Source organism: Schistocerca piceifrons, chromosome 7, assembly GCF_021461385.2.
Source record: "Schistocerca piceifrons isolate TAMUIC-IGC-003096 chromosome 7, iqSchPice1.1, whole genome shotgun sequence".
Classification (NCBI taxonomy): Eukaryota; Metazoa; Arthropoda; class Insecta; order Orthoptera; family Acrididae; genus Schistocerca; species Schistocerca piceifrons.
Window position 1 is genome coordinate 21,303,589 of NC_060144.1, and position 576,716 is coordinate 21,880,304.

The 576,716-nt window shown below is 43.3% G+C and overlaps 3 protein-coding genes across 3 annotated transcripts; all 3 read right to left on the reverse strand.

The window, feature by feature from the left end:
• Positions 1-3,322: 3,322 nt before the first annotated feature.
• On the reverse strand, positions 3,323-83,223 carry LOC124805391 (myrosinase 1-like). Its single transcript, XM_047265953.1, has 8 exons — positions 83,088-83,223; positions 57,512-57,636; positions 48,673-48,807; positions 40,266-40,388; positions 40,000-40,180; positions 32,753-32,847; positions 3,530-3,682; positions 3,323-3,433 (listed from the first exon to the last, which is right to left on the reverse strand). Exons 1-8 carry the CDS (start codon positions 83,221-83,223, stop codon positions 3,323-3,325), a joined length of 1,059 nt encoding a protein of 352 aa, XP_047121909.1.
• A 70,834-nt stretch (positions 83,224-154,057) lies between these two features.
• LOC124805392 (myrosinase 1-like) lies at positions 154,058-400,520 on the reverse strand. Its single transcript, XM_047265954.1, has 20 exons — positions 400,385-400,520; positions 386,497-386,630; positions 368,843-368,977; positions 362,642-362,764; positions 362,379-362,562; positions 353,036-353,130; positions 347,330-347,477; positions 345,280-345,395; positions 333,153-333,287; positions 332,953-333,059; positions 307,032-307,154; positions 212,237-212,333; positions 205,377-205,511; positions 192,185-192,307; positions 191,931-192,111; positions 188,975-189,069; positions 185,330-185,477; positions 174,999-175,114; positions 154,265-154,417; positions 154,058-154,168 (listed from the first exon to the last, which is right to left on the reverse strand). Exons 1-20 carry the CDS (start codon positions 400,518-400,520, stop codon positions 154,058-154,060), a joined length of 2,595 nt encoding a protein of 864 aa, XP_047121910.1.
• Positions 400,521-528,391: 127,871 nt separating this feature from the next.
• LOC124805393 lies at positions 528,392-540,226 on the reverse strand. The gene is made up of 2 exons (XM_047265955.1): positions 539,979-540,226; positions 528,392-528,519 (listed from the first exon to the last, which is right to left on the reverse strand). Exons 1-2 carry the CDS (start codon positions 540,205-540,207, stop codon positions 528,392-528,394), a joined length of 357 nt encoding a protein of 118 aa, XP_047121911.1. The 5' UTR covers positions 540,208-540,226.
• Positions 540,227-576,716: the final 36,490 nt, after the last annotated feature.

Sequence of the window (576,716 nt, forward strand, 5' to 3'; positions counted from 1 at the left end):
GGGTGATTTACTGTTTACTCCGATTAAAATTTCTGATTAGGCAAATTTATTTGCAGAAGCAGGAACTCGGCTTCTCTTACATCTTTACCGTCTGAAGTACTCAACATGGTAAGGCTGAGATCAGAGCGGCCACATGCACCCACAACGTACCCAGTATTAGCTTCGCCAACAACCCACGGCAGCATGTCACCAGTGATTGGAACAGAATCCGAGAAGGTGCAGTGTGAACGTAGCAGCCAGTTTTCCTTCACATAAAACTTTGGGACTGTCGCTCCGTGACTGATGTATAAAACTATTCATCGCCATCTGTTGGAGTACCTTCCAACTCAAACTGGGAATTGTATATAAAGCTGTAGTGCTTCCTAAAATCATAAGCGTATTACGAGCTGTATACATGGCACTACTGTTTGCCACATGGTGCTGATTGTGTTACCATTTCTGACTGATCACATAGTTCTTGATTTGAATTAATCGATCATTGCTCTCCTGGCACAAAGCTGGCGTTCATGTTTTATTCACTTCACCTCCAAAGTTTTTTCTCTTGTACTTATAATGGTGTTTAACAATTTCCTTAGGCTGTCTATGCGGTCAATTGCTTTTAATTGAGAACAGTATGGCTAGCCAGAAATAATCAAGCAAGTAGCATAACGTGACGGATACTGGTGTCACCTATACAGCTCGTAATGCAGATAGATCCTTTAGAGCTTCCCATGTGGCTGCGATTTATCTCCGAATATCTCTCCCGCCAATGGAGAAGAAACGTCAGTTAATAGTTTCATATACTGATGCCCCACTTCACATTACGAGACTAAACAACGTCTGGTGCCACTGCAGGTGAACGACGGGATGAGGGAAGCATGTAAGCGGTGCCGAGGCGGGCCACAACTGGGGAAACCCATTGATATCGCGTGGTCTGAATCAAGGGAAACACGTTTAGGACGCTATCGGGGTTAGCTCCGCGCCCACAGACCACCGGCTCGTAATTTACGGGAATTGCGCTACCAGTGAGCAGACATCCGATGCTATACCCTTCCTGAAACCTACCGAGGACCTCTAGAATCCATGTCACGCAGGATCGCTGTTGTATCGTGTTCCGATTCGTCATTCATCAGGTGGTCTAATTTTGTATTTATTTGCACTGAGCAAAGGACTTTCAATTAAAATGTCTCCCATGTACGAATATATACAGTAGATAATAGATGTACGAGTGCAGGTTGTAGACACGTGATTGACACGTGGGTTGTGCCGTGAGCTGTGCTCGGATAGTCCAACGATAAGGCAACGGCGTGGGATAAGCGGCAAATACGGTTTCGAGTCTCGGTCCGGCACAGTTTCATTGTCCTTATTCCATTATATAGCTGAAGGGTTTTTCGTATTCGCAACTGTGAATACATTTCGTGCATGCAACTAATTGTTACAGGAGGCACGAATATAGACCTGAAGCTAAAAATCTCCCTCCACTCACAATTTTTGAGGGCTGTTCCACTCTAGCGATATAAGTTTTATTACTCTGGACGCTATGCATCATTGGTCACAAAGTCACACTTAATAGATATAATGGCAATGAAGAGGACAGACAAAGTCAGTAAGGTAATCTGGTACGACTCATTACAGCATATTCATTGTATTTTACACAATTTTATAGCCATCGGATACATGTACTAACTTTAAAGGTCAGAAAAACATTAAGTCTGTAAACATAACTGACATCAGAATTAGCTTTGGAATGTGTGAGATACTTTCAGCTTCACTTAAGATGTACTTTCCGATAGAAAAAGAACAATATAAACCAACACACTAGCAGGTAACATGGTGAATGTCACTCTGAGTCATTGCATCAGTGTACATAAAACTGATTCTTCTACAGGTATAAAGGCGAAAAAAGAGGTACAAATCGCAGAACGAAAGACAGTTGCACCATTCAAAATGCAATCAGTAAAAATGTTATACTGCCGAAGATAAAGAAATGTTTCGCCACATGAAGATGGGTAAAAGCGCACATCGTGTCAATACAAAAAGCGAATGGCTACTGCATGTCTTCAGAACTATCTTTACCAAATGATCGAGAGTACTGACAATAATGAATTGCACTATTTTTACCGCCATGATAACAGGATTTTTCACTTTGTGAGAACAAGTGAGAACGCTAATTCACACAGAGCAGTTAGATTAATGTGACCGCCTGTCGAGAGCCTGAATAGCCACCTTTTTCAGTGTGGACGTGCAGAAAGACACTGAGGTTCTAGAAGGTGCCGACAAGGATGCGTTGCCATATCGATCCTGGCACCGTGGCCACCTACGCTAGGTTTCTTAGTTGAGGATCCACGCTGCAGACAGTGCAATTGAGGTGCTCCCATAGATTTTCGATTCGGTTTAAATTCGGGAAGATTGCTGGCCAAGGTAGTGCAGTGAACTCGTGCTGGTCCTCTTCGAGCCATCCGCGTACTCTGCGAATCGTGTGACACGATGTAGTGTCCTGCGGGTAGACGGCATCGTGCCAAGGAAAAGGAAACTGCATGTAGGGGTGGACACGGTGCCCAAGGATAGATGCATACTTGTGTTGATCCATTGTGCCCTCCAGAATGACGAGATCAGTCAAGAAATGCCACGAAATGATTCCCCAGACCATAACACTTCTACCTTCGGCCTGGAGCCTTCCAATGATTGATGCAGGGCCGCACACGCCAACAGCCATGCGTCCGAAGCAGTATAAAACGTGATTCAGCGGACGTCCAGTTGCGACGCTGGCATGCAAATTCCAGCCTTTGTCGCCTATGGATAGCAGTCAGCGTGGCTGCGTGAACCAGATACGTGCTGCTGAGGCCCATGTGCACCAATGTTCGCTGAACCGTCGTCATTGAGATACTGTTGGTAGTCGCTTATTCATTTGGGCGGCCAGTTGCTCAACAGTTGCACGTCTTTCACCCCTGTCATCTATTGATCCACGCTGCATAGCAGCTGCCTCGGCAGTAGTTCTGTACAACTCCATTTGCCATGTAAGATATACTTTAACCACGGTGGCACCCAAACAGTTTACAGCCTTAACCGTTTCGGAAATGCTTCCACCCGTGGCCCGAAGGCCGATGACCATGCCCTCTTGCACGTCAGGTGAATCGCTCCATTTCCATAACGGCGACATTGCACGCTTTTCCGCGCCACCCTTTCTCGCTTTATATAGTCTCCACCGCTAGTGCAGCCACCTACCATATGTGACTGGTTTTTGCGCGTCGACGTCGAATGGAGGTGGTCGTCAGATTAATGTGACTGCATTGTGTATTAATTTATCGCAACAATCATTAAGGTAAATCATAGCTGGGATAACTCACGAGTATCCCAGTTGCCACTCCAGATTATCCATGAGACTCCAGCACGTGTAGCCGACCACGGGAACGTTGTCTAGGTTCACAGCTTGCAAAAGGGCAGGAAGGAAAGCCTGGAAGAGACAACAATTTAGGTAGGCTATTAGCGGCTCTTCAAAATAAGTGATACAATAATTGGAAGCAGATCTCGTTAGCAATCGTGTACTCACCGCAAAATACTCTACTCTGTCCGTGTCGTTCAGACCGACGCTACCGTCGTTGCCTAGGCCATTTTCCGAGACGAAAATGGGGTATCCAGGGTATTCGGCAACCAACCAGTTCAGTATCTTTCTGAACCCTGCGGCTGACTGATCGAGTGGAATCTGAAGCAAGAGAAATACGTGTCTGAGTCATGCATACGAGATATATTGACAAATAAGTAGACTTTGTATATACATCCAGTGTCATTCATAGTATGCTTTTGTCAGCAATAATTACGAATATTTCTGCATCTCGTTGGGCGTATCTGTCAGAAAAGAACTGCGTAAGGAGAGCATACTGAACCACTCACCTATTGCGTGAGACAGTGTAAGGAACGTCACATGCACTAAATAACAATGACGTGCGTTGGGAACTCAGATGAGTTGGAGAAGACGCAGTGTTAATACCGATATTCGGCGACGTTATTTCTTTATTTTCCTTAATCACTGAGGAAATCATAGCGTCAAGTGAAAAACTAGGTAACGCAACAGGCATTTGTAGTATGGCTGTGAACCTGCCCGTGTACTTCAGGAGTACTTTTCGAATTACCGCGAGGAGTTGATTGAGGCGAGCCATAGCGTCCAGAGGGAGAGAACTAGTGGCAGAAGTTGAGCTGTGAGGGCAGGTCGTGCATGGGCGCACGTCATGTAGTGTGATAGCTTTTTCGCTGGCTGTCGTGTTGCGAGTCGCCCGTTCAAACCCTACCGCCTGCTAGTATTTATTATTTAGTCCACATTTGGACATCTTTGCGAGCGGAAGTACGCTGCGGCCGTGCTAGAGCTTAGCGTTACTCCGAAGTAGGTGAGCAATCGGCAGCCTAGAATCAGTACAAGGTAAGGCGACCGCTCCAGGAGAGCGACGTGCGTCAGGACAGGACTGGGGACTGGGTGTGGGGGAAGTCCCGAAGCTGGGGAATTTGGGCGGCTGTTACCCGCATGTCCTTCGTGTAGGAGATCGTCCAGGAAATGGCGGTGTCAGAAAATCGTAAAGGAGGCTATGTTACAGCTCTCTGAGATTCCACAATAACTAACAGATATTAGCGCAAATCTGAATACATCTGCGATTTCCGAGAAATGAGGAACATCCAAAGACCCAATAATACCCCAATATCTTTAAAACATCGAAGTTAATCTCTAACAGAGAATAAACTTTTTCACAACGAACCTCTGAATTAACAACTTTCAATCGCTTCATGCGATTTTAACAAACGGTTTCTTAGGTGGCAGCATTGCACTCGTGGTAGCTGTCATCCCTGAAAGCTACCTCGGCCTGTGTGGCCGAGCGGTTCTAGGCGCTTCAGTCTGGAACCGCGCGACCGCTACGGTCGCAGGTCCGAATCCTGCCTCGGGCATGGATCTGTGTGAAGTCCTTAGGTTAGTTAGGTTTAAGTAGTTCTAAGTTCTAGGGACTGATGACCTCAGATGTTAAGTCCCATAGTGCTCAGAGCCATTTTTTGTCTCATGCAGCTGCTTCTTCTAGCCTTGTTAAACAGATCGTTTTGTGTTACAGTGTAGTCCATTTGCACCTGGAGCAAAGACAATAAAGAGCGAAAGAATGAAAGTTGTAGAGGACACGACAGACTCAAAAAGAAACCACGGTGAAGAGGTCACGAATAACCGACTAAAATTCTCTAGCTCATCCATGGAAAACGAATTTCAGAGAATTTTTAGTGTTGCCAGCACTATGGTTGACTTGGAATTGAAATCAATGTGTTGGGGCTGAGAGAGCTGAGATACATTGAAAGAAAAAACTGAATAAAAATGCTGCAGCTTACACACTTTTCATCTAATGGGGCATACATAAATATCAAAACAAATTCAGAAAACAATATAATTAAGCTATCAATATCGCAGTATATTTTGCCAGCGGATATTTCTCCGCCGTGGTATATTTAAGCCATGGCGCACTCTTCAGTAGCCAGTCGATTACGTCACGACCTAATTCACGATCCAGATCACGAGAAACTCATGGTATTGCTACGTTGATAATAGTCAAGGTCGATAATTTCTGTTATCGTCTTGTTACGTGTAACATTACTTTTCGATGGTGTGACTGCAATAAATATTAAATATCAAACTAATTATGGAATCATCAGTCATTGGGTGCAATACAGACTACCGTCCAAACCTACGGACATGAAAGTGATTCTCAGATTTGCAATAATCTATGAGACATTTCTATAACCAGTACCGGTACCGCCGCGGTGGAGCATATAAGACCGCGCTTGGTATCTTGTCGTCAATTTTGTGACTTACTCTGAGGATGGCCGGACGATACGCGGAGGAAATATCAGTGGAGGAAATTTTATTTGCGCGGCTGTATGACCGAAATTTAATGAACTATTCATTACGCCGCGATAAGTTGAAAATGCACATTTCTCTAACCAGTTTGGCTTGCTTGCAACCTCTTTGCTTGATCACTGTGACAAACTTAAACCTAAGGCGTATCTGTTTTGTTCTCGGTCAATACTTTACCCTCACAGGTGTGGAACATACGGTCTCTCTCGTTTGAAAATGTTTTGCCGTTACTGTTGGCCACTTCTTTTCTGGACTTTGAACACTAGAGTCGAAAAGGCACCTTGTGCTGTGTTTATAATATTGAGAAGAGAGCTGCTTTTGTCTGGCAGAAATTTCGCTGTTGAGCAGACGTTGCTGTGCATGAGGAAGCGTATGAGACCAAATCAATTTATTTACTATGATGAAGGATAGTTCTGTGAAGAGAGGTAATTTTGGATGGTTGGTTGTACCACTCTGCAAGTAGGTATATGATTGCGTTATTTCGGCTCAGTGCAATAGATGCTCAAAGGTTGCTTTCACTAACTGCCTGGAAGAAGGTTACTGTTTCACTGACTGCTTTATTTACTTCTGTGCTATTCGAAACATAAAAATAACTTTTCCTGAGCTGTAATATTTATTTTACCAGGTATCAGTCATGTATTTCAGACGACTTTACTTTGGTTTGTAAAGCTGAATGTAGGTTGGAAAATTCCTACGGCACTGTAAAGCTTTTCTCTTGACTTTAAAGCCAATATAGATTACTTGATGTACTCACGTCTTCCAAATTCATTTGGCAGAACCACATCATTCTTGGTATTTGAGGTGTTTGCATGCACCGCGCTCATGTGCTGCCATCTCGTTGTCTTACGAAATTTAAGTGACAGCCACTCTGATGAACGGTCACTCAACTACGGAGTTGGGTCTCAGAATTATAAATAATAATAAACAGAATCTCTCTGTGGTGTGCGTACCGTAAGACCTTCGGCACACACACCATCAGATTATTTGACTTGTCGCTCTAACGAAGTAGGCAAGTGTCAGCAATATGTCTCGTGGTCTTATCGTGGCGTGTTTATCTTCTGCCGTTAGGTCAGACGATAGAAACGCCACTTGCATGCTTAGAGTAGCAGATTGACGGTGACTAACTTTAAACAGAACTTGATTAATTTTCACACACAAGCATAAAAATAACTTAACTTGGTTCTGGATGCTATTGACAACGGACATCTGTATTTCCTTTGGTCTTGGTATGTTAATCTTATTCTCACATATCTCTGATAGTTGACAAAGCGTCTATACATTTCTCTTCATGGCGATGTACACGAATATGGTAATCTTATTAGGCGCAGTCTGAAACTTGACTATAGAGTAATGCAGACTAATGCAGATTGACTAATCGGAGGTCTGTACACTCGTTATAATACCTCGCGCGTTCAGGTATCACTGCGCGAGTGTGATCCGCGAGGAGAAAAGGTTCTACGTTAGCAGCAATCTCATTGGCTGCGTTACATATTAATATGCGGATTGGCGGAAGCAGAATTTGGTCCGTCTCAAAGACAGCGCCATCTCGTAGTGCGGAAACGGATGAGCGCTGCGTCTGCGCTGTTGTGCTTAGTGGGGCGCGCTGTAATGGGAAAGTTGTGTATGCGCTGACTACGCGGAACTATGTACACAACACTCTCTGCATGCTAGTTAGGTATCAGGTGATGATAAAATTTATGTCGACGTACACTTGGCTGGTGGCTGCTCTTATGAGACACTGTGTTGTTTCGCTTAAATTATCTAATACAATGTTATGTACGTAGCGAATTAGGATTATAACTGATCAGTTGGATTACTCGCTATCTTCTGAATTTTGATTTTATGTGTACACAATAGGGCAGATAGCACTATTGCTCATCTGCACGCTATATGTACTTAGGCTGCACACGTTCGAAGTAGACTATTACATTCAGGAAACTATTCATTAATGTGCTAATCACATGTATTAGCTCGTGGGTTCTCATTTCCTTTCGTTGGGCTGAATTTATGAAAGTGTGTGCTGTAAGATTATTTTCTGCTTATTTTCGAATCAGATTGCATTACTAAATTTGTTGTCTTGGGCATTATAAATTTACATTCTGCATATCTTCAAACTATCAGAGTTTCTTTGTTACTAACAACTAATGTAGTCTTTGTTCTTCATCCCCTCCCCCCCCCCCTTATCTACCCCCACCCCTCTCCCTCTCTCTCTCTCTCTCTCTCTCTCTCTCTCTCTCTCTCTCTCTCTCTCTCTCTCACACACACACACACACACACACACCTTTCAATTGGAAACGCCAGTAAACTGCAGATGACACTCCAAGTCGTCCACTGAACTAATATAGAGATCACCCTACTCGACAACGGAAATTAATCATCGATGCCTTAAAAACGAGAGAAGTCACGTCTGGTGTGCGTTGTATCCAGGAGATAGGATTTCATTTCGGGCCCACTCGTAGTCGAAGAAGTCTAGTTCACTCCCCTTACAAAGTCGAGGACATTATAGCTTTTGAATCGACACATAAATGTTTGACTAACATTTAAAACGTCTGAAGTCAGTCCATTACCCCTTCCTTGAAAATGGAGACTAGTAATGAAAATTTTTGTGACATCACCTCATCATCCTTTACGATGACGCCGGAATCGTGTCTGCGAGACGGTGCAATGGGGAAGTCTCCTGCCGCTACGTACTTTGAACCGTATGTGTTGAAACCGAAGAAATCAGCAGAACCTGAAACAAAATTAGTTGTTGGAAGCTCTCAAAATATTGACCTCGAGCTGAGTGATCATAAACAAAATAATAATAAGAATCAAATGAATTGTTACTAAAAGTACCGCATTGAGTACAAGAAGAATACGTAACTCCCTCTCGGATGTCTCACCCCACAATCGACAGAATCATTCCAGTCAAAGGAAACTGCATTGTAAGGCTCTTCAAGAACACGCAGAATTACAAAGTGAACGATTGTATAATACAGGTGCATGACCAGCATCGTTGGAATAAAAGTCAAGTGGAGCAGGTGATTGTGGTACCATAGAAAGGGGCCATGTTTGGTTGATTTGAGGGAGGGGACCAAACACCGGGGTCATTGGTCCCATCGGATTAGGGAAGGATGAGGTAGGAAGTCTGTCGTGCCCTTTCAGAGGAACTATCCCGTGGCAGTTGCCTGAAGCGATTTTGGGAAATCACAGAAAATCTAAATCAGAATGGCCGGACGCAGGTTTGAGCCATCGTCCTCCCGAATGCGAGTCTAGTGTGGTAACCACCGCGCCACTTCGGTTAGTCGAGGCCATGGTATTACTGGTTGTGTTGAAAGCTGCCTGTTCATTCGGCACTCCCATTTCTTACCATTAGATATTTCTTCTAGCCCATCGCTACATTTATCTTTGGATTAGGGCCTACGATACTCATGTCTGCTGTAATCAGTTTCGATTAATCGATAAAAGTACTGCAGCAACCTCTCTGCTTGTCACTGAAACAGTTTTACTTTTTTGCGGAGTCAGTTTTGTGGTGTCACCGCGACGCCACACTTGCTAGGTGGTAGCCTTCAAATCGGCCGCGGTCCGTTAGTATACGTCGGACCCGCGTGTCGCCACTATCAGTGATTGCACACCGAGCGCCGCCACATGGCAGGTCTGGTCTACAGAGACTCCCTAGCACTCGACCCAGTAGGACAGCCGACATTGCTAGCGATGGTTCACTGTCCACATACGCTCTCATTTGCAGAGACGACAGTTTAGCATAGCCTTTGTAGGGAAGCAGCCTACTCACGCCATATAAAATTCACATCAATCTTTCCATTGTGTGCCAGCCAGTCCGCTGTAACTAGCTCTGACGTCATAAATGTTGCGCAATACTTTAAAAATTAAGTAAATAACCTGAAACGTTTCTAGCATGTCAGGAGTAATATTAAATTAATGTGTGTTGAATATCAGTTCAATAACTTTAACCATTTTCGAAATTTGGATGTTTTTCTGTAAAAATCATTGGCGCAACAGAAAAGAGTTAGAAACTTAAAAATTTATATTTAGATTCCTTTTGCATAATAATTTAGTAGAAACAGTATTCTGGATCTCACAAATTAAAATTTTAGTTGAAAATCATTATTTTCTGGTGTTTGTCTTAAAAATTAAGGAAGCCAGATAGATTAAGTAGGTGAATAAATAAAGCTAGAATGTTTAAATTTAAGTAGAAGGGAGATCCGCTATAATCATAAAGATGTGAGAAGTTTCAACTGAATAACTATAAAACTATAGCGATAGCATATCTCCAAAGGGCAAGTTCAGAGCTCGTCTACTGCGTGTAGTGTAATTAAATTAATTCTCTCGCCCAAAATATTTGACTTAGCCACGTCAGACTTTTATTATGATTACTTACTTGTGTGCTGATTGCACATTTAAATTAAAGCTTCATCGGCCATCAGCAAAGGAAGCAATGATTTATTCGATAACTTAAAGTGGTGTATTACTAGCCTAGCGGCTAGTCGGGAGAGCGGATTTGATCAGGCTTTCTCTTAGCCGTCCGCACCCCGGCTTTATATATAAGAACGATGCACGAGAGAGGAAGGCCCCAGTTCTCTCCAGATGTTGATTACTGGAACACCTGTGCCGGGAGTCGCGTCGCGTCGGTATAATTGCTATAAACAGCCTCGGATACCGTAATAAGTTACTCGGGATGCGCGTAACCATGAAATCGTTTTCGAGTGAAGTGTTAATTCTGGGATGACTTTAATGATCTATCTTCAGTTGGCGTATGTCGTATTTTCACGTGCCGCCGCGGGACAGACGTTCTACCATTATTTAGCATAGCGTTTGATGAACATTATCATCAAATTATGGCGAGCATTCACTTAAACATTTAATTTGAACAGTTACAGTTGCATCAGTGCATTAGACTCTGAACTGCTCTGGTAGTTGGATTGTGTGGATTCTTTTTGGTCTGTGACTTTCAGAATATAGTGAACTTTTTAGAGACAATGGTTTTTGATTATGAATCCCAGACAATCTCCTAATTCCTCAGAGCTATAAGCTGTAGCTGTAAATGTATTTCTCAGATGAAGTGGGCATTAGGAATTCTAATTACAGGCTTCACGTTTTGCTAATCACTTTCTGGTTGCCAACATTGTAGATAGAGTGCCAGTGTTGAGAACGGCAAACAACAGCATAAATACAAAATATTTATTCTACTAATTTCCACCCACCGCCCCACATATGGTGCATCAGCCAGGAAATGCATCTTTTCTTTATTACATTGAACATTTAATATAACATTAATTACACCCGTCGCCCCACATGTTGCTAATCGGCCAGGAAACAAACTGAGTAAAAGTGAAAGTGATTTTTAAATATTAGGATTCGTAAGTGAAATGCGACACACAACTGAGCAATGGAACAGTGATAGACAGTGTTACGTGTGCATGTGGACGACGCAATTGGATTAACAACGCAGCTGGATTGACGGAGCTGGCACTGAGTCTAGCAGCACTGCCGGCGTCGCGAGAAGTCAGTTTCGCCTCACTGCAGTCATCCTCTGGAGCAACCGGAGCCGCGCCTGCAGTTGCGGGTCACGCAAACACACAGTGGCCATTGAAGTGTCGTCTGCAGTTTAACGCGCCGCGTCGCATCAGTAATCCTCGTACGCCGCGCCGGCAACGCCATACGTCGTGCAAAAGGAACTAAGTTAAGTGAAAAGCTGTTAAAAATTTTACTAACCTGCACTAAAAGACTGTCGGCGATGGAACCGCCAGAGGAAACTGAGGTTAAACTTAAATCAGAACCTATGTCTGTTGAGGGAACTGTAAATCTAGACAATGGTTCAAGTGTAAATATGCTTGACAATAGTAATGTTAAAGTGAAATATGAAGTATTGTCTCCTGACAGTAGTGTGAAAGGGGGTGATGATTCAATAATAGAGACCCCTGTAGTAAAGCAGAAATCAGAAATTGTTAATTTGTTGGATGATAGTTTAACTAATGAGTTAAAAACGAAACAGTCGTCAGAGGTGGTAGAGTTTAAACAGGAGAAGTTAGATATGACTGATCAATCAGAAGTTTCATTTATTTTTGATGATTCTGGTGTTGGAGCTAGTTTTTCGTCACCTGAGGGTGATAAAAAGCCAGCTAGTGAGCAACCCAAAGATACTGGGGCTATTGATTTAAATGTTATATTACAAGCAGTAGCTACCAGTAATGCTGAATTAAAGTCTGAAATAACTGAGGTCAAAAGCAGTAATGCAAAAATGTCAGCCAGTAATGCTAAAATGACAGCTGAATTAAAGTATGAGATTGTGGCCAGCCAAACTAATTTGAATAAACGATTGGAGGTAATGGACAATACCTTCAAGGCTGGTTGCAATAAGTTGAAAGAGGATCTGGACAGTTTGAATTATAAAACTGATTACAATCATGAGAATATTAAGAAAAAGGTTGCTCAACAATTTTCTGAAATGTATAAAGCAGTAAAATCCGAAGTTGCTGAGGTTCGCAAAGACTTCCAAATGGAAGATGCGAAGCTGGAACACAAGTTAACAGAAAAGATCGAAGCGGAATCTGAACTGTGCTCAGATAAGTTTAAAGATGTTAATATAAAAGTAAATAATTGTCAAGCAGAAGTAGACGCAATCAAAACTGATACTACTCATATTGTGCAAAGAGTAGATGATATTGAAATGAGAGTAGAAAATATCAGTACTAACATTGCTAACATTGAGAGTAAAGTAGCTTCAGTAACTTCTGGTAATGGTAGTATGCAACAAGTTGTAGCTGCAAACGCCGCTTTCATCGGGTGTCGGCAGTTCTTGCGGTTCGATCCAGATAAAAATATCCACCCGCTAGATTTCTGGAACGATTTTGAAGATGTGATTCCACCAACTTGGTCTGAACGAGAGAAAATCCCATTTATTAGAAGCCATTTAGCAGATGACGCCATACGTTTGTCAGCTGATGTTATGTTGAAGTGTAAAACATTAGCGGAATTTAAAACAGCTTTCATTAATGAGTATTGGTCTAGCAATAAGCAAAATGAAGTGTTGAGAGAATTTTTGAGTGGAAAACGCTTCAATGCAGGCAAGGCATCTATTAAAGAGTTTGCTAGGTCATGGATCTCACGTTTGTCACATTTGGCCGAAAAGCTAAAACCTGAAAAGATAATACTAGGTCTTGAAGCCAAACTGCCATGGTATTGGCAAACTAGAATTATATCTGCCCCTAGAGACAGTCTGGATCGTTTCATTGAATATTTGCAATATGTAGAGCATGTGGCTGCCATTGAGGAGCAAGCATGTAATAACAGAAATGCTGATAACACTAGTAGTAATTTTAAGAACGAGCAGAATGGCAATGTAAACATCAGAACAGTAGGTGTTCGCCATCCTAAGAGAGGTAGGAATTGGAGAAATAATTATCAGAACCAACAATGGCATCCAAATGATAGTAATTTTGTTCCGAACAAAATTATGCAGGTAAACAACAGTGCAGAAAGCAATGCTGTGCCAGTTAGCTATAATGGAAATAAAGGAAACGGTTGTAGGCCGAGGCAGGAAAACTAGTTCCCGTCTATGAGGACACTGGCGCTCACCAGGCGGTTAGTTTTCCTAAGCCAGTAATTGGTAAGACAGATCAGAATACTCAGACTGAACATGTGGATGAGGGGTCGGTAGCATCTAAGGATACAGCAGAAATATTAGATCACTCACAGTATTTGATAGATACCGTGTTAGAGAAGCTTTCTAAGTGGGAAGAGAAAGAGAAGGCGCAACAGTGCAATGGTAGGGAAGAGCTACAAAATACTGAATTGTCAGGTGAAGAAGCAGAAGAAATTCATGCTTATATTTACGATGAGGATGATGTGCTCTTATCTAAAGTGCCTGTGCAGGATGTTGATACTGTACTAATAGATTTAGGACAGGAGGTAAGTGAGAATGTAGAGGATAGCCTGTTGGGGGTCGATGAACCCAGTAGCTGTGACCAGTTGTCACTTGAGAAGAAACCCGACGATAATAATGAAAGTGGTTTAGATGTAACTAGTGTTATGCCCGGTCTGGAGGCGCAGAATCGCTCAGACTACAGTAATTTGGGTCATGTTCAGCAAACTAAATGTAATGAAGTCGTGCGGTGTTTCGATTTGAAATTAATAGACCGACTGGAAAAGGCAGCTGAAAATGTAATTCAGGAAACCCCTACACACTTTGACCTACATGTAATGAAGACAGATGTCGATCACTTTAGTAGGAGACAAATCCAAAAGAAGCTATTGGATGAGTTTGAGGAACCACCTGTACCAACTAGAATAAGCCACCCCATAATACTAGTGAATATGTTGGGTATCAATGTACGTTATCTCTTAGACAGTGGAAGTGAGGTGAGTGCGATATCTCAGTCCTTCTTTGATGCATTACCCAGTAAAGACAAGCTTACCGTAATGAGGGTATCAGTACTAAGAATAATTGGTGCTACTGGCAAGGTGTCAAAAACGGTAAAACAAGAAGCTTTGCTGCCCTTTAACATTAATGGTAATTTAATTGATCATCCATGCTTAATTGTAAATAATTTTAGTATTGAGGTTTTAATTGGCATAGATTTCTTGTCAAAATATCAGAGTGTTGTTGACTTTGAAAGAAGTCAGTTAAAAATGGTCTTGCCGATAACCGGAGTAATTATGGTACCTTTTATTGATAAACATGTAGTAACTAATGATGAAACTTGGGAGCTGCCTATACGAGTTCTGAAAAATAGGAGATGTTGGGACGAAGGTGTTAATCCTAGTAAAAGTAAGCTAAACACAGAAGAAGAAGAAGCAATTATTTTGGACAAGAGTAAAAAGCTATTCGGTCTGAGGAACGTGATCGACCTAAAGAAGTTCATAGGTAGTGAATAAATTCTGTAGGGTGGAGGTTGTTCTGTAACCTCTACACAGTGTGGCAGCTGTGCAGTCCCAGCTGTGTGAGATCTTCTTTCCCTTTCAGGTCTCACTCATTCTTCATCTTTCCTATCTACAAAAATTTCGACTCCTTCTTTCCAATACGAAAATTTTCTGAAACCAATGAATTCTGTAGGGAGGAGGTTGTTCTGTAACCTCCACACAGTGTGGCAACTGTGCAGTCCCAGCTGTGTGAGATCTTTCCTTTTCAGGTCTCACTCACTCTTCATTTTCTCTGTCCACCTAAAATTTCGACCTCTTCTTTCCAACACATTAAATTTTCCGTTATGGTTATCAAGCCAATAATAAACTAATGAATTCTGTAGGGAGGAGGTTGTTCTGTAATCTCTACACAGTGTGGCAGCTGTGCAGTCGCAGCTGTGTGATATCTTCTTTCCCATTTCAGATTTCACTCAATCTTCATTTTTCCTATCCACCAAAGTTTCGACTCCTTCTTTGCAATGCAAAAATTTTCCATCATGGCTATCAAGCCATGAGTTCTGTAACCATTCTATCCACCGATTAGTGAAGAAAATACCTAATGTGACAAACCTAACAGAGACATACGCAACAGGGAAGTATGACATAATTAAGATACAAATGTATTTGAGTAACAAGTATGTATAGAACCCTGGTAATATTATAAGTACAAAGTTGTTGTTTTATTGGTCCCACAATAATATTTAAAAAATATATACAAATTTGTGTACAAGCAGGATGTGAAGTGGCAGTGAAACCTATTGTATGCTGTAGAGCTAACTAATTAATAGTAAAAGAGATTGCTAAGTGTTATGAAAAATATGCAGGTAAGTTGTAAGAGTGAACTCACCTTGTGTAGCAAGGAATGGCAGTGTAATAGAATTGAACAGTGTTTGTGGTTGAGACGTGAAGGACACGTCCTTGAAATATTTATTAGGTTGGAGCTGGCCGTTATTTGGTGTAGTGTGTGACAGGACACACCTACGCGTATTGAGGTTATGAGTTGGAGGCGTGAATGCGACCATAGGTACCCTTATGTCAGATGAGACAGAGCAGCTCATGGTGTCCTATAGGTTTAAGGAATTTAGCATTACGCTCGTCCATAATTACTTAATGCACTTTAGTGGTAGGACGAGAGAGACTACCTGTGGTTTCAGCGTCAGATCGAGTGGAAATGGATTGCCATGTGAGCAAACTGATCAGCTGCAATACACTATAGATATGAAACAAATGTGCTATCCTATGCTTTAAATGTTAATAGAGTGAGTGTTAAATAAGTACATACACTAGCAACATAATTGAGTAACATAATGGCAGACATGAAACATTATTTATAGCTCAGCATAAATACACTTCGATGAATTAAGTACATAATTGCAGATGTGGAACTAACACAGCAGCAGAGGACCAATAAGTGGATTTAGTAGTCAACTAAACGTAGTGTGTTTTAAACACTCAGAACTGTACTATTACCATAAGTTACTCACATGTACAAAGAAGCTGAGAAGACAACTACTAACCAAATATACTCATACTATCTCTAAGAATAAGGTAATCGAAGATGAGTCAGCTAAGTAAATAAAATACAAATGTATCAGGAATGTACCGAGCATTTGTTCAGTGTTGCGGCCCATAAATAATAAATTGAAATTAAATAGGATTTATGATTGTATGCCTTGAGCATAAATTTTATCTAGTACGTGACTAACGGCGTTTGGAGCCATTTGTTTACCGATTTTATGACAGTTAAGTAGCCGGAAAAGTTCTGTTAACTTTGTTCCAGTAACATATTGAAAGATAAAACGTATGTATATCCCCATTTCATTGTGACCCACGCTTAGATATTAAGTGAACAGAGTCTGAGGCACTCTTTTTGTTTGTTCTCCAGGACAAACCAGATAATGGCAGCCTGGTAGCTGCGTGAAAGCGTGGAGTGACTTGGACACAACTCACAGTGACCCCTCCCCTTTCCCCATGTAATTTAGAGTGAACGTGAAGGACGCACTCCATAGCAACTTCCCCTCCTCTACCCTTGTGAATGGAAGTGTAGAACGCCAGCCAAAGCGGCTACAACCACATATGTAAAAATGAAATTGTCATGATTTGTGAAATTTTCTTTCAGGTTTAGAAAAAACTGCAAAGATATAATTATCTGTTTATGTATCATGGATTACTGTGTTATGTTCTTTGAATTTGTGTATGTAAAAAATATATTTAATGGATTTAAGATTTTCATAATTTTACGAGGTGCATTCAAGTTCTAAGGCCTCCGATTTTTTTTCTCCGGACTGGAAAGACATAGAAACATGCGCATTGTTTTAAAACGAGGCCGTGTTCATTGTCAATACGTCCCAGAGATGGCAGCACCATATGGCAGATGGAATTTTACCACCAGCGGCGAGAATGAGAACTGTTTTAAATACTTAAAATGGCGACGTTTTCCTTACTTGAACAGCGTGCAATCATTCGTTTTCTGAATTTGCGTGGTGTGAAACCAATTGAAATTCATCGACAGTTGATGGAAACATGTGGTGATGGAGTTATGGATGTGTCGAAAGTGCTTTCGTGGGTGCGACAGTTTAATGAAGACAGAACATCGTGTGACAACAAACCGAAACAACCTCGGGCTTGCACAAGCCGGTCTGACGACATGATCGAGAAAGTGGAGAGAATTGTTTTGTGGGATCGCCGAATGACTGTTGAGCAGATCGCCTCCAGAGTTGGTATTTCTGTGGGTTCTGTGCACACAATCCTGCATGACAACCTGAAAATGCGAAAAGTGTCATCCAGGTGGGTGCCACAAATGCTGCCCGTGTGGCATGTTGCTAAGCAATGTTGACACGCAACGACAGCCTGAATGGGACTTTCTTTTCGTCGGTTGTGACAATGGATGAGACGTGGATGCCTTTTTTCAATCCAGAAACAAAGCGCCAGTCAGCTCAATGGAAGCACACAGATTCACCGCCACCAAAAAATTTTCGGGTAACCGCCAGTGCTGAAAAAATGATGGTGTCCATGTTCTGGGACAGCGAGGGCGTAATCCTTACCCATTGCGTTCCAAAGGGCACTACGGTAACAGGTGCATCCTACGAAAATGTTTTGAAGAACAAATTCCTTCCTGCCCTGCAACAAAAAGGTCCGGGAAGGGCTGCGCGTGTGCTGTTTCACCAAGACAACACACCCGCACATCGAGCTAACGTTACGCAACAGTTTCGTCATGATAACAACTTTGAAGTGATTCCTCATGCTCCCTACTCACCTGACCTGGCACCTAGTGACTTTTGGCTTTTTCCAACAATGAAAGACACTCTCCGTGGCCGCACATTCACCAGCCGTGCTGCTATTGCCTCAGCGATTTTTCAGTGGTCAAAACAGACTCCTAAAGAAGCCTTCGCCGCTGCCATGGAATCATGGCGTCAGCGTTGTGAAAAATGTGTACGTCTGCAGGGCGATTACATCGAGAAGTAACGCCAGTTTCATCGATTTCGGGTGAGTAGTCAATTCGAAAAAAAAAATCGAAGGCCTTAGAACATGAATGCACCTCATACATATTTTATGTGTTTGTCTGTCTAAGGCAATATGTATGCCAAAGTGTTTCATTGATTTTGCTTAAATTTTGAGTGATAATGTTGCTTAAGAGGCAGTGAACATGCCAGCAATTTAAATAATTGAAGTAGGTAATAAGTTTTCTTTTAATATTTCTATATGTTTACATTTCAATTTTAATCTTCATTGGGAGTTAAGCTGTACTCTTGCTTCCCTTTTTGTAATTAATTTTTTCCCATTTACAAAAAAAAAGTAAGTAGAGGGTGATGTAGGGAAGCAACCTACTCACGCCGTATATAATTCACATCAGTCTTTTCATTGTGTGCCAGCCAGTCCACTGTAACCAGCTCTGACGTCATAAATGTTGCGCAATACTTTAAAAATCAAGTAAATAACCTAAAATGTTTCTAGCATGTCAGGAGTGATACTAAATTAATATGTGTTGAATATCAGTTCAATAACTTTAACCATTTTCGAAATTTGGATGTTTTTCTGTAAAAATCATTGGCGCAATAGAAAAGAGCTAGAAACTTAAAAATTTATATTTAGATTCCTTTTGCATAATAATTTAGTAGAAACAGTATTCTGGATCGCACAAATTAAAATTTTAGTTGAAATTCATGATTTTCTGGTTTTTGTCTTAAAAATTAAGGAAGCCAGATAGATTAAGTAGGCGAATAAATAAAGCTAGGATGTTTAAATTTAAGTAGAAGGGAGATCCGCTATAATCATAAAGATGTGAGAAGTTTCAACTGAATAACTAAAACTATAGCGATAGCATATCTCCAAAGGGCTAGTTCAGAGCTCGTCTACTGCGTGTAGTGTAATTAAATTAATTCTCTCGCCCAAAATATTTGACTTTGCCACGTTAGACTTTTATTATGATTACTTACTTGTGTGCTGATTGCACATTTAAATTAAAGCTTCATCGGCCATCAGCAAAGGAAGCAATGATTTATTCGATAACTTAAAGTGGTGTATTACTAGCCTAGCGGCTAGTCGGGAGAGCGGATTTGATCAGGCGTTCTCTTAGCCGTCCGCACCCCGGCTTTATATATAAGAACGATGCAGGAGAGAGGAAGGCCCCAGTTCTCTCCAGACGTTGATTACTGCACCACCTGTGCCGGGAGTCACGTCGCGTCGGTATCATTGCTATAAACAGCCTCGGATACCGTAATAAGTTACTCGGGATACGCGTAACCATGAAATCGTTTTCGAGTGAAGTGTTAATTCTGGGATGACTTTAATGATCTATCTTCAGTTTGCGTATGTCGTATTTTCACGTGCCGCCGCGGGACAGACGTTCTACCATTATTTAGCATGGCGTTTGATGAACATTATCATCAAATTATGGCGAGCATTCACTTAAACATTTAATTTGAACAGTTACAGTTGCATCAGCGCATTAGACTCTGAATTGCTCTGGTAATTGGATTGTGTGGATTCTTTTTGGTCTGTGACTTTCAGAATATAGTGAACATTTTAGAGAGAATGGTTTTGATTATGAATCCCAGACAATCTCCTAATTCCTCAGAGCTATAAGCTGTAGCTGTAAATGTATTTCTCAGATGAAGTGGGCATTAGGAATTCTAATTACAGGCTTCAAGTTTTGCTAATCACTTTCTGGTTGCCAATATTGTAGATAGAGAGCCAGTGTTGAGAACGGCAAACAACAGCATAAATACAAAATATTTATTCTACTAATTTCCACCCACCGCCCCACATATGGTGCATCGGCCGGGAAATGCATCTATTCTACATTACATTCTACATTATATAACCAATTATTTCACCCGCTGCCCCACACCTTCAGCTACGTCATTTGCTACGACTTAGCAAGGCGCCATGTTCAATTACTATAAGAATGTATTCTGAGCAGATATTGTGATTCATGTACCGTCAAGAGCGACGTTCATCATTAATGGATTAAAGTTAAGTATCAAACTAATTACGTCTGTTTTCTGAATTCTAATTCCTTGTCATGTTCCAGATCTCACGTCAGTATAGTCCTTCCCTCTTCATGCCAGCCTGCGTGAGCTAAAACGCGTGCATTTCGGCCTCCATTAGTAACACGGTGTTGGCTCTTATGCCAACACAACAAGTTTGTTTTTGGTCGACGGGAATTTTTGACGGGTTGCAGCCCATTAGCTCTTTGTCTCAAAGAGAGCTTATCAGAGAGCTGAATATTATATTACGATGTATGGTCTGCTTCAGCTTCGCTTGGGTGGTTATTTGTGAAGGCGTGTTTTTGGAGAGAAGACTGCCTTTGTCTGGTGGAAGTCTGTGCTGTTATGGTGATTCTACCACAAATGAAGGATTGAATGGGACCATTTCAGTTCACATGTCGTGGTGAAGCTTAATTATTGAGACGAGATTATATTGGCATCACTTGTTGCCATCATTCCGCAAGTAGTAATCTGGGCGTGTGCCTGCACGTAGAAAACGGAAGCTCATAAGTTACTTACACTTAGTTGAATGGATGTTGATCACGGCGATGTACGTTATATTTTCCCTTTCGTTATGATTGCAAATTCAATTATGTTACCCTTTCATGGCGTATAAAACTGCAGGCATGGGCGCCATCATGTTGAACATCGTAGCATAGCTTACGGTGCACGACCACTGAGTTGTTGTTGTTGTGGTCTTCAGTCCTGATTCTGGTTTGATGCAGCTCTCCATGCTACTCTATCCTGTGCAAGCTTCTTCATCGCCCAGTACTTACTGCAGCCTACATCCTTCTGAATCTGCTTAGTGTATTCATCTCTTGATATCCATCTACGATTTTTACCCTCCACGCTGCCCTCCAGTACCAAATTGGTGATCCCTGGATGCCTCAGAGCATGTCCTACCAACTGATCCCTTCTTCTAGTCCAGTTGTGCCACAAACTCCTCTTCTCCCCAATTCTATTCAATACCTCCTCATTAGTTATGTGTTCTACCTATCTAATCTTCAGCATTCTTATGTAACACCACATTTCGAAATATTCTATTCACTTCTTGTCTAAACTATATATCGTCCATTTTTCACTTCCATACATGGCTACACTCCACAGAAATACTTTCAGAACGACTTCCTGACACTTAAATCAATACTCGATGTTAACAAATTTCTCTAGTTCAGAAACGCCTTCTTTGCCATTGCCAGTCTACACTGAGGGTGCGTGGAAATTAGTTACTGCATTCCAGTCTCACAGCACATTGATAGCAAGCGAGTTTCCTTTGCAGATGATTAGATTTCAGGTCCGGTCAAGGGAGGTGAACGGATCTGTTTCGGCAGTTGCTGTTGGTTACATATCGCGTGGACAGATTTAGCACGTTATTGGGCTGTGATAAAGATGTATTAATGAATTACATTTTGAGTCACGTACTTTACAGGTTCTTTAGGCTCTCAGGAAACAATTACAGAAACGAGGAAACGTCCTAATTGCAGCGCTGGATGCTATAACCAGAAAGCTAACACATGCCCAATTTAATTCGTGGTCCTTTACGAATCAGTACTCACTAGCTGAGTACGTGGCGTTGCTGGTGTATGTATTTATTCCAGTCTTCTATTAGTCAACCTCCTCCTCATCCATCTTTCTGTTCAACTCCTGCACCCCCCTCTCCTAGTTCTTTTCTCTATCCATCTCTTCTCGCTGTCCATCTCCTCCTCTTCCCATCCATTTCCTCCTCCTCCTCTGTTCATCTCACCCCCCCCCCCCCCCGCTCTGTCTGCCTGTCTCTTCGGTAACCTGTCTCTGTCTACACGCTCTTTCCTCTCTCTGTCCAGCTCCTCCTCTCCTCTCTCTCTTTCTCTCTGCTCGTTTCTCTCTGTCCAGCTCCTGTTTCCCCCTATTCGTGCCCTTCTCCGCCTTTCCCACAGCTACCTGTCACTTCCTCCTCCTCCTTATGTCTCCACGTTATCACGTTCACCCTAATAGTGGTTGGTGGTTCTCATCCTAACAGTATGTCATTCCAGACTGTACATTTACCGCTACATGGGTATCCTGCAAATCACTCTTAAGAGACTGGCACCTACACAATAGTTCCCTTATTTTATTATGACTAGCATTTCTCCCTATATAGGCCGGTGTCAACAAAATATTTTCGCATTCAGAGGACAAATTTAATGTTTGAAATTTCATGAGAAAATTTCGCCGCAACGAAAAACGCCTTTGTTTTAATGATGCCCACCCCAAATCCTGTATCATATCTCAGACACTCTCTCCGCTATTTTTCGATAATACATAACATGCTGCTCTTCTTTGTACTTACTCGATGTACACCGGTAATCCTATCTGGTATGGACTTTACACTGCGCAGCAGTACTTCAAAAGAGGGCGGACATGCGTAGTGTAGGCAGTCTCTTTAATAGGTCTGTTGCATCCTCTAAGCGTGCTTCCAATAAAGCGCAGACTTTGGTTCGCCTTCCCCATAACATTTTCTATTTATTCTTTCAATTTCAGTTGTTCGTAATTGTAATTCCCAGGTATTCAGCTGAATTTACGGCCTTTATATTTGACTGATTTATCGTGTAACCGAAGTTTAACGGTTTCCCTATAGCACTCGTTTGGATGACCTCCCACTTTACGTTATTTAGGGTAAAATGCCAATTTCCAAATCATAGAGGTATCTTTTCTAAATCGTTTTGCAGTCTGTTCTGATCAACTGATGACTTTACTAGACGATAAACGACAGCATCATCTGCAAACAAGACTGCTGCTGAGATTGCATCCTAAATCGTTTTTATTGATAAGGAACAACAGAGGCCCTGTAACACTACCTCTACGAACTGTGATCTCTCTTACAGGAAATCAGGAAGCCAGTCACGTAACTAAGACAATATTCCATAGCATGCAATTTGACCAATAATACGTATGTGTACCAAATACACAAATTTAGTTGAAATCGTTCCAGTGGTGCGTAGGCACATGTCAGATATATTGCACATATATTTAACATATTTCACACCTGTTTGTGCACATGTTTCACTTGTATCTCCAGCGAATTTCACCCTGCAGTTTCAGTTTCACGCAGCTTGATGTTTGAGATTCCATGTCTCCTGAACTGTATGCTGCACAATGATGTAACTTCACAGGTACATCGTGTGGTATATGTGGCTACTGTCTGTGAAATGTGTTGTAAATGTAGTTGCTAGTACACAAGCAATGAACTAAAATGTCATGCATGATGCAGCAGTTTCTCAAGCATCTCAGTGTTTATGACGTCATTCATACCTTCTGAACTACGTCTCGTACGTTGAAATACACTACTGGCCATTAAAATTACTACACCAAGAAGAAATGCACATGACAAACGGGTATTCATTGGACAAATATATTATACTAGAACTGACATGTGATTACATTTTCATGCGCTTTGGGTGCATAGATCCTGAGAAATCAGTTCGCAGAACAACCACCTCTGGCCGTAATAACGACCTTGATACGCCTGGCCATTGAGTCAAACAGAGCTTGGATGGCGTGTACATGTACAGCTGCCCATGCTGCTTCAACACGATACCACAGTTCATCAAAAGTAGTGACTGGCGTATTGTGACGAGCCAGTTGCTCGGCCACCATTGACCAGACGTTTTAAATTGGTGGGAGATCTGGAGAATGTGCCGAGCAGTGCAGCTGTCGAACGTCTTCTGTATCCATAAAGGCTCTACAGGACCTGCAACATGCGGTCGTGCATTATCCTGCTGAAATGTAGGGTTTCGCAGGAATTGAATGAAGGGTAGAGCCACGGGTCGTAACACATCTGAAATGTAACGTCCACCGTTCAAAGTGCCGTCAGTGCGAACAAGAGGTGACAGAGACGTATAACCAATGGCACCCCATACCATCACGCCGGGTGATACACCAGTATGGCGATGACGAATACACGCTTCCAATGTGCGTTCACCGCGATGTAGCCAAACACGGATGCGACCATCATGATGCTGTAAACAGAATCTTCATTCATCCGAAAAAATGACGTTTTGCCATTCGTGCACCCAGGTTCGTCGTTGAGTACACCATTGCAGGCGCTCCTGTCTGTGATGCAGCGTCAAGGGTAACCGCAGTCATGGTCTCCAAGCTGATAGTCCATGCTGCTACAAACGTCGTCGAACTGTTCGTGAAGGTGGTTGTTGTCTTGCAAACGTCCCCATCTGTTGACTCAGGGATCGAGACGTGGCTTCACGATCCCTTACAGCCATGCGGATAAGATGCCTGTCATCTCGACTGCTAGAGATACGAGGCCGCTGGGATCCAGCACGGCGTTCCGTATTACCCTCCTGAACCCTCCGATTCCATATTCTGCTAACAGTCATTGGATCTCCACCGACGCGAGCAGCAATGTCTTGATACGGTAAACCGCAATCGCAATAGGCTACAATCCGACTTTTATCAATGTTGGAAACGTGACGCATTTCTCCTCCTTACACGAGGCACCACAACAACGTTTCACTAGGCAATGCCGGTCAACAGCTGTTTGTGTATGAGAGACCATTTGCTTATCACAGCATCTTCTTCCTGTCGGTTAAATTTCGTGTCTGAAGCACGTCATCTTCCTGGCGTAGCAATTTTAAAGGCCACTAGTGTAGTTTTTTGGGCCCATTTTGTGGTATATTTGAAAACTGTCTGCAAAAATGCATCGTGAATACAGTTAGTCGTTCAAAAGTAAGAAATTAAAGCATCATGCTTCATGCGGCAGTTTTACTGCATTAACTGCGAAAATGTAGTAAGCGATAAGCTTTTTTACTGTCTTCTTTTTTTGGGGCTTGTCAGCGAGGAAACGTTTCTTAACCGTTTCAAATTAAGTGTAAAGTGTGTTGCAAGTGATTAAGTGCTCTCATTCTCAAATACTGGTATTCAGTGATAAACACCGGGTATTCGTGCGTTGTAGGCTACAAGGATGCAGGAGTTGTACCTCCCGAAACCAAATAGGTCCCCAGGTAACAGGCCCCACTCCTCTCGAAATAGACAAGTGGCCTGCAGGTAATATCCCCGAGGCCTCATAGCGGTTTATGGGCTCGTGTCTCAGATCTTTTTACAGTGGACATGAGCTCCGACGCGCTTGCAGTTTCATTAAGCAGAATGGGAGGGAAAATATTACTTCCGAAAGGTAACACCTTCGGGTTTCAAAAAGTTCTGAAAAGTGATAGAGCGCAATGCACATGCATGTTTAGGGGTTGCAGAAGCCTTATTAAAACTGTTTCTATTATGAAACTGGATGTCGTGGAGATTCAAGAAGACCTTGGCCACAAGGAAATTCCTTATGACAAAATTCGAAGGCAAAAAAATAATTCGTATGATGAAGAGAAAAGCCGCTGAATATTTTGGTGGAAGTCCATGAAAGCTAATTTAAAAGGAGAAGATAAGCAAAAATTAACAGAAATTTCGACAGCTTTCGTAAATTTATTTACCCAGGTTGGCGGAAAATTCTGCCGAAATTGCCGACGAATGTTGAAGGGGTTCATAATGTTATCAACACACTAAATGTGGAAACTACTAAGGGGACAAATTTCTTGCTAGAAAATAATGCCAAGAAGAATGTTGTAATATTTTGTGAATCTGAAAAAGTTAAAATACTTTCTCAGTGCGACATTATACGTTGATAGAATATTCTAGTACTGCACAAAGTTTCTTTGTCAGCTGTTTAGAGTAATCAGGCTAGTTAACGGACATTATATTCCATTCATCTTCTTCTTTGTTGAAGGACAGAGGAATTTTAATATTAACAATTTTTTCTCAGCGCATCCTACTCTACAACACGCTTACAAGCTTCTCAGACAGTTTCCGACCGCCCTGTAATCGGTTATCAGTGGGTTTTGGTTATTGCAGCCGGCAGGAGAGATCAGGCATTGTTCAAAGATCAGAGTGCACGGTACAGGATCTGTAGAAGAAGAGTCTCAATTCAAGATGTTGGAGCGGTTTAAAGGCTCACGTATTCTCGCATCCCAACCACAATCACTCCCCCCCTTCCCCCTCCCACCCTTCTAGCATTCAGAACGTAGTAAACCGCAATCGAACAATTCTGGCAACTGAATAATATTGTTATGAAGTAGTTAAGATCGAATGCAGACATAGTTGCTCACATAATTAATTATATTGATGACTTCAACGCACAGCTGCTTCATTTAAATGAAATAAGTATTACAAAGATGCTATCGGTAATATATCGGCAGCTCTAAGATCTTTCTCGAAATTTCCTGTACAGATACAGCAAGACAACATATAGGGTCAAGTAATGCAGCTCCTCTACACACGTGCACCTACTCAAAAAAATGTATCACTACGCGGTTCATATAAACAGAAACGTGGATTACGGATAATTATTACAACATTTAATTATAAGTCTTATTGTTAAGAGGGATGGCTATCGCGTTTGAAGAATATATTAAGATTTTTAGATGCAAATGGTGAATAAATGCAGACTAAATTCATTCACATGTAAAATAATGAACGAAAACCTATTCTGCCAATTTTATGATCATGGATATACTTTTCTCATAATGCCCTTCTTCGAAATTTCTTTCAACCGCAATGCAGCTGCTGAGAACGCCACAATACCTCGAATAGCACAGTTATCACTCACCTCTAATGTATTCGATTTCCTCTTGCGTGAATTTTGGCAGCCTTGAGCGCGCTAGTCCTTCTGCTTTGCTGTTGTTGTCCACCCTTTCCCGCACTACTGCAGGGTAGTCGCCCTCCTGACTGTAGATAGGGTGGGCGAAAATCCCAAGCTAATGAGCGAAAAATGCTACGTTTTAATTTTTTCCCACAAAAACATATCGATGTGCATACTAATTTCTACCATACATTCTAGAAATACACACATCGAAAAAAGTTTTGCCTCTCCTCGGTTCCGAGATTTCCGGAACCTGTACAGAAAATTGTAACAGAGATCAACATAAACATCATTTCCGCCCTTTTTATTGCTCATGAAAACCACACAATTCATGTTGTGCCACCATGCAGCGAGACCTTCAGAGGTGGTGGTCTAGACTGCTGTACACACGGTTCCTCTAATATCCAGTGGCATATCATGTGCATTAATGTATGCCTGTATTTGTGGTGGTATACTATCCACAAGTTCATCAAGGCACTGTTGGTCCAGATTGTTCCACTCCTCAACGGCGATTCGGTGTAGATCCCTCAGAGTGGTTGGTGGCTCACGTCGTCCATAAGCAGCCCTTTTCAAGGTACCCCAGGCATGTTCAATAATGTTTATGCCTGGATAACATGCTGGCTACTCTGGTCGAGGGATGTCGTTATCCTGAAAGATGTCATTCACGAGATGTTCACGATGGATCGCCAATTGTCGTCCATGAAGACGAACGTCACGCCAATATGCTGCCGATATGCTTGCACTATCGGTCGGAGGATGGCATTCACGCATCGTACAGCCGTTACGACGGCTTCCATGATCACCAGCGGCGTACGTCGGCCCCACATAATGCCTCCCAAAACAGCAGGGGACCTCTACCTTGCTGCACTCACTGGACAGTGTGTGTAAGGCGTTCAGCCTGACCGGGTTGGCTCCAAACACGTCTCTGACGATTGTCGGGTTGAAGGCATATGCGACACTCATCGGTGAAGAGAACGTGATGCCAATCCTGAGCGGTCGATTCGGCATGTTGTTAGGCCCATCTGTACCGTGCTGCATGGAGTCGTGGTTGCAAAGATGGACCTCGCCATGGACGTCGGGAGTGAAGCAACATGCAGCCTATTGCGCATTGTTTGAGTTGGAACACGACGTCCTGTGGCTGCACGAAAATCATTATTCAACATGGTGGCGTTGCTGTCGGGGTTTCTTCGAGCCATAATCCGTAGGTATCGGTCATCCACTGCAGTAGTAGCTCTTCGGCGGCCTGAGCGAGGCATGTCATCGACAGTTTCTGTCTCTCTGATCTCCTCCACGTCCGAACAACATAGCTTTGGTTCACTCCGAGACGCCTGGACACTTCCCTTGTTGAGAGCCCGTCCTTGCACAAAGTAGCAATACGGACACGATCGAACGGCGGTATTGACCGTCTAGGCAGGTTGAACTGCAGACAATACGAGCCGCGTACCTCCTTCCTGGTGGAATGACTGGAACTGATTGGCTGTCGGACCCACTCATGTATGGTTTTTTTACATCTTTGGGCGGGTTTAGTGACATCTCTGAACAGTCAGGGGACTGTGTCTGTGATACAATATCCAGTCAAAGTCTACCTTCTGGAGTTCTGGAAACCGGGGCGAGGCAAATCTTTTTTTGATGTGTGTACATTGTGAAGAATCTGTAAAATGTCGACCAGTTAGAATACAGGATTTCCAGATCAGTGGTCAATTTTGACAAAGAACCGAAAGATCTGATCATAGATATGCAACTGGATTCCATTAGAACTCTTTACAGTTAATAAAATGAGTTGCACCTTAAATATGGAAGAGTTTCACTTCGTGGCCAAAATTTATATGAAAAGGGATGTTCCAACAGACATTCTAAATCCATTATAATCATATCGTTGACAATAGTATTCGCAGATAGGTGGGAGACTATGGCACATTTAAATCAAAGTCCCTCAGTTTAATACTGAAGAATAAACAACAAAATGCAACTGAGTGTAGCGTGTAAGTAACCACATCGGAAGGACATCTGTGGAGACGACGAACTAACCTGCGGTTCCTGAAGAGAGGCAGCAACCTTTTCATAGTTGCAGGGGCAACAGTCTAGATGATTGGCTGACGTGGTCTTATGGAAGGAAAGGTACACAACAGTCAGTCGCAATGCCATTAGTTTTTATTAGCCTGCAAATCTAGATTTCGGCTATAAATAGACATGTGACTATACACCAGCAAGAACATATGGTGCCATGAACTGCCAAGAGTCTGTTCAATTGTAACGAAAATGCACCGAAGATGGCTGTTTACAGCCGAAATCTATATCTGAAAGCATAATAAAAACTAATGGAATTGTGACTGACTGCTGTGTGCCTCTTCTTCCATATAATCTACAGTCGCTGTGCACAACGGTTACTAATGGAATCAAAATTGATGTAGCCTTGTAACATTATCCTACGTAGTCTTCCTATATTGGTGCTGCGAACAGCTGAAAAGAAGGGGAAACTAGAGCTATTATGTTTTCCGAGATTATTCAGCTCTACATTAATGGTTCTGTGATGATAACATTGCTCTTGGTTAAAAAATTTCGGAGATAGGAATGTCCTTCATTCGTATTTGTAGGAGGGGCCTTCTCAGGAGGATGTCATCTGGATAAAACAAGTCTGGTATTCTGAAGGTCGAAGTGTTGAATTTTAGATTCCTTGATCGTGAGGACTGGTTGGAGAAGTTGAAAATAGAAACTAATATGTCGCAGTTATGAAACTTCCTGCGAGATTAAAACTGCCAAGAGTCTGTTGAATTGTAACGAAAATGCACCGAAGATGGCTATTTACAGCCGAGCACTTGCCCGCGAAAGGCAAAGGTCCCGAGTTCGAGTCACGGTCTGCACACAGCTTTAGTCTGCCAGGAAGTTTCATATCATCGCACACTCCGCTGCACAGTGAAAATCTCATTGTGGATGTCGCAGTTAGATATAATGGGATCTAATGAAGTGTGGTGGCAAGAACAGGATTCGTGTCTAGGTGGGTGGAAGGTTGTTAACAAGAGATCATAGGTGTAACGGAGTTGTAGGTCAAATAATCAAGAAAAAAGTTGTAATGTCGGTGAAGGCTGTGGAAGGAATGACGAATGCATAGCCAAGATAGATAAAAGCCAAGACCCATCACATTGGTACAAGTGTGTCTACTAGCACCATAGATATTAAAGAGACTTAACGAGTGTATGATGGGATTAAAGAAATAGTTGATTTCGTTAAGTGAGACGAAAATTTAACTGTGATGGGCGCTGGAATCTGACAACGGAAAAACGGTTGAACATAAAACATGAAATTATGAGATCTTAGGAAGTTGCTGGTGTGTTGAACATCCCGCCATCTCAGTTTACTCTATAGAAGTTTCTAACAGGTGAAACGTGGCAACTATACTGTTTTTGCGACTTAGGCTAACCTGGAATCTTTGTGTCCATTAGCATTCCTAATCCCAGAAAGCAACGTAAATTTTAATTTGAGTTTAAGATCAATAGATGAGTCTTTCAATACGCCTGAATGAAATGCGATATTTTCCGTGCTAGGGGGGGGGGGGGGGGGGGGGTCGGGGTCGGATGTACAATTATTGTGGTTAAAAATAAATAAGTAATCTGTACATTGATTATATTCAATACAGCATATGTCATATTCAGAGGGACGCCCCCAGAAGGTAACAGCATTCAGAGTCGCATCAGGAGAAGACTTAAGAGGCGCATTGTTGGTGTAGTTGGCGACACTTAGTCGGAGCGTCACCGGAAAGAGTCCCTGTGAGAGCACTGTGCAGGGCGCCGAGAATGTTCTAGAACATGGGCGTGGATGGACTTGGGATTTCCAAAAAATGCGATGTGCACTATGTGCGAAGACATCCAACAAGCGGAGAGAAAGGGAAGAAAAACAGTGAGATGAAAATTAATAGTTTTTATGGAGAAACAAATCTACAGTAAATCCCATGGGACCGTTATGTTTAAATTTTACATCTGGCAGTATTAGTAACGCCTAATTTTGTGTCAATCGCAGTGTGTGCAGTAACGATGGACATCACAAGGGCCGGTCTGATGTAACAGTTGCGAGTGACGGTCGCCTGTGCGGATTCTCGCCTAGCTGAGGGCGTAGAGGCAAAATCGGTGGATTTGGGGAGAGGGGAGGGGGAGGGGAGCTAGGGTGGGGGGAAGGGGGGGAGGAGATTGACACGCAGGTGCAGCGTTAGCGTCCAGTAGTCACTGTAGAATAAACAGCCAGTTAGAATTAAGACAGTTTCGAGAAGTTTATTTTGTATGAGTGTGAACATTAAACAGTTAAATATGAATTCAGGGGCTGATTTGCTCATTCAGGATTTTGCTTCTATCCAGACCAAGTAAATTCGCCTACGCCGTGTGCTCCTCTTGCGTCGTTTCCGAGAGTGAGTCCTTGAACTACTGAGGATCATATTGCTGCGACACAATACGGTTAGTGAATGGATAATATTGTTCTAACTTTGTGAAGTGGGTTTTTCGCATGCCAGTTGCAGTGCTCTGCATGTTGAAATATTTCTTTGAAAGACCCAATTGCCAGAGGAGTTTTTTTACTGCGCTCTATCTTCATGTGTGAGTATTTATGCTCGAGTCTGTAAGGATTATGTTTACCATGGGCTCCGTAACGTCGCACGGAACTGGTAGGGAAGCCGTCTTCTGACTTCTTGGTTTTCTGTCATGAGTATTTGTGATGCGGTGCTAGGCACAGACTATGTCGAAATAGTAACATTCTCTGAAGCAAGAGTACTACAAGCTACCGCATCTCAGTCGTAGTCTATATAGCACATCTACATCTACATCCATACTCCGCAAGCCATCTGACGGTCTGTGGCGGAGGGTACCTTGAGTACCTCTATCGGTTCTCCCTTCTATTCCAGTCTCGTATTGTTCGTGGAAAGAAGGATTGTCGGTATGCATCTGTGTGGGCTCTAATCTCTCTGATTTTATGGTCTCTTCGCGAGATATACGTAGGAGGGAGCAATATACTGCTTGACTCCTCGGTGAAGGTATGTTCTCGAAACTTCAACAAAAGCCCGTACCGAGCTACTGAGCGTCTCACCTGCAGAGTCTTCCACTGCAGTTTATCTGTCATCTCCGTAACGCTTTCGCGATTGCTAAATGATCCTGTAACGAAGCGCGCTGCTCTCCGTTGGATCTTCTCTATCTCTTCTATCAACTCTATCTGGTACGGATCCCACACTGCTGAGCAGTATTCCAGCAGTGGGCGAACAAGCGTACTGTAACATACTTCCTTTGTTTTCGGATTGCATTGCCTTAGGATTCTTCCAATGACTCTCAGTCTATCATCTGCTTTACCGACGATCAAATTTATATGATCATTCCATTTCAAATCACTCCTAATGCGTACTCCCAGATAAATTATGGAATTAACTGCTTCCAGTTGCTGACCTGCTATATTTTTAGCTAAATGATAAGGGATCTTTCTTTCTATGTATTCGCAGCACATTACACTACACATGTTGTTTTGTAGTTGATGGTAGATTCAACAGATTTCTTCTCTGGCTGATTTCTCCCGCGGTTTCTTGACGTGCCGTAATTATGTCAAACAGAGAATGCTCTATAAAGGGTGTTAAAGCGGACCCTACTTTTACACGAATTCGAAAGCTGACTTCTGGGCCCAGTAAGAAAGGTAGGTAAGCATAATTTTAGTGTAGTGTAGCACCAAGTTCACTGGAATTTAGATCCAGTCTATAGCCACAATTTTCTATTTCTTGTTTTTCGTTAATAGAAGGATATTGAAGAACATCGTCATAAAATGAAAACACGTGTAATTACAATTTGACTGGTAGCTAATAACTTTGTAGCTCTCTCAAACACTTCGCTGACTCACCTTAAACTGTCTTTGTCTCTCAGTTGCTTCTATGTCTTCAGTAGAGTTTGTATACGGTTCGTAATGTAGGCTGCTAAATGTCATTCCCACAGAACCTGAAACAAATTTGAGATAAAAACTGTTAAATATTTCATTACATCTGGGTGAATTCCTTTAGCTTCGCATCAGAAAATAATACCAGTTATTGTACATCATTTATGCTACGTTTTAGTTGTTGAATGTGCAATTCCAACAATAGATCACACAAAGTTGATACTGAAACGATTGAGGAACTGTCTAAACTACATTTGGTTCCTGATTTACATTTAAAGAAACACTTATAATAATTTTCATGGTCATTTCTTCATACTTGGCGCCATTAGATTACTATTTCTCTTATTATTGAAAGAGGCGGAAGTACTTAATATAACCGTGAATAACTCAGTAGAATGACATTTTTTCTGAAACTAGCAACATCTACTGAACGGATTTCTCAAATATATTTACAATTTATGTATTAGTTTTAAACGTGTCTGATTCGGGGCAGATGTCCCTATTTGAGAGGCACAACTGGTAAAATTAAAGTTGTTTTTGTTTTATGTTCATAATAACAAATCTAGCTATGCAACAATTTTTATATGTATAAGCATACTTGTAAATTACTTGAATTAAAAAAAAAAACGGACGTAAAGCCCTTAGGCTCCTTGCTCTATAGTTTAGAGATACCTGAAGACTTCCGTGTACAACATCCAATCTAATACCAGTGTGTATATGTGCTGCATCTGTTAAAATTCACCACAAACCTAAAATATTACCAAGGATCCCAATAAACACTGGTACGATGGCGTTTATAATGATCTGCTTGGAGCACGACTCCAAATTTTACTACATATTGTTCAATTTATTTTTCCTCTCAGAACAACTGTTTCAAATTTTCACTTAGTTCATTATTTAAAACGTTACATATTTTGTGAAACTAAATATTTTTACATTACAAACGAGTTACAGTTAGACAGTCCGCACAGTGTGTGCAATTGACCAAAAAGTTGCTTTGAAGAATGAGTACTTCATTCGTTATGTTTTATTGCATGATTTAAGATTCATCATTACTCTGAACTCTGAAACGTGTCTAAAAAAAAAGGAAGATTAAAGATGGTGTTGATGATGAGACAGTTACAGGTAGGGCCCAGGATCCGATTGAGGAACGATAGGAACCATCCCAGCATCCACCTTAAGTGATTTATCGAAATCACAAAGGAGCTAAATCTGAATTGGTACATAGGTAATTGAAATCCATTGTCATACCGCTGCACCACATCCAATGATGGTTTGGTTTTTGAATATCATTTTTGAAAATAAATGCGAAGAAACAATTTTTCAAGTTTACTGGTTGGTTGTGCAACTAACCTTGCTTACACCAATCTTGACTTCAATGGGTATAAACTGCTGGCATTAGTCTAGCCCCAGAAAACTATTAGAAGCTGCTGAGAACAATTAAAATCCTAAAATGATGAAATTTATGCTTCTGGCGAATTCCTGGGCGCTATCAATTATGTATGTCCCTAGTTTGTTTTGCGACCAATTTCGAGGTCTTAGGCGTCGTCAAAAGTGATTAAAATGAATAAGAGTGTTAAAATATGGTGGCCAAAATGATGAAATCAGGAAACCGCTTCATATGTGGTATATATCCATCGAGACTATTTTCTAAATTACCCCTCGTACTGAAATACTGAATTTTTTCCTTTATTTTACGGTAGTTTCACTTGCTCTATTAAAAATTGCTTCATTTACCTGTTTAGTCCCACATATTGCGCTGTACCTGTTTGCAAGATTGGACCTTTTTAGGACAAGATTACCTGGTTCAGTCATCAGCTTGGAGCACGTCTACAAAGTTTACTACATATTATTCAATTTATTTTTCCTCTTAGAACAACTATTTCAAGTTTTCGCGTAGTTCATTATTTAATAAGTTACATATTTTGTCAAACTAAATATTTTCACATCACAGTTTTAATGAAGTAATCCCTCATGTTTTAATACAAGACCAAACATTAACATTTTCCATCTTTGGAAATCATCTGAGATACTCTGTAGTTCCACTATTTTAAAATCTTTATCTCCACAAAACTTTTACTGCTCACGTATTTATGTTTGTATCTGAAACTGGCATAACAGTCAAAAAGTAGTTAGGAAAATAATAAATATCGCGGAATATTACTCCAGTATCACGTGTTTTTTCATTTATAAAATTTGTAACCTTCATACAGAAAACACTATTAAACACAACATGTAGAACAAAATTAATCTTTCCTTAAGTCTTACCTGTAAAACTATTATTCTTTATCTACTACTTCGATCTCCAAATTTATAAAATTTAGCTGTTCGAGCTAGAAAGGAATTCAAAAGTCAAGAAATCTGAAATGCTTGTAAGAGTGTTGTAGGGTAGGCTGTGCCGAGAAATAGTAGTTAAGAAAAAATTCGATACGTTGCACCATTTCTGAGTTTATTAACATTGAAATTAGACAATCAGGCCGTTGCGCGAGCAATTTCATGCGGCCCGCCAGAGACGGTGCCGCAAAACGTATTCGCCGTTTGTTTTCGTAAAATCGAACGACGCAAGAACTGAACTTGGTACGGTAACAAGGATCGAACCCAAGGCAAAGGCTGAGCAGTTTTGCGCGCTATCATCTACGCTAATTGTATATGACACTACTTGTATCTGGCGCTCCGCTTGAATTTTCGTGCCCAACAACCTGATTGACTAATTTCAACTCAAAGTACTGTAGCTCGGAAACAGTGCAACGTATAAACTTTTTTCCTTAACAAGTATTTATCAGTAGAAGCCTATCCTGCAATACCCTTACAAGCTTTTCAGACTGTTTCTGCAACCCTCTATAGGAAACACAGGTCAAATGGGAAAGCGCCTCTATTAGAAATATTTCGTAAACAATTGAGCAGTGTCATAATTTAGACTTTCTCGGCGAATCTTCTCGCGTTATCAGCTCAGTCAAAGCGTCATTCTGCAACAACGTTTCAAGAAATTTTCTACTTGTCATCTTCAGGCGAAGTGTCGCGTTCGTGTCATTTCCTGCCGAAAATCTGTATCTCCACGACTGAATGCAGGGCGATACGCGACCTGCGAGAAGACGAAGATACGGTCGTCCTGGCGGCAGACAAAGGCAATGTGACGGTAGTGCTACGATCAGTTGACTACTGGCAGAAGACTGAGATCGTTCTACAGAATCCAGCTTACAAACAAGTGAAAAAAGATGTAAGAGGTCCATGACTAAGGAACTTATTGCTAGCACACTCGAGCAGATGTAATTTCGATGGATTTCTCACGCGCTGCCTGCGATATGTAAGCTATAAGAGAATCTCAGACCAGAGGGCAGTCTTGGCTGCAGTAGGAACTGTGTTAGTTGTAGTAGTAGTAGCTAGCAGTCTGGTGTATGGAGTTGGCTGGGACGGTCGTGTGCAGCGATGGCGGTGCCTGAGCGTTGTAGTATAAGGTAAAAGCAGCCTCGCGCATGTGTACTATTGTTATATCAAGTCCCATGTAAATGTTTTTAAAAAAATCTCTTAGTAATAATCTTTCTTATAAAAATAAACCTTTGACAGTCGTTCATCTCAATTTAAAGAATTTACTAATTTCTCCAATCCATGGTCATCCCGATTATTGTAAGGAAAAATCAGTCGTTTCTTTTTATACATGACAAATCTATCGGCCAGCATTGCACTGGGCTGTGCCAGAAAAATTTCTATAGGAGCAGATGTATACGCGTTATCCGGCATCCTTATTGAGGTAAGAATTTTCAATTTATTCAGAATGGCCATGACGCAGCACTGCTGACGTCCAAAATTTACCAGTTTAAATTCACAGTCAATTATTGAATGGTTATAAGTGAGACACAATTTTATTGAGAGGTTAGTCACGTTATTATTGTGAGGTTACGGAGTAGTAAACTGTTGGAAGACTACGCTAAATGTAAATGTTATACCTATTTTTTCCGTTGGGAGGTTACAAAGGGTCCTACATCAGCTGTGACAGAGAAGACCATCTCACTGCTAAACAACTCAGGCATGGACAAGGATATGGTTAGAAGGCTGTATCCCAGAGCTACGATATCGTCACGCTTGTAGATATATACAAGAAGAGAGTTCCACTACGTCCAATAGCAGACACAATAAATTCAGCAACTTATGGAATTGCCAAACACATGGCGCAGTTATTGAAGCCTCTCGTGTGTCATTGTCCCCACCATGTCGAAAACTCGACAGATTTTGTGAAGATACTTCGAGGGACGTCTGGACAAAGATGACATCGTGGTCAGAGGCACATTCTTCCAACAGTTAGACGGAGTAGCCATGGGTTCCCCCCTGCCGCCATGTATCGCAAATCTATTCATGGAATTCTTCGAAAAAACGGCTCTTGAAACGACGTGTCTGAAACCGAAAGTGTTCTACCGCTATGTGGACGAATCGTTCATGATTTTGCCGCATGGGGAAGAAAGTCTACAAGAATTTCTTAACTGCCTCAACGGCATACATTAAAATATTAAACTCACCATGGAGGTGGAACAAAACGAATGTGTTTCCTCGGCATTATGATAAAGAAGGAGACTGATGGCACGTTAGCCCATTCTGTTTAGAGGAAGAAGACAAACCGACCTGTACCTTAATGCGGATAGCTGCCACCATCCCACATGACACAAATCCGTGCTCACCACACTGGTGCAAAAAGCACGAGACATATGCGACAAGGAGAATCTAGTTTCCGAAGTGCAGAACTTGACGAAAAATGTTTCGCAGGAAGGCTATGCTGAGACGCAGATAAAATGCGCTTTCCAACTGAGCAAGAACAACGAGAGAAGTAAGCTACGAAGACAGTAAGCGCTTGGCGTTCCCTCCGTATGCTGGGCCGCCCACGGCAAAGATTGCCAGGATATTAGAAAAGAGCACATTAAAACCATCTGTCGCTCATCAGTCAAAGTCAAGAATACGCTGGGCCCAGTGAAGAACATATTAGGAATACAGACAGCTGGAGTCTACAGCATCAGCTGCGAGTGTGGCAAACACTACTTCGGTCAGACTCAGTGATGTGAATCGCAGTGCTGCTCAGAACACGTTAGGTGCGTTCGCCTAGGCCAAACGGAGAAACCTGCAGTGGCGGAATACAGTCTCAACAAAAACCATATGTTTGATCTCAAACAAACAAAGATGGTATGGAGGGCGATCGGGTTCTGGGATTCGGTTTTTAAAGGGGCTGTGTAGATACGAGTCCATTATAATCTTGTCAACTGAGATAGCGGTTTCCAACTTAGCACAGCGTGGTATGAGTCGATAACAGAAATACGACAAGAACGCTCGAATGCGAAACCGGCGAAGGCAGGACCAGGACGCAGGAAGCCCCCACCATCACCGGCCGTGACGTCCACACCCCCCCCCCCCCCCCCCCCCCGACAATCCCGCTCCGTGGACCGCAATTCCCCTTCCGGAGGTGCGTGATTGCCGCTGCCGTCGAAGACGAGGCAAAGAAGCCTGCGATCCAGCATCTATAAAACACGGAGAGGACACAAACACGACACTCTGCCTGAAGTTGACAGGTAGGAAACTATCTGGAAAACGTTGCAGCAGAACGACGGCTTGACTCAGCTAAATTCAGCAGTGCTTTAACTAAAAGTATCCATAACGAGAAATGTACCTTTTGAAAGACAAATCTGGGTCATTATACTGTGTGTGCTTCAATGTACAACGAGGTATAAGCCAGAGAGATAAGAGATATATAAAATATGGTTTAAAAATAATAGGTATAACGTAAAGAAAAAACCTACATTTAATTGAAACGTATACGAAAAAATTGTGAGAGGAAAGGTAAATCTATTTTTGATACAAATAGAAAATGGAAATGAAATGATTGTGAAAACAAACATCCATTGTTTGGTCTCCTGGATGGAGGGATCAGCAGAACTTGGGATCAGAGCTCAAAAAAGAACTGCAGGGGAAGGATATTGGAAAACAAAAAATTTTCTTTTGTGACCAAAAGAACAAAATTGGCAGAAACAGAAAAATAATGTGTGAAACAACATAGATAGTAGAAACAAAACAATAAAAAAAATTAAAAAAGGGAGGGCTGCTATGAAACCAGTTAAGTAAGATAATACGAATATTAAATATCATAATTTTGACAAAGTTCTGTTAAAATTACGTATCCCACTATAGATAATTCAATATAAACTAATAAAAACATGGCTATATAAGTAAATATAGTAGTTTTCAGATAACAATTAATACTGGGGCATCAATTAGTTGTGGTTATTAAGAAGAGAAAGAAATAGTCAGTGGACGAGTAAATATTGATAGAAGTTTGGAGAGAGCATAGCAAACATGAGATGAAAGAGAGAAACAAGTTAAAAAAAGCCCAGCCGAGAGAACTATTGAGAATAAGACTGAGATGCTGTTTACCTGGATAGTGCTGACATTTGAACAGCAATATTTCTCCAAACTGGAGAAAAGCATTGAGTGCTGATGTGGCCAAGTTTGATAGCATCTCAGGCTATCAGGAAGATTGCCTTAAGTAAATGTATCTGCAAATGGTTCAAATGGCTCTGAGCACTATGGGACTTAACATCTGTGGTCATCAGTCACCTAGAGCTTAGAACTACTTAAACCTAACTAACCTAAGGACATCACACACATCCATGCCCAAGGCAGGATTCGAACCTGCGACCATAGCGGTCACGCGGTTCCAGACTGAAGCGCCTAGAACCGCACGGACACACGGGCCGACTGTATCTGCAACAGCATCAATTATTTTGAATGAAGTTGCGTATTTGAGACACCGCACAAACCCTGGCGCAAATTCGAATTGTTTGCAGCAGGTGCTCATAGTATATCGTAAATTTAATCGAATAAAACATTCAAATCTGAGAAGTGTGGTAGAGAAAATGAGTCCAAAAAATCAAGTGTGATCGAGAGAAACAAGAAATGCTGATGTGGGAGTTACACATATTTACAGCCAAGAAAGTGAGTAAAAAGAAGTGGAAGAATGCACTCACAGGGAGACACGAGGTGAGTTGACCGATCCTTCTTCCACACACTCACAAACTGACTTGCACACATATGTTGATATGTAGACACATGTACACAGAGCATTCAGCATACCGGATTTGATCAAGAAGGAACAAACTATGAGTATCAATTTTGTTTGCAGTCACTTCACAGACACCCATGTGGAAACCGAAGACAGGTTTAAAGCAAAGTGGACGAACCGTTCTGTGTCGCTCTGTACTGCTCGTCGTAGAGGTGCCAGACGCGCGCGTGCGCCTTCACCAGCGTGTGCGTCGCCAGGTAGTCGCCGACGCCCGTCGCCGGAAGGCCGGGCGGCACGCCGGCTATGGCGTAGCCCCAGACGATCATGACGGGTTCGTTGAACGTGATCCACCACTTCACCTGCCCACCCAGAGACACTCGTGAGCTGAGGGCGCCACAGATGAGGTCGGCGGCCAGTTACGAGCGCTGCCTCACGGGAACTTACCCTGTCTCCGTAATTGTCGAAGAGCAGCTTGGCGTAGTCCGCGAAGTAGTCGACCATGATCTCGTTAACCCACCCACCGAGGTACTGCAGCGCTTGGGGAAGGTCCCAGTGGTACATCGTCACCTGTAGCAAAAGTACGTTTCTCCATGTATCAGGCAGAAAGCTCCCTTCACAGTTCGTTGTCAGTTATCTTAATGTAATTTCATTTCTGAGATGTTAACACTGTCTGTGTTCTGCATTAACGATCACGTCCAATCCCGTAATTTAGGAACACCGTCAATATAACAGTTATTCTCTCTCTCTGTATTGGGATGCATCTATGCCAGAGACTCCTGCAATGGGCAGACATGCACAATCCATAAATGTCTCAAATACCATTTTCAACGCAAAATTACGTTTTTTTTAAAGGGCACAAGTATACTTCTGAGGAAATGAAAACTAGAGGTGCAGGTAGCGATGATGGACTTGTTTCCACTGTTCGAAACCTCGTACCTCCTGAAATACATAGACTTTAAAGGATTGTAATGGCACATCAGTTTCTGCCTTGATATGCAGACCAAGTATGGGCCTACACAAGGCCCCGGGACAGTCCAGGCAACAGCATTACTGCATTACAGTATCACGACAGAAACAGTGGCATCGCTTCCATTATTTAAAGTATTTCACAAGATATAAGGTTTAGAGCACTGAAACCAAGTTTGAAATGCCTACTACCTATACCTCTGATTTTCATTTCGGTAGAAAAAATGAACATGCACGGCTCACAGAATAGATTGGTAGTTAGGGGCGCTGTCTGTCTGAGGTTCACCGAGGACATACCGTGATGGAAAGACCTTTCGGGTGTTCGAGGAGTGCTGTGGTGAATGTCTTCAACACGTGGCAAAACCAAGGTGAAACCATGTCTAGAGGATGGGCGGCCACTACTCATTACAGATTAAATGAGTCAGGTGCCGAACTGTGGCGGAACTAACACTGGACTTTAATTCTGGGCAGAGTACAAGAGTGTCTGAACGCACAGTGCAGCGAACACACCTGACGGTAGGGCTCCGCAGCCGACGATCGATGCATGTGCCAATGTTAACACCACGACGTCAGTAACTACGACTGAAATGTGCACGTGATCATCGAGACTGGTCTTGGCACAGTGGCAGAACGCTGCACGGTCTTCTTCATCATGCCGTTTGGAGGGCGCGAATCCGTCGTCTTCCAGGGGTACAGCTACCTGACACCTGTTCTGCGGAACGGAGACAAGCTGATGGCGGCTCCATTACGCTCCGGCAAACATTGATGTGAGCATTCACGGGTGTAGTGGAGCTCGTGCAAGGCACCATGACGGCCAAGGAGTATCGTACAATGGTTGTAGACCACTACAAGCCTTCATGGCAATCATGTTTCCCGATGGCGTGACATTTTTCAATAAGATAATTCTCCATGTCACAAGACCAGGCGTTTGGTGGAGTCATTCGGGGAACACGGTGGCGGGTTCCAGTTGATGCGCTGGCCCCCAACTCGTCAGATGTGAACCCGATCGAACACGTCTGGGATGTGACTGAATGTGACGTGAGGACTCCTAGCCCCTCTCCCCAGATTTTACTGGAATTAAGTGAGTTGTGTGTGCGGATGTGGTGGCAACTTCTTCCAGAGACCTGCCAAGGACCCATTGTTTCCAGGCCACGAGGCGTCGCCGTTTTTATGCGTCCCAAAGGTGGACATACCGGCAGTTAGGTAGGTGAACATAATGTACATAGCGGCCTAAGAAAACACCAATAAACTTTAGGGACAGGTTTCTTAGACAAAAACAATAAATGTCTAGTAAACAAGGGCTCTAAACTGCTTACCTAGAGAACTATGAGAACTATGAGCGCTTGTTCAGGAGAAGAGTCGGTTCACACTAACGACGAGGAGCAAGTGCACATAGCTCGTAAAGTATGCGTTCTAGACCCGATGTTTACTAGACATTTCCTGTCTTGTTTTGGTCAATACTTGCTGCTCCAAAATATGGAAAGAAAAGACCTTGATGTGGAAAAAGGAGTCGGTAATACACCCTTTTCATATTTTTTATGGTACTTGTTACAGGTTCCTCGTATCCTGATCTATTCTTTTGTGTTGAACTCAAGACGTTTCTGTTAGAACGCAGACTTCATCTGGTGCAGTGGACTTTATTTGAACACATACCCTTCCCATCAACGTAAGTCATAAAGAAAGATATGTGGATAGCTGACTGTACGGGTTGTACAAATATAAAGAACAGTGTTACAAATTCAATTATCTCTGCAGTGACATACAATGCTGATAACTGAATGTATTTCGTTTTACGAAGGGCAGTCATAGGGTTTTACTTATCACTGCGAAAAAGTCAAGCTATGAGAGTGAAACTTGGTGTTACGCATTATCTACAAACTCATCCTTCCAGGTGTGACATTTTTCCCAAGGACGGAGGCGTTGGCTGTTGAAGTTTGCATTTTGATTGTTCAAGAAAATAAAAAATCGCTTCGTTATCATTTTGGATATGCCTTAACAGTTTCTTCATCCGAGGAAAGAGGAAGAAAGTATTCTGTACCATTTCTTGGGAATACGGACGATGAGGAAAACTTTGCTAGCCCCCAGAACCAGCATGTGCAGAATGCGCCGGGGCGCTTTTGTGGATCACAAACAGCCCAGCGAGTGAGGTGCAGTGGTTAGCATACTGGACTCGCATTCGCGTCCGACCATACTGAGTTAGGTTTCCCGCGATGCCGGAATGGTTCCTTTGAAAGGGCACGGCTGAGTTCCTTTCCCATCCTTCCCTAATCGAATGGGACCGGTGGCATCACCGTTCTGTCCCCTCCCCCTGTCCGACCAACCAAACAACAAACACCCCCTTAGAGAGCTTCCCGCGACTTTTGGTGTTAACAGCTTCACGTACCCTCGTCAGGAGATTTAGATAGTACGCTCCTATCACTGTTTGGTATTTACAAGCAAAATCTGTTAGCATCACTCCACGACAGTCCCGAAAGACGCTCAACAGCACCTTGCCGATGATGGTCGGGCATTCACTGCAATGGTGACTCGACTCGAAATGCTTTTACTGTTTGCTTTGTTCGTTGTCCTGAGGATGACAGCAATACAAGCAGGATTCATCCACGGTGATTAGCTGGATAGATAAGTCAACTGCACTGTCCTGACACAACTGCCACATTTCCGGCGCTGTGTCGGGTCTTTTGGCTCTTTGGATAAGTATCTGCGTTTCCCTATTTCACGAGGGCGCGCTCGTAAGTAATGGCTCCCAATCTTTTATTCTGTTCTCAGTACCGGCCGAGGTATTACGTCTCATGCATATTTATCGGTCCGGTCGACTTTCTCGCTTCGCTGACACAAGTTGGAACCCTCCGCCGCAAGAGGACTTCGGATTATAGCGTGTTATATAGCGCTGTGTATTGTAACTGGGTCACTGCAGCAGAGACAACGTGCTGTAATCGAGCTTCTGAGAGCGGAAAACGTGGCTCCAATGGAAAGCTGTAGAAGAATGAAAACTGTGTTCGGTTATGATTGTGTCGACATCAGTAGCGTGCGACGTTGGTTTTTTTTGTTCGTAATGAAGGGAACGACTGTGCTGACCTCAACGTGTGTGATACTGTTCGGAGTGGACGACCGGCTTACGGCAACAGACTAGACTCATCGGAATCGGGTTGATGAATACATCAGAGAAAATCGTCGGACAACACAGACGCGGCTCTCAGGCATCACTGCAGAACTGCGGCACAAGTAGCTGTGTGCGCAGTGGCTGCCCCGAATACCCAATACAAAACGTGCGAGATCCGACATGTGTCGACAAATAATTATTCGTTTAGAGAGTGAGGATTAAGGGCACCTTTTCAACATCGTGATGAAAGCTGGGTTCACCATTTTCACACCAAAAACAAAAGAGCAGCAATGGAGTTCCCTCACAAAGGATCACCGAGGCCAAAAAACGAAAAAGAAACAAAAAAAAAAAAAATCATGACGCCATCAGCAGGCAGTCGTGCTCCAAGGATGTTCAAGGTGTGCCGTATTTGACATTCGTGCCTGCAGCATAAACTCTGCAAGGTACTACGAGACCCTCAGGAAACAAAGCACGAAGTTCTAAGAGTTCGTCCATACACGCAGAACGCTCTCCTTCACCACGACAATGCTAGACCCCACACGAGCGGCGCGACAACTGCAACAATGCAGTGCTTTGGGTTCACTGTCATCGGTCGCCCTACATACGGTCCTGATCTGGCCGCATCCTATTTTCATCTGCTTACAAAACTTAAACGAACACCTTCGAGGACATCACTTTGATAGTGATGAAGCGATGTTAGCAGAGGTGAGGTTCCGGCTCCGTCAACTGTGTGAAACATTCTGCAGTGACGGTGTTAACAAACTGGTACCCCATTGGGAGTAATGTGCTCCTCGTCAGGATGACTATTCTGAGAAATAAATATGCAGACGTGAAGAATAAAGACTTAGAACGTTAATAACATTTGTTTTCAGAATGGTTCGCAGGAGAGCTTCTGTAAAGTTTGGAAGGTAGGAGACGAGGTACTGGCAGAAGTAAAGCTGTGAGTACCGGGCGTGAGTCGTGCTTCGGTAGCTCAGTTGGTAGAGCACTTGCCCGCGAAAGACAAAGGTCCCGAGTTCGAGTCTCGGTCGGGCACACAGTTTTAATCTGCCAGGAAGTTTCATATCAGCGCACACTCCGCTGCAGAGTGGAAAATCTCATTCTGGAAACATCCCCCAGGCTGTGGCTAAGCCATGTCTCCGCAATATCCTTTCTTTCAGGAGTGCTAGTTCTGCAAGGTTCGCAGGAGAGCTTCTGTAAAGTTTGGAAGGTAGGAGACGAGGTACTGGCAGAAGTAAAGCTGTGAGTACCGGGCGTGAGTCGTGCTTCGGTAGCTCAGTTGGTAGAGCACTTGCCCGCGAAAGGCAAAGGTCCCGAGTTCGAGTCTCGGTCGGGCACACAGTTTTAATCTGCCAGGAAGTTTAACATTTGTTTTACAAACAACCGCGTTGGAGGAACATCTGAAACTGAGCATTATACCAGATGTTGAAAATACCGCTACAGTTGTGAAGTTCTTTTATTATCACACGACCGGTTTCGGGCTCTTATACGCCCATCTTCAGCCATTGTACGCTGTGCTCTTGGATAGCATACCGTGCCTTGTACACGTCCACCGCGGAGCTCGGGGGTCACAGCACCAAGTTACGACACCTGAAGATGGGCTTATAAGAGCCCGAAACCGGTCGTGTGATAATAAAAGAACTTCACAACTGTAGCCGCTGAGCCGTGGCGCTCGTTACTGGCGCGCCAGTCTCTTGGATGTCCATTATCGATCCTCCGATGTTTCTTATCTTTGCTTGCCTTGTTGTTTTCCGCATTCGCGGGGCGAGGGGCAGTTGACGTTTGCTCGGGCTACCTGCTGAGACGCCACGAGGTACGAGGTGGAAGCGACCGCGTATATGTGGAGTTGGTTGTACGCGGTCTGCCGGTTCAGCATGGAGGATATGTGTTGGCTGCCTGCCTGTCTGCTCTCCTGATTTTGCTCGCCGTGCCTTGCGACCGCCTAGCTTGAGTTGGTGCCTGGTGTATCCTACACGAGCCATACCGGACGTCGAGCAGAAGCCAGAAGTTAAGCAGCCTTGTGTTTCTTTAAAGAAAAGTAGCGAATGTATAAGACCTTTTGTAACCAATTTTGGTGGCCTCCTAAGTGTGGCCTTCGCGTTTGCACTGCCTTTGTGGAGAGCTAATTCTTTTAAATTTAAATAGTTGGGGTCACCTGTCCTTTATAATCTCATGGGGTTTTTATTTGAATTTTCTCTTTGGGGTTCCTTCCTTGTGCTTGGTTAAATGTTTACTTGTATAGCGGGAAGTGACTCCTGGTTAAAACTCGGAGAAGGTGTTTTCTTGAACAATCAAAATGCAAACTTCAACAGCCAACGCCTCCGTCCTTGGGAAAAATGTCACACCTGGAAGGATGATGTTACTGCCGTTCCCGCCATTTGTCCTTTCAATTAAGTGTTGTCATCCCTTCGAGTGACCTGGTGTCACTCCTCGTTAATTAATGCTGGTTTATGAGTACTTAATTTTGGATTGGCCATTTGAATTAATATTTTGGAGCGCAGTGTAGCACTAAGGCAACCTCATTGTATACCACCTTGTGCCCCGGTCTAGTACCTTAATTTTCAGTGGCACGAGTTACCTCCACTACCGGTTTTACTGATGTGCTCTCTTCAAAATCTTGTCTTGTATAAGTTTGCCCCATGTGTGTCTGGGAACACAGAGATGAGCTTTAGTGTGACTTCAGTGCTAGTCAGTTAATGGAATCATCGTTTTGGCTTGGCCTCCACTGAAGAGTTTGAGTGGAGCGTAATGTGTGTGATTTGTTATTCATTTAATTACTGGGAGTTTGTTTATTTAATGGGGAGCAAGACATTTAAAGACTGTTGGTATTAACTCCCCTAGTTGCGGGGTGTTGCTAATTCGTTCCAAATGGCCTACTACTTATTCAATGGTAAGGCTGTTGATTAGTTGGTTACTGTGAGTATAAATTCACACTATTTATTTGTTACCGAAATTGTTGAAGTGTCTGTGTCGTGATTCAATCACTAGCTACGTGTTTGAGCTAAATTGATATAAACCTTACATTGCCTCCTTAAAATTTGTTGCCAGCAGAAACCCTTAAGACAACTAAGTTTTGTCACTGCTTATGTTAACCTTTACTGGGAGCAATATTTCATGTAGTTAAATTTTGTCTAAAAATGTGTACTTCTCTGATGTAATAAACGAGTGATAAAAGAAAAAAGCAAAGGGACCTGGTCCTTCCAATTGTGTCCGGTTTGTAACACGTATCAGCGGTTTTTTCAACATCTTGTAATATTTGTTTTATTGAAAAAGCTTCAAGGGTTTTCGCATGAAAAATTAGGAGTCATTGCTTTTCAGCATGTCCTCGCAGCAGACGGCGACCTATTTAATGAACAAAATGTCGGGAAAGATACTGAAAACTGGTTCATAACTATTTTACGCTTTTCCCAGACTCGCCTAGACTATGATGTACCAGTCTTCGAGCAACAGTGTGTCTTGTGATTTTCGGTTTTCCACACTCCGGCATCGTCATCCACATCGACCACAGTCGAAACATCAGCGCCACCTTAAGATTCCAGAATGAAATTTTCACTCTGTAGCGGTGTGTGCGCTGACATGAAACTTGCGCAGCAGCTCTTCTGCGAAACGTGCAGCACTAGTTCTTCTGGAAGAAAGAATATTGCGGAGAAATGGTTTAGCCACAGCCTGGGGGATGTTTCCAGAACGAAATTTTCACTCTGCAGCGGAGAGTGCGCTGACACGAAAATCCCTGGCAGATTAAAACGGTGTAGATGTTTCCAGAATGAAATTTTCACTTCGCAGCGCAGTGTGCGCTGATGTGAAACTCCGTGGCATATTGAAACTTGCTGCTGGACCGATGCTGGAAATTCGGGACCTATGCCTTTCGCCGGCAAATGCTCTACCAACTGAACTACCTATGCACGACTCACGAACCGTACTGACAGCTTCACTTCCTCCAGCACCTCGTACCCTACCTTCTAATCTTCACTTGTCCGCGAAAGGCAAAGGTCCCGAGTTCGAGTCTCGGTCCGGCACTTAGTTTTATTGTACCAGAAAGGTTGAACTTAACACTTGTCTGATACGATGATACACCACGTCAGCACGAATTGTTAGAGCGGCTTTCCTCTATTTCAAATGCAGAAAGTGCATTAACTATTGCAGACTGCTGCACTGTATCAATAGATTGCACAACTTCGCTTTGGCTCGTATACCGACGTGATGTGGTACCGCGGCAAGGGGTTTCACTGTGTACCACGACTGCAGACATCCACCTGACTGCAAACACACACGTATTAATTCTACATCTTTATTTACCGTGGTGATAAATACAATTTTATGAGTACTACTCCTAGCGCCATTCAGTTTTACAAACAGAAATGAAAATGATAATTTCTGCACAATTTCCAAACGGGTTAAACTATTGGACAAGCATACTAAAAACTGTTGCTCTTAGTGACGTACAGCACTTGAATATAACTAATTTATGACAGTAGGATTCGGGGCTATTCTGACGACTTTTATTATGTCTGCCATCGAAGAATATTGTGCAGACGAATGTTGTGCGCATCAACATCACATAATGCTTTTGAATACTTCACGGCTTATGGAGGACCGATATCAGTTCCAAAAGAGTACTGGATGAAAATTGTCTTACTTGGTGTATATACTTGTTTATATTTATTAAAATATTCGACGAGGGCAGAACGTACAGTGAAATAATAACTAGCAATAGTGTGGTACATTTCGGAACTCGACAGTCATTCAGGAGTGATCCATTATGAGAAAAAAGTGACTGTTCCATACCACAGGTTGAATTCCGTTGGCGAGCAGCTCGTTGATGAGGTTGTTGTAGTAATCAATGCCTGGCTGGTTGATGACGCTGAGGTCGCCCTTGGGTAGCACGCGTGACCACGAGATGGAGAACCGGTACGCAGTAGCCTGGAGAATGAGATATGAAAAAAAGAAAAAGAGAAATTTTAACAAACAAATAAAGTACGTCGCCTGCCTCTTTCGACGTGTTTTGCCCTAGGAGGCGGAGAGACGTCATATACTTTCTGAGTATTCTGCTGTGATATAGAACAGCTAGAAAATAGTTTATTTATTTCTTCTATTTTGTATTTAAGTTAACGAGATTAGGGCCTTCACACCACCTTTTACATCGCACCAGGGACTTACTTACACAGTAGTCTTTATATTAGAGTTACAAAGAAAAGTAAAATTATTTTAATATCATAAATGGTAATAAGCTGGTAGTAATAGAACTAAAAAAGGTTTGAAACATAATAGATATATGTATCTAATGATAAGATGAAAACAGTATTAAGAGCTGACAGCTTTAATTCAAGCGCTAATGGTACTGCTGCTGCTAATAGTAATAGTAATAGTAATAGTAATAATAATAGTAACAATGGTAGTGGTAGTAGCAGGTACACAGTACACTTATGGTTGTACAAAACTGATATTTCTCTGATAGGGAGAATTCAAAGGGGCAGAAATTTAGATGGATCACTCAAGGGCTCTGGGAAATAGCAAATATTTTTTTGGGAAAGAATGGCACTCAGTGCTATGGGGTAAGAGGAGCGTACAGGGCAAAGCCAGACATTATTGCTGATTCAATACGTATGTTATTAATCGTCTGTTGAAGCAGATGTCATACAGTTTTCTAATATAGTGAGGGAGATAGTTCAAGTGTCGGGTTTCTGTTATTGAGAGGGAATTGTTGTAAAAGCCGGCTGAATGAAGGAGCCAGGTGGAAGAGATGTTGCTTTGATGTGAACAATTGTTCCTGTTGTTTTGTTCAGGCAACAGAATTAAGGTTGAGAAAGGATTTGAGGGTTTTTTTACGTTGGCAAAACGCTAGAGCAGACGGAGCCAGGATAGCTGTATATGATGTGTCGTACGGCGCTTGCCACTTATCTCTCGCCTTTGGGCTCGGACCGTCTAGGGGCTTGTTTGAAAGTCCCCTGGTTCGATCTGCCGCACGCTGGGTAAGCAGGCAACGTGGTCTTGCGTAGGCCAGGGGAAGTGGAGCACTGGGGGGCGGCAGGGAGGAGGAATGTTTGTGAGCGAGTGCTCTGTGGTGGGCTCTGCTGCGACTCTCCTCCAGGGATCGAGCTTCTGTTACAGAATGAGATCAAAAAGTCGACCCTTACAGACCTCTCACACACAGGCGTTCAGCGTCAATTCTAAGTGCCCTTAGTTTTCCTGAGAAAGACCTCGCAGGATACTACAACTGTAATCAACAGCTGAAGTACCAGCATTTCCATTTACACTGACGTGCAGAACTTTTTCATGACGTGTCACTGCAAAGTAACTTAGCTCTATGAAACTTGGACCATACACAGGAACAACTGCTACAGTATAGTACTGGAGGAAACTGAAAGAAACACACAAAGAGACGAAGAGAAATGATGGTTTCACTTATAGAAAATAGTTTCACTGAAGTCACCATCTCTCATGATGGGCTTTTCGACATTACGAAATGTTATAGAGTGTTCTTAATAGCGTGTGCGACCACCACTGACTGCATTGCGTACTCTGCAACGTGGTCCCATGTTCACCACAAGGCTGGTGACGAGTTCTTGTGAACAGCGCGGTTAACTGCCGGATGGTTGTTGGAACATGTGGAACGTGCTGAAATACGTCTTCCACAGCGAATCACACATGTCCTTTGAGGGATTTAACACGGGGGAATGGGTAGGCCAGTACATTCGTCATGTCATTCTCAATGGAGAGAAGTCTTCCGAAGTAAGAGTGATTTCAGGTGTGCCGCAGGGGAGTGTCGTAGGACCGTTGCTATTAGCATTATATATAAATGACCTTGTGGATAACATCAGAAGTTCACTGAGGCTTTTTGCGGATGATGCTGTGGTATATCGAGAGATTATAACAATGGAAAATTGTACTGAAATGCAGGATGATCTGCAGCGAATTGACGCATGGTAAGCAGGGAATGGCAATTGAATCTCAATGTAGACAAGTGTAATGAGCTACGAATACATAGAAAGATCCCTTATCATTTAGCTACAATATAGCAGGTCAGCAACTGGATGCAGTTAATTCCATAAATTATCTGGGAGTAGGCATTAAGAGTGATTTAAAATTGATCGTCGGTAAAGCAGATGCCAGACTGAGATTCATTGGAAGAATCCTAAGGAAATGCAATCCGAAAACAAAGGAAGTAGGTTACAGTACACTTGCTCGTCCACTGCTTGAATACTGCTCACCAGTGTGGGATCGGTGCCATATAGGGTTCATAGAGGAGATAGAGAAGATCCAACGGAGAGCAGTGCACTTCGTTACAGGATTATTTCGTAATCGCGAAAGCGTTACGGAGATGACAGATCAACTCCAGTGGAAGACTCTGCAAGAGAGACGCTCAGTAGCTCGGTACGGGCTTTTGTTTCGAGAACATACCTTCACTGCGGAGTCAAGCAATATATTGCTCCCTCCTACGTATATTTCGCGAAGAGACCATGACGATAAAATCAGAGAGATTAGAGCCCACACAGAGGCCTACCAACAATCTTTCTTTCCAGGATGGTTCTAATGGCTCTGAGCACTATGGGACTTAACATCTGTGGTCATCAGTCCCCTAGAACTTAGAACTACTTAAACCTAACTAACCTAAGGACAGCACACAACACCCAGTCATCACGAGGCAGAGAAAATCCCTCACCCCGCCGGGAATCGAACCCGGGAACCCGGGCGCGGGGAGCGAGAACGCTACCGCACGACCACGAGCTGCGGACTTTCTTTCCAGGAACAATAGGAGACTGGAATAGGGTTGTTTTGGGGGAAGAGACCAAACAGCTAGGTCATCGGTCTCATCGGATTAGGGAAGGATGGGGAAGGAAGGCGGCCGTGCCCTTTCAAAGGAACCATCCCAGCATTTGCCTGGAGCGATTTAGGGAAATCACGGAAAACCTAAATCAGGATGGCCGGACGCTGGATTGAACCGTCGTCCTCCCGAATGCGAGTCCAGTGTGCTACCACTGCGCCATCTCGCTCGGTGGGACTGGAATAGAAGGGAGAACCGATAGAGGTATCAAAGTACCCTCCGCCACACACCGTCGGGTGGCTTGCGGAGTGTGGATGTAGATGTAGATATCCTCTCATTCCAAGTGATTCTCCATCTACAGTTTTCGACGCGGCTGAGCATCGTCATCTATAAAAATTGAGGGCCGAATACACCCCTGAAAAGACGCACATGGGTGAGGGATACAGGGTCACAATACCGTTGAGTGTACCGTGTTCAAGGCTATGGAGGTCAATACGCCCTCGTAACATTATACCTTCCCACACTTTAACACCTGGGCCACCAAAACGATCATGTCAGACAACGTTCCTGAGTGCATTACGAGTTCCCACCTGACGCTTTATGAGGGTACAGCCAGCATTGTCCAGCATGATGGGTTTGGTGATCCAGATGGGATCATGTGCGGATGCATAATATCGCGAGGGCGTACTGACCCCCAAGTATTTGAACACGGTACATTCACCTGTCTGCGTTATTACGACACTGTATTCCTTTCCCATTTGCGTCTTTGGAGAGATGTATTCGTCACCGACTTCGTTTCTAGGGACAAAAATACGCGACCGAATCGAGTGGCACAGGTGGAAGATATTCGACGAATGGACTGTCTTGTTTGTTTCCCCAACTTGTATCCCACCGACCACGTGTGGGGGATGCTGGGGAGATGTGCTGACGCACGCTACTTGCACGAATGGACATCCAGCAGTTGTCTACGACGCTGGTGGAGGAATGCTACTCCCTATCATAAAAACTGCTCACCAACCTTGAGGCGGACGTGGGACCTCCTTGCATAGCTAGCTTCGCCACCCCTGGCAATCACGCACTCAATTAAGAATCGTATCCAACCTTTTCTGATGTCCAGGGGACCATCACTAATCACGGCGACTTCAGTGTAGTTACAGTCTTAGAATAAAAGTGTCATTTCTGTTCGTCTCATTGTGTAATTCTTCCAGTTACCTTCTGAACTGTACTGTACTATACTACTTCATTCTATGTATGGTCCAAGTTTTATCGAGCTATTTTACTTGCCTTAGGTTTTACACGCTTTGTAGGTTGAAAGGGGAGGTTCTTTTAAGTTTTTATAGGGCATGCAGTGATGCTGGCACCTTCTTGCACATTGTAGCTGTGTGCTCAGCCCAATTTAGATTTTCATCTGCTATTGTTCATAGAGTTTTGCTGAGTGAGAAGAATTTATATTTATCCGATTTAAGTTTAAAGATAGTAGGGATTCCAGATACTTCAAGTTCATGAGCCTAGAATGAGCAAGCAGGTCCGCTAGGATTTTGAATGGATTGAGTCTTAACCCTATATTCTATACTAATACTCATTATACACACAGGTCAGTACTGACATTGTCTGTAGCTGGCTTCAAATTGATCTGCGCAGAAACTGGGCATTGTTGGCAAGACGTCAGGTACGAGTGAAATCATTACAGTAATAGTAGAGAAAAATGTCGGCTCCTAGGTTTCCCAAGTGAAATATCTAAGTCGACATGGTCAGAGCATGTTCTAAATCTAAAATAACCTGACTGTCGGTTCTGATCTATCCATGGTTATTTTCAGACCGGCTGTTGTTTTTATTTGAGCAGATGCTGTGCTGCTGTAGTTTTGGAAATTGGTATTCGTCTGATAGTTTATCTGTACTGAAATAGTGGTTTTCGGGTCGTGGGCCATACATTCTCCGGTCATGGATGGCGCCGGAAGAACACAAATGGGGAGTTAGAGGTTGCTGTAGCAGCGTCCATCTCGTGTATTGGCTTCGCAGTTGTATGTTTCTACGACTCAAGGAAAACGGTTACGACCAAGGAGATGTTGAAGGTATCTCTTAATACAGGCAGAGTTAGTCAATAATAAACTTGATCATTTGGACTGTGATGCCAGTGTATGCAGCAGATGCTGTTTTGATGTTCATAAAGAATTTTTTGGAGCTATTGGCAGTATCGTGCTTGAGACGTAGTTTTTCTAGCTACCACCATTTATCTCCACCGTATCTGAAATCGTGCCATTATCTCTCGATGCAAAGGGCCTTATTTTTACTGAAGTACGAAACATTATCGAGCTCATGGACTCACTGCAATATCACTGAACCTGGATTGAAATATGAACAGTGCGACGTATGTGTTCTTTTGTTATAATGACCGAATTACAAAGCGAGATAGAAAAGCCACTGGATTGCAAAAGTACAAGCTTTTAAGTTTATGTTACGCTGCCTTCTGGCGACATTGGTTTTCGGCCGTGATGGAACTTAACAAGCGGGTACCAGATACGAATGGCCGATGGCGAAGGGATATGGAACGCAAGGCGGAGTGCAAGTTGCTCGATGATTTGGAAGGAGTGGTAAAACGTAAGACGGAGATCTATGTAACGTTTGTATAGGCGAGTACTGGACGGCTCAGGGTCTGTTAGGTAGCCGGGGAGTTTACACGTCTTATTCGGCTCGTTAGTAGATTTAGTAGATCTGCTCAATTGTGGGCTTTCTTTTGGACGGTTAGTAGGTGGGAGTTCGAGGGTAGCTTTCGATTGGGCTTTGATGCAAGTTATTGTATTGTTTTAGTTGGGTGAAGAGGACGTCTGCGGGTGGTGAGGTATAAGTCTCGAGGACTGAAAACTCGGGTGAAATGTCCTGCGTTTCTACAGGCTGGATGGAAGGTACCACTGGTCACACGAAGAGGTGAACTCACGGGATTTCAGTTGGAGTGACTGTTGGGACGTATCACCTAGTAGAGGTATCTACTACTTAAGTAAGTGAATCAGTAAGTGAATTACACATGTCGCCTCACACTAAGCCCACTGCGCAACAAGAATAAAGTACATGTTTCCAGTAGGCACAGTTCTGCCACAGTATGGAGAACAGGTGCATCACAGTGTGGGAGTCAAATAAGCGGCCATCGGAAACGTATTCCAAAGTTCAACGACTCTTACGGAAAGCGTCTAAATTGCACGCAGATTCACCTTGAAGTTCTACCAGGTTATGGATCACATGCAATGTCCCGTCCAGCCGTAGTGAATTGGTGCTAACAATTCAGCTGAGGTTGCCCAGACGAGGGTGATGCTATTGTGGAAGGAAGGCCGTCGACGTCGACCCGAATGTCCAACATCTAGGGGGAGGGAGGGGAGAAAGTTTTTCCAAGGATGAGGAAATTCACACATCCGCCCTCGAATAGTTCAACCTTGAAGCGGATTTCTGTCGTCGAAGAACTGAAAAGCTGGCAGAATGTTCCTATCATTGTTTATAGAGAAGTTGAAGTTTGAAGGCTGCTCGTACATTTCCTCTAATCGCAGCGGGCTGGCAGCGGCTAAATTATCGCTCTTCAGCCATTGGAGGTCGTCTTCATAGTGGGCTTTCAGGTTTCCCCAGGACGGCGTTGTTATCTCGGAGAAACGGGTTTTCTGCCGGTAATCTGTGTCGTACTTGCATGATATTTCGATCGTGTAAGTCGCAATCTTCATCAGGTGCTATCCCAGTGATGACCTGATGAAGACTATCGTGTAAGTATGGCGCGGATTACCGGCAGAAAACCCGATGCACAATTTATGATTAAATGAGTGATGAGATTAACATTCGCTCATCGTGAGGACAGTGGAACATAGGCCCCTGAAAACTGTGGGCATGGACTGGGATGTGGTAAGAATTGGCGAGGACGTTTTATGGAAAAATGACACTGGATGTCTATTTGGGAAGAAACTGATGAGATGCAGGTGGGAGCCTTCTATGGAATGGGATGGATAGGGTAGGCTATGGGTGGAAGAAGGCTGGATTTCGGCGATGAGAGAAATGTCTGGAAGGCTATTTCAATATCGATGAAAAAGAATGTGAAGTGTTTAGTAATGGTGTGTATGGGCAAGGGGGAGGGGGGGGAAGTGAGTGAGCCGTGATGATAGAGGAGCGGTAGCGGACGAAGATTCTCAAGGGTAGGGACCACTGTATGATTTAGGTACTCAAGTTTAAGTGAGATGAGTTATTTTGTGTTGTGTACAACTTTTTGTGGTAAGGGGAGGTGAGCTACACAGTCGTGTGGCAAATATTGTAGGAAAGCTGGACAGGAGCAGAAATGATTAGCGAGCAACTTTTAACACAGTAAACAGAAGATATACTTAACTTGCATTTCTCCAAGCATACAGGGACTCATTATAAATAATGCAGCAAGAAACAGAGTCCAGTTCTCTGTCAACAGGAAGAAATTCTCTGAACTGAAGGACGAACGATGGTGGCAACTGCATTGCTTCACGTATCAAAGAAACTCCAAGTGTTACTGAACTGTCTGGCTGCCGCTGGCCACAATATATCGCGGCGGCAGAGAGCGCTCGTAGTTCAGAGCCATTGTAGGCATGACTCAGCAGCGCATTGGGACCGCCAGATCCCGTATGACTGCTATCGGCGTCTGATGGAAACTTACAATTCCGTTGTCAGCTTTTACGCCCGTGGGGTAGTACTCATACGTTATACTGCATTTTGCAAGTGTTTGAGGAGTTGTGGGACCTTAGTTAGCTGTACTGGATACGAGAGGGAGAAGGCAGAAAAAGTATAGTTCCTGATTTCGGAGGGAATGATGGAATTTGGGAGATGTCTTAGCAGACGACACATCCAAAAAGTAACATACACCATTTGATCAAAAGTCTCCAGACACCTGTTAGTACACAATGATAGGAGGTGTGTCCACCCTTCGTCTAAATGACGGCTTCAGCTCTATTGGGCACACATTCAGTGAGCCGTCTTTAAGTCTGTGGAGGAATGGGGGCCCTTTTCTTCGTCAAGAGCCGAAACTGGAGAAGGCAGTGTAGTTCAATACTGGGGCCTGGAGCAAAATCGACGTTATTACCCATCTCATAGTTGTTCAGGTAGGGACTCTGGGCAGGCCAGATGTCCGTATGCCTTTCAAATTTTTTTAAGCACAATAAAGGAATCGAAAGAAACTCGCACATCTGTAACATTACGTCCCCGCTTCACCACTTTTCGCACTAGACAAGATAGCAGGTAACGTTCTCCAGCTATTCACCAAGCCGAAATCCTTCCATCAGATTGCCAGAGGGTGTAGCAAGATTCATCACTCAGAATTGCTCGTTTCCAGTTATTCACTTCCGTCCTCTTTACATAACAAGTACAGGCATGTGTGGCTCATGAGCTGCTGGACGATGGCAGCCCATTCTTTTTGTCTGTCCGGTCTTGACTTACCTGTGATTATTCCGTCGCGTTTCCACATGACAGTCACATAACCAACAATCCACTCGGGCAGCCTTAGAAGGGTTGAAATATTCGTAATGGATTTGTCACTCAGGTGATACTGAATGACTAGTCCACGCTCAAGTCACTGAGCTGTCCTGATCGACCCACCTTACCGATATTGCGTCTGTACTGAGAACACAGTGCTCCCCACCTCCTTTTAGACTGGCAGGTCCGCTTCTGTAGACCTTTAGTGTTCACATCCACGTTAAATAAAGGGTGTCGAGATGCATTTGATCAGATAGCGTATTACTTTGGCAGATCTGCAGGCGATTAGTAAAGAGAAAGCCATTTCAGGTAACTAAGCGAACTCATCTTAATCCCACACTGTAATCTCATCAGCTATGATCGCAATGTTGGAAGTGTGCGCTGGCGGGCGGTACTCACGTTGATGGCCTTCAGCATCTGCACGTCCTCCTCATACTTGTGGTAGCTGTCGCAGGCGACGTCGCCGTTGGCGCCGTCCGTCGTGTAAATAGGTTGTTCATGGAACATGTAGTCCCAGATGCTCTCTCCTTTTCCTTCACAGGCAAACAAACATTTAAGCTTGGTCAACGTCATTTCAATAAAAGCGTGTTTTTCAAGATCTATATCAAAGTGTTTGTTTATTTTGACCAAACTCATGCATCTACATCTACATGATTACTCTGCAATTCACATTTAAGTGCTTGGCAGAGGGTTCATCGAACCACAATCATACTATCTCCCTACCATTCCATTCCCGAACAGCGCGCGGGAAAAACGAACACCTAAACCTTTCTGTTCGAGCTCTGATTTCTCTTATTTTATTTTGATGATCATTCCTATCTATGTAGGTTGGGCTCAACAAAATATTTTCGCATTCGGAAGGGAAAGTTGGTGACTGAAATTTCGCAAATAGATCTCGCCGCGACGAAAAACGTCTTTGCTTTAGTGACTTCCATCCCAATTTACGTATCATATCTGCCACACTCTCTCCCCTATTAAGTGATAATACAAAACGAGCTGCCCTTTTTTGCACCCTTTCGATGACCTCCGTCAATCCCACGTGGTAAGGATCCCACACCGCGCAGCAATATTCTAACAGAGGACGAACGAGTGTAGTGTAAGCTGTCTCTTTAGTGGACTTGTTGCATCTTCTAAGTGTCCTGGCAATAAAACGCAACCTTTGGCTCGCCTGCCCCTCAATATTATCTATATGGTCTTTCCAACTGAAGTTGTTCGTAATTTTAACGCCCAGGTACTCAGTTGAATTGACAGCCTTGAGAATTGTACTATTTATCGAGTAATCGAATTCCAACGGATTTCTTTTGGAACTCATGTGGATCGCCTCACACTTTTCGTTATTTAGCGTCAACTGCCACCTGCCACACCATACAGCAATCTTTTCTAAATCGCTTTGCAACTGATACTGGTCTTCGGATGACCTTACTAGAGGGTGAATTACAGCATCAACTGCGAAAAACCTAAGAGAACTGCTCAGATTGTCACCCAGGTCATTTATATAGATCAGGAACAGCAGAGGTCCCAGGACGCTTCCCTGGGGAACACCTGATATCACTTCAGTTTTACTCGATGATTTGCCGTCTATTACTACGAACTGCGACCTTCCTGACAGGAAATCACGAATCCAGTCGCACAACTGAGACGATACCCCATAGACCCGCAGCTTGATTACAAGTCGCTTGTGAGGAACGGTGTCAAAAGCTTTCCGGAAATCTAGAAATACGGAATCAACTTGTGATCCCCTGTCGATAGCGGCCATTACTTCGTGCGAATAAAGAGCTAGCTGCGTTGCACAAGAACGATGTTTTCTGAAACCATGCTGATTACGTATCAATAGATCGTTCCCTTCGAGGTGATTCATAATGTTTGAATACAGTATATGCTCCAAAACCCTACTGCAAACCGACGTCAATGATATAGGTCTGTAGTTCGATGGATTACTCCTACTACCCTTCTTAAACACTGGTGCGACCTGCGCAATTTTCCAATCTGTAGGTACAGATCTATCGGTGAGCGAGCGGTTGTATATGATTGCTAAGTAGGGAGCCATTGTATCAGTGTAATCTGAAACGAACCTGATCGGTATACAATCTGGACCTGAAGACTTGCCCGTATCAAGCGATTTGAGTTGCTTCGCAGCCCCTAAGTTAGCTACTTCTAACAAACTCATGCTAGCAGCTGTTCGTGTTTCAAATTCTGGAACATTCCATTCGTCTTCCCTGGTGAAGGAATTTCGGAAAACTGCAGTCAATAACTCCGCTTTAGCGGCACATTCGTCGGTAACAGTAGCATCGGCACTGCGCAGCGAAGGTATTGACTGCGTCTTGCCGCTTGTGTACTTTACATATGACCAGAATTTCTTCGGATTTTCTACCAAATTTCGAGACAATGTTTCGTTGTGGAACCTATTAAAGGCATCTCGCATTGAAGTCCGTGCCAAATTTCGCGCGTCTGTTAAATTTAGCCAATCTTCGGGATTTCGCGTTCTTCACGGAGACGAAAAAAGTTAAGGGATAGTCAAATGCACACACATGGATGTTGGTAGTCTTGTGTACACAAGGTGTAAAAGGACAGTGCATTGACTGAGCTGCAATTTGTACTCGGGTGAAGCTTTCCGAAATCTAGTGTTAATGAGGTATTGTAGCAGACGACTGACGTGAGAGTCTCTGCAAACAGCATGACGCCGTCTGCAGCTCACTTCCTGGGCTCGTGACTGGGCGCTCCTAAAGCACCGACCGCTCACCGAACAGTGCAGCACCGCGAAGCGGCATCGAGAAGTCAGTGGGAAGGCGAGAGTTCAGCGCCCCCTGTCAACACTGACCTGACCAGTCGCCTGTCCCTGGTCGGGCCACACTCCGATCGCAGTCTTCGAGAGCATCAGTACTGAGTAACAGGAAGACGATGCCTAGCCCGCGTTCTGAAAGTAGTAATTGCGTGTACCAGGCGAAGGAAGCCATTTCATAATGAGAAGTTACGTTTCTTTTCTTTTTAAAAATAAAATGTCCCATTAATTTGAAAGCGCCGAGTACAGATCATTTTTGATTCCTGCCACCGGCCATCGCGACTTCTGTCCTCGCTCGTCTACGTTGGTGCTGACTCCCACAGTAGCCAACACAGCATCTAGTACCACGGATTACAGAACCAACGCAGCCTTGACGGCTCATTGCTCCATCACAGCCCGTCACCAATATTTATCCCTTTTCTTTCAGAGGAGTATTGCTACTGGTTGTGTTCTTTCTTGCAGACTAGCCACAAAGCTTTCGCAATTTGTATATTTGAATTGCTTACAACAATCTTTTGCGGCGCTCCTCTCGTACAAATGACCTCTAACCTGCCTCCTACACCACCTGCGCCTACGCCTCTTGCTGCTGACTTTGACCTAATGCAGCTTGTTCAGTTTCACCACCAAATGTCGCAGTTGATGACATCAATCGACAAGCTCATTAAGGGGATGTTTACTATCTTTTGGTTCGAAAAATCGATTTTTTTAAATTGCATTTTTGGATGCATAAAAGTGTTTAGAATTAGAATCCCCTCCCCCCCTCCCCCTCTCCCCCCCGGCTTGAAACGGTTTTTCCGAATACGGAACGGAAATGTTTGTTATTCGCTGCTGAACAAAAAAAAATGCACTTGCCTGAAATCGGCCTTTTTCCCGCACCAGTTTTTTTCTTTCGGAGGACGAGTTATTGTACCGGTGCTTGGGAGGAAACACATAAAATTGGAATGAAAGTTTGAACGCGTGTGTTTGGAAGTTAGCCCCCAAGCATTTGCATTCTGGTGCGAAGACTGTGGAGATTGCAACTTTTCCGGCTGTGAGCAGCTGCAACGAAGGGTATTCAGCAATTCTGAAGACCATGACAACGATGGACGTCACCCTGGTACTCATGCTAAGCAGCTCGCCAAGCATTCGGATCACCACCGGATTCAAACGGCCGAAAACCAGAGCAGCGCAGGACGGCCCAAATCGAGCAGAACGCCCTCTATGAGGAAGAGGAAGAACTATTTTGTGGCCTCGGAATAGCAGAGTGAACGTAAGTTGCAAAATATTGTATTTATATGAAGTCAAAACTTCAAACGCGTTTTTCTCGAAATGACTTTTTTTTATCGCGCGGTATGGTAACTTCAAATCTACTGAACCGATTGCCATGATTCTTTTTTCGGACGAAGCTAACCAAATTGCCTAGGATTAGTACTATTTTTATTCCTATCCATCAACTATAAATATTTTTATTTGTCCGACGAAGTCGAAAAATCGATGAAAAAAACATTTTTTTCAAATTGCCACCATTTTTTTTCCTATGGTCCAAATAAGTTAAGCGAGGTACAACTCCTAAAGAATATTATATACTTCGCTAGCGTCAACTCAGATTTGATTCCAGACTAGCCGGCTGACCTGTGACATACCGCGTGTGGAGGTCTACATCGAAATTTTGTTTCGTTCCGACGGCACTTCCGGCTTTGCTCTTCGACATTTCCGGTCGAAAAAATTCCAGTTTGAAGAGGAAATATCAATAAGTAGTTTGACCAAATTTGACATTGATATGTGTAACACATCCTGAGAAAAAAATTGTCAACGAATATGCTTTTTTCGGACCAAATATAGTAAACCTCCCGTTAACGCACAAGCCGCTGATGCATCACAATAGGCAGCCACATGCATGCCACCGTCTCGTTTCATTCCACCTTTCCGAGCTTTCAGTGAACTACAAGAGGAATGGAGCAAGTGGTACGCCCAGTTCAGCGCTATTATGCTACACATGAACTGCAAGGTCCTGTGAAACGTTCTTATTTCTTGTCAATGGCTGGCGTACGAGCTTTACCACATCGCTCAGAAATTATTCCTGACTAGTTGGCCGGAGTGGCTAGTTTTTGAAGATTTAGTTTCCGCCCTCACTAAATATTATGATCAGGTTACTGCAGCTCGTTACGAATTCTTTCGACTGCGGAAAAAGCTAGAACAGACATACCTTCAGTGAGTCAGTCACTGAACTTCAGGGTTTGACGCGACAGCATCGTTTCCAATGTAGCTGTGGACAGTACTATAGTGACTTAATTATTCGAGAAGCAGTTACGTACAGTGTGCCAGACACAAGGTATCGTGTATAAATTCTCAAACATTTTGATCCTACTTTTGAACAAATGTTACAAATTATTGAACATCAGGGCTCGTGTGATAGTGTCGGGGAAAACTTTGCGGTAGCTCCCATGTGAAGAAGAGGTGTGGCCTTGCGACCGATCACAGCATGCAAACAGGCCACCGCACTGTGGACAGGATAAACAAGAGTCAACACGTGTGTGTCTGCTGCGAAATCATGTCCCCACTCCTTTTGCACGTATAAAAGACAGAATTCCTCTTTGGGAGATGTGACTTTCTTTGCTTGTGGGAAGCGATGTTATGTACAGTCTGCGTGCTTGCAACAGAGAAAGAACTCCACCACCGTTCCCTCTCGTAGGTGCTTAGCACCTCTGACTCAGTGAATGTAGTGTTTTCTAACCCAGCTACCAGTTCTAGTAGTGACCAAATTCAGGACGTGCCTTCACCCCACCCAAGTGCTGTGCAACCACAGTCAAAGAAACTGTTTGTGAAGTTAGTCATTGCCAGACGCTGTGTGCGACTTCAGTTACACCCTGGCGCTTCCGTTACATTGCTTAATCCTGCCACTTACGAAGAGTTGGGCTCGACACAGTCGACAACATCTTGCATGCAATGTACTGCTTATAACGGTCAGGACATTCCAGGTCTAGGTACATGTAGCTTGTCTGCCACATTCCAGTCTCGCGTCAGAACAGTGACTTTTACAATTCTGAATTCGCGAGACTGTGAAAATGTTTTTGTGTTAGATTCATTTGATTTGTTTGGTTTTCGTATTGAGGCCAATGTAGTTTCCGTTTCTGCTATCAACCAAAAAGAAAGTGATACTCAATTGATTGAGAAGTTTCCTAAATTTTTTGGCGCACATAACTATGAAGGACAATGTGTAGCCTACGTTTTTCCGGCGCAACTCGTCCCTCATGAGTTAAGACAAAGTTGCAATTGAACTTAAAGAAAGACAAGACTGTGGTGTTATTGCTCCGGTCAAAGCTAGTCAATGGGCTTCTCCCTTAGTAATCTTACCGAAGCCTTCTGGAAGACTTCGCCTTCTTGTTGACTTTAAATCCACTGTGAATCCACAAACAGTAATTATTTATCCGTTGCCTCGACGTGAGGAATTAATGGACAGGCTCACCGCAGGCCACAGTTTGCGTATTTGCAAATTCCGCTAGATGAGGAGGCTCAGGAAGTGTCTGAGGTCAACACACATGTCGAATTGTTCAAATTTTGTGCGTTTACCCGGGCAGCGCTTCCGCGCCTGCCATATTCCAACGATGCTGCAAAAGTTCCATTCTGTCCAAACTACCGGGACGTACAATGGAGGAATATATCAGTAACCTTCGTACCATTTTTTGAGTACTATCAGCTGCAGGTTTGAAGTGTCACCAGGACAAATGTGCCTTTTTTCAGACTGAAATCCAGTACTTCGGCCATGTTCTAAGTGGCCAAGGTGTTCATCCCCTTCAATCACATTTGCTGCCCATCCGGGACCTCTCAGCCCCGGGGAACGTGACGGAGGTACAGTGAATTCTCGGAAAGTTGACATATTACATCCGGTTTATTCCCAATGAAGCCCAGATCGCGGCTCCGTTGCACCGTTTGTGGCGGAAGAATGTGTCTTTTGTTTGGACCAAAGATTGTCAGAACGCATTACAGAAATTCCTTACATGAGTGATATATACTTTGCTGATTTCGATCCCGCAAAGTCTTTGGTTTTGGCAGTGGACGCTTCCTCGTACAGAACCAGAGCTCTGCTCTCGCACAGATTTGGTTCACAGGACAGGTAACCGCTTTCGCTTCCAATTTATTGACCGAAACTCTATGTATCTGTTCTCTCGCTGTTATCTATGGCGTGAGAAAGTTTCACCATTATGTGTTTGGTTGTAAGTTTTAACTAGTGGCGGACAATAAGCCACTTCAGTCTTTGTTTCATCCGTAGAAACTTGTTGCACCACACACGGCTCAGAACGAAATTTCGTGTTGGCCCACGTCGAAGCATGAAAATGTCGACGCCTCTTCTCGGCCTCCTGTTGTTTCTGAGTCTGAGGTCGATGCTACTGCCGCATCTTGTTGTCATATCGACACACAGGACACTGAACTTCTATAGACTTCTCCTCTACACTGTGGGAAAATTGCACAGACCACAAAAGCAGGCTCCGACTTGAACATTTTGTTGGACTACATCTGTACTGCTTGACCCATTTCTACATCTACATTCTACATTTATACTCCGCAAGCCACCCAACGGTGTGTGGCGGAGGGCACTTTACCTCCCTTTCCTCTTCCAGTCGCGTATGGTTCGCGGGAAGAACGATTGTCTGAAAGCCTCCGTGCGCGCTCTAATCTCTCTCTAATTTTACATTCGTGATCTCCTCGGGAGGTATAAGTAGGGGGAAGTAATATATTCGATACCTCATCCAGAAACGCACCCTCTCGAAACCTGGCGAGCAAGCTACACCGCGATGCAGAGCGCCTCTCTTGCAGAGTCTGCCACTTGAGTTTGTTAAACATCTCCGCAACGCTATCACGGTTACCAAATAACCCTGTGACGAAACGCGCCGCTCTTCTTTGGATCTTCTCTATCTCCTCCGTCAACCCGATCTGGTACGGATCCCACACTGATGAGCGATACTCAAGTATAGGTCGAACGAGTGTTTTGTAAGCCACCTCCTTTGTTGATGGACTACATTTTCTAAGGACTCTCCCAATGAATCTCAACCTGGCACCCGCCTTACCAACAATTAATTTTATATGATCATTCCACTTCAAATCGTTCCGCACGCATACGCCCAGATATTTTACAGAAGTAACTGCTACCAGTGTTTGTTCCGCTATCATATAATCATACAATAAAAGACCCTTCTTTCTATGTATTCGCAATACGTTACATTTGTCTGTGCTAAGGGTCAGTTGCCACTCCCTGCACCAAGTGCCTATCCGCTGCAGATCTTCCTGCATTTCGCTACAATTTTTTAATGCTGCAACTTCTCTGTATACTACAGCATCATCCGCGAAAAGCCGCATGGAACTTCCGACACTATCTTCTAGGTCATTTATATATATATATATATATATATATATATATATATATATATATATATATATATTGTGAAAAGCAACGGTCCCATAACACTCCCCTGTGGCACGCCAGGGGTTACTTTAACGTCTATAGACGTCTCTCCATTGATAACAACATGCTGTGTTCTGTTTGCTAAAAACTCTTCAATCCAGCCACACAGCTGGTGTGATATTCCGTAGGCTCTTACTTTGTTTATCAGGCGACAGTGCGGAACTGTATCGAACGCCTTCCGGAAGTCAAGTTCAGGGAGAAACATTCATAACTGTTTTGTGCGCCGACATTCCGCTCGCCGGCATAGCCTCTCCGTCCAGCACAGTGTGATTTTATTGCAAAATGACTGTACATTCACATGTGATTATGCCTAAAGTGTTGCAAAAAATGTGTTGCGATTGCTCCACCAACGACACTGGGGAAGTGTACGCACAAAACAATTAACGCGTTGCCACTGTCCTAGGCTGGGCATGGACGCACATACTGAACAAATGACGTCACAGTGTCGCGCTTGTGCTGAAACACTATCGGACCCTTGCAAACGTTTTCAACTTGACCCAAGCCTCAACCGACGTGGCAACGAGCACATATTGACTTTGCTAGTTCCTTTTGGAACCCTCGTTGGCTTATTGTTGTGGATTCTTTTAACAAATATCCGTTTGCAGTACACGTGAACTGGACTAGATGCGTGTACGATTGAGACTTTGTCATGGCTTTTTCTCCTTGGAAGGTTTGCGTGAAGTGTTGTGTGGCGGCCAAATGTAGTTAGCGTTGCTTCACGCAGTGGAGAATGGCAAAAAAGAGGCAGCCGGCGACTGTGGCGTTGCGAAGTCATCGCGGCACAGATAGCCTTGCTGACAGTAGCAGACTACCAACAGGCTGACACAAGGACGCACACAGACTGAGCGCCGAGCGAAGCCTGCAAAGTGCTGAGTAAGGAGAAGTGAGGCCAGCACGCTAAGTTACACTGCAATATACTCCAGAAGTAATAACAAAAAGCTACCACCGAAGGTAAAAAACGTCCTCCTACCGGATATAAATAGTGGAGCGCAGGCAGTAACAGACAGAAGCCATTAGGAAGCAGTTCGGATCTGAGGACGGACGTGGTCCGTCTATGAATGTTCAATCTTCGTAGGTGACGATTCCGGAAGTCTGTTCCAGCTCGCAGGAGTCATCCGTTCGTCACCAGATGTCGACTTCAGCTCTGGAGGTCGGCCCGTGTTCGATCGGCACCTTGGCTGACTAACTACAGCGAGAACTTCCAGCAGGACCGGCCGCAGCGCGGGCTCGGTCACAGGCGCCGCTGGGGACTGACGCCCGGACTTCACGGCAACGGTCCATGATGGGACCTCGAGGACATCGCGACTAACGGTTTCCCAGCCGCCGCTGCAGCAGGCGTCGGCAGCTGACCTCACGGCAACGTGGCTCCGTGAGCAACCCATACTGAGGCGCCGAGCGGCTACGAGCTCATCTCAACCATAGGGCATCCTGGCTTCAGCGGAGCACTAGTGGCCTTCGGCTACCGAGAACGATCAGCGGCGCGCGTTGTGCGCATTGTCGGAGAATCTACACAGCGGCAGCCAGGCGGAGGGATCTGCCGGGCTGGGCAGTGACGACGAGGGAGAAATTGTAAAGAAAGTCCAATAAATAATTGTAAAACTCCACACAGTCTCAGTCTTTGGCGCAGCTAACAAGTGGTGCAGAAGTCGTAACAAGTGGCCATCTGCCGTAACAGTTGGTTCCAGACAACAGACCACAGTTTGCGGCTCAGGACAGTTTTATACAGCAAATGGTATCACTCACTTTACTAATACGTTTCATACATAGCGGAACGGAGAAGCTGAGCGATTTGTGCGTATATTCGAGCAACAGAAGAACTAACTACGTGCCGCTCACACACGTGAGCAAGCGCTGCTGCTCTTCCTCGCTACGTACCGCCCCCCCAACCCCGCGACTATACGCCGCCGTTGGAGCTCCTGCATGGCCGGCGCCACCGCACGCAGCTCCACTTGCTGCACCCACCGCAGCGCACGATTCCTCCCACGCTTCCCAAGTATCACTTTGCGCGTAATGATTCTATTCTTTCCAGAGCTTTTGGTCGCACCAGGCGCCTGGAGCGAGGAGCGATTCCTCGAGATTTAGCCGTTTGCATGTACGAGGATTGCCCAGAAAGTAATGCACAGCACTTTTTTTTCTCACCTGAAAACAATACTATGAATGCAAAACGTTACGTATCTATTATTCAAAGTCTCTTGAGTGAGCGCGCCAAGCTTCCGGCACTTCCAACAGATAGCGTAGCTTCAGGACAGTTTCGAAACGGCGTCTGTGGGTGATGTACGTTACAAGCAACGTGTCGTCATTGAATTTCTCACTGCAGAAAAACAAACTGTGGGGAATACTCATGTCCGGCCGCTGTGGCCGAGCGGTTCTAGGCGCTTGAGTCTGAGACCGCGCGACCGCTACGGTAGCAGGTTCGAATCCCGATGTGTGTGATGTCCTTAGGTTAGTTAGGTTTAAATAATTCTAAGATGTAGGGCACTGATGACATCAGATGTTAGGTCCCACAGTGCTCAGAGCCATTTGAACTATTTTGGAATATTCACAAACGCTTGTGTAAAGCATTTGCTGTCGACAGAAGTACGTTAGTCGCTGGGCATGGACGGTGAGGTCATAAGAAGTCCGTTCGGCGGATTCAAATGGTTCAAATGGCTCTGAGCACTATGGGACTGAACATCTGACGTCATCAGTCCCCCTAGTCTTAGAACTACTTAAACCCAACTAACCTAAAGACATCACACACATCCATGCCCGAGGCACGATTCGAACCTGCGACCGTAGCAGCAGCGCGGTTAACGGACTGAAGCTCCTAGAACCGCTCGGTCACAGCGGCCGGCCGTTCGCCGGAGCTCCACAATTTACAGCGGTCAGGGAGACCGACCACGACTGTCTCGGCTGACATGTTGCAGCGAGCTGATGTCATTGGCGAGGCCAGACGCATTACGACTCGAGTAGACATTTTGAGGAGGAGAGTCACACAATGAAGCACTGGCTCCGCCACCAGGACCTGGATTGGGTAGCGACAGGGCACACACGCCCTCGTTTCGCACTGGAGTAAGGCCATAGAACGGGATGCAGATTACACGGTACAATAGGATGTGTAGATAAAACACCATTCTTTCGTGTGTATAATTGTTACAGAAAAAAAGGCGGTGCATTACTTTCTTGGCAACCCTCATATTCAATTCGAGGTCCTGCTGGGTTGCTGCGCCGCAATCAGAACGTGATTCGTCCTTGCGAGACTTTTCCGCACATTTTCTGTCCCCAGATTTACATTGCAGCGGCATCTTGCTCCCGGCGCGGCCATCCCATTGGGCCTCTTCGGCACCGCCTGCGTAATTGACAGAGATGGACCAATCGCTATTGCCACGGCAGCAGCTCAACTTGATGGCGCTCCTTCCGGCGCACGCTGTGGACTCGACGGCGCCGTGGCCGTCGTAGTCGCCCTCCCCGTTTTTCATTGGACCGGCTTAGGACGAGGGCGGGCACAATTTTCTGATGTGTTCTCACTGAGCGATCTCCTCGAAACGCAGGACAGACGTCGGGGCGCGGCTGGCGGCTCGGTGTCGGTCCCAATTGCGGCTCCCAATGGTCGAACCCGAGTTCGGTCGCAGTCTTCGAGAACATCATTACTAAATAACAGGGAGACCATACTTGCCTTGCATTTTGCGACTAGTAATTACATGTAGGAGGCACAGGAAGCCACTTCATGTTTCTTTTCGTTTTAGAAATAAAACGTCTTATTAATCTGAAAGCGTTTTGAACACATCATTTTGGAATCTTTCCATCGCAACTTCTTCCTTGTTTGTATCGGTCGCGACTCCCACTCGATGGTGACTCCCCTAGTAGCCAGCACAAGAGTGACCATATGGGTCAGACCCTAGACAACTGCAAAACTGTGGCCTGTTCAGAACAGTCCCGTGTTCAGTTGGTAAAGCCGCGCGGGGTAGCCGCGCGGTCAGGGGCGTCTTGTCACGATCCGCGCGGCTGCTCCCGTCGGAGGTTCGAGTCTTCTCTCGGGCATGAGTGTGTGTGTGTCGTCCTTAGCGAAAGTTTAAGTTAGATTAAGTAGTGTATAAGTTTAGGGACTGATGACCTCAGCAGTTCGGTCCCATAAGACCTTACCACAAATTTCCAAAATTTCAGTTAGTAAGAGCTGATGGGAGGGATCGCGTTGGAGTAGACCTCACGAACCCATGGACTCAGGTTGTCAACAAAGCACTGCAAAAACTGGTGGTGGCACTATATTGCGGTCCGCTGTGTTTACATGGAATGGACGGGTCCTCTGGTCCAACTCAAACTATCACTGACAGGAAATGGTTATGTTCGGCTACTTGGGGACCACTTGCGGCCACCCGTGGACTTCTTACTTCCAAACTCGTCACCCGGCCACAACTGTTTTCGATTTGTTTGAAGAACATTCTGAACAGTTCGAACGAATGACTTGGCCAACCAGATCTCCCGAGTTGAATTCCATCGAACATTTATAGGACCTAATCGAGAGGTTAGTTCGTGCACAAACTCTTCGACCGATAAATCTTTCGCAATTATGGACGTCTATAGAGGCAGCATAGCTCAATATTTCTGCAGGGGACTTCCAACGACTGATGAGTCCATGCCATGTCGAGTTGATGGTCTACGCCGGGCAAAACGAGGTTCGACAAGATATTAGGAGGTATTCCCTGACTTTTGTCACCTCGGTGTATAAGATAGATGTGTAGATGAATAATGCCCGTGGATAGCATCTTCCGGAAAGTCATCCGAAGAGAAAGGAGTAATTTACATTAATCATACAAACTTAGTAAATGAAATGAGCGTATGGCAATGATTACCGGCAGTTCCTAACTGAGGAAGTTCGTCCACTGAGTCGCTAGTCTTTACAGCTGAAGTCACATTGGGAGACTTCCTTGTCGATGATGATGGTTCAAATGGCTCTGCGCACTATGGGACTTAACATCTATGGTCATCAGTGCCCTAGAACTTAGAACTACTTAAACCTAGCTAACCTAAGGACAGCACACAACACCCAGCCATCACGAGGCAGAGAAAATCCCTGATGCCGCCGGGAATCGAACCCGGGAACCCGGGCGTGGGAAGCGAGAACGCTACCGCACGACCACGAGAGATGATGATGAAATGACGAAGAGGACAACATAACTCCCATTCCCTGAGCAGAGAAAATCTTCGACATGGCCGAGAATCGAACCCGTGACCGCTGCGTGGCAGTCAGGCGCGCTGACCACTCAGTTACGGGGGCGGACAAAGAATAACAAAGGCAGAAAGGAGGAACGGCGCGTTCTGCGCGAGAGTGGAGGCCAACAGGTTTCCGGAAGACACGTGCCATTCACTGTGTAAGTAGGCTGTTTATGTTTTCTCTGTGTAAGTAGGCTGTTTATGTTTTCTCTATGTAAGTAGGCTGTTTAGGTTTTTTTATGGTAACGCCACCTCTGTATGAAAATCACTGGCTGTGCTGTGTGCAGTCTGTGGCTGCTTTGCATTGTTGTAATACTCGCCATTGTAGTGTTAGGCAGCTGGCTGTGAACAGCGCGTAGCGTTGCGCAGTTGGAGGTGAGCCGCCAGCAGTGGTGGATGTGGGGAGAGAGATGGCGGAGTTTTGAAATTTGTCATGAACTGCTATATTTATATATGATGATATCAAGGTAAATACATTGTTTGTTCTCTATTAGTATCTTTCATTTGCTAACTATCCCTATCAGTAGTTAGTGCCTTCCATAGTTTGAATCTTTTATTTAGCTGGCAGTAGTGGCGCTCGCTGTATTGCAGTAGCTTGAGCAGCGAAGATTTTTGTGAGGTAAGTGATTTGTGAAAGGTATAGTTTAATGTTAGTCAGGGCCATTCTTCTGCAGGGAATTTTGAAAGTCAGATTGCGTTGCACTAACAAAATATTGTGTGTCAGTTTAAGCACAGTCAGGTACAATTTTTCAAAGGGGACGTTTCATAACTGCAAAGGCGACAGTCACGTAACTCACGGGGAAAAGCCTTCGTACCGCTAGCGTTACTCTGCATTGTCCTCAGGGAAGACTTCCCCTAAGGTTTCGGTGCGATGAAAGGGTAACTTGCTACCCGAATATAAATTTTTGATCTTCGTAAATCTCGGCCACAGAATAGAAATTCCCCGCTACAGAAAAGCAAATGCGGAAATTTTTCCACCTGAAATGGCTATCACCCAGCATACGTCAGGAGTGGAAGCAGAACTGAATACATTCCCAAGCATGTGTTTTACTGCATCCTTCATTTAGTCTACTTTTACTAGTCCTGAAATTAGAGAGACAAAACATTGTGAAGGCGTTGTTAAATTATCTCGAAGGCGCATTTAGAAGTTCATGTTTACTTAGGGTTTTTTAGCCGAATATTTCTATTGAAAAATTTCAGCGAGATGAATGTGGACCACGTACGTGGCATTGACGCATTTGTTAGTCCGTACGTAAGCACGTGATTCGATTTCCAGCAGTCAATCGATAATTGTCTCAATGTTCGTTTGTGATGTCGCAGAAATGGGCCACAAGCACACGGCTTCTGTTTGAAGGACGTTTTCCTGAGGTAAATCACCTGGCTTCTCCAATTTTCATCAATGTTGCTCATAAACGTACGCAGGCACCCCACAAAAGTGTTTACGAATTAGACGTGATACATATTAGGCATCACAGGTAGCGGTTTCTGCAGCCATTACTCTAAAAGTGTGACTTCTATAAACGCAACGTTGTAAAGCAGACTATCATCCGTGAAACGCGTGTGCATCGATTTCCCATAGTCGCAACTAACATACTTTGTTCTTGTTACTGAAGGTGGTGGTGGTGGTGGTTAGTGTTTAACGTCCCGTAGACAACGAGGTCATTAGAGACGGAGCGCAAGCTCGGGTTAGGGAAGGATTGGGAAGGAAATCGGCCGTGCCCTTTCAAAGGAACCATCCCGGCATTTCCCTGAAACGATTTAGGGAAACCACGGAAAACCTAAATCAGGATGGCTGGAGACGGGATTGAACCGTCGTCCTCCCGAATGCGAGTCCAGTGTGCTAACCACTGCGCCACCTCGCTCGGTCGTTACTGAAGGAAAATCTTCCTTGCAACGATATATAACACTGCATGGGACACAGCCGGTGTGTCCTAAATGATGCCTGTACATTTATGATAAGATAACTGATTCTTATTATGCATTGAACATAAATCTACATAGTTTCCTTTCTGGTCACAAGAAAACACATACTAGGTTCTTCCACTTGATATAATAATAAAATGTAACAGTCGAGATCTGAAATTTATTTTATGTATAATGTTTGTAAGCGGTCTCGATCGTTATAACCATCTTCAGACCAAGGCTCTCAAATATACACGACTAATTGAGTATTCCGGCTTTGCGCGAGTCAGAATATATGCCATGGGAGAAGTACCGTTTTAGAGATGACATGTTTACAGACTGATGTCTCGTTAAGGATATTGTGAATCCAGTTATCGTGTTAGAAAGGTGGTCTAGTCGCGGTGCGTGACAATGGGTGAACGTGCTGGGCAAAAAAACCGCGAAATTGAGTACTAAATACTCTTAGGTACAGTTAAATAATACGACTTACAAACCTTACCGTCTACGTGAAAACGTTTTCATTCAAGATGCAACATAATGAAGATAGTCTCGAATTCGTTTCTTCCATAGTGTGGTGTGTGAAAGTGGATGATTAGGTTGGTAGACGTGTCAATATTATGCGCGATGTGAAACACTTAGTTCTCTCATAGAAAGCTGTATTCTGTGTGCCTTTTGAACTTTACCGTATTAGTGAATATATTCTCTTATACAATGCCCACCCTGTTCCATCCATAGTGGCTTTAACATTCAACCAACATCACGGGGCCAATTAGTTTAGTAATATTGTCTTAATAGTATTGAAATGAGGCTGGACAGGAATGGAAGTTACATTAGTTCACTAGGCGTTTACTTTTCGTTTGATATACATAAGTTCAAATGGTTGAAATGGCTCTGAGCACTATGGAACTTAACATCTGAGGTCATCAGTTCCCCAGAATTTAGAACTACGTAAACCTAACTAACCTAAGGACACACATCCATGCCCGAGGCAGGATTCGAACCTGCGACCGTAGCAGTCGCGCAGTTCCGGACTGAAGCGGCTAGAACCGCTCGGCCACCGCGGCCGGCTATACATAACTATAATGTCTCGTTTTCACAATACTTTCTTATAGTCTATATTTGCAGTGTTTGACGAAAGCGTACAAAATTATGAATAGGATTATATTCACGAAAAATAGGCGAAATGTTTATCCTAAATCACTGACGTGTACCGTTCCAATATTCATTTGTTATTTACTAGTATTTTTGTTTGAACCTGTTTCGATTTCTTTCCTTGTGTCTCTGTTGATCGTCGGGAAAGTGCAATTGACGAAAACGCGCTGAGAGATTAAAAACTAATCTATTTGATATTAGACGTTGTTGTGTGTGTCTGTTGCTAGCGGCATAGTGCGCTCATAACGTCCGCCGTGGGTTCCAAGTGGGTTCCGAGAAAAGGAACACTGAGACAGTAAGTTTTAGTTTCGACAAATCCAAGCGTTTCGTGTAGCACGGATCTTTGGAGGATCATGGCTGACTCGTTGATACCATTCATGTAACATCTTATCAGATTGATAGTGCCTTTTTTTATTCTGATAGCCATGTCTTTTTCGCTAAGTTTTGGGATCCACTACACGTAGACAGGTAACTTTTGCCTCATGGTTCTCAAATTCCCTTTCAGCCTCGTGATGGTTGAAAAAGTACGGTGCTTCTTACAAATGCGGAACGGGATTATATCAATGTCCGAGTATTCAGTCCCCCCTGCAAGCTGTCGACAGTTCACCAAAGGAAGTATTGCTCCCTTATGGTGACGAAAGCTGGTCTACTCAGCACCGATTGCACTGTCAAGCGGAATCCGTTCTTTCGAGATGGGAATCACATGTAGTATTCCTATCCATCTATAGGTCTGTGGCTACAGAATTCACATAACGTATAATGGGGAAGTGGGGATATGCTTTCTCTGCAGTGACAGTGGCCACCTTAGATCTAATTTGCAGGTATTTGTCCGCAGTTCGTGGTCGTGCGGTAGCGTTCTCGCTTCCCGCGCCCGGGTTCCCGGGATCGATTCCCGGCGGGGTCAGGGATTTTCTCTGCCTCGTGATGACTGAGTGTTGTGTGCTGTTCTTAGGTTTAAGTAGTTCTAAGTTCTAGGGGACTGATGACCATAGCTGTTAAGTCCCATAGTGCTCAGAGCCATTTGCAGGTATTTGTTTTGAAGTCTCACTTGAACAGCGTCGTTACCAGGTCTCGTTTCTACTGCTTACAAGGTTGGTGCCACCCCCTCTCCGGGTGCAATGGAAGCAGAGAGTCGCGCACCTTTACCCTCACAGCACGGTCCTGAAATTGTTGCCAACCCAGTAGCGTCCGCAGTGCAGCATAAGAGAGTGCATCTGAAGAGTCGGATGTATCTACTCCTCACCACCGAACTTAGTTTGTCGACTCATGTGTCTTGCAGTGGTGAGTCCTGTATTCTTGATGGCGTTACGAAAAAATCTGCTGATGTCTCTATTGTTTCTCCTAGAAATCTTTCACCGGTTGAGGGAGCTCCTCGAGAACCACCCGAAGGCGGGGAAGTCGTTGAGCCTTCTGATGTTCGAATGATTCAACAGCAGCAAATTGAGCGCCGCTAAAATAATCTGTTCCCTTGAAGTCACCCATTCAGATGACGCCGGTATGACCAACCGTTCTTACTCCATTGGAGGCGATTGCTGGCCATGGAATCCTATCTGTCGACCCAGATGTTGTGATGCCTGACGCATCTCTTCAGCGATATGAATTGCAGGTATCCAACAGTGCGGAGTGGGCCTTTGAGGCTCCTTGTTTGTCAACTGCTTTGATTGATGTTCAAGAAGCGTCTATGTCCCCAACTGCCGTTGCGATATTGCCTCGTAATCGCTGTCAACAACGCATCCAACCTGAGCCCCCGGTGGCTCGTAAAAAGAAGAAACATAAAGATTCTAGAGGCGGGGATGTAAGCCCCTGACCTTCTGATTCGTCAGTGGATCTTGACAAACATTAATGACGTAATTAATTTGGTCAGCAGATAGAAATTTGTTTCTTGTCGTTAAAGTATGCAGGCTTATCATTTCTTTCTTTGAATGTTAATAGAGTGGAATGGGACACGTGGCTCGATTCATTGCGCCAATCTATCTATGACTCCTGTGCGTATCTCGTATTCCTAAAACAACTACAATTTACTCGCTTTCCCTAGTTTTTACATTAAGTTTAATATTTTTTTAAAGAGGGAATTCCCTATGAAGGGATTGTATTCGTGATAATGGTAAAGGAATGGTGTGTACTTTTTCTTCACCTGACCTTCTGTCTCCTTTATGCAGCGTCGGATACCGGACGCACTTTGGAGTGTCTCCAGTTTTATGAGAAAGAAGTGGTTTACTTGCTACGCAGAAATCCGCACATTGTTCTGAAGGGTGGTGATTTTAAATTTCAAGATTTAATTCGTTCCTTAAACCTGCAAGATGTTTGGATCTGTACAGATCCGACTCTTGCCAAATTTCCCTACTTTGCTGCTACTTATAGCGATACCACAAATTTTATTTATCTGACTGCGTGATAGGATTTTGACTGTCGGTGTCATCCTCGCCAGCTTGATGGAGCACTGTGCAGTAACTGTTATCTTAAATCACGCGTGACAGACGTGAAACTGTTTCGATCGCCTTGGATTTCGAATGAGGCGCACGTGGAAGCTGAATGTGGCGCACGTGGTAGACCCCTCTCTACATAAAGTGATTCTGGAAGTATGGGACCGTAGTCTCTGTTCAAATGCGCTGTATGCCTTCCTTTTAGAATGGTGGGTGAAGTGGCAAAGCCAAGGCTCCAACAAACACTGATTCGATTCTTCACTGATAGAGAGCGGGAATTCGTGAAGACGCAACGAGTTGAATGATGTCTTCTGTGACAATTTTATCACGTGTTATTGAATTACACGATACACTTCGGAATCTGTCGGTCAGTCACCACTTGTAAATCGTGTTAACACATTACTGACTTCTACTCTTGAGGGAGGTGATGCGAAATGTACGAGTATGTTCGTGTTACGGGAAAGTTTGTTAGGTTTAGTATTTCACGAATCAAATGGCGGACAACATAACGAAAAACAGTGAAAAGCAATGATAAACTTACCGAAAAATCAAGGAACAACATTTTTAACGATTAAACGCCAGCAGACACTGTTTTATCCTTAATGTAACGTGATGTGTCTTTACATAAAGGATAAACCAGTCTATGCTAGCATTAAAATGTTAAAAATGTTCTTACCTGCTTGTCCGGTAAGTTTGTCACTGTCACCGTCATTTAATTCGCGAAATACAAAACCTTACGTCTAACCTTCTCATAACAGGAATATACATTTCGCATCACCTCACTCAAGAGCACAAGAAAATAACATACCAAGACGATTTACACCTGACTATAGACCCACAGGCTCCGAAATCCATGGTGAAATTCAAGAAAGCAAAACTGTGAATGAAGGCGCTATTGTTCATACTTCCTGTGTTGCATACGATCGCGTTCATAGCTACAAAATATGGATTAAATTAAATACTACAGTAGAGTCTCGATTATCTGATCTTCGATTATCCGACCCTCTGTGTTATCCAATCCTTTCACCGCGCCCGCCGGTCGTGCGCCAGCGCAAGATTATAACGTCGGGAAAACAACAGTTGGAGACTGGAAAAGGAACCGCAACGAAATTGAGAAGTGGTGTTCTCAGCCAGCAACCTCGGCTGTTTTGGAAGATAGGAAAGCCGTGAAAAAATGTGATTATAAAAAAGTAAGTGAAGCTGTGTTCTTATGGTTTACTCAACATAGAGATAATGGTGTACCCATGTCGGGACCAATTTTGCAGGAAAAAGCCTTAAAGTTTCGTAAAGAACTAAACGAAGGTGAACCTGATTTCACAGCTAGTGTAGGCTCGCTCGATAGATGGAAGAAAAGATACGGAATTCGGCAACTTAATGTCTGTGGTGAAAAGCTTTCAGCAAATTTTGAAGCTGTTCAATTGTTCAGGAATAAACTTCACAAGGTATTGGACGAGGAAAACTTAACAGGCGATCAGATTTTTAACTGCGACGAGACTGGTCTCAATTACAAAATGTTACCGGAAAAAAACATTAGCATCAAAGGCCGAAGAGGCAGCACCAGGCTACAAACGTAGCAAAGAAAGAGTGACAATTCTTGCACGCAGTAACGCCACAGCAAATTTGAAAATGAAACTATCTATGATAGGTAAGCCAAAAGAACCGAGAGCATTTAAAAATGTAGCTAAAAATGCTTCACCGGTGAAATATTACAAGCAAAAAAATACTTGGATGAGCTCAGTCATTTTTAAAGAATGGTTTTTTAACGAGTTCATGCCACAAACTGAAAAGTTTTTGAAACCCAACAACTTGCCCCGCAAAGCACTGTTGCTTCTAGACAATGCCACTTGTCATCCTAATGAAGATGAACTTCAAGATCAAGATATAAAGGCTATGTTTTTGCATCCCAATGTCACATCCTTTGGTCAGCCTATGGACCAAGGGACCTTAGAGACACTGAAGAGAAACTGCCACAGAAACTTGCTTTCCTCTTTCTACATCTACATCTACATCCATACTCCGCAACCACCTGACGGTGTGTGGCGGAGGGTACCTTGAGTACCTCTATCGGTTCTCCCTTCTATTCCAGTCTCGTATTGTTCGTGGAAAGAGGGATTGTCGGTATGCCTCTGTGTGGGCTCTAATCTCCCTGATTTTATCCTCATGGTCTCTTCGCGAGATATACGTAGGAGGGAGCAATATACTGCTTGACTCCTCGGTGAACGTATGTTCTCGAAACTCCAACAAAAGCCCGTACCGAGCTACTGAGCGTCTCTCCTGCACAGTCTTCCACTGGAGTTTATCTATCATCTCTGTAACGCTCTCGCGATTACTAAATCATCCTGTAACGAAGCGCGCTGCTCTCCGTTGGATCTTCTCTATCTCTTCTATCAACCCTATCTGGTACGGAGCCCACAATGCTGAGCAGTATTCAAGCAGTGGGCGAACAAGCGTAATGTAACCTACTTCCTTTGTTTTCGGATTGCATTTCCTTAGGATTCTTCTAATGAATCTCAGTCTGGGCTCTTATTTACCGACGATCAGCTTTGTATGGTCATTCCATTTTAAATCACTCCTAATGCGTACTCCCAGATAATTTATGGAATTGACTGCTTCCAGTTGCTGACCTGCTATATTGTAGCTAAATGATAAGGGATCTTTCTTTCTATGTATTCGCAGCACGTTACACTTGTCTACATTGAGATTCAATTGCCATTCCCTGCACCATGCGTCAATTCCTTTCAGATCCTCCTGCATTTCAGTACGATTTTCCATTGTTACAACCTCTCGATATACTACAGCATCATCCGCAAAAAGCCTCAGTGAACTTCCGATGTCATCCACAAGGCCATTTATGTATATTGTGAACAGCACCTGTCCTACGACACTCCCCTGCGGCACACCTGAAATCACTCTTACTTCGGAAGATTTCTCTCCATTGAGAATGACATGCTGCGTTCTGTTATCTAGGAACTCTTCAATCCAATCACACAATTGATCTGATAGTCCATACGCTCTTACTTTGTTCATTAAACGACTGTGGGGAACTGTATCAAACGCCTTGCGGAAGTCAAGAAACACAGCATCTACCTGGGAACCCGTGTCTATGGCCCTCTGAGTCTCGTGGACGAATAGCGCGAGCTGTGTTTCACGCGATCGTCTTCTTCGAAACCCATGCTGATTCCTACAGAGTAGATTTCTAGTCTCCAGAAAAGTCATTATACTCGAACATAATACGTGTTCCAAAATTGTACAACTGATAGACGTTAGAGATATAGGTCTACAGTTCTGCACATCTGTTCGACGTCCCTTCTTGAAAACGGGGATGACCTGTGCCCTTTTCCAATCCTTTGGAACGCTACGCTCTTCTAGAGACCTACGGTACACCGCTGCAAGAAGGGGGGCAAGTTCCTTCGCGTACTCTGTGTAAAATCGAACTGGTATCCCATCAGGTACAGCGGCCTTTCCTCTTTTGAGCGATTTGAATTGTTTCTCTGTCCCTCTGTCGTCTATTTCGATATCTACCATTCTGTCATCCGTGCGACAATCTAGAGAAGGAACTACAGTGCAGTCTTCCTCTGTGAAACAGCTTAGGAAAAAGACATTTAGTATTTCGGCCTTTAGTCTGTCATCCCCTATTTCAGTACCATTTTGGTCACAGAGTGTCTGGACATTTTGTTTTGATCCACCTACCGCTTTGACATAAGACCAAAATTTCTTAGGATTTTCTGCCAAGTCAGTACATAGAACTTTACTTTAGAATTCATTGAACGCCTCTCGCATAGCCCTCCTTACACTACATTTCGCTTCGCGTAATTTTTGTTTGTCTGCAAGGCTTTGGCTATGGACAAGGGAGAAGACATGCTAGAGCACTTTCGCCGTATTAATTTTAAAGACGTAGCTTATGCTGTGGCCCAGTCTTGGGAGAGTGTTGGAGCAAATACAATTGCAAAATCCTGGAAAATTTTGCTACAGGAATATCAAGTAAATTCTCCAGATGATGAAAAACTGCAGCAGCAGACCGAACCAGAAAATACTACCCTGATTTCAGTGTTACGAAAAGTTCCGGGATGTGCTGACGCCACAGAAGGTGACATAAATGAATGGATTGTCCAAGATGAAGAATTTGAAGTGACAGATGCATAAATAGTCGATAAAGGAAATAGAAGAAGACGCAGAAGCGGATGTAGTGGAGGAAAGTGCGCCCAACATTTCTCACAACGAAAGACTCAAGGCCTTAGAAACTGCTTTAAAATATGTAGAGAAACTGGAGGAAACATCGTATACCGAGGTTTTACATCTTAAGAGACTACGAGATTTAGCGGCAAAAAAACGGCAAACAGCAGGCAAACAAAAAACAATTACTAACTTCTTCACACAGTACATATCTATTCAGTCTAATTTGATTTGTATTGTATTAAATGTTTAACTCATTTGGCCCACTTTAGTTTAATTTTTGTATTTTTTGTATTATTTTCCGTGTTATCCGACCTTCCCGCTTATCCGACCTTGCCGCGGCCGGTTTAGATCGGATAATCGAGACTCTACTGTGTTTCGTAGATCTTTCATATGTTAACAGTGACAGTGTTACGCAGAATTGTATCTACAAAAAAACTGTTTTAACGTTTAGAAGTTATATGCAGATGGCGCGCAATTGTAGCCCTATGACCGCAGAGAGAAGCTATGTCACCTATACATGTGCATAACCCTCAACTTTTAATTAGTATGGCAACGTATCTTACATAAATTACAGGTACCACTTAATGATCCACGAGTATCGACCATATTTTATTTCAAAGCATGCTTTGTCAAGAAGAAGAGGTACAGTTTTTAAATTCTGTGCTGATAATTTCGTTTTTATATTTTCCATTGTAATTTCTGAAGATCCAGTTATAAAAACGGAAGATAGGATAACTTATGATAAATTCCGATTTTAAAATCTTACGCATTACATTTGATGTTCGAGCATCTCCAGCACTCTTCATCAGTGCCATTCACATGGGTCACGCTGGTCACTCACCAGCTGTAAGTTTCGGTTGTACCCGACAGCACCCCACGTCATAAGGCCTTAAGCTGGCGCTGTATATCTTGTGCGAATGCAGGCACTCTGATGCCACTCCCCATGTCTGTCGCAAACCAAAATGCTGCAATCATTTTCAAACAAGGAGATCCTGAATTCGTCCGAAAACACTGTCTGATGCCATTTCTGTCCCCAGTGGCGTCGTTCCATACAGCATTGCTGTCTAGCATGTTTCTGCACATCCGCCAAAGGCAGTCTGAGAAGTGGACATGAGCACGTAACCCATGCCTTAATAAAAAGCGACGGACTTTCGTCCCTGGTAGTGTACAATGTGTTAAACTGTTTGACTGTTGCACTAGAGCCGAGGAGGACGCAGATCTGTCCTGTAATGCCATTCGTACGAGGTGTGCGCCGGCCGCTGTGGTAGAGCGGTTCTAGGCGCTTCATTCCGGAACCACGCGGCTGCTACGGTCGCAGGTTCGAATCCTGCCTCGAGCATGGATGTGTGTGATGTCCTTAGGTTAGTTAGGTTTATGTAATTCTAAGTCTAGAGGACCGATGACCTCAGATGTTAATTCCCATAGTGCTTAGAGCCATTGTTTTTCGTACGAGGTGTCAATCTTTTCGGGAGGTGGTCTCAATGGTGCGACCTGCCCCATCTCGTCGTGTTCTGCGGCCTTCCGTGAACCAATCTGCACACACTCGTTGCACTGTCTAAATACTTCTTCCCACACGAGTAGAGCAACTTTCCAGATGGATGCATCTCATTCTCTCATGCCAATAATGCGCCCTGTTTCAAACTCAATGACTTGACGGTACGATTCGCGCATACGTCTGCGAGGCGTCCAGCACGTCTACTCAAATAAAACTGATCCGTTACCTTCGGTTTATAGCGACAACGAGAGCCGAAGACTTACTTTACCGATAGGTGGTGTTGCGCAACGATATCAATGTTGAACTTGAACCCGCTGCCCAACTTGATTCAAATGTTAATCATTTTTTCAGAACATACTAATGTACATTTCCTATAAATATGAGCATCCTATCTCTAGTCGTTCAAGGTACTCTGTTTGTTTGCTGAACATTGAGTGTGTATGTTACATTTAGTTCCACTTGCAAGACAAACATTAAACTTACAGTGCTGTCAGTGTGACGATATAAGATTAGCTGTACGCACTGAACATCTCACACCAGGGCTTCTTCAAGTGCGCTGACGTATCCTCTGACTGTTTTCTGCATCATACTCGAAATCTATGTTACAGCCAAGCTACCTCCTTGTTTTCTGTTTTTGTTAACTTGAGAATGTTTTGGTATTGTGATGCTTATCGTTATAAAGATTGATTTTAAAATCTGTTAAACGCATCCAGACATTTGTTAGCTGTATATTTAGAATCAACGTTCTCTATTTCTTTGTTACCAACTAACGCTATGTTCATGTCTTGCCAAATCTAGGTAATTGGGCCAAAGGTAGACGAACTGTAATACAAAAAAAATCCCTTTTTACTTAAGCGTTAAATATCGTTGATAAAATAGGAAATCAGTGATAAATGTTTTGGAAGAATTTTGTTCATTTTTTCGTGACAAGTAGTTCCAAGCAGAAGTTCATCATTAAATGCTTTACATTTTTATTTGCATTGCTCTTCGTAGTGTTTTAATTATTTCAAACCAATTCAATAAACCTAATAAATTCCAATCTGAAGTTCCTTTCCTTCTGTTAACTCATATTCTTTAAAACAAAGTACACAGTGGGTCAGTGTTTTATAGGTGCAGTGTACATAAGCGTCTTCACATTTTCATGAGAAAATATTTTCTTCATTACTGAGCATTAGGAAACGAACAGTAATACCATTCTGTGGAGTACAGTTATACCACTGGCTACGCAACATTTGTCTGTGGCAAATGAGCTGGAATTGTACCATCTGCTTCTCAACACTCTAGCGAAATTCTTTTCTCGCTTTGCTTTATGCACTGAGTAATTTGCTGGCCTAAGACGATGACGCGGCTCCTTCTCTCAAGCGTAATTAGCGTGTTGATACAAACTACTTTGGTGATGGTAAGTGCAGTTTACTCACCACTCTCGTTCCAGGCGCCTTCTATCTGATAGGCAGAGGTGGCAGCTCCCAGGAGGAAACCATCAGGGAACTGGTTGACAGCTGTTTGCGCAAGGCTAACAGCTAACAGGGCTGCAAAAAATGCTGGTAACATCATTTTCACAGGCTGCGGAAAACACATGGAACTGCTAGTATATATACGTCTTTAATCTCAGTACTGTAAGCGTAACATCCGTTCTCTTATCAGATAAGAAAGACATGAAAGGGGTACCTTAACCGATATTTATCGAAACAAATGGAGTGTCATTACGAGGACCGTCTTCCGTAGCTAAAGATGCTTCCGCTTTTAGAGAGGTAAGTTACTGATAGGTTTAACACGTGACGCTCAGTCACTTGGTTTTTACCCGCAGCCAGATCACCCTCTTCTGGAATGATCTTCACTGAGCCTCGTCTATACCACTTGTCTGCGTTTTCAAATCAAATATTCTTAAGTAGTCCACTTGCCACAGTTTCCAAATAAATTTCACCAAGTATGGTAAAACTGAAGACGCGCTTCAGAATCGCGAGTAGTTAACTGAATAACAACAGTCCTTTTGTAAGTAAAATTTCCTGTATTTTAATGCGGGATACTTATTTTTAATATTTCAGTTCATGTAAGATGGATAAAGAATTTTTAAAGCTTTTCACGTGCTTTGAAAATAACAATAATGCAGTCAAATTTACTTTCTGTGAGAACAGGACCAGGTTCTTCCCGACAAAGAAGGTAAATGTTACTGGCACATCACTGTCACTTCAGAAGTATTCGCCAGTCCCCGGCCTGAGGACCGCCGCTTCTCCCTTTTTCTGGAAACAGAAAAATTTGAAAATTGGAAAGCACATATGTTGTGGTGGAACGAAATGCATAAAAAATATGTTTCTTGAGCATTGTACCACCTTTTTCGTAATCCGGCTAAATGTGGTAGTTTGAAATTGAAAGCTTAAAGGAGAAAAGATTAATAGTCTACTATTAACAATAATTTATCTGAGAATTAGGATATGTATGAGTTGATTGTTAATGTTAAGTACTAATCTGCATGTTTTGTTCGTTTCATCATGTGCTGAGCGAATGGTCTTTCTGACACCCATAATATGACGCGCACCTGCTGAGGTGATTCTACACTGCCTACAAAAAACAAATGAGTACTCAGTAGACGTAGTCTGATGTCAGTGTGAATAAGTACATATACATATCACCGTCATGTATAACTGACTAGAATTGCAGTTCTCTGTGGTAAAGACAATGACAACCAGAACGCGTTAGTTTCGCTCGATAAGTGACGTTGTCAGGTATGGTAGGCTATATAAGGGTGACACGCCCGCTAAATCCGCTGGGCAGAACAGGTAATAGGATTGTGGAATGGGCCAAGGGTTGAGGTCAGTTTCTGCTTCTAATTGTCATTTATTTCAATTTAATAACCTTTACAACCAAAGCGGCACATAGTCGAACTTTTATCGAATGCAACTCTCTCACGGCTGAAGGCCTCCAACAAGAAATCTTAACAAGATAAAATCCAATTAAGATAGCAATAAATTAATTCAAAAAAACAACATACACTAAGTGCAATACAAATGGCTGAGGGCCACAATTAAATTCCAAAACTTTAGAATATATTACCATAGACCTTTAAAGGCAGAAGGCCGACAAGAAATCTTTAAAAAAATCAAAATTCAATTAAGATAGCAATAAAATAATTTTAAACCTCCAAAAAAGCAACATATGCAAGGTGCAACACAAATGGCTGAGGGCCACAATTAAATTTCAAAATTTTAAAATATATTACCATAACGTTAAAGCAGAAGGCCACAATGTTTAAGCTTGAAAGATAAATTTAGAAATTAATTTTGCAAAATTTTAAGAAAACAAACAAATAACCGTAAGCTTAAAATTTAAAATAGCTGACAACAGATAATTAAAAACCTGTGGCACTCAGAAGGCCTCCAGGGAGGTCGGTCTGCCCTCGTTCACTTAGGTGAGACAGGTGGTGAGCCCAACTACACTTGATCCGTTGGAACCCAACCAGGCGACAGCCACGAACCGACCAACACGACGACTTGTTTCCCATCAATCAGTACATGAGAACTCGAACTGGCAATGTTACAAACGTGATAATCCACAATAGAGTATGTATTAGCTGTCAAAATTACACACCATGTTGGATAGTCACAACAGGTGAGGAAAGGACGCTGCCTGAAATTACATTAGTGGCCAGGGCAGATAACCGGAATACCAACGGCCACTAGGCAGAAAATTCCACTGGTGCACTCAAATCGTAGTCGACTGAACAGTTAATTGCACCGCATGGCGACTAAATCTCAGCAGTAGAACCACTCGTTGTTGCTCACCAGAAAACCTCCCCAACAGCAAACCACCGAAGCGAACCACCACAACGTGAATAGACCTGGCTTGGGTAGTTCAAACCACTACTCAACTGTGACGTCCTGGGTAGGTGGACCACGAAGCTCGTAGCGATCGGACAGCTCCACACACGCTCAGACACTGCACAGGGGCTGCCAGCAGCCCCAGCCGACTGCACCGTGCGGCGATAACTTCCCTCGTCCGCAACAACCAACCGACTCCCTTGCCGGAAACTATATGCACCAAACCAAAAATGGTACACGGCGCAAATATCGATACACATCACTGCTGCCACACGTAGAAGGAAGAAGAACCATGAAGTAACTGCGGCAGAGGCGGGAAACCAAACACAGATAGACAGGCAAGTTCACGAAAACGCTTGGTTGGGAGAGAGCACGGCTCAAAGGGGGATCAACAGTTTCAGATTTTGAGCGATCATGTGAAAAATACAAGAGGTGCCTTGCACTGATGTGAGATAGCGTTAACAGCACGTGACGGTTTGAAAGGGGCCTCATTGTGGTTCTCTATTCGGCCAGCCAGACGAGTTGTGCAACATCCAGTCTTGTGGAGTATTCGGATGTGACAGCAGCCCGTTATTGGACTGCGTGGGGACGTGAAGGCAGACACAGTCGTTTCCAAGGTTTTGTCCTGTATTGTGCACCACGAACATCCTAACCCGTTCATATCAGTGCCTGCTATCTGAGAACAAAGCCCTACAACATTCTGCGTAATTCCGCATCATTGGTCGGGGACTACCGGCGGGACTAAGGAGTTACCCTCCCACGCATATCCTGGCGCAGACACTGCAGCACAGCTGGCTATGCTTGTAGCAGAGCCGCGACCGGCAAGTATGGACTGCTGATGAAAGGCGTCCGGCGACGAATCGCGGTTCTGTTCTCCCCCGATAATAATCGTCGGCGAGTATAGTGGGGACATATAGTGGGGACCAGGTAAGAGGTCCCATTCTCTCAGTGTTTTGGAGGGGCGCAGCGGTTTTACTCCCGGGGTCACGGTGCGGGGGGCTGCCAGGTATGAGCTGAGATCAGAAGTAGCGCACTGCGTGTACGAGCCACCCTTCAAACGACCTTTTGGGTCGTATTACAGATGAGTTTTCAACTACAATGCTCAGGCAATGTGCTTGTCATATTTCGCTAACGTCAGCATCAGCACTTTCTTATCTTCAAGATTATTCCAGGTAATATGACATCCAGCCAGTTAGCCCCGCTGCATTTCTGCAAATTTTGCATGAAGCACCCTCACCCGGCACCTCGCGGCCCGCGCTCCATGTTCCGCCCTCTACAGTTCCTTAGTTGTACCATTCTCACCGTTCTCACAGTTCCCAACAGATGCCTGTACAGTGTAAGACACATCTGATCGTGAGTCATAAACTAGTTGTTTTCCACAGCTAAGATGTAGCAATATTCTAAAATGTCTGCAAAATAGTCGGCAGGCAATAAGTGCAATACTTTGAGGTTACTGCATGGTAAACCGCTGCGAGATTCAATCAGTTAATGAGATGTCACAAAACTACAATTAGAAAACACTACAGGGTTGTAAATTAATTATTTTCTCCATTTAAGACGTTGCAAAAATTATAAAATGTGTAAAAAATACCTCTGCAGCGCGAATAAGTGCGACGTTTACATTCTTAGTAGAGGTTAATACATGAAAAAACGGTGTTTGATGTCGCAATATTGCAAAAAAACTTCTGCAATGCAAAAAGGTAATTTCTATATATACATATTTTCGTCAGATTACTGCTTCCAAACGTCTTAAGTATGTGTCCCAACATTTTACAAGGTAGGCCTAACAAATTGATGTAAAACTACCCTGAAAACACTTGTAACAGCAGAAAAAATACGTCCTACCTAAACATGCAAATAGACTGACTGAATTTAACTCATTAGGCCTACATACAAGACACCCTCAAAGTACATTCTCCAGCAGTTAAAATTCTCAAGTACCATTTTAGGAGGAGCAAAGATAAAGCATCGTGATATTCACTGGAAACATTATAAACGAAGTTATTCATTCTCAATTATTACTATAATTACGTATGACACAAACCCATCGTAAGCCATTTAAATAATAGCAGTTGTCAGTCAAAAGTTTCCCTAAAGCTTTATAGACTGCATTTGACCAATCTTATTGCTCAAAATATTGTAAAAAATACGTCAGCGGAGTTGGTCATATTGTTAAATATATAAAATGAGTATTCCGTCTATGTATTGGCATTTTCGCAAAGTATGGCTCCCGTAAATAAAAAGGACAGGCATGGACAGGCACGCAAAGCATTTGTGTTATTAGAAAAGAAAGGAAACAATAAGATGTTTTTTTTATTAGTAAAATATTACTTACAGAAGCGAAGAACGTGTGCAGCTTGTAAACACAACGACCAAAGACGGAAGGGAGAGGTGTGAAGTCTCACACTTTGCAAAAAAAATGTTCAAATGTTTGTGAAATCTTATGGGACTTAACTGCTAAGGTCATCAGTCCCTAAGCTTACACACTACTTAACCTAAATTATACTAAGGACAAACAGACACACACCCATGCCCGAGGGAGGACTCGAACCTCCGCCGGGACCAGCCGCTCACACTTTGTATTCACGAATTACATATTGCCGAATCTAAAACGTTCGTATAATTCTTTAAAATACATGTTTATCGTTATTATAAGCTAAATCGCTACGAAAATTCGAATTCGTACGCCTTGCAGACACAAAGAATCATCATGATGCGCCTAACGCCTAACCCAAGACTTTGTGTGATATCTTCATTTGCTATAAATGGTAAAAAAATGCCCCAGAATTAGTTAAAGTGATGATATCTCCATGACGCATAGTTATACAGACGTAGATGTGGAACTCGTCGTGTTCTACAGAAAAATTTGTGGATGACAGCCGGAAAAGGCAGAGATTCCGCAACCCCACGTGACTGTCCCAGCTGGAATATGCGCTTAATATCAAGCCCTCGACCACATCGTCCATTTTAGGTATTCCAACAAGCAAGGCCAGAATTGTTCTAAACGTTGTATGGTGTGGCACCTCAGCATTGCAGTGTCACTGCGTGCCGGGGTCGGATTGCAGAAACGAAGGTATCGATTTCATGATAAACTGAAAATAAGGTGATTACAGCAGCAGTAGCGGCGAGGCATTACCGATTATTGCGGAAGTGACGTAATCATATTCCATAACAGAGTAGCTGGAAAGAAAGACGCAAGTCATCAGGTAATAATCAGCCTTGCACAAGGAACAAACACGTGATCCATTCTGTAGAGATATCCAACCAGGTGATATCATGGTCAGTCACGTGTCTGGTCGCTTTATAAAATCTATACGTTGGTTACTTATAATGGTTCCCGCTCCTGGGCTTGTGATTTTAAATATATAATGTATTGTGTAAGCATTACTCTAAAATTGAAGGTCACACCAGTTAAATACACAACCCAAACTGTCTTATCGTGTAGTATAACCCTAGATGTCGCTGTATATATGAAATGTCACCTCCAACTCAACACCACGCTCCACATAGAAAAAACTTTAGAGGGCTACCGAAGCAGACTGGCTTCGTAAATGTGGACTTATGATGTAGTTTTGTGAGGTAAAATGGTATGTGAATCCCACGTGCGCTGTGTATAAATTAATTGCGTCTAGCATAGTCAGCAAAGAAAAAATAAGTTTAATGGTAAATACCGCGATTTGTGCGACAGGGTACCAAGCAGTGACGGACTGACCGTACCACAGACGGTATAGTGGAGAAACAAACAGCACAGGGGATTGCGACCAAGTGCTGACAGAACTGACAGTGGCCCACCTTACAAGTGTAGGAGACACGAAAATCGTCATCTGTCGTTCCAACCTCACGTCCCGTAAATGATTTGACTGCAGCGGGAAGGTGTTAGTGATCAACAAGAAACCGATATTGCTGAATAGTGCTCTCAAACCACGTCACTCTGCGTATAATACATCACAAAGTTCGCGTACTTAGCACTTCAGCAAACCTAGGAGCTTACGTAACAATAAAAGCATCTACAAGTGGCGATGCAAATACTGCTTACTAATGCGGATTTGCAAATAAGATCTATACATCACAGTCGGAACGTTGCTGTATATGATTCAGACACTCCATATAGCACTCTTTAATAGTTATATACAGGGTGAATCACCTAAGACTTTCACCGCAAATATATGGAAATGGAAAGTGCTTTTGATGTGCAATTTTCACAGAATGGATTGGTGGTCAGGGGCTCGTATTGTTAGCCAATAAACAGATTGTAATAATACTTAACAAGTGTATTTTTTTGCAAACTTCTGCTTTTCAAATGGGATAATACCTGTTGTCACTAAAAAACTAAAAGTAGGGTAAGTCAGAAAGGCAGTGGTGTCTTTGAAGGATTCTAGTACGAGTCGTTTAAGAGATATCGTATTTTGAAAAGTTTCCACATCGACTATTGTTTGTGTCATTCGACTTGCGTATTTCCTAAATACTAAGTTGTTATTTTCGCTTAAGTGCGCTTGTGTGTCGCTTGAGTGCACCGCAAGCTCTTAGTCAGTGTGTGACAGTCCTAGCAGTAGTTCGTGAGCGAACGATTTGATTCAGCAATACAGAAAAAGCCGACATGCTCATGGTTTATGGAGAGCGTAGGAAGAATTCAGCTGGTTCTTGTATGAGGTACGCACCAAGATAGCCCAATAGACGTCAACCATCAAACTCTTCAACCACTTACGTGAAAGTTGTATTTTAACACTCAGACAACGTAACAGAAGGCAACAAGTGACAACAGAAGAGAGGGACACTAATGTTCTTGCTGCTGTTGCAGTTGATTTGCACGTTAGCTCCCACGTAATCCGCAAGAGGAAGTTTGTGCACAAGGAAGTGGCGTGAGTCAGGCTAGTGTCCCACGCGTACTCCATCGTCATATGTGTCATCCCTATCATATCAGTCTCTATCAAAAGGTGCATGGAAACGATTATGCGAATCGTGTTAGCTTCTGTACATGGGCATGAAGACAGGTTACTTCAGATGTATCGTCTGTCTTGGTCATTGAGGAAGCCACATATATCAATCTTGGCCAGGTAAACCGCCAAACATGCATTATCGATCTGTTGGTAATCCTCGTTGGGTTTGTCAGGTGGAACGTCAGCATCCAAGGAGTGTAAACGTGCGGTATGCGATGGTGAACCATCGACTCATGGGCCCGTATTCCATAGTGGGAACACTGAATGCAAACGAGCATCACAGCCTTCTAACAGACCACCTTCCACAGATGCTAGAAAACGGTCTTCACCTTTGGCACCAACAAGATTGCTGTCCACCCCATAGTGCACGAAATACTGCAGCATGTCTTCACGCCTTGTTTCCATATCGTGGAACTGGACGCAGAGAACCTGTAACTTGCCCCCCCCCCCCCCCCCCCCCACCGTTCTCCGGATTTGACGCCTGTAGACTTTTTTCAGCATGGAAAGCTGAAAGACACTGTCTACAAGGACATACCAACTACACCCGATGACATGCAACGACGTATTACTGCAGCCTGCTCGGACATCCGAAGTGAAATGCTAGCACATATACAGCAGACGGGTTGCACAGCATATTCGAAGCGTGTATTGCCGCTGCAGGAGGTCATTCTGAACACCACCTGTGACTGTCAGTTGTCTTGTTACTCGTCAGAATCCACATAAGCAGTGCATGCAGTTGTGATGTTCTTTAGTGTGTGCTGCTACAGGTATTCCACAAGTGCTGGGGTGGGAACTTTTCAATATACGATATCCTGTAAACGCAGGAAGGCACGCAGGAAGCTCATGCTTTGTGGTTCTCCAAAAGTGCGTTTCTGATTCAGGTAATGTGCAGTAACTGTGGATACTATATGTCGAACGAAAATTGCAATAATTGCAGCAAACAGTGTGTTAAATATTAAACTAGAGGCATATATTCTGAACAGTACAGGGTCATCTGAACAGTGTGTGGTTGAAGGTACTCTTCTGCATATAATTTGCTTCTAGGACGAGATAGGTACAATTTTCCGTCCATGTGGACACATCACCACCTCCGTTAAATGTGGATTCTCCATTGTCCCATGTGTTCATGTTGGGAGCATATAGCATCTACAGTTTGAGTATTCATTCAACGTAATTAAAATAGCATCCCCAAATGGTGTGTTTTTTGACTTTGCAACATGTTAAACTCAAAGGTCCACAAATGTAAACTTATCCATGAACTTTATGACGTGATTTATATATTAAAAAGTGCTATAAAAATGTCTGCATAATAGACAGAAATGATCTAGAGACCTTATTCGGGAATCCGCACTAGCAAGCAGTATTTACATCGCCAGTAGTATATGCTATTATTGTTACATAAGCTGGTACGTTTGCTAAAGTGCTACATACGTGAACTTTTTGATGTATTGTACATAGAGTGACATTGTTTGAGAACACTACGTCAGCAGTATCGGCTTGTTGCTGATGACTCACACCGCTGCAGCTCCACCTTCCTGCTGCAGTCATATCCTTTACAGCACATAGGAACCGGATGGCAGATGAAAACTTACTACCAGACATAGCAGGTTCCACTCATTGTGTTCGAACACACAATCCCGTAATATGTACCCTATAGTTGCATGGTGTAACTCCTTCAGTTATGTTAACAATGGATCGAAATCCCCTCTACAGTTTGTCTACCGGCGTACCCATAGTCCCTTAACCACAGCTGTATATTCCATCTGCATACGGCTGTAGTAGGGTGCCCTGACAGGGGCAGGGGAACCTTTGTCCTCCACAAACAGTCTACTACGCAGTCTGTCCGTCGCTGCACGATATTCTGTCAAATTTTAGCTTCATATAACTCCTAAAATGGATGATGTAGTTGAAGGCTTGATATTGAGAGTATATTCCAGCTGGGGAAGTATCATGGGCTGGTAGAATCTCTAACGTCATTTCCGGTTGTGATCCACCAATTGTTTTGGTACACAACGACTTCCACATCTACGTCTATACAAAGATACGTTATGGGGAATAGCATGACTTTAATACGTGTTATGAGGTTTGTTTAACATTTACAGCGATTGGGGGATAGTCATATGAGTGTTAGGCGCATTACGATGCCTCTTTGTGTCTACAAGGCTTACGAATTCGAATTTTCGTAGCCATTTAGCTTGTATTAACGATAAACATGTATTTTAAACAATTATACTGACATTTTGGACGCGGGAATGTTTAACTTGTGCTTGTAAAGTGTGAGATGTTTAGCAATATGTTATGCTAAGCCTTTTTCCTCAGATATCGACTCTGACATTATCTTCGGAATATTCTGAGCAGTAATGTCTGACAAACACTATCTCTAGAGCTTTTAGGGAGTCTTCTGACTGCAAACTGCTATTATTTACATGGCTTTCGGTAGATCTACGTCATTTATAATAATAGCAATAATTGGCAATGAATAGCTTGCTTTATAATGTTTCTTGTGAACAACACGATGCTTTATCTTCGTCCCTCCTAGAAAGGAGGTTGTGAACTTTTTTAAATGCTGGAATATATATTTTGAGGCTGCTTTTAGGTAATGTAACACCAATATCGATTAGAAATAGATTTATTCTATGTAACTATGTATCTGTGATTATGAAGTGTTTGTTCTTTGTTAGTTAAGGTCATTGATTTGTGACAGGAAAGTTAAAGTTTGTAATAAATATATATGAAAAATTTGTATATTGGATGCTGGTTTATGCGTAGGGAACTTGTATTGTGCGAGGTAAAAGCCGTGGGGAAGTCCCTCCGCAACGGAAGTGGCTTGGCGCGATGTAAACGGTGGTTTTGGCGGTCGAACTGGGCGGCCCCTTGATGGGAACGGTAGGCAGCCAGTGGTTAGCCGTTGCACGGTACATATCGAAGGTGCCAAGGGAGGCATTTGCAAGCCGTTTTGCATGGAAATTTGCCCCGGATGTGGATTTGGCTGTTGCATGGTGCTCTTGGCAATAAGGAATGGCTCTAATACGATAACAATCCGTCGCCAAAAAGAAATTGTAAGGAGAATTCAATATCAAGAGCCATGAGTACAGTTAGCCGCCATGTCGCTTGCTACCACTGCTTCGCCACTGCTCCACCAACTTCAGGAACACAGGTATGTATTATAGCATAGACCAGTTAATTTTTGTGAGTAATTTCAATAATAATCCAACTGCTTGCTATAAACTTGTGTTTTGAACTTTAACTTTGTTCTAAACTTGAACCAATGCAGGATCATCTCAAAAGTGTGCAGAAAACCGAGAATCCTGTTCTAACAAACTAGGGATTTGATTCTGTGTATTAAATGTACAAAAATTCAGTGTCAGAGTGTATAAATGTTGCTGTCTAAAATACCTGCTTCACAGATGATGAAAAAGGCACACAAATTAAACTTATTTGTAACGTAATTTAGCCTTGATTGCTATCAAGAACTATTATTTTTTGATGTTAATCGATCTCAGTGTTGAGTAATTTGCTTTAAAGGATGAAAACATAAATTATTCCAAGTGGACATAAGCATTAATTTTGGTTGAATTGAACCTTGCTTCCGAAATAATCATAGAGTTGCCTATTGAGACAGTATCAGGTTATGGGTCCCCACCATATTCTTTTCATATTAGAAAGATATTTGAAATATTAGCGCTACTAAAGAAATCTGATGCTTTTCCATAAATGGGAATGTAAACAATGTAATTGTAGTATTATTTAAATTTTATTTGTGGTATTTATATATCAGTTAAGACAGAAATCTTTTCATGCCCTACTTTGATTCAGGGTTTCCTGCAGTAATATCTCAGTACTGAATCAAAAATGGATAGTAATGGTAACTGTTATTACTTAGTCACACGACACTTCCATGAGAGAGATATATCTTGCTTTCTATGTTACTGGTTTGTGCATTAATGGTAACTACTCCAACCAACAACTTAGATTGTCCTGTGATCGTGTGTGTCCAGTGCGCTATTCAAAGGGAATCATAATGAAAGTCACTACAACAACTCATATTCACTATTCTTAACCATAATGTTTCAAATTAATATGCCTAATAAGGCTGGCGACCGTTTATTGTTTCATTTGTATAAACTTTTATACTTTCATTATCCATAAAGTAAAGGCTGGTATAGTTTTTCTATTAATTGCATTACGTTCGAAATTACTGTCCGATAGCCCTTATCCATTAGACAAACACGCGGTCAAAACTAAAAATCCTCCCAGAGAGTAACACTAGGTTGTGTTAGTGTTATAGTAAGCCTAATTTGTTAAATCCTGTCTGTCTATTTGCCTGCTTAGCTAAAAAGTGTCTTTCTGCAGTTACAAGTGTTGTCAGGGGAGTTTTACGACATCAGATTATTAGGTCTAACTTCTAAAATGTAAACTGTTATTTTACATTGAAAGCTACCATCTTTAAGACTTTTGGGGGTATTAATTTGACGAATATGTGTATATGTGGGAATTAAGCCACTCTTTACTTTACCTTGCAGACATATGTGATATACTTTAATTAATTTGGGTCTTACAGTTTTTTTCCGTGTATTAACCTCAAGTGGCAATGTAAACATCGTATTTTATTTGAGGGCGTGCCTAATTAGTTACATTAGTGTCCCACATGTTAGATGCAGAAAACAATTAATTACAAGTATTTTGCATCTTTAAATCGCTATTTTTTAAAATCTCATTGATTAATTTGAGTCCGGCAGCATTTATTCATGTATTAACTTCAAACTCACCGTAAACATTGGACTTTTCGACTGTAGATTATTTCCAGTCATTTTAGAGTATTGCAGCATCTTTGCTGTGGAAAATAACTCATTTATAACTCAAAATCAGTAATGTTTCTTACTGTAGAGCCATCTGTTCGTAACGGTGAGAACTACTTACTCGTGGTATAGCCAAGGAAATGTTGGTTTTTAATTATATTTGGAGAAATATCCACTCTGCTCGTTCCAATATTCCATGGCAAGCTTCAAATCGAAGTCACTAATGCAAAGTCTTGTGAGGCAGTCCTTAAACGAATTTCTGGAAGTCAGTAATGCAAACATAGCTCGAGTGAATGGCAGCTCGCCTAAGTTTGAGCGCGTGGCATGGGGTGAGCACATAGCACGTGGCATGTGGTGCATGGTTTGTAGGATGCAGGGTGAGGGCAGGGTCCGGGACAGGGAGTAGTCCATGCATAGTTTGCAGAATTGCGGGGTGTGAGGGTGTCGCGGCTGACGTCAGCAAAATATGACACTCATGCGAACTGTGGTCTAGTTTCGCTTCCACGAATGCAGAGGAGGGGGGGGGGGAGTGGGTTATGCAAAATTTGCAGAGGGGCAATGGGTTGGGGAGGTCCTTGATCTTGATATGAGGCAGGATGTCGTGGTTCATGGGATGACCTCAGAGATAAGGGAGTGCTGATGCTGACATCAGCGAAATATGACAAGCACTCTTTCCTGAGCATAGTAGATGAAAACTCAGCTGTAATACGGTCCCAGAAGGTTGGATGGTACACGCAGTGCCCTACTACTGAGATCATAAGTGGCAGCAACTGAGGGACCTCTGATGGCAGAACATTACGTGTACGGGTGTTACGATTAAGCCGGCCTTTGTGGCCGTGCGGTTCTAGGCGCTTCAGTCTCGAACCGCGTGACCGCTACGGTCACAGGTTCGAATCCTGCCTCGGGCATTGATGTGTGTGATGTCCTTAGGTTAGTTAGGTTTGAGTAGTTCTAAGTTCTAGGGGACTGATGACTACAGATGTTAAGTCCCATAGTGCTCAGAGCCATTTGAACCATTCTTGTTACGATTAATCAAGGAAAAATTAGTTGCTTACTGTCGAGTTGTAATTTACAATTTCTTTATTGATTACTTCAGCTATTAAAAGTCATTTCTTTTTCACTTGACCAGGAACTGATCCAAAAAAGCTAGTAGGCGTGAGTGCCTTTTCAAAATAATTTACTTTACAGTTAACGGCCAAGCCATTTTACTCAAAACCGACCTTGATAAAAACATTTGATAACAAATCAAAATTTTCCAAGTAATGAAATTAAAAACTTTACTTTACCGTTAATAGCCAAGCCATTTTACTTAAAACAGACTTTGATAAAACGTTTAACAACAAAATTAAAACTTTCCAAGTAATGAAACAAAAAAACCGCCAATTTGCATACAATTTCGCTACCGAACGTGTAGGGAGCGAACTTCTTTTAAATTTTGGCACAACAAGATATTAAATTTCAAGGGCTCGCTAACAGGGAGGCAGAACTAGCATTTTCAATGGATGCCAAGTAGATAAAAACAATGAAAGTAAAGATACAGGCATTCACCTTTTACAATAACTAACAATTTTAAAGCCACGTAATTTTAAAAACCCACCAACGAAAGGCAAACTTAACCTTTTTAAACAATGGCCAAAAACAATGAGAATAAAATACTACCATTTAACATTTTACAATAACTAACAACTTTAATACCATGTGCTGCCACCAAAATGTCCTGGGATAGAAATAATTAACCGACCGGGTGCAAGGGCGGCCACAATTGTCTTCCGAAGGATGCTCAGGCTAGAAGCGGACTAACAGACCCACGACGCCTCACATTCAGCAATCACATCGACCTCACGCGAGGCCAGGGGAGGAGGAGGAATCAAATCAGGAGCCATAATCCCTGCCCGAAAATACACTCCCTCCCAGGCAGTACTAACAAGAAGCCAAAAGATCACTGTCTATAATTACACCGGTGACAGGGACAGGAAATCCGAACGCAGAAGGCCACAAGGCAGAAAAAATGTAATCTAAAACAATAATCACTGCCCAAAAATACGTTTCCTACCGGGCAGTACTAATAAGAAGGGGTGAAGATCACTGTGTATAAATACGCCGGCGACAGGGACAGGAAACCCGAACGCAGGAGGCCACAAGGCGCAAAAGACGCTGGTTGCATAAATCAAAATTCTTCATTTGACATCTAAACCTTTAACCAACTTAACTTGCAGCTTATCAGAGAAACAGCAGGTGAACTCAGATGCAAAGGTTCCTCACACCCGACCATGTACACGTCGCCAGTGTTCCCAATTGGGCACAGTCACGCAGCCACGCGCTCTGTCACCGGAGCCCTCGTCTTCTCTGCACCCACGGCGGGGAAATACGACTCCTCAGGTTAGGTGAGTTACTAGTCCATCATTCCCGCCTCCAGACGGAAAATTTAAAGAGATCTGTTGCCGCTCCCACCAAGTAGTGACTCGGAACCACAGCCGTGGCCCCCGGGTGCTCATAGCAGGAGCTTACAGCCTTGTCCCATCAACACGTCCCACTAGTCTCGCACCGCCAGGATAGACCACGCGGCTTCCAGGAACAACAGGCTACTCTCCACCGCCACACCACGCCGCGGTCTCATCGTCCGACCATCTCTCATCCCGATTTTAAAAACCGGCCGACCGACTCGTCACCGCTAGGCAATCAACCGGCCATCCCCCCAAAGATCTTATTCCCTTACACAAGACTAACAGGAAGCAACGACTCGAAGATCGATAAGACCAGACACGCCGCCAGATGGGAATCTCAACAGAATCGTACGCAGCATAACTATGAATATGAAAGAATCAATTAACCATGGAATGAAAGGACTCAGAACAATCTTTACAGCGCGATATATGTTGAGAGCCGACACACGGCTCAATGGACACCCTGTGTACTCATGTGATATCTCTGACGTGGCGCTGTCATGGTTAAATTTTTCAACAGGACAGTGCCAATCCGCTCATGGCACGTGGCTTTGTTAACTTTCTGCGTGGTGCTGAGGTACTCTCGTGGACAACAAGATCTCCAGATCTCTCCTCAATAGAACGTGTGTAGGACCGGCCCACATGTCAACACCATCCCACTGACAGCATTCAGGATGTCGGGTACCAGTTATGTGGGCCATCTTGCCTCAGGAAAGCATACAACGACTTTATAACACTCTTCCCACCTGAATCAGTGCATCCATCCAAGCCAAAGTGGCTGCAGTGCCATACTGATTCGGAGGCTCATACTGCCAAACTTGACTCGATTTGGCTATCATCGAAATCACATAGCCTCTCAGTCTATGAGTTTTCATTCCGTTTTGTCCTGCCTTTTGGGTGCTTCTCTTTTCTTGTCGGGCAGTACGGTTCTTCAGTACACTGCTGTTGGCAGCTGGTCAAAGTTTGGGAGTGGCGAGCGTCGTTGAAGTGATAGTTGCTCGAAAGAAGAAATTCTCAGTGTTGAAAGAACCCCCTACGCTGCGGCAGATCCATTTCCGCGCAATATCCTTTCTTCCAGGCGTACTAGCAGTGGTAGGTATGTAGGAGAACATTTAACGATTGTGCTTAGTTCAGTGAAAAAAAAAACTGATTTGTTTTCAGTGGAAGTGTGTTGCACAATGTTGTGGCTAATGAGCCTAGCTGCGCTCTGTCGCCTATAGAATTAGCAAATAAGCTGTTTCAGGGAACGCACTGATAGGTGCATAGAGCGAAGAGGCAAATTTTAATGTTTAAAGTAATTTGTCTTAGATATTAAATTGGGACAAAAGTAAGGAAACTAACAAGTAAATCAGATAGATATAGTATAGATATATAGATCATATGTACGTAACAAATGACAGAAGTTATTAGAAAAGTACCAGTTGCAAAAAACGTCTTTGGAAGCCAGTTATAAGAGGCAAATGGGTGAACCAACAACAATCTTTTGGCGTTGAGAAGCAGGAGAGTAATTCGCAGTGGGGGAGAACATTAGAAAAGAAACAGAAGAATATATCGAAACAGGGATAAACGAAACTTGCTCTGAAATGGTGGAGCAAGCAGACAAAATAAACAAAGGACAAAAATTCTGCAGGTGACTATAAATCGGGAGTTTCAAGAAGCTGACAAGAAAATTGGGAAACAAGTAAAAACAATAAAATTAGATAGCAAAGGAATCATGGGAATATCTTGAATGCCTAGAAAAACGTGCCAAGGGGCTCTCCTGTCCTGTGAATACCACCAACTGATGTCACAGAATTAATGGTAATGATAGAAAGTTTGATCCTTCAGGGACATACAGGCCAGTGGTGTTCATTATTGAGTGTATGTGTTGGATGCTGAACGTACAGATACCGAAAAACCTTCCCTGGTGGAACAGTGTATTGCAGGAGCTGACCACGGATGGGAAATTGAAGCATTAGAGAGGTGTTATACTTTTAAACAACCGATTAAGAGATTTGAAGCTAAATGTTGGTCAAAAGATCGACAAAGGGAGCAGGGAATATGGTTCCAATTATTACCAGAGTATAGACAGAACATAGACATGTCCAAAAGAACGGGCACCACACATATAGAAATATATGTTCCCGGTAGCCTTAACGTCATTTCTGTGCAAATGCACTCTCTAACTCTTGAGGGAATTAGCGAGAGCAATGAGTACGGTGGACAGGGGCGCTACATAAGTAATGTGCGACAAATTGGGAGTTTGGGTAGGACAGAGATCATGTCTGGACAGTTGAAGTGGTTAAGTAGACTGCCTGCGTAAAGAGGAAAATTCGGGTTTGAGTCCCTATCCGGCACATTTTCCACTTGGCGCCACTGAACTCATTTCGGTGTCCGATTGCAGCTAATTTCAGACAATTTCAGACTTTCTATTTCATTTCTTCGTGTAAGTGTATGGTTGTTTATTACATTGACCCATCTATGTGTAAGGAAGATTTAATGATAGTCCACAGGAGGTTACCCAGCGAAGGGCAAAAGCACATGAGTGTAATGAATGCTGACTCTGATCAGTTTTTGAGTTGATTAAACGAAGAGGATACATGGGATAGCAGGGAAAAAAATTGTTATTATCAAGGAGAAGTGAGATCCAGAGACAGAAGACAGGTTAATAATTTTGGAATGAGATTGGTTTAGATGAGTACAGGACGTGGTGTGGGATTCAGAGGACGACATAGAGGTTATTACTGAAGCACTTACCATCGTAGTAACAGAGAACACAATGTGGAAAACTGTTCTCCATGTCGTTAAAGGGATGACCTCTAGTGGAAGATAAACAGGGGCCCAAAATATTTAATATTTACAGGCAATATATACAGATAAATAATGGAACGAGCGAAATGAAATACAGCGGATGATGGTGTTTGGATGAGTCAAATTATCTGGAGGCAGAGGAAAGAAATAATGAGTGTTCACAGAAATGATGAAATGATTCAGTGCTGACATTTAGAGAAGCAAGTGAAACGAATAGTCAGGAGGATAGAATGAGGAGTATTGAAGGAAACAAGAAATATTAGAAGTAACCAACGGTTCAGTTACCAGAGGGAGAGGAACACTCCATTCTTGTTAATAAAGAAAAAGCGGAGGCATATGGGAAGTCTGTGTGATGGTTGGGGAAGAGCAGAAGAAAGAAAATCCCAAGGCTATAAAAAATATGTTGGAGAAAAAGTCTCATGGAGAGACCAAAGCTACGATTGATACTGCTAGTAGGTTAGAAAGTGAGTGTCCATAAGAAACATTAGGAGTCTGGGAAAAGAAGCTGTGCAATAGGGCATCAAATGTGGAATGAACAACAGGGAAGAACGAGAGAAGACATGTGGTGAGAAATCTGTTGGCGTATGGAACATGATGAAGAGGAACAAGAGAGTAATGACTACAGGGATGATGATGCAGATGAGACAGAGTCAGAAGAAGAATCATAAGATGATTCAAATTGAAACGTCCCCTTTGAACATTTTCTATGAAACGTCCCCTTTGAACAATTTATACATGACTGTGCTTAAACTGACACACAATATTTTGTTAGCGCAACGCAATCTGACTTTTAAAATTCCCTACAAAAGAATGGCCCTGACTAACATTAAACTATACCTTTCACAAATCACTTACCTCACAAAAATCTTCGCTGCTCAAGCTACTGCAATACAGCGAGCGCCACTACTGCCAGCTAAATAAAAGATTCAAACTACTGAAGGCACTAACTACTGATAGGGATAGTTAGCAAATGAAAGATATTAATAGAGAGCAAACAATGTATTTACCTTAATATCATCACAAGTCATAATATATATATATCAGTTCATGACAAATTACAAACCTCCGCCATCTCTCTCCCCACATCCACCACTGCTGGCGGCTCACCTCCAACTGCGCAACGCTACGCGCTGTTCACAGCCAGCTGCCTAACACTACAATGGCAGACAACAATGCAAAACTAGCCACAGACTGCACACAGCACAGCCAGTGATTTCATTTTCATACAGAGAGCGCTACGTGGCGGCGGCGTTACCAATATAAGAACCTAAACAGCCTACTTACATAAAGAAAACATAAACAGCCTACTTACATAGAGAAAACATAAACAGCCTACTTACATAGAGAAAACATAAACAGCCTACTTACAAAATGAAGACAGTAGGAAGAAATAGAAGACTGTAAGGGCACAGAAAAAGAAATAGTAACAATATCAAGCTGCAAATCAGTAAAGGAAAGAAATGGAGCAGCATGTGTAAAACAGCGGGAAATTCTAAAACTGACGAGATATTCAAATGGGAAGTGTCACTTGGCAGGAAAGTAAAAAATCCAAGATGGGCATTTGTCCTACTGGTTGAAAACTGAAGGGAGTCACTTGTGTTAGGTACAGAACACAAAATGGGTCCAGCCTGCATGATTTTCAGATTTCCTCAGCCCTATGATGTCAGAATCCAGGATGGTGAATCTGATGGATATGAGTCCAAGCTTCAGGGTCGTTACAGATCCCCAGCAATATGACATCAGAGTAAGATGACGATTTAATATGACCACTGAGATTTCTCCCGATTCTTATGATGTCAGAATAAACTAGGGCAGACTTAAATAGATGGTCCCAGCCTCAATGACTGTCATATTTCATGTATGTTCTAAGTTAAGAATCCTATGTCAAATATAAAATGAGGGCAGTTAAAATGTCCTTGGTCTTTCCCCAATCCCAAGATGTTACAGTTGAGCTGAGAGTCCACTTGGCCATAAGCTTAATTTCACACATGTTACATGTTTAAACAACAGCCATCCTGAGTTTGTAGTTGGCTTGTGTTGTGAACTTATGTGTGCTCCAAAAGCAAGACAAAGCTCCCACATTTAACTGTCTGATAATTGAGCAAATAATTCTTCATCGAATCTTAATTATGAAGAACTGTCTCTTGAGTTTATGACAAAATAACAAGCCTGAAAGTCATATGACCAGTGTAGCACGAAATTACTGTTGGGTCTGAATGGAGTCTCTTGAGTTTATTACAAAATTACAAGTCTGAAAGTACGTGACCAGTGCAGCACACAATCACTGTTGAGTCTGAACAGAGCAATTATAAGTCCTGATGGACCAGAAGAGGGTGGCACTTTGTAATAAAATGGTTAAAATAGCTCCGAGCACTATGCGACTTAACTTGATCATCAGTCGCCTAGAACTTAGAACTAATTAAACCTAACTAACCTAAGGACTTCACAAATATACATGCCCGAGGCAGGATTCGAACCTGCGACCGTAGCGGTCGCTCGGCTCCAGACTGTAGCGCTTAGAGCCACTCCGGCCGGCCGGCACTTTGTAATCAAAATCACTTAAGTCAATAATCCGATGGATACAAAAGCCTGGTGCCAGAGTCAACAGAGACCGGCGTTGTTAACACTAGTTGCTGATAGCTCGCTGCTTGTTGTGGCTATGAAGGCGTGATGTCCAGGTTAGTGTAGCATCTGGAACTCTCATGTTGAGGCCAAGGTGCTGCCTAAATACTGCAGATGGATGTTGCATGGCCTCCCTGGTGGCATGTGACACTCCAGAAGAAAGTAATGCATTGTTCGGTACGCCTTCAAGTGGTGATATGGCCGTTGACTGTAGGCGAACTGAACACTACTATTCATGGTGGCAGCTGCAGGAGTTGCCCAAGAAACCAACCTGGTGTTGTTGTTACCATCTGGGAATATTCGTGTGTGATTGCTAACGACGCTGGTGCTTCTTATATGCACTGGGCTTGGATGTTATATTGGTGGACTGTGTCCCAATAATACATCCCTCCCCCACCAAAGGGACAAATGGTTGACCATCTCGATGTCTCAGAGATCAGTTGAGTTTACAGCATCTGTCAGATTCGATGCCCAGGGCCCTTGCTGTCACTGTTCATTGGGATGTAGGTGTCCATCGTGGTAGTAGGACTGTCATGGATTTCAGTGTCAGGTTGGCCAGTTTGTCCCCACTGTGGAAAGTGTGGTTACTGCAGCCTGAGATAGACCTGCTGGGAAACTGTCTGTGGGCTCTAGGGAACAGACAGACTGGTGGAATCGCTGTCAGAAGCAACTGGGTCTCTGTGAGGGCAAAATTGATTACTAGGCGTGTGGAACTGCGTCTGGTACTACAGCTGGACTTCCACCATAACTCTGCCCAGGAGATGGGTGGTCTGCATCACGACCTGCTGACTTTGACGCCATATGCAAACTGTTGCTCACATTGTGAAGTCGAAAGCAATGCTGATGTGACAGTGGCAGAGAGTTGTCGTGGACTACCAGTTTCACTGTAGAGAGCTCGATACAACGAAGGCAGCCATACAATCTCGTACAATCTTGTAAGTTCTTTGGTTGCAAACATGCTAGCCAATACTTTAATGGTTTTGTGCACTGTTGTAGACTGCATTAGAGAAACGTAATGGAATTTTCTATAAGCATCTACTAAAATGAGCCTATGTGACCCCATGAACGTGCCAACAAAATCTACATGGAACCGGTAGTACTACAAGTGCATTGTTTGAGGCAGTGTAAGTATTTCCATGCTGGAGCTGTTTGATTTCACAGGCATGCGCGGCAATTGGAGAGTGGGCTTTCTATGTCTTTATTTACACCTATACAAAAAAAGGTGTCGCTGGGCCACATATTTGTCAGTACCATACCCTAATGGTCCTAATGATGCAAGTCAAAAACATAGTGCTGTAGCACTTACATAATGATTACTCTGTTCTTCCCATTGTCGCCCTGGAAGTCCACGGCGGCAGTGCCAGTAAGACAACACATCCGGGTTTCACAGGGGTTTCCTACCTACAGACACCTGTGTTCAGCATATCGCACCCCTTCCCCCTTCTCATAGGATGGCGTCTTTTGGTAGCAGGTTGGTGGTGACTTGGCGTGGATTGGCGGCTGTGAGACAGCTGCTGCAGATTCAGTGTCTGTGTGAAAGCAAACTTCAAGCTCATTGTCGAAGTCCATATCTTGTCCAAATGGTAGTAGGGAGGGTGCCTCAGCTAGGGCATCCTGCATTGTGGAGAGATACTGAATGTCTTAAGTACAACCAAATGGAAATACAGGCCAACGCTGAAGGTGTTTTGCTGCTTGTTGAGGTATGCATGCTGTAGCACTACGCAGGGGCAAAAGGGTTTTATTATCAATGAGTAGGACAAATCGCTGACGATCTAAGTAGTCATGGAACTTTTTTAAGCTCAAAATAATAGCCAGGCCGTCTCTTCAGTCTGGCTATAGTTCTACTATATCGGAGTTTTGGATGCAAAAGTGAAAGCGCAGTCCACTCGACGTATTGTATGGGAGAGAACTGCTCTGAAACATTAATTCGATGTGTCCATTGTCACAATAAGCTATTTGTTTAAGTCATAAGCTGTCAGACACATTGAGTGGAGCAGAGCCCGCTTAATCCTTTGGAAAGCTGTTTGCTATCTGTTGGAGAAATTCGACCTTAAATTCTCACGCTGTAAATTGTGCAGAGGTTCTGTAATGGCTGTGGCCTGAGATATAAACCTGTGGTAATAAAGAAGTTGCCTGAGGACTGGTTTTAATTCTTTAACATTCTGTGGTGCTGGCAGCTTTTGAATGACTTCCAATGCTGTGAGGGAGATTCCTGAAGTTTTAAAAATAATACTGTAAATCGGTATGAAGGCGTCGATATCTGTAGGAAAATTAACAAAAATTGGTTCAAATGGCTCTGAGCACTATGGGACTTAACTTCTGAGGTCACCAGTCCCCTAGAACTTAGAACTAATTAAACCTAACTAACCTAAGGACATCACAAACATCCATGCCCGAGGCAGGATTCGAACCTGCGACAGTAGCGGTCGCGCGGTTCCAGTCTGTAGCGCCTAGAACCGCTCGGCCACTCAGGCCGGTGAAAATAAACATTTTTGAATGGAAAATCTGTGCGCAGTGAGTACGCGATAGAATGAGATCCAGTATACCGACAAATGCAGTCGAATGATGTCGCAGTTCATGTCAGTAGGACAGTGTATAACAAGTCATCAACGATTAAGGTGACAGGATGGAACTCGGTATAAAGGCAGTCGGCTCTCTGCGGTGTTAGTGTGTGAGTGCGTGCCTCTACTGCAGACAGGGAACAGACATCATTAGTGACGGTGCGTGTTGTGTACATAAATCACGAGTGCGACAGAGCTGCGCGGGAAACAGATATCATGCGACGAAAAAGCAGAAATTGTTCGTACAAGAAAATGGAACTCTCTAATTGTCAAATTGCCGATACGTTGAAACTCTGAACTACAATGACTGATAATGTCGTCAGATTGGACACATGTTATGGACAGAACGGAAAATATGGGCAAAGTATAAAATTATCTGAGGCATCGAAGCCGTTACTTTTGCGCAAAGCAGGGGCCACAAATCATTATTGTTTGCAGTTTGTTGCTGATTTAAAGTTGCCAGTAACTGCCAGACGAAGACGACGAATTTTGTCGTATGGCAAACATCTTGCATTCACGAAACGAGTGGAGAAAGCAGCTATAAGACCCAAACATGAACAGACTAGACTGGAATTTTTATAAAAACATATCTCATATACTTCCGTATGGGATACCTTCAGTGATAAGAACTTTAATTTAAATGGGGCAGGTGGATTTCTATATTGTTGGTATGATCTGAGAACAGAGCAACAGGTAAGAATGAGCAGAAATGTTGGTGGTGGAAGAGTATATCTGCGCTAAATGTAAGTCACTCAGTGCATGGCTGAACACTAGTGACGTTTAATATGTTCATTGATATGATAAAGAGAGAACTGACTAGAATATATGACCTACGGGATGAAAGTCTAATGTCTCAACAAGATAATGCATCTGTGCATGTTTTTGCTGCGATCAAAAAGTAGTTTGAAGATAAATATATCGATGTCTTGCTCTGGCCTAGACGTAGAACGGAATTCAGTCCCGTGGAAAACCATGGTGGAATACTTGCAAGGAGAATTTATCGTAGTGGGATGTAATCTGAGGCCATATGTGAGATGAAAAGAGCGATACGAGGGGAATGGGCGACAATTTCACTTCAAGAATACAAACCCAAACAAAATAATTTTTGATGTAATTAGGAAGAACGGAGGTTGGACAAAGTTAACTCATGTTATGAAAGAAACCATGTAATTCCGTCATGATTGTTTATTTTTTATATGTATCTACTACTTTCATAAAAAATTCAATACGCGTACGCTTCAGACATTATAAAATCCTACCTTTACAGAAATTCCACTACTGTATACGGCCAAAGTACCCGACCTGATGCACAAAGAAGGTACACTTGTCCTTCTTGAATTTTAGATCGGCTATCTCCAAGACTCAGAAGAGGGCTTCCAAATTTGTGGATACGTTATCGGCGTTTTTTTTCGATGGCGATGATGTCATCCGAGTAACTTGCGGTTCCGGGGACCTGACAAGTCAGTCGTTCCAAGCACTGCTGAAAATAGCTGGCGCACTATATACCCTGAAACAGTCCGAGCTGCATGTTTATAACCACAATGATTCAGGATACCTTATTCAACGACAGCTGTAGGTATGCCTCCTGTACGATGATTTTCTTGATTTTTCCACTAAAAGAATCGAGGTAGCCCACAAACTGCTAGCAACTGGAGCTCCAATCTCAGCTTACCTCATAAAGCTAAAAGTTACATTCTATGATTTACAAAGTTTTGAGACCAGCGAAGGCCTTAAAGCAGTATGCGCCTCATAATTAGTAACACAAGTTGATTGCCCAGTGAACACCGAAAGACATATCTTCAGTAGCTCTTCCAGTTGCGTGCTGGGTAAAGAGAACAGTGCACTTCCAAACCTAAATTGTGGCAAAGATACAATCCCAAAATGTTAATACGTGCAGCTACCAAGAAATGAGCCACAAAAGACGATCCGTGCAACTGTGTTATAGAACTCAGTCGTACCAGCACAGGCCGGCCGAAGTGGCCGTGCAGTTAAAGGTGCTGCAGTCTGGAACCGCAAGACCGCTACGGTCGCAGGTTCGAATCCTGCCTCGGGCATGGATGTTTGTGATGTCCTTAGGTTAGTTAGGTTTAACTAGTTCTAAGTTCTAGGGGACTAATGACCTCAGCAGTTGAGTCCCATAGTGCTCAGAGCCATTTGCCATTCGTACCAGCACAGCAATGTCATTATTACTGTAACTCTTCGACTGCGAGGCAAATGGTTGAAGTGGCACTGACACCAGCTTCCTGTAGGTGGGCAAAATGATCACCGTTGTGAAGGATACTGTGTCGATCTGAAGTGTGACGGACCGGAATGATGTTAATTAACACTTCCAGCGCCAATGAACGGGTCGCCATGGGTAACACAGCCTGGAGTTCATCTAGACCAGACCTCTACACTTCAGACCCACTATCAGATTCTGTATCTGCAAGGTACGTGCTATCTACGTTCACTTGTTAGCGGAGTTTCACACTTCCGCCATGTTTCCCAGCTTTCCACAAAATGAACATTTAGTCTTCCGAAAACAGCACCACTGTCTTTGGTGAGTAATAAATCAACAGCTACAAGTGCCCACATTTCTATAACGCGACATCCCTATATCTCTGGAGGACGGTGGTTGTGTCCTGAGAAATGGTGTGTCCTAAACATCTAGGGTGGACTTAAGCGGCTGATGACTTGAGAACACCTGAGATGGGTGGTAGAGCTGTCGAGGATTGAATCATCTGTTCAAATGCTCTTCTAAGTGGACGATAAGCCGACAACGAAGATCGTTGAACTACAGTACATCATTCCTAAGTCCCTCATCCGGTGAGTGGACTAGGTCATGTATCTAACCAAAGAATCAGCATATGTTTCTTTACCCTTCCAATTAGAACACTGGCAATGACAGTGCCGAGGGAGCCCCTGTAACTGCACTGTCCAGTCTCTGTACGTCTGGTCATTCATTTCGTGTAAGATAAAGAATTTGTGGTGAACAGTGCCAACAACTCTCTGGGAATCAAAATACTCCACTAATTTCGGGTGTCGTGATGTTGCCTACCTTCATCTCCATTAGCAGTTTTTGTGCTTGCGTTAACATTTGCAATAGTAAGAGAATTTGTGTGCCACATATGTGTTGACTGTGACAATACTGGAATGAGAACTGAATATTTGGACACCAGCTATGTGATACGAAAACTTGTTGAAAACTTTCCTAAAATGCGGTCTATTCTGGGAGTATAGTGTAAAAGAGGAACAGGGAATTACAAAATCAGTAATGTTCATCTGCTCATCCAAAGCAACAGGACACTGGAGAACATGTGGTAAGACTCACAAAACGTTAATTTCTGTATAACACACCAGTATGTGTTCGACCCTAGATGTTCCACGAGAATGAATTTGGAGTTATATCGATCGAAATGTGATGAAGAAGGCGTTGAGAGACATAACAGTTCGAAACAGCATATAGTTGAAGTAATAGCAGAAGAAATTCAAGAGGCTGAGCAGATAAAGCTATGTCCGTTTGAATCACGGTCAAGGGAACGTGTCGAAGAAACTCATTAAATTACCATTCTCTCTTACAACACTTGGGTAGTAGACAGTAATAGAATTACCCTTATGCAATACTTTAATTCACTAAGTACCGGATGTTTACAATTAAATTACAGCTACTCACAGAGGTCCAGTGCGGGCTGTAATTATCGTGTGGCAGCGAAACTTTGTGGGTATTCTAATGCGTTGATGCAGAACCGATTTACGCTGGAAAAAACAATAGTTCCAATTTTGGCCACCGTGAACAAATTGGGCGCTGCGAATACAAGGAATACGTACACAAATATTTTCATATGTAATGAATTAGGAATACAAGAAATACGCATACAAATATTTTCATATGTAATGAATTAGGAACGGGACGTGTGCAGAAAAGATCAAACAAGTGAGAAAAGCATAATGTTGATTTTATTATTAACCGCCGTTTACGTGTTCAATACGAGCATCAGAGACGTCGGCACGACGCTGCATCCGTAAAACAATGTGATCAACAGTTCCTGTGGCATCAGAGCAAGGGCTCCTGTATACTGGCCTTCAAGTCGGGCAGAGACAGAAAGAGCCATGGTAAACGCGTTATTTTAGATATCCCCAGAGCCAAAAGCCACAGGGTTTTAGACCAGGTGATTTTGCAGGCCATGGGTCTCGAAAAGCTCACGAGGCAACACGTTCGTGGAAGGTTGCATTAAGCAGTTCTTTCACTGGGCGAGCGAAATTGTCCCGTCTTACATGAAGACAGTGGTTCTCACACTGCTGTGGTCTTACAGAGCAGGAACCACATACTGTACAGGGAGGTTTCGATAGCGTACAGACGTCACGGTACAACTGAAAGACCCTCTCAGTGTATTCTCTTCGAAGAAGAACTGACCGACAGTAAAAGTGCTTGTCAATCTGCACCACGCAGTCACATACAAGTGTAATGGCCCTTCGTAAGCGACGCTTGGTTTAACAGTACCTCCAGTTCGACAGTTCTTTGTATTCACTGCATCCTGTAGGGTGAAATGTGCCTCTTCACACCACAGAATATTGCCCGGCCACTTGTCATTAACTTCGATCCGTGTCACAAACCACGTGCAATTTCATAACGTTGCTGCGGGTCACGATGTTTCAGTGGCTGTACCGTCTGGATCTCTTACGGCTACCAGTGTAAAATAGACCGTAAAATTTTCAACAGCAACTTCGTCAGTAACTTTAACCGGGATAGCATGCCTTCCTCTTCCAGGTGCCACACCAAACTCACCCGTATTTTCGAGTTTCGTTATCATTTTCTTTAAATCATCAGTCACATTGGGCCTCTCCTCAGACCTTACAGTTATCAAGACACTCTCAATGCAGGAGACTAATCACTGCAGCTCACATAAAACAGTTTCATTAACAGTCCACAGTCTCTCTTCTCGAGAGTCATATTGTTCACTCACATTATGGCTTGTCAAATGACAGCGTGGGTGTCAGACCGTCACACAAGTAGTGTAAAGCGCCAGATTTGCACTTGGTGGCCACAACTGGAATTAATTTATTGTCCAACGTGAATTGGTTCCGCATTAACGCATTAGGATACCTGTCAAGTTTGGCTGCCATAGTATTATTATAGACCACACTAGACCTTCGTGAGGAGCTGCACTATAATTACAATGAGGTCTGCAGAAAGCTTTATGAGATAGGCGAATGACAGAAAGTATACTACAGAGCGGTGGTGTCCATTTTCAACGATATGTACCACACCGAAATTCCCACAAAAAAATTATCGTAAACCTGTCCTTCAATGTTACGGAAGCTTAGACTGACATGTCAACCTGTCAGTGGACTATGTGATATATTAAGACACATTAAAACTGATATGGTGATGCTGATGGACTGTGGGAATGTAAAGAGTTAAGAAACCCGTTGTTTTTATTTATTGTCGTTGGAAAGACTGTTTTCGCGTGTGTTGTTATCAGTCATTAGTGCGGTCACGTTGTGATATTGTGCTTTTGTTTTCCAGGTCAGTGTTTGTGAAGTATCTTCATGGAAAGATACAGTACGGAACAGCGAGTGTTGACTGTGAAAACTCAGTACAAAAACGGCGAAAGTTTCGTGGAAACTGTTGAGAAACTCAGTACTATTGCAGGACAGAACAATACACTACAAGCATCCACTGTCTGTTGGTTGGTCAAAAAATTTGGGAAAACCTGTTCAAAAGTAGACGTCAAAACTCTTGGACGCGCGTAAGTGGCCGCAGTGCCGCATATGTTGTTGCTGTGCGTGATTCTGTTACTTTGAGCCCGGGAAAATTGTGCCACCGTCGTGCTCAAGAAACGAGCAACAGTGCACAGAGTCTCTACAAAAGATTTACTAGTACACTCGTACACAGCTTAGTAAACATGGGAAATTAAACTAGAGGATCATAGAAAATGAGCATGGAAAAGGGACGAGAGAACTATGGTTTCACAAAGCGAATCATTTTTTCAACTGAAGCTCACTTCTGTTTAATAGGATTTGCGAACAAGCATATTTGCTGAATATCTTGAAATACATCAGAGAACCCAAGAGTTATTTGTGAAAAAGACATACATCCTCAGCGAGTGAAGGTTTCGTGTGAAATTTGGAGTGGGAGCTTAATATTTCCCTCCTTTGCCCTCGTCTGGATCAGAAGAAGATCGAGAATTCATGGTTCCAGCAAGACGGCGCAACTTGCAACACTTCAGGAGACACATTCGCTCTGTTGCGTGAAAAGTTCCCCGAGGGACTAATCTCGTTATGAAGAGAACAAACCTACGCACCTCGATCTTGTGACCTGACACCTTGTGACTTTTTCCTACGGTGGCACGCTGAGTCACGAGTTTACCATAAGGAAACAAACCCCATAATCTGTCTGAGATCAAACAAGAAATTCAAGTGTCGTCGACGAAGTTGTTGGGCAAATGTGAGTGGGTGACGGTTAATTTTATGGACTGAGCGATCGCACGTAGGACTTAGATGTGTTTTGTTTGCTTCTCTCAAATAAATGAATTCGTTTTATGGTAGCTTCGAATCCGGCGTTCTTTTTGAAACAGTCTTTAGAAAAACGGATAACACCGGGAAAGTGATTACAGACCTGACTGACTAAAAGAACCTCGTATTTCTAAACGACTGATTTGCTTCACGCGTTGGTACTCCCCATCAGTCAAACGCCTCTGCCTTGTCTCAGGGACAGGTCGACTGTAACACTGTTAATATTCCGTTCTTCGGATGGAGTCATGAAGTACGGCACTGCTCTTGGTTCTATTAGAGAGAAGTACGCTACGAGACGACACCCGAAATATCACCATTTCCCTTTTCCCTTGAAGTTATCAACAACACGGAAAACACTACAAGTTCACACCGACCAATCACTGTCTCGAACATTTCCAGTGTACATTTACTGAACAACATTTGCATTTCGCGAAGAAAAAATACAGGCGTAAGAAAGAAAAACGAACCTTTCGAAATACTCCGCTGCTCCTAAATTTCGAGAGATCTTGCGCCACTGCCCTTATGACTTATTTGGGCGTTGCTAACGACACAAGTTGTTGACATCAATCTGTTGTAGAATTATGGAACATGTCTTATGCTCAAGAATTATTACGTTCTTGGAGAAAGAAAATCTCCTCTATGAAAATCAACATGGATTCCGCAAACAGAGATCCTTCGATACTCAGCTCGCTGTGTTCCTCCATGAGATCCACAGTGCCACAGACAACGGCGCTCAAGTTGATCCAGTGTTCCTTGATTTCAGTAAGGCATTTGACACAGCCCCGCATTGCCGTTTAATGAAAAGAGTACGAGCTTATCGAGTATGGGAGCAGGCTTCCGACTGGATTCAAGACTTTGTTGCAGACAGAATTCAACACGTCGCTCTTAAAGGAATTTTCGGTATATCCCGAGAAAGTGTGACAGGACAGTTACTGTTTACAGTATATATAAATTATCTTGTAGAAAGTGTCGGTTGCTGTCTAAGGCTGTTCGCAGATGATGCGGTTATCGACATCAAAGTAGCAACGACAGAAGACAGTAAAGATATGCAGAATGACCTCCAGAGAATTAATGACTGGTGCAGGTTTTGGCAGTTGACCATGAACGTAAATAAATGTAACGTATTGTAATCTCCCCGCAAAAAAAATACTAATTGAAATGACCCAAATGTAAACTCCCCACAAAAATTAATAATTAAATGAATTTTTCTAATATTGTAACCTCTGAACAAAATTGGCTCCCGTTTGTTGGCTGTGTGCAGAAATGCATTCACACTAAATATTCCCACAAAATTCTTTCCTCATTTAATATCAAGTTCGAAACAGAAAAATTCCCAAACACCAAAAATAATAAAAAAGTTTAGTAACCTGATAAATTTATAAGGACAGCAGCGCTGACCTTCGGCCCTGTATTCTGAATAACAAAAGCAAAAATTCTTACCTCAATAAAACTGCAATTATATCTGCTCTTAATTAGTCATTTTTCGACACAGCTTCGTGCAATGCTGGCGTATATATATATATATATTTTGGTTCTTGGATGCAATGATAATGCATTGGAAATTCTTTAAACTGAAATGAACGCTTTTCTTTAAAAGAATTGCTTTATATTATAAAAATTATTATTGGGGCATTTTTTGAACAAATTAAATTACAATTAACATACATTATTAAATATGCGCAAGGCTGCTTCTTTACCTTCTACAACAATACTCATCCTCCAGAGTCCTGACCAGAGTCGCGAGCAGAGCACACAGCCGACGCATGCCGACTCCCGCCGACTCACGCAGACTACTACTCACTCGCTACTACTGTCCACTCGCGCAGTCAAGCGCAGACTCGCGACAAGCAACAACTAACAATAAACTACTCTCTGGTCAGAGATTCTGTCATGCTTCGCCCATCGCCGGCGAAGCATACTCCTTACATAACCCTCCACTGGGGGGGCAAAAATTTGGCAGCGATGGTGAGTCAATTGGACTTGCCATGAGCAACAAATTTTTCTTAATTAATTAACTTTACAATCACAGAATATATACACATATATATATAGGTGCAGAACATGAAATAAAATATAGTGCACATGCACTGTACAGACATACCAAGCAACGACAAAATGTATACACAATGAGTACAAAACATATTAACTAATGGCAAAAGTGCACATGCACTGTAGTTCAGAACATATCAGCAAATCACAAAATGCAATAAATACAAATCATATTAACAAAATGACGAAAGTGCACACGCACTGTAATACAGAACATATCTGGGAATCACAAAAAAATGTATACGTAATGAGTACAAATGGCATAAAGTGCACACGCACTGTAAAACTCTCTAATACTTTTGCAACAAATAAACATAATGAGTACAAATCATATTAACAAATGGCATAGAGTGCACACGCACTGTATATGTCTTTATCATTTTACAAGAATTAGGAAAGGAATGGGAAGGATTGCGTCATGGTTGTAGCACTTTAGGTTGCACGCAGCTGCACTGAAAGTCCATATCTTTCTACAGAAGCACAACACCAAGTAAGACAATCTGAAGCTCTTTTCCTTGAAGTATTAATCAGTGTAGCCAAGACACTGAAATGTAATAATAGTCCATGCTATCATTTTGGTAGTACACTAGGTACACCAAACAGTGGGACCATAATAACATCTCCATCGCTCAAGGTGGTGGACAGCATGTCGTGTCAACACCATGTTCTTGTAAAGTAGACCAACGTAGAATTAGTGCAAAAACCAAATATAGTGCTCCATGATCATGATGACAGACAGGACAAATGGATGTTGCAGTAATTTCTGGTAATTAGGTCAGAAGGTAAAGGACATTAGGTCACATAGTAGTCTTCATTGAGAATTACACTAGTCTAACAACTGATTTGAGTAATTGGTGGCACTCATCGCCCAGTTACTGAACATTCCTGTACCACGTATGTAGTATTACAGAATAATGTTCATAAATTATCTGAATATAGTAATTATTGGCACTCATTGCCCACTTACAAACCATCAGAAGTCATCATTCAAAACAGAAGCTAATGAATGGCATAGTATTAACATAATTCACTTAATTATAGTAATCATTGGCATCATAGGTCATCTTATTACAGTAATCAGTGGCATTCATTGGCCAGCTACAAAGCATTTTTTTTTGTATTCTTCAAAAGTCATTATTCAAAAATGAGTTAATTATTGGCATACCATTTACACATAATTAATCTACTTATAGTAATCATTGGCATCATAGGTCATCTTATTACAATAATCAGTGGCATTCATTGGCCAGTTACAAAGCATTTTTTTTGCATTCTTTAGAAGTCATTACTCAAAATGAGTTAATTATTGACATAGCATTTATACATAATTAATCTAATTATACTAATCATTGGCATCATAGGTCATCTTATTACAATAATCAGTGGCATTCATTGGCCAGTTACAAAACTTTTTTTTTGTATGTATTATTCAGAAGTCATTATTGAAGTGACATACTATTCAGAGCTGATCAGTATTACTCAGAACTCTCTTAAACTAGTAGCACTATTTGGGACTGGTAATTACTTTGTTTGCTTTTGAGTTATTGCTGCAAATGAAGATGTGTAACGTCATTCGTCATGAGTCAGCTGTAGCAAGGTTATGAAACAAGTAGAGTATATGTGATCGCATTCATAAACGACATAGGTTTAATCAACAACTATTTATACCACATTAATTTCATGAATAATTTCTCCTGCAAAATATACAAAATGGATTATGAAACTGAAAGAAGAAACGCATATTATGCTGAAAAGTAGTGAACTTCGAATTAACAGGTAGTGAAATGTGTATAAAAATATATATGTTCTGTAGCTGTCCTTTCCAAAACCTTCAGTCATCATACCATGCGATATAAGACATACTGTCAAAACGAACTGCAACAAATACTTAAATAACTACATAGCATCTCTTAACTAACAGCAAATACATAAACTTCATCATTATTTTCATCTGCAAAGAAAAACTTCATTATCCATACCACCATAACTCCATTATTATCATCACCTGTAAAGAAAAACTTCATTATGCATAGTAGCATATTCATCATTATTCATCACCATTCATTATCATCTGCAAAAAAAAAATCACTTCATTTTTCATTATACAACTATTCCTTATTTCTAGCATATTTCATCACTAAAACTAAGATGTGTAGTTCTGTCTGACAGCCTGCATCAATCGCCTCGTATTCTGAAAGAAAAAATTTGATAAGACTGATATCATACGATGTGTATAGTATATTCTTGTTAATGCTTGTTAATTCTGATCCATTTACTCTTCATCACGAGGTATTGCATCCTCTTTCGTTCATTCCGAAGGTGAAATTACCATTTCTGTTTAATTTATTTCGTTTACACGTTCTTTCTTTCTGAAAATGATGAACAAGGATTAATGTCTTGCATTTAATTCATATACCCATTAGATAAAAACTGGTTTATAGTAACATAATTGAGCATACAGCATAGCATGACAGAAAACGTAATATGTCAAAAACATCGACAGTGTTCAGAAGCAAAAATGTACACAGTGTATCACAATGTAGCAGCAAAAAAAAAAAAAAAAAAAAAAAAAAAAAAAAAAAAAAAAAAAAAAAAAAAAATAATAAAGTAGTCACGATGTTGAGATATCGTAAGGCAAAATGTTAAAGTCAACTGGTGTTTGTTATATCTTAAATATTTCATAGTGCATACAAACAAAATAGGAAAACAATCATACATACATAAAAAATGGAAAATATGCACGGTCTGATGTGTAACGACAACAAAAGCGACCTTCCAAACTTACCTTGCCGGGCACTTGCCAAGAAAAGATACGACAATCATCAGTAAGTAGTCACATAAATATAATTGCATAAGTGGTCATAAAATGTATAAGTTCATCTGGAAAAATATGCACGGTCTGATGTGTAACGACAAGAAGAGCGACCTGCTAACCTTACCTTGCCGGGCACTTGCCAAGAAAAAATTACGATAATCATCAGTAGGTGTTCATGTGAATATAATTGCATAAGACATCATAAAAAAAATTAGGAAATCGCATTACAGTGTGATAAATCATAAAGTATCTTCATTCAATAAAAGGTTTGACGTTCGACACGTGGTGGTTCCCTTTCGTTTTTCTGGTTCTCAAAGTTTCGACGTGTACTACATTGGGGTGAGGAATGCTGCGAATCCGATATGGACCTGCGTATAGAAGCTCAAATTTACTGCACCTACCTTTTCCTCTATTGGATCAATAGTGTGTACGTACTAATATCTTCTGTTCAATGTGAAAGTCACGCCGTATACAAACCTGTTTTTGCTGTCTTCTCCGGCGCTCTGCGGCACGTTTGATGTTGTTCAGCGCAATGTCAGTTATTTCATGATGTCGTAGTCGACGAGATGTAGGAAATGTTACTAATTCTTTAATTTTGTTAGGTGGTTCAACACTTTTCAGTATAACAGACGGAGATAGCATAGTAGATTCATTCGGTATGGAATTAATTACATCCTGGAATGAGAGTATGTGTGTGTCCCAATCAATATGTTTTTTATGGCAGTAAATTCTACACAGTTTACCAATTTCTTTCATTAATCGTTCACAAGGGTTCGAAGAAGCATGGTACCTGGATATATATATCGGAGAAATGTTTCCAGCTCGTAACATACGTGACCATATAGCAGATCGAAACTGTGATCCATTGTCGGAAATTATTTTCAACACATGCCCTACATGAAATAGAAAATGTTTTACAAATGCTTTCGAAACAGTTTTAGCAGTAGCTTTGCGTAACTGAGTGAAGGTAACAAATTTTGAAGTGAGTTCCACGGCGACAAAGATGTAGCAAAAACCTCTATTAGTTCTGGGAATTGGACCAAAAATGTCTACAGCGGCCATGTGTCTCAACTTAACAGGTACAATGGGCTGTAATGGAGGAGTATGTGAAGTCGTATCTGACTTTCTGGCAGATTTTACATGACGCTAAAACTCGTCGAATACGTTTCTCCATGTTGGTAAAATAACAGTTCTGTCTCAGTATAAGAAAACATTTTCTCGCTCCGTAATGTGCGTAACTTAAATGAGTGTACCAGATTAATTTGTTAACCAGTTCGTCAGGAATGCATAATAACCAATTGTTGCTGTCAGGGTGAGAGCAGCTAAACAGAATATTATTGCGTACAGTGTAATGGTTTCTAATGGTTACATTATTGCTATCTTGCCAAAGGTGTTTAATTTCTTTCCATACGTTGTCTTTACTTTGCTCTTGTGCTATGTCTTGTAATGACGACGAAATGAAATTTTCAAATGCAACTTGCTGAATGTACACGACGCTGAAATTTGCTTTTCAAAAGTTGGTTGCGATGTCTTGCTGATTGTTGCTGAGAGAACGGGATAGTGCATCTGCTACAATATTTTGTGTGCCGGGAATGTGAACAATTGTAAAATTAAATTCCTGTAGATAAAGTTTCCATCTGCTTAATCTGTCGTGTGTAAATTTAGCCGAAAGTAACAATTGTATCGCCCTATGGTCTGTATAAACTGTAGTGTGTCTTCCATAAAGAAAATGCCAAAATCTGGTAAAAGCCCATACAACACATAATGTTTCAAGTTCTGTAACAGAATAATTTCGTTCAGCAGGTGACAGAATGCGACTTGCAAAAGTGATGTTTTTAATTACTGTACAACCATCTTCTTCAATTTCCTGAAAAATATGTACGTCTAAAGCGGTGTTAGAACTGTCGGTGGCAATAGAAAAATTTCTAGTAAGATCTGGGTGCGATAAAAGTGGTGCATTCACAAAGCATGTTTCAAATAACATTCTCGTGAACAAGATTCTGCGTGTCAAAATTATTGCTTGCGTTACTGAAAAATGCAACCTGTACTGTATCTAGTCAAATTCTATCTGACGTGTTATTATTTGCGAGAGGATGCTGTGGCATTTCCACTATTTGTACTGTTCTATTATTTCTCCCTGACGTCTTACGTTCTGGATGATACCTATTGTCTGGTTCATTCATGATAATATGTTGTTGCTGATGTTCTTGCTGCTGATGAGATCGACTATTATTAAATGTACGCTGAAAATTGTGCTCATTATTTTTACGTCTGTCGTGATAGTCATTTCAATACGGCGCATTGCGATAGGAATTGAAATGATGTGTTTTCTGTACGTAGTTATTTCCTTGTTGCTGTGCGTTACTATTTGTTGGAGCTGAGACTATACAGGCACGCGGCGAAACATTAAAGCTTGGTTGACCTTGTACATTACATTGTTGGTTAGGTATGCTAACCGGCTGGTTTTCATGCTGTTGCGGTGAAAAAGTCTATTGTTGCCTAAATGTATCTGCGGTTGCTAAAAATTTTGGAACATACTGATGATTAAAATTTTTGTCTGGTATTAAAGTTCTCGTGGTTGTCATTTCTGGAGCGTCTAATGATAAATGTCACTTTGGGTAGAACTTGTCACATCGGGTTTTCATTACTCATTCTTAATTCTAGATAGAGCGATAGTTGAAGAGCTGTTCTAATAGATATAAAGGATAGTAGAAGAGAAGGCAGCAGTGCAGAAAACTAAAGATGAAACAGCACTACTACGGCTCGGGGCCCTGTGAACGCTACGGCACATATTCATTAAAGCGTAGTGAATCCCCTGAGGTCTACTACGCGCTGCAAATAAATTTTAGCTTCTGCATTACAGGCAATGCCGGTGAAAACTCAAAAGAAAATTGCTGTATCGATGCTAATTCTAGTTTCTGCATTACATGCAATGGCGGCGAAAATTCAAAAACAAATTGTTGTATCGATGCTAATTCTAGTTTCTGCCTTACAGACCAAGCTGGTGAAAGTACAAAAATAAATCGACGTATCCAGTTCAATGCGTGTACCTGTGCTCTCTCATTTTCAAATACCTTAGATTTTTTTTACAGATACAAATTGCTTATAATCAACGTTCTCGTCACTGAATGTGTGAATAGGTTCACGATTGTATGGGAATCTATTTGTCTGTGACTGTTCGGAATCTAAGTCACGTACTCTCTGTAAATTATCCAAATTATACTGGCTGTGTGAGTGTGAGAAATGTTCGGAATGTGCCGTATGTTGTGACGTGTTATTAGCTGAAATATTCTTTATCTCTGTCACTTCTTGCTGTAAAGTTGACAATTTTCTACGCAATGTATTATTAGACGAATCTGTTCCACTGATTGTCTGCTGTAGATTTTGGAATTCAGGTGTTTGATTAAACGAAATCGGTGAAGTATCGTCTGATTTTCTGTCATTATTACTTTCAATAACATCAACACGACTGGCCAATTCATCATATTTTTCAGTCAGTATTTTTACCTGATGATCGTTTTTAGTGTCAGAAGCATTAATTTGTTTTTGTATTTTACGTGTGGTTTCGTTCAATTTTTTAACGTCAGCTTTGATGACATCGGAATCCTGTGTTAGTTCTAATTGTTCGAGTCTGTCTGTCACTGTCTGAAAGTCGACTGTGTGTGTATCTGTTTTTGATTTTAGATCGGAAATTTCATCACGCAGTTCTGTGTTTAACTGTTTGATTGTATTAATTTCGTCTGATACAGTAGCAATATTGTTGTCTACGTATGTTTTTGCGTTCGCAAACAATTTACGTTTATCTTCCTGTCTCTGTGCAGTAATTGTTTCCATGACTTGTCGTTTTACTTTATTTTGTTCCTGTATAAATTTACGGAAACGCGTTTCACTGTTTTGTAGGTGGTGATTAAAACGTTCGTCAATTTGACTGTTCTGTTGGTCGAATTTCGCGTCTACTTTTGCATCCAGTGTACGCGAAAGTTCTGCTGTCATTAATTTAAACTCGTCGCGTAACTGTGTTGCTTTTTCAGAGCATTGTTTACCGACTGCACTAATTTCCTCTCTAAGTGATTCTGTTGCAGCTGTTTGCATATCCCTTAATTCTTGGGCAACAGATCTAATTTCTTTACTACTTTTCCTAGCACAAGCCTCAATTTCCTCCCGTAATTGTTCTTTAGTATCATGACACTGCGCGGCAACAGCTGTAATCTGTTCACTAAGCTGTCTGGAATTGTTGTCTAATTTTTCATTAAGGTTGTCTTGGTTTTCATTAAGTTGTTTGAAATTTTCATTAAGCTGTTTGTTATTATAGTCTTGTCTTTCATTCTGTTGTATAGAATTTTCATTAAGTTGTTGTTTGAAATTTTCACTAAGTTGTTTGGAATTGTTGTCTAATTTTTCATTAAGGTTGTCATATTTTTCATTAATTTGTAGTAATAATGCCATAACTTGATCCAAACTAACATTACCTACTCTATTCTCTGTTCTGTTTGATGACATACCTGCAATTGTTACGTTTTCTGTAACCATTTGGTCATTCTGTAATTTTTGAAAAGGTTTGCCAATCGGATGTGCGCTGTTGGTCACTACACCGGAATCTAATAAATCTGCCGTATTTTGAGCACACTGTTCATTTTCGTAAGAAAAATTCATTTGTTCACTATGCAAATTTTGCAAACCGGAGGTGTTAAGCTGGGCAACGTTCATTGTAACAGAACGTCCCGCGTCATCAATTGTCGTCAAATTAACAGAGGATACTATTGAATTCGTTTGTTCATCATTAGGATAAAAATCATTATTAATAATCCGCACACTCTGATTGTCTGTAAATAGAGGACTGTCATTAAGACACTGAGTGTCGCAAGTACTATCGGTCAAGTTATTTGAGTCGGCTATTTCATTCATTATACATCGCGATGTACTATTAACAGTTTTTCGCGGCATTTTTACACAAATCAAAATTATTCACAAATGAAACAAGCACAATGCAAAATGCAACAAACACAAATACAACAAAGAGCAACAAATTGCCGATGATCTGTGAAAGAAAGAGTGACAAATTAGTAAATGCGTTGCGCCAGATGCAAACTACATTTAAGTAATTAAGAGCAGATATATGACTACTTCTCAGAAGATTCACAAAGAAATACGATCCTGGCCGGATGTCGCCAAGTGTAACCTCCCCACACGAAATGTAAAATAAAAAATGGAGCCAAAATGTAACTTCCCCACAAAAAAATGTTAATGAAAAATGTGAGCCAAGTGTAACCTCCCCGCAGTAAATGTTAAATGGAAATGGAGCCAAGTGTTACCTCCCCAAAGAATAATAATGAAAATATGCCAAGTGTAACCTCGCCACAAAAAATAATAATAATTAAATGAATTTTTCTAATATTGTAACCTCTGAACAAAATTGGCTCCCATTTATTGGCTGTGTGCAGAAATGCATTCACACTAAATATTCCCACAAAATTCTTTCCTCATTTAATGTCAAGTTCGAAACAGAAAAATTCCCAAACACCAAAAATAATAAAAAAGTTTAGTAACCTGGTAAATTTATAAGGACAGCAGCGCTGACCTTCGGCCCTGTATTCTGAATAACAAAAGCAAAAATTCTTACCTCAATAAAACTGCAATTATATCTGCTCTTAATTAGTCATTTTTCGACACAGCTTCGTGCAATGCTATATTTTTTTGATTCTTGGATGCAATGATAATGCATTGGAAATTCTTCAAGTTGAAATGAACGCTTTTCTTTAAAAGAATTGCTTTATATTATAAAAATTATTATTGGGGCATTTTCTGAACAAATTAAATTACAATTAACATACATTATTAAATATGCGCAAGGCTGCTTCTTTACCTTCTACAACAATACTCATCCTCCAGAGTCCTGACCAGAGTCGCGAGCAGAGCACACAGCCGACGCATGCCGACTCCCGCCGACTCACGCAGACTACTACTCACTCGCTACTACTGTCCACTCGCGCAGTCAAGCGCAGACTCGCGACAAGCAACAACTAACAATAAACTACTCTCTGGTCAGAGATTCCGTCATGCTTCGCCCATCGCCGGCGAGGCATACTCCTTACAGTATTGCTCATACACAGTAATAGAAATTCACTACTGTGTAGTTGCATTACAGACGATAAACAGTTGGAAACAGTATCTGCCGTAAAACATAGAAATAACTATCCAGAGCGACCTTAACTGGAATGACCATATAAAACAAGTAGTGTAAAAACTGGATGCCAGACTCACACCCATAGGAAGAAGCTCAAGAAAATGTAACTCAGCAACGAAGGAAGTGGCTTATAAGGCGCGACCCATTTTTGGCTATTGTTCATCTGTCCGCGATCCCTACCAGATAGGACTGATAGAAGAGACAGAGAAGATCCAACGAAGAACGACACGTTTCGTCATGGGATCGTTAGTCGGCGCGAGATCATTCCGGAGATGCTAAACAAACTCCACTGGCAGGCGTTACGAGAGAGGCTTTGTGCTTTACGGAGAGACTTACTATCGAAATTTCGAGAGAGTACCTTCCAGGAAGAGTCGGACAACGTATTACTGCCCCCCCCCCTTTCCACACACGTCTCGTGTAATGAATATGGGAAGAAAATCCGAGAAATTAAAGCCAATACAGAGGCTTACCGACAATCACTCTTTCCACGCACTATGCGCGAGTGGAACAGGGTTTAGAGGGCTCAGTTAGTGGTACAAAAAGTACCGTCCGCCACACACGATTAGATGACTTGCGGAGTGTAATGTAATGTAGAAGTGGCAACCGATCTATTGTTACATTTTCTTCTCACGATTCTTTTTAACGCTGCATCGTAAAAGCACCGGTCTTTCGACAGCCTGCTACCTTTTTTCCTACTTTTCGTTCTTATCATTACTGTCTCTTATCAAAATACAGATAGCCGGACTTGTCAAAACATGTGGCTGAAAAAAGTGGCAGAGGCTTATTTATACAACGGCCATTTCCTGTCTTATAGTTTACATTAGTGTTACCAGTATCTTGGTACATCACGTATCGAGTACATTTATCGCGAACTCATCTCGTGAAAATAATTCTAGATCGCCTGATGGTGAGTTATTGCTCATTTCTTATCTCGAGAAGCTGAAGCAATCGGAAACAGCCACTTTAGATATCCGTTTTGACTACCTGTGTTTAAATAGAATGTTTCTGTGATAACACTTTTTCACTTTGCTTAGCGGATTGTAAGAGATAATCATCTGGCAGTGTCCGTAGTATGAAAGAAAAATTTGCACTTATAGGATGGATACGATAGGATTTTCATACGATCCTTGTGATTTTTCATCTGCTTTCAATGTTACTGTTGTGGTCCTCTTCATCTCCGAATAACTGCTGCAAACTACATTCTTCTGAAACTGCTTACTGCATTCATCTTTTGGTCTCCCTCTACGATTCCCTACCCCATTCCCTCCCCTTCTCCCCCCCCCCCCCCCCGCACACACACACACACGCACACACACACACACACACACACACACACACACACACACACACACACACACAGACTTTCTTCAGTACTACGTTGGTGAAACCATGATGTCTCAGAATGTCAACCGGTCCCTTAATTTACGCAGGTTGTGCTACAGTTCCTCCATTTTAGTTAGACGACCTACACATCTAATCTTCAGTATTTTTCTTAGAACCACATTTCAAAAGCCTCTGATCTATTCGTCTAAACGATTCACCGTCCGTGTTCCCCTTCCATGCATGGCTACAACTCATAAAAATATTTTCCGTAAAGACTTTCTAATGCTTAAAAATGTATTCGATGTTAGAAAATTTCTCTTCTTCAGAAACCCATTTGTGGCCATTGCCAGTCTACATTTTATATTCTCTCTACTTTGGCCATCATCACTTATTTTGCTGTCCAAGTCGCAAAACTCATCTACAACTTTAAGTGTCTAGTTTCCTAGCCTAATTCCCTCAGCATCACCTGAGTTAATTAGACTACATTCCATTATCCTTGTCTTGCTTTTGTTGATGTTCATCTATACAATGTGATGGGAAAATCTCATAGTTTTTATTTCTTCCCCCTGAACTTCAATTCCTACACCAATTTTTTCTTTGGTTCCCCTTACTGCATGCTCAGTATATAGACTGAATAACATCAGGGATGATCTACAACCCTGCCTCGCTTTCTTATCAAGCACTACTTCCCTTTAATGGCCGTCGACTCGTGTAACTGCCATATGGCTTCTCTACAAGTTTTAAATAGCCTTCGCTCTCTGTTTTTACCCTTGTTACGTTCAGAATTTTAAAGAGATTATTTCAATCAATATTTCCAAAGGCTCCCTCTAAGTCTGCAGATGCCATGACCGTATATTTGTCTTTCCTTAACCTATCTTCAAAGAGAAGTCGTAGAGTCAGTATTGCTTCTCGTGTTCTTACACCTCTCTGGAATCCAAACTGATCTTTCCCGAGGTTGGTTACTACCAGTTTTTCCATTCTTCTGCAAAGAATATGAGTTAGTCCTTTCAGGACCTGCTTTCCTTGGAGCTGGAAGTATTATATTGTGCTTGAAGTTTGAGGGCATTTCGCCTATCTCATATATTTTGCTTTGAGTTTAACAGAATGAAATACTTGAAAATATTGTGTGTGTACCTGAAATCATTCTCCGAATTTTTGTGACCAAAAGGAATTTATCAAAATATTCATTCTCCAAGTTTACTCAACAGGAATTTAAAAAAAAATGATGTCTCCTTTCTTGGAAATACTTTAATTTAAATTCCCTGAGAAAGTAAGGCTCTGCACGATCTTTTCGTATGGCCTATAGTAACCTATTATACGATTTCAACAACACGCCTCTGAAACTGTTTGATGTTTGCTGTCAGGATACTTGATAAGGAAATCAAACTTTGAGCACGGTAACAAAGTGCACGTTGACTTCTTTACTGTTGCAGCACACATTCTAGCAGGTCTTCACCAATCAATCCAGCAAAGAATTGGCTTGGTTGATGTAGAAACCCGCGCCAACCACATAATTTTTTTAATGTGTAATTTAGTCTTTCCTGACCTAATAATTCCAAATTCGTTAATGTAATTAAGTCTTTTCCTAACTAAATATTTCCCAAGAAGAACGTATTCGTTGTCACAGTTTCCTGATGACACTGTAATCCTCTCAGAGATGGCAATGAGCTTTCTAGAGCGATTGAACGGAATGGATAGCGTCTTGAAACGAAATTATGAGAAGAATGTAAACAAGAATGAAAAAGAATGTTGGAAGGTAGTATAATTAAACCAGGCAATGAGGAGAGAATACACGACAATAATGACCATATATGCAAAATATGCGTGAAAAACCTTCTGGTTGACAACATAATTAGACTGAACGATGAATAATATGGATACTGCTGATAGACCAATCAAGGCAATTTCGAAACACGAACATCATGTAGAACACAGAGAGCTACGAAACAAGATAAAGAAATGCGTTCGGTGAGCTGAAATCAGCCACACTCGTTCCTTTCTATGCAGCAATGCGACTCCTGCGACTCTTTGAAAGAAGCTCGGTAGTTTGGGTGCTGGAAAGGCTAAATCAGAAACTGCTTTTTCTCAGCCGACGAACTTGAATGAATTTTACTCTGTATCAATCAACTGCCATGCGGCAACGATTACCATCCACAAGTGCCTCCTAACTACATAACTAACCACAACACTTTCTACCTGAAATACTTGAAAACAAACACAACAAGAAAAGATATAATAAGAATCTCTTGCGAAGCAGTAGCCAACGACGGCATTAGAATCAAGAATCACACGACAGCTTAATACCACTCTCTCGAGAATGGAATGTATCCCACTTCATGAAAAAGAAGCAAGGTCCGACCCATCCCTAACACCGAAAATTTGCTATCGCCCTGTCATTAACGACAAGCCAGCACACAATCTGCTGTTTCCAAGGTCCTGGAGTATATTGTTCACGAACAAATTACTGATCACTTTGTGAATTCAACTTTTTTGACAGGCCAGGCTTCCTTTTGTAAACACAATAGCACAAATACTGCACTAATTAAGGTAACTTATGACCTGTAATACGTCGTGGACAATCGTGAGGCCACCATATTGACACAATCTTCAGCAAAGCCTTTGATGCAGTCAAGTTTGACATGCTGCTCAGAAAAATGCGACAGCTAAATTTCTCAGATAGTGCTCTGAAGTGGCTTAAAACGTAGTTGAGGAACATGCAGCGACGTGTTGTCGCCGGAAAAATCATCCCAGAAACATCTTCTGTAAGGAGTCCCACAAGGGTCAGTCTTAGGCTCATTTTTGTTCTACTTGTATGTCAATGATATTTCACCGGTTTTGCCCTCCCGTAAATATCATTTCTATGACGACGACTACCAACATTACCTGAGTGCCAGACTTGAAGACATAACTATATCTGCTGCCCAGATGAGTGATGAGCTGTCTTCAGTGGTAAATTGGGCGAGAATACTGTGACAGACTAAATACATAAGAAAGTGATCTTAGTATCCCACTAGAAATTAATAAGTTAAGAATCTGCGATCATTCGCCTCCCCTTCAACATGACAGCATACCAATACAGTAAGAGAGAGCAGTGAAGAACTTGGGTGTAAGGCTGGGGGAGTATTTAAATTGGGCAGGGAATATTGTCACCACGTGCTGAAGGATATCCGCTTGCTTCTATACCCTCGAAAAATTTCGGAACGTGTGCATGTAACTTCCCATCACGGCATGACAACACCACGCGATTTCTGCGTAAGGTTGCAGTTATACTACTAATTTAATTTTGTAGAATTATAATTATTCCAGTAGAATTATAATTATTCCAGTAGAGAAGCATTAATACTCCTGACAGTGGTGCGGTGATACGTCACGATTATCTACGGAAGAAACTTAGCACTACTTTTGCTCGAGAGCAAAAATGCTAATTTTTCTGAAGAAGGACACAAAAACAGAATGCCTGAATGTTACTAGTTAACTATTAGCAACGTTATGAAATTATGAACGACTGATTTAGTTTCCCTTGCTAGGCAAGTATCATACACCATCTGAATCAATTTTGTTTCATCCGAACAAATAGAGTTACGCTAATTTAGAAGAAAGTGTATCATTACTTTCCCTCGACGGACCAACGAACAACTGAGAGGAGAAACAGTTATCGGCAGGTGAGACCAAAACTCGATAGTATCAGGGGAGGTGCCTAACCAACAAAACATCCCACTGCGGTAATCTGTGTCATGGTGGAACGGTACCGCTTCGCTGATTGTGCATTAGTGCTTACATTCTAAATTTGAGATAATTCTTAGTTGCTTGTCATTTAATTTCCAGGCTAGCAAATTAGTAAGACAAATTATTTTTTAAAAAATAAATTAGACTGGAGAGTGACCAACAATAGACCTTTTTCTTTCCACCCACCAGACGTATCTTATTTTACTCCCCATGGGTTAATTATGCCCTAGTTAGGGTCAGTTTATCTGTAAGAGGAGAGATGATGTCGTCATATCGCACATTTTCAGAACTGAAGTTGTTTCAGACGTCATTTTCACAGTTGATGATTACGTCCGAGTCGAGCTTCTCTGCTAGTTGAATTCCTCGCAGCTGAAGGTGCCCACTGAATAGAGTGCCCTCCAAAGCTCCAGATATCCTCAAGATGGGATGGGGGCGCTAACTGCAGCCACTCTGCTACCCTCAGAGAAACTCCCAGAGCAGAGCACGGTCTTTTCTCCGGAGTGAAATAAACAGACTGCCGATACAGTTCACAGATGACACGCAAAGTCGTCGAAATGAGTGTATTAATAAAAAGTGCAAGCCATTCAGCTTATCACTTTTCATTCAATATGATAATTAATTCAGCTAGAGGATAATAAGAAGGAAGGATTTAACAACAATAGATTTGAAGAATAAATATGAGTGCAGTGAGCGTGTGTCATGACTTCAGGGTGACTTAATTAACGTTTTCACATCTAACCTGCTGCTGACTATATTCTTTGTTTTTCTGAGAGAGCTTGATAATGTGGCCAAGCGGTTCTAAGCGCTACAGTCTGGAACCGCGCGGCCGCTACGGTCGCAGGTTCGAATACTGCCTCGGGCATGGATGTGTGTGATGTCCTTAGATTAGTTAGGTTTAAGTAGTTCTAAGTTCCTGGGGACTGATGACCTCAGAAGTTAAGTCCCATAGTGCTCAGAGCCATTTGAGCTATCAAGAGCTTGATAATACCGTATGCATCGGACTCAGGACAGGTGATGTAGGGTCTGGTAGAAAAAAGCGGGCCTTGTTGTGCAGTCGGGACACAGGCATTCATGGGAATAGAGCAGCACCTTGCCGCAGGTGGAGAGATAAGCGTTGTCAGGGTGACAACTGCATCGCTGGCCTCTACCCTGGCAGATCACAGTTATTGTTCGACTTTACCTCTCTAACCGGCTGAGGAGGGAACTTGTATCAGCAGGAGGCCGGCACAGTGACCGTCCTAAGAAAAGTATCTTCAGCAGATAACGATCTCCAGCTTTCCAAAATCCCTGAAGATGGCGCACAATTACTGGCTAGTTCTTTAACTTTCCCAGCAGCTGGGGATTGAGACTAGTTGCCAGGCACAAAAACGCTGATTGACAAAATTCATGTGACATCATGAGCTTGGATCACACAGAGAAGATTTTGAGAAGAGGGAAGGATAGGGAACCTGGACTTTTTTTAACATAATGCACTTTCTTGGAGGATATTTTGCTTCCGCCATTGTTGGTCAAAGAGCATTTGTAAAATTATTGTTGATCGTGTTTTCTTGGCAGGAAGAAAATAGTAGGCTATTCGATTCAGATACACAAGGCGGTGACTTCGACACGGGTTGTGGCACTGAGCGCATCTCGGCAAACAGTGGTCTCCACTGGAGCAGCATTTGCGGGTCCTAAGATCGAGTCTGCATAACCTCAGTCCTTCAGAGAGATGTAGGCAACACCCTCCTTGTGAGAAGTAGTGGCAGCACCAGCACATTAGCATAGATGAAAATCCAGTCTGAGCACTGCAATTAACTGTTCCACATCCATCAGTGCTTTGGTAGCAAAATTTTAGGTAGTTTCATCGTTTCATAATAGGCAATCGCCTCTCTTCGGGATCCACAACTAGGACCAGAAGATTTCATTCCGTTAATTAATCCACTTGTGTACAGTAATTTAGCCTGGGTCTTAAGGATGTGTCTACCTCATAATTAATTTTCCCTGTTATTATAGTCTACACATGTGGGGGTTTTACATGCAACAGCAACAACTCAAACAATTTCGGTAATCAGAGACTGATGGGTGAGATTACCTATTTTTCTAACAGTTTTAACCGTTTTATACATGACTTCGATTTCAGAGGTTATCTAATTTCACATTTTACAAATCTGTCTTATCTCAAATTACGAGGTGCAATCAATATGTAATGCAACACTTTTTCTCTGCCAGCTTTGGGAGAAAAAATGCGGAATTTGTTGTGGAACGCCGTAGAATATTCTCGCCCCTATAGATTCATGAAGTTCCGATGGGTAGCAGATCTATTACCAGCTTTCAAAATGGCGTCTGTAATGGTGTTGTGTTGCAAGCAGATAACTGTCATTGAGTTTCTTTTGGCGGAAAATCATATTGCAGATGTTCATAGGCGCTTGCGGAATGTGTACGGAGACCTGGCAGTGAACAAAAGTACTGTGAGTCGTTGGGCGAGGCGTCTGGTTCGCGGAAACCTGTCGAATTTCCCGTGTGCCACCTGCAATGTTGGAATGTGCGGACAGTCTCATTCGAGGTGACTGACGGATCACAATCAAGCACCTCGTTGCTCAGTTGGACGCCTCTGTTGGTATTGCTCACACACCAGTTGGGGAACACAAAGGTGTATTCTTCCTCATCCGCCCTGCAACCCGGGTCACGCTCCTTCCGACTTCCATCTGTTTGGCCCAGTGAAGGATGTACTTCACGGGAAGCAGAACGTATCGATGCAGCAAGACATCGGCCCCGACATTGACCAGTAGAGCGGGACCATGCGGGCATACAGACACTCTTGGTAATATGGCGTAATGCGGTTCCATTGAACGGATATCATGTGGAGAAATAGGGTTTTGTAGCCAAAACAGTGGCAAATAATATGGTGTATTGGAATCTCGAACAAAACCAACTAGCCTTCAGAATAAAAGGCGTTACATTACTTATTGAATGGCCCTTTTAAGCTCTAAATTCCTCTATAGGTTTTCCATCCTTCTCTGATTCGCTGATACTAAATTTGCGTTAATTTGTTTCAACATTTCTGTCTCATATTTTCCACTTATACTTCTAATAAATATCTCATTTTGCATCAGACGAATATGTGCGAAGAAGAACATGTGTGAATAAGAGGAAAATCTGATTCATAATGATGAATTGATATGTAAATATATACGTCCATCTTAGATTTTTATTCAGTTTAGTCTACACTTAACTTCTAGTAACAAATAGGACGTTGAGATTAATTTGTTCCATGAAATGTAAGGGAAATTGAATCTTCATCAACTCTTGATATCTCCTGCCTCATGATTGTACATTCATTTTAAATTTATTCACTCACAAATACATATGTTTTTCAGAATGAGATAAGGTCTCAAGAGAGGAGAACCCACATTGATGGTCTGTTTTAACTTTTAACCTTTAGAAATCAGTTGTGATCGGCTATATCTCGTCAGGCTATATAAATCGGGATCATGCAGTTGGCAGATGAAAAGCATTACAGTGAGCGAATCTGCAGCTTTCCCACATAGACTGAGTAGACAGTGCTTGGCTGGTACGCGTCTGGTACGAGTGTGTCAGAAGATAACGGTTATCTGCTTCCTGTATTAATAATGAAATAATTTGAAGATGGACTGCCATAAAGGAGACCTTTCCACATTTGTTTTCGACTTTTTGGAATTCCCAACCTCTTCTTATAGGTCGTCACGTAGATTGTTAAGAACATCTGTACGCTCAACTTCGTCTAGAAGGGAGAACAAAGTATCTACATCTTTCAAGAGAGCACTGGAAGATGTGCAGTCATGCATTTTGCTTCTGCTGAGTTCATCTGCAGTGTCATATACGATAATTCTGTTTTGCAGTACAGATTTTAGTTACGCAAAATAAGTTAGTGTTTTGTCTGGTGGTAAGAAACATTAAAAGACATTGACTTATTAGTGGAGAATATCCTAAACTAAGCTTAAAGATGACTTCGTCATATAACATTTTCATTTTATCTTGTTATTCATACTGATATTAAGAAGAATGCAGAACTTTTTTTTTTTGTTTAAAACTGAGCAATATAATTTCCTATAATATTAAGTCCAATACGTCTTAACGTGTGAAACGTCTAAATTTTTTAGTTGTGTTCTTCTATATACAAGATGTTAATTTGCTCAGTTATCTTGTTCCCTGTGTCTGGCATAATCGAGGCTGAATCATTAATTAAAAAGTATTACAGTGCTTTATTTGCATCCTATCCCATCGATCGCTCAGATAGAAGTATTTGGGACGTAAATACGTAACTCATACAACTCCCTAAAATCATGAAACATTATAATATAACGTAAAACTTCCTGGCAGATTAAAACTGTGTGCCCGACCGAGACTCGAACTCGGGACCTTTGCCTTTCGGGCAAGCGCTCTATCATCTTTTTTTTTCTTTTTTTTCCTATTATATATCAAGACCACTTTTTTGTTTTTGTTTTATCCATCTTTTTTTACCACTTTTTTCCATCCTTTTTGTTTTTGTTTTCTTTTTCTCTATTCACTTTTTTATCCATTCTTTTTTTCAGCATTCCAATTTTTATTAACCACTTTCATTTTATTTTTATTTTTTATTTATTTTTTATTTTTTATTTATTTATTTATTTTTTTTGTATTTTTAGGATGGTCAGGGCGTGGTACACGCCGCACTAGCAGTGGGGTCTGTTCACGGCACTGCCAGTGCGTCGAGGCCCAAACCCCTCCCACCGCTTTTTCATGTTCCCTGTTGGGTCATAGCACTAAGTGTGCAGAAATCTTAACACAATATTCCCATTCTCCGATGTAAGAAAGACAAAGAAACCTCTTCTCTGAGTAGAAACTGATCACTGATAAAAAAAAAACTTAACAATTCTTTTCGAATCACACAAATACTTTGGAAGTCGAACACGAGTAATTTTGAACAAAATGTTTTGAAAAAAAAAGTTCCGGAAGCAAGGTAATAGTAAATAATAATAAGAAACCAAGTGACTTTTAATTTTCTTCTGTTCGTTCTCGTTCAAGGTGTTGTAGTGGTTCCACATGTTTAACCAACACCCATTCTTTCAAAAATGATCTTCAGCATGTTGCCGTAGTGCTTCTTGTGGTTGCGATACGTGCTGATTTTTGCATATTCACACTTCATGTAAACGCGGAATTCTATCTCGTTGTCCGACCCAAGTGTGTGGATGACATAACTAACATATTTTCCCAGTAACCAGTTAATGGCGTTGGTTTTTAATTTCGGAAAGTATGTCATATCTGGTCTCAGGAGGAGCGATGGCGTTATATATTCCGTAGAGGATCTGGTGAGAAAGGCGATTTCTTGCCTGATCCAATTCCAGTTATGCACATTGCCACCACAGGTGAATCTGTGGCTGAGTGTATCCACCAGATTGCATTTTCCACAAAGGTGTGTCTGTATTAAACCGATCCCATATAGTCTCTCGTTGGTGCTGATGACATTATTAACTGTTTTGTACCATGCGGAAATAGCGTCTGTAGATAGCCCGGCATAGTTGATGTTCCGCCATACAGCCTTCCAGTCACAATTTGGGAATTTCGTTTCAATTTTGTTTCTACCCTCATTTAACTTCCTTTCAAGTATGATGTCGCGCGCTGTGATACGTGTGTTGCTTCTGATTTCGTCACTAAGATAACTTGCTTCGAGGAAAAAGTTCCTCACATACTGCAGACGGGCATTAATCCTTCGCACATCAGTCGGTGCTTGCAGGCTATGGGGTGTCACAGCCTCAAAGAGCTTTGCGGTTATACATTGTGGAAGTTCTCTGAGTATATGGAAAGTCCGTTTGAGGAACAGAGCAGACGCTTTATTGTGAATATCCACCAAACCGAGGCCCCCGTTTCTGGCATCCAGTATAACGGTAGTCGCACCAACCCTGAATATGTCTCCTCGCCATAAATAATTGGTAACAGTGGACATGATCCCTTTCGCTACTAGTTTAGGGGTTGGAAATACCTGCGCAGTGAAATACGCTTTAGACAAAACGCAGGAGTTGATAAATCTGACTTTTTGCACCAGGTCCATAGTTCGATGGATGTTCTCCATTGCAGCACGATGAACTTTCCTCCTAGTTTCCGTCCAATTAAAAGCAGCCATCCGCATCGGACATGCCATTAAGGTTATTCCCAAAGTTTTATGTTTGTTGTCTTGTTTTGCCCATGCCAGTCGAAGGTGATCTAGGCCCCCTAGATTCAATATTTGACTTTTGTTTTCATTTGCTGTCGCTCCTGACGGTAGACAATACCTTTGGATTTCTCTTTCCAGTGTAACTGTCTCCTCCTTATTCCTTATTACAACGCCCACGTCATCAGCATAAGCTCGTATGACAGTTTTCTCACCACTCAATGTTATGCCTGTTAATCTTGCGTGGACAGTGCGGAGGAAGGGCTATAAAGATACGGAAAATAAAAACATAGATAAGGGACTGCCCTGTGGAACTCCTCGCCTTATCTGTATGGGTTTAGATGTTTGGCCATTGATTGCTATTTTCGCATTTATACCGGTTGCAATATGGCATAGGAAACTTTAACGCCCAGAATACTTACCTAATGTGTTCTATGAAAATGATACCAAAAATGAGAAGGTTCGTTTCACTTTTTTTAAACACGAATGGACCAACTGTCACAAATTCACTTTACCTTGTTCAGCTTCACATTTCTTTATTTCACAGCTATCCAAAAAAGGCTGCAAAGCAAATTTCATCTAGAGGTGTGACATTTTCATACAATGTGAAAGTAAATGGAACGGATGTCATGATATGCAAGCAAGCTTTCCTCAGGGTTCATACTTTACAGAACCACACAATAATAGTGAGGAATTTGCACCAACAAATGAAGCTGGGTCGCGCAATTCCAAAAGAAGATGCAAGAGGTTCTTATATTACATTTATTACAAGGTACCCATTATAACCAAATAAAATGATGTTGAAGTATAATAATAACATGAAGTAATGCATCAGCTCTTGCACTCTTTTCAAGACGAAGCCGTGCAAGGTGTCAGAACTTCCTCAATGCTATACCACAATATAACAGCCACTATAGCAGGCAGCAGAATCCCAAAAAAGTATATTTTGGATGCGATCTCACAATTGCATCTTTATTTAGGGACAAATACTCCGAATACTGCAAGGAAAAGGGTGTCCCTACTGTCTCACAAAGCAAATTCAGGCCAATTTTTGTGTCAAAATTTAACATAGGCTTCAAATTGCCGAAAAGCGACACATGTTCAACATGTGATGCCTTTCTAACAGCAACGAGTAATCCAGCCTCGTGTACAGAAGAATTACACGAAGGAAAAAACAACCTGAGTTGCATCTAAGAAAGGCTGATAGCGGGCAAAATATGATCGTGTCTTTAACTTCTCTGGCTAAAGAGAATGTGAAAGAGAAACACGTAATAGCATTGGACATGCAACAAACGTTTCCCACGCCAAAACTAACAGATGGCCCGGAATTCTACGAGAGAAAAATATGGACGTATAACTACGGTATCCACGATTGTGGGTCAAATAAGGGATATGTGTTTCTGTGGAGTGAGAAGGTCGGAGGAATGGGTTCAGATGAAGTTGGGAGCTGATTATTAAAATACTTGGAGGTAACTAACACCCAAGCCAAAAATCTCCACATAATTGGTCTCTTATTGCCCTGGAAAGGACTCTCGTTGCCACCAAACGATTTGAATCTGTGCAGCATTATTTTCCTGTGGTAGGTCATACTAGACTTTCTTGCGATCATGATTTTGGTCGCATTGAAATTTATGCAAGAAACAGACGTCCAGTAGTATACACGCCAGATGAATGGGCAGAAGTAGTCAAATCAGCTAGTCCAAAAAATTTCACTGTGACGAAAATGCACAGACTAGACTCAGAAGCTTGGGCGATCTGAAGTCATTAATCTCGATACCAGCTCTATTCAGATCTGGATATCCCATTCGTTTTAGTGAAGCAACTCAATTTAAGTTTGAGTATAAAGATCCCTTCACGCTAAGTGTGAAAGCACTGCTACTCAGATATAGGAACTGTTGTGACTGATAATTCGCAAATTTTCACAAACACAACTTGTATTGATGTAAGGTCACAAGGTTGATGACTGAACATACAAACGAAAGGTAACAATAAAGAAAAAAAAGTCTCCTAATTGAGGCAAACAAAAGTTCACTTCTAATTTTCCACAAAAGTTCGTGGTAACACTCTCACACAGTAGGAAGACGTAATCTTCAACGGTCGCCGTACACGAGGTCGGCATCTGGCATGAACTGAACTTCAGGCCTCGTTCTAGCCCGTAAATAGCTGTCTCCAGCCAATCGGGTTTTGGCATAGTGATACTTCCTGCAGGCCGTGGCTCGAGCTCCCCCTGCAGGAAGTAGTGCTCGGAATGTCTGTTTCCATTACCTTGTATGTAAATAGCCGGTGTTTACCATGGTTCTTTTGGGTGCGCCTTGGGGATAGACAATCTTGTCCTCTGTGGTGTTATATTGGTTGCCGACCGTCAGGGGCTACCTTGGCTCCTGTATAACAGGACAACAGTGGATCTACCTAGCAAGCGGAAAGGAAGACCTGCTGAATCAGATCTATTTGAGATGCCAATAAAATATAGAAAGCCACTTCAAATTAACCAGAAAAAGATTGATGACGTACTGCCTCCTACGGCTTACATACCTGTAGCATGTAAAAGCTTTTTCCGGTCATGTGCTGGAAATAATGTGAACGATGATGAAGTAGAAGAACTTCCTTGTTTTCACATTTACAATTTTCACATTTACAGCGTATAATAAAGTATTAGACTGACTTATCTATTATGTATGTGTGTATGTGAAAGTGCAAAAATTGTTTAAAATTACTAGTTATTACATAATTTCAAAATAAAACCTTTAATACGTATTTTGTGTTCTAAATTATTTTCAGGGAGACACAGTCATAAGCCATTTTCGACCACATCATAATTAAAATGACTCTCAAATTAATGTTACATAACAGAAAGAAGATTATGTATTTCACACAAGGCTTGCAATGTATGACAGTATTATTAAAAGCAAGATGGAAGTGTCTGTTTAGTCTTCAACATTTTTAACTTCCATGAAACTTTAAATTCGCTATATCTCAAAACTAGTTGAATGTGGCTTATGACTATATTTCTCCGACCCCTTCAATTACGAAATTAACGCATGCAAATTGCTTTAACTTCGAACTGTGTAAACCCTAGCGAAATAGGTAAGTTTATTTAATACGATAATGGGTTACTTATTCTGAATAATGAAAAATAACTTACCACAGCCCGCAAAAGCATTGCTAACTAATGGTGAAAGCACATTGTAGAAGTTAAATGAACTTGAATTTTCTTCCGTAATACACTTTTGACTTCAAAAGCTTACAAATAGTTCTTCTTCTGGAAAACATGTTGATTGCAGAACAGCAAAGGCTTGAATGATGAAACTAACAGCTGTTTGATACGTTCCATGCAGCACAATGATGGATGAACACTGCTGTCACAGTACTGCAGGACTTACGTTGACAAAGTGAGTGTAAGGCTGTTCCGCATTTTGGGCACACATCTAAAAATGCACGGCCTTTGTTTACTGACAAAGGACAAACCCGCAGTAAGCTGTTATGTCTTTTAACGTCGCAGTACTGCAAAGGGAGCCAAAATGACGCAATACGCAACTGTAACATTAAATTTTAAAGTGAATGTATCGATATGCTACACACTATTTCGAGAACGGTTGAAGACAGGACTTGCGCTGTGTTTGCATTCAGTTGGCTGGTTTTACGAGATGACGGAGAAGCCAATATGTCAAAATTTTGTAGATATGTCGTTATGACTATAAACCCCAGAATTGTTGGCCAATTGTTCACGAGACCAATGCAAATGACCCCCTTTTCGTCCCAAAAAACGGTAGCCATCGTTTTTCGATTCCAAAACGGAGATTGCTTAAACATTTTGGTTTGGACGAACTTGATTGGCGCCACTGTATTAACTGTTTTTCCGATTCTGCGTTGGTGTACGATATCCATGTCTTGTCGCCAGCAACAACGAGGTAAAACAACTCATCTCCATATTGTCTGTAGCACCCATTCTTTTCTCTCTGTGCTGATCAGTCAGTATTTTTGATACCTACCCCGCAGACACTTTTGTGATACCCAGGCTGTGCAGTGAAAATCCTGTAAAGCAAATTTCCAGCGACATTTCGAAATTCATTAGCCAGACCACTAACCATCAATCGGCGATCACTTCGCAGTTTCTGGTTCACTCGATCAACGATGTCGTCAGTACGAATACTGGGCCTGCTACTGCGCAGCTCATCGTGAACATTTGTGCTGCCATTTTCAGACTCTCGACGCCATTTTCGAACTTGTTTGTCACTCTTTATTTCACGTCCATACACTAGACAAAACTCACAGTTTTTTTTCAGGAACTGAAGATTCTTTTGCCAGCAAAAATCTAATCACACCGCTCAATGCACAACTGGCTGAATGTACCACTGTCTCGCCAACTACGATCACCTCTCAACGACTGGAAAACGACCGCTGAATGAAACCGACACAGCAGTAGTTTCCTAAAGAGATGGGAGACTGAGTTGCATATGTGACACTTCATTAAGGCATGCCCTCAGTTAGACATTGGTCTCAGGACAGGACCTCATTTCTGGAATATGCCTCGTGGATGGTAAATGTATATACTGTAGGATAGACACACACACACACACACACACACACACACACAGGTAGCGGATAGAGCCCTACCTCAGAATACTTTAAGCGCATCTACGATATGAGGGATACTAATTGCAAGTACACAAAGACATTAATTGGGTATAATTATAACTTGTAGAAACTGATTTTACTAACCTTTTCGCTTAGGTATGACTCAAATGAAATGCCCGTCTGTTGGCTGTATGTATTAACAAACAGATGTACCACCTGTTTTCTTAATGTACGGGTATTTAATCGATAGGACAATATTTTAAACAGTCGGTCTGAATGCGGTTAACTACTTCTTGATGTCATAGCAGATAATTCGCTCGCAAGTTCTCGTTTCATTCACCTTCTTAAAACTGGTCTTTTTCTGCACCCTGTATCTATAATTATCAAAAGACGTGTTGCCTGCTTCTGATCTTTACAGTATAACCACTGGAATTGTTCCAAAAGCTGAATCACATCTGATGAATTGTCTTGTAATGTATGTTAACCGGGGACCTAGAAACGACGGAGAGGCTCCGTCCCCGCCGCAGCCGTAGTGGTCCACAACCCCACGACGACTACCGCAGTCCACTTCACCCCTCCACCGCCCCACACCGAACCCAGGGTTATTGTGCGGTTCGGCCCCCGTTGGACCCCCCAGGGAACGTCTCACACCAGACGAGTGTAACCCCTATGTTTGCGTGGTAGAGTAATGGTGGTGTACGCGTACGTGGAGAACTTGTTTGCGCATCAATCGCCGACACAGTGTAACTGAGGCGGAATAAAGGAAACCAGCCCGCATTCGCCAAGGCAGATGGAAAACCGCCTAAAAACCATCCACAGACTGGCCGGTTTACCTGACCACGACACAAATCCGCCGGGCGGATTCGTGCCGGGGACCAGGCGCTTCTTCCCGCCACGAAAACCGTGCGTTAGACCGCACGGCCAACCGGACGGGCCTCTGATGAATAAGCTTCTGTTTTCTGTATGCCCCAAGAAGAAAACAAAAATAGTTGCAATGTTGTTGATTTACGATGTTTTGTTTGTAGTGGATGTTTCTAAGTATTCATAGTAACTACACTCTAGACTCTATATCTAATTACACCGTGGGGAGCAAACTCACTGGCTTTTTACTTTTGGTGTTATGGCCCAGGCGTCTTTTTTATTTAGTCATTTTACCTGGGAATAATGCGACCATCCAGCCGTCTCTAGCACCTAGCCAGGCATTCTTCATATTTTACATTACATAGACTGTGGTAAGCATCTTGTACCACATTTAGAAATTAAAAATTACAATAGTGCATATACGAAAACACACACACACACACAGTTTATATTTATTAACGACACGTGCTAAATAGAAATTAAGAGAAGGTAGGTCTTAATTATAAGCGTTAGTACATTGGGCATGACAGGAAGGGGTTGAAGAGAGGGGGAAACAGGAACGTGAAACTCATAATTAAGAAATGTCAGCGAAAACAAAGTGGCGAAGCTAAAAGAGAAACAAACATTACTGGGAGGAACGTTTGACAGAGAGGCAACTGGATATTTACGTTAATTTTTGAGGAATCCTAATGAGGGTGAGAGAAGGAAGTCCATTAACTTCTCCTTAAAAGAAACACGGCATTGAATTGCGTGCTGAATGCAGGGTAGCTCCATCCAGAGGATGAAAGCAGCAACAGCGTAGGAATGTGCGAATGTTTTTGTTTTATGAACGGGCACGGTAGGACTTGTGTTTCAGTTATGATGAGACACAGCTGTTCAATCTCTTGCGTGAGGTGCGGGGCTGGGGTGTTTTTGCTCTGAGGAGCAGATGAAGTACACATAGCGAGTGGGAGCCACATAACTTGCCTGACCACAAGCACCCAAAGTCGGCGTATGAAGAACTGCCGTGTTCATACAGAGGAATGTTGGAGATGTGACACAGATAAATCATTCACAGTTAGTTCCAACCGTCTAGCGTTTCCGCTACTGATGCTACGACGAATTACATCTGACAAGCACTTGTCGAAGTCATAGAACGTAGAATCGCTACTGTATTGAGTGTTTGTGTGTGTGTGTGTGTGTGTGTTTGTAGAACTACCTGCAGCGTGAAAATATAACTACATGATGAAGTTTACGTACTTACTTAACAGACACATCTGCTGTAACAAAAATCCCAATTTTAAAGAGAGGTAAAATATATTCGGACGTTATTTTATACACTGATCAGCCATAATAGTATGACCACCAGCCTACTGTCGATATAAACCCGTCCAGGCGATAGCAGCGTCGTCTGGCGAGGAATGACTGCTAGTCAGACACACGCACTTTGCATGTAGTATCAGAGAGCGTGCTGTCCGTGTGTAGAATAGGGAAGGGGGGTGATCGCTCAGTTTGGCCGAGAGCAGTTTGGTGGCCTGGAGGTTCGGCACGAGCATTTCGGAAACTGCGAGACTTGTTGGGTGTTCGAGGAGTGGCTGTGGTGAGTGCCTTCAACATGTAACGAAATAAAAGTGAAACCACATTCAAACGCTGTGGAACTGGGCGGTCACCCCTCGGACGTCGTAGGCTAGGCTACGTCATTGGCCGGGGGGCCCCTTGCGGGGCAGGTCCGGCCACCTTTGTGCAGGTCTTATTACATTCGACGCCACATTGGGCGACCTGCGCGCCGGATGGGGATGAAATGATGATAAAGACAGCACAACACGTAGTCCCTGAGCGGAGTAAATTCCCGACCCAGCGTGGAATTGAACCTGGGCCCGTAGGACGGCAATCCGTCACGCTCAGCACTCAGCTATAGGGGCGGTCTGGCAGACTGGTGAAATAGTACAGGTGGCAAACAGTGGCGGATCTAACATCAGACTTTTAATGTCGGCCGGAGTGGCAGAGCGGTTCTAGGCGCTACAGTCTGGAGCCGCGCGACCGCTACAGTCGAAGGTTCGAATCCTGCCTCGGGCATGGATGTGCATGATGTCCTTAGGTTAGTTAGGTTTAAGTAGTTCAGCAGTTAAGTCCCATAGTGCTCAGAGCCATTTGAACCATTTTAGTGAACACACACTATTCCCAACATTCCTAACGATGGGCCTCCGCAGCTGACGAACCATCCCTGTGTCAATGTTGACACAACGACATCGACAACTAGGGGCGACTGAAATGGGCGTGTGACCATCGGCACTGGATGTTGGCGCAGTGGCAGAGTGTTGTATGAAAGGGGGAATCATCAAGATATGACCATGCTGATGGGAGGGCGCGAATCCGTCGCCTTGCAGGGGACACCTCCTTGACACCTGTACTGCGGGAAGAAGACAAGACGGCGGCGGATCCATTATGCTCTGGGAAGCACTCACGTGGGCGTCCATACGTCCAATGGAGCTCGTGCAAGGCACCATCACGGCCAAGGTGTATCAACACTGGTTGCAGACTACGTGCACCCCTTCGTGCGATCATGTTTCCCCACGGCAGTGGCATTTTTCAACAAGCTAATGCGCCATGTCACAAGGCTAGGAGTGTGATGGAATGGTTCGAGAAATACAGTGGCGAATTGCAACTGATGTGCTGACCCCCCAACTCACGAGATCTGAACTCGATCGAAAACATGTGGTATGTGACTGAATGTGGCGTCAGAGCTCATCGCCCCTCTCCCCAGAATTTGCGGGCGTTAGATGACTTGTGTGTGCAGATGTGGTGCCAACTCCCTCCAGCGAACTACCAAGGTCTCACTGCTTCTATGTTACGGCGCGTCGCCACTGCCATACGTGCCAAAAGTGGACATTCCGACTAATAGGTAGGTGGTCATAATGTTCTACCTGAGCAGTGTATTTTTTATAGGAACAATGAAGATATTTCTTGTGTAGCGTAATTTATGAAAACTACTCGTGTATGTTCTCTTTCTCTGCGTTTCTTGTCCAAATGGATTTTTCTCACCGTCAACTTCGTTGCATAACCAAAGAGTGGAATGGGACGATCTGATTCAGAATCTGATTCACCTTCAACCTTTCCACGTGTGCATCACAGACGGTACTGTATATCTGCGTCAAATCAAAAACATATATTTTTTGGAATTCATTAAACAGTTATAAGTCAATATGCAGCAAAAAGCTTCATAAAGAGAATCAAGGACACATTGATTTCATTTATGTAAGTTTACAATTTACAGATGTCTTTTTTCAGGCTAATTATAGTGCTTGCAAATGCATAATTTTGCTCTCTTTTATTTCAAAAGAGATATTCCAACAACGTAAATATTAGAAAAATTAAAAGCAAAATGAGTTGTATTCACAAGAGCAGGAAAATATCAGTTACGTGACATCATTAAAGAATAAGTACTGTTACTCTTCGACATACTTCTCATCGTAATCAGACTTCCACATCTACATCCACACTCTGCAAGCCACCCGACGGTGTGTGGCGGAGGGCACCTCGAGTACCTCTATAGGTTCTCCCTTCTATTCCAGTCTCGTATTGTTCGTGGAAAGAAGGATTGTCGGTATGCCTCTCTGTGGGCTCTAATCTCTCTGATTTAATCCTCATGGTCTCTTCGCGAGATATACGTAGGAGGGAGCAATATACTGCTTGACTCCTCGGTGAAGGTATGTTCTCGAAACTTCAGCAAAAGCCCGTACCGAGATACTGAGCGTCTCTCCTGCAGAGTCTTCCACTGGAGTTTATCTACCATCTCCGTAACTCTTTCGCAATTACTAAATGATCCTGTAACGAAGCGCGCTGCTCTCCGTTGGATCTTTTCTATCTCTTCTATCAACCCTATCTGGTACGGATCCCATACTGCTGAGCAATATTCAAGCAGTGGGCGAACAAGTGTACTGTAACCTACTTCCTTTGTTTTCGGATTTCATTTCCTTAGGATACTTCCAATGAATCTCAGTCTGGCATCTGCTTTACCGACGATTAATCTGAGGATGACACGGCGGCCGGTCGGTCCCGTTGGACCTCCGTGGCCTCTTCGGCCGGAGATTAGTTTGTTTTTGTGTTTCAGGACTGCACTGTATTTCTGCTTCAGATCAAAAACATGTAATTGTTTTCCATTCATTAAATAGGTGTAAGTTAATAAGCAAAAAAACTTCATAAAGAAAATCATGGAGACATTAATTTCGTTTATCTAATTTTAGAATTTGCAGATGTCTTTAATCAAAACACATAGCAGGTACAGCTTAGAAGCAGATGTATTAAAAACAGCGCATAAAAATGATGTCACAAGAACAAATTGCGAATTTATCGGTAGCTATTCATTGCGACACAGATATAAGAAATGCAGTAACTGATTTGTGGAGTACGTCGTAATAATAACATCAACAATGAATACCAAAAGATGGGCGATTGGTAATAAATTAGGACATTTTACACATTAAAAGAAAAGTTTAGTAACTAGTATTTTATTTTACTGAAGTACATGGAGTGACACTGTCTCAGCATCTCTAGCGAAACAATTCTTCTGGAACTTGTCTGCTCCCATAGATTGTGGACATGAAATGTGCAGACTCCTTTGGTGTTCTCGTTCGATCTGGACTATCGAAATCCACTTGGTACAAGCCATATTTCATCCTGCAAATTATAAAATGTAGGTGCGTAAATTATACTTAAGTACTGCTTCTACATAAGTGAACTTTTATGATTGTCAGTAATGGGATAGCAATGAAATAACGTCGTCGTACGAAATAGAAAGCAAATAATGACTAATACAGACTGTAGCTGTCAAAACACTTATTAAGCATTAATCTAAAAGATTTGACAAATTTACATATGTTTGTAAGCTGTATATGAGTTTCCTGGATTTAACTTGTGGCAGTGTTATGAACTCTCAATTTGCTCTGTCACATTACATTGTAACAAACTTACACGAATCAGACACTTTTTTTTATTTGGCGTCAATAACATTTTATCAGTCCGCAACTCGTGGTCTCGCGGTAGCGGTGGTGGTGGGTAGCGTGTAACGTCCCGTCGACAACGAGGTCATTCGAGACGGAGCGCAAGCTCGGGTTAGGGAAGGATTGGGAAGGAAATCGGCCGTGCCCTTTCGAAGGAACCATCCCGGCATTTGCCTGAAACGATTTAGGGAAATCACGGAAAACCTAAATCAAGATGGCTGGAGACGGGATTGAACCGTCGTCCTCCCGAATGCGAGTCCAGTGTGCTAACCACTGCGCCACCTCGCTCGGTCTCGCGGTAGCGTTCTTGCCTCCCGAGCACGGGGTCCCAGGTTCGATTCTCGGCGGGGACAGGGACTTTCACCTGCCCCGAGATGACTGGGTATTGTGTAGTCTTCATCATCATCATTCATCCTCATTACGGTCGGAGGAAGGCAACGGCAAACCACCTCCGCTAGGACCTTGCCTAGTACGGCGGTGCGGGTCTCCCGCATCGTTCCCCTACGCTCTGTCAAGAAGCATGAGACTTCATTTCCATTACCAACACTTCATCAGATAATGTTATTTGAATCATATGGAGCCTAGGAACTTTCTGCGTTATTGTAACTCAGAACCAAACGGACTGATAAAAAACAACACTCATGAAATTGTGCAACTGCGAAGAATTTCGCAGTAGCGCCTTGTCTGGTCTTGTCGTGATTGCTAAGATGAGTTGATCCTATTTGTTATTTAATGGATTTTTCAAACTGAATTTCGGCCATATTTTTAATAGAGGAGTACCAGCAAAATGGTGCCCTGCGCGGTCACGACAAGCCAAACCTCACTGTGCAAATAGCCAGGGATGCGGCAACGGCATCAGTCACGAACACGATCCAAGAGACGACCGGATTACGCCTGAAATCTGAGGAAGTTTTTGGCTGAATATGGTAAAATGTCTGGTGATAGAAAGAGCAGACTGTCCACGGTCAGCAGCGAATTAGAGCGGTACCACAGAGGTAGTAGCTTCTTACTCGACAGCGATGTTAATGAGCTATTGGCTATTGATGTTGTACAAAGGAATAGCAATAATTTTGTATCCTGCCTGGTAGGCGGCGCGTGGGTCTCCTTCTGTAAACTGAAGGATAGGCCGAGTGTAGGAAGCGAGTAGGGGCAGGATAAGGTGAAATACTGCGGTATTGCGTATAAGTTAAAATTCTTTTACTGGTGTATGAACGTTGGCTGAGATGAGCACGCAGGTGCGAAGCCGTACAGGTATCAACGCTAAGAGCTACTAGTAGTGAGACAAACTATCATTGAAGTAACTGAAGCAAAAAAGTCTGTAATGACTAGCCCCCTACGAAGTAAAAGCTAAGTTGCTTGGTCGTCGGCTCGGAATCAAATGGGCTGAATCTGGAGCGGCGCTCATAGAGCTGCACAGCGCCGGCTAGGGGGCGCGGTCGTCGGTGTCGTAGTGCCAACGGAGTGGATGGCTCCAGTGCAGAAATTACTGGGTTGCCGACGGATGAAGTTTTCCACGGTACCCTGCACTTCCTTGTCACAGGTGAACCTCTGACATTTCTGAGACTTGATTAAGCGGATGTAGATATGTGAATCACAAGTGTAGGTATCGGGACTAAGGAGGACCTCCTATGGAAATTTTGCAAGGAGCTCGAGAGTCTTTTTGGCCACGTGTGGCCTAGAATTCTCCTGGAGAAGCACTACTCTCCCTGCCCCGTCTTCACCGTTGTGTCCCCCCTACCCTCCATCTCTACACCCTCCATCTCCTTTCCCAAGGTGGCTTCCGTCAACTCCCCCTCCCGGATGATGCCCTCTCTCCCTCCATTTATCCTTCCTATCAACTCTGATCCTCCCTCCCCCTCCTTTCCTCTGTCCTTTCCCTGGGCTCCCTCTTCCCCCCCCCTTCCGTCCTGTTTCCTCCCCACTACACCTCTCCCTCCCTCCCTTCTCCCCCCCAGTCCTTTTGTATTCCCCTCCTCTGCCTACCCCCCTCCCTGTCGCGTCTGCCCCCCACCCCTCTTATGGGTCCTCCTCCTCCATCAGCTCCTTTCCCGGTTCCCCCCCCCCTTCGCTTTTACTCTCCTTTCCCCCCCTTTTTGTTTTCCCATCTCCTGTTCAGTTTCCCCCCACCTGCTCTCGACTGTGGTGTCACCTTTGCCGACTTTTTCGTGCTGTGTTCTAGTGACTATTCAGTGTTGTGTTGCGAACAGAAACCATGCTGTCGCTGGGTGTGCGTTTTATATACTTTGCGAACAGAATCCAGACTGTCGCCGTGTTTTTTTTTAATTGTCTATTGTTTCCCCTGTCTGCTCCGTATGTATTTTTATTCGCTTCATCATCCCTCTGTTGTTTGTTTTCATTTCCCCATTTTCTTTTCACCTTGTTACTCAATGAGTCCCCGATTTTATCGCCTGTTTTTTATTATTATTTATTCTCCTGCTCTTTGTCAGGAAACCTGTAGGCTGCAGAGCGGCGTCCTAAGCTGCTGCCAGCCCGCCCCCTTCGGGGGGAATTGAAATTCAATAAAGGAAAAAAAAAAAAAAAAAAAAAAAAAAAAAAAGCACTACTCTATTCGAGGCCTTGCCGATGCACTTGTTCTTGATGGCCAGCTTGAGCCATCTTAACGGGTTGTACTGCTCAGCGTTAACTGTTGTATCTTGGTATAGCCAGTCGATAAGTAGAGGTCCTTTTTCATAGGAAAAGAAACTGAGCATCACCTTTCCGCCCTTTGGGATTGGATATTTGTTTGCGAGACGGGAGACGGGAAGCCGCCAGTCCACGTCCATCCATTTGGGGGCAGGGTTTCATCAAATGCCACAACCTGAGCGAGGAAATTCGTTCCTTGCTCCGCGTACCTCAACAGACGAGTCAGGAAAACACCTATTCTCACCACCTTCTGATTCTCTGAAAGATGCTTGGCCACGCACTGTTCACAAGTGTCGCCATAACCAAGCTTCTCGTGGATTATGTGATGCATATTTCCTTTCCTTATCGTCCATATGAGCTCCTCCACAGGCGAAGCCGTGGCAACCGTGGTGACGACGTGCGCCTGCCTAGGGAATTTTCGTGTCCTCGATGTTTTCACTCCCGTCTTATAAGGCTGATACCGCCCGAATATTGCGCACTATGTGAGGCATAGCTCACCGTATACCTCTTTCACTCTGGGATAAAGTTGTGAAGCACGCTACCCTTGTGTGAGAAGAAACTGGATAAAATGCAACGAACTGCGGGAACAACTCTCTAGAAATGAGAAAATTGCTGTGTGCGAGTAACTCCGTTTGTGCAACTACGAGTACCACCACGGCGTCTCTCGGCAAATGCAGTCACCCACTGGCGTTATGTGCAGCGCCGATACAGTGAAGGTCTGCTTTTCAATTGGGCATATCTCATACAGGGTGTTTGGGGAGGAAGGGTCAATATTTTACACAGTGATACTACAAGTAATTCTGAACAAAAAATGTTGTATGAAGACAGGTCCGTAAATGCTTCGTGAGGGAGGTATGGGTATCGAATGCAACTGTAATACTTCAAAACTGATGTGCACAACGTGAACGCACATGCAGTACAACTGGACCGTAACGTTATTTTCTTGAAAAAAATGTTACAGACAACTACAGTTATGTTAAACATTTTTACATAATGTTTATTTACTTTGCATTTAGTACATAATTCATTACAACATGCATGTTACATGTATTCAGACGTACCACGTCTTTTACAAACGGCTTTAACACTTATCGTACAGTTGTTGTATAGTTCACAGAACAGATTCGAATATCCCACCTTGAACGTCAATGCACTTTTGCGCTCTATCGATAACATGTTGTGTTGCTTGTTCAATTGTCTGTGACTGGTTGCTAATCAATTCAGCAGCGTCCATGATGAAACGAAGAAGTTCACCTCGTGTATTTACCTTCACTTTGTGCACCTCTGATTTCATCCAACCCCATAAACAGAAATCTAAAGGTCAAGTGATCTTGGAGGCCAGTTAATAGCACCGCCATGGCCAATCAAGCCATTAGGGTAGGTAATGGTTGAGACGGTCCCCGACAGGTAAGGTAACATCTGAAGGGGCACCGTCATGTTGAAACTACATTCCAGTTCGCTTGGCTAAAGGAACGTCTTCCAATAGTTCCACAAATGAATTTTCCAAAACATGCTGGTACCTCTCTCCCGTAAATCGCTGATTGATAGAAAATGGACTTATCAAATTATTACCGCTCATGCCGCACCAAACATTTATGGCAAAACGAACTTGGAAATTGCTATCCACTGAAGCGTATTTTCCCGTGACCATCGATAATTATTCCATGTCGTGAAAACGGTTTCGTCAGTGAATAGTATGTGTGGAAGCAAACGACTATTCTCAGTTACCCAGTGATCTAACTGAAGTCGTTGGGCATTGTCGCCAACGTGGAGATTTTGGACACGATGTATGTGAAAGGGATACAGGTTTTTCGCTTGTAATGTTTCCCATGCACGTGTCTGTGGGACATTCATACGTAGGGACATTCTTCGTATGCTTGTACTGGGACTTCGCTCAACACTTGCGATAATTTCTCCCCGTTCCTGCAAAGTTTGTTGACGTGCACGCTCGGGCGAAAAATGTCTACTTGTGAGAGAGCCTGTTGCACGCAAAGTGATAAACACTTTGGTTATCACCCTGCGATAAGGTAATCGTCGAGTCGGAAAGCGCCTGTGCTATTATTCTCTTGCAACGGTAGCACTACCGTCGCAGAAGCCATAAACACACCATATATGCGTATTCCTCATTAGTGAAGACGTGTCGCATTGTTACCAACGCTTGTACGAACACAGTTAAGACCATACACTACACAGCTAAGCGATCCGGTGGCGCTACACTACACAATGCGGTTTACAAGGCGCAACTGCGCAAACAACGGGTGACTGTACTACGTATGTAACATGATCATAATACGTGGTAGGCTGTATAGCGTAAACATGGCATGCACCCGTGCATTGTTTGCAAGAACATCACGTTACGGTCCGTTGTAGGCGCTTCAGTCTGGAATCGCGCGACCGCAACGGTCGCAGGTTTGAATCCTGCCTCGGGCATGGATGTGTGTGATGTCCTTAGGTTAGTTAGGTTTAAGTAGTTCTAAGTTCTAGGGGACTGATGACCTCAGATGTTAAGTCCCATAGTGGTCAGAGCCACTTGAACCATTTTAACCACGTTACGGTCCAGCTGTACTGTGTATACGTTCACGTTGTGCACATCAATTTTGCAGAATTAAAGTTCCTTTCAATACCCATACTTCGCTAAACAAGCATTTGCGGACCTACGTTCATGTAACAGTTTTTGTTCAGAATTACATACACTATCAGTGTTTAAAATATTGACCTTTCCTCCCCAAACACTCTGTTTATTTCGTTTCTATCGTAAATTACGTGAGAAGTGAAGTAACAATTTTCTTACATGTTCCAGAGCCACTAAAGTTCGTTATGTTTATTCCTGACCTCAAAAATTGATAGATACGTGCGTATGATTGAAAAAGAGATTAAAATACAATATATCAACTCTAATGATTCGTTGAATGATCGGACCCTGAGGTGTGACACTCAGATCGTTAGAGTGAAACAGTCTCCTTAAATCGCCAGTAGTGTGAACTTTTAGCTTCAGGTTTTTTACCTGTGTCTCCCATGACAATCAAATGCTCTTACTATGTGACTTGAGTGCGGGACAGATGACAGTACCACTGCGCCGATTTTGGGTGATTTACAGTTTACTCCGATTAAAAATTTCTGATTAGGCACATTTATTTGCAGAAGCAGGAACTCTGCTTCTCTTACATCTTTACCATCTGAAGTTCTCAACATGGTAAGGCTGAGATCAGAGCGGCCACATGCACCCACAACGTACCCAGTATTAGCTTCGCCAACAACCCACGGCAGCATGTCACCAGTGATTGGAACAGAATCCGAGAAGGTGCAGTGTGAACGTAGCAGCCAGTGTTTCCTTCACATAAAACTTTGGGACTGTCGCTCCGTGACTGATGTATAAAACTATTCATCCCCATCTGTTGGAGTACCTTCCAACTCAAACTGGGAATTGTATATAAAGCTGTAGTGCATCCTAAAATCATAAGCGTATTACGAGCCGTATACATGGCACTACTGTTTGTCACATGATGCTGATTGTGTTACCATTTCTGACTGATCACATAGTTCTTGATTAGAACTAATCGATCGTTACTCTCCTGGCACAAAGCTGGCGTTCATGTTTTATTCGCTTCACCTCCAAAGTTTTTTCTCTTGTAATTATAATGGTGTTTAACAATTTCCTTAGGCTGTCTATACGATCAATTGCTTTTAATTGAGAACAGTATGGCTAGCCAGAAATAATCAACCAAGTAGCATCACGTGACGGATACTGGTGTCATCTATACAGCTCGTAATGCAGATAGATCCTTTAGAGCTTTCCATGTGGCTGCGATTTATCTCCGAATATCTCTCCCGCCAATGGAGAAGAAACGTCAGTTAATAGTTTCATATACTGATGCCCCACTTCACATTACAAGACTGAATAACGTCTGGTGCCACTGCAGGCGAACGACGGGATGAGGGAAGCATGTAAGCGGTGCCGAGGCGGGCCACAACTGGGGAAATCCATTGATATCGCGTGGTCTGAATCAAGGGAAACACGGTTAGGACGCTATCGCGGGTTAGCTCCGAGCCCACAGACCACCGGCTTGTAATTTACGGGAATTGCGCTGCCAGTGAGCAGACATCCGATGCTATACACTTCCTGAAACCTACCGAGGACTTCTAGAATCCATGTCACGCAGAATCGCCGTTGTATCGTGTTCCGATTCGTCATTCATCAGATGGTCTAATTTCGTATTTATCTGCACTGAGCAAAGGACTTTCAATTAAAATGTCTCCCCTGTACGGAAATATACAGTACATAAAAGATGTACGAGTGCTGGTTGTAGACACGTGACTGACGACGTGTAGAACTTTGGGTGTGGCCGTGAGTTGTGCTCGGATAGTCCAACGATAAGGCAACCGCTTGGGATAAGCGGCATATACGGTTTCGAGTCTCGGCCCGGCACAGTTTCATTGTCCTTATTCCATTATATAGCTGAAGGGTTTTTCGTATTCGTAACTGTGAATACATTTCGTGCGTGTTAACTAATTGTTACAGGAGGCACGAATATAGACCTGAAGCTAAAAATCTCCCTCCACTCACAATTTTTGAGGGCTGTTTCACTCTAGCGGTATAAGTTTCATTACTCTGGATGGTATGCATCATTGAAGTCATACTTAATAGATATAATGGCAATGAAGAGGACATACAAAGCCGGCCGAAGTGGCCGAGCGGTTCTAGGCGCTCCAGTCTGGAACCGCGCGACCACTACGGTCGCAGGTTCGAATCCCGCCTCGGGCATGGATGTGTGTGATGTCCTTAGGTTAGTTAGGTTGAAGTAGTTCTACGTTCTAGGGGACTGATGACCTCAGAAGTTAAGTCCCATAGAGCTCAGAGCCATTTGAACCATTTGATTTGGACATACAAAGTCAGTAAGGTAATCTGGCACGACTCATTACAGCATATTCATTGTATTTTACACAATTTTATAGCCATCGGATGCATGTACTAACTTTAAAGGTCAGAAAAATATTAAGTCTGTAAACATAACTGACATCAGAATTAGCTTTGGAATGTGTGAGATAATTGCAGCTTCACTTAAGATGTACTTTCCGATAGAAAAAGAACAATATAAACCAACACACTAGCAGGTAACATGATGAATGTCACTCTGAGTCATTGCGTCAGTGAACATAAAAGTGGTTCTTCTACAGGTATAAAGGCGGAAAAAGAGGTATAAATCGCAGAGCAAAAGACAGTTGCACCATTCAAAATGCAATGAGTATAAATGTTATACTGCCGAAGATACAGAAATGTTTCGCCACATGAAGATGGGTAAAAGCGCACAACGTGTCAATACAAAAAGCGAATGGCTGCTGAATATCTTCAGAACTATCTTTACCAAATGATCGAGAGTACTGACAGCAATGAATTGCACTATTTTTACCGCCATGATAACAGGATTTTTCACTTTGTGAGAACAAGTCAGAACGGTAATTCACACAGTTACATTAACGTGACCGCCTGTCGAGAGCCTGAACAGCCACCTTTTTCAGTGTGGACGTGCAGAAAGACAGTGAGGTTCTAGAAGGTGCCGACAAGGATGCGTTGCCATATCGATTCTGGCACCGTGGCCACCTACGCTAGGTTTCTTAGTTGAGGATCCATGCTGCAAACAGTGCAATTGAGGTGCTCCCATAGATTTTCGGTTCGGTTTAAATTCGGGAAGATTGCTGGCCAAGGTAGTACAGTGAACTCATGCTGGCCCTCTTCGAGCCATCCGCGTACTCTGCGAGTCGTGTGACACGATGCAGTGTCCTGCGGGTAGACGGCATCGTACCAAAGAAAAAGAAACTCCATGTAGGGGTGGACACGGTCCCCAAGGATAGATGCATACTTGTGTTGATCCATTGTGCCCTCCAGAATGACGAGATCGATCAGGAAATGCCACGAAATCACTCCCCAGACCATAACACTCCTTCCTTCGGCCTGGAGCCTTCCAGCGATTGATGCAGGGCCGCACGCGCCAACAGCCATGCGTCCGAAGCAGTATAAAATGTGATTTAGCGGACGTCCATTTGCGACGTTGGCATGCAAATTCCAGCCTTTGTCGCCTATGGATAGCAGTCAGCGTGGCTGCGTGAACCAGATACGTGCTGCTGACGCCCAGGCGCACCAACGTTCGCTGAACCGTCGTGAATGAGATACTGTCGGTAGTAGCTTATTCATTTGGATGGTCAGTTGCTCAACAGTTGCACGTCTTTCACCCCTGTCATCTATTGATCCACGCTGCATAGCAGTTGCCTCGGCAGTAGTTCTGTACAACTCCATTTGCAATGTAAGATATACTTTAACCACGGTGGCACCCAAACAGTTTACAGCCTTAACCGTTTCGGAAATGCTTCCACCCGTGGCCCGAGGGCCGATGACCATGCCCTCTTGCACGTCAGATGAATCGCTCCATTTCCATAACGGCGACATTGCACGCTTTTCCGCGTCACCCTTTCTCGCTTTATATACTCTCCACCGCTAGTGCTGCCACCTACCACATGTGACTGGTTATTGCGCGTCGACGTCGAATGGAGGTGGTGGTCAGATTAATGTGACTGCACTGTGTATTAATTTATCGCAACAATCATTAAGCTAAATCATAGCTCGGATAACTCACGAGTATCCCAGTTGCCACTCCAGAGTATCCATGAGACTCCAGCAGGTGTAGCCGACCACGGGAACGTTGTCTAGGTTCACAGCTTGCAAAAGGGCAGGAAGGAAAGCCTGGAAGAGACAACAATTTACGTAGGCTATTAGCGGCTCTTTAAAATAAGTGATACAGTAATTGGACGCAGATCTCGTTAGCAATCGTGTACTCACCGCAAAATACTCTACTCTGTCCGTGTCGTTCAGACCGACGCTACCGTCGTTGCCTAGGCCATTTTCCGACACGAAAATGGGGTATCCAGGGTATTCGGCAACCACCCAGTTCAGTATCTTTCTGAACCCTGCGGCTGACTGATCGAGTGGAATCTGAAGCAAGAGAAATACGTGTCTGAGTCATGCATATGAGATATATTGACAAATAAGTAGACTTTGTATATACATCCAGTGTCAGTCATAGTATGCTTTTGTCAGCAATAATTACGAATATTTCTGCATCTCGTTGGGCGTATCTGTCAGAAAAGAACTGTGTAAGGAGAGCATACTGAACCACTCACCTATTGCATGAGACAGTGTAAGGAACGTCACATGCACTAAATAACAATGACGTGCGTTGGGAACTTAGATGAGTTGGAGAAGACGCAGTGTTAATACCAATATTCGGCGACGTTATTTCTTTATTTTCCTTAATCACTGAGGAAATCATAGCATCAAGTGAAAAACTAGGTAACCCAACAGGCATTTGTAGTATGGCTGTGAACCTGCCCGTGTACTTTAGGAGTACTTTTCGAATTACCGCGAGGAGTTGATTGAGGCGAGCCATAGCGTCCAGAGGGAGAGAACTAGTGGCATAAGTTGAGCTTTGAGGGCCGGCCATGCATGGGCGCACGTCATGTAGTGTGATAGCTTTTTCGCTGGCTGTCGTGTTGCGAGTCGCCCGTTCAAAACCTACCGCCTGCTAGTATTTATTAATTAGTCCACGTTTGGACGTCGTTGCGAGCGGAGGTACGCTGCGGCCGTGCTAGAGCTTAGCGTTACTCCGAAGTAGGCGAACAATCGGCAGCCTAGAATCAGTACAAGGTAAGGCGACCGCTGCAGGAGAGCCACGTGCGTCAGCACAGGACTGGGGACCGGGTGTGGGGGAAGTCCCGAAGCTGGGGAATTTGGGCGGCTGTTACCCGCATGTCCTTCGTGTAGGAGATCGTCCAGGAAATGGCGGTGTCAGAAAATCTTAAAGGTGGCTATGTTACAGCTCTCTGAGATTCCACAATAACTAACAGATATTAGCGCAAATCTGAATACATCTGCGATTTCCGAGAAATGAGGAACATCCAAAGACCCAATAATACCCCAATATCTTTAAAACAACGAAGTTAATCTCTAACAGAGAATAAACTTTTTCGCAACGAACCTCTGAATTAACAACTTTCAATCGCTTCATGCGATTTTAACAAACGGTTTCTTAGGTGGCAGCATTGCACACGTGGTAGCTGTCATCCCTGAAAGCTACCTCGGCCTGGGTGGCCGATCGGTTCTAGGCGCTTCAGTCTGGAACCGCGAGGCCGCTGCGGTCGCAGGTTCGAATCCTGCCTCGGGCATGGATGTGTGTGATGTCCTTAGGTTAGTTAGGTTTAAGTAGTTGTAAGTTCTAGGAGACTGATGACCTTAGAAGTTAAGTCCCATAGTGCTCAGAGCGATTTGAACCATTTTTTGAAAGCTACCTATTTTATTTATCGAGTTATAACGCTTCTTAGATCTTTTTCATTATGCAAATGTTTGTCAGAACATCGTATTCCCCACATTTACAAAGCAAATGGAATACTTTGCTGTACTTGTGTTTTTATGTAAACTGCCACTAACTTTATTTAAATGTTGATTGCAAGTGCTATTAATAATTCTGCTAATTTAAAAGTGGTCATTCGCTTGTGTTAGCCGACTCCGCTACTGTAAAGAGTGCCAGAAGACATTCTTGTCAAACATGTATAAATTATTGTTTAAACATTACATAGCGATAACCTGCAGTTATTTAACGTGAGCGCACTTGTCCAAGAGCGTCGGCTTATTTGTTTATGAACCAGTTATCACTAATAGTTATTGTAAGTGACCTGAGAGTAACAGAATATTTATGAAATTTCTTTATTTTAGTATTGTTGCACTTTATCAGTTTAGTCAGCGAAGTTTTCAGCCTGAATCACACAACGTCAGCAGACCTTGAGAACGATGTACTCTTGGTGGGGATGGCCTCCATCCGATGACAGTTGGGCAGTGGCAAAACACTGCTCGATTGAAGTGGTGACAGGGACTGTTCGAGGAAAGTGCGCAGTGGAGTGATTCGAGGGCTGTATCGAATGCTGGAAGAAGGCAGACTTACCTATGGTAACGTGCGTGATTCAGTCATAAAGGTGATTGATTCTGGGTGGTGAACGGCCGCTACAATACTTCAAGTTTTGAAGGGACTTTAAATTTCGAGAGGTGAATGGCAGGACACTGAGCGTAACATTTGCTGAAGCTGGGTGAAAGTATGATCACAGGCAGCCCACCACCAGAAGAGAACATTCTTCTTCTGCAACTGGTTCAGTGAGTCAGTAATGAGTGGTCTTTGCAGGAGAAACTTAGAATAATGATTCACCTTACCCTAAAAACCTTACAGCTGCTGTAGGTTTTGGAAATGCGAGAGGGAGTCAACAGCTGAGACGATGCAGGTGGCACTTGAGTCCTGCATCACACAACACAGTAAAGATGGTGCAGAGGTTGCGTAGGTGCTCCTGAAACTATTTGTTATCTAGGTAACTGGTAAAACCAGGAATGGACATAGTAACTGTTCTAGGTATCTCTGGAAGACTGCCAGAGTGGAAGAGACTCCAGAGGGCAAAAAAGCCAAAGGGTGTACTGATGATCGTTACGCATTGTGATTCTTCGTCCAGTGGTATCTGCAAATGAGCACAGGTCCTCCAGACGTAGTATCGGGTAGGTATCCACATGTTACTGGCCACTGATTGTCGACCCAAAATCTCCACAGAGCCGGAAGGAGCCTTTTGGTTCCTTAATCATTACCAGAAGTGTGGGCCAAGCACTAGTTTAATTACCCAGCTCCGTAAGGCGATCGAGTTCCAGCATAACCACCGCCCATGGAGAAACCGGAAGCGGATGTTCCCTACAGAAACGGGGCACTGCATCTGGATGTAGAGAAGTAAGTGACTCGAAATTGGTGGTGCACCCGAGACCATGTTCGAACTGAGACGTGAAAGAGGCACAAACATCGTCAATTTCTTGGAGGGGAACCGTGTCCGAGTCGATTTGAACTTCTCCATGAAGGAAAACTCAAATGGCGAGAAGGTATCCAGGCTGAAATTGTTGCCAGCCGAGTGACTATAGACAACAAACAGCGTTATCGGCCGTGTGATAAAGTTGCTTGCTGCCGCAGTTGTGAATTGACCTCTGAGAGGAATGGAGCGGTCACCATTTGCAAACAGCTTGCAGGGCGGGGCCAACGCTTGGTAGTCCAGGTTCACCAGGGAAACCGTCGCTCCCGTGTCCACCTGGAAACGCACGTCCCGATGTGCAGTCGTGAGATCAATAAACATCTTGGTAGCTGGAGGACTGCAGTGGAGGACAATGGCTTGGAGTTCATGCACTGTCCATTGACGCAAGTGTGGAGTCCTCAGGACGAATTGTCCTGATGCCTGATAGCACACAGTTCGGAGATGCCCGTTCTCTCCACAACGAGTGCAGTGCGCCCGGCAATCTGAACAGTCTCCGAATTGGTGCGTCGTGAGACGGTTAAGCAAGATGGGAGACTCCGCCGCTTATGCTGACGTGGTGCGACTGGCTACTCAGCGGCCACTGACACGTCCGAAAGCGACGAATCACGACGCTGTTGTCGGGAAAAAGGCATTCGATGATTTCGACGCCTTGGTGGTGGGTGAACCGTTGCTACCTAGAGACGAGCTATGAGGCGTCGATCTGCTGCCTGCGCGATCTCGAATTTTGCGGGATTTTTTAGATATCGTCCAAGGAAGTATTATCCAGTTTGAAGGGTGCAGTGCGTACCTCTGGACCACCACGTCTCGAATTAAGGAATACGCACTTCAGGTTTTCCAAGACGGGTTTGCACGAGTGAAATCACAATTTCGACTCAGTCCTCGCAAAATCGTCACCCACGAGCTATATTACAGACCTAGATGCTTAGTAGTCTTGATGGAAGTGGCGCGACGCGAACTCATGGAATCGTAGCGAATAATAGTTCATCAGCAACGAACACATCTCTAATGTGAGAGCAATCGGATTGGATAGGGCAGCCAACTTGTTAAGAAAAATGTCTCCGAGAAAGCCGAAGAAAGGAAGAGTGAGCGTTGGAAAGCGTCACCAGAAACACGAAACGCGGCCAAGTGTTCCAGCCGCTGCAGCTACTTGCCCCAGTCTTCCTTGGAGTCGTTAAGCGGCGTAAAGGCCGGTGGGCGGGACTGCGCCTGGGAAGCGACCACATCCTGAACGGGTTGTGAACCCCGCACCTGCAAGCATTCTGACAAAAGCTGAATTTTCTTAAAACTCAGTTTAGCTGCAAGAGCAGCTGCTGCTGTTGCTGTTTCACGAGCAGTACGAGTTTTTGATCAGTGAGACACCGTCAACGTTTTATCTCCTCGCGAAATATGGTAACCAGAACTGTGGTACGGCAAAGAGACGCTGACCCTGACCAAGGGCGTCGACTGCGAATCGCCGAAAGCCACAAAGACAGCAACAGCGATGGACGAACAACAAGACAACACGACAGAACGACAAGGCCGGAGCAGAAACCAAACTGGGAACGTCAGACGTAGCAGTATCAAAAACCAAACAACGCTGTGTGCACTGAACAAACGAAAGCGAAGCCGCAGCATTACAGAGGTTCGGCCGCCCGCGCTGCTTGCTCTAAACTCTGTAGCGCGGCCGCGGGCGCCGGTAGCGTGGCGCTTTGGACGTGGCTAGAGAGCCTGAATAGGGAGAGAGTGGCCATAAGTGAAGCTGGCCGTGATTGGTTGATTAGCTTTAGCGCCAGTTTTCTGCCAAACGTCTCTCGCGCTTCCTATGTTCGCCGTGCTTTTGAGTTGAACTTCAGAGGACTTTTGGAAACGATTAAAAGGTATTTGAATTATTGAGAGACTTGTTATGCGTTGTGCATGCATGTTCGATTTAGTTGTATATTGTTTTTAGTACGTAATTAGCGTTTGCGTGCATACTGGTAGCACCACAAGCTTTTCTGAAGCCAATATCTGACAGTCCTTGTTGGAAACGGAAAGTTCCTATAATCGTTGTGCCATGCTCATTCGACTTTATAGCGTAAAACTTTATTTCGTTCCGAATCAGAACGCTAGGCATTATTTTGGTTTCAGTATTATTACCTGACTGTTGACGCAGGCACATTTTCCGCAGTTGTCGTGGTTGCTGAAACATTATTCGTAGTAAATAATTGTAGGTACTCTTGAAGACAGTTTTTAATAGGCCTACTCACTGTAGGGTAGAACGGATACGGTAGTTTTCTTGTTATATTTGGTCGTTATTACAGTAGCCTACATTACATTACCTGATTTTTGTAATCTTTTTCGTTTGTTATCTACGAGAGGTACTCCAGTTGTTTACTTGTGACACGCAAAAAATTTGAAGACGCTACAAGAAGTACTAATACGTCTCACACTTTTTGCATGTCACAAGTAAACAACTGCTTACGACTTTCATTCATCTGGCGTAATACAGGTACGTTAAATCTTTAGCGTTATGCACTTCCGATACATAACAAATGCTATACACTATATTTTTTAATTTACGTTACTTTCATTGCAATATGTCCAGTAAACGAACTTTAAAGAAGATAAATGCGAGTAACGAATAATTTTTGCAGCTACTGTATCAAATTTTCTGGTGCTGTACGTAGTAGGCTACTATGAGTATATTATAGCTGTAAAGAAAGGCATTTAACGAACGATTTCGCCATATTGTCTTGTGCTTTTGATTCAGTGAGTTTGTACTCCACTACTCCACTACTGGCCATTCAAAAGTCCCGCCCGCAGTTTGGCAGAAAAATGGCCGCCGTATCGTCCGGTTGGCCACTCTCTCCCTATACAGGCTCTCTAGACGTGGCCCGCTGCTAGCGCTGAGGCGGCGACGGCAGCGCTCGCTCGCAACTACTGGGAGCGCCGCGTAGCGGGTGTCGTCTAGGTGCACGTCTTACGGCTGGCATTAGAAATCAGAGGGTCTGCCAGCGCGGTATCAATAAAACAGGCAGGTCCTGCCTTGCCATCTCTGAGAGTCTCTAAGCTAACGTCAGAAGTGCCGATCGAAAAGACTAGAGGAATGTTTCGTTTGTACTTTGTAGTGAACCGAGTGAGAGAAAAGTGCAGTGGGAAAATTTTTGGCGTGGTGAAGCTCAATGACAGACGGGTAGCCGAAGCAGAATTACAAAAGCATATATCCTCTTATACAGGGTGTTACAAAAAGGTACGGCCAAGCTTTCAGGAAACATTCCTCACACACAAATAAAGAAAAGATGTTATGTGGACATGTGTCCGGAAACGCCTAATTTCCATGTTAGAGCTCATTCTAGTTTCGTCAGTATGTACTGTACTTCCTCGATTCACCGCCAGTTGGCCCAGTTGAAGAAAGGTAATGTTGACTTCGGTGCTTGTGTTGACATGCGACTCATTGCTCTACAGTACTAGCATCAAGATTATCTGTGAACGTTTGGGCAGGCATTGTTGGTGATGTCTTGATTGGGCCCCATGTTCTTCCACCTACGCTCAATGGAGCACGTTATCATGATTTCATACGGGATACTCTACCTGTGCTGCTAGAACATGTGCCTTTACAAGTACGACACAACATGTGGTTCATGCACGATGGAGCTCCTGCACTTTTCAGTCGAAGTGTTCGTACGCTTCTCAACAACAGATTCGGTTACCGATGGATTGGTAGAGGCGGACCAATTCCATGGTCTCCACGCTCTCCTGACCTCAACCCTCTTCAATTTCATTTGTGGGGGCATTTGAAAGCTCTTGTCTACGCAACCCCGGTACCAAACATAGAGACTCATCGTGCTCGTATTGTGGACGGCTGTGATACAATACGCCATTCTCCAGGGCTGCATCAGCGCATCAGGGATTCCATGCGACGGAGGGTGGATGCATGTATCCTCGCTAACGGAGGACATTTTGAACATTTCCTGTAACAAAGTGTTTGAAGTCACGCTGGTACGTTCTGTTGCTGTGTGTTTCCATTCCATGATTAATGTGATTTGAAGAGAAGTAATAAAATGAGCTCCAACATATAAAGTAAGCGTTTCCGGACACATGTCCACATAACATATTTTCTTTCTTTTTGTGTGAGGAATGTTTCCTGAAAGTTTGGCCGTACCTTTTTGTAACACCCTGTATGTCAGCAGCGGTCATACGGCGTATGTTGTGTTCTGACAACCGTATCTGCACATGCTCCATAAGCATTTCAACTGAACCTCTGTAGGTAGATTATGACCGTAGTTGCCCTGCACAAATGCGTACTGAAAAAGTTAACCAGGAGCAATGGCATGCGTCATGCCAGAATGAACCCATTACGGATACATCAGGGCCTGGATGTTGGAGAAATGTAAGTCGCGGAATCCATCTTCGATAGGCAGCAGAACCGAATGGGAAGTAATGTGACAAAGAAAGTAAATAAACCGACCAGGATCCCATTAGCGTGATCGATAATGCACGTGATGATGATCACCGTAGTGTGGCCATGTAAGGGGAAAGCGTGTGCAAACGGGAGCAAGATTTAGCGAAACTACCGCCGCAGTGCAAGCGAAGGAAATGCAGAGCATAACAGCGAAGAACCGAAGTAGATCAACCGGCGATGCTAGTGTCATCATCTCTGCCAACGTGCAGGAACTTCAGAACTCGCCTATGGGAGTGGAAGAGAATGTGGAGGTGGCAGCAAGCTTCAGTGAACGCAAAGAGCTATTCATAAACAATGGGAATAGCTATTCTGAATAAGCAGAAAACAAATGTGGCGGTGAACATACATGACCGACGAAGGCGCCATGCTGCTACAATGTGAGGAAAGTGGGCGATATAACAAAACATCTTCTGCACTGCGACAGTCTTCAAAATCTTCATTGCGAAAGTACAAGGCAACAATAGTAGATAAGGCAAGCAGCGAAGAAACTGACAAGGGAAGTACAATGTAGTACCGAATATCGAGAAACACGAAAGGGAAAAGAAGGAATCGCGCCAATCTCTGCGTTTCATGTCAAAGAGCTTCATAATCCACAAGAAAAGGCTGCGGAGTAAAACACTGCATCGCGGGCACATGACCCACCGAATGAAGAAATAGGAAATAATGATTATTCGGCACAGAATGATATAGTAAATGCAGAAATTCGTGTAGCGGAAACAATCGCTAAGATGTCTGGAACTACAAGCAAAGTTTTCCCGGACTGCCTGCCGAAGGGAAAACGGAAACTACTGAAATTTCGAAACTAGTAACAAAAAGTAAACCACACATATACGCAGTCTTACAGAACCAAGAACAGAGAAATATTAGTGGTAGTCCTAAAAATTCTAAGAGAAACTTATTTCAGTTAATCTCTTAAGCGTGAGAGTTGCATCTAATCACGAAGGCAATTTTGATTAACAACTTAAAAACATAAATGGAGCTAACTGAGATTTATACTTCGTTATAAAACCCAGTTTTCATTTGCAGTTTCCATTCTCGAAAGATCTTAGTCAGTTGCACCAAATTTCTAACAGAAAGTTGAGCTATGAGACTCAGCTTGTCAAGAATGTGTTACTTTCACATTTACTTTCCTTTCGAATTTTTTCCTACTTTAGAAGATATTATTTGCGTTAATAGGAGAGAAAAATATTGTAATTTATTCGCTATGAAGCAAAAAGTTGTAAGTCTAACAAGAAGAAGGATTGTAACTTTATCAGGCTACGTTACATTTAATTTACTTCATGAAGAAGTACCGTACTCCTTTTCTTTATTATTCCTATTTATTTAGAAGGATAAACAACTGAAAGGGAAAGTCTGACAGCACATACGAAGAAAGTTTATCTCTTTTTAGAAAAATATAGCGGGGAAACACGCCGATGAAGGCGCAACTTGAGAGCGAAAGGACGAGCTAGAGTTGGTGTTATAGAAGCTCGGTGTTGCATACACTTTAATCTGCCAGAGAGTGGCAAATTGCAAATCAATTACAGTTTTGAAACCAAGGCGGTAGCAGTTTAACTATTCATAATGTTGCGGGGCAGGGTTCGGTTCTCTTCGTATTGTTATTATATTCACACAGTTCAATCCACGTACCTTCACTCTGTAGTAACAATTGCAATCTAGCAAAGCAGCTTTAAAGAAATAGCCGCGTAAAACCTTCCAGATCGAGGCCGCAAAATTATAGTTAAAAATCAGTTCCTGGAAGTTCAGGATAAATACCGGGCTTTCGGGGTTCTACCTTCTTGTAACAAGATGTTTAAAGTTTTTTGACTATTTATTACCACTAAGACTCATGAAATGGTTATGAAGTCCGTATTTACTTATGCACTAGTACTGCCTCTGGAACTGACACAATCTTACATCAGACTTCAAATCACCCACACTCACAGAAACAGTCATCACTCAGATACATGCTTTGTAGACTCAATACCGTACCACTCAGCACAGAAAATTACTAGAAAGAACTAGGCATCATCACACAAATAGTAACAAACAATGGGTACAACAGAGATCTAGTAACCAAATTAAACAAAAAAATTAAAAAACAAATGCAGTCAGTGAACACAGTATATAAACACCCACAAACAACAGTACAACAAAACACTACACTGTGACAGAACAATAACGACACAAAGAATACAGGAAAAAAAGAAGGAAGATTCAAGATGGTACACAATGACATACAAGCACGAACTCATACATAAAATAACAAACATTTTCAAAAGACAAGGGATAAACATAGCATTCAAAACAGACAATTCAATCCAAAGGCACATTACAAAAATAACAGAAAACACAGATATCTACCAAAAATTAGGAATATACCAACTACAGTGCAACACATGTGATGGAAGGTATATAGGACAAACCAGAAGAACATTCACACGCGGTACAAAGACATATCAGAGCATGGAAATATGGAACGAGCCACTCAACTTATGCTGAACATTTGAGAGAAAAAATAACCACAAACCTACTACAAGAGAAAATGATATGAAAATAAATAGAATAAATAATGAAAGACATCTCCTAACATTACAGGAAAATTATCATATATACAAAACAAAGGCTGAAAAGGAACAACTACTAAATAACCAAGTAAATATGACTACCAACTCACTGTTTACACTGATTGATCATATAATAGACAGAAATCCCAACAAATGATTACACATCTGATTCCTCTCATAAGTATATACAGGAAAATATAATAATGATAATAATTATTATTTTTAAGAATAAATAAATGAAAAAAATATTAATAAAAGTAAAATAAAATAATTTTTATTTTATTAAAAAAAGAAATCTCTCTCCCTCTCTAATACACAAACACACACACACACAGACACACACACACACACACACACACACACACACACACACATACACATTCACAAAACAGTTGAATGCAGAAAGCTGAGAATGTTGGTATCACTTAGAAAAACAAATGAATCTCTGTATTAAAAAGATGGCAGTTACAGTGATGTGTAACGTAAACAGTGAACTGAAAGTAAACTGTAAGATGTCCACCTGTTTGCCAGATGAGAAAAATCTGTTTGCTTAGATGCAATGAATTAGAAATTACATGCAAGTACCTTTCCATTTCATAAAAAACGTTAAGGAAATGTTTTTAAATCTATAACCTAGATGTGAAACCATAGCCGATGTGTAAAAATGGACAAATCATGTAATATTTCAGGACACCCACTGAAGATGCCTTAAAAAAGGCGAAACGCGTCTGGGTGCATAACTAAAAATAAAAATTTCGAAGTGCAGCATGCAAAAAAGGCATTTTCTTTGAAATAACTGCAGTTGCTTCTGGAAGTTTACAGTTATAAAGATCGTTGATCTGACTGACCAGTCAGGACATACTTTGTAGGTGAGTCTCGCGGCAAAATCCTCTCTTATCCAATCACAATTCAGAAAGTACTTTTACGTAAGCAAAACTTCAATTTATTACATTAGATTTCAATTATAGCTCAAATACAGTGTGAAATAATTCCAAAATTAAATGACAAGCTTATTACGTTCCTAGCTTCTTTTCTGGCTGCGTTTTACGTAAGCATGCTCACTCAGACATTTGTCACATGACTCGTGGTTTTCCCCGGAATTTTTCCCATAGTTTGAATTTCACAAAGTTCTTCATAAAGTAAAAGATTTCGAATTTTCATACGACTCTCTTTCACTCTCTGAATCACCACCACGCACTCGCATAATGAACTATAACTGAACATTAATTTTAAAAGGTTCCAATATTACGTCTAATAAAAATTACAAACGTTAAAAAGTGAAGGATTCTAGTTAACTGGTTTTTAGGAGCTGAATTTTTCATATCAGCTGCATATGAAGTTGACAGCTAATCTACTGCCGTTACTAGATCAGTTTTGAAATACAAGAATTGTTTTTTATGTCTTTTAGGTAAAATTTTCTATCTTCAAAACTATGATAAATAACGGAACGGATTTTGGACGGTATTAGTACAGTAATATCGAAAAGCGATGTGTAAGGTTTAACAAAATCTGAGAGTAACGTAGTTTATCTACTTTCATAGCGAACATAAATATTCCTAATCATCTTGTGGTGCAGTTCTTCTTATTGTCTCCGTGCTTGCTAAGAAAATGGGATGAGAAGTTCCGCCTGATGAAAGACAACTTTTTATCTTTTTTTTCACCCATACATGTTTCAGCACTTTTGTCCTATCGTCAGTGGGTTCTATTTTTATTTATAACTGTAAATTTCTTGTTAACATATTAACATTTGCGTCGTTTACAACATTATGTAAAAGTTGCATTTATAACTTAATTGGCGAAAAGTGGGTGTAATCATAAGTAACATACCTTACATGATGTTATTGTCCACTTGTTTTGGTAGCTGTTCTGGTACACAATATACAACTTGTCATCTGCAAACAGCAAAACGTAATTTATTTTCTGTTTGTTATGCATTTACGAACGGAAATAAGACTTATCACGTTTTCTTTCTGTAACTTACAGTTTTGAATTTGTGGTACGTTTTCCTGTGTTGTTGGCGAAGTAAATAGGCTTACTTCTTTGCCTGTGTTCGCGTGGCAATGCAGTTTTTCGGATTACTCAAAACATAGGCGGAGTTTTCGCTGCCATTACGTGTTGTGGCTGTATGGCGTTCATTTGTTTCGTAGCGTGTTCTGCTGGGTGAGGGGCGCGAGTTTGAATTGTATTTGGTGTTAGTGGTGTGTGGTTTGTGTGGGTTTGCGTGTGTGTGATGAGTACGGGGGCAGAGAGAGACTGAAAGAAAGAAAGAAAGAAACGAGAGAGAGAGAGAGAGGATTTGTGTGTTTGTGTGTGTGTGTGTGTGTGTGTGTGTGTGTGTGTCACTTGTATAGTTCTTCTATTGTGGCGAAGAGGGTTTTGTTGCACAGTGATGTGTATTCATTGAGTACTTTCTTTCCTTGGGCTATTGATTTTTGGATGTGGTAGTTTTCTTCTATAGTTAATTTTTGGTATAGGCTGCGGCTAGTTTTTAGGATGTGGAGGTCAGTTTCAATGTTTGTTGGGTGGTGGTCGTGTGCTACCATGTGGTCTGCAAATGTTGAGAGTGTGCTATTGCTTTTCAGTGCTCTGAGGTGTTCATTATATCTGGTTCTGAAGGTCCTACATGCTTGGTCCACATATACAGATTGACAGCAGTTGCAAGTAAGTTGGTAGATGCCGGACTGGCTGTATTTGTCAGTGTTGGTGGTATTTCTTCCGAGTCTGCTCTGTATTGTGTTGATGGTTCTGTACGCTATGTTGAGTCCTTGTTTCTTTAGCATATTACCCACATTGTGTGTGCCATTTGTTGCTTACTGTCTGCTGATTTGTTGTGTGGTGAGTTGTGTTTGTGTGTGTGTGTGTTTCATAGTTATGTGCTGTTTGTTTTTGTATTTTGTGGTTTATTTTGTCTACTCTCTTTGCGTCATATCCATTCTCCTGTGCAATTTGTTTTATTGTGTTCAGTTCTTGTGTGTAGTCATGCTTGTTCATGGGTATTTTGTTCAGCCTGTGAAGTAAAAATCTGAAGCTGGCTTCTTTGTGAGTTATGGGGTGATTGGATTGGTTATGAATAATGGTGCTGGTGAGTGTGGGTTTTCTGTAGATTGTGAATTCATGTTTGTTTCTCTTGTGTATAGTGAGATCTAAGAAATTGAGTTTTTCATCTGTTTGTGTTTCTATGGTGAATTGTATTTGTGGGTGGATGGAGTTTGTGTTATCATGAAATTCTTTTATGCGAGACAGTGGTTCATCTATTAAGCAAATTATGTCATCTACGTATCTGTACCAATATATTATTTAGTACTGTTTTGATATTACTATTTTGTCAAAGATATGTTTTTCTATCTGATTGAGGAAAATGTCAGCTAGGAGGCCACTGATTGGGGATCCCATGGGTAGTCCATCATGTTGAGAGTAAAATCTGTTGTTAAATGTGAAGCAGTTCTGTTCTGTGATGAGCCTGAGTATGGCTAATATTTCTGGTATGTTTGTTGTGGGTGTGTTTCCTTGCAGTTGGAGGTTTCTTTCTATTATGTTGATGGTTTCTTCTGTTGGGATGTGTGTGTACATTGAAATTGTATCAAATGAAACCAATGATGCCTTGTTTGGTAAGTTTTCATTTTTTATTTTTTCTATTAAGTCACTTGAGTTCTTTAAACTTCTGTTGTCAGTGTATTTGTATATTGTCTGTAGCAGAGTGTGTGTGTGTGTGTGTTTGGCTAAGTGGTATGTTGGTGCTTTGGTGAAGTTAATTCATGGACGTATGGGTATTCCGGGTTTGTGAACTTTAGGAAATGATTTTAGGGTGGGGGCCTTGGGATTTTTCTGTATCATTTTCTTAAAACCTGTGTTTCTGTGAAAATTGTTTCTACGTTTCTCAGGGTTTTCTGTAACTTACTTTGGTATCGGTTTGTTGGGTCACTTGTTAGTTCTGTGATGTTGTTGCTTTGGATGAATTCTAATGTTTTGTGGATGTATTCCTGTTTGTTTATGACTACTATTGAATTACCTTTGTCTGATTTTATGACGATGGCATTTTCTTGTGTTTTTTTATTCTGTAGTTTTCCGTAGGTTTTTTCTTCAGGAGTCCTAGTGTTTTCTTTTATGGTGGTTTTGTTCTCTTTGATTATGTTTCTTATTCCCTCAGCAACTAGTTCTCTTGTTAGGTTTGCATTGAATTCAGGTATGTTTAGTTTTTCTTGTTGCTTTACGATGTTTTCAGTTTCTGTTATGATATTTTCTACTGTCCTGTGTGACACCATTGTGTTAATGTTATGTTTGGGACCCTTTTCAAGTAGGCTGCTTTCTTGTTCAGATAATTCTATGTCTGTTAGATTAATCAATCTTTTGTGAAAGGTGTGTTTGTTGTATTGGTGGTGGGATTGGTCGGTGTTTCTGTGATTTAACATTTTTGTTTCTTTTGTTGGGTTGTCTGTTTTCTGCCTGTTATGGTATCTGTGTATGTTCTAACCCTGTACATTAGTTCATCAAAAAATGGTGGTTATGTTATGTGATTAGCTAGTTCTAAATGCAATCTGTATAATTCATTATTCAGAGTCTGTTTTTTGGAATACAAAGACCGGATCTCTTGCTTTATCCACATGATTTCTGCCTTACGTTTTGTCTGCTGTGCTGCTGGTGACATGTTGTTTACAGCTATTGTTACATAGTTAGGTACAATTTTTTGAGCCAAACATAGTTTATTGAACTTAATGTTGAGTATAGTTATATGAAGTCTGATGGTTGTGTTCTGATATTTGTTGAAGAGCTGCGATGGAAATACCTGGCTAGGTGTAGAAATAATCATCTTGTGGTGCAGTTCTTCTTGTTGTCTCCGTGCTTGCTAAGAAAATTGGATGAGAAGTTACAGTTAAAAATAAAAATAGGACCCACTGACGATAGCACAAAAGTGCTGAAACATGTATGGGTGAAACGAAAGAAAATAGGTGTCTTGCATAAGGCGGGACTTCTCATCACATAAATATTCCTACCGTCCTTCTGGCAGGCTGAGTCACTGCCAAAGGCCGCATCAGATATTGGTGCGTCAGCTGCATTCTAACTAAAGGAAAAAAGAAAAAACGTATCTCGTGCAGTTACTGGACCGGAGGCGCTCACGGCTCCATCATACTCACTGCACCTTTGCTAACACGGAATAACTCGGCACGTTAAAACATGTTCGCCCCCCCCCTCCCCGCCGCCAGAGATGAATCTTTAACCATTGTTAGCGGGCATGTGAATAATTTCATAATCGATTACCGATTATTGAAGTAATCGAACGTGACATGCTACTATAGACTCTTTGACGCCTAATCTATAGATGTTTCAGCACTTATATATACATGTTTCAGCACTTTTTGATATTTCGTTGAATAAGATGTTCCTGGTTTTTCAAGCCGCGTCATTTCGAATGAAACACTCAAGAAGATTTTATTTAGGCACACTGACGCGGAACGACTCCGAGGACACACTGATATTTCCTAGATTGTAATTTCGGATTTCTTTACGAGTCCACATTTATAATGTTGAAGCCAGTTGGGTTCATCAGCCCATGTTTTGCTACCATGAACTGAATATCTGTAATACCTGAAAGTCGTAATAGGATGGTGGATTTCACGGGCGACTTATTCGTTTGGATGGTTCCAGTGTATTGTGTCACGTACTAAAGGGGGAGTTGTGAGGCGGTACTGTTACCGGAAGCATCGTTCATTCAGCTAGTGCTAAGAATAAAAGATTATGTTTTGCACGTGCAACTGTGACCCGACACATTAGATGATTTAATATTATGGAAGTTAGTGGTAATATTAGGCTCTTCACAACTTCGGAGATATTTCAGTCTAAGACCAATTTTGAAATCAACACAAGGATTCCTTTACGATGTGACATATTACACATCATTCTGCACTGTTTTGGATTTCGTAGAAACTGCATTTTTGTTTTGTTTTTGCTGGATGGCAGCGCGAGTTGTGGAAGTAGTGGTTGCCTCAAATATTACGGCTGCCATAATACGAGTAATATACATTACGATTAATTTAATGTAACTCTTCTACACTGAAGCCCCAAAGAAACTGGTATAGGCATGCGTATTCAAGTACAGATATATGTAAACAGGCATAATACGGCGCTGAGTTCGGCAACGTCTGCATGAGACAAACACTACATCTCCGAGGTAGCGATGAACTGGGGATTTTCCCGTACGACCATTTCACGAGTGTATCGTGAATATCAGGTAAAACGTCAAATCTCCGACATCGCTGCGGCCGGAAAAAGATCCTGCAAGAACGCGACCAACGATGACTGAAGAGAATCGTTGAACGTGACAAAAGTGCAATCCTTCCGCTAACTGCTGCAGATTTCAATGCAGGGCCATCAACAAGTGTCAGCGTGCGAACCATTCAATGAAACATCATCGATATGTGCTTTCGGAGCCGAAGACCTACTCGTGTACCCTTGATGACTGCACGACACAGAGCTTTACATCTCGCCTGGGCCCGTCAACACCGACATCGGATCGTTGATGACTGGATACATGTTGCGTCTCGTTTCAAATTGTATCGAGTCGATGGACGTGTCAGCAGGGGACTCAAGCTGGTGGAGGCTCTGAAATGCTGTAGGGCGCGTGAAGTTGGAGTGACATGGGACGCCTGATACGTCTAGATACGACTCTGACAGGTGACACGTATGTAAGCATCCTGTCTGATCACCTGCATCCATTCATGTCCATTGTGCTTTCCGTAGACTTGGACAATTCCACTAGGACAATGCGACACCCCAAACGTCCAGAATTGCTACAGAGTGGCTCCAGGAACACTCTTCTGAGTTTAAACACTTCTGCTGGCCACCAAACTCCCCAGATATGAACATTATTGAGCATATCTGGAATGCCCCGCAACATGCTGAGAGGAAGAGATCTGCACCCCCTCGTACTCTTACTGATTTATGGACAGCCCTGCAGGATTCATAGTGTCAGTTCCCTCTACCACTACTTCAGACATTAGTCGAGTCCATGCCAAGTCGTGTTGCGGCACTTCTGCGTGATCGCCGGGGCCCTGCACGAATTAGGCGGGTGTATCAGTTTTTTTGGTTCTTCAGTGTGTGTTACATCTAATAAAAGTTAGAGTGTTGCTGGCTAGCGGACGGCTTGATTCTGCTGCGAACTGCGTATCTGTACTTCGTTTTTGTGGCCTTACACCCTTAGACTGATGCACAGAGGCGTGTTTATGTATGGATTTTTGAGAGCTGCCACAGAGCAGTTCAGTGGGAGATGATGTTGAGGTAGGTCTTCGTGACCGACAATGCCTATATTTTAGTGAAAGCCTTCCAAACGTAGGATGACAACAGTTAGAAAACATAGCCAAAGTTTGCTATTGCTGTAAATTTATATTATCGTGAATTTTTGAGAAGAATGATTATGTGATAAATGCAATTCAATTTGATTTATCAGTTGTTTCACAGAACAAAGTGCATAGCACAAGGGAACCATGTGAGCAAACTCCTGGAATGGAATGCAGTCAGTTTAATTAATTCATCATTGATGAAATCCTTTATATTGGTTTGTAGCGTAATATAATGGGGGGCTCAGAATCTAATTGTCGATTGACCTCGAGTTTAGAGAAGACCGCAGGCTGCAGTCCGTAACTTCGGGGCGGCTAGACGTCTTCCATAAGAGTCAAATTAGGAAATCTGTTTGCCTCTCATCTACAGTGGACGCCTTTTGCACGCTATAAATACATCTGCCAGAGCGTGTCTACGCTTCATCATCCATAAAGATGAAGTGTTAACAGACTTCAGCCAGGAGACTCCGTGCATGTTTGAGCAGTATCGCACTTCTGTACCTCTCAGCGGAAGCAGCAATTCTACAAGTGTCGACGAGGGTCTGATCTTCGTATGCGGATCCGGCATGGTCCTCACGAGATAATTAAGTTGGGACAATGTTCCATCAGAGTTCTTCTCCACGTGGCCGGAAATCCTCTAGGTGCGTGCTTGTTGCGGAAATGAAAGGCGCAAACCAGAGATTTTGCGGCTTAGGCCAAACTGGTACGGGACATAATACGTACGAGCCTTTCTAGATCTTTAGTGATCCTAACTTCAACATACTGGCACGGAAGGCCGTTGGTGTGAGTAGTAGTAAAAAGTGTTGGTGCCACTGCACTGCTCTGAGCTAAACCATCGGTCTGTCTCATCCAGCTACTTCTTCTAGCCTTTTCTAGCCTTGTTAAACAGATCGTTTTGTGTTACAGTGTAGTCCATTTGCACATGGAGCAAAGATGACAAAGAACGAAAGAATGAAAGTTGTAGAGGACACGACAGACTCAAAAAGAAACCACGGTGAAGAGGTCACGAATAAAATTCTCTAGCTCATCCATGGAAAACGAAGTTCAGAGAATATTTAGTGTAGTTGACTTAGAACTGAAATCAATGTGCTGTGGCTAAGAGAGCTGAGATACATTGAAAGAAAAAATTGAATAAAAATGCTGCAGCTTACACACTTTTCATCTAATGGAGCATACATAAAAATAAAAAAAAAATTCAGAAAACAAAATAATTAAGCTATCAATATCGCAGTATATTTTGCCAGCGGGTATTTCTCCGCCGTCGTATATTGAAGCCGTGCCGCACTCTTCAGTAGCCAGTCGATTACGTCACGACCTAATTCACGATGCAGATCACGAGAAACTCTTGGTGTTGCTACATTGATATTGATCAAGGTCGAAAATTTCTGTTATCGTTTTATTACGTGGAACATTACTTTTTGGATGGTGTGACTGCAATAAATATTAAATATCAAACTAATTGTGAAATCATCAGTCATTGGGTGCAATACACACTACCGTCCAAACCTACGGACATAAAAGTGATTCTCAGATTTGCTATAATCTATGAGACATTTCTCTAACCAGTACCGGTACCGCCGCGGTGGAGCATATAGGGCCGCGCTTGGCATCTTGTCAGTCTGAGGAAGGCCGGACTATACGCGGCCGAAATATCAGTGGAGGAAATTTTATTTGCGCGGCTGTATGCCCGAAATTTAATGAACTATTCATTACGCCGCGAGAAGTTGAAAATGCACATTTCTCTAACCAGTTTGGCTAGCTTGCAACCTCTTTGCTTGATCACTGTGACAAACTTAAACCTAAGGCGCATCTGTTTTGTTCTCGGTCAATACTTTACCTTCACAGGTGTGGAACATACGGTCTCTCTCGTTTGAAAATGTTTTGCCGTTACTGTTGGCCACTTCTTTTCTGGACTTTGAACGGCAGAGTCGAAAAGGCACCTTGTGCTGTGTTTCTGATATTGAGAAGAAAGCTGTTTTTGTCTGGCAGACACCCCGCTGTTGAGCAGACGTTGCTGTGCATGAGGAAGCGGATGAGACCAAATCAATTTATTTACTATGATGATGGATAGTTTTTTGAAGAGAGGTAATTTTGGATGTCTGGTTGTACCACTCTGCAAGTAGGTATGTGATTGCGTTATTTCGGCTCAGTGCAATAGATGCTCAAAGGTTGCTATCACTAACTGCCTGGAAGAAGGTTACTGTTTTACTGATTGCTTTATTTACTTCCGTGCTATTCGAAACACAAAGATAACTTTTCCTGAGGTGTAATATTTAATTTACCAGGTAGCAGTCATGTATTTCATACGACGTTACTTTGGTTTGTAAAGCTGAATGTAGGTTGGGAAATTCCTACGGCACTGTAAAGCTTTTCTCCTGACTTTAAAGCCAATATAGATTACTTGATGTACTCACGTGTTCTGAATTCATTTGGCAGAACCACATCATTCTTGGTATTTGAGGTGTTTGCATGCACCGCGCTTATGTGCTGCCATCTCGTTGTCTTACGAAATTTAAGTGACAGCCACTCTGATGAACTGTCACTCAACTACGGAGTTGACTCTCAGAATTATAAATAATAATAAACAGAATCTCTTTGCATGCCAGTTAGGCATCAGGTGATGATAAAATTTATGTCGACGTATACTTGGCTGGTGGCTGCTCTTATGAGACACTGTGTCGTTTCGCTTCAATTCTCTAATACAGTGTTATTTACGTAGCGAATTAAGATTTTAACTGATCAGTTGGATTACTCGCTATCTTCTGAATTTTGATTTTATGTACACACAATAGGGCAGATAACACTATTGCTCATCTTCACGCTATATGTAGATAGGTAGCACACGTTCGAAGTAGACTATTACATTCAGGAAACTATTCATTAATGTGCTAATCACATATATTAGATCGCGGGTTCTCATTTCCTTTCATTGGGCTTATTTTCGAATCAGATTGCATCACTAAATTTGTTATCTTGGGCGTTATAAATTTACATTCCGCATATCTTCAAACTATCAGAGTTTGTTTGCTAGTAACTACTAATGTAGTCTTTGTTCGTCATCCCCCCCCCCCTTTATCAACCCTCTCTCTCTCTTTCCTCTCTCAAAAACACACACACACACACACACACACAGACACACAGACACACACACACCTTTCAATTGGAAACGCCAGTAAACTGCAGATGAGACTCCAAGTCGTCCACTGAACTTTTATAGAGATCACCCTACTCGACGACGGGAATGAATCATCGATGACTTAAAAAATTCGAGGACATTATAGCTTTTGAATCGACACATAAATGTTTGACAAACATTTAAAACGTCTGAAGCCAGTCCATTATCCCTTCCGTCAAAATGGAGACTAGTAACGAAAATTTTTGTGACATCACCTCATCATCCTTTGTGATGACGCCGGAATCGTGTCTGCGAGACGGTGCAATGGGGAAGTCTCCAGCCGCTATGTACTGTGAACCATATGTGTTGAGACCGAAGAAATCAGCAGATCCTGAAACAAAATTAGTAGTTGGAAGCTCTGAAAATACTGAGCTCGAGCTAAGTGATCATAAACAAAATAACAATGAGAATCAAATGAATCGTTACTAAAAGTACCGCGTTGAGTACAAGATGAATACATAACTCCCTCTCGGATGTCACCCCCGCAATCGACAGAATCATCGCATTCGAAGGAGACTGCATCAAAACGCTTTTCAAGAACACGCAGAATTACAAAGTGAACGAACGTATAATATAGGTGCATGACCAGCATCGTTGGAATAAATGTCAACTGGAGCCGGTGATTGTGGTACCATAGAATGAGGCCATGTTTGATTGATTTGAGGGAGGGGACCAAACACTGAGTTCGTTGGCCCCATCGGATTAGGGAAGGATGGGGTAGGAAGTCTGTCGTGCCCTTTCAAAGGAACTATCCCGCGGCATTTTCCTGAAGCGATTTAGGGAAATCACAGAAAATCTAAATCAGAATGGCCGGACGCGGATTTGAACCATCGTCTTCCCAAATGCGAGTCCAGTGTGATAACCACCGCGCTACTTCGGTTATTCGAAGCCATGGTACTTCTGGTTGTGTTGAAAGCTGCCTGTTCATTCGGCTCTCCCATTTCTGACCATTAGATATTTCTTCTAGCCCATCGCTACATTTATCTTTGCATAGTGGCCTACGTTACTCATGTCTGCTGTAATCAGTTTCGATTAATCGATATAAGTACTGCAGCAACCTCTCCGCATGTCACTGAAACAGTTTTACTTCTTTGCAGAGTCAGTTTGTTTACGGCCGATGGAAATTTTTGACGGGTTGCAGCCCATGAGGTCCTTGTCTGAAAGAGAGGTGATCAGAGAGCTGAACATTATATTACGATGTATGGTCTGCTCCAGTTTCGCTTGTATGGTTATTTGTTAAGGCGTGTTTTGGAGAGAAGACTACCTTTGTCTTGTGGAAGGCTGTGCTGTTATGGTGATTCTACCACAAATGAAGTATTGGATGGGACCATTTCAGTTCACATGTCGTGGTGAAGCTTGGTTATTGAGACGAGATTATATTGGCATCGCTTGTTGCCATCACTCCGCGACCAGTAATCTGGGAGTGTGCCTGCGCGTAGAAAACGGAAACTCATAAGTTACTTACACTTAGTTGAATGGATGTTGATCACGGCGATGTACGTTATACACTACTGGCCATTAAAATTGCTACACCACGAAGATGACGTGCTACAGACGCGAAATTTAACTGACACGTAGAAGGTGCTGTGATATACAAATGATTAGCTTTTCAGAGCATCAACACAAGGTTGGCACTGGTGGCGACACCTACAACGTGCTGACATGAGGAAAGTTTCCGACCGATTTCTCATACACAAACAACAGTTGACCGGCGTTGCCTGGTGAAACGTTGTTGTGATGCCTCTTGTAAGGACGAGAAATGCGTACCATCATGTTCCCGACTTTGATTAAGGTCGGATTGTAGACTATCGCGATTGCGGTTTATGGTATCGCTACATTGCTGCTCGCGGTGGTCGAGATCCAATAACTGTTAGCAGACTATGGAATCGGCGAGTTCAGGAGGGTAATACGGAACGCAGTCCTAGATCCCAACGGTCTCGTATCACTAGCAGTCGAGATGGCAGGCATCTTATCCGCATGGCTGTAACGGATCGTGCAGCCACGTCTCGATCCCTGAGTCAACAGATGGGGACTTTGCAAGACAACAACCATCTGCACGAACAGTTCGACGACTTTTGCAGCAGCACGTACTATCAGCTCGGAGACCACGTCTGCGGTTACCCATGACGCTGCATCACAGGCAGGAGCGTCTGCGATGGTGTACTCAACGACGAATCTGGGTGCACGAATGGCAAAACATAATTTTATCGGAAGAATCCAGGTTCTGTTTACAGCATCATGATGGTCGCATCCGTGTTTGGCGACATCGCGGTGAACGCACATTGGAAGCGTGTATTCGACATCGCCAAATTGGCGTATCATCCGGCGTGATGGTATAGGGTGCCATTGGTTACACGTGTCGGTCATCTCTTGTTCGCATTGACGCACTTTGAACAGTGGACGTCACATTTCAGATGTGTTACGACCCGTGGCTCTACCTTTCATTCGATCCCTGCGAAACCCTACATTTCAGTCCGCCCTCGGTAGCTGGGTGGTCAGCGCGACAGACTGTCAATCCTAAGGCCCCGTGTACGATTCCCGGCTCGGTCGGAGATTTTCTCCGCTCGGGGACTGGGTGTTGTGTTGTCCTAATTATCATCATTTCATCCCCATCGACGCGCAAGTAGCCGAAGTGGCGTCAAATCGAAAGACTTGCACCAGGCGAGCGGTCTACCTGACGGGAGGCCCTCGTCACACGCCATTATTATTATTATTAGCAGGAGAATGCACGACCGCATGTTGCAGGTCCTGTACGGGCCTTTCTGGATACAGAAAATGTTCGACTGCTGCCGTGGCCAGCACATTCTCCAGATCTCTCACCAATTGAAAACGCCTCGTCAATGGTGGCCGAGCAACTGGCTCGTCACAATACGCCAGTCATTACTCCTTGATGAACTGTGGTATCGTGTTGCAGCTGCATGGGCAGCTGTACCTATACACGCCATCCAAGCTCTGTTTGACTCAATGTCCAGGCGTATCAAAGCCGTTATGACGGCCAGAGGTGGTTGTTCTGGGTACTAATTTCTCAGGATCTATGCACCCAAATTGCGCGAAAATGTAATCACATGTCAGTTCTAGTATAAAATGTTTGTCCAATGAATACCCGTTCATCATCTGCATTTATTCTTGGTGTAGCAATTTTAATGGCCAGTGGTGTATTTTCCCTTCGTCATGATTGCAAATTCAATTATGTTACCCTTTCATGGCGTATAAAACTGCAGACATGGGGGCCATGGTGTTGAACATCGTAGCATAGCTTACGGTGCACGACCACTGAGTTGTTGTTGTTGTGGTCTTCAGTCCTGAGACTGGTTTGATGCAGCTCTCCATGCTACTCTATCCTGTGCAAGCTTCTTCATCTCCCAGTACCTACTGCGGCCTACATCCTTCTGAATCTGCTTAGTGTATTCATCTCTTCGTCTCCCCCTATGAATTTTACCCTCCACGCTGCCCTCTAGTACCAAATTGTGATCCCTTGATGCCTCAGAACATGTCCTACCAACCGATCTCTTCTTCTAGTCAAGTTGTGCTACAGGCTCAGCTTCTCCGCAGTTCTATTCAATACCTCTTCATTAGTTATGTGATCTATCCATCTAATCTTCAGCATTCTTCTGTAGCATCACATTTCGAAAGCTTCTATCCTCTTCTTGTCTAAAATATTTATCGTCCATGTTTCACTTCCATACATGGCTACACTCCACATAAATACTTTTAGAAACGACTTCCTGACACTTAAATCAATACTCGCTGTTAACAAATTTCTCTTCTTCAGAAACGCTTTCCTTGCCATTGCCAGTATACACTGAGGGTGCGTCGGAATTAGTTACCGCATTCCAGTCTCACAGCGCATTGATAGCAAGCCAGTTTCCTTTGCAGATGATTAGATTTCACGTCCGGTCAAGGGAGGTGAACGGATCTGTTTCGGCAATTGCTGTTGGTTACATATCGCGCGGACAGATTTAGCACATTATTGGGCTATGATAAAGATGTATTCATGAATTACATTTTGAGTCACATAATTTACAGGTTATTTAGGCTCTCAGGAAACAATTGCAGAACCGAGGAAACGTCCTAATTGCAGCGCTGGATGCTATAACCAGAAAGCTAACACATGCTCAATTTAATTCGTGTTCCTATACGAATCAATACTCACTAGCTGAGTACGTGGAGTTGCTTGTGTATGTATTTATTCCAGTCTTGTATTAGTCACCCTCCTCCTCACCCCTCTTTCCGTTCAACTCCTGCTCCCCCCCCCCCTCTCCTTGTTCTTTTCTCTCTTCTTCTCTCTGTCCATCTCCTTCTCTTCCCATCCATTTCCTCCTCCTCCTCTGTTCATCTCCCCCTCCCCCCTCTGTCTGGCTCTTCGGCAATCTGTCTCTGTCTACACGCTCTTTCCTCTCTCTCTCCAGCTCCTCCTCTCCTCTCTCTCTGCTCATTTCTCTCTGTCCAACTCCTGTTTCCCCCTATCTGCGCTCATCTCCACCTTTCCCATAGGTATCTGTGCACTTACTCCTCCTCCTTCTGTCTCCACGTTATCACGTTCACCCTAATAGTGGTTGGTGGTTCCTATCCTAACAGTATGTCATTCCAGACTATACATTTACCGCTACATGGGTATTCTGCAAATCACTCTTAAGAGACTGGCAGAGGATTCATAGAACCACCTACACAGTAATTCCCTTATTTTATTATGACTATCGTTTCTCCCTATATAGGCCGGCGTCAACAAAATATTTCCGCATTCGGAGGACAAATTTAATGTTTGAAATTGCGCGAGAAAATTTCGCCGCAACGGAAAACGCCTTTGTTTTAATGATGTCCATCCCAAATCCTGTATCATATCAGAGACACTCTCTCCCCTATTTCTCGATAATACAAAACGTGCTGCTCTTCTTTGTACATTCTGATGTACACCGGTAATCCTATCTGGTAAGGACTCCACACCGCGCAGCAGCACTTCAAAAGAGTGAGCACAAGCGTAGTGTAGTCAGTCTCTTTAGTAGATCTGTTGCATCCTCTAAGTCTGCTTCCAATAAAACGCAGTCTTTGGTTCGCCTTCCCCACAACATTTTCTATTTATTCTTTCAATTTCAGTTGTTCGTAATTGAAATTCCCAAGAATTCAGTTGAATTTACGGAATTTATATTTGACTGATTTATCGTGTAACCGAAGTTTAACGGTTTCCTTTTAGCACTCGTGTGGATGACCTCCCACATTACGTTTTTTACGGTCAAATGCCAATTTCCGCATCATACAGGTGTCTTTTCTAAATCGTTTTGCAGTCTGTTGTGATCATCTGATGACTTTACTAGACGATAAACGACAGATTCATCTGCAAACAACTTAAGAGTGCTGCTGAGATTGCCTCCTAAATCATTTTTATTGATAAGGAATAGCAGAGGGCCTGTAACACTACCTGGGGGAACGTCAGAGCTCACTTTTGTTTTACTCGAAGACTTTTCGTCAATTACTAAGAACTGTGATCTCTTTAACAGGAAATCAGGAAGCCAGTCACGTAACTAAGACGATATTCCGTAAGCACTCAGTTTGACCCATAACAGCGTACCGGAGTGGCCGAGCGGTTCTAAGAGCTACAGTCTGGAACCGCGCGACCACTACGGTCGCAAGTTCGAATCCTGCCTCGGGCATGGATGTGTGTGATGTCCTTAGGTTAGTTAGGTTCAAGTAGTTCTAAGTTCTATGGGACTGATAACCTCAGAAGTTAAGTCCCATAGTGCTCAGAACCATTTGAACCATTGTGACCAATAATATGTGTACCAAATATGCAAATGTAGTTGAAATCGTTCCAGTCGTTTAAGATGGACTTTTTACCGATCACTTTGCTTGCATAGGCACATGTAAGATATATTGCACATATATTTAACATATTTCACACCTATTTGTGCACATGTTTCACTTGTATCTCCAGCGAATTTCAACCTGCAGTTTCAGCTTCACGCAGCTTGATGTTTGAGATGTCATGTCTCCTGAACTGTATACTGCACAATGATGTAATTTTACAGGTACAACGTGTGGTACATGTGGCTACTGTCTGTGAAATGTATTGTAAATGTAGTTACTAGTAAAGAAGCAATATACTAAAACGTCATGCATGATGCAGCAGTTTCTCAAGCATCTCAGTGTTTATGACGTCATGCCTTCTGAACTATGTCTCGTACATTGAAATACACTACTGATCATTAAAATTACTACACCAAGAAGAAATGCACATGACAAATGGGTATTCATTGGACAAATATATTATACTAGAACTGACATGTGATTACATTTTCACGCGCTTTGGGTGCATAGATCCTGAGAAATCAGTTCGCAGAACAACCACCTCTGGCCGTAATATCGGCCTTAATACGCCTGGGCATTGAGTCAAACAGCTTGGATGGCGTGTACATGTACAGCTGCCCATGCTGCTTCAACACGATACCACAGTTCATCAAAAGTAGTGACTGGCGTATTGTGACGAGCCAGTTGCTCGGCCACCATTGACCAGACGTTTTCAGTTGGTGAGAGATCTGGAGAATGTGCTGAGCAGTGCAGCTGTCGAACATTTTCTGTATCCATAAAGGCTCTACAGGACCTGCAACATGCGGTCATGCATTATCCTGCTGAAATGTAGGGTTTCGCAGGAATCGAATGAAGGGTAGAGCCACGGGTCGTAACACATCTGAAATGTAACGTCCACCGTTCAAAGTGCCGTCAGTACGAACAAGAGGTGACAGAGACCTGTAACCAATGGCACCCCATACCATCACGCCGGGTGATACACCAGTATGGCGATGACGAATACACGCTTCCAAAGTGCGTTCACCCCGATGTCGCCAAACACGGATGCGACCATCATGATGCTGTAAACAGAGCCTGCATTCATCCGAAAAAATGACGTTTTGCCATTCGTGCACCCAGGTTCGTCGTTGGGTACACCATTGCAGGCGCTCCTGTCTGTGATGCAGCGTCAAGGGTAACCGCAGCCATGGTCTCCAAGCTGATAGTCCATGCTGCTACAAACGTCGTCGAACTGTTCGTGAAGATGGTTGTTGTCTTGCAAACGTCCCCATCTGTTGACTGAGGGATCGACACGTGGCTGCACGATCCGTTGCAGACATGTGGATAAGATGCCTGTCATCTCGACTGCTAGTATACGAGGTCGTTGGGATCCAGCACGGCGTTCCGTATTACCCTCTTGAACCCTCCGATTCCATATTCTGCTAACAGTCATTGGATCTCTACCAACGCGAGCAGCAATGTCTTGATACGGTAAACCACAATCGCGATAGGCTACAACCCGACTTTTATCAATGTTGTAAACGTGATGGTACGAATTTTTCCTCCTTACACGAGGCATCACAACAACGTTTCACCAGGCAACGCCGGTCAACAGCTGTTTGAGTATGAGAAACCATTTGCTTATCACAGCATCTTCTTCCTGTCGGTTAAATTTCGCGTCTGAAGCACGTCATCTTCCTGGCGTAGCAATTTTAAAGGACACTAGTGTAGTTTTTTGGGTCCATTTTGTGGTATATTTGAAAACTGTCTGCAAAAATGCATCGTGAATACAGTTAGGCGTTCAAAAGTAAGAAATTAAAGCATCATGCTTCATGCCGCAGTTTTACTGCATTAACTGCGAAAATGTAGTAAGCGATAAACTTTTTTTATTTCTTCTTTTTTTGGGGCTTGTCAGCGAGGAAACATTTCTTAACCGTTTCAAATTAAGTGTAAAGTGTGTTGCAAGTGATTAAGTGCTCTCATTCTCAAATACTGGTATTCAGTGGTAAACACCGAGTATTCGTGCGTTGTAGGTTACACGGATGCAGGAGTTGTACCTCCAGAAACCAAACAGGTCCACAGGTAACAGGCCCCACTCCTCTCGAAATAGACAAGTGGCCTGCAGGTAATATCCCCGAGGCCTCATAGCGGTTTATGGGCTCGTGTCTCAGATCTTTTTAGAGTGGACGTGAGCTCCGACGCGCTTGCAGTTACATTAAGCAGAATGGGAGGGAAAATATTACTTCCGAAAGGTAACACCTTCGTGTTTCAAAAACTGTTGAAAAGTGATAGAGCGCAATGCACATGCATCTTTAAGGGTTGCAGACGCCTTATTGAAAATGTTTCTATTAAGAAACTGGATGTCGTGGAGATTCAAGAAGACCTCGGCCACACGGAAATTCCTTATTACGAAATTCGGAGGCAAAAAAATAATTCGTATGATGAAGAGAAAAGCCGCGGAATATTTTTGTGAGAGACCATGAAAGCTAATTTAAAAGGAGAAGATAAGCAAAAAATAACAGAAATTTCGACGACTTTCGTAAATTTATTTACCCAGGTAGGCGGAAAATTCTGCCGAAATTGCCGACGAATGTTGAAGGGATTCATAATGTTATCAATACGCTAAATGTGGAAACTACAAAGGGGACAAATTTCTTGGTAGAAAATAATGCCAAGAAGAATGTTGTAATATTCTGTGAATCTGAAAAAGTTAAAATACTTTCTCAGTGCGACATTTATTTATTAATTATTTATTTATTGTTCCGTGGGACCAAATTAAGGAGAAGTCTCCATGGTCATGGAACGAGTCAATACATGAAATTATAACACGATAGTAGAAACAGATAAAATGAAATACAAGCAACGTATTCAGCCGAAAATTCGTAAGTTTAAATAAACAAAATCAACACTGTAACACTGGAATTTGCTTAATTTTTCAGCTCTTCCAGGAGCTCCTCGACAGAATAGAAAGAGTGAGCCATGAGGAAACTCTTCAGTTTAGACTTAAAAGCGTTTGGGCTACTGGTAAGATCTTTGAGTTCTTGTGGTAGCTTATTGAAAATGGATGCAGCAGAACAGTGCACTCCCTTCTGCACAAGAGTCAAGGAAGTTCATTCCACATGCAGATTTGATTGCTGCCTAGTATTAACTGAGTGAAAGTTGCTAACTCTTCGGAATAACCTAATATTGCTAACAACAAACGACATTAAAGAAAATATATACTGTGAGGGCAATGTCAGAATTCCCAGACTATTGAATAAGGGTCGACAAGAGGTTCTCGAACTTACACCACATTTAGCTTGAACAGTCCGTTTTTGAGCCCAAAATACCCTTTTGGAATCAGAAGAATTACCCCAAAAAATAATACCATATGACATAAGCGTATGAAAATATGCGAAGTAGACTACTTTTCGTGTTGAACTGTCACTTATTGCAGATACTGTTTTAATGGTAAATAAAGCAGCATTTACTTTCTGAACAAGATCCTGACCAAGGGCTTTCCACAACAGCTTACTATCTATACGTTGATAGAATATTCTAGTACTGCACAAAGTTTCTTTGTCAGCTGTTTACAGTAATCAGGCTAGTTAACGGACATTATATTCCATTGGTCTTCTCCTTTGTTGAAGGACAAAGAAGACTCAGTTTGCCTTTCAAACAGTTGTCGATAAATGTAATGATCTAGGTCTGAAATTTTCACCATCAATAATGTTTCCAGACTTAGAATGCAGTAGAATGAAACCTGGAAGTGAAGTCTGGACTGATATAAGAATCGTAGGATGCAAATTGCATTTCCCCATAGCTGGTCGCGAGAAGTACTTGCACATGACTCTTACACGTGAAATGAAATAAGAAGGATCAGTGCTGATTAACTAGAAGAAGGCGCAACGTATCTAATTTAGTTCTTAACAATTTTTTCTAAGCACATCCTACTCTACAACACCCTTACAAGCTTCTCAGTTTCTGACCGTCCTGTAAAGGGTTATCAGTGGGTTGCGGTTATTGCAGCCGGCAGGAGAGATCAGGCATTGTTCAAAGATCAGAGTGCATGGTACAGGTTCTGTCGAAGAAGAGTCTCAATTCAAGATTGTGGAGCGGTTTAAAGGCTCACGTATTCTCGCATCCCAACCACAATCCCCCCCTCCCTCCATTCTAGCCACCCAGGCATTCAGAACGTAGTAAACCGTAATAGGAAAATTCTGACGACTGAATAATATTGTTATGAAGCAGTTAAGATCGAATGCAGAGATAATTGCACACATAATTAACTATATTGATGACTTCAACGCACAGCTGCTTCATTTAAATGAAATAAGTATTACAAAGGCGCTATCGGTAATATATCGGCAGCTCTAAGATCTTTGTCGAAATTTCCTGTACAGATATAGCAAGACAACATATAGGGTCAAGTGATGCAGCTTCTCTACACACCTGCACCTACTCAAAAAAATGTATCACTATGCGGTTCATATGAACAGAAACGTGGATTACGGATAATTATTACAACATTTAATTATAAGTCTTATTGTTAAGAGGGATCGCAATCGCGTTTGAAGAATATATTAAGATTTTTAGATGCAAATGGCGAATAAATGCAGACTAAATTCACTCACATGCCTTGTTAAACAATGAACGAAAACCTATTCTGCCAATTATATGATCATGGATATACTTTTCTCATAATGCCCTTCTTCGAAATTTCTTTCAACCGCAATGCAGCTGCTGAGAACTCCACAATATCTCGAATAGCACAGTTATCACTCACCTCTAATGTATTCTGTTTCCTCCTGCGTGAATTTTGGCAGCCTTGAGCGCGCTAGTCCTTCTGCTTTGCTGTTGTTGTCCACCCTTTCCCGCACTACTGCAGGGTAGTCACCCTCCTGACTGTAGATAGGGTGGGCGAAAATCCCAACCTAATAAGAGAAAAATGTTACGTTTTAATTTGTTCACACAAAAATATATCGATGTGCATACTAATTTCTACCATACATTCTAGAAATACACACATCAAAAACAGGTTTGCCTCTCCTCGTTTCCGAGATTTCCGGAACCTGTGCAGAAAATTGGAACATCATTCCCGCCCTTTTTAGTGCTCACGAAAACCACACAATTCATGTTGTGCTACCATGCAGCGAGACTTTCACAGGTGCTGGTCTAGACTGCTGTACATACCGGTTGCTCTAATATCCAGTGGAACGTCATGTGCATTAATGCATGCCTGTATTCGTCGTGGCATACTATCCACAAGTTCATCAAGGCACTGTTGGTCCAGATTGTTCCACTCCTCAACGGCGATTCGGTGTAGATCCCTCAGAGTGTTTGTTGGGTCACGTCGTCCATAAACAGCCCTGTTCAAGCTATCCCAGCAGGCATGTCCAATAATGTTCATGCCTGGAGAACATGCTGGCTACTCTGGTCGAGCGATGTCGTTATCCTGAAGGAAGTCATTCACAAGATGTTCACGATGGGTCGCCAATTGTCGTCCATGAAGACGAATGTCTCGCCAATATGCTGCCGATATGGTTGCGCTATCGGTCGGAGGATGGCATTCACGTATCGTAGAGCCGTTACGACGGCTTCCATGACCACCAGCGGCATAAGTCGGCCCATATAACGCCACCCCAAAACTGCAGGGAACCTCTATCTTGCTGCACTCACTGGACAGTGCGTCTAAGGCGTTCAGCTTCACCGGGTTGGCTCCAAACACGTCTCTGACGATTGTCGGGTTGAAGGCATATGCGACACTCATCGGTGAAGAGAACGTGATACCAAATCTGAGCGGTCGATTCGGTATGTTGTTAGGCCCATCTGTACCGCGCTGCATGGTGTCGTGGTCGCAAAGATGGACCTCGCCATGGACGTCGGGAGTGAAGCATCATGCAGCCTACTGCGCATTGTTTGAGTCGGAACACGACGTCCTGTAGCTGCACGAAAATCATGATTCAATATGGTGGCGTTGCTGTCGGGGTTCCTCCGAGCCATAAGCCGTAGGTAGCGGTCATCCACTGTAGTAGTAACCCTTCGGCGGACTGAGCGAGGCGTGTCATCGACAGTTTCTGTCTCTCTGGTCTCCTCCATGTCCGAACAACATAGCTTTGGTTCACTCCGAGACGCCTGGACACTTCCCTTGTTGAGAGCAGAGAGTAACAATACGGACGCGATCGAACGGCGGTATTGACCGTCTGGGCATGGTTGAACTACAGATAACACGAGCTGTGTACCTCCTTCCTGCTGGAATGACTGGAACTGATCGGCTGTCGGACCCACTCATGTGTGGTTTTTTGCATCTTTGGGCGGGTTTAGTGACATCTCTGAACAGTCAAGGGCTGCATCTGTGATACAATATCCAGTCAAAGTCTACCTTCTGGAGTTCTGGAATTCGGGGCGAAGCAAAACTTTTATTGATGTGTGTACATTGTGAACAGTCTGTAAAATATCGACCAGTCAGAACACAGGACTTCCAGATCAGTGGGCAATTTTGACAAAGAACCGAAAGATCTGATCATAGATAACGCAACTGGATTCCATCAGAACTCTTCAGAGTTAATAAAAAGAGTTGCACGTTCTTAAATATGAAAGAGTTTCACTTCGTGTCCAAAATTTATATGAAAAGGGATGTTCGAACAGACATTCTAAATCCATTATAATCATATCGTTGACAATAGTATTCGCAGATAGGTGGGAGACTATGGCACATTTAAATCAAAGTCCCTCAGTTTAATACTGAAGAATAAACAGCAAAATGCAACTGAGTGTAGAGTGTAAGTAACCACATCGGAAGGACATCTGTGGAGACGACGAACAAACCTGTGGTTCCTGAAGAGAGGCAGCAGCCTTTTCATAGTTGCAGGGGCAACAGTCTAGATGATTGGCTGACGTGGTCTTATGGAAGGAAAGGTACACAACAGTCAGTCGCAATGCCATTAGTTTTTATTAGCCTGCAAATCTAGATTTCGGCTATAAATAGTCATCTGACTATACACCAGCAAGAACATATGGTGCCATGAACTGCCAAGAGTATGTTGAATTGTAACGAAAATGCACCGAAGATGGCTATTTACAGCCGAAATCTAGATCTGAAAGCATAATGAAAACTAATGGGATTGTGACTGACTGCTGTGCGCCTCTTCTTCCATATAATCTACAGTCGCTGAGCACAACGGTTCCTAATGGAATCAAAATTGATGTAGCCTTGTAGCATTGTACTACGTAGTCTTCCTATATTGGTGCTGCGAACAGCTGAAAAGAAGGGGAAACTAGAGCTATTATGTTTTCCGAGATTATTCAGCTCTACATTAAGGTTTTTTGATGGTAACATTGCTCTTGGTTAAAATATTTCGGAGATAGAAATGTCCTTCATTCGTATTTCTAGAAGGGGCCTTCTCAGGAGGATGTCATCTGGATAAAACAAGTCTGGTATTCTGAAGGTCGAAGTGTTGAATTTTAGATTCCTTGATCGTGAGGACTGGTTGGAGAAGTTGAAAATAGAAACTAATATGTCGCAGTTATGAAACTTCCTGCGAGATTAAAACTGCCAAGAGTCTGTTGAATTGTAACGAAAATGCACCGAAGATGGCTATATACAGCCGAGCACTTGCCCGCGAAAGGCAAAGGTCCCGAGTTCGAGTCTCGGTCTCCACACAGCTTTAGTCTGCCAGGAAGTTTCATATCAGCGCACACTCCGCTGCACAGTGAAAATCTCATTGTGGATGTCGCAGTTAGATATAATGGTATCTAATGAAGTGTGGTGGCAAGAACAGGATTCGTGTCCAGGTGGGTGGAAGGTTGTTAACAAGAGATCATAGGTGTAACGGAGTTGTAGGTCAAATAATCGAGAAAAAAGTTGTAATGTCGGTGAAGTGCTGTGAAAGGAATAGCGAATACATAGCCAAGAAAGATAAAAGCCAAGACCCATCACATTGGTACAAGTGTATGTGTCTACTAGCCCCATAGATATTAAAGAGACTAAACGAGTGTATGATGGGATTAAAGAAATAGTTGATATCGTTAAGTGAGACGAAAATTTAATTGTTATGGGGCGCTGGAATTTGACAACGGAAAAACGGTTGAACATAAAACATGAAATTATGAGATCTTAGGAAGTCGCTGGTGTGTTGAATTAGCCGGGCGGTCTAGGGCGCAGCAGTCATGAACTGTGCGACTGGTCCCGGCGGAGGTTTAAGTCCTCCCTCGGGCATGGGTGTGTGTGTTTGTCCTTAGGATAATTTAGGTTAAGTAGTGTGTAAGCTTAGGGACTGATGATCTTAGCAGTTAAGTTCCATAAGATTTCACACACATTTGAACATTTGAAGGATATTGAAGAACATCGTCATAAAATGAAAACACGTGTAATTACAATTTGACTGGTAGCTATAACTTTGTAGCCCTCTCAAACACTTCGCTGACTCACCTTAAACTGTCTTTGTCTCTCAGTTGCTTCTATGTCTTCAGTAGAGTTTGTATACGGTTCGTATTGTGAGCTGCTCAGTGTCATTCCCACAGAGCCTGAAACAAATTTGAGATAAAACTGTTATTTATATTAAACTATTACATTACCTCTGGGTGAATTAGTTTAGCTTCGCATCAGAAAATAATACCAGTTATTGTACATCATTTATGCTACGTTTAAGTTGTTGAATGTGCAATTCCAACAATAGATCACACAAAGTTGATACTGTAACGATTGAGGAACTGTCTAAACTACATTTGTTCCTGATTTACATTTAAAGAAACACTTATAATAATTTTCATGGTCATTTCTTCATACTTAGCGCCATTATTATTGAAAGAGGAGGAAATACTTAATGTAGTAGTGATTAACTCAGTAGAATGACATTTTTTCTGAAACTAGCAACATCCACTGAACGGATTTCTCAAATATATTTAAAATTTATGTATTAGTTTTAAACGTGTCTGATTCGGGGCAGATGTACCTATTTGAGAGGCACAACTGGTAAAATTAAAGTTGTTTTTGTTTTATGTTCATAATAACAAATCTAGCTATGCAACAATTTTTATTTGTATAAGCATACTTGTAAAATATCTGAATTAAAAACAAACTGACATAAAGCCCTTAGGCTCCTTGTTTGAGAGTTTAGAGATGCCTGAAGACTTCTGTGTACAACATCCAATCTAACACCAGTGTGTATATGTGCTGCATCTGTTAAAATTCACCATAAACCTAAAATATTTCCAAGGATCCCAATAAACACTGGTACGATGGCGTATGTGATGATCTGCTTGGAGCACGACTCCAAATTTTATTACATATTGTTAAATTTATTTTTCCTCTCAGAACAACTGTTTCAAATTTTCACGTAGTTCATTATTTAAAACGTTACATATTTTGTGAAACTAAATATTTTTACATCACAAACGAGTTAGACAGCCCGCACATTGTGTGCATTTGACCAAAAAGTTACTTTGAAGAATGAGTACTTCATTCGTTATGTTTTATTGCATGATTTATGAGTCATCATTCCTCTGAACTCTAAAACGTGTCTTTAAAAAAGGGAGATTAGAGTTTAAGACAGCGTTGATGATGAGACAGTAGAGGTAGGGCCCAAGATCTGATTGAGGAACGGTAGGAACCATCCCAGCATCCATCTTAAGTGATTTATCGAAATCACAAAGGAGCTAAATCTGGATTGGTGCATAGGTATTTGAAATCCACTGTCTTACCGCTGCACCACATCGCATGATGGTTTGGCTTTTTAATATCATTTTTGAAAATTAATGCGAAGAAACAATTTTTCAACTTTACTAGTTGCTTGTGCAACTAACCTTGCTTACACCAATCTTGACTTCAATGCGTATAAACTGCTGGCATTAGTCTACCCCCAGAAAACTATTAGACGCTACTGAGAACAATTAAAATCATAAAATGATGAAATTTATGCTTCTGGCGAATTCCTGGGCGCTATCAATTATGTACACTCCTGGAAATGGAAAAAAGAACACATTGACACCGGTGTGTCAGACCCACCATACTTGCTCCGGACACTGCGAGAGGGCTGTACAAGCAATGATCACACGCACGGCACAGCGGACACACCAGGAACCGCGGTGTTGGCCGTCGAATGGCGCTAGCTGCGCAGCATTTGTGCACCGCCGCCGTCGGTGTCAGCCAGTTTGCCGTGGCATACGGAGCTCCATCGCAGTCTTTAACACTGGTAGCATGCCGCGACAGCGTGGACGTGAACCGTATGTGCAGTTGACGGACTTTGAGCGAGGGCGTATAGTGGGCATGCGGGAGGCCGGATGGAAGTACCGCCGAATTGCTCAACACGTGGGGCGTGAGGTCTCCACAGTACATCGATGTTGTCGCCAGTGGTCGGCGGAAGGTGCACGTGCCCGTCGACCTGGGACCGGACCGCAGCGACGCACGGATGCACGCCAAGACTGTAGGATCCTACGCAGCGCCGTAGGGAACCGCACCGCCACTTCCCAGCAAATTAGGGACACTGTTGCTCCTGGGGTATCGGCGAGGATCATTCGCAACCGTCTCCATGAAGCTGGGCTACGGTCCCGCACACCGTTAGGCCGTCTTCCGCTCACGCCCCAACATTGTGCAGCCCGCCTCCAGTGGTGTCGCGACAAACTGGAGAAAAGCGTTGAGTGCCGATGTGGCCAAGTTTGCTAGCATATCAGGCTATCAGGAAGATTGTCTTAAGTAAATGTATCTGCAAATGGTTCAAATGGCTCTGAGCACTATGGGACTTAACATCTGTGGTCATCAGTCACCTAGAGCTTAGAACTACTTAAACCTAACTAACCTAAGGACATCACACACATCCATGCCCAAGGCAGGATTCGAACCTGCGGCCGTAGCGGTCACACGGTTCCAGACTGAAGTGCCTAGAACCGCACGGACACACGGGCCGACTGTATCTGCAACAGCATCAATTATTTTGAATGAAGTTGCGTATTTGAGACACCGCACAAACCCTGGCGCAAATTCGAATTGTTTGCAGCAGGTGCTCACAGTATATCGTAAATTTAATCGAATAAAACATTCAAAACTGAGAAGTGTGGTAGAGAAAATGAGTCCGACAAATCAAGTGTGATCGTGAGAAACAAGAAGTGCTGATGTGGGAATAACACGTATTTACAGTCAAGAAAGTGAGTAAAAAGAAGTGGAAGAATGCACTCACACGGAGACACGAGGTGAGTTGACCGATCCTTCTTCCACACACTCACAAACTGACTTGCACACGTATGTAGATATGTAGACACATGTACACAGAGCATTCAGCATACCGGATTTGATCAAGAAGGAACAAACTATCAGTATCAGTTTTGTTTGCAGTCACTTCACACCCACCCACGTGGAAACCGAAGACAGGTTTAAGGCAAAGTGGACGAACCGTTCTGTGTCGCTCTGTACTGCTCGTCGTACAGGTGCCAGACGCGCGCGTGGGCCTTGATCACCGTGTGCGTCGCCAGGTAGTCGCCGACGCCCGTCGCCGGAACGCCGGGCGGCACGCCGGCTATGGCGTAGCCCCAGACGATGATGGCGGGCTCGTTGAACGTGATCCACCACTTCACCTGCCCACCCAGAGACACTCGTGAGCTGAGGCCGCCACAGAGGAGCTACGAGCGCTGCCTCACGGGAACTTACCCTGTCTCCGTAATTGTCGAAGAGCAGCTTGGCGTAGTCCGCGAAGTAGTCGACCATGATCTCGTTAACCCACCCACCGAGGTACTGCAGCGCTTGGGGTAGGTCCCAGTGGTACATCGTCACCTGTAGCAAAAGTACGTTTCTCCATGTATCAGGCAGAAAGCTCCCTTCACAGTTCGTTGTCAGTTATCTTAATGTAAGTTCATTTCTGACATGTTAGCACTGTCTCTGTTCTGCATTAACGACCACGTCCAATCCCGTAATTTAGGAACACAGTTAATGTAACAGTTATTCTCTCTGTATTTCGATGCATCTATGCCAGAGGCTCCTGCAATGGGCAGACATGCAGAATCCATAAATGTTTCAAATACCACTTTCAACGCAAAATTACGGTTTTTTAAAGAGCACAAGTATACTTCTGAGGAAATGAAAACCAGAGGTGCAGGTAGTGATGACGGACTTGTTTCACTGTTGGAAACCTTGTACCTCCTGAAACACATAGACTATAAAGGATGGTAATGGCACATCAGTTTCTGCCGCGGTATGCAGCACCACGACAGAAACAGTGTCATCGCTTCCATTATTTAAAGTATTTCACAAGATATAAGGTTTAGAGCACCGAAAACAAGTTTGAAATGACTACTAACTGTACCTCTGTGTTGTGTACATAGTTCCGCATAGTCAGCTTTCCCACTAGAGCGCGCCCGGCTAAGCACAACATCGCAGGCGCAGCGCTCGTCTGTCTCTGCACTACGTGATGGCGCTGCCATAGAGACGGACGAAATTCGGCTTCCGCCGATCCGCGTATTAATATGTAACGCAGCCAATGAGATCGCTGCTAACACAGAACCTTTTCTCCTGGCAGATCACACTCGCGCAGTGATACCTGAACGCGCAAGGTATTATAACGAGTGTACAGGCCTCCGATCAATCAGTCTGCATTAGTCTGCATTTATCTGCACCTGTCTGTACCAGTCCACATTAGTCTGTACCAGTCTATAGTCAAGTTTCAGTCTGCGCCTAATAAGATTGTCGTATTCCTGTACATAGCCATGAAGATAAATGTATAGACACTTTGTCAAGTATCAGAGATATGTGAGAATAGGATTAACGTACCAAGACCAAAGGAACTTTAGATTGTCAATTGTAAATAGCATCCAGAATCAAGTAATTTTATGCTTGTTATTATTTTAATAAATGTGTGTGAAAATTAATCAAGTTCTGTTTAAAGTTGGTCACTGTCAATCTGCTACTCTAAGCGTGCAAGTGGCATTTCTATCGTCTGACCTAACGGCAAAAGATAAACACGCCACGATAAGACCACGAGACATATTGCTGACACTCGCCTACTTCGTTAGAGCGACGAGTCAAATAATCTGATGGTGTACCAAAGATCTTACAGTACGCACAGCACACACTGATTTTCATTTTGGTAGAAAAAATGAACATGTACCATTTAAAAAAGCATAACTTTCGTGTTGAGAATGATATTTGTTTATTTGTAGAGACTGTTCCTGACGACTATAAGAGTCCCTAACATGGTTGCATCCCTGGCCAACTGCATTTTTCACATTTTGTTTCATTTCAGAAATATCCTATGACGTGGCAAATTTATGTGATACACCCTATATATTTGATGTCTCACATAAAACTTGTACCGCAGATATTACGGACTTGGAAAGTGCTATTGATATATCGTTTTCACGAATGGAAATCGGAAATTTGTGGTAAGTTCCTATGGGAGCAAACTGTGAAGTCATCGGTCCGTAGGCTTACACACTAGTTAATCTAACTGAAACTAACTTACGCTAAGGACAACACATACACCCATGCCCGAAGGGGGACTCGAACCTTCGAAGGAGGCCAAGGCGCCTTAGACCGCGCGGCTACCCTGCGCGGCTCACAGAATAGATTGGTAGTCAGGGGCGCTATCTGTCTGAGGCTCACCGAGGACATACTGTGATGGAAAGACCTTTCTGGTGTTCGAGGAGTGCTGTGGTGAATGCCGTCAACACGTGGCAAAACCAAGGTGAAACCATATCTAGAGGTTGGGCGGCCACTACTCATTACAGATGAAATGAGTCATGCGGCGAACTGTGGCGGAACTAACACCGGACATTAATTCTGGGCAGAGTACAAGAGTGTCTGACCACACAGTGCAGCGAACACACCTGACGATAGGGCTCCGCAGCCGACGATCGATGCATGTGCCAATGTTAACACCACGACGTCAGTAACTACGACTGAAATGTGCACGTCATCATCGAGACTGGTCTCGGCACAGTGGCAGAACGCTGCACGGTCTTCTTCATCATGCCGATTCGGGGGCGCGAATCAGTCGTCTTCCAGGGGTACAGCTCCTCGACAGCTGTACTGCGGAACGGGGACAAGCTGATGGCGGCTCCATTACGCTCCGGTAAACACTGATGTGAGCATTCACGGGTGTAGTGGAGCTCGTGCAAGGCACCATGACGGCCAAGGAGTATCGTACAATGGTTGTAGACCACTACAGTCCTTCATGGCGATCATGTTTCCCGACGGCAGTGACATTTTTCAACAGGATAATTCTCCATGTCACAAGACCAGGCGTTTGGTGGAGTCATTCGGGGAACACGGTGGCGGGTTCCAGTTGATGTGCTGGCCCCCAACTCGTCAGATGTGAACCCGATCGAACACATCTTGGATGTGATTGAATGTGACATGAGGACTCCTAGCCCCTCTCACGGAAATTAAGTGAGTTGTGTGTGCAGATGTGGTGGCAACTTCTTCCAGAGACCTGCCAAGGCCTCATTGTTCCCATGCCACGAGGCGTCGCCGTTTTTATGCGTCCCAAAGGTGGACATACCGGCATTCAGGTAGGTGAACATAATGTATATGGCGTCCCAAGAAAACGCCAATAAACTTTAGGGACAGATTCCTTACACAAAAACAATAAATGTCTAGTAAACAAGGGCTCTAAAGTGCTTACCTAGAGAATTATGAGAACTATGGGCACTTGTTCAGGAGTAGAGTCGGTTCATATTAACGACGAGGAGCAAGTGCTCATAGCTCGTAAAGTAGGCGTTTTAGACCGATGTTTACTAGACATTTCCTGCTTTGGTCAATATGTCCTGCGCCAAAAATATGGAAAGGAAAGACCTTGACGTGGAAAAAGGAGTCGGTAATACGTCCTTTTTATATATTTTATGGTACATGTTACAGGTTCCCCGTATCCTGATCTATTATTCTGTGTTGATCTCAAGACATTTGTTGCTGTTAGAACGCAGACCTCATCTGTTGCAGTGGACTTTATTTGAACACATACCCTTCCCATCAATGTAATTCATAATGAAGGATATGTGAATAGCTGTTTGTACAGCATCATCATCATCATCATCATCATTTGAGACTGATTATGCCTTTCGGAGTTCAGTCTGGAGCATAGCCCCCTTATAAAATTCCACCATGATCCCCTATTCAGTGCTAACATTGGTTGCTCTTCTGATGTTAAACCTATTACTTCAAAATCATTCTTAACCGAATCCAGGTACCTTCTCCTTGGTCTGCCCCGACTCCTCCTACCCTCTACTGCTGAACCCATGAGTCTCTTGGGTAACCTTGCTTCTCCCATGCGTGTAACATGACCCCACCATCTAAGCCTGTTCCCCATGACTGCTACCTCTATAGAGTTCATTCCCAATTTTTCTTTGATTTCCTCATTGTGGACACCCTCCTGCCATTGTTCCCATCTACTAGTACCTGCAATCATCCTAGCTACTTTCATATCTGTAACCTCAACCTTGTTGATAAGGTAACCTGAATCCACCCAGCTTTCGCTCCCATACAACAATGTTGGTCGAAAGATTGAACGGTGCACAGATAACTTAGTCTTGGTACTGACTTCCTTCTTGCAGAAGAGAATAGATCGTAGCTGAGCGCTCACTACATTAGCTTTGCTACACCTCGCTTCCAGTTCTTTCACTATTTTGCCGTCCTGTGAGAATATGCATCCTAAGTACTTGAAACCGTCCACCTGTTCTAACTTTGTTCCTCGTATTTGACACTCAATCCGTTTATATTTCTTTCCCACTGACATTACTTTCGTTTTGGAGATGCTAATCTTCATACCATAGTCCTTACATTCCTGATCTAACTCTGAAATATTACTTTCCAAACTTTCAATCGAATCTGCCATCGCAACTAAGTCATCTGCATATGCAAGACTACTTATTTTGTGTTCACATATCTTAATCTCACCCAGCCAGTCTATTGTTTTCAACATATGATCCATAAATAATATGAACAGCAGTGGAGACAGGTTGCAGCCTTGTCTTACCCCTGAAACTACTCTGAACCATGAACTCAGTTTACCGTCAACTCTAATTGCTGACTGACTATCCATGTAAAGACCTTTAATTGCTTGCAAAAGTTTGCCTCCTATTCCATAATCTCGTAGAACAGACAATAACTTCCTCCTAGGAACCCGGTCATATGCCTTTTCTATATCTATAAAGCATATATACAATTCCCTGTTCCACTCATAACACTTCTCCATTATTTGCCGAAAGCTAAAGATCTGGTCCTGACAACCTCTAAGAGGCCTAAACCCACACTGATTTTCATCCAGTTGGTCCTCAACTAATACTTTCAACAATACCTGAGAAGATTTTACCCACAACGCTGATTAAAGAGATACCTCTGTAGTTGTTACAATATTTTCTGTTTCCATGTTTAAAGATTGGTGTGATTACTGCTTTTGTCCAGTCTGATGGAACCTGTCCCGAATCCCACGCCATTTCAATTACCTGTGTAGCCATTTAAGACCTGACATTCCACTGTATTTGATGAGTTCCGACTTAATTTCATCCACCCCAGCTGCTTTATTGCACTGCAATCTATTGACCATTTTCTCCACTTCCTCAAATGTGATCCTGTTTCCATCATCATTCCTATCCCATTCTACCTCGAAATCTGAAACGTTACTGATCGCATTTTCACCTACATTGAGCAACTCTTCAAAATATTCCCTCCATCTGCCCAAGGCATCCACGGATTCACCAGCAGTTTTTCTGACCTGTCCAAAATACTTGTTATTTCCTTCTTACCTCCTTTTCGAAGACCACTAATTACACTACAGAATGGTTTTCCAGCGCGCTTGACCCATAGTCTCCAATCTGTTTCCAAAGTCTTCCCAAGATTTCTTCTTGGATGCTGCAATTATCTGTTTGGCTTTGTTTCTTTCTTCAACATAACTTTCTCTGTCTACCTGAGTTCTAGTATGTAGCCATTTTTGATACGCCTTCTTTTTCCTTTTACAGGTTGCCTTGACTGTGTCATTCCACCAAGCTGTTTGCTTCATCCTACTTTTACACACTACTGTTCCAAGACATTTTTAGCCACTTCTAGTACTGTGCCACTGTACCTTGTCCATTCCTTTTCCAATGACTGTAATTGACTACATTCAACTAACTGGTACCTTTCTGATATCGCTGTTATGTACTTGTGCCTGATTTCCTTATCCTGAAGTTTCTCCACTCTTATCCTCCTACATATGGACCTGACCTCCTGCACTTTGGGCCTCACAATCCCAATTTCACTGCAGATTAAACAATGATCAGTGTCATCAAAGAACCCCCTGAATACACGTGTGTCCCTCACAGCCTTCCTGAGTTCTTGATCTGTTATTATATAGTCAATGACAGATCTGGTTCCCCTGCCTTCCCAAGTATACCGGTGAATGTTCTTATGTTTAAAAAAGGAGTTTGTGATTACTAAGCCCATACTGGCACAGAAATCCAAGAGTTGCTTCCCGTTCCTGTTGGCCTCCATATCCTCTCCAAATTTTCCAAATTTACCCCTAACCTTTTCATACCCTTCTGTTCGATTTCCAATCCTGGCATTAAAATCACCCATGAGCAGAACACTGTCCTTGTCCTTTACTCTAACAACTACGTCACTGAGTGCCTCATAAAAACTACCCATCTTATCTTGATCTGTCCCTTCACAATGCGAATATACTGACACAATCCTAATTTTCTTGCTAGACACTGTCAAATCTATCCACATCAGTCGTTCGTTTACATACCATATTGCAACTACGCTGGGTTCCATTTCTTTCCTGAAGTAAAGCCCTACACCCCATTGTGCTATTCCTGCTTTGGCTCCTGACAGGTAAACCTTGTATTCTCCCACTTCCTCTTCTTTCTCACCCCTTACCCGAATGTCATTAACAGTTGAAACGTCCAGCCCCATCTTACTTGCAGCCTCTACCAGCTCTACCTTCTTCCCAGAGTAGCCCCCATTGATATTAATAGCTCCCCATCTCATTACCATTTGATTGCCAAGTCGTATCTTAGGAGTCCCTTGTTTGTCAGTTAGAGGTGGGACTCCGTCACCTCCAAAGGTCCGAGGCATTTTGCTCTGATTGTTGCCAGCATCATATTTAAAGTACCAGGGTAGCAGGTTGCTGGCCTTACTTGCCCCGAGTCCCATTGGGTTTTACCCCTAACGGTTGGGGGATTAACCGTTGGATTTGGTAGTCTTTGACGTATGAGCTCAAAGGTGACCACGACTCAGAATATGTCCGAGATGCCCAGCCTTATTCCAAAGTAACTGGTATCCCGACTGTCGGGACCACTTACTTGGCCACTCATACGTTGCCCGTGGTTCACGAACTAGGACATGACTACAGGAACCCACACCACGAACCCACTGTTTGTACAGGTTTTACAAAAATAAAGAACAGTGTTACAAATTCAATTATGTCTGCAGTGAAATACAATACTGATAACTGAATGTATTTCGTTTAACGAGGAGCAGTCATAGGGTTTTACTTATCACCTCGAAAAAGTCAAGCTACAAGAGCGAAACTTGGTGTTACGCGTTATCTAAAAACTCACCCTTCCATGTGCGACATTTTTCCCAAGGACGGAGGCGTTGGCTGTTGAAGTTTGCATTCAGATTGTTAAAGAAAATAAAAAATCGCTTCGTTATCATTTTGAATATACCTGCCACGCAACAGTTTCTTCATCCGAGGAAAGATGAAGAAAGTATTCAGCACCATTTCTTGGGAATACGGATAATGAGGAAAACTTTGCTAGCCCCCAGAATCAGCATGTGCAGAATGCGCCGGGGCGTTTTTGTGGATCACAAACACCCCACCGAGTGAGGTACAGTGGATAGCATACTGGGCTCGCATTCGCGTCCGACAATCCTGAGTTAGGTTTTCCGTGATTTCCTTAAATAGTTTCCGGCAAATGCCGGGATGGTTCTTTTGAAAGGGCACGGCCGATTTCCTTCCCCGTCCTTGGCTAATCGAATGGGACCGGTGAACTGACCGTTCGGTCCCCTTCCCCTAACCGTCCATCCAACCAACAAACACTCTCGTAGAGAGCTTAACAGCTGCACGTACCCTCGTCAGGAGATTTATATAGTACACACCTATCACTGTTTGGTATTTACAGGCAAAATCTGTTAGCACCACTCCACGACAGTCCCGAAAGACGCTCAACAGCACCTTGCCGATGATGGTCGGGCATTCACTGCAATGGTGACTCGACTCGACATGTTTATACTGTTTGCTTCGTTCGTTGTCCTCAGGATGACAGCAATACAAGCAGGATTCATCCACGGTGATTAGGTGGTTAGACAAGTCAACTGCACTGTCCTGACACAACTGCTACATTTCCGGTGCTGTCTCGGGTCTTATGGCTCTTTGGGTAAGTGTCTGCATTTCCCTATTTTACTAGGGCGCGCTCATAAGTAATGGCTCCCAATCTTTTATTTTGTTGTCAATACCTGCCGAGGTATTACGTCTTATGCATATTTATCGGCCCGGTCGACTTTCTCGCTTCACTGACACAAGTTGCAACCCTCTGCCGCAAGAGGACTCCGGATTATAGTGTGTTATATAGCGGTGTGTAATGTAACTGCGTCACTGCATCAGAGACAACGTGCTGTAATCGAGCTTCTGAGAGCGGGAAACGTGCCTCCAATGGAAATCCGTAGAAGAATGAAAACTGTGTACGGTGATGATTGTGTCGACACTAGTAGCGTGCGACGTTGGTTGTTTTTGTTCGTAATGAAGGGAACGATGGTGCTGACCTCAACGTGTGTGATACTGCTCAGACGACAGGCTTACGACAACCGACGAGACTCATCGGAATCGGGTTGATGAATACATCAGAGAAAATCGTCGGATAACACAGACACGGCTCTCAGGTAACTGAGAGTGTGCACTGGCCATCACTGCAGAACTGCGGTACAGGTAAGTGGCTGCCCCGAATACCCGATATAAAAAGTGGGAGATTCAAAACATGTGTCAACAAATTGTTTTTCGTTCTGAGAGTGAGGATTATGGGCACCTTTACAACATTGTGATGAAAGCTGGGTTCCTCATTTTCACACCAAAAACAAAAGAGCAGCAATGGAGTTCCCTCACAAAGGATCACCGACGCCAAAAAACGAAAAAGAAACAAAAACAATATCATGGCGCCATCAGCAGGCAGTCATGCTCCAAAGATGTTCAAGGTGTGCCGGATTTGACATTCGTACCTACAGCATAAACTCTGCAAGGAACTACGAGACCCCCAGAATACTAAAAGCACAAAGTTCGAAGAGTTCGTCCATACACGTAGAACACTCTCCTTTAGCATGACAAAGCTAGATCCCACACGAGCGGTGTGACAACTACAACAATGCAATGCTTTGGGTTCACTGTCATTGGTCGCCCTGCATACGGTCCTGATTTGGCCGCATCCTATTTTCATCTGCTTTCAAAACTTAAAAGAAGATCTTCGAGGACTTCACTTTGATAGTGATGAAGCAGCGCAAGCAGAGGTGAGGTTCTGGCTCCGTCAACTGTGTGAAAATTCTGCAGTGACGGTATTAATAAACTGGTCCCTCGTTGGGAGTAATGTGTTCCTCGCCAGGATGACTCTGCTGAGAAATAAATATGCAGACCTGAAGAATAAAGACTTAGAACGTTAATAATATTTGTTTTGTAAGATGGCAAGAACTATGCCCCTTACATGAAGTCATTAAAGATCACCAAACTCACGTTGAGCGAACAGTAGGGCTGAACAAAATGACTGACAAGGCACAATGCATCTTGTAGAGGGTATAGTATGGACGTATTGGAATAATTAATGTCAGCTGATGGTTTTAAAATAATTCACATGACATGAAAACTTTGAGGAAACGAGTCGATTTACTGGATGCTAGTTTACCCCAGGAAAGGATTTAGAGTTGACCATGGCCGGCTGGGGGAGCGGCTAAGGGAAGCAACAATAGGCAGCTTAGGGCGGCTCAAGCTCTGAGAAAGTGGTAACTGTGCGTGGCCTCCAGCGGCCTTAAGATGAGTGACAGTGAGTGGGTGGTTGACCGCGACTCCATGCTGGTGTATCGAGAAACAGACGGAGAACTTGGATGCCTGTTGATAAATGTCCGGCGTCCCATTTTCTGTGAAACATGCGACAAAGCCGCGCAAAGCTATGGTGGAGCGGTCAACAGAGGTCAAAATATGCGTGTTCGTGACTACAGCAACTTCACGCTGAATTCACGGTCCACAGAGCCTGAAGTAAATCAGGTGAAGAGTGACAGCATGAAATACGCCGGCCTCCGATGGGAACGTAGGACCATGGAATTTGAAGTACTCTCCTGGGAATCAGAATTCCGGAAAACTTGGTGTTTTGTGCAGATGCTAACCTTGATGGATGGCTTGGGAGGAGCTAAATAGCAGAAGTTGAGAGGAAGGGAAATTTTGGGGGAATTTGTTCTTCCCAGAGCAGGCATTGGTCGGCGCTGGGAAGCGATGCATAATTAACGCGACTTGTGTTGCAATTGGCGTAAGCGATTTTGCTGGAGGGGAAACCGAGGCGAAGAGCGGACTGGCAGAAGTGTCAGTAGAGGTCTTCCGTTCCCAGCTTGCCTAGAGTGCGGACTTGGCGTTCTTTACTCAGCTTGCCTGAGGAAGAGTGAGCATCTTTGCAGTTTAGGACTTAACAAATGGAACGATTGAGCTTGGAGATAGAAAGTTTTGGTTCAGCTATGTACTGAGCAAGATAGCTAGGAGTGAATAGACGAGCGCAGCCTTGCAGCACCACGAGGTCAGCCGACGTCCACACAATGACGCCGCTCTGTCACGCTGTATTCGGTGATATTGCGCCTCCACCGGCCACTGATTAATTTGTTGGATGACGTTGGCAAAGTTTCCACGAGGGTTTCATGGGACGTGTACTGTAGAATTCTTCTCGCGCTTCGCATTGCGCCTGGGTCAGTCGATAGGAATTGCTTGTGAGTTAACGAGCTTTACTCCACGCAAATGCAATTTATTACCACTGCCTGGTAGGAGAGTCATGTAATGTGATGATTGAAGGTCGTGAGTTAAAATAAATTTGTGATAATCGACTGCATCTGTTTTCAATCAAGTAGTTGAAATCCCAAGTCACTTTCTTAATTAATTTTATGTTCAACATTTGCATCTGGGGTTCAATAGCTGCATATAACATCTACGTGCACCTCTTTTTAATTAAAAGTGATCAATTCTGAATCAATTAATGTCAACACTGCCACCGCAGTTCAATCAGGAGTCACAGGGCCTTATTACTTTCTTTGCGTTATCCGATATTGCGGAAGTTTTGCACTCTCTGTTGATCTGTTAGTCAATTAGCTGGGGTGAACACACGCCAAAACCAGATAAGTGACGGGTGGGGTGTTACAGTTTTACAAACAACCGTGTTGGAGGAACATCTGCAACTGAGTATTATACCAGATGTTCAAAATACTGCTACAGTTGTGAAGTTCTTTTATTATCACACGACCAGTTTCGGGCTCTTATATGCCCATCTTCAGCCATCGTACGCTGTGCTCGTAGATAGCATACCGTGCCTTGTACACGTCCACTGCGGCGCTCGGGGGTCACAGAACCAAGTTACGACATCTGAAGATGGGCTTATAAGAACCCGAAACCGGTCGTGTGATAATAAAAGACTTTACAACTGTAGCGGTATTTTCAACAACTAGTAACGCTTGTTTTATTGAACAAGCTTAAAGGGTTTTCGCATGAAATATTAGGAGTCATTGCATTTCAGCATGTCCTCGTAGCAGACAGCGACCTATTTAATGAACAAAATGTCGGGAAAGATACTGAAAACTGATCCATAACTATTTTACACTTTTCCCACACTCGCTTAGACTATGATGTACCAGTCTTCGAGCAACAGTGTGTCTTGCGATTTTCGGTTTTCCACGTAGACATTATTTGTCCCTCCGGCATCGTCATCCATATTTGTTTGACCACAGTCGAAACATCAGCGCCAACTTAACAATTCCAGAATGAAATTTTCACTCTGCAGCGAAGTGTGCACTGACATGAAACTCCCTGGCAGATTGAAACGGTGTAGATGTTTCCAGAATGAAATTTTCACTTCGCAGCGCAGTGTGCGCTGATGTGAAACTCCGTGGCAGATTAAAACTTGGTGCTGGACCGATGCTAGAAATTCGGGACCTATGCCTTTCGCGGGCAAGTGTTCTACCAACTGAACTACCTAAGCACGACTCACGAACCGTACTGACAGCTTCACTTCCTCCAGTACCTCGTACCCCACCTTCTAATCTTCACTTGTCCCGAGTTCGAGTCTCGGTCCGGCACTTAGTTTTATTGTACCAGAAAGGTTCAACTTAACACTTGTCTGATACGATGATAACCACGTCAGCACGAATTGTTAGAGTGGCGTTCCTCCTTTTCAAATGCAGAAAGTGCATTAACTATTGCAGAATTCTGCACTGTGTCAATAGGTTGCACAACTTCGCTTTGGCTCGTCTACCGACGTGATGCGGTTCCGCGGCAAGGGGTTTCACTGTGTACCACGAATGCAGACATCTACCTGACTGCAAACACACAAACGTATTAATCCTGCAGCTTTATTTACCGAGGTGATAAGTACAATTTTATGAGTACTCCTCCTAGCGCCATTCAGTTTTACAAACAGAAAAAATGATAATTTGTGCACAATTTCCAAACGGGTTAAACTATTGGACAAGCATACTAAAAGTTGTTGCTCTTAGTGCCGTACAGCACACAGTAGGATTCGGGGCTATTCTGACAACTCTTATTATGTCTACCATCGAAGAATATTGTGCAGAGGAATGTTGTGTGCAACAACATCACATAATGCTTTCGAATACTTCACGGCTTATGGAGGACCGATATCAGTCCCAAAAGCGTACTGGATGAAAATTGCCTTACTTGGTGTACATACCGGGTGATCAAAAAGTCAGTATAAATTTGAAAACTGAATAAATCACGGAATAATGTAGATAGAGAGGTACAAATTGACTCACATCCTTTCAATGGCATGGGGTTTTATTAGAACCAAAAAAATAGAAAAGTTCAAAAAATTGCAACACATGGCGCTTCATCTGATCAGAATAGCAATAATTAGCATAACAAAGTAAGACAAAGCAAAGATGATGTTCTTTACAGGAAATGCTCAATATGTCCACCATCATTCCTGAACAATAGCTGTAGTCGAGGAATAATATTGTGAACAGCACTGTAAAGCATGTCCAGCGTTATGGTGAGGCATTGGCGTCGGATGTTGTCTTTCAGCTTCGCTACAGATGTCGGTCGATCACGATACACTTGCGACTTCAGGCAACCCCAGAGCCAATAATCGCACAGACTAGGTCTGGGGACCTGGGAGGCCAAGCATGACGAAAGTGGTGGCTGAGCACACGATCATCATCAAACAACGCGCGAAAGAGATCTTTCACGATTCTAGCAATATGGGGTGGAGAGCCATCCTGCATAAACATCGTACGTTCCAGCACGTGTTTATCAGCCAGGCTGGGGATGATGCGATTCTGTAGCATATCGGCGTACCTCTCACCCGTCACGGTAGCAGTTTTGCTGTCCAGTGCCATCTGTCGGACATTTTGTGAACTTTTTTTTTGTTTTTTGTTCTAATAAAACCCCATGTCATTCCAAGCATGTGTGTCATTTTTAACTCTCTATCTACGTTATTCCGTGGTTTATTAAGTTTTCAAATTTATACTGACTTTTTGATCACCCGGTACTTGGTTGTATCTATTAAAATATTCGACGAGGGCAGAACGTACAGTGAAATAATAATTAGCAATGCTGTGGTACATTTCGGAACTTGACAGTCATTCAGGAGTGATCCATTATGAGAAAAAAGTGGCTGTTCCTTACCACAGGTTGAATTCCGTTGGCCAGCAGCTCGTTGATGAGGTTGTTGTAGTAATCAATGCCTGCCTGGTTGATGACGCTGAGGTCGCCCTTGGGTAGCACGCGTGGCCACGAGATGGAGAACCGGTACGCGGTAGCCTGGGGCATGAGATATGAAAAAAAGAAAAAGAGAAATTTTAACAAACAAATAAAGTACCTCGTCTGCCTCTTTCGACGTGTTTTGCCCCAGGAGCCGGAGAGACGTCATATACTTTCTAAATACTCTGCCGTGATATAGAACAGCTAGAAAATAGTTTATTTATTTCTTCTATTTTTTATTTAAGTTAACGAGAGTAGCGCCTTCACACCCCTCTTACATCGTACCGGGGACTTACTCACACAGCAGTCATTACATTAGAGTTACTAAGAACAGTAAAATTATTTTAATATCATAAATGGTAATAAGCTGGTAGTAATAGTACAAAAAATGTATATATAAAATATATATATATGTATCTAACGATAAGAGGAAAACAGTATTAAGAGCAGACAGCTTTAATTCAAGGGCTAATGGTACTGCTGCTGCTAATAGTAATAGTAATAGTAACAATAGTAGAGGTAGTAGCAGGTACACAATACACTTATAGTTGTCAAAACTGATATTTCTCTGATAGGGAGAATTCAAAGGGGTAGAAATTTAGACGGAGCACTCAAGGGCTCTGGGAAATGGTAAATATTTTTTTGGGAAAGAAGGGTACTCCGTGCTATGGGGTAAGAGGAGCGTACAGGGCGAAGCCAGACATTATTCCTGATTCAGTACGTATGTTATTAATCGTCTGTTGAAGCAGATGTCATATAGTTTTCTAATATAGTGAGGGAGATAGTTCAAGTGTCGGGTTCCTGTTATTGAGAGGGAATTGTTGTAAAAGCCGGCTGAATGAAGGAGTCAGGTGGAAGGGATATTGCTTTGATGTGAACAGTTGTTTGATTCAGGCAACAGAATCAAGGTTGAGAAAGGATTTGAGGTTTTTTTTACGTTGGCAAAATGCTAGACCAGACGGAGCCAGGATAGCTGTGTATGATGTGCTGAACGGCGCTTGCCGCGTAACTCTCGCTTTTGGGCTCGGAGCGTCCAGAGGCTTAGGTTGAAAGGCCCTCTAGTTCGATCTGCTTCACGCTGGGTGAGCAGGCAACGTGCTCTTGCGTAGGCCAGGGGAAGTGGAGCTCTGGGGGCGGCAGCGAGGAGGAATGTTTGTGAGCGAGTGCTCTGCGGCGGCTCACCTCGAGCTCCTGTTACAGAATGAGATCAAAAAGTCGACCCTTACACACCTGTCACACACAGGCGCTCAGCGTCAATTCTAAGCGCCCTCAGTTTTCCTGAGAAAGACATCGCAGGATACTACAGCTGTAATCAACAGCTGAAGTACCAGCGTTTCCATTTACACTGACGTGCAGAACTGAAGGAGGAAAGTAACTTTTTCATGACGTGGCACTGCAAAGTAACTTAGCTCTAAGAAACTTGGACCATACACAGGAACAACTGCTACAGTGTAGTACTGGAGGAAACTGAAAGAAACACACAAAGAGACGAAGAGAAATGATGGTTTCATTTATAGAAAACAGTTTCACTGAAGTCACCGTCTCTCATGATGGGTTCTTGGACATTACGAAATGTTATACAGTGTTCTTAATAGCGTGTGCGACCACCACTGACTGCACTGCGTACTCTGCAACGTGGCCCCATGTTCACTACAAGGCTGGTGACGAGTTCTTGTGAACAGCGCGGTTAACTGCCGGACGGTTGTTGGAACATGTGGAACGTGTTGCAATGCGTCTTCCACAGCGAATCGCACATGTCCTCGAAGGGATTTAACTCGGGGGAATGGGTAGGCCAGTACATTCGTCATGTCATTCTCAATGGAGAGAAGTCTTCCGAAGTAAGAGTGATTTCAGGTGTGCCGCAGGGGAGTGTCGTAGGACCGTTTCTATTCACAATATACATAAATGACCTCGTGGATAACATCGGAAGTTCACTGAGGCTTTTTGCGGATGATGCTGTGGTATATCGAGAGGTTGTAACAATGGAAAATTGTACTTATATGCAGGAGGATCTGCAGCGAATTGACGCATGGTGCAGGGAATGGCAATTAAATCTCAATGTAGACAACTGTAATGTGCTGCGACTATATAGAAAGAAAGATGCCTTATCATTTAGCTACAACATAGCAGGTCAGCAACTCGAAGCAGTTAATTCCATAAATTATCTGGGAGTAGGCATTAGGAGTGATTTAAAATGGAATGATCATATAAAGTTGATCGTCGGTAAAGCAGATGCCAGACTGAGATTCATTGGAAGAATCCTAAGGAAATGCAATCCTAAAACAAAGGAAGTAGGTTACAGTACACTTGTTCGCCCACTGTTTGAATACTGCTTACCAGTGTGGGATCCGTGCCAGATAGGGTTGATAGAGGAGATACAGAAGATCCAACGGAGAGCAGCGCGCTTCGTTACAGGATCATTTAGTAATCGCGAAAGCGTTACGGAGATGACAGATAAACTCCAGTGGATGACTCTGCAAGAGAGATGCTCAGTAGCTCGGTACCGGCTTTTGTTTCGAGAACATACCCTCACTGAGGAGTCAAGTAGTAAATTGCTCCCTCCTACGCATATCTCGCGAAGAGACCATGTGGATAAAATCAGAGAGATTAGAGCTCACACAGAGGCATACCGACAATCTTTCTTTCGACGAACAATACGAGACTGGAGTAGAAGAGAGAACCGATTGAGGTACTCAAAGTACCCTCCGCCACACACCGTCGGGTGGCTTGCGGAGTGTGGATGTAGATGTAGACATCCTCTCATTCCAAGAGATTCTCCATCTACAGTTTTCGACGCGGCTGAACATTGTCATCTATAAAAATGAAGTGAGGGCCGAATGCATCTCTGATTGGACGCACATGGGTGAGGGATACAGGGTCACAATACCGTGTTCAAGGCTATGGAGGTCAATACCCCCTCGCAGCATTATACCTTCCCACACCTTAACACCTGGGCCACGTTCCTGAGTGCGTTACGAGTTCCCACCTGACGCTTTGTGAGGGCACAGCCAGCATTGTCTAGCACGACCAGTTTGGTGGTCCAGATGGGATCATGTGCGGATGCATAATGTCGCAAGGGCGTACTGACCCCGAAGTATTTGAACACGGTACCATTCACCTGTCTGCGTTATTATGACACTGTATTCCTTTCCCATTTGCGTGTTTGGAGAGATGTATTCGTCACCGACTTCGTTTATAGGGGCAAAAATGCGCGACCGAATCGAGTGGCACAGGTGGAGGATATTCGACGAATGGACTGTCCTGTTTGTTTCCCCAACTTGTATCCCACCGACCACGTGTGGGGTGTGCTGGGGAGACGTACTGAAGCACGCTACTTGCACGAATGGACATCCAGCGGTCGTCTACGAAGCTTGTGGAGGAATGCTACTCCCTATCATAACAAGTGTTTACCAACCTTGAGGCGGACGTGGGACCTCGTTGCATAGCTTGCTTCGCCACCCCTGGCAGTCACATACTCAATTAAGAATCGTATCCCACCTTCTCTAATGTCCAGGGGACCATCACTAATCACTGCGACTTCAGTGTAATTACAGTCTTAGAATAAATGTGTCATTTCAGTTCGTCTCATTGTGTATTTCTTCCAGTTACCTTCTGTACTGTACTATACTAGTACATTCTATGTATGGTCCAAGTTTTATCGAGCTATTTTACTTGCCTTAGGTTTTACACGCTTTGTAGGTTGAAAGGGGAGGATCTGTTAAGTTTTTGTAGGGCATGCAGATATGCTGGTGCCTTCTTGCACATTGTAGCTGTGTGCTCAGCCCAATTTAGATTTTCATCTGCTATTGTTCATAGAGTTTTGCTGAGTGAGAGGAATTTATATTTATCCGATTTAAGTTTAAAGATAGTAGGGATTCCAGATACTTCGAGCTCATGAGCCTAGAATGAGCAAGCAGGTCCGCTAGCGTTTTGAATCGATTGAGTCTTAACCCTATATTCTATACTCATATTCATTATACACGCAGGTCAGTACTGACATTGTCTGTAGCTGGCTTAAAATTGATCTGCGCAGAAACTGGGCATTGTTGGCAAGACGTCAGGTACGAGTGAAATCATTACAGTAATAGTAGAGAAAAATGTCGGCTCCTAAGTTTCCCAAGTGAAATATCTAAGTCGACATGGTCAAAGGATGTTCTAAATCTAAAATAACCTGACTGTCGGTTCTGATCGATCCATGGTTATTTTCAGACCGGCTGTTGTTTTTATTTGAGCAGATGCTGTGCTGCAGTAGTTTTGGAAATTGGTATTCGTCTGATAGTTTATCTGTACTGAAATAGTGGTTTTCGGGTCTTGGGCCATACATTCTCCGGTCATGGATAGCGCCGGAAGAACACAAATGGGGAGTTAGAGGTTGCTGTAGCAGCGTCCATCTCGTGTATTGGCTTGGCAGTTCCATGTTTACACGACTCAAGGAAGACGGTTACGATCAAGGAGATGTTGAAGGTATCTCTTAATGCAGGCAGAGTTAGTCAATAACAAACTTTACCATTTGGACTGTGATGCCAGTGTATGCAGCAGATGCTGTTTTGATGTTCATAAAGACTTTTTTGGAGCTATTGGCAGTATCGTCCGTGAGACGCAGTTTTTTAAGCTACCACCATTTATCCCCACCGTATCTGAAATCGTTCCATTATCTCTCGATGCAAAGGGCCTTATTTTTACTGAAGTACGAAACATTATTGAGCTCATGGATTCACTGCAATATCACTGAACCTGGACTGAAATATGAACAGTGTGACGTACGTGTTCTTTTGTCATAGTGACCGAATTACAAAGTGAGATAGAAAAGCCACTGGATTGCAAAAGCTTTTAAGTTTATGTTACGCTGACTTCTGGCGACATTGGTTTTCGGCCGTGATGGAACTTAATAAGCGGGTACCAGATACGAATGGCCGAGGGCGAAGAGATATGGAACGCAAGGCGGAGTGCAAGTTGCTCGATGATTTGGAAGGAGTGGTAAAACGTAGGACGGAGATCTATGTAACGTTTGTATAGGCGAGTACTGGACGGCTCAGGGTCTGTTAGGTAGCCGGGGAGTCTACACGTCTTATTCGGCTCGTTAGTAGATTTAGTAGATCTGCTCAATTGTGGGCTTTCTTTTGGACGGTTGGTAGGTGGGAGTTCGAGGGTAGCTTTCGATTGGGCTTTGATGCAAGTTATTGTATTGTTTTAGTTGGGTGAACAGGACGTCTGCGGGTGGTGAGGTATAAGTATCGAGGACTGAAAACTCGGGTGAAATGTCCTGCGTTTCTACAGGCTGGATGGAAGGTACCACTGGTTGCACGAAGAGGTGAACTCACGGGATTTCCGCTGGAGTGACTGTTGGGACGCATCACCTAGTAGAGGTTTGAAGGCTGCTCGTACATTTCCTCTAACCGCAGCGGACTGGCAGCGGCTAAATTATCGCTCTTCAGCCATTGGAGTTCGTCTTTATAGTAGGCTTTCAGGTTTTGCCAGGACGGCGTTGTCATCTCGGAAAAACGGGTTTTCTGCCTTTAATCTGTGTCGTACTTGCATGATATTTCGATCGTGTAACTCGCAATCTTCATCAGGTGCTGTCCCAGTGAGGACCTGCTGAAGATTATCGTGTAACTACGACGCGGATTACCGGCAGAAAACCCGATGCCCAATTTATGATTAAATGATTGATGAGATTAACATTTCCTGATCGTGAGGACAGTGGAACATAGGCCCCTGGAAACTGTGGGTGTGGACTGGGATGTGGTAAGTATTGGCGAGGATGTTTTATGGAAAAATGTAACTGGATGTCTATTTGGGAAGGAACTGGTAAGTGAGATGCAGGTGTTAGGAGAGGAATGGGATGTCAGCTTGAAAAAGGAAGCGTGGGTTGGAGCCTTCTATGGAATAGGATGGATAGGGTAGGCTATGGTTGGAAGAAGGCTGGATTTCGGTGATGAGAGAAAGGTCTAGAAGGCTATTTAAATAGCGATGGAAAAGAATGTGAAGTGTTTAGTAATGGTGTGTATGGGCAGGGTGGGGGGTGGGGAACGGGGGGGGGGGGGTGAGTGAGCCGTGATGATAGAGGAGCGGTAGCGGACGAGGATTCTCAAGGGTGGGGACCACTGTATCATTTAGGGACTCAAGTTTAAGTGAGACGAGTTATTTTGTGCTGAGTACGACTTTGTGTGGTCAGGAGAGGTGAGCTACACAGTCGTGTGGCAAATATCGTAGGAAAGCTGGACAGGAGCAGAAATGATTAGCGAGCAAGTTAACACAGTAAACAGAAGATATACTTAAGTTGCATTTCTCCAAGCGTACAAAAAAATGGTTCAAATGGCTCTGAGCACTATAGGACTCAACTGCTGTGGTTATCAGTCCCCTAGAACTTAGAACTACTTAAACCTAACTAACCTAAGGACATCACACACATCCATGCACGAGGCAGGATTCGAACCTGCGACCGTAGCAGTCGCACGGTTCGGGACTGCGCGCCAAGCGTACAGAGACTCATTATAAATAATGCAGCAAGAAACAGAGTCCAGCTCTCTGCAACAAGGATGAAATGCTCTGAACTGAAGGACGAACGATGGTGTCGGAACCATGACTGGGTGGCAACTGCATTGCTTCATGTATCAAAGAAACTCCAAGCGTGACCGAACTGTCTGGCTGCCGCTGGCCACAATACATCGCGGCGGCAGAGAGCGCTCGTAGTCCAGAGCCACTGTAGGCATGACTCAGAACGAGAGCGCCAGTGGGACCGCCGGATCCCGTATGACTGCTGTCGGTGTCTGATGGAAACTTACAATTCCGTTGTCAGCTTTGGCGCCCGTGGGGTAGTACTCATGCGTTGTACTGCATTTTGCAGGTGTTTGAGGAGTTGTGGGAACTTCGTTAGCTGTACTGGATACGAGAGGGAGAAGGCAGTTGAAGTATAGTTCCTGATTTCGGAGGGAATGATGGGACGCACAGGGTCACAATACCGTGTTCAAGGCTATGGAGGTCAATACTCCCTCGCAGCATTATACCTTCCCACACCTTAACACCTGGGCCACCGAAACGGTCATGTCAGACTACGTTCCTGAATGCGTTACGAATTCCCAACTGATGCTTTGTGAGGCTGCAGCCAGCATTGTCTAGCATGACCAGTTTGGTGGTCCGGATGGAATCACGTGCGGATGCATAATGTCGCAAGGGCGTACTGACCCCCAAGTATTTGAACACGGTACTATTCACCTGTCTGCGTTATTTGGGAGATGTCTTAGCAGACGACACATTCCAAAAGTAGCATACACCATTTGATCAAAAGTCTCCAGACACCTGTTAGTACACAATGATAGGAGGTGTGTCCACCCTTCGTCTAAATGACGGCTTCAGCTCTATTGGGCACACATTCAGTGAGCCGTCTCTAAGTCTGTGGAGGAATGGGGGCCCTTTTCTTCGTCAAGAGCCGAAACTGGAGAAGGCAGTGTGGTTCAATACTGGGGCCTGGAGCAAAATCGACGTTATTACCCATCTCATAGTTGTTCAGGTAGGGACTCTGGGCAGGCCAGATGTCCGTATGCCTTTCGAACTTTCTTAAGCACAATAAAGGAACCGAAAGAAACTCGCACATCTGTAACATTACCTCCTCTGTTCCCACTTTTCGCACTAGACATGATGGCAGGTAACGTTCTCCAGCTATTCACCAAGCCCAAATCCTTCCACCAGATTGCCACAGGGTGTAGCGAGATTCATCACTCAAAATTGCTCGTTTCCAGTTATCCACTTCCGTCCTCTTTACACCACCTCTAGAGTCACTTAACATTAAGTACAGGCATGTGTCGTTCATGAGATGCTCGACGATGGCAGCCCATTCTTTTTGTGTGTCCGGTCTTGGCTTACCTGTGATTATTCCGTCGCGTTTCCACCTGGCAGTCACATAACCAACAATCCACTTGGGTAGCCTTAGAAGGGTTGAAATATTCGTAATGGATTTGTCGCTCAGGTGATACTGCATGACCAGTCCACGCTCAAGTCACTGAGCTGTCCTGATCGACCCACCTTACCGTTACTGCTTCTCTACTGAAAGTTGGTGACTGAAATTTCGTAAATAGATCTCGCCGCGACGAAACACGTCTTTGCTTTAATGACTTCCATCCCATCTCGCGTATCATACCTGCCACACTCTCTCCCCTATTACGTGATAATACAAAACGAGCTGCCCTTTTTTGCACCCTTTCGATGTCCTCCGTCAATCCCACGTGGTAAGGATTCCACACCGCGCAGCAATATTCTAACAGAGGACGAACGAGTGTAGTGTAAGCTGTCTCTTTAGTGGACTTGTTGCATCTTCTAAGTGTCCTGCCGATGAAACGCAACCTTTGGCTCGCCTTCCCCACAATATTATCTATGTGGTCTTTCCAACTGAAGTTGTTGGTAATTTTTACACCCAGGTACTTAGTTGAATTGACAGCCTTGAGAATTGTACTATTTATCGAGTAATCGAATTCCAACGGATTTCTTTTGGAACTCATGTGGATCGCCTCACACTTTTCGTTATTTAGCGTCAACTGCCACCTGCTAAACCATACAGCAATCTTTTCTAAATCGCTTTTCGACTGATACTGGTCTTCGGATGGCCTTACTAGACAGCAAATTACAGCATCATCTGCGAACAACCTAAGAGAACTGCTCAGATTGTCACCCAGGTCATTTATATAGATCAGGAACAGCAGAGGTCCCAGGACGCTTCCCTGGGGAACACCTGATATCACTTCAGTTTTACTCGATGATTTGCCGTCTATTACTACGAACTGCGACCTGCCTGACAGGAAATCACGAATCCAGTCGCACAACTGAGACGATACCCCATAGGCCCGCAGCTTGATTAGAAGTCGCTTGTGAGGAACGGTGTCAAAAGATTTCCGGAAATCTAGAAATACGGAATCAACTTGAGATCCCCTGTCGATAGCGGCCATTACTTCGTGCGAATAAAGAGCTAGCTGCGTTGCACACAAGAACGATGTTTTCTGAAACCATGCTGATTACGTATCAATAGATCGTTCCCTTCGAGGTGATTCATAATGTTTGAATACAGTATATGGTCCAAAACCCTACTGCAAACCGACGTCAATGATATAGGTCTGTAGTTCGATGGATTACTCCTGCTACCCTTCTTAAACACTGGTGCGACCTGCGCAATTTTCCAATCTGTAGGTACAGATCTATCGGCGAGCGAGCGGTTGTATATGATTGCTAAGTAGGAAGCTATTGTATCAGCGTAATCTGAAAGGAACCTAATCGGTATACAATCTGGACCTGAAGACTGCCCGTATCAAGCGATTTGAGTTGCTTCGCAACCCGTAAGTTATCTACTTCTAAGAAACTCATGCTAGCAGCTGTTCGTGTTTCAAATTCTGGAATATTCCTTTCGTCTTCCCTGGTGAAGGAATTTCGGAAAACTGCGTTCAATAACCCCGCTTTAGCGGCACAGTCGTCGGTAACAGTACCATCGGCACTGCGCAGCGAAGGTATTGACTGCGTCTTGACGCTTGTGTACTTTACATACTACCCAGAATTTCTTCGGATTTTCTACCAAATTTCGAGACAATGTTTCGTTGTCGAACCTGTTAAAGGCATCTCGCATTGAAGTCCGTGCCAAATTTCGCGCGTCTGTTAATTTCAGCCAATCTTCGGGATTTCGCGTTCTTCACTGAGATGAAAAGAGTTAAGGGATAGCCAAATGCACACACATGGTTGTTGGTAGTATTGTGTACACAAGGTGTAAAAGGACAGTGCATTGGCTGAGCTGCGATTTGTACTCGGCTCATTCATGTGAAAAGCTTTCCGAAATCTAGTGTTAATGAGGTATTGTAGCAGACGACTGACGTGAGAGTCTTTGCAAACAGCATGACGCCGTCTGCAGCGCCCTTCCTGGGCTCGTGACTGGGCGGTCCTAAAGCACCGACTGATCACCGAACAGTGCAGCACCGCGAAGCGGCATCGAGAAGTCAGTGGGAAGGCGAGAGTTCAGCGCCCCCTGTCAACACTGACCTGACCAGTCGCCTGTCCCTGGTCGGGCCACACTCCGACCGCAGTCTTCGAGAACATCAGTACTGAGTAACAGGAAGACAATGCTTAGCCTGCGTTCTGAGAGTAGCAATTGCGTGTACCAGGCGAAGGAAGCCATTTCATAATGAGAAGTTACGTTTCTTTTCTTTTTAAAAATAAAATGTCCCATTAATTTGAAAGCGCCGTGTACTGCCAGCGGCCATCGCGACTTCTCTCCTCGCTCGTCTGTGCTGGTGCTGACTCCCACAGTAGCCAACACAACACCTGGTACCACGGGTTACAGAACCAACGCAGCCTTCACGGTTCATTGCTCCATCACAGCCCGTCACTAATATTTCTCCCTTTTCTTTCAGAGGAGTATTGCTGCTGATTGTGTTCTTTCTTGCAGATTAGCCACAAAGCTTTCACTATTTGTACATTTGAATTGCTTACAACAATCTTTTGCGGCGCTCCTCTCGTACAAATGACCTCTAACCTGCCTCCTATACCACCTGCGTCTACGCCTCTTACTGCTGACTTTGAAATATTGCAGCTTGTTCAGTTTCACCACCAAATGTCGCAGTTGATGATAGCAATCAACAAGCTCATTAAGAGGATGTTTAATATCTTTTGATTCAAAAAATTTATTTTTTTTAAATTGCATTTTTGGATTTATAAAAGTGTTTAGAATCCCCCCCCCGAAACAGTTTTTCCGAATACGGAACGGAAATGTTTGTCATTCGCTGTTGAACAAAAAAATGCACCTGCCTGAAATCGGCCTTTTTCCCGCACCAGTTTTTTTTCTTTCGGAGGACGAGTTATTGTACCGGTGCTTGGGAGGAAACACACAGAATTCGAATGAAAGTTTGCACGCGTGTGTTTTGAAGTTAGCCCCCAAGCATTTGCATTCTGGTGCGAAGACTGTGGAGATTGCAACTTTCCCGGCTGTGAGCAGCTTCAACGAAGGGTATTCAGCAATTCTGAAGACCATGACAACGATGGACGTCACCCTGGGACTCTCTCGAAGCAGTTCGCCAAGCATTCGGATGACCACCGGATTAAAACGGCCAAAAACCACTTGTCACCGGCCGTACGAGCGGCCTTGGAGCAGCGCAGGATGGCCCAAATCGAGCAGAACGCCCTCTGTGAGGAATAGGAAGGACTAGTTTATGGACTCGGATTAGCAGGTTGAACGTAAGTTGCATAATATTGCATTTATATGTAGTCAAAACTTCAAACGCGTTTTTCTCGAAATGACTTTTTTTTTTTATCGCGCGGTATGGTAACTTCAAATCTACTTAACCGATTGCCATGATTCTTTTTTCGGAGGAAGCTAACTAAATTGTCTAGGAGTAGTACCACTTTTATTCCGATCCATCAACTATAAATATTTTTATTTATCCGACGAAGTCAAAAAATCGATGAAAAAACCCAATTTTTTTCAAATGGCCGCCATTTTTTTCCTATGGTCCAAATAACTTAAGCGAGGTAAAACTCCTAAAGAATATTATATACTTCGCTAACGTCAACTCAGTTTTGATTTCAGACTAGCTGACTGACCTGTGACATACCGCGCGTGGAGGTCTACATCGAAATTTGGTTTCGTTCCGGCGGCACTCCCGCCTTTGCATTTCCGGTCGAAAAAATTCCAGTTTGAAGAGGAAATATCAATAACTATTTTGGCCAAATTTGACATTGATATGTATAACGCATCCCGAGAAAAAAATTGTCAAAAACACGCTTTTTTTCGGACCAACCTTCCACTAACGCACAAGCCGCTGATGCATCACAACAGGCAACCACAGGTATGTCACCGCCTCGTTTCATTCCACCGTTCCGAGCTTTCAGTGAACTACAAGAGGAATGGAACAAGTGGTACGCGTTCAGCGCTATTATGCTACACATGAACTACAAGGTTCTGTGAAACGTTCTTATTTCTTGTCAACGGCTGGCATACGAGTTTTACCACTTCGCTCAGAAATTGTTCCTGACTAGTAGGCCGGAGATGCTAGTTTTTGAAGATTTAGTTTCCGCCCTCACTAAGTATTACGAGAATCAGGTTCAGGTTACTGCAGCTCGTAACGAATTTCTTCGACTGCGGGAAGAGCTAGAACAGACATACCTGCTTTGAGTCAGTCACTGAACTTCAGGGTTTGATGCGACAACGTTGTTTCCAATGTAGCTGTGGACAGTACTATAGTGACTCAATGATTCGAGATGCAATTACGTACAGTGTGCCAGACAGTAGTCTTCGTGAACAAATTCTCAAACATTTTGATCCTAGAATGAGATTTTCACTCTGCAGCGGAGTGTGCGCTGATATGATACTTCCTAGCAGATTAAAACTGTGTGCCCGACCGAGACTCGAACTCGGGACCTTTGCCTTTCGCGGGCAAGTGCTCTACCATCTGAGCTACCGAAGCACGACTCACGCCCGCTACTCACAGCTTTACTTCTGCCAGTACACTCCGCTGCAGAGTGAAAATCTCATTCTGGAAACATCCCCCAGGCTGAGGCTAAGCCATGTCTCCTCAATACCCTTTCTTTCAGGAGTGCTAGTTCTGCAGGTTCGCAGGAGAGCTTCTGTAAAGTTTGGAAGGTAGGAGACGAGGTACTGGCAGAAGTAAAGCTGTGAGTACCGGGCGTGAGTCGTGCTTCGGTAGCTCAGATGGTAGAGCACTTGCCCGCGAAAGGCAAAGGTCCCGAGTTCTAGTCTCGGTCGGGCACGCAGTTTTAATCTGCCAGGAAGTTTCATTTTGATCCTACTTTTGAACAAGTGTTACAAGTTATTGAACATCAGGGCTCGTGTGATAGTGTCGGGGAAAACTTTGTGGTAGCTCCCATGTGAAGAAGAGGTGTGGCCTTGCGACCGATCACTGCTTGGAAACCGGCCACCGCACAGTGGACAAGAGTCAACACGTGTGTGTCTCCTGCAAAATCATGTCCCCACTGCTTTTGCACGTATAAAAGACAGAATTACTCTTTGGGGACTGTGATTTTCTTCTCTTGTGGGAAGCGATGTTATGTACAGTCTGCGTGCTTGCAACAGATAAAGAACTCCACCAACGTCCCCTCTCGTAGGTGCGTAGCACCTCTGACTCAGTGGATGTAGTGTTTTCTAACCCAGCTACCAGTTCTAGTAGTGACCAAATTCAGGACGTGCCTTCACCCCACCCAAGTGCTGTGCAACTACAGTCAAAGAAACTGTTTGTGAAGTTAGTCATTGCCAGACGCTGTGTGCGACTTCAGTTAGACACTGGCGCTTCTGTTACATTGCTTAATCCTGCCACTTACGAAGAGTTGAGCTCAACATCTTGCATGCAATGTACTGCTTATAACGATCACGACATTCCAGTTCTAGGTACATGTAGTCTGTCTGCTACATTCCAGTCTCTCGTCAGAACAGTGACTTTTACGATTTTGAATTCGCGAGACTGTTAAAATATTTTTGTGTTAGATTCATTTGATTTGTTTTGTTTTCGTACTTTCCGTTTCTGCTTTCAGCCCAAGAGAAAGTGTTACTCAATTGATTGAGAAGTTTCCTGATTTATTTTCCGAATGACTTAGCAGAGCAAATAATTTTTTGGTGCACATAACTATGAAGGACAATGTGTAGCCTACGTTTTTTCGGGCGCATCTCGTCCCTCATGAATTAAGGCACAGCTGTAATTGAACTTAAAGAAAGACAAGACTGCTGTTATTGGTCCGGTCAATGCTGGTCAATGGGCTTCTCCCTTAGTAATCTTACCGAAGCCTTCTGGAAGACTTCGCCTTCTTGTTGACTTTAAATCCACTGTGAATCCACAAACAGTAATTATTTATCCGTTGCCTCGACGTGAGGAATTAATGGACAAGCTCACTGCAGGACACAATTTGCGTATTTGCAAAATCCGCTACATGAGGAGGCTCAGAAAGTGTCTGAGGTCAACGCACATGTCGAATTGTTCAAATTTTGTGCGTTTACCCGGGCAGCGCTTCCGCGCCTGCCATATTCCAACGCTGCTGCAAAAGTTCCATTCTGTCCAAACTACCGGGACGTACCCTTTTTTGAGTGCTATCAGCTGCAGGTTTGAAGTGCCACCTGGACAAATGTGCCTTTTTTCAGACTGAAATCCAGTTCTTCGGCCATGTTCTAAATGGCCAAGGTGATCATCCCCTTCAATCACATTTGCTGCCCATCTGGGAGCTCCCAGCCCCGCGGAACGTGACGGAATTACAGTGAATTCTCGCAAACTTGACATATTACATCCGGTTTATTCCCAATGCAGCCCAGATCCGTTGCACCGTTTGTGGCGGAAGAACGTGTCTTTTGTTTGGACCAAAGATTGTCAGAACGCATTACAGAAATTAAAAAATGCGTTACTTGAGTGACAGATGCTTTGCTCATTTCGATCCCGCTAAGCCTTCGGTTTTGGCAGTGGACGCTTCCTCGTACAGAAACAGAGCAGTACTCTCGCACAGATTTGGTTCACAGGACAGGTAACCGCTTTCGCTTCCAATTTATTGACTGAAACTCTATGTATCTGTTCTCTCGCTGTTATCTATGGCGTGAGAAAGTTTCACCATTATGTGTTTGGTTGTAAGTTTTAACTAGTGGCGGACCATAAGCCACTTCAGTCTTTGTTTCATCCGTAGAAACTTGTTGCACCACACACGGCTCAGAAGCCAGAACGGTGGGCTTTGTTATTGTTACAGCATGAGAACGAAATTTCGTGTCGGCCCACGTCGAAGCATGAAAATGTCGACGCCAGTTCTCGGCCTCCTGTTGTTTCTGAGTCTGAGGTCGATGCTACTGCCGCATCTTGTTGTCATATCGACACACAGGACACTGAACTTCTATAGACTTCTCCTCTACACTGTGGGAAAATTGCACAGACCACAAAAGCAGGCTCCGACTTGAACATTTTGTTGGACTACATCTTTACTGCTTGACCCATTTCTGCATCTACATTCTACATTTATACTCCGCAAGCCACCCAACGGTGTGTGGCGGAGGGCACTTTACCTCCCTTTCCTCTTCCAGTCGCGTATGGTTCGCGGGAAGAACGACTGTCTGAAAGCCTCCGTGCGCGCTCTAATCTCTCTCTAATTTTACATTCGTGATCTCCTCGGGAGGTATAAGTAGGGGGAAGCAATATATTCGATACCTCATCCAGAAACGCACCCTCTCGAAACCTGGCGAGCAAGCTACACCGCGATGCAGAGCGCCTCTCTTGCAGAGTCTGCCACTTGAGTTTGTTAAACATCTCCGTAACGCTATCACGGTTACCAAATAACCCTGTGACGAAACGCGCCGCTCTTCTTTGGATCTTCTCTATCTCCTCCGTCAACCCGATCTGGTACGGATCCCACACTGATGAGCGATACTCAAGTATAGGTCGAACGAGTGTTTTGTAAGCCACCTTCTTTGTTGATGGACTACATTTTCTAAGGACTCTCCCAATGAATCTCAACCTGGCACCCGCCTTACCAACAATTAATTTTATATGATCATTCCACTTCAAATCGTTCCGCACGCATACTCCCAGATATTTTACAGAAGTAACTGCTACCAGTGTTTGTTCCGCTATCATATAATCATACAATAAAAGACCCTTCTTTCTATGTATTCGCAATACATTACATTTGTCTATGCTAAGGGTCAGTTGCCACTCCCTGCACCAAGTGCCTATCCGCTGCAGATCTTCCTGCATTTCGCTACAATTTTTTAATGCTGCAACTTCTCTGTATACTACAGCATCATCTGCGAAAAGCCGCATGGAACTTTCGACACTATCTTCTAGGTCATTTATATATATATATATTGTGAAAAGCAACGGTCCCATAACACTCCCCTGTGGCACACCAGGGGTTACTTTAACGTCTATAGACGTCTCTCCATTGATAACAACATGCTGTGTTCTGTTTGCTAAAAACTCTTCAATCCAGCCACACAGCTGGTCTGATATTCCGTAGGCTCTTACTTTGTTTATCAGGCGACAGTGCGGAACTGTATCGAACGCCTTCCGGAAGTCAAGTTCAGGGAGAAACATTCACAACTGTTTTGTGCGCCGACATTCCGCTCGCCGGCATAGCCTCTCCGTCCAGCACAGTGTGATTTTATTGCAAAATGACTGTACATTCACGTGTGATTATGCCTAAAGTGTTGCAAAAAATGTGTTGCGATTGCTCCACCAACGACACTGGGGAAGTGTACGCACAAAACAATTAACGCGTTGCCACTGTCCTAAGCTGGGCATGGACGTACATACTGAACAAATGACGTCACAGTGTCGCGCTTGTGCTGAAACACTATCGGACCCTTGCAAACGTTTTCAACTTGACCCAAGCCTCAACCGACGTGGCAACGAGCACATATTGACTTTGCTAGTTCCTTTTGGAACCCTCGTTGGCCTACTGTTGTGGATTCTTTTAACAAATATCCGTTTGCAGTACACGTGAACTGGACTAGATGCGTAGTACGATTGAGACTTTGTCATGTCTTTTTCTCCTTGGAAGGTTTTGCCCTCTATTTTGCCCTCTACAGCTCCCTCTAATACCATGGAAGTCATTCCCTCATTTCTTAGCAGATGACCTATCATCCTGTCCCTTCTCCTTATCAGTGTTTTCCACGTATTCCTTTCCTCTCCGATTCTGCATAGAACCTCCTCATTCCTTACCTTATCAGTCCACCTAATTTTCAACATTCGTCTATAGCACCACATCTCAAATGCTTCGATTCTCTTCTGTTCCGGTTTTCCCACAGTCCATGTTTCACTACCATACTATACTGTACTCCAGACGTACATCCTTAGAAATGTCTTCCTCAAATTAAGGCCGGTATTTGATATTAGTAGACTTCTCTTGGCCAGAAATGCCTTTTTTGCCATAGCGAGTCTGCTTTTGATGTCCTCCTTGCTCCGTCCATCATTGGTTATTTTACTGCCTAGGTAGCAGAATTCCCTAACTTCATTGACTTCGTGACCATCAATCCTGATGTTAAGTTTCTCGCTGTTCTCATTTCTACTACTTCTCATTACCTTCGTCTTTCTCCGATTTACTCTCAAACCATACTGTGTACTCATTACACTGTTCATTCCGTTCAGCAGATCATTTAATTCTTCTTCACTTTCACTCAGGATAGAAATGTCATCTACGAATCGTATCATTGATATCCTTTCACCTTGTATTTTAATTCCACTCCTGAAACTTTCTTTTATTTCCATCATTACTTCCTCGATGTACAGATTGAAGAGTAGGGGCGAAAGGCTACAGCCTTGTCTTACACCCTTCTTAATACGAGCACTTCGTTCTTGATCGTCCACTCTTATTATTTCCTCTTGGTTGTTGTACATATTGTATATGACCCGTCTCTCCCTATAGCTTACCCCTACTTGTTTCAGAATCTCGAACAGCTTGCACCATTTTATATTGTCGAACGCTTTTTCCAGGTCGACAAATCCTATGAAAGTGTCTTGATTTTTCTTTAGCCTTGCTTCCATTATTAGCCGTAACGTCAGAATTGCTTCTCTCGTCCCTTTACTTTTCCTAAAGCCAAACTGATCGTCGCCTAGCGCATTCTCAATTTTCTTTTGCATTCTTTTGTATATTATTCTTGTAAGCAGCTTCGTTGCATGTGCTGTTAAGCTGATTCTGCGATAATTCTCGCACTTGTCAGCTCTTGCCGTCTTCGGAATTGTGTGGATGATGCTTTTCCGAAAGTCAGATGGTATATCGCCAGACTCATATATTCTACACACCAACGTGAATAGTCGTTTTGTTGCCACATCACCCAATGATTTTAGAAATTCTGATGGAATGTTATCTATCCCTTCTGCCTTATTTGACCGTAAGTCCTCCAAAGCTCTTTTAAATTCCGATTCTAATACTGGATCCCCTATCTCTTCTAAACCGACTCCTGTTTCTTCTTCTATATCATCAGACAAATCTTCACCCTCATAGAGGCTTTCAATGTATTCTTTCCACCTATCTGCTCTCTCCTCTGCATTTAACAGTGGAATTCCCGTTGCACTCTTAATGTTACCACCGTTGCTTTTAATGTCGCCAAAGGTTGTTTTCACTTTCCTGTATGCTGAGTCTGTCCTTCCGACAATCATATCTTTTTCGATTACTTCACGTTTTTCCTGCCTTCTTTGTACCTATGTTTTCCTTCCCAACTTCTGTGATGGCCCTTTTTAGAGATGTCCATTGCTCTTCAAGTGTACTGCCTACTGCGCTATTCCTTATTGCTGTATCTATAGCGTTAGAGAACTTCAAACGTATCTCGTCATTCCTTAGTACTTCCGTATCCCACTTCTTTGCGTATTGATTCTTCCTGACTAATGTCTTGAACTTCAGCCTACTCTTCATAACTACTATATTGTGATCTATATCTGCTCCTGGGTACGGCTTACAATCCAGTATCTGATTTCGGAATCTCTGTCTGACCATGATGTAATCTAATTGAAGTCTTGCGGTATCTCCCGGCGTTTTCCAAGTATACCTCCTCCTCTTGTGATTCTTGAACAGGGTATTCGCTATTACTAGATGAAACTTGTTACAGAACTCAATTAGTCTTTCTCCTCTTTCATTCCTCGTCCCAAGCCCATATTCTCATGTAACCTTTTCTTCTACTCCTTCCCCTACAACTGCATTCCAGTCGCCCATGACTATTAGATTTTCGTCCCCCTTTACATACTGCATTACCCTTTCAATATCCTCATACACTTTCTCTATCTGTTCATCTTCAGCTTGCGACATCGGCATGTGTACCTGAACTATCGTTGTCGGTGTTGGTCTGCTGTCGATTCTGATTAGAACAACCCGGTCACTGAACTGTTCACAGTAGCCCTACCTTCCTATTCATAACGAATCCTACACCTGTTAAACCAGTTTCTGCTGCTGTTGATATTACCCAATACTCATCTGACCAGAAATCCTTGTCTTCCTTACACGTCACTGACGCCTAGTATATCTAGATTGAGCCTTTGCATTTCCCGTTTCAGATTTTCTAATTTCCCTACCACGTTCAAGCTTCTGACATTCCACGCCCCGACTCGTAGAACGTTATCCTTTCGTTGATTATTCAATCTTTTTCTCATGGTAACCTCCCCCTTGGCAGTCCCCTCCCGGAGATCCGAATGGGGAATATTCCGGAATCTTTTGCCAATGGAGAGATCATCATGACACTTCTTGAATTACAGGCCACATGTCCTGTGGATACACGTTACGTGTCTTTAATGCAGTGGTTTCCATTGCCTTCTGCATCCTCATGTTGTTGATCATTGCTGATTCTTCCGCCTTTAGGGGCAGTTTCCCACCCCTAGGACAAGAGAGTGCCCTGAACCTCTATCCGCTCCTCCGCCCTCTTTGACAAGGCCGTTGGCAGAATGAGGCTGACTTCTTATGCCGGAAGTCTTCGGCCGCCAATGCTGATTATTTATCAAAATTTAGGCAGTGGCGGGGATCGAAGCCGGGACAGAAGACGTTTTGATTATGAATCAAACACGCTACCCCTAGACCACAGGTCGCTCTGCAAACAACGCTACGAATGCGAAACGTTACGTATCTATTATTTGAAGCCTCCTGAGTGAGCGCGAAGTTTCCGGCACTTCCGATACATGGAGTAGCTTCAGGACAGTTTCGAAACGGCGTCTGTGGGTGATGTACGTTACAAGCAACGCGTCGTCATTGAATTTCTCACTGCAGAAAAACAAACTGTGAGGAATATTCATGTCCGGCCGGGGTGGCCGAGCGGTTCTAGGCGCTTGAGTCTGAAACCGCGCGACCGCTACGGTTGCAGGTTCGAATCCTGCCTCGGGTATGGATGTGTGTGATGTCGTTAGGTTAGTTAGGTTTAAGTGGTTCTAAGTTGTAGGGGACTTTAGATGTTAGCTCCCATAGTGCTCAGAGCCATTTGAACCATTTTGGAATATTCACAAACGCTTGTGTATAGCATCTGCTGTCGACAAAAGTACGTTAGTCGCTGGGTATCGAGGGTGAGGTCATAAGAAGTCCGTTCGGCGGATTCAAATGGTTCAAATGGCTCTGAGCACTATGGGACTTAACATCTTAGGTCATCAGTACCCTAGTCTTAGAACTACTTAAACCCAACTTACCTGAGGACATCACACACATCCATGCCCGAGGCATGATTCGAACCTGCGACCGTAGCAGCAGCGCGGTTACGGACGGAAGCGCCTAGAACCGCTCGGGCACAGCGGCCGGCCGTTCGGCGGAGGTCCACGGTTTACAGCGGTCAGGGAGACCAACCACGACTGTCTCGGCTGACATGTTGCAGCGAGCTGATGCCATTGGCGAGGTCAGACGCATTACGACTCGGGTAGACATTTTGAGGAGGTGAGTCACACAATGAAGCACTGGCTCCGCCACCAGGACCAGGATTGGGTACCGACAGGGCACACACGCCCTCGTTTCACGCTGGAGTAAGGCCACAGAACGGGATGCAGATTACATGGTACGATAGGATGTGTAGGTAAAACACCATTCTTTCGTGTGTATAATTGTTACAGAAAAAAAGGCGGTGCATTACTTTCTTGGCAACCCTCGTATTCAATTCGAGGTCCTGCTGGGTTTCTGCGCCTCAATCAGAACGTGATTCGAAAAGTAACAGTCGAGATCTGGAATTTATTTTATATATAGTGTTTGTAAGCGGTCTCGATCGTTATAACCACCTTCTGACCAAACCTCTGAAATATACACAACCAATTGAGAATTCCGGCCTTGCGCGAGTCAGAATGTGTTGCATGGGAGAAGGCATGAGTACCGTTTCAGATATAACATGTTTACAGACGAATGTCTCATTAAGGATATTGTGCATCCAGTTATCGTGTTAGCAAGATAATCTGGTCGCGGTGCGTGACAGTGGGTGAATGTGCTGGCAAAAAACCGCGAAATTTGCAGTACTAAATACTCTTAGGTAAAGTTAAATAATATGACTTTCAAACTGTACCGTCTGTGAGAAACCATTTTCATTCACGATGCAGCGTAATGAGGATAGTCTCGAATTCGTTTCTTGGAAGTGGATGATTAGGTTGGTAGACATGTCAATATAATGCGCGATGTGAAACACTTAGTTCTCTTATAGAAACCTGTATTCTGTAGGACTTTTGAACTTTACCGTATTAGTGAATATATTCTCTTATACAATGCTCACCCTGTTCCATCCATACTGGCTTTAACATTACGTTCCCCATACATATTCAACCACTGTTAACATCGTAGTTTAGTAATATTGTCTTAACATAATAGTATTTAAATGAAGCTGGGCAGGAATGGAAGTTACGTTAGTTCACTTGGCGTTTACTTTTCGTTAGATATACATAAGTTCATATGGTTCAAATGGTTCTGAGCACTATTGGACTTAACATCTGAGGTCATCACTCCCCCAGAATTTCGAACTACGTAGACTTAACTAACCTAAGGACATCACACACATCAATGCCCGAGGCAGGATTCGAACCTGCGACCGTAGCAGTCGCGAGGTTGCAGACTGAAGCGCCTAGAACCGCTCGGCCACCACGGCCGGCTACACATAAGTATGATGTCTTGTTTTCACAATACTTTCTTATAGTCTATATTTGCAGTGCTTGATAGGTTCTCGGGATTTACGCCGGATAATACTGTAGAAGCCGCACAATATTTCAGCGAGACAACTGCCCGCCATCTTCAGGTGCTACTGTCGCGTCGCTTAGAAACGCTTAGTAGAACAGCGCAGGCGCCAGCGGGGCATAACGTCATCGAAGACCAATCGTAGACAGCGTCGAATACCAGAGTCCTCTGCTGGAGAAACGGGTCGCGGTCTGCGGAAGCGCGCCGCGGAGCGGGAAATGCGGCCGGGAACGACGGACCCCGTTCGCGCGCGCGAGGTGTTGGCGCGCGATTTAAGCATATACGCTAAGGCTTCCCATCTGCGTTGACTCGGTGCGGTTGCTAATCTGTGGCTGACGATTCCTTAGTGCCACCAAGGCTGGTTCCCAGGCTTTGCTCAGGTGAAACCCCGTGTCTCTGTTTATTAGATCACTGCTTATACGTATTTCGACCGCCTCTTTGATGATGGAGTCCCAGTATGTGGAAGCATGCGAGAGGATCTTGGTTTCTTCATAATTCATGCCGTGTCCCGTGTCAAGGCAATGTTCAGCAACCGCAGATTTCTCTGGCTGACCCAACCTCGTGTGACGTTTATGTTCGTCGCATCTGTCCTTGACCGTACGACACGTCTGGCCAATATAAGATTTCTCACACTGGCACGGGATTTTGTATATTCCTGGTCTCCTCAGGCCGAGGTTGTCGTTAACGGAGCCCAGCATCGATTTCACTTTTGCTGGAGGCCGGAAAACACATTTAATCCGGTGTTTCTTGAAAATTCTGCCCACCTTAAAAGACACGCCACCGACATACGGTAGAAAAACCAACCCCGTGGTGTTATCTGCTTCTTCAGGTTGTTCTTGAGGTTTGGAGCGTGCCTCATGGTTCTCAAATTCCCTTTCAGCCTCGTGATGGTTGAAAAAGTACGGTGCTTCTTACAAATGCGGAACGGGATTATATCAGTGTCCGAGTATTCAGTCCCCCGTGCAAGCTGTCGACAGTTCACCTAAGGAAGTATTGCTCCCTTATTTTGACGAATCCGTTCTTTGGAGATGGGATTCAATTGTAGCATTCCTATCCATCTACAGGTCTGTGACTGCAGCATTCACATAACGTATAAAGGGGAAGTGGGAACACGTTTTCTCTGCAGTGACAGTGGTCACCTTAGATCTAATTTGCAGGTATTTGTTTTGAAGTCTCACTTGAACAGCGTCGTTACCTGGTCTCGTTTCTACTGCTTAAAAGGTTGGTGCCAAACCTTCTCCGGGTGCAATGGAAGCAGAGGGTCGCGCACCTTTACCCTTGCAGCACGGTCCTGAAATTGTTGCCAACCCAGTAGCGTCCGCAGTGCAGCATAAGAGAGTGCATCTCAAGCGTCGCATGTGTCTACTCCTCACCACTGAACTTAGTTTGTCGACTCATGTGTCTTGTAGTGGTGAGTCCGGTATTCTTGATGGTGTTACGAAAAAATCTGCTGATGTCTCTATTATTTCTCCTAGAAGTCGTTCATCGGTTGAGGGAACTCCTCGAGAACCACCCTTAGGCGGGGAAGTCGTTGAGCCTTCTGATGTTCGAATGATTCAACAGCAGCAAATTGAGCGCCGCTAAAATCATCTGTTCCCTTGATGTCATCCATTCAGATGACGCCGGTGTGACCAACCATTCTTACTCCATTGGAGGCGATTGATGGCCATGGAATTCTATCTGTCGACCCAGATGTTGTGATGCCTGACGCTTCTCTTCATCGATATGAATTGCAGGTATCCAACAGTGCGGAGTGGGCCTTTGAGGCTCCTTGTTCGTCAACTGCTTTGATTGATGTTCAAGAAGCGTCTATGTCCCCAACTGCCGTTGCGATATTGCCTCGTAATCGCTGTCAACAACGCATCCAACCTGAGCCCCCGGTGGCTCGTAAAAAGAAGAAACATAAAGATTCTAGAGGCGGGGATGTAAGCCCCTGACCTTCTGATTCGTCAGTGGATCTTGACAAACATTAATGACGTAATTAAGCTGGTATGCACATAGAAATTTGTTTCTTGTCGTTAAAGTATGCAGGCTTATCCTTTCTTTCTTTGAATGTTAATAGGGTGGAATGGGAACAGTGGCTCGATTCATTGCGCCAATTTATCTACGACTCCTGTGCGTATCTTTTATTCTTAAAACAACTACAATCTACTCGCTTTCCTCTTCCTAGCTTTTACATTGAGTTTAATATTTTTTTAAGGGGGAATTCCCAATGAAGGGATTGAATTCTGGGTAATGGAAAAGGAAGGATGTGTACTTTTTCTTCACCTGACCTTCATTCTCCTTTATGCACCGTCGAATACCGGATGCACTTTGGACTGTCCCCAGTTTTATAAGAAAGAGGTGGTTTATTTGTTACGCAGAAATCCACACATTGTTCTGAAAGGTGGTGATTTTAAACTGCAAGATTTAATTCGTTCCTTAAAACTGCAAGATGTTTGGATCTGTACAGATCCGACTCTTACCAAACTTCCCTATTTTGCTGTTACTTACAGCGATACGTTTGACAGATTTCATTTAACTAACTGCGTGATAGGATTTTGACTGTCGATGTCATCCCCGCCACCTTGATGGACCACTGTGCAGTGACTGTTACCTCAAATCATGCGTGCCAGTCGTGAAACTGTTTCGATCGCCTTGGATTTTGTATGTGGCGCACGTGGAAGCTGAATGTGGCGCAGTTGGTAGACCCCTCTGTACATAAAGTGATTATGGAAGTATGGGACCGTAGTCTCTGTTGAAATGTGCGGTGTGCCTTCTTCTTACAAGAGAACCTCCCCATCGCACCCCCCTCAGATTTAGTTATGAGTTGGCACAGTGGATAGGCCTTGAAAAACTGAACACAGATCAATCGAGAAAACAGGAAGAAGTTGTGTGGAACTATGAAAAAAATAAGCAAAATATACAAACTGAGTAGTCCATGAGCAACATAGGCAACATCGAGGATAGTATGAGCTCCGGAGCGCCGGGGTCCCGTGGTTAGCGTGAGCAGCTGCGGAATGAGAGGTCTTTGGTTCAAGTCCCAATGAACATTTCTGAACTATTGAACGGAACACATCAATTTCGAGAAGACGTGACTCAACATATTACCAGCGGGGCGCAGAAGGCCTCTGATCAATTACACAACAACCCAAAAAAAACTATAAAAATAAAATTAAGAAAAAGGAAGATTTTGTTTTGTTTGTAAGGATAGCCCTAACCTTGATTTCCCATATTTCCCCTGGTATATAGGCAGCTCTCTGGGGTAGGTTTAGTCAGGAGCCAACGCCTGAAGTGGCCCAGATTTTTTTGTTATAGGATGATAAGTGGCCGTGGCACTTGCTTTTTTTTTAGTTCCATTAAAAAAAAAGTCTTCCCTCGAGTGAGAAGTTTAATTTTTCGTCCGTCCGTCCGATGCGAGGTAACTGCGCCGTAGTATGGGGACGCTACACCTAAACAAACATCGAAACACACGACGTCAGTCGACTACAGCGCACGGAAGAGAGAGTATTCCTGCTAACGAGGCTCCCTGGATGGCAGTTGACTGTTCGCTACTTTGGACAAAAGTGCATTAAATATGCGAGATGTATTCCGTGGGCATATGAAACCAGCAAATATAGCTCGCGACTTCAATAACAAGGTCAATTAATATTTTCCGAACTGTAAGGAATCGCACGGTTTTGCGGTGCGGTCGCAAAACACCGACACTAAACTTATTACAGTGAACAGAGACGCCAGTGAACGAACGGACAGATCATAACTTTGTGAAAATAAAGAAAGTAAACTTTTCACTCGCGGGAAGACTTGAACCAAGGACCTCTCGTTCCACAGCCGTTCAGGCTAACCACGGGATTACAGCGCTCCTGAGCTCACATTATTCTCGATGTTGCCTATGTTGCGCATGGACTACTCAGTTTGTATATTTTTCTAATTTTTTTCATAGTTCCACACAACTTCTTCCTGTTTTCTCAATTGATCTCTGTTCAGTTTTTCAAGACCTATCCACTGTACCAACTTATAACTAAATCTGAGAGGGGTGCGATGGGGAGGTTCCCTTGTTAGAATGGGTCAAGTGGCAAAGCCAAGGCACCAACAAACACTGATACTATTCTTCAATGATAGACCGCGGGAATTCGTGAAGACGCAACGCGTTGAATGATGTCTTCTGCCACAATTTTATCACGTGTTATTGAATTACACGATACACTTCGGACCCTGTCGGTCAATCACCACTTGTAAATCGTGTTAACACATTGCTGACTACTACTCTTGAGGGAGGTGATGCGAAATGTACGAGTATGTCCCTGTTACGGGAAAGTTTGTTAGGTTTTGTATTTCACGAATCAAATGGCGGACAACATAACGAAAAACATTGAAAAGCAATAATAAACTTACCGAAAAATCAAGGAACAACATTTTTAACGATTTAATGCCAGCAAACATTGTTTTATCCTTAATGTAACGTGATGCGTCTTTACAGAAAGGATAAACCAATCTATGCTGGCATTAAAATGTTAAAAATGTTCTTAGCTGCTTGTCCGGTAAGTTTGTCACAGTTATCGTCATTTCATTCGCGAAATACAAAACCTTACCTCTAACCTTCTCATAACAGGAATGTACATTTCACATCACCTCACTCAAGAGCACAAGAAAATAACATATCAAGACGATTTACATCTGACTATGGACCCACACGCTCCAAAATCCACGGTGAAATTCAATAAAGCAAAATTGTGACTGAAAGCGCTATTATTCATGCTTCCTGTGTTGCATATGGTCGCTTTCATAGCTACAAAATATGGATTAAATCAAATACTATTTCGCAGATCTTTCATATGTTAACAGTGACACTGTTATGCAGAATTGTATCTACAAAAAAAAAACTGTTTTAACGTTTCTAAGTTATATGCAGATGGCGCGCATTGTAGCCCTATGACCGCAGAGAGAAGCTATGTCACCTATACATGTGCATAACCCTCAACTTTTAATTAGTATGGCAACGTATCTTACATAAATTACAGGTACCACTTGCTGATCCACGAGTATCGACCATATTTTATTTTAAAGCATGCTTTGTCAAGAAGAAGAGGTACAGTTTTTAAATTCTGTGCTGATAATTTCTTTTTTATATTTTCCATTGTAATTTCTGAAGATCCAGTTATAAAAACGTTTTGTGATTGCGTCACACAGAAGATAGGATAAATTATGATCAATTCCGATTTTAAAAGCTTCCGCATTACATTTCATGTTCGAGCATCTCCAGTACTCTTCATCAGTGCCATTCACGTAGGCCACGCTGGTCACAGTTTCCTGGACACTCACCAACTGTAAGTTTCGGTTGCACCCGATAGCACTCCACTTCATAAGGCCTTAAGCAGGCACTCTGATGCCACTCCCCATGTCTGTGGCAAACCAAAATGCTGCAATCATTTTCAAACAAGGAGATCCTGAATTCGCCCCAAAACGCTGTCTGATGCCGTTCCTGTCCCTAGTGACGTCGTTCCATACAGCATTGCTGTCTAGCATGTTTCTGCACATCCGCCAAAGGCAGTCGGAGAAGTGGACATGAGCACGTAACCCATGCCGTAATAAAAAGCGACGGACTTTCGTCCCTGGTAGTGTACAATGTGTTAAACTGTTTGACTGTTGCACTAGAGCCGAGGAGGACGCAGATCTGTCCTGTAATGCCATTCGTACGAGGTGTGCGCCGGCCGCTGTGGTAGAGCGGTTCTGGGCGCTTCAGTCCGGAACCACGCTGCTGCTACTGTCGCAGGTTCGAATCCTGCCTCGGGCATCGATGTGTGTGATGTCCTTAGGTTAGTTAGGTTTATGTAGTTCTAAGTCTAGGGGACTGATGACCTCAGATGTTAAGTTCCATAGTGCTCATAGCCATTTTTGTTTCGTACGAGGTGTCAAGCTTTTCGGGAGGTGGTCTCAATGGTGCGACCTGCCCCATCTCGTCGTGTTCTGCGGCCTTCCGTGAACCAATCTGCACACACTCGTTGCACTGTCTAAATACTTCTTCCCACACGAGTAGAGCAACTTTCCAGGTGGATGCAGCTCATTCTCTCATGCCAATAATGCGCCCTGTTTCAAACTCAATGACTTGACGGTACGATTCGCGCATACGTCTGCGAGGCATCCAGCACGTCTACTCAAATCAAACTGATCCATTACCTTCGGTTTATAGCGACAACGAGAGCCGAAGACTTACTTTACCGATAGGTGGTGTTGCGCAACGATATCAATGTTGAACTTGAACCCGCTGCCCAACTTGATTCGAATGTTAATCATTTTTTCAGAACATACTAATGTACATTTCCTATAAATATGAACGTCCTATCTCTAGTCGTTCAAGGTATTCTGTTTGTTTGCTGAACATTGAGTGTGTATGTTACATTTAGTTCCACTTGCAAGACAAACATTAAACTTACAGTGCAGTCAATGTGACGATATAAGATTAGCTGTACGCACTGAATATCTCACACCAGGGCTTCTTGAAGTGCGCTGACTTATCCTCTGACTGTTTTCTGCCTCATACTCGAAACCTATGTTACAGCCAAGCTACCTCCTTGTTTTCCTTTTTTGTTTGTTAACTTGAGAATGTTTTGGTATTGTGATGCTTATCGTTATAAAGATTGATTTTAAAATCTGTTAAACGCATCCAGTCATTTGTTAGCTGTATATTTAGAATCAACGTTCTCTATTTCTTTGTTACCAATTAACGCTATGTTCATGTCTTGCCAAATCTAGGTAATTGGGCCAAAGGTAGACGAACTGTAATACAAAAAAATTCCCTTTTTACTATAGCGTTAAATATCGTTGATAAAATAGGAAATCAGTGATAAACGTTTTGGAAGAATTTTGTTCATTTTTTCGTGACAAGTAGTTCCAAGCAGAAGTTCATCATTGAATGCTTTGCATTTTTATTTGCATTGCTCTTCGTGCTGTTTTAATTATTTCAAACCAATTCAATAAACCTAATAAATTCCAATCTGAAGTTCCTTTCCTTCTGTTAACTCATATTCTTTAAAAACAAAGTACACAGTGGGTGCAGTGTACTTACTACGTCTTCACATTTTCATGAGAAAATATTTTCTTCATTACTAAGCGTTAGAAAACGAACAGTAATACCATTCTGTGGAGTACAGTTCTACCACTGGCTACGCGACATTTGTCTGTGGCAAATGAGCTGGAATTGTACTATCTGCTACTCAACACTCTAGTGAAATTCTTTTCTCGTTTTGCTTTATGTACTGAGTAATTTGCTGGCCTAAGACGATGACGCGGTTCCTTCTCTCAACTGTAATTAGCGTGTTGATACAAACTACTTTGGTGATGGTAAGTGCAGTTTACTCACCACTCTCGTTCCAGGCGCCTTCTATCTGATAGGCAGAGGTGGCAGCTCCCAGGAGGAAATCATCAGGGAACTGGTTGACAGCTGTTTGCGCAAGGCTAACAGCTAACAGGGCTGCAAAAAATGCTGGTAACATCATTTTCACAGGCTGCGGAAAACACATGGAACTGCTAGTATATATACGTCTTTAATCTCAGTACTGTAAGCGTAATATCCGTTCTCTTATCAGATAACAAAGACATGAAAGGGGTATCTTAACCGATATTTATCGAAACAAATGCAGTGTCATTACGAGGTCCGTCTTCAAGACCAGTAGAGAGGTAAGTTACTGATAGGTTTAACACGTGACGCTCAGTCACTTGCGTTTTACCTGCAGCCAGATCACCCTCTTCTGGAATGATCTTCACTGAGCCTCGCCTGTACCACTTGTCTACGTTTTCAAATCGAATATACTTAAGTAATCCACTTGCCACAGTTTCCAAATACACTTCACCAGGTATGGTGAAACTGAAGAGGCGCTTCAGAATCCCGAGTAGTTTACTGAATAACAAGTCCTTTTGTAAGTAAAATTTCCTGTATTTTAATGCGGGATATTCATTTTTAATATTTCAACTCATGTAAGATGGATAAAGAATTTTTAAAGCTTTTCACGTGCTTTGAAAATAACAATAATGCAGTGAAATTTACTTTCTGTGAGAAAAGGACCAGGATCTTCCCGACAGAGAAGGTAAATGTTACTGGCACATCACTGTCGCTTCAGCAGTATTCGCCAGACCCTGGCCTGAGGACCGCCGCTTCTCCCTTTTTTTGGAAACTGAAAAATTTGAAAATTGAAAAACACATATGTTATGGTGGAACGAAATGCATAAAAAATATGTTTCTTGAGCATTGCACCACCTTTTTCGTAATCAGAGTAAATGTGGTAGTTTAAAATTGAAAGCTTAAAGGAGAAAAGATTAATAGTCTACTTTTACCAATAATTTATCGGAGAATTAGGATATGTATGAGTTGATTGTTAATGTAAAGTACTAATCTGCATGTTTTGTTTGTTTCATCATGTGCTGAGCGAATGGTCTTTCTGGCACCCATAATATGACGCGCACCCGCTAAGGTGATTCTACACTGCTTACAAAAAACAAATGAGTATTCAGAACGTACTCTGATGTCAGTGTGAATAAGTACATAGACACATCACCGTCATGTATAACTGACTAGAGTTGCAATTCTCCGTGATAAAGACAATGACAACCAAAACGCGTTAGTTTCGCTCGATAAGTGACGTTGTCAGATATGGTAGGCTAGATAAGGGTGACACGCCCGCTAAACCCGCTGGGCAAAACAGGTAATAGGATTGTGGAATGGGCCAAGGGTTGAGGTCAGTCTCTGCTTCTAATTGTCATTTATTGCCATTTAATAACCTTTACAACCAAAGCGGCCCATAGCCGAATCTTTATCGAATGCAACCCTTTCACGGCTGAAGGCCTCTAACAAGAAATCTTAACAAGATAAAATCCAATTAAGATAGCAATAAATTAATTAAAAAAAACAACATACACTAAGTGGAATACAAATGGCTGAGGGCTAAATTAAATTCCAAAACTTTAGAATATATTACCATAGACCTTTAAAGGCAGAAGGCCTACAAGAAATCTTAAAAAAAAATCAAAATTCAATTAAGATAGCAATAAAATAATTTTAAACCCCGAAAAAAGCAACATAAGCAAGGTGCAACACAAATGGCTGAGGGCCACAATTAAATTTCAAAATTTTAAAATATATTACCATAATCTTTAAGGCAGAAGGCCGCAGTGTTTAAGCTTGAAAGAGAAATTTAGAAATTAATTTTGCAAAATTTTAAGAAAAAAAACAAATAACCATAAGCCTAAAATTTAAAATAGCTGACAACAGATAATTAAAAACCTGTGGCACTCAGAAGGCCTCCAGGGAGGTCGGTCTGCCCTCGTTCACTTAGGTGAGACAGGTGGTGAGCCCAACTACACTTGATCCGTTGGAACCCAACCAGGCGACAGCCACGAACCGACCAACACGACGACTTGTTTCCCATCAATCAGTACATGAGAACTCGAACTGGCAATGTTGCAAACGTGATAATCCACAATGGAGTATGTATTAGCTGTCAAAATTACACACCATGTTGGATAGTCACAACAGGTGAGGAAAGGACGCTGCCTGAAATTACATTAGTGTCCAGGGCAGATAACCGGAATACCAACGGCCACCAGGCAGAAAATTCCACTGGTGCACTCAAATCGTAGCCGACTGAACAGTTAATTGCACCGCATGGCGGCTAAATCTCAGCAGTAGAACCACTCGGTGTTGCTCACCAGAAAACCTCCCCAACAGCAAACCACCGAAGCGAACCACCACAACATGAATGAAGGTGACTTGGGTAGTTCAAACCACTGCTCAACTGTGACGTCCTGGGTCGGCGAACCACGAAGCTCGTAGCGATCGGACAGCTCCACACACGCTCCGACACTGTGCAGGGGCTGCCAGCAGCCCCAGCCGACTGCACCACGCGGCGATAACTTCCCTCGTCCGCAACAACCGATCGACTCCCTCCAGACTCCCTTGCCGGAAACTATATGCACCAAACCAAAAATGGTACACGGCGCAGTCCGAAACCGTGCGACTGCTACGGACGCAGGTTCGAATCCTGCCTCGGGCATGGATGTGTGTGATGTCCTTAGGTTAGTTACGTTTAAGTAGTTCTAAATTCTAGGGGACTTATGACCACAGCAGTTGAGTCCGATAGTGCTCAGATCCATTTGAGGCATTTTTGTACACGGCGCAAATATCGATACACATCACTGCTGCCACACGTAGAAGGAAGAAGAACCATGAAGTAACTGCGACAGAGGCGGGAAACCAAACACAGATAGACAGGCAAGTTCACGAAAACGCTTGGTTGGGAGAGAGCACGGCTCAAAGGGGGATCAACAGTTTCAGATTTTGAGCGATCATGTGAAAAATACAAGAGGTGTCTTGCACTGATGTGAGACAGCGTTAACAGCACGTGACGGTTTTAAAGGGGCCTCATTGTGGTTCTCTATTCGGCCAGCCAGACGAGTTGTGCAACATCCAGTCTTGTGGTGTATTCGGATGTGACAGCAGCCCGTTATTGGACTGCGTGGGGGACGTGAAGCCAGACACAGTCGTTTCCAAGGTTTTGTCGCTGTATTGTGCACCACGAACATCAGAACCCGTTCATATCAGTGCCTGCTATCTGAGAACACAGCCCTACAACATTCTGCTTAATTCCGCATCATTGGTCGGGGACTACCGGCGGGACGAAGGAGTTACCCTCCCACGCACATCCTGGCGCAGACATCGCAGCACAGCTGGCTATGCTTGTAGCAGAGCCACGACCGGCAAGTATGGAATCGCAGTTCTGTTCTCCCCCTATAATAATCGTCGGAGAGTATAGTGGGGATCAGGTAAGAGGTCCCATTCTCTCAGTGTTTTGGAGAGGCGCAGCGGTTTTACTCCTGGGGCCACGGTGTGGAGGGCTGTCAGGTATGAGTTGAAATCAAAAGTAGCGCACGAGCCACCCTTCAAACGACCTTTTGGGTCTTATTACAGATGAGTTTTCAATTGCAGTGCTCAGGCAGTGTGCTTGTCATATTTCGCCGACGTCAGCATCAGCACTTTATTATCTTCAAGATTATTCCGGGAAATACGACATCCAGCCACGTAGCACCGCTGCAGTTCTGCAAACTTCGCATGAAGCACCCTCATCCACCACCTCCATGCTCCGCCCTCTACGATCCACGCTGCTGTACTTCGCACTCCGCGATTCTGCTCTTTACCCTTGCTTGCGTTATTGGCTTCCAAAAGTTCGTTAAAGGACTGGCTCACCAGTCCTCACATTGGTAACTTTCATCTGAAGCTGCATATCATCGCCATTGGATTTTGGAACGAGCACATAGCATATTTCGTTATAAATAATTAAAATCCAACATTGCCTTATTTGTACCATTCTCACCGTTATCAACAGTATAAAACACATCTGTTCGTGAGTCATAAACTAATTGTTTTCCACAGCTAATTTGTAGCAATATTCTAAAATGCGTGCAAAATAGTCGGCAGGCAAAAAGTGCAATATTTTGAGTTTAATGCAAGGTGAAACGCTACAAGACTCAATCAGTTAATAAGATGTCACAAAACTACAATTAGAAAACGCTACAGGGCTGTAAATTAATTATTTTCTCCATTTAAGACGTTGCAAAAACTATATAATGTGTAAAAAAATACGTCCTCAGCGCGAAAAAGTGCGAGTTTACATTCTTAGTAGAGGTTAATACATGAAAAAACGGTGTTTGATGTCACAATATTGCAAAAAAACTTCTGCTATCCAAAGAGTTAATTTCTTTATATACATATTTTCGTCAGATTACTGCTTCCAAACGTCTTAAGTGTATGTCCCAACATTTTACAAGATAGGCCTAACAAATTGATATAAAACTACCCTGAAAACACTTGTAACAGCGGAAAAAATACGCGCTACCTAAGCATGCAAGTAGACTGGCTGAATTTAACTAATTAGGCCTACATACAAGACACCCTCAAAGTACATACTCCAGCAGTTAGAATTCTCAAGTACCATTTTAGGAGGAGCAAAGACAAAGCGTCGTGATATTCACTGGAAGCGTTATAAACGAAGTCATTCATTGCCAATTCTTACTATAATTACGTATGACACAAACCCATCGTAAGCCATATAAATAATTGCAGTTTTTAGTCAGAAGTTTCCCTAAAATCTTTATAGACGGTATTTGACCAATCTTATTGCTCACAATATTCTAAAATATACGTCAACGACGTTGGTCATGTTGTTCAATACGTAAAATGAGTATTCCATCTGTGTATTGGCATTTCCGCAAAGTATGGCTCCCGTAAATAAAAACCAGTGACCAACTACACCACTACAGACAGGCGCGCAACGCAATTGTGTTATTAGGAAAGAAAGGAAAGAATAAGATGTTTTCTTATTACTAAAATATTACATACAGAACAGAATAACGTGTGCAGCTTGCAAACACGCGACCAAAGACGGTAACAGTGAGAGGCGCGAAGTCTCAAACTTTGCATGCACGAATTAAATATTGCCGAATAATTCTTTAAAATACATGTTTATCGTTATTATAAGCTAAATCGCTACGAAAATTCGAATTCGTACGCCTTGCAGACACAAAGAATCATCATGATGCGCCTAACGCCTAACCCAAGACTTTGTGTGATATCTTCCATTGCTATAAATGGTAAAAAAATGCCCCAGAATTAGTTAAAGTGATGATATCTCCATGACGCATAGTTATACAGACGTAGATGTGGAACTCGTCGTGTTCTACAGAAAAATTTGTGGATGACAGCCGGAAAAGGCAGAGATTCTGCAACCCCTGAGACTGTCCCAGCTGTAATATGCGCTTAATATCAAGCCCTCGACCACATAGTCCATTTTAGGTCTTGCAACAAACAAGGCTGATACAAAATTGCTCTAAACATTATATGGTGTGGCACCTCAGCATTGCAGAGTCACTGCGTGGCGGGGTCGGATTGCAGAAACGAAGGTACCGACTTCATAATAAACTGAAAATAACGTGATTACAGCAGCAGTAGCGGCGAGGCATTACCAATTATTGCCGAAGTGACGTAATCATATTACATAACAGAGTAGCTGGAAAGAAAGACGCAGGTCATCAGGTAATAATCAGCCTTGCACAAGGAACAAACACGTGATCCATTCTGTAGAGATATCCAACCAGGTGATATCATGGTCAATCACGTGTCTGGTCGCTTTATAAAATCTATAGGTTGGTTACTTATACTGGTTCCCGCTCCTCGGCTTGTGATTTGAACTACGTATGTATTACGTAAGCATTACACTAAAATTGATGGTCACACAAGTTAAATACTCAATCCCAACTGTCTTATCGTATAGTATAACCCTAGATGTCGCTGTATATATGAAATGTCACCTCCAACTCAACACCACACTCCACATAGAAAAAACTTTAGATGGATATCGAAGCAGACTGGCTTCGTAAATGTGGATTTATGGTGTAGGTTTGTGAGGTAAAATGGTATGTGAATCCCACGTGCGCTGTGTATAAATTAATGGCGTCTATCATAATCAGCAAAAAAAAGTTTGATGGTAAATACCGTGATTTGTGCGACAGAGTACCAAGCAGTGACGAACAGACCGTACCACAGACGGTATAGTGGAGAAACAAACAGCACAGGGGACTGCGACCAAGTGCTAACAGAACTGACAGTGTAGAAGACACGAAAATTGTCATCTGTCGTCCCAATCTCACGTGCTGTAAATGATTTGACTGCAGCAGGAAGGTGTTAGGGATCAACGGGAAACCGATATTGCTGACATAGTGCTCTCAAACCATGTCACTCTGTGTATAACACATCACACACTTCAGCAAACCTGAGAGCTTACGTAACAAGTATATGCTATTATTGTTACGTGGCGATGCAAAAACTGCTTACTAATGCGGATTTGCAAATAGTATCTATACATCACAGTCGGAACGTTGCTGTATATGATTCAGACACTCCATATAGCACTTTTTAATAGTTATATATAGGGTGAATCACCTTAAACTTGCACCGCAAATATGTGGAAATGGAAAGTGATATTGATGTGCAGTTTTCACAGAACGGATTGGTGGTCAGGCGCTCGTATTGTTAGCCAATAAACAGATTGTAATAATACTTAGATAGTGTATTTTTTGCAAACATACACTTTTCAAATGGGATAATGCCTATTAACATTAAAAAACTAAAAGTAGGGTAAATCAGAATGGCAGTGGTGTCTATGGAGGATTCCAGTACGAGTCGGTTAAGAGATATCGTATTTTGAAAAGTTTCCACGCCGGCTATTGTTTGTGTCATTCATCCTGGGTATTTCCTAAATACTAAGTTGTTATTTTTGCTTACAGTTCTCTTGTGTGTCGCTTGAGTGGACTGCAAGTTGCTAGTCAGTTAGTGTGTGACAGTCCTAGCAGTAGCTCGTGAGTGGACGATTTGATTCAGCAATGCAAAAAAAGCTGACATGCTCATGGTTTATGGAGAGCGTAGGAAGAATTCAGTTGGTTCTTGTATGGGGTACGCAGCAAACCACCAAACTCTTCAGCCACTTACGTGAAAGTTGTATTTTAACACTCAGACAACGTAACAGAAGGCAACAAGTGACAACAGAAGAGAGGGATACTAATGTTCTTGCTGCTGTTGCAGTTGATTTGCACGTTAGCTCCCACGCAATCGCAAGAGAAAGTTTGTGCAGAAGGAAGTGGCGTGAGTCCCACGCGTACTCCATCGTCATAGGTTCCATCCCTATCATATCAGTCTCTATCAAAAGGTGCATGGAAACGATTATGAGAATCGTGTTAGCTTCTGTACATGGGCATTAAGACAGGTTACTTCAGATGTATCGTCTGTCTTGGTCATTGAGGAAGCCACATATATCAATCTTGGCCAGGTAAACCGCCAAACATGCATTATCGATCTGTTGGTAATCCTCGTTGGCTTCGTCAGGTGGAACGACAGCATCCAAGGAGTGTAAACGTGTGGTATGCGATGGTGAACCATCGACTCATAGGCCGTATTCCATAGAGGGAACACCGAAAGCAAACGAGCATCACAGCCTTCTAACAGACCACCTTCCACAGATGCTAGAAAACGGTCTTCTCCTTTGGCACCAACATGATGGCTGTCCATCCCATAGCGCACGAAACACTGCAGCATCGTGTCTTCACGATTTGTTTCCAGATCGTGGAACTGGGCGCAGAGAACCTGTAACTTGTCCCCCCCACTCCCCCACTCCCCACCACCCCGTTCTCCGGATTTGACGCCTGTAGACTTTTTTCAGGGTGGAAAGCTGAAAGACCCTGTCTACAAGGACATACCAACTACACCCGATGATATGCAACGACGTATTACTGCAGCCTGCTCGGACATCCCAACTGAAATGCTAGCACGTGTACAGCAGACGGGTTGCATAGCATATTCGAAGCGTGTATTGGCGCTGCAGGTGGTCATTTTGAACACTACCTGTGATGGTCAGTTGTCTTGTTACTCATCAGAATCCACATAAGCAGTGCATGCAGTCGTGTTGTTCTTTAATGTGGGCTACTACAGGTATTCTACAAGTGTCGGGGTGCGAACTTTTCAAAATACGATATCTTGTAAACACCTCACATTAGAATTCTGCAACGAACACCAATGAGATTCTAATTTACTCTACTTTTCGTTTGTTAATGTCAATAGGCATTGTTCCATTTAAAAGGTGTATTTTTTCTTTTTGTAATTTTTTTTTCTTTTTAAAATTCAGTCTTGATCGGACCACGTATGCCACAAGAACATAGGTGACCGGTTTCGGTCATATCACATGACCATCATTAGACCTGTAATTTAATTTAGAAAGTAATAGAAATCTTACTAGATTGACAATAAAATATGACAAAATGCTTATAAGGACAAAATACAATAAGGCTTGTCAATCTAGTAAGGTTTCTGTTACTTTCTAAATTAAATTACAGGTCTGATGATGGTCATGTGATATGACCGAAAACGGTCGCCTATGTTCTTGTGCGATCAAGACTGAATTTTAAAAAGAAAAAAAATTTAATTTTTTGACCGCTGTTCCAAAAATGTTTACTAAAATTGTTAAAAATGTGTATGTCTGCACAAACAGTACACTTTCTAAGTGTTATTATACGCTTTTTACTTGGTAACAACATGAGCCCCTGATTACCAGTCCGTTCTGTGAAAACCGTACATCAGTAGTACTTTCCATTTACGCAATATCTGCGATGCAAGTTTTAAGAGATTCTCCCTGGGTATATCATTGCGTTCTTGAATAGGATTATGTACTGCGTACGTGAACTTGGTGACAAAAGAAAGACATTTCTTGTGATCTGCAACAGGTACATACTAATATGTGAACTGCGGAGTGTAACATGTTGTAAAGTCCAAAGAATACACTGTCTGAGAATATTTCCTGCTCTACTCGCTTTCGCCTTTGTTGTCGCACTATTGGTTATAATGCGTTGTACTAGCATGCCAGGATGAGGTGCTGCCTTACTGTCTTCCTTAAACAGAACATAGGTTTGAACGGGTGTGATGCTTGCCTGATGCTTGACACCTGACACGTGGCGTCGAACGCATGACGTTCACCGCATGACGTGTGATGTCTGACGCCTAACGACTGACGCATGATGCATGATGCATGACGCCCTACGCCTGACAGCCCTGCCAGAACCTGACACAAGCACACACACGATAGTGCAACTGAGCTAGGAGTTTACAATTTCGCTGCAAATACAAGCAAGTTTAGTGGGACCTTGCGGAAGAGGACGTGATCAGAAGTACTGCCGTATTTGATCTCGGGAGTGTAAAAGGAGGTTTCTGTGGTAGCGGAAAGTTTTAATATGTCTTCCTCCAATGTGTTAAACTTCCCTTAGCTATTAGGGAGGAAGAACAGACCAACCAACGAACACTTTGCTTTGTGGTTGTTACTGGAGAACATGGACAATCTTTTTAGCGATACGGGCAGTATTACTTACATGTCAAACAATAAATACTTTTTTTGTAAACAGAACTTATTATTTAATTATTCAATTCCTATTTTCCACTTCCTCATTTACAGGCTTTAGGGAAGTGTTGAACGTACGTCATCTGCGCTTGCCTGGAAGAATAGGAGAAATAATTTTGGAGACATCGTCAATACGACGATCACAGCTCCAGCGGTCGATTGCTGCCGGCACCCAGGTGCCATTGCGAGCATCTCTCTGTATTGTTAAATCCACATCATTCAATAGGTAAACTGATGTACACACAGTGTCTGAAAGGTGAACTCGCTTCCTGGTGTTCATGCAGGGCAGCTGTTGCTGCTATGTGGAAGAAACGCCTGTTCTCAAGTTGCACCAGCAGGTCCCAACAGGTACGGTGCCAAATCGTCGCTTCTCATGTTCGCAACTCCGCTGATACCATGAAGAGCTTTGCGGACTCGACCTGTCTCTCAAGTTGCACCAGCAGATCGCACGGGCATGGTTTTGCAGTGCTGAATCGTCAGGTTTCCGTGGTGCAACAGTGTGCACTGTGATTCCAGTTCACGGCAGTTGCAGATCTACAATACATACCGACGTAGGAGGCGGTGTAGGAGGCAGACCTGCACAGAACTAAAATACGTCAAAGTGCCTCTCCAGAACCGATGCCTCAGTTGAAATCACGCCGGGACCATTGTGGCCTAAATACGGCACGCAGGACGCACATGCTTTGTGGTTCTCCAAAAGTGCGTTTCTGATTCAGGTAAAGCGCAATGACTGTGGATACTATATGTCGAACGATATATTGCAGCAAACAGTGTGTTAAATATTTAACTTGAGGCAGATATTCTGAACAGTACAGGGTCATCCGAACAGTGTGTGCTTGAAGGTACTCTTCTGCATATAATTTGCTTCTAGGACGAGATAGGTACAATTTTCCATCTATGTGGACACATTACTACCTCTGTTAAATGTGGATTCTCCATTGTCCCATGTGTTCATGTTGGGAGCATGTAGCATCTTCAGTTAGAGAATTCATTCAACGTAATTAAAACAGTATCCCCAAATGGTGTGTTTATTGACTTTGCAACATGTTAAACTCAACGGTCCACAAATTAATAAGTAGTTGTTGTACAGCACAATAACTATATTTTTTGTAAGCAAGTTCAGATACGTAATTTGTAAGCTCATCCATGAACTTTTTGACGTGATTTATATATTAAAAAGTGTTATACGAAGTATCTGAATAACATACAGAAATACTCAGACTATGATGTAGGGACCTTATTTGGGAATCCGCATTAGCAAGCAGTGTTTACATCGCCAGTAGTATATGCTATTATTGTTAAATTAGCTGGATGAACTTTTTGATGCACTATACACAGAGTGACATGGTTTGAGAATACTACGTCAGCAGTATCGGCTTGTTGTTGGTCACTCACACCGCTGCAGCTCCACCTTCCTTCTGCAGTCATATCGTTTACAGCACATAGGAACCGGATGGCAGATGAAAACTTACTACCAGACATAGCAGGTTCCACTCATTGTGTTCGAACACACAATCCCGTAATATGTACCCTATAGTTGCATGGTGTAACTCCTTCAGTTATGTTAACAATGGATCGAAATCCCCTCTACAGTTTGTCTACCGGCGTACCCATAGTCCCTTAACCACAGCTGTATATTCCATCTGCATACGGCTGTAGTAGGGTGCCCTGACAGGGGCAGGGGAAGCTTTGTCCTCCACAAACCGTCTACTACGCAGTCTGTCCGTCGCTGCACGGTATTCTGTCAAATTTTAGCTTTATATAACTCCTAAAACGGATGATGTGGTTGAAGGCTTGATATTGAGAGTATATTCCAGCTGGGGAAGTATCATGGGCTGGTAGAATCTCTAACGTCATTTCCGGTTGTGATCCACCAATTTTTTTGGTACACAACGACTTCCACATCTACGTCTATACAAAGATACGTTATGGGGAATAGCATGACTTTAATACGTGTTATGAGGTTTGTTTAACATTTACAGCAATTGGATGATAGTCATATAAAGTCAAGTGTTAGCCGCATTATGATGGCTCTTTGTGTCTACAAGGCTTACGAATTCGAATTTTCGTAGCTATTTAGCTTGTATGAACGATAAACATGAATTTTAAACAATTATACTGACATTTTGGACGTGGAAATGTTTAACTTGTGCTTGTAAAGTGTGAGATGTTAAGCAATATGTCATGCTAAGTTTTTTTTCTCAGATATCGACTCTGACATTCTCTTCGGAATATTGTAAGCAATCATGTGGGACAAACACTGACTCTAAGCCTTCTAGGGAGTCTTCTTAGTGCAAACTGCTATTATTTGGATGGCTTTCGGTAGATCTACGTCATTTATAATAGCAGCAATAACTGGCAATGAATAACATCGTTTATAGTGAATAACACGATGCTTTATCTTTGTCCTTCCTAGAAAGAAGGTTGTGAACTTTTTTTAATGCTGAGGGTAATGTAACATCAATATCGATCAAGAATAGATTTATTCTATGTAACTATGTATCTGTGATTATGAAGTGTTTGTTCTTTGTTAGTTAAGGTCACTGATTTGTGACAGGAAAGTAAAGTTTGTAATATAAATATTGTAAAAGCTAAATGATGTTTAAAAATAATGAAATTTTATAATATATGTGTGTTCATAAAGTAAAATTTGTATATTGGAAGCTGGTTCATGCGTAGGGAACTTGTATTGTGAGAGCTAAAAGATGTAGGGAAGTCCCTCCGCTACGGAAGCAGCATGGCGCGATGTAAACGTTGGTTTTGGTGGTCGAACTGGGCGGCCCCTTGGTGGGAACGGTGCGCAGTTAGTGGTTAGCCGTTGCACGGTACACATCGAGGGTGCCAAGGGAGGCATTTGGAAGCCGTTGTGCATGGAAATTTGCCTCGGATGTGGATTTGGCTGTTGCATGGTGCTCTTGGCAATAAGGAATGGCTCTAACAATCCGTCGCCAAGCAGAAATTGTAAAGAGCATTCAATATCAAGAGCTGTGAGTACAGTTAGCCGCCACGTCGCTTGCCAACACTACTTCGCCACTGCTCCACCAAGTTCAGGGACACAGATATGTATTATAGCATGGACCAGTTAATTTTTGTGAGTGTTTTCAATAATAATACAAGTGCTATAAACTTGCGTTTTGAACCTTAACTTTATCCTAATCTTGAACCAATGCAGGATCCGCTCCAAAGTGTGTAGAAAACCGAGTATCCTGTTCTAACAAACTAGTGAGTTGATTCTGTGTATTAAATGTACAAAAATTCAGTGCCAGAGTGTGTAAATGTTAGTGTCTAAAATACCTGCTTCACAGATGATGAAACAGGCACACAAATTAAACTTATTTGAAACGTAATTTAGCTTTGATTGCTATCATGAACCATTATTTTTTTATGTTAATCGATCTCAGTGTTGAGTAATTTGCTTTAAAGGATGAAAACATAAATTATTCCAAGTGGGGATAAACATTAATTCTGGTTGAATTGAACCATGCTTCTGAAATAATCATAGAGTTGCCTATTGAGACAGTATCACTTTATGAGTCCCCACCATATTCTTTTCATATTAGAAAGATATTTGAAATATTATCGCTACTAAAGAAATCTGATGCTTTTCCATAAATGGGAATGTAAACAATGTAATTGTAGTATTATTAAAATTTTATTTGTGGTATTTATATGTCAGTTAAGACAGAAATCTTTTCATGCCCTACTTTAATTCAGTGTTTCCTGCAGTAATATCTCAGTACTGAACCAAAAATGGATAGTAATGGTAACTGTTATTACTTAGTCACATGAAATTTCCATGAGAGAGATACATTCTTGCTTTCTATGATTATTGGTTTGTGCATTAATGGTAACTACTGCAACCCACAATTTAGATCGTCCTGTGATCGTGTGTGTCCAGTGCGCTATTCAAAGGGAATCTTAATGAAAATCACTACGACAGCTTATATTCACTTTTCTTAAACATAATGTTTCAAATTAATATGCCTAATTAGGCTGGCGATCGTTTATTGGTTCATTGTATAAACTTTTATACTTTTATTATCCCTAAAGTAAAGTCTGGTATAGTTTTTCTTTTAATTGCATTACATTCGAAATTACTGTCCGATATCCATTATCCATTAGAGAAATACGCGGTCAAAACTAAAAATCCTCCCAGAGAGTAACACTAGGTTGTGTTAGTGTTATAGTAAGCCTAATTTGTTACATCCTGTCTGGCTATTTGCCTGCTTAGCTAACAAGTATCTTTCTGCAGTTACAAGCGTGGTCAGGGACGTTTAACGACATCAAATTATTGGGTCTAACTTCTAAAATGTAAACTGTTATTCGGCGTTGAAATCTACCATCGGAACACATGTTTAAGACTTTTGGGGGTATTAATTTGACGAATATGTATATATGTGGGAATTAAGTCACCCTTTCTTTTATCTTGCACACATATGTGATATCATTTTAATTAATTTAAACTTACAGTTTTTAACTGTGTATTAACCACAAGTGGCAATGTAAACATCGTATTTTATTTGAGGGCGTGTCTAATTAGTTACATTAGTGTCCCACATGTTAGATGCAGAAAATAATTAATAACAACTATTTTGCATCTTTTAATTGCAATTTTTTGACATCTCATTGATTAATTTGAGTCCGGCAGCATTTATTCGCGTATTAACTTGAAGCTCAGGGAAAAAATTGGACTTTTAGACTGTCTACTATTTTCAGTCATTTTAGAATATTCCAACATCTTTGCTGTGGAAAATAACTAATTTCTAACTCACGATCAGTAATGTTTCTTACTGTAGAGCCATCTGTTCGTAACGGTGAGAACCACTTACTCACGGTATAGCCAAGGAAATGTTGGTTTTTAATTATTTATGGAGAAATATGCACTCTGCTAGTTCTAATATTCCATGGAAAGCTTCAAATCGAAGTCACTAATGCAAAGTCTTGTGAGGCAGTCCTTAAACGAATTTCTGGAAGTCGGTAATGCAAACATAGCTCGAGTGAATGGCAGCTCGCCTAAGTTTGAGCGCGTGGCATGGGGTGAGCACATAGCACGTGGCATGTGGTGCATGGTTTGTAGGATGCAGGGTGAGGGCAGGGTCCGGGACAGGGAGTAGTCCATGCAAAGTTTGCAGAATTGCGGGGTGTGTGGGTGTCGCTGCTGACGTCAGCAAAATATGACACTCATGCGAACTGCGGTCTAGTTTCGCTTCCTCGAATGCAGAGGAGGCGGGGGGGTAGTGCTTTATGCAAAAATAGCAGAGGGGCAGTGGGTTGGGGAGGTTCTTGATCTTGATATGTGGCAGGATGTAGTAATTCCTGGGATGACCTCAGAGATAAGGGAGTGCTGATGCTGACATCAGCGAAATATAACAAGCACTCTTGCCTGAGCATAGTAGATGAAAACTCATCTGTAATACGGTCCCAGAAGGTTGGATCGTACACGCAGTGCCCTACTACTGAGATCATGAGTGGTAGTGACTGAGGGACCTCTGATGACAGAACACTACGTCATGGATACTGCGTGTACTCATGTGATATCTCTGACGCGGCGCTGCCATGGTTAAATTTTTCAACAGGACAGTGCCCACCCACTCATGGCACGTGGCTTTGTTAACTTTCTGCGTGGTGCTGAGGTACTCTCGTGGACAACAAGATCTCCACATCTCTCCCCAATAGAACGTGTGTAGGACCAGCCCACATGTCAACACCATCCCACTGACAGCATTCGGGATGTCGGGTAGCAGATATGACAGTTGTGGGCCATCTTGCCTCAGGAAAGCATACAACGACTTTACAACACTCTCCCCACCTGAATCAGTGCATCCATCCAAGCCAAAGTGGCTGCAATGCCATATAGTAGGGTCATACTGCCAAACTTGACTCGATTTGGCAATCATCGAAATCGCATAGCCTCTCAGTCTTCAGTTCACTGCTGTTGGCAGCTGGTCAAAGTCTGGGAGTGGGGAGCGTCGTTGAAGCGACAGTTGCTCGAAAGAAGACATTCTCAGTGTTGAAAGAACCCCCTACGCTGCGGCGGATCCATTTCCGCGCAATATCCTTTCTTCCAGGCGTACTAGCAGTGGTAGGTATGTAGGAGAACATGTAACGATTGTGCTTAGTTCAGTGAAAAAAAAAACAGATTTGTTTTCGATGGAAGTGTGTTGCACAATGTTGTGGCTAATAAGCCTAGCTGCGCTCTTTCGCCTATAGAGTTAGCAAATAAGGTGTTTCAGGGAACGCACTGATTGGTGCATAGAGCGAAGAGGCAGACTTTAATGTTTAAATTAATTTGTCTTAGATATTAAAATGGAACAAAAGTAAGGAAACTAACAAGTAAGTCAGATAGATACTGTACAGACATATAGATCATATGTACGTAACAAAGGATAGAAGCTATTATAAAAATACCAGTTGCAAAAACGTATGTGGAAGCCAGTTAGGGAAGGCAAATGGGTGAACCAACAACAAGCTTTTGGCGTTGCGAGGCAGGAGAGTAATTCGCAGTGGGGGAGAACATTAGAAAAGAAACGATTAAGAGATTTAAAGCTAAATGTTGGTCAAAAGACCGACAAAGTGAGCAGGGAATATGGTTCCAATTATTCCCAGAGTATAGACAAAACATAGTCAGACATATCCAAAAGAACAGGCACCACACCTTTAGAAATATATATGCCCGATAGCATAAAGTCATTTCTGTGTAGATGCACTCTCTCTTCCAAACTCTTGAGGGAATCAGCGTGAGACTGCGAGCAATGAGTATGGTGGACAGGTGCGCTACAGAAGTAGTGTGCGACAAATTGGGAGTTTGGGTGGGACAGAGATCAAGTCTGGACAGTTGAAGAGGTTAAGTAGACTGCCTGCGTAAAGAGGGAAATTCGGGTTTGAGTCCCTATCCGGCACATTTTCCACTTGGCGTCACTGAACTCATATCAGTGCCTGATTGCAGCTAATTTCAGAATTTCTATTTCTTCGGGTAAGTGTATGATTGTTTATTACATTGACCCATCTATGTGTGAGGAAGATTTAATGATACTCAGTCCATTGGAGGTTACCCAGCGAAGGACAAATGCACATGAGTGTAATGAATGCTGATTCTGATCAGTTTTTGAGTTGATTAAACGAAGAGGATACATGGGATAGCAGGGAAGAAAACTGTTATTATCAAGGAAAAGCGAGATCCCTGAGACAGAAGACAGGTTAATAATTTTGGAATGAGATTAGTTTAGACGAGTACACGACGTGGTGTCGGAGGTAGAGGACGACGTAGAGGTTATTACTGAAGCACTTACCATCGTAGTAACAAAGAAAACAAAGTGGAAAACTGTTCTCCATGTCATTAAAGGGATGAACTGTGGTGAAAGATAATCAGGGGCCCAAAAATATTTAATATTTACAGGAAATATGTACAGATGAGTGACTGAAGAAGCGGAATGAAATAGAGCGAATAATGCTAACTATCTGAATGAGTCAAATTATCTGGAGTCAGAGGAAAGTAGGGCTTATGCACGAATATATACTTTAGAACCTTTACAAGAAGAAAGAATGAGTGTTCATAGAAATGATGAAATGATTCAGTGCTGCCGTTCAGAGAAGCAAGTGAAAGGAATAGGAGGATAGAATGAGGAGTATTGAAGGAAACAAAAAATACTAGAAGTAACCAAAGGGTCAGTTACAAAAGAAAGAGGAACACTCCATTCCTGTTAATAAAGAAAAAGTGGAGGAATTATTGGAAGTCTGTTTGATGGTTGGGTAAGAGCAGAAGAAAGAAAATCCCAAGGCTATAAAGAATATGTTGGAGAACAAGTCTCATGGAGAGATCAGAGCTTTGATTGATACTATTAGTATTTTAGAAACTGAGTGTCCATAAGAAACATTAGTAGGCTGGGAAAAGAAGCTATAAAATATGGCATCTGCTGTTATCAAATATGGAATGAACAACAGGGAAGAACGAGAGAAGAAATGTGGTGAGAAGTCTGCTGGCGTATGGAACATGGTGAAGAGGAACAGGAGAGTAATGACTACAGGGATGATGATGCAGATGAGACAGAGTCAGAATAAGAATCAGAAGCTGATTCAAATCACGACGATAGGAAGAAATAGAAGACTGTAAGGGCACAGAAAATGAAATATTACCAATATCAAGCTGCAAATCAGTAAAGGAAAGAAATAGAGCAGAAAAGATGTAACTGAGTTGAATAAGGAAGAACGAATTCGATCGAGTCTTATAAAAGATTAATTACACCATAGGATAGTAGTGGGACTGAGCATGTATGACCCAGGCTACATTGTTGTCAGATCTCTCCCTCCCCCTGTGATATTCTGTAATGTAGCCAGATTTCACTTTCCCGCACACCCCTGACGAGGCTAGTTGTGTGTATAAAGAGGTGAGAAATTCATAAGTTGGTGGCAAATTCAAACTAGCCCAATGCCCGTGTATGAAACAGCGGGAAATTCGAAAACTAACGAGATATTCAAATAGTCCAATTGTAGGAAGTGTCATTCGGCAGGAAATTAAAAAATCCAAAATGGGAAATTGTCCTACTGGTTGAAAGCTGAAGGGAGTCACTTGTGTTAGGTACAGAACACAAGATGGCAGACCCACAGATATGGGTCCAGCCTGCATGATTTTTCAGATTTCCTCAGCCCTATGATATCAGAATCCAGGATGGTGAATCTGACAGATATGAGGTCAAGCGTCAGGGTTGTTACAGTTCCCCAGCAATATGACATCGGAGTCTAAGATGACCATTCTGTATGACCACTGAGATTTCTCCCCATTCTTATGATGTGTGTTCTAAGTTAAGAATCCTATGTCAAATATAAAATGAGGGAAGTTAAAATATCCCAGGTCTTTCCCCAATCCCATGATGTTACAGTTGAACTGAGAGTCCACTTGCCCACAAGCTTAATTTCATACATGTTGCATGTTTAAGCAGTAGCCATCCAAGTATGTAGCTGACTTGTGTCGTGAACTTACGTGGCCTCCAAAAGCAAGACAAAGCTCCCAGGTAAACATAAATATATATAATCCACTGATGCATTTAACTGTTTGATAATTGAGCAAATAATACTTCATCGAATCTTAATTATGAAGAACTGTCTCTTGAGTTTATGACAAAATTACAAGACTGAAAGTAATATGACCAGTGTAGCACAAAATTACTGTTGGGTCTGAATGGAGTCTCTTGAGTTTGTTACAAAATTACAAGTCTGAAAGTAACGTGACCAGTGCAGCACACAATCACTGTTGAGTCTGAACAGAACAGTTTTAATTCCTGATGGACCACAAGAGGGAGGCACTTTGTAATCACAATCACTTAAGTCAATAATCCGATGGATACAAAAGCCTCGTGCCAGAGTCCACAGAGACCAGAGTTGTTGAGGTAACACTAGTTGCTGATAGCTCGCTGCTCGTTGTGGCTACGAAGGCGTGATGTCCAGGTTAGTGTAGCATTTGGAACTCGCTTGCTGAGGCCAAGGTGCTGCCTAAATACTGCAGGTGGATGTTGCATGGCCTACCTGGTGGCATGTGACACAGCAGAAGAAAGTAATGTAATGTTCGCTGCGCCTTCAGGTGGTCATATGGCCGCTGCCTGTGGGCGAACTGAACACTACTTGTCATGGTGGCAGCCGCTGGAGTTGCCCATGAAACCAAGCTGGTGTTGTTGATAGCATCTAGGAATATTCGTGTGTAATTGCTTAAGATTCTGGTGCTTCTCAAATGGTGGACTGTGTCCCAATAACACAACCGTGCCCCACCAAAGGGACAGAGGGTTGACCATCTCGATGTCTCAGTGACCAGTTGAGTTGACAGCATCTGTCAGATTCGATGCCCAGGGCGCTTGCTGTCAGTGTCCATTGGGATGTATGTGTCCATCGTGGTAGTCAGATTGTCATGGATATCAGTGTCAAGTTGGCTAGTTTGTTCCCACTGTGGAAAGTGTGGTTGCTGCAGCCTCTCTGGAAAGCTGTCTGTGGGCTCTAGGGAACAGACAGACTGGTGGAATCGCTGTCAGAAGCAACTGGGTCTCTGAGAGGGCAAAAGTGATCAATAGGCGTGTGGAACTGCGTCTGGTACTGCAGCTGTACTTCCACCATAACTCTGCCCAGGAGACGTGTGGTCTGCATCACGACCTACTGAATTTGACCCCAAATGAAAACTGTTACTCACCTCTCATTGTGAAATCGAAAGCAATGCTGATGTGACAGTGGCAGAGAGTTGTCTTGGACCACAAGTTTCACTATAGAGAGCTTGATACAACGAAGGCAGCCATGTAATCATTGTACTGGACGCGTCCAATCTTGTAGGTTCCTTAGTTGCAAACATGCTACCCAATAGTTTAATGGTTTTTTTGCATCGTTGTAGACTGCATTTGAGAAACGTAATGGAATTTTCTATAAGCATCTACTAAAATTAGCCTATGAGACTCCATGAATGAGCCAACAAAATCTACATGGAACTGCTAGGACTACAACTGCATTGCTTGAGGCAGCGTAAGTATTTCCATGCTGGAGCTGTTTGATTTCACTGGCATTTGCGGCAATTGGGAATGGGCTTCCTATGTCTTTATTTACACCCATACAGAAAAGGTGTCCCTGGGCCATACATTTTGTCAGTAACGTACCGTAATGGAGAAAGTCCAAAACATAGTGCTGTAGCACTTACATAATGATTACTCTGTTCTTCCTATTGTCGCCCTGGGGGGGGGGGGGGGAAGGAGCCCTTTAAACATTGGAAGTTCACAGCGGCAGTGCCAGTAAGCCAACACATCTGGGTTTCAAAGGGGTTTCCTACCTACAGACACCTGTGTTCAGCATATCACACCTCTTCTCCCTTCTCATAGGATGGCGTCCTTTGGTAGCAGGTTGGTGATGACTTGGCGTGGATTGGCAGTTGTGAGACAGCTGCTGCAGATTCAGTGCCTGTGTGAAAGCAAACTTCAAGCTCATTGTCGAAGTCCATATCTTGTCCAAATGGTAGTAGGGAGGGTGCCTCAGCTAGGGCATAGTGCATTGTGGAGAGATACTGAATGTCTTAAGTATAAGCAAATGGAAATACAGGCCAACGCTGAAGGTGTTTTGCTGCTTGTTGAGGTATGCATGCTGTAGCACTACGCAGGGGCAAAAGTGTTTTATTATCAATGAGTAGGACAAACCGCTGACGATATAAGTAGTCATGGAACTTTTTTAAGCTGAAAATAATAGCCAGACCGTCTCTTCAGTCTGGCTGTAGTTTTGCTATATCGGCGTTTTGGATGCAAAAGTGAAAGGGCAGTCCACTCCACTTATTTTATGGGAGAGAACTGCTCTGAAACATTAATTCTATGTGTCCATTGTCACAATAAGCTATTTGTTTAAGTCATAAGCTGTCAGACACATTGGGTGGAGCAGAGCCCGCTTAATCTTTTGGAAAGCTATTTGTTGGAGAAATTCGACCTGAAATTCTCACGCTGTAAATTGTGCAGAGGTTCTGTAATGGCTGTGGCCTGAGATATAAACTTGTGGTAATGATGAAGTTGCCTGAGGACTAGTTTTAATTCTTTAACATCCTGTGGTGCTGGCAGCTTCTGAATGACTTCCAATGCTATGAGGGAGATTCCTGAAGTTTTAAATATAATACTGTAAATCAGTATGAAGGCGTCGTTATCTGTAGGAAAATTAACAAAAATTGGTTCAAATGGCTCTGAGCACCATGGGACTTAACTTCTGGGGTCATCAGTCCCCTAGAACTTAGAATTAATTAAACCTAACTAACCTAGCGGTCGCGTGGTTCCAGACTGTAGCGCCTAGAACCGCTCGGTCACTCCGGCCGGCGACAATAAACATTTTTGAATGGAAAAGCTGTGCGCAGTGTGTACGAGATAGAATGAGATCCAGTATACCGACAAATGCAGTCGAATGATGTCGCAGTTCATGTCAATAGTACAGTGTATAACAAGTCATCAACGGTTAAGATGATGGAGAGTGGAACTCGGTATAAAGGCAGTCGGCTCTATGCGGTGTTAGTGTGTGAGTGCGTGCCTTTACTGCAGATAGGGAACAGACACCATTAGTGAAGATGCGTGTTGTGTACGTAAACCACGAGTGCGTCAGAGTTGCGCGGGAAACAGATATCATGCGACGAAAAAGCAGAAATTGTTCGTACAAGAAAATGGAACTCTCTAATTGTCAAATTGCCGATACGTTGAAACTCTGAACTACAATGAGTGATAATTTCGTTAGATTGGACACATGTTATGGACAGAACGGAAAATATGGGCAAAGTATAAAATTATCTGAGGCATCGAAACCGTTACTTTTGCGCGAAGCAGGCGCCACAAATAATTATTGTCTGCAGTTTGTTTCTGATTTTAAGTTGCCAGTAACTGCCAGACGTAGGCGACGAATTTTGTCTCATGGCAAACATCTTGCATTCACGAAAAGAGTGGAGAAAGCAGCTCTAAGACCCAAACATGAACAGACTAGACTGGAGTATGTAGAAAAACAGACGTCATGGACTTCTAAATTGGATACCTTCAATGATGAGAAGAACTTTAATTTAAATGGGACGAGTGGATTTCAATATTATTCGTATGATCTGAGAACAGAGCAGCAGGTAAGAATGATCAGAAATTTTGATGGTGGAAGAGTATATCATTTGAGCAGCGTTCTGCGCTAAACGTAAGTCACGCAGTGCATGGCTGAACACTTGTGACGTTTAATATGGTTTGTTGTTTTGGGGAAGGAGACCAGACAGCGAGGTCATCGGTCTCATCGGATTAGGGAAGGACGGGGAAGGAAGTCGGCCTTGCCCTTTCAAAGGAACCATCTCGGCATTTACCTTGAGCGATTTAGGGAAATCACGGAAAACCTAAATCAGGATGGCCGGACGCGGGATTGAATCGTCGTCCTCCCGAATGCGAGTCCAGTGTGCTTGGACGTTTAGTATGTACATTGATATGATAAAGAGAGAACGGATTAGAATGTATGACCTACGGGATGAAAGTCGAATGTCTCAACTAGATAATGCATCTGTGCATGTTTTTGCTGCGATCAAAAGTGGTTTGAAGATGAAAATATCGATGTCTTGCTCTGGCCTAAACGTAGAATGGAATTCAGTCCCGTGGAAAACCATTTTGAAATACTTTCAAGGAGAGTTTATCGCAGTGGAAGGTAATCTGGGGCCATATGTGAGATGAAAAGAGCGATACGAGGGGAATGGGCGACAATTTCACTTCAAGAATACAAACCCAAACAAAATCAATGCCGAAGAGAATTTTTGATGTAATTAGGAAGAACGGAGGTTGGACAAAGGTAACTCGTGTTAAGAAAGAAACCATGTAATTCCGTCATGATTGTTTATTTTTTATATGTATCTACTACTTTCGTAACAAATTCAATACGTGTATGCTTCAGACATTATACAATCCTGCCTTTACAGAAATTCCACTACTGTATACGGCCTAATTACCCGACCTGATGGACAAAGAAGGTGCACCTGTCGTTCTTGAATTTTAGATTGGCTGTCTCCAAGACTCAGAAGAGGGCTTCCAATTTTTGTGGAGAGGTTATCGGCGTTTTTTCCAATGACGATGATGTCATCCGAGTAACTTGCGGTTCCGGGTACCTGATAAGTCAGTCGTTCCAAGCACTGCTGAAAATAGCTGGCACACTATATACCCTGAAACAGTACGAGCGGCATGTTTATAACCAGAATGAGTCAGGATATCTTCTTCAACGATAGCTGTAGGTATGCCTCCTGTACGATGATTTTCTTGAACATTGTACGTCCTGACTGCTCTAACTTAATCTCCTGCACCTTTTGAATAGCGTATGTGTCAACTACTGTCTGGGCTTGGACTTGAAATCACTGCACATCCGTAAGGATCCGTCTGGTTTTTCCACTAAAAGAATCGAGGTAGCCCACAAACTGTTAGCAACTGGAGCTCCAGTCTCAGCTTATCTCATAAAGCAAAAAGTTACACTCTATGATTTACACAGTTTTGGGACCAGCGAAGGCCTCAAAGCAGTATGCGCCTCATAACTAGTAACACAAGTTGATTGCCCAGTGAACACCGAAAGACATATCTTCAGTAGCTCTTCCAGTTGCGAACTGGGTAAAGAGAACAGTGCACTTCCAAACCTAATTTGTGGCAAAGATACAATCCCAAAATGTTAGTACGTGTAGCTACCAAGAAATGAGCCACAAAAGACGATCCGTGCAACTGTGTTATAGAACTCAGTCGTACGAGCACAGCTATGTCATTATTACTGTAACTCTTCGACTGTGAGGCAAATGGTTGAAGTGGCACTACCACCAGCTGCCTGTAGGTAGGCAAACTGATCACCGCTGTGAAGGACCCTGTATCGATCTGAAGTGTGACGGACCGGAATGATGTTAATTATCACTTCCAGCGCCAGTGGACAGGTCGCCATGGGTAAAACTGCCTGAACTTGGAGTTCATATAGATCTGACCTCTACACTTCAGACCCACTATCAGATTCTGTATCTCCAAGGTACGTGCTATCTACGTTCACTTGTTAGCGGAGTTTCACACTTCCGCCATGTTTCCCAACTTTCCACTAAATGAACATTTAGTCTTCCGAAAACAGCACCACTGTCGTTGGTGAGTAATAAACCAATTGCTACAAGTGCCCAAATTTCTGGAAACACGACATCCCTATATCTCTGGAGGATGGTGGTTGTGTCCTGAGAAATTGTGTGTCCTAAACATCGAGGGTGGGCTTGGACCTGAGCGGCTGATGACTTGAGAACACCTGAGATGGGTTGTAGAGCTGCCGAGGATTGCATCATCTGTTCAAATGCTCTACTACGTGGACGATAAGCCGACAACGAAGATCGTTGAACTACAGTACATCATTCCTAAGTCCCTCATCCGGTGAGTGGACTAGGTCATGTATCTAACCAAGGAATCAGCATATGTTTCTTTACCCTTCCAATTAGAACACTGACAATGACAGTGCCGAGGAAGCCCCTCTAACTGCACTGTCCAGTCTGGTCATTCATTTTGTGTCAGATAAAGAATTTGTGGTGAACAGTGTCAACAACTCTCTGGGAATCAAAATACTCTACTAATTTCGGGTGTCGTAATGTTGCCTGCCTTCATCTCCATTAACAGGTTTTGTTCTTGCGGTAACTTTTGCAATGATAAGAGAAGTTGTGTGCCACATATGTGTTGACTGTGGTAATACTGAAATGAGAACTGAATATTTGGACACCAGCTACGTGATACGAAAACTTGTTGAAAACTTTCCTAAAATCACGGTCTACTCTGGGAACCATCCTATGGCACCTGCAACTTTTGGGTAGCTTCCACATGTGCTATGGAGCGGATCCTTCATGTGTTAAATATATGGCCTAAAAACCCGACCTGTTGGACAGAAAGTGACGTTTAGAGCAGGACTGTAGAATTAGAGAAGTCTCAGTGATTAAGAACAAGAGTGAAAGGGAGTAAAGTGTAAAAGAGGAACAGGGAATTACAAAAATAGTAACGTTCACCTGCTCATCCAAAGCAACAGGACACTGGAGAACATGTGGTAAGACTCACAAAACACAAAACGGTAATTTCTGTATAACACACTAGTATGTGTTCGGCCCTAGAGGTTCCACGAGACTGAATTTGAAGTTATATCGATCGACATGTGATGAAGAAGGCGATGAAAGAGACAACAGTTCGAAACAGCATATAGTTGAAGTAATAGCAGAAGACATTCAAGAGGCTGAGCAGATAAAGCTGTGTTTGCTTGAATCACGGTCAAGGGAACGTGTCGAAGAAACTCATAAAATCACCATTCTCTCTTACAACACATGGGTAGTAGACAGTAATAGAATTACCTTTTTACAATAATTCACTAAATACCGGATGTTTATAATTAAAGTGCAGCTATTCACAGAGGTACAGGGAGGGCTATAATTATCGTGTGGCAGCGAAACTTTGAGGGTATTCTAATGCGTTGATGCGGAACCGATTTACGCTGGAAAAAACAATAGTTTCAGTTTTGGCCGCCATGAGCAAATCGGGCGCTGTGAATACAAGAAATACGTATACAAATATTTTCGTATGTTATGAATTAGGAATACAAGAAATACGCATACAAATATTTTCATATGTAATGAATTAGGAATGGGACGTGTGCAGAAAAGATCAAACAAGTGAGAAAAGCATAATGTTGATTTTATTATTAACCGCCGTTTACGTGTTCAATACGAGCATGGGAGACGCCGGCGCGATGCTGCATCCGTAAAACAATGTGATCAACGGTTCCGGTGGCATCTGAGCAACGGGTTCCTGTATACTGGCCTTCAAGTCGGGCAGAGACAGAAAGAGCCCTGGTAAACGCGTTATTTTAGATATCCCCAGAGCCAAAAGCCACATGGTTTTAGATCAGGTGATTTTGCAGGCCATGGGTCTCGAAAAACTCTGGAGGGAACACGTTCGTTGAAAGTTGCATTAAGCAATTCTTTCACTGGGCGAGCGAAATGATGTATTGCCCCGTCTTATATGAACACAGTGGTTCTCACACTGCTGTGGTCTTCCAGTACATACTGTACAGGGATGTTTCGATAACGTACAGACGTCACGGTACAACTGACAGGCCCTCTCAGTGCACTCTCTTCGAAGAAGAACGGACCGACAGTAAAAGTGCTTGTCAATCTGCACCACGCAGTCACGTGCAATGGCCTTTCGTGCGCAACGCGCGGTTAAACAGTACTTCAAATTCGACAGTTCTTTGTATTCACTGCATTCTGTAGGGTGAAATGTGCCTCTTCACACCACAGAATATTTCCCGGCCACATGTCATTAACTTCGATCCGTGTCAGAAATCACGATCAATTTCATAACATTGCAGCGGATCACGATGTTTCAGTGGCTGCACCGTCTGGATCTCTTACGGCTACCAGTGTAAAATAGACCGTAAAATTTTCAACAGCAACTTCGTCAGCAACTTTCATCGGGATGGCATGCCTTCCTCTTCCAGGTGCCACACCAAACTCACCCGTATTTTTGACTTTCATTATCATTTTCTTTAAATAATTAATCACATTGGGCCTCTCCTCAGACCTTTCACTTTGCAAGACACTCTCAGTGCAGGAGACTAATTACTGCTGCTCACATAAAACAGTTTCATTAACAGTCCACAGGGTCTCTTCTCGACAGTCATATTGCTGTTATGGCTTGTCAAATGACAGCGTGGATGTCATACCGTCACACAAGTACTGTAAAGACCCAGATTTGCACTTGGTGGTCACAACTGGAACTAATTTGTTTTCCAGCGTGAATTGGTTCCGCATTACCTGTCAAGTTTGGCTGCCATAGTACTATTATAGATCACATTAGACCTTCGTGAGGAGTTGCACTTTAATTATAATACCCGGTATGTACTACTAGCAAAACATGCCTGAGGTCTGCAGACAACTTTATGAGATAGACGAATGAGAGAAAGTATATTATAGGGCGGTGGTGTCCATTTTCAACGATATGTACCACACCTAAATTCCCATAAAAAACTATCGTAAACCTATCCTTCAATGATACGGAAGTTTAGAATGACATGTAGAACGCTGTTTATGAGCCTGTCAATGGCCTATGTGGCATATTCAGACACATTAAAACTCCTATGGTGATTCTGATGGACTTTGGAAATATAAAGAGTTAAGAAGCCCGTTATTTTTATTTATTATCGTTGTAAACATTGTTTCCGCGTGTTTTGTTAATAGTCATCATTGTGGCTACGTTCTGATATTGTTCTTTTGTTTTTCAGGTCAGTGTTTGTGAAGAATCTGCATGGAAAGAAACAGTACGGAACAGCGAGTGTTGACTGTGAAAACTCAGTACAAAAACGGTGAAAGTTTCGTGGAAACTGTTGAGAAACTCAGTACTATTCCAGGACAGAACAATACACTAAAAGAATCCACTGTCTGTAGGTTGGTCAAAAAATTTGGAAAAACCTGTTCAACAGTAGACGTCAAAAGTCTTGGACGCCCGTAAGTGGCCGCAGTGCCGCAAATGTTGTTGCTGGGCGTGATTCTGTTACTTTGAGCCCGGGAAAATTATGCCACCGTTGTGCTCAAGAAATGAGCAACAATGCGCAGAATCTCTACAAAATATTTGCTATTACACTCGTACACAGCTTAGTAAACATGGGAAATTAAACTAGAGGATCATATTAAATGACGGCTATTTGTGCAACGGATCATGGAAAAGGGACGAGAGATCTATGGTTTCACGAAGCGCATCATTTTTTCAACTGAAGCTCACTTCTGTTTAATAGGATTTGCGAACAAGCATATTTGCTGAATATCCTGAAATACATCAGAGAACCCAAGAGTTATTTGCGAAAAAGACATACATCCTCAGCGAGTGACGGTTTCGTGTGAAATTTGGAGTGGGAGCTTAATATTTCCCTCTTTTGCCCTCGTCTGGATCAGAAGAAGCTCGAGAATTTATGGTTCCAGCAAGACGGCGCAATTTGCAACACTTCAGGAGACACAATGGCTCCGTTGCGTGAAAAGTTCCCAGAGGGACTAATCTCGTTATGAAGAGAACAAACCTACGCACCTCGATCTTGTGACCTGCCACCTTGTGACTTTTTCCTGCGGTGGCACGCTGAGTCACGAGTTTACCATAAGGAAACAAACCCCATACTCTGTCTAAGATCAAATAAGAAATTCAAGTGTCGTCGACAAAGTTGGTGGGCAAATGTGAGTAGGTGACGGTTAATTGTATGGACTGAGCGATCGCACGTAGGACTTACGTGGTGTGTTTTGTTTCCTTCTTTCAAATAAATGAATTCGTTTTATAGTAGCTTTGAATCGGGGTTTCTTTTTGAAACAGTCTTTTGAAAAACGGATAACACCGGGCAAGTGATTACAGACCTGACTGACTAAATGAACCTCGTATTTCTAAACGACTGATTTGCTTCACGCGTTGGTACTCCCCATCAGTCAAACGCCTCTGCCTTGTCTCAGGGACAGGTCGACTGTAACACTGTTAATATTCCGCTCTTCGGATGGAGTCATGAAGTACGGCACTGCTCTTGGTTCTATTAGAGAGAAGTACGCTACGAGACGACACCCGAAGTATCACCATTTCCCTTTTCCCTTGACGTTATCAACAACACGGAAAACACTACAAGTTCACACGGGCCAATCACTGTCTCGAACATTTCCAGTGTACTCCCCATCAGTCAAACGCCTCTGCCTTGTCTCAGGGACAGGTCGACTGTAACACTGTTAATATTACGCTCTTCGGATGGAGTCATGAAGTACGGCACTGCTCTTGGTTCTATTAGAGAGAAGTACGCTACGAGACGACACCCGAAGTATCACCATTTCCCTTTTCCCTTGACGTTATCAACAACACGGAAAACACTACAAGTTCACACGGGCCAATCACTGTCTCGAACATTTCCAGTGTACTCCCCATCAGTCAAACGCCTCTGCCTTGTCTCAGGGACAGGTCGACTGCAACACTGTTAATATTCCGCTCTTCGGATGGAGTCATGAAGTACGGCACTGCTCTTGGTTCTATTAGAGAGAAGTACGCTACGAGACGACACCCGAAGTATCACCATTTCCCTTTTCCCTTGACGTTATCAACAACACGGAAAACACTACAAGTTCACACGGGCCAATCACTGTCTCGAACATTTCCAGTGTACTCCCCATCAGTCAAACGCCTCTGCCTTGTCTCAGGGACAGGTCGACTGTAACACTGTTAATATTCCGCTCTTCGGATGGAGTCATGAAGTACGGCACTGCTCTTGGTTCTATTAGAGAGAAGTACGCTACGAGACGACACCCGAAGTATCACCATTTCCCTTTTCCCTTGACGTTATCAACAACACGGAAAACACTACAAGTTCACACGGGCCAATCACTGTCTCGAACATTTCCAGTGTACTCCCCATCAGTCAAACGCCTCTGCCTTGTCTCAGGGACAGGTCGACTGTAACACTGTTAATATTCCGCTCTTCGGATGGAGTCATGAAGTACGGCACTGCTCTTGGTTCTATTAGAGAGAAGTACGCTACGAGACGACACCCGAAGTATCACCATTTCCCTTTTCCCTTGACGTTATCAACAACACGGAAAACACTACAAGTTCACACGGGCCAATCACTGTCTCGAACATTTCCAGTGTACTCCCCATCAGTCAAACGCCTCTGCCTTGTCTCAGGGACAGGTCGACTGTAACACTGTTAATATTCCGCTCTTCGGATGGAGTCATGAAGTACGGCACTGCTCTTGGTTCTATTAGAGAGAAGTACGCTACGAGACGACACCCGAAGTATCGCCATTTCCCTTTTCCCTTGACGTTATCAACAACACGGAAAACACCACAATTTCACACGGGCCAATCACTGTCTCGAACATTTCCAGTGTACTCCCCATCAGTCAAACGCCTCTGCCTTGTCTCAGGGACAGGTCGACTGTAACACTGTTAATATTCCGCTCTTCGGATGGAGTCATGAAGTACGGCACTGCTCTTGGTTCTATTAGAGAGAAGTACGCTACGAGACGACACCTGAAGTATCACCATTTCCCTTTTCCCTTGACGTTATCAACAACACGGAAAACACTACAAGTTCACACGGGCCAATCACTGTCTCGAACATTTCCAGTGTACATTTACTGAACAACATTCGCATTTCGAGAAGAAAAAATACAGGCGTAAGAGAGGAAAGCGAACCTTTCGAAATGCTCCGCTGCACCTACACTTCGAGATCTTCAATCTTGCGCCATAAGCATCTGCGCTTACGACTTGTTTGGGCGTTGCCAACGACACAAGTTGTTGACATCAATCTGTTGTAGAATTATGGACCATGCCTTATGCTCAAGAATATTACGCTCTTGGAGAAGGAAAATCTACTCTATAAAAATCAACATGGATTCCGGAAACAGAGATCCTGCGATACTCAGCTCGCTGTGTTCCTCCATGAGATCCACAGTGCCACAGACAATGGCGCTCAAGTTGATCCAGTGTTCCTTGATTTCAGTAAGGCATTTGACACAGTCCCGCATTGCCGTTTAATGAAAAGATTACGAGCGTATCGAGTACCGGACCAGACTTGCGACTGGATTCAAGACTTCGTTGCAGACAGAATTCTACACGTCGCTCTTAACGGAATTTTCGGAGTATCCCGAGAAAGTGTGAGAGGACCGTTACCGTTTACAGTATATATAAATGATCTAGTAGAAAGTGTCGTTTGCTCTCTAAGGCTGTTCGCAGACGATGCGGTTATCTATAACAAAGTAGCAACGCCAGAAGACAGTAAAGATTTGCAGAATGACCTCCACAGAACTAATGACTGGTGCAGGTTTTGGCAGTTGACCATGAACGTAAATAAATGTGACGTATTGCTCATACATTGTAAAAGAAATTCACTACTGTGTCGTTGCATTACTGACGATAAACCGTTGGAAACAGTATCTGCCGTAAAACATAGATATATCTATCCAGAGCGACCTTAACTGGAATGACCATATAAAACAAGTAGTGTAAAAACCGGATGCCAGACTCACATCCATAGGAATAATCTTAAGAAAATGTAACTCTTCAACGAAGGAAGTGGCTTATAAGGCACGACCCATTGTTCATCTGTCCGGGATCCCTACCTGATAGGACTGATAGAAGAGACAGAGAAGATCCAACGAAGAACGGCACGTTTCGTCATGGGATCGTTTAGTCGGCGCGAGATCATTCCGGAGATGCTAAACAAACTCCACTGGCAGGGGTTACGAGAGAGGCTTTGTGCGTTATGGAGAGACTTACTATCGAAATTTCGAGAGAGTACCTTCCAGGAAGAGTCGGACAACGTATTACTGCCCTCCCTCCTTTCCACACACATCTCGTGTAATGACTATGAGATGAAAATCCGAGAAATTAAAGCCAATACAGGGGCGCGAGTGGAACAGGGTTAGAGGGCTCAGTTAGTGGTACAAAAAGTAACCTCCGCCACACACGATTAGATGACTTGCGGAGTGTAATGTAGATGTAGAAGTGGGAACCGATCTATCGTTACATTTTCTTCTCACGATTCTTTTTAACGCTGCATCGTAAAAGCACCGGTCTTTTGACAACTTGCTACCTTTTTTCCTACTTTTCTTTCATATCAATACTGCCTCTTGTCAAAATACAGATAGCCGGACTTGTCAAAACATCTGGCTGAAAAAAGTGGCAGAGGCTTATTTTTACGACAGCCATTTCCTGTCTTACAGTTTTTATTAGTGTTACTAGTATCTTGGTACATCACGTATCGAAGTACATTTATCGTGAACTCAACTCCTGAAAATAATTCTAGATCACCTGCTGGTCAGTTATTACTCATTTATTATCTCGAGAAGCCCCCCCCCCCCCTATGAACCATGGACCTTGCCGTTGGTGGGGAGGCTTGCGTGCCTCAGCGATACAGATGGCCGTACCGTAGGTGCAACCTCAACGGAGGGGTATGCGTTGAGAGGCCAGACAAACGTGTGAAGAGGGGCAGCAGCCTTTTCAGTAGTTGCAGAGACGTCTGGATGATTGACTGATCTGGCCTTGTAACACTAACCAAAACGGCCTTGCTGTGCTGGTACTGCGAACGGCTGAAAGCAAGGGGAAACTACGGCCATAATATTTACCGACGGCATCCAGCTTTACTGTATGATTAAATGATGATGGCGTCCTCTTGGGTAAAATATTCCGGAGGTAAAATAGTCCCCCATTCGGATCTACGGGCGGGGACTACTCAAGAGGATGTCGTTATCAGGAGAAAGAAAACTGGCGTTCTACGGATCGGAGCGTGGAATGTCAGATCACTTAATCGGGCAGGTAGGTTAGAAAATTTAAAAAGGGAAATGGATAGGTTATACACTCCTGGAAATGGAAAAAAGAACACATTGACACCGGTGTGTCAGACCCACCATACTTGCTCCGGACACTGCGAGAGGGCTGTACAAGCAATGATCACACGCACGGCACAGCGGACACACCAGGAACCGCGGTGTTGGCCGTCGAATGGCGCTAGCTGCGCAGCATTTGTGCACCGCCGCCGTCAGTGTCAGCCAGTTTGCCGTGGCATACGGAGCTCCATCACAGTCTTTAACACTGGTAGCATGCCGCGACAGCGTGGACGTGAACCGTATGTGCAGTTGACGGACTTTGAGCGAGGGCGTATAGTGGGCATGCGGGAGGCCGGGTGGACGTACCGCCGAATTGCTCAACACGTGGGGCGTGAGGTCTCCACAGTACATCGATGTTGTCGCCAGTGGTCGGCGGAAGGTGCACGTGCCCGTCGACCTGGGACCGGACCGCAGCGACGCACGGATGCACGCCAAGACCGTAGGATCCTACGCAGTGCCGTAGGGGACCGCACCGCCACTTCCCAGCAAATTAGAGACACTGTTGCTCCTTGGGTATCGGCGAGGACCATTCCCAACCGTCTCCATGAAGCTGGGCTACGGTCCCGCACACCGTTAGGCCGTCTTCCGCTCACGCCCCAACATCGTGCAGCCCGCCTCCAGTGGTGTCGCGACAGGCGTGAATGGAGGGACGAATGGAGACGCGTCGTCTTCAGCGATGAGAGTCGCTTCTGCCTTGGTGCCAATGATGGTCGTATGCGTGTTTGGCGCCGTGCAGGTGAGCGCCACAATCAGGACTGCATACGGCCGAGGCACACAGGGCCAACACCCGGCATCATGGTGTGGGGAGCGATCTCCTACACTGGCCGTACACCACTGGTGATCGTCGAGGGGACACTGAATAGTGCACGGTACATCCAAACCGTCATCGAACCCATCGTTCTACCATTCCTAGACCGGCAAGGGAACTTGCTGTTCCAACAGGACAATGCACGTCCGCATGTATCCCGTGCCACCCAACGTGCTCTAGAAGGTGTAAGTCAACTACCCTGGCCAGCAAGATCTCCGGATCTGTCCCCCATTGAGCATGTTTGGGACTGGATGAAGCGTCGTCTCACGCGGTCTGCACGTCCAGCACGAACGCTGGTCCAACTGAGGCGCCAGGTGGAAATGGCATGGCAAGCCGTTCCACAGGACTACATCCAGCATCTCTACGATCGTCTCCATGGGAGAATAGCAGCCTGCATTGCTGCGAAAGGTGGATATACACTGTACTAGTGCCGACATTGTGCATGCTCTGTTGCCTGTGTCTATGTGCCTGTGGTTCTGTCAGTGTGATCATGTGATGTATCTGACCCCAGGAATGAGTCAATAAAGTTTCCCCTTCCTGGGACAATGAATTCACGGTGTTCTTATTTCAGTTTCCAGGAGTGTACTTAACAACAGGTAGTCAAAACGGATATCGAAAGTGGCTGTTTCTGATTCCTTCAGCTTCTCGAGATGTTGTTGTTGTTGTGGTCTTCAGTCCTGAGTCTGGTTTGTTGCAGCTCTCCATGCTACTCTATCCTGTGCCAGCTTCTTCATCTCCCAATACCTATTGCAACCTACATCCTTCTGAATCTGTTTAGTGTATTCATCTCTTGGTCTCCTTCTACGATTTTTACCCTCCATGCTGCTCTCCAATACTAAACTGGTGATCCCTTGATGCCTCAGAACATGTCCTACCAACCGATACCTTCTTCTGGTCAAGTTGTGCCACAAACTTTTCCCCAAGTTTGGGGAAAAGTTTGGTGGGTCTGACACACCGGTGTCAATGTGTTCTTTTTTCCATTTCCAGGAGTGTAGAATGTTTCTGTGATAACACTTTTTTCTCTTTTCTTAGGGGATTGCATCAAGGGATTATCATCCCGCAGTCTCCATGGTACGAAAGAAGAATTTGTACTTATAGGATGAATGATATTAGATTTATAATTTTCATACGATCCTTGTGATTTTTCATCTGCTTTCAATGTTACTGTCGTGGTCTTCAGTCCGAAGACTGGTTTGATGGAGCTCTCTGTGCTATTCTATAGTGTGGAAACCTCTTCATCTCCGAATAACTGCTGCAAACTACATTCTTCTGAACCTGCTTACTGCACTCATCTTTTGGTCTCCCTCTACGATTCCCTCCCTCCTCCCCCCCCCCCCCCCTCCACCCGCCGCACACACACACATACACACACACAAACACACACACACACAAACACACACACACTTTCTTCAGTACTACGTTGGTGAAACCTTGATGTCTCAGAATGTCAACCGGTCCCTTATTTTACGCAGGTTGTGCCACAGTTCCTCCATTTTAGTTAGACGACCTACACATTTAATCTTCAGTATTTTTCTTAGAACCACATTTCAAAAGCCTCTGATCTATTCGTCTAAACTATTCACCGTCCGTGTTCCCCTTCCATGCATGGCTACATCTCATAAAAATATTTTCCGTAAAGACTTTCTAATGCTTAAAAAAGTATTCGATGTTAGAAAATTTCTCTTCTTCAGAAACCCTTTTGTGGCCATTGGCAGTCTACATTTTATATCCTCTGTACTTTGGCCATCATTACTTATTTTGCTGTCCAAGTTGCAAGACTCATCTACAACTTTATGTGTCTCGTTCCCTAACCTAATTCCCTCAGCATCACCTGATTTAATTAGACTACATTCCATTATCCTTGTCTTGCTTTTGTTGATGTTAATCTATATCGTCCTTTCAAGACAATGTCCATTACGTTCAACTGCTCTTCCAAGTCCTTTGCTATTTCTGTTACAATTACAATGTGATGGGAAAATCTCATAGTTTTTATTTCTTCCCCCTGAACTTCAATTCCTACACCAATTTTTTCTTTGGTTCCCCTTAGTGCATGCTCAGTATATAGACTGAATAACATCAGGGATGATCTACAACCCTGCCTCGCTTTCTTATCAAGCACTACTTCCCTTTAATGGCCGTCGACTCGTGTAACTGCCATATGGCTTCTCTACAAGTTTTAAATAGCCTTTCGCTCTCTGTTTTTACCCTTGCTACGTTCAGAATTTTAAAGAGAATATTCCAATCAATATTTCCAAAGGCTCCCTCTAAATCTGCAGATGCCATGACCGTATATTTGTCTTTCCGTAACCTATCTTCAAAGAGAAGTCGTAGAGTCAGTATTGCTTCTCGTGTTCTTACACCTCTCTGGAATCCAAACTGATCTTTCCCGAGGTTGGTTACTACCAGTTTTTCCATTCTTCTGCAAAGAATATGAGTTAGTCCTTTCAGGACCTGCTTTCCTTGGAGCTGGAAGTATTATATTGTGCTTGAAGTTTGAGGGCATTTCGCTTATCTCATATATTTTGCTTTGAGTTTAACAGAATGAAATACTTGAAAATATTGTGTGTGTACCTGAAATCATTCTCCGAATTTTTGTGACCAAAAGGAATTTATCAAAATATTCATTCTCCAAGTTTACTCAACAGGAATTAAAAAAAAATGATGTCTCCTTTCTTCGAAATACTTTAATTTAAATTCCCTGAGAAAGTAAGGCTCTGCACGATCTTTTCGTATGGCCTATAGTAACCTATTATACGATTTCAACAACACGCCTCTGAAACTGTTTGATGTTTGCTGTCAGGATACTTGATAAGGAAATCAAACTTTGAGCACGGTAACAAAGTGCACGTTGACTTCTTTACTGTTGCAGCACACATTCTAGCAGGTCTTCACCAATCAATCCAGCAAAGAATTGGCTTGGTTGATGTAGAAACCCTCGCCAACCACATAATTTTTTTAATGTGTAATTTAGTCTTTCCTAACCTAATAATTCAAAATTCGTTAATGTAATTAAGTCTTTTCCTAACTAAATATTTCCCAAGAAGTACGTATTCGTTGTCACAGTTTCCTGATGACATTGTAATCCTCTCAGAGATGACAATGAGCTTTCTAGAGCGATTGAACGGAATGGATAGCGTCTTGAAACGAAATTATGAGAAGAATGTAAACAAGAATTGAAAAGAATTTTGGAACGTAGTATAATTAAACCAGGCAATGAGGAGAGAATATACGGCAATAATGGCCATATATGCAAAATATGCGTAAAAAACCTTCTGGTTGACAACAGAATTAGACTGAACGATGAATAATATGGATACTGCTGATAGACCAATCAAGGCAATTTCGAAACACGGGCATCATGTAGAACACAGAGAGCTACGAAACAAGATAAAGAAATGCGTTCGGCGAGCTGAAATCAGCCACACTCGTACCTTTCTATGCTGCAATGCGACTCCTGCGACTCTTTGAAAGAAGCTCGGTAGTTTGGGTATTGGAAACGCTAAATCAGAAACTGAACTTTGCTCTGCAGCAATCAGCTGCCATGCGGCAACGATTACCATCCACAAGTGCCTCCTAACTACATAACTAGCCACAACACTTTCTACCTGAAATACATGAAAACAAATACAACAAGAAAACATATAGTAAGAATCTCTTCCGAAGCAGTAGCCAACGACGGCATTAGAATCAAGAATCACATCACAGCTTAACACCATTCTCTCGAGAATGGAATGTATCCCACTTCATAAAAAAGAAGCAAGGTCCGACCAATCCCTAACACCGAAAATTTGCTTTCGCCCTGTCATTGGACCAGCACACAATCTGCTGTTTCCAAGGTCCTGGAGTATATTGATCACGAACAAATTACTGATCACTTTGCGAATTCAACTTATTTGACAGGCCAGGCTTCGTTTTGTAAACACAATGGCACAAATACTGCACTAATTAAGGTAACTTATGACCTGTAATACGTCATGGACAACCGTGAGGCCACCATATTGACACAATCTTCAGCAAAGCTTCTGATACAGTCAAGTTTGACATGCTGCTCAGAAAAATGCGACAGCCAAATTTCTCAGATAGTGCTCCGAAGTGGCTTCAAACCTAGTTGAAGAACGTGCAGCGACGTGTTGTCTGCGGAAAAATCATCCCAGAAACACTTTCTGTCAGAAGTCCCACAAGGGTCAGTCTTAGGCTCATTTTTGTTCTACTTGTATGTCAATGATATTTCACCGGTTTTGCCCTCCTGTAAATATCATTTCTATGACGACGAGTACCAACTCTACCTGAGTGCCAGACTTGAAGACATAACTATATCTGCTGCCCAGATGAGTGATGAGCTGTATTCAGTGTAAATTGGGCGAGAATACTGTGACTGAGACTAAATACATAAGAAAGTGATCTTAGTATCCCACTAGAAATTAATAAGTTAAGAATCTGCGATCATTTGCCTCCCACTCAACATGACAGCATACCAATACAGTAACAGAGAGCAATGAAGAACTTGGGTGTAAGGCTGGGGGAGTGTTTAAATTGGGCAGGGAATATTGTCATCAAGTGCCGAAAGATATCCGCTTGCTTCTATACCCTCGAAAAATTTCGGAACGTGTGCGTGTAACTTCCCATCACGGCATGACAACACCACGCGATTTCTGGGTAAGGTTACAGTTACACTACTAATTTAATTTTGTAGAATTATAATTATTCCAGTAGAATTATAATTATTCTAGTAGAGAAGCATTAATACTCCTGACAGTGGTGCGGTGATACTTCACGATTATCTACGGAAGAAACTTAGCACTACTTTCGCTCGAGAGCAAAAATGCTAATTTTTTTGAAGAAGGACACAAAAACAGAATGCCTGAATGTTACTAGTTAACTATTAGCAACGTTATAAAATTATGAACGAGTGATTTAGTTTCCCTTGCTAGGCAAGTATCATACACCATCTGATTCAGTTTTGTTTCATCCGAACAAGTAGAATTTACGCTAATTTAGAAAAAAGTGTATCATTACTTTCCCTCGACCGACCCACGAACAACTGAAAGGAGAAACAGTTATCGGCAGGTGAGACCAAAACTCGATAGAATCACGGGAGGTGCCGAATCAATAAAACATCCCACTATGGTAATCTGTGTCATGGTGGCACGGTACCGCTTCGCTGATTGTGCATTAGTGCTTACCTCTAAATTTGAGATAATTCTTAGTTGCTTGTCATTTAATTTCCAGGCTAGCAAATTAGTAACACAAATTATTTTTTTTAAAATAAATTAGACTTGGGGGGTGACCTACAATAGGCCTTTTTCTTTCCACCCACCAGACGTATCTTATTTTACTCCCCAGGGGTTAATTATGCCCTAGTTAGGGTCCGTTTATCTGTAAGAGGAGAGATGATGTCGTCATATCGCACATTTTCAGAACTGAAGTTATTTCAGACGTCATTATCACAGTTGATGATGACGTCCGAGTCGAGCTTCTCTGCTAGTTGAATTCCTCGCAGCTGAAGGTGCCCACTGAATTGAGTGCCCTCCAAAGCTCCAGATATCCTCAAGATGGGATGGGGGCGCTAACTGCAGCCACTCTGCTACCCTCAGAGAAACTCCCAGAGCAGAGCACGGTCTTTTCTCCGGAGTGAAATAAACAGACTGCCGATGCAGTTCACAGATGACACGCAAAGTCGCCGAAATGAGTGTATTAATAAAAAGTGCAAGCCATTCAGCTTATCACTTTACATTCAATATTATAATTAATTCGACTAGAGGATAATAAGAAGGAAGGATTTAACAACAATAGATTTGAAGAATAAATATGAGAGCAGCGAGTATGCGTCATGACTTCATGGTGACTTAATTAGCGTTTTCACGTTTAACCTGCTTCTGAGTCTATTCTTTGTTTTTCTGAGAGAGCTTGATAATACCGTATACAGCGGACTCAGGACAGGTGATGTAGGGTCCGGTAGAAAAAAGCGGGCCATGTTGTGCAGTCGGGACACAGGCATTCATGGGAATAGAGCCACACCTTGCCGCAGGTGGAGAGATAAGCTTTGTCAGGGTGACAACTGCATCGCTATCCGGCACCCTGGCAGATCACATTGTTGGATTTTATGGGACTTTACCACTATAACCGGCTGAGGAGAGAACTTGTATCAGCAACCAACCGGCACAGTGACCACCCCATCTTCAGCAGATAACAATCTCCAGCTTTCCAAAAACCATGAAGATGGCGCACAATTACTGGCTGGTTCTTTAACTTTCCCAGCGGTTGGGGATTGAGACTAGTTGCCAGGCACAAAAACGCTGATTGACAAAATCCATGTGACGTCATGAGCTTAGATTACACAGAGGGAAGTTATTTAGAGAAGAGGGAAGGGTAGAGAACCTGGACTTTTTTTAACATAACGTACTTTCTTGGAGGATATTTTGTTGAAGAAGCATTTACGCCATTGTTGGACAAAGAGCATTTGTAAAATTATTGTTGATCGTGTTTTCTTGGCACGAAGGAAAGAGTAGGCTATGTGATTCAGATGCACGAGGTGGTGACTTCGACACGGCTCGTGGCACTGGGCGCATCTCGGCAGACAGTGGTCTCCACTGGAGCAGCATCTGAGGGTCCTAAGATCGAGTCTGCAGAAGCTCAGACCTTCAGAGAACCAGAGATGCAGGCAACACCCTCCTTGTGAGCAGTAACGGCAGCACCGGCACATTAGCATAAACTAAAATCCAGTCTGAGCACTGCAATTAACTGTTCCACATCCATCAGTGGTTTGGTAGTCACGTGCGTTTTTTCCGATATAACATTCAGCAAAATTTTGGATAATTTCAATCTTTCATAATAGGCAATCGCCTCCCTTCAGGATCCACAACTAGGACCTTAAGATTTCATTCCGTCAATTAATCCACTTGTGTACAGTAATTTAGCCTGGGTCTTAGGGGTGTGTCTACCTCGAAATTAATTTTTCCTGTTATTATAGTCTACACATGTGGCGATTTTACATGCAACAGCAACAAATCAAACACTTTCGCTAATTAGAGGCTGATGGGTGAGATTACCTTTTTGTAACAGTTTTAACCGTTTTATACATGACTTCGATTTCAGACGGTATCTAATTTCACATTTTACAATTCTGTCTTATCTCAAATTACGAGGCGCAGTCAATAAGTAATGCAACACTTTTTACTCTGCCAGCTTTGGGAGAAAAAATGCGGAATTTGTTGTGGAACACCGTAGAATATTCTCGCCCCTATAGATTCATGAAGTTCCGATGGGTAGCAGATCTATTACCAGCTTTCAAAATGGCGTCTGTGATGGTGTTGTGTTGCAAGCAGACAAATGTCGTTGAGTTCCTTTTGGCGGGAAATCAGAGTATCGCAGATGTTCATAGGCGCTTGCAGAATGTGTACCAAGCACTGTGAGTCGGGAGAGGCGTATGGTGTCATCACAACAAGTTCGCGCAAACCTGTCGAATTTCCCGTGTGCCACTTGCAATGTTGGAATGTGCGGACAGTCTCATTCGAGGTGATTGACGGATCACAATCAGGCACCTCGTTGCTCAGTTGGACGCCTCTGTGGGTATTGCTCACATACCAGTTGGGGGAACACAGAGATGTAATCTTCCTCATCCGCACTGCAACCCGGCTCACGCTCCTTCCGACTTCCATTGGTTGGCCCAGTGAAGGATGTACTTCACGGGAATAAGAACGTATCGATGCAGCAAGACATTGGCCCCGACATTGACCAGTAGAGTGGGACCATGCGGGCATACTGACACTTTTGGTAATATGGCGGAATGCCGTTCCATTGAACGGATATTATTTTGAGAAATAGGGTTTTGTAGCAAAAACAGTGGCAAACAATATAGTGTATTGCAATCTTGAACAAAACCAACTTGCCTTCAGAATAAAAGGCGTTACATTAATTATTGAATGGCCCTTTTAAGCTTTAAATTCCATCATTCTCTGTTTCGATCATACTGAATTTGCGTTAATGTTTATCAACATTTCTGTATCACATTTTCCACTTACACTTCTAATAAATATCTCATTTTCCATCAGAAGAATATATGCGAAGAAGAACATGTGTGAATAAGAGCAAAATCGATTCATACTGATGAATTGCTGTGTAAATATATACGTCAATCTTAGATTTTATTCAGTTTAGTCTACACTTAACTTCTAGTAACAAATAGGACGTTGAGATTAATTTGTTCCATGAAATATAAAGGAAATTGAATCTCCATCAACTCTTGATATCTCCTGCCTCATGATTGTACATTCATTTTAAATTTATTCACTCAAAAATCATATGTTTTTCAGAATGAGAGAACGTCTCAAGAGAGGAGGAACACTAAGAACCCACATTGATGGTCTGTTTTAACTTTTAACCTTTAGAAATCTGTTGTAATCGGCTCTATCTCGACAGGCTATTCAAATCGAGATAATGAAGTTGGCAGATAAAAAGTATTACAGTGAGAGAATCTGCAGCTTTCCCACACAGACTGAGTAGACAGTGCTTGGCTGGTACGCGTCTGGTATGAGTGTGTCAGAAGATAACAGTTACCTACTTCCTGTATGAATAATGAAATAATATGGACTGACATATCAGGAGACCTTTCCACATTTGTTTTCAACTTTTTGGAATTCCCAACCTGTTGTCATAGGTCGTCAGGTAGATTGTTAAGAACATTTGTACGCTCAACTTTGTCTAGAAGGGAGAACAAAGTATCTACATCATTCAAGAGACCACTGGAAGATGTGCAGTCATGCATTTTACTTCTTCTGAGTTCAGCTGCAGTGTCATATACGATAATTCCGTTTTCCAGTACAGATTTCAGTTAAGGAAAATAAGCTAGTGTTTTGTCTGGTGGTAAGAAACAATAAAAGACATTGACTTATTAGTGGAGAATATCCAAAACTAAGCTTCTAGATAACTTCGTCATATAATATTTTCATTTTATCTTGTTATTCATACTGATGTTAAGAAGAATAACCACCAACGTCTGTCACTGGCTAATGCAGAACGTTGTTTTTTTTTTTTGTTTAAAACTGAACAATATAGATTCATATAATCTTAAGTCCGACACGTCTTAACGTGTGAAAGGTCTAAATTTTTTCAGTTGTGTTCTTCGATATACAAGATGTTAATTTGCTCAGTTATCTTGCTCCCTGTGTCTGGCATAATCGAGGCTGAACCATTAATTAAAAAGTATTACAGTGTTTTATTTGCATCCCATCCCATCGATCACTCAGAGGGAAGTATTTGGGACGTAAATACGTAGCTCATACAACTCCCTAAAATCATGAAACATTATACTATGACGACGATAAAGTGAATTTAGTTATAAATAAGTACCTCTACACCTACATACATACATACATACATACATACTCCTGATGCGAATATACCGTGCATGGTGGAGGATACCCTCCAGCAATGTTTGCCATTCTCTTCATACTTCCACACGAACCCTGGTTTCATTGGTTTCGTATTCGCCGTTCTTAAGCGAGACGCACTTTGGTGGCAGCAGGGTCGTTCCGCACTGTGTCGCCAGTGCCGGCTCTGTGAAAATTGTCAGCAGCGTATCACGAAAAGAAATTCTTCACTCCGGGTATTACTGTCTGAGCTCACGGAACATCCCCGTAATGCTCGTGTGTTGACCGAAACTGCCACTACCAAGTCTAGCAGCTTGCGTGTATTCCTGTAATTCGACCTGATGGGCATACGAAACACTGGAGCAGTATTCAAGAATGGATTGCACAAGTATTTATTCGCAGTCTTCTCTGTAGATGAACTATAATTTCCTAGAATGCTCCCAATAAACCGAAGTTGATCATTCGCCTTCCGTACAACTGACATTAATATGAACAATCTTCGTTCCATTTAGGTCGCTTGGCAACGTTATGCCAAGATATTCAGTAGACGTGGCTGTGTCAAGCAAATTAAGAAGCTATTCTGTATGTTCTCTAAATAAAAAATAAACTGAAAATTGAAACTTTCGCTCTACTTCTTGAACGTTCCCCCTTACAAATGTTCGAACATACAGAATAGCAATATTATTTAGTAATAGTACTCCCCCCATGAACAATCGAGTTTGCCTCAGAAATACTGATAGCCATACCATATGTGCAATCAGAACGGAGGGGTATCTGTTGAGAGACCAGACAACCGTGTGGTTCCTGAAGAGGTCCAGCAGATATAGTGGGAATTAGTGAAGTTCGCTGGCAGGAGGAACACGACTTCTAGTCAGGTAAATACAGGGTTATAAATACAAAATCAAATACGGGTAATGCAGGAGCAGGTTTAATAATGAATAAAAAAGTAGGAGTTTGAGTAAGTTACTACGAACAGCATAGTGAACACATTGTTGTAGTCAACATAGAGATGAAGCCCACGCCTACCACAGTAGTACAAATTTATATGCCAACTACCTCCTCAGATGATGAAGAGAAGGAAAAGTAGTAGATGAATATGGAATGGGGGTAAGGAATGAAAGAGGAAGCCGCCTGGTAGAATTTTGCACAGAGCATAACGAAATCATAGCTGATACTTGGTTTAAGAATCATGAAAGAAAGGCCTGGAGACACTGGAAGTTTTGAGATAGATTACATAATGGTAAGACAGAGATTCAGGAATCAAGTTTTAAATTGTAAAACATTTCCAGGGGCAGATGTGGACCCTGACCACAATCTATTGGTTATGAACTGCAGATTAAAACTGAAGAAACTGCAAAAAAGTAGGAATTTAAGGAGATGGGACTTGCATAAACTGAAAGTACCAAGGGTTGTAGAGAGTTACAGATAGAGTATTATGGAACGATTGACAAGAACAGGGGAAAGAAATAGAATTACAGTAGAAGAAGAATGGGTATCTTTGAGAGATGAAATAGTGACGACAGCAGAGGATCAAGTAGGTAAAAAGACGAGGGGTAGTAGAAATCTTTGGGTAACAGGAGAGATAGTGAATTTAATTGATGAACGGAGAAAACATAAAAATGCAGTAAATGAAGCAGGCAAAAAGGAATACAAACGTTACAAAAATGAGATCGACAGGAAGTGCAAAATGGCTAAGCAGGGATGGCCACAGGACAAATGTAAGTATGTAGACGCATATATCACTGGCGGTAAGTTAGGTACTGCCTAAAGAAAGATTAAAGAGACCTTTGGAGAAAAGAGAACCACCTGTATGGGTATCAAGAGCTCAGATGGAAAACCAGTTCTAAGCCAAGAAGGGAAAGCAGCAAGGTGGAAGGAGTGTACAGAGGGTCTATAGAAGGGCGAAGTAATGGAGGGCAATATTATGGAAATGGAAGAGGACATAGATGAAGATGAAATGAGAGATATGACAGTGCGTGAAGTGTTGGACAGAACATTGAAAGATCTAAGTCGAAACAAGGCCCTGGGTGTCGACAATATTTCATTAGATACACTAATAGCCTTGGCAGAGCGAGCTCTGGCAAAACTGTACCATTTAGTGAGCAAGATGTATGAGACAGGCGAAATACCCTCAGACTTTAAGAAGAATATGATAATTCCCATTCCAAAGAAAGCAGGTGTTGACAGGTGTGAAATTACCGAACTATAATAAGTTACGCCTGCAAAATACTAACAGGAATTCTTTACAGGTGAATGGAAAAACTGGTAGAACCTGACATCTGGGAAGATCAGTTTGGATTCCGTAGAAATGTTGGAACGCGTGATGCAATACTGACCTTACAACTAATCTTAGAAGATAGATTAAGGAAAGGCAAACCTTCGTTTCTAGCATTTGTAGACTTATACAAAGCTTTTGACAATGATGGCTGTGGGTGGCAGGGATCAAACACAGAAAAGGAAGGGCTATTTGCAATTTGTACAGAAACAAGATGGCAGTCATAAGAGTTGAGGGGCATGAAAGGGAAGCGGTAACAAGGAAAGGAGTGACACATGGTTGTAGCCTATCTCCAATGTTATTCAATCTGAATACTGATCAAGCAGTAAAGGAAACAAAAGAAAAATTCGGAGTAGGAATTAAAATCCAAGGACAAGAAATAAATACTTCAAGGTTCGACGATGGCATTGTAATTCTGTCAGTAACAGCAAAGAACCAGGAAGAGCAGTTGAACGCAATGGTCAATGTCTTGAAAGGAGGATATGAACATGAATAAAAGCGAAACGAGGATAATGGATATAAATCAGGTGATGCTGTGGGAATTAGATTAGGAAATGAGACTCTTAAAGTAATAAAGGAGTTTTGCTATTTGAGGAGCAACATAACTGATGATGGTCGAAGTAGAGAGGATATAAAATGTAGACTGGCAATGGCAAGGAAAACTTTTCTGAAGAAGAGAAATTTGTTAACATCGAGTATAGATTTAAGTGCTTGGAAGTCTTTTCTGAAAGTATTTGTATGGAATGTAGCCATGTATGGAAGTGAAATATGGACGATTAATAGGTTAGACAATGAGAGAATAGAAGCTTTCGAAATGAGGTGCTACAGAAGAATGCTGTAGACTAGATGGGTAGATCACATAACTAATGAGGAGGTACTGAACTGAATTGGAGAGAAGAGGAATTTGAGGCACAACCTGACTAGAAGAATGTATCGGTTGGTAAGGCATGTTCTGAGGCATCAAGATATCAGCAATTTAGTATTGGAGGGAAGCGTGGAGGGTATAAATCGTAGAGGGAGACCAAGAGATGAATACACTAAGCAGATTAAGAAGGATGTATGTTGTAGTAGTTACTTGGAGATGAAGAAGCTTGCACACGTTACATTAGCATCAAACTAGTCTATGGACTGAAGACCACAACAACAACAACAACAAAAATGGTACTCTTGGACAAAACAATCTCAAGGGGCGCAAAAGTACGCCGGCTACTGAAGTACTGCTAAAGGCTTACTACGCACGGGGTTGGAAGGAGGGCTTCCTGTAGGATAAACGGGCGGTACGTCGCGAGTTCAGTGGCTGACACATTTGCATCGGCTGCCCGTTGAGCCACAGGCACGTATTCAAATGGCGGCGTGTTCTGTCGATATCATACCCTTGACCACCATCATACTTCTATATTTCATGTTGAAGAACATTAATTATGAAATTAATTATGAATTAGTAACTATCAATTACTTATTATGACTCAATTACGAAATTTCGACTTCGGATCTAAGCTTTTCGCTGTCATGTCACATGGTCGTAATTTGCCGGGATGTTTCGTATCAGCGCACATTCCGCGGCAGAGTGAAAAATTTAAAGGAAATGGAGATAGTAAAAAAATTGAGAAATATCAGCAAATTCTGATGAGAGTGAGAAATATATTATGCAATTGTAACCATTCTGCAAACGGATATGCCCAGTTATTCTTTTCATGCTTTTATGTGATCATTAATAGTGGAGCCGACATTGTTTTGTACGCTCACAGTTGCAAGAACCCGGAATTCCAAGGAGCATAGATACTGCTCAAATCAAATTTATGTTACAGTTTAGCCACCTGACATTACACAAGTGATGAGTGCTGAACTCTACATCATCTCTGACGTTGAGAATTGAATTTCTCGCGAAACAATGGGAGCCATTGAGTGTCTTGGTATGACATGAATAAGATCCTGGAGATATTTGTAAGTTTGCTGCCTCAGTATTATTTTGCAAGAGGATCAAAAAGTAGTCGACATCGGTCGCTGGAGAATCGTAACGAACAGGCTGCTGACCAAAAAGGATCCCTCTACGTTCGCCAGAAGCATAATTGTCACCTACATCATAACATAATCCACTTAATTTTCATATTTCTGTATAATATATACACTGACATAAATCGAATTTCATTTATATTTATACCCATCAGTTTCTCCTTTCAGTATTAACACTCAGTTTATATTTCTAATTTTCCTCGGCAAGGGAAGCGTAATGTTGATAGAGGGATTCGACACATTATTGAGCCTGGGACTTCCTCCTACTTTGTGTGTGTAACTCGGTGCCTTCTGTTCAGTAGTACAGCGCATTTCATCTCATTAGCTGAAACACAGATTGAAAGAAATCTGGCCCATAAGCTCACCAGCCAAAGTATTACTCACCGCCTTGAAAGTCGACAGCAGTCGCTTTGGAATATTGTAACTGCTGTAGACTGGCATCAGGTTGGCATGTTGCGCTTCACTGCTTACTCAAGTCATACCATTTCCCAAGTTCCTCGTTGTTGCGGACTCCGGATTCGTATTCTACGTGAACTTTTACAACAGATAATTTTACCTGTTTTCTAGTTCTCTGTTGGCAACAAACATCCGGTCAGCCTCTGCTCTTTGTTGATGCTAAAACTTTAGGGTTAAAGAATTTAATTTCGTTCGTAATGCGTCAAGTTGGCCGTTAATAAATAAAACTATTTTTTTCAGTCACAGTGCCGCAGAAAGTACTTCACAACAATAATACGTTGCCTGCCGCTAGCATATAAAGATACGTCCTTATCGTTCCACAAGCCGAATGCAAGACGGCGGGCGATTCGTAGGAATCTTCATTTGTTTATAAAACAAGGTGTGTGGGAAATTCTTAGAATATAATAATAATATGACAACCCTGTTTACGAGGATTGGTGTCCCGCTGGCAGACATTTAACACGGCGTAAGCACACTGGTGATGGTCCGTAGTTCGTGGTCTAGTGGTTAGCGTCGCTGCCTCTTGGTCACAGGGTCCCGGGTTCGATTCCCGGCTGGGTTGGGGATTTTCTCTGCCCGGGGACTGGGTGCTTGTGTTGTCCTCATCATTTCATCATCATCATAATTCGTAACAGTGGCTACACTGGACTGTGAAAAATAATAGACTCTGTAAAATTTGGGACTGTGTACGGGCGCTGATGACCACACAGCTGAGCGCCCCATAAACCAAACATCGTCGTCACACTGGTAATGAAAAGATACTAAGAGAAAAGGAAGGGCGCGTCAATGACACTCGGTTTCACACCAGAAAGATATTGCTGTTCTCCGTAAAAGCAGGTCCGTCTAACCATTTTCCGAGCCAATATTGCCAAGGAAACTGCATGCAATGCACAATTGCTGCCGCGTACTTTAAAAAAGGAAATTGCTCATAGCAGCTCATCAGTGTAATCTGCAGTGAGTTAAACAACACCTAAACTGGACACTAACTGATTTTGGACCTGTAAAGCGGCCAGCGAGTCGCAATTTTGTCAATATTGTTAGTGATGCACCGGCAATCAGACAAAGAATTCAGTCCGACATTTTGTGCAGATTGTAGATCTGGCCGGGGTGGGTATATTTTGTGAACCATGATTTGGGCAAAAATATCCAGGTCACTGTAAACATAAACGAGGATGTTTATTTCAACATTCTAGCTGACGAACGATTGACAATTTTTCTACGTCTTCATTATGACAATGCTGTGGACACTTATTCCTTGTTTATCGAACAAACTCTGTCGCAGTTACTGTGGCCCCCTGAATACCCCGATCTTAACGCCATACAAAATATCTGGGACTAATTGTAAAGGAAACCATATGTAGCAACGAACATCGCTAAAATTCTGAAGATAGCAGGGGGCAACACACAGCGAGCGAAAAATTGTCTATAGCTTTTGTGGAAACCGGACTATCGTTCAAAATTTCGAAAAACACGAAAGAAAAGTACACTACTGGCCATTAAAATTGCTACACCACAAAGATGACGTGCTACAGACGCGAAATTTAACCGACAGGTAGAAGATGCTGTGATATGCAAATGATTAGCTTTTCAGAGCATTCACACAAGGTTGGCACCGGTGGCGACACCTACAACGTGCTGATTGAGGAAAGTTACCAACCGATTTCTCATACACAAACAGCAGTTGACCGGTGTTGCCTGGTGAAACGTTGTTGTGATGCCTCGTGTAAGGAGGAGAAATGCGTACCATCACGTTTCCGACTTTGATAATAGTCGGATTGTAGCCTATCGCGATTGCGGTTTATCGTATGGCGACATTGCTGCTCGCGTTGGTCGAGATCCAATGACTGTTAGCAGAATATGGAATCGGTGGGTTCAGGAGGGTAATGCGGAACGCGGTGCTGAATCCCAACGGCCTCGTATCACTAGCAGTCGAGATGACAGGCATCTTATCTGCATGACTGTAACGGATCGTGCAGCCGTGTTTCGATCCCTGAGTCAACAGATGGGGAGGTCTGCACGACAATAACCATCTGCACGAACAGTTCGATGACGTTTTCAGCAGAGTGGACTATCAGCTTGGAGACCATGGTTGCGGTTACCCTTGACGCTGCATCACAGACAGGAGCACCTGCGATGGTGTACTCAACGACGAACCTGGGTGCACGAATTGCAAAACTTCATTTCTTCGGATGAATCCAGGTTATATTTACAGCACCATGATGGCCGCATCCGTGTTTGATGATGGTCGCATCCGTGTTTGGCGACATCGCGGTGAACGCACATCGGAAGCGTGTATTCGTTATCGCCATACTGGCGTATCACCCGCCGTGATGGAATGGCCAGCCATTGGTTACACGTCTCGGTCACCTCTTGTTCGCATTGACGGAACTTTGAACAGTGGACCTTACATTTCAGATGTGTTACGACCTGTGGCTCTACCCTTCATTCGATCCCTGCGATACCCTACATTTCTGCAGAATAATGCACGTCAGCATGTTGCAGGTCCTGTACGGGCCTTTCTGGATTCAGAAAATGTTCGACTGCTGCCCTGGTCAGCACATTCCCCAGATCTCTCACCAACTGAAAACGTCTGGTCAATGGTGGCCGAGCAACTTGATGAACTGTGCTATCGTGTTGAAGCTGCTTGGGCAGATGTACCTGTACACGCCATCCAAGCTCTGTTTGACTCAATGTCCAGGCGTATCAAGGCCGTTATTACGGCCAGAGGTGGTTGTTCTTGGTACTGATTTCTCAGGATCTATGCACCCAAATTGCGTGAAAATGTAATCACATGTCAGTTCTAGTACAATATATTTGTCCAGTGAATGCCCGTTTATCATCTGCATTTCTTCTTTCACTGAGGCCGGCGAACTGTAACAGCTCCGCTAACTTCACCTGATGGATTTTTACTACATCATTTTAAGTTACGTTATGCATTCATGTATACATATGTTTTGCAGAATGAGACAAGGTCTCAGATAGGAGGATCTCTAAGAAAACACATTTATAGTCTGTATCAACTTTCAACCTTTAGAAAACTGTTGTACTCGGCTATTTCTCGACAGGCTATAAAAATCAAGATAATTCAGCTGACAGATAAAAAGCATTGCATTGAGGGAACCTGCAGCTTTCCCACAATGACTGAGCAAACAGTGCTTGCTTGTTACGAGTCTGACACGAGTGTGTCAGAAGATAACAGTTATCTACTTCCTGTACAAATAATGAAATAACTTGAAAATGGACTGACATAACAAGAGACCTTTGCACATTTGTTTTCAACTTATGAATTCCCCAATATCTTGTCATAGGTCGTCAGGTAGATTGTTAAGAACATTTGCACACTCATATTCTCTGAAACTTCGTTTAGGAAGGAAGAAGAGAATGTCAGCTTCTTTGAAGAGACTACTGGAATACCTGCAGTCATGCATTTTACTTAACGTTTCTACTGCACGCCTATAGCAGAATAAATACTTTTTCTGGGTTCATCTGCAGTGTCACATATGATAATTCGGTTTTCCAATACAGACTGAAGTTAAGTAAAATGAGCTAATGTTTTGTCTGGTCCTAAAAAACAATAAAAGGTACTGATTTATTAGTGAAGAATATTCCAAACCAAGCTTCCAGATCACTTTGTCATTTTATATTTCCATTTTATTCACAATGATACTAAGAAAAATGGCCGTTGACGTCTGTCATTGATTAATACAGAAAATTTTCATTTGCTAGAAACTGCACAATATAAATTCGTGTAACATTAAGTCCAACACTATTTTCCGTGTAGCAGAGCGGAGTAACCGCGCAGTCTTAGGCGCCTTGTACCGTCCGTTCGTCTCCCCACGTCAGAGGTTCGAGTCCTCCCTCAGGCATGGGTGTGTGTATTGTCCATAGCGTAAGTTAGTTTAAGTTTGATTAAGTAGTGTGTAGGCTTAGAGACCGATGACCTCAGCAGTTTGCTCCCATAAGACCTTACCACAAATTTCACAAAAATGTACTGCGTGGGAGGTATAAATTTATTCTGTTGTCTTCTTCTATAAGCAAGATGTTGATTTTCCATTTATGTTCACTATGTCTTGTATAACTGATACTGAATTATTAATTAAAAACTAGTACATTGCATTATTTGAATCACACCCCCATCGATCGCACAGAAAGAAGTATTTGGGATACAGAAGTACTGCTGAAAGCGATGAAGGTACAGTAAACACGGCAGGCTCCCTAAAGGGTGAACGGGCGGTACCTTGGGAGTTCAGTGGCTGACACACTTTCACCACGTGCCCAGTGAGCCACACGCACGTATTCAAATGGTGGCGTGCTCTTGTGATTCCCACATAGTACCCGTTATTGTTGTTGTTGTTGTGATCTTCAGTCCTGAGACTGGTTTGATGCAGCTCTCCATGCTACTCTATCCTGTGCAAGCTCCTTCATCTCCACCTACTGCAACCTACATCTTCCCGAATCTGCTTAGTGTATTCATCTCTTGGACCCCTCTACGATTTTTAGATTTTACGCTCCACGCTGCCCTCCAATGCTAAATTTGTGATCCCTTGATGGCTCAGAACATGCCCTGGCAACCGGTCCCTTCTGCTTGTCAAGTTGTGCCACAAACTCCTCTTCTCCCCAATTCTATTCAATTCCTCCTCATTAGTTATGTAATCTACCCATATAATCTTCACCTCTCTTCTGTAGCACCACATTTCGAAAGTTTCTGTTCTCTTCTTGTCCAAACTATACTCCTGGAAATGGAAAAAAGAACACATTGACACCGGTGTGTCAGACCCACCATACTTGCTCCGGACACTGCGAGAGGGCTGTACAAGCAATGATCACACGCACGCCACAGCGGACACACCAGGAACCGCGGTGTTGGCCGTCGAATGGCGCTAACTGCGCAGCATTTGTGCACCGCCGCCGTCAGTGTCAGCCAGTTTGCCGTGGCATACGGAGCTCCATCGCAGTCTTTAACACTGGTAGCATGCCGCGACAGCGTGGACGTGAACCGTATGTGCAGTTGACGGACTTTGAGCGAGGGCGTATAGTGGGCATGCGGGAGGCCGGGTGGACGTACCGCCGAATTGCTCAACACGTGGGGCGTGAGGTCTCCACAGTACATCGATGTTGTCGCCAGTGGTCGGCGGAAGGTGCACGTGCCCGTCGACCTGGGACCGGACCGCAGCGACGCACGGATGCACGCCAAGACCGTAGGATCCTACGCAGTGCCGTAGGGGACCGCACCGCCACTTCCCAGCAAATTAGGGACACTGTTGCTCCTGGGGTATCGGCGAGGACCATTCGCAACCGTCTCCATGAAGCTGGGCTACGGTCCCGCACACCGTTAGGCCGTCTTCCGCTCACGCCCCAACATCGTGCAGCCCGCCTCCAGTGGTGTGGCGACAGGCGTGAATGGAGGGACGAATGGAGACGTGTCGTCTTCAGCGATGAGAGTCGCTTCTGCCTTGGTGCCAATGATGGTCGTATGCGTGTTTGGCGCCGTGCAGGTGAGCGCCACAATCAGGACTGCATACGACCGAGACACACAGGGCCAACACCCGGCATCATGGTGTGGGGAGCGATCTCCTACACTGGCCGTACACCACTGGTGATCGTCGAGGGGACACTGAATAGTGCACGGTACATCCAAACCGTCATCGAACCCATCGTTCTACCATTCCTAGACCGGCAAGGGAACTGAAAGGTGGCTACACTGTGCCACTGCGCCAGAGATTGCGCCAAAGAGTACTATTAAGCCGCCTCCACAGTGCGTGTTAAGAGCTCATGGCAGTCAGTGATTGTCGAGAATTCATAGCAGTCAGTGCTTGTCGAGAGATCGTAGAGGGCAGTATGTGTTAAGAGTTCGTACCGAGATGTGCTAGTGGGCACTGCTTGTCGTGAAGTCGGAGTGAGATGTGGTAGTAAAGAGTGTTGTTCCATGTTTTATGCAGTTATTTGATGGGAGAGATAGCAGATGTTATTGTAATGAGTGCATTTCGTCAATATATATGAAGGTAAAAACTACAATGTTCTTTTATTAATTGTGTGTCTGAAATAATGCGTCACTACAGGTTCAGTCAACAAAGCATCTGGCTTGTGTTCTTGTATTAGAGTGAATTCTGGTTTTCTTGCGTAATTATAGTTTTTCTAATTTTCTTTTGTCACGTCAGTATAATTGGTATTTAAAATTTCTTGTCTTGTTGGAGAAGAACCGTGCCAGATGTGGACGTTGAGTCACACTCCCACATACAGAACAGCTACTTTTGTGCTTATTGGTTTTGTAGGTTTTATAGTTGCTGGGGACTTAATTAATTAACTGTGTTTACGAAAATTTTCTTACATTGTTTGTTGCAGTCAGATTGCGTAATAATTCTAGTCAGGGCCAACCGATTACGAGACACTGCGTAATCGGACGTACAGCTACTAAAACTAAAAATATTTTCAATCAATCTTATATTTAATTAAGCCCCCATGCACGTGGCGACCGCTGCTTCGGATCGTCCCTTGGATTCTTCTGATTGTGAAAATTGTAGATTGTAGTATTGTTGTAGTAATTTGAGTTTAGTGATTGTAGTCTGTATTGAGTGTGTAGATTTGGTTATTGGCATTCTTCTAATGATATTTTTTTCTCAGAATTTAAATTGTTGTCTTGTCTACGGGTTTGACGATTTAGTGCAATTATTTCAATTGTTCGTTAATCGTGTTTGAAGGAAACATCTCGTGTGAATAGTATTGTTGGAGATAAGGAGTCATTGTGTGGGATTTTAGAACAGTGACGAATTTTTTTTATGTTTTGCAAATGATTACGCGATCGATGAAGAAGGCAAAAATGATGAATAGTGAGAATGACGAAATTGTTGACATGGCGAACTCGCCAACAGAGGAAAACAGTATGGTGGATAATGAGGTGGAAAACAGTGTAATAAGTCGGGAAAATAGTCCGGAACCATTTCAAAATTTTTCGCAATCAGATAATCCACAGAATCCGAGATTAACGATGGAAGATTCTGGACTAGTATCGAACACAGATAGCTTTACAGCTATGACGAAGGAACCTGGTTTTGCGGGAAATGTTAGGGGCGAAAAGAATTCTGAACAATTTAATATGGAGCAGTTGATGAGTGTAATATTAAATTTTCAATCTGAATTAAAAACAGAGATAGGAACAATTAAAACTGAGATGGGAACAATTAAAACTGAGATGGGAACTTTACGATCTGAAATTAGAACTGAGATGGAAGCAATGACAACACGGTTATGCTCACGAATAGGGACATGTTTCAAAAATACGAATGATGAATCAAAGAAGGAAATTAGAGAAGAAGTACAACCGATTTTGAATTCTCACAATAATAGTTTAATTTCATCAGAAATTAGACAAGAGGAACAGGACAGAGAACAGGAAGAAAGAGATCGCGTGATAGTACAGAAATTTTCAGAGTTAAATTTACAACGTGCACAAGATAAGGAAGAAATAATTGAAGGAACCGAGGAATCCGTACCAAATTACAGAATAAATAACTTAACGCAACAGTGTGAACACTTAACTACTAAAAGTGACAACACCGAAACCCGAGTCGCGACATTTACAGAAGGCGTAAATAAAGTGAAAGAACAATTAAGTGACTCATCGGAAAGAGTCGAGGAGATCTCAGATAAATTGACAAGTGTTAGTTTAGCAGAAGGGTGTGAAGAAAGTAATTTGTTTCATTTACGGGATGTAACAAGAGAGCGCCAGGCGCGCGAACTTTACAATAATCGACATTCGGACTGGGACAGACGCGGTAGGTCTTTGTCGCCACGAGGCGAAAACTTTGACTATAAACACTTTTTGACTGTCCGGAAATTTAAGATCTTCCGCAACTCTAAGAATGACATACATCCATGTGCATGGTTAGATCAATTTATGTACGCACTTCCGCCAAATTTGCCATTAAGTCACAAACTAGAAATTATGTGCGGCTATTAATGTCCTCAGGGGATTCACTACTCTAAGTGAATATGTGCCGTAGCGAGCATAGGGCCCCGAGCTGTAGTGGTGCTATTTCTCTTTTAGTTTTCTGTACCGCTGCCTACTCTTTTACTATTCTTTGCATCTGTCAAACCAACTCTTCGACTATCAATCTATCTAGACAGTAGATAAACAATAACCGGATTTGACTACTTACCCAAATGAGATTTCGAAAATTACTGTTTGAACTTATTAATGTCCTCAGGGGATTCACTACTCTAAGTGAATATGTGCCGTAGCGAGCATAGGGCCCCGAGCTGTAGTGGTGCTATTTCTCTTTTAGTTTTCTGGACCGCTGCCTACTCTTTTACTATTCTTTACATCTGTCAAACCAACTCTTCGACTATCAATCTATCTAGTGAGTAAGTAAACAATAACCGAATATGACTAATTGTACCCAAAAGTGACTTTGGAAATTACCGATTGGACTTAATGTACCTATGGCAGCATTCATTCGTAGTTTAAACGAAATGTTACCTGTTTATCTTCGTGACAACATTACTTCTTATGTTGACGATATTATTATTGCTAAATGTTCTTGGAGTGAGCACAATAAAATTTTGGATTCATTATTACGTATCCTTGTGAGAGTTGGCATTACTGTGAACTTGAAAAAATCTGAATTTGGTCGTTCTCAGGTGAAATTTCTCGGTCACATTATTTCTACAGAAGGTATTCTTCCTGATCCAGAGAAATTAGACGCTATTCGTAATTATGCTGTTCCTACTACAAAACGTGATGTTCGTAGTTTCCTTGGTGTCTGTAATTTTCTTAGACGCTTTGTTAAATTGGACGATTTGGCCACACCTCGTTTATGTGAACTATCTGGAAAGAAATCTAATTGGTGCTGGGATGAGGAAGCTCAGTCAGAATTTGAACAGCTTCGTGATGCTTTAGTTGCTGCTCCACTTCTTTCACATCCGGATTTATCTAAAGAATTTTGTTTGGCAACGGACTCATCATACAAGGGCCTAGGTGCACATTTATTTCAAGAGATAGAAGAAAACGGCGTTGTAGTCCAGAAAACTATTGCATTTGGAAGTCGTGTTCTTTCTAAATCAGAAAAGAATTATTCGATTACGGAACTTGAAGCTTTGGCGGTTGTTTGGGCTTTCACAAAATTTCGCACATTTTTGTTTGGCAGACATACTAAGGTTTACACCGATCATCGAGCTCTGGAATTTCTTATGTCAACGAAATTAACTCACGGCAGATTGTCACGATGGGCGTTGTACCTACAGGAATTTGACTTTAGTATTGTTTACATACAGGGTTCTTCAAATATTGTTGCTGATGCTTTATCACGTGCACCTATGGGTTTGAAACGAAGTGCTGAAGAGGACTGCAAGGAAAACAATTATTGTTTGATGTATATTCAAGGTGTTGCGTTTGAGAACTTTATTTCGTCTTCGCTCCAGGACATCGCTAAGGAGCAAAATAAGGATCCAATCTGGAAGGACATTAAGGAGAAGTGGAGGAGAAAGGAAAGCGTAGCGATTAGACAGCACTATCTAGTTCGCAATGACATTCTTTTTAAACGAAAATCGCTCGACAACTCTGTTTGGTTAGTCTGTATTCCTGATGAGTGGGTCAATAAATTGGTTTGGTACACACATTTCAGTTATGCACACTTTGGTCCCAGAAAATGCTTTCATAAATTACGAGAAAATTGTTATTTCAGTAATATGGAAAAACGTATTCGATCTGTTCTTGCCAAATGCAAATTATGTCAAATGGCTAAGCCTCCAACGATTTCTCACAGAGCACCGTTGTTTCCCGTCATTCCAGCGAAATTAAAGGAGATGGCTGCAGTCGATTTGTTTGGTCCAGTGGTTCGTTCTACTAATGGTTTTGCGTACATTTTCGTAGCAGTGGAACTGACGTCAAAATATGTATGTTTTACACCTTTACGCAAAGCAACAGCTCGTTCAGTATCTAACGCTTTCATCAAACATTTTCTTAAAGAAGTTGGTCATGTTGATAAGGTTATATCAGATAATGGATCACAGTTTCGTTCTAAAATTTGGCTTCGTACACTACACCGTCGTAAAATTAAACCAATCTTCATCTCACTTTTTCACCCTCAATCTAACGCTTCAGAGAGATGGATGAAGGAAATCAATAAATTGTGTCGTCTTTATTGTCATCAGAATCACAGAACTTGGGATCAGTATCTTCATATTTTTCAAAACATTCTGAATGAACTTCCTAATGACTCAACTTCTTTACCGCCTCTATTGATATTAAAAAACAAAGCACCGACAAATCGCATTTCTGAAATCGTTCCTTTTCCGCCTTCACGGAAACTGCGGCATTCTGAAGTTGTCAACCTGGCTCTACAAAATATTGCATCTGCGGCTGCTAGAAGAGAGAAATCAACGAGACGTCCTGGTCGTTCAAAAATCTTGTCAGTTGGTCAGAAGGTGTTAATTAAGTCTCATCGTTTGTCTCACAAAGGAAAAGGCTTGTGTCGCAAATTTTTTCTGCTTTATAACGGTCCATACAGAATTCGCAAAATTATTCATGATAACACTGTTGAAGTAGAAACTCTTAAGTCACGACACTCTAAAGGAATACATCATATATCAAACGTTAAAATTTTTGTGGAATAACATACTTTGGAGAACTAGCAGCTACATGTAAACATGCGGAGAGTACAAGGATACCGCGCTGTGTTTTGGCGGCGGCACATACTCAAAGCAACAGTCAAGTCTGCGCGCCGCACAAGGCAGTCGTTGACCGCAAACAATGACTTCCTACGTCACGCGCCCACAGCTGATCGAGCGCTCAGTGCGAATGCACTGACAGCCGTAAACAAACACACAGTCTAATTTCTCCGACTAAATTCTGTATAAAGCTATAAGGACTTGTTGAATTGTGTTATTAACATTCAGTATTTTGCAGGATACGGTGTATAAAGTATTTAAGACCTTCAGGTAAATTCTGTGCGTGTCCGACGTTAAGACGACCTGCTATCGAGAAAATTTCAGGAAGAATGTAATTTCGAAGAAGAAACTAATAAACTAAAAAAGGTAACTGTTAATTGAGTTCATTTTTCAGGTAACATATTTCCACTTAGGTACGTACTTTAGACGTAATTTGCTGCTCGCAATTACGTGATTCATACTTTGTGCTAAATTTTATGTTCTATGAATTTACTTGTGAAGCGACGTGCTTGTGTACATTTACTGATTTTGACAATGATTATTAATGAACTGGGTTGTAACTTGTGTATATTATGCATCGCTTGGCTGCACTGCTTTTTCACTGATGTCATATTTTTCTATTATGTGCCTGCTGTGCTTATTTATTTAAATTATAGTTGTAACCTGATTTATTGTGCTGATGTGTTTAGGTATGTAAGTTATACCTTGTGATTTATCTGCTTGCGCCTCCATGTTTACTTATTAAGATGACATATGAACATTTATTTGCGTATGCTGATATGATGATAATGACCTGTTTATTACGTAAGATATATGTTTACTACTATGCGTATGGATTGCATATTTATACATATCTGTTGTTGTCATAACTACTCTTCAATTTAGAATATAGCAATGCTGATGTACAGTGTACAAACATAGAGTTTAGGTCACACTATGGTATTAATTATAGATTGTTCGCTTGGCAGAGCCTCGTTGTAGGGATTGTGCTGCATCCACTTGTTGACATTCTGTTCTCTACTGGTATATTTACTCGCTATTGCATGTTTTGCTTACGCTCAGTGCCTTATATTTTTAAGATAAGAAAATTAACTGCTATAATTCGACGAACGACATTAGTACAAGAAAGTCATAGAAGTCACATGAGCTGAGGTTTTATGGAAGCTGTATAAATTTATGCTAATAGGAAGGAAGCTAACGACATGACAGACCAAAACTAGGTTTAGACCATTGACAGTCATTACACTGCATTTTTCGTGAGCAATTGAAATAGGAAGTGACACTTGACACAAAAAATACTTCACATGTTTGCTTCTGTCTGCCATAATTCTTGAAGTGGTGTACACACTGTGAAATATTATGATCATTCACACTCCGTAATCGTACTTAATTACTGAGAGTTATTCGAACTAAGTCTGTTAGAGGTCAGGTATGCATTTCTTTTATTTAATGATGGACAAGGAACCAAAATGTATCTTATAATTTATAATGAGTAGAAAATTTGGGTCAGATGGATTACACAGAGGTTGTGTGTTGACAATATGTCTTCGGATTGTATGGGATGATGAGGTTTGCATTAGGATTTTATCTGTACTTGTTCGAGGAGACTGACTAGAGGAAAGAGTTGTTATGGAAGTGAAATGATATTGGTGCTGAGGTTTATATTTATCGACGTATTATTGAGGTATAGAGATTATATGAAGTTGAGTTGTTATGGAAGTGAAATGATATTGGTGCTGAGGTTTATATTTATCGACGTATTATTGAGGTATAGAGATTATATGAAGTTGATGATTATTGGAGTTTTTGTGGACAAGAGGTAAGGTAAATGATATTGATGATAAGACGTATTGAAGAGGTATTATTAAGGTATTATTGAGATTGTGTGAAGCTGATGATTGTTGGAGTTTTGGTGTATAAGAGGTAAAGTAAGTGAGGAGCATATTTTTTTTGTTGGTCTTATGGAACAAGGAGGATGAAGATAGCAGACTAGAACACTAAAATAAAAGGAAGATAGTCTATACACACACTTTGTTAAATCACTAAGCAATATATACTTTTTTTTGGAGAGAGGAAGTAATTGCATATCTTGGCTCACTGACAGTTGTTCAACAACAGTACATTTTGATCTGGCTTGGCAAACATTGGTCTTGACATGATGACTATGACGTTGACCTAACTATTAGTGACTGTTATACATTGCTGCCACTACTACTTGATACACATGATGAGCATCAAATTTTGACAGAACTGCATTTACACAGTTAACACTATTCAATTACACAGTAGTACTTAATGTGAATGAAAGATGAATGAGTGTGTTTTGTGTGTTTTCCTTTCCTAATCCTACCCACCTATCTCGTAAATATTATTTTATTTGTTTGTAGTGGCTTGCACTGACACCCATGAATATTATAGGTTTACTGGTATTTGTGTATTGTAATAGTTAATAGGACAATTATCTGATATCATTTGTGTGTTTGTTATGATTTGTATGTTACTGTAAAAGCACTGTATGTGTATTCAAACTATTGTTCATGCCTGGACTGTCTGATTAGTGAAGATAAATATTCTGAACTGTTACCTGCACTTTTCAACATGATGTGTGACATTTGGTCGTGTTTAATTTCTGCTGATGAACTGTGTGATCAGTGATTGTAAAAAAAAATTATGGACTGTTACTTGTACCTTTTTTACATGATTGGTGCCAGCAGGACACGTTTAATTTCTGCTCATAAACTCTGATAAACAGTGTGATCAGTGCTAGTGAATTTTTTGGAACTGCTTCTACTGAAATGATGTCACTTGTTGGTGTCTGCACCCGCTCTCAATATTGCTGGGTGCCACTGATGGACTGCTTCTACGGAAATGGTGTCACTTGTTGGTGTCTGCACCTGCTCTCAACATTGCTGGGTGCAACTGATGAACTGTTTTTACTGAAAAGAAGTCACTTGTTGCTGTCTGCACCTACTCAACATTGCTGGGTGCCTCTGATGGACTGCTTCTACTGAACTAATGTGACTTGTTGCTGTGTGTACCTCTTGAACTTTACTGGGTGCCCCAGATGGAACTGCTTCTACTGAAATAATGTCACTTGTTGCTGTCTGCACCTGCTCAATATTGCTGGGTGCAACTGATGGACTGCTTCTACTGAAATGATGTCACTTGTTGGTGTCTGCACCTGTTCTCAACATTGCTGGGTGCAACTGATGAACTGTTTCTACTGAAATGAAGTCACTTGTTGCTGTCTGCACCTACTCAACATTGCTGGGTGCCACTGTTAGAACTGTTTCTACTGAAATGATGTTACTTCTTGCTGTCTGCACCTGCTCAACATTGCTGGGTACAACTGATGGACTGTTTCTACTGAAATGATGTCACTTGTTGGTGTCTGCACCTACTCAACATTGCTGGGTGCCTCTGATGGATTGCTTCTACTGAACTAATGTGACTTGTTGCTGGGTGTACCTGCTAAACATTGCTGGGTGCAACTGATGGACTGCTTCTACTGAAAAGATGTCACCTGTTAGTATCTTTTTTTGTATAAACTAATCATTGAAAGCATTTTATGTGAACATTTGTATAAACTGATTTTTTGTATATTGTGTAAACTATTATGTAAAGTCACATGTATGAAAAGAAGTTGTATTGCTTACTGTATTTCATATATTAGGTTAGTAAAAGGTCAGTGCAAAGCCAAAATTTTAACTAATTATGTGATATTTAGGTATTAATATTATCTTTTATTTTTGTCTGTATTTTTCTGGACGAATTTGGTGGTATTTTCACCACCAATGCTGGCAAAAATACCATCAAATTCTGGCCTGTGGAGGAGGGGCATATGAAAGGTGGCTACACTGTGCCACTGCGCCAGAGATTGCGCCAAAGAGTACTATTAAGCCGCCTCCACAGTGCGTGTTAAGAGCTCATGGCAGTCAGTGATTGTCGAGAATTCATAGCAGTCAGTGCTTGTCGAGAGATCGTAGAGGGCAGTATGTGTTAAGAGTTCGTACCGAGATGTGCTAGTGGGCACTGCTTGTCGTGAAGTCGGAGTGAGATGTGGTAGTAAAGAGTGTTGTTCCATGTTTTATGCAGTTATTTGATGGGAGAGATAGCAGATGTTATTGTAATGAGTGCATTTCGTCAATATATATGAAGGTAAAAACTACAATGTTCTTTTATTAATTGTGTGTCTGAAATAATGCGTCACTACAGGTTCAGTCAACAAAGCATCTGGCTTGTGTTCTTGTATTAGAGTGAATTCTGGTTTTCTTGCGTAATTATAGTTTTTCTAATTTTCTTTTGTCACGTCAGTATAATTGGTATTTAAAATTTCTTGTCTTGTTGGAGAAGAACCGTGCCAGATGTGGACGTTGAGTCACACTCCCACATACAGAACAGCTACTTTTGTGCTTATTGGTTTTGTAGGTTTTATAGTTGCTGGGGACTTAATTAATTAACTGTGTTTACGAAAATTTTCTTACATTGTTTGTTGCAGTCAGATTGCGTAATAATTCTAGTCAGGGCCAACCGATTACGAGACACTGCGTAATCGGACGTACAGCTACTAAAACTAAAAATATTTTCAATCAATCTTATATTTAATTAAGCCCCCATGCAGAACTTGCTGTTCCAACAGGACAATGCACGTCCGCATGTATCCCGTGCCACCCAACGTACTCTAGAAGGTGTAAGTCAACTACCCTGGCCAGCAAGATCTCCGGATCTGTCCCCCATTGAGCATGTTTGGGACTGGATGAAGCGTCGTCTCACGCGGTCTGCACGTCCAGCACGAACGCTGGTCCAACTGAGGCGCCAGGTGGAAATGGCATGGCAAGCCGTTCCACAGGACTACATCCAGCATCTCTACGATCGTCTCCATGGGAGAATAGCAGCCTGCATTGCTGCGAAAGGTGGATATACACTGTACTAGTGCCGACATTGTGCATGCTCTGTTGCCTGTGTCTATGTGCCTGTGGTTCTGTCAGTGTGATCATGTGATGTATCTGGCCCCAGGAATGTGTCAATAAAGTTTCCCCTTCCTGGGACAATGAATTCACGGTGTTCTTATTTCAATTTCCAGGAGTGTATTTATCGTCCACGTTTCACTTCCATACATGGCTACACTCCATACAAATACTTTCAGAAATGACTTCCTGACACTTAAATCTATGCATCTACATCTGCATCTACATTTATACTCCGCAAGCCACCCAACGGTGTGTGGCGGAGGGCACTTTACGTGCCACTGTCATTACCTCCCTTTTCTGTTCCAGTTGCATTTGGTTCGCGGGAAGAACGGCTGTCTGAAAGCCTCCATGCGCGCTCGAATCTCTCTAATTTTACATTCGTGATCTCCTCGGGCGGTATAAGCAGGGGGAAGCTCGATGTTAACAAATTTCTCTTCTTCAGAAACGCTTTCCTTGCCATTGCCAGTCCACATTTTATATCCTCTCTACTTCGACCATCATCAGTTATTTTGCTCCACAAATAGCAAAACTCCTTTACTATTTTAAGTGTATCATTTCCTAATTTAATTCCCTCAGCATCACTCGACTTAATTCGACTACATTCCATTATCCTCGTTTTGCTTTTGTTGATGTTCATCTTATATCCTCCTTTCAAGACACTGTCCATTCCGTTCAACTGCTCTCCCTTTGCTGTCTCTGACAGAATTACAATGTCATCGGCGAACCTCAAAGTTTTTATTTCTTCTCCATGGACTTTAATACCTACTCCGAATTTTTCTTTTGTTTCCTTTAGTGCTTGCTCAATATACAGATTGAATAACATCGGGGATAGGTTACAACCCTGTCTCACTCCCTTCCCAACTGCTGCTTCCCTTTCATGCCCCTCGACTCTTATAACTGCCACCTGGTTTCTGTACAAATTATAAATAGCCTTTCGCTCCCTGTATTTTACCCCTGCCACCTTTAGAATTTGAGAGTATTCCAGTCAACATTGTCAAAAGCTTTCTCTAAGTCTACAAATTCTAGAAACGTAGGTTTGCCTTTTCTTAATCTATTTTCTAAGATAAGTCGTAGGGTCAGTATTGCCTCTCGTGTTCCAACATTTCTACGGAATCCAAACTGATCTTCCCCAAGGTTGGCTTCCACGAGTTTTTCCATTCGTCTGTAAACAATTCGCGTTAGTATTTTGCAGCTGTGACTTATTAAACTGATAGTTCGGTAATTTTCACATCTGTCAACACCTGCTTTCTTACGGATTGGAATTATTATATTCTTCTTGAAGTCTGAGGGTATTCCACCTGTCTCATACATCTTGCTCACCAGATGGTAGAGTTTTATCAGGACTGGCTCTCCCAAGGCTGTCAGTAGTTTGGAATTTTGTCTACTCTGGGGACCTTGTTTCGACTCAGGTCTTTCAGTGCTCTGTCAAACTCTTCACGCAGTATAGTATCTCCCATTTCATCTTCATCTACATCCTCTTCCATTTCCATAATATTGTCCTCAAGTAAATCGCCCTTGTATAGACCCTCTATATACTCCTTCCACCTTTCTGCTTTCCCTTCTTTGTTTGGAACTGGGTTTCCATCTGAGCGCTTGATATTCACACAAGTGGCTCTCTTTTCTCCAAAGGTCTCTTTAATTTTCCTGTAGGCAGTATCTATGTTACCCCTAGTGAGATAAGCCTCTACATCCTTACATTTGTCCTCTAGCCATCCCTGCTTAGCCATTTTGTACCTCCTGTCGATCTCATTTTTGAGACGTTTGTAGTCCTTTTTGCCTGCTTCATTTACTGGATTTTTATATTTTCTCCTTTCATCAATTAAATTCAATATTTCTTCTGTTGCCCAAGGATTTCTACTAGCACTCGTCTTTTTACGTACTTGAGCCTCTGCTGCCTTCACTGCTTCATCCCTCAGAGCTACCCATTCTTCTTCTGCTGTACTTCTTTCCCTCATTCCTATCAATTGTTCCCTTATGCTCTCCCTGAAACGCTGTACAACCTCTGGTTTAGTCAGTTTACCCAGGTCCCATCTTCTTAAATTCCCACCTTTTTGCAGTTTCTTCAGTTTTAATCTACAGTTCATAACCAATGGATAACCGTTATTATACTTCTATATTTGATGTTGAAGAACATTAATTATGAATTATTAACTATCAATTAAATACATGAATTAACTATGAATGAATGAAACGAAATTTCCGGCAGAGGCTCCACTTCGGACCTTTGCTTTTCGCTGTCTGGCACACAGTCGGAACCTGCCAGAAAGTTTCAAATCAGTAGAGTGAAAAATTTAAAGGAGGCGGAGATAATAAAACATTGAGACATATCTGCAAATTCTGCTGAGAGTGGGAAATATATCATGCAGTTATAATTATTTTGCAAACGGAGGTGCCCATTTATTCTTTTCACGCTTTTAATTGATCTTTAATAGTTGAGCCGACATTGTTTTGTAGGCTAGATGGCTCTGAACACTATGGGACTTAACATCAACATCTGAGGTCATCAGTCCCCTATAGCTTAGAACTACTTAAACCTAACTAACCTAAGCGCATCACACACATTCATGCCCGAGGCAGGATTCTAACCTGCGACCGTAGCGGTCGCGCGGTTCCGGACTGAAGCGCCTAGAACCGCTCGGCTACTAAGGCCGGCCTTGTACGCTAAAGGTTGCGAGAACTGGAAATTCCAAGTAGCGTAGATGTGGCTGAAATTAAATTTATGTTACAGTTTAGTTACCTGACATTACACAAATGCTAAGAAGTGATGAACCCTACATGGCCTCTGACGTTTTCACATTCGTGGGAAACAATGAGAGCCACTGAGTGTCCTCGTATGACAAGAAGAGGTTAGCAAGGTTACTGCCTCTGTGCTATTTTGCAAGCGAATCAAGACGTAGCCGACATCGTTCGCTGGAGAATCGTAATGTACAGGCTGCCGAGCAAACAGATCCCTTCCACGGTCAGCAAAAGCAGAATCGTCACCTACATCGTAACATCATCCACTTAATTTTCATATTTTTGTATATTATATACACTGACGTAAATCATATTTCACTTATATTTATACTCATTAGTTTCCCATTTCAGTATTAAAACACAGTTTATATTTTTATTTTTCGTGGGCAAGGGAACAGTAACGTTGGTAGAGGGGTGTAACGTATTACTATCTTTACGACGTTTCTCGTCGAGCCATATACGTTATCTTGCATTTCTAGCTGCTTCTCTCACACAAATAATGATAAAAATTCAGAAACACAGGGTCGCCACCAGCTCAAGCCCTTCCTAACCATTTAGAAAAAAAGGGAGCTGGAAAATTATTAGTTTAATTACTTTAATAATTTAATTACAAGTACGCAAATTTCTTTAAGCAGCCAGATAAATAGTACTCCATGTCGTGCATGAAGCAACTTGATTAATTGAGGATTGGAAATCGGAGTAAGGGGGTGAGATCGACACCAAAGAATTTATCTTTCACACAGATTATTTATTGTAACTAAATATTTAGTTGCACATCCTAACTACACATAACTGGTGCCTGACTCGAAATATTTAAGTAAGAATTACGTGAGAATGAAACAGAGCACAATTTAACTACAGCAAGAAGAAACACAGAAGACGGGGATGGGAGACAATTATACAATTATCGCCTTTGCATTAATACGATAAAAATATCTCAGGGAGATTTGCTTTACCATTCTACGCATGCACTATTCTGGACAGAGGTTTAACCAATACACAAGGCTGTGCGATATCATACTAACTGTGTCTGCTGCTTGCATACGGCCGAACTAGAGCACGTGGTGCATTCTGACTCGAACTGCTGTGCTGCTTTGTAGAAAGAGCACGAAAGAACAGATATTCTTGCAGAAATTGTAGCTCATTAAACAAGCAAACTGTTAAAATAAAGCCTATTGCGGTGCCGTGGTGGACCAGAAGGGTCATTGATTACCAAACACGTGGCACAAAATCGACACACAAAGACAAAAGCAATTTCCATAAAATACGAGGGCAGTTCAATAAGTAATGCAACACATTTTTTTTCTCGGCCAATTTTGGTTGAAAAAACCGGAAATTTCTTGTGGAATATTTTCAAACATTCCCGCTTCGTCTCGTATAGTTTCATTGACTTCCGACAGGTGGCAGCGCTGTACGGAGCTGTTAAAATGGCGTCTGTAACGGATGTGCGTTACAAACAACGGGCAGTGATCGAGTTTCTTTTGGCGGAAAACCAGGGCATCTCAGATATTCATAGGCGCTTTGCAGAATGTCTACGGTGATCTGGTAGTGGACAAAAGCACGGTGAGGCGTTGGGCAAAGCGTGTATCATCATCGCCGCAAGGTCAAGCAAGACTGTCTGATCTCCCGCGTGCGGGCCGGCCGTGCACAGCTGTGACTCCTGCAATGGCGGAGCGTGCGAACACACTCGTTCGAGATGATCGACGGATCACCATCAAACAACTCAGTGCTCAACTTGACATCTCTGTTGGTAGTGCTGTCACAATTGTTCACCAGTTGGGATATTCAAAGGTTTGTTCCCGCTGGGTCCCTCGCTGTCTAACCGAACACCATAAAGAGCAAAGGAGAACCATCTGTGAAGAATTGCTTGCTCGTCATGTGGCTGAGGGTGACAATTTCTTGTCAAAGATTGTTACAGGCGATGAAACATGGGTTCATCACTTCGAACCTGAAACAAAACGGCAATCAATGGAGTGGCGCCACACCCACTCCCCTACCAAGAAAAAGTTTAAAGCCATACCCTCAGCCGGTAAAGTCATGGTTACAGACTTCTGGGACGCTGAAGGGGTTATTCTGTTCGATGTCCTTCCCCATGGTCAAACGATCAACTCTGAAGTGTATTGTGCTACTCTTCAGAAATTGAAGAAACGACTTCAGCGTGTTCGTAGGCACAAAAATCTGAACGAACTTCTCCTTCTTCATGACAACGCAAGACCTCACACAAGTCTTCGCACCAGAGACGAGCTCACAAAACTTCAGTGGACTGTTCTTCCCCATGCATCCTACAGCCCCGATGTCGCACCGTCGGATTTCCATATGTTTGGCCCAATGAAGGACGCAATCCGTGGGAGGCACTACGCGGATGATGAAGAAGTTATTGATGCAGTACGACGTTGGCTCCGACGTCGACCAGTGGAATGGTACCGTGCAGGCATACAGGCCCTCATTTCAAGGTGGTGTAAGGCCGTAGCATTGAATGGAGATTGCGTTGAAAAATAGTGTTGTGTAGCTAAATGATTGGGGAATAACCTGGTGTATTTCAATACTGAATAAAACAACCCCTGTTTCAGAAAAAAAACGTGTTGCATTACTTATTGAACTGCCCTCGTATAAGATTAAAAATCATTAAAAAAATAACTCGCTTCACGCGCTTCAGTTAAGCCGAAGTTCTTAAGTATTTCACCAATTAAACATAACGAAGTCCTAACTCAACCTGATTCCTATAACCTGAAACCCACCTTAAGAGCTACGATCCGTTCACCGAAGAGTGCCCCTTTCTCTTACGAGATTGCCTAGCTCCCCGTGCAGCGGAAGCTACAGAGGGGTAGCCCTCAGTCACCAACCTCACACACAAAAACAGCCTTTGACACAGCCCTCGACTAAGATGGGTAAACCTCTCTGTTCAGGTATTGGAAAGTTGGTCATCCTGTACTCTCCTTCGAACGAGAAGCAACATCGTCTGCTCCCAGCAGACGATGACCAATTCAGCGATTCCCACAAAACAAAACCGAAACCCCACATTAAAACACGCATGTAATAATCAATAGGCCTTATTTCAGTGCCAGTATTTCTGGAAGAGTTCATGAATTGAGCTAAAATTAGGTAGTAAAGTGAATAAGTTGTACCGAATTCGACAAGCGTCTTATGAAACGACTTCACAGATACGTTTCAGGGGATCGAAACCTTATTGAACATAGGACTTCCACCTGTCACTTAAGTGCCTTGTGTGTGTTACTCTGTGGCTCCTATTCAGTAGTACAGCGCATTTAGTCTCATTAGGCGATAGACCAGTTGAAAGAAGCCAGGTGCATAAGCTCGCCAGAAAAAGAATTAGTCACCGCCTTAAAAGTCGACACCAGTCGCTTTGGAGCACTGCAACTGTTGCAGACCGGCTCCAAGCGGGCATGTTACCCTTCATTGATCACCAGAGTCATACCGTTCCTCATGGTCCTCGTTGTCGCGGTCTCTGGATTTGTATTCTGCCTGAACTTAGGTTGAAATTACAATACATAGTTTTACCTGTTTTCTAGTTTCTTCTTGGCAGCAAACATCCGGCCAGGCTCTGCTCTTTGTTGGTGCAAAAAACTTGAGAGTAAAGAATTTAATCTCGCATGTGATTCGTCATGTTAGTCGTTAATAAATAAAGCTAATTTTTTCAGTGACTCGGTTTATTTGCAGTGCTGCAGATGGTTCTTCGCAATAACATTACGACGCCTGCCGCTAGTACACAAAAATACGTCCCTGTGATTCCAGAAGGCGAATGCTAAAGGGCGAGCGCTTCGTAAGAAGCTTCGTTTGTTCATGAAACAAGTTAATTCGCAAATTCTTAGTGAATAATATTAATATCGCAGCCGGAGGCTGCTCTGGTCGTGTGGCTGCATCATGTATAATTTAAGAGTTTCATCGCCTAGGTACGTTGGACGGTGAAGCAGTGTGACAGGAAATGATCGTCTGGCGTTGTTGGCCGGGAGGTCCCAGTCGTTTTCGGCAGCCAAGTGCAAGTCTTATTTCATTCGGCGCCTCATTGGGTGACCTGCGGCCGATGATGAGGATGAAATTATGGTGAAGACAACACAACACCCATTCCCCGAGCGGAGAAAATCTCCAACTCGGCCGGGAAGCGAACCCGGGCCCAGTGCGTGAGAGGCAAGTACGATACCACCCAGCTAAGCCGGCGGACGGTGAAGTGCTGTGTATGTGCTAGCCTTTTGAATGGAATCAGGGTACTAAGATGCGGTAGATGAGGATGGTTTAAATGGCTCTGAGCACTATGAGACTCAACTGCTGTGGTCATCAGTCCCCTAGAACTTAGAACTGCTTAAACCTAACTAACCTAAGGACATCACACACACCCATGCCCGAGGCAGGATTCGAACCTGCGACCGTAGCAGCAGCGCGGCTCCGGACTGGAGCGCCTAGAACCGCACGGCCACCGCGGCCGGCGGTAGATGAGGAGACGTGGAACACAGGCAGAAATGAAACGTCGTATTTGAACATGACCATGACCACACTGTGAATGAATTTGTGCGATTTGCAGGTAAATTTTCGCGGACTGTCAACCGTGGTTTACGAAGACTGGTGTGCCGCTCACAGACATGTATCATGGCGTCAGGACACTCGTTGTGGAAGAATGCTAACAGACAAGGAGACGAACGCTAGTGATATTTGGTTTCGCTCCAGACAGGTATTTCTGCTGACCGTGAACACTAACTTCGGAGCCAATATTGCGAATGGAACTGCATGCAATGGATGTTTGGAATTGCGTATCTCACAGAAGGAAATTGCTCGCAGCAGCTCATCAAGAAAGACTTCAGTCGCCCAAAAAGTGCCGAAACTAGACACTAGCTGACTCGACACTTGGCCGACAAATCGCGATTTTGCCTCTTTTCAAACGATGCAAGATGGCTTGGGCCCCGACTATGCAATGAAGCGTTCAGGGCAGATTGTAGAGCTGCCCGGGATGTATGTGTGACGCTGTGGAAATGTTTTGTGTACCATGACTCGGGCAGAAGCATAGAGGTTGCCAATATTAACCACGATGTTTATTTCAATATTCTCGTTGACAAACTGTTGCGCTTTCTTCCACATCTTCATGATGACTATGCTGTGGACTCTTCTATCTTCCAAGATGACAACCAGCTTGTTCGCAGGGTTGCACATACACACACATTCCTGGTTTGTAGAACAATCGGGAACGCTGTAGCACTTAGGGTGGCCCTATTGAATCACCCGATCTTAACGTCATATGAAATATTTGCGCCTATTTGGAAGAAGAAGCGATATGTAGCAACCAACACCTCTATAATTTTGGAAGATAAGAGCGGCAAAATACAGAGAGCGAAAATTTTTCTATAACTTTTACGGGAAATAGACCGTCGTTATAGGAGTCGAAGGACACTGAAGGAAAGCAGCAGTCCACAAGGGAGTGAGACAGGGTTCTAGGCTCTCCACGGTGTTATTTCAGTTATGCATTCAGTAAGCGGTAAAAGAAACCGAGCAGAATTTTGGCATTAAAGATCAGGAAAAAATACGAACTTTAAGGTTTGCCAGTGATATTGTAGTTCGGTCATACACTTGCAACATCAACTGAAAGAATGGATAATATTTTAAAACGAGGTTATGAAATGAACATCAACAAAACTAAAACAAAGGTAATGAAATGTAGCCGAATAAAATCAGACGATGCTGGGGAAATCAGATTCGGAGCTGATGCACCAAATGTAGTAGAGGACTTTTGTTACTGGGGAAATAAAATAACAGACAATGGTTACAGTGGAGAGGATATAAAAAGCAAGCTGTTAATAACATAAAAGAGTTCCTGTGAAAAAGAAATTTGTCAACATCTAGTACAGTCTTTGCTGAAGGTGTTCGTATGGAATCAGCCTTGAACAGATGAGAAACGCCTTCTACGAAAATGAAACGTGGACGATAAGCAGTTGAAACTAGAAGAGAATCGAAACTTTTGAAATGCAGTGCTAAGGAAGAATGCTGAAGGTTAGATGAAAAGATGGAATAAGTAATGAAGAGTTACTAAATCGAATCAGCGAAATCAGAAATTTATGGCAGTAGTTGACTAAAAGAAAGGACCGCTTGACAGGTCACATTGAGGCATCGAGGAATCGTCAGTTTGGCGATTATCAAGTCCAGAGGCGATGTCTGTAAAGGAGGTGTGTGGAATGTTTATGATTAATATTATCTATTACAGAATAATTAATTGCATGCTTCTCCAATGGTCTCGTTGTCGGTGAGATGTTGAACTATAGTTTTCCTTTCAATTGCATTTTAGTAGTACGACGTGATGTTGTAACATAACTTCCAATTAATTACTGACTTTTTAATTTTTTGATGTATTAGTAATTTTTTCTCATATATATCACTTGTTTCCTCCTTCACCATGTGTTTCGTTCTTGTTTTTTTATTCTCTTCTTCTTTTTTTGTTGCAGTATAACGTCTCATAAGCCACTGAGCATCGTTTTCACAGACGGCAGAGCCGCAAAGGAGTCGTAACCTAGACACACACATACCTGTTCGTCAAGGATGTAGACTGTGAAAACCTCGGGCAACAAGCTCAGGGTGTGGCGTGCGATGAAATGCTTCACGGTCTCTATGACATGTTTTGCTTTTTGAAGCTGCATTAGGTTGTTCGGTATCAAGAAATCTGTATAATTAAACACGTCCCAAATGTTATAGTCGTTCTAAAGGCTACAAAAAATGTTAGGATTTGGGAAAGAACCAACACTTTGCTAATTGTCAGAGGATCTTTATTTTAACAGCACATTGACCAAAACAAGCTGCAGTAAAGTGTCCAGACGGCTTCACCAGAAGTACTCCTGAGGCACCTCTCTGCTCTCGTAGATCTGCGATATGACGCCGGCGGAGGCCTTCGGAGTCCTGGTCCTGTTCGGGCTGTCGAAGTCCACCTCGTACAGACCAAATTTGACACTGCAAAAGAAAGTCACGTCCTTGTATTACTGACGTTCATCCAGTAGTTACTTTCACTTTAACGATATTTAATATACAAAATCACTGTTCATACGGACGGCTACCATCATCGAGTACCTGACTGAACATTATTGACACAGCAGTGTATAATGGTACTTGAATTACGTAACCATTACGGCACCTCACCTGAACCTCTCGATACCAGTAATATTCTACTGTGTTTCTGTTAACTACTTAACATATTTTTGAGACAACATTCAGATTTGATTTCATTTCTGATACATCGATATGTTTATATCGCAATGATATTATTCTTATGTGTATTATTTCTTTTGTCACTATGATCTTTGACGTACTTGTAACTCTGATTTTTGGGCGCGTAAGCGATTATTAGTTGGTTGTTAGAGAGTCGGACCTTGAAAAAGTCAAGTCTTGGACGTCATGTTGGAAAGACGCATATTGTAGTCAGCTTATAAAATGTGAACTTTAACAGTGAGGAAGATGTTTTCAAGTATGTTTTGGCTGTGAAGTGATGTTTTGTGTGTTACGTGATATTGCAATAAAAGAAATTAAAAGGAAGTGTAACTTAAATTCGGAGTGCTGATTATTTTTTTACATCGTTATTGTGCTAACTTTGAAAGGTGTAATCTTCAAGAATGGTTTATGAAGCGCATCTACAAAACTTTTGAATATAGCAGAATAAAACCTAGGCCTTTTTGCATCTGAGCTTGGAATCATCACCACATAGATTTTCAACGATTGAGCCATGATTTTATAACGAGACCAGCGTGGGAAACACGAAAAGATGAGTGCCTAGTTTATTCATTATTACATGAAATGACTTTATTAACTTTGCTCTAATGACACCTGCCACATAATAACTATGTTGTTGCCCGAAAATGCAGTATTTAGCATCGTGAGCAACACCACAATCATTAAATTTTGACCTTTGTTGTGATAGGGTTGTTAGAAGTGGACATTCTATATTCTAGTGAACAGCTGCCAATGACTTTTACGGAAACCAGACTGTCGTTATATGAGCCGAAGGACACGAAAGGAGATCAGCACTCGAGAAGGGAGTAAGACAGGCTCTTTGACTCTCCGTGATGTAATTCTAGCTGTGCATCCAGTAAGCATTTAACGACACGGAAGGGGATTAAAGTTTGGGAGAAAAACACGAACTTTGCAGGTTCCCGGTGACATTATAATGCGGCCGAGAGTTCTAAGCGCAACTGAAAGGAAGAGATTTTTTTTTAAATTAAGCTGATGAACATCAACAAAGGTAAAAAAAAGGTAATGGAACGTAGTCGAATGGTCATTTTGAAATCACTGGGTTTTTGTAATTGAAATATTCATAGTATTGTATATTAATAGATAACCAATTTTTATTTTTCGATTTTGATAAAAAAAATTATGACCCACCCGACTGTCTGGTCCGAGACAAACTTACACATTTCTGGCCCTCCTTAGAGTGACATTTACGAAGTTTTTAATGGATTTTGATGAACACAGATAAATGTTACACTACACACCTACTGTTCTTGTCCTCTTCTTGCAGTTGTTTTGCCTCCTGCTATGAGCAGTATGAAAACGAAAAGTAGACCAGTGCCAAAATCAATGTAGCCTCTTTATCATATAATGGTGCATTTACTGATTTATGTATTTTGTTTCGCGGCTGTTACTTGTAATTGACCTTCCCACAATATCTGAAGTATTTTTCTTTCGTACTTTAGTGGCTTTGCATTGTATCCAGACACTGACATTATTGAAATCAAGTAAAAGGATAAAACTTTAAAAGTTCACTTTTTCGGCTTCAAGGATGTCCTGTAGGCCCTCAAGTCATTTGGTCACAGAGGTCAGCTCCCCTCATAAATTAGCTGTACCTCATTACAGCTGCAGAACACGGCACTGATGTGTACTTCTTTCCTGTTTTTATTGCATTTTCAAACATCGTTTACAGGGCCACAACCTGTAGGAGTGGAGGCAAGTGGAACAGCCTTTGAGCCTTTCCTCTGGATAACGACTATTTTATTATCGTTCCTGCAGGACTCTTTCAGGTTTTTTCTTCTGGCAGATGATGGCTGATCCTTCCAGACTACGTTCAAGAAGCTGTTGCAATAATGGCAAAGTTGAGAAGTATCTGTCGAAATACAGTCTTTCACCTGGTGGTAACATTTGTGCCAATCCAAGTATTATAGATCACTGAGATATTGGAGGTCTTCGTTGAGCATTCGGTAGAATGTTACCTGGCAAAGTTTTCCTGAACTTCTGGATAAACCAGTACTGTTAGAGATGCATTTTTGAGATTTTGCTCTTCATCGCAAAATTAAGAGCTTTCTCCCGGTCTGCGTTTGTTTGTTCGCTAAAGTAATTTATTTTAAATTCATTTAATAAAGTTAGAATTTCGTCACAAGTAAGGAACAAACGCTCTGCGGCAATGAAATGCTAATCTACCGTGCTATTCTCCGAAATCTAACCTCAGATATCGACTGAAAACAAGCAGACGCCAGTAACATTGTCCCAATACGACAGTTGTGCGTTTGGATGTCACAGTCACTGTTGCTATGAAGGTATTTAAAACTTTTTAGGCGGACGAGTCTTTAATTGCTTCTGTAGTCCCTTCGGAATCTCAGACATATTTTTTCAAATGACAAATCGCGATCAATAATGCACAGTTAATACTTTTCTCGAGACAGATGTCTCCGACCTGTCGTCTCGAAATTTTAAAATGGTTAAGACAAGGTACCTTGTACACAAAGGAGCGATTCTTGTACAATTTTTTCTCTAAATACTCCACTGCGTAGCGCAATAATATGGCGCTAGGCCGGCCGCGGTGGTCTAGCGGTTCTAGGCGCTCAGTCCGGAACCGCACGACTGCTACGGTCGCAGGTTCGAATCCTGCCTCGGGCATGGATGTGTGTGATGTCCTTAGGTTAGTTAGGTTTAAGTAGTTCTAAGTTCTAGGGGACTGATGACCTCAGATGTTAAGTCCCATAGTGCTCAGAGCCATTTATGGTGCTACAACGCAAATAAAACGCACCCGCACGACTGAGTGTGTACGATTCCAAAGGGTTAAAGGACCACTGGGGTCTCCGACTAAAAATCGAATGCTTCTGGTAACCGGATTTGATTCCAGGCCCTGATTTTCAACAAAAATAATCACTTAAGATGGTAAGAAATTTCCAGTATGCGAAATCATCTTCATTCTGCCAACGGCTTTTTCAAAAGATGGTGGAAGTGTAGATTAATGTTCAACGAAGCACGTTGCTCCTGGAACGGAAAGCTGTTGCTAAAGGTGGAAGAATCAGCAATGATCAGCGGTATGAGGATGCAGATGGCATTGAAAATTAATGCTTTAAGACATAATCAGCTGTATACAGACACATACTGTCTTGAAAGGTAATATGAAGATGTAACTAATTCTAGGATCTAAACTTGTCCCTCGTTCGCATTTCCGTGGCGGCGCTGATCCGGTGGGCGTTTTCAGGACGCACATGAATGCAACTAAAACTTAGGTGTGAAACGTTAGATTCTTAATTGTTTTATAGAAGCAGGAGAATCTGAAAATACAGATGGCTAAAGTGGGCCTCAGTAGCGATTAGCGAAGACAAATAAGTAGAGGAAAGATATTTCTGGTGATATGATCATAGGGTGATAAAAACTGAGATTCTAAATTGTACAGAAAGCAGATCGCAGTTTAAGAGTCGAGGGGCACGAAAGGGACGCAGTGGTTGAGAAGGGAGTGAAACAGGGTTGTAGCCTATCCCTGATGTTATTCAATCTGTATATTGAGCAAGCAGTAAAAGAAACAAAAGAAAAATTCGTAGTAGGAATTAAAATCCATGGAGAAGATATAAAAACTTTATGGTTTGTCGACGACATTGTAATTTTGTCAGAGACAGCAAAGGACCTGGAAGAGCAGCTAATTGGAATAGACAGTGTCTTGAAAGGTGGATATAAGATGAATATCAACAAAAGCAAAACGAGGATAGTGAAATGTAGTCGAACTGAATCAGGTGATTACGAAATGAGACACTTAAAGTAATAAATGAGTTTTGTTATTTGGGGGGCAAAATAACTGATGCTGCTCGGAGTAGAGAAGATATAAAATGTAGACTGGCAATGGCAAGGGAAGCGTTTCTGACGAAATTTGTTAACATCGAGTATAGATTTAAGTGACAGGAAGTCTTTTCTGAAAGTATTTGAATGGAGTGTAGCCATGTATGGAAGTAAAACTTGGACGATAAACAGTTCAGACAAGAAGAGAAACTGGTTGAAATGGCTCTGAGCACTATGGGACTTAATATCTGAGGTCATCAGGCCCCTAGAACTTAGAACTACTTAAACCTAACTAACCTAAGGACATCACACACATCCATGCCCGAGGCAGGATTCGAACCTGCGACCGTAGCAGTCGCGCGGTTCCGGACTGAAGCGCCTAGAACCGCTCGGCCACCGCGGCCGGCACAAGAAGAGAATAGAAGCTTTCGAAATATATTGCTACAGAAGAATGCTGAAGATTACATAGATAGATCACGTAACTAATGAGGAGGTACTAAATAGAATAGGGGAGAAGGGGAATTTGGGGTAGAACTTGACAAGAAGAAGGGATCGGTTGGTAGGACACGTTCTGAGGCATCAAGGGATCAGAATTTAGTACTGGAGGGAATCGTGGAGGGAAAATCGTAGAGGGAAACCAAGAGATGAATACACCAAGCAGATTCAGAAGGATGCAGATAGCAGCAGGTACTTGGAGATGAATAGAGTAGCATGGAGAGCTGCATCAAGCCAGTCTCCGGACAGAACACCTCAACAACAAAAAAAAAAAAAAATAAAAAAAAAAAAATGTTGGTGAAAGATGTTGCATCTTTATGCATAGGAAGGTAGGTAGCAGGATGAGTTAGTACGAGCAATTCAGTGAGTAGGTACTTCTTCTGAGGTGTTAAACTGAGACAACAGCAGCCAGAGCTGTGCAAGCTTAAAAGATCACACCTCAAGACGATGACGAGGAAACGGAATAAATGAGGAACAGGGGAACATAAAATATGTGGAAGTTATGAAACTTTTAAGCGGTTGGAACGGTATCATAGGGTAGCGAAGGAAATGTAGGTTTACTGAAGAATATAGGCTGCAGGGGGGGGGGGGGGGAGGGAGGGAGCAGAAGAAGGAAGGGAGGCTTCTAGTGCTCGTTATAGTTTTCTACATCCTCCTCTATACTCCGCAAGCCACATATTACGGTGTGTGGCGGAGGATAGTGTTGTTAAGGAGTGACACCACAATAGCGTGGTATGATATGTAACACCAAAGGACCCTGGACGTCCGTGACGTACCGTTGTGCTGCCAGAGTCCCTCAGTTCACAAGAAGCCGTGACCCCTGACGTCATACCAGACGGCTCCCCCACAGCAACACAGCTGTGCCCCTACAAAAAAACTGGAGTAATGGAACCTCTCCCCAGGTTTGCACCATAATAGCCGACGATTGTCGTCCAGGGTAGGGTAGAATCGCGATTCATTGCTAAACACAGTGGGGTACCGCTCCGAACGCAGCCGTTAGTGCCGTCGTGTTAACGGCAGCCTGTGCGTGGAACTGTAATATCACGGTCCGGTGCCGCTGGTCTCCGAGCAATGGTTCAGGATGTCACGGAATCCGTTACTCGTTCTCGGATGGCAGGCACAGATGTGTACGGGTTACGATGTGCTTGCTGCGCAGTACTGCGATCCTTCCGTGTGGTGGTCGGATTTGCTTGGCCTGAATCTTGACAAATATTGTATTATGGTTTACTGTACAATGTATGGAAGGTTTTGACTCCACCACGGAATAGTTTACATCTGTCACAAACATTGCTGCTGTGAACTGCGCAGTTAAAATTTACAGTTATTGAGATCTCATTATGTATAGAGATCAGAGTGAATATTTTACTCCTGTAACGTATTTGATTCTGATCATCAACCTCTCTGAATATACAATGTCTCTCACACATGCGCCTTTCGTGTAAGCACATGGTACAAAAAATTAATCTCGCCGAGGTAACGTAACAGTAATGTCGTGTAACTCGTCAATAAGCCTTGATAACGGTCTCAGTGAGTCCACAAGTTGCTTAACGTGTTCTGCCTCCAGCTACAGCCACTCATTCGTGAGTACGTCGTGTAGAACAGCTGATGTTCCCACCCGCGGATAGCCGAACACCTGCAGGCGGCAGAAGACGGGGGTGGGCAGCCAGATCACTGGAATGTAGCCAAGTGATTCCCAGAGGCTAGCTCGAGCGCAGAACATGTGCGACAAGGCTAGTTGCCAGGTGAACTGTGCAACTAGCGCCTACCCGCAACCGAGCTGACGTCACGTACTAGTGGGCGCCCCTGTCCCATGGGGCAGCGTTGTAACAGCCTGCGGTCGAGCCACCACGTTACAGCTATGATCACTGACATGTTTCACCCGCTTTTCCAGACAGCTGATCCTTAACATCTCTGAATATACAATGTCTCTCGCACATGCGACTATCGTGTAAGCACGTGGGACAAAAAATTAATCTCCCCGAGGAAAATAACAGTAATGTTGCTTAAATTCAGTAATTTATCGGGACAACCGAGGTGCGCAAGCGTGCCTTAGAGTTCGTCAGACTAGGGACGTACGTGTGCTGCATTGTGAACACGTTCCCATGTGCCCCTGTCACATCCGAATGCCGCACAAACCTGTATATTTCACGATTCCAGCCGAATGCAGATCCACGGTGAGGCTACTTTCCGATTCTGTCACGTGCTAATAACGCTCACGCGACTGCGTAACATCTCCTTCTCCCTGACAGTGATAATTCAAGATCAAACTTTGCCACACCAGTTATGTACCCTACCAGTCCTGCAAGCAGCACTGAACACGAAAAACACATGTGAACTCTGGTGGCTGTTCTCTTGTCGCAGAGAATTGCAATTCTAATCACCAACATGCACGCCGATGGTGTTTTGTCGGGCAGCGTAGATTCTTGCAAACGAACATTTTGTGTTGGCCATCATGCCAGTGTGGGCGTGGAGGGGCTCTATCTCTTTAAAAAAGTAAAATAAACTGTGTAACAGAATTATTCATAGAATTGAAAAATATTTCATTGTAACCGTTTGTCTCTACATCTGCAATTACATCTACGTGATTACTCTGCATTTCACAATTAAGTGCGTGGCAGAGGTTTCATCGAACCACCTTCAAGCTATTTCTCTACTGTTCCACTCTCTAACGGCACGCGGGAAAAACGAACCCTTAAATCTTTCCGAGCGAGCTCTGATTTCCCTTATTTTATTATGATGATCATTCCTCCCTATGTAACTGGCCGCCAACAAAATATTTTTACCCTCTGAGGGGAAAGTTAGTGACCGAAATTTCATGAGAAGATCCAGCCGCAACGAAAAACGCCTCTGTTTTAATGGCTGCCACCCCAATTCGCATATCATATACGTGGCGCTCTCTCCACTGTTTCGTGATAGTACAAAACGAGCTGCCCTTCTTTCAACTTTTTCGATGTCCTCCTTCGATTCTGTCTGATGCGGATCCAACACCGCTGAGCAACACTCCAAAGGAGGAAATAAAGCGTAGATTAGGCAGTCCCTCTAGTAAACCTGTTGCATTTTCTCAATCATCTATCAATAAAACGTGTTGTTTGGTTTACTTTACCCACAACATTATCGTGATCGTTTTAACTTCAGTTATTCGTAGCTGTATTGTGTAAGTGCTTAGTCGAATTTGCAGTCTTTAGATTTGCGTGATTTATCGTATTACGGACGTTTAACGGATTAATATTGGTACTCATGAGGATGGCTTCACACTTTTCATCATTTGAAGTCAATTGTCACTTTTAGTATCATACAAATATCGTTTCTAAGTCATTTTGCAATTTGGTTTGACCATGTGATGATTTTTATGACGGTAAATGACAGCATCATCTACAAAAAATCTAAGAGTGCTACTCAGATTGTCTCGTAAATCATTTATATTGATCAGGAACAGCAGAGAGCCTGTATCAGATGTCCCAGATATTAATTATGTTTTACTCGACGACCTTCCGTCAAATACTACTATGACCTTTCTGACAGGAAATCACGAATCCAGTCGCATAACTGAGACGATAGTCCATAGGCACGCAATTTTATTAGAAGTAGCTTGTGAGATACGGTGTCGGAAGCGTTCTTGAAATCTAATTATCAAATCAATTTGACATCCCCTGTCAATAGCATTAATTACTTCGTGAGAATAAAGAGCTATGTTCATTATAATTATCCGGGCTGTTATGCCGTGGTCGGTTGATGAATTCTGTGGTGATTCCCAACGTTTCGTCTCCGACTGCGGGAGACATCTTCAAGGGGGTCCGTAGCTTGATGGATGGTCCAACACACACACTGGCTCGCTGCGTTGTGTGTGTGTGTGTGTGTGTGTGTGTGTGTGTGTGTGTGTTGGACCTTCCATCAAGCTACGGACCCCCTTGAAGATGTCTCCCGCAGTCGGAGACGAAACGTTGGGAATCACCACAGAATTCATCAACCGACCACGGCATAACAGCCCGGATAATTATAATGGACATGATATTTCCGGCCGTGAAAGTTTACATTTTAGTATAATAAAGAGCTAGTTGTGTTCTACAAGAACGAAATTTTCTGAATCTGTGTTGGCTGTTTGACAATAAATCATTTTTTTCGTGATAACTCATAATGTTGGAACACGATATATGTCCCAAAATCCTATTGCAGCTCCACGTTAGCGTAATTCAGCGGGCTGCTTCTATTTCCTTGCCTTTCTTGATTTAAGCTGCTTTGCTACACCGAGGATATCTACTTTCTAAGTTACTCATGTTGGTAGTTGTTCTCGGTTCGAATTCCGGAACATTTACTTCGTTTTCTTCGGTGAAGCAATTTCGCAAAAGAGTATGTAGTATCTCTGCTTCAGAGATACTCTCTTCAGCAAAATCAATATTGCCGTCGCATAGTGAAGGTATTGATTGTGTCTTTCCATTTGTTTACTTTACATATGACCACAATCTCTTTGGATTTTCTGTCAGATTTCGAGACAGACTTCCGTTTTGGAAAGTATTAAAAGCAACTCACATTGAAATTCGTGCTACATTCTGAGCTTCTGTAAAACACGCCAATGTTGAGCGTTTTGCGTTCTTTTATTTGGTATGCTTTATTTCCTTGCTTCTACAACAGTGTTCTGACCTGTTAAGTGTACCATGTGGGGCCAGTACCATCTGTTAATAATTTATTTAGTATGTATATGTCTCTCAATAGCCGCCTATACTATTTCTTTGAATTTAAACCACATATGGTCTACGCCTACACATTCAGATTGGAAGTTGACTCTTAGGAAGGCTTCAAGCGAATTCTTATCTGCTTTTTTAAAAAGATGTATTTGCCCTTATTTTTGGTGAGTCTGGATGTTACGGTAGTCAGTCCCGCTACAACAACCCCGTGGTTACTAATTCCTGTATCCATCACGATGTTCCCTAATTCCCCAGGATCAAGTGTGGTCAAGTGTGGTTTCGCAAACATTTACGCTTCGCGTGGACTCCTGAGCTGATTGTTCAAAATAATTTTGCCAGGAATGCACTCCGAACCATTGCGGACGACATTTTTGCCCACCACAGACTTAAAATACGTATTTTCGCCAACATATCGAGGGTATTTCTTTGGAGAAGAAGAACTGCTTAGTAAAGATCGCTAGAAATACTTTATTGTAGATAACCGGTTTCGGTAAAACTAAGTTACCATCTTCAGATCTTCATGAATGTTATAACAAACATCTTGTGCCAGCTACACACAAAATCTTTCCATTGAATTTTCAAGTACATAAAATGATCGACGCGTCAGCACGTCAAAATCAAAAGTATTATGTACATCACGAATTCGCTTAAACATCGTTCCCATAGCATAACACGCCATGCCTACCAGGGAGTCACAAGACTAACTGCCAAAAGCGATCTTGTCTAAAGTTCTTCTTCTCCTAACTAATCACTACAGATCGAACCTAACAAAGCACATAATGAGTAACCTAATAAATAATATCAAGGGTAGACTAAAGTCACCACCAACCATAGTTGTATGAGTAGGGTAGATGGGCACCTATTTGAAATGAAAGTCAAGTTTTCTTTGAACTGTTCAGCAATTGCATCATCTGAGTCGGGAGTCGGTAAACGGAATCAATTATTAATTTATTATTATTACCTATACAAACTCACAGGAACTATCTACCTCGATTCCACTGCAAGGTAAACTACTTCCGATAGGTAGGGGTAGGACATCAAACGAGACGTTCTTGGAGCAGGAGAGGCACCACAGGATATTTTAATTTCCACTGTCTATACTTTTACAAATAAATTCATAAAACTTTGTCAGCATGACCAGGAAGGATTCAGAATTTACACTCATAGGAGTGGAAGTTCGAAAACATAACGAAATGATTTTTTTTTTACATGTGAAATTTCATCATTTTTTCACTTACTAATGGCAGTATTTGTTGTTATAGGTACACTTTTCTTCATAAGTAAGAGAGATTCTTCGATGAATTTTGCACAGCATACAAACCATACTTAAAGGTGTATGAAACTCTACAATTTCCCAAATCTATTAAAAACTGTGGTAAAAATTGAGGTAATTAACTATAAAATTTGTGTTTTTTCTAAACGTGAAGTTTAAAATATAACAGTTCATTCGTTTTTTCACAAATTAAATAAATTCTAAAGTTTCATACACCTGTGAGTATGGTATGTATGCTGTGCAAAATGGATCGACGAATCTCCGTAACTTATGAAGAAAAGTGTACCTATAGCAATAAATGCAGTAAGTGAAAAAATGATGAAATTTCGCACGTAAAAAAAAAAATTATTTTGTTATGTTCTCGAACTTCCACTGCAATGAGTGTGAATCCTGAATCCTTCCTGGTGTTGCTGACAAAGTTTTATGAATTTATTTGTAAAATTATAGACACTGGAAATTAAAATGTCCTGTGATGCTTCTCCTGCTCCAAGTCAGCCCGTTTGAAGTCCTACCCCCCTTAAGTCCTTCGTAAAAATTTCTGTTGAATTTATCTCCAGCTTCAGACAGCTTCCCATATGATTAATGTTTGTATCAGCGCTTGAAGCTCTGGTACTTTCCCAATAGAGCTAAGACAATTTACATCTGTTATACCGACGGTTCCTGTACCTATGTTCTTCCTGTGTTCGACCTGCATCCTTTGAGACTGAAGCCCTTTCCACAGTTTCACAAGACCATCTAACCCAAAGCCGCCCCTTCACATAGCCCTTGCTACCCGTGTAGCCGCTTCCTGGGTGTAGTGGACTCCTGATCTATTTATCGGAGCCCGCAAACCCACTACCCTACGGCGCAAGTAGAGGAATCTGCAGACCGTATGGTCTCAGAACCGACTGAGCCTCTGATTCAGACCCTCCACTCGGATCCTCACCAAAGGCCCACACTCGGTTGTGTCAACGATGCCATAGATGTTGAGGTCAGCCTTCGTCTCACAAGCAAGCTGTCTGCCTGTACTAATTTAGCAGCCGCACGAAATCAGAGAGAATCTCTTCCAATGCAAAGCGACACAACAGTTCGTACCGACATCTGCAGGAACTGAAGAAAAAGCTACAAGAGGTAAAAACCTCACAGCCCTGTAACGTCTATTAGCAAAAGACATATTTTGTAGTAAAGAGAAAATATTGTGTATCATGTTTTGTTATTGTATGGAATTATGTCTTTCTTTTTTTTATTATTATTTATTTTAGATAATATCTGTGTCGGCGAGTACTGAAACCGCACAGACGATAAATATCATACAAAGATGAAAAAATACCACTAGTATAAATAATACAGAACGAACATTAATTTCTCTGTCTTCTTCTTGGAGTTGTACGAGTAAGATAGCCTGTGACGCTGCAGTAGTCTTCTTTTGTCATGGTCAACAGATGTACCCCATTACGTAATCATTGTAAAAGGTGTGTATTAGTTAACATATTTGAATGTTTTGAATAGAGTTATTTAATGAAACCTTGCATTATTATTTCTAGTAGCTTGCTTGGCATATTATCCCATCCTTTTAAGAAATTTTCAGTTATTTAAATATTATCCGTGGTGCAGAGCTGCGCTACGAACGAACGAGCCGCTGCCGCGGCGCATTCAAACTGCATTTAAAGACACCGATCATACCGCAAAGAAGCGGGAAGGTAATAGTGAAATAAAATCATCTTTTTCAGCTTCCGGACTTGCAGAGCAGCGCAGCAGATTTTATGATGTGTTTTGCAGGTTGACGCGGGCTGCTGATAATATATTGCTAACAGTACAAAAAAGATAATTTACCTTCGTAACACAATAGGAATTTTGCTGTGCTTAGTTCTGGTCTGGCAAACCTTATAGTAAAAACGTATTTTTCTCCGACAATAGTCTCATGTTCTTGTGCTGGTCGTGGTAATTATTGGTGTTTTACTCTTAACAAAAATCCACTGCAAAATTTTGATGTTGAACAATCTTCGTGAACTGTAACATCAGTATTTCACAACAAAGTAATTTTCATTTTCAATAACGATAAAGTAGGGAAGATATGTTGACTTTTATAGTGAGTTACAGTAACGGAAAATGTTCCTTTAATAGAAAGCCAGATACAGAACAATAAGAATCTAATATATTCTGTTTTGTTGAAAATTAATGATTGTAAAGAAATTAATGGCACAGCATTACTAAAAGGTATTTCGCGGCTCTTTTCGTATATGCGTTATTACGCGAGCGATGATAAAGCAAATAATAGAAAAGAGTTTTTACGAAAAGTGAAACAGACGCGAAACTGGCGCCCAACGTGGGGCCCGAATTTGCAGTTGCCACGAAAATAAATGTTTATGTAATTTCTTTCAGTGCCTATTGTTATATATATGTATGTATTTAGTGATAAATGTATGTATGTGTATCATGATAATGCCATGTATTAATGAATGTACAAAAATTTTTCATGAAAAATCGCACCACTGCAAGCAAGTCAGAGGAAACGATCCTGATAGTACTGAGAAACTGTAACGACTACATAATCCGGGGGCAGCCGAACTCCGAGATCAGATAAATTAAAGGTAAGACTACAGTGTAGTTGTCCTGTTTGTATAAGCTTAACTCCAGTGAAGTGATCTCATATCGCTAGTGGTGTGTGTAGTTTGATGTTAGTGTTTATGACAGGACAAAGTTGATTGTAGATAGTAATTTTTAGTGTGCAGTGTATTGTAGATAAATTAACATATTTTGTGTGCAAGTGGAAACTGTTAGATCTTGTGTTCGAGTAGGTAATTTATGAATATGGTTAAATTGCGTAGTCAACATCCGAGCAATATGGATACTGAGGAACAGCCATTAGTTAGTGCAGGAAATGTAGAAGCGGGTGCATTAAGCAGTACAAGTACTCTCTTTGAGGATATACCATTCGAAAATGTGGGGGCAGGGGCACAGGAAGTGACGCCACCGCCCACCAGTGCTCAAGGAGAGGTAGATAAAGAAATTACACCACCTCCAGAAAAGCAGGAACCAGAGAGTGGTAATCTGCCTGGTGGGAATTCACTTCAGGCGATATTAGAGCGCATGCTGGATTACCAGGCAAAATTTGCGCAACAGCAAGCCGAGCGAGATCGCCAGCAAGCTGAGCGAGATCGCCAGTTAGCAGAAAATTTACTTGCCCAGCAAGCTGAGCGAGATCGCCAATTAACAGAAAATTTACTTGACCAGCAGGCTGAGAGGGATCGCCAGCAAGCGGAGCGAGATCGCCAGCAAGCTGAGCGGGACCAGCAACTTGTGCAATCGTTAGAACATATGAAAAAAGAGATTACCTGTATGAAACAGAATTATGAGTCGATACCTAAGGCCGTGCAGGAGTTGACTGAACAGGTCAACAACCTGCAACTAGCAAACACTAACATGGTAGATGAAATAGGTGTCTTAGCCAAGCTAGAAGTAGATTTCACACAGCTTGTAGAGCAGAAGTGGAACGAACAAGCAACTAAAATTGAAACTGAATTCAACTCATGGCTAGAAGTGAAAGAGAGTGAGATCGACAAAAATATTAATTCTAAGGTACAAGCAGCTATGGCAGATAGAGATTCCGACTCGTTCAGTACCGCAATAAATAGTCAGGTACAGAACGACGTGCAAACCATCAAACAAATACTCAGTGACGATATTCCGCAGTGGTAAGTGAATATTAACAAACGGATATCCGACTTGGAAAAGGGTTTAGCACAAAGTAGCAAACATCTTGAACATGAAACTATGTCGCCAACAGCCAATGTGTTTGGCAACGCACAAACTTATATGCGACGCAACAATGGTGAATCTTTAGGCGATAATGCGAAGAGCTGTAGCTTCGGTTCGGAGCACACAGTATATGTCCCAGGAGCAAACCAGTATGGTCCAAAAATATTAGTTGAAGAAAGTTTGATAAAAAATAGGCAATTTCAGACGTTTACTACTGAGCGGAAGTCAGTACACCCAGTAGTATTCATAAAAAGCTTTAAAAATATCTTGCCTAGTGTGTGGAATGAAGCACAGAAAATTCAATACGTAATGTCATACATTCAGGGTGATGCAGCGTTGTGGGCTACGGAAGTAGCAGACAGCTGCATGACATATGAACAATTCGAGAGGGCGTTTTCGTCGAAATACTGGTCGCCTTGTATACAAGAGCGGCTAAGAAAAGAAGTATACAATCCGGAACCGTACTCACCCCGTCTTGGGAATCTGAGACGGTATTTCGAGAAGTACATAAACAAAACGCGTTACTGGGACGAGCCTATCTCACCAAGAGACATAATAAGACTCCTAAAATCACATTTACCCCTTCATATCAAAGAGAAATTAATACACATACCAGAAAGCGACATGGAACATTTCCTGTCTGTTCTTGATTCAATAGACTTAATCCAGGAAGACGCAAAAGCAGCGTGTGATCACTCGCGGAATAATGGATCAGGGTGTAAACATGACAGAAATAACAGTGCACAAAACCACAACCATGGAAATGGTGGGAGTGGTAACAAGCGGCAAGAGCATTCGCAAAATTGTAATAATGGTAGAAATCAGAACGGGTATGGTCAGCCGTCTCATAATAAATAGCGTCGGTTTGACGACCGGTATGATTCCGGACTGCCAGGGACCAACCGCTGGAAAAATGCGCGAGGTCAGTGGCATAGCAATTACAATGACGGTAATCGTAATTGGAATCAGAATCAGCGACCAAGCCCAGAGCGCCAGGGTAATGACCGGTACGACAACAACAGACCACCACTGCAAAACGCGCCTATTGCGCAGTCGTGGCTGCCCACAAACCAAAACGTAAATATTGTAGAGGTCGCGGACAATAGCCGTCCAAGTATCTCGCAAGCAAGCCATCCAACAAACTAGAATCGGCCTCGATATGCTCTCCATCGCTGGCCGAGGGGTGGAGTGAGAGCAACACGAATGACAATAATATCCCTGGAATACATATGCTGCGATACAACGACGGTATCAGTATGGATAAAGATCTACTGACCGAACCGCATGAATGTAAGATAGATAGCAACGAAAATGTACAAGCCATAATAGAAGCGAAAATCAATGGTGTTGCGGTGAATATAATCATTGACACAGGTGCCTCAGTGAGTGTAATGAGTACAGAGTTGTTTAAAGTGCTAAAGAAGGGACGTAGCATACCGACTTTCCCGGTTAATAATTGCAAGGTGTCTGGAGCTATAAGTGCACAGAGCCAGTTAGTTAAGTACCAGGTGCAGGTGGAGATTTGTAAGGAGGGCGAAGCCATAGTGAGCTCGTTCCTCATTGTTAAAGGGTTAAAGGTGGCCTGCATTCTGGGAGTAGATTTTCTCCGTGAGAGGGACGCAGTGATCGACCTCTCCTCGGGAAAACTAAGCATAGTTAACAAAGGTAGGAGGGTTGAGTTGTCTATGATGAAATCGAAGGAGGTACTTGTGCCATGTTGTAATCGAATTAATATCAAATGTAGGAACCCCTGGGTACTACACTTCAATGATTATTCACCTGTAACGGATCTCTATTATCCGAATATAGAAGATAGAAATTTTGAACCAAATGTTGATGAATTTCAAACCAAAGTACAGGAATCTGAAAGTTTAAGCAACATACAAAAGCAACAGTTGACGCAGCTGCTATCAGAATATAACATGGTATTTACCGACCGACCAGGAATAGTCAAAGGGTATCACTATCACATAGAGGTGATGCCCCACAAAACACTGTCGCGCATCTTACTCCATCCCTTGGTCGAGGAGGGAAGTAGTGGCTAAAGAGATTCAGAAGATGTTGCCACACGAATGTAGCTATTTATTAGCACATCCTCAGACGGGGAAAATAAAAGGACTGTATCCACGTAAAGATGTAAAATTATTCATTCAGTGACATGTCTGATGTAAATAGTAGTAGTAAGAAGATTTCAATTGTGTTTTAGAGTATAAGTATGTTAGTTTTATGAAAGAATGTGTGTATAGTTAAAACTTTGAGGAAGTAGAGTCAGTAAACTGAGCAATAACAGTCAAATTGAAGACAGTTAGTGTCATTAAAATACGATATGCTCTTCAAGAAATGAATAATCTTTTTGTTGACAAAATAATGATTAATTTCTTGAATCATTTTTCATTTGTAGTAATTAAGTACAATTAATGATGCAATCTCATATAATTATGTAACAGATGTAATTGTGTTAGGATTAAGGAACCCTGAGAGAGAGTCTCTACTAGCCAAAAATGGACTTTGTAGTACGAAATAATTATGTGATGCAATTACTGCCAATAGTGATCTGAGAACGACACTGCAGCAGAATTCAATCAAAACAAAACCATTCCGTGTGACCTACGCTTTGTATGTATCGATGCTTCAATTGAAGCCTGTGCACTTGGTACACGCCCTTGAATATTAATTACGCGGTACGCGAATCAAGTTACGCGGAAACTACACTGTAGTACAAACCGCTAAAAATAATACTAGTACTAAATAAAGTATTTATTGAACAATATGCCCAAGTCAAGCTGTCATGCTAGCTAGATGGGTGATAACCTGGCAAGCTACACTAAAAAAGGAAAAGAAAGCTATGTAACAAAAATCACACACCTTTAAATAATTACAAAAAAAGCCATATATGCCTAGTAATAGTATTAAAAGTGTCTAATGACAAGGTAAACACAATGGACTCAATGTAGATGAGAGTGATTATGCTAAGAACAGTTGTTATGCATTAAAAATAAACTGTGTGCATAAACAATCTAGGAAAGGACGGAATATTGTGTGTAGTAGGGACAGAAAATGACTGTTGTATCTGCACCAATATATACGTCGGTATAAGTTAAGTGTTGAGTGACTAACTGTCACAGTGCAGTGCTCAACGAACAATACACTGTGAGTAAAAACGGTAGTTAGTGATCCGTTCGGAGTCGATACAAACTAACATCGCTCGACGGAAACATTTAGTGTGTGTGTGAACCGAAACATTTCACGTGTTGAGAGACGCTCTGGCAGCGAATCGACCGTGAGAACAAATGAAAGTGTGTAGTACAATGTGTGTGTGACGAACCCTAAATACCAGTGTCGCAAGAAACCTGTTATCACGCCAAAACAGCCTGTGCATACCAGCGAAGCGACGGCGTAATGAACAATAAACGCTTTTAACCAAAGTGCATTTTCTTCCACAGCTAATAATTTGTATCCTTAAAGACAGTACACCGTTGTGGAATATTTGTTTCATGCGTTACGACGGGGAGCCATGCGGAGAAGCAGAGACGGGTGCCGTGCCGCCAGGCAGCCGGTCGCGGGAAACCACTGCAACACGCCGACATTGGTGAATGGTTCGGCGCGGTTCGCGACTGCTCGGGCGCCACCTCAGCACGCCGCCGCTGTTACTGCGAGCAGGTCGTCGACCTCAGCGGTCGTTGACACGCCGCGTTCCAGACGACGCTACGCAACAATTGCTTCGCGCCGCCCGCTCCGGACGACATTGTTGACATTCAGTCGAACATTACCAACTACGTCGTTAATGTACTAATATGAAAATGATTTATTGGACACGAAATTACGTGACAAACATTTTTCCTTTTTTAATTTACTGTGTATAAACTCAAAACATTCACTTGTTCGATGATATATGTGATATGTTTTCGTCATATTGGTGAAGCAAACTGACACGAATGCCATACAATGGTAGAACATTTGTCGTGAGTAAGTGTAGAGACAATCCATTACCTTGCTATAAAACTGTTTAATGATTGACTTTCATTGTGACACAGAACACAAATGTGACAGAGTGTAGAAGGTACATTTTTAACAGAGAGACTAAAAGTTTAACATTGGGTAGTAAATAACCTTTGTTATCTGTGAACATTGGATAAAGTCCAACCTTTTTTGATGAATAATCAAACCGCGTGTTAAGACAAACCAGGTGAGATGACCATGGCTCCGGCGCAGTTTTCCCAGGTTTTCTGACCGCACGTAGCCCAAATGGGGGAGCCAGAAAACTGTAATGACCCTGGGACTAGGTTTACGGTCACCTCGCAAAGTGTGAAAAAACTATAATGAGTGTAATTAAAACTATAATGTAAAAGAGCAAAGAAGTGAACAGTGAATATTCCAAACAAGGTGATAGACAATGACAAAACGGACGTTAGTGGCAGCATATTGCCGAACATTCTTAACGTTAGTCAATTGCTGCCAGGGGGCATTGTAACGTCTATTAGCAAAAGACATATTTTGTAGTAAAGAGAAAATATTGTGTATCATGTTTTGTTATTGTATGGAATTATGTATTTCTTTTTTTATTTTTATTTATTTTTATTTATTCTTTTATTTATTTTAGATAATATCTGTGTCGGCGAGTACTGAAACCGCACAGACGATAAATATCATACATAGATGAAAAAATACCACTAGTATAAATAATACAGAACGAACATTAATTTCTCTGTCTTCTTCTTGGAGTTCTACGAGTAAGATAGCCTGTGACGCTGCAGTATATGCTAGCGTAGTCTTCTTTTGTCATGGTCAACAGATGTACCCCATTACGTAATCATTGTAAAAGGTGTGTATTAGTTAACATATTTGAATGTTTTGAATAGAGTTATTTAATGAAACCTTGCATTATTATTTCTAGTAGCTTGCTTGGCATATTATCCCATCCTTTTAAGAAATTTTCAGTTATTTAAATATTATCCGTGGTGCAGAGCTGCGCTACGAACGAACGAGCCGCTGCCGCGGCGCATTCAAACTGCATTTAAAGACACCGATCATACCGCAAAGAAGCGGGAAGGTAATAGTGAAATAAAATCATCTTTTTCAGCTTCCGGACTTGCAGAGCAGCGCAGCAGATTTTATGATGTGTTTTGCAGGTTGACGCGGGCTGCTGATAATATATTGCTAACAGTACAAAAAAGATAATTTACCTTCGTAACACAATAGGAATTTTGCTGTGCTTAGTTCTGGTCTGGCAAACCTTATAGTAAAAACGTATTTTTCTCCGACAATAGTCTCATGTTCTTGTGCTGGTCGTGGTAATTATTGGTGTTTTACTCTTAACAAAAATCCACTGCAAAATTTTGATGTTGAACAATCTTCGTGAACTGTAACATCAGTATTTCACAACAAAGTAATTTTCATTTTCAATAACGATAAAGTAGGGAAGATATGTTGACTTTTATAGTGAGTTGCAGTAACGGAAAATGTTCCTTTAATAGAAAGCCAGATACAGAACAATAAGAATCCAATATATTCTGTTTTGTTGAAAATTAATGATTATAAAGAAATTAATGGCACAGCATTACTAAAAGGTATTTCGCGGCTCTTTTCGTATATGCGTTATTACGCGAGCGATGATAAAGCAAATAATAGAAAAGAGTTTTTACGAAAAGTGAAACAGACGCGAAAGCCCGCACCAGCACCACCAACACTGCCATCCTTTGCCACAGTAGTTAAAGCGGAGCCAAAGACAAAAGAGATAAAATGGTTCAAATGACTCTGAGCACTATGAGACTTAACATCTGAGGTCATCAGTCCCCTAGAACTTAGAACTACTTAAACCTAACTAACCTAAGGACATCACACACATCCATGCGCGAGGCAGGTTTCGAACCTGCGATCGTAGCAGTCACGCGGTTCCGGACTGAAGTGCCTAGAACCGCTCGGTCACTGCGGCCGGCGCAAAAAGGACACTAAAAATTGAACAGGTCAATGCAAAACAAACGACAACACTTGTCATCACTTCGACAAAAAATAAAGATCCAAAAACAGTACGGGAAAGCCTCACACAGAAACTTGAACCCAGAAAAGACAAAATTAAAATCAGAGCCGTCAAAACCGCAGCAACAACAGTCATAGTCGAAACTGCAACGCAGGACGACTGTAAAAAGTCGCTTGATTCAACCAAGAACATCAACACAATTAAGTGTGAGCCGCCAAGTGAGAGAAAACCGCTAGTGGCCGTTCATCACGTACCTGATACACCTGACGACCAGGAATTCCTTAAAAGCCTGTACGATCTATATTTTAGTGAGGAAATTGAGAAGGACGATTTTGTGCAGGAGACGAAGATTAAATTCCGTAGTGGACCAAGAGGTAGGAGCTTTGACCATCAGGTAATAGAGGTCACGCCGAAATTACACAAAATTCTAACGAAACGGGACACAGTATATAGAGACTTTTTGTCCTTAACAGTTAAAAACTTTGCACAACTTCCAACCTGCTACAAGTGATGTGGCATTGGACACACCAAAAATCTGTGTAAAGACACATATATCACCTGTGCCAACTGCCGGAGAAAAGGACATAAAAAATCACAGTGTAGGGTGCAGAAACAAGACATCTGCAACCCCTGAAAAAACCCTGGAAAACAGTGTGCCAAACTAAAAGGTCGTGTGTGGCAATCCCTCACATTCCTCTAGGCTCGACCACTTTAGAACTTCGACTATGGAAAGTGTGAGTAGTCTGACACTGCCCCAAACTAGGAAGCACAAAACAATGCACAAGTCACCTTCGACCATAAATCGGAATTATCAGAGAGCGGTGACATGGCGCAGGCAGATGGGACTGGTCCCTGATGACTTTACTTGCACACATGACGTTCCATCTCTCCAAGGACTGCAGGCACTGCAAGACAGCTACATAAATACTGCAGAATACATAGATGATATGGTGTTTAATGGTGCCATACACTATGATGTGGCCAAACAGCTGAAATAAACAGCTGTACTACTGGGTAAATTACCAGCAGGCGTTGCAAGCACTAACTGATGAGCTGGAATTCGAAGTACTACACAAGACACAGAAAGAAAACAGTCACATACAACAACATTGAATACAGGTAAGTCAAACTCTGTGAACACATATACACAACACCAAGGAACAGATGATATACCGAAGATGTATGACACATATAGATGTAGAGGTTACTCTAAACCAGTGAATTTCGTGTCAGGAGGCATAATCAATCCTGCAGCCGCTGCACAACACAATACAACACTACAACACAAGCAACCACAGCAGGGGACTAGAATTAGTGAAACTCAAGAAAAGAGAGTAATACTTCTGTATGCAAAACATAACAGACGAATGCGACAGTGGTGAGGAAAGTGTAGTTGATAATGTCATTAAAAAGAAAAGTGTTAGTGAAAAGAGAATTGCTGCAGCACACGGAACAACACTATCACAGAAGATCCAGCAAGATGCCACACCGTTGATATCTGCTCTGTTGATGGAATTGTACCGTACACAGAAAAAGAAGGGAAAAGACAGTCAAAAACAATGGCATGATGACTACAACAACGTAGAATTAAATTTAAGACTTAGTAGGTTAGAGCATAACGATGTATTTGTAACGGCCCAAAGACTGCTTACTACTCCATCCTCCGGGTGGCTATGTCTGCTTTCCGACCACTGGACAGTCACACAGGGTGACACTTAAAACGGAGAACATCCCACAGATCCTACAGAACTAGAAAAATTAGTGATACTTGCGTGTAGCACACCAGATCTATAAGCACTAGGTGAGGGCTCACGGCAGAAAAGACTACGACTACTCACAGACTGGTAGTAAATTTTACGTATATGTGAAGCACTCATGAATGTATTACAACTCAATGCTAATAGAAGCACTCTTGTAAGTGCGGAAATTCCGCAGGTTGCGCTGGACTTGCAAGCAGACGTTCTCTGCCTGCAGGAAGCATACGCAACAACCCTTGATAAACTAATCAACCTACCCCGGGACGCTGTCGCAATAACTGACAGCCAAAACTGTAAGTCCACTTTAGTGGTTCTTAATAGAAAATGTAAAACCATAGAGATTTCTCAGCTGTGCAACATTATCCTGGCCACGGCAGAAATAACAAAGGGTAGAGACACATGGGTGATCGCATCACTGTACGCACAATATAGCAATATAGAACCATACGTAGAAATAATAAAAGTTATAGCGCAGTATTCTAGAAACAGGAAACTAATTATATGTGCATACATTAACGCCCAATCCACACTATGGCAGTCTGACAAAACTGATGAAAGTCAACTGTCGATGACGCTATACAGGAGGCACAACTACATATTATAAATGAAGATGGACCGGATCCAGTAGCAAAATTGACATTACTCTAATGAACGACAGAGCACTAGGACGGGTAGAAACATGGACTTTTTTTTTTTGAAAGCTTATGGGACTTAACTGCTAAGGTCAGCAGTCCCTAAGCATGCACACTACTTAACCTAAATCATCCTAAGGACAAACACACACACCAATGCCCGAGGGAGGACTCGAACCTCCGCCGGGACCAGCCGCACAGTCCATGAGTGCAGCGCCCGAGACCGCTCGGCTAATTCCGCTCGGCAGAAATATGGACTGTACACGACTCTTTGACCACAAGCGATCACAATGTAACAGAAATTAAACTCACAGGAAACAACAACCACACGATACACAACACATTTGAATTTCAAAAGCACGAACTGGAATAGATTAGTGCAAATTGTACAACATGGAAACATACACGACATAAAGGGAATGATGGATTACAGGGCACACACCCGAAACCAGTCGCCTGCAGTTCACTGCGCTCTGTGCTCTTCATAGCATCTGGAAGCACCCTTTCCACCTCCGCAATGACTCCTCCCGGTTCGCACACAGAGTGCACATTGGATATCTTCCCCTCCCTGGTGGCCATATCCCTAAGCGGCCCCACCACGCGCCTAATATTGGAGCTCCCAGCTATCAGCAAACCAACCCTGTGTGAATGCCCAGGGCATTGCGAGCCAAGAGGCTTCCTCTGGAACAGGAAGACCGACTTCACCTAGCTCGGGGACTGTTTAAACAGCACGACGTGACTTAAGTTGCCTCGAGACATATAGATACTGTTTCTAACTCTGCTACTTGAGTTATCGTCTTAAATCTTTTACATAAACTACACAGCAGATTATGACAGCATTTAAAATTTCGGTCAATAATGACACGGAGTATGGAAAATTAAATTTTTGTTACCTGTAGAAGCTGTTAGCTAGGCGACTTGCAACTGAGGCTAGATGATAGTTTCAGCCACTTAGTAACATAAATATGCTACGGCATCCACGAATAGTTAACTATTCGCTCTAAGGAGCAGTAAAGACCAAATGTATTTGTATGAGCAAAGGTCAGAATATGCAAAACTGTTTACAGACGATGCTAAGTGCAGAAGGGGTGTACAGCTTAAAAGATTAACACAAGACAGGAAAATATGGACAGTATCAAACCATTCTGATGGCTTAGAACCATTATGAATGGGACAAACAGAATACCACCGAGTATACGTTAACACAGACTTTCCTTTGAAATGAGTTGGAACCAGTTGCACGAAGAATCTCGTCACCATAGATGTGTAAGTTCTGTTGTTGATAACACCATCGCCGGCTGGAGTGGCCGAGCGGTTCTAGGCGCTACAGTCTGGAACCGCGCGACCGCTACGGTCGCAGGTTCGAATCCTGCCTCGGGCATGGATGTGTGTCATGTCCTTAGGTTAGTTAGGTTTAAGTAGTTCTAAGTTCTAGGGGACTGATGACCTCAGATGTTAAGTCCCATAGTGCTCAGAGCCATTTGAACCATTTGATAACAGCATCTCTTGTGAAACCTGACTCGTCAGTCAATAAGTTGTGGTTCACGAAATCTGGTTGGTCATTAACCATCTGTAGCGATCACTGACAATATACGAAATGATGCCTATGATCTTGTGGCTTTAATTATTGCTCAGTGTTCAGATGGTACAGATGAAGATGTTATCAATGAAGAAGACAGATGAGAGATCAACGTGACACCCAAGACGCCTTGTACTCACAGGAGTAAGTGCTTCTACAATTTCAAGAATTTCTTCGTCACGGTACGGAGCATGTCCTGGTCGATCACATGATGCGTAGGTTGTAGCGTTCCTGAGCGTTGGTGAAGTGCTTGAAATACCCGTCTTCCCGGATTCCGTTATTGCAGAAACCTCTCTCGGTATTCCCTTTCAGCCGTTGCCGTATTACCGTTACAGAAACCACAAACAAAGTGCCTGTCCTGGCGTTCCTCGTTAGTAAACATTCTAGATGTTGAAACACGAATTTTAGCTTAGCACTTAATCGCTGCAGCCGTCTTGTCCAGAAACACACTCAGGGCTTAATATAAAAAGCATCATAATATCAGTAACATCGAATGCTGTAACCAGCTACAAAACCGTACGCAAATTGCAGCTGAAGAAACTCATACAATGGCTGGCAACGTGTGATGGTCAATGTGGCGTGCAAACTCACCATCTTCCAAACGCTCCTTTTGTCGTGTATGGGGACAACACACATGAATTACAAGAGAAGTCCTTTAATTGAGAAATTAAGGAAAGAGAAACTCGCTGTTAGGGAGTTAAACACGTAACTCCAAAACGGTGACGAATACAGAAAATTTGTTCAAGATTTTTTGTAGCTAATAAGATCCTCTATTATGTGATCAAGAAATGACCTTACCATTTGATACATCCTGTATGTAACAGTCAGGTGCTCTTGTGTTATAGACTGTAGGGAATAACGTTGAAAACATGAAATGTTATTCCAAACTGGCGCAACACGTTCACTAAGAATATGTTATATAATCTGCTGTAATTACAAAACTTTGGATGACCAGAAGGGCGTACTAGTCGGAATCTGGCACACGAGGATATCTGTGTAACGAAAAGAAGGGATCTCTCCTCCACGCCCAGTGAGATCAGGGTGTACCTGCCACCAGGGAGCACGTGATCTGCACAGCGTGAAGCCAACTTCTGACTTATTGCAGGAGCTCAGAATCTGTGCAAATGGCGAGTCGATTACAATTCTCACATAAGAAGAGAATGCTCTGATTGCAGCATGGAAGGGCTCGTTGTTAGTCACACAGAATGGTCATGCAATTTTAAGGCATTTTCTTTAGCAACTGATGAACATTTGTTGTGGCTAATGATGCCGAGTATGTCCCACAGTTAATATTCATTACATTCATTTACACAAAAAGGATACATTTAGGAAACCTGATGCTTAAGCCCTTATTTGGCGTCAGTTAGAATCGTTTGCGCCTAGCTACGAGTCAAATCAGTAAGTGCAAACATAGATGTCAAGATAAAGGTAATACAGTGTTTGAACATTTGCTGTTAATTCATCCAGCAACACCTCTACAACAACCTTCGTCATTAGTAATAGAAGACTAGCAGCTCTTATAGTTAGAAGGCAATTTCGCAGGCAAGTTATTAAAAATTTAGCCATGAACTAAAGCAAAGTAACATAAGAATGCACGAAGACTTACTCGAATCCACTGTTCCATTCCAGATTGTCCATGAGGCTCCAGGCGGTGTAGCCGATCACCGGAACTCCATCCGTGTTGACAGCTTGCAGAAGCGCAGTCAGATAAGACTGTGACAAACATTTTAAAATATTCAGTGAATTTCCAGGCTGAAGTTAACATCTAAGTATTAGTGGTGTCTCAAGATGACGAAGCGCACTCACTGTTAAGTAATCGATCCTGTCGGTGTCGTTCAGACCACCAGAGTTTCCGAGGCCATTTTCTGTCACCATTATAGGGTAGCCCGGGTATTCGTTGGCGATCCAGTTCAGCAAGTTTCGGAATCCCCAAGGATATTGCTGGAACGAGAGAAAGTGGAGACACATTAACATATGATACCGGAGACTTAGTAACCCCCACTCCCCCTTCCTATTTCCTACTCTACAGCATGGCAGTATGAAAAGTGACAACTTCACGAAAAAGAAAGTGCCGCTGCAGTAGCGACATCGAAACACTCTCACAAAATATTATGTCTCATTTATGATTATACCAGAGAAACACTCATCGTAATCAACAACATAATGCCAAACGTCGCTTCAGATAATACGCTTATCCAGTACCCATCGCTGAGTGACCTGTTCATGGCTCTCCATCCGTTTGCTTTCAACCTCTTAATTTCTGGATAAAGTTTACTATTAACGGGTCTTACCATATACTAATTCCGGAATGAATCTCCACCCTGCAGTGAAGTATGCACTGATATGAAATTTGTTGGCTGTTTACAGCTGTGTGCTGGATTGGAACTCGAACCTTGGAAATTTACCTTTTGTGGGAAAGTGCTCTGGCGACTGAGCTGTATTTTTCTCAGTACAACTCACTAATTCCCTCAGAACTTTATTTCCGCAAAAGATTTCTCTCTTACCACCTAAACTTCACAGATACTCTTCTACAAACTCATTCTGAGGAGAATTCTCTAGGCTGTGGCTAAGGCACTTGTATAATGTAGTATCTTTTAGAGTGAAAGCATTCCGCGTCTAATTTCAGTATGTATAGAGTAAAAATCAACAATGATTTAGAAATAGTCATTTTCATCTACAATAAATTTGAACAAATCATTTATGTCATTAACATAAACATCGCATGTCCGCCTTCTTGTAACACACGTGAAGAAGACATGTATATGCTGTGGCTAATGTCCCAGTCCTGCTGTCTAATTTATCTAATTTACAGCTAAAAGCAGTTAAAACAATTTATTAAAACAGTACAGGAAAATATTCAGTTGCTTCATTTTAAAACAATTATACTCTTGAGGATACAAAATGTACTCTGTGTGCTGTGCGTACTGTAAGACCTTCGGTACACACACCATCAGATTATTTGACTTGGCGCTCTAACGAAGTAGGCGAGTGTCAGCAATATGTCTCATGGTCTTATCGTGTCGTGTTTATCTTCTGCTGCTAGGTCAGACGATAGAAATGCCACTTGCACGCTTAGAGTAGCAGATTGACGGTAACCAACTTTAAACAGAACTTGATTAATTTTCACACACATTTATTAAAATAATAACAAGCATAAAAATTACTTAAATTGGTTCTGGATGCTATTTACAATTGACAATCTGAAGTTCGTTTGTTATTGGTACGTAAATCTTATTCTCACATATATCTCTGATACTTGCCAAAAGTGTCTATACATTTATCTTCATGGCTATGTACAGGAATATGGTAAACTTATTAGGCGCAGAGTGAAATTTAACTATAGTACTGGTACAGACAAATGCAGACTGGTACAGACTGGTGCAGGCAAATGCAGGCTGACTAATCGGAGGTCTGTACACTCGTTATAATACGTTGCGTGTTCATGTATCACTTCGCGAGTGTGATCCGCGAGGAGAAAAGGTTCTACGTTAGCAGCAATCTCATTGGCTGCGTTACATATTAAAACGCGGATCGGCGGAAGCACAATTTGGTCCGTCTCTATGGCAGCGCCATCTGGTAGTGCGGAGATGGACGAGCGCTGCGCCTGCGCTGTTGTGCTCAGTGGGGCGTGCTCTAGTGGGAAAGTTGTGTATGCGCTGACTATGCGGAACTGTGTACACAACACTCTGGTATTGTCTTCAGTTTTTATTTTTCGTTTTCTTAAATTTATGAATTCTTTGTGCAGTGTAAATAACTTGAAGACTGTATTGATAATGCTTAATCTGTGCAACGATATTTGTGCAACGTTGTAGTTCGTTATAGAGTATTTCAACATGATAAATAATTTTTAGTTTTCAAAAAATGATAGTTCATCGGTAGAGCGCATGCCTGAAAGCGGCAAAGATCCCAGGGGCTCAAGTTCCACTTATAATTTATCAGGAACTTTAGTACTAGTTGGAACTGGTTTTGTCGTTTTAACTTTTATCCTTACACTACAGATGGCTATATATTTTTAATGTGTCTGTTTATGTGTCTTTAGGTGACTTAATATCTTTCCACTGTTCCAATACATCACCGAGGTGACAGCAGTCATGGGGCAGCTCCTAATACCTTGTAGGACCCCGTTTTGGCTGGCGGAATGGAGCAACTGGACGAGTTATGGACTCAACAAGTCGTTGGAAGTTCCCTGCAGAAATGACGAACCATGCTGCCTCTACAGCCGTCCATAATTGCGAATGTGTTGTCAGTGCAGGATTTTGTGCACCAAATGACATCTCGATCATGTCCCATAAATGTTCGATGGGATTAATGTTAGGCGATCTGCGTGGCCAAATAAATCGCCCGAGCTGTCCAGAATGTTCTTCAAATCGTTTGTGAACAGCTGTGGCCTGGTGACATGCCACATTATCACCCATAAACATTCCACTTTTGTTTGGGAACATGAAGTCCATTAATGGCCGCAAATGGTCTCTAAGCAGTCGAATATAGCCAGGACTCAGTTTATTCCATGTAAACACAGCCGAAACCATTATGGAGCCACCGCCAGCTAGCAATGGAAATTTGTGGTAAGGAGTGTGGGACCAAACTGCTGAGGTCATCGGTCCCTAGGCTTACGCACTAATTAATCTAACTTAAACTAACTTACGCTAAGACGACACACACACACCCATGTCCGAATGAGGACTCGAACCTCACCTCCGACGGGGGGAGCCGCGCGAGCCGTGACAAGGCGCCTAAGACCACACGGCTACCCCCGCGGCGCCAGCCAGCACAGTTCGTTGTTGACAACTCGGGTTCATGGCTTCGTAGGGTCTGCGTTACACTCGAACACCGCCATCAGGTCTTAACAACTGAAATCGGAACTCGTCTGATCAGGCCACGGCAGATTAAAACTGTGTGCCCGACCGAGAGTCGAACTCGGGACCTTTGCCTTTCGCGGGCAAGTGCTCTACCATCTGAGCTACCGAAGCACGACTCACGCCCGGTACTCACAGCTTTACTTCTGCCAGTACCTCGTCTCCTACCTTCCAAACTTTACAGAAGATCTCCTGCGAAACTTGCAGAACTAGCACTCCTGAAAGAAAGGATATTGCGGAGACATGGCTTAGCCACAGTCTTGGGTCCAACCGATATGGTCAGTACCCATGGAGAGGCGATGCAGACGATGAGACGTAGTTATCAAAGGCACTCACGTGTGTCGGCTGCTGCCATAGGCCACAAGCGGCGGATATCGCTGCACTGTCCAAAGGGATACGCTCGTCGCACGTTCCACGTTGATTTCCGCTGTTATTTCACACAGTGTTGCCTGTCGGTTAGCACTGAAAACTCTACGCAAACGCCACTGCTGGTGGTCGTTAAGTGATACGTTGTCCGTGGTGATAGGCAATGCCTGCAATTTGGTTTTCTCGGTAAGCTCTTGACACTGTGGCTCTCGGAATACTGAATTCCCTAACGATTGCCGAAACGGAATGTGCCATGCGTCTGGCCCCAACAATCATTCCGTGTTCATAGTCTGTTAATTCACGTCGTGTGGCCTTAATCTCGTCGGAAATCTTTTCACACCAGTCACATTAGTACAAACGACTGCTCCGCCAATGCAACTGCCCTTTTATACCTTGTGTACGCGATACTACCGCCTTCTATATGTGTGCATATCACTGTCCCATGAGTTTTGTCATCTTAGTGTATCTTCCCTAGAGCTTGAATGTGATCCACAAATTTGCAACATCATCATATTTGTGTTTTGTTTCTTCGTTGTTCCTCCTGATTCATCCCCCCCCCCCCCCCATTTTATATCTGTATCATAATCACATGCAACAGCCTACACTGTTAAAAAGATCAATTTCCTTTTAATTTTAGAATAATCTTGTCATCTGGCGTACTTCCCAACAAAGTAAGCTCACCGGGCAGGACGTTAGGCCCTCAGTGTGCAGTCGCAGATGAACCTTTAGACCTTTACAGATGGCGCAGCAATCGAGTCATGCGCTCAACCGCGTGTGCACTACCGCTATGTGAGCATCGGACAGTAACAAAAACTGGAACGTTCATGTTTCAGGCTGACAATCTACGTAAACATGGGTAAATGTAACGACGTGACAGTGGCAAAAAAGTGCAGTCGTGAAACTTCCTGGCAGATTAAAACTGTGTGCCCGACCGAGACTCGAACTCGGGACCTTTACCTTTTGCGGGCAAGTGCTCTACCAACTGAGCTACCGAAGCACGACTCACGCCCGGTCCTCACAGCTTTACTTCTGCCAGTACCTCGTCTCCTACCTTCCAAACTTTACAGAAGCTCTCCTGCGAAACTTGCAGAACTAGCACTCCTGAAAGAAAGGATATTGCGGAGACATGGCTTAGCCACAGCCTGGGGGATGTTTCCAGAATGAGATTTTCACTCTGCAGCGGAGTGTGCGCTGATATGAAACTTCCTGGCAGATTAAAACTGTGTTGTGGCTAAGCCATGTCTCCGCAATATCCTTTCTTTCAGGAGTGCTAGTTCTGCAAGTTTCGCAGGAGCGCTTCTGTAAAGTTTGGAAGGTAGGAGACGAGGTACTGGCAGAAGTAAAGCTGTGAGTAGCGGCCGTGAGTCGTGCTTCGGTAGCTCAGTTAGTAGAGCACTTGCCCGCGAAAGGCAAAGGTCCCGAGTTCGAGTCTCGGTCGGGCACACAGTTTTAATCTGCCAGGAAGTCTCATATCAGCGCACACTCCGCTGCAGAGTGAAATTCTCATTCAAGTGCAGTCGTGTTTGACAGTGCCTAAAGCCATACGGTGTGTGAAGTTTCTGGATTTTTTGGTGTTTAGCGGCGGACTGTTCCCGTGTCTACAAGCAGAGGTGTAACAAAGGCAGCAACGAAGCAAGACGCCAGAAATGTGGTCCATAAAATACCCTGACCGAAAGGGTTTGACGGCTTGTGAATCAACGTCTCTTCCAGAAGCGATCGGAATTGCTGCAGGCTGTGAATGAAGGTCCATCGCAACCTGTTAGCGAGATAACTTTGCCACGGGGACAGCATGTCGTGGAGATTTGGAGTCGGTCAGCCCGCAAGAGACCGTTGCCAACACAGGCACATAAAGACGACAACAGCAATATTCATCGGGCTGGAAGAATATGTCACGGATTTTCTGAACACTGTCCCACCCCATTACATCTCAACTGGCGAGCAAAATTATCTGATTTGAATGCCATAGAAAATCTGTGGGACACCTTGGAATAGCTGGTAATATGCCGACAATAGCCTCCCCGGAATCTGGTAGAACTGTGTGTTGCTTAACCTGGATTCGACGTACCTGCGTGACCTTGTGGATTCACTTCGCAATCTAATCCAGGCGTCGATCAAGTACAGATGCAGAATTACACGATATTAGATGACGCTTGTAGTCATTTCTACAGGGGTGTTTAATTTCTTGTCAGGGGAGCTTACATAGTTTTCTAAATTCTACTCCGACTTTTCAGAAGATTATATTCTGCTCGGGAAATTTTTACAAGTCCGTCGCCTGTAACATACAGTTATAACAATAACAAATTCAAGAAATCGTTATGAGATCTCCCATCAAATATTAAATATTATTTAAAATAACTCAGAAAGAAATAAGAGAGTGCTGAAGAACTGTAATAATAAAGTAGAGCGCCTTGTTATAACATCCCTTGATTGCCACAATTACTGTCGGATTAGGTTTACTGATGCTATATGTTTATTAATAGTGCAAATTAGTAATAGTTATTATGCAGTTATAATATATGTATTACTGTGCAACTGCTCCACGTATACGGATTACCGGCCGGGGTGGCCGTGCGGTTCTAGGCGCTACAGTCTGGAACCGCGCTACCGCTACGGTCGCAGGTTCGAATCGTGCCTCGGGCATGGATGTGTATGATGTCCTTAGGTTAGTTAGGTTTAAACAGTTCTAAGTTCTAGAAGACTGATGACCTCAGCAATTAAGTCCCATAGTGCTCAGAACCATATACGGATTACAGTGACATTACGTATTTCAACTTCATTTCTTCCTACGACTGTCGCTCAATAAGTAACGCAACACATTTTTTTATGAAAGCAGGCTGGTTTTATTCAGCATTCCAATATGTCATATTATTTCCCAGTCTTTGGCTACAAAACCATATTTTTCAAAATAACCTCCGTTCAATGCGACGGCCTTACACCACATTCCTGGGAGGGCAAGTGTGCCCACTTGGTACTACTCTGCTGGTTAACGTCGGAGCCAACCTCTTGCTGCATCTTCATTGGGACAAACAGATGGAAGTCGGAAGGCGCGGGATCCACTCTGCAGGCTGGATGAGGAAGAGCAGTCCAATGAAGTTTTGTGAACTCCTCTCGTGTGTGCAGACTTGTGTGACACCTTACGTTGAGAGAAGTTGGCTTGAATTTTTGTGGTGACGAAAACGCTGAAGTCGTATCTTCGATTTCCTGAGCGTAGCGCAATACACTTCAGAGCTGATCGTTGCACCATGAGGGAGAACATAAAACCGGCTGGGGGTGTGGCTTTGAAAGTTTTCTCCGGAGGCGAGATGGCGTGGCGCCACTTCATGGATTGCTTCTGGTTCGAAGTGAAGAACTCACGTTTCATCGCCCGTGACAAAAAATTGTCACGATCAGCTTCGTAATGCGCAAGCAGTTCTACACAGATGGTCCTTCGTTGCTCCTTATGCTCTTGTGTTAGGCGGCGATCAGCCCAGCGAGGACACATCTTTGAGTACCTGAACTAGCGGACGAATGTTTCAGCACCACCAACAGAGATGTCCAGTTTAGCAGCGAGGTGTTTATTGTGATCCGTGAAGCACGTCTAGTGAGTGTGTCCGCACGTTCCAACGTTGTAGGAGTCACTGGCCGCTGCCGTGTGCGGCCGGTCGGCAGGCGAGAGATGGACAGATTTGCGCGACCTCGTTGGGATGATGGCAGACGCCTCGCCCAACTACTCACCGTGCTTTTGTTCGCTGCCATCTCTTCGTAGACGTTCGGCCCTTTAATATCTGTGATACTCTGGTTTTCCATCAAAATGAACTAAATGACATCGCTCAGCTTGAAACGTACCTCAGTTACAGACGCCATTTTGAAAGCTACGAAAAGCGCCGCCACCTACCGGCACTTTATTAAATTACAGGGAATGAAACAGGAATATTGCACAATGGCCAACAACAAATTCCGCATTTTTTCAACCGAAACTGGCCGAAATAAATGTATTGCGTTACTTATTGAACGTCCCTCGTATTTCCCATTCGTAATTTTCTTTACATCATCGTGTACTATCTGTATTTACATTTACAGCGATTACTATATGGGTATTTAGAATGGCCTGGACTACTCTTCCTCGCGTCGCACGTCAAACGGTATGCTATCAATGCATGTGGTTGCAATACGATCGACACACTGCCCTCAGCAACCCATCTCGCTCACACTTGTACGTCTGTGATGGTCTGCGATAGGCATTGAAGCGCAATCACTGATCATTAGACCTACTTTAAATTTCACTCAGATTCCACGCGTTAAATTTCACGCTTGTCTACAAAGCCTAATTGAGTGACGCAGTATCATCTCGCTGATGGGTAATCCATCCATTGAAGCACGTGTTAAGCTCTATTGTTCCTTTGGCGTTAGTTGACGTAAGTACGCTACATGCCGGAACCGGGTTTCATCATCTCCTTTCACAACATCAACAATGTAATGGCGCAATTACACTCTTTAAGTCATCGTGACCGATATCTCATCTAAAAGTTATAGACATTTTATAGCAAAGGAAGAACTGTTTCAGCCCAGAGCCACACGAAATGAAAATTTCAAGCTGCCTCTCATCTGACATTCATCACTTACTTATCAGTCGGTTTCTAAAATTTTTCGTTAACTATATTCGGAATACGTCCATTCTCCGTTGCGCTACCAATAGAGGAGTTTGCAATCCATTAAATGCGACCAGTTTATCACTGCATTCGCTGAAGGAACCCCAGTGATATTATTTAACTTGAATTACTGTACAACTACATAGACTCAAATCGGTAGACCCTTTATATCTGTAAAACAGGTCAAATTGACAGGGACATGTAAATAATCAGGAAGCACTTAAAGCATCGCCAACGTAAGAAATCATACAAACAGCGTTCAATGAAAGGCTCGGTCCACGTTCGCAGTGATACCAGCACTTAAATGAATAATTTAATCCTGCAGAGTACGGCAATCAGCAGAAAAACAGTTTGCTACTTGATGATGTACGAGTTAGTTAGACAACTTGCCATTTCTCAGACGGCCGTGTCTCTGGCTTTGTTACCAATTGAACATGCCTGGAATATGGGCGGATCATACCAGGTTTACTGCCAGCCCCTGACACATTTGATGATTAATGCGTCTAGTAGTCTAGTTGTGGGAAGATAGCTGCGACGTTCAGCATGCTCGGCGTATCAGTTCCCATAACGTCACTACTGAACTTCTATGGCGCTTTCTCGCGGAATGTGGTGCTGTTAAATTTCACAGATGGTCTGACGTTAAGTCCTGATTAGTTACAGTAGGATAGTTGATTTGATCATTGTAGTCCCTGTGGCTACCGGCGTTATTCATGGAGACGTTACAAGAGAGGCATTGTGCATCACGGAGAGATTTACTATTGAAATTTCGGGACAGCACTTTTCAGGAGGAGTCAGACAACATATTAATTTCCCCCCCCCCCCCCTTCCCCACATACATCTCGCGTATTGATTACGAGGAGAAAATTCGAGAAATTAGAGTCAATACAGAGGCTTACCGACAATCATTCCTCCCACGCACTATTCGCGAGTGCAACAGGATTGGAGGGATCAGATCGTGGTACCGAAAGTATTCTCCGCCACACACCGTTAGGTGGCTTGTGGCGTATGATGTAGATGGAGACCTAATTTGATCTGAGTTAGAGATATAATTTCAATATTAATTATCGCTTATTAAAGCAAAGTCAACAGCGGCACCTAGCAGCAGAGTCTTTGACCTTAATCTAAATTAATATAGTGTTCATGCGATTTTCTGTACGTAAGACATATTTAAAACAATATCGTTGATTGCTTGCTGATTCCATTCATATCATTCAATGATTCTGAAATTTTATTTTAAGATTCATATAAGAAACCGATATTTCGAATGTTGAAACCAGTTAAATTCATCGCCTCACAGTTTACTACTTATGAGTGTAGAATCTACAACCACTAAAAGCCGTAATAGGATAATAAGTTTCATAGGGTATCTACTCGTGTAACCAATACCAAGACTGCATCACATATTAACAAAGGTAGCGGTGATGGTGCAATATTAAAATTTAATTAAACGATTGTTTCGAAATGTAAATTTAATTCAATTGATGCTTGACTGCAGAAGATCGTAAGTGTAGCCTAAACATATCAGCTAAATTAATTTTACTAAAAATAGTCGTATTAAATTTTTCATAGCTTCAGAAATATGAGATGCACAAAACTTAACAACCTATTTGTAATGACCTCAATTTTTTTCAAGATGAAACATTTTACACATCAATTCGAAGTCGTTTTAAATTTCATAAAAATTATATTTATTTTATTTTGGTAAAATGTCAGAACGCGTCGGAAAGAACTGTAGATCAAGTTTGGTTGTTACCACATTAACATACATTGCGAAGGATATACAAAGAAAAAGCTAACACTAATATAAATTAAAATAGCGTTAGCTTTCAGGCATCTTAATTCTGTTATTTACGCACCTGTTTCGTGGCCTCACATCCCTTAAACTGATGGAGAGAGAGAGCTGTCTATAAACAGGTCTTAAGGAGACGGCAAATGGCAGTTTAGAGCGAGCTGATGTTGAAGTAGGCCGTGGAGACCCACAACAGTCTCATTCCTGTGAATGCAATCTAAATATAGGTCGTCATCGGTGAGAAAACATGGCCGATGTCTGTTCTTTCTGTAAAATTCTATTGTGACTTGTGTTTATATAATAAATATTATGATATTAATATACGTTTTGACTCATTAGCATTTACATGACATGGAATTTACATAGCACAGGTGACCTCTTGGACCTGACCTCTGGAGTGTATTGCAACCAGTTTAATTCATCACATGTCAGCAATGAAGTACACATGTCGGATTTGTGGTCTCACTAAATGGGGAGTGAGAGTTTAATATTTGAAGCACCCCAAGCACAGAAAAATCCTCAAGTTCAAGATCTACATAAACGACGACCTACCCATATAAAACTACGGGTTATGTGTACCTGACACAGCAGATTCCCACTAAGAAATTGTATTACCCCCAGCAGAGTCAAATCTGGGGTTTTGCTCTGAATGGCAGGGGGACTGAGCTCATAGAAATTTTGTGTCGTCATGCCGTCTCCAAATGCTCTAGAGTAAACGAAGATGTTTTCTTGATCTGTTATAATAGCGTCTACACCTACATCCTCATCATTCTCCTCGAGCCACCTAACGATATATCGTGGGAAATACTTCTGATACCACTAACTGATTCTCCTTTCCTGTTCAACTCGCGGATGCCGCGTGAGGAGAATGATTGTCGGTAAGCCTCTGTATTGGCCCTAATTTCTCGAATTTTCTTGAGAGGTATGCGGGAGGAAGCAATATATTGCCCGACATTTCACACAAGTGCTCTCTAGAAATTTCAATAGAACAACTGTATATGATACAAAACGCCTCTGTTGTAGCGTCTGCCACTGCTGAGCGTATGTGTAACGCTCTCGCGCCGACTAAACGATCCCGCGATGAAACACGCCACTCTTTGTCGGGCCTCCTCTCTTTCTTCTACCAGTCCCACCTGGTAAGGATCGCAGACTGATGAACAATACTCAAGAATCGGCCTTGTAGGCCACTTGCTCCGTCGATGAGTTACATTTTCTTCAGATTATTCCTATGAAGCTCAGTCTGGTATCTGGTTTTCAAAATAGTTCAAATGGCTCTGAGCACTATGGGAGTCAACTTCTGAGGTCATCAGTCCCCTAGAATTTAGAACTACTTAAACTTAAGGACATCACACACATCCATGCCCGAGCCAGGATTCGAACCTGCGACCGTAGCGCCTAGAACCGCTCGGCCACCTCGGCATCTGGTTTTCCTGCTACTTTTTATGTGGTCATTCCACTTAAAGTCGTTCTGGATTGTTATTCCTAGATATTTTTCGGTACATTTTCCAGCAGTTCGTCATCAATAGAGTAGTTGTGCATTAGTGTATTTCTTTACCTATGTATGCACGATATGTCACGTCTATTCACGTTTAGCATTAACTGCGAGTCCTTGCACCATTAGTCAGTCCTCTGCAGGTCGTTCTGCAAATCGATGCTGTCTTCTGGCGTTGCTACCTTTCTATAGACGGCCGTGTCATCAGTAGTAGTCTTAATGAGCTTCCGACGCTTTCTGCTAGACCATTTGTATACACTGAGCGGTCCTACCTTGGGGTACTCTGGAAATTACCTTTACACTTGCCGAATGTGTTCCGCTAAGGGCGATATGTTGAGTTGTGCCTGTAAGGTCTTGAGGCCAACTACAAGGGCGAGAAAATTTTCGAGAGTGCTGGGACTGAAAGCTATGTTGCATATTTTTATTCGAGATTAAGAAGAAACTGGTGTAGTTCTGGAGGGAGGAGAGGGGAGGCAGTCCCATAGGCCACTCCCTCCCCCTCCCCTCCCCCTGTCATCATTTCTGGCGCCGCCGAATTAACGTACTGCAGAGGAGTGCACCAAAGAGCAGGAGGGGGCACAGAGCGTGAATTGAAGCTAAAGTGCTTGGTTCAGAAATTTCTCATTCGTGGTGCTGTTAATCTGTAAAAAAATGGAGCGTGGTAAGGACCAGTGGTTTGACGTCAATGAGTGTGAGATGAAAATCGAGAGAATTCTCAGGGAATTTTGTCGATTGTCTTCGCCTCGGTTAATTCAGAGAGGTATCTGGCTGAGAACACTTTGTCGGCCTGCGGCTCACTCACCCCACTACTGACGCTGACGACGCCAGAGTCTCTGGACTTGGACGGAGATATGCCGGCCTCGCCTGAAGTCACGATGCTCGTCGAATAGTGATTCAGCCCGAAAAAGTCAGCCGCCCCTGCAACAGAACACAGCTTACGTCAGGTGATCACCTTTACATGTTATTCATTCCGAAATGTGTTGAGAATCTAGAGTTAGCTGAAGACCCAGAAATCTCTACGTCTAAGGCATCTTACGTTGTACACATTGTTTCATAGTCAAGCTGTCAACCCTTAGAAGGATGCAAAATATCTCTGAACTTAAGGTTCCTGCAAAAAGATCTGCGTTACGCCATTTATTACCAAACATCCATCTGCGTTCTAAATACCTTTTCAGTACGATTTCCCACTTACTTTCTTACAGTAATAAGAGATAACAAAAAATCTATTGAAAGCTTCTTGCCACTTTTTGGATACAGGTGAAAAATATGACCTATGTTCCTCATAAAATATATATCAGAATACAAAATGAAGATAATGGAATTTCTAGTGGAAACGAAAGTAAAAATTATAAGCCACCACAATAAACAGAAAACAGAACAAGTTTAACATATCTAGAGTGTGATACTAACTAATCTCAAAGTAATAGAAGAGAGAACTAAAAGGTGGCAGTGGGACTGATATCGTAACTGAAACAAGTATTCAGCAAGTGAATGAAACACAGTTAAGTGAGAGGAATGGGAACACTGCGGGTTATATCTTTGAAATGCAAGTAAACGAACTGAGGTAAGTGTAGTGGATTGGCAGGAGAGCCAACCCAGGAAAACTAGAGGAAGCCGAAAGGCACGCGTTTTAGCTCACGCAGGCTGGCGTGAGGTCTGGAGCAGGAAAGGGAAATTAGACTTTAGAAAAACGGACGTAGCTGGTGGAATACTTGTGGATTGGCAGGAGAGCCAACACCGGGTACTAGAGGAAGCCGAAAGGCACGCGTTTTAGCTCACGCAGGCTGGCGTGAGGTCTGGAACAGGAAAGGGAAATTAGACTTTAGAAAAACGGACGTAGCTGGTGGCATACTTAACTTTAATCCGTTAAAGGTGAACGTCGGTCTGACGGTACATGATTAACAAGATCAATAGCAACTGATTATGGCGCCTTGCTAGGTCGTAGCAAATGACGTAGCTGAAGGCTATGCTAACTATCGTCTCGGCAAATGAGAGCGTATTTTGTCAGTGAACCATCGCTAGCAAAGTCGGTTGTACAACTTGGGCGAGTGCTAGGAAGTATCTCTAGACCTGCCGTCTAACGGACCGTGGCCGATTTAAAGGCTACCACCTAGCAAGTGTGGTGTCTGGCGGTGACACCACAGTAAGTGAAATCCTAATCAGGAAATCTCAGCCTGTAATGTAAGGAGTCATAACTGAAATTTTGAACCTGACCGCGATTCCATCCATTTTATTTCAGTGCCTTCAACTCAGCTGCTGTTCATCGCTACGGTCGGGTGTAGGTTACCCCTTATTCCGGTGGTTCTATTTCCAGACAGGAAAACCTATTATTGTTGCTTGGGAGAAACAGGTGGAAAAACATAAGCGACAGTGAATGTTTGAGTCGTTCCCACAGGGGTTTTCGGGTGATGTAACTGGCTATGGCAGCTGCTAATGGTAAGCAAATTATCTAGATTGGAAACAAAACTTTCTATTGAGACAACAATATCTTAAACATATAAACTTGCATCGAATACTTAAGCGAATGGAGTGCCATGCTGAAAGCGTATTTTAATGCACGGAGGGTACAGTTAACTACAATGCTCCAGTTAGAGAACCTATAAAAACACAACCACTGAATAACACCCTTGTGTGAATAGAAGGTAAGTGGAATCCTTAGCATAAGAGGTTTGCATACAAACACAAGGTTGCAGTAAAATGAAAACTAAAAATCTTGAAGAGGATATAATGTGTCTTGTCTATAACAAGAACTTTCGTTCCAGATCTGACTTTATGTTCAAGAAATAGCGGAATCATGTGCTTTCTACTGACATAGGAGAACGAAAATAGATATTAGTGAGGCATAAACTTACCTCTGAGGTACGCAATCTCTTCCTCTGTAAAAGTTGGCAGCCGTGAACGGGGCCGCCCCTCTGCAGCACTGTTGGCGTCCACCCTCTGGCGCACTACTGCCGGGTAATCCCCGTCCTGGCTGTAGATGGGGTGTGCGTAGAGTCCTCCCTGATGACGGCAGAAAAATATGCTTCTCTTATAATTTGTGCATTTCCGATTTCCCGCAGCAACACAGAAACTAAATAGGTAAAACAATAATGACTGCTTATAACCATCTTTGTGTGTTATAATTAGTGTAATCTTATCTTCGCAATCCCTACAGGAACGACACACAGGACGTTTTTGTACATTCTTACAGTCCTCTCTTAAAATCGATTGTTGTAAAAGTATAGATTCGAGGTACAGTTCGCGTTCGTCCTCAAGAAACTGCCACTTCAAGTTCCCCCGTCTCTCCGTGACACTTCCTGTGAGAAATCGTGTTGCCCGACTCTCTGTACGATCTCTGTCCGCTGTTCGTCCTGTTTGGTATTAGTGCATCACACTCGAGCAGTATTCTAAGATGGGTCCGAAGAGTGTTTCGTAAGCGTTCTCGTTTCTAGACTGTTCACATTTTCCTAGTATTCTACCAGTGAACCAAAGGCTGCCGCCTATGTATGCGATTGTTACTTTTCGTACCTCTACAGACTGTTACACCAAGGTATTTACAATAGTTGACTGATTCCAGTTGTGACACATTGATATTGTATTGTAGGATAATACGTTTTTCCTCGTAACGTGGAATGCACAATTTTACATTGTTGAACAGTTAAAGCAACTTGCCAATATTTGGCCCACTTGAAATCATATCAAATTACCCATTATAAACTCATCATCTATTTCCACACGTAAGAGGTTGAACTCTTTTCTTCTTTCCCCTGTCGCCTTCCAGAAACAACGAACTAAGGTTTGTATTAATAGCTTCAATTAGTACTCTATACGTAATTGTTTACAGCATGAAGATGAAACCGGCTGATCCAGTTTCCCAGTCTAGTAAGTTTCTCAAATGCCGGGGGGGGGGGGGGGGGTGATCAGGAATTCAGGTTACAAGGCCGCTATTTCTGAAGTTTCGACTGTTATAAAGAAATTAGTTGCGCGCGGTGAATCTGATACATGCCTTTGGAAAACGTGCTAGTTACAGGTGAGCACAAATGGCGACTCGCCTCTGAAACTGGTCTCACGAAGAAATCCACTCAGTTACTCGATTTCTATTTCTGAGGGCGAAACATGTAAACATGGCTGAAATTCTCTGGCAATTGGCAGAGCTTTACAGAGAGACTGTACTGTATGCTCATCACGTTGGAGAATGGTGTCGAAAGTTTGAGACCGGCAGAGAAAACGTCGCCGACGAGGATCACATTTGCCAACGCAGCACGGCAACGACAGCTTTGAACAGAGTTCGCGTGCCGGAGCTGATTCAGGATAACTTCGGAATCAACTTACAGCGTGTGACGGTAGAACTGACAGTGCCTTCCGGAAGCATTCGTCACGAATTTTTCGATATTCTGCCATACTGGGAAGTTTGAACCCAATGGGTTCCACAAAATCTGTCCAGCTAACACGAGGAGAAGAGCATGGAGGCAAGCCTGCAACTTTTACAAGGGTTCTCCACTGAAGAGAACGGTTTTATTCACAGCACTGCCATTTGTTACGAAACCTGGATCGACCACCGCACCCCCAGCAGAAAGCGGCCGTCAGTGCAGTGGAAACACCCCTCCTCTCCAACGACAAAGTAGTTTAAGGTGACTCCAAAAGCAGGGAAGGTGACGGCCGCAATGTTTTGGGACACACTCGTGCAGTTTTTGGAAAGAGGGAAGACAGTGATCGCTGACCGATACTGCAAGACCTTAACATGACTGCGCAGGAGGCAACGGCCAGGACTTCTCATCGAGGACGTCGTGTTTCTTGGCGACAACGTGCGACCTCGTACTGCCAAGAGGATCACCACGCTCTTGAAACTGTTCTCTGGGACGTCACTGACCATCGTTCCTACAGGCCGGACCTCGCTCCAAGGAACTTTTACCTTTTCCCTCACTTAAAGGATCAAATAGGAGGCCGAAGATTCACTTCAGGCAAGGAGGTGAGACGCTTCGTGGAAATGTGGCTGAACACGATTTTTACCAGAAGGGTATATTCAGAGTCGTCCCACGAAGCGACAAGTGCCTAAACCAATATGGAGACTATGTCGGAAAATAACCTAATGCATGTACTACCAATTGGCTGTAGTGGTCGTGTGAATCAAAATGTACACGTTTCAATATATGTCTGATAACCCTAATTCCTGATAGGCCCTCGTACATTGCCACGTTTACACTCCTTTTGGAAGCAGTTGTGATTGAGGCTGATAACTTTTTCCTTCTCGAGACATCGCATAACTCTGTTTAATGAGACTTCGTCACTATTGATAGCATTTGCAAGAAACGCCCACTTGTACTAAACCCCCAGAAAAGTTTCAATTTAGCCAGTGAGACCGTAGAAGATGGTATAAGAGGCACAGATTTATACTGACCGTAATTGTCCATCCGAATTTTGCGGAGATTAAGTTAATCCGTCCTTGGGCTTTCTTAATGAGTCGTCGTGTGGGATTCTTTCGATCTGTTTTGCAGAAAAGTTCTCGAAGTTTATGTCCCTCACACAAGCAGGATCGGCACCGTCAGATTGTAAAGTGCAACTCTTCTTGCTGTGACTCTGTGTTCAAGCAGAACGCTGTATTATTCGCGACAACGTTCAAAAGGGCTGCCATTATCATGTATTTATTTACTTAACACCATCGACAATATCGACACAATTAATAATGATTTAACTGGAAACTGACAGTTTCCTGAGAGCCAGATCTAGATTGGAAGCCATCCTATCAGCGACTGGCGACTACAGCGCACAGCCTGTACCTTGTACTTACACTCGTGACATTTCGTAGCCATTTGTACATTTTCGTTTGCTTAAACATTATTCATTTATTTATTAAGAAGGTCAATTTCTGGCGTCGTAATATTGTTGTAAGAAATTTCTTATGACCTGTAGGTTCATCCTAATATCCTGAAAGGGTACAGTGCCGCCCGACATTGAAAATAGGTACAACATACTTCATTATTCTTGTCAGAACAACATATTTTTTCTAATAATAACTCAATTTCAATTAACACAGCGAAGCCGGATACCAGTGTGGGAAAGAATGACAATTTATTTGTTTAATTGATCACATGTGCACTCCCACAAAATAAATCCCTACATCCAGTTTGGTGAGATCTGTGAAATGAATGAATGTATGGTCGTCTGCTAACCGCATATAGTGAATGTGAATATATGATCATCTTTGAGACGATCCTTTGGCCACCTTTGGTGGAACTAAAGAGATGAAACTTACCGGAGCTTTGAGCGCCTGAAATGTGGCTGACCAATATGGTAGCATGGTCTTCCCCCACCTCGACAGAGATGCGAGATGACCTGAAGAACGACCATGTTTCAGCACTCTGCCGCTGGATCTAGTGTTGGTAAGACCTGTCTTAGGCGTGCTCCGTAAGGACAAAAGAGTGGAGACATGGTATGCATGTGAAATACTTAAGAGTAGTTTAGAATAATAATTTCTCTATTTCAGGAACTTTTGTGGGGAGAATTAAATGTCAGGCAGGTAATATTAATGGGATCGTAGTAATCTTCGGAAGTGACCAACGGTCACAATGAAACCACGTGTAGCAATAAGTTGAAATACTTCCGAGTGCTTAAGTTAAGCTGAATTACTAGCGTATGTACTATAAGTTGGAAATATTTAAGAAATGGCGTGTGCAGGACTTGAAATTAGAGACGAGTACTTCCACGTGGTGAGTACTGTGTGAGTCTCAATCTGTGTATGAGACAAAGGATAAAGAGAAGTACTCGTCCATGGTATTAGTTGAGGACTCGCGTGTGTGATGAATATGTTCTTAATATTACTTTGCGTGTTGTGTTTCCGTGTGACGCTTGATTCAAACTATAATACTCTGACAGAGAAGCAAGGTGAGTCAGCCGTCTATCCAGCAACGCCACTTGGCTTGCATTGCACAGGAAGACGTGCATATAACGTCCAGAGTTCGTAGTAGGAAAGAAAAGTTACGAAGTGGGGCATGTCGTGTGAAACTGGGATAAATACTAAATGAAGTGGGAAAGCTGAAAGTGATGTGATTATAATGTTGTGGCTATTCCTTGTGTTGTATTCCTTGTTGCAGTGTGGTGTATGTCATGTAATTTAAGTATGTGTGGTTTGCATGGGAGAGTAGCAAGGTAGTTTCAGAGGTAGTGGGTTATGCAAGTTCCTTTTGTACCGCTCGGTCTGGAGGAAAGTTTCGTGATGATGGTTGTGAGAGTCGAAGTGTGAGATATAGAAAAAGATCCACCATCCTATCCAGAAAGTGCACTGTAGCGTTAAAGAATTACGACATCATAAGATAGAGAATCACCAATGTAAAGCCATGCCCACTGGGCGGAATTTCTCATGTGTTATTGTTGTAGGTTATAGAGTTTGTGTGTTTAGGTTATAGAATTTATCGGAATAAATAAGATAGTGAAAAGAAAAAGATTGGTGGCCTTTTCCTTCGAATTGTGCGCCATTCTATTCAATGCGATGGCCACGTGTTGATCAAAGCCGTTAAATACAAAAAAAAAGGAAATGTGGTATTGCCAGTGCGTAGTGAACAGTCAGAGTTGTGTAAATTACTAATAGTCAGATGTGCGTTTCCGTTGCCTAATATTCATACAGAAGAATAATTTGTAACTTAATTGTGAGTACTAGAGTTTATGTTACTCGATAAATAAGAATGAATCCACTCGCTTGGCAGACCACTCATCTTGCAGGTCTGACTGCTTGATGCCACAGTATGAGCAAGGAATGTGGGTGCCTCTCAATCCGTACGGGAAAAAGTGACTTTCGGTAGCAAATATTTGTTAAATAAGATCACTTGCTTCAGCGCGAGAGTAAAACTACGTACAGTTCCTCGCTGCTGACGTAGCCGGCGTTCCCCTCTCTAGCCACAGCGCCTCACATCATAGTCCTCTGGCGACGCCATATGGTCCACCGTCTGATTCAGCCAGCGTGGGAACCGAAATCTTACTCCCTACGGTGTGCGTTCTTCACTACCGCTATACTTACTGAATGCTACGTGATATCTGCAGAAGCGGTACAAAATTGTAAAACTGGCAAATAAGGGAACAAAATGTGGCTTGAAGAGGAGGGCTACCTTAAACACTTTGCTGTTCACCATCTCAGAGTCACCCAATTGCTGTCTAATTTCAGTTAAGTAGAACCTATTTGGAATAGATGCTTTTGTTTGAAATAATATTAATGGAGACATTCATCTCACGCTACGCTCTCCGCGCCGTGTTGGAAGTGTGGTTCAGGCTTTTGGAAAACATCGTTGACCCTATTCTTAGGATGTGTATGACAAAGTACACGGTCACAGATTTCCGAACTCTGCTGCATTAATATTTTTATATGCCCTTCTGCAGTTGGATCAAGGTGATCAAAGGTGGTTCGTAGAATGGTTTTCCTTCTACCATGATAATGATATCTCTGGTAGTCAGTGAACTGTTTACACTCTTAGAGGGGGGTACATCATATTAATCCATTGCGGAAACTATATAATTACTGATCAAAATTTGTTATCGGATGAAAATAAGTATTTCTGAATTACTGAAAATGTGGTATTTATCTTACTCACACTGAACTGAAGATTCCTCTCAGCAGCTTCCAAATCTTCCGTTGAGTTTGAAGCTGGTTCGCTTCCTCCAATGTTCAACGTGATTCCTACGCTACCTGGAACCAATTTTCATTTTGGACATTAACAGTCATGTAGTTAACATCTAGTTAAAAAAAATACATTTCATTGACAATTTTATATGTTATAAACACAGAGTACTTCCGTGCCTTATGAAAGCAAAACTGATCTCGACGTTATTCCTTCATCATGACAGTGAGCACTTTCATTGGCTACTCGGAGCTTATAACCACAATTATCATTAACTTTTAGCAACCGTTTTAGTATATGCTGTTTCTAAATAATGTCACGCTGACGAAGCGAACTGGCATTGGCTTAAAAAACGATTAGCGCTGCTAACTCGAGCCGCTGAGACTACCTTTTCGGCCGATATCCTGTTGCGTCCAGACTCCTCCTACTTTCCGAGGACAAACTCAGGCACAACTCCATGGCTTTTGGGCCACTATGTTCATTACATTGTGGATGGAGGAGACAGCACAGACCCAATCGCCTTCCACCAATATTTTGACACCCCATATTGGAAGTGTCTGCGCCCGCCCCTATACCACGAGTTACTCGCAAATATGCTGAACCTTGTATTTCATCGTCAAGGTACCGGTTGAGTTGACCGGTCCTTGTGGTATTCTTGTCCTGGCCCATTTTCAGGTATATTGTTTCATAATTTATTTCATTTCTGTGGCACTCTTGCTGTCGCTTTATTGAACTATAAAAATTAATAAACAAATAAACGAAAGAAAAAAAATATATAAAAATAGCTACAGTCAACGACGACAGGGATAAAATCTGCTTTTCTATTTTTCTTTTTTAATTTTTTTTAAGTCTAGAGCTGTAATCGGTAGATAGCTGGCTCAAGCACACTCATTATTTTTTTATGGCTATATTTTCAACGCTGGTCATATTATTGACCGTACCATTACTTCATACATATGTGAAATTGAAAGGTAACATAATGAAAAAACACGCGTATTTTCACGAACATTTACTGATTGCTTTTGGCCTTTTACTGATTTTAATTATTACAGCAAGTGCTATATTAATAGTATTCGACAAGTGAAACAAGAGAACGAACAAACGGATGAAGTTTCCGTGAACATATATGTCTGTCGTGTGTTGCGAAATTCCTTATAGCGGTTATTCAAAAAGTCCCTCCGCAGTGCCGTGTGATTGTTAGCCGCGCGTGCCGTATGATTGTTCGCCCGCCTGGGTTACTTCCCTTCAAGTGGACTCTCTCAACATTCCACTGTTTCGTTTATCTCAGCCAGCGTCAGTAGTATCGTTGGTGTGGGTCGTTACGTGTTTACTTGAACGTTTAAGTTTAGTTGCTTTGTTCGTTTGTTGCGTTTTTGTTACAGTTAAAATGCTAACCATTGAAGAACGTGTGTTTTTAGCCGAACAAGTGTTCAAAGCTGGCGGTAAATACACAGTTTCAGTTCGTCAAACATTTAATTCAGTTTTCTCGCAGAGAACACTCCCACATCGCGATACTGTGTGAGATTTGATTAACAAATTTCGAAGTAGGGGTTCAGTGACAGATGCACCAAGAAGTGGTCGTCCTAGCGTTTTGTCTCAGGATAAACTACTCGATATTTGCGATAAAATGTACATGAGTCTGAACAAGTCAGTAAGAAAACTCGCCCAGGAAATCGATGTTAGTGTCGGAACGGCCCACACAGCTGTAAGAAAAAAATTAGAACTTTTCCCATACAAAGTGACAGTCGTGCAAGAACTGAAAAATGCTGATCTTGGCAAGAGGCTGCATTATTGTCAATGGTTCAAAAATTCCGTTCAACAAAATGGAAGGGATATTCTTAATGAAACGTTTTTCATTGATGAGGCGTCGTTTCATATATCCGGGTACATGAACTCGCAAAATTGTCGTATGTGAAGTACTGCAAATCCATTGTGTATTCATGAGGAACCACTTCATTCTGTGGAAATAGGAGTTTGGATTGCAATTTCTAGACCTCGGTGTGTGGGTCCTATATTTTTTAGCGAAACAATAAACGCACAACGATACTGCAGTGATATTCTGTACCCATTTATAGGAGAACTTGTGGTAAGTGAAATACTGAACAACAAGATGGTGCAACCGCGCATACAGCTCGCGTCTCAATGGCACTGCCTGCTGATGTTTTTTGTGGTCGCATAATTTCACAGGGACTTTGGCCTCCACGATGGCCTGACCTAACACCACTTGACTTTTTCTTCTGGGGTGCAGCGAAAGCAACTGTCTATAAAAACCGACCAAAATCCATCGATGAATTGAGTACTGCAATATCCACTTTCACTGCTTCTGTAACAGAAGAAATGTTGCAGCTTGTGTTTGGAAAGATGATTAGACGAATGAAACTGTGTATTCAGCAACAGGAGGGACACTGTAAATAAAAATGAATATTCAATCAATTAATAACTTGTATTTAACTGAGTTTTCATTTCGGTATATTCACTGCGGTATACGCACGCGCGGCTAACAATCATACGCCACTGCGGAGAGACTTTTTGAACACCCTGTACTTGCAGTTGGCTAAGATACACAGAACTTCCTTGTAGACGATCGGTTCGACCTGCAGACACAGATCCTCGCACATGTGTGAATTTTTCGAAAATCATAAAATTAACATTTTTAGCGCAAAAATGGAGGCGACTCCCGATCCTTCCACTACTGCGGATGATGAATGTCATGAAGACTCAGTGCAAAACGCAGCCGCAAAACGTCACTCAATAGATGCCTTCGCACACTATGATAATCTTCTTCAAGAAGATAAGAATCATCCAAAACGATTTCTGCAGATGCTGTGGCAATGGGAGAATAACATGGTCGGCCTAACGTCGAAATGTTACGAGAAAAGACAGTTGCTACTGACGAGTACCTCATCCATTCCTACAGACTGGCTGAAGAAGAACTATTCTGTGAAACTGAAGACTTTTACGACAATGAGTATCATATGTTCATTTTTGCAGTAAAAAATACAAATTTTGTGTTCTTCAAAAATTTCTTACGAACATTCTTCGTTCTTGCAACACTAGTAGCGTCACATCGCTACCCAAGATAAATGCCGAATTGGCCCTGTCTCTGTGTCTGCAGGCTGAACCGTCCAGCTGCAAAGCACATACAAGTATGACGCATTTTGCAAATCACGACGGGCATACATTTTCAGGAAAATTTTATGCATTTGGTCGTTTACTTGTGGACAGTTATAAATATAGTATTTGTCATGATATTTAAAATTAGAAAACAGCCAAATACCATTGTGCATTCAACAAACTTTCATATAAATACAAGTATTTTTTCGTTATATTGCATCTAAAACTTCATAGATATGAAATAATATCATGACTGTTGAAAAACAGATATACATTAAAAACATAAGCGGGACTCGATCCAGTGACCCACCGATTATAGAGCTTGAACGCTAACCACTTTCTTGCATTTCGATTTTTAGAACTCACACAGGCCTTGCTTCACAATACAGGCGTGGAACATTTTTTAATAAAAGTTACTGCAAATAAATTCCACTATTCTGGGGCTGAAAGGAAACACAAAGTTTTTTCTCTAGGAAGAACGCAGTGCGGAAAGGCTCCAGAACAAGGGGAAAGGCCCTATAAATCTCCAGTAGCTTGACGATAACGTGGAAGCCTCTGCCATTTCCAATGCAAATTCGTCATATCTTGGTCAAAAATATGGGGTTGGTATTGTCACACCCGACTGCATAGTCAGTGTAGTGCCCGTGGAACCATACGATCGTCTGAGGGAAAATGGGTAAGTACAGACGCAGAAGTTTAACTGAGATAGCAGCTTCTGATGATGGGATAAGGAAAACCAATTATCTGCGAACCCGGTACCAGTGTTCTCGTCCGCAACAGAAGAACCTGTGTGGAAATGTAATTCGTCGAATCTTGGAGAACCTCATGAAGTCTCAGGAGCTGTTCATTCTCACTACAGGCAGTCCCAGTCATTTCCCGGCTGCTACTAGATCGTCCCCAGCCATCAATCGCTCTTACTGCTCTCCCGCCCTGGCAGACTCAGCTCAGTGGAAGGCAACTGCTGACTTTCATTCGAGTGACCGCTTCCCACTATGGATCCAGCTACAGGTTCGAGCATTATCTGAACATAAGCCAGCGAAATGGGATGTCAGCAGTGCTAAGTGGACACTGTTCAGCCAGCTGGCTGTATTTCAAAACAGCGACAACGTAGTGTCCAAGAATGGGTGGACCACATCACACGAGTAACCCATCGTGCCACTGAGTTATGCATCCCAAAGTCCTCTTGTTGTCTTGCGGGGCGACCTGTACCTTGGTGTACTGATGAGTCCGTTCAGCAAACCGTAAAAGGCGTGTGGCCCTTCGACGGTCTAAATACCGCCCAGCTGCAGTCAACCTCACAGCCTTCACAGTTGCGAGTGTCAAGGCTCGACGCGTAATTAAGGACAGCAGGGAAACGTCATGGCAAAGCGTTCTCGCCTGAACTCCATCAACAGCCCCACTTGTTTTACATAAGTATGGGAAGCCGTCACCAGGATTTTAGGTAAACAAAGTCGTTTACCGACAGCAGCAGTGATGAAAAATGTGTGTCTCCAAACAATAATTGCAGACCTCTCTCAGACGATGACAGAACGTTTTGCAAAGACTGTAGCCAATCCCTGCCAGGATCCAGAGCTTCGCTGCTACCGTGCGACCGTAGAGAGGAGCAAGTTGGACTTCAGATCCAACAATTGTGAGTGCTATAACCACCCATTCTCCTAGTGGAATATGGAACCGGCAATGTCTGAGACTCATGATACTGCACCCAGACACGAGCAAATACGGTACTGCGTGCTTCGACATTTGCCAGCAACATAAAAGGAAATTCTCCTCCAATTTTTTAATTAGATATGGCAAACAGGAACTTTCCCAACTCTGGGAGGGAGACAATTTTTATCACCCTCCTCACTCTGCCAAATTGTTTTGAGCAAGAGAATGGGGTCCCTCAGGGTAGTGTTTTAAGTGTAACCCTGTTTGCTACGACCATGAACAGTGTCACGTCCACGGTGCAGAATCCGGTACAATGTTCCTTATTTGTGGGCGATTTTGATGTTTTCTGTTCCTCCTACAGTGCTGCAACAAAGACTCGTCACTTGCAACTTACTCTGCGGAGGTTAGTGGAGTGGAATGCAAAGACAGGTTTTTCGGTTTTCTGCAGATGTGTGCCTCCGTTCTCGTCGTCTTTTTAATTTACCTATCTTGCATAGGAGGGACACAGTTTTGCTTTTTAAAGACTCAGTGAGTTTTCTGGGCCTCATTGTTTTTACTTCAAAGTGTCGTGATTGGCACACTTGAGACACTTGAAAGCCAGGACCCTGAAGATGATAAAGTACTTAAGCCACAGGTGTTGTGAAACAGAGAGAGCACGTCTGCTCCAGTTTTACAGAGCTTTCGTCCGTTTGCTGGACTATGGATGCCCAGTATATGGATCATCGACGCCTTCTTATCTGAAGATCAACGACGCTGTCGACCATGAGGGAACAGACTCGCCAAGGATGCTTATAGGACCAGACTTATACCCAGTCTCTGTGCTGAGACTGGTGAACCGCCACTTACAATACGACGGCAGCTTCTCATGGTGCGTGAGGTATGTAAATTCCTCACACTTCCGACTTCACCTGCATGCCATACCACCTCTGACACACTCTTTCTCCAATCGACCACGAGCAACAAGGGCCTTTGTGATCCACGTGTGGCATATGCTACAGTCACTTGGTATGTACCATGTACAATCCCAAATCCAGGGTTTCAACCGTCTGCCACCATAGTTATTGCAGAGGCCAAGAGTAATTTTAGTTTTAGTACAGTGCAGGAGAGGTTGTACTCCTACAGATGTTTTTAATACATTATTTAAGAGCATTTAACTCAGCACCACAACTTCATATCTGTTTTTACAGGTGGGTCAAAAACGGGGGATTCCGTTTGTTGCGCCGGCCGCGGTGGCCGAGCGGTTCTAGGAGCTACAGTCTGGAACGCGCGACCGCTACGGTCGCAGGTTCGAATCCTGCCTCGGGCATGGATATGTGTGATGTCCTTGGGTTAGTTAGGTTTAAGTAGTTCTAAGTGCTAGGGGACTGATGACCTCAGATGTTAAGTCCCATAGTGCTCAGAACCATTTGAACCAAAGATCTGGTGATAAGGTGTGTCACTGATAAAACGTCGGCGACCAGAAAACTTGTTATTATCTATGTGCCGGAATTTAGAATTGATCCGGCCAACATCGGCAGGGGGAGCCAGACTGGCCGGTCGAAGACACGTTAATAAATGAGATATAATGGAATGAGTAGCTCGAGTAAATGTTAATACTTTATGTCGTATAAACAGTACTGAAGCCCTTTCTTTGATATTGGGAAGTCTCAAGCGGATGCCTTAATTAAGAGCATGACTAAATTCAAACCAAAGCGTGCTATTTCAAACTCTGTGGACCTTGTAAATAATATGAAAGATACACTATGTGACAGAGTGATAAAGTAGTGTCCTTTGATGTCTACAGTTTGTTTTCCAACATACCAGCATTGGAATGGATTGATATTCTGACAGAGTTGATGTACAAGTCTAATGTCAATCCTGTAGAACTGAATGACTTGAGACTGGCCACTCAGACATGCTTGGCACGGAACTATTTCCAGTTCCAAGGTGGCTCTTTATAAACAATAAGATGGCTTAGGTATGCGTTCCACTCTTAGTCCACTGTTGGTTGAAATATTTATGAACCATTTTGAACAACATTTTCTGAAAAAAGAACCTTTGAGTCCAAATATCGAATAATGGTTTAGATATGTGACGAGGACTGGTACTACAAGACAAGGCAGCACCTTTTTGAAAACCTAAACAGTCAACATAAATAAATTCAGTTCACAATGGAGGTTGGCAACAACTCAATAAACTTCTTAGATCTCACCATTAACATCAGTACTTAGACACATGATTTCGAAATTTATAAAAAAAATTCAACTACAGACACAATAATACCGTCTTGCTCACAACATCCCACAGCTCACAAACACGCAGCTTTCCACTCAATGGTACAGCGTCTCATATCTGTCCCCCTGTCCACAGATAATTTTAAAGCAAAGTTAGATGGCCGATGGCTACAGTCGTGTCCTTATTGACCACATTTTGCATAGGAAACAAAAACGGAAAATTATACCCCTCCTCCATGCCCCGTCTGCTTCCCCATCCATTGTACAAATGGTGTACATTATCATATCTGGGAGAGGTATGACAGATTGTAGCCAAAGCACTGAAGGCCTGCAAGTATAGGCTTTGCTACTATGTTATGAACACGACAGCCCAGTGTATTTTTAATAGCAAAGATAAGATCCAGTTATTAGCCATCAGTGGGATATGCAAAATCACCTGTTCTGATTGTAACAAGTTTTACATTGGTCAGTGAGACAGAGACATATCAACTAGACTGGCTGAACACGAACGCAGCTGGAGGCTGCAGAATTCTGACTCTGCGTTTGTTGAGCATGTACTGAGTGAGGGTCACAACTACCAGCCAGTGTTCCATGTCCTTCACTTAGCAAACAAAGGCCATAAACTCAACCTTCTGGAAGCCCTGGAAATTAACAAACATCTAGCTCACAGTCTAGATCTAATCCTAAATGACCAGACACAGCTCAACACTTGCCCTCTCCCAAGCTCCACATAATCATCTCTGTTTTTCATTACTTCCAACACTGTCTGTTCCTACATATTCCCGTTTTTCCTATATTCATTAAGTTCTTTCATTTTATTGAAATTGTCTGTGTAATCCATATAAACTGTATGCAGAATGAGATTTACACTCTGCAGCGGAGTGTGCGCTTATATGAAACTTCCTGGCAGATTAAAACTGTGTGCCGGACCGAGACTCGAACTCGGGACCTTTGCCTTTCGCGGGCAAGTGCTCTACCAACTGAGCTACCCAAGCACGACTCACGCCCTGTCCTCACAGCTTTACTTCTGCCAGTACCTCGTCTCCTACCTTCCAAACTTTACAGAAGCTCTCCTGCGAACCTTTCAGAACTAGCACTCCTGAAAGAAAGCTTCTGTAAAGTTTGGAAGGTAGGAGAAGAGGTACTGGCAGAAGTAAAGTTGTGAGGACGGGGCATGAGTCGTGCTCGGGTAGCTCAGTTGGTTGTTCGGTCAGAGGGTTAGCACCCCTCTGCAGTAAAAAAACTGAGCTAATCGATCAACAACAAACTTACACGGATGTCTTACGACGACTGCCCCGTGCAGATGCAACGAACAAAAGCGAACAAAATGAGATTAAAAAAAAAAAAGGTTGGTAGAGCACTTGCCCGCGAAAGGCAAAGGTCCCGAGTTCGAGTCTCGGTCCGGCACACAGTTTTAATCTGCCAGGAAGTTTCATATAAACTGTAGTTTTTATTGTTAAGGCTTTCTTCTAACTGGTTTAATACCTCTTGTAGTTGTCTCATCAAATATTGTTTTTTATTTTATTTGGTTCATTTATTTAATTCAAACTGTTATGTAGTCACAGTTTTGAGTATAATGTTAATGTTTTTCCTGTTTGCTCCTTTTGTATTTGTGTGTTGTTCAGCCTTTTTCACCTTTTAAAGTGCAGTACCACCACACTCTCCAAGATTGCATTTACAGTATGTTCTCCCACACTCCTCCATTTTCCTGCATTTATTCATTTCTGTTTATCTTATTGCTATTGTTTAAGTTCCTTATAAATTCAGTAGTTACATTGACAATTCTTTCTTCTTTCAATTGGTTTGTGTATCACTCCCCATGTTCTGTACCTCCTGAAGTACCCTTGTCAAGTACTCAAATGTTCAAATGTGTGTGAAATCTTATGGGGCTTAACTTGTCAAGTACTAATTTATTTCGTTTTATTAGTTTTGTTTATTAATATGTAGGCATGCTGTTCCTATTTTGTGTCAGTTTTTTCCAGTCTTTTCCGTTTGTACTTTTATTATGTACTGTTCAGTTTTTTACTTTTTACATTGCCTTACCACCACACTGTCAAAGATGTTACTTAATGTAGTTTTTTGCTTCAGTGTAGACGTGTAACTTCTCTTCCAGTGTTGTTTACACACATTGTAACTTCTTTGGTGACAATACTCAGCAAATGTCTGAAGATGGCCTTGTAAGCCGAAAACCGGCTAACATAATAAAAGGGATACCGTAGAACAAAAGCCAACCAGTGATTTACATTTATCAATATGTTACACTTTTCTTTAAACGCCGTGTTCACGTTGACTGACTGAGATAATTCGACAGCAAAGTAGTGCAAGCAAATTATGACACATACCGTTCTGCGTGGCCCTGTACTGTTCGTCGTAGAGGCGGTAGACGAGTCCGTGTGCCCTGAGCAGGGTGTGCGTGGCCAGGTAGTCGCCGATGCCGGAGGCGTTCTGCGACGGCGCCTGGCCGCCAGAGGACGCGTAGCCCATCACGAAGACGGACGGCTCGTTGAAGGTGATCCACCACTTCACCTGTGCGACCACGGCGCTCAGACATGTATCGCAATGAGCAGAAAGCGGTGCGAGAAACAATGGAGCCACCGGCACTTACTCTGTCTCCAAAGTTTTCGAACAGCACTCTGGCATACTCCACGAAGTAGTCGGCGAGCAGTGGATTCGGCCATCCGCCGATGTACTGCAGCGCCTGTGGCAGGTCCCAGTGGTACATCGTCACCTGCGCCCAATTATAGCTTCATGTTACCAATATCACGTTACTCTGCTCACTCGTAACACTTTTATATTCATAAATATAGCTTCTTGTTCTTGAAACGCAGTCTAACTTTCCCCTGCAAATAAACTTAAGTTACGTAACTTTAGCAATACATCGTGGCATTTGTAAGACTTACTTGTACTACAAGCTGTGTATAAAATAGGTAGTCCTTCGGGTATATGACTACAGAATTAAAACCAAGATCTAACCTTACAGAATGCTGACAGCGTCACCTTTCTAATAATAGACTCTTGCTATCAGTATCTGATTTATTTGTGGCAAGTATACGTCCGTATTTCATAAAAATGAAAGGTGAAATAGTTGATACAGCACTAGTACTTCAAAGCATCATCTATTTTTGTACAAAATGCTGTATCTTATGCGGGAAGACCTATTGTAACCATTTTAAAATGAAGTGCTCCTACTATTTGCTATTTTAATATTGGATTCGAAAGTACACTCCTGGAAATTGAAATAAGAACACCGTGAATTCATTGTCCCAGGAAGGGGAAACTTTATTGACACATTCCTGGGGTCAGATACATCACATGATCACACTGACAGAACCACAGGCACATAGACACAGGCAACAGAGCATGCACAATGTCGGCACTAGTACAGTGTATATCCACCTTTCGCAGCAATGCAGGCTGCTATTCTCCCATGGAGACGATCGTAGAGATGCTGGATGTAGTCCTGTGGAACGGCTTGCCATGCCATTTCCACCTGGCGCCTCAGTTGGACCAGCGTTCGTGCTGGACGTGCAGACCGCGTGAGACGACGCTTCATCCAGTCCCAAACATGCTCAATGGGGGACAGATCCGGAGATCTTGTTGTCCAGGGTAGTTGACTTACACCTTCTAGAGCACGTTGGGTGGCACGGGATACATGCGGACGTGCATTGTCCTGTTGGAACAGCAAGTTCCCTTGCCGGTCTAGGAATGGTAGAACGATGGGTTCGATGACGGTTTGGATGTACCGTGCACTATTCAGTGTCCCCTCGACGATCATCAGTGGTGTACGGCCAGTGTAGGAGATCGCTCCCCACACCATGATGCCGGGTGTTGGCCCTGTGTGCCTCGGTCGTATGCAGTCCTGATTGTGGCGCTCACCTGCACGGCGCCAAACACGAATACGACCATCATTGGCACCAAGGCAGAAGCGACTCTCATCGCTGAAGACGACACGTCTCCATTCGTCCCTCCATTCACGCCTGTCGCGACACCACTGGAGGCGGGCTGCACGATGTTGGGGCGTGAGCAGAAGACGGCCTAACGGTGTGCGGGACCGTAGCCCAGATTCATGGAGACGGTTGCGAATGGTCCTCGCCGATACCCCAGGAGCAACGTGTCCCTAATTTGCTGGGAAGTGGCGGTGCGGTCCCCTACGGCACTGCGTAGGATCCTACGGTCTTGGCGTGCATCCGTGCGTCGCTGCGGTCCGGTCCCAGGTCGACGGGCACGTGCACCTTCCGCCGACCACTGGCGACAACATCGATGTACTGTGGAGACCTCACGCCCCACGTGTTGAGCAATTCGGCGGTACGTCCACCCGGCCTCCCGCATGCCCACTATACGCCCTCGCTCAAAGTCCGTCAACTGCACATACGGTTCACGTCCACGCTGTCGCGGCATGATACCAGTGTTAAAGACTGCGATGGAGCTCCGTATGCCACGGCAAACTGGCTGACACTGACGGCGGCGGTGCACAAATGCTGCGGAGCTAGCGCCATTCGACGGCCAACACCGCGGTTCCTGGTGTGTCCGCTGTGCCGTGCGTGTGATCATTGCTTGTACAGCCCTCTCGCAGTGTCCGGAGCAAGTATGGTGGGTCTGACACACCGGTGTCAATGTGTTCTTTTTTCCATTTCCAGGAGTGTAGTTAAAGTTATCACATACCTTATTTCAAAAATCGTGCATTTGCCTAAATATACTGATAAAATCAAAAACCACAGAGACGATCATTTCTTCGCCTTATTTTGCCGAAAATATTGCAAAACTGAAAAAGGCTGCCCGCGTTGAAAAGTTGACGGAAAGTCAACTTTTCCTCGATCTGGCTGTTACGTCAAGAATAGTAAGTGGTAGAAATCAGAAAAAAATGTTAAAACTCACTCACATAGTCTCAGGCAAATTCAAGTCATGCCAGAGAAGCAGGAAGCGAGGCATTATGACGCAAGTGGGTCAGGTCGACGTCACTGTCACCCGAGTAAGGAATAAGTGCTCAGCAGTAAAAGAGGACGGAAAGCCAATGGAAGCGGGACAAGCATATTCGTTAGCCCGTAAGGCAAGTTGCAAGAAACTGTATGTATTTTGTAAGAGCGCATAGTGAGGGACCGACACAGCACTTAACAGCCTGTCAACTGAATGTAGCAGAATGGAAATGCCTCGCGTCGGGCAGACCGGTCGGCTGCTACAAGTATTTCGATTTGACGCCACTTCGCCGACTTGCGTGTCGATGGGGGATGAAATGAGGATGATAAGGACAACACAAAACCCAGTCCCTGAGCGGAGACAATCTCCGACCCAGCCGGGAATCGAGCCCGGGCCGTTAGGCACGACAATCCGTCGCGCTGACCACACAGCTACCACGGACGGATTGTAGCAGAATAAGGGGAGCACATTCGGCCATTGCGAATCGAACTTTGCGTCATAGCCTCACGCTAGCTCAGTTTAAATACTCCAGCTCTTCACCTGCCGTCATGAGTTGATCATTGGAATCGATGACATTCACAGCACTCGATTCTGTGATTACGATACTGTAGTGAACCTATGACCTATATGCTCCAGTACAGTCTGTAAACTAGTGGTACTCAAGACGATGGATGGTCTTCACTGGATGAACGCCATGCTGCTCTCCTCCTGCAATTTATTAATGGAGAAACGACACCACATTTTAGAGTGCTGCCAGTACCGCACTTCAAAGCGGAAGCCAGCAACAGGGGCTCTTGGGGTCGACGTTCCTGTTCAACACTCAGGCGCCTTCGGGCGCTGAAACCGACGACGGCTAGGGGGGAAAACAACCGACCACACGACTGCCGACAGCAGGTATATCGCGCTTCGGCCATCGAGCGTCACCGTGGAATTCGGACGGAGCGAGCGAAATCACTTCGCGCTGGACAGCCGCCACGCCGCCAGAGTCGCTGACGTCACCACCTGGGCTTGCAGGCGCTGAGCTGACTCGACGCACGTCAGCTAAAATCCAACACCCGACTGACTTTGCAACAGCCGAGGCTGCTGCAGGAGAACGACGATTTGTAATCACTGTGAACGTACGTACTGAACCGTAATAACATTTTACTGTGGTCGTTGACGCTTCACTGTTTCCCACCAGCCATCTTGACTTCAGGCAGAGGTTTCTATGTGTCCGTTCTTTTGACAGGAGGTCTCGCGGACCACGGCCGTTCACTATTGTAAGAAAATGAAACGCCTACAGCCGTCCTTGTGATCTTATTTATTGTGTAGCTACCAGTTTCTGCGCTTCAGTGCGCCATCTTCCGGTCTTAGTTGATGCTCAAAGTGTTGTCACGATCCATATACAGCGTGGTCCATTGATAGTGACCGGTCCAAATATCTCGCGAAATAAGCATGAAACGAAAAAACTACAAAGAACGAAACTCGTCTAGCTTGAAGGGGGGAACCAGATGCCGCTATGGTTGGCCCCCTCTAGATGGCGCTGCGATACGTCAAACGGATATCAACTGCGTTTTTTTTAAATAGGAACCCCCATTTTTTATTACATATTCGTGTAGTACGTAAAAAATATGAATGTTTTAGTTGGACTATTTTTTTCGCTGGCGCTGTAATAGTCACAAACGTGTAAGTACGTGGTATCACGTAACATTCCGCCAGTGCGGACGGTATTTGCTTCGTGATACATTACCCGTGTTAAAATGAACCGTTTACCAATTGCGGAAAAGTTCGATGTCGTGTTGATGTATGGCTATTGTGATCAAAATTCCCAAAGGGCGTGTGCTATGTATGCTGCTCGGTATTCTGGACGACATCATCCAAGTGTCCGGACCATTCACCGGATAGTTACGGTATTTCAGAAAACAGGAAGTGTTCAGCCATATGTGAAACGTCAACCACGACCTGCGACAAATGATGATGCCCAAGTAGGTATTTTAGCTGCTGTCGCGGCTAGTCCTCACATCGGTAGCAGACAAATTGCGAGAGAATCGGGAATCTCAAAAACGTCGGTGTTGAGAACACTACATCAACATCGACTGCACCCATACCATATTTGCCGGCCGCGGTGGTCTAGCGGTTCTAGGCGCTCAGTCCGGAGCCGCGCGACTGCTACGGTCGCAGATTCGAATCCTGCCTCGGGCATGGATGTGTGTGATGTCCTTAGGTTAGTTAGGTTTAAGTAGTTCTAAGTTCTAGGGGACTGATGACCATAGATGTTAAGTCCCACAGTGCTCAGAGCCATTTGAACCATTTGAACCATACCATATTTCTATGCACCAGGAATTGCATGGCGACGACTTTGAACGTCGTGTACAGTTCTGCCACTGGACACAAGAGAAATTACGGGACGATGACAGATTTTTTGCACGCGTTCTATTTAGCGACGAAGCGTCATTCACCAACAGCGGTAACGTAAACCGGCATAATACGCACTATTGGGCGACGGAAAATCCATGATGGCTGCGACAAGTGGAACATCAGCGACCATGGCCGGTTAATGTACGGTGCGGCATTATCGGAGGAAGGATATTTGGCCCCCATTTTATCGATGACAATCTAAATGGTGCAATGTATGTTGATTTCCTACGTAATGTTCTACCGATGTTACTACAAGATGTTTCACTGCATGACAAAATGGCGATGTACTACGAACATGATGGATGTCCGGCACATTGCACGCTTGCGGTTGAAGCGGTATTGAATAGCATATTTCATGGCAGGTGGATTGGTCGTCGAAGCACCATACCATGGCCCGCACGTTCACCGGATCTGACGTCCCCGAATTTCTTTCTGTGGGGAAAGTTGAAGGATATTTGTTATCGTGATCGACCGACAACGCCTGACAACATGCGTCAGCGCATTGTCAATGCATGTGCGAACATTACAGAAGGCGAACTACTCGCTGTTTTGAGGAATGTCGTTACTCTTAGGCGTAGCCTTAAACTGGCTTCTGCCACCCCATGTTCCCTACCTCACATTGTTCAGTGGTGCATCCTCTATGTCCTGATCAATTTTTGGACGCTCTAGCGGAAACACCCTGTGTACCTCACAGATGTTTGAGACTTGAATAGTTCTCTTGCCCACAAGGTTTCATTTGATGCGTGAATGTTACTGCAGACCGCCTGCATCCATTCATACTTGATGTCTTCCCCGACGGCGATGGAATCGTCAAACAGGATAACAGTCGGTGTTACAAGGCCTGAATCGTGCTATTGAACCCGGTGGAACACATATGGAACGCTAATGGGCGCAGACCTCACTCCCACAGGATGTCGACCCGTAATTTACGGGAAGTGCGTCACCTGTGCGTAGACATCTGGTGCTGGAGACCCAGCTTTCGTATAACCCATATCACTCAGAATCGTTGCTGCCTTGCGTCCCATATGTGGACCACGGTGCTATTAAGCAGGAGCTCACAATATTTTCGCTTCTCAGTCGATATCGATGAGTGAACATGGATTCATTCCACGAACCGGTTGATCCGGAATTCTTTTCGCAGTTGTCGAGTTCATACGGCGGAACAATATTTCTACATGAACTAGCTTTAGTAATAACGGTGGACATGGCACCGAGCTGGAAAAAGCTACTCGAAATAAATAAAAAAATGTTTGAAAATTGAAAGAAGTAATTTTGTGGCATAAGTAAGTTTATGCAAACAGCGCACATGGATTTAAGAGGAGGGAACATTTTGTCTCACATCCAGCAACCCACTGTATAATAAATTGAGTCCTCCTTTCCGTAACATATTCCGGTAACAGTTTATTACGTTGTAGGTGAAGTTCCCAGCATTAGATTGCAACACAAAACAACTAAAAAATTGCACCACCTAAACACACTTGTGTGTCTCTCTTACCACGGGCTGAATTCCGTTCGCGAGCAGCTCGTTGATGAGGTTGTTGTAGTAGTCGATTCCCGGCTGGTTGATGACGTCAAGGTCCCCGGTGGGCAGGATGCGCGCCCACGAGATGGAGAACCGGTACACGTCCGCCTGTTCACGAACAAAAGAGAAATAAAAGTTACTTTAACAACCGCTGTGTAAATAATTTTTACAGAACTCATTACGAGGGTACGACAAGAGCATACAACGGTCGCACAAAGTTAGTGGTAAGGGAGGAAAGGGGAGTAACTACACGAAATCACCGTCAGGGTTTCATGTAAGCCAAACTGTTGCTGTCCGTGCAGGAAACGAGTACATATACTTCTGATAGGCACGTAATTGACTGATAACGAAAAGCAATTCATCCGTCCCGCAACGCCTCAGGGGGTATAAGGCGAGCTAGCATCTCTTTCTTCGCCCAGAGTACCGCAGTCTGTGTCGCCCCGTTTGCTCAAGTAGTGCTTCAGTGTTTGTGTATGGACTGTGTCGCCACCCAGCGGCTGCTTACCTTTTCACAGCTGCTTTCTGTGACGCATTAGTAACGTGGTGTTATACCAGTCCCGCGGATGTAGCCAATGCGGAAGCCCAGCAAGCAGATGAAAACAGTAATGGTGTCAATGAAGTTGACACTCTGCATGCTGTTGAGAAAAAGATTGCTACAGGAAATAGACTCGAAAGTATTGCAGCACAAGATGTTTCCACTCAAGATAACTCTTTAGGTACAGTTTGACGAGAAAAATGTCACTACTGTTATTTGACAGCTCTAGCTAAAAACAACTAGTATAAACCAAATGACTTTGATCCTTACTGCGTTTGTATTCGAAAGTAACTAAATAATGTTAGCAACATGCATTCAGCGTGTGTTGGAAATTAATAAATTTAAACCATCCAGAAACCAAATGCAAAATGGTTAATATTACCTCTGCCGGCAAAAACAGGATCGAATTGGAAGTAAGGAAGCACTCACAGCTAACCATATAGCACAATGAATTTATTAGTAAAGTACAGTTTAGTGCCTTTCATACTTTCTTACATAGGAGGCAGGATGTTATTTGAGGAGCAACTTAAGAATTTGACGAACAGCAAATATTTTTCGAAATCAAAACCGTTCTTAAAGTGATTGATATAAAGAGATTCTCTGTCGCACAAGTACGTTTATCTACTTGGATCTAGGTGTTAAGTGCATCCATCCTTTCCATCCGTCCGTCAATGTAACGAATCCCTCAGACTCATTGCCGTAGTCTCGAGCGCTGTACCAAGCAAGGAGGCGCAGTGGCCAGGACACTGGACTCGCATTCGGGAGGTCGACAGTTCAAATCCTGGCCTGGGCATCCAAATGTAGGTTTTCTGTGATTTCCCTAAATAGCTCCAACTGGTTCCCTTGAAAAGCGCACGGCCGATTTCTTTCCTCAGCCTTTCGTAATCCCAGATCTATCTTTATTGGTGGGGACGTTAAACTGTAGCGTCTTTCTTAGAGCGCCGTACTACATGTGGTGCAGGAGATTCGTCAACTCAGTGCACGGCTACTAATTTACAGTGCTTGGATTGTGGAGGAGACAACATGGCTAGATATAAGAACTGTCTCGTCTTGCTCAGGGACCATAACGAGAACAAGTTTTTTACACTCAAAGCATATCGTTCAAAGCCACTTAATTCGGACATAGTGGAAATACACTCAAAAGAATAGAAAAAGAACAACACAATGTGAAGGAATTATCCGTATCGGACGGAATTCGGTAGATGTTATATTCGTGTACAGACAAACAAGCGATCGAAGCTTCTGAGAAATTGGATAGTTTTTTCAAGAGAAACAGCTTCACAGACTCAGAAAATCAATAACGAGTTGGCCCACTTCTGGCTCTTGTGCAAGCTATTATTCGGTTCAGCATTGATTCACAGAGTTACTGGATATTATCTGTAGGGTTATAGAGCCATAGTCTGTCCGACTGACGGGATACATAGTCCAAATGCCGAGATGGTTGAAGGGCTTTGCCCACGATAAAACTTTCTCAGTTGGAGAGCGATCCGGTGAACCTGCAGGACAAGGTAGGGTCTGGAAGCACAAATAAAATCACTGAACAATTTTGTTGTGCTTCGAAGAAACTGTAGGAATACAGCGTGTGATTTACTCTACCTTCTTGTTTCTTCTGACGAAAAAAAAAAAAGGCTTATCCTTGACGTCTATGTGAGTGAGAAGGAGATGAACCATAGTTAGTACGCAATCGTACCAAAGTAGCTACTATATTCATGCTTGTGTGAAATTTTCGAACCAGAGGTAGCTTGTGATTACTGTCTGCATCGAAGCGTAGTACACTGTGATTGACAAAAGTCATGGGATTTGCTGTAGAATCATGGAACATATTTTGTGTTCAGACATCATGACCTTTCTATACTCTGAGAAGCTCATCTGCAGAAACCAGCACGGTCATACGAGACACAGCTGGCCCTCTTTGTGCGTGATATACAACAGGCTCTAGATACTGGCTCCCGAGTTGATGCCAATTTCTCGACTTTCGAAAGGCGTTCGACTCAGTTCCGCACTGTCGCTTGCTCCAAAAAGGGCGTGCTTACGGTCTATCCGATGACATATGCGGTTGGATAGAAAGTTTACTAAGAGACAGGGAGCAGTATGTCGTCCTGAACGGGGTGACTTCAACAGAAACAAGCGTAACTTCAGGTGTGCCCCAGGGCAGCGTAATAGGTCCGCTGCTTTTAACGATTTACATAAACGATCTGGTTGAAGGTATTGACAGTGGCATTAGACTGTTTGCGGATGATGCTGTAGTCTACAGAAAAATAGTATCACACGAAAGTTGTGAACAAATCGGTGAGGAATTGCAGAAAATAAATGCGTGATGTAATGACTGGCAGTTATCTGTCAATATTAGGCCTAGTAAGTGTAACCTACCGCGTATAACAAGGCGAAAATCCCCATTAATATACGAGTACAAAATAAATGCCCAGTCTTTGGAAGCCGTAACGTCCGTCAAGTATCTGGGTGTGACTACTCGAAATGATCTCTATCGGAATGATCAGATTACACAAGTAAAGGGTAAGGGGAACTCTAGACTGCTGTTTATGGGTACAATCCTGAAGCGATGCAGTCCTTCAACAAAGGAAATAGCTTACAATACGTTAATTCGTCCAGTCTTAGACTATTGTTCGTGCGTATGGGACCCTTGCCAGTTGGGTCTGATTCAAGAGATTGAGAAGGTCCAAAGAAGAGCGGCAAGATTCGTGACTGGTACATTTAGCCATAGAGAGAGCGTTACAGATCTCATCGAAAGTTTGAAGTGGCACACACTTGTAGATAGACGGCGCGCTAAACGGAAGGGGCTGCTCACTAAATTCCGAAATCCGATCTTCGCTGGGCGTGTATAGCATATATTATTAACACCAACTTTCAAATCACACAAAGATCACTGTTCAAAGACAAGGGAAATTAGAGATCGTACTGAGGCGTTCAGACAGTCGTTTTTCCCTCGCGCGATCCGCGAGTGGAACAGAGGGAGCGAAATATGACTGGCGCGAATTGTGCCCTCCGCCACACATCACTTGCGGCTAGCGGAGTATATATGTAGATGTAGATACGCACATATACTGATGGCGGTAGTATCGCGTACGTAAGGTATAAATGAGCAGTTTTTTGTACTGAGGATTCGTGTAAAAAGGTTTCCAACGTGATTGTGGCGACACGAAGGGAATTAACAGACTTTTAATGTGAAATGGTAGTTCGAACTAGACGCATGGGACATTCCATTTCGGAAATCGTTAGGGAATTCAGTATTCCGAGATCCACAGTGTCAAGGATGTGCCGAGAATACCACATTTCAGGCATTACCTCTCACCACGGACAATGAAGTGGCCGATGGCTCTCACGTAACGACCGAGAGCAGCGGCGTTTGCAGAGAGCTGTCGCGTTAACAGACAAGCAACAGTATTGTAGAACACTCAGTATAATGTCGTTATTTGTAACTGAACTACACTTCTCGAAATATCACTATATACATAAAAAGAAAACAAATAACATGTAGACGACTATTCATTAAGAGCGTCGGTGAGGTCTGTCCTAGCTGGTCTGTACTGCTTTTTTATACTTTATTGTTATTTTAAAGCCTGTACAACAGGCAGGCTGTCAGCAGCACACTACGCTGCTCTTCAGCCATAGAATATACAAGCAGCAAAAACAGGAGAAGACACAGAAGTTACAGAACGGTGGGCAATAAAACAGGAGACACATAGAGACAAACACGGAGCCGTTCACACTCGTCGATAATCCACACTGCTAACTGATGAGACGACGCACAAACACTGAAGATGACGATGGCACTGGTGAACGAGGGAGTGTGACGGTGAACACTGAACACTAAACACGACGGCACACACGAAACACTGATGGCGGTGATCTCCGGCGCGCGAATGTCCACGTAGCGTGTGCGAGTCCGGGGACCTGCCAAGGGGGGAAACAGGGGTGATGTGGGGGAGAGGGGAGAAAAAGGATGCCAATGGTGGAGGAGACGGGGGCAGGAGGAGAGGAACAGGGGAGGGGAGGCCCGGGGGAGGAGGGGGGAGAAAAGGAGGAGGGAGGGAAAAAGGGAGAGAAGGGAGAGACGGTGCCCAGAGGAGCAAGCACAGGAGGAGGGCGGGAGGATCAAAGTTGGTAGGAGGGGTAGATGGAGGGGAGGAGGGCATCATCAGGGAGGGGGAGCTGGCGGAAGCCACCTTGGGAGAGGGTAAGGAGGGTGGAGAGATGGAGACCGGGAGGGATGTGGGAATAGAGGCGCGGCAGCGGGCGGGGATGGGAGAGGATCGAGGATACGAGCGGGTGAGGAGGATCAAGTTTACGGGAGGTGTACAGGATCCGTATCCTTTCAAGGAAAAGGAGGAGGTGGGGGAAGGGGATGAGATCATACAGGATCCGCGTGGGGGAGGGGAGACGGATGCGAGAGGCGAGGCGGAGAGCATGGCGTTCAAGGATTTGGAGGGATTTATAAAAGGTAGGGGGAGCGGAGATCCATGCTGGATGGGCATAACAAAGGATAGGGCGGATGAGGGATTTATAGGTGTGGAGGATGGTGGAGGGGTCCAGACCCCACGTACGGCCGGAAAGGAGCTTGAGGAGACGGAGTCGGGAACGTGGCTTGGCTTGGATTGTCTGGAGATGGGGAGTCCAGGAGAGGCGACGGTCGAGGGTGACGCCAAGGTACTTAAGGGTGGGAGTGAGGGCGACGGGACGGCTATAGACGGTGAGATAGAAAGCAAGGAGGCGGAAGGAAGGGGTGGTTTTGCCTACAATGATCGCCTGGGTTTTGGAGGGATGTCTGTACTGCTGCTGCGCTGGCCTTATAAAGCCGGCGGAGGCCGGCGGAGTTCTCCAACTTTCCCTGTGTCTGTGAGGCGACCTCTACAGAAAAAGGTTCGCATTAGTCTCTTCTAAGTTCTGTTTATTTTGAAGAATTGTAATTCCTCTTGGTTGCGCCTGCAAGTGCTTATGTATGTTATATGGTACACAGGGGTGTCTTGAGTGTAGTCTGCCTGGCAGGGGCCGTCTGTGGCATCACTACATGAAATAATGACAGAAATCAATGTGGGATGTACAACGAACGTATCCATTAAGACAGTGCGGCAAAATATGACGTTAATGCGCCATGGCAGCAGACGACCGGTGCGAGTGCCCTTACTAACAGCACGACATCGCCTGCAGCGCCTATTGTGGGCTGGCGGCTACATCGGTTGGACATTAGACGATCGCAAACGGTGGCCTGGTCGTATGAGTCCCGATTTCAGTTGGTAAGAACAGATGGTAGGAATCGAGTGTGACACAGACCCCACGGAACCATGAACCCAAATTGTCAAAACAGCACTGTGTGCCGCTGGTGGCTCATAATGGTATGGGTTGTGTTAACATGGGATGGACTGGGTCCTCTGGTCCAGCCAAACCGACTACTGACTGGCAACAGTAATGTTCGGCTGCTTGGAGACCATTTCCTGCCAAACAGCGATGGAATTTTTGTGGATGGCAATACGCCAGGTCACCGGGCTACTACTGTTTCAATTGGTTTGAAGAACATTCTGGGCAGTTCGATCGAATGGTGTGGTCACCAGTTCGCCCGCCCAGAATCCCAACGAATGTTTATGGGATATAATCGAGAGTTCAGTTCATTCACAGAATCATGCATAGGCAACACTTTTCCATTTATTGACGACTGTACAGGCAGCATGGCTCAATATGTCACCAGCTGAGTTCCAGTGACTTGTTGAGTCCATACCACGTCGAGTTTCCGCACTACTCTGGGGAAAGGAGGTTGGACGCCATGATTTTCGTCTTCTGCATTCATCTCTCAATTTTACGATTTGCTACGCTCAGTTGCACATGTGCTCGTTTAGTCTTTCTTCATGTTAGTAGCAGATGTGAGCACAACTATTGCTGCAAATGACCTGCCTTCATCAGAATTAATATTACCCTAAAATAACTTCAACAGACAAAGTAGTTTCTTCTTTACACGCAATTTTGCAGACAAAATGAAGGTTTTGACTTGCAGACAACTTCAAGGCACGTGTTGCAGTCATGAAGAAATAGAAACTTTGAGCTTTAGTGGTTCATGCTACTTGTCGTTAGCTATTAGACCTCAGAAAGCGCAGCTGCACCCGTACTGCACACGTCTTTTCCATAAGAAGAGGGCTATTTACACCTGTACGTATAAGCCGCATTACGACGATTGAAGATCCTCGTTGTGGTCTGATTTCCTGTAGTTCATGTTTAAGGCCTCTTTACGTATTAAGTTGCCCTATAGACATTTGCTTTCTAACTGATAGCTTATTATCAGTAGTGATATCGCGTTGTTATTCATTCATGGGTCAAATTTTATATAGAAGGGAATATTTTCATGGCATTAATACCAGAATCCTAACTAGTTTGCATTCCTAGGTTAACATGTAACGGGTTTCATCGTAACTGAGAGAGGTGGTGCGTTGGTTAGCGTAATGGACTCGCATACGACAGAGACAGGGTCAAAACCCCCATGGCCATTCTGATTCAAGTTTTCCTTCGTTTCCGTAAGTAGCGAATAAGAAGGATCAGTTTATTTCCCCATCCTTGTCGTATTCGAGCTTGTGCTCCACCTCTAATGATCTCGTCCTGAACGGAATGTTAAACCTGTCTCTTCTTTCTGTAGCATAATCAGATAATCAACCACTTCAGTAGTAAACAGTTTTATTGGTTTAAAAATACTACCGATTTCAGGCAATCATAAGCCCTTCTTCAGGTGGACGAGACTGCAAAAGGGAAAATGAAAAAAAGCTATAATAAGTGTATAAGAGATAAGGCTTACTGTGGGGATTCACTGCCTAAATACAAATACAGTGACGGAATATTGCTCCAGAAGTTGGACCATTACGGAATAAGGGGAGTAGCTCACAATTGGTTCACCTCTTACTTTAGCAACAGGCAGCTAAAGGTCATTATTCACAATGTTGATAACGGCTGTGATGTGGGATCTGAGAGGGGTACTGTCAAGTGGGGGGTGCCCCAGGGATCAGTGTTCCGTATTTATATAAATGATATGCCCTCTAGTATTATGGGTAACTCTAAGATATTTCTGTTTGCTGATGACACTAGCTTGGTAGTAAAGGATGTTGTGTGCAACATTGACCCTGTTTCAAGAAGTGCAGTACATGACCTCAGTTCATGGCTTGTAGAAAATAAACTAACATTAAATCACAGTAAGACTCAGTTTTTATAGTTTCTAACACACAATTCAACAAAACCTGACGTTTTAATCTCACAGAACGGGCATATGATTAGTGAAACTGAACAGTTCAAATTCCTAGGTGTTCAGATAGATAGTAAGCTGTCGTGGAAAGCCCACGTTCAGGATCTTGTTCGAAAACTTAATACTGCCATTTTCACTATTCGAACGGTATCGAAAGTGAGTGATACTTCGACACGTAAATTAGTCTACTTTGCTTATTTTCATTCACTTATGTCGTATGGTATTATGTTTTGGGGTAACTCTTCCCATTCTAAATGGATATTTTTGGCTCAGAAACGGGCGGTTCGGGTAATAAGTGGTGTGAGTTCACGAACCTTTTGTCAACCTCTGTTCACGAGTCTGGGTATTTTGACATTGGCCTCTCAATATGTATATGCCTTATTGTCGTTTCTTGTTACCAATATTAGTTTATTTCCAACAATAAGCAGCTTTCACTCGGTTAATACTCGGCAGAAATCAAACCTCCATTTGGATCGGACTTCCTAAACTCTTGTGCAAAAAGGTGTGCAGTATACTGCTGCATCAATTTTCAATAAGCTGCCATTCGAATTCAAAAATCTTAGCAGTAATCCACGCGCTTTCAAATCGAAACTGAAGAGTTTCCTCATGGGTCACTCCTTCTATTCTGTCGAGGAGTTCCTTGAAAAATTAAGCTGACTCTCATTGTATGGCTGATAGCGTTTGCTTAAACTTATGGACTGATTTTCTTTCAGGTTCATGAACATTTATTTTTATCTGTTATTACTTTTATGTTGTAAGTTCATGTACTGACACATTCCATGACCTTGGAGATTTGCTCCTCAATTTGGTCCTACGGAACTTGACATGTAAATAAAATAAAAATAAAATAATAGAATGAGATTTTCACTCTGCAGCGGAGTGTGCGCTGATATGAAACTTCCTGGCAGATTAAAACTGTGTTCCCGACCGAGACTCGAACGCGGGACCTTTGCCTTTCGCGGGCAAGCGCTCTACCAACTTTATTTTATTTTTTTTATTTTTTATTTTTTATTTTTTTTATTTGCGGGCAAGTGCTCTACCATTTTTTTTATCTAAAATGGCAAAAGAGGTATGAACTTTAACTCAATAGTCGACATTATGTATTGCAAAGACATTAGCATTTCATACTTGTTTTGACGACGCGCTGTTAAACAAAGGAACGTTGAGCCTCTGTACGAGTAATAAAATTAAATTACAGTGAAATGAACAACCTTTTTTTTTCGCTCTGTCCTTTCTTTTTTTTGGGAATGAGGGGTTTTTATTTATTTATTTTATATAATGGAAGGTAGGAGAAACAGAAACCTTTATTATTCACAAAATAAATATTGTACGTCCTGTCATATGATAACTGTCCTGGAAGGAACCTTGCTGCCGTCCTACCATGCAGCATGAAATAACAACAAAATCAAAGTGGGGCCATCTCCGGCACCCTGAAGAAAAGTATTTATAGATATGAAAACAAAATTTGAAGTACATCCATTTGCTAACTGTTCAAGCCTGTGTTTTTCATAGGTCTCATACTCGCATAGTGTTCTTAGTCGTTCACATTACTTGGTCAGTTTCACAACGAAAGCATCGCCGCTCATCTTTGCGCACCCGGCACACCCCAAGTAGATGGCGGGTCCGCAAAAACCATTACTAGGAAATTGGCATACCAATCCCTGTACTTTTGTAGCCGTAATAGTTTTGTGTGTCCATCTTGCAAGTATTGCCAGTAATCCAGGACGTTCAGTAAGTTCGTACGTGTGTCTCTATAGATGTAATGGACCGTCATACCTGTGATCCACGCCACTGCGTTCGTCTTATGACGCGGAAAATACGTTTCCTCTGGAAAAAATACTATGTCAGAAGAGACTGCTGTATAGATAGTCCGCCGCATGAACGCAATTATCTTTCTTGCGAGAGTCCAGACAGCCAATGCCTCGCCGCAGACCAGCCGATGATCGTCCGTATCCAGCATGCCGCATTGCTGACACAAGGGTGAATCTGCCAAATGTATTGCGTACTTTTTATCATTCGTAGGGTATTTTCGGTTCACGAAAATGTACCATGTTGATCTGACTGATGTAGGTAGGTGGGGGTAGTGGACCGTGCGCCACACCACGTGCCAATTAACAGCTGGATGTTTGCGTTCCAACCTATTCCGGGCGATCTGTCGAAGAAGCAGATGGTACACGTCCTTCGATAACTGAGCTACCCAAGCACGACTCACGCCCCGTCCTCGCAGCTTTACTTCTGCCAGTACCTCGTCTCCTACCTTCCAAACTTTACAGAAGCTCTCCTGCGAAGCTTGCAGAACTAGCACTCCTGAAAGAAAGGATATTGCGGAGACATGGCTTAGCCACAGCCTGGGGGATGTTTCCAGAATGAGATTTTCACTCTGCAGAGGAGTGTGCGCTGATATGAAACTTCCTGGCAGATTACAACTGTGTGCCGGACCGAGACTTGAACTCGGGACCTTTGCCTTTCGCGGGCAAGTGCTCTACCAGTTTGGAAGGTAGGAGACGAGGTGCTGGCAGAAGTAAAGCTGTGAGGACGGGGCGTGAGTCGTGCTTAGTAGAGCACTTGCCCGCGAAAGGCAAAGGTCCCGAGTTCGAGTCTCGGTCCGGCTCACAGTTTCAGTGACGGAATAAACTATCGCAACACCGAAATATACGAGTAATTAATCTAGTGTAATTGCCTAGGTATCAGATTTAAGCTATTAACGTTGAAAGATCACTGGTTAATATAAGCACAAAATAAGCCATTGAAAGTGTGAAATGGTGGTAAAGTAGTAACCGTTATAACCACGAGAATGTCGAATGTCAAGATGCAAAGATGCATGCATTGTGTTGTACAGGTCCCGGGTGTCAGTTTGTGGGATGGAGTTCCATGCCTGTTACAGTCGGTCGGTGGACGGTTAATGACACTGGAGTTGTCATCCGATGATGTCCCATATATGCTCGGTTGGAGACAGATCTGGTGATCGCGCAGGCCAAGGGAACATGTCGACACACTTATCCTGTTGGAAGACACCCCTTGGAATGCTATTCATGAATGGCAGCTCATGTCGAATCACCAGACTGAAGTACACAGTTGCAGTTAGGGTGCGTGGGATAGCCACGAGAGTCTTCCTGCTACCATACGGAATCGCACTTCAGACCACAGGTCCAGGTGTAGGTCCAGTGTGTCAAGCACGCACAAGGTTAGTTGCAGGCCCTCAACTGGTCTCTTTATAAACATAATACGGCGATCACTGGCACCGAGGCAAAACCAGAAAACACAATAGACGTTCACCCTGCCCTCCAATGAGCTCTCGTTTCACACGAATGAAGTCACAAATGGAGGTGGTTTGGGATCAGCGGAATGCTTGCGACAGGGCGTCTGGCTTGAAGATTTCCTTTAAGTAATCGGTTTGTAACAGTTCGTTGTGTCACTGTAGTGCTAACTGGTGCTTAAATCGCTGTTGCAGATGAGGTACGATGCACCGGAGCGAGACTCCGAACACGATGGTCTTCATTCTCGGTTGTGCTGCGTGGCCGTCCGGAGCCCACTCCCCTTGCCACCATACATACGTTCTTGAGACCTCTGCCGCCAGTAATCACAGACACTGTGAGTATTGCAGAAGAAACATCCAGCTTCTCGTAGCCCTATCATACGACCTCGTCAAAACTTAGTGAGATGTTGATAAAGGTGTCTTCGTCGACTTGAAGGCATTCTTAACTAACATCAAGTCACCACATCTAATCTCAAAGGTAACTAACGACCACGACCACTACAGCGTGTATTTAAAGCTAACCTTATATGCATCGTCATTGTGGCGCTACTAGTGCCATTATAATACGATTGGCGAGATATTTGAATAGACATAACCTTTCAGATGAAGAAACACGCCTACAGTTTTCGTTTATGTCGTACAACTCCTTCTTGGTGTTGCGATTTTTTTCCGTCAGTGTGTGAGGCTGATACCGTCGGATTGGTCAGAGTGAAAGCAACAGTGCCGCACCAAGCTGTCACAAAGTAACCTGAGGAAAGTGAACGGTCAAAGGAATAAAAAGACAGGGAATTACTAAGAGAACTCATCGAACAACGAAAGATCACTCACACGTGGCGAGCATGGCTGACGCACACTGCGAACACTAGGCTGCGGGCAACTGACAACCGCACGTGAAGCCAAGGCACGGATCGTTGCGGTGCTGAATCTGCTACTGTATTCATCTCTTGGTCTGCCTCTACAATTCCCCCCCCCCTCTCCACACACACACATACACACTTTCCTCCAGTACTAAATTTGTGATACCTCGATGTCTCAGAATATTTCGTATCAACCGATTCCTTCTTTTGGTCAACGAAAATTTCTTGTCTCCCCATTCTATGCAGTATTTCCTCATTAGTTATGTGATCTACCCGTCTAATCTTTAGCGTTCTTCTGTAGAACCACATTTCGAAAGATTCTATTGTCTTTTTATCTAAACTGTTTATCGTCCATGTTTTGCTTCCATGCGTGGCTACACTCCGAACAAATACTTTCAGAAAAGACTCCCTAACACTTAAATCTATATTCGATGTTAACAGATTTCTCTTCTTCAGAAATCCTTTTCCTGCCATGGCTAGTCTACATTTTATATCCCTTATACATCTACATCTACATCCATACTCCGCAAGCCACCTGACGGTGTGTGGCGGCCATTACCAGTTACTTTGCTGTTGAAATAGCAAAACTCATCTAATAATTTAAGTATCTCGTTTCCTCATCTGACACCCTTAGCATCACGTGATTTAATTTGACTACATTCCACTGTACTTGTGTTTTTTTTATGTTCATCTTATATTCTCCTTTCGAAACACCGTCCATTCCGTTCAATTGCTCTTTCAGTTTCTTCTCCCTGAACTTTAATCCCCATTCCAAACTTCTCTGTCGTTTCCTTTACTGCTTCTCATTGTACAGATAGGGGATAGGCTACAAACTTGCCTCACTCCACTCTCAACCACTGCTTCCCTTTCATGCCCCCCCGACTCTTATTACTACCGTGTGGTTCCTGTGCAAGTTGTAAATAGCCCTTCTCCCTGCATTTTGCTCCTGCTACCTTCAGAATTTCAAATAGCGTATTCCAGTCAACACTATGAAAAGCTTTCTCTAAGTCTACAAATTCTATAAAAGTAGGTTTACCTTTCCTTTACCTATCTTCTAAGATAACTCGTAGGGTCAGTATTACCTCGCTCCTACCAGTTTTTCCATTATTCTGTAAAGAATTTGTGTTAGTATCTTGCAGCCATCACTTGCTTACATGATTCGGCAATTTCTGCACCTGTCAGCAACTGCTTTCTTTCGAACTGGAATTACCACATTCTTCTTGAAGTCTGAGGCTATTTTGCATGCCTCAAGCATCTTGTACACCAAATGGAGGAGATTTATCATGGCTGGCTCTCCTAAGGTTATCAGTAATTCTGATGGAATATCGTCTACTCCCGAGGCCTTGTTTCGGGTTAGATCTTTCAGAGCTTTGTCAAATTCTTCTCGGAAGATCATATTTCCCATCTCGTCTTAATTTAAGTCCACTTCTTTTTCAATAATAGTGCTTTCAAATTCATGTCCCTTGTATAGTTCCTCTATACACTCCTTCCACCTTTCACCCTTCCCTTCTTGCCTTAGGACTGATTCACCATCTGAGTTCTTCATATTCGTACAGCTGCTTCTCTTTCCCTCAAAGGCCTCTTTAATTTTCATTTAGGACGTATCTATCTTTCATTTAGTGAAATATGCTTCTAAATCCTGACATTTGTCCTCTAGCCATTCCTGCTTAGACATTTTGCACTTCTTGTCGATCTCATTTTTTAGTCGTTATATTACCTTTCACCTGCTTCGTTTATTGCATTTTTATATTTTCTCCCTTCATCGATTAAATTAAATATCTCTTGTGTTACTCAAAGATTTCTACAAGCCCTTGTCTTTTTACCTATTTGGTCCTTTGCTGCCTTCACTATTTCGTCTCTGAAAGCTACCCATTCTCCTTCTACTGTACTCCTTTCCCCTGGTTTTGTCACTCGTTACCTAATTTTTCCTGTTAAACTCTCAACAAACTTTAGTTCTTTGAACTTATCGAGGTCCCATCTCTGTAATTTCCTACCTTTCTCCAGTTCCTGCAGTTTTAATCTGCAGTTCATAACCAATAAATTGCGATCCGAATCCACATTTGCCCATAGAAATTTAAAATCTGGTTTCTAAATCTCTGTCTAACCATTACATAATCAATCTGAATCATTCCGGTGTCTCCAGCTCTTTTACACGTATATAATCTTATTTCATGGTTCTTAAACTAAGTGTTGGCGATGATTTAATTATGCTCTATGAATAACTCCACAAGGTTTCCGTTGTTTCCTTTTCCTACTATCGAATTCCAGTCCCACATTACAATTAAATTTTCATCTCCTTTACTACCTGAATACTTTTTTTTTTGCGTCAAAGTACATTTCTTCAATCTCTTCTTCATCTGCGGAGCTAGTTGGCATGTAAACTTGTACTACTGGAGTAGGCTTGGGCCTCACGTCTGTCTTGGCTACGATAATGCGTTCAGTATACTGTTGATAGTAGCTTACCCGCATTCCTGTTTTCTTATTCATTACTAAAGTCACTCCTCCGTTACCCGAATTTGAGTTTGTAATTATAATGCTATATTCACCTGACCAGAAGTTCTGTTCTTCCTGCCACCGGCCTTTACTAATTCGAACTGTATCTAACTTAAACCTATCAGTTTCCATTTTTAAATTTTCTATCCTACCCGCCCGATTAAGGGATCTAAAATTCCACGCTCCGATCCGTTTTGTTTCTGTTTCTGCTAATAACTACAGCCTCCTGAGTAGTCCCCGCCCGGAGATCCGAATGGGGACTATTTTACCTCCGGAATATTTTACCCAAGAGGGTTAATGGCTCTGAGCACTATGCGACTTAACTTCTAAGGTCATCAGTCGCCTAGAACTTAGAACTAATTAAACCTAACTAACCTAAGGACATCACACACATCCATGCCCAAGGCAGGATTCGAACCTGCGACCGCAGCGGTCACGCGGTTCCAGACTGAAGCGCCTTTAACCGCACGGCCACACCGGCTGGCCAAGAGGGTTACATCATCATCTAACCATACAGTAGAGCTGCGTGTCCTCGGGAAAAATTACGGCTGTGGTCTCCGTTTGCTTTCAGCCGTTCCCCGTACCAGCAGAGTAAGGTCGTTGATGTTACAAGGACAGACGAGTCAATCATCCAGACTGTTGCCCCTGGAACTGCTGAAAAGGCTGCAGCTTCTCTTCGGGAATCACACATTTGTGTGGCCTCTCAACAGTTACAGTTACGGCACGGCCACTTGTATCGCTGAGGCACGCAAGCCTCCCCACCGACGGCAAGGTCCATGGTTCATTATGGGAGGGGGTGAGACGAAATTATGTACTTTCTCATTAATAGTGAGAGTGCCGAACCATCTGTTGCAAATTATGTAAGAGAGAGAATTAAGAAAATAAGATCGTTAACGTCCCGAGGTAGAGCTGTCACACACTGTAAGCACGTAAACGTCGGGACAATTGGTCTGGATACCCATTTCATCGACATTATGCGTTGACGACAACGAGAAACTCTGATGGATAAGTGAAGATATCAGTTGGCCACAGTCGACGTGTCTGAATTCTATAAAGAATGGCAGCGATGCCATTGTGGCGACGAACTGCGCTTTCTTAGCCGCCAGCAAGAACTTATTCAGACCCTCTTACAGGAATGTGCAAGAACCACATCCCAAAATAACTACCTAGTAGGAATGGAAGAGTTGCTCCTTTTTAATTAAATATTTTTGTAATTCATACATTCGTTTCAACAACAAGATTTATACTCTGTTCTGTGACAAATGTCTTGTGATTAAACTCATTTGTTGTAAGTTTTTGATTGAGTGTATTTATTTTACTGTGGTGTATGCCATCTAGCACAGTTATCTACAAACTATATTTCATTCTTGATATTTAATTATGTGATAGTGTTGCTGAAACTGTTTCCATTACAAGTGTTTGTGAAAGATATCTGCAGTAGGTATGGCAGTTGGCAACTGGAAGCAACAGTGATGAATGTGAATGCTGACTCTCTTTCCTTTCGCTATAAGGATGTGATTCTTTGATGGGAAGTAAAATGTACTTGGAACGTTACACTGACAGCAGAAATCCCCGCTACTGTACTTACATAGCATCGTCTTAATGAACCGAGGAAGGAGACACAGATGGAATATCCTGCATTTTTTCAGTGAAGTATGTGGTTTTGCACTACAGAGAATGCATGGATGTTAACTTCAGTATTGAACAGTGATTCGGATTTCGCATCCAGCCCAGTTATCGATCTGGAGGAAAGGTGAGCTGTAGTCGGGCTCCCTAGCACGGCTGCAGCTTGCTCCCACGGACGGAGCCGGCGGTGCTGCGTGCATGTCACGCGGGACTGTCCGCTTACATGACAGAGATCATAAACACCGCCGCCATGCACTCGTCCGACATTTCTCGCCGTTGTCTGAAGCCATCAGTTCACGCCATTGACAGTCAAGAGGTGGACCTTGCTTGTGTTTACGTTTTTAGATTCACATCGCTCTCTGGACGTATTGCCACAGTTTCGACGCCTTTCGATTTGCTCCAGTCTTTGTTAATGGCTAGGCGTTGACTTCGTGAAGTGAGCTGTCATTCAACCAGAGGAGCCAGATGTTCCACTAGTCCCTGCGTCATTACTAGTGCAAGAGATAGTAAACTGTGTTCTACCCACACCAGGCGGGGTAGACAATTAACCTTTCCTACTCAGAGAACGCTAGGAACCTGAACACGAGGCTTTAGCTATAGGTTCGAAGGTACTTTACGAGGGGTGTTCAATAAGCAATGCAACACTTTTTTTCTGAAAGCAGAGTGGCTTTATTCACGATTCTAGTACATTATTCCCCCTATTTTGGCTACAAAACCCTATGTTTTGAACATAATCTCCGTTCAGTGCGACAGCCTTACGCCACTTTACTGGGAGGACCTTTGTCCCCGCATAGTACCACGCTTCTGGTCGACGTCAGAGCCCACGTCTTGCTTCATCCATGACCTCCCCATCATCCCATCCCGCGTAGTGCACCCTTCATTGGGCCAAACACATGGAAGTCGGAAGGTGCGAGATCCGGGCTGTAGGGCGTGTGAGGAGGAACGGTCCAGTGAAGTTTTGTGAGCTCCTCTGGGGTGTGCAGACTTGTGTGAGGCGCGTATGAATATCTGCGACGTTCTCGTTTCCCCCCAAAAGAAGGTCAAGGACAACTCTCTGCAACACATCTCCGTTTAAGACGCCATTTTGAAGTCAACGTATAGCGGCATCACCTATCGGAACTTCATGAAACTATAGGAGCTGAACCGGGAATATTCCACATTGTCCATAACAGATTCCGCATTTTTTTCAACCAAAATAAAAAGTGTTGCAGTACTTATTGAACGCCCCCCCCCCCGGTAATTTCCACTTTCATAAAAAGACACAGTTCTAAAGAATAAAAGGTAACTACTTTAGTGTCCCTGAAGTTAACATTTCTCATTAGATATGTTCCTGTACTACTGATCCGTGAAATTTCGTATAAAGAAGGACTACCGTAAAAATATTATACCAGTTAGTTGTAGGAAAGGCAAATGGTTGTATGAGTTATTGCGAATTAACACTAAAGCGTCACAGAAGCCAGAAACACATTTTTGCTAGGGCATTAGCTGTTGCAAACAAGAGATATTTTAAAAAATAAGCAGACGATTCCCACCACTCTCAGCACAATCGCCTTTGCTTACCAACTTGAAGAGTCCTTTAGCACTCGCTCGATTCGTCACATGAGTTGTGGCAGACAGAATACTCACGTTTAGCGCGCTCAGCATCTGCACGTCCTCCTGGTACTTGTGGTACGAGTCGCAGGCCACGTCGCCGTTGTCGCCGTTCGTGCCGTACTCCGGGTGTTCGTGCAGCATGTGGTCCCAGATGTTCTCGCCCTTGCCTGCGTACAAAGCGAATCATTGTTTGACGAAGTGTAGAACATGTTTGCTCGAAACGACAAGAGCTACAAAATAGGTAATTTCTGAGAAATACCTTCCTCATCGCTCCCCCCTGAGATATAATGGTAAGAGGGACAAGTGGTTAGTCCGTCAAAAACTGAACACAGATCAGGCATGAAAATAGGAACAAGGTGTACTGAAGTGTGAAAAAGCAAAATAGAACCAGTGAATGGTCCAAGATTAACAAGTGGAACATTGCGCACATTCTAGTAGCTAGAGCGTCGTGGTTAAGTGGTTGCGGTGTTGAACTGCTATGTGGATGACCCGGTTTCGAAACTGTTTCACGCAGATTACTTTTTTCTAAATTTATTTTTTCACCAAATTATTAACTGTGCGCCCGGTCACTGAGATGTTTGTTCTCTTTCTGTCGTCTTGGCAGCTCTCATACTATACACTGTTTATAGAATATGAGCCATGTGGTAAGAATACGCTACCGTCCCAAGTCTATGTGATGAATAATGAGAGCAGGCGAGATACCACATATACGTATAGACGTTTCACAGAAATGAATGCAACAAGCAAAATGCTGTGAACTATGTTACAACAAAACAATTCAAGAGCCAAGACTTCCAATATGGAACGCAACTTCAAAAACGTTCAAAACGTGTATTTTGACGGAGCACAGAGAAACCGTGTGATTGTGAAGCTGTTGCTTTCATTTGTTGCAACTTATGTGACAAACTATTATGTGTTCATCACTTCCTTGGGAGTGATGACATCACATTCATACGAACACCTAAATCGGGCAAGGAGGCATATCTCACTCACATACTGGGCATATAAATTAGGTACGTACGTCGATAAGAGATTCCTAGCGTATGGCACACGTACTGTCACTAGTGCTATTTTACGGAGGAGAATTCGGATGACTTGTCGCCTTGTCATCAAACGTTTGTGATTCCCATTCGAAAGTCACTTCCTTACGGCTGCTAATAGAGTAGTTGTGATGAATCAGCTGTCATTATAGGTCCCTACCTTACACCTCGCTGTTGCAAACGGACGTTGCACCGCGACACACACACAAATTTGAATAAAGGGGACAGACACGACGGTTTATGGCTCTGAAAAGAGGGCGCCGGGCATTTGCTGCGGCTGCTCCGCCGCCAGTCGAGAAGCAGGCGGAAAGGAGCTTCTCGCAGACGCCCTGCGGTTGCTAAGTAGGCGGGGTCCGAGACGACACTGAAAGCAGAAGATCATAGAGGTTTCACCTTACAAACGCCGCCACCGGCCTTATTTAGCACAGAGGAATTTATGAGGAATTTGTCAAACACCAACGCGTATTTCCACAAAAAGACAGAGAAAAGTATCTTGCTGGCTGACTTGTAGATGGAGGAGGGGTCACACTTTGTTCTAGAAATTTCTACCGAACTATGTATGAGGTGAATGCAGTTAGCTGACAACTTCATGACTCGCATAGTGGGAGACATTCCAACGGGCGTGGTGATCGTCCGCAAGGAGAGTTCACGCTAACGTTTATTCTCAACTGGGCACTGCGCGGCGAGGGGATCTCTGGCAGGTGTTGGTAGGACACACTTCGCTGGGTAGCGTTTTGAGACTTTGCTAGCAAGGTGTGAGTGAACAGTCTCACCATTAGGTTCGGAAGTGCTGATTTCGCCTCTAGGAATGGCAGCATTCGTTTCTCTGGGAGCAGAGACACTAAGATGTGATTCTTCGTGAAGACTGAGGTATTACGAAGTGCTTCTTCACGACCGCACACTTGAGCTAAGTCTCTGCTCCTGGCTTATGAACAAGCAGAATTCTTGATCTGTGTCCGGCATTGCACGGAAGTGGCTTCGAAACTAGCAGTTTGTGGACGCTGTTTCGTGTCCTCTGTGCAGTCACAATATTTTTAGCTACGCAGCGCACGTTCTCGGCACCGAACAGCTCGGCGCTGGTAAACTGCTCTTCACAGCAGTGAATTCGGTGATATACGCACCACGGCCAGCAAGATAGGGAATTTTTAACAGTAGCTATATTAAGATCCAGTTGCTTGATCACAGTGCTCTTTATCGTCAGTGCCACACAGGGTGGAGGTTTCCTTTGTTTCGATGCTAAATAGTATCAACCATTTCCGTTGATTAAACAGTGAGGCGACTTCTAAGTCATACATGTTTTGCCAACCTCAAATTTAGATTAATGGCTAAGAGTTAAAGATCTATGTCTGTAGTTTTTCAATTTGAATATTTTTCTTTGAAAGTTGTTTTCATAAAAAAAAAAAAAAAAATTGTATCAGTGCCTAGTTGTTCTACTTCTCCTAGGGTTAGACTCCAAGTACTGATTCTTATTAAGTTATAGTGGAGTACTGTTACTACTTAGGTAATGACTCCACATGTTATTCTCAGTTGCAGGTTGTCAATGGCAGGGCTAATTTAATTCACCTTTTAGGCGGGACCACAGGATAGCGAATACGACTTTGACAGCGTTCGAACACACACACTCAACCGATGTAGCACTGGAAGCTTACAGCTGCTTCAGGAACCAATGTTCCTCGATAATTATGTATTGGTGGCTCAGGTATGTCCGTCAATATGTGAGCTGTCCAACACTGTGACTCATTGTCGGCGGTGAAGAGACAGACCACTTGATAGTGGAATCAGCAACAATGACGTTGGGCCATGAATGAGTGCAAGAATTTGCTCTTAACTGATGAGTCTGTCGCGCTTCGGTCAGCAGGTGGAGGAATGTAAAATTATTGGGGCCTCGTGGAAAGAGGCCAAGGTGTTAGTGGCATGGTCTTAGTCTTGGGAGCTGTGACAGTGGATACAGGAATCAGTGATATGAATATTTACATTCGTGACCATACAGCTTGCTGTGTGATATTACACTTATAGATGCTGCTATACTTTTTGCAAGAATTAGTGGTAAGACATAGGGAGATAACAAATGCTCTTGATTTTTCTTAATTATTGCTTTTTCCATAAATCATATGTACGTGTTTTTATTTTCTTAAGTCTTGCTTCCATCATCAATCCCAACATCAGAACTGCGTTTATTGATCCGAATCCAAAACTGATCGTCCTCTAACAGATCCTCAACTGTATTTTCCATTCTTCTATAACTTGGACGCTTGAGCCCTTAGGCTGATTGTGCGATAGGTCTCACAAATACGGACTATATGAAATTTATTGCAAACCGCCTGGATCCCATCGTACTTTACGTTTTGCCGAATGGCGATAGGATCTTCCAGCAGGATAACTGTCAGTGTTACATGCAGTATCGATGTTTCTCTCAACCACTCACATCTACATGCCCTCAGGGGCTCAGCATTCGTTTTCTGAGTATGGGCTTCGCGACCCCAGGGTTCATGAGCTGTAGACTGGTACGCGCTACCTGTCCTCTGCCACTGTAAGCTGTGGGCATGCTTCAGTTCTCACTGTACAGTACAGCGGTGGAATGTTGTGTGCCACAGGAAAAGAGGATCTTGGCTTGACCGCCCGGATCACGAGGATTCTAATAACCTCTGTAATAAACGTCTAAATCTCAAGGTGTGCTACGCGCCGATAAGTGGCACGCAACAGTTGTTGGTGGGCAATATCTGGGGAATCTACGGCACTTTAGTGGTATGAGGATTACGCAGGCAGGTGGGGCTCTGTCTAGGTTGACTTTTACTCCCTTACCTGCTCGTGGGGTCGAGGTGAAACCCTCGAAATTTCCTCATAGTAGACTGGGTGGACCCATGGTAGGTGCCAACAACCAGCATAACAAGAGGGCTAATGTAGCCAGTCCTCCTGACTCAGAGACTATACAGAGTTCTTCCGTATATAGTAACAGAAGGCATCCTGCTGTTCAGAATGTATTTTCGATTGCGAAGCGAAAAGAGGGCAGCAGTGACAACGTTTCGCTTTCTTATGTTCAAAAAAGTTTAGAGAATATCGCAAATACTCTGAAATTAGTCTAGCTAGTGTCTAACGGAACAGTGTTGTTTGAAACTGTTAGTTCACAACAAGTAATGAATCTATGGAAAGCTAAAAGCCTTGGGGGATATGCCTTAGAAACGGAGCCCCACAACACCTTGATCCATAGCGAAGGTGCTGCGTCACATAGAGATCTGTTTGACATTCCAAAGGAGGAACCGATGAATGAGTGGGCGCATGAACAGATCGTTGATGTGCAAAATATATGAAAATGATGTATGAGGAGCTCGTATAATCTGACTCCCTCATCGTAACACTGAACAGCACGAAACTCCCGGAGGTAGGTTTTTTTTACCTAAGCGTATGGCCCTTTGCCCCGAAACCATTGCACTGTTTTAAAAGCAAGAGCTCTGGCACACCTTAGAATGTAAGGCTGTAGCCCCTTGGTGAAAAAGAGGCAAGGCCGCCCATGATGGAGCTGGATTCTTCTCTCCGAAGTATGTAACTTGCTCTTGTGATCACCCTGCTGGAGTAGGGACTGCAGTGTGTTTCTTGAAGAAGGAAGACACAGGAGATTACAACATCGAAACGCATCCTGTATGATAAGACCAAGAAGATGTATAAGGCCATTGAGCCTCCCACATTCACTACATCTTTTTCCTTCCGCCATTAAAAAGCCTATTTCGACAGCCAACGCTTCTACACAAACAGAGGTTCCTAGTGTCAGCTCTAGTACCTGTACCTATGTTTGTCAGTGCACTTGTCAAGCTGCAGTTTTTTCAGAGCCCATAGCCCTCTCAAGAACATCAGATGCAGCCACTGTTGCCACAACGCCCAGACACACCGGTCAGCCAATGGCAGAGAATTTTACAGCGACTACTGCCAATGTCAGCCAGGATCTAGGGATTCGCCAACACCATGCGTGGTGTCACGGCAAGGCACCACACTTACTAGGTTGTAGGCTTCAAATCGGCCGCGGTCCGTCAGTACACATCGGACCCGCGAGTCACCACTTTCGACGCTAGCAGACCGAGCGCCGCCGTACGGCTGGTCTTACGAGAAAAGCTAGCGCACTGACCAGTTCTACAGCCGACTTTAATAGGAATGGTTCACTTGTTATAGCTTCAGAGATCTCATTTGCAGAGACGCTAGTTAGCATAGCCTACAGCTAAGTCAGTAACTACGACCTAGCCCGGCGCCACGTACAGTTTATGGATTGACAATTGATCTATATGTGTGAAGCAATCAGAATTGTAAAGAAGTATTCGCAGTTCAGTCTATAACTGCACTTGTAAATATTATTGTACAAAGTCAAGATCGACGTTCACCGCTGAAGCTGCATTAAAGCTAAGTATTCCTGTCTACTAACTTTCTAATCACCTAAGATGTTCCAGATAAATCCCGTCAAGTATAGTTCATTGATCCTCACGTCAACCTACGTGATCAACGCGTGCAATTAATGGCCACATCTCGTGATCAGACTAAGAGTCAAATTGCGTGACTCATCCGGGTCACCCTTTTTCCACGAGGGCCGTAGTTCCACCTCATACGTAACACCATGCAACAGTGGAGAGGGGCAAGTTGGACTTCAGATCCAACAATCCTGAATCTTACAACTGCCCGTTCTCCGTGTGGGAGCTGGAATCGACACTGTCTGAGACTCGTGATACTGCACAAGGTCACGACCAAATCCGCTAATGCAAGCTTCGACATTTACCTACACCATCAAAGAAAATCGTCCTCGAAAGTTTTCATTTGACATGGCCGACAGGTAAGTTCCCTAACTCGCGGAGAGAGTTATTTTTGACACCTCTCCTCAAACTAGGGAAGGACCACACATGTGCCACTAGTTATGAGAGTATCACTTAACGAGCTGTGTTGGAAAGACCCAAAAGTGAATGGTTAACAGTCGTTTGGCCTGGTTGTTGGATTCCGGAGATTCAGGTCCACTGTCGACAACCTGACCAACCTGGAGGCGGCTGCTGAGCAGGCTTTCCTATGCCAACATCTTTGACACCAGTAAGGCGTACGATACTATTGGAAGACATAGTATTCTAGAGCAAGTTCATCAATGAGGATTTCTTGGCCACCTACCCATCTTGATATAATCTTTTCAGTCTGAGCAGTTTTTACATTCCACGTTGGTGGAACGCTATCGAATCGTTTTGAGCAAGAGAATGGTGTCCCTCAGGGCAGTGTTTTAAGTGTTACCCGATTTGCCATAGCCATAAATAGTATCATGTCTACTTTACAGGGTCCTGTACAACGTTTATTATTTGTGGACGATTTTGCTGTTTCTGTTCCTTCTGCAGTCTTGCAACTGCTAGCCGTCAGTTGCAGCTTACAGTGCAGAGGCAAGAGGAGTGGGCTGTAAAGACAGGTTTACAGTTTTCTGCAGATAAATGTGTTGTTGTTCATTTTAATTATTCCCGTCGTATTTTTAATTTACCTGACTTTCGTGTGAAAGATACCATTCTACACTCAGCGTGGTCGCTGGGCCTCGTTTCCTACTCCGACCTATTGTGGATTTAGTGCAGTACACCTCCGAGACCTGTAAGCCAGAACACAGAAGGCACTCAATATCATAGAGTGCCTTGGCTATAGCTCTTGGCGAGCAGACAGGGCACATCTGCTCCAGTTGTATAGGGCTTTCACGTGTTTGCAACCAGACTATGGGTGCACAGTGTACGGGTCAGCAACGCCTTCCTATGCAAAGATTATTGACGCTATCCATCATGAGGAGATTAGGCTGACCACCAGTTCTTACAGGATCAGCCCCATCCATGGTCTCTGTGCAGAGGCAGGGGAGCCACCATTCACCATCCTGTGGAGGCGCCTGATAGTGCTTCAGGCATGTAGGTTCCTCATAGCTCGGACTTCACCTGTATACCGCCCTGTTCCTCGTCCACCTCTGGAACGGCTGTTCTCCAATCGTCCACGAGCAACAACGCCATTTGGGGTCCACGAGCAACATGTACTAGAGTCACTTGGTGTGCAACATGGACAACCCCAAATCCAATGTTGTAACTGCCTGCCACCACGGTTACTGCAGAGCCCCAGAGTAATTTTGGATTTCATGCAGTACATCACAAAAGTTGGGAAGGGAAAAATAGGTACAAAGAAGGTAGCTGCGAAGAAACCATGGGTAACAGAAGAAATACTTCAGTTGATTGATGAAAGGAGGAAGTCCAAACATGTTCCGGGAAAATCAGGAATACAGAAATACAAGTCGCTGAGGAATGAAATAAATAGGAAGCGCAGGGAAGCTAAGACGAAATGGCTGCAGGAAAAATGAGAAGACATCGAAAAAGATATGATTGTCGGAAGGACAGACTCAGCATACAGGAAAGTCAAAACAACCTTTGGTGACATTAAAAGCAACGGTGGTAACATTAAGAGTGCAACGGGAATTCCACTGTTAAATGCAGAGGAGAGAGCAGATAGGTGGAAAGAATACATTGAAAGCCTCTATGAGGGTGAAGATTTGTCTGATGTGATAGAAGAAGAAACAGGAGTCGATTTAGAAGAGATAGGGGATCTAGTATTAGAATCGGAATTTAAAAGAGCTTTTGAGGACTTACGGTCAAATAAGGCAGAAGGGATAGATAACATTTCATCAGAATTTCTAAAATCATTGGGGGAAGTGGCAACAAAACGACTATTCACTTTGGTGTGTAGAATATATGAGTCTGGCGACATACCATCTGACTTTCGGAAAAGCATCATCCACACAATTCCGAAGACGGCAAGAGCTGACAAGTGCGAGAATTATCGCACAATCAGCTTAACAGCTCATGCATCGAAGCTGCTTACAAGAATAATATACAGAAGAATGGAAAAGAAAATTGAGAATGCGCTAGGTGACGGTAAATTTGGCTTTAGGAAAAGTAAAGGGACGAGAGAGGCAATTATGACGTTACGGCTAATAATGGAAGCAAGGCTAAAGAAAAATCAAGGATTTGTCGACCTGGAAAAAGCGTTCGACAATATAAAATGGTGGAAGCTGTTTGAGATTCTGAAAAAAGTAGGGGTAAGCTATAGGGAGAGACGGGTCATATACAATATGTACAACAACCAAGAGGGAATAATAAGAGTGGACGATCAAGAACGAAGTGCTCGTATTAAGAAGGGTGTAAGACGAGGCTGTAGCCTTTCGCCCCTACTCTTCAATCTGTACATCGAGGAAGCAATGATGGAAATAAAAGAATGGTTCAGGAGTGGAATTAAAATACAAGATGAAAGGATATCAATGATACGATTCGCTGATGACATTGCTATCCTGAGTGAAAGTGAAGAAGAATTAAATGATCTGCTGAACGGAGTGAACAGTCTAATGAGTACGCAGTATGGTTTGAGAGTAAATCGGAGAAATACGAAGGTAACGAGAAGTAGTAGACATGAGAACAGCGAGAAACTAAACATCAGGATTGATGGTCACGAAGTCAATGAAGTTAAGGAATTCTGCTACCTAGGCAGTAAAATAACCAATGACGGACGGAGCAAGGAGGACATCAAAAGCAGACTCGCTATGGCAAAAAAGGCGTTTCTGGCCAAGAGAATCTACTAATATCAAATACCGTCCTTAATTTGAGGAAGAAATTTCTGAGGATGTACGTCTGGAGTACAGCATTGTATGGTAGTGAAACATGGACTGTGGGAAAACCGGAACAGAAGAGAATCGAAGCATTTGAGATGTGGTGCTATAGACGAATGTTGAAAATTAGGTGGACTGATAAGGTAAGGAATGAGGAGGTTCTACGCAGAATCGGAGAGGAAAGGAATATGTGGAAAACACTGATAAGGAGAAGGGACAGGATGATAGGACATCTGCTAAGACATGAGGGAATGACTTCCATGGTACTAGAGGGAGCTGTAGGGGGCAAAAACTGTAGAGGAAGACAGAGATTGGAATACAAGCAAATATTTGAGGACGTAGGTTGCGATTGCTACTCTGAGATGAAGAGGTTAGCACAGGAAAGGAATTCGTGGAGGGCCGCATCAAACCAGTCAATAGACTGATGACAAAAAAAAAAAAAAAAAAAAAACCCGGAGACATTGCACTCTTGCGTTTCTTAAAGGTTATTTTATGGCATAATAACTGAGCACCAGAACTCCACAGCTGTGTAGTTTACGGAAGGAACGAAACATACTCCGTTGGTCTGCCTGTTTCCATTATCGTGTCCTCAACATCTTGCGGGCATTGCAGCAGCTGAGACGTGCCTCAAACGCTAAATTTCTCTGAGTGCCCGTCACTCTCTACAATGCTTGTGCTCAGAAGATAAAATAGTCCATAATATTGAAGAGGTCCTCCTCCAAATACAACTGCTGGGGGAGGCGGTGTCCGTCTGATATGTATCAGGGCACACGAGTATTGTGGGGAATGAAAGGATGGATGTAACAACCAAGGAGGCAGTCGCGATAGTTATTTCAGTGTCCTATCCCTCTGCATGGTATCACTTCGCTGTTGAGGTACAGAGTCATGTGCCGCTGGGTGGGAGATTGGCTGGTAGTGACGGATCAAAAGCTGTGCCCCGTGAAGCTGACTACGCAGCTGTGGCGTACCTCTCAGCCACGAAGACGGGATGAGGTCCTCCCTACTCGTCTTCGCGCAGGCCGCAGTCCTCTGACATTTCTTCTTGCTCTGGCGACAGGGCTCTCCAGTGCATGCAGCTTGCGGCCTACAGGTCTCTGCGCATCACATTTTAGTGGACTGTGCTTTATTTTCAGACTAGAGGGCAGCGGCAGGTTTGCTGGCAGACATACCATCTCTTGTCAGTGACATTGAAACGAATGTGGTTAGAGTTTCAAAGTTCTACGATCTGTCCAGCTTCTTTCCAAACGTTTCACGGAGATGTCCGCTGATGTTTTAGCTCCTCTGTCGCTTTACTTCTGTTTTTATCTCTGCTGTAGCACCGTTCACTATTTCTCCTTTGTTTTACGACCTGTGGTGTGGAGTGATTGTGTGGCTCGACGCGAGTGACATGGGAGTGACTCAGTGCGCCAACGTTTTTAGCCCTTTTACCCATAGTCGTTTCTTTAATATTTGTTAGGGCGCTCATAAGCTGTCAGCTGAGCGCCCGTACACCCAAAAAAGCAACAAGATCAACGATACCGATACAGCTGAGCCGGAAACATACGCACTCGCTCCAGCTTGGGTTGTTATCACATGAGCTAGGTTACTATCACGTAGTCGGCTGCGGTAATGCTACTTGGTGCCACAGTACGCAGCAGTCCCATGCAGTCCATGTAGTGAGAGGATGTGACTGTACATCCACGCAATCTCTTATTATAAAATTTTTGATGTTGCTGAACAGCAGTCATACAATAGAATGAGATTTTCACTCTGCAGCGGAATGTGCGTTGATATGAAACTTCCTTGTAGATTAAAACTGTGTGCCCAATCGAGACTCGAACTCGGGACCTTTGTCTTTCGCGGGCAAGTGCTCCACCATCTGAGATACTCAAGCACAACTCGCGCCCCATCCTCACAGCTCTACTTCTGCCAGTACCACGTCTCCTACCTTCCAAACTTTACAGAAGCCCTCCTGCGATCCTTGCAGGACTAGCACTCCTGAAAGAAAGGATATTGCGGAGACATGGCTTAGCCACAGCCTCGGGGATGTTTCCAGAATGAGATTTTCACTCAGAAGTAAAGCTGTGAGGACGGGGTGTGAGTAGTGCTTGGGTAGGTCAGATGGTAGAGCACTTGCCCGTGAAATGCAAAGGTTCCGAGTTCGAGTTTCGGCCCGGCACACGGTTTTAATCTGACAGTCATAAAATAATTTTTAAATAAACACACCGCCATTTGACTGTATTGTTGTTTATTTAATTACGACCCAGCTTTTGGCCTTTCAAATTATTGGGGAAACAGAAAATGGGAAAGAGTGGAAAAGATAAACTGAACCTTTAAAAATAGATAATAACAGTGAAGAATATATCATGAACCTTGTTATTAAGTATGGAGACAGACCCTATACGTAAAGCACACATCGATCAACATAAATATGTACTGTGAGACAATTTGTCGTATGTCCAGGAAATCTGTGTATTAGAAACATTTATATAAAATTACATACATTCTGGTTTCGTTACTATAGTTTTATTCACTCATTGTTAAGTCATGTGGAAGAATACGATTTTTGTTTTCTGTTAAAAACTTGTCAGGTTGCAGTTCAGGGAAACTAGATGACAAGTACTTTAAGAAAGAAAAATCAATATTTAAGAATGAAAATTTAACTGATAAAGTGAAAATGCAGTAAGAAAGTTTACGTAATAGTATTGTGTACACATTTGTACTTTTTGTTGGATGATTAAAAGTATGCGCCGAACCGGGACTCGAACGTGGCCACTTGGCGTATTCTGGAGAAGCGCTCCACCGACGGATCTGCCCATGCGGCGCTCACAGCTTTAGTTCCGCCGGCGCCTCCCTTTCACTGTACAAACTTCATTGTTCACCTCGCAGTGGCTAAGCCGTTTCTCCGCAGCATCCTTCATATTTGGTGCGGTAGCATCGCAAGTTGTGCAGGGGAACTTAGGTGAAATTTGTAGTATAGGAGAGCACAGGCAGATGTCCCTAGTTCGAGACCCCGTCGCCCGGCACACAAATTTAATCTGCCAGAGAGTTTCAAACCAGTGTACACTTCGCTGAAGAGAGAAAATTCATTCTGCAGTTATAGGATTTGATTCCAAGCCAATTTTGTCACCTAGATTCATATTTTTCAAGACTGTGTTGTCTGACTGTGATTGTATGCCAAGTTCGTTCGTTGATGCCATCTGTTGCATGTTTCTAATCGATTATTACTAATTTGGGAAAGCGCACGCTTCTGATAACCACAATTTAGACAAGAATTCAAATGATACGGAAATAAGACACATGGGTAGGAAAGAATCTTAACTAAGGTACTTGTAGAACAAGTAGTCCGTACAAATAACCTGCGATTTGAATTCTGAGATTGCATATTACACTACTGGGCACTAAAATTGCTATACCAAGAAGAAATGCAGATGATAAACGGGTATTCTTCAGAAAGAAGAGGAATTTGTTAACATCGAGTATAGATTTAAGTGTCAGGAAGTCGTTTCTGAAAATATTTGTTTGGAGTTTAGCCGCGTATGGAAGTGAAACATGGACGATAAATAGTTTGGACAGGAAGAGAATAGAAGCTTTCGAAATGTGGTGCTACAGAAGAATGCTGAAGATTAGATGGGTAGATCACATAACTAATGAGGAGGTATTGAATAGAATTGGGGAGAAGAGGAGTTTGTGACACAACTTGACGAGAAGAAGGGACCGGTTGGTGGGACATGTTCTGAGGCATCAAGGGATCACAAATTTAGCATTGGAGGGCAGCGTGGAGGGTAAAAATCGTAGAGGGAGACCAAGAGATGAATACACTAAGCAGATTCAGAAGGATGTGGGTTGCAGTAGCTACTGGGAGATGAAGAAACTTGCACAGGATAGAGTAGCATGGAGAGCTGAATCAAACCAGTCTCAGTACTGAAGACCACAACAACAACAAACGGGTATTCATTGGACAAATATATTATACTAGAACTGACATGTGATTACATTTTCACGCAATTTGTGTGCATAGAACCTGAGAAATCAGTACCCAGAACAACCACCTCTGGCCATAATAACGGCATTGATACGCCTGGGCATTGAGTCAAACAGAGCTTGGATGGCGTGTACAGGTACAGCTGCCCATGCAGCTTCAACACGATACCACAGTTCATCAAGAGTAGTGACTGGCGTTTTGTGACGAGCCAGTTGCTCGGCCACCATTGACCAGATGTTTTCAATTGGTGAGAGATCTGGAGAATTTGCTGGCCAGGGCAGATTATCCAGAAAGGCCCATACAGGACCTGCAACATGCGGTCGTGCATTATCGTGCTGAAATGCAGGGTTTCGTAGGGATCGAATGAAGGGTAGAGCCACATATTAAATGTAACGTCCACTGTTCAAAGTGCCGTCAATGCGAACAAGAGGTGACCGAGATGCGTAACTAGTGGCACCCCATACCATAACGCCGGGTGTTACGCCAGTATGGCGATGACGGATACACGCTTCCAATGTGCGTTCACCGCGATGTCGCCAAACACGGATGCGACCATCGTGGTGCTGTAAAATAGAACATGCATTCATCCGAAGAAATGACGTTTTGCCATTCTTGCACCCAGGTTCGTCGTTGAGTACATCATCGCAGGCGGTCCTGTCTGTGATGCAGCGTCAAGGGTAACCGCAGCCATGGTCTCCGAGCTGATAGTTCATGCTGCTGCAAACGTCGTCGAACTGTTCGTGCAGATGGTTGTTCTCTTGAAAACGTCCCCATCTGTTCACTCAGGGATCGAGAAGTGGCAGCAATGTCGCGATACGATAAAACGCAATCGCGATAGGCTACAACCCGAAGTTTATCAAAGTCGGAAACGTGATGGTACGCATTTCTCCTCCTTACACGAGGCATGACAACAACGTTTCACCAGGCAACGCCGGTCAACTGCTGTTTGTGTATGAGGAATCGGTTGGTAACTTTCCTCATGTCAGCACGTTGTAGGCGTCGCCACCGGCGCCAACCTTGTGTGAATGCTCTGAAAAGCTAATCATTTGCATATCACAGCATCTTCTTCCTGTCGGTTATATTTCGCGTCTGTAGCACGTCATCTTCGTGGTGTAGCAATTTCAATGGCCAGTAGTGTATGCTGTACTTAAAGTAAGCACTGTATTTCAGAAGAAAAGTTCAGATGACGCAAATTAGTTACCATAGATACGTTGTTAGAAAATGCGCGCAATACACTTTGAACCTCTGCGAACAGAGCAGATGGTTTTGCTGGCATGAACTCACCATCCTCATTCCACGCTCCCTCGATCTGGTAGGACGCCGTGGCGGTCCCCAAAAGGAAACCTTCCGGGAACTGGTTAACAGCTGTTTGTGCCGTAGCGACACTGAGCAGGGCTGCCAACAGAATCGGCGTCAGCATTGTGTACGGACAACAATTAAACGCGGTAATTGGATTCCGTATATATACGTTCTGTGATACTTCACAATATTACTCAGCGTCTTTATGCGGTGGACAAACAAGGTTATCGCTGATTCTAATCTGGCAATAGCGATATCAAGTCGTTCTCGCTTTTGAAAAGATTTTCGGTAAGTGGTGAGGTGTGATTTGTCGATTACCAAGGACGGAAAGAGGGCAAAAACCAGTACAGCGAAGCAGGAAAAGCGCTTATAGATCGGGAAAGTGACCGTGGTCAATGCTGTTACAGATATAGATGCAAGTGCAGAATAGGATGTATATCTGAGATTTCTGCAAAGCCTTTGGTACAGTTGACTACTTAATTTTACTTTCCAAGATTTGTAAAGTAATTTCTTATGCAAATGCCACAGAAGTGTTTCTCTTCAGCCTGACCCCCTTCCTAAGTCGTGTAACTATAATTACATACAAAGTAAATATGATGACAGGCAGACTCTTTCCTTTCTACCTCAAATAATGCGCATCTTCTGACGTCTTCCAGTCACATTTCAGAGTGAACGAAAAATCAGTTTGAGAACGGCTACAGGAAAAGTAGATACGCACTCAAGCGTATTATGGGAATAGATACAGAATAAGAGGCTAAACCTCAATTATTTCCAAGCCTAAGCAATTCTGTGGCGTTGTTCAGGTCCGAAAGTTCGTAAAACCATATTATCTTTGGGCCTAAACAGTTGTAGCATCATCAACTCTGTATCCATTACAAAAATGGACACAAAAATGTACTAGTCATATATATCATATATAAGGAGGTTAAAAATTCCGCTCCAGAGACGCACAAGTACTGCCTAATGGCACGTAGACAATGGATATAACTGCAACCTAAAAGGGTTTGAAGTCCGCAGTTTCGAGACATTTAAAATTTCTTCGAGTGAACTTTGTACTCCGTTTCGTTAATGACTGACAAGTCTTTCCTTATGAGTGTAATCTTATCTATTTCTGTCTTCTGATGTGGCGCTCTCAATGTGCGTTAGATTTCGGTACCTTAACAAGATGAGGTCTTTGTGTCACGTATCTGCCACTTCTCAGAGATTCTAGACATTTGGCTCATGCGTAGGAAAACTCTTCACCGAGCAAACCTTAAAAAATTTACATACTTATACTACTGGCCATTAAAATTGCTACACCAAGAAGAAATCCAGATGATAAACGGGTATTCATTGGACAAATATATTATACTAGAACCGACATGTGATTACATTTTCACGCAATTTGGGTGCATAGATCCTCAGAAATCAGTACCCCGAACAACCACCTCTGGCCGTAACAACGGCCTTGATACGCCTGGGCATTGAGTCAAACAGAGCTTGGATGGCGGGTACAGGTACAGCTGCCCATGCAGCTTCAACACGATACCACAGCTCATCAAGAGTAGTAACTGGCATATTGTGACGAGCCAGTTGCTCGGCCACCATTGACTAGACGTTTACAATTGGTGAGAGATCTCGAGAATTTGCTGATCAGGGCAGGTTATCCAGAAAGGCCCATACAGGACCTGCAACATACGGTCGTGCATTATCCTGCTGAAATGTAGGGTTTCGCAGGGATCGAATGAAGGGTAGAGCCACGGGTCGTAACACATCTGAAATGTAACGTCCACTGTTCAAAGTTCCGTCAATGCGAACAAGAGGTGACCGAGACGTGTAACCAATGGAACCCCATACCATCACGCCGGGTGATACGCCAGTATGGCGATGGAATACACGCTTCCAATGTGCGTTCACCGCGATGTCGGCAAACACGGATGCAACCATCATGATGCTGTAAACAGAACCTGCATTCATCCGAAAAAATGACGTTTTGCCATTCGTGCACCCAGGTTCGTCGTTGAGTACACCATCGCAGGCGCTCAGTCTGTGATGCAGCGTCAAGGGTAACCGCAGCCATGGTCTCCGAGCTGATAGTCCATACTGCTGCAAACGTCGTCCAACTGTTCGTGCAGATGGTTGTTGTCTTGTAAACGTCCCCTTCTGTTGACTCAGGGACCGAGACGTGGCTGCACGATCCGTTACAGCCTTGCGGATAAGATGCGTGTCATCTCGACTGCTAGTGATACGAGGCCGTTGCGATCCAGCGCAGCTCTCCGTATTACCCTCCTGAACCCACCGATTCCATATTCTGCTAACAGTCATTGGACCTCGACCAACGCGAGCAGTAGTGTCGCGATACGATAAACCGCAATCGCGATAGGCTACAGTCCGACCTTTATCAAAGTCAGAAACGTGATGGTACGCATTTCTCCTCCTTACACGAGGCATCACAACAACGTTTCTCCAGGCAATGCCGGTCAACTGCTGTTTGTGTATGAGAAATCGGTTGGAAACTTTCCTCATGTCAGCACGTTGTAGGTGTCGCCACAGGCCCCAATCTTATGTGAATGCTCTGAAAAGCTTATTATTTCCATATCACAGCATCTTCTTCCTGCCGGTTAAATTTCGCGTCTGTAGCACGTCATCTTCGTAGTGTAACAATTTTAATGGCCAGTAGTGGCTATCAGTTTTACTGTGCAACGCAGACGAGGAGTAACGTTAGGAAATTTTGGCAAACGTTTCTTTCTCGTAGTGTGAAAACTCGCTTGCTTATTAGGTAAAGGTGAAGTCTGGTGCTCTAAAGGGCAGGTGGAGTGCAGCCCGCCACTCGCCGCGCCAGTAGGAGTGGCTGGCCGGCGAGTCCGTGGCCCCAGCGACCTTCCACACCCGGGACGGATTCCAGGTACAAATTTGTTAGCAGGCTAAGTGGACCTGGGCCTTGCTGGAGGGACTGGAACGAGGAAAATTCCCCACTCCTACCTGGAAATGAACCCGGTACCTCCAGTGTCTGAGTTTGCTGATCTACCCAGTAGACCACTACGGACACTACGTCTCTTGTTCTACATCTACATCTACATCTACATTTATACTCCACAATCCACCCAACGGTGTGTGGCTGAGGGCAATTTACGTGCCACTGTCATTACCTCCCATTCCTGTACGGTTGGCGAGAAGAACGACTGCCAGAAAGCCTCCGTGCGAGCTCGATTTTCTCTAATTTTACGTTCTTGATCTCCTCGGGAGGTTTAAGTAGGGGGGAGCAATATATTCGTAACCTTATCCAGAAACGCACCCTCTCGAAACCTGGACAGCAAGCTACACCGCGATGCAGAGCGCCTCTCTTGCAGAGTCCGCCACTTGAGTTTTCTGAACATCTCCGTAACGCTATCACGCTTACCAAATAACCCTGTGACGAAACGCTCCGCTCTTCTTTGGATCCTCTCTATCTCCTCTGTCAACCCGACCTGGCCGGCCGCGGTGGTCTAGCGGTTCTGGCGCTGCAGTCCGGACCCGCGGGACTGCTACGGTCGCAGGTTCGAATGCTGCCTCGGGCATGGGTGTGTGTGATGTCCTTAGGTTAGTTAGATTTAAGTAGTTCTAAGTTCTAGGGGACTTATGACCTAAGACGTTGAGTCCCATAGTGCTCAGAGCCATTTGAACCATTTTTTGAACCCGACCTGGTACGGACGCCACACTCATGAGCAATACTCAAGTATAGGTCGAACGAGTGTTTTGTAAGCCACCTCCTTTGTTGATGGACTACATTTTCTAAGGACTCTCCCAATGAATCTCAATCTGGCACCCGCCTTACCAACAATTAATTTTATACCATCATTCCACTTCAAATCGTTCCGTACGCGCACTCCCAGATATTTTACAGAAGTAACTGCTACCAGTGTTTGTTCCGCTATCATATAATCATACAATAAAGGATACTTCTTTCTATGTAATCGCAATACATTATATTTGTTATGATGGATCAGAATGATTCAAACAGACTGACACCGAACCGTTTTACTTTGTGAACCACCTCTACCATTCCCTCAGCGTAGGATAGCTGCATGGATAAAACCACCGCCAAATGTAGACGCAGAGCAGAATGAATGTTGCGCATTTGCGGGCAATGGAATCGTAAACCTAATAGGTGACAGTAAAGCCTGTGGGACTTCAATCCGCGCGTGGGCTATGGGCTGCTGGCATGGCTACAATAGAGGGCAGCCTCTCAGTCGCTACGGCGCTAGGATGCGGAAAGGTTTTGCTCATCTTTCGCACGATTTTAGCAGATACATAGATGTAACAAATGCTGCTCTAGAACGATAGCTTCCCATTAGTTTTCTAGAAATAGCGTTTCGAAGTCTTGCGCTTCTGTTTGTGGTATCGTCCAGAGATCGCGGTGCCACAACAAAAGCTGGCAACGCATACCGATACCACGGAGGTTAGCGAGGACTTGTTGCTGTCCGCAACGACGTGTGGGAGGAGCTGGAGAGGACCGCAGCGCCCACCTCAGCAACAGCTGAGCATGGAGGAGCTCTGCCCCAGTACGTCACCTCAGCTTCAGCAGTCAACATCATCGTGTAGGGCACTGGCAGCTGAAGTTTCCGAAGAGATGTACTTTTGTAAATGTTGCATTTTGTACTGCAAGAGAACACTTTGTTAATCTGTGTAACAGGTGATGCTTTCACACTCAATGAAACTTGTAAATTGTCACACAATCCTCTGGCGAGTAACTGTGGCAAAGTTAAGTAAATCTTGTATTCATCAATGTAACAAGGTGAACTAACATTTTATGTGTTTTAGTTTGATGAGCCTTCCCCCAGAACACTCAAAGAACCCACATCCATGGTCGGACGACAGTAGCTTCCACTGGTCATAGCACTGTTCAACACTGCTCGAAAGCGACAGCCTGCGAACAGCGCCTAAAGCGCAGTCGGCTAGACGGCTGTCAACAACCATACTGCCGGCCGAGCGGTTCTAGGCGATTCAGTCTGGAACCGCGCCACCGCTATGGTCGCAGGTTCGAATCCTGCCTCGGGCATGGATGTGTGTGATGTCCTTAGGTTAGTTAGGTTTAAGTAGTTCTAAGTTCTAGGAGACTGATGACCTCAGATGTTAAGTCCCATAGTGCTCAGAGCCATTTGAACAACCATACTATAAAAATCATCTGCCTTCAGATGAGAACAATAAAACAATTGCGATCATAGTTCTAATTTATGACCAGCAACTTCGACTTTTAATAATGATACCGAAAAGCACACCTCGTTAACATTCAAAAACACTGATCGCACAAAAGCAATTTTTGGTAACATCATGTGTATCTCAACATATGAATACCAGAACTGATAAATAATGCAGTAAAACAGAGCGACAGTCTTTACGAGATAATATTTCTCTGCTGGCCGGTGTGGTCGAGCGGTTCTAGGCGCTTCAGTCTGGAACCACGCGTCCGCTACGGTCGCAGGTTCGAATCCTGCCTCGGGCATGGATGTGTGTGATGTCGTAAGGTTAGTTAGGTTTAAGTAGTTCTAAGTTCTAGGAGACTGATGACCTCCGATGTTATGTTCCATAGTGCTCACAGCCAGTTGAACCATTTAGCCAATATTTCTCTTTGGCCCTGTGAAAATATAGAGACTGCCTGCAGTCGCTTCAGGAAATTTTTGATCGTGTGCGCTAACGCCACAAAATAATGGCTGGCGTTCCCATTGTTACTCAACAGGCCCCAAAAATTTTGAACCACGGTTTCTCCAAAGTGCTTGAGATGCGTATCTTACTAGAGCAGCATTTGTTGCAACCACGTATGTACTACAAATCTGCAGTCATGTGGAAGATGGGCGCAATCTGTAATTCGTTAGATGTATGTCGATGCAACGATGAACGCTCACTGTGAGCTCATAGCTTCATATCCACACGAGGGAGAGATAACTTCTTGTTTAAGTTCACAGATAACCATGTGTATATGTATCAACGACGGGCACAAGACATAAAACAGGTATTCTTTTTGAGACACCATGAATCTTACAGGGCTATTCACAAATCGGTAATAGTTACGGCTCAGTTGTTGGCTACGATATGCGGACGACATATTCGTTATCTGGCCTCACGGTGAAGTGGAATTGTGAAACTTCCTCCAGCACTTAAATAGGCTGTACAAAAATATAAAGTTCACACATAAGACTGAAAACTATGGTACCTTGCCATTTCTGGATGTGGAAGTATACAGAGCTGCCGAAGGTAAACTGGGACACAAAGTGTACCGGAAACCAACGCACACTAATCGCTACCTGCACGCGGAGAGCCCCCATCACCCAGCTCAAAAGTATTCTGTTCTGCATACGTTGACTGCCCGAGCCTACCGGATAAGCGATGAAAATAACATCAAAGAAGAGTTATAGGAGCTACAACACACGTTTCGCGCCAACGGCTATGATGACAACATCATAAGAAAGGTAGCTAAAACCAAAGGGAGAAGAAGACGAGAAGAAGGCAAAGAAGAGAAGCTTCCACTGGTCACTTACCATATGTAAAAGGCGTTAGTGAACGGCTAGGCAACGTCCTCCGCCGACCAGGTTTCAAACCGATTTTTCGAAGCAGTGACAGGATCCACGAAATGATAGGTTCCACCAAGGATGTACTCAACAATCTTAACAAATGGTTCAAATGGCTCTGAGCACTATGGGACTCAACTGCTGTGGTTATTAGTCCCCTAGAACTTAGAACTACTTAAACCTAACTAACCTAAGGACATCACACACATCCATGCCCGAGGCAGGATTCGAACCTGCGACCGTAGCAGTCGCACAGTTCCGGACTGCGCGCCTAGAACCGCTCGGCCACTCCGGCCGGCCAATCTTAACACTGCAGGTGTTTACAGCCTACGGTGTGAGTGCGGAGCTACCTACATAGGAGAAACAGGGAGATCTGTCAGGTTACGAGCAGCAGAACACGAACGCTACGTACGATTTCCACAACATGATAAATCTGCGATAGCGGAACACCACCGTGACTGTGGACAAACTATCAGATTCCATGAAGCCCGAGTACTGGCGAAAGAATTGTAGATGCGAGAACGCAAAATACGGGAGGCGATCGAAATTATTAAACAGCCTGACAACATCAACAGAGTCCCGGCGGGGTCAGGGATTTTCTCTGCCTCGTGATGACTGGGTGTTGTGTGATGTCCTTAGGTTAGTTAGGTTTAAGTAGTTCTAAGTTCTAGGGGACTGATGACCATAGATGTTAAGTCCCATAGTGCTCAGAGCCAGCCAAATCAACAGAGGAGATGGCTACAAACTCCCGGCGTCCTGGCTGCCGGCCATCCCAGTCCAACGCGCCGCGAGCTGTCGCGGGCAGAAGCTACACGGGACACGGACGTATCTGCACGAACAGCTGTAGAGCAACTGTCAGCCCCGCGCACACAAGGAGGATAACTTGCCGACCAGAAGCCGAACACTGATTGGTGGACAGCTACCAATCGTTGAAGACATGGACATCCACGAATAGCCTCTTTCCTTCGATCTTGCCTGACGTCATAACTAGCCAATCGTATTAGAGGGCCAATTAAAAGTTTTACAAAAGTGACGTCAGACATCGATAGTCGGTAATAAATAGAAGCACCCATCCCCATGCAAAACCAGTCGTGCCCTGAGGAAGGCCGTTGCGATTCGGCCGAAACATCGGTTTTAGTTTATTATTGTTGTTAGTTTTTAGCAATGACGCGGCATATAACCCAGAAGAATTTTAATCACTATGACACCGGCCGCGGAAGCCTACGTTTTTATAACTCGTTTCCAGTCATCAACAGTCCAATGTCGGTGTTGATGTTCCCAGGCGATGCGTAAAGCTTTGTATCGTGCAGTCATCAATGGTACGCGATTGGGCCTTCGCCTCCGAAAACCCTATCGATTATATTTCCTTAACCGGTGGCACGCTAACACTAGTTGATGGCCCAGCATTGAAATTTGCAGCAATTTGCGGAAGGGTTGCACTTCTGTCACGTTGAAGGATTCTATTCAGTCGTCGTTGCTCCCATTCCATTAGGACCTTTTCCCGGCCGCAGCGATGTCGGAGATTTGATGTTTCACGCAAGTCCTCATATTCACGGCACACTCGTGAAATGGTCGTAGGGAAACCCACTTCATCGCTACCTCGGAAATGCTGTGTCCCATCGCTCCGCCGACTATAACACCACGTAAAAACTCAGTTAAATCCTGATAATCTGCCATTGTAGCAGCAGTAACTGATGTAACAACTGCGCCAGACACTTGTCGTCTTATATAGGCGCTGCCGACCGTAGCGCCGTAATCTACCTTTTTACGTATGTCTGTATTTGAATACGCATGCCTATACCAGTTTCCTTTGCGCTTCGGTGTGTAAATTCTTTGCTCACGAACTATTTAAATGACGCTGGTATTTAGCTTTGACCTACAAGTTGCGTGCGTGTTGTCCTCCCATGGAACCAGTCCGTAGCGAAAACTGGGACTTTTTTTCTGTTTTTTTCTTTGAATTAAGAACTTACATTTTCTAAACGACGGCGTTGTAACAGCTTTGAATTATAAGTTGCTGTGTATATCATTCTCCAATTGAACCGACACAGCTCGAAACCAGGGTCGTAATTGTGTGCTTTTAATTTATGTTATGAACTTATCTTTCTACTTCACACTGCTATCAGTGTTTTATTGTGAAAACTGCACTGATGTTAACTTGGTACTATTGTAACTACTACTGGCTGTAAGGCACTCATTTTTTTATTGTTTTTGTTTTCCATTAAGTAATTAGGTTTGTGCGTCAAACTCTTTTTATTGAACTACTGTGGAAATGACAACTACGTTAACATGGCGCTTGTGTAATTACTGTTGACTGTATTAACATTGCTGCACAAAGCCAAAATAAATTAAAATTTGCATTTGACTAGTCAGTTGTGAACAATCGTGTAATGTAACGGGCGTACGGCAAAAGTATGACAACGTTGTTGTCTTACAAATCACAGTGGAGCAACACTTCTAAATCAATTGTGCAAAAAGTTCTCCAGAACATTTCGAATGAGAGAGATGCGTATGCATAATTTGTCTCGTACACCTGCACTCCGGAACAAACACAACGACGCATGTACGCCTTCTGCGACTTGATTGAAATGCAAAATGGGAACTTTTTTTTTTTTTTGAAAGAATAATCCCACGTGACGAGGTCTGGTGTTATCAATACGAACCTAACACAAAACGACATAGTTCAGAAATTCACGTGACGTTTCAACGTTTTGACGACGTACTCGGCTTCCAAGCCAATATCCCATAAAATGACTTTTCTGATAGTTTGATATTGTTGTATGAGCGTTTTGTGAGCCGTACGAGACTATGTGTAACACCCGAGCCATTAAAACCACCATTTTAAATCCTACAATTTTTGTTAATCCAGTCTCGAAACTTTTTGGATGACGGAGTATGCGAAAGCATAGTTCTAGTTAGTGTACTGTTTCGTTATAAGCTTGAGGGACGTATCATATAATACGACAAAATTCCATGTCTAGCATGGGAGGGTGAATGGGTGAAATGAAATACATGCATTGCACAACCGACCTGACCTGACATCCTGGAGGACGGCAGTTCAAACCCACGTCCGGCCATCATGATTTAGATTTACCGTGATTGCCCTAAATCGCTTCAGGCAAACGCCGGGATGCTTCCTTCGAACGGGCACGGCCGACTACCTTCCCCATCCTCCCCTAATTCTAGCTTGTGCTCCGTGTCTAATGACCTCGTTGTTGACGGCTCGTTAAACACTAATCTTCTCCTCTTCTTGCTTTGCGCATTTTGTAGGACGCTGTAGTTACCAACAACAACAGTTGGGTAAATAAAAGTTTGTAATAAAAGCAATAAGATCATCCGGTGAGCTGTGCAGTTGCACATTAAATTGAATCACCCAGCGTTAGATCTTTTAAAATTTGTTAGGGAAGTTGCAGCGTTTTGTGTTGTTTTCCTCCAGTCCCAGGAACGCTGCTTAATGTGACAAGTACTCTAAGGCTTGGTTCTTCCCATTGTCAAGTTCACAACGATAAAATTATCGGAGATAAATTTAATTGCTACTTCTGTTTCGTTATCGCGATGACCTTCCATCAACGAAAGTCAAGAAGCTACTGAAGTTATTCGTTACGTAAGTTAGATGTTAACACTAAAGACTATTGTTTACAAGTAAACCTTAGGCCTAGATGACAGTGGAGGCATTGGATATTGCATCACATGGTGTGGTTAAGGGTTTGCAATGCGGTCCACGCTTTCCACTTTACACCCAGAACTTCATCGATACAATGTGGCAGACCCAGAGCTTCATCGATGAAATGTGGAAGAAGCGTAGGAAAATGTCTGTTGTCTGTATCATCCGTGATATTTGGTACTTACTGTATTCATCATCATATCCATTTTTGGTTTAGACATCCCTACTTGTTCCAATTTCAAGCAGAATGCAGCTGACCTTCCCATCTCTTCTTAGAACACTCAACATTTCTTTTCCCCGTGATGTATGTATTTGTATATTAATTTGGGTATTCGTTCATCTGATATCCTTTTAGTGTTTACAACTGTTCAACTGAGTGTGAATTCCTAAGGGACCAAACTGCTGAGGTCATCGGTCTCTAGACTTACACACTACTTAAACTAACATATGCTAAGAAGAACACACACACCCATGCCCGAGGGAGGACTCGAACCTCCGGCGAGAGGTGGGGCGCAGTCCGTGACATGGCGCCTCCAACCTCACGGCCACTCCGCGGGGCTTAGTGTGTTCGTACGACTCCTTTCGGCGCTCCTCTGTTTTCTGAAGTATCCTTTAGGCGTCCAGTTCATTTCTGATTTCACTATTTCTCATCACATCTTCTCGTTAGTAACCAGCTATTGGTCTTGGGAGGCTCATCTCAGCTGCCTCAATCCTCCTAGGTTGACTGACGGTTAGAGTCCAAGTCTCTGATCCATACATTACAACTGCATCCCTCCTCGCAGGTGTTTCAAGGTATTTTTTTGTTCTTGCAGTTTATCTTGAGTTACTGGTGTCGCTCTTAGATGCTCCTTATGCCATTGTCTTAGTTTTAGCTTTTGCAACGACCAAATTGTTCTCTGTGGTTTATCTTCAGAGTCCACTAATATTATTTGATCATCTGAAAACAGGAGTGTATTTATAATTGTATGTTGCTTGTAATAGTAACGTACTTTATTCTGTCATGTCTTTACGACGTCGTTCATAAAGACATTAAATAATGTCAGTGATAAAGGACGCCTTTGTCTCATTCGTTGAGATACTTTTCTCGCAAACGGATTTCCTTTTTGTACTTTGTTTTTTTTGTCTGCATATGTACTTTGTACTATACTTGTTAGATTCCGACACTCAAACCTGCAGATGTCAGACACTCAAATCGGTACCGAACGTTGCATGTCGATAGAGTATCATCAAAACGCCGATTTAGTTCGTGCTGTCTGCTGTCATCCAGTAGAACATGCGTAACCCGTAATCAAAAGTAACACCAGAACTATGCAGCAAAGGAAAAGTGTGTCTGTGAGTAACTATTGGTTAGGCCTTTCGTGGGTGAGTTGGTAGAGAGTGAGGTCGTCATATCCAAGGTCCGGCGTTCAAACCCGGGGATGACAATTTTTGTTCAACTGTTTACGCGTGAAACTTTTCGGAGTTCGTAGCAATGTTCTTTTGGCAGCCTGCTTTCGCTTGGTTAGTTGAAAGTAGCAAATCTGTAGAGTACGTTTGTATAGAAAGGTGTGGTGTTCTGTCAGACACGTGCTACAGAACAGACACAACACGTAATGAAGCATCTAGTGCATTTGCAGTTTCACAGAATAAACATAAAAAATCGGAGAGTAGGATAAAGAAACAATTGCATCACATGCGGAAGAATTAATAGTAATAATAATGATACTAATAATACTCTAATGTTCATCGTGATATGCGCCTACAAAATAACCTACCAGAAGACAAAATCACGATTCACACAATTCCAGCAAACACAAGGTGTATTGTCAACCGCTATTATTATTATTACTTCCGCACGTGGGATGCATGTTTTTCTTTATTTTTCTGTTCTGATTATATATTCTGTGAAGCTAGAATTATGCCCTATAGGTTCACTACCTTCAAAGAAACGAAGCGAAAGCAGACTGCCAAGAGAAAATTGCTGTAAACTCAAACCGCCATTTTACATGTCATAAGCATGTTTTCCCGTATAACACATTCACCCATAAAACAGTAAAAAAGTTGTCATCATTGAGGTATGATCAAGGACGCTTCATGCGACAATCTAATGTTCTACCAATTTCCCCACAGAAGCCATATACATTAGTTATTCACAGTTATGCTTTTCCTGTGCTCCGTAGTTCTGGTGTCACTTTTAATTAAGGTTTAGCCCGTTCTGCTGGACGAGAGCACATAGTATGAACTAAATCAGAGTTTTGCTTCATGCTCTATCGACACACGTTTGGTACCAATCTGAGTGGCATCTGGAGGTTTGGGTATGAGGTATACCATTATTTTATAAACATTCGCATAATCTAATTCCTTTAACTTTATCAAAAACTTTCCCGTAGTCGATAAAGACTGTTATATTGTATTGTATTGAACCGGGGCCCTAGAAACGACGGAGAGGCTTCGTCCTGCCCTAGCCCTCAGTGGTTCACAACCCCACATCAGGCAACAGCAGTCCACCCACCCCACCGCCGCCCCACACCGAACCAATGGTTATTGTGCGGTTCGGCCACCAGTGGACACCCCTCCCCCTCCCCCCTCTGGGTACGTCGCATACCAGACGAGTGTAGCCCCAAATGTTTGCATGGAAGAGTAATTAGTGTACGCGTACGTGGAAACGGTGTTTGCGCAGCAATTGCCGACAGAGTGTAACCGAAACGGAATAAGGGGAACCAGCCCGCATTCGCCGAGGCAGATGGAAAACCGTCTTAAAAACCATCCACAGGGTGGCCGGGACACCGGACCTCGACACTGCTCCGCCGGGCGGATTCGTGCCGGTTCGGGAAGCAGCGCGTGAGACCGCGCGGAAAGATGGGCGGGCTCGATAAAGGCTAAGTATTCGGCCTAATTGTATTTTCCGTGTTTTTCAGTAGCTTGACAGACTGTAAAAACACTACCTAGGCAAAATCTTTTCATCCGAACCAATTCTGTTTGTAAGAAACGTTTCTGGAAGTATCGTTACTATATTTATTGTTAGTTTCGGATATCTCTTATGTCAAGAGTTCAAAAGATTAATATCTCGCTAACTGTCACGCAACCTGCCGTCCCCCTTTTTAAATAATCTAATAACAACTGCAAATTGACAGCCTACTGGTATGTCCCTGTATTTACAACAAATATTCACTAACTGTAATAGCTTTCAGAGTATTCTGAAGTATATAATTCCACATTAAGATTCCCTGGGGATTTTCTGTTTTTCAATGTCTTTAACAGAGACTATAATTCTTGCATTACCGCAAGTTCAACGTGCTCTTCATTAACTGCAGTTCTTTCATTTTCCTCATCACCTCCTGCCGCGCGGAGTAGCCGTGCGATCTGAGGCGCCTTGTCACGGTTCGCTCGGCCCCCCTTTCAGAGGTTCGAGTCCTCCTCGGGCATGGGTGTGTGTGTTGTCCTTAGCGTAAGTTGAAGTTAGATTAAGTAGTGAATAAGCTTAGGGACCGATGACGTAAGCAGTTTGGTCCCATAAGACCTTACCTCAAATTTCCAATTTTTTGTTCCACCACCTGTCCATGAACTTTTGAAATAATCCAGGCACCCATTTACTGAAACGAGATTAGTTGAGGCAAATATTTTACTTCTTTGTTGTTTCAGCATCTTACGCGTTTTAGCTTGTTGCTTGTTGCCCATGTAGATTACGCTCCATTTCATTCAGGAATGGTCGCCTTTAGAGTTTTTGTTATTTTCTGCATGTGGCCCACTATTACTTTATTGGTAGAATTACCTATCCTTGCACTGAAATGCCAGCAATTATTTTTCTTGTTACTTTTGTGACCACTGTCGTGTGCAAGTATTACTCGATATTGTCTTGTTGTTTCCTAGATAGCGAGTATTTCTGGTAGGCGTGGTTCTTACATCTTATGCTGTCTGCTAGTCTTTGGTTCCAGTTTGGGAGTCTCCTTTTGTTTTTATGCTTCATCCTTTTCCCTAAAGCTTCACCAGCAGCTAGTTGTTTTATTCTTACTACGACTAATTTATTCCACTCTTCATTAATACTCTGTTTTCATAGCATGTTTTTTAGTATTTCAGCTAAACGTTTTCTGTATAATTTTTGGACCCTATCGCAAACGTATTCGATGAACATCTACTTGTGCTTGCTTTTTGTTAGTGCTTTTATTGCTATACAGTGGGATTCCTAGTTTTGACCTTACAAGAGAATGGTAAGTACTAGAATTGTATTCTCAGCAGACTTCGTGTCTGCTGTTGATGGAATGGCTTTCCCATTTGTAATAACATAATTTACTACACCACAAAGAGATAAAAGTAACGAGAAGTAGCGGAAATGAGAATAGCGAGAAACCAGTAGAGAACAAATCGAGGAGGGCATAAAAAGCAGACTGACGCAAGCAAAGACGGCATTCCTGCCTACAGCCTTAACTTGAGGAAGGAATTTCTGAGAACGTACGTTCAGAGCAGAGCATCGTGTGGTAGTGAATCATGGACAGTGGGAAAATCGAAACAGAAGAGAATCGCAACGTTTGAGACGTGATGCTGCGGAAGAATGTTGAAAATCACGAAATGAACAGATTCTCCGCAGAATCGACGGTGAAAAGAATATATGGGAAACACTGACAAGTTTGGTTTGTGGGGTGCTAAGGAAACATTGACAGAAATAAGGCACAGGATGATAGGATACGTATTAAAGCATCAGGGAATGCCCAGGAAATGTAGAGGGTAAAAACTGCAGCGGAAGACAGTAACTGGAATACAGCCAGTGCATAACTGAGGCCGTAGGCAGCAAGTGCTACTCTGAGATGAAGAGGTTGGCGCAAGGCAGGAATTAGGGGCGGGCCGCATCGAACCAGTCAGAATACTGATGACTGAAAAAAGAGTTTATTATACAGGGCGTTCCGAGACTACTCAGGTTGAGAACATCAAAACCAATATACTTAGATAAGAGACATATAGTCTCTGAAGTTAACTTGTAATGTTAGCGACCATTTTGTTAGTGGTGCTGAGCTAAGCTGATGTGTCGGTGTCGCAGACTGGGGATGTGCCCTGACACTCAAAACTGCTCTCTATATGGGTGGCTGGCTGTGCTGGTTGGATGTACCTCTAAATGTTAGACGAAGGGCGTACTTCCAGCACGATGGGGCGCCAGCCTACTTCAGCACTGATGCGAAGAATCACCTGAGAGCCATCTTCGGGAATCGACGGATCGGCCGAGGTGTTCCACTGGCCCGGCAACCAAGGTCACATAATCTCACGTGCCCGGATTTCTTCCTCTGGAGGCGTTTGAAGCAGCTTGCGTAGGGAACCATTGTGGAAGCAGTAGTAGAACAATCAATTGTCTGACGAAGTACTACGTGCATACATGCCAATGGTTGCGCATTAGAGCAGTTCCTGGGAATGGCACTGCTGTAATTAACATGCTAAACTACCATCTGTGAAAGTTTTCCCTAGCATCTGAAACCGCCGTCACGGAACTTATATACCTTAACTAAATATATTTGTTTAATAATTTTTTCATAATGCGGGGCCACAATCATAATATATTACTTTAAAGTCAGTACCGCCATTAGACTGTTGTTTATTACAGCGTTACATTTACACTTACACAATCACGATTTCGGCTTCAAAGTGCCATTATCAAGTGTTTTCTGAAAGCAGGTTATACAATAACAATGAAATACATAACAAGTGATATAACCGTTTTTTTTTGTTTTTTTTCGTCATCAGTCTACTGACTGGTTAGATGCGGCCCGCCACAAATTCATTTCCTGTGCTAACCTCTTCATCTCAGAGTAGAACCTACGTCCTCAATTATTTGCTTGACGTATTCCAATCTCTGTCTTCCTCTACAGTTTTTGCCCTCTATTTTGCCCTCTACAGCTCCCTCTAATACCATGGAAGTCATTCCCTCATTTCTTAGCAGATGACCTATCATCCTGTCCCTTCTCCTTATCAGTGTTTTCCACATATTCCTTTCCTCTCCGATTCTGCGTAGAACCTCCTCATTCCTTACCTTATCAGTCCACCTAATTTTCAACATTCGTCTATAGCACCACATCTCAAATGCTTCGATTCTCTTCTGTTCCGATTTTCCCACAGTCCATGTTTCACTACCATGCAATGTTGTACTCCAGACACACATCCTCAGAAATTTCTTCCTCAAATTAAGGCCGGTATTTGATATTAGTAGACTTCTCTTGGCCAGAAATGCCTTTTTTGCCATAGCGAGTCTGCTTTTGATGTACTCCTTGCTCCGTCCGTCATTGGTTATTTTACTGCCTAGGTAGCAGATTTCCTTAACTTCATTGACTTCGTGACCATCAATCCTGATGTTAAGTTTCTCGCTGTTTTCATTTCTACTACTTCTCATTACCTTCGTCTTTCTCCGATTTACTCTCAAACCATACTGTGTACTCATTTAATTCTTCTTCACTTTCACTCAGGATAGCAATGTCATCAGCGAATCGCATCATTGATATCCTTTCACCTTGTATTTTAATTCCACTACTGAACCTTTCTTTTATTTCCATCATTGCTTCCTCGATGTACAGACTGAAGAGTAGGGGCGAAAGGCTACAGCCTTGTCTTACACCCTTCTTAATACGAGCACTTCGTTCTTGATCGTCCACTCTTATTATTCCCTCTTGGTTGTTGTACATATTGTATATGACCCGTCTCTCCCTATAGCTTACCCCTACTTTTTTCAGAATCTCGAACAGCTTGCACCATTTTATATTGTCAAACGCTTTTTCCAGGTCGACAAATCCTATGAAAGTGTCTTGATTTTTCTTTAGCCTTGCTTCCATTATTAGCCGCAACGTCAGAATTGCCTCTCTCGTCCCTTTACTTTTCCTAAAGCCAAAGTGATCGTCACCTAGCGCATTCTCAATTTTCTTTTCCATTCTTCTGTATATTATTCTTGTAAGCAGCTTCGATGCATGAGCTGTTAAGCTGATTGTGCGATAATTCTCGCACTTGTCAGCTCTTGCCGTCTTCGGAATTGTGTGGATGATGCTTTTCCGAAAGTCAGATGGTATGTCGCCAGACTCATATATTCTACACATCAACGTGAATAGTCGTTTTGTTGCCACTTCCCCCAATGATTTTAGAAATTCTGATGGAATGTTATCTATCCCTTCTGCCTTATTTGACCGTAAGTCCTCCAAAGCTCTTTTACATTCCGATTCTAATACTGGATCCCCTATCTCTTCTAAATCAACTCTTGTTTCTTCTTCTATCACATCAGACAAATCTTCACCCTCATAGAGGCTTTCAATGAATTCTTTCCGCCTATCTGCTCTCTCCTCTGCATTTAACAGTGGAATTCCCGTTGCACTCTTAATGTTACCACCGTTGCTTTTAATGTGACCAAAGGTTGGTTTGACTTTCCTGTATGCTGAGTCTGTCCTTCCGACAATCATATCTTTTTCGATGTCTTTACATTTTTCCTGCAGCCATTTCGTCTTAGCTTCCCTGCACTTTCTATTTATTTCATTCCTCAGCGACTTGTATTCCTGTATTCCTGATTTTCCCGGAACATGTTTGTATTTCCTCCTTTGATTAATCAACTGAAGTATTTCTTCTGTTACCCATGGTTTCTTCGCAGCTACCTTCTTTGTACCTATGTTTTCCTTCCCAACTTCTGTGATGGCCCTTTTTAGAGATGTCCACTCCTCTTCAACTGTACTGCCTACTGTGCTATTCCTTATTGCTGTATCTGTAGCGTTAGAGAACTTCAAACGTATCTCGTCATTCCTTAGTACTTCCGTATCCCACTTCTTTGCGTATTGATTCTTCCTGACTAATGCCTTGAACTTCAGCCCACTCTTCATCACTACTATATTGTGATCTGAGTCTATATCTGCTCCTGGGTACGCCTTACAATTCAGTATCTGATTTCGGAATCTCTGTCTGACCATGATGTAATCTAATTGAAATCTTCCCTGATCTCCCGGCCTTTTCCAAGTATACCTCCTCCTCTTGTGATTCTTGAACAGGGTATTCGCTATTACTAGCTGAAACTTGTTACAGAACTCAATTAGTCTTTCTCCTCTTTCAGTCCTTGTCCCAAGCCCATATTGTCCTGTAACCTTTTCTTCTACTCCTTCCTCTACAACTGCAGTCCAGTCGCCCATGACTATTAGATTTTCGTCCCCCTTTACATACTGCATTACCCTTTCAATATCCTCATACAGTTTCTCTATCTGTTCATCTTCAGCTTGCGACGTCGGCATGTATACCTGAACTATCGTTGTCGGTGTAGGTCTACTGTCGATTCTGATTAGAACAACCCGGTCACTGAACAGTTCACAGTAACACACCCTCTGCCCTACCTTCCTATTCATAACGAACCCTACACCTGTTATACCATTTTCTGCTGCTGTTGAAATTACCCGATACTCATCTGACCAGAAATCCTTGCCTTCCTTCCACTTCACTTCACTGGCCCCTACTACATCTAGATTAAGCCTTTGCATTTCCCTTTTCAGATTTTCTAGTTTCCCTACCACGTTCAAGCTTCTGACATTCCACGGCCCGACTCGTAGATTATTCAATCTTTCTCTCAGGGTAACTTGCCCCTTGGCAGTCCCCTCCCGGAGATCCGAATGGGGGACTATTCCGGAATCTTTTGCCAATGGAGAGATCATCATGACACTTCTTCAATTACAGGCCACATGTCCTGTGGCTACACGTTGCGTGTCTTTAATGCAGTGGTTTCCATTGCCTTCTGCATCCTCATGTCATTGATCATTGCTGATTCTTCCGCCTTTAGGGGCAATTTCCCACCCCTAGGACAAGAGAGTGCCCTGAACATCTATCCGCTCCTGCGCCCTCTTTGACAAGGCTGTTGGCAGAATGAGGCTGACTTCTTATGCCGGAAGTCTTCGGCCGCCAATGCTGATTATTTATCAAAATTTAGGCAGTGGCGGGGATCGAACCCGGGACTGAAGACGTTGCGATTATGAATCAAAGACGCTTCCCCCTTTTTTTTAAATTTTTTTAGACGCTACCCCTTTTTTTGCGCCTTAACCGCTTTATATATATATATATATATATATATATATATATATATATATATATATTTGAATTACAAAAACTAATAATAAAAAAATTGCATGGTGCGGGATTCGATCCGGCGACCTTTTTATTATTTTTTATTTTTTTGTTATTTTTTGTTTTTATAGACGCTACCCCCTTTTTGGACCACTTTTTCCCTTAAAAAGCTCCTTAGGAAAATGGAACTAAAAAAAAATAAATAAAAAAAAAATAAAAAACCTAAGTGCCACTGCCACTTGTCATATGATTACATTTAGGGAGCGTGTACAAATGAGAATTCTAGTAACTAAGTGTTACAAGTAAGTGTTACAACAACAAAGGTGGCATAAAAGAGTAATCAAAAAATAAAAATATAAACCACTGATGTAATTCTAAATGAAAGGTTCCTCAATAATGTAACTGGTTCCACTTGGAGCCTCGCCATCGTTATCTGAAATCTCCAATAGCGCCTTTGAAGGGCATCTGCAACGGAGGCATTCTGCTTCGCTAGTGCCTCAAGGAAAACAGTATCCTTGCAGCAGCTTGTCTCTTCCTTTGGTCATGGCTGACAAGGCAGAACGTTGAGCTGTTAGTGTGATGCGGCACAGCACATTAACTACAGCCTGGCACTCCCCAGCTGAGTGGGGCGTTAACGAAAACGCTGCGTAAATAATTTGCGAAGAGCGTACGGTATTTCGGTGTGCTTTCGAGGGCATTGTGAGCATTTTGTAGGAACCACCAGTAATCAAGCTGCTCTTTCTCTCCGTCGCTAAAGATGTAGGCGACGGTAAGTCCTTTGAACCATGTAAGCGCATTATATTTTGCAGCCGGAAAGTAAGTTTCATCGGGACAGAGTAGGGTCTGCGGGTCAATCATATCAGGTGTGACCCGGAGGTAACAAGCCAATATCTTCTGTGTTAGTCGCCAAACTCCGAACGATGATGTGCAAGTAAAACGATGTTCATCGGTGTCCAAAAGGTGACAATCTGGGCAATAAGGGGAGTCTGCCAGTCCAATAGTGTGAAGTCGCTGGCGTGTGGCATATTTTTTGTTGGCGATCTGATACCACTTCGAACGCACCGTGGATGACAGAAAGTGGTGGTGTATCGTTTTCCAAACTCTTGGCCAGTGAACCGTAGGGTACTTGTTTTCCACCACGTTATGGTGAACAGCCCGCAGAAGGTTGGTATAAAAATCTTTCGCCTTTGGTGGACGTGTGGCGGAGAGGTTCGAGCTGATGTAGCTGTAATCAAGAATGAAGGTCGACACATGGGAGAGCTGTGGTGCGACGTGCGCAACCGACACCGGCGGGACGTTAGAGGCTGGCATCAGAACCTGTAGTAAACGACCCGTGAGAGAGGTATATTGACTTTTCCATCGTTTCCTCATGTTGCTCATGTAAAGGGCAGCTGCTCTCGCCCTGACGTTGACCAATCCCAGCTCTCCTTTGTGCACTGAGAGGGTAAGAGTGTCGTATCGTACTTTAAAGATATGACCTGCGGAAACGTAGTAACTGGAGGCCGCCTGAAGCCGGCGACCTATCTGCAGCGGTAGTGGGAGGACCTGTGCCACGTGGTTGAGTTTTGATGCTACGTAGAGGTTCAGGTGTTCAACATGTTGTAGCTGATTCAAGTCCCGGAGCAGGTTCTGTCGCACCATTGCGCGAATGATCTGTAATAACCGTCGGTAGTTTGCTGCAGCTGTTTTACGTACATCTTTCTTGAACGTGATTCCCAAATATCGCAGATCAGAAACTGGTGGGAGGGGAGCGAGGGCTTCCGGTCCGAGACCACGCCCAATGTCCAACGCCGCCGACTTGTTGATGTTCAGAAGACTGCCTGCGGCCTGTCCGTATCGCTCAATCCAGATTAGTACGCTTTGAACTTCGTCATTGGAACGAACCAGCAGTAGCAGGTCGTCAGCGTATGTCCTACAGCGAAAGGTGACATCCCACAGCGTGATACCAGATAGGCGGTGGTTAAGGCCCCCTAGGAGTGGCTCGAGTGCGATGGCATAAAGGTAGGTAGAAAGGGGACAGCCCTGTCGTAGAGACCTCTTAATGGGTACTGGTCCTACCGTCCTTCCATTGACCTGGACGTGTGTGCTGGCTGCGGTCCAAAGACGCCGTAGGGTGTCGATGAGGCCCGGGGGGAATCCCATACAGTCCATCACTCGTAGGAGGAAGTTGTGGTCCACTCTATCAAAGGCGCGGTTGAAATCGACGGAGACGATCGCCGCTCTCAGAGGTCACGCAGAAGCGATCGCCATTAGGTCCCTGCAGTCACCGGTGGCCATGTGTATGTTGGCTTCTCCCCCCTGCGACGTCTGTTCTGGTGCGAGGATCATCGGCAAAGTCGTCTTAATACGGCTCGCCATAATCCTGGTGAAAATCTTGTAATCGGCGTTCAGCATTGTAAGTGGCCGATAGTCGTTAATCGATAGCCCTCCACCTGGCTTGTGTACTGGTATGAGGAGACCTTCTACAAACGCTGGCGGCACAACACAGTCTGGAGACATAAGTTCGGGGAACATTATAATCCAGCGAGGCATCATGATGTCACGGAAAGTCCGGTAGAATTCGATGGGCAATCCATCAGGTCCAGGAGATTTATTGGCCGCACCTTTGTCCACGGCGTCTTCGACTTCTTTGAGTGAGATTTCCTCTGTTAGGGCATTCACGGTAGCCTCGTCGATAGTACGTGTTACCTGCTGTAACACTTCAGTAGTGGCCTCGTCATCGACGGTTCTTTCCTTGTAAAGATGACGAAAATGATCCTCCACCGCCTTTACTATGGTTGCTTGGGTCGTACATAAGCGACCGTCGTGTGTCCTGAGTTGTGTGATTAAATGTTGGCGTTGTCGGCGCTTATCCGCCACAACGTGGTGCATAGTGGGTTCCTCTGCAACCGTTCGGTCGTGCCGTCGCGAGCGGACTATTGCACCTTCTAGTCGACGCTTCGTCAATGATAGTATGTGAGCCTTGATTCTGCTTTGGTCATGTTGTCTCTCCGGGGAAGGGGGTAAGGCGTCGAGGTCCCTGAGTGCCGCGTAGTAAAAATCGAGGGTCTGTCGATGGCACGCAGTCACGTCCTTGCCATATCGCATAAGTGTCCTACGGAGTGCTGGTTTGGCACAGAGGAGCCACCACTCCAGGGTCGAGGTGTATCGTGGGTGGCGGCGTTCACAGTCAGTCCACGTTGCTGCAACTTGCCGACGGCAATCCAGGTCCTGGAGCTGAGTTATGTTGAGCTTCCAAAAGCCATTGCTGCGCCAGACTTGTTGGGGGCGTAGGTGTATAGTGCAGATATAGGCACTGTGATCGGAATAGGCTTGAGGCCATAATTCGGCGTCCACCACACGTTGTGTGAGATCTTGTGACACATATATGCGGTCAAGTCGGCTGGCCGAATGACTGGTAAGATGAGTGTGGCCAGAGCGGTTACCGTGGACTTTTTCCCAAGTGTCGCACAAGCGAAGTTCTTGGATCATCGCACCCAGTTCGGGACAAGGCATGTAATGTGGGATTTGGTCCTTGGGGTGAAGTATGCAATTAAAATCGCCGGCGAAGACGCTGTGGTCGTATCGTCCAAGGAAAAGGGGAGCGACTTCTGTGGAGTAGAATCTGGCGCGGTGGTGACGTCTTGTGGTACACGACGGCGCGTAAACATTAATGAATCGGGTGTTGAGAGCCGTAAATGCTACTCCTCGCGCGGAAGGAAGAAACGTGACGTCGGTAACTTCAATACCTTCACGCACTAATATTGCCACTCCGGTGTCTACAGGGCTACCGGGCGTCACATGTGTGGCATAACCGTAAAAGTGCGGGAGTGCAGTCGTTTTCACTTCTTGTAGGAAAGCAAATTCAACTCCCATGGCTCGTATGGTTTCTTTCAAAAGTTGGATCTTGACAGGAGAACTGATCATGTTGATATTCATTGTCGCCAGGCAGTAAGCCTGGCAACGCGTCGTTTGGGCGAGGTTATCCATGTTGAAGTTGGAGAGAAGCGAACATCGGAAGTGATGTCACCCCCCGCCAAACGCGGTCCTCCTTGTGCTGCTTATGCTGCATGATCCGGCGGCGCCTCAGCTGGCCGCGGGTCGGGATCTTGTGTCTCGACGTCCTCGGCCCACGAAGCGGGCGCTGATGTCTGTTCATGTTCCATAGCCTCGGAATGTTTGGTAGTAAGGGACCGGGCGACTTCGCTGCCTGCACTGGTACCTTCCCGCTGCTCACTGTTTCTGTCAATGGGCTGATGGTCGAAAGCTGCATGTTTTTCTGACTGTTCTGCAAGGTTGGAGTCAGGGGAAACAGCCTCAGCTTCGCGGCTGGCTGCTGGAGTGGTCAGTTGTTCTTCCGCGGCCGAATGCGAACCGCTGTGTTCCGACACGGTCCGACGACGGCGCTTTCGGCGTTTCGGTGATCGCTGTTTCCGTACATGGCCTTCATTGTCAGAAGACGGCACTGACTCACGCTCCGCCGGAACAAACGCTTCGGTCGGTACAATAAGGGAATCAATTGCCATCTTTCCGGCGTCAATGTCTGTCGCGTTCGGTAGCTCCAGAGTCGTAGTACTATTTTCCACCACTGGCCAGGTCGGCGGATCATCCAGGTTTTTGTCCGTGGAAAGTGATTCTTGTACCGCTGAAGCGGTCGGCCGTGTCTGTTGTGTGGAGAACGTCGTGAGCGCCGCCGCGTAAGTCACGGGTAGAACAGTCTTCGCCGCTGGTGGTGCAACGTCCTTCGGTGGGAGTTGTGTGATCCGACGCTGGAGGCACTCGGAGCGAAGGTGACCTTCCTTGCCGCATCCGGAACACGTCTTCGGCTGGCCGTCATAAATAACTATGGCCCGGCATCCTCCTATCTGTAGATAGGATGGCACGTGTCGTTGGAGATCAATGCGGACTTGGCGTACTCCATTGAGTACTGGATACGTCTTAAACCGGGTCCATTTTTCAGCCACGTGTTCGTGTACCGTGCCGTAGGGGCGTAGCGCCGCTACAACTTCTGCCGCCGGGAGTTCAAATGGAAGTTCGAATACGCGGATAGTCCGCAGTCCCATTGCGGCATGGCCGACCTCGACGTTGCCAACATTGCCATCTGCGTGGCAGAAACGGAGTTCTTGTTTCATCTCAGGAAGCACCTTGTCGCATGTAGTTTCGTTTATGCGCTTTACATAGACCGTGCTACTGACGATCGAAAAGTGAATGCCGACAATGTCGGCAGCCGGGATCTTGGCTTCCTCTTGTAAAAAGCGTTCGACTTCGAGCGCCTTTGGTCGGGTAAAGTCGTTCCGAAATGTGAATTTCAAGGTTGATCTTCTGTATTGGTTTGCCATGGTCTTGTAGCGCTACGGCGTCACGTTAGTGTCGGCCGAAGAAAGTAAACAAGGCGCGCGGGCCCCCTCTGACAGCGGAGAGCACACACCGCACGTCTGCTTCGCTCGGCTGCGAGAGCCGCACTGCCTCCTTAGACCACGGGTACCTCTCCCTACCGTGTAACAATCCATATTTGTAATGCTTACAAGTGTTATAAATTTCCTGGGATGGCATACTGTCGTATTAAAATACACTGTTAGACACGTTGCCAGAAATATCGACTCTTAGGCAATGGGTCTAATAGTGTATTTTAATACTACGGTATGCCATCCCAGGCAATTTATAACACTTGTAAGTAAGCATTCCAAATATAGATTGTTATACGGTTATATCACTTGTTATGTATTTCATTGTTATTGTCTAACTGCATCCAGAAAACACTTGATAATGGCACTTTGAAGCCGAAATTATGATTGTGTAAGAGTAAATGTAACACTCTAAATAAACAACAGTCTAATGGTGGTACTGACTTTAAGTAAATATATTTGTTTTGATGTTCTCTAGCTCCCTTATTAATTTGAACGAATAGTTCCAAAACACTCCGTAGACCTAGTACTCCCAATACTCCATGTAAATTTACGACTAACTCCTTGGTGGAAAACTATTTATTATTGTTAAGTGACTCAAGGCAGAAAAATCTCTTAACTGGTCTCCATTATAGTTTTCAGTGACTCCCCTCCCTCCCACAATTATTTTTCTAGTAGACTTATCTATCCTTGTTTTGAAATCCCAAGGAATTGTTAAACAGTCTGCTTTAGGAATTCCTTTAATCACCACTGTATGGAATCGTAGGTTGCTTGGGTTTCCTCTCGTTTTCGCCTCGTTTGGAGTTTATGCACCAATTATAATGGCAGACTTCCCAAATGTCTTTAATTTTACATGTACCGGTCTTTCATTTATGAATGTACACTACTGGCCATTAAAATTGCTACACCAAGAAGAAATGCAGATGATAAACGGGTATTCATTGGACAAATATAATATACTAGAACTGACATGTGATTACATTTTCACACAGTTTGGGTGCATAGATACTGAGAAATCAGTACCCAGAACAACCACCTCTGGCCGTAATAATGACCTTGATACGCCTGGGCATTGAGTCAAACAGAGCTTGGATGGCGGATACATGTACAGCTGCCCATGCAGCTTAAACACGATACCACAGTTCATCAAGAGTAGTGACGCGTATTTTGACGAGCCAGTTGCTCGGCCACCATTGACCAGACGTTTTCAACTGGTGAGAGATCTGGAGAATGTGCTGGCCAGGATAGCAGTCGAACATTTTCTGTATCCAGAAAGGCCCGTACAGGACCTACAACATGCGGTCGTGCATTATCCTGCTGAAATGTAGGGTTTCGCAGGGATCGAATGAAGGGTAGAGCCACGGGTCGTAACATATCTGAAATGTAACGTCCACAGTTCAAAGTTCCGTCAATGCGAACAAGAGGTGACCGAGACGTGTAACCAATGGCACCCCACACTATCACGCCGGGTGATACGCCAGTATAGCGATAACGAATACACGGTTCCAACATGCGTTCACCGCGATGTCGCCAAACACGTATGCGACCATCATGATGCTGTAAACAGACCCTGGATTCATCCGAAAAAATGACGTTTTGCCATCCGTGCACCCAGGTTCGTATTTGAGTACACCATTTCCTGTCTGTGATGCAGCGTCAAGGGTAACCGCAGCCATGGTCTCCGAGCTGTTACTCGATGCTACTGCAAACGTCGTCGAACTGTTCGTGCAGATGGTTGTTGTCTTGCAAACGTCCCCATCTGTTGACTCAGAGATCGAGACGTGGCTGCTCGATCCGTTACAGCCATGCGGACAAGATGCCTGTCATCTCGACTGCTAGTGATACGAGGCCGTTGCGATCCAGCACGGCGTTTCGTATTACCCTCCTAAACCCACCGATTCCATATTCTGCTAACAGTCATCTGTTCTCGATCTCGACCATCGCGAGCAGCAACGTCGCGATACGATAAACCGCAGTCGCGATAGGCCACAATCCGACCTTTATCAAATTCAGAAACATGATGGTATGCATTTCTCCTCCTTACACGAGACATCACAACAACGTTTCACCAGGCAACGCCGGTCAACTACTGTTTGTGTATGACAAATCGGTTGGAAACTCTCCTCATGTCAGCACGTTGTAGGTGTCGCCACCGGCGGCAACCTTGTGTGAATGCTCTGAAAAGCTAATCATTTTCATATCACAGCATGTTCTTCCTGTCGCTGCACGGGATTAGCCGAGCGGTCTAGGGCGCTGCAGTCATGGACTGTGCTGCTGGTCCCGGCGGAGGTTCGAGTCCTCCCTCGGGCATTGGTGTGTGTGTTTGTCCTCAGGACAATTTGGGTTAAGGTGTGTATAAGCTTAGGGACTGATGAACTTAGCAGCTAAGTCCCATAACATTTCACACACATTTCTTCCTGTCGGTTAAATTTGGCGTGTGTAGCACGTCATCTTCGTGGTGTAACAAATTTAATGGCCAGTAGTGCATTTGATTCTAACAGTTTTCAATGGATACTTTCGCTCATAACTGCAACTCTATCTCTCCCCCCTTCAGTTCTACTTACGCCACTATACATCTCAACGTAACCATTCATCATTTAGAGCACTTTAGTTTGTTCTTTGGTTTTGATATTACAGCTATATTCCTTTCGTCAGTACCTCCTTAATGCTCATTCCTCTAACATTTCATGTGACCGTTTTCAAAGTTTCCCGTCCTTTTATTCTCAACCTTTTTCCACGCTTTGGTCTTTATCAAAAGTCAGTCCGTTCTTCTACTTGATTTCATGAGTAACTATATAATTCACCCGTTACAGGATACCGACCTGTTGCTGGGGTAGCTACGTGATGAGGTTTCCACCTTTAGGTATCCCGTAACACCTGTTTTTTTTTTGTGCGATTGTCTCCCTCACAAGCTTGGTTTCACTACAGAAATGGATGAATACCGTCACGTTTCGCAGAATGACATACCTGTTTTTTAAGACTGTCTTCTCTAGAATGGTCGGCTTCCGTACGTCTTAGAGCCCCTCATTGTGTTCGTATTGACAAATCTTTGGTACGATTTCATGGGCGTCACATTTGTTCAGAGTGTTATTTATTTTTTCTTTACCATCAATCTACTGACTGGTTTAGTGCATCCCTCAACGAATTTCTTCCCTGCGTCAACTTCTTCGTCTCAGAGTAGCGCTTGCGCCCTACATCTTCAATTATATTTATTTATTTACACGTCACGTTCCGTAGGACCAAATTGAGGAGCAAATCTCCATGGAACGTGTCAGTACATGAAATTACAACATAAAAGCAATAACAGATAAAAATAAAATGTTCATGAACCCGAAAAAAGTCAAGCCATAAATTTAAGGAAACGCAATCAACAATACAAAAAGAATCAGCTTAATTTTTCGAGGAACTCCTAGACAGAATAGAAGGAGTGACCCATGAGGAAACTCTTTAGTTTAGATTTGAGAGCGCGTGGATTACTGCTGAGATTATTGAATTCTTGTGGTAGATTCTTGAAAATGGATGCAGAAGTATACTGCACACCTTTCTGCACAAGAGTTGAGGAAGTCAGACCCAATGCAGGTTTGATTTCTGCTGAGTATTAACTGAGTGAAAGCTGCTTATTCTTGGGAATAAGCTAATATTGTTAACAAGAAATGACAGTACGGAATATGTATATTGAGAGTCCAATGTCAAAATACCCAGATTCATGAACAGGGGTCGACGTGAGTGTCGTGAACTTACACCACTTCTTGCCCGAACCGCCCGTTTCTGAGCCACAAATATCCTTTTAGAATTGGAAGAGTTACTCCAAAATATAATACCATACGACAAAAGCGAATGAAAATAAGCAGACTAATTTTCGTGTCGAACGATCACTCACTTCAGTAAAAATGGCAGCATCAAGTCTTTGAACAAGATCCTGAACGTGGGCTTCCCACGGCAGTTTACTATCTATCTGAACACCTAGAAATTTGAACTGTTCAATTTCACTAATTATTTGCCCATACTGTGAAATTAAAACGTCAGGTTTTGTTGAATTGAATGTTATAAACTATAAAAATTGAATCTTACTGTGATTAAGCGTTAGTTTATTTTCTACAAGCCATGAACTTAAGTCATGAACTGCACTATTTGAAACCGAGCCAAAGTTGCACACAATATCTTTTACTACCAAGCTAGCGTCATCATCAAACAGAAATTTTTAGTTACCCGTAATGCTAGACGGCATATCATCTATCAACATCCTTTTTCTTGCTCCATCGTAATAACTAATTTCTAGTACTTCATATAAAGGGAATCAAGAACCCGCTCTAGCTTGTGCAGAAATTCTCTGAAGTCAGAGTTAGGGGACCTATAAAGAACAACAGAAGTTTAGTTTCACTAAATTCTACTGCCACTGCACAACATTCAAATATCTATCCAGTGCAGTGCCGTCATACGTCTATGGACTCAAATGGATTACTGTTTCATACGTACATGGCCACTCCCCCACTCCACAAGGAACTGCTTGAAAAACAGCCAGCTAATCTGCATCCTGGTAAAGGAACCCTCTGAATTGTCAAATTATTTACGCGGTGCTCCGATGTACCAATAATTTCAGATTCAACATCTATAAGCAGTTCACTAACTTTATTTCTAATACATCTTATATTTTGATGAAATGTGCTAATTTGTTCTCTGAAGGTGAACCCTTATTTAGGGGGACTCCCTTTAGACTTCAGTCTAAAAAAGGTGCAGCTCCAACACCAATCACTACAGGAATTTTTCCATGAGTGACTTCACCACCACCCACTCCACTATCACCTATAAGCTTTGCCAGCTTCCCTTTCCTGTACCTACTGAGACGCATGACATGCCTAGTGAAACCCAATCTATTGACAGACTCAACTGGCACCACTGCAGGGTGCCCCATGCCCTCTGCCAGCCCCATGTTAACGCGCCTAACAGCCGCATTAAAATGAGGTCGATGAAGACCCTGAAACAGTTGCATGAAATGCACATTAGTGCCACCACTTTGAGAAGTTATCTTTACCAGGTCACCACCAACGTCATATTCCCCGTCCCCATCAAGACTGTTCCCTGCTCCACCCACTATCACTATCTGATCCTCCTTCGTAAAATTCCTACAAAACTCCGCTATGCTGTGAGTCACCTGAGCTAACCCTGCACTAGACTTCACAACGCTGGTGACCTGGTACTCACTCCCCAACACTTCCTGCACCTGCTGGCCCACGCTTCAATCATTTTTCCAACATGCAATATAAGATCAAAAGTATCCGGACACCTGGCTGAAAATGACTTACAAGTTCGTGGCGTCCTCCATCAATAATGCTGGAATATGGTGTTGGCCCACCCTTAGCCTTGATGACAGCTTCCACTCTCGCAGGCATACGCTTGTAACACCATAGCTCTTATCCTCTACTGATTTATTTTGTCTTTTGCTTTGGTTTAATGTTATAACATAGAGTATCTGTAAATGTGTTTGAATCGATAACATAAAATTGTATACTCCTTTCTTTGTTAAAACTTTGATGTCGTGGTTTGATTCTATGCAATATAGTATATCCGTCATTTAAATTCTTTGTCCCATTTGGAGGGAATAAAACTTACTACATATAATTGTAATTTCTGTGTGAATAATTTTTTGTAGAAATGTCAATATGTGCAAATGTTCTGTTTTATTTAATGTGTTTGTTAACTGTTATGTAAACTGCTGATCTTCACTTAGGGTTCTTAGTTATTTTGTATGTAAAAGGTGTTGTGGTTCCCCTTGGGAACGGAACTGTGTAGCTCGCAAATTGTGGTTGGCCTAGGTAGAAAAGGTGGAACAAGAGTCTGTCGGGGACGAGCTACCAAACTGTGCACTGCCATGTAAATGTTGCATATTGTGCTGGTTCCGAGAGAGGCTTTTTCTGCTACTTTTCCAATACCCCGGATGGATGAATAAATAGCTGGAACGATTCTGGAATTGGTATCCATCATCGCCACCAAGAAGGGCCAGAGTCCAGCAACTCTGTCTGCAAATCCGCCTACCAACATGCAGTTGCCACCACATTGCGCAATCACTGTAAAGGAGTACTATAATAATGTACAGTTAAGGATCAGCTTATTGGGCGATTTAGTGTGCACAAATATAAGGTAACTTATAACTGAATTTATGTACCTACCTTAATTTTTTCCTTATCATAACACCTCTCAGGTTCCTCTCCGTTTGAACTAAAGTGATTACCGAGTGTCCCTACTGGAAGAACATCAAAGACCAGTGTTTTGCTAATTAATGCCTCTTGAACATAGTAAAAAGAAAGTTACAGTTAATGTGGCAAGAGAGTGAGTTAAAGTAAATGAGGCTTACTGAAAATAATTTTCCTTAAAACTGCTTATTAAAGTGTTGTTGCCAACTTCAAAATTAAAAGTTCTTAAGACTGAGGCTTATAAAGTTTTGCTTAGTTAATGATCATAGTGCTGCCTGTAGTAAGTGATAAAAGGTGATTCAGTTTCTTGTAAATTTGTCAACATAGTGTCTCTCTGCAGCAAAAGTCGTGAATTACATTTGTGGAAAGTTATATTGGCTTACTAAGCACTTGTTTCTTTCGGGTATTGAAAGTGCATATTAACAGTGTAATAAGATCGACAGGTTATCCTTTACCACTATTTATGAAAACAATAATATCTTTATTCAAAGGACAGTGAGAAGAAACCTGTTAATGAATTCTAATTAACTTTTATTTTAAGTAGTAAAGTATTTAACTGAGAGAGAGACTTAACCTATTACCAGCTCATAATTTTGCAGTGAACAACATTTATAATTCTATGTCAACTAGGAAAGTGTTTGAAGAATAATACTGAGCCTATGTCCAATTAATGATCCTGCAGTGAATGTTACTAGTTATGTTATAAAGACCATTCAGTCTGAACAAGCCCTGAAAGTAATAGTGTGTTTCGGTATCTGTTAGATTTTTGCAAATAGTTTGTGCTGCTCCAGCTGTTAGCTTCAATCTTAAAACATATGTATGTATCAGAGTTCACTGCACTCGCGTGTGGCCAAGTCTAGATTGTGTTTGTCCGTTATAGTTGCTTATACCTACTTTCTTAAACGAGAACGTTAATCTTACTCTTGCCTAATTAGGCTGGCGACCGTTTTCCTTATTCTTTAAACAGTATAGCTAGGCAAAAATATTGTTTGTTACTGTTCGAATATTTACGTAATTCTAACTTTCATTTTCCGATAAGCCACCTCCATTAGGTACAACACGGTCAATGTAACAAAGTTCGTCTCAGAGGGTAACACTGCCCTGTTGCGTTATACCACAACTGCTTTAACAAGATAGTTTTATTTCACAACCAGCCTCCAGCTTCGAGGTTATGGTATAAGCAGTAGCAGACGCTAGTGTTATACGCTCAATCAGGTGCTGGAAGGTTTCTTGGGGAATGGCAGCCAATTCTGCTCTGAGGAGAGATATAGAAGTCGTTCGGTGAGGCCTGGCACGAAGTCAGCGTTCCAAAACATCTCAAAGGTGTTCTGTAAAATTCAGGTCAGGACGCTGTGCAGGCCAGTCCATTACAAGGAAGGTTATTATCGTGTAACCACTCCGCCACAGGCCGTACATTATGAACAGGGGCTCGCTCGTGTTGAAAGATGCAATCGTCATCCCAAAGTGGGAAGCAAGAAGGAGCTTAAAACAGCAATATAGGCCTGTGCTGTGACAGTGCTACGCAAAACAAGGGATGCAAGCCACCTCTATGAAAAACATGACCACACCATAATACCATTGCCTCCGAGTTTTACTGTTGGCACTACATACGCTGGCAGAAGATGTTCACCAGGCATTCGCCATACCCACACCCTGCCATCGGATCGCCACATTGTGTGCCATGATTAGTCTGTCCACACAACGTTTTTTCACTCATCAGTTGTGCGACGTTTACGTTCCTTACACCAAGCGAGGCGTCGTTTAGCATTTACTGACGCGATGTGTGGCTTATGAGCAGCCGCTCGATCATGAAATCCAAGTTTTCTCACGTCCCGTGTAACTGTCATACTTCTTACAGTGGATCCTGATGCATTCTGGAATTCCTGTGTGATGATAATAATAATAATGAGCGTATGGCATTGGTGGCCGGCAGACCCCTCGCGGGGCGGTTCAGCCGCCGCTCCACAAACAAGTTCTCTAACGCCACAACGGCGACTTGCGAGTGAATGGGGATGAAATGATGATGGACACACAACACCCAGTCATCTCGAGGCAGAGAAAATCCCTGACCTCGACGGGAATCGAACGCGGAACCCCTTGCGCGGCAAGCGAGTACGCTACCGCAAGACCACGAGTCGCGAACCGTGTGTGATGGTCTAGATAGATATCTGTCTATTACACATTACGACCCTCTTCAACTGTCGGCGGTCTCTGTCAGCCAACAGACGAGGTCGGCCTGTACGCTTTTGTGCTGTACGTGTCCCTTCACATTCACACTTCACTATCACATCTGAAACAGTGGACCTATGGATGTTTAACAGTGTGGAAATCTCGCGTACAGACGTATGACACAAGTGACACCCAATCACCTGACCACGTTCGAACTCCGTGAGTTCCGCGGAGCGCCCCATTCTGCTCTCTCACGATGTCTAATGACTACTGAGGTCGCTGATATGGAGTACCTGCCAGTAAGTGCAGCATAATGCATCTAATATGAAAAACGTATGTTGTTTGGGGTGTCCGGATACTTTTGATCACATAGTGTATTTCAAGCTCGGCCTTCGCCAACTATTTTTTGTTCTTTTTGTTTTGTTTTCTGTTTTACGGTTCTGACCCCCTTCAGCTCCCTCAAGTAATATGGAAGGTATTCCTTGACTTCTTTAGTCGCATTTCCTATCATTCTTGCTCGTCTCCACGCGGATTCTGCGGAAAACCTCATTTCTTACCTTACCAGTAATTCTGCAGTACCGCATCTGAAATGTTTCGATTCTTTTCTATCGCGCTGATGTCTTGCTGCAACGTAGCCTACAGCAATAAGCCCACTGCGACTTTGATATACCTCGGCTAGCTCTGTCACTTGTTTGTTTTGTCGCCAGAGTGCGGCGCTTGCGTCCTCTGACTTAGAGGGTTGACAAAAATACCGCGAGAAGCGCGTGCAGGAACGCAAATGCTGGTGCTAGCCAAGCCTCCAGTTTGCACTGTCGTATTTGACCACGAGCGGCAGCTGTGCACTGCGCTCAATACGTTGCAAGTGTGAGTCGTAGTCAGATGTATGTTGTGCGTGCTTTACGCCGGAGCAAAGTGAATTCGAACGTGGGCAAATTGATGGTGCAGAAAGAGAGCCACAATATTTTGTATTTCGAGAGGCATCGCATCCAAGATTTATACCGCCAATAGGGAGAGCGGAAATACATCATCCACTAGGTCACAACGTGGACGCAAGTGTGTGTTGATTGAACGTGACAGATTGCCATCGAAAAAGATTGTGACGAAAACCTGCAGCTGCTCACTGCAGAAGTGAATGTCGCGCTTGTGAGTCCTGTTCCCACCTGTCGCGTACCAGCGCAGTTTCCCCCCGCATTTTATCCTCTTATGGCTTGCATTTTATCTGCTTTCCGCAATCAGGACGTTAACGACAGTAAGGGTTTAGTTAGGTTAATTGTCAACTCCATGAACCATGGACCTTGCCGTTGGTGGGGAGGCTTGCGTGCCTCAACGATACAGATAGCCGTACCTTAGGTGCAACCACAACGGAGGGGTAGCTGTTCAGAGGGGCAGCAGCCTTTTCAGTATTTGCAGGGGCAACGGTCTGGATGATTGACTGACCTGGCCTTGTAACACTAACCAAAACGGCCTTGCAGTGCTGGTACTGCGAACGGCTGAAAGCAAGGGGAAACTACAGCCGTAATTTTTCCCGAGGGCATGCAGCTTTACTGTATGATTAAATGATGATGGCGTCCTGTTGGGTAAAATATTACGGAGGTAAAATAGTCCCCCATTCGGATCTCCGGGTGGGGACCAAAGAGGACGTCCTTATCAGGTGAAAGAAAACTGGCGCTCTACGGATCGGTGCGTGGAATGTCAGATCCCTTAATCGGGCAGGTAGGTTAGAAAATTTAAAAAGAGAAATGGATAGGTTAAAGTTAGATATAGTGGGAATTAGTGAAGTTCGGTGGCAGGAAGAACAAGATTTTTGGTCAAGTGAGTACAGGGTTACAAATATAAAATCAAATAGGGGTAATGCAGGAGTAGGTTTAATAATGAATGAAAAATAGGAGTGCGGTAAGCTACTACAAACAGCATAGTGAAAGCATTATTCTGGCCAAGATAGACACGAAGCCCACTCCTGCTACAGTAGTACAAGTTTATATGCCAACTAGCTCCGCAGATGATCAAGAAATTGATGAAATGTATGATGAGATAAAAGAAATTATTCAGGTAGTGAAGGGAGACGACAGTTTAATACTCATGGGTGACTGGAAATCGATAGTAGGAAAAGGAAGAGAAGGAAACGCAGTAAGTGAATATGGATTGGGGCTAAGAAATGCAAGAGGAAGCCGCCTGGTAGAATTTTGCACAGAGCATAACTGAATCATAGCTAACACTTGGTTCAAAAATCATGAAAGAAGGTTGTAGACATGGAAGAACCCTAAACATACTAGAAGGTTTCAGATAAATTATATAATGGTAAGACAGAGATTTAGGAACCATATTTTATATTGTAAGACATTTCCAGGGGCAGATGTGGACTCTGTCCACAATCTATTGGTTATGACCTGTAGATTAAAACTGAAGAAACTGCAAAAAGGTGGGAATTTAAGGAGATGGGACCTGGATAAACTGAAAGAACCAGAGGTTGTAGAGAGTTTCAGGGAGAGCATAAGGAAACAATTGACAAGAATGGGGGAAAGAAATACGGTAGAAGAAGAATGGGTAGCTCTGAGGGATGAAGTAGTGAAGGCAGACGAGGGCTAGTAGAAATCCTTGGATAACAGAACAAATATTGAATTTAATTTATGAAAGAAGAAAATATAAAAATGCAGTAAATGAAGCAGGCAAAAAAAGAATACAAATGTCTCAAAAATGAGATCTACAGGAAGTGCAAAATGGATAAGCATGTAAGGATATAGAGGCTTATCTCACTAGGGGTAAGATAGATACTGCCTACAGGAAAATTAAAGAGACCTTTCGAGAAAAGCGAACCACTTGCATGAATATCAAGAGCTCAGGTGGAAACGCAGTTCTAAGCAAAGAAGGGAAAGTAGAAAAGTGGAAGGAATATATAGAGGGTCTATACAGGGGCGATGTACTTGAGGACAATATTATGGAAATGGAAGAGGAGGTAGATGAAGATGAAATGGGAGATATGATACTGCGTGAAGAGTTTGACAGAGTACTGAAAGACCTAAGTCGAAACAAGGCCCCGGGAGAAGACAACATTCTATTAGAACTACTGACAGCCTTGGGAGAGCCAGTCCTGACAAAACACTACCATCTCGTGAGCAAGATGTATGAGACAGGCGAAATTCCCCCAGACTTCAAGAAGAATATAATAATTCCAAAGAATGCAGGTGCTGATAGAAGTGAAAATTACCGAACTATTAGTTTAATAAGTCACAGCTGCAAATTACTAACGCGAATTCTTTACAGACGAATGGAAAAACCGGTAGAAGCCGACTTCAGGGAAGATCAGTTTGGATTCCGTAGAAATGTTGGAACATGTGAGATAATACTGACCCTACGACTTATCTTAGAAGAAAGATTAAGGAAAGGCAAACCTACGTTTCTAGCATTTGTAGACTTAGAGAAAGTATTTGACAATGTTGACTGGAATACTCTCTTTCAAATTCTGAAGGCGGCAGGGGTAAAACACAGGGAGCGAAAGGCTATTTACAATTTGTACAGAAACCAGATGGCAGTTATAATAGTCGAGGGACATGAAAGGGAAGCAGTGGTTGGGAAGGGAGACAGGGTTGTAGCCTCTCCCCGATGTTATTCAATCTGTATGTTGAGCAAGCAGTCAAGGAAACAAAATTCGGAGTAGGCATTAAAATCCATGGAGAAGAAATAAAAACTTTGAGGTTTGCCGATGGCATTGTAATTCTGTCAGAGACAGCAAAGGACTTAGAAGAGCAGTTGAACGGAATGGATAGTGTCTTGAAAGAAGGATATAAGATGAACATCAACAAAAGCAAAACGAGGATAATGGAATGTAGTCGAATTAAGTCGGGTGATGCTGAGGGAATTAGATTAGGAAATGAGACACTTAAAGTAGTAAAGGAGTTTTGCTATTTGGGGAGCAAAATAACTGATGATGGTCGAAGTAGAGAGGATATAAAATGTAGACTGGCAATGGCAAGGAAAGCGTTTCTGAAGAAGAGAAATTTGTTAACATCGAGTATAGATTTAAGTGTCAGGAAGTCGTTTCTGAAAGTATTTGTATGGAGTGTGGCCATGTATGGAAATGAAATATGGACGATAAATAGTTTGGACAAGAAGAGAATAGAAGCTTTCGAAATGCGGTGCTGTAGGAGAATGCTGAAGATTAGATGGGTAGATCACATAACTAATGAGGATGTATTGAATAGAATTTGGGAAAGAGGAGTTTGTGGCACAACATGACCAGAAGAAGGGATCGGTTCCTAGGACATGTTCTGAGGCATCAAGGGATCACGAATTTACTACTGGAGGGCAGCGTGCAGGGTAAAAATGGTAGAGGGAGACCAAGAGATGAATACACTAAGCAGATTCAGAAGGATGTAGGCTGCAGTAGGTACTGGGAGATGAAGAAGCTTGCACAGGATAGAGTAGCATGGAGAGCTGCATCAAACCAGTCCCAGGACTGAAAACCACAACAACAACAATAGCGGAGAAGAGATGGAGGAACTCTCCTTGATTAGGAGAGTCATTACTTTTAGTCAATTCGATTATTGCTTTGACCAACACGTTTGTTTACTGAGGTGTCAGACCAAAACCCCATACCAGAATGTCAGATGCTTTCAATAACCACTAGGAACGACCTTTATCAGAAACGAGCGCTTTCACTGCCACTTGTTCTGCTACTGGCCACTGGTCCTAAATCATAAATCATCAACACTTTGAATAATTCACTATCAGTTAAGTGACACAAGAGACCAGCATCAATCTGTAACTAATTCCTGCTGTTCACTCAAACCTTTCTAACTTAATTCTTTGAGACAGAGACGGGCCATCCCTGGCCAATGCTATTCCAGTGAACAGTGAAAATTGCCACTTAGCTTCCAGTGGCCGTGTGTCCATCAGACTTCGCCACCGTCCTCTCGTAGCTGAAGCGTCTGTCGCCCCATCAGGTACAGTCGAGGAGCGCCGCTGCACTCCGGCTGCTGACGTTCACTCGCTGAATCTCTGCTCTCTACTGCTACTTGCTGACTTTTAATCTACCCCTCTCTGAGCTTTGCTTCCGTTTTACATTGATTCTGGGTGCACGCAGTCCTCTGCGGTATCTGTCAGGAATATTCTTTTGCAAGCTCTCCTCGACGTGCGATCGTCTTAATGTTTGACTATCATTCAAATTTCCAGTCGAAGTTCCTCGATTACGTGGAACGCAAGACTTCCACTGATGCCTGTGACGTCCACCGTCGCCTCCTTCACGAACTGTCAAGAATAATCTGCATCGGTGTGTCTGGTCATCCGCTGGGAGGCAGGCAGCTTTCGTTTGAGTCGGGACTTATCTCACCATCTGCTACATCTACTCGAAAGCCTGTATCTGCTTCTCGTTATGATCTAACGAGAAATTAAAATTATGTACATTTTCTGATCTGACGTATAATTAAAAATATTAACATTATCTATGATCATGACACATCCCTGTAAAAGTCACTTTATGTGCACTATCCAAAGTGTAGTTAATACATTTAAAAGTTTTTACATCAATTTTCCTTTATACTGTTCCATGGTGAAAACAACTTACTGTAGTTGCAAAGGTCTTACATCAGTCTGACCTTATACTGTACCTGAACGAAACATCTCAGTGTAGTTGCAAGGTTTTACGTCCAATAGGCCTTGTTCAATACCTGAAAAAAACCATCTTAATGTCTATTTGTAATTACCGTTCGGTTACCTGTGTTTCTCGGATTTCTTTCATGTATGACCATTTCCTTGTCTCTCTGTACTGATCGTAAGGGTATTCTATTTATTTCAGGTGTCTGCACTTGATGTCCTCTTCACACAAGTAGCTGGGCAGCACTGCCCATGTCTCGGTTGATCAAAACATTTCTTGTGCAAGTACTTGCAACGATCGCATCCTACACAACATAAAAATACAATAATACAAATACTTAAACTTATAATCATGTATATAGCAACGGAATAATTTGCAGCTGTTCTTTATCTATGAGCATACCAATGTCTTCAAATCGTTTACCCGCTACAGTCAAGTCATCTAGGTTGGATGAGATATGTTTTAAAGGTACTTCAAATACTTTTTCTGAGCTATTTGTTTTTGTTTGTCCATTTCGTTACAACAATTTAAGCTAATATTCGCATTTCGTATTATGTCTCCCTTGATATAGTTCATCTCTATCACTTTGTGTGTTTATATACACATGTGTGATCTGTATCCTTTACAGTGTTTCTAAAATATAAGTATTACTTTTCCACTTAATTTGATATCCTTTGCTGGACACATGCTACATAAAACACTCTTGTCTTGCTCTTTAAGTATTACGTGTAACCATTCATTAGTGCTTAAACTGGTCCGTAAACATCTTTCTAATGAAATCTCATTCTTTTCACTGTTACTAGGTTTGTTCTTGTCTTGTAACAATTTCACTTCACAGTCCTCCTGCTTGTACTTGTGCACTGAAACGAACTCATATGTTTGTTTATATATCCCTCTTTGATTAACCGTTTCTTTACAGTGTAATTAATGTAATAATTATCATTCAATTTCAAAGAGCTATCCTCCTACAAGTATTATTCTCTGGCTGTATATGAGCATATTGATCTGCACCAGAAGTTGACTTACTTGGAAGTGGTAACATTTTATAAAAATTAAAATCCTTTTTTCAATTATTGTAATACTAAGCACGTATCCCAATATCTTATTATTCATAAATACATTGATGTACATAATTCTCAATAATATGTATCCATATTTTTCAACTAGAGGTGTTGGAAATTTTAGTCCCTTAAATTATTTTGAATTAGCCTTAAATATCTGACAATTTGTACTGTATATACAATCCGAGGGGCAAGAATGCCCTTTTGAGCTCGAATTATCGCACTTACTAAATGCTTGTATTCAAATGCTTGTATTCTTTACATTGTTGACTCATTTTTAACCCAATCTTTAATTGTTGAAATTGTCTGTTGATTGTCATGAATGCGGCAATTCCCTTGAGACCATAATCTGTAGTCTGCAGAGAATATGTAACAAATTGTTCTAATTAATTCGTTTCGATTTCAGCAATCGCTCACTAGTCGCCGTTAAGTCTATAGCTTTATTCAAACCTGACAAATTGACTTTAACTGCCGCCACTTGCTCTTTAGACAATTTCAGCAATTGTTCCTCCTCGACTCCATACTGTGATGTGTTTTTTGTAATATGCACCATCTGCCTCGTCCAACGTCCAAATAAAATTTTACTGATTTCTCCTACAAAGTTAAGAATTCCTCCCTTTTATCTCCTTATTGATCTTGTTAATTGATTTATGAGAGATTGTTCTCTCGCAGTCGTTCTACATACAGTATGAACCCGTTAACTAGCATATTACATTGTACTTGGCTGATGTTTAGTTGCTCCAACCCGTCTTGACATTGTTGACTCATTTTTAACCCTATCTTTCTTAAAGCGTGAAAATTTTCGTCTAGTGTCCAGTTCACATAGTGTACTAATTTCCATGTTGTACTGGTCATCTCGACATCTCCTTTATGGTTGTAGCATATCCCTAGTGATGATGGAATTAATCTCCACGATGCAGCCCACCACCTCTCTTTACCCTTGACAGCTGTAGGTCAACCGTGCGCCAGTGACACAGTCCACTTCATTGCGCTCAATTGCATCAGTGATGGGTCTGTAAGCAAAATCCTACTCTTAAATTTCTAACTTCACCTCAGTAATAGGGTTTCGATATATTAGCGTGTATTTTCCGTTCCTGTCTCCTTTTCATCTTGATTACTACGTTAGACAATTCGATTTTTGTTACTTCGTATGGGCCTCTGAACTGATCTCTTCCATCTTACTGATTCATCATGCGGTAACACTCTCTCATATCTGAAATGTTGTCTGATACTCCATCATCATGAACCTTTCTTGGTTCTGTGGTCTCTTTTACTTTATCTCTCGCTACTTGATGCTCTTCTTGCATCCTAGTTTTCAATTGATACGCATAATAATCATAATCATACCCTACTGTGTCCAACTCCTGTTGTATTATTCTAGGCACATTCACCGAACTTCCGAACATTAATTCAAAACGTGTATATCTGTGCTGCTGTATGATGTGTTATTGTAAACATAAGTGATATATGGAACTCACTTGCCCCAACTGCTATGATCTTCATTTATAAAATGCTTCAAATTCTCCACTAGCGTCAAATATGTCCTTTCCAAAGCTCCATTCGTCGGCGGGTGGAAGGCGGTTATCTGTATCTTCTTTATTCTTAGTATTTTGCATACTCTCTTAAACACTTGATTTAGAATATTTGAACCTTGACCCTTCAAACACTACTTAATGAATACCATACTTAAAAACAATTTCTTCACCGAATTTGCTGCTACTATGGCCGCTCCTCGTATCTCTATCGGAACACCTGCGGTAAAATTGCTCAGATCGTCTTGAAAAGTCAAAATACGAGTAAATCTCTTACTTCCCGCAATTACCGACCGACTATATCCATATAACATTTGTCAAACACATTTTCTGCTAGTTCTGTAATAACTAATGACATCTTATTCTTCTTTAGTGTAAGTTTACTTCGTTGACATTTATCACATTTTTCTAATGTATTGGTCGACACCTATTTTCATTTCCCTTCTACGAAACATATTTCTTCAGACTATTCACGATTCTGTGAATCCTCTGATGTCCACCCAATGGATTACCATTTACTTCATTTCTTCAGACTATTCACGATTCTGTGAATCCTTTGATGTCCACCCAATGGATTACCATGTACTTCTTTCATAATTGCGGCCTTCTGCTCCACACCTAGCTCTAACGTGTCTTCATCTAACTCAGTAACCTCTGTAATCAATCTGATTATCTGACTGTCTTTTATTGCCTGTGCCTCTTCATCACTTTGTCTCATTCTGCTTAGTGCATCTGCACTGCCATTCAGTCGTCCTGTATTACACGTTGCTGCTGTTGTTGTTGTTGTTGTCTTCAGTCCTGAGACTGGTTTGATGCAGCTCTCCATGCTACCCTATCCTGTGCAAGCTTCTTCATCTCCCAGTACTTACTGCAGCCCACATCCTTCTGAATCTGCTAAGTGTATTCATCTCTTGGTCTCCCTCTACGATTTTTACCTTCCACGCTGCCCTCCAATGCTAAATTTGTGATCCCTTGATGCCTCAGAACATGTCCTACTAACCGGTGCCTTCTTTTTGTCAAGTCTTGTCTTCTCCCCAATTATATTCAATACTTCATCATTAGTTATGTGATCTACCCATATAATCTTCAGCATTCTCCTGTAGCACCACATTTCGAAAGCTTCTATTCTCTTCTTGTCCAAACTATTTATCGTCCATCTTTCACTTCCGTACATGGCTACACTCCATACAAATACTTTCAGAAACGACTTCCTGACACTTAAATCTATACTCGATGTTAACAAATTTCTCTTCTTCAGAAACACTTTCCTTGCCATTGCCAGTCTACATTTTATATCTTCTCTACTTCGACCATCATCAGTTATTTTGCTCCCCAAATAGCAAAACTCCTTTACTACTTTCAGTGTCTCATTTCCTAATCTACTTCCCTCAGCATCACCCGACTTAATTCAACTACATTCCATCATCCTCGTTTTGCTTTTGTTGATGTACATCTTATACCCTCCTTTCAAGACACTGTCCATTCCGTTCAACTGCTCTTCCAAGTCCTTTGCTGTCTCTGATAGAATTACAATGTCATCGGCGAACCTCAAAGTTTTTATTTCTTCTCCATGGATTTTAATACCTACTCGGAATTTTTCTTTTGTTTCTTTTACAGCTTGCTCAATATACAGATTGAATAACATCGGGGAGAGGCTACAACCCTGTCTTCCTTCCCAACCACTGCTTCCCTTTCATGTCCCTCGACTATTCTAACTGCCATCTGGTTTCTGTACAAATTGTAAATAGCCTTTGGCTCCCTGTATTTTACCCCTGCCACCCTGTATTACATATAAACTTATAATCTTGTATGAATAATCTTCTAGGTTCAGTCTTACTTTTAATAAACGTTATGATGTGTCTTTCACACCAAAAATCCACATTAATGGCTTCTGGTCCGATACTGTCTTGAATTTCTTCCTGTACATGTATGGTCAGAAGTGTTCCGTTGCCCATACTAATGATAAACGCTCCAGCCTGATGGATGAATAGTTTCCCTGATTTGTTTAATGACCTGAAAGTGTACGCTATTGGTAGGTCACGTACAACTTAATTTTGTGTTAATATTGCGCCAACTACTGTTCCACTTGCATCTGTCGTAATACTGCAACAACCTTCCTCGAAGTTACAACCCTCCCCCAGACCGCTTAAAATCTATCAATCCACTGTGGCATAATGGAATGAATGATAAGAAGTTCGGCATTAAAGAAGAGTGACGCAAGAGGTGAAATGCTGTAACAATAGCACATCGAGGTATCCACGACCCAACTGCCAGGTTGCCAGGATTTCATCTGCAGAGAAGTGACTAGATAAGACTCAACAGAATAAGAACTGGCCACGCCAGGTGCAACGCTATGATGCACAAGTGGGGACTCCGAGATTCTCCAGCATGTGATTGTGGGGCCCAAGAAAAAACTGTTCAACGTATTGTTAGAGACTGTCCTCAGAGGAAGTATCCTGGACCATAAAGTGACTTTATTAATGATACTCCCTCTGCTGTTAGTTGGCTTCAATCGTTAGATATTGAACTATGATTAAATGTATCTGCCTTTTTTTTAACTTGCAGTTATATCAGTCAAAGTAGTCAGTAATATTAAGTTAGTATTTTTCACAATTTAAAAATGTGTTTGAAATTTGTGCCAAAAAGTAAAACTAAAGTGTATGTATACACTTAACTAGATATACATGTAAAATTAAACTTCATGTACTTGTCAATGTATGCTGTTGTTGCCATACGATAAATAAATAAAATAATCCTCGAATAGGATACTGTAGTACTGGAGGACTGATAAGTACTTTTTTTAATTCTTCTAATTCTTCCTGGTGCTGCCTTTTCCATTTAAATTCTTCGTTGTCCTTTAGCTGTTTACATGAAGGGTTGCAATTCTACAGAAATATTTTATAAATTTTCGATAATAAGCTCTTAGATCTACGTATCCTACTAACTCTTTCTTTGTCTTTCGCAATGGGAGTCTCTTTACCTTCTCTGCGTTCTACTCATCAGGCTATATCGGTTATCTTGTGACCCAAAAATATTACTTACTTTTGTAAAATTCACACTGGCTGCAACTCCAGTCTGTGTTCCGTAAGTCTGTCAAAAATCTCTCTTAATTTCTCATTATGTCCTCTTAAAGATGTTCCGTAAGAGATAATATCGTCAAAATATGCTAAATACTTTGTTCCCTGTAATCCTGACAATGTCTGCCCCTCGTGGTCTCGCGGTTACGTTCTCGCGTCCCGAGTACGGGGTCCCGGGTTCGAATCCCGGCGCAGTCAGGGATTTTCACCCTCCCCGAGATGACTGGGTGTTGTTGTGTCGTCTTCATCATCATCATCATCATCATTCACCCCATTACGGTCAGAGGAAGGCAACGGCAAACCACCTCCTTGCCCAGTACGGCGGTGTGGGTCTCCCGCATCCTTCTCCTACGCTCTGTCAAGAAGCATGGGACTTCATTTCCATTTCCAGTCGTAACAATGAAATGTTAATTAACCTCTGAAATGTACTAGGTGCTTCTTTCAAACTCATAGGCCTCCTCCTATGCTTATAATGCTAATAATTAGCATTAAACACTGTATTCTTCTTGTTCTAGGATTCCATCAATATCTGGTGATATCTGCTGGATAAATCCAATGTGAAAAAATACTCAGCTTTTCGCAGTGGATCCAGGATTTCCGATATATTCGGGATCGGGAATGCTTCCCCTAATGAAATCTCATTTAACTTACGATGATTAGGAACCAACCTATATATTCAACGTCAACTGGAATCGACTTTTTGGGAATTACTAATAACGCCACTTTCCATGGACTTCTACAGTAATATCATCCTCTAGCAGTTTTCGTATTATCTCCTTCTGGGATTCTAGAATCCGATATGACCTGACATTTGTAATCTTGCTTGTGTGCTCGGGCAGTTTAGGAAGCCTATGTTTTATTGTCTCCATAAATGACAATCTGTCTTCTTTCAAGTGAAACACATCACAATATTCACTAAACAGTTTTTCTACTTCATGTTTCTCTTCCTCGTTTAAGTGCTCCATTCGTAAAGCATCACTGACGGTTCTTAAAATTCCGTACATGTTCTCCTTTTTCTGTTATCATCTCCTGCTACCCGATCTCTCCTCCTCTCCTCTCCCTTGTCCATCTCCACCGCTTTCTTCTCTCTGTCCATCTCCTCCTCTTCTCTGACCCTGTCCCGTCCATCTCGCTGTCTGTTCATCTCCTCCCCCCTTCTCTTTCCACGTTATCACGCTCACCCCAATAGGAGACTGGTGGTTCTTACTTCCGCAGTATTTCTTTCCAGATTGTTCACGATTGTAACTAACGTGTGCACCAAGCGTAGTTGAAATCGTTACAGGGGATTTGGCTGAGCTTTCTACCCCTAGTCTTGCAAATGTACACACATGTCAAACATATTTCACACGGATTTGTACACATACTTCACCTGTATCTCTAACGGATATCGCCGTGCAGTTTCGTTTTCACACAGCTTAATCTTTACACGACGTCATATCTCCTGAACAACGTGTTGTACAATTATATTGTTTTGCAGGTATATTTGGAAACTGTATGCGAAGTATGTTGTGTACAGAGTTAGTAGTAAAGACGCAATAAAGTAAAGTTTCTCACGCATCTCATTCTTTATGTCATATCTACTGAACTACACCGAAGAGCCAAAGAAACTGATACACCTGCTTAATATCGTGTAGGGCCCTCGCAAGCGCGCAGGAGTGCCGCAGCACGACGTGGCATGGACTCTACTAATGTCTGAAGTAGTGCTGGAGGTAACTGGCACCATGAATCCTGCAGGGCTTGTTTAAAATCAGAAGGATGTTCCTGGAGCTACTATGTAGCAGTTCTGGGCGTATGAGGTGTCGCATTGTCCTGTTGGAATTTCTCGCGTCCGTCGGAATGCACGATGGACATGAATGGATGGGGTGATTAGACAGAATGCTTACGTACGTGTCACCTGTCGGGTCGTATCTAGACGTATCAGGGGTCCCACATCATTCCAACTACACATCCCACGCCATTACAGAGCCTCTACTAGATTGAACAGTCCCATCATGACACGCAGGATCCACGGATTCGTGAGGTTGTCTCCATATCCGCACACGTCCATCCGCTCGATGCAATTTGAAACGAGACGTCCGACGAGGCAACATGTTTCCAGTCATCAACAGTCCAACGTCGGTGTTGACAAGCCCAGGCGAGGCGTAAAACTGTCCTGCCGTCATCAAGGGTACAAGAGTGGGCCTTCGGCTTCGTTGAATGGTTCGCACGCTGACACTTGATTTTGGCCCAGCGTTGAAATCTGCAGCAATTTGCAAAAGGGTTGCTCTTCTGTGACACTGAACGATTCTCCAGTCGTCGTTGGTTCCGTTGTTGCAGCATCTTTTTTCGGCCGCATTGATGTCGGTGATATGACGTTTCACCGGTTTCCTGAAATTAACGGGACACTCGTGAAATAGTCGTACGGGGAAATCCGCATTCATCGCTACCTCGAAGGTGGTGTGTCCCATCGCTCGTGCGCCGACTATAAGACCACGTTCAAACTTGCTTAATCCTTGATAACCTGCCATTGTAGCAGCAGTAACTGATCCAACAACTGCGCCAGACACTTGTTGTCTTGTATAGGCGTTGCCGATCGCAGCCTCGTATTCTGCCTGTTTGCATATTTCCATATTTGAAATGCTTATACCAGTTTCTTTGGCGCTTCAGTGTATGTGTCCCTCGATGACATTTTTCTAGGCACATTGAATGGCATATATGAATAACGTCTGAGAAATGAGTTGCGAAAAGCGTTATTAGTAAGGAAGTAACAAATTAAAACATGCTACATTATGCCGTTTTTCAGGCATCTCAGTGTTTATGTCATACCTCCTGAACTATGTGTCGTACAACGGATACATTCGGCGGAAGTGTGGATACTGCTTTGGTGGGCAGGGGCACCAGCCGCAACCATCACGGCAGTTACGATTCGCGGCTGAAAGTAGGCGACGCTCGCGCTCTCTGCAGCAGCCACGCGGCAACATCAGGTATAAACCGAGAGCGCCAGGAGGCGACAAAGAGCTATGGACCACCGGGTAGATCGCCAGGCATCAGCAAGAGGTCGGTGGCCGCAGCGTCAAACCTCTCCTCCATCCGGTCACGAATGACTAGAGCGCGAGTTGGGGATGATAGGCAGACGCAAGGTGATGTGCATGTTTTTCGAAGATTTAACGGACTTGCAGAGTTTAGTCGGGACAGCGCTCCAGGCAACGTTAGTATATCAAAAGCTTCGCCGTCCTTTACAAGTGCCTGAAAACTATTTCTCCGGCAGCCAGAAAGCGATGGAGAGCACCTGTCAAAATGCTGGATAACCACCTTTTGCAGTGGGGATCGCCGCGAGAGGTGCACGGAGGCAGTCAGTGAGGTTCAGAGAGGTTCCGACAGGTATGTGGAGCCATGCCGTGGGATCAACGCCAGGTCTCTCGTTTCAGCTCGATCGAGGTGGTCCCATAGATTCCTGAACAGGTTTAAATCCGGGGAGTTTGGTGGCCACGGAGTGCGATAAACTTAACGTGATGGTATTGGAACCACACCCCTACTCTGCGAACCGTGTCACACGTTCCATTGTCCTGCTCGTGCCGAGGGTAAGCAAGCTGTATGTAAAGATCGAAATGGTCCCCAAGGATATATTCGTGTTGTTGTTGACCCATTGTGCTTTCCAGATTGACGAGATCACCTAGGGAAGTTCACGAAAACATTTTCCAGACCATAAAGCATGCTTTCAGGTATTTCACGCCGTACCCGCCAACGGCCTTCTGTCCGATGATGCATAAAAGATGATTTATCTGGGAAGCACACACGTAGCAATTCAGTGGACGTACAGCTGCGGTACTGGGCTACATATTCCAGGCTTCGTTACCGATGGACAGCAAACAGAAAGGGAGCGTGAACCAGGCGCCTGGTGTGGAGGCCCATACACGGCAACGTTCGCTGAACGAACTTTGAAGAGACACTTTTGATGGGCCCTTGGTTCATGTGCACGGTCACTTGTTCAGCATACACTTCGGAGCCGTCGTTCACACCTGTCATCTATAGCCCGCGCTGCAGCGGTTGTCTCGGTACAGGTTGTGAACTGCACTTTGACACGCACGTTGTACTTTAGCCAAGGCGGTATGTCAACACTTTTTAAACTTAGGCGTTTCGCAAATGATTCTACCCCTGTCCTTCTGGACGTCAGATAAATCGCTCCGTTTCCGCATTACCATACTGTATTCCGAGCACCATACACACTTTACATAACCTCCACTGCTAGTGCTGCCACGTGCCATCTATCAGTCGCTGTTGCTAGTTGACGTCGAGCATAGGCGCTGTCACGTTAATACGTCTGCACCTGTAATGACAGCAGTACTATGAGCTAGCATTAGGAAAGCGCAAAAACGCTATAGTTTCATTTTAGACCTAATATTCGGTAAACATATGTAAAATGGTATTGAAAAGTCCGTATTAGGGGCAGATGACAAACTGGAGCAAAATACAAGCTGTACTGCTAGTGTCACACTGCCACGCAAACAGCAGTATGTGATACTAACGTACATATTTTCCCGATTAATAATTTGAGAAATATAAATATCATTATTTCCAAAACTGTTATGTATCATCGTGTAACGTAAATTTACATGTTACTCGACAGAGAATAAATGAACCCATTCACCATTCTGAAACTTCACCTAAACGTGTATAAAATCTTGCCCGTTGTGTCAGGCAAATCCAACATCTTCCATGAAAACCCTGACATGATAAGCGAATCCAGTAGTATGTCACATAGCTCCGAATAAATCGTGACATTAAATTAATCAAAGTAATACGAGTAACGAGTGAGCAAATAGAATACCACAGACTAACACAATAATGCCTAAATGCATGTCATACCTTCCCACCGTGAGACAGACGCAGTTCCGAGGGGAGAAACGAGAACAGAAGCCGAGAGCAGAACCGTGTTAAGCTGGAAGGCCCTACGATAAGGGACGGACACCCACGTCGCCAGCTAACCGCTAGGACCACACCCCAGCCGCAAATTTTAGCGTGGGACTTTTTCGCGTCTCTGTTACGTCAGGACCACCCCCCAGCCCATGTTAAAAGCTAGAGCCCTCCAGTAGAGCAGTATAGATCTTACGACAACACAAAAAGGGCCACCCAAATCGCAAGTTTTAGCGTGAGACTTTTTCGCATCTCTGTTACGTCAGGACCACCCCCAGCCCATGTTAAAAGATAGAGCCCTCCAGAAGAAAAGTATAGATCTTACGATAACACTAAAAGGACCACGCCAACTGCAAGTTTTAGCGTGAGACTTTTTCGTGTCTCTGTTACATTGCAAACCTTAAGGACATTGCCCCACCACGAAAAGTATAACGTTTCTCATTGGATAGACAGAATTTTTGTAGGCGCAGCTTAAGGTTAACATTGAGACCCTGATTGGTCAGATGAAAACACAGCCAGATAGTTTTTTTAAACCAACTTTGGTAAATTGTTGTAAGGAGAAATTAGGAGAGAGTTGCTTCCGAGACGGCGAGGTGAGTGGAGCTGTGCTGTCCGCCGCCTCCTGACGAACACCGACAAGGTAATGAACGCACGTGATGCCGCATAACAGCGCATAAAGCTTCACTCAGAACTGCAGAAGTCTCATCTGTTACACCCCCTTTTTGCGTAATACTAGTGTCGATCGTCAATTAAAGCTCATGGTGTTCACATTTGCCACTTGAAGTAAAAATCTGAAACGCGATGACTTTTCTGTTATATAGTTATCGAGAAGCCACATCAGTCACTGTAATTTACGACAAGTTAGATAAGTAATTAAAGATAATTGAGGGTCACTGTAGACCATTATGATAGTTTTCTCTTTTGTGAAACTTAATTTAAACCTAGATTATAGATGTGATATGGTATAGGTCATCCTTCGATCCATTGTAGAACTTGGAAACCCATTCAGGGAATATTCGTTCACATTTTTTGTTGAACGCAGTTGGTTTTTACCATCCTGTATTAAAACATTTCCTTTTATCAATAGTGCAATTTATAAACAATGTTTTGTGAGTAGAATAAAATTTCCAATGGTAAACTTAACTGCTTTTTCGACGTTATTTTACCATCTAACTAACAATAGGAAAGCCTTGAACCCCTTCCACTAAATTTAGTTAGTATTAAGATTCTTTTACAGGGAGTGCAGTGGAGCTGACGCTGAAATCATTAAGTATTTGGTTATATCATCGCTAGTCTCACTGAACTCTTCTGAACTCTGCATGTCATGTGTGGTCTGGCGACTCCTTACCAGCAACAGGTCCCAGGTTCATACTAGTCAATTCCCTAAAAAACACGCTCAGAGCGTCGTTGCGCGAAAGTGATAGGGAGACACCATGTAGAACAGACAGACACCACGCATAATGTTAGACGGTGTTCAGTTAACGTCAAACGGGAGTTAAACTAGTGCTTTCGAAGATTAACACCATCGTCGTCGTCAGGATCTACTATAAGCAGCGTTCCACCTAGTCATCCGCTGGGTGACGTCGCTTAGAACACGAACGTCTATTGTCGATGACGTAACGTGGTGGGCGGGAATCACCAGCCCAAATACTGCGTATCAGTAATGCGATGGTATGCTCCCCCACTCCTCAACACATTCGCTAGTGAGAGGCGGAAGGGAAACGGAGAGAAAAATGGTTCAAATGGCTCTGAGCACTTGGGACTTAACTTCTGAGGTCATCAGTCCCCTAGAACTTAGAACTACTTAAACCTAACTAACCTAAGGACATCACACACATCCATGCCCGAGGCAGGATTCGAACCTGCGACCGTAGCGGTCGCGCGGTTCCGGATTGTAGCGCCTAGAATCGCTCGGTCACTCAGGCCGGCAAACGGAGAGAGCTCGTCCCAAAAACTTTGATGTCATTTCACCAAAACAGCTTTTGGTGTCAAGCACGAAGAAACTATGTTTGGTCAAGGTAGAACGGCATTTCCATAATTATATGCAACGATGGGGAAAAAATCTCAACACCATGAAGTTGTGGGAGATAAACAAAAGTTGGTGGGCGTATTTCTACATCTGAAAGACGACGTCCATTCAAATTTCGCATCAGTCGCATAACACTGACGCTACTAGCGCCATTGTTATGATGCAAATGAGGTTTGCTTTAAATACACGCTGTAACGGTCGTGACCGTCAGTTACCTGATGCTGGACAACAACGCCTGAAAAAGACGACGGAGATCCCATTATCAGCAGCTCACCGACTTTGAACGTGGTCGTGTAATAAGGCTACGAGAAGCTGGATATTCCTTCCGAGGTACTGCAGGAAAACGTGGCAGGCATGTATCCACTGAACATGATTGTTGGCAGCGGTGTGCACGGGAAGGTACGGTCGCTGGAAGACTGGGCTCCAGACGGCCACGTGGCTCTACCCAGAGAGAAGACCGCCGCGTCGGCGTATGACTGCGGCGCGTCGTACTGCATCCCCAGCAACAGCTTGAGCTGCACTTGGCACCGCACTGACACAACGAACTGTTACAGATCGGTTATTTCGAAGACAACCGAGCGAGGTGGCGCAGTGGTTAGCACACTGGACTCGCATTCGGGAGGTGGCCGCGCGGTTAGAGGCGCCATGTCACTAATCGTGCGACGCCTCCCGAAGGAGGTTCGAGTCCTCCCTCGGGCATGGATGTGAGTGTTGTCCTTAGCGTTAAGTTAGTTTAAGTAGTGTGTAACTCTAGCGACCGATGACCTCAGCAGTTTGGTCCCTTAGGAATGCACGCACATTCAAATTCTTGCTGCGTATGCAGTATGATGCGCGGCAGTCTTAGGCCCAACACGACGGTCATGCCACGTGGCCGTCTGGTCTTCTTGCGACCATACCTTCCCGTGACCATCGCTGCCAACAATCATGTAGAGCGGCTACATTCCTGCCAGGCTTTTCTGCAGTACTTCAGAGCAACATCCAGCTCCTAGTAGCTCAGTTACACGACCTCGTTCAAGCTCGGTGAGTTGTTGATAATGGCATCTTCGTCGTCTTACAGGAAGTTCTGTAACATCAACTCACTGCGTCCAATCTGTAAGGTAAATAACGGTCAGGACCGTTACTGCACGTATTTAAAGCAAACGTGATTTGCATCATGATAGTGGCGGTACTAGCGTCAGCCTTATGCTACTGTTGAGAAGTCTGAATGGGCGTCATCTTTCTCATGTAGAAGTCCGCAGCTCGTGGTCTAGTGGCTAGCGTTGCTGTCTCTGGATCACGGGGTCCCGCGTTCGAATCCTGGACGGGTTAGGGTTTTACTCTGTCCATGGACTGGGTGTTTGTGTTGTCCTCATCATTTCATCATCATCATCATTCGTGACCGTGGCTAGATTGGAGGGTGAAAAAAAACTGGACTGCATAAAAATTGGGACTTTGTACGGGCGCTGATGATCATCATCAGATGTAGAAACATGTCTACCAACTTTCGTTGATCCCTCACAACTTCTTCTTGGTGTTGAGATTTTTTCCCATCGTTTCAACTAATTGTGGAAATGTCGTTATGCCTTGAGCAAATACAAATTTTTCGTGCTTAACACCCAAACTCGTTTTGGTGAAATGACCTCGAAGTTTTTGGCGACGAGCTCTGTCCGTTACCCTTCCGCCTCACAATCGCGGCTGTATTGAAGAGTGGGGGAGTGTAGCATTATTGATATCCTGTGTTTGTGCATGCGAATCCCGCCCACCACGTGACGTCATCGGCAATAGACGCTAGTGTTCTAAGCGATGTCCAAGCTGATGACAAGCTGGAACGCTGGTTATAGCAGATATCGCTCCCTGCACTCATGTGCGTACGACGCAGATGCCGTTAATCTTCGAAACTACGAGTTTCAACTGCTATTTGAATTGAAATGAACACCGACAAGATTTCATACTTCTTTAGGTGAAGTTTCACCATGGTGAATGTATTCACTTATTCTCTGTCGAATAACATATAAATATACGTAACAGGATGATACATAACAGTTTTTGAAATGACGATATTTACATTTATAAAATTATTAACGGTGAAAATATATACATTATTATCACCAGTTTATTTGGCAGTCTGACAGTTGCAATTCAGCTAGTATTTTGCTCCAGTTAGTCATCTTTCGTTAATAAGGAGTTTTCAGTATTATTATACATATGTTTACCGAATGTTAGGTCTAAAATGAAATTACTGCTGTTTTCCGCTTTGCTAATGTTAGATTGTTAGTACTAGTGTCATTACACACGGTAGAGAACATATTAATGTCACCACCGCCTATATTCGACGTCAACTCACACACAGCATGTGCCAGCACTGGCAGTGGAGGGCGTATGAAGTGTGTGTGGCACTCGGAATACAGCCTTAGGGCGTTGTCGTAATGCGGAAACGGAGCGATTTATCTGACGTGCAGTAGAGCAGGCCCATTGGATTCGGGCCAAGTGTGGAATCATTTGCGAAACGTCTAAGTTTGGAAAGTGTTCCCGTTCCGCCGTAGTTAAAGGACAACGTGCATGTCAAAACGGAGTTCAGTACCGGTATCGAAGCTATGGAAGACGGGGGTGTAAGACGGCTGCGAACAAATGTTAAGGACGAACAGGCGTGCAGCTGCTGAACAAGTGACCTTGGCCTATCAAAAGTCTCTCCTCAGCGATCGTCAGCGAATGGGTCTTCCCAGCAAGCACCTGGTTAATTCTCCGACTGCTGTTCATGGGCTACGAAGCCTGGAATTAGCACCCCAGTACCGCAACAGAACGTCCACTGATTTGCTGCAAGTGTTCTTCTCACACGAATCACGTTTTACGCTCCATCGGACAGATAGCTGTTGGCGCGTACGGCGTGAAGCACCTAAAAGCGAACTCGCTGCGTGCCTTATGGTCTGTGGAATGATCTCGTCGATCTGGAAAACACAACGGATCAACGGAAGCACCAGAAGGACCATTTCGACCTCTACATACATCTCGTTTACTCTCGGCACGATGGGACCTACGAGCAGGGCAATGGAACGTCACACAGCTCGGAATGTGTGATTCAAAGAAGAGCAGGTTAACTTTATCGAACTCCCTGGCCACCAAACTCCCCGGATTAAAACTCAGTCGAGAATCTGTCGGACCACCACTATCGGGCTGTTCTCACCATGGATACTGAACGGAGGCGTCTAACGTTTCTGCCACGGCACTGCAGTCGCCACGGCCCCACGTCCCTGTCGGAATCTTCCCGAACCACACTGACCGTCTGCCTGCACGTTTCGCAGCGGTCCGCACTGCAGAAGGCGGTTGTCCAGGCTCCTGACAGGTGCTCACATTAACGTGACTGTACAGTATACTACACCCTACTGTGAACACTGATTTGTTGTTTCGTAGCAATAGTTGCACTGTAGACCTAACATTACGAAAATGTACGTAACACAGTGCTGTAAAGCGCTGATTAATTGCCGAAGACGAACTAGAGCAAAATAAGAGCTGTGCAGGCACATTACTATCAGCATGTTATACTATCGCACATATTTTTATTCTAATAATTTTATGAATGGAGATACCATGATCTCAAAAACTATTTATATAAAAAGCAAATTTTTTATATATTATTTGGAAAAAATAAAAGAACGAAATGACGATGATAAAACTCTACCAACATGTGTTTGGTGATAAATAAGAAGAATTTGTCTTTGCTCAGGACAGAACCGCAATTCCACAGCTATGCATTAAGTAGCAAACACAGACAAAAAGAGAACTTCAGCATCGAGATCAATATACATCAGTTGTTCTGCGAATATTGATACCATGGAAATATTGATTCTCTTGACTTTGTAAAGGGAAATGTGCACACCAAATAAAAGCACGGTATTACACTACTGGCCATTAAAATTGCTGCACCACGAAGATGACGTGCTACAGACGCGAAATTTAACCGACAGGACGAAGATGCTGTGATATGCAAATGATTAGCTTTTCAGAGCATTCACACAAGGTTGGCACCATTGACGACACCTGCAACGTGCTGACATGAGGAAAGTTTCCAACCGATTTCTCATACACAAACAGCAGTTGACCGGCGTTGCCTGGTGAAACGATGTTGTCATGCCTCGTGTAAGGAGGAGACATGCGTACCATCACGTTTCCGACTTTGATAAAGGTCGGATTGTAGCCTATCGCGATTGCGGTTTGCCGTATCGCGACATTGCTGCTCGCGTTGGTCGAGATCCAATATGGAATCGGTGGGTTAAGGAGGGTAATACGGAACGCCGTGCTGGATCCCAACGGCCTCGTATCACTAGCAGTCGAGATGACAGGCATGTTATCCGCATGGCTGTAGCGCATCGTGCAGCCACGTCTCGATCCCTGGATCAACAGTTGGGGACCTTTGCAAGGCAACAACCATCTGCACGAACAGTTCGACGACGTTCGCAGCAGCAGGGACTATCAGCTCAGAGACCGTGGCTGCGGTTACCCTTGACGGTGCATCACAGACAGGAGCGCCTGCGATGGTGTACTCAACGACGAACGTGGGTGCACGAATGGCAAAGCGTCATTTTTTCGGATGAATCCAGGTTCTGTTTACAGCATCATGATGGTCGCATCCGTGTTTGGCGACATCGCGGTGAACGCACATTGGAAGCGTGTATTCGTCATCGCCATACTTGCGTATCACCCGGCGTGATGGTATGGGGTGCCATTGGTTACACGTCTCGGTCACCTCTTGTTCGCATTGACGGCACTTTGAACAATGCACAGTACATTTCAGATGTGTTACGACCCGTGCCTTTACCCTTCATTCGATCCCTGAGAAAACCCTACATTTCAGCAGGATAATGCACGACCGTATGTTGCAGGTCCTGTACGGGCCTTTCTGGATACAGAAAATGTTCGACTGCTGCCCTGGCCAGCACATTCTCCAGATCTCTCACCAACTGAAAACGTATGGTCAATGGTGGCCGAGCAGCTGGCTCGTCACAATACGCCAGTCACTACTGATGATGAACTGTGGTATAGTGTTCAAGCTGCACGCCATCCAAGCTCCGTTTGACTCAATGCCCAGGCGCATCAAGGCTGTTATTACGGCCAGAGGTGGTTGTTCTGGGTATTGATTTGTCAGGATCTATGCACCCAAACTGCGTGAAAATGTAATCACATGTCAGTTCTACTATAATATATTGTCCAATGAATACACGTTTATCATCTGCATTTCTTCTTGGTGTAGCAATTTTAATGGTCACTAGTGTAATTAACATACGCCGCCTCTCATAATTGGAGGAGCTAGTCAGCAGTAGACGTACAAGACGGCTTTGTGATCAGTCACCGAACAGAGCAGAGGCGACGAAGCGGCCAGCCTGTGAGCGGCAATGCACTAGTTGTAGACACTTGTGAGAAGCGACACTTGTGAGAAACTGGAAAGTGGCGACACTTGTGAGAAATCCGGGATGCTAAGGGACCGCCACAGGGTGTGTAGCAAATGCTGCGCCACTACCTGCTCGGCCACTACCTGCTGCCGCTTAGTGTGACTGAGCGTTCGGTTTGTGCCGGCCGGGGCAGCTGCCGAGGGCCATTCACACTCCTCCAGGGCGGCCAGGTTACATTATTTCAGAAATTTTTTGGGCAAGGAAGAGTAACCTTAGTCAAATTAGAAATCGGAGCTGATTTTGCCCCCACAATATCATGTCAACCATTAGTTGCAGCATATTTATGCGTAAGACCTTCCTTATTGGAATTTTTGTTCTGATTAATCTCACATAGAGCATAATTTTCGCTCAGCCCAACGATGTATTTTACAGAAACTATAGAAACTGAAAATGTTTTCCATCTTTTGTCCCCTCACCCATATATATTATAGCAGCGGCAACCTTTTACCATATATTAAGAGGAGCCAACTAAAGAATTTGGTTCTCGGTAGAAACTTTTTCTTTAATTGTTTAGAAATAAACCTCAATTTTTCCGTACCATGCAGGGAAGTGTACTGAGGTCTAATGTGAGTCCTGCTAGCAATTAGCGTTAAGGGATGCAATTTATGTACTGAAACAAGATGTATTCATCGTCCACTCAAACGGGCATTGTTTCTTAAATTGTCTACACAAAAATGCTGATTGTTAAAAAAACTATGATTTTCAGACGTCATTAGTGAATATTTTACAATTTGCAAGAGACATTTACCTGACTTTGTGTCGTTTCCAGGGAACACAACGAGGAGGTAGTCTCTCCCCACATTATATTTATTTACAATATTTACAGTATGATTACTTATTTACAATTCTTACAATAGGGCTATCGGCGTTAACTGAACACCTTTTCAATATTTACAAGTGTTGCTGTAGCTTCAGCCATTTCCTTTTCATTGTAATTTCTGTGCATAAGCCACGCAAGTAAGAAATAATTTTATATTGCCGTCAATTTGGAGTCTTGTAAGGCTCTTAGAAACTGTCTCATCTGTCATAATTGCGGACTTCTTTCTTCTTTTCCCACCTAGATTATTCTGCGTCTTCTCTGAGAATTTTTACTAAGGAGTAACAGTTTGGATGAACCTTTGAAATTAACGTATTTACCCTCCGATTCCATCCTTATGAAACATTGTTGGTGCGGTGACGCCTTCCTGCGCAGGTCCATATATCTCTTGGAATGTCTTCATTATCCAGCCATTGTTCAACAAAATAGTCGTAAAAATCCTGCAGTTTTTCATTATCTGGCGTGCTCTGCTGAATGCATAGCCACCCATCATCTAACATGTGCAGGGGAATGTGAGCCAAAGCGGAACACCATCTTACGTGAAAACGAATTTCTTCGCTTTCCTTGTAGGCAGCAACAAGGCCGCAATTCTGCACTTGCCTCCACAACCACTGATTGAAATGGCAGTTGCAGCCATTAATCTTTGCATTAGGAAACAAATGTGTCACTGATTGGATGATTGCAGCTTCAGAATCCATCATGATAGCCGTAGGATTCCACCCAGGTACGTTGCTCTCAACAGCTGTGAAAAAGCGATCGTACGTTTCTCGCTTTTTATTGGGTAGCAAAGTGTACATGGTTGGAACTGTGTTTGTTTCCTCCTCAGAACTAGAAATATAGGCATGAACAATAAATAACCGTCCAAACTGCTTGCTGGAGCTTTTGAACGTTCCATCGACAAAGAACGAATTGCAGTCTGTTGAACAGGATTTTCCCCTTTCGCTGGCGAACACCAATATCGTATCATTTGGTACTCTGTCGTCATCAGCAAGTAAAAATTTGCTCCCATCATTCATTAGCAAATGATGTTCTTGCATAAATATTCCTGCAGCATCGGCCGGATCTTGTGTAGATCCAATGTTTTTTTTTTTTTGCCTGATGCGTTGCAGCGATCGTTTTGCACTCCTGTGTGACAGCGGTGATGTGACGATGTCGTGTCCTTGATTGAACAGCGGCCCTACTTCTTCGGCGTAAACAGAAGAAACTGAAGTGTCCGTTTCTTTTGCACGCCTTTTGGCGTTTGCCACGTGTTTTCGCACTTCATTAACCACGACGTCCGGAACACATGTATGGCTGCCTTCACCTAAAACCAAGTTGTGTCTGGTAGTTAGTCTTTCTTTACACTTCTTGTTTACGTTTACGCACCGCCGATAGCTTACACCTTAATTGTTGGTATATTCCGCTAAATCCACAGCAGTACTGAACTGCGGTACGCCACCTGTTTGGTGCCCCTATACACCGCCCGCTACCTGTTCGGCCGGGTCTCTTCACAACTGTCCCTCCTCACAACTGTCTCTTCTCAGAAGTGCCTCAAACCCGACAGGAGCGGCTGCGATGGTGTACTCGACGACGAACCTGGGTGCACGAATGGCAAAACGTCATTTTTTCGGATGAATCTAGGTACTGTTTACAGCATCATGATGGTCGCATCCGTGTTTGGCGACATCGCGGTGAACGCACATTGGAAGCGTCTATTCGTCATCACCATGCTGGCGTATCACCCGGAGTGATGGTATGGGGTGCCATTGGTTACACGTCTCGGTCACCTCTTGTTCGCATTGACGACACTTTGAACAGTGGACGTTACATTACACATGTGTTACGACCCGTGGCACTACCCTTCATTCGATCCCTGCGAAACGCTACATTTCAGCAGGATAATGCACGACCGCATGTTGCAGGTCCTGTACGGGCCTTTCTGGATACAGAAAATGTTCGACTGCTGCCCTGGCCAGCACAGTCTCCAGATCTCTCGCCAACTGAAAACGTATGGTCAATGGTGGCCGAGCAACTGGCTCGTCACAAAACGCCAGTCAATAGTCTTGATGAACTGTGGTATCGTGTTGAAGCTGCATGGGCAGCTGTACCTGTACACGCCATCCAAGCTCTGTTTGACTCAATGCCCAGGCGCATCAAGGCCGTTATTACGGCCAGAGGTGGTTGTTCTGGGTACTGATGGCTCAGGATCTATGCACCCAAACTGCGTGAAAATGTAATCACATGTCAGTTCTAGTATAATATATTTGTCCAACGAATACCCGTTTGTCATCTGCATTTCTTCTTGGTGTAGCAATTTTAATGGCCAGTAGTGTAATTAACATACGCCGCCTCTCATAATTAGAAGTCCTAGACAGCAGTGGAACTACAAGACGGCTTTGTGATCAGTCATCGAACAGAGCGGAGGCGACGGAGCGGCCAGCCTGTGAGCGGCAATGCACAGCTCCAGCGTCTGGCGCCACTAAGGTGGCGACCCTCGCCCCCTGACCGCCCCCTCGGCGCCGGACACGCAGCCGGGGCAGACGGAGTTGAAGAAGCCGCCGGCGAGCGGCGCACAGTGGCCCAGCAAGGGCGCTCCGGCGACCGGTAGGGAGACGGTGCACTTCGAGGCTGGAAATGCTGCGACGCGGAGTGTCTGCCGAAGTGTGATTCCAGTGGGCACACTGCGCTGCTCTTATTAGGCTGTTTATCGCTCGAAAGGCTCAAGGGCGTCTGGAGATCACACACGACCCGTTGCCGTTTGGCGATGGCGATATCTGCACATTTTCCAACAAATTGCCGACCGGAACTCATTATAACAATTCAGTTACGCACTAAACAGTAGAAATCAGCTAGACGTCAAGGCTGTCAGCTTTGCTTCAAGATTAAGTGGCCCTGAATTAGAGTCAGTTCTCCTAGACTCATTAGATTACAGAGAGTGACAGTGGAAACGTACGCACTGTGATAATGTGTGTTACAACTAACAAGAGCACCTTGAGTGCGAGGTCGCAAAAGCCCAATGATTTTTACGGCAATCGACGTCCCAATATCATCTATCATTCAACCGGTTAGTCGACGAGTAGCTCACAATAGTGCTTCATTCCTAGGAGTGTTGATACACAGTAGATCAAAGGCAATGATCAAAAACACAAACATTGCATCATATACACTGAAGTGCCAAAGAAACTGGTACAAGCATGCGTATTCAAATACAGAGGTATGCAACCAGGCAGAATGCGGCGCTCCGGAGCCAACGCCTATATAAAACTATAAGTGTGTGTCGCAGTTGTTAGATCGGTTACTGCTGCTACAGTGGCAAGTTATCAAGATTTGAGTTTCAACGTGCTGTTATAGTCGACGCACAACTGATGCGACACAGCATCTCCGAGGTTGCGATAAAGTTAGGATTTTCCCGTACGACCATTTCATAAGTGTACCGTGCATATAAGGAATCTGGTAAAACATCAGATCTCTGACATCACTGCGACCGGAAAAAGATTCTGCAAGGACGGGACCAACGACGACTGAAGAGAACCATTCAACGTGACAGAAGTTCAAAATGGCTCTGAGCACTATGGGACTTAACATCTGAGGTCATCAGTCCTCAAGAACTTAGAACTACGTAAACCTAACTAACCTAAAGACAGCACCCACATCCACGCCCGAGGCAGGATTCGAACCTGTGACCGTAGCAGTCGTGCGGTTCCAGACTGAAGCGCCTAGAACCGCTCGGCCACCGTGGCCGGCGTGACTGTAGTGCAACCTGAGACGCCCTGTTAAACCCGCAGTACAGGACAGGTAGTTTAAATCGTGGAAAGGGGCCAAAATAAGGGGCTGTCAGTTACACCCGAACTTTATTATTTGATCAAACATTACAAGAGCCTAAAAAAAATTTTTTTAACACACAGCTTTAATCTTTTGGACTTAATTACCGGCTGAAAGCCACTTTAATTCAAAAACGGCTGAAGGCCAATAACTTAAAACGCAAGCATAATCAGAAATCGAAAAGGCAAGCCTTATCTTACAACAGTTCTTTATTTAGGCTGAAGGCCCAAAGAATCTGAGATTTTCAGAGCAAGTAATTTGAATTCAAAAATCGGCTGAAAGCCCAACACTTAAGACTAAACAATATTAATGTAAAAAAAGGCCTTACGTAAAACAGTTCTTAATTAGGCATAACTCAACAAAAACAGAAATTTAAAAGGCAAAGCCTTATCTTAAAACAGTTCCTTCGTTATGCTGAATCACCTAAGAATCAGACACTTCAAGAGCAAACAAGTTAAATTCAAATCGGCTGAAGGCCTAACTCTTAAAACTCTACAACATTATTTTTTTAATACCAAAGCCCTTACGTGAAACAGTTCTTTAATTTAGGCTGAAGGCCTTAAGAGCAAAACAACTCAAACTCAAAATCGGCTGAGGGCCCAACACTTAAAATCGAACAACATTAAAACCTTTAAAATGCCAAAGGTCTTACGTGAAACAGTTGTTTAAATTAGGCTGAAGGCCTAAAGAATTTTACGCTTTAAGGTCAAAACAACCTTAATTTTAAAAAAGTCGGTCATACAAGTACAAACAACAAGAAGAAATATAAAAAGTCAGTTCACCCAAGGGTGCTCAGATGTTCGAGGGTCGGCCTGGAATTCAAACACTAACGCTCGCTTAGGTGAGACAGGCAGTCGGGCCAACCATTCATGACCCGACAGTCAACGGACCCACCGGCAAGATAACTTCCACTTCACCCGACCAGCAAACAACAGGGAGTTCAACGGAACAACGCAGAAGATATTGGCGCCCACAACCAGTCATACATGGAGCTGTCAAACTGCACACCGTGCTGGAAAGCAACAACACGATGAGGAAACTACACTGCCTGAAATTTACATCAATGGCCAGGGCAGGTGACTGGAGCGTTAACGAACATAAGGCAGAAGATTCCGTTGGTGCACTTCTATTCAAACAGCCAAATACTGTGCAACTCCACCAGGGGGTGGCTATAATTTTCCAACTTGGAAACCACGTTGTTGCTCGCGGGAATATCCCAACAGCCGACAACGAACTCCAAAATACACAATGTGAACAGTCTTGACTTGCTGGTACATTAAATCAAAACTCGTGTCCAGGGTCCGTGACCACGGACCTCGTGGCAATGGAAGTAGCCCCACACACTCCGACACCGCGTAGAGATCGCCAGCAGCCCCGGCCAAAATACGTCCCGCTGAGACTTCCTCGCTGCTCCACGCCAGCCAACCGACTGCCCAGCCCACGAAACGGTGAAAGGACCAAATATACGTTGGCCGATGAGACGACCAACCGAACGACCAACCAACTGTCCTCTCGCTTCAATCTCCGTCTGTCGGACAGTTATGTGTGTCGCCAGCGGTCGGCGAGCACTGGCTGTCGGCGTCTCACCGGCGCTCCGTTCCCGACTTCACTGTTGCTGCGTCCCGACTGCACTGCTGGTGCTTGCTGAACTGACTCCAGACACATGGCGACCCAGAAATACATCGGTCGCTCCAGAGACGGTACGACAGTGCACTTATCGATATGCCCTGCTGCTGATGCTCACGGGCAAGTAAGGCAGGAAGTTAGTGACGCCATCAAATAGAATAAGAAAACGAGGCGGCAGTACCACTATAGAAGATGACAAACAGTAAATGGCATGAACACGAGCCGTGCTCGGCTCACAACCCTTACGCGTGCGAACCATTCAATGAAACACCATCGACATCGGCTTTCGGAGCCGAAGGCCCACTCGTATATCCTTGGTGACTGCACGACACAGAGCTTTACGACTCGCCTGGGCTGCTACTAGCTGTGATACAAAGGGGTTGTGCAGGGCAAGACGTTGGTCATTATGAGGCCAAATTATATTTACGAGACGCGTCTGGACTGACGTGTGTGGGCAGGTGAATTGCGCTCAAAATAGCGCCAAGATACCTTCTAGAAATCGTCTGCGATGAGCCAGAACGTTCTCGCAATAAAGCAGACACCCACACCATTGTCTCAGCAGCATCGGCAGCCTGTAACGTTGCTCACATGAGACTGGCTTAGGACTTTTGTAAGCACCCTCTATGAAATTATTGCGACGCTAGTCACGTAAAAGTCTCCACTACCTTATCATTAGCCTCTTTCATTGTTACCCCCTCTTGACAATGATCCTGCAACTTTCCCATTGTAATATAACGGGCCCTAGTTAATACGTAAAAAGAAACTATATATTTCAAAATTCAACCCAGTTTTATTTTGAAGGAAAATGATCTATTCGCTATTGACGTCTCAGCCAATTTGTTCAATAAAACAACCAAGGGAAGACACATCTTTTATAATTGGAATGAAAGTATTAGATTAGTACAGTAATAGAGAAAAATAGCTTGCATTCAGAAATACTGGTAAAATAAAACTATATTTTTTGAACTTTTCATATTGTAATAAATTTTGTGAGAGTTTCTTCATTGTTTTTTCGATTGTTCGTATTTCAGCAAGCAACTGCTTTGTAGTCTGATTATTATAAATGAAGCAAAAGCTTCGAAACTATTAAAAACGGTGAAATTCTATAATTTTTATATGGGAAGATAACGTTTTTTTCGTCGGTAGGTAAACGTTATTGAGTGGTAACCATTTATGTAAAGGTCAGATATTTTTCCAGTATATTACATTTGATTTCTTTAGTATTTTAAAGTCTTAGCTAAGTTTCTCTTTCTTATTTCGAAAAGTGTTTTCTGTTGATTTTGGATACGAACTATTTCGCCGGCACACATTTTGCTCAGATAATATACGGAATATTGACTTTTTTGATAAGCAAATGGTTTACGAACAAAGTTATGTGATTGTACTGGCGACCGAATTTAGAAATAATTTCGTCGATTTCCTGTGTGTTATTGAAACCTACGTTAAATAATTCGTTGTCGTTGTTGTGGGTGATTTGCCCTGCTTCATGACGATTACTCAGAATTTACGTAAAAAGAAGATACAGTAAGTTATTTGTGAGAATAAGTTGTTGTACACTTTCCCCGCCAATTAATTATTATTTCAAGAACGATTGCCTTAATTTTGTGATACGATTAAGCTCAGGCTAACGCAGTCACCTGCATCGCCCGTTACAGGAGGAGGAGGTTAGGGCCTACAGTTTACGTGGTCATGTTGCTCTGCCTCGCTCGAGATGTGTGACTATCGACCCTCACCACGTTTTCTCCGGGCACGAGCCCTAAATTAACTCGCGAATGCTCACGCCCTATGGAGAAGTGTTGGAGCAGCCTGCAATAAATTTCCTGTAATTCGTCAAGCTTGTCTGTCTGCCTTGCTATTACGTGTTCAGAGATTTGACAAACAAATGGTTCAAATGGCTCTCAGCACTATGGGACTTAACATCTGAGGTCATCAGTCCTCAAGAACTTAGAACTACTTAAACCTCACTAACCTAAGGACATTGCACACATCCATGCCCGAGGCGGGATTCGAACCTGCGACCGTAGCAGTCGCGCAGTTCTGGGCTGAAGCGCCTAGAACCGCTCGGTCACCGCGGCTGGCTTTGACAAACAACGCGCAAGTTTACAATCTGATATTGTTAAACCTAACTTCGCTTAGCGAATATTTTTGTTTGTGCTTTACCATAATGTTATCCTCTCCTGAAATATTTTGTTGTTCCGGCAAGTCAAAATATCTAGTAATGTGGACAATGCATTTATTGCATCGATTGTATTCTAATAATTTCAAGTCCAATGAATGGTTAAAATTAAGACACTACTATATCAGTGAAAATCTCATAAATGCAGTATTACGTAGCGATATTTTAACATTCTCTGGATGGACAAACATTTAATGGTTTTGCTGGAATTAGTCCGCCTTCGTACTGAATAAAAATACACTTTTATACGTACTGTATTCTGTAGGCGTCTGTGGAAGGATCGGAAAGTGCTGTCTTTTTGTTTTTCTTATGTCTCACAGGTGTAAGGTGTACATAGAGTATTAAATTTTCCCTTGCTTGACAGGGGTATGAGCTGATTAACAGTTTATTAACATTTCATGAATGGAATTTTATTTTGCAGGAAGGACAATCTGACTCATACATTGTTAACTTACTGAACAATACCCAGAGAAAATAACTGATAAGATACCACAAGTTTTTGTAGAAAGAGGTGGTTTTGAACAAACTAATGTCAACTTCCCTGTTTATTAGAGAGGAGGAATGTCCATTCCAGCTGAGTAAAAAAGAATACTGTCTGATGGTGAAGACATCCACAAAGCGTTGTTCATTTATTTCGTTTCAAAAAACATACTTTTCAGTGCTGTAGCTATCTCACTTGCTGGAACGCCAGGATTTTCAGACTGAATAAATGTATACGGAACTCAAGGCAAACACGAAAAATCCCCAAACATGTAAACAGCAATGACAACAAGAATTACACACTTGCCCGCTTCTTGGAAAAATCAGAGACTCATTCAGGCCGGGACTAAACACTGATATTCTTCACGTAACACAGTTCCTTTGGACAGAGGACTGGCGATTCGAGGAACGACAGACATTCTCCTCAACGAGAACAACGGGAATTTCTTGTAACTAATAGAACGCATCATCATATTTGCTGTTCTGTTGGAAGAGTATTTGCCAAAAGTACGTTTTCATGACACCATTGTTCACTCTCTCAGTAAAAAAAGGCAATACAAAATACATTCATCACGCTAAGATTACGCATTAAATCAAATTTAGAAAACCTACATATTACTGAGTTAGTTCAAAGTGTACTCCTGACGTGTGTCACTTGTCGTTCGTTTTGCTCTGACAGAGCTTGGTGAAGACATAACTGTCGAAGAACATTTCCTTTAGTTTATTCGAATTTGAGACATTGCTGGTGAATAGCTGACATTTTCTTAACCCTTGCGAGGGCAGTGGGGGGTATAATTCCAACTAAATGTGTTTCCTTACAGGTTTTAAGGAATAATGTGCTACAACTTCTGCACACTCGTTGCATCTAGTGGCAGTCCGCTGCAAGAACTGCAGTTTCTGTTTGTTGTGAAATATAGCCTTCAGGACTGTGGGAAATATACAGGGTGGTCCATTGATCGTGACCGGGCCAAATATCTCACGAAGCGTCAAACGAAAAAACTACAAAGAATGAAAGTTGTCTAGCTTGAAGGGGGAAACCAGATGGCGCTATGGTTGGCCTGCTAGATGGCGCTGCCATACGTCAAACGGACATCAACTGCGTTTTATTTAAAAAATAGGAACCCCCATTTTTATTACATATTCGTGTAGTACGTAAAGAAATATGGATGTTTAGGTTGGACCACTTTTTTCGCTTTGTGATAGATGGCGCTATAATAGTCATGAACATATGGCTCACAATTTTAGACGAACAGTTGATAACAGGTAGGTTTTTTAAATTAAAATACAGAACGTAGGTACGTTTGAACATTTTATTTCGGTTGTTCCAATGTGATATATGTACCTTTGTGAACTGATCATTTCTGAGAACGCATGCTGTTACAGCCTGATTGCCTGTAAATACCACATTAATGCAATAAATGCTCAAAATGATGTCCGTCGACCTCAATGCATTTGACAATACGTGTAACAACATTCCTCTCAACAGCGAGTAGTTCGCCTTCCGTAATGTTTGCACACGCATTGACAATGCGTTGGCGCATGTTGTCAGGTGTTGTCGGTGGATCACGATAGCAAATATCCTTCAACTTTCCCCACAGAAAGAAATCCGGGGACGTCAGATCCGGTGAACGTGCTGGCCATGGTATGGTGCTTCGACGACCAATCCACCTGTCATGAAATACGCTATTCAATACCGCTTCGACCACACGCGAGCTATGTGTCGGACATCGATCATGTTGGAAGTGCATCGCCATTCTGTAATGTAGTAAAACCTTTTTGTAGTTTCTTCGGTAGAACATTACGTTGGCAATCAGCATACATTGCACCATTTAGATTGCCATCGACAAAATGGGGGCCAATTATCCTTCCTCCCATAATGCCGCACCATACATTAACCGGCCAAGGTCACTGATGTTCCACATGTCGCAGCCATCGTGGACTTCCCGTTGCCCAATAGTGCATATTATGCAGCTTTACGTTACCGCTGTTGGTGAATGACGCCTCGTCGCTAAATAGAACGCCTGCAAAAAATCTGTCATCGTCCCGTAATTATTCTTGTGCCCTGTACACGAGGTTCAAAGTCGTCGCCATGCAGTTCCTGGTACATAAAAATATGGTACGGGTGCAATCGATGTTGATGTAGCATTCTTAACACCGACGTTTTTGAGATTCCCGATTCTCGCGCAGTTTGTCTGCTAATGATGTGCGGATTAGCCGCGGCAGCAGCTAAAACACCTACTTGGGCATCATCATTTGCTGCAGGTCGTGGTTGACGTTTCACATGTCGCTTAACACTTCCTGTTTCCTTAAATAACGTACCTATCCGGCGAACGGTCTGGACACTTGGATGATGTCGTCCAGAATACCGAGCAGCATACATAGCACACGTCCGTTGGGCATTTTGATCACAATAGCCACAAATCAACACCATATCGACCTTTTCCGCAATTGCGAACTTTGTATGTCGCCTGGGAGGCGGCGCGTGAGTAGGAACGGGAAAGGGTAATACTAGTCGGTACTGCGCGAAAGTGGTTTACTGGTGCAAAAACAAGGTTATAAACGATTACATAACTTTGTACGTTGGTGCGAGGCTGCACGTGATCAAATGGGCTGAAGCAATCGCGGAGCTCGTAGACTTCGACAGCACCGGCTAGAAGGCGCTGTCGTCTGTGTCTCTCGTAGTGCCAACTATTCCGAGGCATCGTTGCTGTCGATACCACAGGTAAACGGTCCATTTTAACACAGGTAATGTATCACGAAGCAAATACCGTCCGCACTGGCGGAATGTTACGTGGTACGGCATCTACCACAAATCGAAAAAAGTGGTCCAACTAAAACATTCATATTTCGGTGTACTACACGAATATGTAATAAGAAATGGGGGTTCTTATTTAAAAAAACGCAGTTGATATCCGTTCGACCTATGGCAACGCCATCTAGCGGGCCAACGATAGCGCCATCTGGTTTCCCCCTTCAAGCTAGACGAGTTTCGTTCTTGTAGTTTTTTCGTTTGATGCTTATTTCGTGAGATATTTGGCCCGGTCACTATCATTGAACCACCCTGTATACTCCACCAAGCCGGCTGCGGTGGTCTAGCGGTTCTAGGCGCACAGTCCGGAACCGCGCGACTGCTACGGTCGCAGGTTCGAATCCTGCCTCGGGCATGGATGTGTGTGATGTCCTTAGGTTAGTTAGGTTTAAGTAGTTCTAAGTTCTAGGGGACTGATGACCTCAGATGTTAAATCCCATAGTGCTCAAAGCCATTTGAACCATTTTTACTCCACCAAACAATGGTATTTTAATGGTTTTTGGGAAGTATGGTTACCACCAAAGCAGTTTCTGGAACGGGCTTGGGAAGCATACTTACCACAAAATTAATCTGTCATTTGTGATCCTTGCGAAGCATACTTACCACCAACTTAGGGGTGTCCAAAAGCGTTTGGCAGTACGTCTTACTACCTCTGTCTATGCTTGACATCTTGTAATAGTACACTGCACCACGAATATGAAAACGGCTACGACGATTAGTTTCCGTTTGTCTGTGGATCAGTACTGTTGTGCGAACACGTTGCTTCCCTTCTGCAATATTATTGTGGCTTGTACCAGCTCATACCTTTACTGTGTGATGAAGTTACAGGAATTGTTTCCACTTTAATATCAGTAACAATTATTCCTTCAATAAAACAAAAACATACAATAAAAACAGAAGACACTGCTAACTTTTTTTTTACGTATAATAGCAACACATGACAACTCAGAAAATGGAAGTAGGAAATCCATTTAACACCATGGTTTAAAAACATCACAAAGGTACCAAGGTAATACATATACCACTATAGAGTTTAGACCTAAATCACAAATATAAATTATTTAAAAAAATAACTATAATGAGTTGATCACAAATCTAATACGATGGCAAATAAATTACCTTCGCTGATTTGCTGCAATAAATGTGTCCGTAAAACGGTTAAAGGAGGTGATAAGATGGTACATTTCTTTGAAAATTATGCGAAGCTAAGAACATATTACTATTCGAATATGAAAGGAAAGAGAAGGCATTCAGAAAGAATTAAAGGCCTTATTCCATGTGCGGCTCATTTGTTAAAACTTTGCGTGGTCAATGCAGAACTGTCATATTCTGTTGCTATCAACTTTTTCCCTGCCGGACAAAAAGTTTTCAAACTCTTTCCTGCTCCTACTAAACGATGGGGTATTTTGAACAGGAAGTTTTCAAATTCTTTTCTGCCCCTACCAATCGATGGGGTATTTTGAACACTCACGTATTGAGCTGACTGTGAAACTTGTCATCGGTACACTTTATGAAAGCCAAATAGATGGCTTGGAACCTCTTAGGTACTACATTAAATGTATGGTGCTCTTTATGACGACAGATAACATTCTAACCTGGATGCTTTTAGTAGAAGCAGAGCCTCTTGGTTTAATAAACAACATATGTTTTGATGCTGAAACAATATAACAGGTGTGGTTGTTTCTGCTTTCATTGGAAGCTTTTAAAGACTTCAAAAATTACCCTAAATGAAAATAAATTCCAGAATAATTTTCATTCTTCAGTGGAGCGCACACTAAACTGAAACTTTATGGGAGATTAAAAGTACGTGACCGAGCGAGACAAGAACGTAGGACCTTTGCCTTTCGTGAGCAAGTGCTTTTCCGGCTATGCCAACCTACACTGACTGAACTGTTCAAGCTCGATAGCTGTCAGACTGGTCGTGAGTCGCGATAAGAAAACACACACACGAGCCCGAAAGGTAAAGTTTCCACGTTCGAGGCCTGGTCCGAAATGAAGTCTTAATCTGCTATGAAGTTGGAAGTGAGTGGTTTTTCTTCTAATATGGAACAATAGAAAAGGATTCAGAAATTTATTTCTGTTACAAAGGATTGTCTATTTTAAAGGTGCAAACAAACCATCGATCACTGGATTTAGATGTGTTTTTAAAGTTATTAAGAGCGCAAGGAAAGGCACCTTATGTCTGTGTGAAAAGGGGCAGGGGTGCCATATGATACGTCCCTTGTGCGGATAATCTTCTCTAACCTGCCATGAGAAGAGATATACAAAAGCACTGTCTTGTTGAGATGAAGAAGTATTCGAATTTGTACGGTGTATGCGGAAGTGAATTCGCGGCAAGCATGCAATGAACACAGTATCACGACTGTTAAAGAGTTTGAATCAGACTCCCTATGTGTTATGTGCAGGCACCATGGGCCTACGCAAGCTGCAGATTCGCTCCTGAGAGACTATCAGCAAATGGATCTAAAATTCAGATCATTAAGCATAGCATTAAAAACAAATAAATAGCCCAGTTTAATGCATTTCTGTATCGCTTGAAACTTGATGGGTTCTCTGAGACCACAAAAATCTTCCTATACATCAATTGAAGCTTTTTAGATGTTCGAGGAACTCGCATCAATCTGATGCAATTGAACATCTAATGTTGGCACCGTACCATCACCACCTGTTCTCGAAATCTTAATAAACAATTTAGGTAATACATACTGTAGTAGCCGTCGTATCCTGTGACCCGTTTTTAGTTATTGGGGCCCAGATCGCTGAAAGCACGAGTATTTAAGGATAAGGATGTATACGAGATTATCTTAACAAACAAATTCAACGTCATGGAAAATGAATATTATACAGGCACAAACGACATGGGTAATTATGTAACAACAATGTTCAGACAAGCAGAAGCGGATGTTACATGCATTGCAACATGTGTTGATGAAATGTCAGTTGATGTTAAGCCACAGACACAGGTTCATACCAGGAAACACAAAACAGCTTAGACCACAGGCATTAAGGAAGGAAAATTTATCCCCACCAATGACACTTTGTAAACCAGAAAAACAAATGTATAAAGCAGACAAGTGAACCCTTTCATATGCTCACAGACACTCATGACAAGACATACAAGATCCTAGTATTATATCAGAAATGTACGTATTATAGTGTATTATATTACGTTATAATCACCCTCCAAATCGTGATTCCCGCGTTCTAACCACTTCACCATCAACTTCACGTTTCAGTTTTTTTTATTTTATTCTTTTTAATTATTTTTTTGAAATAACTGAATTACGATAGTAAGAATAATTAAAAATAGCTGATGGAAGGCTTGTAAGAATACGTTTTTAACCATCGGCCGATATATAATGCAGGGCATATAATCTCACAGCGTAAATTAATTCAATATTAAAGTTTTATCATCTACTGCAGGTTTCTTATAGGGCTACAGATTCAGCTTGGCGGCAGGTCAAGCAATAAGAAGTTAGAGATAAGTATCATCAGCTGATAATGTCGTTGACTTTGTTCTGCTAAGATAACAAAGACGAAACAGCAGGCCAGCAAGCATATGAATTCAAAGTTGTCGGCAACCTCCTGTCTGAATATGCTAGACTGTTACACGGGGAATCTTGACGGCAAAGAAGAGGGTCTCTAAAAGCATGATACTGCGCTGTCTATGTGTTATTGACATTAGTGGTTCGTTATTAAAAGATCTTTAATAAAAATTATACACTATCATTTTTACCTGGAGTGTAAAGCACGTTATCCTAATACTAATTCGTGGTTTTAATGACCAGTGGTGAGGTATATCACAGAAATAAGTTATAGTGACATCGTTCTAAAATGTTGTTCTACTTTCGCCGCGAGAATGAAAATTGCGTGGCTATTGCACTAATCCCGAAATGAAAATGGTCTTTTATACTAAGAAACGCATATCAGAAAAGAGACGGATCTAAAGTAGGAAATAGTTCAGACTTCAGAAAGTAATTATTGCCTCGCTGCCTATTCGTGTTCACTTGTTGACCTAATGGTACCACTTGTTTTACCCTTTCCTGACATTTCACTAGCGCAAGTGACTTACATTCTCGACGATTTATCGTTCACTGGTGCAGCATTTGCCTATGTCAAATCCTCGTCACGGAATTATGCAATAAAACCAACAGCAAGCCATAATATATTCAGAAGAAAGACGCTAATTTCATTTTTCACCTCTAGCGAAATAAATGTGCATAATGACAAACATTTTGCCCGCTATCCCAAGAACCAGAACCTGTAACACAACGTACTGAACTGATATTTTTAGAAACAAGTCTCTGTGATGAACACATATACAGTTAGCCCGTATGTGTGAATCCACTATTCTCCTTCCCGCATGTCCGAACAACTGTCTATTAGGAACCGTTCTGTGTTTAATATTGAACGGAGATGTACATCCCGCATAAGTAGAAATTTCCAGAGATTCCAAACAACAACACGGTTTTAAGATAACAGGTGTAGCAGTTAAATAACGGTGGTTTTTCTCCCGCGATCTTCTCATGTACTGTCAAGAACTAGGAAAGTCGACTGTGGTGGTACTGTCCTCAACAAATTAATTCATCGATATCGTAGTACTATGCTGTCATACTGACGACGCTGATACCAGACTGGCCTTATCTTTAAGAGAGAGCTCAGACTCATACGTTGTTCTACTGCATGCCTTTGTACCGAGAATTGTGTTAAAGATGTTAATTTGAATAAAATTATTCTAGAGTGTAGACCGCGTCACGATGTAAAACGACGTACCGATGTTTCGACCATTGACTCATATGGCCTTCATCGGGGTGTGTAAGACATAACACATTATTGTAGACTGGTTTATTTTGTAAAATAACCTACCATTAGTTGGTCTACTATTACAACTGGTCGAACTTTTGGTACATCATTCTGCATGAAGCGGTCTACAGCCTTGAAGAATTGTAAGGAAATTAACTACGAATATATAACTAATTTCCGTGAATTCGAAAGGAGCTATCGTTATATTAGTTTCTCTGACTACAAGAAAGCGTTTATGTGGGGCTGTGTTAGATACACCTGTGTAATTGTTGCAAACGGTAACGTGTGTCATAAAGGTTTTTATGGCTGCAGCACTACATGTGTTCCGTTTTCCTCCCACAGAGCGTCCCTGTCTATGCCAGCATCTCTTCCCTCACCGCCTCTACAGCGTCTCGCGTCTAAGAGCCTGAACATCAGGAAACGGTGAACTGAACACTTTATCGTTAACGTAGCCCTCAAAAAGAAATGAAGATGGGCCATGTCTGGTGAACATGGTGGTCATGTCGTTACACTGTCTCCACTGATCTGTCTGTCCCGAAAACTTTCATCGAGCCACTGGTTTTTTTAACACTACCCAGTATCAAAATTGCTGTAAATGAGGTTCAACCTAAAGTACCTACAGGACTAGGTTAACTGTAATGGAAGACCCTGTGATAAAGATCGGTCAATTGCTTGTATTTTATATGAAACCACACCACATATTCACTTTCTGCTTACTTTTCCGGAAACGTGAAAATTCGCTCCATCCGGAAAACAACTTTGTTAAAGATGTTATTGTCTGCATCGATTGTTTCCAGCGCGTTACTAGCAAAACCTGCACGTGTGGGCATATCACCTAGCTGCAGGGCGTCTTCCTCAAGATTCCCCGTGGAACAGGCTAGCATATTCAGAGAGGAGGTTGCCGAGAACTTTGAATATATGTGTCTGCTATTTTGTCGTTGTTAGCAGAGCAAAGTCAACGACATTATCAGCTGCTGACACTTATCTGTAATGTCTTATTGCTTGACATGACGCCAAGTTGAGTCTGTAGCCCCAGAACAAATCTATAATAGACCATGACACTTTAATATTGAATTAATTTTCGCTGTGAGATCATTTGCCATATTTCATATTTCAGACGATGGTTAAAAACGTCATCTTACAAGTCTTCCATCAGCTAATTTTAACTATTCTCCCTCTCGTAATTCAGTTATTTTAATAAAAACAACAAACAACTGAAACGTCAGGTTGATGGCGAAGGGGTTAGGACGCAGGAATCATAATTTGAAGGGTGATTATAATATAATATAATTCAGTATATTACGTACATATGTAATATAATACTGCTGTATGTCTTGTCATGAATGTCTGTGTGGATATGAAAGGCTTTACTTGTCTGCTTTATGCAGTTTGCTTTTTCTGGTTCACAGAGTGTCATCTGTGGGGATATATTTTCCTTTCTTAATGCCCATGTTGTTTCATGTTTTTCGGACTGCGTGCCGCCCCCCCCCCGCAGAGGTTTGAATCTTCACTCGGCCATGGGTGTGTGTGTTGTTGTCAGCGTAACGTATTTTAAGTAATGTGTAAGTCTAGGCCAGCCGCGGTGGTCTAGCGGTTCTAGGCGCTCAGTCCGGAACCGCGCGACTGTGACGATCACAGGTTCGAATCCTGCCTTGGGCATGGATGTGTGTGATGTCCTTAGGTTAGTTAGGTTTAAGTAGTTCTAAGTTCTAGGGGACTGATGACCATAGATGTTAAGTCCCATAGTGCTCAGAGCCATTTGTAAGTCTAGGGACCGAAGACCTCTGCAGTTTGGTCTCTTAGGAATTCACACACAATGGAACATTTTGTGTTTCATTCTACGAAAGTGTGTCTGTGGCTTAAAAAATATCAATTGGCCTTTCATCAGTACATGTATCCTGATGCAATGCATATAACATCCGCTGCTGTATGTCTGAATATCGTCGTTATAAAACTTGTCGTTTGTGCCTGTATCATATTCATTTTCCATGACGTTGAATTTGTTTGTTAGGCTAATTTCGTATACATATTTATGTACTCGTGGTTTTAGCGACCTGGGCCCCAGTTACTGAAAAACAGGTCACAGGATACGACGGCTAGTACAGTATGTATTACCTAAATTGTTTATCAGGATTTCGAGAAGAGGTGGTGATCGTATGGTGGCCACTGTTAAACATTAGATGTTCAGTTGCATCAGGCTGACGCGACTTACTCGAACATCTAAAAACGTTCAGGAGGACAGAGGTTCAATCCCGTGTCCAACCATCCAGATTTAGGTTTACTGTGATTTGCCTAAATCGCATAAGGCAAATGCCAGGACGGTTCCCTTGAAAGGGCATAGCTGACTTCCTTTCCCATCCTTCCCTGATTGAATGAGTCCAATGACCCCACTGTTTGGTCTCTACCACCAAATCAACCCAACCCAACTCAAACCCATCTAAAGAGGTTCAGTTGAGGCATAGGGAGATTTTTGTGATCTCACAGAACCCATCAAGAGTATTGGGATAACCTACAGTCTGGCCCAACGTACCGTCATCCAAGATGGCGGCCATGACGCCATCAAAGATGGCGGTTTTTAGTGGGAAGGTTGAATTTTGGCTGGAAGATAGGACAATTGGGCTACCTCCACTGATATGACCCCCCTCCCTTCCCCTAGAAATATGGTGCAAAGTTCAAATTCCAGCAGGATAATGCATCACACCACAGTTATCTCTAATAACCTAAGAAAATCGCCGGAAGATAGGTCACCTGGGCTACCTCCACTAACCTAAGTAATCCGACCGCCACATCCCCCTGGGAATTGGCGCCAAGTTTGAATTTGGGTGGTAAAGAAAGGTCACTTGGGGTTTCTCTACCATTTCCTAGGGATTAGTGAGAAAAGGACTCAGCCTGCACTGGGCTGGTGGAGACAGGAAGGAGTGTACTTTATTTATTTTGAAACAATTTATTTAGAGATAGAGTATATTTATCACACTAATACAAAACACATAGTCTGACAAGCTTGGGGTCACACCACACAGCCTACAGACATGCAAACCACTAAAAGACTCTGCAAACAAGCTTGCTAATTGTCAACTGTCGAAATCATGCACCAATCTTTATTTAAACGTTTTGAGCCACTACCGCCATCCAGCATGTGTGTCCGCCACAAGGTCCACAGCTCAACTGACCTAGTACACACTACCACCACCAGAGAGCGCTGTCATCCATTCTGTGACGTAATCCAAGATGGTGGCCATGACGTCAGATAATGATGCAAGTGCCATTATCCAAGATGGCTGCAAACAATGTGTTCACCATGGGACCTAGTACACAGAGAGTGCTGTCGTTTGTTCCATGATGTAATCCAAGATGGTGGGGGAAATGTCGGAAAACCGATTCTTCCTGTGTTGGACATGAGTTTTTATTTTGCAGGCAGTGTCTCCACCACGAGATCTAGAGTCCAGCTGACGTAGTACATGATACTGTCACCAGAGGGTGCTGTTATCCCTCCTGTGACATAATCCAAGATGTTGGTCTGTGGTGGGGGGCCGGCCAGAGTGGCCGAGCGGTTCTAGGCGCTACAGTCTGGAACCGCGCGACTGCTATGGTCGCAGGCTCGAATCCTGCCTCGAGCATGGATGTGTGTGATGTCCTTAGGTTAGTTAGGTTTAAGTAGTTCTAAGTTCTAGGGGACCGATGACCTTAGAAGTTAAGTCCCATAGGGCTCAGAGCCATATGAACCATTTGAAGTGGGGGAAAATGGTGTGAAAAGGACTCTGCATGTGCTGGGTTGCTGAGGAGAGTGAGGAAGGAGTGAACTCTATTTATTTTGGAACATTTTATTTATGGATCGAGTATATTTATTACACTGACACAAAACACTGAGATGCTTGGGGGCTGGCCAATGTGACTTCAGTCCAGAACCGTGCTGCTGTTACAATCGCAGGTTCGAATCGTGCCTTGGGCATGGATATGTGTGATGTCGTTATGTTAGTTAGGTCTAGGGTACTGATGACCTCAGATGTTTTCATAGTGCTTAGAGCCATTTGAACCATTTGGTGTGCTTGGTGTCACAATACACAGTCAGCAGACCAGTAAACTACTTCTAAATAATGCTCTCCAGACACGCAAACAACGCCTAATTTACTGAAATAATTTTAGCACAGACATGCAAATTGCTCTTAATAATGCAGTACACTGATGTGCAGGCACGAAATCATAAACTGTCCAAATAATGCATAGCACAACCTACAAAATAATGAAACAGACACGCAGTCAATGCACCTAAGCACTGCCCCCCACACCCTGTCCACTGGAACACACAGGAAGTTAGCGGCTGTCAAACTACACATAGACGCCAGTTAGGGTCAAGCACGCATGAGACGGCGGCATCCCTTTCATAGCTGACACCTGAGAAATTCCTCTTTAAATACGTGTTCACCTAAGCACCATTACTGACGCGACCGCGTGGGCGCGCAGGTGCTCCAGGGGCGCGCAAGCCATCACAGCCACGAGGCACCATTAGACGCAGGTGAAAGTTATTTCTATTTTAGAATATACTGTCAGTGTTATGCTGACATCACTGAACTCAAAGGCACACTCACTCCGGTCTCATATGCGAGACACCTCTGGGCAGCATGTGTCTTTACCACTGGTGACAGAGTAGCACAGGGTGCATTGTTCCTAGTGCGACATGAGTGACACGTCTAACCCTGCTTAGCTGCCCAGCATGACAGACGCAACACTGCGAGGTGTGCGCATGTAGCAACAAAGCGCATCTAACAAGGTTCTCAGTCTTATACTGATGTCACATGACTATGTAAAAAATAAGAACCGAGTCGACCGCGTGGAAATTGTGTAGAGTCCCAGAAATAGTTAACGCTCAATTTCTTGATATCTTAGCTTGTATGCACGAAAATTCTTGCCCTAATAGAACCTGTTTACGAAAATAGCGCAGAATAACGTCGAATGCAGTCTCGCTCGCGGACCTAACGTGCTACCCAGTCCATCACGTGTTACCCTTCCTGCTTTCAACACACACAAACATTCCCTCCGCTATGTAGAGGCTCCTATATCCCAGCACAAAGGATATGAATGAATCGAGCATTATGGTTGGCTCTTGTCGATTTTACCAGCCGAATTAATGTTGCCGCCAGTATCGAAGCACCATCCGCAGTTTTTCCATCTGCAGACGTCATATTGCACTGGCAATTAAATCTTACAAACTACCAAAATATCGTCAAATACGGAAAGAATCTTACTCATTTACACTGCTCTCCCACCGAGGACAGGAGCTCGAATATTAGTGTGCAAAACCGATCTCCAATGCAGCACTATATCATCGCATGCTGTGTCGATGTAGTAAACATACAATTCCTATCCTGCGCAAAACAAAATCATCCCTTTTACAGCATTCGACAGTACCGTATATACTACTCACAGAACCAGATATTTTCCTGCAGCCGATGATCACAAGCCATCCACCCCCAAGGTGCGACCAGAGCACCCTCAGCGGACCAAAGTCGCTCTCAGCACAAACACGTTACTGTTCCCGCTCCGAACCTGCTTCCTTGCTTGCTCGCTTTCTACACACATCTCCAGACTCGGGAATTACAGGAACACATGTGTTTTCGCATGGTTCGCCATAATATTATACCATTTTCGCGGTACTTCTCGATGTCAAGCTCTAGGCAACATCCTACCGATCGCTTGCGCAACATAATTCCCAAGATTTCTCTACAAATCCGAAACTTTTAGCTAGTCGTGGCGTGCTGTAAGCCACTGACTAACTAGAAACTTGTCACGTCTGCGAAGACATTTACTCGGCAACTCGAAACAAGTAGAGGAAACTGATATTTCCACTCTCTAATGCCGATGTCGGTGATGTAGAAGGTTCCAAATCCCTATAATTTACAAGGTCAACTAAAGTATTTCTCATGTCTAGAGAACCAGCAAACGTATCTTCCACACGCTAGATGCACACCCCACAATCGATCTTCCCTCAACTAAATAAAGGCGCGAAATGTGCAGTCAGCCGAATATTTTCATTTTTGGAAAAGAACCAACGACCAGCTTAGAAGTGATGACACTTTCTGCAGGACCTGACCATCATTTTGCAGGCCAATGCTTAAGCATGTACAGTGTAAGCTGTTACTGATTTGTTTGACTGATGGGGCTGCTAACTATAGCACCCACTGCACTGCCCTAACTCAAGCCCTCACGAGTTCAACTCGATTTCTAAACTGAAGGAAACACTTCACGACATTCGCCTCAGAACTGCTACAAATTCGTCGGGCAACAGACCGTGCCGCTCGAACTGTCAACACAACTGGCACTGCTAAGGGTATACTACGATTTCCACATCGCTGGCAACGGATTATACACAATGCTGATGACTACTTTGAAGGTCAGTAAAACTTTAAAACACGTATCTATTTTGTACGACCTGTAAATAAACAGTTCCAACCCTCGTAGCACAATTGCTGTGCTGCCATTCTTCCCGCAGCTTAGCCCACGTACGCATACGATTATATAAAGTATATTTCACACATGTACAGGGTGTGTCAGTTAAGACAGGCCACAACAGATATATCCAGAATGGATAAATATAACGAGGTGCACGTTTCGCTAAGTTTTATTGGATAATAATGAGTATTTCCTGTCGTTCGTAAGTAATTTTTATCGTTTATAGCCGTCAAATTACGACACCGACAATGTTTTTTTTATAATCATATATATACTTTGATCTGTGGCAACAGAAAGAAGCAAATAAAAAATTTCAACGACATAATCTGTATGGGGCTTTATCAAATATTATCAAAATAACATCTTCGCAAATCACGGTCCCGCGGCCAGAAGAAGAGGTTGCACTAATGTCTCTCCTGTTCTACCAAATATGAACAAACCCATAACTAAGGCATTGTTCGTGTTTCTATTATCGTGCCTGCCATACCAAATGCTCAAACTACATGTGTTGTAATTCATCGTATGGCTTCGGGGGTCGTCTGTGTTTCCTAATAGATCACTTGTTTTCATTTCCGCCACGGATGAAAATATGCAAGTATTAAGTCCGCTGACTGTGCAGACTATTTTGCGTTTCCTGAACCATCGTTCCAGAGCTCTCTATAATTTATGTTCTTTTAAGAGGGTCTGTTATGACTTGTGCGAAATGTCATGTTGGTACCACACTGACTGCCTCATGTCCGGGAGGATGTATTCCAATAGTTGCGGCGGCAGCGTATATTAAGAACTCGAGATACCTGAATGTGCTTAGATTCCCACCAATTCAAGAAGGGCCAATATGCGGCTCTTGAAAAACAACCACTAAGGGCGTTGTTTTAATTCACTTCTTTGAGCCAGCATGGATTTTCTGCTGGTGATTACTTCATAATGCGAAGGTATGCATCTCCATGGTTAGTAAACGATGCTTCTTCCATAAAGAAAATTTTGTATACATATAACGGTCCACGTTGCACTTTTCGTAGATAATATTCGGAGAACTATAAGCAACTTGGAGGTCATTGCCATAAATTTGTAGATGCAGCGAAATTTGAACGGGATGAAAGGTGGTGGAATGTATCTCTCGCAGAACACTCGTTTTGTTGATCCCTTTCGTATTTCCGAACTGCCTCTTAGTGACATTTGCATTGTGTGTTAGTGCTGCTAGTTTCATTTCTTTCATTAGTTGCTCTTTATTTTCGTTGGCGTTTCTTATTCTTTACACTTTTTTCTATATGTGGTTTCTCTTTTATAATGTTTGCAAAGACAGATCCTGAGTGCTTCGCACGATCTGGATACTTTTCAGCTCACAACCCCGCCACTCCTGTAATAGTTTGGTGACATTCGCCATAAACGATATTCACTTTTTCGGTTGTCATGTACATTGTGAATGTTTCAATAGATTTACGAGCAAGTTACCTGATTGCTGCGCCAACAGAGCCCACACTGATGGGCTTGAGCTGTACTGATAAACGTAAGAAATATACCAGAGTTGCACACATTTGGTAAATAGGCTACACGTTTCTGGAACCTCTTGTCCTGACAATGGTTTGCGGTGCTGTTATCTAGATACTATTTGATCAAGTTATATCGTTGAAGTTCTACTTCTTTCAAATGTCACAGAGGAGTATAGTTGCATTAGAAAAAGACAAAGTCAGTGTCGTAATTCGGCGATTATGAACGATAAAAATTACTTGCGAAAGCCAGGAAATTCGCCATACTATCCGCTACAACTTGGTGAAAACAGCAACTCGAAATATTTATTCATTCTGGATGGCCTGTCTTAGCTGCCTCAACCTGTATATGCTTCAGACATAGTCAACATATTTCATACATGTTTGTATCTGTCGCAAATTTCGCTCTACGCTTTACTTTGAATCTCGAGGAACCTGGAAAGCAAGTAACCAAAACATCATGGACAATGCTTCAACTTTCTGGGGTGAAAATGAAACAAATATGTTTTAAATTGACAGTAAGCTAAGCATTTCATCTCATTTATTCACAGCCTCTTCCATTCCTGGTTTTTAAAATGGTTCAAATGGCTCTGAGCACTATGCAACTTAACTTGTGAGGTCATCAGTCCCGTAGCCTTAGAACTACTTAAACTGAACTAACGTAAGGACATCACACACATCAATGCCCGAGGCAGGATTCGAACCTGCGACCGTAGCAGCAGCGCGGTTCCGGACTGAAGCGCCTAGAATCGCTCTGCCATAACGGCCGGCCCTGATTTTTAAAAAATTTGTTTATCTCAAGGCTCTGTGTTTGAAACAAAAGTCGAGGAGTTTCGAAAGCAAGATTTATTTAGTTTAGAAATAATACTCCAGAAACGAATCGGCTCATTATGTTCGTGCAACATTTTTTGAATGTTCAGCACCACATTGTGCTTTACTTTTGCTACAGAGCTACGTCTTTGATCTATCTCCAATCGTTTATCTCCCATGAAGTACATTTGTAAACATTTTGCATTTTCACCGGCAGGCGGAGAAGAGAACCCTCCCGGTTCCGTATTTGACCCTCAACTTCGTTCGTTGTAGGCGGCGATCAGGTAACGTGCCTCAGAGCCACCAGCTCACGGGGAGCTGGCTCGTTCCCCCGTTCCTGTGTGAGCGACGTTTACTTGATCTTCACGTCCACCAGCCCACATTTCAGTAGTATTTTTGATCAAGTGTTTAATTTCCTCATGGCAGTTTCGCTTTCATTCCTTACTGCTAAATCTAACCGACAGACTTCCATTTCGACTGAGGTCCTTGATACATACTGACAACTGACTGTCGTTTCGAGAAAAGGAATGTCGCTTCCAATAGTCTGATCCCCCACTTTCTTGCAAAATGCGACTCCGGAGTCGATTTTAAATGTATATGCGTTATTCAGGTGTGTGGCATAATCTTTGGTCCCAAAATAGATTGACGACATTATTGACTCCCTGCAATTCTCATTTTGGCAACCTGTTAATCCACCCGGCCGCTGTGGCCGAGCGGTTCTAGGCGCTTCAGTCCGGAACCGCGCTGCTGCTACGGTCGCAGGTTCGAATCCTGCCTCGGGATGGATGTGTGTCATGTCCTTAGGTTAGTTTGGTTTAAGTAGTTCTAAGTTCTAGGGGACTGATGACCGTAGATGTTAAGTCCCATAGTGCTCAGAGCCATTTGAACCATTTTTTTCTTCTCATTTTTTATTATTTTTATTCTTGAGGTGTTCTTGTTGTTCTTTATTTTATTTTCTATGTCAATGTCACACTGATACTTGCTGGAGGATGGGACGATGATATTTAGTTTTATTTTTCCTCAAATTCAGCAGTCTGTCTCATGTAGACATAATGGTTTTCTTTCCCGTCTTGAACGTTTAGCTTGAAAGCATGAGAGAGTCGTTCGAATGTTTCGTAGAAGCCAAAGAAGTCCTTTTACTGACTCTCCGAAATAGTAGCACAAAACCTTAATATCTCGCTTTTCTGTGTCTTTGGGTGCCGCAAGAATGTCTCCCTGAATGAGCCGTAGCGAATCACTAGCCATTCCTCCTCAGTCGGCCTGTCTGCTAAAACAGCGAGTGGCTTTTCTGGCCGTCCTCATTGCAGGCTAGACCGTTCGTCACATCCGCTTCAAAAATATTCGGTCTCGGTTCTGAACGAGGGACAGAGGTTGACTTTGCAGGACTCGTGTTCCAGCCCTTTTTTGTTTTTTGTTTTTTTTTGTTTTTTTTCGGTTTTTTTACCACTGCGGTTCTTGTTTAGAATTATCATATGTATAAAAATTGAATGTTTCCCAATCGACTTTGTTATTCTGATTAAAAACCCAATGATTGTCTTTATACACTTTACAATGAAAAATGGAAAACCCACTGCCATGAATTGTGTTGTTGGACAAAAAGAAAATAATTTTTATTCAATACTGTAACTAATTTGTTAAAGATAATGTAGGTTAGGGAAACTTTCTGAATAATTGGTGGAATAACAAAAGAAAATGAAATAGAAGGAAAAAAAAACGTGCCGGAGGAGGAATCGAACCCGAGTCCTTGGCGTAAGAGTCCGAGCCCTAAACACCTTTTTTTTCCCGACTTCTTTTTTTTTTTAAAAAAAAAAGAAAGAAAATTACCTCTTCCACTTCAGGCGTTGGTCCCTATCACCCATACTACCCCCAAAAACCTATCTAGCCTAAAAACAAAAACAAAGCTAGTGCCACCGCCGCTTTCATCCTAAAGCTAACTAGGACGGCCGTTCGCCGCCACTTCAGGTTCCGCCCACGAACGAAAATTAAATATGCCCCTGAACAGTTTATAAAAAAATAAAAGGAGAAAGGAAAGGGTATAATACTTTATTATATTTTATTTATTGCTCATTTTGATCTTATTTTGTTCTTGTGTATTTATTTGGATTCGAACGCAGGTCTCCTGCTCGCCTTATTTATATTATTTTTTTATTTTTATTTTATTTTATTTTTATTTTTTTATATGTAGATATCAATGTGCGAACAGTCATAGTTAATCAAGCCTGGAAAACTAAAACAGAATGAAGGCACCATCGAAGATAGGTAACATAAATAACATGAAAAGAAAGCTACCACTTCGTAGTTAGGCTTCCTAGCTACTACGCCCACTGATAAAGATTGTTCAATATATGATCATTTGCAGTTCGTACTGACCTCATCTGCCACTGCCTGGAACATTCCAGCTACACGGCGGGCTGTGAAAGGCACTCCATAGGTACTTTGCGAAGCATTGTCGATATCTGGTATGCCCGGAAATAGCATGATGTCTTTCTTGCAAATAGAGCCAGAAGTCAAGGAAATTCTTGTGTCTGTCACGACAGAGGTAATGGACCGCATGTCCACGTATCCAGGTGACGGAGTTGGTTCGAGTCTTGGGGTAAAATGTCTCATCCGGAAACAATAACGTGTGTGCAGATGTATGTTCCGGCCTAACTCGCAAGAGATAAGCCAGCATCTGCCGCACGAGGTGCCAAACCGGTTTCGCCTCTCCACAGCTGAGGCGGTGCTCATCAAAATCTACTGTATTACAACCCACACAATTGGGAGATTCTGCCATGTGGATATTGTAGAGACGTTCTTGCGTCACCAGCTTCGCATTAACGACTACGTACCATTGGGAAACAACATCGGAATCAAGCATGGCATCGTGTACAGTCTTCCACACCACGCGCCACCGTACGTCAGGATATTTTAATTCGACCACATTTAGGGGGCGGCGTTGCAGCATGTCATGATATAGGCGTCGAGTTGTGGCCATTTGTGGTGTCGTGAGCGCTACATTGCAATAGCTTTGTTCTAAATAGAAACGTCCTATGTAAAAGAGGGGCGCTGAGATGTCCTGTAGTGGCACCGGCGGTCTTAGTGAAGCAGGTCGTAGCGCCGTCAGAAGCAGACTCGTGAGGCTCGTAGGACAACGGCGCAGCAGACATAAATGTGAGCTAACATAGAGGGCAATGGCCCTATCATGGACGTTAACTAGGCCGAGACCACCTTTTTCCTTGGGGAGGGTAAGAGATACGTATCTGATCTTCAGTAACATACCAGCGGTGACGAAGTATCCCAGCGCTGCCATAATGCTACGAGCCAAGGGTTTCGGAATGGGTAGCGTTTGGGCGACATGCGGTATGCGGGACGCAATGTATACATTGGCATAATACGCCCGCTGAACGATGTTGAGGGATCGCAAGTGCTGATTTGCAATTCCGGCCCTAATTTGGTTAAGAAGGCGTCGATAATTGAGCGTCGTCGCGCGTCGCATGTCGTTCATGAAATTTAAGCCCAAGCAGCGGACAGTATCACTGAAGTGTAAGGGGGCAATGTGTTCCTGCGGTAGCCCAATCCCGATGCTCAAGGCGACAGACTTGTCAACGTTGATTTGGCTATCAGAAGCTGTACCGTAGGTTGCAATCCAGTCCAAAGCCGCGGCCATATCGTCAGCTCCATGTATGACGATCATCAAATCATCCCCATAGGCGGTGCAGCGATAGATGGAGCCGCCGAACTGTATCCCAGTGAGCCTGTCTCGGAGACCACACAACAAAGGTTCTAAGGCCAACGCAAATAACAATGTTGATAATGGACATCCCTGTCGTACTGATCGGCGGATCGGCATGGGTGCCGTCAGTCTTCCATTAACAAGAACTCGAGAAGTAGCCCCATGCAGAAGGCGTGTCAACACTGTGATAAAGGGGTCGGGGTATTCCATGCGCCGTAGAACGGCCGTGAGGAAAGTGTGGCCCACACGGTCAAAAGCCTGGCTAAAGTCGATAGACGCCAGGGGTGCCAGCAAACGTCTCACCCGTACAAGGGAGATGAGATCTCTGTAACGACATAACGCAGTTCTGATGTTGTTTGGTCCCCCCGAGGACGTCTGATCGCTGGACAGGACGTGCAATAGTGTGCCGCGAAGACGTTGTGATAGCAGCCTCGAAAAGATCTTGAAGTCGCTCTTCAATAACGTTAAGGGGCGGTAATCGCGGACATGATTCCGTCCCTTCGGCTTATGGATGGGGACAGTCAGTCCTTCCAAGAACGCTGCAGGCAACGGTATACCCGGGGACATCAATTCCTGACAAATTTCAACCCAACACTGTACCAACAGTTGTTTAAATGCTCGATAGAACTCTAATGGTAATCCATCGATTCCTGGTGATTTATGGGGAGCACCTCTACCAATGGCGTCGAGCACTTCCTCTTCTGTCACTTCTCCCAGTAAAGTCGGTACCATGTCTGGTGGAACTGTACCGTGGACATGTGCTGAAACGGTGTCTACCATCGCCATATCAGGGAGCACTGCTGAATAAAGTTGAGCGTAATGCCCATAGAAGGCTTCTGCTATATCTGCTTGTTCTGCCACGTGTCGTCCGTTATCATGTCGGTTACCAGTGCCCTACAGCGCCTCCTGCGTTCTAGGAGCACGTGGTGCATAGATGGCCTTTCTGATTGTATCATGTCTGGAGCACGCGACCGTATAACAGCGCCCTGTAAATGATGGCGTGCTAAGGAGACGAGCTTCGCTTTCGCGCGATTGGCTATGATCTGCCTGTCAGGTGAGGGCTCCATATCAAGACATTGCCGTAGGACGGTGTAATAAAAGTTTTCCGTTCTCCTCCTCCATGCCGCCGCTTCCCGGCCGTAAGCCATGAAGGTGCGCCTAAGAGCAGGCTTCGCACATTCAATCCACCAACTGAGGGTCGATCGGTAACGACTACGACGCTGTAAGGACGCGTTCCACGACTCTTCGACAGCACCTTTACATGCCGGCTCGTCCAGATGGGCGACGTTCAGTTTCCAGGGGGGCCTACTGCGCCACACACGTGCAGGTTGGAGGGCAATGGTGCAAATATAGGCTGTGTGGTCGGTGAATGCAGTGGGCCAGAGCTCTGCTCCTCTCGTCGCCGTCGAAAGGGTGCGTGTGACGTAAATCCTGTCTAACCGACTTGATGAATGGCTTGTATAATGGGTGTAACCAGGAGCTGGGCCGTGGATGTGGCGCCACGTGTCGATCAGGTGGAGGTCACGCACTAGCATTTCCAATTCCGCACACGGGACGTGATGTGGCTGCTGATCAGACGGGGATAATGTACAGTTAAATCTCCTCCGATCACCATATCGTCTACGCGGCCCATAAATAGACGCGTAATATCTTCCGAAAAAGAGCGGGCCCGATCTCTCCGTCTCCCTGATCCTGAAGGAGCGTATACACTGATGAGTCGTACACCGTTGACAGTTACTGCCATGGCTCTTGCATTCGGTAAGTATAGTACGTCCGTAGCCGCCAAACCGTCCCGTAGCAGGACAGCCACACCACAATCGGTAGAAGCGGCGTGGGAGATGTGGGTGGTATATCCGTAGAAATCAGGGAAACTAGCGACACATACTTCCTGTAAGAGGGCCACGTCGATGTCCGCCGCATCGAGCATGCGTTGTAGCATTGTCAGTTTGTGTGGTGCCCTTATCGCGTTGATATTGATTGTGGCAAGGCGAAAGGTGTGCTGCCTAGCCTCTTCACCTAGGGTAGACGCCATGGCAATCAAAGCTAACCGCAAGAGATGCCGGACCCTCCAAACCCGTTACAAATTATGATTCTTTCACGCTAGAAGTGGCATCCCCAATGCCATCCCGTCCACTGTCACCCGTGCCCACACCAGGAAGTTCCTCAACATCGTCCGACCACAGTAGGTGCAACACGATGCTGTGTAGCTGATAGGCACCTAAATCTCTCTCACGTACGTCGTCTTTGGTAGAGGTAGACGGAGCGCCATCCATCGACGCGACCTGCTGCATCTGTGGTGCAAGAAGTAACTGGGCACTCGTAGTATGGGCAAGTGAACCGTCTACACCACTTTGGTCCTCAGCAGGCGCAGCATCCATGCCGTCTGATGAGATGTCACCTTCTTGACCGGCCGTGAGGAGGAGGCAATCGTCAGAAGGGGTCCGCCGACGTCGCTTGCGTCGTCGAGGCGAACATTGCTTTCGAACGTGGACATCCGTATCCTTATGTGGGAGGCAATCCAGCGTCGCATCACCTTCCGATAGCAAAGCCGCGGTCGGGACAATGTTCGCGTCCACGTCCATCGCGTTCTGAATGTTATGTTACGTCTGGATTCCTTGGGACTGCTGCTGCTGCTGTTGCTGTGGAGGGGGCGACATATGGGTTGGCACCGAGGGTCCTTCCTCTTCCTCCTTTGGTACTTCTGACGTCGATGGATGTGTCTGATCGCCCGTTTCGTCCTCATCTATGGTGGGCATCGTCGTCTGAGCGTACGTGAGGGGCAGGATAGCCGTCCCCGTCGAGGAAACGGAGTCTCCCACTGGTATCTGCGCAATTCTACGTTGTAAGCAGCTCAAACATGGCCTTCCTGCCCACATCCGGAACAGGCACGCGGTTGACCGTCGTACATGATGATTGCACGACAGCCACCGATGTTCAAGTAAGACGGCACATGTTTCTTGAGCTCAAGTTTAATTTGGCGCACACCATTGTAGACATTATACGTCGAGAAAGTTTGCCACTTTTCTGCAACTTGGCTGATAACATTGCCATATGGTCGGAAAGCGTCCTTGACAACTTCCTCAGGGACCTCGAAGGGGAGCTCAAAAACCCTTACAGTCCTTAGGCCCATGCCTGCATGATCCACCGTCACTGCACCGATATGCCCGTCAGAATGTTTGAATCTGAGTGAGTTCGAGTATTTAGACACCACTGTTGCGCAGACCTCTGCACTGGTCATTTTAACATAAACCACGCTCGCCGTTATAGAAAAATGTATTCCGACGACAGTCGCCGGATCTAAACGTAGATCGTCGCGTATGAACTGTTCTATTTCATAGGCTCGAGGACGCGCGTGATCTGGTTGGAAAGTAATTTAGATCGTATCGTGGCGCCGTGTGTGTGCCATAGTCGCACTGAACTTGGAACAAATACAACTCGTGCCGCGAGAAGGTAAACACAAGCAAGCGCTCACGGTCGCGCACGGCGGGGCGCAGCGGACGTCCGCGCCCCACCGCAGCCGAAAGCAGACTGTGCCCTTGGTCATTGAGCGCGTGTGTTGCTAGTGGGCACGAAATTAGGTTAAGTCCCGATGCGTTTATTGAGTCAGGAAGCCAGTAAACACGATAGCATCAGCGCTTTCTTGTTTTAAATTCTTTCCGTATTTTTGTACTTAATGAGTGTGAATTTCACTAAGTTTTGAGTGGCATTAGACTTTGTGTTAGAGCTTTGTCCGTTACTCAGTTTTCATACATGTTGATCCACTTAGTACCCACGCTTAGTAACGCCTTTCATGCTTATTTTGAGTGTGTTTGCCCCTATCGATTTTCCAACATGTTCAGTAATACGCTAGAGAATTAAATATTTTCAAGTTAGTAATTTTCGTGAGAGAGAATCTTGTTGCTTTACTTGTGAGATCTTGAGACCACGTGGCGATTGGCTGACTCTTTACGATAGCAGAATTAAAAGATAAATGGCCACTATCGCGATAGTAACAGTAATTTTGTATGTAAATAATTCAAGAATCGTGCGATGAATTTCCTCGAACTATACGTAAGATGCGAACAGGAGGTCACTTCCTTTTTTTATTCGCCCTTTAGCGAATTATTGGATTGGATTGTTTTGGGGGAAGAGACCAAACAGCGAGGTCATGGGTCTCATCGGATTAGGGAAGGACGGGGAAGGATCTCGGCCATTCCCTTACAGAGGAATCATCCCGGCATTTGCCTGGAGTGATTTAGAGAAATCATTGAAAACCCACATCAGGATGGCCGGACACGTGATTGAACCGTCGTCCTCCAGAATGCAGCGAATTATTCCTGAATGCTGTTTCCTATCCGAGAAGTATGCATATTAATAGTTCGCATTTCTTTGAAATCAATAACATGATTTTCGTTCCGTAACGGTCAAACTTACGCATATACCTTCCTTTTCCCGCCTATCCAATTTACCTGATTCCTTATTGAGAGATACTGCTGGTAAAGTATTTGTGAAACTAGTCATGTGAGGCTAAATTGTGAGAGAATAAAGTTAATTTCGTAAAATGGCTTATTCATGTGCTTTGTATTCCGAAAATAAGTTACTTCGCAATAAATTTAATGCTTGCACTTGAAACTTATTGTTTGCCCTTGAAACCTCCTTATAATGACCATCCACTCCCCCCCTACCCCCCCCCCCCCCCCAACCGCAAGAAGTAATACAAGAACCTACAAAACACTTGTAAAGAATTGCATGAGCATTTGTGGAACTTATACTCTGTGTTCGTACGTTTGATCAGAAAATGGTTCAAATGGCTCTGAGTACTATGAAACTTAACATCTGAGGTCATCAGCCCCCTAGAACTACTTAAACCTAACTAACCTACGGACATCACACACATCCATGCCCGAGGCAGGCTTCGAACCTGCGACAGTAGCAGTAGCACGGTTCCGGAGTGACGCGACTAGAACCTCTCGGCCAACGCAGCCGGCGTTTGATCAGATCTTGCATTTCCACTGCGTTTTTGTTTTGCTGAATTACATTCAGATGCTAGGGCTTAACTTATCTCTGATCCATAAGAATCCTTGCACATAGGATATATACATAGATCTGAATTAGTTGTCATCCTCCATGCTCAGAAGATTTTTGTTGTTGTGATCTTCAGTCCAGAGACTGGTTTGATGCAGCTCTCCATGCTACTCTATCCTGTGCAAGCTTCTTCATCTCCCAGTATCTACTGCAACCTACATCCTTCTGAATATTTTTAGTGTATTCATCTCTTGGTCTCCCTCTACGATTTTTACCCTCTACGCTTCCTTCCAATACTAAATTGGTGATCCCTTGATGCCTCAGAACATGTCCTACCAACCGATCCCATCTTCTAGTCAAGTTGTGCCACAAATTTCTCTTCTCTCCGATCCTATTCAATACCTCCTCATTAGTTATATGATCTACCCATCTAATCTTCAGCATTCTTCTGTAGCACCACATTTCGAAAGCTGCTATTCTCTTCTTTTCCAAACCATTTATCGTCCATATTTCACTTCCATACATGGCTACACTCCATACAAATACTTTCAGAAACGACTTCCTGACACTTAAATCTATACACGATGTTAACAAATTTCTCTTCTTCAGAAACGCTTTCCTTGCCATTGCCAGTCTACATTTTATATCCTCTCTACTTCGACCATCAGTTATTTTGCTCCCCCAATAGCAAAACTCATTTACTACTTTAAGTGTCCCATTTCCTAATCTAATTCCCTGAGCATCACCCGACTTAATTAGACTACATTCCATTATCCTCGTTTTGTTTTTGTTGGTCTCCATCTTATATCCTCCTTTCAAGACACTATCCATTCCGTTCTACTGCTCTTCTAAGTCCTTTGCTGCCTCTGGCAGAATTACAATGCCATCGGCGAACCTCAAATTTTTATTTCTTCTCCATGGATTTTAATGCCTACTCCGAATTTTGTTTCCTTCACTGCTTGCTCAATATACAGATTGAATAACATCGGGGAGAGGCTACAACCCTGTCTCCCTTCCCAACCACTGCTTCCCTTTCATGTCCCTCGACTCTTATAACTGCCATCTCGTTTCTGTACAAATTGTAAATAGCCTTTCGCTCCCTGTATTTTACCCCTGCCACCTTCAGAATTTGAAAGAGAGTATTCCAGTCAACATTGTCAAAACCTTTCTCTATGTCTACAAATACTAGAAACGTAGGTTTGCTTTTCCTTAATCTAGCTTCTAAGATACGTCGTAGGGTCAGCATTGCCTCACGTGTTCCAATATTTCTACGGAACCCAAACTGATCTTCCCCAAGGTCGGCTTCTACTACTTGCAGCCGTGACTTATGAAACTGATAGTTCGGTAATTTTCACATCTGTCAATACCTGCTCTCTTTGGGGTTGGAATTATTATATTCTTCTTGAAGTCTGAGGGTATTTCGCCCGTCTCATACATCTTGCTCACCAGATGGTAGAGTTTTGTCAGGACTGGCTCTCCCAAGGCCGTCAGTAGTTCTAATGGAAAGTTGTCTACTCCGGGGGCCTTGTTTTGACTCACGTCTTTCAGTGCTCTGTCAAACTCTTCACACAGTATCATATCTCCCATTTCATCTTCATCTACATCCTCTTCCATTTCCAAAATATTGTCCTCAAGTACATCGCCCTTGTATAGACTCTCTATATACTCCTTCCACCTTTCCGCTTTCCCCTCTTTGCTTAGAACTGGGATTCTATCTGAGCTCTTGATATTTATACAAGTGGTTCTCTTTTCTGCAAAGGTCCCTTTAATTTTCCTGTAGGCAGTATCTATCTTACCCCTAGTGAGATAAGCCTCTACATCCTTACATTTGTCCTCTAGCCATCCCTGCTTAGCCATTTTACACTTCCTGTCGATCTAATTTTTGAAACGTTTGTATCCTTTTTTGCCTGCTTCATTTACTGCATTTTTATATTTTCTCCTTTCATCAATTAAATTCAATATTTCTTCTGTTACCCAAGGGTTTCTACTAGCCGCTCAGAAGATAACGTGTCTCATTAGTTGGTTCTAAACCAAAACCCATTCGATGTGGTGAAAGGGAATGGTTTATTAGGAAAGTTACAGTGAGGTACGTATTAATTAACTAAAAATGTGAATCATACGTATGTACATACAATAATTTTTGTAAATATACATATGAATGAAGACATTCGGCTTTTAACTCCCCAGGTTCGCCCCAGGACGGCCACAGCAGCGACGGACGGCCCTGGCATTGAGATGGCGTTCAGACTGTGTGGGCGGCGTGGGCGACGCCGCCCCCACGCGTGCGGCCCGGCTTCTGCGCCTGCGCCGTGGCCCACGCTCGCCACTGGTTGAGTCCACCCTCCTGTAACAGAGGCAGGCGGTCCGGTCTCGCAACAAAATGGTTCAAATGACTCTGAGCACTATGGGACTTAACATCTATGGTCATCAGTCCCCTAGAACTTAGAACTACTTAAACCTAACTAACCTTAGGACATCACACAACACCCAGTGATTACGAGGCTGAGGGTCTCGTAACAGCCTGGCCCGGCAAGGCGCGTCGCGAGCACGAGCGACCACCTGCTGGCGGCGCCTGCCATCGCCAAACTTGCGTTCAAAGCCAGAAATGTCCAAACCGTACAACTTACACGGGGTCGACACAGAAGTGGGTCATATTCCTGCTTTCACAGACAGTAGCTGTCGCACTATTTTTCCTGTCGTGATCAAAGACACACATTGACTGCGCAATCTTGGCAACTGATGAGTTACTGTATTCATACGATTGTGGCTGAAGATATCTTTGTGTTTAGAATTCCGTGCCTTTGTCCGTAAAAATGGAACCCTTATAGCATCGATTTCTTGTCCGTCTATCTGTCTGTTAACAAACGTTTTGTTAGGAATGGTTAGACGTACTAAGTTCAAATTTACGTCACACGTTAAGACCTATAGACCACTGACAGTGAAAAAATTTTAACCCTCACAGACCTGAATTTCTTCTGGAGGAAGAAAATTTTTTATTTACGTGGTAGTGCTCATGCGTCACATTTCAATGATTTTAGATGCAAAATTTATAAAAATATGTACTCTTTTCGATATATACTTTGTTCACTTGGCTTCATTTTGTGGACTAAAATAACAAATTACGAAATATTTTTTGCTGTAATAAATAGTAAAATGATCATTCAATAATTACCATTCAAAATAACAACAACAGTATTCAGTTATACAATGGAATATAGCCAACCAACCACATCTGTGTGATCTAGTGGTCACGAGCTGCTACTTACCGCTACATTGACTTGTCGATATTTTCGTAGTGATGCCCAACAGTTGGCAGCAGTTGAACATGATGCAAAGCTTGAACATTCACAAATGTGCACATCCGGTTTCCATTGAGAAAAAATAAATCTCTTGAAGCTAAGACACAGTAAAAGTTAATGTACACAACTGCAGCCAGAGAGCCTCAAAGGGTTAAGCTGCTAAGTCAATTCAGTAAGAAGATGCGGCCATTTACGTCACGTATTTTGGTACCCAAAAACTCACTCATCAGAAGTGACGGGGTGCATCCCGTTGACATGGAATAATGAAATTTTGCAAGAAGCGTGGTTTCACAGTACAAGTAAAGCAAAAAGTTCCAGAATTGTTAATTTGTAATCTTACTACGCGAACAATTTGTTATCCGATATCAAATTTAAAATTAAAACAGTCACTTTTCCTGCATTCAGGCAGACTTGGTCGCAATTGCAAAAGTGAAACATCAGGCAAGGAACCACTTCATTGCTCATATGACGCGTTTCAAAATTTATCCATTATCAGGTATCCAGGGTCTGGGAATACTCGTTTCACATACAACTTGAAACGCCTGGATATCTGATAATGTGTAAATGGAGAAACGCGTAATATGAGCGATGAAGTCGTTCCTTGCCTGATGTTTGACTTCTATCACTGCGACCCAGTCAGATTGAATAAAAATTACTAATTATCATAATAATGGTCACGTCCCTCCTGCTTGACTTTATGTCACATTTATGTAATTGAAATTAAAACATTCTCGAAAATCGTGGAATCTCTGGGACCGATATCTTGCTAGTATTAGTGTCGACATTCTCCATTCTTGGAATGCATAAACGTGCTGTACACATAACTAAGTTTGTACGGAACCCCCAGTGGGCGAATCCTAGACGCCACTGGCCAGTTTGCTTTTTCACCACTACTGTAGTCTACTCGCAATATTTAACTGCGATTGTCTGGTATCGTGAGATAAACAGGTAATTTTCCCTCACCGCCAAAACATTGTCCATTACGCACTGCGTAAGACAGACATAAGTACCTGGACACATATAGGGTGATTTTTTCCACTTTGTAGAAACTCTAGGAACTGATCGATGACAGGAAACGCAACAAAAAAGATCTAATGAACTTATGTCCAGAAATGCATGGTTTCCATGTTAGAGACCATTTATTCAGTCATATTTTGTTACAGACACTGCGGTCTAATACGCGTTGTACCGTGCAGCCACAGTCAGAATATGCATGGTTTCCTCCTATAGCGTGATGATGTTCCTCCTACGTGATTCCCTAGCGCCCTGTCCTGCCATAGTTAATTGCTAATATTGTGTCCAATTCACTTCTCTTGCTGACTCACCTTGTAGCGGATGTCATAGAGTGTTGTACACAATAGCTCCGTATTCGAATCGAGAGCTTGCCGACATGGTGTTTACTTACGGAAAGGCAAATGGCAACGGGCGGCGGGTAGCAAAGTTGTATCAGGAGACCTATCCCCACCCACAACAACCACAGCAATCAACGTTTTCAACGGTGTCTGAGGCAGGGTCGGTTCAGGAAGCAGGAAATCGTGAAGGACGTACCCGAAATGTTCGGACACCAGACTTGGAGGAAAATGCGGTTAACACTGTGGAAGGAGACAGCCATGTCAATACCAGGCAGTTTTCCCGCCAGTTCACGATAAGCCAGACGACCGTGTGGAGCATTCCCCATGACAATTGTTAGTTACTACCCTTATCACTTACAGCCTGTACAGGCCTTACTAACGACAGACTTTCCACATCGGGAGCAGGTTTGTTAGTAGTTTCTTCACCAGGCAACCACGATTCTGGGATTTGTATCATCCATCATACTCATAGACGGAGGCCATCATGTTTATGCGGGTGGTACCTTCAGCTTTCATAACAGTCATGGGATAGGATGCAGAGGCCCCATCGTTTGGTGACGGCAAATATTCAGTATCGGTGCAGCCGGAATGTACAGTTCGGGATAATTGACGACCGTATGTTGGGACCAGTCTTCCTTCCACGGCACCTAACATGCTGGAACTATCGGGGTTTCTTGCGGGTGTCTTTGCCTCCCCTACTGGAAGAAATGCCACTGATGATTCGAAGGGTTATGTGGCTGCTACATGATGGTGCTTCAGCCCACGTCGCCGTTAACGTCAGGGCGAATCTCAATAGACTCTTCCGTGGTGGATAGATCGGACAAGGGCGTCCAGTTGCATGACTTACTCGTTCACCTGATCTCAATCCGTGTGATCTCTGGTTACGGGGCCATCTCAAAAGTGTCGTGTATGCAGAGTCGATTCCATATGTCGAGGCAGTAGAGCAGCGTTTCGTGGTGCCTTTGGTACCTTTCGGATGCAGCCTGGCGGATGTCAACGTGCGAGACAGAACATACTACGGGGCGTACAAGCATGCGTTGAGGCACATGGAAACCATTTTCATCATATACTGTAACTGTGACTGAATAGTACAGCGCGTATTAGACCGCAGTCTCTATAAAAATGTATGATTGAATAAATGGTCTCTAGCATGGAAACCGTGCATTTACGGACGGAAGTTGGTTAGTCCTTTCTTGTTCCTGATTCTCTCATCGATCAATCCCTAAAGCTTGTACACTGTGGAAAAAGTCACGCTGTATAAGTAGGATTAATATGGGGTGTGGCGGTTTTCTCTCTTATGACGACTTGAGGTCTGCTAGGGACACATTCAGTGACGCGTCTGAGTGGCTGTGGAGGAATGGTAGCCCATTTAGTCCCAAGAGCCGAAACCAGAGAAAAAATGATTCAAATGGCTCTAAGCACTATGGGACTTAACATCTGAGGTCATCAGTCCCCTAGACATAGAAATACCTAAACCTAACTAATCTAAGAACATCACACACATCCATGCCCGGGGCAGGATTCGAACCTGCGACCGTAGCAGCAACGTAGTTCCGGACTGAAGCGCCTAGAACCGCTCGGCCACAACCGCCGGCGAACCAGAGAAACTGGAGAAGTTTGGCGCTGGGATCTGGAGCGAACACGAAGTTCCAACTCATCCCCAAGGTGATCTGTTTGGTCAGTCCGTTTCAGGAATGTTACTGTCCACTGAACATCGCCCCTGAGACGGTCCTTCACGACAGGGTACACAGTCGTGCTGATGCGAACAGTAATCGTCTGCGAAGTGTTCCTCTAGAGTATACAGTACACAAAGTTGTCAAGTGCGTTCATATCAACCCATAATTAGCGTTTTCTAATGCGCAGCAAGGGGACCACACCCTAACCAAGGAAGACTCCCACATGGCGTAACAAGTAGTCCTCCGTACCTCACATTCGGCAGGTAACTTTCTCCAGGAATCTGTCAAAGCCAAATCCTTCCGTCGGACTGTCACAGTGTACGGCTCACTCCAGATGACTCGCTCGTTTCCGCAGGAGGAGCTGTTCGGCCATTGAAGCCTATTATTTTTAACTCCCTACCATCAGCCGGTCTGCTACCTGGACTCTTGATAGAGCTGAGGAGTGATTCACGCGACTTTTTACAGATACCCTCTGCCAGGTGCTGGTTTAGCTGTTGCTTTTGCTTCGCATTCCCACTTCACAGTCACGCCACTGAAAGTCGACTTGGGAGGGATCAGAAGGGTTGGCATGTCCCTGAAAGATCTGTTACTGAAGTGACAGCCAACGATTAGTCCACGTTCGAAGTCAGTGAGGTCGCCTGATCGGGCCATTGTAGCGTTACCGCCGCTCTGCTCGAAATATGGTTGTCCTAGCCTCCTTTTATACTGCTGTGTCAGTCTGATGCAACGTCTGCTGAGCGGTTCCGCAGTACGTGGGAGTGTCCTGATACTTTTGAGCAGATACTGTGAGTCTGGGAAAAATGTTTGGCGTGACTTTCGTGTGCACCGGCCGGCTCTTGCGGGTCGCCGAGAACGACAGGTGCGATTCTTTCTCCCACTGGCTGACAATTCAGACTGGAGCAGACATTACCGTACCGACGAACGGAATTCACCTTTGACCTCTGTTTAATATATACTAGTGGACGCCGCTGGAGAGGAGATAATGTTGTGAGTGGCGACAAGGGACGACGACGGCGAAGGGCGCTGGGAGGACGCTCCTGAGTTCTGGGGAAAACTCCGTTACACGATTCCTATTCTACTCCTCCTCGAACAACAGTTTTCGGATACATCATTGTAACAGTATTCCTGTTATAGCAGAAGACAAAGATACAGCGTAATACAAGCACAACGAACAGCGGATTAATCACCGCCAGGGGATATGACTCTAGCTACCCTGTAACACCCTGTGTAGCCTTCATGATGGGTTGAGTTCTGCGAGGAAGGGAGTCTGCAAGTTCCTTCCGATGTTCACCTGAAGCCACTGGATGAAGTAGTGCTACCACCCTCGGAGGGGTAGCGACTGCTACGTTTCAACCGCTAATCGCAGATTTTCTTAAGAGAGTAAGAGCGGGTAAATTAGCGGGTCAGATGAGGTGTGGAAGAATGCCCCAGTGTAACTGAAATCAGGAATGTATGCCTGCAGCCATGTGACAAACAGGGATGTTATCATCTTGGAACGTGGGAGCGTCAAGAATATACTCATCGCGAATATGAGTATGTAGAATGCAGGGCAACACTTGATCACCGAGAGTACTGAAGTAAAGATCCCGTCTGGCGTTAACGATAACCTAAACGAGTAGGTCGAAGTACGAAAAACACCCCCAGAGCATGAAAGGGCGTCCTTTCGAAGGCAGTTATGGTCGTTGTGTTGGGTGACTGCTGACGATGGGTGTCGTAGCTGGGTTCGCAATTCAGAAACGCTTTCTGTACGTAAATCCGTTTCAGGCTCTCTACTAGCCCGCACGACTGTTTCTGTGTTGGAATGCTGTGTTGGACAATACTTGAGTGCTGGAAATGTCAGTATGGTAGCGGGAAGCGAGAGATGGTAAGCTGAAACCGTGGTCTGAAATCAGAACTTGCAATATCACGGATATGCATTGCACTGCCAGAACGAAGTACGTACAATACGCAATCCGTCAGTTCTTTGTTAAGAATATATATTGATACATGTACACAAGCAAATTATAACGTTGCGAATATACTGCGCCACACTCACGTGACATACACTGACGAAAAACCATCACAATACCAAAACGTAATTAGTGCTGAATAATGAAATTCCTGGAACACATTTGTCTAAATAACGTTACAAGATGACAGGTTAATGAAAGCTCTGGAAAAGCCATTACAAATGTGAAATAGCGGTACGTTAATAACAGCTGTAGCCGCCATAATGTTAAATGCAAGCATGCAGACGTGCACGCACTGTGTTGTACAGGTGCCGGATGTCGGTTGGTGGGTTGGAGTACTATGGCTGTAGCACTTGGACGCTCAATACAGGGACGGTTAAAGTTGTTGTTCGATGACGTCTCGTATGTGCTGTATTGGAGACAGATCTTGTGACATTACACAGAATCAGCGGTGACGAGTGAAAATGTGTGCCAGACAGGGATTCGAACCGGGGATTTTCTGCTTACTCCCTTCCCTTTCCTTTCGTTTTCCCCTTCCACATTCAGATTACATATAATGTATCACGGCTGCGAATTCCACGTGGTCTCTGTTCTGTCAAGCCGGCCGGGGTGGCCGAGCGGTTCTTGGCGCTACAGTCTGGAACCGTTCGACCGCTACGATCGCAGGTTCGAATCCTGCCTCGGGCATGGATGTGTGTGATGTCCCTAGGATAATTAGGTTTAAGTAGGGGACTGACGACCTCAGAAGTTAAGTCCCATAGTGCTCAGAGCCATTTGAACCATCTGTTCTGTCAGACATGTTAGTAAGAAAAGACATGACGCATTCATATAACTGATTCGCGTCGATGGGCAACAAATCCACATTCTTCAGTGCGCATGCACAAATACGTCCGACCTCCTGCAGTCATCTGCGAGGACTCGGGTGGGCTGGCGAGAGGCGGCGCTAGATGGGAGTGTGGGTCGGCGGAGAGACGTGCCGTGATGGTCCGTGAATCTCACGTGGAGCAGTTGTTAACGCGGCGTTCACTAATTCCGCGTAATATCCTGATGCATCTGACATTAACAATCCCCTTTCCTTTCCTTTCCTTTGTCCCCCCTCCATTTTGAATTTACATCTAATGTATAACAGCTGCAGATTTCACGTGGTGTCTGTTCTTTCGGAGATGTCCGAAATAACAGACACCACGCATTCATATCATATCGATGCTCTGTAGAGCACGTTGCGTTACAGTAGCGGCATGTGGGCGAGCGTTATCCTGTTGGAAAATACCCCCTGGCATGGTGTTCATGAATGGCAGCAGGACTAATCGATTCACCAGACTGACGTACAAATCTGCAGTCAGTGTGCCTTGGGTAACCACGTCAATGTTCCTGTTGCCATACGAAATCGCACTGCAGACCATAACTGCAAGTGAATGTTCGGTGTGTCTAGCAAGCAGACGGTTCCAGGCCCTCCTCAACCGGCCTCCTTCTTACCAACACACGGCCATCACTGGTTCCGAAGGATAGGCAGCTTTTACCAGAAAACACAACAGACCTCTATCCCATCCTCCAATGAGCTCTCGCTTGACAACACTGGCGTCGCAAATGGCGGTCGTTTGGGGTCAGTGGATTGCACGCTACAGGGCAATTGGCTCGGAGCTGTCCTTGAAGTTGGTTGGTTGCTTGATTTGGGGGAGGGCACCAAACAGATAGGTCATGAGTCCCATCGGATTGGGGAAGGTTGGGAACGAGGTCGGCCGTTCCCTCTCTAAGGCACTTGCCTGAAGCAATTTAGGGAAATCACGGAAAATCTGAACGAGTAGGGCCGGACGCGGGTTTGAACCATCGACCTCCCGAATGGGAGTCCACTGTGCTAACCACTGCGCCACCTCGCTCGGTTGTCCTCGAAATAACCGATCTGTAACAGTTCGTTGTGTCAGTGTGGTGCCAAGTGCAGCTCAAGCTGTTGCTGGGGATGCAGTACGACGCGCCGCAGTCATACGCCAACACAATGGTCTTCTCTCTCGGTAATGCCACGTAGCTGTCTGGAGCCCAGTCTTCCAGCGACCGTACCTTCCCGCGCACACTGCTGCCAACAATCATGTTCAGTGGATACATGCCTGCCACGTTTTCCTGCAGTACCTCGGAAGGAACATCCAGCTTCTCGTAGCCTTATTACACGACCACGATCAAAGTCGATGAGCTCTTGATAATGGAATCTTCGTCGTCTATTTCAGGCGCTGTTGTCTAAAATCGGGTCACCACCTCCAATCTCAAAGGTAACTAACGGTCACGACCGTTACAGCGTGTATTTAAAGCAAACCTCATTTGCGTCATAACAATGGTGCTATAACCGTCAGTCTTATGCGACTGACTCGAAATTTGAATGGACGTCGTCTTTCAGATGTAGAAATACGCCTACCAACTTTCGTTTATCTCCCACAACTTCATGGTGTTGAGATTTTTTTTCCATCGTTGCATATAATTATGGAAATGCCGTTCTACCTTGAGCAAACACAGGTTGTTCGTGCTTGACACCAAATCTTGTTTTGGTGAAATGGCATCAAAGTTTTTGGGGACGAGCAAACCATCACATTACTGATATGCTGTATTTGCGCAGGTGAATCTCGCCCACCACGTGACGTCATCGACAACTGACGTTAGTGTCCTAAGCGACGTCACCCAGCGGATGACCAGGTGGAACGCTGCTTATAGAAGATTACGCTCTATGCAATCGTCTTCTGACGACGACGATAGTGTTAATCTTCGAAAGGACTAGTTTTAACTCCCGTTTGACGTTAACTGATCACCAGACACCAGACACCGGACACCCGGATAACCGAGCATGACCGGTCACCGCTGACGTCTCACCTCGCCCCTCGTCCCGGCTCGCCGCACTGTACTGTACAAATCCAACGCCTCTCTCTCTCTCTCTCTCTCTCTCTCTCTCTCACACACACACACACACACACACACACACACACACACACACACACACACAATGTATTTATCTCTGTCTCTCTCTCTCTCTTTTAATACAAAAGCAACGTTTCGAAGAACGGGTACGTGACACAGCTAAATTCATAAAGCACTTGGAAAGTAAAATGATATTTCAATACAATCGCGGATAGAAGTCGAGTCTCATTTCCAAACAGAAGATATATTTTTCCTTTCATTAATAGGAAACATTAAATAAGTGCTGTCCGTATAATGTAGAAGAAAGCATACAAAGAACATTAAACACTTACAGACGTAACTTGTCATACTTTTCGCTTCTTTACAACAGAAACAAAATTATAGTTATTGTTGACGAGTAGTAAATCACTAACACGTTCCGGATTTGATTGGCTGCGGCGATTTGTTAGTAACACGCCGGCTTTACTAAAACATCGTTCACTAGGGGCGCTTGTTGCTAGCATACATAAAATACGTCTTGCAACTGCAGCCAGGCCTGGCAGATTTGTTTCATATCTGCTCCACCACTTTAAGATGTCATCATCATCTCCGAGGTGAATTAAAATGTACAGATCTACTTCATCTGCTGCGGATGATATGCTGTTCCTCCATTCCTTGAAACGATCACTCTTTTTAGGTGGTGATGACACAATACTTGAAGGATCTATGATAATAAACATGAGAGACAAGTAATACAGAACTGATGTGGAAATCATCGAAACGTTCCCGTAAAAACGAGGTGTTTTACGTTAATGAAATATTGTACGCATTATAACATTCCCGTTTCTCTATAATACACTATCCACTAACAATGCAATAACGATTATGTTAATGATTACATGTTATACCTGCGTAAGTAACACACATTTGTCGCACATTGCTTAGAATTTCCCGCTTTTGATTTATTTCAAGCATATTAAGAAACGTAGCAATTTTATGTCTGGAAGTGATCACAATATTCTCACAAACGAAAGTCTAGGCTCGATTTTTAATCCTTTGCCGGCCGGTGTGGCCGAGTGGTTCTAGTCGTTACAGTCTGGAACCGCGGGACCGCGCGGTCGCAGGTTCGAATCCTGCCTTGGACAAGGATGTGTGTGATGTCCTTAGGTTAGTTAGGTTTAAGTAGTTCTAAGTTCTAGGGGACTGATGACCACAGAAGTTAAGTCCCATAGTACTCAGAGCCATTTGAACCATTTTTAATCCTTTATACCTCCTGTTAAAAAATACACATCTGTTAGTATGCATCAATTACGCTAGCTAATTATAAATCTACCGCGTATCATAATGAAACAGTGCCTTTAACTGCAGTAATTACTCACCTGACAGTTAGTCATTGACACTGCAAATTTGTTGCAGTTTGTGAAACAAAAGAAGAACTAACTGGACTGTCGGTTCTTTTTCGCCTTCTAATTCACCTGTGGCCTCTTTAAATGGTCTCAGAAAATGCACAGTTTTCCCTGCAACCTCATTATCATATCCTTGCAATCTGTAAGCGGAATCCTTTTCTGTCAGCAAAGCAGCAACTTCGTTAAACTGAGTGTGTAAGGATTCCAGCATAGTGTACAAAGCTGTTCCAGAGTGTGCAGACCTCTTGTTTCAACGATGATTTTAAAGACGAGCAGAGGCCACTTTTCTTAATGTACCTTACAATACATTTTGCAGTACTTATTGCTGATGCGATGTTCGGGGCATGATTTAACAAGAAGTTATCTTCATCGAAAGTATGGCTAAGTTCTGTGTTTATACAATGAGCAGCACAAGGAATCCTTTCGTGATTTTGCAAAGCCTTTATTACATTGGCACCCTGGTCGGAGACAAAAACAAAACTGTGCAACATGTCCGCCGAAATGTCCCAATCAGCCATCCTCTCTTCAACTTCTTTCATAATATTTACTCCCATCTTCTTAACGTCCGGAAATTTTGTTGTAAATAACGCATTGTTCACAAGAGACCAATCTGTGCTAGTGTAATGTGTTGTAAGCGTCAAATAGTGCACCGGATTATGCGAATCAGTCCGCATATCAATTGTCGCAGAACATGTTTTATTAATAACTTCCGCAATAACAGAAGGCATTATGCTGTTTCGCATTGCATGAACTTGTTCTTTGACATGTCTGCTTATAGTAGAGGGATGTGGCATGATATCTGCCACGGTAACTTCTCCATAATGCGCACCTAGATGTATTATTTATTGGCCTAGTTCTCTGATACCTTAACCGGAAACAGCATTAAAAGGCCTCATATCTTTAGCACACATTGCAACACACTTGGCTGTAATACTATTTTTTATTACTGCCGCTATCCCTGAACGAGCTGTCTCTTTGTGAGATTTCTTGCAACTGTATTTCTTTAAATGAGTGGTTCCCGACTGGAAACACAATAATGTGGAGCAGTTTATGCACTATACGTACCCAGTAGACGCACTGTTTTCGTCCACAGCCAACAGAAATGTACTCCACACTTGGCTTTTTAGAACTTCCCGTTTCTTCAATGTGTAAATATTGCCTTCAAGCTTAGGTCTTAATGCACGGGCTTCCTTGCGCTGCATGATTATCTTCGAATATAATGACTTTTCTGGAGACTAGAAATCTACTCTGTAGGAATCAGCATGGGTTTCGAAAAAGACGGTCATGTGAAACCCAGCTCGCGCTATTCGTCCACGAGACTCAGAGGGCCATAGACACGGGTTCACAGGTAGATGCCGTGTTTCTTGACTTCCGCAAGGCGTTCGATACAGTTCCCCAAAGTCGTTTAATGAACAAAGTAAGAGCATATGGACTATCAGACCAAATGTATGATTGGATTGAGGAGTTCCTAGATAGCAGAACGCAGCATGTCATTCTCAATGGAGAGAAGTCTTCCGAAGTGAGAGTAATTTCAGGTGTGCCGCAGGGGAGTGTCATAGGACCGTTGCTATTCACAATATACATTAATAACCTGGTGGATGATATCGGAAGTTCACTGAGGCTTTTTGCAGATGATGCTGTGGTGTATAGAGAGGTTGTAACAATGGAAAATTGTACTGAAATGCAGGAGGATCTGCAGCGAATTGACGCATGGTGCAGGGAATGGCAATTGAATCTCAATGTAGACAAGTGTAATGTGCTGCGAATACATAGAAAGATAGATCCCTTATCATTTAGCTACAAAATAGCAGGTCAGCAACTGGAAGCAGTTAATTCCATAAATTATCTGGGAGTACCTATTAGGAGTGATTTAAAATGGAATGATCATATAAAGTTGATCGTCGGTAAAGCAGATGCCAGACTGAGATTCATTGGAAGAATCCTAAGGAAATGCAATCCGAAAACAAAGGAAGTAGGTTACAGTACGCTTGTTCGCCCACTGCTTGAATACTGCTCAGCAGTGTGGGATCCGTACCAGATAGGGTTGATAGAAGAGATAGAGAAGATCCAACGGAGAGCAGCGCGCTTCGTTACAGGATCATTTAGTAATCGCGAAAGCGTTACGGAGATGATAGATAAACTCCAGTGGAAGACTCTGCAGGAGAGACGGTCAGTATCTCGGTACGGGCTTTTGTTTAAGTTTCGAGAACATACCTTCACCGAAGAGTCAAGCAGTATATTGCTCCCTCCTATGTATATCTCGCAAAGAGACCATGAGGATAAAATGAGAGAGATTAGAGCCCACACAGAGGCATACCGACAGTCCTTCTTTCCACGAACAATACGAGACTGCAATAGAAGGGTGAACCGATAGAGGTACTCAAGGTACCCTCCGCCACACACCGTCAGGTGGCTTGCGGAGTATAGATGTAGATGTAGATGTAGAGAGACACATCACAAATAAGAAGCCCGTACTGGCTGCAGTCTCACACGGATAATGACACGTGTAATGTGTTTGAAGTTACGTGCTACGTGTTCGGTCACGGCTTCTATGCTCGGTCACGAGAACTAGAGCGGACAGCCTGTCCAGTTAGGGTGTGCTCTCCCTACCTCGCTTAGTCAGTCATACAGGACTCTAATTTGCACTCCACGTCGCCACGGCGACGGGACTAGGTCCTTCTTACTCGTCTTCGCTTAGGGCACAGCCCTATGGCTTCCTGCTCCGGCGAGACTATCCTCCAATGTGTTGTACTTGAGGGATACAGATCACTGTGCGCCACGTATTATTGGACTGTGTTTTATTTTCCGACCAGTGGGCCGCGGCGGTTTTGCCGGTGGGTGTGCCCTCTCTTTGTCCAACGTTGTTCCCAAGATTTTAGGGAGATGGTTTTAAAGTGTTAGTAGAGTGACTGGCTCACCCATATTTTTTGTAAGCAGTCACCAGTGCCTTTCTTTTACCTCCCTTGTCGTTTTACTTTTGCTTTGATCTATGCATAGGTACTTTTACTTTTTCTCCATTGATTTAGAGCATGCGAGATTGATTGTGCATGAGTGTAGAACGATTTTCGAGATTTTAGCCACATTCGTTAGTTGTAGTGCCTGTAAGGACCCTGATAACGGCGCCGTTGTGCGCCCACTGACTCCAGACACACACACACCCAAGATTTGCACTCAGGAGACACACCCGCAGGTCGACCTGGAGGACTGGAGGACTCGCTGCCGCGCAGGGTTCAGCCCTCCGTCCCTGATTAGTGGACAGCAGCCGGCAGCTTCGGTGTCTTCCTGTGGCAGACGGAACAGAACGAGCATCAGCAGTGGTTACTGAGACAAGGGCTGAGACTACGCACTCAACAGTCAGCAAGAATCACTCAGCAGTCAGTAATGTCACATTTGTTAAGATGGTTGAGGTATTTGTGTGGCGCTTCCCGTGTGATCTGCGGCGATGGGGATGGCAGTGACACCACGTGTCCAGGTTCTCCCTCGTCGTCAGCTATCCTAGTGGCTTCACACTTTAGTAACTTCACCTTTCAGAGCCTGTTTTCTGCTCGTTCGCCATATGAGTACTTATTGATGCGTTGTATCTAGACCTTCCTTGCGACACTCTGCTTTACCACTAGTATGATGGTATCTCTAGGCTACGAAGATGACATTATGCTTCACTTGCAGACTTTGGTGCCTAATCGTTCCCTAGTGCTGCAATAACTTCCACTTTTCCTCGCAACTCGCTCAGCATTTCCCCCTCGCTAGCAGTCTGCTGGTCAATGACACAGGCAGTTCGGACTTCTGGGAGATGCAAGGGTACAACATTGTCGAACTTTTAGTGCTCATCGGGGGTATTATACAGGGTGAGTCAGGAGGAAAGGTACATTCTTTGAGGCGTGATACTAGTTGTAAATGTAAATGTCGTCTGACTAGGGCCTCCCGTCGGGTAGACCGTTCGCCGGGTGCAAGTCTTTCGATTTGACGCCACTTCGGCGACTTGCGCGTCGATAGGGATGAAATGATGATGATTAGGACAGCACAACACCCAGTCCCTGAGCGGAGAAAATCTCCGACCCAGCCGGGAATCGAACCCTGGCCCTTAGGATTGATATTCTGTCGCGCTGACCACTCAGCCCTTTTCTTAACCGTTTCCGGGTAAACCAACGAAAACAACCAGGAACGGGAAACGTGTAGCGTCGTGCTCACTAACCGTGTCAGTACGCAGTTCACTTGCGAATGCTGCAGTTGTTTACCTCAAGTCAGTCCGACAGTGCTTGTCGTAATGTACCGTACTACAGTGTTGTTAGGTGAACAACGAATACAGTTTTGCGTAGTGAAAAAGCCACGGAACCTCACACGTGCAGGGAATGCTGACATGGTGTTTGTCTATCGTATGTACGATGGGAATTCCGGGGCTGCTGTGCGAGAATACCAGCAACGATTACCGGATGGCAGAGTGCCATATAGCAGGGTGTTCAGCAGGTTGTTTCACGGATTGCGTGACCGCGGTAGGCTTCCCAGCGTAAATTTTGTCTTTGAACGTCCCGTACAACAAATTCTTAATGAAGTTGAGAACATTCTTCAAGTAGTGGAACGCAACGCTGCTACTAGCTCTAGAAGAATTCCTGCCCAACTTGGTATTCCACGAACACGAGTGATACGCACAGTACACGAGCACGGTCTGTATCGCTTTCATCACCAGAGTGTACAGCATCTGTACGGAGGAGATGCTGCCGCCCGGCGAGAATTCTGTCAATGAATCAGTGCCAATGAGCGATTAATTCCAGGCATTCTATTCGACGATAAGTCAAAATTTACCCGCAACGGAATCAACAACACGCCCAACTCTGATGTCTAGGCAAATGAAAATGTGCACGCTACTGTGGAAACGAATATTCAAAGACGTTTCTTAGTCAACGTGGGGTGCGGTATTATTGATGACCAACTCATAGGTCCAGTTGTCTTAGATAACCGTCTTACTGGGACACGGTATCTCGAGTTCCTTCAAAATCTCTTACCAGAATACGTGGAGGACATCCCTTTGGGAACAAGAGCTCGTATGTACTTTCAGCATGACGGAGCTCCTACACATTCCGTGTGTCCAGAGACACAGTATCTCAGCACAACGTATCGTGGTCGTTGGATCGGTCGCCGTGGAGTAATTGCTGGACCACCGAGGTCACCCGATCTTACCCCATTGGATTATTTATTGTTTGTGTGGGTGGCTGAAGAGGGACGCCTACAAGTGCAGAGTGGACACAAGAGAGGAACTTCTCGCTCGTATTTTACATGCTTGTGCCCAGGTAAAGGAATGCAAAACTGAGCTCCGATCGGTGACACGACCCTTGTCTACAAGAGCAGCAACATGTATTGATGGTGACGGTGGACTCTTTGAAGATCTTCTGTGAGGAAACGTACACAATTAAACAAACCATAACATAACAGTATCTTAATTTACCGTCACGTGCACCTTTCCCGTTCATGGCTGTTTTCGTTGGTTTACCCGGGAACGGTTAAGAAAAGGGCACATGTTTATTAGAAGTTCTTTGTTCAGAATGACTAGTAGTATCACGCGTCAAAGCAAATATCTTTCCTCCTGACTCACCGTGTATATTTTGACTCAATACTTAAACATTGTATAATTCCAATTATTCTTTCACTATCATGAAGCTAATTTACATGGTTTTCAGTGGTTGATACGTCGAATCGATAACGCAGTCTTTGCAGAGGTCATTTCTTACACACTAACTCAATTATTCATATACTTGTAAATTCATCTGTTAGTTTGCATGTAATTCTCTTATTACGTAAATTGAAGGGGTAGGGGGAGAAAGGAAACCAACAGGAAGGAACTGATGCGTCAGGACTTGGTGTGGATTCAGCGGCAACGAGTCAAACTATGTGCCACCTGGACTGAAATCTGGAATATCATGCTTACTAAGCATTTGCTTTAACCACTGCCCCACCCAGACACAGAGTTTACTGCAAATGCTGGAATATCTCGGCACGATCCCTGGCCCTCTAACACTCCCACCTAGCGCCACCTACCCGCAGTCACTCTGCATGTCCTCCATGCTCGTTAACGTCAGATTCCTGCTGGAGGTCGAACGTAAACGTGCGTCCACGGTTAAGGTTGTATATTCATTGCCCGTCAAAGCGAATAAGTTATACGAAGGTGTAATGTCTGTTCGTCTTGGCATTTTGTTTTGCAACTGATAAACATGACTGGTATTTTAGATGAAGTACGGAATGGCATACATCAGCCGTCATCCTTTCCATTCTTCTGTGTCACTGGGAGTTGGATGCGTGTAAGACACTTTGATGATACTGTTTTTCACCTTTTTTACTATTTTCGGAACCCAAATTATCTTCTACAAATACGAACATGTTTTACTGATCCAAAAAGAGCTTGCATGAATTTCGCTTACCACACAAACTGTACATCAACGACACACAGGAACGCTGAAGCATCACACTTAGATCTCCACAGAGAAGCGCCGCCAGGTCGCAGCAGTCGTTTGGTGGGTACGGGCTTGACGACCACGGGGCTGCTGAGCTGGTACTGGTAAGCGCCGCCAGCCCACTGTTATCAACACCTCTGGCTCGCTTCGGCGACCGCCGTGCGGTGCAGTGGCGAAACACTGTGTGTCACAGGGAACTGGGACCCTGGCTTGACCACACTTGACGCTAAAAATCTCTATAAAGGACCCTTAGTCTCAAAGTGTGCTACACGCGAGTGAGACGCACGGCTGTTGAGGTGCAACAGTCGTTAGCGGGTAACTTCTGGGGAACCTGCCGCAACTTCGTTGTATAAGGCTTACCTAGACACACAGTCTCTCTCTATGTGGACTTTTAGTTACCTAGCTGCTCGTGGGACCGAGATGGAACCCTCGAAATTCTCTCCTTCTCGTCCCAGCGGAAAGGGTGGGCCTCTAGTAGGTAACAACACCCAGTCAAACAAGCGGGCTCTTGTAAACAGTTCTCCTGACTCAGTTCGTCCGAAAAGTATCGCTGCTAGATGCAGAAACCATGCTGGTAGTCAGAATGTGTTTGTAACAGGGTAAAGGAAAGAGGGCAGTTACGAGAACGTTTCGCCTTTCTATACTCAAAAAGAGTTAGAAGAGATCGCTGGCACTTCAAAAATCAATCAAGCGATTGAGTAATGGTGGAAACTCCTAGTTTCCAACAAATTAAGAACGTCTAAAGAGCTCAGTGCCTTCGGGAATATGCCGCCAAAACTGAGCTGAGGTGAGTGAAAAGCATTCCCTGGCACGAGGACCGTGCACCATCTACTAATGAAAGATTTAAACATTCTCTCCATGATTTGGCACTTGGAAAAAGTCTAAGGCGAAGCAAAGGGTATCAAGAACACAGTAGCACTGAAAACGTATTGTGTGAAAAAATGATATGTACAAGATTTGCCTTTTCCACTCTCCAGTGATAAACAAAGAACTGATGATCAAACCGTCAAATAAAGAAAAGTGGTAATAAGATCAATGTCCTAGTTTTCAAACCACTCAATTATTTTAGCGCGTACTTCGACCAGGAATCCGACGAAAGCACGTAAGGGGCAGTCGTGAACTGTATCTGACACCATGAGCGACACCTCGCTGTTGTTATAGTCAACACACACGTTTATAGAGTTCTGAATAAAGCAGTCCGCCGTCGTTTCTCAGATACCCGGCTGACAAAAGTGTTTTTAACACCGTCGTCGCCTGTAAACGCCTCATCTTTAATGCTCTTGGTGGATAAAGTTCCACTCCTGAAGGATGGCTTGCATAGCGAGTTACACTGAAGAGCCAAAGAAATTGGTACATCCGCCGAGCCCATATCGATGATGTTTCTTTGAATGGTTGGCACGCTGACACTTGTTGATGACCCAGCATTGAAATCAGCAGTAATTTGCGGAACGGTTGCATTTTTGTTACGTTCAAAGATTATCTTCAGTCGTTGTTTGTCCCGTTCTTGCAGGATCTTTTTCCGGCAGCAGCGATATCGGCGATTTGATGTTTTATCGGATTCCTGATATTCACGGTACACTCGTGAATTGGTTGTACGGAAAAACCCCACTTCTTCGCTACCTCGTAGATCTTGTGTTCCATCGCTCGTCCGCCGACTCTACGATTGTAGCAGTAGTAAACGATCTAACAACAGTGCCAGACACTTGTCTTATACACACCTTGCCGACCGCACTGCCGTATTCTGCCACTTTACATATCTCCCTGTTTGCATATCTCTGTATTTGAATACGTATGCCTGTACCACTTTCTTTGGCGCTTCAGTGTATAATTAATGTTAGGTTCCTGTTTTGCCAAGTTCATGCAACACCTGTGACGGCCACAGGTTAAAAAATATTGGACAAATATTACGTTAATTTTGACGGTTCCGCTTCTTTTGCATCAAGTATTGACCTTCACAGTTATTAATTTCTTTAAAGATCATGTGCCACTAATATACTGGCGTGCCTACACGTAATACAAATCATACCCATACTGCAACACAACCTTCGCTTCGCGTTGGTGTGCTCCAAACAAGGCCTATCGTTGCGCTCAGAAACAGATAATAATGTATTCTTAAGGGTTCATAGTAATAAACTAATCGAAATTTTATATAAAAACGCACGTTATGAAGTAATTTATATGAAAATTTGATGTTTTAACGGATTCCAGATTTGAGACACATTGACCGGGTGTCTCAGGAGCAACTGCAAATACTTGTTATCGTATTCGTACACACTAATTCGAATAAAATGCTCCATATAGCATGTGTGATATACTTCTTCGTTGCAGAGATACTGCTGCCAACAGGGATAAGCTTTCATTTTAAGTGTTTGAAACCAGGTTGGTAGGTACTCAGAGAGCGCACAGGATAAGGTTACGGTTGTGGATCGGGCCGTAAACAGTTATTGTGAGCTGCACAATCAAACACACAACTTTATTTTACTAAAAACCACTTATACACACATTGCTTTAAGAGATCACAACTAAATAATACCGCTGAAGGCCTAGTTAAAGAAAACTTAAGGTGCTTTCTGGGCTGAAGGCCCAAAACCACACCAAAAACAAGAACGGCTGAAGGCCTGGCTTAGAAATCAAAAGCAATTAAACATAGAAGGTAAAAATTTTCCTTTTTTTTTTAAAAAAAAACATGCAGCTGACACAATTAGCGGCTGAAGGCCTACACTACACGTCTGAAGGACAACTATAAAACACATTAATAAACAATTTTTCTAACCAGGAAATTTCCTTTTAACTTACAACAGAATGCCCGAAAGCCTAATTAAAGAAATATTAACTTATTGCATGGCTAAAGGCCACAAGCAAATCTGAAACAACGGCTGAAGGCCTGAACAACAACTCAAACAATTTAAAAATAAACCCCTTCCTTCTTATATAAAAAAAATTCCTTTAGAGAATACACATGGCTGAAGGCCTTATTAAAAGAGCGTTCACGTAAATCTTCGGCTGAGGGCCGCACATAACACATCGAACAACTGACGGCTTACGGCCTCGATTACAAACGATTTCAGATAGAACCAATTTTAAAGAAAGAAATTTTTAAAAATAAAATCAATCTTCAAAATTTTAATTTAACTCAGGTGAAGGCGTTTATGTAAAATTTAAAAAAGAACTGAATTAATACATGGCCGAAGGCCTCGCACAATACTTCACACTAAAATGAAAATCACAATCTAAAACAAACAGAACAAATGGTGCTCAGAAGTGTTCCAAGGGTCGGCCTGAGAAGGTAGCTCAAACGTAGGGTGAGGTGAGACAGGTAGCCAAGAGCTGAAGTTAAGTAATCGGATGGCAACCCAAACTATGGACGGCCCAAGGACCAACCAACAATTTAACCAATTTCCTTCCGTCTGACTAACGGCACAACGATGGAAAATATCGGCCGAGGACGAGGATACGAGCAGCAATACCTCTTCAGAAATTGGCGTTTAAAAACAGCCAAGGGAACAATAAGCACTCTAAGCAAATATGAACCAAACAATTTAAAGGCTGTCAAACCACACACCGTGCCGGACAGCATCAACACGACGAGGAAAGGCACACTGCCGGAAAAGTAGGCTATCAACCAGGGCGGGTAACAGGGGCCTTAACGGCCACAGGACAGCAAATACCGCTGATGCACTTCACTGGCAAGTAACAGTCAATATAATAATTAATCACAATATAGGAAGTCGGCTGCAAGATTTCGCCAACCCCAAGACATCATATGTTGCTGCTAGCCCGAACGGCCCGGGGAGCAACAACCCGCAAGTGAACGAAGAGATGTCACAATAGCTGAGACTTCATAACAGCATCCAGGTTCGGTGGGCAACGAACTTTGTCGCTCCCGCAGCTGGCGCCTCACCGATCCGACAGTGCGTGCTCGCCGCCAGTGGCCCCAGCCTGGCCACGGAGACTTCCTCGCTGCCCCATCCCAACCGACTGCCTACCTCAATCCAGCACACAGACAGCATTATAAAAACTGCTCAGTCAAAACCACACAAGCCGTACACGGTTCCGCAAAAACACTTCCACGAACAACTCGAACAATACTAAAAGCAGTCAGTGTAGAACAACTAGGATAAATCACAAGTCAACACACACAGAGAACCCGCAAGTGGTGGGCGACCAAATACACGTGTTCCGATGAGACGACCGACCGAACGACCAACCAAGGTCGTCCCCACCGAAGTCACGTGTGCCGGCAACGGTCGGGCGAGTCATGGCTGTCCAGACCTCACTGCTGCTCCGTCCCCACTGAACTCCCGACACACTACGACCCGGAAATACTAGCGCTCGTTCCAAAGATAGTACGACTGATCGTATCGATAAGCGCTGTTGCTGCCACTCATGGGACGGCAAGCCAGCAACTTAGCGACACCATTAAATCGAATAAGAAACGGGACAGCGGTACCGCAAAGACAAGATGTCAAGCAATAAACGGCACGAACACGACCCGCGCACGGCTCAGTGTTAGTACTCCAGTTGCTATGGACTTATTTATCGATTGTCATTTTTCTTACTATTGGACAATTCTGTTGTATCGTATAAGGGTGCCTCATATAAGAGCGGCGCTCAATACGCAATGAAACACATTTTTTTGCTGGAAACAGGTTGGTTTTATTCAGGATTTCAATACATACCCCACTATTTTGGCTACAACATAATCTCTGTTCAATGTGGCGGCCTTGCGCCCCCTTAATGTGAGGACCTCTATGCCCGCATGGTACCACTCTACTGGTCGACGTCAGAATCAAAGCCTTGCTGTATCAGTAACCTTCCCGTGGAGTGCATCCCTCATTGGGCCGAACGTATGGACGTCTCACAGTGCGAGATCCGGTTTTAGGGAGGATGAGCAAAAACAGGCCATGATGATTTGTAAGCTCCTCTCGAGTGCTTAGAGTTGTGTTATGCCTTGTGGTTTCGCCACACAAATGCAAATGAACTTCTATTGTTCGTTTCGATTTTTGTGGTGACGAACATGCTGAAGTGGTTTCTTCAACTTCAGAGGAGGGTAGCACACTACACTTCAAAGTTGATCGTTCCACCCTGAGGGACGCCTGCAAGCACAATAACCACTTCAGGGTCCCAGAAGACGTGAGGGATGACTGCAAACAGAATAACCACTTCAGAGTCCCAGAAGACCTGAGGGAAGACTCCAAACAGAATAACCACTTCAGAGTGCCAGAAGACGTGAGGGATGACTGAAAACAGAATAATCACTTCAGAGTCCCAGAAGACCTGAGGGATGACTGAAAACAGAATAACGACTTCAGAGTTCCAGAAGACCTGCGGGATGACTGCGAACAGAATAACCACTTCAGAGTCCTAGAAGACGTGAGGGATGACTGCAAACAGAATAACCACTTCAGAGTCCCAGGAAACGTGAGGGACGACTGCAAACAGAATAACCACTTCAAAGTCCTAGAAGACGCGAGGGATGACTGCAAACAGAATAACCACTTCAGAGTCCCACAAGACCTGAGGAAAGACTCCAAACAGAATAACCACTTCAGAGTGCCAGAAGACATGAGGGATGACTGAAAACAAAATAATCACTTCAGAGTCCCAGAAGACCTGAGGGATGACTGAAAACAGAATAACGACTTCAGAGTTCCAGAAGACCTGCGGGATGACTGCGAACAGAATAACCACTTCAGAGTCCTAGAAGACGTGAGGGATGACTGCAAACAGAATAACCACTTCAGAGTCCCAGGAAACGTGAAGGATGACTGCAAACAGAATAACGACTTCAGAGTTCCAGAAGACCTGCGGGATGACTGCAAACAGAATAATGACTTCATAGTTCCAGAAGACCTGCGGGATGACTGCAAACAGAATAACGACTTCAGAGTTCCAGAAGACCTGTGGGATGACTGCAAACAGAATAACGACTTCAGAGTCCTAGAAGACGTGAGGGATGATTGCAAACAGAATAACCACTTCAGAGTCCCAGAAGACCTGAGGGAAGACTCCAAACAGAATAACCACTTCAGAGTCCCAGAAGACGTGAGGGATGACTGAAAACAGAATAACCAGAGTCCCAGAAGACCTGAGGGATGATTGCAAACAGAATAACGACTTCAGAGTTCCAGAAGACCTGCGGGATGACTGCAAACAGAATAACCACAGTCTTAGAAGACGTGAGGGATGACTGAAAACTGAATAACCACTTCAGAGTCCCAAAAGACCTGAGGGAAGACTCCAAACGGAATAATCACGTCAGAGTCCCAGAAGATCGTCTTCATGACTTTACCAGCTTTAAACTTTTTCTATGCTTGCGATGACGTTCGACAAAAGATTGTCACGATCAGCATCGTAGCGTGCAAGCAATTCCACAGAGACGGTGTTCTGTTAGGCGGTGAGGAACACAGCAGTCACACTCCTTTGAGTAGTCCAACTGGTAGACGAGTGCGTCAGCGCTACCACTAGGGACGTCCAGTTGAACAGTGAGATGCTTCATTGTGATCCGTCGATCACCTCTAATGTGAGTGTTCACACGTTCCGAGACTACCGTTGTCACAGATGTGTGCGGCCGGCCAGCAAGCGGGAAGTCGGACAGGTTTGCTCGACTTTGGTGCGATGGTGACAGACGCCTCGCCCAAAGACTCACCCTGCCTTTTATTCACTTCCAGGTCTTCGTAAACATTCTGCAAACGCCTATGAATATCTGCGATGCTCTGGGTTTCCACCTAAAGATACTCAGTGACAGGTCTCTGCTTGGAGCCACGAAGTAACATGTCTGCGTTGGAATGTACCTCCGTTACGGACGCCATTTCGAAGGCCACGTACAGTGTCGCCATTAGTTGTAACTTCATGAAACTACAGGGACTGAAGCGGGAAGATTCCACGGTGTCCCAGAGCAAATTCCACATTTTTTTCAGCCGAAATTGGTCGAGAAAAAAGTCTGTTACGTTACTTATTGAAAGCCCCTTTTATTTACAACCGTTTAGTACGCCAGCGGTGTGTTTGTCTGTAGGTTTTGCAACAGGAACGCTGCAGCTACCAGAGAATACAGCAGATGATTTCCTAACCGCAGAGTACAAGAGTCAAGAGCGCCTCCAGTTTTCACTAACCTGCTTGAGACTGGTGCAGTCTTCCTTCTAAATTCAAATGGCTCTGAGCTCTATGGGACTTAACATCTGAGGTCATCTGTCCCCTAGACTTAGAACTACTTAAACCTAACTAACCTAAGGACATCACACACCCATGCCAGTGGCAGGATTCGAACCTGCGACGCGCTTTCAGACTGAAGGGCTTAGAACCGCTCGGCCATAACGGTCGGCAGTGATTCATCTGAAGGTGAAAATGAACACTGCGTGGATGAAATAGAAGACATAGCTCAGATCTTTAAACGCTGTCCTTCAGAACGCACTCGAAGAATTTCTACACGTATAAGCCAATCACATACAAGAATACTGTAGAGATTGCATTCCTATGGGCTGTATCGTTCTTACTCGTGGGTAACTGAACACATTCGAGAAGGATATGAAGGTAGACAATTGATATCATGCCGTTGGTTAGTCTCAAATCGCCGAGTAGCCTCTTCAGTACTTTGTAAAACGATAAAAGACACTTTCACTCGTTACGGCATCAGTAACACTCGTTCCTGCACATCAAATCGACGGAGAGTCCAAAACCCACATGTCTTTGTGGAAACACTTATTATAGAACGTTCTCTGTATATTTGTGAAGTGGTAAGATACAGAATGAGATTTTCACTCTACAGCGGAGTGTGCGCTGATACGAAACTTCCTGGCAGATTAAAACTGTGTGCCGGACCGAGACTCGAACTTGGGACCTTTGCCTTTCGCGGGCAAGTGCTCTAGAGCACTGCCAGGAAGTTTCATATCAGCGCACACTCCGCTGTAGAGCGAAAATCTCATTCTGGAACATTCCCTGGGCTGTGGCTAAGCCATGTCACTGCAATGTCCTTTCTTTCAGGAGTGCTAGTTCTGCAAAGTTCGCAGGAGAGCTTCTGTAAAGTTTGGAAGGTAGGAGACGAGGTACTGGCAGAAGTAAAGTTGTGAGGACGGGGCGTGAGTCGTGCTTGGGTAGCTCAGTTGGTAGAGCACTTGCCCGCGAAAGGCAAAGGCACCGAGTTCGAGTCTCGGTCCGGCACACAGTTTTAATCTGCCAGGAAGTTTCATATCAGCGCACACTCCGCTGTAGAGTGAAAATCTCATTCTGGAAACATCCCCTAGGCTGTGGCTAAGCCATGTCTCTGCAATATCCTTTCTTCCAGGAGTGCTAGTTCTGCAAGGTTCGCAGGAGAGCTTCAGTAAAGTTTGGAAGATAGGAGACGAGGTACTGGCAGAAGTAAAGCTGTGAGGACAGGGCCTGAGTCGTGCTTGGGTAGCTCAGTTGGTAGAGCACTTGCCCGCGAAAGGCAAAGGGCCCGAGTTCGAGTCTCGGTCCGTCACACAGTTTTAATCTGCTAGGAATTTGGTATGATACAGTTGATTGGGGCTACTATGTCACCGCACTGTTATCTAGACTCTCTTGATAACAAGCGCCCAGAGTAATCAGAAGTGGTTCCAATTGCTACAAGGTTCAGTATGTTTTTCCAGCTTCGCACATTCTAACGATCTAGTGGCACATCACCTAAACGGAGCATTCCACGGAAGACGCATCGGCAGAAATGGCCACCAAAGTCTCCAGACCTTTCGCATATACATTTTTGCTATAGGAGTGACAGAAAGGTGTAGTTTACACAGAAAAAGTAAACAAGAGAGACGGATTATTCGTTCGGATTATGAGCAGTGCTGCTCTAATAAAAGAAAGCCAAGACGACCTCAGAAGGGCTACAAATGATAGTGTCAAATGTACTCCAAAGCATATTGGAGTCGAAGTGGAATTCATGAAAATTAGTTTTCAAATTAATCATTTGTGTTTGCTTAACATCTTCTGTATTTGTCGGGTTACGTTCTGAGAGCTCTACGAAGGTTCAAATGGCTCTGAGCACTATGAGACTCAACTGCTGAGGTCATTAGTCCCCTAGAACTTAGAACTAGTTAAACCTAACTAACCTAAGGACATCACAAACATCCATGCCCGAGGCAGGATTCGAACCTGCGACCGTAGCGGTCTTGCGGTTCCAGACTGCAGCGCCTTTAACCGCACGGCCACTTCGGCCGGCCTCTGAGAGCTCTACGTCCATAACCAGTAAAGATTGGGCATGTGTCATGTGGGATGCTTTGTTCGATATAATCTATACTACCACCTCATAAAATATTTGCTATTTGTTTTGAAACATCCAGTATATCGCATGTGCTGAAGAAAAAGCGTCTCCAGTATATCTCTCTCTCTCTCTCTCTCTCTCTCTCTCTCTGTGTGTGTGTGTGTGTGTGTGTGTGTGTGTGTGCGTGGGTGGGTGGGTGGGTGGGTGGGGGTGTGTGTTTGTACGTGTGTGTGTACAAAAACGAATGTCAAACGTTGTTCAGGGCCCGCTATGTCGCTCAACACACTAAGAAATCTTAAGCTGTGTACAATAGTACGTTGACAGAACGTTAAAAAAATACAGAAAATGAAAAATACATCCATGGCACTCAAATTGGGAAGATAAACCACAATAAATTTTAGGCAATCACTTGCATAACAGTCGCTGCATCGACAATGAACAGCACGAAGGGCACATGAATTTGAGTTTAGCCCCTTTCATCGCTGGTTAAATAAAGGACATACATAATGAGAAAAAATGCGATGGTGTAGCAGCAAGCAACGATACATTCTGCCGGTTATCACACTCCACGTCGTAGATACGGCCTTTCTCATGGTGTGATGCAACCGTTTGGCTTAATATATCCTGCACTAACCTTGAGAGGGATCCATCAGATCCATCTCGTAAATTAAATTTTCTTGTTTCTTTTACTTTTCTGTGCTACGATCTCTTTTAAAGGAGGTGTGTCACTTCTTTTCTCTATTATATTTTCTTTATTATATTGTCCAACTGGTTCATTCCCGTATTCTTGTCCAGTCATTTAACCTGTTGTGCTTGACTGAAACGATTGAGTGCGACCTTTCGTAAGAGAAGGCGGTAGCTGTTGTCTGCTGTTGCAGTGTTCCAGTAGCTATAATGTAAGCAGAAAGGCATCGAGGACTAGCTGGCTCTTCAGAGCTGGTACATAGCAGATATAAAGAGTCGGGTGGGCGGGTAACTACTGTACCCATCCTTGGTGGATACCCCCACCACAGGTTTAGCGGAAGCGGTGAACGCTACTGTGAGCACTTTACTGTTCTGCTGGGATTCGCCAGGTTCGATCGTGTCTCAGGACAGTCACCAGATGGAGTTATTCGAATTATTTAGTTTGCGAAGTTCAGTCGTTTTTATTTCACTTCTTTTGGAAATCACGGGTAATCATGTTAGTCATCATAGAAGTAACTTTGTTGGGTTTTCAATGTTATTCTTAAGGTTTTGGCAGAGAATACCGTGGGTGTGTGTGTGTGTGTGTGAATGTGTTACGCTCCACATGTGGAGTAGGAGAAAGAGACCTTATTTTCCCATGTAGGAAGTACAGTTTAATTGTTCTGTATGTGTGGGTAAAATTAACAAAGTGTAATTGCGAGGAGCGCGTTTCCAGAGGCTGAAAGTCGGTAGCTTTGTGTAGACATATTGCCACGTGGACATTGATGGTACTCGAGTATATTTCTCCTTAGTTTCACTAAATGTATGCACGTTAAGTGTTATTCGCAATATATTCCAAATTGCTGAAACTGATGATTTTTCATTGTTTGAGTCTCGGTATTCTAAGTCACGGCTGTTCCGTGTAAAGCTCGTAGCATTTCCTTATTAATAGGTGTATTTATGTCAATCTGCAGAGTAGAATGAGTAGATACATGTTTCTCTCCTGAGTAGGCAGTGGGTTTGATGATGATACTGGTACTGGCAATGTGGCATTTGTTTCGATTTATTGCGGTATGAACGAGTATGTGAACGCAACATCGTCTTCCTAATTCAAGTATCATTTTTTATCCTACCTACACCCTGCCATTATACAATATGATACGTCCATGTTTCGTTTCCACACATGGCTACACTCCACACAAATACTTTCAGAAAAGACTTCCTGATACTTAAATTTATACTCTATTTTGATTAACTTCTCATCTTCGGAAAAGCTTTCCTTGCCATTACCAACCTAAATTTTATATCCTCTCTACATCGACCATCACCAGTTATTTTGCTGCCAAAATAGCAAAACTCATCTATTACATTAAGTGTCTCATTTCCTAATCTAATTCCTTCAGCATCACCTGATTTAATCCGACTACATTCCATTATCCTCGTTTTGTTTTTGTTGATGTTCATCTTATATCCTCTTTGAAGATACTGCCCATTCCATCCAACTGCTCTTCCAGGTCCTTTGCTGTGTCCGACAGAATTACAATGTCATTGGCAAACCTCAAAGTTTTTATTTCTTCTCTATGGATTTTAATCCACACTCCAAATTTTTTACACCAGTAAACACCTGCTTTCTTTGGTATTGGAATTATTATATTTTTCTTGAAGTATGAGGGTATTTCGCCTGTCTCATACATCTTTCTCACCGGATGGTAGAGTTTTGTCATGGCTGGCTCCCTCAAGGCTATCAGTAGCTCTAATGGAATGTTTTCTACTACTGGGGTCTTGCCTCAACTTAGGTATTCAATGCTCTGTTAAATTCTTCACGCAGTACCATATCTCCCATTTCATCTTCATCTACGTCTTCTTCTATTTCCATATTTCTGCTTTCCTTTCTTTGCTTAGAACTGGTTTTCCATCTCAGCTCTTGATGTTCATACAGGTAGTTCTCTTTTCTCCAAATGTCTATTTAATTTTCCTACAGACAGTATCTATCTCACCCCTAGTGATATATGCCTCTACATCCTTACATTTGTCCTCTAACCATCCCTGCTTAGCCATTTTGTACTACCTGTCCATCACATTTTGGAGACGTTTGTATTCCTTTTCATCTGCTTCATTTACTGCGTTTTTTTTGTTTTCTCCTTTCATCAATTAAATTCAGTATCTGTTCTGTTAGCAAAGGATTTTTACTAGCCTTCGTCTGTTTACCTACTTGATCCTCTGCTGCCTTCACTATTTCATCCCTCAAAGCTACCCATTCTTTTTCTACTGTATTTCTTTCCCCCATTCTTGTCAATCGTTCCCTAATGCTCTCTCTGAAACTCTCTACAACCACTGGTTCTTTCAGTTTATCCAGGCTCTATCTCCTTAAATTCCTACTTTTTGCAGGTTCTTCAGTTTTTATGTACAGTTTATAACCAATTGTTTGTGGTCAGAGTCCACATCTGCCCCTGGAAATGTCTTACAATTTAATACCTGGTTCCTAAATCTCTGTCTTACCATTATATAATCTATCTAAAACCTTCCAGAACCACAGGCTTCTTCCATGTATACAACCTTCTTTTGTGCTTCTTGAACCAAGTATTAGCTATGATTAAGTTATGCTCTGTGCAAAACTCTACCAGGCGGCTTCCTCTTTCATTGCTTACCCCCATTCCATATTCACCTACTACTTTTCATTCTCTTCACGAGCGAATTATTTGAGGATGTAGTTAAGGCAATGATTCGAATGTTATTAAGGATAGGTATGACTCCGGTCATGAAGCTGAGTCGGACAGTGGACCAAAAGACTTTGGAACCGTATGGGGAACGAATAGTAACAGAAATTTCCGTGGACATTCGCTATGACGTGACATGGAAAGTTTCGTTTAAAGCCACTCCTTTTCAGTGCGAAAATTCGAGACATTCCTTAACTCACCCGATGGCATCTACCCAGGGCTGGGCTGTTACCAGCCACATGGCCTATTGATTATAGAATAGAATTCATGTGCGGTTATATGGAGGGCGAAACGGCCCCTAGAATGCAATCCACTGTGCAGGAGTGCACTCACGTAGTGAGTCCTACCAGCCATTTTTTTAGTATACCGGCCAGAGGCCACGCAAAGTCGCACATAATATATCGCACTGATGCAAAACTGTCAGCCGTCAGGGTACTCGAGTCTAGCAACTTTTTTTCAAACAGGTGGTACAAAAGAAACAGTTCTTTACTGCCCATGTACTCCGGTAACTGGGATTTGTATCACGAAGTTGCCAGTACAGCTTAGGCACGTTATTTTGGTCAGAAGACGACTTTAAATGTTATTACAGGAAATGGAATATGATGCAAGGGGGGTACATGGCACGAAATTACCAACGCGGCCAGAATTACTATTACGGGCTGCTGCGTCACAGTAGGGTCAGGCGCAACAGGCTTGAAAATACGCAGGGGGCATGAGATGTCTGACAGGCGACAACATACTCTACAGACTATTTCTGAACACCCTGCAGAAGCGCCAGATCGACGTGATTCTGAGTTCTTTGGGGGCTGTCGAGTAACGTCATGATTCGATCTTCGCTCGGTTACCAATAAATAATTTGCCAGTTTCTGTTCAAAATGTTCAAATGTGTGTCAAATCTTATGGGACGTAACTGCTAAGGTCATCAGTCCCTAAGCTTACACACAACCTAAATTATCCTAAGGACAAACACGCACACCCATGCCCGAGGGAGGACTCGAACCTCCGCCGGGACCAGCCGCACAGTCCATGACTGCAGCGCCTTAGACCGCTCGGCTGATTCCAGGCGGCGCCAGTTTCTGCTTGCTAGATAATTTTACATTAGAAAATTAACCAGCTATATCTTTATAACTGCTGACAATATTTTTCAGAGAGAGTCATGAATTTTAGGTACATAAAGAGGCATTACAGATCTCCTCAGTTTCAGAATATTCACACAGCTCTACAAGAGTCTGGTTGGGTCAGGTCAGGAGAATGAAGTGGCCTTGAAACTGCACTTTCCCTTCCTTTCAGGGAAAAAATAAGGGAGCAGAAAGTGCAGACTGAGCTGGGGCCTCATCGTATACTGTACGCGCATCACTCCTTCCAAGTCTACACAGCCGGTCGTTCTCCTCGGTCGCATGTTTCCAATGAAGTATCCCGTGTGGGTACCTCTGGGCTAGGTGGATGACGCAATAGCGAGACACTGCACTCGAGTTCTGGAGGACGCTGGTTCAAATCCTCGTCCTGCCACCAAGAGATTTCAGTTGCTAAGGTATATGCTAGGATGGCCCTTTTGAAGGGCCACAGCCGATTACCTTCACTATCCTTTCCCCATCTGTCTTTGTGTTCCGTCTCTGACGACCTCATCGTCGAAAGCAAGCAGCATCTTGACCATTCTTCATTCCCGACATGGGCACCTGGACAGATACAGCCTCTGAGCTTTGCGAGTGTTGCGGAATTGGCTCCAGCGGGCCACAACAGTCCCATAAGAGGTCCTCCAGTTACGAAATTCCAGTGCCGGGCAGTGTAACACTGCTACCTCAACCCGAAGTTAGATCAGTCCTGTCCTGATATCAGGCTGGGTTTCTGACGCGCCGTGGTACACTTCACCTTCAGTCTTGATTCTGCCTCCAGTGACAGGGCATTGCTCCAGTTCCAGCGCTTCGTCAACACCAGCCACGTGACGCGGTCATAGGCCCGTTACCCTTCTTATCTCGGGCGTCAGCTGGGTCCTTCACAGTTGCGCCGTTAAGGCACGCCAGCGCCTAGCACCACGCCACGTCGTCTTCGGAGGTCCTGGGTTCGATATGGGCCCGGCTTGACACTTTCCTGGCTGCCGACAGCGTTCATTCGTGTCATTCCTCAGCAGAGCAGAGCACACGGCCGTCGCCAGCATTGCAGCTGTGTCATTGCCTCAGTGGCCTCTCTGGCCGGCTTTGCTGTATAGAATGAGCTGCCAATTAAAGCTGTTTATCTCCAGACGCTATCCTCTGTCTTCATTGTCACCTCGCACGCAGCGTTACCCATTCCTTGCACACACCGATACTCGACATCGTAGCCACCCATGTGGTTAGCAAGCTAAACTACTACATTAGAGTTTCTGTTTTCTATGTCCACTAATTCATAACCGGTTACAATGCTATTCCCATATATCTGGAGACTGTGCTCATCACTTTGTGAACACAAACTGCACCGGCATACGTCTTCACTTCTAGACCGTCCTTTACAAAGCACACTTCATACTACCTGCTGCACATTCAAAGAGTTTCATTCCTCGTATTCCTATGATGTTCGCCTGGATGTTGTCCGAATGCATCTAACAAACAGAATGATCGCATCTTACAAGCAACAACAATATTCCACTGGAAATTTGTCTCACAACTCGTCTGTCTTTGTAACTGTTGACTCGCTTGCTTCCAGACCACAATTTGTTAAGTCACTTTTATATATATTTCACTTATCCATCACCCCTGGAAGGCTGTATCACCACCACGGAAAAATTTTGTAAGTTTCGTTCACGTGAACTTGTGAAGATAGTTTATTAAACGTACCTAATATAAGTAACATGTTATATGGGAGACATCGATATAAAATCACATTCTCCCAAGTGGATTTTTTTTACAAAATAACAAGCAAAAGAGTCAGTCACAGTTACCTCGTCTTTATGTACTGAAACACAAAGCTTTGTATTTGAAACTACCAGAATCATATTTCAAGTTTCCTGTAGACGTTATTGTAGGTGCCAAACAACCTACCTTTACTGCTGGACTTCAAACTAGCGCCTCGCAGTTACATTTCAATTCAGCAGATGGAAAGGACCGCTTGCAAAAAGAGTCTGTATATGGATATATTGGAAAGGAATAAGTTAAGCCATTTGAACTTGAACAGATATAACAAACAGTGATATAGCATTGGACTGCGTAAATATACAAAAGTGGAGACGTAGCACACTTACTTACAGAATTGCTGCGTTAGGCTTTCGTAAGGTACTAGATTTTTCCAGCGACTTCTTCCGCTTACGCATATATTTCGCACGCATTTCATCTGTATCTGTAATAAATTTCGCTCTACTATTTCCTTTCAATCCCGACGAAAGTTGTAATTCTGCCTGAGCAATAGATATGCAAAGAGTCGCAGACACTGGTACAGCTTTTTAGTGGTGACAAAAAACAATTTTTTTTAAATTTTTAATAAGTAAGTATTTCATCTCATTTCTTCACATTCAATCACATCTCTACTTTCTATAAATATATTTTTTATCGAAACGCTCTGGATTTAAATAAAAAATCAAGGAGTTTTGAAAGTAAACATTTATTTCAACTTACAAACAGTACAACACGACATTTTAATCTTGCTACAGAGGTACATCTGTGATCTATATCCAGCTCTTCATCTCTCGTGAAGGATATGTGTCAAAATTTCGAAATTTTGTTTAACAAAGGGAAAAGACAGTCGGCTTTGTCGTATATGTGACCGTCACCCTAATTCTCTGTAGGTGACACACACGACCCGGTAGCGGGATGTCTGGTTTCCTCGTCCCTCGTAAGCCAGGTTCACGTTGATCTTCAGATTCACCAGCCTGCATTGCAGTTTCACTCACCCAAATAGCCTACAGTCGACAGTGTCGTTTATATTCTGTACAACTTTCCGGCAATAGTTCCACTTTGACTCCTTTTCGTTGAATCTGAATGTCAGATTTCCGTTTCGTTATTGCGTGAAGGCATAGTGACAACAGTAACTGATCTTTGTTTCGAGAAAAATAACTATTGTTGGCAACTGTTTTTCCGCTACTTTAGACCATGCGACTCGAGAGACGGTGTTAAATCTACGCGCGATATTCTACCGTGTGGCACTATCTGTGTTCCCCAAATACGCTGACAAAACTGTTGGCTTGCTCCAGTGCTCATTCTCGTGACCTGGTTGACAAATTCATCAACACAAACAAGAGACAGATTGCATTTTATACTTTTACACGCTACTAATTCAATTTAATACCAGAAAGAAATACCAACAGGCCGTTTTTTAATATTGTTACAACATGCACATTGTCATATCTACCCCGTCCTTAGTGGGTAGCAGAAGCATCTTACTCCCACCGTATTTTTATACCAATAACGGATCATGCATATACCAAGTGATGGTTGGTCTAAAGACATATGAAAGAACTGTTAATTAACTCCTGTTTGCCGATGACACCATGCTTTCAACCAGCAGAAAAGATGAACTTGCTGAACAACTAACAAATGTAAAGGACGTTAGTGTATCATGTGGATTAGACATCAATCTCAGAAAGTCCAGATCCACGATAACGGATCAGGGAGCGCAGGTCCAACTGATAGGTTGATTAAAGGAACTGGAAGTCGTGAATTCTGTCATCTATCTTGCACCATCTGAGACAGGAGAAGCTGTGAAGATGAGAGGACGGAGCACTCTAGGGCGTGTGGTATGAAGAAGATCGCCAAGATGTGGCAGAATAGAGCGGTAACGTTCCGCGCAGGAAGGCCGGCCTGTTGAACAGTCGCGTTCTTTTACAGATGCGTGACACGAAATTTTAAGGCCAACGACAGGTAGCGTATTGCTGCATTTAAGCATTGGTTCTGGTGCAGGATGCTGGGCATAAATTAGACCGAAAGAAGAACAAATGTGTTCGTTGTTGAGCAACTCAGTATCTCCAGGCGCCTTTCTTTTAGCGTCACGTAAATAAGTATCCTTTTCGTCGGCCATATTGTGAGAAGAGATGGAGAAAATCTAGAAAAAATAGTCGTGGAAGACAAAATCGAAGAAACGAGACCGAGGGGAAGAGCAGAGAGCAGGTGGATGGATCAAATGAACAACTCCAGTGTACGTCTTCAGCAGGCTCTGAGATAAGCCGATAGCCGTCCGGGATGGAGACACTTGGTGCACGAGATCGCGACACTCAGAAATGAGTACGACGACATGTGACTGTGACAATGGCGTGTGCCAAGTTTGGTAGGAATTGTTTCAAGCGTGACAGTACTGCTGATACGTCACCTGTGTTTGTTCCCATTCCATCACCCCCCCCCCCTCCCCTCCCCGCGCGTCCTGCGTGCTCCTAGGTTAACACGTCATCGCGATTGTCACCAAGAAGTCCAGCGACCAAAAGAACTATGGATTTTATACCAACATCGGTCGGTATAGAATAATTTTATAGATCACGACGTCTCATCCCCGGCCCAAAGCCTAGGAGTGATGTCGGTATATTACGCCCACTGTAATTTTGTGCCAAGAAAACAAATAATGATTCATGTATATACAAAATTTGGTCGAATTTGCTCGAGACGTTGTTGAGTTACACTTCTATGTCAACCCCACTACCTAGTCTTACGGAAGGTAAATGGTTATTACCCACGCAGTGCTTCTCTCCAGATAATAAGTGACATGTGAGCTTACTTTGGATGAAATCGACCAAGGGGAGGACAAGTGGAGCAAATAGACTTACATAAATAAGTGCAATGAGTTTTATAAATATACAGATGAGTGAACAAAGACACTTGTTTTCGTAGTCTTTTAATGAGCAGTTCGACGCAGGAGACCCCGCTCAGCAGCGTCGGACAGCTCGTGGTCGGGTGCACGTTTAGGCGGCGTGGGCGGCGTGGGCGGCGTGGGCGGCGCGGGCGGCGCCGCCCTTCCTGGCGTGCGCGGCGCCGACTGCGCCGGTGCGGCGGACCGCCGCGCCACCGCTGCTGCCGCCTGCATTCGAGCCTGCAAACACAAGGAGAGGCGGTCCAGCGTCTGTCTGCCCAGCGTGGCCTCGGGCCCAGCTCACCACTTGCTGCTGATAGCGTCTGCATCCACTCACTTTGCGATCAAAGCTACACTACTGGCCATTAAAACTGCTGCACCAAGAACAAATGCACATGATAAACGGGTATTCATTGGACAAATATATTATACCAAAACTGACATGTGATTACATTTTCATGCAATTTGGGTGCACAGATCCTGAGAAATCACTCACAGAACAACCACCTCTGGCCGCAATAACGGCCTTGATACGCCTGGGCATTGAGTCAAACAGAGCTGCGATGGCGGGTACAGGTAGAGCTGCCCATGCAGCTTCAACACCATACCACAGTTCATCAAGAGTAGTGACTGGCGTATTGTGACGAGCCAGTTGCTCGGCCACCATTGACCACACGTTTTCTATTGGTGAGAGATCTGGAGAATGTGCTGGCAAGGGCAGCAGTCGAACATTTTCTGTACCCAGAAAGGCCCGTACGGGACCTGCAACATTCGGTCGTGCATTATCCTGCTGAAATTTAGGGTTTCGCAGGGATCGAGTGAGGGGTAGAGCCACGGGTCGTAACACATCTGAAATTTAACGCCCATTGTTCAAAGTGCCGTCAATGCGAGCAAGAGGTGACCGAGACGAGTAACCATTGGCACCCCACCCCATCACGCCGCGTGATACGCCAGATTGGCGATGACGAATACACGCTTCCAATGTGCGTTCAACGCAATGTCGCCAAACACGGATGTGACCATCATGATGCTGTAAACAGAACCTGGATTCATCCGAAAAAATTACGTTTTGCCATTCGTGCACCCAGGTTCGTCGTTGAGTACACCATCGCAGGCGCTCCTGTCTGTGATGCAGCGTCAAGGGTAACCGCAGCCATGGTCTCCGACCTGATAGTCCATGCTGCTGCAAATGTCGTCGAACTGTTCGTGCAGATGGTTGTTGTCTTGCAAACGTCCATATCTGTTGACTCAGGGATCGAGACGTGGCTGCACGATCCGTTACAGCCATGCGGATAAGATACCTGTCATCTTGACTGCTGGTGATACGAGGCCATTGGGATCCAGCACGGCGTTCCGTATTACCTTCCTGAACCCACCAACTCCATATTCTGCTAACAGTCATTGGATCTCGACCAACGCGAGCAGGAGCGTCGCGATACGATAAACCGCAATCGTGATAGGCTACAATCCGACCTTTATCAAAGTCGGAAACTTGATGGTACGCATTTCTCCTCCTTACACGAGGCATCACAACAACGTTTCGCCAGCCAACGCCGGTCAACTGCTGTTTGTGTGTGAGAAATCGGTTGGAAACTTTCCTCATGTCGGCACGTTGTAGGTGTCACCACCGGCGCCAACCTTGTGTGAATGCTCTGAAAAGCTAATCATTTGCGTATGACAGCATCTTTTTCCTGTCGGTTAAATTTCGTGTCTGTAGCACGTCATCTTCGTGGTGTAGCAATTTTAATGGCCAGTAGTGTAGAAGTGTGCTAAGTGTACATCTAGCGCGCGATCGCAATACAACGTGGTCACAACACTTCTAGTACAGCAAATAGCTGGTTACTTTCTCCCCTGTTGTGATCCGAACGTTATCTGATAAAAATCATTCCGAAAGTCTCATTTAACGCGGAACTAACGTTTCATTCATCGTATTCCTATGATGTTCGCTTGGATGTTGTCCGAATGCATCTAACGAATAGAATGATTACATCTTACAAGTAACAACAATATTCCACTGGAAATTTGTCTCTCAACTCGTCTCTCTTTGTAACTGTTGACCCGCTTGCTTCCAGACCACAATTTGTTAAGTCACTTTGATATTTTTCGCTTATCAAAAACAATGGTTCAAATGACCCTGAGCACTATGGGACTTTTAACGTCTGAGGTCATCAGTCCCCTAGACTTAGAACTACTTAAACCTAACTAACACACATCCATGCCCGAGGCGGACCCGCCAATATGAAAGAAAGCGGGGAGTGCTGTATCTTCTTTACAAAGTCAGCAGTTCCAGAGGGCTCAGTAATTACGAACTATGAACGTAGACTAATCATTCGATGTCAGCTAAGTGAACAATCCGTCAGGGTTGCCGAAATTGATGGTTGGTAATGTCATGACCTCACGAAACTACAATCTGCCAGCCATAAATGCGGGTTCTTTCACTGCTCGGATGAAGGCGCTTTGGTCCTATGACATATGAAATATTAGTTCACTTTATCACATGAATGATAAAAAGATTTGATACAATCCTTCCCCACAGGAGTGCTCGACAATTTACAACTGTTACTGGCTATTAAAGCATCACTTGAAGCACCAATTAACAAACTCATTTCTTGAAGAAAAATGTTCCTCATTTACATAAGTACCTTTCCATCTGAGACTTCCGTAACTCTTTAGCTCATCTCGATGATGTTGACTACTTCAGCTGAGGTCACATGCACTGGTCAGAACTTTTCCGTGATCGACTGTAAATTTACCATAGTGCGAGGGCGGTGCTGTGCGGAGAGACAAGGCAGGTCTCCCTCAGCCTCTCCCAGTCGTCTTTGTGGACTGCAGCGAGATATCGCTGACGTATGTGGTACAGATGTGCACTGCCGAATTTGGTGCGGTACTGCAATATTTGGATGATACAACGAGTACTGTGACTGTGATGTGGAAATACGAACGAATAATCTGAGCTAGACGAAGACCAGGTGGCCCTCATGTGCCGACGGACAGGCGACGCCGGACATTCCGGAAGGTAGTCGAAAAAACGTATGTAATCTGCGGAAGGAAGCGCTCGTGAGCGCCAGAGGCCTACCATCAACCCAGCTATCGCAGTGACTGCTGCGCATAGGGAGTTAATAATGAGCAATGGCTGAGCAATGCCATGTATACACAACATTATCGTGGTCACCGCTAAGCGACTCTTTACGTGGCGTAAGGGGTAACGCCATAGGACAGTGATTTGGATCGATGAATCACTCTATACTCTCTGGGATTTGGATGGAATGATTTCTGTCTGGTGGATCACACTATACTCTTTGGAATTTGAATGGAATTGTTTCTGTCTGGCAGATCGCGCTATACTCTCTGGGATTTGGATGGAATGGTTTCTGTCTGACAGATCACATTATACTCTCTGGGATTTGGGTGGATGACTTTTGTCTGGCGGATCATGCTACACTCTCTGGGATTTGGATGGAAAGGTTTTTGTCAGGACGATCACGCTATACTCTCTGCAATTTGGATGGAATGGTTTCTCTCTGGCAGATCACATTATACTCTCTGGGATTTGGGTGGAAAGGTTTCTGTCTGGAGGATCATACTATACTCATTGGGATATGGATGGATTGTTCTTTCTGGCGGACTCCGCTATACTCTGTGGGATTTGGATAGAAAGGTTTCTGTATATCGGATCATGCTATGGAATTTTGATGGGAAGGTTTCTGTCTGGCAGATCACGCTATACTCTCTGGGCTTCGGATGGAATAGTTTCTGTCTGGCGGATGTGTGTGGAACGTTACCTGCCGTCATGTGTAGTGCTGACAGGTGAGAACAGAGTAGGGCGTGTTACAGTAGGGTTGTTTTGCTTTGTGGTTTGGGTGCAGTCATCATTTTGCGTTTACGAAAATGCTACTTGGGAAAGGACATAAACACATTTGATACCATTGTGTACTCTGTGACAGTAGAGTAACAGTTTCGGCGCGAAGACTGCTTGAATCAGCATCACAGTGCACCATCCAATAAAGTAGCTCGTAAGGCAATGAATTGTGGCCAGTAACGCTCCTGAAATGGACTGGTCTACCCAGAATCCTGACTTGAACCCAACTGTGCACCTCGGGGATGACTCGAAGCATCGACTTCCCTCCAGAGTCCAACGTGACTATCTGCTAAGACTAAAGGACATTAGTCACCTAGGACGAACTAAGCCTCTTCTGTACTCCATGGATGCAAATCTGAGGTTAGTATTCTCTCACAGCCGCCTGACTGAAGACGGTGGAACACAACTAGAAGAAGCCATTATGGAACTCAGCCTACAGGAATTGAATGAACCTCGAAGAGGAAGGGTGGACACATCCCACACTAATGTCCATAAATACGCATCTGGATAATTTTGATCGGTAAGTGTACGAGTGTGAGAAACGTTTAGCACGACTGTCGTGCACGACAACTGGCTGCTCCGCTGCGCTGTGAATGGCAGCTTTGATTCTTTCTCCCGCAAGATGACAAGTGAGGCTTCAGGGCGCGTTATCAACGCGACGAACGTAACTCATCGTGCGCGCTGCCCATTACACTCGCGTGGGTGACTTAGGGGAGCAGGTGATGTTGCGAATGTCGCCAACCGACAGCGATGTCGCAGTGTGCAGCAGGGACGGTCTCGCGTGGTGGAGATCCCTAGCTTAAGTTACCATGACAACCATCGACCCTTTCCTACACGTATCCCGCTTCCACATTACTTCGACCGACAGTTTTCAGGTAAATTAGCCTCATAATATTCTTTCCGTTAGCAGTGTGAAAGAAATATACAGCTTAATGTAAACACACCGAACAGAAGGTTAAGCACCTTCAGCAGACAAGAATCTATTACTGCATAACGCAAGTTTCTTCCGATGCTCCATATACTGTTGAAACCACTGACTGATGACTGGATGCAGTCATACTACCACATCTTGGGGGAGAGGAGGGGGGGGGCTGTTGATAGCTACGATTCACTCGATAATCGCAGACAATTATGCATATACAGGGCTTCCAAGGCCCTTGTATGTCTTCATTTTTTAAAAAAATTCTGTAATTTTTTGTTTGATTTCAAACTGCTTTCCAGTACTCTTTCACTAACACTGTGACATTCCTCCTATCAAGTCTGAACGAGATACCTTTTTAAGTTTTTTTATAATTCAATACGTTTACCCATACATCGTGAATGCATAAGCAGGGCTTCAGAAGTCCTCACACATTTATAAATGTTCTTTAGCCTATATTGTCTTCAACATTTGTTTGGGAGTAGTTATTAATTCAACAGTAACTGTAGTGGTATTTCCAGCAACAGGAGTGCCAACAGCAGCAGTAGCTGTAGTAGTAATATTATAACTAAAAAATAATACACACTACTTTCACATATTGGCGATGTCGGTGTATTATTGATCTGTTTGCTATCAAAATGTTTTATTATTGCATATTATTGTTATCCTGTGCTGCTCTTGTCAGCCTTATTGTTACTGTAGTTTGTTGCTGCAAGGCCCATATTGTTACGAGTAAGATTTGTTTAGTGCTGCACAAGCTGCTGTTCGGGAGACACGCCTTTTGCTATGGCTTCGACACGCAAAGCAAGAGAGTCAGTACGTGCAAATGCAGCTAGTTTTGAAAGTGCTGTGGCTCAGTGGTTTGAAGAATATGATTCTTGCGAGGAAGGAAATATTTTTGAAGATGCAAGTAGTGAAGAATCAGCCAATGAACCTGCAGATGTGAATATTGAGGCAGATGACAGTCCTTCCGATAATATTACTTCATCAGAGTATGAACCGCCATTAAGAGGTATAGAAGACTATACATAGATTAGTCGGAATGGAACGATTTGGAAATTAGATCCTTCTGCAAATTTTCGTATGTCTGTCCATGATATCGTAAAGAAGGCACATGGTCCAGCCCGTGGTTTGAAAACCTGTAAACCTAAGGATGCCTGAGACTATTTCATCTCCAAGGAAACACTAGAGGAAATCATCAACTGCACGAATATTGAAGGCAGAAGAGTGGCTGCTTTACGTGGAAAAACGTTTCGCTTGCTGAAATGGAGGGTTTTCTTGGTCTCTTACTGCTTTCCGGTGTTGAGAAGAGTTGGGATGTCCCTATTAGAGAATTATTCTTGGACGAAAAGGCAAATTCTACATATAAAGCCACCATGTCAGTAAACAGATTCGAGGATATAAGGAGAATGATAAGATTTGATGACAGGTGTACCCGTGAAGCTCGATCTGCAGATGACAAACTTGCAGCTGTTCGCTATGTATGGGAACTATTTCTTGACAAGTGTAGAAATAGAATGATTCCCAATGATTCGCTCACAGTTGACGAACAGCTAGTCCCATTCCGTGGAACATGCAGCTTCACCCAGTATATGCCCTCTAAACCAGCCAAGTATGGCATAAAAATATTTTGGTTATGCGATGCTACATCTGCATATGCTTTAGACGGAATTGTTTACACGGGAAGGAAGCCCCATGAACCTATTCAGAAAAATCTTGGATTGAATGTGGTGAAAGATCTTGCTAAAAGCATTGAACGATCATCAAAAGATATCACTGTTGACAACTTCTTTACTAGTGTGCAGCTGGCAGAAGAGATGCTTCAGAAGCAAATTACAGTGGTGGGAACAATCAAACAAAATAAACCAGAAAGTCTTAATGAGATGAAACCATCTGCCTCAAGAACGAGTCATTCGTCTTTGTTTGCATTTAGAGGTGACATTACAATGGTGCGTTATGTTCCCAAAAAGAAAAAGTCTGTAGTTCTCATTAGCACAATGCATCACGACAGAAACATTGATGAAACTCATGCAAAAAAGAAACCAGATATAATAAAGGTGTTACAAAAATGTACGGCCAAACATTCAGGAAACATTCCTCACACAGAAATAAAGAAAAGATGTTATGTGGACATGTGTCCGGAAACGCTTAATTTCCATGTTAGAGCTCATTTTAGTTTCGTCAGTATGTACTGTACTTCCTCGATTCATCGCCAGATGGCCCAATTGAAGGAAGGTAATGTTGACTTCGGTGCTTGTGTTGACATGCGACTCATTGCTCTACAGTACTAGCATCAAGCACATCAGTACGTGGCATCAACAGATTAGTGTTCATCACGAACGTGGTTTTGCAGTCAGTGCAATGTTTACAAATGTGGAGTTGGCAGATGCCCATTTGATGTATGGATTAGCACGGAGCAATAGCCGTGGCGCGGTACGTTTGTATCGAGACAGATTTCCAGAACGAAGGTGTCCCGACAGGAAGACGTTCGAAGCAATTGATCGGCGTCTTAGGGAGCACGGAACATTCCAGCCTATGACTCGCGACTGGGGAAGACCTAGAACGAGGAGGATACCTGCAATGGACGAGGCAATCTTCCTGCAGTTGACGATAACCCTAATGTCAGCGTCAGAGAAGTTGCTGCTGTACAAGGTAACGCTGACCACGTCACTGTATGGAGAGTGCTACGGGAGAACCAGTTGTTTCCGTACCATGTACAGCGTGTGCAAGCACTATCAGCAGCTGATTGGCCTCCACGGGTACACTTCTGCGAATATTTCATCTAACAATGTGTCAATCCTCATTTCAGTGCAAATGTTCTCTTTACGGATGAGGCTTCATTCCAACGTGATCAAATTGTAAATTTTCACAGACAACATGTGTGGGCTGACGAGAATCCGCTCGCAATTGTGCAATCACGTCATCAACACAGATTTTCTGTGGACGTTTGGGCAGGCATTGTTGGTGATGTCTTGATTGGGCCCCATGTTCTTCCACCTGCGCTCAATGGAGCACGTTATCATGATTTCATACGGGATACTCTACCTGTGCTGCTAGAACATGTGCCTTTACAAGTACGACACAACATGTGGTTCACGCACGATGGAGCTCCTGCACATTTCAGTCGAAGAGTTCGTACGCTTCTCAACAACAGATTCGATGACCGATGGATTGGTAGAGGCGGACCAATTCCATGGCCTCCACGCTCTCCTGATCTCAACCCTCTTGACTTTCATTTATGGGAGCATTTGAAAGCTCTTGTCTACGCAACCCCGGTACCAAATGTAGAGACTCTTCGTGCTCGTATAGTGGACGGCTGTGATACAATACGCCATTCTCCAGGGCTGCATCAGCGCATCAGGGATTCCATGCGACGGAGGGTGGATGCATGTATGCTCGCTAACGGAGAACATTTTGAACATTTCCTGCAATAATTTCATTTTAGACTTAACATTTAATGAATATAGACAACATAATAGAGAAAAATCCTGATTAATTCTACATGACAAACTGGAGCAAGATGTTACCTGTAATGCAAATGTGATAGCGCCACATAAAAGTTATCATGTGGCACTAAGGCATAATTTTTTTCCCTTGATATTGTTATAAATGTAAATGCCATAACCTCCAAATCTCTTAACGCGAAATTTCTTTATTTGCTATTTGGTGGACAACAAATAAAGCCACTCAAGATTGTGAAACTTCACCGAAATGTGTTTGGGTGTTAAACAAGAGGAATTTGTTCAAGGGAGAACAGCGTTTCCGTTTGCTCGCGAAAGGCAAAGGTCCCGAGTTCGAGTCTCGGTCCGTCACACAGTTTTATACTGCCAGGAAGTTTCAGCGTTTCCGTAAATATACAGGGTGTCTCAGGAGGAACGGGCAGTATATGGATACGACAGAAACAATAATTCGAAGCGGCAACGTATGTTAAATATGTGCTATAAACTACTTACATTAAGAGATACACTGCAGCGCCAAAGACTCCGGTATAGGCATGCGTTTTCAAATGCACACATATATAAACAGGCAGAATACGGCGCTGCGGTCGGCAACGCAATTGTTACATCGGTTTCTCTTGCCACAATGGCAGGTTATCAAGATGTGAGTTTGAAGATGGTGTTATAGTCGGCGCACGAGCGATGGGACACAGCACCTCCGAGGTAGCGATGAAGTAGAGAATTTCCCGTGCGACCATTTCACGAGTATACCGTGAATATCACGAATCCAGTACAACATCACATCTCCGACATCGCTGCGGCCTGAAAAAGATCCTGCGAGGACGGGACCGAAGACAACTGAAGAGAATCGTTCAACGTGACAGAAGCTCAATCCTTCCGCAGAGTACTGCAGATTTCAGTCCTGGGTCATTAAGAAGTGCCTGCGTGCGAACCATTCAACGGAACATCATCAATATGGGCTTTCGGAGCCGAAGGCCCACTCGAGTACCCTTGATGACTGCACAACACAAAGCTTTACGCCCCGCCTGAGCTCGTCAACACTACATTAAATTGTTGATGACTGGAAACATGTTGCCTGGTCGGACAAGTCTCGTATCAAATTGTGCCGCGCGCTTGGATGTGTGCGGGTATGGAGACAATCTCGTGAATCCATGAATCCTGCATGTCAGAAGGGAACTGTTCAAGCTGGTGGAGGCTGTGTAATGTTGTGGGGAGTGTGCAGTTGGAGCGATATCGCACCCCTCACACGTCTACATACGAGTCTGACAGGTGACACGTACGGAAGCATCCTGTCTAATCACCTGCATGCATTCACCCCAGACGTCCGGAATTTCTACAGAGTGGCTCCAGAAACACTCTTCTGAGTTTAAATACTTCCGCTGGTCACCAGACTCCCCAGACATGAACATTATTGAGCATATCTGGGATGCCTTTTAAACCTACTGTTCAGAAGAGATCTCCACATCCTCGTACTCTTACGGATTTACGGACAGCCCTGCAGGATTCATGTTGTCAATTACCTCCAGCACTACTTCAGACGTTAGTCGAGTTCACGAGTGTTGCGTCACTTCTGCGTGCTCTTGGGGGCCCTACGCGGTATTAGGGAGGTGTGCTAGTCTCTTTGACTCTTTAGTGTATGAGAAGTTCTTCGTCTTGGTATTGTGCATCAGATGTGTTCTACTACAAAAAAAAAAAAAAAATACTTGTATGGTAAACAATGCATATCTTAAGAGGTATGACCACTTGTTCATCTTTTCTACTGCGAAACCACCTCTTATACTGAACAAATGTCCATAGTTCTTAAGCTACGCACTTTAGAGTCGTTTCACTAAGTAATTTTTCTTGTTCTGGTGCGTAGCACCTCCTCTGAAAATATGGAAAATGAAGAGCTTGCAGTAGAACAGATTTGTTTCACGTATCGAAGACTGCTTATAGCTCTTAGACAAAAGTCATGGAATAGCTTCTGATACCGTATCGGTCGTCCTACCTCCCAACGCAGTGCAGCACGGACTCAACAAGTCGTTGGAAGTCCCCTGCAGAAATGTTCTGCCGTGCTGCCTCTATAGCCGACCATAGCTGCGGAAGCATTGTCGGTGCAGGACCTCTCGATTATGTCCCATAACTGTTCGATGGTACTCGTGTCGGGCGATCTGGCAGGCCAAATCATCCGCTAGAATTGTCCAGAATGTTCCTAAAACCAACTGCAAACAGATGTGGCCCAGTGATGTGGCAGATTGTCATCCATAAAAAAAATTCCATCGTTCTTTGGGAACACGAAGTCCATGTAAGGCTGCAAAAGGTGTCCAAGTAGCAGCTGGACGAGAGGAACCAGTGCACTCCGTGTAAACACAGTCCACACAATTATGGTGCCACCACAAGTTTGCACAGTGCCTTGTTGACAATCGCGAGTCCATGGCTTCGTGGGGCCTGCGCTACATTCGAACCCTACCACTAGCTCTTACCTACCGGAATCTAACGCCAAAATTTGGCCACACTGTCGTAACGAATACGTTCGTCGTACGGCCCACGCTGATTTCTGCAGTTATTTCACGCAGTGTTACTGGTCTGTTAGCACTGACAACTCTAAGTGAAACCCGTCGGCCACTGCGTTGTCGGTAGTGAGTTGTAATGCCTGAAATTTGGTATTCTTGCCAGACTCTTAGCACTGTGCATGTCGGAATATTGAAAATATTTCCGAAAAAGAATGTCCCGTATGTCTAGCTCCAACAACAATTCCGCATTCACCGTGCCGCCACAATCACGTCGGAAACCTTTTGACAAGGGTCAGCTAAGAACGGATGGCTGTTCTGGCAATGCACTGCCCTTTTGTACCTTGAGCACGCGATACTACCGCCATCTGGATGCGTGCATCTCACTATCCCACGAGTTTTGTCACCTCAGTGTCTGTGTTTTAGAGCCCATGTTTACGAAAGGTTTTTGCTTAGAATGATCATTCCTGTCATATGCCCAAATGTTGAGCATGCCTTTTGTGACACCCTGTATATACGACGCAAAAAAAAGTGGTTCAAATGGCTCTGAGCACTATGGGACTTAACATCTGAGGTCATCAGTGTCCTAGAACTAAGAAGTATTTAAACCTAACTAACCTAAGAACATCACACACATCCATGCGCGAGGCAGGATTCGAACCTGCGACCGTAGTGATCGCGCAGTTGCAGACTGAAGCGCCTAGAACCGCTCGGCTACACCGGCCGGCAAGCAACAAAAAAGAGCTTCAACCTCGAGATGACTACAATTTTCTAGGAAGACTGACACTGCGTAAATGTAAAATCGCGACTGCTCTTGTGTTTGTGAAGGCGGGGCTTCAGCTGCTGACCGAGACGCCCTGCCTCACGTAACTGACAGACACAGATAGCATTAGAGTTTCAGTAGACCTTCAAGACGAGCTGCTATAAGCAGGTACGGAACAGATGAGAGGCGAGAAGGCCGCAGCGCCGCTTACCCACGTGCTCAGCCCACTCGTATATGGGGGACTCGTGGCCGAAAGCGGCGTTCCAGGCGTCGTGGGCGGACTCCTCGCCCGCGCTCGCCGCCCCCTCGATAGCGTCCACGCAGCCGGGGCAGACGGCGTTGAAGAAGCCGCCGGCCGCCTGCTGCTGAGCGCCGCCGGGCGCTGCACAGTAGCCCAGCAGGAACGTCCCGGCGACCAGTACGGCGACGGCGTGCTTCATTGCTGCGGCTGTTGCGAGTACCTGCCGAGGTGTGGTTCCGCTGTGCGCACTGTGCTCCTTTTATTAGGATTTTTATCGCTGGAAACGGTGAAGGGCGTCTGGAGATTACACGCGACCGGCAGCCGTTTTGCGATGTCCTCACCCCGAAAATTTTACAGAAAAGTGCTGAGTGGAACTCGTAACTACAGGTTAGTTGTGCGCTAGATAATAGAAATCAGCTATGTGTCACGGTCGTCGTCTTTCCAAGGAGATTAAGTGGCCCAGAAGCGGTGTCAGTTCTCGTGACCTCGTTTGATAACAGAGTGAGATACGAGAAAAGTTAGCACTGTGGTAACGTGTTCAAGATCGAGGGTAGTAAAAGCGAAGAGTGCGCCCACGGACCTTGGTTTCAATGTGACAATGTTTCGCCAAGCATAGTCCAACAGGACCTAATTAACCATTTCAGACTCTCTGGCTACAATTTTGTATATCAACTTTCACTCTATCTTCAGTGCAAAAAATGTTCAAATGTGTGTGAAATCTTATGGGACTTAACTGCTAAGGTCATCAGTCCCTAAGATTACACACTACTTAACCTAAATTATCATAAGGACAAACACACACACCCATGCCCGAGGGAGAACTCGAACCTCCGCCGGGACCACCCGCACGGTTCATGACTGCAGCGTCTGAGACCGCTCGGCTAATCCCGCGCGGCTCTTCAGTGCAACAGAAGTATTTTTTTCCAATGGAAACCTGAGGTACATGTTTGTGAATGTTCAGTCTTTTCATAATGCGCAAGTGCTGCCAAATGTTGGGCACCACGGTGAAAATATCAGCAAGTCAATGAAGCTGTGCGCAGCAGCTCGTGACACACATTACACAGATGTTGCTGTGTACATAGTAACGGGTAACAATGGTAAATTTTTGTTGTTGTATTCTACTTCCGTCATTTTAACTTACCCTCAGGTAGGGGTGTAAGCAGTTTCCAAAACTATCACACAGTACTTGTAGCTGGCTCCCACACTATTACGTTGAGATAGGGACGCCACCACGGTATTACTGAGTGAGAGGTGCCAACTTTTCCGTCAGGTAAGGTACGCCAGAGGGTCGCCGAGGTAGTGGCCGCGACAGCGGGTCGCTCTCTTGCCTGCCAGCTTCCTTACCCTCTGGACGTGTCCGCCACTCCTTCCTATTGCGGGCGTAATGCACTCTCCGTATATCATGTGCGGTTCACTCCGCGGCTGTAGCCAGTTTCCACGATCATTGTACCCCTTAGTGGTAGTTTTTGGGAATAAAACCCATTCATCCCTTAATCATGGCATTTATCATTTTACGTGCAGGAAAAATACCTTCGATCCTCACCTGCTATCATACTGACATGCACAGTTGAATGGTTCAAATGGCTCTGAGCACTATGGGACTTAACTGCTGAGGTCATCAGTCCCCTAGAACTTAGAACTACTTAAACCTAACTACATCACACACATCCATGCCCGAGGCAGGATTCGAACCTGCGACCGTAGCGGTCGCGCGGTTCCAGACTGTAGCGCCTAGAAGCGCTCAGCCACTCTGGCCGGCTGCACAGTTGATTCGCCGTGTACAAACTCTAGTGATTGATCGATGAGCAGATACGGAGCAAAAAAAGGTCTAATGAACTCATGTCCGGAAATACATGGTTTTCATGATAAAGACAATTTATTCACTCATACACTGTTACAGAGACTGCGGTCAAGTACACACTGTACCATGCAGCCACGGTTACAGTATGTTTTGAAAATTGTTTCCATGTACCTCAATGCATGCGTGTACACGCCATAGCAAGTTCAGTCTCACACGTTCACATTTGTTAACACCATCCAAACAGTGTTAGGGCAGCATCAATACGCTGCTCCATTGTCTCCACGTATGGAATGGGCTCTGCACATATGATGCTTTTGAGATGGCCCCATAACCAGAAATTTCACTGGTTAAGATCCGGTGAACGGGCTGGTCATGCAAGTAGACACCCTCGTCCGACCCATAGACCTGGGAACACTCGTTGAGATGCGTCCGGACGTTAACGGCACCATCATGAAGCAGCCACGTAACCCACTGAATCATCAATGGTACTTGTTACAGCAGGGGAGGCAAAGTCACTCGCAAGAAACGCCGATAGTTCCGGCCTGTTACGCGAAGTGAAAGCGAAACGACCTTGTGATCACTAATCCCTGTATCAGTCATGATGCTCTCTATTAGCTCTGGATTGTTTGTGGCTAAGAGGTCAAGTGTGTTTTCGCAACCGTTTACAATTCGCGTGGGTTCGTGGACTAACTGTTCGAAATAATTTTCGGAGAAAGCATTTAGGGGAATCTCGGAAGATGTTTTCTGCCTACCACCGGTTTTGAACAAGTATTTTTGCCAACATATCGAGGGAAGGTTGAAGTCCCCACCAACTATAACCGTATGAGGGGGGTATTTATTTGTTACGAGACTCAAATTTTCTCTGAACTGTTCAGGAACTATATCATCGGAGTCTGGGGGTCGGTAGAAGGAGCCAATTATTAACTTAGTTCGGCTGTTAAGTATAACCTCCACTCCTACCAATTCGCACGGGGTGTCTACTTCGACTTCACTACAAGATAAACCACTACTGACAGACACAAACACTCCACCACTAATTCTGCCTAATCTATCTTTCCTGAACACTGTCTGAGACTTCGTAAAAATTTCTGCAGAACTTATTTCAGGCTTTAGCCAGCTTTCTGTACCTATAACGATTTCAGCTTCTGTGCTTTCTATTAGCGCTTGAAGCTCAAGGGCTTTCCCAGCACAACTACAACAATTTACAACTACAATTCCGACTGTTCCTTGATCCAAGCACGTCCTGTATTTGTTATGCACCCTTTGAGATTGCAGCCCACCCCGTACTTCCACGAGGTCTTCTAACCTAAAAAAGCGCCCACTCCACGCCACACAGCCTCCGCTACCCGTGTAGCCGCCAGCTGAGTGTAGTGAACTCCTGATCTATTCAGCGGAACCCGAAACCCCACCACCCTATGGCACAAGTCAAGGAATCTGCAGCCAACACGGTCGTAAAACCGTCTGAGCCTTTGATTCAGACCCTCCACCCGGCACTGCACCAAAGGTCCGCAGTCGGTTCTGTCGACGATGCTGCAGATGGTGAGCTCTGCCTTCATCTCGTAAGCAAGACCGTCAGCCTTCACCAAATCAGATAGCCGCTCGAATCCAGAGAGAATTTCCTCAGATCCAAAGCGACACATGTCATTAGTGCCGACATGTGCCACCACCTGCAGCTGGCTGCACCCTGTGCTCTTCATGGCATCCGAAAGGACCCTTTTCACATCAGGAATGACTCCACCCAGAATGCACACGGAGTGCACACAGGATTACTTCCCTTCCTTAGCCGCCATATCCCTAAGGAGCCGCATTACGCGCCTAGCATTGGAGCTCCCAACTACCAATATGCCCACCCTCTGCGATTGCCCGGACCTTGAAGGCTGAGAATCATCCACTGAAACAGGGCAGGCAGCTGCATCTGGCTCAGCCAGAGACAGTGCCTGAAACCTGTTTGTCAGACGCACCGGGGAGGCTTTCTGATCAGCCTTCGGGGACGTCTTTCGCTGCCTGCCACGCCTTGGAACGACCTCCCAATCAACCACAGGCGAGGGCTCAGCCCCACTGCGGGCAGCAACCGGGGCAACCACAGCGGCAGACCGATCTGGGGACAGGCGGGACGAGGTTGACATCCCCGTGATACGCAAGTCCGGCTCGCCACAGTGGTGCCCATTGGCAACAGCCTCAAGCTGCGCGACCGAAGTCAGCGCCGCTTGCAGCTGTGAGCGAAGTGGTGCCAACTCACGAGAGAAATTAGGATTTAAGTGCCATTAAGAAAGTGTTTGCTTCAGGTCCCGTTATTACTGAAGCACTGCATTTAATTTATGATAATACACCTACAGAAACACAACAGTAATGTTTTAGCTAATAGGACTGCAGTCAACAAAAATCAGTTCTCATATCTTTTACATATTTACAAATGAATAACAAAATTAACTTCAAGGAAAACATCTTTCAGTACTGACTCCTGTTTCGTGCACAGCGCCACTCATGGGACGAGATATTGCGAAGTTTGCCTTACAAATTCCTGAGTTTTTGAGGAAAAAATGGCGATATCGTCAACAGGGCTGTCCAGAGTTCCGGCAAAACCAAACAATGGACTGCCCTGAACGAGTTGTGGCACCGGCACCGACATCTCGATGTAGAAACAGCCGACCACTACATACATACGCTCTTACAATTCTGAGTAAAACAAAAAACTCCATCATTTGTGAAAGGCGTTTCGTAACGTCGTTGCCTCTTGTAAACTCCTCCACTTGACCCTCTGTTGGATGAAATCCTGAACCTCCTCTTAAAGAGCGGATTGTCTTGCGAGCTGTAACTGATGGCAGGATCCTGTTTTTTCAGGTCTAACATGGAAAGTAAGCGTTTCCGGACACATGTCCACATAACATATTTTCTTTCTTTGTGTGTGAGGAATGTTTCCTGAAAGTTTGGCCGTACCGTTTTGTAACACCCTGTAGATCCCGCTGACGGTGCCTTAGAACAAGATAAGGCGAGACTGGTATGGGATCGATAAATTAAGTAGCGGCAGGAAAAGGCAGTTTTACTCACAAAACAAGTATTTATATGCTTGCTGCGGATGATGGCCACGCAAACAAATTTGTTATGCATTATCGTGTTGGAGCAAAATTTGTGCTGGATTCTTCTCCGATTTAACACGTCGGAAACGGTTCTTGACTTTATTCAGAGTCAACCCGTATGCCTCTGAATTGATAGTTGACCCTCTTGACATCACATACACGGGAATGACCCCATCACAATCCCATAAGACTGTCACCATGACTTTTCCGGCAGAGGGGGTTGTCTTGAATTTCTTCTTTTTGTGGTGAATGAGGATGATGCCCCTCCATGGACTGCCTTATTGTTTTCGGCGCAAAGTGGTGGATCCAGCTTTCGTCTTCCGTAATGATCCGTGACAGAAAGGCCTCTCCGTCGGTCTCAAAACGCTCCAAAAATTCAAATGAAATGACCTTTCTTTGAATCTTGTGGTCCGCTGTGAGCATTCGAGGAACCCATCGTGAGCACCTCTTGGAATATCCGAGAGTCTAGATCATTGCAGACGAATTTCTAATGCAACTGTAGTGCCAACTGTCGAGTTTTGATGCACCGGTCGGCACGAATAGTGGCATCTGCACGATTCAGCATGTCTGGAGCTGTGGCTGTGACAGGACGTCCCGAGCGTGGCTGATCATGGAGCTCTGTTTCTGCATTTCCTGAGTCTGTAACTTCCTTTACTCATCGCTCAACTGTACTCCTATCAACTGTACATGAACGTTTATGGATGTTCACCACGGTTTCTTTTTCTGCACACAAGAGTTCTATAACAGTACGCTGCTTGTAACGTGAGTCGTATGTAGACGCTGTACTACGACCCTGTCATGTGCCAGAACGGTTAGAAACTTCATCGGCGCACAGAACAAACATCAAATGTGAAGCACCAACAAGGACGTTTGTCTATGTATATTAATGGCTTTTTAAAAAATGTGGGGCATTACTTATCGAACGACCCTTGAATATTCCGTACTTACCTGAATGTATTCTGCCAAATATTAGGAAATGATCGCCACCAAAGATACATTGATGTTTTGTGACAAACTGGATTGCATAAATTCATATCTCTCTATTGTGATATGATGACACCAAAGTGACTGTTATCCTATAAATTCAATTGTAATGTACTAATTTTCTGATATCATGGCGGAACGATAGCTATCGTATTTAACACTATAACAAAAACAATCAGTCCAGTACGTAACAATTATTTACCGGTTTCGGTCCAAGCAACCCTCTTCGGAGCAGAAGCTCCCTGATGTTTGAAACCGACTAAAGGAGTCTCTGTGCGTACCGAAAAGTACGATAACTATTTGGTACCGAGGATGGCTGAAAGCGAGGGGAAAATACACTCGTTATATTTTCTGAGGTCATACAACTCTGCTGTATGACTGAACGATGGTGGCACGGTCATGTGAAAAATATTAAGTAGATATAATAGTCCACAACTCGTATCTCCCGGAGGACCTATTTAGGAGGATGTCATCTTCACGAAAAACGAAACGGGCCTGCTACTTGGAAATATTAAATCCCATGATCAGGTACAGAATTTACAAAGGGAAATGGATAAATTGAAGTCACGTGCTGTGGGAATTATTGAAGTGTGGTGACAGGAAGATTTCTTTTCGGTTCGTATGGCACAAAATCAAGTAGAAGTAAGGCTAATAATGAAAAAGAAAACAGAAATGCACGCAAGCTGCTATGAACGACACAGTGGCTGCATTATCTTCGCCAAGACACACTGAGAGGTTCCTTCGGTTTAGTTATGCATTGTTACCTTTTTGTATCTCTCTTCGTCTGTTTCCTTCTATGTATGCTAGAACGTGCCGCGCGTGTGTGTGGCCAAGTCCCCTCATTGACATGTGCTTGCTGCTTGATACATTGCTCGGAAGGATTGAATTTACGGGGCCGGCCCGACGTATAGCTAAATGATCTGATGATTATTATGTTAATATTGCGCAACGGATAACGCGGGGGAGGGCTCAAACAATCAAGTGTGCAAGTCAGTAAAGGCCACGCTCTTACATGATCTATGAGGACACCACTTTATTAGTAATATTGCTCTCTACACAGGACTGTGGTTTGTAACGATAATTAAATTCATGACATTGCTCTCGACACAGGACTGGGGTTTCTAATGGCCACTAAATCAATGACATCAAGTTTATAGGACATTTATTGTCAAGATTACCAGAAACTTTACAAACTTAGTATGACATTTATTATCTATATTCCCCAAAACTTTACAAATTTAATAATTGCAGCAAACAAAGTCAAGTCAAATATCATCTAGTTTTGTCTCGCACTGAAGGTGCTTAAACTAACAGGCATCTCGTTTCTACTTAAGCACTGGGAAACAGGATGGGACTACGTTGCTGCACTTGTGGTCTGTCTGTTGGGACAGTGGTCGAAATTCGCACCCAAGATTACTACTAGTACGGAATAACAAAAATTCTCTTTGGCGGAAAAACGTGAGAACAAAGCACACACAAACATCTCCCATATTCAGAAAAGAAATAAAATTCTTAAAAAATAAAACATCCTGTGAAATACGGCACACGAAAATAATCAATTAACAGCACACGTAAGCATCAACACCTTACATAATTTCCAAGAACGAACTGGTAGCTCGCTGGTAGTGCAATTCGGCACCACGTGAGTGACCGACACCAACAGCTAATTTCTTTGTACTCACCCCTCTGTTCGTTCTATCTTTGAATACTATACAGTCATTCACACCCTCAACCTATTCTTTATCAAAGCAGTTAGGACGTGTTACTTGCAAATGGGGGTTAAAAAGGAACCGTGAGCAAAATTTATGAGATGGCCTAGAAAAATTTTACGTCACACGCCTAGATCCTTAAGTATGTCACACACGCATCTCCTACCAGGTTTCACACGGAATCGTCATCCAAATTACTCATCAGCCGTTACGACCACGTGTTAACTAGGAGGAGTGAGGCGCCAGGTTACTTTTTTTTTTGTCATCAGTCTACTGACTGGTTTGATGCGGCCCGCCACGAATTCCTTTCCTGTGCTAACCTCTTCATCTCAGAGTAGCACTTGCAACCTACGTCCTCAATTATTTGCTTTGACGTATTCCAATCTCTGTCTTCCTCTACAGTTTTTTCCCTCTACAGCTCCCTCTAGTATCATGGAAGTCATTCCCTCATGTCTTAGCAGATGTCCTATCATCCTGTCCCTTCTCCTTATCAGTGTTTTCCACATATTCCTTTCCTCTCCGATTCTGCGTAGAACCTCCTCATTCCTTACCTTATCAGTCCACCTTAATTTTCAACATTCGTCTATAGCACCACATCTCAAATGCTTCGATTCTCTTCTGTTCCGGTTTTCCCACAGTCCATGTTTCACTACCATACAATGCTGTACTCCAGACGTACATCCCCAGAAATTTCTTCCTCAAATTAAGGCCGGTATTTGATATTAGTAGACTTCTCTTGGCCAGAAATGCCTCTTTTGCCATGGCGAGTCTGCTTTTGATGTCCTCCTTGCTCCGTCCGTCATTGGTTATTTTACTGCCTAGGTAGCAGAATTCCTTAACTTCATTGACTTCGTGACCATCAATCCTGATGTTAAGTTTCTCGCTGTTCTCATTTCTACCACTTCTCATTACCTTAGTCTTTCTCCGATTTACTCTCAAACCATACTGTGTACTCATTAGACTGTTCATTCCGTTCAGCAGATCATTTAATTCTTCTTCACTTTTACTCAGGATAGCAATGTCATCAGCGAATCGTATCATTGATATCCTTTCACCTTGTATTTTAATTCCACTCCTGAACCTTTCTTTTATTTCCATCATTGCTTCCTCGATGTACAGATTGAAGAGTAGGGGCGAAAGCCTACAGCCTTGTCTTACACCCTTCTTAAAACGAGCACTTCGTTCTTGATCGTCCACTCTTATTATTCCCTCTTGGTTGTTGTACATATTGTATATGACCCGTCTCTCCCTATAGCTTACCCCTACTTTTTTCAGAATCTCGAACAGCTTGCGCCATTTTATATTGTCGAACGCTTTTTCCAGGTCGACAAATCCTATGAAAGTGTCTTGATTTTTCTTTAGCCTTGCTTCCATTATTAGCCGTAACGTCAGAATTGCCTCTCTCGTCCCTTTACTTTTCCTAAAGCCAAACTGATCGTCACCTAGTGCATTTTCAATTTTCTTTTCCATTCTTCTGTATATTGTTGTTGTAAGCAGCTTCGAGGCATGAGCTGTTAAGCTGATTGTGCGATAATTCTCGCACTTGTCAGCTTTTGCCGTCTTCGGAATTGTGTGGATGATGCTTTTCCGAAAGACAAATGGTATATCGCCAGACTCATATATTCTACACACCAACGTGAATAGTCGTTTTGTTGCCACTTCCCCCAATGATTTTAGAAATTCTGATGGAATGTTATCTATCTTCTGCCTTATTTGACCGTAAGTCCCCCAAAGCTCTTTTAAGTTCCGATTCTAATAATGGATCCCCTATCTCTTCTAAATCGACTCCTGTTTCTTCTTCTATCACATCAGACAAATCTTCACCCTCATAGAGGCTTTCAATGTATTCTTTCCACCTATCTGCTCTCTCCTCTGCATTTAACAGTGGAATTCCCGTTGCACTCTTAATGTTACCACCGTTGCTTTTAATGTCACCAAAGGTTGTTTTGACTTTCCTGTATGCTGAGTCTGTCCTTCCGACAATCATATCTTTTTCGATGTCTTCACATTTTTCCTGCAGCCATTTCGTCTTAGCTTCCCTGCACTTCCTATTTATTTCATTCCTCAGCGAATTGTATTTCTGTATTCCTAATTTTCCCGGAACATGTTTGTACTTCCTCCTTTCATCAATCAACTGAAGTATTTCTTCTGTTACCCATGGTTTCTTCGCAGCTACCTTCTTTGTACCTATGTTTTCCTTCCCAACTTCTGTGATGGCCCTTTTTAGAGATGTCCATTCCTCTTCAACCGTACTGCCTACTGCGCTATTCCTTATTGCTGTATCTATAGCGTTAGAGAACTTCAAACGTATCTCGTCATTCCTTAGTGCTTCCGTATCCCACTTCTTTGTGTATTGATTCTTCCTGACTAATATCTTGAACTTCAGCCTACTCTTCATCAGTACTATATTGTGATCTGAATCTATATCTGCTCCTGGGTACGTCTTACAATCCAGTACCTGATTTTGGAATCTCTGTCTGACCATGATGTAATCTAATTGAAATTTACCGTATCAACCGGGCTTTTTCCAAGTATATCTCCTCCTCTTGTGATTCTTGAACAGGGTATTCGCTATTACTAGCTGAAACTTGTTGCAGAACTCAATTAGTCTTTCTCCTCTTTCATTGCTTGTCCCAAGCCCATATTGTCCTGTAACCTTTTCTTCTATTCCTTCCCCTACAACTGCATTCCAGTCGCCCATGACTATTAGATTTTCGTCCCCCTTTACATACTGCATTACCCTTTCAATATCCTCATTCACTTTCTCTATCTGTTCATCTTCAGCTTGCGACGTCGGCATGTATACCTGAACTATCGTTGTCGGTGTTGGTCTGCTGTCGATTCTGATTAGAACAACCCGGTCACTGAACTGTTCACAGTAACACACACTCTGCCTTACCTTCCTGTTCATAACGAATCCTACACCTGTTATACCATTTTCTGCTGGTGTTGATATTACCCGATACTCATCTGACCAAAAACCCTTTCTTCCTTCCACTTCACTTCACTGACCCCTACTATATCTAGACTGAGCCTTTGCATTTCCCTTTTCAGATTTTCTAATTTCCCTACCACGTTCAAGCTTCTGACATTCCACGCCCCGACTCGTAGAACGTTATCCTTTCGTCGATTATTCAGTCTTTTTCTCATGGTAACCTCCCCCTTGGCAGTCCCCTCCCGGAGATCCGAATGGGGGACTATTCCGGAATCTTTTGCCAATGGAGAGATTATCATGACACTTCTTCAATTACAGGCCACATGTCCTGTGGATATACGTTACGTGTCTTTAATGCAGTGGTTTCCATTGCCTTCTGCATCCTCATGTTGTTGATTATTGCTGATTCTTCCGCCTTTAGGGGCAATTTCCCACTCCTAGGACAAGAGAGTGCCCTGAACCTCTGTTATGTCTTAGCCAGTAATGCCACCCGAGCCCGCTGCCAAAAGGTTGGCAGCATCAAAGTCCGGACGCCGTCCGCATAAGCAGCGCCAGCGAGACAGCAAATCGCCGCAAGTCTGCGCGCGCCACCGCTGGCTTCTGGCTTCTTAAGCGCTGGAGTCGCGAGCGCTAGGACAGTTCTGTATTCGCCGCTCAGTTGTATACTCGCCACCGAATTGTGTACTTGCTAGTCAGTTGTGTGTTCATCGCAGCAGAGTTGTTGTTTGTCGTCAGCCGACGCTGACCTAGCCGCTCCGACTCGAACTAGACAGATTTCTGTAGACACCGAGTTCACTACTGTGTTACTGTATCTTCATTAATAAAGATAAGTACCGACTTTTATTTAATATGAGTGTTTGGGCTTTCATCTTTCTGTTCACTGTTCCAGCGGACCGGTCGGCCCGCTATTAAAAGTGTGGCGGTGACTTCGTAAGCCATTTCTACAGCCAAGTGTTTGTCGCTACGAACACCGCCACAAAAACCTCTATCCGCTCCTCCGCCCTCTTTGACAAGGCCGTTGGCAGAATGAGGCTGACTTCTTATGCCGGAAGTCTTCGCCGCCAATGCTGATTATTTATCAAAACCAAGGGTACTATCAGGTTACTTTAACATTGCAAAAAAACGCTGCTTCTAAAAGTGAAACTATACGATTCTTTTTTAGAGCTATTGCTTCTCGCGTGTGCTGAAGGCACCAAGTGATTGCAGCACTATAAATGGATAACGCGAGCCCCCATGGTTGCCTCTGAAAAAGAAACCCTAACTGAAAACTTCAATTGTAAAGGCAAAATTTCTCAAAAAACGAATGAAGTGCGGTAACGACACGCTAACTATTTCAATCCTGAAAAAGAGCGGATTAGTAACAGTGTGAAACGTAATATCTCGTCCCACAGTGGAATTGGCGGCAAAGATGGAGATCGCCATCGATTCCGTTTGTCCAGTTCAGCCGCTAGCCCAAGAGTGACTATCATGGAGGCTCTGAACGGCCGTTCCCTTACATGGAGGGGAGGGGGACCTGTTACCAACCCCGGTCTACCGCCTGACAAACAGGTGAATCATCTCTGTCTTTACTCCAGGCTTAGGTTAGCACTAACCGACCTACAGGGTGACCACATCTCTGCCTTGGCACTACCAGCAGACGAACTCTTAGTACAAACCCCAAGTTTAATCAACCCAAGGTAACGTAGTGGGATTAGGGAAGGGAAGTGCGTTTATGTAATTATGAATTGAATTAAATAAACAGGTAGTCCACTTCTTCACTCGAGATATCACACTATTTAAACTAAAATTCAAATTCAGTATAATGCAACAAAAAACTAATTGTAATGAGATTGAACAAACTGTTCCCTCTCAACACATCACCTTTGTTGTTTCTTAATAAGTCAATGTGAGAGATCCTGTGATGTCGCAGCTATGTTATCTATGTAAACAATCTCCCTTTAGGTCTCTTATTAAAAATATTAGACGATTCGATTTGACAGCCTTTCCCATCTCACTTGTATGAGATTACTCTAGAAAGAAATCTTCTTTATTCAAATCGGTTCCCTGTTTCCTGCAGTTATCAGCAAAGCTCCAAGCTGTGTCTTCTGATGACTCTCAAGTTTTTTTGGCTGAGCCTATCGGCTGTTTTCCTCTGAGGCGTGCTGCCACCGTCCAGAAACACGGTCGTTACAGCGAATAGCGCTTCATTCTGTGACCCGTAAATTGGGGCACAAAAACTTCGCGAAAACGATACCACGAAGAATAGCACAAAATTATCGTTTTGTAGCGTAACAACGTGAAATTGGCGGTTTTTTTATGGGACGTTGCGATACATGTAATTTTGAAGCATGAAAACATTATAAATCTCAGGACGGAAAATTACTAGTATTCGTAACTGATAGTTATTCGTTGTTAAAACTAAATATTGACTTCCAGTCTCCTCAAGGCTGACATTCGTGTATAATCTTTGAAAGAAGATTATAGTTAATGAAGTAAAACATCTACGCAGTGGACACCAAGTGAAAAGCTATTCATTATGTATCAAATCTAGACTCCAATAATAAAATGGGAAGGAACTGTTAATTAGAACTCAGGGAGAAGCTGTAGTCTAATTACACTCGGTTTATTCATCTTAAACATGACAAGACAGCAAAATTATTAAAGAAACATCACACAAACATTTTTATTTAACAAACGCCATACTAACATGGGATCTATTGTGGACAAAGTGATCCGCTGGGGATCGACACACGACACTAACCAGAACACTAATCACTCTATCTGACTTCGTACACATGAATCCAGGTTATGGCACCAAACTACGCCACCACCAAAGCATCTATATTCTACCATACAAAAAAAGAAAAATATGGTTCGAAAGAACAGGGTGCTGAGAAATATATATTACAGCCCTACGCGCAGCAGTGAATACTTTACCCTCCGGCTGGTCCAGACAGTACACCACGATGCGTTCGGCGACTGGTCATTGACGGCCGCAATCTGTTATTAAATGCGCGTTCCCGAAAAATGCAAGTACGCGGTCTCGTGTTCAGTTAATTCAGAACGCAGGCACTTCACTATGAGCCTCTGGAACCCCGATGGAATCCAGTGTGCAGGTGGACCTGTTTGCTGGTCTGCCAAACCAATTTGAGTCCGTGCGACGACTGTGCGTATCGGAATATGTCAAATGCTTAGACGGCCGACTCAAGACACACGTCACTCATTGTGACCGTGATGCTAGAAGCAGTACCTCTGATGATTCAGAAGGTGACTGGCACAGGCTCTAAGTCGCACACTAGCAAAGGACACAAGTCTCACCATTTAGGTAGAGACCTGCAGTTCTTTACTAGCAAGGCGCCAGTACAAGAGACTTGTACAAGAGTCCATCTTTCTTCCTTTCTCTGCCCTTCCTCCTCAGCTCGGTTCCAAAATCACATTTCTCTTTTTTGACTTCCCCCACTTTCGCACAAGCCAATCACGAGCTGGAGCCTAGCATTCTAAGCTCAGAGAACAGTCTTTGCACTGCAGACTGATTTGACCAATCAGAGACTTTAAAGTTAATTGGCAGTATCCATAAATAGCTTGTTATCTCCCCTGTTGCGTCCATTTCAAAGTTTCCAAAGAACGGCCATAAGCTTGCCAAAAGCATTGTGCTTTCACAAACATGTTTTGAAACAGAGTCTGGACGTCTGGACGCCAGTTCCCCTGTCCCACGGAAATTCGCCTAATGTTTAGAATTCTATGGCGCTTGCACCCTAACAAGGGCCCATACTCTGCTTTATTCCTGGCCTAAATGCACTGTCGGCGACTTCTCGGCTCTGGCCCGTATACTTGGACGTCTGCCTGTCGTCCGGCGCCATCTTAATGTGTTTTGCACAATACGACTGTGTCACCTGGCCATCTGGTAATGTCTCCTCACCGTTCCCCAGAAAAACGCGCTTTGTCGGAAAAGCAATGCTGTGCTTTTACTGCAGTCGTTTAAGTAGGCACTCTGTTCCTTTGAATGCAGGTAAAGCTTACCGTATTTTCTTCCCTAGACGCCTGTTCTTTATTAAATAAGACCTTTAACTACTGCCCACCATTTCATCATAATGTACGAAGTTAAATCGCAATAAAGATTGTATTCTCGACGAACACGAACTGACATAACACTGAATCAGATGTGAGAGTGCCCTGCAATCTCTCACATCTTAAAATGGCATGGACCAACACTGGCGAAAACATCACTGCATTTGGCAAGAAACTAATTTAGCGCCGGCCGCTGTGGCCGAGCGGTTCTAGGCGCTTCAGTCCGGAACAGCGCTGCTGCTACGGTCGCAGGTTCGAAACCTGCCTTGGGCATGGATGTATGTGATGTCCTTAGGTTAGTTACGTTAAAGTAGTTCTAAGCCTAGGGGACTGATGACCTCAGATGTTAAGTCCCATAGTGCTTAGAGCCATTTTAACCATTTTGAACTAATTTGGCGAAAACACCGAATTTAGCAAAAAACATTCAATATGATAAGAAAATTAAAGTCAAATTTAACAGAAAAATAATATCGGATTTGGAGAAAAATATCATGGAACTTGGAAAAAAATTGCACAGAATTTGTAAAAAAGACTCCGAATTTAACAAAAAATAACAACGAATTAGGCGATAAAACGATAGTTTCCTGTCCCCACCAGTGAACAACGAAAATGGGTACAAACATCGTTAGTGCCCGTTTTGCTCCAGCAGGTACGGAAAATCACTTTTGGTCACTGCTCATCACATAAGGAGACAAATTAAAGTCTTTCTCTCATCTGGTCACAGAGAAGCAACTCCCAGGACAAGAATATGCAACTTCTGCAAGCATCATCTAACGATGGGCCTCAAAAGCACGGAACTTGTTAACGGAAATAAACTAATATCTCATAAAAGGTTGGTCACAGTTATCTGTGTTTAAACCCAAAGTCGGTTTAAGGCAGATACAACACAAGCAGCCCCTTATGTCGGCAAGTGAAATGGGTGCCCGATTGCAAAATTCGTTTGTAATGTGCGAAAACTGACATGGGTGAAAGATTGTTTTTAACATTAAAATTAAAATATTCCAGTAAACATGGGTCCACAAAAGAGCTCTTTGTTAAATAACTCCAAATTGTGTGGTTATGATCTACGAATGAGTTCAGTATCAAATATTGTCCTGGTTACTAAAAATGAATTTGGAATTTAATCTTGTTCATTAAGTATGCATCTAAATCCATCTAGTCATGTAACTGGGCTCAAGTTCGCCCAAGACCTACTACAATACCAAATACAATATTTCTTCAGCACGTTATACATTGCGGTACGTGATCCATCACAAAAAAAAAAAAAAATGGCTCTGAGCACTATGGGACTCAACTGCTGAGCTCATAAGTCCCCTAGAACTTAGAACTACTTAAACCTAACTAACCTAAGGACATCACACACATCCATGTCCGAGGCAGGATTCGAACCTGCGACCGTAGCAGTCGCGCGGTTCCAGACTGAAGCGCCTAGAACCGCTCGGCCACCAGCGGCCGGCTCGTCATCACGCGACTTTGTTAATAGAATAGTTCTCTCTCGTATCTCATACAAACTTGTGATACCCTTTTTCAATTGATCATGCTTTTCAGCTTTTAACGGAGTTTGTGAAATTTTCTGAAGTTCTTTCTGGTGAGAATTCTTCACGTGTAATATACAACTTACACACTAAGCAGGGCCCAATGTTTGACACGTCAGTATAAAATTACGTGAGATTTCTTCCATGTCGGTCTCAGTTTTCCCGACAAAGAGTAAACTAATTTGTAAATTATAGAATAATAGTGTGATATAGTTTGACCATAAGGCACAATTCTCCTTATATGGCTAAACTAAAAAAGTAAGAGAAATGTTGTATTTTAGTTTTTATCAATCAGTTTAGTGAGTAGCACCTTTTTCTGAAGGTAGAGCTATACAGTAGGTGTAGTTCTTCCTATTTTCGCCAAAAGCTTTTAAGGATCTCAGTAATTATCTTAAAGTTGTTTCTTCTTGCAATATTGGTGCTGGAATAAGATTCGATAACTCATGTCTTTTACAGAAGTTTTAATAGTGAAAAAATCCAATTTGTACGATCACTAGAGTCAGATGTATTTTAAAAGGTTAAATGTCGCACAAAGGGCCCAAGGGAAGACAACTAATGTCTGTGTCACAGCAGAGGAGCGAGAGGGGGCAGGCGAAAAGTGGTATGTCGCTTGTGTCGAAAATCATCCTCGAACCGGTCATGGTGACATTCATCATGAAGTATTTCTTGTCAACTCAAACAACCATTTACAATGTTTCCCTGCATCCGTAATTAGTATCAGAAGCAGAGAACGAAAGCTTGGTTTGTGCACGTGTTTCCTGAACATTGGACTGGGCTTTGAACAACACCATTGTCGTTGTTTTTCTGTTCAGTTAAGACGTGGTAGCCGACGGTGACCTCTTCACCTACAAATTGTCCAGTCTGCAACTACTCCTTGCCGCAGCACGGTTACCCGTATCGCCAACCTCTCGGCAATGGCGTGGCAAAGCGAACTGCGCCATGCACGGGTACCTGTTCTATCGCAGGCTTCAAGAACTTGCTGTTTGAAGAGTCCACCAGATATCGCACCTTTCCCGCCTACCCGCCATTGCCAATCGGAACCGTGAATACTTGTGTAAACGTCGTATACGACGCTGACGAAGTATTTTATTAAATGAGCCGCGTGAAACGCGCTTTCTCGGTGTATAACTAATGCAGTTGCCCATCAGTGTACACGAAGTGCATAAAATCTCCCCCTGATTAAAAAAAAAAATAATTCTAAGGAACTGTATGTACTAGATACAGCGATGCGGTTTGTTGTAAATTTCAGCTTAACTCATAAAGTGTTTTGTCTATATACTTCCACCCACATGCCCATGCACCTTCCAAATGACACCTTAACATTTAACCCACGAGGTAACTTTTCTGTAACGTATACTACGACATGTGGTCCCTGGGATCCCAACGTTTAAGCTGAGATGGGGTAAACCATTTGAAATTTTTCATTTAAATTGTACAACACTTATTTTATAATAATTTCGGTGTTCCTAAAGTATTCCACGTTGACTGTATTGCATTAAATAAAGTCTGTATTATTGTACTTTTTGTCACACAAAATCACATACTTTCGTGCGACTTTTTAAAACTGTTTGAGAACTGAATTTCACATTACGTAGAATTATAGTACCTTTATGTAGCAAGTAAATTTTCACATAAAACTAAATTCCAGGGTTTAAATTTCCACATAAACATGGGACAAAATGAAAGTCTGTAAAGCTGACATTCACTTCTGGGATCTATATTTTCCTTTACCATCACTCAGAACAAGGGTAGCGGAGTACGTGTGGAGTGCACAGTGGCTTTTCTGGGTTAGAGAATTCCCTCCCTAGGCCCGACAAGACGCCTCCTGAGACGCGGCAAGTTAGGAGTAGGCAAAATGCAACAGCGAATAACAATATTAATGTGATAATTGTAAACTGCATAGAAAGGTCCCAGAACTGCTCTCATTAATAAACGGTCACAATGCCCACATAGAACTAGGGACAGAAAGTTGGCTGAAACCAGATGTAAACAGTAATGAAATTCTAAACTCAGATTGGAATGTATACTGCAGAGACAGGCTGAACAGTGAAGGGGGAGGCGTGTTTATAGCGATAAGAAGTGCAGTAGTATCGAAGGAAATTGACGGAGATCCGAAATGTGAAATAATTTTGGTGAAGGTCACGGTTAAAGCATGGTAATTGGATGTCTCTATAGCCCCCTGGCTCAGCAGCTGTTGTAGCTGAGCACCTGATGGATAATTTGGGAAATATTTCGAGTAGACTTCCCCACCATGTTATAGTTCTGGGTGGAGATTTCAATTTGCCGGATATAGACTGGGAGACACAAACGTTCATAACGGGTGGCAGGGACAAAGAATCTAGTGAAATTTTTTTAAGTGCTTTATCTGAAAACTAGCTTGAGCGGGTAAACAGAGAACCGACTCGTGGCGATAGCTTATTGGACCTTCTGGTGACAAACAGACCCGATCTATTTGAAACAGTTGACGCAGAACAGGAAATCAGCGATCATAAAGCGGTTACTGCATCGATGATTTCAGCCGTAAATAGAAATATTAAAAAAGGTAGGAAGATTTTTCTGTTTAGCAAAAGTGACAAAAAGCAGATTTCAGAGTACCTGACGGCTCAACACAAAAGTTTTGTCTCAAGTACAGATAGTGTTTAGGATCAGTGGACAAAGTTAAAACCATCGTACAATATGCGTTAGATGAGTATGTGCCAAGCAAGATCGTAAGAGATGGAAAAGAGCCACCGTGGTACAACAACCGAGTTAGAAAACTGCTGCGGAAGCAAAGGGAACTTCACAGCAAACATAAACATAGCCAAGGCCTTGAAGACAAACAAAAATTACGCGAAGCGAAATGTAATGTGAGGAGGGCCATGCGAGAGGCGTTCAATGAATTCGGAAGTAAAGTTCTATGTACTGACTTGGCAGAAAATCCTAAGAAATTCTGGTCTTATGTCAAAGCGGTAGGTGGATCAAAACAAAATGTCCAGACACTCTGCGACCAAAATGGTACTGAAACAGAGGATGACAGACTAAAGGCCGAAATACTAAATATCTTTTTCCAAAGATGTTTCACAGAGGAAGACTGTACTGTAGTTCCTTCTCTAGATTGTCGCACAGATGACAGAATGGTAGATATCGAAATAGACGACAGAGGGATAGAAAAACAATTAAAATCGCTCAAAAGAGGAAAGGCTGCTGGACCTGATGGGATACCAGTTCGATTTTACACGGAGTAGGCGAAGGAACTTGCCCCGCTTCTTGCAGCGGTGTACCGTAGGTCTGTAGAAGAGCGTAGCGTTCCAAAGGATTGGAAAAGGGCACAGGTCATCCCCGTTTTCAAGAAGGGACGTCGAACAGATGTGCAGAACTATAGACCTATATCTCTAACGTCGATCAGTTGTAGAATTTTGGAACACGTATAATGTTCGAGTATAATGACTTTTCTGGAAACTAGAAATCTACTCTGTAGGAATCAGCATGGGTTTCGAAAAAGACAATCGTGTGAAACCCAGCTCGCGCTATTCGTCCACGAGACTCAGAGGGCCATAGACACGGGTTCCCAGGTAGATGCCGTGTTTCTTGACTTCCGCAAGGCGTTCGATACAGTTCCCCACAGTCGTTTAATAAACAAAGTAAGAGCATACGGACTATCAGACCAATTGTGTGATTGGATTGAAGAGTTCCTGGATAACAGAACGCAGCATGTCACTCTCAATGGAGAGAAGTCTTCCGAAGTAAGAGTGATTTCAGGTGTGCCGCAGGGGAGTGTCGTAGGACCGTTGCTATTCATAATATACATAAATGACCTTGTGGATGACATCGGAAGTTCACTGAGGCTTTTTGCGGATGATGCTGTAGTATATCGAGATGTTTTAACAATGGAAAATTGTATTGAAATGCAGGAGGATCTGCAGCGAATTCACGCATGATGCAAGGAATGACAATTGAATCTCAATGTAGACAAGTGTAATGTGCTGCGAATACATATAAAGAAAGATCCCATATCATTTAGCTACAATATAGCAGGTCAGCAACTGGAAGCAGTTAATTCCATAAATTATCTGAGAGTACGCATTAGGAGTGATTTAAAATGGAATGATCATATAAAGTTGATCGTCGGTAAAACAGATGCCAGACTGAGATTCATTGAAGAATCCTAAGGAAATGCAATCCGAAAACAAAGGGAGTAGGTTACTACGCTTGTTCGCCCACTGCTTGAATACTGCCGCAGTGTGGGATCCGTAGCAGGTGGGGTTGATGGAGGAGATAGAGAAGATCCAACGAAGAGCAGCGTGCTTCGTTACAGGATCATTTAGTAATCGCGAAAGTGTTACGGAAATTACAGATAAATTCCAGTGGAAGACTCTGCAGGAGAGACGCTCAGTAGCTCGGTACGGGCTTTTGTTGAAGTTTCGAGAACATACCTTCACCGAGGAGTCAAGCAGTATATTGCTCCCTCCTATGTATATCTCGCGCAGAGACCATGAGGATAAAATCAGAGAGATTAGAGCCCACACAGAGGCATACCGACAATCCTTCTTTCCACGAACAATACGAGACTGCAATAGAAGGGAGAACCGACAGAGGTACTCAAGGTACCCGCCGCCACACACCGTCAGGTGGCTTGCGGAGTATGGATGTAGATGTAGATGTAGAACATATTTGATTTTAACGAGCACTTTAAATATTTTATTGAGAAAACAGAAGGTGATCAACACCACAGTCCTGAAGTTCTTCCTCTGAATAAGACTCCTGTTCGCCAGCAGATTTGTGACCACTGGTTATTGCAGAATAGTCATCCTTTTCTTCTATTGTTGAACTACATCACTGACATGTTCCTATATTCACCGATTAATAACTTCATCGAACTTAGGATCGTTAAAATTGACACATTTATGAGAACACATTTCGTGCTATAATAAGAAAACCGGTACGTAGTTCAGGAGGCGCGGTCTAGGAGACAACAGAATCTGTCAAAAACACGCGTCAGCCATAAACAAAGAAGGCGATAATGCAACCGGTAGTAAAACAATATAGAGTTGGCTATTTAACGGGGTTAGGTGAAGCACAGGAGCACTCCGTTATAAATTACCTTGGAGCGCGATTTTGAAAATTCCTGCAAGGTCTCAGAGACCACACCACATGAGTTACGGGTTAACTCATGAAGTTTTTACAGATGTGATTCTGCATGAGCTCAGACCTGTTTTCTCTCTGTCTCTTGTTGAGAACCAGATTAGTATTTAACGTCCCGTCGACAATGAAGGAATTAGAGACGGAACACGAGAACGGATTATGGAAGGATGGAGAAGGAAAAAATGGCTCTAAGCACTATGGGACTTAACATTGGACGTCATCAGTCCCCTAGACTTAGAACTACTTAAACCTAACTAACCTAAGGACATCACACACATCCATGTCCGAGGCAGGATTCGAACCTGCGACCGAGTTACGATTATGCCACAGTGCTTTACATTGCAGGTAAAAATTGAATTGTATAATGAATTTGTCATTTTTATTACGGAACTTTTAATAACAAATCACTAATTTTAACAACAGATAGTTTTATAAGAGTATGACACTTTTAGAGGACCTCGTCTTTGCCGTGAAGATTCCCCGTGTTGCAGGCTAGCATATTCACAGAGGAGGTGGCCCAGAACTTGGAATTCATATGTCTGCTGTTCGGTCAGTGTTATCGTAGCAGGGCAAAGTCAACGACATTATCAGCTGCTGATTCTTATCTCTAATTTCTTACTGCTCGACCTGGCACCAAGCTGAGTTTGTAGGCCTAGAGCAAACCTGTACTAAATCACGACACTCTACTATTGAATTAATTATCGCTGTGAGATCATTTATCCTGCTTCATATTTCAGACGATGGTTAAAAATGTCTTTTTATAATCCTTGTATTAGCTATTTTTAATTATTGCTGCTCTTGTAATTCAGTTATTACAACAACCAAAAAAAATGAAATGTCAGTTTGATGGCGAAGTGGTTACGACACAGGAATCGTAATCTGGAGGGCGATTTACTGTAATACACAATATGATATGTTCACGTGTATCATATAATACTAGGACCTTCTGTGTTCTGTCCTGAATGTCTGCGTGCATATGAAAGGTTTTACTTGTCTCACTTTGAAACGTCCCCTTAGAAAAATTTATGAATTACAGTGCTGATAAAACTCTTACGTCATTTGATTTTCAAACAGCTGAGCAGAACCGAACTTACTCAGACATTTCTCTCTTTACTCATTATGATCAACACTAAACCGACACACAATATTTTTAGCGTAACGCAATCTGACTTTCAATAATCCCTACAAAAGCATGGTCCTGACTAACAATATCCTACACCTTTCATGAATCACTTACCTCACAAAAATCTTCGTTACTCGAACTACTGCAATACAGCGAGCGCCAATACTGCCAGCTAAATAAAAGATTCTAACTACTGAAGGCACTAACTACTGATTAGCATAATTAGCAAATGAAAGATTTTGATAGAGAACAAACAATTTATTTACCTTAATAATATACAAAAGTCATCATATATATATATATATATATATATATATATATATATATATATATATATATATATATAAATTCATGATATACAGTATTAAAAATTTACTCTTTCTGATGCAAACACGTCCAGATCCATAGCTCTCAAAATTCTGCCATCTCTCTCCCCACATCCACCACACCTGGCGGCTCACCTCCAACTGCGCAACGCTACGCGCTGTTCACATCCAGCTGCCCAACACTAAAATAGCAAATATTCCAACAATGCAAACCAGCCACAGACTTCACACAGCAGTCAGTGATTTTCATATAGAGCGCTACGTGGCGTTACCAACATAAAAACCTAAACATCCTACTTACATAGCCACCATGCTCTCCACAAAAAATTTTACAAATTGTTTTGGGCAGTTGCCAATAATGATTTGATAAAATTTTTCATAATTTCAGTAACAAAGATATCAAATGCACACACTTATTGAGGCAATGTTGGTCAAAAGCAAAAATTGTTCTCATAAAGACAGTCCTAATCGTTCATCACAATAGTAATTACAGTTTTTATGTAACTAGGCTGTTTAGATTTTTATGTTGGTAACGCCACGTAGCGCTCTATATGAAAATCACTGACTGTGCTGTGTGAAGTCTGTGGCTGGTTTGCATTGTTGGAATGTCCTTCCCCGGTAGCTGAGTGGTCAGCGCAACAGAATGTCAATCCTAAGGGCCCGGATTCGATTCCCGGCTGGGTGAGAGATTTCTCCGCTCAGGGACTGGGTGTTGAGTTGTCCTAATCATCATCATTTCATCCCCATTAACGCGCAAGTCGCCGAAGTGGCGTCAAAATTAAAGACTTGCACCCGGCGAATGGTCTACTCTACAGGAGGCCCTAGTCACACGACATTTAATTTAAATTGTTGGAATATTTGCTGGCAGAGCGGTTCTAGGCACTTCAGTCTGGAACCGTTCGACCGCTACGGTCGCAGGTTCGAATCCTGCTTCGGGCATGGATGTGTGTGATGTCCTGAGGTTAGTTAGGTTTCAGTAGTTCTAAGTTCTAGGGGACTGATGACCTCAGATGTTAAGTCCCATAGTGCTCAGAGCCATTTGTACCATTTTTTTTTTTAATATTTGCTATTGTAGTTTGGGCAGTTGGATGTGAACAGCGCGTAGCGTTGCGCAGTTGGAGGTGAGCCGCCAGCTGTGGTGGATGTGGGGAGAGAGATGGCAGAATTTTGAGAGCGAACGATCTGGACGTGTTACCATCAGAAAGAGGAAATTTGTAGTACTGTATATCATGAACTGATATATATATGATGACTTTTGAAGATTTTGTACCATTGTGTCTAACTTTTGATGCTTTTGTCCTATTTGTTGCATTAATTGTAATAACAATGCACTGGTGTCTGAAACATGTTCCTCAGTGCTATTCGACAGTGCATTTGAACCGTCAATATTCGCGTTTTGAAAAGCAGAAAATTTGTCTTGAGTTATTTGAGAGAAGGGTGAGGACGCAAAACCTGAATCTACAGTATTTGCAAGATTGTGTCCTGTCATTTCAGAATCCTGAGGCTAGCTGTTGCCGAGCGATCGATCGATAATGCTTCCCTGTTCACTAATTGTTTCACTGTCTACACCATTATTTGACGCCTGCTCCATTTCCCTATGCAAAATTACCAAATTACTACTTTGAATGTCTGTTAATTCATTACACAGTGCTGACAAGGTACGCTCGTCGTCACTATCATTTCTCAGTTTACTTTGAAGCCTAGTGTTACGTTTTTCACACGCCATTATTGTCACAATATTTCACACGATGACAGAGAAAAGCACAATTTGAAGAGTAAAATAAGGAAACACATTAACATAGCACTGAAAATAATACCTATTTAATTGCAAGCGCAGCTGCGAAATACTTGGTGCAAATCTACATGCATGCCACAAGTATTTTACTGTACAACAAAGAAAGACTACAACTGCAAAGGAGATTCTCTCTGCAATTACGCGCTAGGAATAAACAATAGCTACATTACTTACACAAACTACAAGAAAAAATCAGAAGATTCCAGTGAGGCATCCTCGGCTAAGGGTCGACATATGAAACGTCCCCTTAGAAAAAATTGTGAATTACAGTGCTGATAAACCTCTTACGTCATTTGATTTTCAAACAGTTGAGCAGAACTGAAACGTACTCAAACATTTCTCTCTTTACTTATTCTGATCAACACTAAACTAACACACAATATTTTTAGCCCAACGCAGTCTGACTTTCAATAATCCCGACAAAAGAATGGTCCTGACTAACAATAACCTATACCTTTCATGAATCACTTACCTCACAAAAATCTTCGTTACTCGAACTACTGCAATACAGCGAGCACCAATACTTCCAGCTAAATGAAAGATTCTAACTACTGAAGGCACTAACTACTGATAGGCATAGTTGGCAAGTGAAAGATTTTGATAGAGAACAAACAGTGTATTTACATTTACCTTAATAATATTCAAAAGTCATCATATATATATATATACATATATATATATATATATATATATATATATATATATATATATATATATATATCAGCTAATGATATACAGTATTAGAAATTTACTCTTTCTGATGGAAACACGTCCGGATCGTCCGCTCTCAAACTTCCGCCATCTCTCTCCCCACATCCACCACTGCTGGCGGCTCACCTCCAACTGCCCAACACTACGCGCTGTTCACATCCAACTGCCCAACACTAAAATAGCAAATATTCCAACAATGCAAACTCTCCACAGACTTCACACAGCACTGTCAGTGATTTTCATATAGAGCGCTACGTGGTGTTACCAACATAAGAACCTAAACAGCCTACTTACACCTTATGCAGATTTTTTGTTTACAAAGTATTTTGGTGGGGATATACACTGTGTGATCAAAAGTATCCGTACACCCTGCTGAAAATGACTTGCAAGTTCATGGCGCCCTCCATCGGTAATGCTGGAATTCAATATGGTGTTGGCTCACCATTAGCCTTGATGACAGCGTCCACTCTCGGAGGCATACGTTCAATCAGGTGCAGGAAGGTTTCTTGGGGAATGGTAGCCCATTCTTCACCGAGTTCTGCATTGAGGAAAGGTATCGACGTCGATCGGTGAGGCCTGGCAGGAAGTCGGCGTTCCAAAACATCCCAAAGGTGTTCTATAGGATTCAGGTCAGGACACTGTGCAGGTCAGTCCATCCCCGAATTCCTCTTCAACAGTGGGAAGCAAATAGGTGCTGCAAACATCAATGCTCTGATAGTGCCACGCAAAACAACAAGGAGTGCAAGCCCCCTCCATGAAAAACACGACCACACCATAACACCACCGGCTCCGAATTTCACTGTTGGCACTGCACACGCTGGCAAATGACGTTCACCGGACATTCACCATACCCACACTGTACCATCGGGTCGCCACAGTGTGTACCGTGATTCGTCACCCCACATAACATTTTTCCACCGTTCAGTCGTCCAATGTTTACGCTCCTTACAGCAAGCCAGGCGTGGTTTGGCATTTACCGGCTTGATGTGTGGCTTATGAACAGCCGCTCGACCATGAAATCCAAGTATTCTCACCTCCCGCCTAACTGTCATAGTACTTGCAGTTGATCCTGATGCAGTTTGGAATTCCTGTGTGATGGTCTGGATTACACATTACGAACCTCTTCAACTGCCGGCGGTCTCTGTCAGACAACAGACGAGGTCGGCCAGTACGATTTTGTGCTGTACGTGTCCCTTCACGTTTCCACTTCACTAACATATCGGAAACAGTGGACCTATGGGTGTTTAGGAGTGTGGAAATCTCGCGTACTGGCATATGACGCGTGACACCCAATCAACTGACCACATTCAACGTCCGTGAGTTCCGCGGAGCGCCCCATTCTGGTCCCTCACGATGTCTAATGACTACTGAGATCTCTGATATGGAGTACCTGGCAGTAGGTGGCAGCACAATGCATCTAATACGACAAACGTACCGTATTTGTTTGAGGGTGTCCAGATACTTGGATCACGTAGTGTATTTTGCTTTCTTGAGGACTACGTTGTTCTGTGTGTCCTAGTATGAACGTTTGCCTGTGCCTTAAAAAATGTCAACTCACGTTTCACCAACACGTGTACATTGATATAATGAATATAACATCCACTACTGTTTGTCCGAATATCTTTCTTTTATAATTACACATTTCGTTTGTGCCCATATAATATTCATTTTCCATGACGTTTAATTTGTTTGTTAACCATATCTCGTATATATCCTTGTTCTTAAATACTCGCACTTTCAGCGATCTGGGCCCCAGTTACTGAAAAGTGGCTCGCAGAACACGACGGCTACTACAATATGCATTATCTACTTTGTTTATTATGATTTTGGGAACACCTGGCGATGATCTGGTGGAAGCTGTTAAACAGTAGATGTTCAACTGCATCTGACTGACGCAACTTCCTCGAACATGTAAAAAAAGTTCAGGTGATGTATAGGAAGGTTATTGTGATCTAACATAACCCATCAATTTTCAAGTGATGCAAAAAATGCATTACACTCGTTTATTTATTTATTTCAATATTATACTTGCTGGACTGAAATTTACATCAATTTGCCGGTACCCGCAGGAGTATAGTCTCTCAGAAGTGAAACTGCAGCTTGCGCTGGCTTACGGTGCCTTCACATACCCTGGAAACTTGTGGGGATTCTGGTTCAAACTATGTCTCAGAGTTTCCTCTGAAACAGTCGTGATACTTACTGTGTGACGAAGGAAGCCAAGCCATGTTCAATACATGCTTGCCGTGAACTCGCTTCCATATGTACCGTACAAATTCGAATACTCCTTCATCTCAATAAGGACAGTGCTTTTGTTATATCCCTTCACAGGGCAGGCGAGAGAAGATTTTTCCACACAAGGGGCGTATCATTTGGCACCCCTGGCTCTCTTCACACAGACATAAGTTGTCTTTCCTTGCGCTCTTAATAACTTTAAAACACATCTAGTTCTAGTGATCGAATGCTTGTTTTCGCCTGTTAAAATTGACATTCCTCTGTAACAGAGATAAGTTTCTGAATCCTCTTCCAGAGGTCCAGACTAAAAGAAAAACCATTCGTGTCCAACTTAATGGTAGATTAAGACTGACCGGGACTCGAACCTGGAATCTTTACCTGTGTTCGGTTTCCCAATAGTGTGTGTGTGTGTGTGTGTGTGTGTGTGTGTGTGTGTGTGTGTGTGCGTGTGTGTATCCCAACTCACGACCAGTCTCATCGCTATCGAACAGTTCATTCGGTGTTGGCTTGCCCAGCCGGAAGTGCACTTGCTCATGGAAGGCAAAGGTCCTGCGTTCATGTCTCGCTGGTGCACATAGTTTTAATGTCCCATAAAGTTTCACTTTAGCGCGCGCTCCAATGCAGGATGAAAATTATTCTGGAATTTATTTTCATTTAGGGTAGTTTCTGAGATCTTTAAAAGCTTCTGATGGAAGCAGAAACAACTGCACCTATTACATTGTTCCAATATGAAAAAATGGGTTGCTTATTAAACCAAGAGGCTTTGTTTCTACTAAAACCACCCAATTTAGAACCTTAGCTGTCATCATAAACAACATCATACACTTACACAACGTAGTACCTAACAGGTTCCAAGTCATCTACACTCCTGGAAATTGAAATAAGAACACCGTGAATTCATTGTCCCAGGAAGGGGAAACTTTATTGACACATTCCTGGGGTCAGATACATCACATGATCACACTGACAGAACCACAGGCACATAGACACAGGCAACAGAGCATGCACAATGTCGGCACTAGTACAGTGTATATCCACCTTTCGCAGCAATGCAGGCTGCTATTCTCCCATGGAGACGATCGTAGAGATGCTGGATGTAGTCCTGTGGAACGGCTTGCCATGCCATTTCCACCTGGCGCCTCAGTTGGACCAGCGTTCGTGCTGGACGTGCAGACCGCGTGAGACGACGCTTCATCCAGTCCCAAACATGCTCAATGGGGGACAGATCCGGAGATCTTGCTGGCCAAGGTAGTTGACTTACACCTTCTAGAGCACGTTGGGTGGCACGGGATACATGCGGACGTGCATTGTCCTGTTGGAACAGCAAGTTCCCTTGCCAGTCTATGAATGGTAGAACGATGGGTTCGATGACGGTTTGGATGTACCGTGCACTATTCAGTGTCCCCTCGACGATCACCAGTGGTGTACGGCCAGTGTAGGAGATCGCTCCCCACACCATGATGCCGGGTGTTGGCCCTGTGTGCCTCGGTCGTATGCAGTCCTGACTGTGGCGCTCACCTGCACGGCGCCAAACACGCATACGACCATCATTGGCACCAAGGCAGAAGCGACTCTCATTGCTGAAGACGACACGTCTCCATTCGTCCCTCCATTCACGCCTGTCGCGACACCACTGGAGGCGGGCTGCACGATGTTGGGGCGTGAGCGGAAGACGGCCTAATGGTGTGCGGGACCGTAGCCCAGCTTCATGGAGACGGTTGCGAATTGTCCTCGCCGATACCCCAGGAGCAACAGTGTCCATAATTTGCTGGGAAGTGGCGGTGCGGTCCCCTACGGCACTGAGTAGGATCCTACGGTCTTGGCGTGCATCCGTGCGTCGCTGCGGTCCGGTCCCAGGTCGACGGGCACGTGCACCTTCCGCCGACCACTGGCGACAACATCGATGTACTGTGGAGACCTCACGCCCCACGTGTTGAGCAATTCTGCGGTACGTCCACCCGGCCTCCCGCATGCCCACTATACGCCCTCGCTCAAAGTCCGTCAACTGGACATACGGTTCACGTCCACGCTGTCGCGGCATGCTACCAGTGTTAAAGACTGCGATGGAGCTCCGTATGCCACGGCAAACTGGCTGACACTGACGGCGGCGGTGCACAAATGTTGCGCAGCTAGCGCCATTCGACGGCCAACACCGCGGTTCCTGGTGTGTCCGCTGTGCCGTGCGTGTGATCATTGCTTGTACAGCCCTATCGCAGTGTCCGGAGCAAGTATGGTGGGTCTGACACACCGGTGTCAATGTGTTCTTTTTTCCATTTCCAGTAGTGTATTTGGCTTTGTCGCTAACGGGTTTCGTAGATTTAATACAAGCTTGTTCAAAATACTCCATCGATTAGTAGGCGCAGGAAAGAAATTGAAAACTTCTTGCCCGATACCGAAAAAGTTGTTAGGAACAGGATATGATAGCGCTGAATCGATCACGCAAGCTCTTAACAAAGGAGCCGCACATGGAAAAATGGTTCAAATGGCTCTGAGCACTATGGGACAACTGCTGAGGTCATCAGTCACCTAGAACTTACCTGTAGAACCACTGAAACCTAACTAACCTAAGGACATCACACACATCTATGCCAGAAGCAGGATTCGAACCTGCGACCGTAGCGGTCTCGCGGTTCCAGACTGTAGCGCCTAGAACCCCACGGCCACTCCGGCCGGCCCGCACATGGAACAAATATGCTAGAGAGATAAGATCTTCAGTTTCTTTTTAACTCCTTTTCTTTCCCTTCGTATTCGCATCATAATCTTGTCCTGGGCTTTGCAAAACTTTCAAGAAAATCTAACAAATCCTTTAAGGAAACGTCGGCTATTCACCAGTAGTGTCTGTAATTGGAATAAAAGGAAGGAAATGTTCTCCGATAGTTATTTCTCCACCAGGCTCTATCTCAACAAAAGTAATGACAACTGAAATTTGTTCAGTGTGACACAAGTCAGGAGTACCGTCTGAACTAACTCACTAATATGTTGCTTTTCTGAAATTCATTTAAAATATAATCTTAGAGTGATGAATGCATTTTGTATTACTTTACTGAGACTGTGAACAATGTTGTCATGAATACATACCCTTCGCAAATACTGTTTCAACACAACAGCAGATATGATGGTGTGTTCTATTAGTTTCAAGAAATTCTTTTTGTTTTCGTTGAGGAGAATATCTGTTGCTCCTCTAAACGCCAGCCTTGTGTCCACAGGAATTGTGCTACGTGAAGAATACCAGCATTCAGTTTCAGCCAGAATGAATCTCTGATGTTTCCAAGTAGCAGACATGTGTGTAATTTTTGCCGTCATTACTATTTAAATGGTTTGGGGATTTTTCGTGTTTTGCTTGAATCCCGTGTATATTTTTTCAGTCTCAAAATCCTGCCGTTCCTGCAAAGTTTGATTTTTGAAACAGAGTAAATGAACAACGCCTTGTGGATTTTTTCATCATCGGACAACATTCTTTTGTTTTCAGTTGGAGTGTACATTCCACCTCTCTTATACAGAGGAAAGTTGACATCAGTTGGTTCAAAACCGCATTGTTATACAAAAGTTTGTGGTATGCTATCAGTTACTTTCTCTGGCCATTGTTCGGTAAGTTAACAATGTGTGAATCGGGTTGTCCTTCCCAAAAATAAAATGCAATCTCTGAAATATTAATAAACTGATAAGCAGCTCATACCGCTGTCAAGCAGTGAAAAATTAATATTATATGTACATATTACAGCAGTGAGCCACACGAAAAACAAAAAGGCAGTACTTTCTGATCCTTCTACAGATGCCTACGGAATACATTGTCGTATAAAAGTATATATTTACTCAGTACAAGGGCGGATTAATTCCAGAAAAATCATTAAATGTTTGTACATTCACAGAATGTTAAAATATCGCTACGTAATATTGCCTTCATCAGATTTTCACTGATACAGTACCATCTTAATTTTAACCATTCGTTGGACCTGGAATTGTTAGTACACAATGCTTGAATCGATGCAAGAAATGCATTGTCTCCATTAATAGATATTTTGACTTGCCAAAATAACAAAATATAACTTCATGGCAAATCATAAAACAAACGTTCATTAGGCGAAATCAGTTTTTACAACATCAGATTGTAAACTTGCGCGTTGTTTGTCAAGCCTCTGAACAGGTAACATTAAGACAGACAAACAAGCTTGATGGTTTACAGGCAATTTGCTGCAGACTGCTTCAACACTTCTCCATAGGGCGTGTGCATTCACGCCCGGAGAAAACGTGGTGAGGGGCGATACGTCACACATCTAGACCGAAACAGTGAAACTTGTCGACGCAAACTGTAACCTCGCCTTCTCTAACCGGTGACGCAAGTGAGTGTGATCGCGTGAACGTAATCGGATCAGAAAATTAAAGCAATCGCTCTCGAAATAATAATTCATTAGCGGGAAAAGTAAACAACAAGTTACTTTTACAAATAAGTTATTGAACTTTTTTTTACATGCATTTTGAGTGATTGTTATAAAGTAGTGCAAATCGCGCACAGCAACGACAGCGAATTATTTCACATATATCTGAATACCACACAGCAAGTCGATGAAGTTATTTCTAAATTCGGTCACCAGTACAATTGGATAAACTGTGATCGTTAACCATTTGCTTATCTAAGCAAAATGAGAGCCAACAAAATAGTTCGTATCCGAAACCAACAGGAAACACCTAGAAATAAGAAAGAAAAAGTTAGCTATGGTTTTACATTACCAAAGAATATCAAAGTTAATAAATTGGAAAAAATACGTAACTAGTCGTTACATAAATGCCTAATTGATGCGCTATGCCTGTTACTAAGAAAACTGCGTTACCATGCAATAGCGTTTGCCTACAGAGGAAAAATACGTTAACTTCCCCAGTAAATATTATAGAATTTCCCTGTTTTAAATTGTTCGAAGTTTTGCTTCAACTGATAATCATCAAGAAACTTCCTGGCAGATTACTAGTGATCAAACTTCAAAACAGTTGCCACGCCGAAATACGAAAAACCGAGAAAACAAAAAAGAAACTCCTACAAAATTAATTACAATATTAAAAGTTCAAAAAGGTTTTTACCAGTATTACTGAATGAATGTTATTTTTCTCTATTACCGTACTAATACCCTCATTCCAATTCTAAATACGCACACTGCATTCTATTATTGAACAGATTGGCTGAGACGTCAATAGTGAATAATTTAGATCATTTGTCTTCAAAACAAAACTGGTATAAATTTTGAAATACATTCTTTCTTTTGGCAGATTAATGACAGCCAGCTATATTACGACAGGGAAGTTGGAGGGGGAAGGTAATAATGAATGAGGCTAATTAGAAGGTGGTGGAGAATTTTACGTAACAAGCGTTGTTATTCGGGTCTCAATAAATTCACAGAGTGTACCTTACAAAAGAGAGCGGTGTTACAGGTTCTCGACGCCGCCGAGACGAAGGTACGCGTGTCTGGGACAGTGCTCCATAAGCTGCCGTTGTTACGAGGACGTTCTGGTTAACTGCAGACCATTTTGTGGCAGGATCTTGATGTTATTTTGAGCGTTATTCATCTGCCTACATGCGTCGCTCCCACTGTGTCCCCTAAATACGATTTGGCCTCACATCGACTAGGACGGTCGATAGTTTGAAAACTGTCTTGAATCCGATATATCGATATCAGAAAAATATAGTATGGGCATTCGGCATATCGAGAAACAACATCGATATACCGAATTACCGACGGAATAAATACTGACGTACAGGCCAAAAAATGTCGACTGCACATGGCAAATGTACTGCCAGTTTTAGAGCTGTAAATTTAAGCATTGATTTATTATTAGATACTCTGTACCTCAAGAAGCAAGCAGCCTGCTTATCCCCCTTAGAACAAGAATTGAAAAGAAAGCAATGCACGTTCACGCTTGGCGATAATCACTTTGTTAACAATGGAAACTGCAAGTAAGTGGCACAACGAAACGCGTCCGATGGGTCCGTCATTCGGTTTCGTCGCATATCGGATTTGTATGGAATACTTCGTCATGTAGAATTCCGCTTTTTTTAAAAAAAAAAAAAAAGAAAAGAAAAGACGCCAGCGGCTTAGCAGTTGCACCGCGAAAATTGCATGGTGAAGTTAAAAGCTGTAGTTTCTGTTGGTAGCGCCGAACGCCGATTACGTCAGCGTTTCCACTCACACGTCTCCTCCCGCCGCGAAGACCAATCTCGTGATTTAGATTTTTGTTCATCAGTTTCAGCAACTGTTTTTGGAGAGTGCCGGTGTGAAGAAATAGCACACTAGTTGCGTTAAAAAAATTGTATTTAACGCACTGTACGTTGGCTGTAGCGGAATCGTTCTGCAGTCGGCTTCAATTGCTAGTTCTCTAAATGTGCTCAGTACTGTTCCCCGAAAAGAATGTCGCCTTCCTGCCAGGCATTCCCGTTTGAGTTCCTGAAGCATCTCCGTCATACCTGAGTGTTGTTCGAACCTGCTGGTAAAAAGTCTACCAGCCACTTAACTGCTTTGATGGCTTCGACCTGGCGCGGATCCCAAACACTCGAGCACTACTCAAGAACAGGTCGCACTAGCGTCCTATACTGAAGAGCCAAAGAAACTGGTACACCTCCCCAATATCGGGTAGGACCCCCACGAGCACGCGCAAGTGCTGCAACACAACTTGGCATGGACTCTACTAACGTCTGAAGTAGTGCTGGGAGGGAATTGACACCATGAATCTTGCAGGGCTGTCCATAAATTCGAAAGAGTGCGAGGGAGTGGAGATCTCTTCTGAAAAGCAAGTTGCAGGGCATCCCAGACATGCTGAATAATTTTCATGTCTGGGGAGTTTGGTAGACGGTGAAAGTGTTTAAACTCAGAAGAGTGTTCCTGGAGCCACTCTGTAGAAATTATGGACGTGTGGGGTGCCGCATTGTCCTGCTGGAATTGCCTAAGTCCGTCGGAATACACAATGGACATGAATGGAAGCAGGCGATCAGACAGGATGCTTACATACGTGTCACGTGTCAGAATCGTATGTAGACGTGTCAGGGGTCCTCTCTCACTCCAACTGAACACGTCCCAAGCCACTAAAGATCCTCCACCTGCTGACGTGGAGGGTCCATGGATTCATGAGGTTGTGTCCATACCAGTACACGCCGTTCCACTAGATAAAATTTGAAACAAGACTCTTAAATCTTGATAACCTGCCATTGTAGTAGCAGTAACCGATCTAACAACTGTGCCAGACACATGTCTTATACAAGCGTTGCCGAGTGCAGCGCCGTATTCTGCTTGTTTACCTATCTCTGTATTTGTATACGCATACCTATACCATATTTGGCGCTTCGTTGTGTATGTGGTCTCACTTGCAAATGAACCAAACTTTCACAAACTTCTCCCAATAAACCGAAGTCGACATTCGCCTTCCTTACTACAAACCTCATATGCTCGTTCCACTTCATATGGTTTAAAAGTTATGCCTAGAAATTTAAACGACGTGACTGCGTCAAGAACACTACTGATATCGTTTCCAAACATTATGCTTTTATTTTTCCTACTCATCCGTATTAAGGGGCTCCGGAAAGGCTCAAAATCATGAAAAGTTCAATTTTTACTTTTTTGCGTTTTCTGAATCTGCAGACTATATTACCTTTTAATAGATATATAATTTATTCAATTTCGAAGACTACAACTATTTTTAAATTTTTTTTGAAGTGTGTTCTACATGGGCGTGACCCACTGTCGCGCTGTTAAACTGCTGTCAAATGGTGTTATTATTAACGTCCGTGTTCATCAGGTACATTTTAGTCTGCCTCATGCAATAATGGAGGTGATAAAACCTATTTTCAGAGACTTAGCAGCACCTGAACTGTTGAAAAAGTGTATTCACGGAAAAACTCAAAACCCCAATGAAAGTGTAAATAGTGTTATATGGTCGAGAATCCCCAAGACTGTATTTGTTGGAATAGAAACACTTCACTTTGGTGTGTATGATGCTGTTGCGACTTTCAATGATGGCAACATTGTAAGGTGCATGGTATTTAGAAATATGGGAATGAAGATAGGTTCTAACATGGTACGAGCGATGCTTGCTTTAGACAAGGAACGCCTTCGGCTGCAGACAGGGCTGTAAAGAGTCTAGAAATACAAGCAAGAGTAAACAGGAGGAGGAACAAGAGGAAGCTGGAGGAGGAGTTTGCAGAGGATGAAGATAATCCATCCTATGGACCTGGAATGCACTAAAAAGTTAATCCAATCTTTGTCGCTCGATTCCCAAAACTTTTATTTTCTCATACTAATTACATGTTTTCTAAGGATCTTCCAAACATATTTGTTTCAAACTTTCAGTAAATGTTACACAGTACCTTCTGCATAATTTAACACAGCCTTTTCCCAAAAAACTGTATATTTTTGAATATATAAATAAAAAATTGCAAAAAAACGTTGTGAATTTTCATTACAATTGAAAAATAATCATCTTTAATAACTGAACTAAAATTTTGTAAAATCCCTGTGTTAAGTTGTAGCCCATATTCCAATAAATAATCTGTAAAAAGTTCAACTTCCTACCTCAAATACTTTGTGAGGAAAGATGTAATTTATAAGCGTTATTTTAACATTGCAAGTAAAGGGCGTTCCGGAGCCCCTTAACTTACATTTTTTCATACATTTAGAGCTAGTCGCCATTCATCACAGCAATTAGAAATTTTGTTGAAGTCATCCAGCATCAGTAACAAACGAAAAAAAAAAAAAAAATGGCTCTGAGCACTATGGGACTCAACATCTTAGGTCATAAGTCCCCTAGAACTTAGAACTACTTAAACCTAACTAACCTAAGGACATCACACACACCCATGCCCGAGGCAGGATTCGAACCTGCGACCGTAGCAGTCCCGCGGTTCCGAACTGCAGCGCCAGAACCGCTAGACCACCGCGGCCGGCTCAGTAACAAACGACCGCAGATTCCTGTCCACCCGGTCATTGTTGTACATATAAAGTAACAACGTTCCTATTGCATGTCGCTGGAGCACTCCCAACGATACTTTGTCTCTGATGAAAACTCGCCGACCGGGACAACGCACTGGCTTCTATTACTTAAGAAGTCTTCAAGGTACTTACATACTATCTATTCTGTATGCTCGTATCTTTGCTAACTCTGTGCAGTGGGGCACCGTGTCAAATGCTTTCCAAGTATCTTGAAATATGGAATCTGATTGTTCCCCTTCGTTCATAGTTTTCAGTATTCATGTGAGAAAAGGCAGTCTGGGTTTCTTCGCATGTGCGATGGTTTCTAAAAAGGATCCCCACTCGTGGGCATATACTTCTCGGTCGC

Coding starts and splice junctions, on each gene's coding strand:
- LOC124805393 (XM_047265955.1), bottom strand. CDS start 540,207: ATGAAGCACGCCGTCGCCGTACTGGTCGCCGGGACGTTCCTGCTGGGC. Junction 528,520..539,978: donor CGAGTGGGCTGAGCACGTGG/GTAAGCGGCGCT, acceptor TTGTGTTTGCAG/GCTCGAATGCAGGCGGCAGC.
- LOC124805391 (XM_047265953.1), bottom strand. CDS start 83,223: ATGATGTTACCAGCATTTTTTGCAGCCCTGTTAGCTGTTAGCCTTGCG. Junction 40,389..48,672: donor CCAACGGAATTCAACCTGTG/GTATGGAACAGT, acceptor CTTTTGCTACAG/GTGACGATGTACCACTGGGA. Junction 40,181..40,265: donor TCGACAATTACGGAGACAGG/GTAAGTTCCCGT, acceptor CTGGGTGGGCAG/GTGAAGTGGTGGATCACGTT.
- LOC124805392 (XM_047265954.1), bottom strand. CDS start 400,520: ATGCTGACGCCGATTCTGTTGGCAGCCCTGCTCAGTGTCGCTACGGCA. Junction 345,396..347,329: donor AGAGATTGCGTACCTCAGAG/GTAAGTTTATGC, acceptor GTTCTGTTGCAG/GGGCGGCTGACTTTTTCGGG. Junction 192,308..205,376: donor CCAACGGAATTCAACCTGTG/GTAAGGAACAGC, acceptor CTTTTGCTACAG/GTGACGATGTACCACTGGGA.